Source organism: Carassius gibelio, chromosome B10, assembly GCF_023724105.1.
Source record: "Carassius gibelio isolate Cgi1373 ecotype wild population from Czech Republic chromosome B10, carGib1.2-hapl.c, whole genome shotgun sequence".
NCBI classification, from domain to species: domain Eukaryota; kingdom Metazoa; phylum Chordata; class Actinopteri; order Cypriniformes; family Cyprinidae; genus Carassius; species Carassius gibelio.
In genome coordinates this window covers 4,616,852-5,077,540 of record NC_068405.1, presented here as the reverse complement: position 1 = coordinate 5,077,540, position 460,689 = coordinate 4,616,852, and the positions used below count along the sequence as shown (strand labels likewise).

The 460,689-nt window shown below is 38.5% G+C and overlaps 15 protein-coding genes and 1 long non-coding RNA gene across 53 annotated transcripts in view; 9 read left to right on the top strand and 7 right to left on the bottom strand.

The window, feature by feature from the left end:
• Positions 1-9,645: 9,645 nt before the first annotated feature.
• On the top strand, positions 9,646-82,595 carry LOC127965958 (talin-1). 4 transcript variants are annotated; one of them, XM_052566712.1, is made up of 57 exons: positions 9,649-9,816; positions 32,002-32,164; positions 35,648-35,745; positions 36,270-36,399; positions 36,929-37,081; positions 37,445-37,587; positions 37,921-38,048; positions 38,282-38,342; positions 38,986-39,090; positions 39,179-39,334; positions 40,680-40,781; positions 42,724-42,800; positions 42,941-43,121; positions 43,303-43,416; positions 43,832-43,940; positions 44,054-44,262; positions 44,615-44,713; positions 44,786-44,842; positions 47,488-47,655; positions 47,736-48,030; positions 48,948-49,114; positions 49,202-49,330; positions 51,940-52,053; positions 53,240-53,353; positions 53,440-53,574; positions 54,495-54,623; positions 55,541-55,643; positions 55,849-56,057; positions 56,309-56,428; positions 57,176-57,373; positions 57,550-57,689; positions 58,563-58,656; positions 59,560-59,649; positions 59,731-59,853; positions 60,823-60,966; positions 62,502-62,663; positions 62,743-62,883; positions 63,703-63,884; positions 64,049-64,181; positions 64,251-64,352; positions 64,429-64,599; positions 64,706-64,954; positions 65,324-65,443; positions 68,712-68,858; positions 68,944-69,110; positions 69,314-69,497; positions 71,108-71,233; positions 71,759-71,875; positions 71,967-72,152; positions 72,593-72,700; positions 74,525-74,630; positions 75,309-75,433; positions 75,800-75,925; positions 76,047-76,109; positions 76,362-76,544; positions 81,116-81,241; positions 81,503-82,595. In XM_052566712.1, the coding sequence occupies exons 2-57, from the start codon at positions 32,035-32,037 to the stop codon at positions 81,635-81,637; spliced, it is 7,683 nt and encodes a 2,560-aa protein (XP_052422672.1). In that variant the 5' UTR covers positions 9,649-9,816; positions 32,002-32,034; the 3' UTR covers positions 81,638-82,595. The 4 variants fall into 4 exon arrangements, with proteins under 4 accessions (XP_052422673.1, XP_052422672.1, XP_052422671.1 ...); XM_052566711.1 differs by having other exon boundaries at positions 31,999-32,164; XM_052566713.1 differs by lacking the exon at positions 44,786-44,842 and having other exon boundaries at positions 9,646-9,816; positions 31,999-32,164.
• Positions 82,596-84,068: 1,473 nt separating this feature from the next.
• On the top strand, positions 84,069-101,274 carry LOC127966368 (tropomyosin beta chain). 8 transcript variants are annotated; one of them, XM_052567286.1, is made up of 9 exons: positions 84,069-84,380; positions 86,074-86,199; positions 92,400-92,533; positions 92,773-92,890; positions 93,453-93,523; positions 94,798-94,873; positions 96,063-96,125; positions 97,100-97,169; positions 100,215-101,274. In XM_052567286.1, exons 1-9 carry the CDS (start codon positions 84,267-84,269, stop codon positions 100,295-100,297), a joined length of 855 nt encoding a protein of 284 aa, XP_052423246.1. In that variant the 5' UTR covers positions 84,069-84,266; the 3' UTR covers positions 100,298-101,274. The 8 variants fall into 8 exon arrangements, with proteins under 8 accessions (XP_052423246.1, XP_052423247.1, XP_052423245.1 ...); XM_052567287.1 differs by lacking the exon at positions 94,798-94,873 and adding an exon at positions 95,450-95,525 and having other exon boundaries at positions 84,119-84,380; XM_052567285.1 differs by lacking the exons at positions 94,798-94,873; positions 100,215-101,274 and adding exons at positions 95,450-95,525; positions 97,723-98,037 and having other exon boundaries at positions 84,119-84,380.
• Positions 101,275-104,057: 2,783 nt separating this feature from the next.
• On the top strand, positions 104,058-111,065 carry LOC127965985 (gamma-secretase subunit Aph-1b-like). 3 transcript variants are annotated; one of them, XM_052566764.1, is made up of 7 exons: positions 104,064-104,548; positions 104,845-105,015; positions 105,440-105,513; positions 105,594-105,716; positions 107,190-107,317; positions 107,768-107,891; positions 109,461-111,065. In XM_052566764.1, exons 1-7 carry the CDS (start codon positions 104,436-104,438, stop codon positions 109,487-109,489), a joined length of 762 nt encoding a protein of 253 aa, XP_052422724.1. In that variant the 5' UTR covers positions 104,064-104,435; the 3' UTR covers positions 109,490-111,065. The 3 variants fall into 3 exon arrangements, with proteins under 3 accessions (XP_052422723.1, XP_052422725.1, XP_052422724.1); XM_052566763.1 differs by lacking the exons at positions 107,768-107,891; positions 109,461-111,065 and adding an exon at positions 107,519-107,746 and having other exon boundaries at positions 104,058-104,548; positions 107,190-107,393; XM_052566765.1 differs by lacking the exons at positions 107,768-107,891; positions 109,461-111,065 and adding an exon at positions 107,519-107,731 and having other exon boundaries at positions 104,060-104,548.
• A 2,854-nt stretch (positions 111,066-113,919) lies between these two features.
• On the bottom strand, positions 113,920-121,412 carry LOC127965980 (carbonic anhydrase 14-like). Of its 2 annotated transcripts, XM_052566759.1 has the most exons (11): positions 121,165-121,404; positions 118,715-118,747; positions 117,333-117,503; positions 116,292-116,434; positions 116,041-116,133; positions 115,859-115,925; positions 115,625-115,782; positions 115,421-115,547; positions 114,540-114,593; positions 114,179-114,272; positions 113,920-114,027 (listed from the first exon to the last, which is right to left on the bottom strand). In XM_052566759.1, the coding sequence occupies exons 1-11, from the start codon at positions 121,271-121,273 to the stop codon at positions 113,940-113,942; spliced, it is 1,137 nt and encodes a 378-aa protein (XP_052422719.1). In that variant the 5' UTR covers positions 121,274-121,404; the 3' UTR covers positions 113,920-113,939. The 2 variants fall into 2 exon arrangements, with proteins under 2 accessions (XP_052422719.1, XP_052422720.1); XM_052566760.1 differs by lacking the exon at positions 118,715-118,747 and having other exon boundaries at positions 121,165-121,412.
• A 4,850-nt stretch (positions 121,413-126,262) lies between these two features.
• LOC127965965 (uncharacterized) lies at positions 126,263-133,064 on the bottom strand. Its single transcript, XM_052566719.1, has 2 exons — positions 126,850-133,064; positions 126,263-126,498 (listed from the first exon to the last, which is right to left on the bottom strand). Exon 1 carries the CDS (start codon positions 133,062-133,064, stop codon positions 127,035-127,037), a length of 6,030 nt encoding a protein of 2,009 aa, XP_052422679.1. The 3' UTR covers positions 126,263-126,498; positions 126,850-127,034.
• A 6,244-nt stretch (positions 133,065-139,308) lies between these two features.
• On the bottom strand, positions 139,309-144,646 carry LOC127965979 (m7GpppN-mRNA hydrolase-like). The gene is made up of 11 exons (XM_052566758.1): positions 144,416-144,646; positions 143,510-143,661; positions 143,055-143,182; positions 142,867-142,965; positions 142,626-142,778; positions 142,427-142,539; positions 142,246-142,341; positions 141,111-141,234; positions 140,839-140,919; positions 140,707-140,758; positions 139,309-140,361 (listed from the first exon to the last, which is right to left on the bottom strand). The coding sequence occupies exons 1-11, from the start codon at positions 144,466-144,468 to the stop codon at positions 140,228-140,230; spliced, it is 1,185 nt and encodes a 394-aa protein (XP_052422718.1). The 5' UTR covers positions 144,469-144,646; the 3' UTR covers positions 139,309-140,227.
• A 351-nt stretch (positions 144,647-144,997) lies between these two features.
• Positions 144,998-148,195, top strand: LOC127965987 (receptor expression-enhancing protein 5). The gene is made up of 5 exons (XM_052566768.1): positions 144,998-145,238; positions 145,412-145,505; positions 146,876-147,014; positions 147,392-147,560; positions 147,694-148,195. Exons 1-5 carry the CDS (start codon positions 145,121-145,123, stop codon positions 147,741-147,743), a joined length of 570 nt encoding a protein of 189 aa, XP_052422728.1. The 5' UTR covers positions 144,998-145,120; the 3' UTR covers positions 147,744-148,195.
• A 454-nt stretch (positions 148,196-148,649) lies between these two features.
• Positions 148,650-168,478, bottom strand: LOC127965967 (chromodomain-helicase-DNA-binding protein 1). The gene is made up of 38 exons (XM_052566720.1): positions 168,192-168,478; positions 166,667-166,792; positions 165,893-166,079; positions 165,552-165,656; positions 165,407-165,459; positions 165,188-165,328; positions 164,117-164,382; positions 163,746-163,971; positions 163,422-163,522; positions 163,157-163,335; positions 162,947-163,071; positions 162,611-162,827; positions 162,445-162,534; positions 161,665-161,855; positions 161,242-161,430; positions 160,101-160,260; positions 158,965-159,117; positions 158,810-158,881; positions 158,442-158,591; positions 158,114-158,262; positions 157,887-157,983; positions 157,670-157,765; positions 157,402-157,578; positions 157,097-157,257; positions 156,889-156,930; positions 156,672-156,805; positions 156,408-156,546; positions 156,061-156,211; positions 155,831-155,953; positions 155,521-155,664; positions 154,632-154,889; positions 153,065-153,190; positions 152,129-152,307; positions 151,943-152,042; positions 151,750-151,801; positions 151,132-151,366; positions 149,809-150,055; positions 148,650-149,523 (listed from the first exon to the last, which is right to left on the bottom strand). Exons 2-38 carry the CDS (start codon positions 166,717-166,719, stop codon positions 149,446-149,448), a joined length of 5,346 nt encoding a protein of 1,781 aa, XP_052422680.1. The 5' UTR covers positions 166,720-166,792; positions 168,192-168,478; the 3' UTR covers positions 148,650-149,445.
• A 2,181-nt stretch (positions 168,479-170,659) lies between these two features.
• Positions 170,660-180,093, bottom strand: macir (macrophage immunometabolism regulator). 2 transcript variants are annotated; one of them, XM_052566766.1, is made up of 3 exons: positions 179,989-180,093; positions 176,717-176,750; positions 170,660-175,193 (listed from the first exon to the last, which is right to left on the bottom strand). In XM_052566766.1, the coding sequence occupies exon 3, from the start codon at positions 175,188-175,190 to the stop codon at positions 174,564-174,566; it is 627 nt and encodes a 208-aa protein (XP_052422726.1). In that variant the 5' UTR covers positions 175,191-175,193; positions 176,717-176,750; positions 179,989-180,093; the 3' UTR covers positions 170,660-174,563. The 2 variants fall into 2 exon arrangements, with proteins under 2 accessions (XP_052422726.1, XP_052422727.1); XM_052566767.1 differs by lacking the exon at positions 176,717-176,750 and having other exon boundaries at positions 179,989-180,049.
• Positions 180,094-185,236: 5,143 nt separating this feature from the next.
• ppip5k2 (diphosphoinositol pentakisphosphate kinase 2) lies at positions 185,237-246,747 on the bottom strand. 13 transcript variants are annotated; one of them, XM_052566722.1, is made up of 34 exons: positions 246,421-246,747; positions 245,077-245,118; positions 243,869-244,083; positions 243,120-243,315; positions 242,815-242,905; positions 240,600-240,685; positions 240,162-240,316; positions 237,452-237,553; positions 235,013-235,174; positions 234,801-234,922; positions 234,511-234,612; positions 233,287-233,373; positions 233,084-233,159; positions 232,440-232,549; positions 226,550-226,635; positions 225,806-225,931; positions 225,430-225,551; positions 222,538-222,720; positions 222,155-222,296; positions 221,780-222,003; positions 221,509-221,636; positions 220,869-220,983; positions 220,650-220,757; positions 220,022-220,138; positions 219,657-219,827; positions 209,054-209,095; positions 208,748-208,921; positions 205,259-205,331; positions 203,988-204,107; positions 195,700-195,762; positions 194,478-194,498; positions 191,832-191,975; positions 191,624-191,737; positions 185,237-186,142 (listed from the first exon to the last, which is right to left on the bottom strand). In XM_052566722.1, exons 3-34 carry the CDS (start codon positions 244,016-244,018, stop codon positions 185,880-185,882), a joined length of 3,975 nt encoding a protein of 1,324 aa, XP_052422682.1. In that variant the 5' UTR covers positions 244,019-244,083; positions 245,077-245,118; positions 246,421-246,747; the 3' UTR covers positions 185,237-185,879. The 13 variants fall into 13 exon arrangements, with proteins under 13 accessions (XP_052422682.1, XP_052422683.1, XP_052422688.1 ...); XM_052566723.1 differs by lacking the exon at positions 194,478-194,498; XM_052566728.1 differs by lacking the exon at positions 208,748-208,921.
• Positions 246,748-250,985: 4,238 nt separating this feature from the next.
• Positions 250,986-271,682, top strand: ddx4 (DEAD (Asp-Glu-Ala-Asp) box polypeptide 4). 3 transcript variants are annotated; one of them, XM_052566751.1, is made up of 25 exons: positions 250,986-251,095; positions 251,560-251,635; positions 252,267-252,297; positions 257,056-257,103; positions 257,625-257,657; positions 261,127-261,180; positions 261,470-261,526; positions 262,098-262,124; positions 262,218-262,301; positions 262,526-262,564; positions 262,652-262,678; positions 262,750-262,812; positions 263,010-263,054; positions 263,140-263,196; positions 263,285-263,329; positions 263,437-263,579; positions 264,200-264,352; positions 264,461-264,615; positions 265,532-265,661; positions 265,752-265,918; positions 268,217-268,362; positions 269,166-269,265; positions 269,424-269,694; positions 269,998-270,105; positions 271,092-271,682. In XM_052566751.1, the coding sequence occupies exons 2-25, from the start codon at positions 251,612-251,614 to the stop codon at positions 271,173-271,175; spliced, it is 2,091 nt and encodes a 696-aa protein (XP_052422711.1). In that variant the 5' UTR covers positions 250,986-251,095; positions 251,560-251,611; the 3' UTR covers positions 271,176-271,682. The 3 variants fall into 3 exon arrangements, with proteins under 3 accessions (XP_052422711.1, XP_052422713.1, XP_052422712.1); XM_052566752.1 differs by having other exon boundaries at positions 250,988-251,095; positions 263,161-263,196; XM_052566753.1 differs by lacking the exon at positions 263,140-263,196 and having other exon boundaries at positions 250,987-251,095.
• A 2,142-nt stretch (positions 271,683-273,824) lies between these two features.
• On the top strand, positions 273,825-283,266 carry slc38a9 (solute carrier family 38 member 9). Of its 2 annotated transcripts, none has more exons than XM_052566754.1 (15): positions 273,825-273,993; positions 274,725-274,863; positions 275,442-275,571; positions 276,710-276,828; positions 277,143-277,206; positions 277,293-277,386; positions 277,815-277,985; positions 278,070-278,126; positions 279,070-279,267; positions 279,361-279,468; positions 279,612-279,718; positions 280,269-280,382; positions 280,461-280,609; positions 281,791-281,880; positions 282,015-283,266. In XM_052566754.1, the coding sequence occupies exons 2-15, from the start codon at positions 274,781-274,783 to the stop codon at positions 282,178-282,180; spliced, it is 1,650 nt and encodes a 549-aa protein (XP_052422714.1). In that variant the 5' UTR covers positions 273,825-273,993; positions 274,725-274,780; the 3' UTR covers positions 282,181-283,266. The 2 variants fall into 2 exon arrangements, with proteins under 2 accessions (XP_052422714.1, XP_052422715.1); XM_052566755.1 differs by having other exon boundaries at positions 273,833-273,993; positions 274,750-274,863.
• Positions 283,007-293,941, bottom strand: sh2d4a (SH2 domain containing 4A). 2 transcript variants are annotated; one of them, XM_052566757.1, is made up of 10 exons: positions 293,799-293,941; positions 293,612-293,675; positions 292,245-292,509; positions 291,671-291,830; positions 290,154-290,268; positions 289,927-290,074; positions 287,262-287,454; positions 285,535-285,665; positions 285,244-285,461; positions 283,007-283,527 (listed from the first exon to the last, which is right to left on the bottom strand). In XM_052566757.1, the coding sequence occupies exons 3-10, from the start codon at positions 292,417-292,419 to the stop codon at positions 283,432-283,434; spliced, it is 1,236 nt and encodes a 411-aa protein (XP_052422717.1). In that variant the 5' UTR covers positions 292,420-292,509; positions 293,612-293,675; positions 293,799-293,941; the 3' UTR covers positions 283,007-283,431. The 2 variants fall into 2 exon arrangements, with proteins under 2 accessions (XP_052422717.1, XP_052422716.1); XM_052566756.1 differs by having other exon boundaries at positions 292,245-292,490.
• Positions 293,942-307,239: 13,298 nt separating this feature from the next.
• psd3l (pleckstrin and Sec7 domain containing 3, like) lies at positions 307,240-424,573 on the top strand. 8 transcript variants are annotated; one of them, XM_052566735.1, is made up of 16 exons: positions 307,240-307,592; positions 317,300-317,411; positions 324,329-325,190; positions 327,246-327,620; positions 350,995-351,174; positions 356,821-356,901; positions 357,604-357,716; positions 359,186-359,244; positions 377,337-377,426; positions 402,964-403,007; positions 407,751-407,941; positions 415,414-415,484; positions 418,564-418,721; positions 418,910-419,054; positions 419,604-419,747; positions 421,675-424,573. In XM_052566735.1, exons 1-16 carry the CDS (start codon positions 307,500-307,502, stop codon positions 421,873-421,875), a joined length of 2,919 nt encoding a protein of 972 aa, XP_052422695.1. In that variant the 5' UTR covers positions 307,240-307,499; the 3' UTR covers positions 421,876-424,573. The 8 variants fall into 8 exon arrangements, with proteins under 8 accessions (XP_052422695.1, XP_052422696.1, XP_052422697.1 ...); XM_052566736.1 differs by lacking the exon at positions 307,240-307,592 and adding an exon at positions 309,021-309,163; XM_052566737.1 differs by lacking the exons at positions 307,240-307,592; positions 317,300-317,411; positions 324,329-325,190; positions 327,246-327,620 and adding an exon at positions 331,785-331,867.
• Positions 424,574-438,784: 14,211 nt separating this feature from the next.
• Positions 438,785-440,656, top strand: fut10 (fucosyltransferase 10). The gene is given in 8 exon segments (XM_052566934.1): positions 438,785-438,828; positions 439,151-439,323; positions 439,883-439,969; positions 439,972-440,099; positions 440,101-440,204; positions 440,206-440,285; positions 440,288-440,392; positions 440,395-440,656. Coding segments are annotated over 8 exon segments (828 nt in total). The 3' UTR covers positions 440,502-440,656.
• An 18,262-nt stretch (positions 440,657-458,918) lies between these two features.
• The window catches only part of LOC127965988 (uncharacterized), a 201,079-nt gene continuing 199,308 nt past the window's right edge, over positions 458,919-460,689 (top strand). The window contains exon 1 of the long non-coding RNA XR_008155523.1: positions 458,919-459,830. This is a non-coding gene — a long non-coding RNA (uncharacterized LOC127965988). The remainder of the gene's footprint in view (positions 459,831-460,689) is intronic.

Here is a 460,689-nt window from a genome sequence, read left to right as displayed (position 1 = left end):
ACCAGCTGTGGAAGAAGACACTTCCCCTGCAGCCACCCGGCTACTTGACTTTCAAATAAATGCAAAGTGAACTGTAAATACAAAACTCTATTTGAGACAATAAAGCTTGGAGGGGCAGATTTTCTCACCAATGCATGGTCAGATTTTGTCACCAACGCATGAAGTCGGATTTTCTCACAAATGTGTGAAGTCAGATTTTCTCACCAATGCGTGAAGTCAGATTTTCTGAAATTGCGTGAAGTCAGATTTTCTCACCAATGCGTGAAGCCAGATTTTCTCACCAATGCGTAAAGTCAGATTTTCTGAAATTGCGTGAAGCCAGATTTTCTCACCAATGCGTGAAGCCAGATTTTCTCACCAATGCGTAAAGTCAGATTTTCTGAAATTGCGTGAAGTCAGATTTTCTCACCAATGCGTGAAGCCAGATTTTCTCACCAATGTGTAAAGTAAGATTTTTCTCACCAATGTGTAAAGTAAGATTTTTCTCACCAATGCGTGAAGTCAGATTTTCTCACAAATGCCTAAAGTCAGATTTTCTCACCAATGCGTGAAGCCAGATTTTCTCACCAATGCTTAAAGTAAGATTTTTCTCACCAATGCGTTAAGTCAGATTTTCTCACCAATGCGTGAAGTCTGATTTTCTCACAAATGCCTAAAGTCAGATTTTCTCACCAATGTGTGAAAGCAGATTTGCTTACAATGCGTAAAGTAAGATTTTTCTCGCCAATGTGTGAAGTCAGATTTTCTCACCAATGCGTTAAGTCAGATTTTCTTAAAATGCGTGAAGGCAGATTTTGTCACCAATGCATAAAGTAAGATTTTTCTCACCAATGCGTTAAGTCAGATTTTCTCACAAATGCCTAAAGTCAGATTTTCTCACCAATGTGTGAAAGCAGATTTGCTTACAATGCGTAAAGTAAGATTTTTCTCGCCAATGTGTGAAGTCAGATTTTCTCACCAATGCGTGAAGTCTGATTTTCTCACAAATGCCTAAAGTCAGATTTTCTCACCAATGTGTGAAAGCAGATTTGCTTACAATGCGTAAAGTAAGATTTTTCTCGCCAATGTGTGAAGTCAGATTTTCTCACCAATGCGTGAAGTCTGATTTTCTCACAAATGCCTAAAGTCAGATTTTCTCACCAATGTGTGAAAGCAGATTTGCTTACAATGCGTAAAGTAAGATTTTTCTCGCCAATGTGTGAAGTCAGATTTTCTCACCAATGCGTTAAGTCAGATTTTCTTAAAATGCGTGAAGGCAGATTTTGTCACCAATGCATAAAGTAAGATTTTTCTCACCAATGCGTGAAGTCAGATTTTCTCACCAATGCGTGAAGTCAGATTTTCTCACCAATGCGTGAAGTCAGATTTTCTCACCAATGCATAAAGTAAGATTTTTCTCACCAATGCGTTAAGTCAGATTTTCTCACCAATGCGTGAAGTCTGATTTTCTCACCAATGCGTGAAGTCTGATTTTCTCACAAATGCCTAAAGTCAGATTTTCTCACCAATGTGTGAAAGCAGATTTGCTTACAATGCGTAAAGTAAGATTTTTCTCACCAATGCGTTAAGTCAGATTTTCTCACCAATGCGTGAAGTCTGATTTTCTCACAAATGCCTAAAGTCAGATTTTCTCACCAATGTGTGAAAGCAGATTTGCTTACAATGCGTAAAGTAAGATTTTTCTCGCCAATGTGTGAAGTCAGATTTTCTCACCAATGCGTTAAGTCAGATTTTCTTAAAATGCGTGAAGGCAGATTTTGTCACCAATGCATAAAGTAAGATTTTTCTCACCAATGCGTTAAGTCAGATTTTCTCACCAATGCGTGAAGTCAGATTTTCTCACCAATGCGTGAAGTCAGATTTTCTCACCAATGCGTGAAGTCAGATTTTCTCACCAATGCGTGAAGTCAGATTTTCTCACGCGTGAAGCCAGATTTTCTCACCAATGCGTGAAGTCAGACTTTCTCAACCAATGCGTGAAGTCAGATTTTCTTAAAATGCGTGAAGTCAGATTTTGTCACCAATGCGTGAAGTCAGATTTTCTCACCAATGTGTGAAAGCAGATTTGCTTACAATGCGTAAAGTCAGATTTTCTGAAATTGCATGAAGTCAGATTTTCTCACCAATGCGTGAAGCCAGATTTTCTCACCAATGCGTGAAGCCAGATTTTCTCACCAATGCGTAAAGTAAGATTTTTCTCACCAATGCGTAAAGTAAGATTTTTCTCACCAATGCATAAAGTAAGATTTTTCTCACCAATGCGTGAAGTCAGATTTTCTCACAAATGCCTAAAGTCAGATTTTTTCACCAATGCGTGAAGCCAGATTTTCTCACCAATGCATAAAGTAAGATTTTTCTCACCAATGCGTTAAGTCAGATTTTCTCACCAATGCGTGAAGTCTGATTTTCTCACAAATGCCTAAAGTCAGATTTTCTCACCAATGTGTGAAAGCAGATTTGCTTACAATGCGTAAAGTAAGATTTTTCTCACCAATGCGTGAAGTCAGATTTTGTCACCAATGCGTGAAGCCAGATTTTCTCACCAATGCGTGAAGCCAGATTTTCTCACCAATGTGTGAAGCCAGATTTTCTCACCAATGCGTAAAGTCAGATTTTCTGAAATTGCGTGAAGCCAGATTTTCTCACCAATGCGTGAAGCCAGATTTTCTCACCAATGCGTAAAGTCAGATTTTCTGAAATTGCGTGAAGTCAGATTTTCTCACCAATGCGTGAAGCCAGATTTTCTCACCAATGTGTAAAGTAAGATTTTTCTCACTAATGCGTTAAGTCAGATTTTCTCACCAATGCGTGAAGTCAGATTTTCTCACCAATGCGTGAAGTCTGATTTTCTCACAAATGCCTAAAGTCAGATTTTCTCACCAATGTGTGAAAGCAGATTTGCTTACAATGCGTAAAGTAAGATTTTTCTCGCCAATGTGTGAAGTCAGATTTTCTCACCAATGCGTGAAGTCTGATTTTCTCACAAATGCCTAAAGTCAGATTTTCTCACCAATGTGTGAAAGCAGATTTGCTTACAATGCGTAAAGTAAGATTTTTCTCGCCAATGTGTGAAGTCAGATTTTCTCACCAATGCGTTAAGTAAGATTTTCTTAAAATGCGTGAAGGCAGATTTTGTCACCATTGCATAAAGTAAGATTTTTCTCACCAATGCGTTAAGTCAGATTTTCTCACCAATGCGTGAAGTCAGATTTTCTCACCAATGCGTGAAGTCAGATTTTCTCACCAATGCGTGAAGTCAGATTTTCTCACCAATGCATAAAGTAAGATTTTTCTCACCAATGCGTTAAGTCAGATTTTCTCACCAATGCGTGAAGTCTGATTTTCTCACCAATGCGTGAAGTCTGATTTTCTCACAAATGCCTAAAGTCAGATTTTCTCACCAATGTGTGAAAGCAGATTTGCTTACAATGCGTAAAGTAAGATTTTTCTCACCAATGCGTTAAGTCAGATTTTCTCACCAATGCGTGAAGTCTGATTTTCTCACAAATGCCTAAAGTCAGATTTTCTCACCAATGTGTGAAAGCAGATTTGCTTACAATGCGTAAAGTAAGATTTTTCTCGCCAATGTGTGAAGTCAGATTTTCTCACCAATGCGTTAAGTCAGATTTTCTTAAAATGCGTGAAGGCAGATTTTGTCACCAATGCATAAAGTAAGATTTTTCTCACCAATGCGTTAAGTCAGATTTTCTCACCAATGCGTGAAGTCAGATTTTCTCACCAATGCGTGAAGTCAGATTTTCTCACCAATGCGTGAAGTCAGATTTTCTCACCAATGCGTGAAGTCAGATTTTCTCACGCGTGAAGCCAGATTTTCTCACCAATGCGTGAAGTCAGACTTTCTCAACCAATGCGTGAAGTCAGATTTTCTTAAAATGCGTGAAGTCAGATTTTGTCACCAATGCGTGAAGTCAGATTTTCTCACCAATGTGTGAAAGCAGATTTGCTTACAATGCGTAAAGTCAGATTTTCTGAAATTGCATGAAGTCAGATTTTCTCACCAATGCGTGAAGCCAGATTTTCTCACCAATGCGTGAAGCCAGATTTTCTCACCAATGCGTAAAGTAAGATTTTTCTCACCAATGCGTAAAGTAAGATTTTTCTCACCAATGCATAAAGTAAGATTTTTCTCACCAATGCGTGAAGTCAGATTTTCTCACAAATGCCTAAAGTAAGATTTTTCTCACCAATGCATAAAGTCAGATTTTTCTCACCAATGCGTTAAGTCAGATTTTCTCACCAATGCGTGAAGTCTGATTTTCTCACAAATGCCTAAAGTCAGATTTTCTCACCAATGTGTGAAAGCAGATTTGCTTACAATGCGTAAAGTAAGATTTTTCTCACCAATGCGTGAAGTCAGATTTTGTCACCAATGCGTGAAGCCAGATTTTCTCACCAATGCGTGAAGCCAGATTTTCTCACCAATGTGTGAAGCCAGATTTTCTCACCAATGCGTAAAGTCAGATTTTCTGAAATTGCGTGAAGCCAGATTTTCTCACCAATGCGTGAAGCCAGATTTTCTCACCAATGCGTAAAGTCAGATTTTCTGAAATTGCGTGAAGCCAGATTTTTCTCACCAATGCGTGAAGCCAGATTTTCTCACCAATGCGTGAAGTCAGATTTTCTCACCAATGCGTGAAGTCTGATTTTCTCACCAATGCGTGAAGCCAGATTTTCTCACCAATGCGTGAAGCCAGATTTTCTCACCAATGCGTGAAGTCAGATTTTCTCACCAATGCGTGAAGTCAGATTTTCTCACCAATGCGTGAAGTCAGATTTTTTCACCAATGCGTGAAGTCAGATTTTCTCACCAATGCATGAAGTCAGATTTTCTCACCAATGTGTGAAAGCAGATTTGCTTACAATGCGTAAAGTCAGATTTTCTGAAATTGCATGAAGTCAGATTTTCTCACCAATGCGTGAAGCCAGATTTTCTCACCAATGCGTGAAGCCAGATTTTCTCACCAATGCGTGAAGCCAGATTTTCTCACCAATGCGTGAAGCCAGATTTTCTCACCAATGCGTGAAGTAAGATTTTTCTCACCAATGCGTAAAGTAAGATTTTTCTCACCAATGCGTGAAGTCAGATTTTCTCACCAGTGCATAAAGTAAGATTTTTCTCACCAATGCGTGAAGTCAGATTTTCTCACCAATGCGTGAAGTCTGATTTTCTCACAAATGCCTAAAGTCAGATTTTCTCACCAATGCGTGAAGCCAGATTTTCTCACCAATGCATAAAGTAAGATTTTTCTCACCAATGCGTTAAGTCAGATTTTCTCACCAATGCGTTAAGTCAGATTTTCTTAAAATGCGTGAAGGCAGATTTTGTCACCAATGCATAAAGTAAGATTTTTCTCACCAATGCGTTAAGTCAGATTTTCTCACCAATGCGTTAAGTCAGATTTTCTTAAAATGCGTGAAGGCAGATTTTGTCACCAATGCATAAAGTAAGATTTTTCTCACCAATGCGTTAAGTCAGATTTTCTCACCAATGCGTGAAGTCAGATTTTCTCACCAATGCGTGAAGTCAGATTTTCTCACCAATGCATGAAGTCAGATTTTCTCACCAATGCGTGAAGTCAGATTTTCTCACCAATGCGTGAAGTCAGATATTCTCACCAATGCGTGAAGCCAGATTTTCTCACAAATGCGTGAAGTCAGACTTTCTCAACCAATGCGTGAAGTCAGATTTTCTTAAAATGCGTGAAGTCAGATTTTGTCACCAATGCGTGAAGTCAGATTTTCTCACCAATGTGTGAAAGCAGATTTGCTTACAATGCGTAAAGTCAGATTTTCTGAAATTGCATGAAGTCAGATTTTCTCACCAATGCGTGAAGCCAGATTTTCTCACCAATGCGTGAAGCCAGATTTTCTCACCAATGCGTAAAGTAAGATTTTTCTCACCAATGCGTAAAGTAAGATTTTTCTCACCAATGCGTGAAGTCAGATTTTCTCACCAATGCATAAAGTAAGATTTTTCTCACCAATGCGTGAACTCAGATTTTCTCACCAATGCGTGAAGTCTGATTTTCTCACAAATGCCTAAAGTCAGATTTTCTCACCAATGCGTGAAGCCAGATTTTCTCACCAATGCATAAAGTAAGATTTTTCTCACCAATGCGTTAAGTCAGATTTTCTCACCAATGCGTGAAGTCTGATTTTCTCACAAATGCCTAAAGTCAGATTTTCTCACCAATGTGTGAAAGCAGATTTGCTTACAATGCGTAAAGTAAGATTTTTCTAACCAATGTGTGAAGTCAGATTTTCTCACCAATGCGTTAAGTCAGATTTTCTTAAAATGCGTGAAGGCAGATTTTGTCACCAATGCATAAAGTAAGATTTTTCTCACCAATGCGTTAAGTCAGATTTTCTCACCAATGCGTGAAGCCAGATTTTCTCACCAATGCGTGAAGTCAGATTTTCTCACCAATGCATGAAGTCAGATTTTCTCACCAATGCGTGAAGTCAGATTTTCTCACCAATGCGTGAAGTCAGATTTTCTCACCAATGCGTGAAGCCAGATTTTCTCACAAATGCGTGAAGTCAGACTTTCTCAACCAATGCGTGAAGTCAGATTTTCTTAAAATGCGTGAAGTCAGATTTTGTCACCAATGCGTGAAGTCAGATTTTCTGAACTACGGGATCAGTTTGCACAGCCACTTAACCGGGTGATGGCTGTATGATGTATGCAGTATGGAGTACATCAAGGCTCAGTACTAGGGCCGCTACTCTTCACTCTTTATATGTTACTCCTTGGGAGATATCATCAGGAAACATTGTGCTAGCTTTCACTGTTATGCTGATGATACTGATAGTGATTTTCTGATCTTTGGCAGGGAGACTTTTTCTTTTAAAAAAGAAGTTCCCAGCATCTCTACTGTTGCTGAGAGATTGATAAACACTTTTGTGTTTTCCCGTATTGATTACTGTAATGCCTTGTTAGCTGGCGTGTCAAAAGCTACCTTAAACAGAATGCAGGTCTTACAAAATTCAGCTGCCAGAATCCTTACTAGAACTAATATACATGATCATATTACTCCCGTTTTGCACTGGCTTCCCATTAGGTTTAGGGTGGACTTCAAAATTCTGATGCTTATAAGGCACTGCATGGTTTAGCACCTCAATACTTGACCGAGCTTTTAACTCCATATACTCCAAAACGTGATCTTCGTTCTTCGGAATCTGGTCTTTTAACTGTTCCTTCAACTCGTTTAAAATCAATCGGTGACAGGGCTTTTTCTTCATTAGCTCCAAAACTTTGGAATTCTCTACCGATTGAGATTACGCAAGCTAAATCTTTTGGTATTTTCAAATCACAGCTTAAAACTAATTTTTTTAGGTTTGCTTTTAATTGATCTATTGTTTTTTATGTTTATTTTACAGTGTATTGCGTCTTTTTGTGTGCTGTATTTTCTTTCTTCTTTGTTGTTTTAATTGTTTCTGTACATCGCTTTGAGATGTACATTTAAAGGCGCTATAGAAAATAAAGGTTATTATTATTATTATTATCTTATAGCATCTTAAACAAATGGTTTCTAAAACAAGGTTAGAGGTGTGCGACCAAAAAGTCAGTTCACAGCTCTGCAGGCATTTGAAAAATACTAATGCATTTATTCATCTTAGTTAAATGTTAATTTCAAAATACGTTACATTTTTTAAATAAAAAAGTTGTACCTCAAGGCTCAGTACTAGGGCCGCTACTCTTCACTCTTTATATGTTACCCCCTGGGAGATATCATCAGGAAACATGGTGTTAGCTTTCACTGTTATGCTGATGATACTCAGCTCTATATTTCTTCGCGGCCCAGTGAAATACACCAATTTGAAAAACTAATGGAATGCATAGTCGTTATAAAAAACTGGATGTAATTTCTTACTGCTAAATTCTGAAAAAAACAGATGTGTTAATTATAGGACATAAAACCTCTGCTTGTATTCACATGGAACACTGTCTAAGACTTGATGGCTGCTCTGTCAAATCTTCGTCATCAGTTAGGAACCTAGGTGTGCTAATCGCAATCTTTCCTTAGAAAGCCACGTTTCTAGCCTTTGTAAAACTGCATTTTTCCATCTCAAAAATATATCTAAATTACGGCCTATGCTCTCAATGTCAAATGCAGAAATGCTAATCCATGCATTTATGACCTCAAGGTTAGATTATTGTAATGCTTTATTGGGTGGTTGTTCTGCACGCTTAGTAAATAAGAGAGTTCTTACTAGAACCAGCAAGTATGACAATATTAGCCCGGTCTTGTCATCAATGCACTGGCTCCCTATCAATCATTGTATAAATTGTAAAATATTGCTTATTACTTATAAAGCCCTAAATGGTTTAGCACCTCAGTATTTGAATGAGCTCTTGTTACATTATATTCCTCCATGTCTGCTGCGTTCTCAAAACTCAGGCAATTTGATAATACCTAGAATATAAAAATCAAAAAATCTGTATCCAGATCAGAGAGTCACTGCAGTCGCCCGGATCCAGTACGTATCCAGACCAGATGGTGGATCAGCACCTAGAAAGGACCGCTACATCCCTGAAAGACAGCGGAGACCAGGACAACTAGAGCCCCAGATACAGATCCCCTGTAAAGACCTTGTCTCAGAGGACCACCAGGACAAGACCACAGGAAACAGATGATTCTTCTGCACAATCTGACTTTGCTGCAGCCTGGAACTGAACTACTGGTTTCGTCTGGTCAGAGGAGAACTGGCCCCCAACTGAGCCTGGTTTCTCCCAAGGTTTTTTTCTCCATTCTGTCACCGATGGAGTTTCGGTTCCTTGCCGCTGTCGCCTCTGGTTTGCTTAGTTGGGGTCACTTCATCTACAGCGATATCGTTGACTTGATTGCAAATAAATGCACAGACACTATTTAAATTGAACAGAGATGACATCACTGAATTCAGTGATGAACTGCTTTTAACTATCATTTTGCATTATTGACACACTGTTTTCCTAATGAATGTTGTTCAGTTGCTTTAACGCAATATATTTTGTTTAAAGTGCTATATAAATAAAGTTGACTTGACTTTACTTTATCACCTCTTTTTACTTTGAGATCGCACTGAGGTTAAATACAGGTTTAACATCATAACAACATATAGTTTAATAGCTATGATGCTGTTTTTGAAATCAAATATTTACATAGTTATGAATGAAAACATCTACCAATGGCGTGAGAAAAAAAAAGTTAATCTTAAAAAATAAACCATATACAAAAATCCAAATGAGAAATAAAAGAGTTATCAAATAAGTGTCCTAAACTCCTAAAACACTGGTGTCTCATATTTATCACAAGATGGTGCTATAATCATGATGCTTGTTCCGCCCACACCATTCAAAGCTATATTAATAAAGTAAAACCGTGTTTCGAGTAAAAATAAAGCGGAGTCTCTTTAATTCTGTAAGCCTCTATATAATGAAAATCTGTCTTAAAGTTATTTTATTTTTATTGTCGTAGTATGAACCAAAAATTTTACCGCTTGAGATCTTAATTCCATACATTGTTTCATTGTGTCGTTTTCCGACCGTAGTAAAGTAATTACAAGGAAGGATAAAAAATGTGAGTAAATAATTAGAGTGGACTGAGGGAGTGATGTGTGCGTGCGTGCGTGCGCGCTCCCTGCAGGGTGGAGTTTAACACAGCGCCTCAAAGCAACGGTGCAGAAATCACTTCTGTTCTGACATAATACATACCAGCATATTTACTCCACACAAACTCTCTGCTGGGGGACAGGGATTGTTCACATATTGGTTATTGTCCGAAAGTGGACAACTAGTGACCGAAGAAATCTGAGGTAAGAACTACAAACTAATTCGACACACTTTAGCTAAAGCTGCTAAACTTTTTCAAGGTTGTAAAGTTTCTTTACGATGCGAATATCTTAAAAACTCAGAAAATGATAATCAACACGACATTGAATTTACGCGTTGAAAGGAGGTTTGGGTCATAGTGAGTTTTTAAGAAAACGCATTGGTTTGGCGATAGTTTTGGAGAAGCTGGGAATAAGGGTTTGGAATAGACCTTAGCTCATAAAAGTTCACGTTTTTTCCCTCCTCAGGCGAATATGTAGCATAGTTTATAACGGACGAACTGTTAAAAGCGCTTTGAAAATAACCTACATTATAAAAACACACTTTGTCTGTTCTTTGCTTTAAGTGGTTTATTGTGATGGCCTACAGCTTTGTAAACTCTGAAGTGTAACAGTCGCACGTCACGGAAGGAATGAAGCCTTGAGATACTGTAACTGTAAAAACTTGAGGAGAAGCGCGGCCTACTGGACTGGACTGGACTAACCGACAGCACACAGCAGATGGACTGCTGTTCCTCTCATGGTTCTGCTGTGAATCATTGCGTAAACACACACACACAGACGGTACAAATATGTCGAATTGGTGTCAGATTATTCCATATGTTTATATTCACTGCGAAGTTGAGACCGTTCACCAGTGTGGCTTGTAGAAATCTTATTTTCGCAAAGAATGTGTCCGTGTTGGTTTGTGTTTGAAGTACTAGAGTAAGTTGTGCTGGAGGAAAATGCGCCCTCAGGGCTGGCAAACTGAGCTCAGATCGGGTGTGGTGAGAGACATGGGTCTGTCATGACTTTATTGAAGCTGTTATTCATGTAATAAAGGACTGAACCGAGCTGTCCTCCTCTATTCTGTGGAATGACAGAGATGTTGCTCTAGTTTCTGTGAGCTGTTGTGGCTTCTGCTCTTTGCTGCAGTGTGTTGGTGCTTCAAAGAGCATTCAGTTCAATTACATCTCAGAGGCTCTTATCTGGACATCCCATTCATTTCTGAAGTGGTAAATGGGTTAAAGAAAGCCACACTAAGTGTTCTGCATGCTAAAATGAGCAAAAGCTGTTTTAACACTAATGCATCACATGTAATAATAGTGGGAAAACGTGGCATATAAAAGTTTATTGAACATTTAGACAAAATATATAAAAAAAATGTAAACAGTGTGAATGTGATATGTGATACATCAGGCTTATATGTAGTATGATGTAGTGAAAATCAGAGCTAAAAGTCAGAAATTCTGATAGCTTGGGATGTAATTCAATGAGATCTTTACGACTGCTTAAATATAATACATATATCAGTTGCTACTCTATGTCCCAATAATATGATCTTATTAATTAAAATATATTTTACTGCTGAGTTATATGATCAATGCTTTGCAATTTTATTTGTCAGGGGTTAAATGTATGATGCAGTGCAATGCAGTGATGTTTGAGAGGTTAACATTCCTCATGTCTGAAATATTAATAACAATTGAAAAGTTATTCTTTCATTTGCTTTAAAAATCATAATAGATTTCACAGAAAAGAGGTTAGGAGACCTTGATGTTTTTACAATTCTTTAATTATACTAAATATTTTACTTCCTTTTTGCTCAAAAACAGGTTTGATTGTTTTTTGGCGGAAGAAGTTAAAAAAAATAATTAATTTAGACGCCTTAGAAATTCATATATGAATTACAATACAGTTTTTTTATGGTTAACGATATCATGTCATGTCATGGGGCCTATAATACACTGCGCAACGCAAGTGTTTTTTGCTAGTTTACGCCTAAGCCAGTTGTCATTTTCAGTTCCTGCACTATGTTGTTTAAATAACAAATGCATTTGCGCCCATTTGTGCATCCATGGACGTGCTGGTCTGAAAACAAGGTGTGTTCAGACGCATTGCTTGCGTGTTGCTATTTTGAGGCAACTGAAACAGACGGTCACATTGACCAACAAAAACCTGGTCTAAGTTCAGTGGCACAGTAGTTTTTTTCTCTGTTTCATCTCTTGAGACGAGACCATGGCACGAGTTCAACTGGCTCTTAAAAGGGATGGGAGATGAGACTCTAATTGGTTTATTTTTCATGAGAATAGGGACAACCCTTTTAGACCACATGCGGACCGTTTTCCTGTCGTTAAACTAGCAGAAGTGGAGTTGGACACACCTCCTAAGTGCACCTGCGTCGTGCACCATAGACCATGTGCTTAGATCGTTAAAATAGAGCCCATGGTGTTTCTCATGGTTTTTTGGAGAAGATGTCTGCCCATATGTTTCCTGGTATTGTCCTCAAGAAATCCCGAGACGTGTCTGTAGTGTTCTTCTTTATTAAAAGCAAGGACACACACGAGACCAGAGCAGTGATGCTGCAGACGGGCTCAATGTGGCCAGCAGTGTGTGTGTCTGCTCCCTCCTCAGCACGTAACAAGCCTGCCATTGAAGGCACACTGAGCAGATCTGAGGTGGGCTTCAGAGACATGAAGGGCCCCTTTGTGTTCAGGGTCTGAGAGGGTGTAGAGACCGAGCGGATGATGACCTGTTGATCCTAAATAACTCAATCCTTCACATCCAGCAAGCACATCTGATCTTCCATTCACCATATATGTGGATCAGTCAATGTTTATATCTGAATAAAAGCCTGAAATAAATCTGTTCACTACAGAAAATGATCATGACTCTTCAGGAGAAGCATTTGGATTACTTGATCACTGGAGTCCTTATGAAGTGCTTGTGGGGTCAAAGTTTTGGTGGAATTGATCTTTCATTGGAGGGACAGAAATCACAAGGTTTTATTAAAATATCTTCATTTGTGTTTTAAAAATGAACTTACATCTTTTTAGTTGAACTTATAATCTCTCCTGCCTCCATCCGTGGCACTGGTGCTTATTCAGACATGCAGTGTTGTGACTGGACATATCACGTGTCATAGCATTGATGTCTGGATGTCTGGAAGTGTTTAAATGCACCATATTTGAGAGGATATGAATTCAGTGAGAATAAATCTCATTTGAGTCTGTTCAGCATTCAAAAACATTAAGACTTTAATATTTTAATATAATTTTTTAACAATCCTTTTCAAGCGGTGTTTCACTTCCAGTGTATGCAAATGGGTTGTCAATACATTCTTTAAAATTTCTCCTTTTGTGTCCCATGAAAAAAAATAAAATAAAATGAAAGCTGAAATGATTTTCATATTTGGATGAAGTATCCTTTAACCAGGATAGACGGTTTGGTTTGTGCTGCTTTGTCCTTAAGAAAATCAAAGAAACGGATAAACCCTGTAGTAATTAATGTGGTTTAAGAAGTGACAGGGTTGAATTGTATGAATGTCGTCTTGGTGGTGCTGTATTCTTCTGAAGGAACAGGATGTGCTCTGTCTTTCCCCGGGGAAGAGCTGTGCTAGTAACCCTCAGATCAACACACAAGAGCAGCTCTTACTGATGGGACAGTGCTGCATTCAGTGTGGAGCATGTGTTTATGGGTCTATGTTCAAGTACGTTTAACAGAGTCGATCTGTCTGTCTGATGTTTAATGTCTGTTAATCATCAATGAAATCCATAACTCTAGTTTATGACTCCCGCAGTATGTCAGTTTGAATAGGTGACCGGTGTTGGGTTTATGTCCAACACTCGCTCCCGTTTAGGAGATCTGTGCTGCTGGTTTGTTTCTCCTGCCAGTGTTTGGAAGCAGCCATATTTGGTCAAAGCAACTTGGTCTGTTATTCCAGTGGCAAAGGGAAATATTCGGAGGCCAATTCTATTGCCTCAGCCTCTAAAATAGTGACAGTGTATTCAATCCATTACAGGAAACTATGATGTCTTAAAATATCAATGAACCCCATTAGACAGGACAGTAAATAATCGGCTGGAGCTTTAATAGGTAAGTTAGCTCATAATATCATAATTGGATCTGAATAATTCTTCAACATTATTGACACTGAAGTGTTTTTTGTTGTTGAATAAATGTAAAATGATTATAATATCATTTGTTTTTATCATATAACCCAGCTGTTGGGTTGTTTTGACAGTATGGTTGGGTTCTACCCAGAAGATAGAAAGATAAGAAAAGTCTTAGATTTATTGTCAATTTATCAATGTTATAATGATTAGATCAGTTGACTCTCAAAATAAGTAATTGTTCTTCGCATTCACGCTTGAAGAAACGACTCAAAAGATCCCTGTAGATGTTGATGATTCTGGCTGCTGGAGAGGTTCGCATGTGTTGGTAGACTGCTTTGAACAAAGTGACATTAACAGTGTACAGAACAGCATTGAGTGTCTGGATCAGGAGAGGTGTGAGATATTTGGGATGACCAAGAATGTGATCACTGCAGTGTGAGCACAGGCTTATTAAAGTGAGCGGAGAAACGGTTGAGTTCTTGTTAAGTTTGGAGGGAAACATGTTCAGTTCAAAAAGTGCTCACTCCAATACAACATATAATACTTAATACTTTTTTTGTGTATTTTCACTAATCTTGTTGAATTGTTTTCTGGTATTCATTTGGTGTGAAATGCAATATGCAATGCATCTCAAAAGGCATGTCCACATAAACCGCCGATGTAGACTTACTAAGCTTTTGAAACGTAGCCTTTATGCACCCATGTAAATGTGTTCTTTAGAGACTTTCATTTCTGCTCCAGTAATATTAGTTTGAAGCTGTGACTGTAACGTTTGGCTCTCAGTGTTAGGAGAGGAGCTCTGTGTTGTAGCAGATGGTTTTTGTGTATTAGGGAGAGACCACAGCTGCGTTTCTTAGATGGCTGCATGGAAGACCAGCGCATGACGGAAGAGCGATTGAAGACTTCCTGTGTGTGCTGGAAAGTGACCAGAGGAATGTGGTTTCACATCACTGGGCATATCTTCCCATGATCCACGAGATGTCCCCTCACTACAGACACATCTGAGGATACAGATCAGTACAAGCTCTAGTTTCAGTAGAGATCTGGAGTCCAGTTCTGAATCCATTGCATTCCTGACTTGCATTATTTTTGATTGAAAGGCAAATTGTAGTATGTTATTTTTTTTTTGTATTGTTTATATTTTCAAGTCATTCATTGTCATTTGTTTGTGTATTGTTAAAGTAAATGTAGCACTATTCTGTCCTGAATAATGTGTAAGTCACCATTATTGGGATGATGGCCAAATGTTTCCTCCAAACAAAAGACGGACAGCGTTCAAATGTTTTATCCACAAGAGATCGGATTTCCTTTGCTCTTCTATTTTCAGCACTAAAGTTCACAGCTGTTTTTCTGAATGCATATTAAGCATATTAAGCTCATATCAAGGTGGCAAGCTGAAAACACACACCTGTCTGTAGGGATTCACCCAAATGAAAAATCTTGGCCGAAGCCGAACAAAATGAATGGACTGAAGGCCAAATACGAACACATTTATGTATTTTGCGCTTTTTTTGTGTGTAATTTAAATAGCCAAAATGTGCTATTTACAATTTTATCTTGCTTTTCAAAGAAAAAAATCCATTAAAAAAAAGCCTTTAAAAAAGATTTACTTAACAGTGAACTTTTTTTTATTTTTACTTTTTAGCAGACAGACAGACCAACAAAAGCACAATTTAACTGCAAACCTACAAGTTAGTAAAATAATATTTTTCAGTGCTGAATTTCCTCACGCTTTGGACTTTGAACACTGGCGCTGCAAGCTCTTGCGGCATTGTTTGAACACATGCAATTTGTGCATGTATTAGAAAACAACATACCATTCTGCAGTTTATTTACTAATTGTTAAATGCAATTTTTGCAATTTCAATCATCATGCAGTAACCAGCAACAACCACCCCGTCCTCTTCTCTTCAGGGACATGCAATGCAGTACTAAACCTCTTTTTTGTCGGTGCTTGTAATGATTTTTCATCTTTCTTTGACACTTTTAAAAGCTTCCACAGTGCAGACATGTTTGCTGCATTAGTGTGCAGATATTCTATAAATGTGGAAATATGTTATTTGCGAAGTGTGCAGTTTGCAAATGTACACATTTTGGATTCTGTGTATAAATGTCAGTTGTGATGGACAATGTATAATTATGAAAGTTTAATTGTTTAGGCTGAATATAGCCTACAGGGAAAAACAACGGTTCTGGAGGTCAGTGCTCTGTAGAGGGGTCCAAGGTGATTTTCTTAGCCCTTTTTCTCACTGTGGAGATATAAAGGTCTTGGAGGCTGGGCTGAGGGGCAGTCCTGACTCGATGTGAGGTCCTGGGAGATGGTGGTGCCCATGAACCTGAATGACTCCAGTGCAGTCAGTGCTGTTCCTGATGATGAGTGGGGGGAGTGCTGGGGGGTTCCTCCTGAGGTCCACGATCATCTCCACCGTTTAGAGCGTGTTGAGCTCCAGGGTTCATGTCATGGGTTCAGTTGACCGTGGCTTGCTCAGAGCTGTGTTGGCTCTCAGCTATAATCTATAAATACACAGCATTTTTGGACTGCTTCATTACACAGTAGTTCATGAGAAACAATATGGATTTTACTAATTTTCTGACACTGATCCTAATCTTCAAAGAAGAGTGGCCTATGGCTACATAATAATACGTTGGCCTATACACTAGCTGTCAAAAATATGGAATAAGGTGAAATATTGAGGCTTTTTTTGTTTTGTTTTTGAAAGAAGTGTCTTATGCTCCCTAAATCTGAATTTATTTAATCTAAAACTGTGATAAATCATTCAAATGTTTGAGGTAAGTAGAATAAAAAAACAAAAACAAAATATTGACCTGAATATAAGATGAACCTGATTATAAGACGACCCCTCTTTTTTCAGATGTATCTTTTGGAAAAAACTTAGAACTTGTTTTACTAAAAAAAAAAAAAAAAAAAAATTATATTGCATTTATTTCCTTTTTTTAATTTTTGTTTAAAAAAGTATTGTAAATACTGGTAAAATGTACCAAACAGTCACATTTAAAAATGTACACTTTTAGATATACAATAAAAAACACACGTTACATTACATATTTCATGGCACGCTCGTTTTATGTGTATTTTTATGTGTATGTTGTTATCTATTGTTGTGGTTGTATTACTGACACGTCAAAGTCTAGAGTAGACCCTGAATATAAGATGATTTCTTTTAGATGTACAGTATTTCCAAGAAAAAAAACATTGTCTTATATTCAGGTCAATATGGTAATTATTTCAGTCTTTGTTTTGACCAGTCTTATTCTAATTATATAAATTGATTAAACAACCAGTTTATAATATTTTTTGATATGACATCCATATCTGGTACTTGGCTAAAAAGACGAGTTTCCCCTGGAAATGGTTCACCCTCTGCCCATGAAAATAAGTGAACAATTGAAATAAGTTTTGTAATCTGCTGTCAGTGTTTTCTCAAGTCCAGGTTATTGTAGCACTAAACGTACTCTATAGCTCAGAAGTTCAGCAGCATTTGAACACACATTAGTCACACGTCAGAGCAGTAAATATGATTCAACCAGGATCAGTTCACACACACACGTCTGCTAAGGTTATTTTATTTGTTCACATTTTGGGCCTATTTTACGAGGCCAGTCTTTGAGTGTATGCCCACCTTTAAAGTGTAAGAGGAAGAGAAATCCCCAGTATTTGGTCTCACATGTGTTAAGTCTTCTTGAAGTCTTTTATCATGGTGCTGATATGGCTTTAGAGAACGCTATTCTGTGCTAATGTGTGCAGTAGGATTAAAGCGGCTGGATTTGTCCTGCAGATTAGATGCCAGCAGATGTTCATGGTTCCTGCAGAAGTCATCAGATGCTCAGACCTCACACATCACTGTGGGAATTCACAGTTTGATGGCACTGTGGCAGCTTAAGGCCTGCACACCAAGCTGACCATCGGCCAGTATCAGAGATCGTCGAGAGCCGGCTGACCTAGTTGTCTGCCTGTATATCCGCAGTTCCAGCTCTTCCAGTTTCTGAATGACAAATACAGACTATTGGCATCTGCTGGTATGGAGGTTATTTCCTCTCGCGCAGAAGCAGAAGTATGTGCTTGTTGGTTGTTGGCTGTATTCTCTGTGGTATGTTTAAATGCATCCTTTTGACAAAGATGCATTTGTTTCTTTGCCGCAAGTTTTTGATGTCAGTTACAGTGCCCTCCATTAATAATAAATAAACAAAAGTGGCAAAAATTTATGTTCTTTATCCCTTTGGTCATAGTCATGGTCATAAAAAATATTTTTGTTGCATATCATTGCTCTTTTGTTGTTTTTGATTGCTTCCACTGTCCTCATTTGTTGCTTTGGATAAAAGCGTCTGCTAAATGTAATGTAAATAATGAGCTGCATACATGGTGTGCTTTATAGTTATTTGTTATTAAAAGTATGGAAAAATACCATGGAAGTCAATGACATCTTAATTTTGAATAACAGAGAACTTCAAAGGATGTATTCTGTTTCAAATGAAAAGAAATCAAATCTGCAACACAGGGCTTGTGTGCTGTGTAAATATTCCACATGAATTGACTCTGTGTGTGTGTGTGTGTGCACTTCATGCCTAACAGCTCATCAGACTCTGGCCCACATACGTGACATTAATACATACACAGTTATCATGACAGCTGACTCTATCCTGTAGTGAACAGACATGTCCGTCAGAACTGAGACGCTGCAGTCTGCCAGCAAAGATAGAAATGGTGTCATGGACACACTGAACTCTACATGGTTAAAGTATTGTTTTAAAGGCTTTGGAGCGCTCACAGAAAACACATAGAGCTGTTTCACTGAGTATTGTTGACAGATCACATGTGTTTTATGAAGTGTACATTGAGAGAACGTTCTGGATACATGAAGAAATCAGCTCCGCTATATAAGTGAAGTCAAATCAACTTTATTTGTAAAGCACTTTTTGCATTACAAACTGTTTCAAAGCAGCTTTACAGCAACACCTTAAAGCCTTCAGCATGAGCAGTTCAGAGCAGCACAAAAGGACCCGGGGCTTAAATATTTATTATATATTTGCAATTAGGCCATCCTTAAAAATATTTAGGTTTGCAGTAACAGTAAAAAATAAAAATAAAAAAAGGGTCGGTAGGTCGGTCTATTTTTATTTGTATTTTTTCAAGTTTCAATGTAAAAAATGTTTTGGTGATGACATGACATAGGTATGAATTTAAACAAATTAGCATATCGTGACGTCACTGACTGGGTCTTCAACCCGTGTCTTCAGGTGCGTAATTGCAAACCTCATTTTGATGCAGGCTATATAGACCACAAACAAATTTAAATCTTTGTCAAAAACATGTTTATTGCATGAATTTCAGGTGAGAAAAAAAAAAATGAGGTACTGTTTTACTTGCATCCACCGCTACGTGTCCATCCAACCTACAAATGAGAGACCGTTTACTTTGCTTACTTGGGTTGTCACTTTGAAAAAGATCCTGTTTGATCTGAGAAACAAGTGTTCATTGAATCGATTGTAAAATTGATTTTGCATGTCTAGATGCATTTATACAGCAAATAACAACAAATGTAGGTAAATCCACGGACGAGGCAGGACGAATGTAAAGACCAATATTTCTGATGATTTATTGGCGTGAAGTTATGTGCACAATGACAAACAGGAGTGCAACATTCTGGAAAGACAATAAGCAGAGTGGACTGCCATAATGCAAAACATTTACAGCAGGCTTCAACATGGCTGTGTTTACGATTAGAAATGTCAACAACAAATAAAACATCACATACGTAGGCGATTCTAGCCCGAATCTGTATCTGTATGCATGAGACTGTCTGAATACCGGCAGAATTCACATTTCTGTTGTAAAAAGAGAAGCATTGTGCAGAAGTATTATTTGTTGTTATGCGTGTGCTGTTATTTTTTAGATGTATTTTGGTGCCCGAACCCGTATGACTTTGAACAGTGACCGCGAACATTTAGTTTACTGCAGCCATCATTACCAAGCGCGAACCGTGGACTCTGACAGTGACTGAGAGGAGACATCATTTTCATTTTTGGGTGAACTATGCCTTTAAAGGTGGTAAATTAGAAGGACACATGATAAATCAGATTTAATGTTTCATTTAAACTTTTCAGAGTGAGATATACATAATTAGATTTTATATGAAAAACTCTTGTGAACTATATCAGTGATCCTCAAATCTGGCCGGCGAGATCCACTTTCCTGCAGAGTTTAGCTCCAACCCTCATCAAACAAAGGTGATTTTCTAATGATCCTGAAGACATTGATTAGCAAACTCAGGTGTGTTTGATAGATCATAGATCCAGTGCTCGGAGAGGGACTGTCCACTCTGGGTGTGGAAGAAATGCTTCATGAATCATGGGGAAACTCCAGTTTCTCACTCTTCTGTCATGTTTAAATGTGTCATTCAAGCCTCTAGATGGGGATTTTTCTCTATAATTAGGGATGCAACGACACCATTTTTTCAGAAGCCATCTGATCTGATAAAGAAAACAGAAAAACAAATAGTATCTGTGGATACTGATCAGATTCAATACCAGCGCAGTTTTCTTTAAATCAGTGTTTCTATTGAATTTCTGTGTGTTCACCTGATCTCTCTTTTGTGTGTTTAACACCATATACTAAATGTAGACCCCTTCATTTGAATTAAAAATAACAAATGAAAAAAATATATAATCATAACCTATGACAAAAAATATTATTATAAACTATGTTAGTGGATAATTCAGCAGCAAAAGATACAATAGTCTAGAAGAATTATGGGTGCACAATAATTTCATCAAATCTGAACATTTAGTGTGACAACATTATTTAGTGGGGAACAAATAAAATTGAGTAAGTGTATGACTACATCTGTTAAAATGTTAGACACTGCTCTTTGTATTGCTGTAATATACAATACTGCAGCTTTGTATTCATCTGTACCTCACATTAAACTATGGAACAGCTTCAGAACACTTGAAATATAATGCACAAGAACTTTATGGAGTCTTATCATGTTTTTGGCGCTTAACAATAACAGAGTAGTACACGCACAATATGGGATTTGGATTGGTCTCGTCTGACCGCAGAAAATGTCAGCATCAGAGCCGATAGCGATGCATCCCTACCTATAATGTAAATTGATCCAGTCACAGAGTCTATTTTTATGTGACACTTGAGATCTGTATGATTGACTGGATTCAGGGGTCCAAATATTAAGTTACTATAATATAGGCCACACAATGAAGACAGCAGCGTGTGTGTGTGTGTGTGTGTGTGGACAATGGACTGGACATTAGAATATATTGCCATAGTGTTTTTTTAGGTTATGGAAGCTCTGAAATATAACATTTGTTTAGGGTTAAAAAATGTGGAAACTAAAAACGAACTTTTCACAAATATGTCTTAACATTGTGTTACTTCACACATTTATTCAGCTTTCCGTGGCAGGAACACTGGCTTTTGACAGGACAAGATCCAAAGATCAGCATTTATCTGAAATAAAAAGCTTTTGTAACATAATACATTTATTATTATTATTATTATTTATATTAATTTAAATTAAAGAAAATATTTGTTTAATTTAGCAAGGATGCTTTAAATTGATCAAAAGTTATGATAAAGACATTTATAATGTTACAAAAGGTTTCTATTTCAGATCAATTCTGTTCTTCTGAACGTTCTATTCATCAAAGATACCTGAGAAATTCTACTCGGCTGTTTTCAACATAATAATAAATGCTTTTTGAGCAGCGAATCAGAATATTAGAATGATTTCTGAAGGATCATGTGACTGGAGCAATGATGCTAAAGCTCAGCTTTGAAATCACAGGAATAAATGACATTTGTTTTCAAATAAAAAACGGTTGTTTTAATAGTAAAAGATATTTCAAAATGTTACTGTTCAAAAGCTTTTGACTGGTAGTGTATGTTAGCCTATAGTTTGAAGTTAAAGGGGGGGGGGGTGAAATGCTATTTCATGCATACTGAGTTTTTTACACTGTTAAAGAGTTGGATTCCCATGCTAAACATGGACAAAGTTTCAAAAATTAAGTTGTACGTTTGAAGGAGTATTTCTGTTCCAAAAATACCTCTTCCGGTTTGTCACAAGTTTGGGAAAGTTTTTTTCGAGTATGGCTCTGTGTGACGTTAGATGGAGCGGAATTTCCTTATATGGGTCCTGAGGCACTTCTGCCGGAAGAGCGCGCTCCCGTATAGCAGAGCACTGAGAGCACAACAGACTTCACTGATCAGAGCTGCTGCTGCTCTCCTTCAGTTTCAGCCTCTGGATCTGATTCTGGATCATAAATAAACGGCTGAATCTGACTGTTAGCCATGGTTTGTTTTGGATAATGTTTTTTTCCTCAGGGTAATGTCACAGTTTCCAAACGCTCTCAACGCAAAAGCCTACTCGCGCTCGTGATTCTTTAGCTCCGCCCACACGTCACGCCTCCAGCCGGTCGTGTTTTTCCGGGAAAAATCGGTACAGACTATCTTTCTCTTATGAATATAATAAAACTAAAGACTTTTTGGAGTTATGAAGGATGCAGTGCTACTCTATAGGTACTCAAGATTAACAGGATATTGAGTGAAAACGAGCATTTCACCCACCCTTTAAAGATATTAATATTAATAAGGTGAGTATGAGATGTTTATTTGATAGTGATTTCACGTTTCTTGTTTGTATGAAGGATAAATACAAATAAAAGGTGAACATTTCTTTATTTGTGCCTTTTGCCCCCCTAAAATATTATATAGTTTTATATGAGTGAGTTTCATAGACATGGCAAATAAATTGTTCATAAGTTTTTAGGTACAGACATCTGTTGTTGGCATTCTTGGCCATTTTTATAAGGCTTTTTAAAAAGTGTTCATATCGATATCTGAATTGTGTTGTATCAACCGAAATTAAGAAATATATAGAGATATAAATTTTTGACAAATCGTCCAGCCCTACCTTCATCAAGCTCCTTCCATTCTCTGCACTTGCTTAATTACAGTCCTGTGCCCGGTTGCATGAAACTCCTTAAGCTAAGAAATCCCTTAGATATAAGGTTAAGGGTACCCTTAGTGAAATTTGGGTTGCAAGAAAAAACCCTAAGGGTTTCCTTAAAGAACTTAAGGCTATTATTAAGTTTTACCCCTTAATTATCTAAGTGTTCCCTTCAGCGTTGCTACAAAGTCCTTAGTGACCATTTCACCTTAATAAATTTAAGGGACCAAAACAGCTCCCTTAAGTCAACTTCAACTCAAAATACGATGCTGATTAAGTATTAATTGAAGAGGAGGATATACCTCTCTCTCTATATATATATATATATATATATATATATATATATATATATATATAAGGTGTGTTTTTAATGATCGTAATAATCCCTTGGAGACGATGAATGCTTGATGAAAGGCTGAAAAGTATTATTATTATTATTATTATTATTATTATTAAAACCACTTACGAAAACAATAATTGCCTTTTCGTCCTCTGTCCAGTTTGGTTCACGTTTTTTGTTTTTGTTATGTTTGTACTCTCCATAGCAAAAATACATGAATACAAGTGTGATTTTAGCAAGGGTTTGGCTTTGTGGTTCGCTATGTTCTGTTTACTGTTAGAGGTAGTAACTATAGTAACCGCGGCGATCTTTGCCGTATGTTGTCAGAAACTGCTGTGAAACGCTTCGTATAAACACTTAGGTAAGGGTGACAGTTAAGAGGCTTCTTGCAACGCTCTTAATGAAATCCCTTACCTCAGGGATCTTTTCTCCCTCAGGGAAACCCTCACTTAAGGAGTTTCATGCAACCGTGCACTGGTCCTGAAGTGTGTGTGTGCGCGTGTGCGTGTGTGTGTGTGTGTGTGCGTGTGTCTGAGAGGTCATGTTCTCTAAAGCGGTCAGACTGATTGAATTACAGGACTTCTGACTGTGATCTGGTGCCTGCTTTGTCTGCTGTGACATCAAAGGACTGAGATTTCTGATTTGTTTCGTGAGGTCTAGATGTATTTTTTGAACCACACAGCCATATCTGCAGTAACTTGGAGAAGTTTAGTGAATCCAAATCTATATCTCAGAAGTAACATACCACAAAGCCTGCTTATGCATTCTGGAGTGTGAGAAACATCCCATCACAACAGCTGTATGAATGAGTTTTACACAAGTGTGATCAGAAATGTAACCCCTCCTCTACTGCAGTATGATGATGCACATTATCCTGGTCACCATATATTTGGCATCAGACTAATATTGGAAGCAGACCGTAAACCTTTTCAATACCAGTTCTTTTTACATTTCATTATATGTTGTGATGTAAAATTTCTCTTGATAACAAAAAAAATCATCAGCTATTGTACAGCCCAGAGAAGTGTGATATCCATAATAGACATATTGTATATGTCCTTTATACAGTTGAGTTATGAAGATGGACAGCTGAAAGTTATTGACACGCCCCAAGATTGATAAGTCCATACATTTATTCTCTTTACATACGTATCTGAAATCGGTTCATCTGTGTTTACTTGTGATTCATATTCCCTGCTTTTCCATGAGCTGAACAATCCCTCCCTGTGCTCAGCTGTAATTGCACAGGATGTGTGTGAGCACATGCTCCTCTGCGCCTGCACATAGCCCAAATTCCCTTTTATGGCAGTGAAGAGCCTTTGAAACAGGAAATGACATCACTGCATGCTGGGCTAGAGTGGGAGCTGCCACTACTGCACTGCGCTCCACACGCTGGGATCCAGAACCGATCGTGATCGAGTCGAGTGAGATCTGTGCTTGGAGTGAATGAAAACTTCTCATTCTCTCACGAGTCTGTCCGTCTTCTGGAGGCTTTGTGTGAGGGACACATGGCTCAGCTGATGTCTGTCTGCCGTTACTCACTCGCACATGAGTCAACAGACATCCTGTCAGATTCATGAGTGTTGGGTGCATTTAGGAAATGAGCTGTTGGGAGCATTGACCACAGAAACATCGCAGCATTACTCTAGTCTCCAGTGCCACTAATTGAGCTATCGGTAAGCCCCGCCCCCTTTAGTTACTGCTGCTCCCTCGGACAAACAAACAGAGCTGGTCAATGTTTCACAATGACAGCTGTCAGTCTGAAAACCTTCTCCCACTATGTGTTTGAACTATTTTGGACACAGAAGGGCCACCATTCAAGTGGATATTAAATATGGCATGAAGGTTTAAGATTTTCAAATAAATATAGTGGGTGACTCAAAGCCAGGGATTTCCAGATCACAGTGCAAGCGGGAGAAATATTACGGTCATCAACAACATCCCGGGTCAACACTGTTCATGTATGGCGGGGTACATTACATTTAGAGATTGAGGGGAGGGGTCTTCCGATAGGTCAGTGTGTTAAACAGTCAATGAAAGGGGTGTCCAGCATCTGATAAAGTCCACACGACAAAACCTCCACTACTTCTGTGATGTGACTTACTTTTGAGGGGATCAGGACGTTCGATTAAAAATAAAACAACAATGTAGAGTTGCACCTCTAAGAGCAGTATATAATGTGATTTGTGATTCTGTGTTATGATTTACTATGTAAAAATAAAAAAATAGTGATAGTCACATAATTGGATGTAACGTTTTAGAATGTATTTGATCTTTTAATATTTCTGCACTCACATCATAACTCAACTGTGAAAGTGCTCGAACTCTTTTGCGGGTTGAATGTTTAACACTTTCATTACCATATAACTATTTACTTTGATAAAAGTTAATCGGCGTTCATTGATTAATCCTGTGTTGTAAAAGAGCGTACAGAGTTAGTTGCAAAAGAGCGACCAGTGGGAAGAATGAGTCTAGAGCCCTGTTTCCTGAAGTTATCAGTTGGATTGCAGCAGTATATGCTGAAGATCTGAGCTGGTGACTAATGACAGCGCTAATGTTCCTCAGTCTGTGGCTTTATGATTGGTTTGAGTCAGCAGCGGTTTCTCTAAATAACCTGTGGGCAGTTGGCCCAGTTATTGGTTAATGTGTGGCTCAATCTGTCAGCACTCGATTATCTGCTCAGGCTCTGGAGTGAGCCACAAAGCCTCGGCGTGTCACTACAGACAGGTGAGAACTTGTCCCGTCCTCTTAAGACACACACTAAACACTGTTCATGTTCGGTGTCCTGAGGGCTAGTTAACCCTCTCATGGGTCTGTTTGGGTGAATGATGATGAAACCTTCAGGACAAAACTGAACATCACAATTAACATGCCTTCCCAGCCTTTGTGTGTCTTCCTCAGTCAGCACACATTCCTGTAGAAAAGCACACTTCTAGTGTCTGATCAAGTCTAGCTTAAACAAATTTAGGAGACAAGAGCTGCCCACTCAGAGACCGCCAGAAATGACCATTTTGTGAACATCGTTCCAACCCCATAAGACTTTGGTTAATCTTCAAGTGGATGGAGAGAAAGCTTATGTCTTATAGGTTTGAAATGACATGAGGTTAAGTAATTTGTGACAGAATATTCATTTTGGGGTATTTATTTGAAATTGTGAGAATAAATTGAAATATATTGTTACAAATGTAACAATCTTTGAAGGATTAAATGTCGTGAATTTTCTGTGAGAAATGAGAACACCCAGCACAAACCAAATGCACCCAATATTTGCAGTGGCATTTTGTAACATGGACACAGCAGACTGAAGAACAGACTAAAGAACAGTTTCTAAAGCATGCATCTGTTCAGTAACGTCCTGCTATTGTGCACCCACAAACTAATATTGATAGTGTTTGTGCATGTGAGGAGTTTTCACGCTTAGTTTCTGGGGTCTTTGAGTGGTTTGGTATATATGTATATCTCAGTGTTCAAAATGTTCAGAATTTTGTATTCACCTCTTTTTTTTTCTTCAAAAAAGAAAAGAAAAAAGAAGAGCAAGAAAGAAATCAAAGTGTTAAAGTGAACTTGAATATATCAGAGTTTTTGTTTTTTTTTTTAAATAAGGAAAACTAAAGTGTGAAAGATCTTAAAAGCTGTCAAGAATTAATTCTTTGAGTTTAGATGTTAGTCAGGGTAGCACAATTATTTATTATTATTATTATTTTAAGTTTTTATTTTTTTAACAACATCTCAGTTATTCAGCTGACAAAACACTTTTGGTAGACAGTTTTTAAATTTGTAATGTGTATATATATATATATATATATATATATCTATATCTAGGAGCTGTAAAAGCCCATTCACATCATGCACAGTAGCTGCAATGAGAATTATAACATAACATTTTAACATTTGCTCTAACTCTAATAAGATTAGGGAAGTCCACACCACAGCTGTAACATAAACAAGCTGATGATCGAAGTAAACATTGACAGCCAATCAGAGTCCATGTGACTTTGAAGAGCTTGAGCATATAAAGCAGCAAATGCACTGTGCACTTTGAATAAACAGAACCTGCTCAGCAGTTGTTGTGGATGTTAATGTAATTATTGTTTCATGTACTTACAGTTATAATTTTTTATATCTGCCCCTCACACAGCAGCATTCTAATCTGAGTGAATTTTACTTTCTACACGCACTAAGGTCTATTTGAGTAATTGAGTTATTTCATCCATCCATTAATCTTGTGTATGGTCACGGTGCTGGAGAAACATCCGGGACAGTTGGGTTATTTTAGATCATGTAAACAGAGGCTGGTACATTAGCTGTAATTGTGACATGTGTGGAATGTGTTATTTTTAGTGTTATTCTGAGGGGTTGTTGTGGCTGTTATCAGCGGCGGAAAGAGTGACAGCGGGAATTATGTTCCTCTCACACATCACTCTATCACTTTTCCACAGCCGTTTGACATGAGCAAATACTTCACTACTGACCTCCAGACAAACACATCACTTAAGACCATTTATTCATTTCATAGAACATATTTGCATAACCTAATTAATATTCATAATCCATGCTGTTTATGACATCACTGGCTTTAGATTGGTTTGTTGATTGCCAGAGGGCTCAGCTGTAGGAGTAGTTTTGGGCCATTTAACACAGCACTGTTAGTCGCCCTGCTGGGATGTACTGTATGCTTGCTGTGTCTCACATGTGGCACTGTAATTGTGCCAGCTTCAGACATGTGATGCTATTAAAAGAGGCATAGACAGTTTGTATATGAAGCAATGAAAAAAACATCACAACTACAGTTTTTCCTCTTGCTGCTGATGCACTTTGCATTGCCTTTGACTTTATGCAGCATTCAAGCTGGCTTATGTAAATTAATCTTTTGTCTAATTCAATAAGTACAGTGTACATGTATATATTTTTAGTTTGTTTCCTGTTGCATTGCATATTTTCCATACCTTGTTACTGTTCTGACCCTGGCAGTGTATGTAGTTGTGCGCGTGTGTTTCACACGTCTGTCGGTGCGTGTGGAAACATCAGTATAACGGTCACACTTATGCCCTTATGCCGGGTGTGTGGGACTCTTGCATTCTTCAGTTGGGTCAAGGTCACTGCCTTAAGTACAGCCCCTAAAATAGACTATACCACAACTTCACGTTGATTTTGAGCCAGCGTTTTTGTCCACTTGCTTTTTCCTCCCTCTAGTGATGGCGGATGTAAATATACTCTATATTTTTTAGGAAATGAACCCACATCTGCTCTTTACTAAATGGCATTAAATGGCAAATAGAATCAGTATAACCAAAAGTAAATAAGCAGGTCTGTTGCTCAGTCATCACAAACACACCCAGAGCGCTCTTCATTAATAGATTTGCTTATACAGCGGTTTCGTTTCCTTCAATCCAGAAATTGAGCTCAAAAAACGTTTTTAAACCTTATAATCTGTCAAAACACTTTTGAAGATGCTGGTATTATTAGGAAAACTGTCAGACTTGTTTTAGTATTTGTCATTCGTTACGTTTGGTAACACTTTAACAAAGGGACCAATTCTCATTATTAATTAGATGCTTTATAGCATGCCTATCGACATACTGGCTGTTTATTAGTACTTATAAAGCATATCTCCATGAGCATATTCTACATCTCTAATCCTACACAATACCTAAGCCTAACAACTGCTTTAGTAGTGGAATAAAAACAACAACAACAACAACAAAAAACAACGCGAACATTAAAACTTTAACTTGAGTCGCACATTTTTAGATCGGCATCTCTTGTGTGAGACACTGCTAAAGATGCCTGACCAAAAGAGGATATTCTGTCATCGTATACTCGTTCATGTTGTTCAAATGCTACTTCACAAACCAGTGTAAAAGCTGCATTTCTGCCACCTACTGGACTGGAGTATAAAGCACAGCAACAGTGTTAGCCAAGTTTTTTTCCTCCTTGCTATAGGCAAATCTTCTCGCCGCTCTCTCAGTCTGTAACACTGTGAAAGCAGACAAGTGCAGTGATATAAACAGTCAGACCACTTAAAACATGCCAATAATATTTGAGGACTGGAACAAACTGTTCTATATTTTTTGAATTCCAACCTTCTCAACAAAAAAGCAACTCCGTAGAGTGAGTTTTGGACAGGACTGGCGTGGTTGTCCCGTGAATAGCTTATGGAGCTTATTTTGGCAAAGTGTCCAGTTTTGTGATTCCTTTTGGTGACTCTAGTGGCATGGAATTTACACACATCCGTTTAACACAGACTAGTCAAGTAGCCTTGTTTAAATGCCCCTACTGTCTTTATTCCAGAACTATATTGCTCTTTCAGAATTGCATTGTTTTCTTCCTTCACTTGTTTTGGTTTGGTGGGAGTGTTACATGGGACTGTGAAGGGAATGCTGGAAGTATGCAGAGAAGTGTCCCTCCTCAGCTCCTCCCCCAAAACACAGACACACGGCTCGGATGGGGCAACTGGAATGCTTCCCCAGAGAGAAGACTGTGTACTGATCTCTCAATGAGAACGCGCACACACACGCACACACACACACACACACACACACACATACACACACACATACTCGCCCTCCTCAGGAATGTGTGTCCTTTCTCTGGACAGCTTATAAACACAGCTGATCTCAACACTGCCGTTCACACTAGATTTGTGACAGCGTTCTTAGGTTAATCTTACAGGAAAGTTAGAGAGTACCTGATAAACTACTACTTTGTTTGGCCTTCCAAAAGAGGACACGACTAGAAATCATGTTTATATCACGTTTATAATGGGATTTTATGTTTATGTTTTGTCGCTCTGGTTGAACACTGCACAAAGCAGCACTGGATAGCTGGCCAATAAGAGCACACCTCGATTTTCATAGCGATGAGCCTTGTCAAGTCAAGTCACCTTTATTTATATAGCACTTTAAACAAAATACATTGCGTCAAAGCAACTGAACAACATTCATTAGGAAAAAGGTGTGTCAATAATGCAAAATGATAGTTAAAGGCAGTTCATCATTGAATTCGCCTATTTTTTGCGCGAGCCCCGAGCGAACCGCGTCAATTCTGGCAGGAAGTCACACCAAGAAACACGAGACAATCCGGTCAATTGTCAAAATATAAGCAATTTTCAAATTAAAATACCGCGAGTGACAAATGCGATCATATTTGTGTATCTAAACAGACTAGAAAAAAAAAAAAAAAAAAAAAAACACAACACAACACGCACGCACATGCACACACAGAGCAACGGGAGTGGGCGGACTACAGGGAGGGGGTGGGGCGATGGGTGTCTAAACACATAAACAGACAGGGAAACTGAGCAGAAGTGCTTGTCGACCGCCACTGAGAATACGCGTCTGGTATGAACAGGCAGGCGCCGGACCGCGCGTGATTTTCCGTTCCGCGCCGCTTCCGCGACGCTTCGGCATCCGGTGTGAACCCGGCCTAATTCATATTTTGCTCCCAGAATTCTTAATTTTTGTTTCTGAACAATGATTGGTTCCTGTTTTTCTAGATTCCTTGTGATGTGGATGTGCAGTACTACTATGTTTGTCTTGTTTCTTCTTTGCTATTACAGTAGTTAATGTTTCTTCTTGCATCTACACCTTTATATTTTCTTGTTATTCCAATGACAGCTCGTCTGCTTCTCCTCATAGATCACATTTTTCATAGAATGCTTCTATCCCATATTGCTGTTGTTTAGTCTTTGCCAGCATTCCTCTGCTTCACTGAGGTGTTTTCCCAAAGCTGGGGATTTTTTCTTGGGGATGTACAAGAAAGGATATGGAATGGATAAACACACCAAAAACTTATGAGTGAACTTTGACTTTTTGAATATTTTTGTTTTTTCTTTAATAAATAGTGTTTGTCTTTTACTTGACATTGACTTCCTGTAGGAGACTCTTGCTTTCTCTCTGTGATGTTCTTTCTGATTGGCATTCTCTGTTGTTATATAATTTATGTGATTGCATCTTGTTTTGCTTGTTTTTCGTGGTTGTGGTTAGCACAACTGTGCTCATGGTGACCCGAGTTATATTGAGGTCCTTCGCTCACCCCCCTCACCTCTCATATCTCAATAAAAAGCCCATAAAAATAACTTTAAAAACTGTAACTGTTATTTGAGAGTTGTTTAGTGTTACTTTTACACTGTCCTGCAAACTGTTCATAATTCAGATTTCTGTGATGCTTTAATCAAGAAGTGAACATTAGTCTAAATCAATTGTTCCCAACGCTGGTCCTGGAGGCACACCAACACAGTACATTTTGCATGTCTTCTTTCTCTGACACACCAATTTCAGGTCTTGGAGCAAAGATTATCTTACTATAGGGAGATAAGAGGGTCTGTATTACTTACTATTGGAGAAAAGCATAATGGCTAACTTGGATCACGTGTGCTGTAATAACCAATCACGTTACAGCCTTGACGTCACTGAACTTCAGTCAGAGGTGAGCGACACTCAGTCGCCGTTTACGGATCCCATAGGAACGAATGAGAAGTGCTGTTAGCCGAATCCCACCGGTCACAAAAAGTCAGTGACTTCTCTTATAAAACTTCTCTTATAAAGCTTTTTTGTGGGAATCTATAAAAGTAGTTTAATCCAAGAGTATTGTTTGGTGTAAAACATTTAGAAGATTAGCAGAGAGGCGGTCGATTCATTAAATTACAAGCCATTTCCTCTAAATGACAAGACATTTCCTCCTTTATTCAGCGTAGTAAAGCCTCTCCTCTATTAATATCCATTCAAACAAAACAGCCTCTGATCTTCTTTACCACGTACTGCCAGACCGGAAGCGTTAGCTTTAGCCATTACACTTTTTCGGCTAATGATTGCAGGCTTGCCTTCTAGTGGAGTCTCTACTAATGAGCTGATGACCTGAATCAGGTGTGTTTGATAAAGAAGACATGCAGTGTTGGGAACCACTGGTCTAGATCATCAATAATGTCATCCTGTTACGAGTGTTAAGGGTTTGTGTGCTGTTTGTTTAGCAGGAGTAGCAGTGGCACAGTCCCGTAGTGTCAGTCATGGTGGCGCTGTCGCTGAAGATTGGGGTGGGGAACGTGGTGAAGACCATGCAGTTTGAGCCCTCCACCATGGTGTACGACGCCTGTCGCATCATCAGGGAGAGAGTCCCAGAAGCACAGCTCGGCCAGCGTGAGTCCACCAGCAGACACTCATTACCCTGAAAAGTGCCAAATTCACACAAAAAGCATCGGAAGATCTCATGTGAATGACACTGTTATTAAGCATTTGATGGCTGAAATATTCACAGCTCATGTCAGATTCATCAACCGTAAAATTGAATGCACAAATAGTAACTTATATCATATATCCACATAATCAAATTAATAATTAACACTATAGTTTAGGGACCAATTCTTACTGTTATTTAATTGCTAATTAGCATGCCTATTATTTACATATTGGCTGTTTATTAGTACTTATAAAGTATTCTACATCTCTAATCGTACCCAATAACTAAACTTAACTACCTTACTAACTATTAATAAGCAGCAAATTAGGAGATTATTGAGGCAAAAGTCATAGTTAATGGTTTGTTAATATCAAGAAATAGACCTTAAAATAAAGTGTGATCAAAATTGTAATAAAATGTGACTGAAAGTTTTTGTTATATAATACACTTGTTTTAGCACAGTTTTAACGTTTGTTTACTTTGGATTATCAAGATATGTTAATTTATCCATTGTTTATTTCATTATGGCTATAAAGTCATGTAAAAATTATATTCAATCTCCGATTTAACAATAACATTAATGTCCAGAGCACACAAATACCTAAGAAAATCATTGAGCTGAATCCATTGATGCTTGTTACGTATCACCATTGCAGCTCATTAGGACAGAAACTGATTAACTGGGTAAAGATAACTCTCATCACACGCTGTGCAATCACATTACATCTGATTTTATACTAGATAATGTGAGATTCATATCATTTTTTGTTAGTTTTATTGCACACAAACTATGGCTTCAAATCAGATCCATAAGAAATCTATTTGTCATTCACTATTAATCATCCTCTATCCCACATTTCATAAAAACTTATCTTAGCCTACAGCTGTCATTGGCAACAAGACTAGTTAAATTATCCATATTTGGCTAAAATCCTAGCATTTAAAAATAGATGATCCACAACCATTTGAATTGTCGATTGGGATAAATTTCATTATGGCTATCAGTATCAAGTGAAAATGATATCTCCAGTTAAACAATGGTAATATTGAACAGAATGCACAAGACCCTGAGAAAATCATTGAGCTGAATTCACCTTCACTCATCACATATCTCCATCGCGGCTCATTAGGACAAAAACTGGTTGATGAACTGGGAAAAGATAACTTTCATCATGTATCATCATTAAGTTATTCAATTTTAGTTAAATTGCACATACATTTTTTTTTTTTTTATCAGACTTTAAATCAGATCTGTAAAAAATCAGTTTCCTCTGTCCCACATTTAATAACTTCTCCCACATTTCATAAAAACTTAATACATGGTGTACATCTGTCATGGGCAGCAGCCCTAGTCATATTATCCATATTTGGCTAAAATCCCAGCTTAATATCTCTGATTTTGGTTTCCCTTTTTAGCATTTGTTCCACAAAAATTCTCTTCCTTCCAAAGAGTACAGAGAGAAAAAATACCAGCGAAGCCAAAACATACCACAGAAATCAAGCGTTAATCTAGTTTGTGCTGCGGCGCTATAGTGGGCCTGTATCACGGGTGCGGCTGGGTCCCAGCTCTTATGTAATACTCCTCAGTACTGCTCTACATAGTTGTCTTAACCTGCGAGTCATTCGTCTGTTTGACAGACTGCTTTCGTCCAAACTCCACAGCTTATGTGGAATGTGTAGTGCTCTTAAATGGCTTGCTGCATTACATTTGGAGGACACTATCTAATCCCTCAGAGCAAAAAGCTCCTGGCATCACCAGTGAAAATTATAGTCAAAGTGTCTTCTCTGGGCCCAATTTTAAGTAAAACAATTAATATTTTCTAACTTGCCCTAATCACTTCAGGAAGAAAATCTAAGTTTTTGTAAGCCAAACAGTGAGTATGTTTACACAGACAATTATCAATTATTAGATTTTAACATGATTAAAACAATAGTCTGATTAAGAATCTACCATATAAATTTTTAATTACCTTAATCCGACTAAAGTCATATTTGAAGTAAACCGAAATCGAATTAAGACGTGGAGTATTGTTATGGAAGTGCAGTATAGACATGTACACACCTTAATCACATTATTAGCGGCGTGTAGAAATTTTTGCTGTATTTTGCGACAGGATACACACACAGAAGTGACCAACTGTTTGACGATAAACAAAAGAGCATGTCTTCGACAAAGTTGTTGTCTGAAAAATAATTAAGTGCACTTGATATGTTAAATTCTGGAGGGAACGTTGGATGGTATTGCTTGGTGATGTAATGACGTGCCATTATAATCGATTTATGTACTATAACATGTAAAACAGGAACATTCAAGGAATATTTTGAAAGCAACTCATGTAAACATCTTACTAATAATATTGTCTAATTCAGAATAAGGTAAATAATTAGATTACAGATTTACATTTAAACGTAGTCAGTGCCTCTAGGGCTTGAAACTTGCAAAAGTAGTTGTTCTTTAAATCTCAAGCATGTAATATATGCAGGGCTCAGCAATAAGGATTTTTTTCTATGAGCCCAGTTGTCACAGTATACAGTATACACAAAATAAAAGTAATTGTTTTCATTGTTTTGTAATCTTGTTTTCTAATAAATAAGGTTATGATGTCTAAAACTTTAGAGACCTGGGAAATTTTACTGTTCTTGTTTCCCATTTCATTACACAGCAACAACTACTGGTTCAAACATTATTAAAGACAAGTACAAGATTCACGACAGTAACTCTCTAAAAAAGTAAGTAGCTCAAATAAATACAATAAAACAAAAATGCTTATAAAATAAACATTTGGTGTGTGTGCACAGAAAAACGCGTATCAGACAGCGGACAAATATTGAAGTAATATTGAGTTCTTTTTCAACATCCTCTTGTGTTTTACTTTAAATTTAACAATTTTGTCACCCTCAAGTACTTCCAAGGCTGGATTCATTTCTTTTCTAAATACAAAAGGATCATTTCCAATTTACTCATTCACAATGAAAGTGGATGATAATTGATATTTATTTATAAAGGGCAAAAAGAAAAAAAAAACATAAGGGGAGGTTCATAAAGAATGTGCAGCTTTCCCATTTGCTAAATTATATAAACATGAACTAAACATACATTTTTGACCATTGCACTTGCATCTTGGTTGTTTAGCAGCGATGACACAATGGTCTAAAAATGTGTCGCTCCAAATTAATAGTAAATCTTTTAAAAAACTACATATCTAGACAGCATTTATTCTTTCATTACACTGATTTTCATCACGCTTTTTTTAAATGCAAAAATGTGTGAAAGGGCCCTAAAACAATAAGCTGCACATAAGCTACATTATTTCTGGTGTATATCTTGAATTATTTTCTTCTGTCAGAATGATAAGCATTAGGAATCACCTTCTGATTTTGACGTTCTTATCAGGTTGTAAAAAGCAATCTGACCACCCACTAACTCTTCTATCTTCTTGCAGCCAGTGACTATGGCCTCTTCCTGTCAGATGAGGACCCAAAGAAAGGTATTTGGCTGGAAGCAGGCAAAGCTCTGGACTACTACATGCTGAGAAATGGGGTGAGTCTGGAATATTTCAAATGAAACATCAAGTGAAGTAATTCAATTAAAATATTAAATAGAATAATGCTCATTGTGAGTGCAATTTCTATTAAATGTTTACTTTCTAGTAAACACAAATGAGTGGAAAAAAGGTGTGGAATTCATGTCCATTGTTTCTGTATTTTCACTGGGATTGTCTTGAGGAAAATAAAATTTTAAATGTTTTTGAAGTATTTGAAATCAGTCCTTGCACTTTTAAGCATCTGTAACTGGTAAGGCATGGATCTAGCAAAACCAGGTTCAAGTGTTGACTGCCAGTGTACTGATAAAATGTAACTCTAAATTACTTTGTAGCATCTGTCAAACTGAAAAAAATGTAAATGCCAATATTATTTGTAAAATCAGTGTTATATTAAAAATATATAAACCTGATAGTCAGTCCTTAAAAGCTGACACTTATTTAAGATACAGAAGATAACACAAGTGAACATAATTTGCTGGAATTTATAAAGGATTTTTCATAAGAACATGCATTTTTTTAGGACACTCTGGAGTACAAAAAGAAACAGAGGCCCCTGAAGATCCGCATGTTGGATGGAACTGTTAAAACAGTCATGGTGGATGACTCAAAAATCGTTAGTGACATGCTTATGACCATCTGTGCGAGAATAGGTAAGTTAGTGTCCCAACGAGGAGCGAGAACTCCCAATTTGCCTGTCTTTTTTTTTTTGTTTTTTGTTTCTTTAGAAATGTCTAGGCCAGATCTTTCTTGTTTTATATTATACATTAAAAACAAGTCTTACCTAGTCAGCTGGATTAGCTCACTGTGCTCTTAGCATTGGGGTACCACAGGGCTCAGTTATCGGACCGCTGTTTTTCTCTGTCTACACCATAAAACATGGTATAGTCATCCAGTCACATGGGCCCTGTTTTTACTTGGTATAAAGATATTTTTGGGTGATCCAATAAGAAATGGTTGGTGCTAAATATAGGTAGAAACAGGGTCTAAAACCTTTTGTGATTAGATTACTAAAACTACATTTTGATGTAGTCAGTACCACTTAAGATTTATGAATTGAGGTCTGCAACAATGCTTAATGAAGGTCTGTAAAAATTATATTTAGAGGTTTGATTGAATTATTATGACCTTTGAGGAGCAGTTTGAATGCAATGAGAGAGTAAAAAACTTCTGATTTCTCAGGCATCACAAACTATGATGAGTACTCGCTGGTGCGTGATGTGGGAGAGGAAAAGAAGGAAGAGACCATGGGGACACTGAAAAGAGACAAGACCCTCCTGAGAGATGACAAAAAAATGGAGAAACTCAAACAGAAACTTCACACAGATGATGAGTGTATGTCACTTCATGCTTATCATGAATAAAATAAACATTGATGCATGTTGTTTGCTATTTTAGCAGAACTTCAAAACAACACATACAGTGTATTCTCACCCTGTTCCCTCCAGGGAATTTCATAGTGATGAAATGCATATTCTGATATATTCTGCACTCCTGTTGACTGAATTTCTTTACTCTGCGCTCTGGCTAATCCATTAAAAAAATACATGTAATTACATTTTGGGATTTGAAAAGAAATTCAAAGGTTTTTAAGATACTGAGAAATTAAATTTTAGTCAAGTGTTTCCAAGCTTTTACATGTGGATGATATTTTGTAATCTAGTTGAATTTACTGATGTCAGAGCTGTATTTCAACAGTGAATTGGTTGGATCATGGGCGGACGCTGCGAGAGCAGGGTGTCGAGGAGTTTGAGATGCTGCTTCTCAGGAGGAAGTTCTTCTACTCGGACCAGAATGTGGACTCCAGAGACCCAGTACAGCTCAACCTGCTCTATGTGCAGGTAAACACCTCAGAACATCACTTTCACATCATAATCATGTCCCAATCTCATTTATAAACTGAATGATATCTCCCTAGTTTTTGTCAGTTACTTCTGTGGGAAGCTACTGTACACTCACTTCGAAATCTCATTGGTCTAAAATCACAGTCTACTTAACTGTATGTTCAAATAAAAAATGGTCTGATTGGCTGTAATTATGATCCTTTGAGCATCGTTTCACTTTTAGTGTAGACTAGTAACTCGTTGCTATAAATGTATCATGCAGTGTCTGCTTAGTTATGTGTCATTTTGTTCAAACTCAATTGCATTTATGTGCTGTATGTTGTATCCCAGGCCCGTGATGACATCCTGAACGGTTCCCACCCTGTCTCCTTCGATAAGGCCTGTGAGTTTGCTGGATATCAATGCCAGATCCAGTTCGGAGACCACAATGAGTCGAAACACAAACCAGGATTCCTTGAGTGAGCTCAACACATTTCTATTTATCTTTGCCTTACCTGTAAGTGTGGGTGTACTACTTTAGGTGCATAGGAACTTCTTTATTTGGGTTGTTAATGAACTAAAATGTTTAAACGCAGTTTAATCACCTAAATATTTGGTGATTTGCTATATTTGCACCAGTTCAGATTTCTATCCTTCTTAAAATATTAATTAACTAAATGGTTAATTCTTGCTTCATGTATGTCTCATCCAGTTTGAAGGAATTCTTGCCCAAAGAGTACATCAAGAACAAGGGTGAGAAAAAGATCTTCCAGGTGAGGTTATGCAGGTTATGTGAAATTTAATATTTATTCATTTACATACATTTACATTTATTCATTTAGCAGACGCTTTTATCCAAAGTGACTTACAAATGAGGACAATAGAAGCAATCAAAAACATCAAAAGAGCAATGATATGCAAGTCCTATAACAAGACTCAGGAAGCTTAAAACTGTACACGTTGCAATGTTTTTTTTAAATGATATAATAAATATAAAGAAAACTGGGCATGCTAGTGTTAAAAATAAAACAAATATATATAATTTTTTGGTCACACTTTATTTTAGGGTCCAATTCTCACTATTAACTAACCATTAACTATGACTTTTGCCTGAATTAACTCCTTATTTGCTGCTTATTAATAGTTTATAAGGTAGTTGTTAAGTTTAGGGTATTGGGTAGGATTATGGATGTCATGCATTATAAGTACTTTATAAGCACTAATAAACAGCCAATATGTTAATAATAGACATGCTTATAAGCAACTCGTTATTAGTGTGAATTGGACCCTATACTAAAGTGTTACCAATTTTTTAAAGAATATAATTAGGATAGAGAGTGAACTTTCATTCCCATGCTAGGCGCGGCATTATGCGCTATATGAATTTTAATTTAAGGATAAACTTGTCTCTTTAAGGCACACAAAAACTGCCAAAACATGACCGAGATTGAGGCCAAAGTCAGCTACGTCAAACTGGCCAGATCTCTGAAAACCTACGGAGTGTCCTTCTTCTTAGTCAAGGTAAAGATCTCATGCCTTATCTGAGCTCTAATATTAATAAATGGCTCCTGCTTTCTTGTGTTAATGCTGATGTTTATTCTCTTTACAGGAAAAAATGAAAGGGAAGAATAAGCTTGTGCCGCGTCTGTTGGGCATCACTAAAGAGTGTGTGATGAGAGTGGATGAGAAGACCAAAGAAGTGATACAGGAGTGGAGTCTGACCAACATCAAACGCTGGGCGGCTTCTCCCAAGAGCTTCACCCTGGTGCCCACACACTCCTCTAAACACACACACACACACACACACACTGTTCTGACACTTCACACTGTGGGGGGGAAGAGTTCCTACGCTTCGTTTCACAGCTCTGTGGTCACCGGTTCGGTTTGATTTGGTCCATTTTGGTGAAAAAATAGGATTGTTTAGGTTAATCATATAATATTATAATTCACCCTAAAGTGAAAATTCTGTCATTTTTGTAAAATTGCTTTATTTATGTCCATCTTTTGAAAATCCAAACCAGTACATAAGTGTGTTTTTCAGGCCAGCCTTTGTGCAGAGCGTGCTGTCCTCTAATAGTTTTATCATGATCCTTTGGCAGTGAGTTTATTACCATTACGATGACTTTGTTACTTAACTTTTACCTTATGATTCAGATTAGTGTCCACAGAAGTTTGATTCACATTATATTTAAGGCCTGACATCAAGGGCACAGTTATACACAATCACTATATATTATGTGATTTATGAACTGTTAAACTGGCTGCTTCTAACAGTAATATATTGTTTTTTTGGGAAAAGAACAGATCATCCTCTAACAACAGATTCCCAAACTTTTGTCAGCGGAGCCTCTTTGAACTAAAATATTTTCTTTTAAATATCTTTTGAGAGTTACGGTCAATATTTCAATAATCTAACAACACATTTACATGTTTATGGTTCTCTGGGTTAATGTTCACAAGATATAAAGGTGAACACAATATTTTGTGTTTTTAATAAGTGATTTATTTTCATTTTAATTGTACATTTTTATGATTTAATTGAGTATTAGCGTTTCATCAACTGACAAACCTCTTTGAGTTCCCTCATAAATCCCAGTTTGGGAAACTAATAATGCCCGATGATATTTATGACCTTTAATCGGTTCCTGTTTCTTGTAATAGACTGAAGCAGTAATCAATGCTGAACATTGTTTGTGCATCACGAAGCACAGCAGTAATTCAGTATTTAGACTCTGGCTGCAGACTTATTGATTACATTAAATTAGTTATTTCTGTCCTCCAGCTCTCTGTTACTACACGCTCAGACACACTCAATACATTTAGCTTTTTCATTTTTTTTCTTGTTTCACAGAGTTCCCAAACATTGTGAATTACAGTGGACCTATTCCATGCCTGCATTGTAATTTCACTGTGACAGTATTTGCTAATTTTATACAGCCTAAAGTATGAATGCACAATTCACTGTTCAATGACAATGACAGCACAAAGTTAATTTATCATCCAAACTATTGTTTTACTATTTAGTCTTTTATGGTTTGCTGTATTATTTCCACCGTTGCTGTTTTTGTTGCCCTTTAAGTGTCATGTCATGTTTACACTTTCTTCTTCAGGACTTTGGAGACTATCAGGATGGTTACTACTCTGTACAGACCACTGAAGGAGAGCAGATCGCACAACTCATCGCTGGTTACATCGACATCATTCTCAAAAAGGTAACATACCATGACCAGTCTCATTGGTAAACTTTAATAAATCATGTGAAGCCTGACGAAATGTTTTTAATTTCACATATTTTTGGACTCACAAGACTAGCCTCCCTCTCAGAAAGACATGCACTCAGGTTACGAATCATATCATCATTTTAACTATTAAAAACTTTTTTCTTTTTCTCTAAATTACTTCAAATGGTTTATTCAAGTCAAGTCAAATGTATTTGTCTAGTGCTTTTCACAATACATTATACATGACGTTAATATTTATAGCATCTTTAGCATTTATAGCATTAGAATTGTGTAATTAGATAAATGCGACCATACAAGCCATTAAGGTTTAGAAATTATTAGTTTTTATAGCTATAACATAGTATGTATTGCCTACGTGACTGATATACAATATATGCATATATATATATATATACACACACACATTTCAATCTTTAAATATCTTACATAGAGAGCTATGGGATAATACAGTTTACATTTTGTGATGATATACATTTTCACACAACTGAGATTTTCAACATAGTGTGTGCTACAATAGTTTACTGTATTTATGCAAGTAAAGTGGTATGTACTATACATCAAACTTTCAATATGTTGCTGGGTGATGATATAGTTGACATTTTTCAGTGATATAACACACAAGCAGTTGACATTTGCTAATGCATAGTGCTCAATGTGAGCGTATGTATTTAGATAAGGTTGGATTTACATATAATATTTGTCTAATTTGTTATTAATTATTAATGTGTAAATTATTTAAGTTGTTAATTTGTTTTGTGGTTACATTAGCTGGATTTCCATCTAAAGTTGCGAATTTAACTTTTGCGCAAAACTTGAATATTGCATAAAACATTTGCGAACAAGCAAATTTGTTCTATCCAACAAGTTAAAGAGAACAAAATAGTCACTTCCAAAAACTAAAGTAGGAGAATATAATAATTTTCATATATAATAAATTACTTGTGCCTCAGAGCAGATGAAGCACAATGAATGCGGTCATTGCTTTCTGAGGTGGATGCTTCTGTTTGGGAACGCAGTCATATAAGACGCTTCTGGGACATTTCTTAGGCATCGTTTAAGACATCTATGCTGTGGAATGAGATGGGTCCACTGGTTAGTCAGGTTTTGATGTCTCATAGTGCAAAGTCACGTGACTTTTTTGATGCACTTGGAGGAATTTATTCACATAATGCATTTCCATCTCCCATTTTTCTCATTAAGCCCATTTCACACGAGTCAAAAAACACTTCAAGCTAGCGTAAAAAAGCTTTTTGCGAATTAAGGGATTTTTATTTTAAATTTGGCATTTCCAACACTTGTTTTTCATGCAATACTTCAAAATGTGCATTAAAATAGTTTAATAGAAACAGCTATGGACACAAACAGCAGTCCATTGATTTACATGTCTCTGCCTGTCTAAGTGGGCATTTCCTAAACAGAATGAACTGCTTTGTGGACACGAAGGTTTGGCTCTGCAAGTCTTCTGCTGATCACACATAATCACATATAATCTGCTACTGCAGGTATTCAGTGGCTCATTTGAAAACACAGGGATTTTGCAACGAGCAGCACTCCCTGACAGGAGCACACTTCACAACCATCACACTCCTAGTTTCACAATAGCCCCATGACCTAGAGAGGTCAGAGTTGTGACTGTTGGAGTTCAGTTAAGAAGTTAAGCAGATCTTTTGTTCAGTTATTAAGCAGATCTTTTTCTTACCATATCTGTCTATTTTTTACTGGTTGTGTGACGGGTCTTTGTGAAATTGCTGCTACTGGTTCTCTGCGGTGTGAGGAATTCCTCAACAAACCTTCATGTTTGACCAGTCTAAAGAAAGACACAGCCTGCTCTGGCAACAAAGTTCTTCATTCAGGTCCTGCTCTCAAGTATCTTTCGCCAACTCACTGTGTTTGAAAACCTCTTTATCTGCAGAAAAAGAGCAAAGATCACTTCGGCCTGGAAGGTGATGAGGAATCAACCATGCAGGAGGACTCTGTATCTCCCAAAAAGTGAGCGTCTTTTTATAGCTCATTGCATACTCGTGTGTTTTAACTTAAAAAAATAAGTGCTAAAATAAGTCGCTCATCATTTCCTGTTTTAAGTCTGAGTTACGGCATCTAATGGTAACCTGTGATGTATTGTGCTCCAGGTCAACAGTTCTCCAGCAGCAGTTTAACAAGGTTGGGAAGGTGGAGACGGGCTCCGTCGCTCTGCCGGCCATCTTCCGCTCTGGTGCCGGAGGTCCGGAGAACTTCCAGATGGGCTCCATGCCACAGGCCAAACAGCACATCACCAGCGGACAGATGCACCGAGGACACATGCCCCCTCTGGTCAGATACTGCAAACACACGCTCAAACACCTCTGACACTAGGAGCGAGCTCTGAATTTGCTCTGAAGCATGGGCTCTGCTCTGAATATGAGACATGTCTATGTAATCTTAGTCCCTCTACCTGTCAGTGCTGTTTGTTTGGGCCGTGCTGTGAGCTGTCGGTGTCCTCTGTATCTTGCAGACGTCAGCTCAGCAGGCGTTGACCGGCACCATTAACTCCAGTATGCAGGCCGTACAGGCGGTTCAGGCCTCTCTCGATGAGTTCGACACCCTGCCTCCACTGGGCACTGATGCGGTAAGATGCTGTATTTATATAAATGTGTTTTTTTATTGCCTCTGTAACTTTTCAGATGTGCAGTATTTTATTTACCCCAGTGTTCTGTTTGGGTCATTTTTGACCCGGGTGAAAAATAAAGACGGATGTCACTACTTGCTTCCCCCAGCAATTGTTTTTCAAGTGACGTTTGCATAAATTTGACCATTTCTCAAATGCTCTATGCAAACCATAAGATTTAAAATTGACATATACTAAATTTCATCTACAAAATTAATAGGATAGTGCTGTATTTTTTTCCTTATTGAAGTAGAGACTTTTTTGAACGGAGCATACAGATGCATTTTTGTAATCAGTTAAAATATCATCTTTAAAGTAGTTTTTTCTTTAGTCTTTTTCCTGAAGCTAAAAATACTGTATTTGGTCTGATGTTTAGGCCTCTCAAGCCTGGAGGAAGAACAAAATGGACGAGTCCAAACACGAGATTCACTCTCAGGTGGACGCCATCACTGCAGGAACTGCCTCCATGGTCAATCTGACTGCAGGTGACACTCTTTATCAAAACTGAACACAGACGAATGCATCAGCTAGTGGGAGTGTCATCCTCTCCACATAGTTTGGTCTTGTGGTAAAGTGTCTCACTGAATGTGTCTGTCAGGTGACCCAGCGGAGACGGATTACACGGCTGTGGGCTGTGCGGTCACCACCATCTCCTCCAACCTGACCGAGATGTCTAAGGGAGTCAAACTGCTGGCGGCGCTGATGGAGGACGAGGGAGCAAATGGCCAGCAGCTTCTGGGAGCCGCCAAGAACCTGGCGTGTGCGGTGTCTGATATGCTGAAGACCGCTCAGCCCGCCAGTCCTGAGGTATTATTACCTGAGCGTTTGCAGAGCAGACATAGGACTGAGACTGAGACATTTTCTCCTCCAACTTCAAAATCGCCCTTCATCGCTGTTGTACCTTTTTTGTCGTTGTTGTATAAGGCGTTTGTTAAGCTAATATTCTTGTGATCACGTTAATGAATCCTTGCAGAATAAATGAATCGCTTTCAATAAAATCTTGTTCGAACCCAAACTTTTGAACAGTAGTGTAGCTAAAACTGTAACACTATTTTTTGCTGCCGTGCAAGCACTGCTGTGTCCTCTCTGTAAATCTAGAAGTTATGAGCAAATACTGCTTTAATGTTGACTTTTGCTTTTCTGATCTGTTAATCTCCAGCCGCGACAGATCCTCCTGCAAGCAGCGGGTAATGTGGGTCAGACCAGCGGTGAACTCCTGCAGCAGATCGGAGAGTCCGATGCCAATCAGCACTTCCAGGTGTGACACACACACACACACACACACACACTGACGCGGTGGCTGTAACACATTAACCTGTGTTCTCATCAGTCTGTAGGTACAGCAGCGTTCACACACTCCAGATGGACACGCTATAGTCAAATGCTGGTAACAACACACAGAAAGAACAATTCATATTCACCAGCCAATCATACTAATGAAACCGTGATCATTATAAAATCTGTTATTTAATGATCACAGTCTGATCTGGGTTATAATCTAAATCATATAGTCATACTGAGCCTGTCATAATTACAGTATGTAAGATCACGGTGTGGTGACGGGTTCCACTGGAAATCAATCTTTTCATTATCCACACTGTTTCTCTGCATGATAGATTTCATCATTTCATTATATCATAATAACTTTGTGTATACAGACCTGTAACTATCAGTAATGAATTGGTGTTTTTTCTGTGTTGAAATGTATCAAAAAGCTCATACTTTTTTAATATCTAAAATTTGTGTGAACTATCCTTTTAAAGGGCTGAATGGTTAAAGATAAATGTGGGTGGTCACATAGTTTTAATTACCCTTTGCCGTTTGAAAATAGCACGAAGCCATATCACAATATCAATTTTAGTTTGATATATCACGCTGTGATAGTTATGATGTGTAATTTACGTGTCATTTATGTTGGTCCATGAACTGGTGTTGTCGTCTCGTCTCGTCTCGTCAGTGTTGTTATAATGTCAAGGCTGTCCAACCGTTTGAGATATTTGTTCTGGTCCATAGCAGTGAAATAGGTCAGATGATGTTGTGTTGTTTGATATGATATCAAGGCAAGCCTGATTGTGCAAATGATGTGCTACTGTCTTCACACAAAGACAAAAACTTACTAGAGAAGTGTTTCGTGTGGCATAATATACAATATAAATTTACGCCTCGCACACTTTAATGCCCTTTGAATGTAACGTGTACATTCCCTTGAAACTGGAATCATGGCAGAATTGAATGTGAAGTCCACTACGCAGGGCACTCACGGTCAAATAATACAATGCTTGAATGCCTGAACAAGAGACCTCTTTACTAAAGTGAAGTGTTGGCTGGTGTCACTATCTCACGAAAATAAAGCATTTTATCCTGGTCTACAGTAGCAAACAATGGAGCATGACATACGTGAGCTGGACAAACTAAGTAATTACACCATTTCAAGCATTTTATCTGCATTATATGTTCTGTAAAAAAGGGAAAAGAAAGTTTATATCAACCGCATATTCACCGATACCGATATATCGGTATATATAGATACAATCGGCTAAAATATAGTGGTCAAGCTCTAATTCACACTGATGGGATGACAATTTAGGCAGAAGAAGGTGAATTAGGGGGACCTTCTTGTTCTAGAAAGCATTTCTCCTGAGCATTTTGAGTTTCTGGGTCTGTATTCCCAGAAAGAGATCTTTTTTTTTATTTTTTATTCATCTTCTACAAGCTGATTTTGTCACTGTTTAGAATTACATTAGCCTACAGTTAAGTCATGGTTTTGTTTTCATGATGTTTGTAACAGCTGAAATGGTTCTGAATGTCCTGAAGTCTTTTGTCAGCTCTAATGTGATGGTTGAAAATGTCTTATCACTCTTCACACAGCCAAACTGAAGGGGAAGTGTTGTGCTACAGTCGTGTGCCTGTTTGAATGTCCTTATTTGTGCAGAATGCTTATCAGAACAAATGTAATGCATTTGATAAGTGAAGTTTAACTGAAATCATGCTGAACAGGACATTTCTAGTGCTGCCTTGCCCTCTGTTTGTGTTCAGCACTGATTATTTTTTATCATTTCTTTTTCTTTTTTTTTATCATTTTCATAACAAACTCAATGGACAAACTGTCTGTAACAATATTTTGAGAATGACCCATATCCTGCATGTAAATGATCTAGGGCAGGTGAATATAGTGTGGGTTCGTGTTACACTAGTAACTTTTCTGGTTATACTTCTGTGATATTGTAAAACAGTACAAATACATCTGAGTTTCTAAATCAGCAATCACTGATTCGATAATGTGTTGGTAAAGTCACTCTAGTGTAACGTCATTTATAGAATATAATTCTTCTGTAGATCAAATTACCATGCATGACAAGAATGCATTTTAAAATATTCACCAAAGTAAAATGGTAAAAGTCAGTGTGAAATGGAAATTGCAAGCAGATTTTCTTTCCTGTTGAGACATAAGTGAAAGTGAGGTGAAATGGCTTCTCGGATAAGAAGGAATATGATTTTGTCATCTGGGAAATGATTAGATCATTGAAAGTGGGCTTTGCAAACCAAATGTTTAATGCAGACACGCATTGTGTGAGATATATTATAAATGGAGCAGCTCTGGAAACACTGTGGGCTTGAAATTGTGAGGTTTATGTGATTTTCTTCCATGCTTTAATGTTGAAAAATTAGAGCGGTAATTCAAGTCTTTAGAATGTTTTGGAAATTATACAATTCATATGATTTTTTCTTTTGCACAAGAAGTAGCTTAATAAAACGCTAAGTTTTGAACAACTGTCTAGCAGAAATCAAAGTGCTCTTAATACTTATAACATGAATCATCTGGTTTGACCAATGCTGGCACTTACTAAATACTAAGAAATTCTGAAATTCATTGTCCAATTCAACTTTTTAATAAAATGTTTACTGATCAAATGGATCATTAAAAAAAATGTGCAATACAAATTTGTTTAATTAGAAAAATGCCCTTTATTTATGCTACTGTCTAATTAAGTCAGATAACTTATTTATCTCTCTCTGTGTGTGTGTGTGCAGGACATGTTGATGCAGTTGGCGAAGGCTGTGGCTACTGCAGCGGCGGCTCTGGTGTTAAAGGCCAAGAATGTGGCTCAGAAATCAGAGGATTCAGCTCAACAGAACCGAGTGATCGCTGCTGCCACCCAGTGCGCCCTGTCCACGTCACAGCTGGTGGCCTGCACACGAGTGAGCGTTCACACCCTCTCGTCCACAGACGGACTCGCTGACCTCCGCTGATGCTCATGCGTGTGTTTTCTCTGCTTCAGGTGGTGGCTCCCACCATCAGCTCACCTGTGTGTCAGGAGCAGCTGGTGGAGGCCGGGAAGCTGGTGGCTAAGTCTGTGGAGGGCTGTGTGGAGGCGTCACAGGGGGCGACCAATGACGAGCAGCTGCTCCGACAGGTGGGCGTGGCTGCCACCGGTGTCACTCAGGCTCTTAATGAGCTGCTGCAGCACATCAGACAGTACGCCAGCGCAGGACAGCCAATCGGACGGCACGGAGAGGCCACTGACCGCATCCTGGACGTGACGGATAACATCTTCAGCTCCATGGGAGACGCAGGTGATTAAGAGGATGTAGGATATTATCAGAAAGATGTCAGAATCGGCCAATAATGGCTTAAAATGTAAACATCGGCATCGGCCAGATATGAAGAATTATGTCGATATGCCTTGCGTAACTAGCATGTGCTCAGGATGTGCTGCAAGCGATGAGGTCACGTCACTAGTGTGGTCACTATTAAAGGGTTAGTTCACCCAAAAATGAAAATTAAGCTGTGTTTTACTCACCCCCGAGGCATCCTAGGTGTAATATCAGAGCTATATAAAAAATTGTCTTTGATCTTTCAGCGCTATCATTGCAGTTAGTGGGTGTTGCATGCATCACTCCAAAAGATGTGTAATAAAATCGTCTTCCATTTAAAAAAAAAAAAAAAGTGTCTCACCGCCTCCGGTGGGTGAGCAAAGGCCTCCTGTAGTGAATCAATGTGTTTTTGTAAGAAAAACATCCATTTTCAAAACGTAATAATCACTTTAATCCAGCTTGGGCTCACGGCTGTACACAGAAGCTGATGACGTTTGAGCTCAGAGTTGCACATGCACTGGTGAGTCTCGTGAAAACCAGTGTTTGTTTCTAGAACTACAGTAAGATCATGTTCACACACAACGCTCTGCACTTACTCCTGATTTCTCTCGACATGAGGACAGTAGAGCTGTCAGTCAATACATGGAGAAGCTACGTAACTGGAGTTACTTATTTGACAAAGCTCAGATCTTTTTCATGTAGAGTAATGTGATCACGTAACTTGTGATACTTGTAATGCGTCACCTCCCCCAACACTGATTGTAAGTCGCTTCATATAAAAGTGTCTGCTAGATGTCAAAACAGTCTGTGTTTAATATAGCTTGGACTGATGTGCAGGGACTTGTTGATATGCATATGAATGGAGCTCATGCACATGGGCGTTCCTCTGTGTTCAGGGGAGATGGTGCGACAGGCTCGGATCCTGGCTCAGGCCACCTCAGATTTGGTCAATGCTATCAAGGCCGACGCGGAGGGCGAGACTGACCTGGAGAACTCCCGTAAACTCCTGTCTGCGGCCAAACTCCTGGCTGACGCCACGGCCAGGATGGTGGAAGCTGCCAAGGTGGGACAGAAGATGCCTCAGAGTGTGTTTTAGACTGGATGCGGTGCGCTCAGAGCTGAGTGTGTGTGTGTGTGTGTGTGTCGGCAGGGTGCGGCTGCTAACCCGGACAGTGAGGAGCAGCAGCAGAAGCTGCGTGAAGCTGCCGAGGGCCTGCGCATGGCCACCAACGCTGCGGCTCAGAACGCCATCAAGAAGAGGCTGGTCAACAAACTGGAGGTGAGGACTGGAGCACAAAAACCCAAACCTTCAGGAACATTTTTAATGAGGTCACATTCTCCATTAAAAATAATAGCCTGCACTGAGATTAATTCTAGAAGTGTTGCCAACTATTGCATCTCTTTGCTGCCCTATTTGGGTGAAGTTATATGATGTTTTATTGCTCATGGAGTTAAATCCTGGCAAAGCCTACAGTGAAAAAGATTGACCACATTTCTAAAGACTGTGGTGTGTATAGCTCAGTGCTGCAGTTTCCAGAGATGTATAGTAACGAAGTAGAACTACTTCACTACTGTACTTAAGTACTAAAAGGCGGTATCTGTACTTTCCTAGAGTATTATTTTTTTCTCCTACTTCCACTTTTACTTCGGTACATATTTTCGCTGAGTTTAATACTTTTACTCCGATATTTTTTTTATGTGCTGCATCGTTACTCGTTACAATTATAATAATGTTACGAATCATTCCATTACACCACTGCCAGAACTGTAGATGGCAGGTTTGATGAAGCTGGCACATCATTGAGCGAATCAAGCGAGACTGCGCGTGCTGACTGAACTGCTGTGAAGAGAGAGATGAACACCGAGCCGAGCCAGATAATGACTCGTCCACGAGTCAAGAACCGGTTGTATAGGTTTTCGGATGACCAGTAACGTTAAGTTCTTTCTGACAGTTCGATTCAATAAACCAGTTGAAGAAAACAGTTCACCGATTCTTTTGCACTCGATGCAATGGCGTCATTGGCGTTGACTGCACGTGGGCTCATAACATTAACACAGAATCAGTTCAGAATCAATCACCAAAAGAATCAGTTCGGTTCCAGAGGCTCTGTGTGTCGGTTTGCTTCACGCTAAATCACACATGCGCAGTATCATCAGCTCCTCGGTTCACGAATCGGACAGAAACGGTTCTTGACTCGTGAACGAGTCATTATCTGGTTCGGCTCGGTGTTCATCTTCAGTTCTCTCTTCACATCAGTTCAGTCAGTGTACTGTTTGAGTCAATGAATTACTCCGGGATATTGGTTTGTTTTAACTCAGAGAGAGTGTCAGACACATTAAACAAGTTAACAGCTTAATTCATCTGTGGATTAATGCGTATTGGAGACGCGAACTGTTTAAAACGATTCAGTTCGATTTGGTGGACTGTTTAAAAAAGATCCGGTTACATCGAATGATTCGTTCGCGAACCAGATATCAACTGCTTTGTTTTAAACTGTCTTACAACAGACACGGAAGAGAAGACAATGCTGAATAAAGTCTAGTTTTTGCTATTTTTGGACCAAAATGTATTTTCGATGCTTCAAAAAATTCTAAATGACCCTCTGATGTCTTACGGGTTTGAAACAACATGAGGGTGAGTTATTAATGACATAATTTTGCAAATTGGGCTGACTAACCCTAGTAACCGTTTTTTGTTTACAAGAAGTTACAGTCAAAGGAATTGTGATTGTCCTTTAGGTTAATCATTTGAAATAGTAAAAACAATATGTTCAAACTTTTGACTACTTTCTTTAGCTACATAACACAATACTTCTACTTTTACTTTCAGTACTTGAGTAGTAAATTTTAAAATAGACTACTTGCAATACTTAAGTACAAAAAATGTTGAATACTTTAGTACTTCTACTTAAGTGTGGTGCTTAAAGAGCACTTCTACTTCTACTCAAGTCACTTTTTTGATAGAGCACTTGTACTTTTACTCAAGTATGGTTCTCTAGTACTTTATACATCTCTGGCAGTTTCACAAGTAACTACAACTTGTTGCAACTTGTGAGAAAGAAGAGCTATAATGGTTTTTCAAACTCCACAGACCTGTTTCTCTGTTTTATACTGTTTCAGCTTGCTTATTATCTGCAGTGAAACAAACAGAGTGTACGGCTTAATTCTTTGTGATGTCTGTCCATCTGTCTCTGTCTAACGGTCAGCCTCCTGCCAAAATACTCCAGTAACTCGCCAGAAGACCCTAGAGGCCCTAGCGGCCAGCTAGAACAGTGCCTAGCAAAGTCAAACCAACTCAAATTAGCTACACACCTTTACATAGTGATTATTTTGACTTAGGCTTATGTCTGTTCTAGAGACATTACAACTTTTTTGATAAAGCTCTAATTGGTTTTCTTTAGGAAATATGTTATAAATTCACACTGAATGCATTTATGACTGTAAAGCATGTCTGTGTGTGTCAGAATAATGATTAAAATTGAAATTGCAAAATTGATTTTAATTCATATAGCACAGCCCTAGACCTAAGTTTCAACTTGGAGAGCAAAAGAGACTTGTTTTCAAACCTTTAGACCAGTAGTGTATGTATACACACAGAGACTCATTTTACTGTGAAGGGGAGAAAATGCAATGCACAATATTGGAAAAAATGTTACTCCTTTCAAAAAAAAAAAAAAACTCAATCACCTATTTAAGGGTAAGAAACCACATGAATGGGTCAGTTAATGTCAGATTTTATTGCTATTTGAAAATGTGTTTAAATGTGAATTTAACAAGCAGTTTTTGAGATTTCAGATGGTGGTTCAGGTGGTTAGAAGTTGGTCTATATCTATGGCAGCTCTATATGTGGTGGATTAATCAGTATATTGTGTCATATCTGTTGGTCAGAATGCAGCGAAGCAGGCCGCAGCGGCTGCCACTCAGACTATCGCTGCAGCGCAGCATGCCTCCGCATCCAACAAGAACCCTGCCGCCCAACAACAACTCGTTCTGAGCTGCAAGGTGTGTGCGTCTCCACAGCCACTTCCTGTTTCTCTCGGGGTTATAACTAGTTCACACGAGCACTGTGTTTGTGAATGACTGATGTGAACAGACATGAAATATAAAGCACTCTCATCACTACAGTTTTCAGTTTGTTATGATTGATATACACACAAACCAAACATTTATTCAGACACCTTCATCATTTCTCACTTTATCACAGTTATTCGCTATAGTAGAAAATGGTAATAAATTATGACAAGAACTCAGTTAAACTGTATCAGAGCAAATTCATCTTGATGATATCAGATAACATTGATAGAAACTCATGTAATGAATTTGGTTGAATATCTGTTAAATTTAAGTACACAATTAGATTATACCAATTTAGTTCGACCGGTTAAAATGAGGGTTGAGTTTCCTTTAAGTCAATTCACTGACTTTTTTCTGACTTGTGTTGGATCTCTCAAAGTGCGTTTGATAGAATAATGTAACTTTAAAATGTATAAATATTTTTTTTCCAATTGTTAATTTGTCTTTTCGGGTTTTTTACTTGTTAGCCAGCACCCCCCATTATGGGACTCACAGCTGAAAGTGCTCTACCAAACTTATAATTGTAACAGTTTCCTACTTCAGTGTGTTACAAACATAAAACCCTTTGGGCTTTACTTTTTATCAACCAGATTTCATAATGCTCAAACATATAAAAAGCTATAGACACTGAAGTGCCTTGAAACATTTTTTACCACACTGATTTTGAAATGCATGAAATGAGTCCTGGAGCAATCTAGAAAAGCCACATGTCTCATGAGTTTCTATTTCAAATCTGAATAAGATATCATCAAAAATGAGACTGGGGTTTGATCACATCGGGGTGCTGGCTTACAGGTTAAATACCGCAATAAATATCATGTCGTGGACTTCATATGACGTCATATTATCTTATTCTGAGATTTTGATATCATTAAATAGTGTCCTGCACCCACTAGTAATAACTATCAAAAATGATGTCTGGTGTCTGTATAATCTTTGGTTTGACTGTATAGCAAGGCCTAGATAATCACATAAGTTCAAGTTCAAGTCTGCTTTATTGTCAATTTCCACATGTACAGTACATACATACAGAGAATCGAAATTGCGTTACTTGCCCTTGGCTAACGTCTTAAAGGAGTGACTGGACATAAACGCAGTGCTGGTTTGTTTTCAGGCGGTGGCGGATCAGATCCCTCAGCTGGTTCAGGGTGTGAGAGGGAGTCAGGCTCAGCCCGACAGCCCCAGCGCACAGCTCGCCCTGATCGGAGCCAGTCAGAACTTCCTGCAGGTCCTTGCACTCTTCTGACCTTCACTTCCTGTTATACCGTGCACGTCTGCATCATTTGAGCTCATGATGTCTGCTCTCTTCATCAGCCCGGAGCGAAGATGGTGACGGCAGCCAAAGCGACGGTTCCCACCATCGGTGACCAGGCGTCTGCCATGCAGCTCAGTCAGTGCTCCAAAACCCTGGCCAGCGCCCTCGCTGAGCTGCGCACGGCCGCACAGAAGGTACACCGCAGCGCTCTGCATTCAGACTGACCACTCATCTCATTCGGGGAGAAGACTGAGCTTTGATTTTCCACCAAAATAAAAGCTTTATGGTTGAATGTTTAAAAATAAAGAAATTAAGACAGTGGTTTATTGTAATTTTACTGTAGTTTATTATTATTATTATTATTATTATTATTATTATTATAAAACACTTGTTTTTATAATTTACAGTACAATAATATTGCAAAAATAATATATTAATTTCTTTATTTGTTTGATTGTTATATTTAATCCCTACAATCTAAAAAAGAACATCCTATTATTGGTTTTGTTGCTATTATTATTATTATTATTAATATAAACACTTGTTTTATAATTTACATTACAATAGTATTATTGCAATGGTAATTTATTTATTTATTAGTTTTAATTGTTATAGTTTTAATAATTAAAGTAATACAATCCGAAAAATAATACGTTATTATTATTTTTCTTTTTTTTTGTCTTTCTGGGTACAGATTCTCCAGCCGTGCCCTGATAATGACACACTTACCTGTTGACATTTAGAACCAAAATGCATTTGCAACTCATTATACTTCAGTGACGCATCAGGATATTCAAGTATAAAATACAGGAAACCTTTTTTGAATGATCTGTATTTGACAGGTGGGTGGAGGGGGGAGCATGCTGTCATCCACCGACTAGGAAAATCATTTTAGAGGTGGAGCAGGTTATTACATTTCGATGAAAGATAATGAAGCTGGTTATATCCGCAGATGAATGATCCACAGGATGATGGAGACATTTGTATTTAGAAAGTCAGTAGTGTGTGTTGCTGTACTGCTAGTACTGTGATATACGCATACATACAAACAGGCCTGGTGAACATATGTAGCTCTTTTGCAGTGTATTTCATACAGTCTGTCTGTCTGACTCAGGCTCAGGAGGCATGTGGTCCTCTGGAGATCGATAACGCTCTCACAATGGTACGGGGGCTGGAGAGGGACATGCAGGAGACCAAAGCTTCAGCTGCTGAAGGCAAACTCAAGCCGCTGCCTGGAGAAACGGTGAGTGTGTCAGTGCACTGTGTGTGTGTGTGTGCTCTACATGTGTTTGTCTGTGCACTACCAGTCCAACACTACACATCCCTGCAGCCAGTAAGTGTCCAGCATGCATGCAGACTCATTCAGGACTGTTCAAAAAGCACCCCAGGACACCTGCGAACGTTAGTTTAGAAAATACCCAGAGTGAGCAGACCTGATTTCACACCTATACCCACAAGTCAGACGCTTCATGTCACACAAACTACTGCTAGACAGAAGCCACTACACTGGGATTTAAAATAAGACAAAGCATTAATGAAAATAATCTAGAATAATCATAATAATAATCACATCACTACCTATTTCTAGATCTGAAATAGTCATGTTAAATAATAAATAATTATCTTAAAACTCCATTTTCGTAATGAATTTTGGATGAGTCAATTTTTGCGGTTATGTAAAACTCTAAAATGTTCTATCAGATGCAAATTATGAGTCAAACATTCTTAAAACCATTATCCTTTATCCAGTAAATCATGAACAACTGGGAAACTCATGCAAATGAGTGATTATCAAGAGTGGGAATCCAGAAAAACATTCAGCTCTTTTGCTATGGGTTCAATTATTATAGAATACTGTAGAAATTATATTGTGGTAGACGAAGTGTCTTGAGAACCACGGATGAAGAACTGAAATCTGCCGTCCTCCTTTTGTTTACTGTAGTTTTACACCCAATGAGATGTGACTGAATACTGTTTTAGTTTAAAAAAAGTCTAAAAATGTGCTTTGTGAATGAAAATCACCTTCAGTTTGTATCATTCATATCTAAAGTATGAGCATGCTTTCTGAAATATAAGAATATGATTTCTTTAACACAGTGAGTGACACGTTGTGTGTGTGTGTGTGTGTGTGTGTGTGTGTGTGTGTGTGTGTGTGTGTAGCTGGAGAAGTGTTCTCAGGATCTGGGCTCCAGCACTAAAGCCGTGAGCTCTGCTATCGCTCAGCTCCTCAGTGAAGCCACCCAAGGCAACGAGAACTACACAGGTAACCTCACGCACCGCTAGCGGTTTGTCCAGCGCCCCCTGTCTGTGGAATATATTATTCATCTGTCACAGACACAGGTGTGACACAGTGGTTAAAGCTCCTTCTCGTAACTCAACCCGTATGCTGCAGGTTTGGTCCTGTGTTCACTGTGGGCCCTGAATGCCTCCTAATGTCAGTTTGTGGATGGTTTCTGTGTGTTCTGCAGGTATGGCTGCCCGTGACGTGGCTCAGGCTCTGCGTTCGCTGGCTTCAGCTGCTCGTGGAGTGGCCGCCAACACCGAGGACCCTCAAGCGCGTAACGCCATGCTGGACTGCACCGCCGATGTCATGGACAAATCTGCCAGCCTGATCGAGGAGACCAAGAGGGCCATAGCCAAACCAGGAGACCCTGACACCCAGCAGAGACTGGCCCAGGTTAAACCCAACCTCAGCTTGAACACATATGAGAATAGCTCAATAGAGTGGGGTTAAATTCAGTAACGAAACCTCCCTTTTAATTGCTGATGGGAGATTTGGTCTGCTGTTGGGTGAAGCACCCATTATTTTGAGAAGAAAATTGCCTGTTGTTTGCCTATGATTAGCATAACTGAAGAAGCATCTTAAATGCTCAGCTGATGACTAGAGTGTGTGTGTGTGTGTGTGTGTGTGTGTGTGTGTGTTTGCAGGTAGCTAAGGCTGTGTCTCAGGCTCTGAACCGCTCTGTTAACTGTCTGCCGGGACAGAGAGACGTGGATAATGCCATCAGAACCGTAGGAGAAGCCAGCAAGAAACTCCTGTCTGATAAAGTGAGTCCCCTCCAGCCAGAAAGACATTTCACAAAGTATTTTCCAGAATGCAGTTTGTAATATTGTTGTCATCTGGACGGTCTAGTGACTTTTGCCTAAAGTGCTTTATGTAGCACAATCCTTTACACAAAAACTGTCCAGCTCTGAAGGCCTGTTCACAAAATGTGGTGCGGCAAACTTCTTAATTTGAATGAACAGTTAGTGTCTGTAACCAAAAAAACATTTGCATGCTGTCAGTGCGACATAATAATTTAAGAAGAGACGTTCTAATCTCGTTTAGCATTTCTCTGTGAAGGAAACTAGCCACACAGTGATGCTTGTAGGGACACGTCAGTAGTTGCTTGGTGGTGCTCACGAAGAGACGAAGACGAAGAATCTGGAACCATGTTTGTTTGATAAACACAATAGCAAATGCAAAAATCAAAACCACTGTTTAAAAACAAGACTAATACTATTGGACTTTCTTTGTTGGTGTCAGAAATGTAAAGTTGCACAGGGTTGCCTACCACTGCATTTCTGTTCCTCCATAAGCACCACCTACTGTCATACAATGGATTGCACTTCTGTTCCTCCATAAGCTGTTGGTGTGAACAGGCCTTAACATTTCTAACTAGACCGTTCCAGTATGATAGTCTCACCCTAGCTGAATTTAAATGAGAGATTAGTCTAGAAATGTTTTACTTGTAATGTTTACGTTGTGTTAAATCCTACACTGTGTCACCGTTCCTGTTCCTCTCTGATCTTCAGTTCCCAGTGAGCGGGAAGAGTTTCCAGGAGGCTCAGGTGAATCTGAACGAGGCGGCGGCCGGACTGAACCAGTCAGCCAATGAGCTGGTGCAGGCGTCACGCGGGACCACCCAGGACCTGGCCAAAGCCTCCGGGAAGTTCGGACAAGACTTCAATCACTTCCTGCAGGCTGGAGTGGACATGGCTGGACAATCCCAGGTGTGGACGGTCACAGTTATTTGATCAAGACTGTACTGCTGGATTACTCTAGTTATAGATGTGTCATATCTTATGTTACCGATACAAGTGACAGATGTAAATAAAATGAGCTCGTTTTTTCAGAGAGAGTCATTTGACACTTGATTGATAGATGAACATCTCTTCTCTTCCTGTAGTCTAAAGAGGACCAGACTCAAGTGGTCACCAACCTGAAGACCATCTCCATGTCCTCCAGCAAACTCCTGCTGTCCGCTAAAGCTCTGTCCACGGACCCCAACTCACCCAACCTCAAAAACCAGCTGGCCGCTGCCGCTCGGTGAGACTCGGCCGTCTGCTGCTGTTCAGTATAGAAGGTCACAAATATAACATTAAAAAAACAGTGACTATAAGGTTTGGAGAATGTTCTGTTTAAAACATAAAATCGAAGAAGGGGTTTTGCACACTAGAAATGAAGAAGTGAGCAAGCTGTTCATGAAGTGCCCTTCCACAAGGCTGTCATGATATCAGATTTCAACTACATGATTGTTGTGGCCATAATATTCACAATATAGCTATTATTGCAAGGCGTATTGAAGGCACTTTCAAACCAAGCGGTTTCAGGCAACACACAGGAATCCGTTAGACACAAAATCTGACAAAGCAAGAGTAAATGTGAGCACATCTTCTGAAGCAGGCTGATGTAGTTATCCAACTACTATTTGAAAGCATCTCAAATGCAGCTGACTGTGATTTGGACTCTTTCTTTGGAGGATCGAGTCCGATGTTGTGCTGTGTGAGGGCATGCTAGCCAAACAGTGCCTGTGATCGTAAGAAAGAGACACACACACACACACACACACAGCTCCTCTTTTGACTTACATTACATAAGTGGCATGCTCGCTTTTCTACACATTTGGGTTAGGATGAGCACAATTATGTAATAGGCATCTATAAAGCAAACCTGTTTGTATCTCTGCTGCTCTCTGATGTGTTAGTGAGGCGGGATGAAACAACAGCAGCTAATGGTTTAACAGCACTCGCAATCCAAAATCTCCCATCAGACCCTCACAGAGCATCAGAGAGAGAGAGAGAGAGAGAGTCGGTGTGTGTAGGCACTCGTGGGTGGATAGCTCCTCACAGATCTCTCACACTGTTCCTTCTCTTCCCTGCAAACTCTAATGTGTGTGTCTCTCTCTCTGTGTGTGGATAGCGCGGTGACAGACAGCATTAATCAGCTGATCAGCATGTGTACCCAGCAGGCTCCGGGACAGAAGGAGTGTGACAACGCTCTCCGTGAGCTCGAGGTGCTTCTTCTCTCTCTTTCTCTCCTCATCTTGTCTGTGTTTATCAGTGTGTGTGAGTGACTCACAGCGATTCGAATCTGGTCTCAATCTGTTTTATGAGGAGAGATGACACACCTTTCGTGCCACGCGTTGTCCCTTTTGTTTTATTACATTATTTATTAGATTAATGTAATAAAATAAGTTTTTGTATATGCATGTTCTTTCATACGCATATGTGCTGCATGAATGAAATCCTGTTTGATATTGCGCTGCAGTTATTTGTTGTGCTGTTTTTGGACGATACTGAAAATGTCAGCAAAGCAACAGAACACATTTTCAAGACAGCGTTGTTTTGGTTTTTCTTCTCCGCTAAAACACACAGAATCTGTTCGTGCATACAAGTTAGACTACCGTTCAGATGTTTGGAGTCTCTTCTGCTCACAACAGCTAAAACAGTAATAGTGGAAAATATTATTGCAATTTAAAATCGTTGTGAATATTTGGTAAGATGTGATTTATTCCTGTATTTTCAGCATCATTCCTCCAGTCTTTAGTGACACGGATCTTCAGAAATCATTTTAATATGCTGATTTGCTGCTCTAGAAACATTAAAAAACCATCACAAAATCTTTTGTAGCATAAATGTTTTTTGTTGTCACTTTTGATCAGTTTAAGGCATCCTTGCCTAAATAAGGGATTGTTTTTTTTTATCTTACTGGCTTCAAACTTTTGATCGGTTTTGCTTGTTTTGTAATTCACTTGAAACTCTTTCAGAAATGTAATCTGAACGTTAAAGATCACACAGTCTTCCTCTCAGAATAAACCTGAACCACACTGAATGTGTAATAGCAAAGCATCTGCACCAGAAAGCACAGCATGATTTAACCTGGGAGCAGTATGAATATGCCTCCTGTGTGTGTGCAGACGGTCAGAGGACTGCTGGAAAACCCCACTGAAGCGGTCAGTGAGATGGGCTACTTCGACTGCATTGACAGTGTGATGGAGAACTCAAAGGTGCACACAGATCCGCTTCACTATGAATATTTAGCCATATCACCCATTCGCCTGTGATGCTAGTGTTGAGGTTGTGTGCAGGTTCTGGGCGAGGCCATGGCTGGCATTTCCCATAATGCCAAGAACAGCAATTTACCAGAATTTGGAGACTCAGTCAGTTCAGCATCGAAAGCGCTGTGTGGTCTCACTGAGGCAGCTGCTCAGGTAAAAGCACTGTGTGTGTGTGTGTGTGTGTGTGAGAAACTCCTCTCTGCTAAATTAGTCGACCTAAAGAGGCGGTACGTGATAAAATGTACCAGGGCTATGATGCATCAAACATCTGGAGTTACAGGAGCGCATTAAATGAACAAACACATTTGCCTTCCTAGGCTCTCCTCTATGGCCTTCTGTGCTTTCACACACACCATCATGCTTTTATTATTTACAGGCAGAAGAACACACTCTTACACACTTTCATAATGGGTTTGATGTGCAGTGAGTCATATTTGACTGCTTCCTGTCTGTCGTCCTAAAAGCAGCTTCACAAATGCACTCATAGCTGCCATTTGATTCAGAAGTACTTGGTTTCTTTTGTGTGTGCTTCAGTCAGTTTTTCCTCTGCTGAGAAATCATGACTGTCAGTTGTTCCCTTAAAGCTGTTATCAGAATTTTTCAATTGTATAAATCGAATTTACATCAAAATATTTCTATTGTGTGGTGTATACCTCATTGTTAATGCAGATCTTGTTGATGTGTACATCAACTGTTCCTTATATTATAAATTCAAGACACTTTTATTTCTATAGCACTTATACCATACATATCGTTTCAAAGCCGCTTTACAGTCATGAAAACAACAAAAAATCAATTAAATATGACACACGTGTCTGTGTGTGCGTGTGTGTCTGCGTGCGTGTGTGTCTGCGTGTGTGTCTGCGTGCGTGCGTGTGTGTCTGCATGTGTGTCTGCGTGCGTGTGTGTCTGCGTGCGTGTGTGTCTGCGTGTGTGTTTGCGTGCGTGTGTGTCTGCGTGAGTGTGTGTCTGCGTGAGTGTGTGTCTGCGTGCGTGTGTGTGTCTGCGTGCGTGTGTCTGCATGTGTGTGTCTGCATGTGTGTGTGTGTGGAGGGCTGTTGTTGCTGCTGAGCTGAATTGTTTAGTGCAGAACAGAAGTGACGCCTGTTCTGTGTCTCTCAGGGGGCGTATCTGGTGGGTGTGTCTGACCCGAACAGTCATGCTGGGCAGAAGGGGCTTGTGGACCCCTCACAGTTCGCCAGAGCCAAGCAGTCGATCCAGATGGCCTGTCAGAACCTAGTGGACCCGTCCTGCACCCAGTCCCAGGTAACAGCGGGACAGAAATGGTCTGATAGGAGCAAACACATACAGAAGGTCTGGTTTAATCTGAGCAAGATATTCGATTTGAGCATTGAGAGTGCATTATTAGAAGTAGATTACTCAGAAGGTACTTTAATGGCTGATAAAACTTTTACACAATATTTATAAAATCAGATTTGTGACTGTTTGGAGATGTACCTCTACAGGACTAAAGGAGGGAGGACTAAAGGTGTGATTGCATTGACAGTTGTTTAATGATTTTGCCAGACTCTTCTACTTTTAATGAGAGAACACAACTTTTTTTTTAGACGGTTTCATCGGGCGCACGCGCCTGGACCTAAGTTAACTTCCGGTCTGTGTTGTGTATATCGGTCTGGCTGCAGTGCCATCTACAAACGCAGTTAAAGCCAAGGTGATGAGTAGACTGAAGTTGGGCTCAGGTGGTTGTGCTGCGGGGTGTGTTTCACATACATTTATTTATTTTTGGAGACTCGCCACAATTTTAAAACGGATCGATTTTCAAAAAGGCTTCGTTAAATAAACACGTTTAATAATAATAATTCCTTACATTTACATGTAAATATCAAAACGAGGCACGGGTGTTTTTATATCGCTGTATTTCTGAAGGAAGACTTGCATGTTATATACCTGATAAAGCAGCGTGTGAGCGTACCAGCTCTGCTTCGTTTACAGCTGTTACTGGGGAAACCTCTATTTCTGGCGCTTTATGTCTATGCTTTAAAACATCTCCTGCTGGCAAATAATGAATTAGCATTTTCATTAAGTCCGCCTGATCCACGCAGCAAACATATTTTGTTTGTTATCAAAAAATATCTACTCTAGAGGGACTTGACTGTTGTTATTGATTCTATTTGGAGTCTACCGGAAGTTAAGTTAGGTCCACAAAAGCGCTCGCGCGCATTAACGTTTGTTTATGTTGATGCCGTTGAAACCGTCTATAAAGTAAGCTCATTTGAGGTCTTATAGAAATGTGTACTTTTTATCATATGTAAATGTAAATCATACTGTATTACTTTAAACGTACTCTTTCTTTTTGTCTGGTTTTCTGTTGTTCTTGTATTTCTGTAACTCTTGTTCTTTGTGACTTGGTTTTTGTCTCGGAGATAGCCTCAGATGCTGACAAGGCATTCAGATCTGTTTTATGAACTACTACAGTTGTGTGATGGGTTTTTGCTGGCAAAAGCCATTTATTTGAGTCTGCACTTGTGTGAGTTTTGTGTCAGGACACACAGATTTAGCTTGTGTTGGAGTTGTTTACTCTGTAAACATGTTGCTTCACTGTGTTGACCAATAGAAAGCCGCCCTGTTTGAGAGTCACTGGTGGTCCAATAGACTATAAGCCTTTTTTGCTTACAAAATTTAACAGAAGTAATAATAATGTGATGTTAAATGGCCAAGCAGGACTCCTGTGTCTGATCGACTTTCACAACTCATTATCTTTCACATCTGGATCAAAATAGGAACGCTTTGACCTAGTTTTTAAGTCATCACAAATAACTCCCGTGTTTAATGCACCCAAGGTCCTCTCTGCTGCCACAATTGTTGCCAAACATACTTCTGCCTTGTGCAACGCCTGCCGCCTCGCCTCCTCCAAAACATCCAACCCAGTTGCTAAGAGACAGTTCGTCCAGAGCGCCAAAGAGGTGGCCAACAGCACCGCCAACCTCGTCAAGTCCATCAAAGTGAGTTTAGACTGTGTCTGGTCAGCAGTGTTGGTGTCATTATGGTGCATGTGACTCTGTGTTTGTGCTGTGACCTCAGGCTCTTGACGGGGCCTTTAACCAGGAGAACAGACAGAAGTGTAAGGAAGCCACCGGGCCGCTCATCGAGGCTGTGGATAACCTGACTGCCTTCGCTTCGAACCCAGAGTTCGCTAGCGTACCTGCACAGATCAGCCCAGAGGTATCACATCACATCACAGAATACACTAATAGAAATGTATGCTTTAATTCAGAAAGGATGTGTTAAACTGATCAAGAGTGAGAGGAAAGGCATTTATAATCCGCATATTAGAATGATTTCTGAAGGATCATGTGACACAGAAGACTAATGATGTAGAGTAATGATGAGGAAAATTCAGCTTTGATCACAGAAATAAATTACATTGCACAATTTTATTCACTTAGGAAACAGCTATTTTATATTGTAATACTATTTCACAAAGTTAGTGCTTTTACTGTATTTTTTGATCAAATAAATGCAGCTAGAAGAGCAGAAGACGCTTCTTCTTTAAAAATAAAAATAAAAATCTCATACTTTTTAACTGTAGTGTATATCACTATATAGACATTTTTGCTAGAAATTCAACTTCCAAATATTTTATATTTTACACATCCAGGTAGGTATGTTTACTTTCTTGAATCTTGTAACTTAAACTTTAACAAGTTTAAAAATGTATAAGATAACTGATAACAAATCAACACAAAAAGTCAATATGTGCCATAATGTTGCAAAAACAAAAGAAAATCTATGACAAACTCAATTTTCTGCCTTGTTTTAAAATTGTGGATGCATATTAGAGCATATTAATTTCTTTCAGACTTTAGAAAAGCCAAAAGGTCACTCTTCCATTTTTTTCTGACCATATACAAATACAAATAGATCAGTGCAGAGCTGACCGGGTTGTGCAAGGTTCAGGATGGGAAGCAGACTCCAGGCTGTCATAGAAATCCCTGTTTAGAGACTGCTGGAAGTCACAAGTTCTGTCGTGTGTGATTGCAGGGTCTGGCAGCGATGGAGCCCATCGTAGCGGCCGCTAAGACCATGCTGGAGAGCTCCACAGGCCTGATCCAGACGGCCCGCTCACTGGCCGTCAACCCCAAAGACCCTCCCAAATGGTCTGTGCTGGCTGGACACTCCAGGACCGTGTCCGACTCCATCAAGAAACTCATCACCAACATGAGGTGTGCACAGAGTTTATAGCCTTTATTCAACAATCAGCTCAAGACAAAACGTCAGCACTAGTCAGTTCAGGGCTGGTTTAGTTTAGATCAGTAACAGTGAAGCCAGTTCAGTCAGTGATGTCATAACGTCCATGTGTCATCTCTTGTCATGTACATGTTTTCAGAGAGAAGGCTCCAGGTCAGAGGGAGTGTGATGACGCCATCGAGGCTCTTAATAACTGCATCCGTGAGGTGGACAAGGCGTCTCTGGCAGCCATCAGCCAGCAGCTCACGCCTAGAGATGACATCTCCCATGAGGTGATGCTGAACTACAGCAGTATCCTCAGAGCTGAGGGTATTGGGTATTAATGTAGTATTGTGTTGCAGGCTCTTCACGAGCAGATGGCGGCGTCTGTACAAGAGATCAGTAACCTGATTGAACCGGTGGCCATCGCAGCTCACTCCGACGCCTCTCAGCTGGGTCACAAGGTCGGAGTCGTTTCTAAACCTGTTTCAGCGGGTCTCAGGGTTTGTTGGGAGCTGAATGTGTGCCGTCTTCTCACAGGTGTCTCAGATGGTCAGTTACTTTGAGCCGCTCATCATAGCTGCCATCGGTACAGCGTCTAAGATCCTGAACAGCCAGCAGCAGATGAGCGTGCTGGATCAAACCAAGACTCTGGCTGAGTCTGCTCTACAGATGCTCTACACGGCCAAAGAGGCTGGAGGAAGCCGCAAGGTGAGACGACAGCAGCTGGATCCTGGGAGGTTTGATTACACCAGTCCGAGATCTGCTGTGGTGCTCAGTCTCACAGTACTGTGTGTGTGTGTGTGTGTGTGTCCAGGCGGCTCACACGCAGGAGGCTCTGGAGGAGTCAGTTCAGATGATGAAGGAGGCGGTGGATGATCTGGGTGCGACTCTGTCAGAGGCGGCCAGCGCTGCAGGAGCGGTGGGAGGCATGGTCAACTCCATCTCTCAAGCCATCAATAAGATGGAAGACGGGCCTGGAGTCGAACCTGAAGGATCCTTTGTGGATTATCAGACCACCATGGTGAAGACGGCCAAAGCTATCGCTGTCACCGTTCAGGAGATGGTAAACACTAGTGCTGAGTGACCGCAGAATTAAGAATTAGGGGCAATGGGAAAATCTACTGTGGCTGGTTGGTAAAATGCAATATATACACAAACATGCACTGAAAACAGAATTAGAGTTTAGTACAGAATTCAGTCAGTAGAAGAGAAGGACAAGCAGCCGATTGCATAATAAAACATCTGCATCGGTATCATATAACTAGATTGTTTTCCACAGACTCGCCTTCAATTTCAAATGCTCGCCTTGAATATTTTTCATTTGTTTTAGTTTTTGTTGTTATGGTTCAGAATAGTTTCAGAAGGGAGAATTGTGCAGTATTTATAGAGAAGTAGAGGCTGACGCTGTGCTTTTAAAATGCTGTGTTACCAGGTTACCAAATCCAACACCAACCCTGATGAGCTGGGCGGCTTGGCCAATCAGCTGACCACAGAGTTCGGTGAGCTGGCGTCCGAGGCCAGATGTGCAGCCATGACCGCCGAGAACGAGGAGGTATCGTCACACATGCTCTCCTTTACTGTAGATGCTATGGCCTTTCCACATAATGTTACAATCACTTATATGAAAGTGCATGTTGTATGTCAAATGTATGTGGGTCAGTGTTTTTTTTTATGTTTTAAAGCAATAATATTGTGGAAAATGGATCCTTCAGAAATCATTGTAATATGCTAATAATCAAATGTGCTACTTTGCTATTTTTAAATGTGCTTCAAATGTGATACTGGTACTTTTTTTTCAGATTTATTTGATTAATTGGAAGTTAAAAAGAACAGCATTTATTTGAATCTCAAATATTTTGTAATGTGATATACATTTACATCAAATGAATCCTAGCTGAATAAAACAAAATCTGTTACACTTAAGTAAAGGCACCGATTCTCACTATTAACTAGTTGCTAATTAGCATCCCTATTATTAACATACTGGCTGTTTATCAGTACTTATAAAGCACATATTCTGCATGAGCATGTTCTACAGGTACATCTCAAATCGTACCCAATACATAAGCCTAAAAACAACCTTACTAACTATTAACAAACAGATAATTAGAGGATCATTGAGGCAAAAGTCATAATTAATGGTTTTTTAACCCCGTAATTGTCACTCACTTTTTTGAAGATAGACTTGAATGTGCACGATTCAAACTACATTTTTGGAAACATTTTGTAACATGATATTGATTTACCATTTTCATGGTAATGCAATGTCTGATTTTAAAATGGGTTTTAAAGGATGAATTTTGAGATTTTAAGTTTTCAGTTGATATATAATTTCTGATGATTTCTAAAATGTGATAGAGAAAAAGGCAACAAAGAAGACTTTTTTTTAAAACAAAGGTCAACACTCCTGTTATGATGTAGATTTTTGAGTGTGCACTCTTGTCATAAGTTTACACTCATTTACATCCTTCTCTTCACTCTCTGAGGCAGAAGTGTCAAAACTCATCCTTTCTAATCACCCTACTACTTGCCCGCTTGATCCAATTCCATCTCATCTCCTTCAAATCATTTCTCCTGCAGTTGTACCTGCACTCACTCACATCATTAACACTTCCCTGCACACTGGTGTTTTTCCCTCATCATTTAGACAGGCTCGTATAACTCCACTACTTAAGAAACCAACCCTCAACTCATCTCTTTTAGAGAACTACAGACCAGTTTCACTTCTTTCTTTCATTGCAAAAACACTTGAACGAGCTGTGTTCAAACAAGTCTCTACATTTCTCACACACAACAATCTCCATGAAAGCAACCAATCTGGCTTCAGAAGTGGACATTCAACTGAGGCGGCCTTGCTCTCAGTTGTTGAAGCTCTAAGACTAGCAAGAGCAGAATCCAAATCTTCAATACTTATCCTGCTTGATCTGTCCGCTGCTTTTGACACGGTTAACCACCAGATCCTCCTATCAACGCTACTGGCGAAAGGCATCTCAGGAACAACACTTCAATGGTTTGAGTCTTACCTATCAGATAGGTCCTTCAAAGTATCATGGAGAGGTGAGGTGTCCAAGTCTCAACATCTACTGGGGTGCCTCAGGGCTCAGTTCTTGGACCTCTTCTCTTTTCTGTCTACATGGCATCATTAGGTTCTGTCATTCAGAAACATGGCTTTTCATACCACTGCTATGCTGATGACAGTCAACTCTACCTCTCATTCCATCCTGATGATCCGACAGTAGCTATTCGCATCTCAGCTTGTCTAACAGACATTTCTTCCTCGATGATGGACCATCACCTTCATCTCAACCTTGCCAAGACAGAACTGCTTGTGATTCCAGCAAACCCATCGTTTCATCACAATTTCACCATCAAGTTAGGCACATCAACCATAACTCCTTCAAAAACAGCTAGAAGCCTTGGAGTTATGATTGATGATAAGCTGACTTTCTCAGACCACATTGCTAAAACTGTCCGATCCTGCAGATTTGCTTTATTCAACATCAAGAAGATCAAGCCCTTTCTTTGGGAACATGCTGCACAACTCCTTGTTCAAGCTCTTGTTCTGTCCAGTCTGGACTATTGCAATGCCCTCTCGGCAGGTCTTCCAGCCAATTCTATCAAACCTTTACAATTAACCCAGAACGCGGCAGCAAGATTAATTTTTAAAGAGCCAAAAAGAACATACGTCACACCTCTGTTTATCAATTTGCACTGGCTTCCAATAGCTGCTCGCATAAAATTCAAGGCATTGATGTTTGCCTACAAAACTACCACTGGCTCTGCACCCATTTACCTAAATTTGTTACTTCGGACTTATGTGCCTCTAGAAGCTTGCGTTCTGCAAGTGAACGTCGCTTGATTGTGCCATCCCAAAGAAGCACAAAGTCACTTTTACGTACTTTCAAATTAAATGTTCCCTTCTGGTGGAATGACCTCCCCAACTCAATCCGAGCAGCTGAGTCCTTAGCCATCTTCAAGAATCGGCTTAAAACACATCTCTTCCATCTTTATTTGACCCTCTAACTTTAACACTCACTATTCTAATTCTATTCTTAAAAAAAATCTAACTTTCTAATCTTTTTGTATTCTATTTTCTTTTCATTTATTATGCAATTGTATATGTATATGTGTGTGTGTAAAGACCTCTAACTAGCTTGCTCTATTCTTTTATTTTTTTATTCTATCTGTTTTCTTTTTATTTATTATATTAGTTAAAATCCCATGCTACGTGTACTGTGTTAAGCTAACTGAGACTTGTTATAGCACTTATATATCATTGCTCTTTTAGTTGTTTTTCATTGCTTCCACTGTCTTCATCTGTAAGTCGCTTTGGATAAAAGCGTCTGCTAAATGAATAAATGTAAATGTAATAAATAAATCTATTACTTTTCCTACATAATTTTTAACAAAAAATACTGGTAAAATATATATTTGGGAGTCTTAGACCTTTCCAAGGATATATAGTTTATCACCATTAGATTAGATTTAATTTAATTGTAATATAGTGAAGTAAATGTAGGCGGTAAAAGGGTTAATAGCAAGAACTGAACCTTAAAATAAAGTGTGACCAAAATGTCAAATAATTTTGAACAGTATTTAATTTTCTTTTACTTTTCTGCTGACCAAGCCCTCTTTATTTGTAACTCCTCCCCCAATCATCTGTCCAATTAGAGATCATCCGGTCAATTCCCAATAAATATAGTCAAATCCCACCCTATATTTCTTGTTGATTATTCTTTTGCACTTTGAAATATGTCCCATAGCTGAAGTTTCTTGTATTTCTTTGGTGTTAGTTGACGGTCAGGTGTTTTGTTCCTCAGATCGGCTCTCACATCAGGAAGCAGGTGTCAGAGCTGGGCTACAGCTGCACTGGTCTGGTCAGTAAAGCAGGAGCGCTGCAGTGCAGTCCAAACGACTCCTACACCAAGAAAGAGCTCATCGACAGCGCTCGCAAAGTCTCCGAGAAGGTCCACTCTAGCTCTTCTCCTACTGGACATATGGGGGTCATGTCAGGCCTGGGCTGACTCCTGATGTCTTTACTCTCTCTCTCAGGTGTCTCACGTGTTGGCGGCTCTTCAGGCGGGAAATCGTGGCACTCAGGCCTGCATTACTGCTGCCAGTGCTGTGTCTGGCATCATCGCTGATCTGGATACCACCATCATGTTTGCCAGCGCAGGCTCTCTCAACCGAGAGAACGCCGAGACCTTTGCAGACCACAGGTACTCCCTCCACCAAACTGACCATGAAGGCTCACGAAACACAAGTGCTCACACCAAACACCTTGCTCTACTGTTTAAGCTACAGGAACAGCCCAGATGCCAGGGATGACCAGAAAAGTGTCTTCCCCTGTATAACCCTAATCTCCCCTGTCCGTATGTTTGCGTGTGGTATTAATGGTTGAGTGTCTCCTGTGGTTTGTCAGAGAGCACATCCTGAAGACGGCTAAGGTTCTGGTGGAGGACACGAAGCTGCTGGTGTCTGGAGCAGGAGCGAGTCAAGAGAAACTGGCTCAGGCTGCCCAGTCGTCTGTTAACACCATCACCAAACTGGCTGATGTGGTCAAACTGGGAGCGGCCAGTCTGGGCGCAGAAGACCCTGAGACGCAGGTACTGACACACACTTCCTGTCCTGTCCGCTTTAACAGGAAACAGAAACCTCTTCACATCAAACACAGCTGACCTTACACTTATACTGCAACACTGCATTACACTGCAGCCGTGTGTGTGTGTGTGTGTGTGTGTGTGTGTGTGTGTGTTTCTGTGTGCGTGTGTCTGCGTGTGTGTGTGTCTGCGTGTGTGTGTCTGCGTGTGTGTGTGTGTGTCTGCGTGTGTGTGTGTGTGTGTCTGCGTGTGTGTGTGTCTGCGTGTGTGTGTGTGTCTGCTTGTGTGTGTGTGTGTGTGTGTGTGTGTCTGCGTGTGTGTGTGTCTGCGTGTGTGTGTGTCTCCGTGTGTGTGTGTCTGCGCGTGTGTGTCTGCGCGTGTGTGTCTGCGCGTGTGTGTCTGCGCGTGTGTGTCTGCGCGTGTGTGTCTGTGCGTGTGTGTCTGTGCGTGTGTGTCTGCGCGTGTGTGTCTGCGCGTGTGTGTCTGCGCGTGTGTGTCTGCGCGTGTGTCTGCACGTGTGTCTGTGCGTGTGTGTCTGTGCGTGTGTGTCTGTGCGTGTGTGTCGGTGCGTGTGTGTCTGTGCGTGTGTGTCTGCGCGTGTGTGTCTGCGCGTGTGTGTCTGCGCGTGTGTGTCTCCGTGCGTGTGTGTCTGCGTGCGTGTGTGTCTGTGTCTGTGTGTGTGTTTGCGTGTGTCTGTGTGTGTCTGCGTGTGTGTGTGCATATGTGTGTGTCTGTGTGTGTGTGTGTGTGTGTGTCTGCGCGTGTATGTCTGTGTGTTCTTGTTTTTGTGTCATATCAGGACAAAACTCTGTATAATGACATGGGTATGACACAGGTATTACAAGGAGAGGGTGACTTATGAGGACATAACCCATGTCCCCATATTTCAAAACACTTATAAATCATACAGAATGAGTTTTTTTTAGAAAGAAAAAATGCATAAAAAGGTTCCTGTGAGGGTTAGGGTTAGGGGTAGGGTTGGTGAAGGGCCATAGAATATACAGTTTGTACAGTATAAAAACCATTATGGGATGTCCCCACTTTTCAAAAAAACAAACATATGTGTGTGTGTGTGTGTGTGTCTGTGTGTGTGTCCAGTGCTTGGCAACAATTCTTGGGTTTCAGCTGTTTCTATAGCAACACTTAATAATTCATGACATATTCTCAAAGCTTGTTATTATTGCTGAAGGAAGTTCAGCCATCGAGGCAAGGTTTAATTACACTTCATTCTCCTCAAGTTCATGAACATAATAAAGCGTTATCTTCAAACCTACTGTATTTGTAAGATGTGTATTTTCCCTTTCCACATGCAGCAGCTGTTTTTGATTCCAGTGAGGTCTTTGTGTGCAAGTTATTGCTAGTCAGGATAATATGCTGTTATATGACTTTATTAACCAGAATTACTGTTTACAGAACAGCATTCATTTATCTGCTGTGTACAGTTCTTGTACTGATGTTCAGGGCTACATATGTTTGGTCTCCTGCAGATTATGCCCATGTTTGTGGTTCGGTGTCTATGTAGGCAGTATGTTCAGTCATGATGCTGATGCATATGTAGTTCCTGAATGTCAGTAATGCTGCTGCCGTCTGAGATCATGTTTGTGCTGGTGTGTCAGGTGGTTCTGATCAATGCGGTGAAGGACGTGGCTAAAGCTCTGGGTGACCTGATCAGTGCCACGAAGGCTGCGGCCGGCAAACCTCACGACGATCCTGCCATGTTACAGCTCAAGAACTCTGCCAAGGTAAAGACGTCCAGTCCGTCTCCACCTGAGGCCGTTAATAACTGATCTCCATCAGAAGGACAGTCCTGATTATTATGGGCTGCCAGAAAATATTAGGTGACCTGAAATCAGGAGTCAGTGTAATTCACACTCAGATTGGTGTTGTTGTTGTTAAATAAAACTAAAGCTAAAACTGCACGAACAAAATTAAAAAAGAAACTAGTTTGTTATTACGTTATATTTTATTGTTTATACATCCTTTATATACAGTATTTCTACTAATGATGCACAGTTTGCTCATTATTTGGATAATTATTTTTATTAGTTTCTTTTTAATTCATTAGTCAGATTTCACTCCTTTTCTGTGCCAAGCTATATAAATGTATAATACTGTCTAAAATTAAATATTATCAGCATTTCTGTATTGTTGCGTTCATATATTATTCTCCTTTGAGTACTTTAAGGACTGTCTGGAGTGACATAACATCATAAAGTCATAATGCATGAATGTGTCAGGTTCTGATGTGTGCTGTTTCTGTGAATCAGGTGATGGTGACAAATGTGACGTCTCTACTGAAGACGGTGAAGGCCGTGGAGGACGAGGCCACTAAAGGCACACGAGCACTAGAGGCCACCATAGAGCACATCAGACAAGAGCTGGCTGTAAGAGACACTCACTCCACTCAACTGTGCTGCAGACATTTCAATCATAAAGAAGAGCAGGTGAAACATCACATGTTTTGCTGGTGTTCAGGTGTTCAGTGGTCCAGATCCTCCTCCAAAGACCGCCACTCCAGAGGAGTTCATCCGCATGACCAAAGGCATCACGCTGGCCACAGCCAAAGCAGTGGCTGCTGGGAACTCCTGCCGTCAAGAGGATGTGATCGCCACCGCTAACCTGAGCAGACGAGCCATCGCTGACATGCTGCACTCCTGCAAGGTGACACCACGCTCATGCACGCTCAAATTAATGACTGCATGCACTTTAGAAGGGGTCATATCACATGAAATCCAATTTCCCTTAATCCTTTAAAATGCATGCAATTTAGAATTACTTCCAGAAATTACTTCCAATTTAGAAATACTATTCAAAATGAAGTTCAATTAAGTAAAATGATTTAATATGCTTGTTTTCTAAACCCGAGTTGTGCTACATGCAACTTAAATTCAACAAATAGTTTCTTGTCAGCTAAAAATAGAAATTAGTTAGTAATTAGTAGACACTGTCCAGTGTGGAGGGATATCATTTAGAGGAGTCATTTATTTAGTGACTTTAGTGAGTTGGATATTATTTAGAAAATGTAAAGTATGGAATGAGTGTTTGGACTTTGGCTTGCGTGTATGTGTGTCTGTGGACCTCATGTTTGTGCTGGTGTTCAGCAAGCGGCGTTCCACCCGGAGGTGAAGCGAGACGTTCAGGCTCGAGCGCTGCGCTTCGGCTCTGAGTGTGCCACAGGATACCTGGGTCTGCTGGAGCACGTGCTAGTGGTGAGTGTCCACCCTCTCACACACACACACACACACACACACACACACAGTTCCTTTAGTGCGGTCACTAGGGCTGAAATAACTCCTGCAGCCTTTGGGCCTGTGATTTTAGGGGCACATATGTTCACAAACTCACAGTATGTTTGTCACTCAGTGAGTCAGTGACTGGAATATTTGTCTAAAATGTATTGAAGGCTAGATGAAATAAGATCAAACAGAGGTAGTTGTATATTTTTTACTTGTCAAGTACATTTGAGATGTCAGATGTGGGATGTTGAGATTGTAGTGAGGTCAGGATTAGATCATGGCAATGCAGGTCTGAGAAACTGATGTGTTTTCTGTTTTCTCTGATGTGTGTGTGTGTGTGTGTGTGTTCGCTGTGTTAGCCGGTGAGTTACAGGTGATTGTGCATGTGAGTGTGTGTGCTGAGCTACACAACCTCTTAACATGACTCAAAAACTAAATAAGACAGTATGATGTGTGCTGCAGTGCTTCTCAACCGCAGATCCTTATTTGTTTCCATTTTCTGACTTTTATCAATTAATTAATTAATTTTATTTTATTTGGCTTATGATTTTTTAACTTCTGTTTTAATTGTTTCATATAAATTTTGGCATGTATAATCTGTAGACATTTGTATCACAAAAAAAAAAAAAGTTTCAAAGAGTTAATATTTTACAGATATTAACCAGTTTGTCTAATTTATTAAATCTTCTAAAAATCCACCAGCTAACAAAGCTTGGTACAAAACTGAATGAAATCTCATTGAATGGTTTGCAGAAGCATTTAACATCTTGCCATTTGCCATATTTTAGACTTCACTTTAATCACGTATAAGTATTTTCCTTTGTATGTGTGTGTGTGCGTGTGTGCGCGCGTGTGTGTGCGCGTGTGTGTGCATGCGTGTGTGTGTGTGTGTTGTGGGAGGCGGCCGAAGCAGGATGAACTGTCAGTTTTCTGTAATATTTAGAAAGAGACAGGGCTCCCGTGGTCACGTCTTTAGACTGCACCAACATCCTTCAAGTGCAGCAACAGTGTTCGATTCAAACATTCTCCTTTCTCTAACCTGTGAAACAAATATACCTTCAAACCACAGAATCATAAGTGTAAACAACAATAAAAAGCACTACAAACGCAAAGGAAAAAGTTATATAAAGGAAGTATGTGAAATATATTAAGTGAATAACTGATTAAATGAATATGATTAAATTATCATCAATTAATAGCATAAGATAACAAACAACACAGTTGTGTTGATTCTTCATCATTAAGCCTGAAAAAATCATTTTCCATGCTTGGGCCAGAACTTCCTTATAATTTAAATATTTGTTTCTAGTTTTTCTTGCAACTTAAATATTTTCGAATATGGGCAAGTCACCTGAGATCTAAAGAGGAGTGCACCCCAGTCTCAGACAGAGACACAGACGACTGGAGCTCTGAAGAGAGAGACAGACTGTCTTGTGTGCTTCTGTAGGGTTTGTACAGACAGACAGCATATGTTCGCCTGTGGGTGTGTGTGTTTCTGCTATTGTCTGTGTCATTCCCAGCATTCCTGCTCAGGGCCAAGTCTTTTCTTAGATGTCTGTCTCAAACGAACAGCTCTGCTAATGCCACGCACCTGTTCCTCTGTCACCAGCACCCCCCTGGCGGACACACACACACACACAGCTCAGAAACCACTAGATTAGTGTCTTCTAGTGGACTGCATGAGTGTCTAACAGCAGTGAACTGTCTGTGAGGAGTCATCAGATTGATTTAACATTCTCTTATTTAGGATGTTTTAATGCTCTGGTGTGACTGAAGTCATGTGATCTCTCTCCACAGATCATTCAGAAACCGAGTCATGACCTTAAACAGCAGCTGTCACACTTCTCCAAGCGCGTGGCCGGTTCAGTGACGGAGCTCATACAGGCCGCAGAGGCCATGAAAGGTACGAAGTGTTTCTCAGTACACACAGGGTGCTTCTTGCCCTCTTGTGCTCTTCATCAGCTCAGGTCAAGTGTCCGCTTCCAGTTCTGCATCATGAGCAGGGAGGCCAAGCAGGATTTATCAGCATAATCCACTGAAAGTGATCTGAGAGCTCGAGTGATAACACACAGACCCCCGTTTAACTGATGATGAGAGACCAGGAGAATCTCAAGAGTGTGTGTGTGTGAGAGAGATAGAGAGCGAGAGAGAGAGAGAGAGAGAGAGAGAGAGTTAAAGAAAATAGAAAAATGTATCATAGTTTCCACATAATATCATCATACTAGAATGATTTCTGAAGGTCATGTGACACTGAAGACTGGAGGAATGATGCTGAAAACACAGCTGAGCATCACAGAAAACTGTTGTTTATATTCTTTCTAATACTGATAATTCTGAATAAGTTATTTTTTTTGTTGAATATGTTTCTATTTTGCATTTCAAAAAGTGTAGAAAAACATTTACAAATATTGTAGAATCTGTTGTATAATTATTCACACACCAGTCAGAACCTCAGGATTTATGAAAAACATCCAGTGTTTAAATCAGAGGAGAAGAATGGAGGAAGGTTAAGAATTTTTTTATTCCAGGTACACGGCACAATCTTACACATCAGTTTGCTTGGGTATGATGCTTTCTTTAGGAACAGAGTGGGTGGATCCTGAGGACCCGACCGTCATCGCCGAAAATGAGCTGCTGGGAGCCGCAGCTGCCATTGAAGCTGCCGCCAAGAAACTAGAGCAGCTGAAACCCCGAGCCAAACCCAAGGTGAGGAGACTTCACCACGTCCCTCAGGAGCAGCCTAACTCCTTCACATTTACATTAGCTTGGAAAATCCCACTCAGTGCTCAAATACTCTGAAGCTGATCTTCCTGATCATTACGTGACATTTCTCTAACTATTCCCGTTTGCATTGCCCAGTTTGGATTTGGATTTAAGGTAACACAAATGATATGAATTATGAATGCAGCATGAATTGACCTCCATCATCATCATCATCATCATCATCATCATCTATACTGGAATGAAAAACCATCGTGATGATGTGTTCATATGCATGTGAAAAACCTTCAGGACCAGGCCCGATGTTCAGACAGTGATGGAAATGAACGTTTGCTCTGTTCTGATCAACAGGAAGCCGATGAGAGTCTGAACTTCGAGGAGCAGATTCTGGAAGCAGCCAAATCCATCGCTGCGGCCACCAGCGCTCTGGTCAAAGCTGCATCTGCCGCTCAGAGAGAGCTGGTGGCTCAAGGGAAGGTACGAACATGCCTCAGTGAACAAGCTGTTGAAGCAAACTTCATCCAGAGTGTCCAGAAATGATGCACTTTGTTCTGCTTTGCTCAGTCAGTAATGCATTACTCTCTCTCTTCTCTGTCAGGTCGGGGCGATCCCAGCCAACGCGGTGGATGATGGACAGTGGTCACAGGGTCTCATTTCTGCTGTAGGTCACTGTCACAAGTAGAGCTAGGAGAGCTTAAAGGAGAGTTCACTCAAAAATAAAACAAATCTGTCATTATTTAGTCATATCATACTCTCATATCATTATAAACACAAAAGAAGGTATTTTGAGTGGATGATGACAGAATGTGAACTAGCACTTTAACCTTCTCAGGTTCTTCTAAAATATATTTAGATGCAGAGGTTTCAGAGGTGGATGTTTAACAGATTTTGTCCATGAATTGATTGACTCTAGGCCCGTATGGTGGCTGCAGCTACCAACAACCTGTGTGAAGCGGCTAACTCTGCCGTCCAGGGTCACGCCAGCGAGGAGAAGCTCATCTCTTCAGCCAAACAGGTGGCAGCATCCACCGCTCAGCTGCTGGTGGCCTGTAAGGTCAAGGCTGACCAGGACTCCCAGACCATGAAGAGACTGCAGGTGTGTGTGTAGGCTACATTGTGTTGTGATACAACACCAAATGTAGTAAAACCTGAAATTTTTGACATTGTGGAGGGAAAAAAAAATATTAAAAGTAGTAAATGATGTTTATCTGAAAGTGTAACAATGTAGACCGTTTTTCTGAAAAGGGTAGGTTTAGGTTTAGGGATAAAAAAAATATTGTTTGGTCAGTATAAAAACAATAGAAGTCTATGGAAAGTCCCCACAATTCACAAAATAAATGTGTGTGTGTGTGTGCTCTTGTTTTGTGACATATCAGGACACAACTCTGTATAATGACATGAGTATGACACAGGTATTACAAGGAGAGGGTGTCCCCATTTTTCAAAACGCTTATAAATCATACAGAATGAGGTTTTTTTGAGAAAGTAAAAATGCACAAAGTTTCCTGTGAGGGTTAGGGTTAGGGGTAGGGTTGGTGTAGGGCAATAGAATATACAGTTTGTACAGTATAAAAACCATTACACCTATGGGATGAACACACTTTACACAAAAACAAACGTGTGTGTGTGTGTGTGTGTGTGTGTTTGAGTTACATGTTTTGAAAGCCCCTTGTATTAGGTTATTCATAAAAGTGATTAATCCTAATTGTATTCAATACAATTCACAAAACAAATACAAAGTAGTCCATGAAAAAAAGAATCCAATAATAATAATCCTTTAATATTAAAACACTTTAAACTTTAAACATGAAAACATGTTAAAACTTGGTTATAACAGTAACTGAATAATATGAACAGTATTGTATTTTGTTTGGTTTTTTCACATTTTTAAACTTTTTTTCTGTGTTTTTTTGTTTTCAACAATATAGCACAGCACTATTAAAAATCACACACACACATAAGCACACACACACACACACACACACACACACACACACATATATATATATACCTTTATTATAGCAATGTTGTTGTTGTTTTTTCAGATAGAAATGTAAATATGAAATATATATATATGACTCAAATAAAGAAGGAGGAGTTAGTTGTTGTGTGTCCGCCTCACAAAGCCTTTAAATATTGAGTGTCTTGGTGAAACCCACTGCACCCCTCCTGCCTCCGGTCAGACAGCTGTCGCCCCACACAGGGTGAAGGCTGAGCTTGAAATATAAAACCTAATAAGCCTCAGATCACCATTATATCCTTCAGTCACCATAGACACCATATTGAATGTGAACACACATGAAACATAAAAAGCAGGTTCTGAGCGAATCAGTAATATTAGTTAGCTGATACTGCATGCTATTTTGTCATGCAGTGACATACAGTATATGTATGATATTTAAAGCCATTTTGTATTTTGCAGTGTCCTGTGCTCTGTCCTAGACTGAGGAATCTCAGTGTTTAGTTTAGCTGTGTTTTAGTCTTGCAGCAGGGTAATGCTGGAGCAGGAATAGATGCAGTTCCCTCATCTTGTCTTACACTCCAGCTGTCTGATGTGATGAGTGCTTGTGATAACAGCAGTGCTGCTGGGAGGCTTCTGCATTTTATAGAAATGGGCCTCAGTCTCAGGAATGCACTACATGAATTAGATTTATTAAATCGATGTACTGTTCAATGTACGTTTCTGTTTATTAAGCTTTGGGACATTAATGACAAGAGTTTTGACAAGCAAGATATTGAACATACTGTATTTGGATAATTTGTCCCGTTCTGTTTGAAATACTAATTTACTATTGAATACACTCTTTAAATATGAATGCAAATTAATAATTATAGTTTATAACTAGTGATGAATGGATCGAAAAAATGCATTAACCAATAAAGATGGTGTCATAGTTATAGCCACCGCAAGGACTCTGCTGATCTCAAACCAATCACATTTAGTTTTACAGTCAGAGTAACAAATGACAGTATTTTGATATATATGAGTTAGTGGCACTCTCAGAAGATCAAACTGGTGTCGCTCATCCACTACAGTTTTATTCAGAGAACTGCATCCGCTCTGTAAAATACCTCTATAGTTGGTCAGTTTTTCCAGATACAGCACTACAGTTTCTTTACCTGTGAAATACTTCCCCTTATGCATCATCCCACTTATCAGCCTGTCCATGAGAGAAGTCTTCTTATAAAATTAAATAACATGTAGCATCAGCAGTACAAGATGTGAACCACATTTTTTTCAATTGAGCTGTGCACATTAATGTAAATTGTCGTCTGTGGCAGCAGTGCAAAATCTCCTGGCTATGCTAGTTTGTGTATAAATTGCAGGCCAGTCCTTCAGAAATAAATCAGACTCTTGACAGCTGAACACACTCAACCCTAAATCACACCTTCAGCCGTGTACAATGCCTCAAAAGGCATAAAAAAGAAAACAAATATTCCTGGAACGTTTGCCAAAGGATCGCCGGAGATGTGTTTGGTTCAGGGTGCTCTCTCCACAGCTGCATTTCCTTATAAAGCCATCCCTAGAATACAGACACATGCAAGATCCTTCCTACAAACATCCTGACTTCAAACCTCTGCTTGTTCAAAATGACTTCACTGGGTTCACACATAGCTGTCATGATTCATCTTTTGATAATGTGGATGGTCTAATGTTTTCACAGGTTTGCATTGACTTGTAATTGTACAAAATGAAGTAGTTGTGGTTTTAGCTGCTAATTAACATTTGTTTTTGTAGAATACTTGTAGCCACAAATTATAGTTGTACCTGTATGTGTAATTCTAGCCACAAATTAAAGTGGCTGTGCTTGTAGTTGTACTTCTAACTACATATTAAAGTTAAATAAGTTGTATTTGTAATGTACTTGTAGCCACAAATGAATGTCGTTGTTTTTGTAGTGTTACTTGCAGCCACAAATTAAAGTCATTGTATTTGTAGTGTACTTGTAGCCAGAAATTAAAGTCGTTGTATTTTGTAGTGTACTTCTAGCCACAAATTAGTCATTGTATTTGTAGTGTACTTGTAGCCACAAATTAAAGTCATTGTGTTTTGTAGTGTACTTGTAGCCACAAATTAAAGTCATTGTGTTTTGTAGTGTACTTCTAGCCACAAATTAAAGTCATTGTGTTTTGTAGTGTACTTGTAGCCAGAAATTAAAGTCGTTGTATTTTGTAGTGTACTTCTAGCCACAAATTAGTCATTGTATTTGTAGTGTACTTGTAGCCACAAATTAAAGTCATTGTGTTTTGTAGTGTACTTGTAGCCACAAATTAAAGTCATTGTGTTTTGTAGTGTACTTGTAGCCAGAAATTAAAGTCGTTGTATTTTGTAGTGTACTTCTAGCCACAAATTAGTCATTGTATTTGTAGTGTACTTGTAGCCACAAATTAAAGTCATTGTGTTTTGTAGTGTACTTGTAGCCACAAATTAAAGTCATTGTGTTTTGTAGTGTACTTGTAGCCAGAAATTAAAGTCGTTGTATTTTGTAGTGTACTTGTAGCCAGAAATTAAAGTCATTGTGTTTTGTAGTGTACTTCTAGCCACAAATTAAAGTCATTGTGTTTTGTAGTGTACTTGTAGCCAGAAATTAAAGTCGTTGTATTTTGTAGTGTACTTCTAGCCACAAATTAAAGTTGTTGTATTTGTAGTGTACTTGTAGCCAGAAATTAAAGTCGTTGTATTTTGTAGTGTACTTCTAGCCACAAATTAGTCATTGTATTTGTAGTGTACTTGAAGCCACAAATTAAAGTAATTATGTTTTGTAGTGTACTTCTAGCCACAAATTAAAGTCATTGTGTTTTGTAGTGTACTTCTAGCCACAAATTAAAGTCGTTGTATTTTGTAGTGTACTTCTAGCCACAAATTAGTCATTGTATTTGTAGTGTACTTGTAGCCACAAATTAAAGTCATTGTGTTTTGTAGTGTACTTCTAGCCACAAATTAAAGTCGTTGTATTTTGTAGTGTACTTCTAGCCACAAATTAAAGTAATTGTATTTTGTAGTGTACTTGTAGCCACAAATTAAAGTCATTGTGTTTTGTTGTGTACTTTTAGCCACAAATTAAAGTTGTTTATTTGTGGTGTACTTGTAGCCACAAATTAAAGTCATTGTGTTTTGTAGTGTACTTCTAGTCACAAATTAAAGTCATTGTGTTTTGTAGTGTACTTCTAGCCACAAATTAAAGTCGTTTTATTTGTGGTGTACTTGTAGCCACAAATTAAAGTCATTGTGTTTTGTAGTGTACTTGTAGCCACAAATTAAAGTCATTGTGTTTTGTAGTGTACTTCTAGCCACAAATTTAGTTGTTTTCATAAAGTACTTGTAGTCACATATTAAAGTAGTTGTATTTGTAGTACTTCAAGCCACAAATCCAAATTTCCACAGGGCTGCCATGTGAGAATACAGTGCACATGTAAATGTGTCATGATGAACATCAAGACAAGAGCAACAAAATAATAATTTAATACTAGGAACCAGCCGTGACCTTGGCATTTACTGCATTATCCCATATTTGATCAGTGACAGTCATCTTTAGGTATTTCAAAGTTTGATGAGATTCAGTGTCTCTTAAATTAGAGCATTTGTACTTGTGAGTAGAATATGTATATCATTGGGTTTTGTTGAATGCTGTGTAAAGTACTCTGACATGTTTTTTTCTTCTTTAGGCCGCAGGTAATGCTGTCAAGAGGGCATCAGATAACCTGGTGAAGGCAGCACAGAAGGCTGCATTTGAGGCTCAAGATGATCAGGCTGTGATGGTGAAGAGTAAGATGGTGGGCGGCATCGCTCAGGTAAAGAGTCAAACACTAGCACATTTAGATGCATATTAACTCTGTGTTTTGTTACAGCATTTCTAGCATAACAACTTACATTTTTATATAGTGGATTAAAGCATGCAGTTTGTTCACCTTTTGCATTCTTTGTATGGAATAAATTGTTTATGTAAAAAATGTAGTTCTTTGCACCTTTGTCTTTTGTCTTTATAAAATGTAGAGTTTTTACATCTAGATCTTGCAAGCATTGTGGATTTTGATCTGTGTGTGTGTCCTCAGATCATCGCTGCTCAGGAGGAGATGCTCAGGAAGGAGAGAGAGCTGGAGGAGGCCAGGAGGAAGCTGGCCATGATCCGACAGCAACAGTACAAGTTCCTGCCATCAGAGCTCAGAGAGGATGGACAGGATCAGTGAGCTTCACCAGAGACTAATCAATGAATCCAATGACATTCAGAGTTTGAGAAAAGTCATTAATGATATGCAATGAGTAAAACGTGAACTATGTATCAGGATGTCTATTTTAAAAGTGTTTTGTTTATTTCTGTCACTAGTTTTTGCCATGCCAGCTTTGTTTTGTTGTATTAGGATAATATGCCGCATATACAAATCCTTTTTAATTTCTTCTAATAGATCTATAATATTTTTTTTCATTACTAGATGGATTAGATGAGCAGTGTGTTTTGAAAGCTTGTGATCATGGCAGGGGCCAAACAGTGTTTGTAAGCTTTTTTTAAGACAACATTTGGACTTTTTTTTGGCAACTTGAACCAGTGGTGCAATGATTAACTTTGCGTTGAAACAATTCATAGAGAAAACATATCATTTTCTAAATAAAAGAATAATAAAGATTTGAAATGTTACAAATAGTATCTCCTGTTAATATTTTTGCAGTATCACTGTCTGCTTTTGTGACAACTTAGTCTACTGGTATTTCTATCAAAATTATATCTTTTATAAAGCATAAAAGCCATATTTCCAGTTTTTGCTTTTATAATGTGTTTTGTTTTTTGATCTTTTCTTGCTGTTGTACAACAATTTACTGTTGTAATTTACTGATGTAACGCCCGTACAGATGTAGACGATAAGATTAGATTAAAAAAAGGTTTGTAACATGACAATTATAATCAAAGTTATTATGAAGAACTGTTTTTGAAGAAATTATAAAGACTGTTATTAATAGATCAAGTGCATAAACAGTTTAAGTTTTCACCATTATTGCCTTTCCTGTTGCATTCAGTATATTCTGAATCTTGCCTGCTTTTATATTTTATGACTGTGTATTTATCCATTATCAGTTTCTCACCTAAAATAAGCAAACACACTTAGTTTATGTGTTTAACTAAAAACTCATAAATGTACATCTTCTTTTGCATTTGTGTGTGTTTGTGTTTTATTTTTACCAAGCTATTCCAAAGTTTAGGAGCCATGTATGAATGTCTTTATGTCCTCTTGTGGTGCTATTCTAAAATGTAACTGATATGATCAGAATTTCTGTATGAACCGCTGCACTTGAACCACATGCAGCTTGTTTATGGAGACGGAGGGACATCCAGCCTGCTCTGCACATTACAGAAATCCAGTCTTGAACTAGCTTTCTCTATAAAGGACATATAAACAGTAACATAGAAGCATTCCAATAGAAGAATGCTTTATACAAAATTAGAAAAGTGGTTTCAATTTGCTGCCAAGTGTGACACTGTAGGGAAGGTGTTTGTCAAAAATATTAGAGAAGGCTGTTTATCAGCAGCTGTGCTGATATGATTCAATTTCACGCCATGACTCTGCCAATAAGGTCTTCTTAGACTTTTTCTTTTGTGGCACACCATTTTAGAATAACCTGCCCCTGGAGATCAGATACTGTGCCACGCTCGGTTATTTAAATTTCTTTTAAAAGGGCATCTACTTTGATGGATGCCCAAGCATTTGGTTGAGCTTGTTGAATATTTTGGTTGTTAAATGTTGTTTTGTTTTTGTCTTCTTCGTTTTTCTAAATGTTGTTTTTATTGAAAACCCATTTGGCCAACCTTATTTGTTTTTAAATGTGCTACACAAATAAACAAACAAACAAATGTAAAGCTAACTGTCATTAACATAACAATGAAAGCATAGCTTCATGATAACATTAGGTAAAGGGTTCATGAACAGTGAATACAAGAGGACCTAAGACTGAGCCTTGTTGTACCCCATATACTTGTTTAATGTTTGACAATTCCTCATTTACACACAAAATGGTACTGATCTGAGAATATGAACAAGTCTTCCCACAAATGCTAATGTGATGATCTAGTGTTTTTGACATAAAACAAAGTTTTTAGATGGTTCTACAATTAACCAAAACAAAGTAGTGCCTTCTTTACAAGCAGTTCAATAACTGCAAGCTTGAAAATCCTTGGAACATGACCAAGCAGTATTTCTCATTTGCCTTGACACATAAAACCATTTTTTGTTCTTTCCAAAACAGCAAACACAAATTGAGCATTTTATACCATGTGTTTGTAAAGAAAGTACTAGCATTCAAAAACCATCACAATGTCAATATAACTCACCGTTGAACACAGCAGGCAAATTATATGACTGAAATCAGTGGGAAAAGGAAATCTTGGTCCAGGCAGTGAAAGTGTTTTCTAAGAACATTACCTTTAAGTCATAAGTCATACAGCATATTGCAGAGATGCTGCTCATAAAAATCATGATAGAATTTAAGTTAAAGCAACTATCATCGGTAGTTTTCCCAGGGCACTTGAATAATCCTGACCTCAGATATTTTCAAGTATAACTAGAGAATGAGGATTCAGAGCCTCCCATACATGGACAAAATCACAGGGTCAAATGCAGAGCCCATTCAGCAGGACGTATCAGAGCAAGGGGGACGTCACTCTCCCAGAGACTTTAGAGAAGTTTCCAAAAAAGACCAGCGTTCCTCTGGAGAGGATTCCAGCCGCCTCTCTGCTGCGCACTCAAGCTTTGTCCGTCTCTGCCTCCACTCTCTGAACAAGCTCTCCTCTTTCTCCTCGGCTGCTAGCAGAAACCCAGGAAATCAACCATGGAGGCCATCAAGAAGAAAATGCAGATGCTGAAGCTAGACAAGGAGAATGCCATAGATCGCGCAGAACAAGCAGAGATAGACAAGAAAGGTGCAGAGGACAAATGCAAACAGGTAAATGAATGAGTTTGGTGAACTGAAAACAGGTTATCAGACTAGACTTTTTTTCTGTAGGTCCATCCATGTTTTTGTTAATTTTCATATGTCTTACTGAACTCTTTGTTAAACTGAGAAAAGCGGACTTAAAGAAAAGTGTGAGGAAAATTGCCGAAGCAGAGATATAAATAAATAAATAAACCCTTTTTAGTTTTTTCCCTCAGTACTAAGTACAGAAATTGTGTCATTTGACCTTTCCAGTATGTGTATCAGTAATCATCTGGTCAGTGTCATCAAGTCCAAAAGCTGATGATTAATCCCAGGTTATGGTCCAGCATCTCTGATGAGTTGAACTATTTTTAGTCTTGTTCCTTAAGACCTGTCAATCAGGACTAACTGAAGTGGCCCATGCCAAATATAGCAGTGTGAATATGTTAGTATATTTAAGTAGGTATACTTGATTACAGCCATTTCATTAAGAGACCCAGGCTGAGTTTGATTAAATGTGACACAAGTAACAGCACAAATGGACCTGTCCCTTTAGATTTATTATTCCTGTTGATCTTTCATTGCCGCTCTTGTGGGCCTCATTAATTAATAGGCAATGTTAGTTATAACAGTTCTCTGTTTAACTGAAAGCCATCTTAATGAAGGCTTCTTCATTGAGGACACTGCTGCTGTCTGTAATGGAAGTGCAGCTGGCTTTCCCATGGGAGGAAAAGCATGTGAAACTATTTTGTCGGAGCACATGTAATATGATCGTTTGTAGACGTTAATTCCATTTGATTTTGAATCTCTGTATATCTCATCTATTAGAATTTGATTGGTTCCTTCCTCCAAATTGATATGCTTCCGTAACTGATTAAATGCACTTTTGGTTTTCAACAAAGATTAAATCACGATTTTATTTCTTGAAAGCCTGGTCTGATGGTCCAGCTTCATCTATTCTTGTCCCAAGGCTTTTGTTATTTGGTCACCACACATGCTGCCCTCGATCTTTTTTTGTCCTGCTCCACCTTCATGGAATTGTTCATCATAATAGGATCAAGGCTGTGTACCATCTGGAGCCACCGGGCTGCGTTCGACGTCAAAGCTGCAGTGCTTCTCATAACTGTCCCGGTCCGTCAAACAGAATAAAGGGAAGGCATCCGTCATGAGTGCATTGCTTTGACACCGTTCACTTGTTCTGTCAATCACTGTTGTTATTTTACACTTCTCAGTTTATGAGCTGACCAAAGTGGGCTCTATTTTTGAAGCCTGCATCATATCGTTTCCATATGCAGCATCCGACTGTCCCGCTGGCTTTCAATAAATAGAGGCTGGTTTATGACACTAAGCTATGTGTGGTTAATGGGTGGGTGGGGATCTCTGCTTTAACATAACCTTGCCTTTTATAATTGTGTCCTCATGCCCTCCCTAACAGCTCACCTGAATGAGACAGTTATGAGCTGGGATTTACACATCATCATTTATCATCAGTGTATGAATGGTGGACACATTACTTGAGAAGTAATGGTCTTCCAAAATATGGAGAAACAAATGTTTCTGAAATAATTTCTACCCTGACTTTGTCCCTCAGTCGGTCTTTCTGTAGTAGCACTCAAATCAAGCATCAAGAGCCTGGGCAAATAAATCCGTTTGAATAAAACTATGCTTTATGGCACCATTTGACAGTATTTTCAGTGCTTGATGTGTGTGTTTGTGTGTGTAGCTGGAAGAGGAGCTCTTGGGCCTGCAGAAGAAGCTGAAGGGTGTGGAGGACGAGCTGGACAAATACTCCGAATCACTGAAGGACGCTCAGGAGAAACTGGAGCAGGCCGAGAAGAAGGCTACGGACGTGAGTGACACACAAATCATTACAGATTCAACGCCTTGTTTGAGATGTTGTGCATGTACTATTATACACTACAGGTCTGGGGTCAGAAAGATTTGTTTTTGTTTTTGTTTTTTTTACTTTAATTAACAGAGATGCATTAACTGATCAAAAGTGATAGTAAAGACATCTATAAGAGATTTCTATTTCAAATAAATGCTGTTCTTTTGAACTTTTTCTTTTACTAATCAAAGTGTCCTGCAGCAAAACTGTTTTCAACACTGATAATAATCAGAAATGTTTCTAGAGCAGTAAATCAGCGTATTAAAATGATTTCTGAAGATCATGTGACACTGAAGACTGGAGGAATGATGCTGAAAATACAGCGGAGCATCACAGAAATAAATTACATCTTTATTACAATATTAAAATATTTCACAATATTAAATATAAATAAATTAATATTTCACCCCCCAAAAAATGTATACAACATTTGTAAAACAATATAAGACCACTTATGCCTTACTTGAAGGCTAAATATTTTGTATGAATCTCAAAAAGGCATATTAGGATCATATTTCACACTGTACTTAAAATAAAAAAATATATTTAGATTTTTTCATTTGATAAAGGAGGCCTATTTTAGGACCATCACTACCAGATCAGATCTATATGTTAATAATAATTACATACACACATATGTACCGTATGACAGTGTTTCGACTTAGAATTGATAATTGGGAGTGAGGAATGTGTTCAAGCATAAGATCTGGGTACGAGAGGTTTAAGAGGTGTGAAATGTTGGATCTGCGGTCAGTATGATATGTGAAGGATCCTCAGCTGCCCCCTCCAACAGTATCAGATTCTGTAAACACTTCATAAACCCTGTCAGCACCTCACAGCGTCACACCACTTCATCACAGACCCTGCAGCGCTTGATGCTTGATGCTGTCTGTTTCATCCAGTACCTGGCATGTTCCCAGGGTTTAACGTGGCTTTTGACCTTTCCACACTCACACGGTCAGTTCATTTAAATCTCAGTATCCAATACTCTTCATGGATGACCAAAATACAAGCATGATATACTTTATCTTCAATATAATATACGTGCAAAAGATACAAATGGTACAAATGGGCATGGTACCACAGAAATATTATCTTTTGGACATGTACAATGGTAGTGCCATGGTATACTACTTTATCACAGTATTATCAATACCTTTTCATAAATGTATTGTAAGGTCTGCAGTGTTTAATATTAGTATTTGTGAAATTTAGATCTGATAAATAGTCTATGGATGGTTCAAACAGCTCACAAATGTTAGACGACTCTTGAGAATACACCGGTTACATATTTATCAAACTTATCAAATATTTAAAAGTGTGCATTAGTGTATTTGACTTCGAAAGGTCTGCTTTTTAATTTGCATTTGTTCAATCCGTGACTCAAAGCAGCTTTGTAGGAGATCAGTCCAACTCAGTGATGATGAGACTGGCAATCCCAAATCTCCATTAGATCATGTGTTTGGGATTAGCATTGGAATAAATGTGCATGTGCTAATTATCAACTAGTTACATGTGAAGAACAATCCAGTGATCGTGGAAATGTTTTCATGTGGAAACTTCTTCACTCGCTGTGTGTCTGCTGTGTTTACATCATTAATACGAGGCCAAAAAAGGAGAAACATGAGAGGAATGCAGTCCTTTGTTTACAGTGAAGTGATGTCATGATCTCCAGAGTGGACTGGTCTAAGGACAGTAATATAACTGAGGACAAACGTCTGAAACATCCTGTTTTATGATTGTAATTTGTTTGAAATTCATGTGACTGGACAGACACAATGATGTAGAAGGATTGCAAGCACTAAGACTCGAATCTGAGATCAAATGCTCAATTTGGGCAAATACGATCTTGACAGATATGTGACCAAGAATTCAATAGGCTGTAAATACATTTAAATCTGTGTATTTATTAGCCATGAATGATGTCCTCATTTTTCTTTTTTTTAACAAAACCTCATAAAAACCTTTGCCGTGATTTTGCAAACAATCAGTAAATAAAAAAAATCATTTTTGACAATCAGACTATTGTAAAATTCAGTGGTTAAAGTCACAGAGGGTGTTTTCACACTGCACTCGACCCTGTGTTATCATCTTTCTAAACCGTGCTTTTAACCCTAAAGTTTCACACTTCTACACACATGTTCTGGAAATAAATCTCCAGACTTTTCCCAAGATCTCACGAGAGGTCACGGAAACTTTTCCAGTGTAAGTTCAGTATTATTATAATAGTTAGATATTACAGATAATTTGTTAGAAAAACGTTTTATTAGTGCAATGCTTTAAAATGAGTTGTGGTGGTATTTATTTTGTACAATATTTGCAAATGCTTTTTATCAGTGAAAGAGCTTCAAAATAAAAATCAAGCTATGTAAACACTTACAACACTATGGCCGTAGTCCAGTTAGGACATTAAAGTCATTTTTATAAACATGCCTTAGAAAACACATTACTGCTGTGCGTCTTAAGACGGAACAAAGTCACTGACGTGATTTAAGATCAGATCAGGTAATGAAAAAAAAGACACACACTTGGACACTGGGGCCAAATACAGGAAATATGTCATATTTGTAGTCAAGTGGTCAAGTGCAAAGACAAAGACAAGAAGATATTAAAATAGCATTTATAATTAATGATTTTTATTTTATTTTTTTTATAATTTATTTATTTTTTCCTTGTTGTTTTTCTTACATTTGTATTTTCTAAGCAAGTGTTTATTACAAACGCAAGAGTGTGTATTGCTTCTGTGCTGCTCTGAGTGCTCCGGGTCACCTGACAGGTGCACACCACTGCGCCATCTGTTGCACCGGCGCACATCAGCTCGAGCTCGGCCCACGGATGTGTGCTTCTCCCGCGGTGCGAACACAGCGCTCGCTACACTTTACCGGGGGAATCCTACTTCTTTACAGGACGAAACTAATATGTTTAACCTGAACGGTGTCTGATAAAGGCAAGATCACTGAGATACAGCGATATCGCTGCTGCCCTGTCGTGTTATTAATACCGGACTCGGGATCCAGAGGCGATGGCCTCGGTAACATCCATAGAAGCGGTGAAGAGGAAGATCCAGAGCCTGCAGCAGCAGGCGGACGAGGCGGAGGAGCGCGCAGAGCTGCTGCAGAGGGAGGTGGACCTGGAGCGGCAGGCCAGAGAGAGAGTGAGTGACCCCAGAAACAGACACATCGTGCTGGATGTGAGGCTCGTCTGCAGCCTGGACAACTCTGTTACAGTCCTGTTTTATCTCTTTATGTACACTGTTCTCTTCTTGTTAACTTCAAAGACCTCCTAATCACTGCATTACCGTTGTCCTTTTATTCCGACCTAACCAGACAGACTGTTTGTTGAGAAGAGGCCTACTGCAGGCCAGGTGTGATGTCCTAAACGACCACAGTATCTTTATTATAATGGGTCATGTATATGTGACCATGCAGCACAAAAGCAGTCATCAGGAGCACAAGTGTATTTGTAGCAGGAGACAACAATACATTGTATGGGTCAAAATATCAAAATTATCCATTTTTCTTTCATGCCAAAAAATCATTAGGATATTAAATAAAGGTCAATTTTCATGAAGATAATTTGTACATTTCCTACCGTAAATATATATAAACTTAATTTTTGATTAGTAATATACAATGCCAATTAATTTTTTTTCAGCCGTTGTTTTTTTTTTTTTTTAGGCTGTTTTCTCTAAATATAATTTTTTTTTGCACCCTCAGATTTTTATAATAGTTGAATCTCGGCCAAATATTGTCCTGTTCTAACAAACCATGCTTCAATGGAAAGCTTATTTATTCAGCTTTCAGATGCATGAATCAAAAAAATGATCTCATCTGAGTGCTCTGACTTTGAGATGTTCTGTTTTCCTTTAAAGGTTAGTTCACCCAAAAATGAAAACTAGCCCATGTTTTATTCCTCCTCGAAGAATCATAGGTGTATATGATATTTTTCTTTCAGGCGAATCCAATCGGAGTTATATTTAATATGCCCTCTATTCCCCCCTGGATCCGTGTGAGGCACGTTTTATTACGGATATGCGCGCTGTATTTGACTCCTTTAGGACTGTTGAACAAAAACACCCACCTAGTCCCATTATAAAGCTTGGAAGAGCAAGGACAGTTTTTAATATAACTCCGATTGGATTCGTCTGAAATTAGATAGTCATATACACCTAGGATGACTTGAAGGTGAGTAAATCATCTGCTAATTTAGATTTTTGGGTGAACTAAACCTTTAAATCAAATCCAAACATGAAGTCCACTTCAAAAACTGTGTCATCCAAAGATCAGTATCATCTTAAGGTGAAACAATCCTAGGTTTGATCTGCTTCACGCGAGCTGTCAGACGATCTTGAGCTAATGCGCTGGACCTGAGAAGAGGATTAGGGGTTATATTGAGAGCATCTCTCACTTCAAAATCAAGCTCTTTCTGTGACACGGACCTGTGGATATGTGATGCTAGTGGTCAATTACACAATGATCTTAGTCCATCTGAATGCAGACACTTGAGTCCATCAGCCCAGACTGAGTTAATCATTCTGTGTCCTTGTCCTCCTGTAGATGTGTTGAGGTTTGGACAAAAGTTCAATGTGTTGTCCATCCTCTCAAGTCCATTTAAACTCATGCCTTAAACTAACAGTGAACTACGGGAGTTTTTTTGTTGTTGTCTTTTTTCATTATAAATGAACAAATATCAATAGTTGAACAAGAACAACAAAACTCTTTCCTCGCTGTTCACCAATTCACACGCACTCTTGGAAGATGGATTTGTTTTCTGCGCTCTCTCTTTAATGACATTTTACATGTGTAATATGTAATCTTAAAGTAATCAGACTGATTTGCTTAGAAAGTGAGGATAACATTACTCTACAGAAAGTATGGCTATAGTTACACTAAGTAATGTTGAGGTTGGAAACAGTTTCTGAACCCAAGTTTAACAAGCATGTGTCGTCATCTAATCTGAGAAATAGCAAAAAGGTCATTCATGTGATTTACTTTAAAAATGTATGTTTTCAGTAGATCAGAACGAACGTGCATGTTCAGATGTTTTTTCCCCAAAATATTTGTATGTATAAAGTCATTTATGTGCAGCACTTTATTTGAATGTGATATTTCTAATGAAGACTTTAATTCTGCTTACACACTTTAATAAATCCAGATTTGGTTTTAGATTTATTAAAAAGGTTCTTAAACATCTTATATGAGGTTTCAGCTGTTTTAGCTATTTTTATATTTTATCCTTGATTTTAACCTTGCAATAAAAACAGCTCTCGAAGCTAGCATGCCTTTAACCCACAAACAACTGATGAAACCTTTGTACCGAGGAGTGATGTTTCACTAGATTATAAAGAAGAACTTCTTTTATAAAGTTGTTTTCAACATAACCCCAGTAGAATTGCCATTTTTTGAATATTGTCTGATAGCTTCAGGCACGTTGTTCATGTTCATTCATGTTCATTGTGTGCTGTGTTTGGTGACATGATTAAATGTTCCCACGTTCAAAGGGTTAACAGTGGTAATAGCATTGCTAGCGTGTAGTTAGCTATTAAAGCATTGGACAAACGGTTGATAGTGAGCTCAACCCTCTTTACGCGGTGAACTTTGCATTTTAAAGTTGAACTTTATAGCCTGTAATGCATTGGTGGAGAATGTGTCTGATGGGAACTTCTGCCAGTGACTGCATGAACTAATAAAACCTATAGCTCAAATGGAAATGAATTGGCTTTGGAGAAATGCACAAATGTAACCGTTTTGTTTGGTTAACAGCTCCATAGATGGTTCTCGTAGTGCTTTTGAGGAAGAAAATGTTGTTTTAGAAAATTATTGCTTCTGCTGCCCTCCTGTTTGATGTACTGTGTTTTACAGCTGTTTTAATAGTAAATAAATATTTTCATAAATGCCAAAAAATCTACTTTTTGTTGTTGTTGTTGTTGTTCTTTAAAAGAGGTACTTTTGAGGAAGCATACCAGTATGAAGAAATAAATTTGTGGTTAGAGTCAAAAGTCTTTTATCTTGATGTTATAGATGTGATTTTGCACTTAATAGGACATTAATCTCTAGATTTTCACATTGCATGTTGCCATCCCATTATCCAACATGTTGAAGTTCCAGATGAGATTTGTCCTCATGGCACGCTGTGATTGACTGGTTCTCCTGTGACGGCAGGCCGAGGCCGAGGTGGCGTCCCTGAACAGACGTATCCAGCTGGTGGAGGAGGAGTTGGACCGCGCTCAGGAGAGACTGGCCACCGCGCTACAGAAGCTGGAGGAGGCTGAGAAAGCTGCGGATGAGAGCGAGAGGTGGGACACTTACACTACACACACATTTATTGGACACGCATCCCTTTAGTTTTTTGTTATCAGAAAAAAAATGAAATGTTTTTCATACCTGGTCAAAGCCAGAGTTTCATTTCGAAAGACAAACTTTCCACAGTGTAAAGGATCAGCCATCTGTCCAGAGTTTGATGAGTAAATCCCTTAAACCTGTTGTGTTCAGACATTTGTGAATGTAATACTGAGCGCGTGGTTTCTCCGTACAGAGGAATGAAGGTGATAGAGAACAGAGCAACAAAAGACGAGGAGAAGATGGAGATCCAGGAGATGCAGCTGAAGGAGGCCAAACACATCGCTGAGGAGGCTGACCGCAAATATGAGGAGGTGTGCATGTCAGCTGACCTCACAGTATTAAACCACTGCAAGCTTCTTATAATTAGATGCTTTTCACAGTATATTTAATTATGAACATGCATAAAAGTTCCAACATTTCACATCGATGGAATGGAAGACACGGAAAACATTATTATTTCTAGATTCATAAACTCTCAGGATTCAGACAAAAGAAAAAGCCAAGTCAGTCCATAAACTATTTATCTGTGTTTTCTTATATTTCATGTTTATTCATTTCAAATATATATTTTTTACATAACATTTACACACAGCATTGGCTTATGGCCATTTCTTGCAAGTTTGATAGATCATGTATATTCCACGTTTCATATCCAGCTGCAATTTCTGTCAGTGTGTCTGATTGATATTTAAGGATCTGTAAGCACTTAAGTTTTTTTTTAGTGTGAAGGTTATGTCACTATACCGAAACCTGAGTTTTTCTGCATTGGGGATTAACTTCCTCCTTCGTAACTTGGCTTAGAGATCTGTGATATCTGTTATTTGATTGTAATTGTAAATGTGTGTGTGTGTGTGTGTGTGTGTGTGACTGCAGGTGGCCCGTAAACTGGTGATTCTTGAGGGTGAGCTGGAGCGCTCTGAGGAGCGAGCTGAAGTGGCTGAGGCGTAAGTACATATAATGCATATTAAAACAGTTTAGTTGAGACTGAACTTTATTGCTTTAATCATAAATAATAATATCAGTAACTTTGTGTGTTAACGGGATTCTGTAGTCACTGATATTTGATACTGATACTTTAATTTCAGTATTAGGGAGCATATTCGTGGATGTTTAAAATGTAGGCTAGCACTAATATCATGAAAACATGAACAAGCTTAATCAGATTCCTTGCCAAAAATGTGTTGATTGTATTAATTTACTCAGAAGCAATGTGTGGAATATGTATTCACAATGGTTAGATTTTTATGAATAACATGAATTTAATATGCATGTCTAACAAATTACAAAGCTACATTCAGAAAACATATTTCCAGTATTCTGTCTGCTGCAAATGCTTTTTAATTTAAAGCTGCAGTCCGTAACTTTATTTTTTGTTAAAAATGATCTGAAATTAATATTTGAGCAAATGCATAACCAGCCAGTGTTCAAAACTATTGCCTAATTTAGCCCTATTCACAAAGGTTATCTTATAATAATGTTTTCCAATTTGAGTGGTACGGGTAGGTTTTCTAATTTTCTTTTTGGGTTAAAATAATTTCTTAATATTAAATTTGAATTATATGACAATTCGAGATTAGACTGTACAGAAATTGAAATCTTCACACTAATGCACACTATACTAATAGTCACGCAATGCTAATGTTGTTAACATTGTTAATTTGAGAACAAAGTATAACCATGATAAAAATTTGCATGGTTTGATATGAACCGATCATTAGTTTAAATCATAATTGCGCAATTTATTGTAATGCTTTTTTACTCATTTGGTCAGAACAAACGTGGCAGACTTGTTACTTGTTCAGATGACAATATCCAGTGAAAATTTTTAATGGGGTCATACTTCCAAGACGTAGGCTAGAATCTGTGATTGCGAAGTACAGTAAATATCCATAGTGGTGCAGTGACTGACTGCCACACACACACACACTCCTCAAAACATTAGATTAATCCTCGCTGGAGCTGCACAGCCCACACAGGGAAGATAATTCTGCAATCAGCTGTAATTGCAGGTTTTCAAACAGAGATGGCGATAAAAAGGCAAATCCTATGGACTGCAGCTTTAACAAAATAACAGAAGAGTTCTCATGATTATTTAACGACATCAAGGTTTCTGATTGTCCATTCTCCTTGTGTTCAAAATGCATGATCCATTGCTCCTTATCCTGTGACTCCCCATTACCTCCCCCTTCCCCCACTGGCCCATTTTGGACTAACCCAGTCGAGTCAGGCAGCTGGAGGAGGAACTTAAACTCATGGACCAGAATTTCAAATCCATGATGGCCGGAGAGGAAGAGGTACTGCCGAGAGACTGATGTAGTGCATTAACTCCGGCTTCTTTTGACCTGTCCTCATTTTCGGAGATCTGTGTCCTCCTGTGCTGCTCTTCTCGGCTCTCTCCCTCTGCAAATAAATGCATCTTTTGCAAAAGAAAAAGGGACCTCAACTAGAACCTTGGGGAATACCACACTTTAATTACTGCTGTTATGTAACAATCACCTCGGAAAATATTTTATTTTTATTATTATTTTTAATACTATTATTATTGTTTAGTTTATTTGTATTATTATAATTATTTTTTTATTAATTATTAGTTTATTAGTAAAGTAGCCAGTTCTCCGGTGCTGTTATATTCTGCATTGCTTTTCTTAAGAAACTGTTTTGTGAATAACATGTAAAGGCATTTAAAGTGCCTGATGTGCTTGGACCTTTGAATGGCTCTAATATTCAGCCAAAATTAAGGGAATGACCTCATTGTTTCATTCATGTTGGGGTCTCTTTAGCTTAAACCCCTGCCTTTCCTGTCTTCTCAAAGTGCTGTCTCTCTCCTTTCCTTTGCCCTTTCTTTTCCCACTTCTCTTGCTGTGGTACAGCAAATCTGGTGACCTAGAGGAAGAATTGAAAAATGTCACCAACAATTTGAAGTCCCTGGAGGCACAGTCTGATAAGGTATGCAGAGCCCTAGCGTTTGTTGCAGAGAAAAGTCCAAATGCCATGCTATTCATTTTCAAGTTAGACTGCCCATGTTCACTCTCATGGGGGTGTTAGTACAAAAAATGATTGTATCTCAAATGTCATTTATCCAAATTTTAAGCCAAACTTCAAAATGAGATTCCCCTTAAAGCAGCACTGTATACAGGGTCAGATTAGCCAATGAAGTCAATTGTTCCCTTGGTTGAGTAAAATAGCTTTCTCACACTTCCAGTCTCCATAGACTTCCCTGCCATCTCTCTTTTGCCAATGCTATCCAATGCTCTTCTTCATACTTTTTATTTATTTATTACTATTTAAAATCCATTATCAGATGTATTTTAGTATTCTGCAGTGAGCATTTAGCCTGTGAAGAGTTCTTAGTTATTGAATGGTATGTAAATAAAACCTTTGTTTTATCTTCAAAGGCATAATTATTACACAGAATGCGAAAAATCCTCTTGATTTTCACACAATAATAGCTGCAGAATCCATTATTCATGTTTTATTCTCCAGTACTCCACAAAGGAAGACAAATATGAAGAGGAAATCAGAGTACTGACTGACAAACTTAAAGAGGTGAGTTTATGGAAATTCAGCACAACTGCTCCTCTCTGTCAGCGATAAACTCATTTCAATTTGACCGTATTATTATACACTGTTATGGGAGCATCTATAGCTTTGTTAAAGCTGGCTGAAACCAAATTAAACTACCTTGGAACATAGAAACTGCAGTTAACTGTGGTAAATAACATGGTAAACTGAAAAACATGACATGTCCACACAACATGAATCCTTACAAAAAAATACACAATGTAGTTGCTAACACTTTTTGTTTGTTTTGTTAGTGAACAGAGACAAACACTGTTTTCTTATCAATTGTTTCAGTGGCACATGTTCAGTTGGAGACTGAAGTCTTATCATTTGTGTAACCAGAACTGATTTGGGAGGTTATTGATTGCTAGAGGTTTTATTTATGGATCGAGGTTTATGACTGAGGTTGTTAGCCTGAGTGAACATGACCGTTCAGTTTTGAGAGTATCGTCACTGATTATGTTTCATTAAATACTAAAAAGACCATATATTTGTGTGTGTGTGTGTGTATATATATATATATATATATATATATATATATATATATATATATATATATATATATATATATATATATATATATATATATATATATCACTTATATGGTTTGTACATCCATGCAGTGTTGAACTACTTTATCTCAGAGATATAAAAATAAAATAAAGAAAGATCTTTATCTCTGGCAGAAGATAGGATGCATTAGCAGGTTTGGTTTCACTTGATTGTTGGTTCAGTCACACATCCAGCGCTCTTTATGTTCTGTGTGTTCTCACGTTTCTCTTTATTGTTTCGTTGAGTGAGAAACTCCTTCAGACAATTCAGTGTGTAAAACTAAATAATTCAGACTGATGAACAAAACAATTCATGCCATTTGATCAGCTCATTGATCGCCATTACTCATGAGACTCATTACAGTAGCTCATTTTGAGAAAATGAATGAAGATGTTGTTTTTCTCCAGGCTGAAACGCGTGCTGAGTTTGCTGAGAGGTCTGTGGCGAAGCTTGAGAAGACCATTGATGATTTAGAAGGTACATCTTCAAGATCTGTTCTGCTGCCTGTAAAGACTGACTTACAAAATAACAACAATCTACTTGTGTGTATTAACAGTTCTGTGGCCTCACTCGCTCTAATTCTCACTTATATAAACCAGAATGGTTCATAGAAGAATTTAAAAACGTTTTGCATGACCAGATGAGCCGGATCTCATATACTAACGTTGCTTGAAGTGTCGTAGGCGTTGTGTGCGTTTCCAACAGATGGATCTAGTGTCTCTTGAAGGACTGGAGCTGCATGGCATCTGTTTTTGGTGAGGTGACACCTTAGATGTTGAGAGAGTAAGAGCGACACGTGAGAGCATGTATCATGGGATTAATTTCGGAGCGACTCTTCGAGTGAGCTTGAAAATGATGCTCGAGTCAAGGTTTTCTAACCAAGATTGCTTGTTGTTCAGACATTGCAGTGAAACAACTGTGATCGTTGAAACTGGTCGTCCATCTCACGGTCTTATTTTTGTCTTTTTCTGCTGCTTGTTTCGTTCTGTCCGTCTCATGTGTGTGTGTTCTCCTCTGGGACGATGTACAGATGAGGTGTACGCTCAGAAACTGAAGGGTAAAGCCCTGAGCGAGGAGCTGGATCTGGCTCTGAACGACATGACTACCCTCTAAGCGCTCTCTCCGTCTCCTCCTCCTCCTTCTCTTCCGTGTTCTGTCTGTTTTTCTCTGTGAATCAGACATCAGGTGTTGTCCAGCTCCTGTCTCTGTGATCTGTAATGGAAGTGTTGTTCTCATGACTGGTGTTTGATAAGAGTGACTTTATTTTGTAATGTTGGCGCTTCCACTCAAACGTGCTCGCTGCTGCTTTACTTCATCCTGCTGCTGGAATAAATGTGCAAATGTCTTCCTTCTGTTTCTTGATTTCTATATTTATTTTGCATCATCACAGATTTGTCATCCATTATATGTGTGGAAGGTGTATAATTCAGATTATGACAACCAATGCAGTGAATTCAGTCGTTGTTGTGCGCATAAGCACACAAGAGCTAGCAGACTACCATTGATTCAGGAAGATAGCGTGTGTGTGTATATATACACACTATATATGCCAAAAGTATTGGGACACCCTCTTCTTATGAACAGGTTTGACTGCTTTAGTAATTTCCTTGAGTACAAATCTTAATGTTTAAGCATATAATGATACTCCTGCTAATTTTATAGCAACAGCTTGGACAGGACACTTTTCTATTCTAACATATATTATATTATGCAGAGCTCAAATTAGCTGGACGTAGATGAAACCGAAAGCCAGACACAATACATTCACACATTTCTCTTACAGGAATAATAAGGTGGATCGCAGGCTGGATCTCAGGTTTTTCTATTAATTACAATGAATTCTGAGTCAGAAGATACTTTGTCAAAGCTTGATCAACGGATCTCCATCAACATACTTAACGTTGATTTTCTAGCATTGCTCTGATGGTGAAAAACCTCAAGACTTCAGGTTTAGAGTTACAGTCAGACTGTGATGCCATTAAACTGCCACAAACTGACTTGCTCAGCGAGATTTTATGGTCCAAATTAGCTTTCTGTGACCTAGAAACCTAGAAAATTTATAAAGTCATCAGGCATAAAGTAATGCAAGATGTCACTGTTTTCTTAAAAATATATGTAACTGACTGCCTGTAATGTATCATTTTTAAGTTCTGTGATTCCAGAAAGCAGGTTAAACTGACCCAAGTAAGTTAACTCTGAGTAAGCGGTTAACTTTCAGAAACCAAGGTGACTTTGTGGGTCCTGAATGTTAGAAACTATTTAAACTGGTTTCAACTTCTGTATTTTTATCCAAATGTTGGTATTGCTAAAAATGTGGATGAAAGCATCAAGATTGTGAACATTTTCACAATGCATATAAAAAAGCTTGCTTGAGGTTTTTTAGTTGTTTTTGAATGTTCATAAATTATATACACATATATAAATCCCTAGATGAGCTCAAAGTCGTGTAATAACTGCTGTTTCTATTTTGCATTATTGCACCAGCATTTTTTTGTTGTTGCTTTTTTAACATTCCTGTTTTTTGACACAAATGTCCAACTTTGTTTGACACAGCCTGGTCAGAGTTGCTTGTGTTATTAACAGCGCCTTTAAAATGCTCTGTCTTTATTAAATATCGAATGCTTTCATATTACACAAACTGCAGATGGTTCAGAAACATTGCTTCTTGCTGATAGCTGGTTTGACAGAAGAACAATAACTTGACAAACTCATATAAAAGTTGCTGATGATTATGGAAATACTGAGCTGCAAAGATACTGTTATCCATGGTTTTTACCTGTAGAGGTGTGTATTAACTCCAGGGACAGTTAGATTAATATGACAGGATTTATGTATATATATATATGTATGTATATATATACAGTACAGACCAAAAGTTTGGACACACCTTCTCATTCAAAGAGTTGTCTTTATTTTCATGACTATGAAAATTGTAGAGTCACACTGAAGGCATCAAAACTATGAATTAACAAGTGGAATTATATATGGAATCATATACATAACAAAAAAGTGTGAAACAACTGAAAATATGTCATATTCTGGGTTCTTCAAAGTAGCCACCTTGTGCTTTGATTACTGCTTTGCACACTCTTGGCGTTCTCTTGATGAGCTTCATGAGGTAGTCACCTGAAATGGTCTTCAACAGTCTTGAAGGAGTTCCCCGAGAGATGCTTAGCACTTGTTGGCCCTTTTGCCTTCTGTCTGCGGTCCAGCTCACCCCTAAACCATCTCGATTGGGTTCAGGTCCGGTGACTGTGGAGGCCAGGTCATCTGGAGCACCCCATCACTCTCCTTCTTGATCAAATAGCCCTTGATGCCTTCAGTGTGACTCTACAATCTTCATAGTCATGATTCTGGAAATCTGGATTCTTAGAGAATGATAACAGTCATTCCCATCATTTTTATAGTTTTTATTTTATGATTGTCAATAGTTGTTTGTCTGCTCGTTTCATGTGCTACTTGATTTTGAAGTTGTATTTTAAGGCTGTCTCACCAAATCTCTCCTTGTTCTCACATCACCAGAGAAACTGGCCCAGGCCAAAGAGGAGAATCTGAACATGCACCAAGTGCTGGACCAGACCCTTCAGGAGCTCAACAATTTATAAAGCACACAGCTCTCCAGCGAGGCCTGACGCAGCTCTTTGCTTGATAAGTCAATGTCTTAGTCACACACTTGCCGTACTCTTTCCAAACAGCTCGATGCAAACAATGTCTTACAATAGAGCGAAGCCAGCAGTACACCAAACACATCATAAACATGTATTTGTAGTATGTGTAAGAAATCCATCGTGACCTTCTAATTTGATTTATTCTAAATGGCATGTTTACTACAAACATAGCTTTCTGACCTAATCTGAAAAAAATCCTGTAATTCTCAACTTTGGACTTAAACCTTATACTAACACTTTAAAAACAAGAGTTTGTACAATGAAATCACTTTTGAAGTAATTTTTTTTTAAAGCTTTTTCATTGATTTGTACTAAAATGCACAACTGTGATTGTAACTAATATCAGCTGCAGACTTGAGAATATGAATGTTTCCTCATTTCCATGGCCTTTCAGTGAAATTCGCTGCTCCAGAAATCCGCTCCCAGGGAAGAGGGTCCAGAATACATTTGTGCTGATAAACCCTTGCTTTAAAACAGTAGACAACACTAAATCATCTGGCATAATTATATACAGTTGGGCCTGTGAGACATGACTTCTGTTTTTGACTAGAATAACATTTCTTCTGTCTGTTTGACAGATCTGACCAAATCTGTGAAGAATAAGTCGTGTACTCGAGGTGATGATAATAATAATGATACTAATTATTAATGATACAGTTATTATTTCTGTGTTACATATGTGAAAGAATGCAATGGATTTACTTTAAAACTTTGTCTAACTCTCTCTAATGCAAATCACTGTTATAAATCCTAGAAAAAACACTGCGTTTAGTTGGTATATTAAAGTTATGACTTGGATCATTCTTGCACACATTTTTAAATCATTCCTGCAATTTTTATGCATCACCCATTTATGTATCCTATGCAATTTTTTGAGCTATTTGATTAAAATTAATAAAATATTTAAAGCAGAATTTTGCCTTTTTATTGAAAAATCATCATCTGGATAAGTCTGACAATAACAGTTAAGAGAGGTGTCAGATTCAAAGACTATTTAAAGACTAAGACTATGTATTTGTCCTTTGTCATAGTAAATGTTTATGCTGTTGTGAGAAACAATAAGCAGACTGTTTGCTTATTTATTACTTATTAAGGTATAAGAAACCCCTTAAAATGATATTGCAGTTTTTCCTTTCTAATGAATTAAAGTTCATACAATTTTTTTGTGTGATAATCGGGTGTGGCGTATTAGAAAACCTGCAACATAAAATATGTGGGGAAAAAATCAAAAATCATTAATTACATGAAAAACAAATCGCCAATCATTTGGTCTTAATACTTCCTGAAAGCACTTTCTAATTCTCCAAGGTGACTTGAATTGCATTCAGTGTCTAGATTTGATCAGTCCATGCATTCATTCTCTGTCAGTCAAAGCCGTGTTAGCACTATACTCTGCTGTTGGATTATTGATAACAGACTCCAGAAAATCTCTCTGAACTAGTTTGCTCTTTGGACTAGTTTTCCACAGTAGGTTTCATTACATGATGTATGGTTGAGGTTTTTGCTTCCCTTTATTGTAGCACCTCCTGTTGGCCATTAAAGGTGAGTCTTTGTGTCTTATTAGCAAGCAATGGCACCAACATCCCTCCAAGGTTCAATTCTGTAGGCCTTCGTTTTGGCCAGCACTGCCTGTGACAACTATTGGGACCAAGGCACGGAACGAACATGACCTAAACCGATTTCGTCTCGTAGAAAAACATTTTACATTCAGATTCGATTTTTAGAAATTACCAACACAGTGCACAAAGCCCATACTAAATATAAAACCACTTCATGTAGTGTATCCCATAATCATGTGAGAAAATTCAAGACGTCCATAAGAAAGAGTGGAAGTGCAGTATTATAAAAAAGTTATTAAAATGAATGCTATGTCTAATCTCTGGGCCCAGGCTCATTTAAAATGGACTGTGGCAAAGTGGGAAACTCTTCTGTGGTCAGATTAATCAAAATGTGAAGTTCTTTTTGGAAAACTGGGACGCCATGTCATCCGGACTAAAGAGGACAAGGACAACCCAAGTTGTTATCAGCGCTCAGTTCAGAAGCATCTCTGATGGTGTGGGGTTGCATGAGTGTGTGATCTGGAAAGGCACCATCAATGCTGAAAGGTATATCCAAGTTCTAGAACAACATATGCTCCCATCCAGACGTTGTTTCTTTCAGGGAAGATCTTGCATTTTCCAACATGACGATGCCAGACCATTCTGAACTCTATTGGTGTTAGACAACACGTTTCGGGACTTACTCGTTGTCGAAATCATACTCTAGATTTAATACTGTCACATGGAATTGATGTTGATAGTGTTGAAATTATTCAGCCAAGTGATGATATCTCAGATCATTATTTAGTTCTGTGTAAACTTCATATAGCCAAAATTGTACATTCTACTTCCTGTTACAAGTATGGAAGAACCATCACTTCTACCACAAAAGACTGCTTTTTAAGTTATCTTCCTGATGTATCCGAATTCCTTAGCATATCCAAAACCTCAGAACAACTTGATGATGTAACAGAAACTATGGACTCTCTCTTGTCTAGCTCTTTAAATACAGTTGCTCCTTTACGCTTAAGGAAGGTTAAGGAAAACAGTTTGACACCATGGTATAATGAGCATACTCACACCCTAAAGAGAGCAGCCCGAAAAATGGAGCGCAGCTGGAGGAAAACAAAACTAGAGGTATTTCGTATTGCTTGGCGGGAAAGTAACCTGTCCTACAGAAAAGCATTAAAAACTGCTAGATCCGATTACTTTTCTTCTCTTTTAGAAGAAAACAAACATAACCCCAGGTAATTGAACTACTGGTTTCGTCTTGTCAGAGGAGAACTGGCCCCCCAACTGAGCCTGGTTTCTCCCAAGGTTTTTTTCTCCATTCTGTCACCGATGGAGTTTCGGTTCCTTGCCGCTGTCGCCTCTGGCTTGCTTAGTTGGGGTCACTTCATCTACAGTGATATCGTTGACTTGATTGCAAATAAATGCACAGACACTATTTAAACTGAACAGAGATGACATCACTGAATTCAATGATGAACTGCCTTTAACTGTCATTTTGCATTATTGACACACTGTTTTCCTAATGAATGTTCTTCTGTTGCTTTGACGCAATGTATTTAGTTTAAAGCGCTTTATAAATAAAGGTGACTTGACTTGACTTGATTTCTGAATAAGCAGAGCAATAACCAAGACAACAAATAAAAATGAATAAACTGAACTTTATGACATGTAATGTGCCTTCATTCTGTCAACAGTACTGTCAATATAATCACACTGAAACACACTAGTGCTGGTGGCTTGATAGAGGAAGAAATAAACCATAAATGTTATGTAAACAAGAATTTACACTTGTTTGACACTTCCATTTTTATTGTAACCTACTAAACAAGATATTAGGTCTACATTTACAAGAACATTTATTTTCTCATGTTTGCATTTGCACCAGTTCATTAGTTTTGACTGCTCTCATCGGTGTCTGCGGACTGTCCCATCAACAGGGCATCAGTTTGGGACCGTTACTGACTAAACTCAATGATTACAAAGTGTTTACATGACCAGACTGGAACAACAGCACTGAAACGTGCTACATTATGTACAGATCTTTTATTGTCTATGGTACAGATGCAACTGGATTTTCTTTATCTTCCTATTATCACTGTCACAGCGTCACGCAGCGGCGGAAGTGCGCAGACACGCACGTCACGTGAACCCGGAAGCGCAACCCGATCTTTACACCAAACAAAAGCTCTCGGAAGTGTCGCGTGTGTTTTTTAATTCGGGAAAGAGAAACTGATGATCAAGTTTGAAAATGTTACCGAACAAAGCGCTGGCTGAAGAACGATATAAACCGCGCGAATATAACGTTACTCGGATTGATTAGCTCTGACGGCGCGATTCTTTATCTGTCTGTATATGAGATTAATACTGTGATTTCTGTGTGTTATTGTGCGGCTGCTGATGAGAAGATCAGGTTTAAACTTTCTCTGTTTTAGTCTCAGTTTAGTGTCCCAGCAGTGCTGTAGGTTTGGACTGGTTCTGTCAGAGATCTGTTGTTGATCATTATCTGACGGGACAGTCTCATCAGGATGACTGTGGCAGTGTTTTTTGGATGTGCTTTCATCGCTTTCGGTCCAGCTTTCTCTCTGTTTGTGTTCACCATCGCCAGAGACCCGTTAAGAGTCATCATTCTGATCGCAGGGTGAGTCACGTGATCAAACCTCAGTATGTTTATATTTATTCACCAATAACTCCGTTGAGCACACCAGAGGACCGTGGTACTAGCCTCTTCTTCTGTACTTCTTTGGAAGAGACAATCAGATACTGGACAGACATCTGTCTTTATGTGTTTAACATAACATTCAAGTATAATCCTCGTTTCCGTGCCATTTCTGTTTGAGTGTTCATTAATGGAGTTGTAAAGTGTCTGTGTTGTAGAGTTGTTGCTGATGGCATGTGTCAGGTCTTCAGAAGTGTGTGTGTGTGTGTGTGTTTCAGGGCCTTCTTCTGGCTGCTGTCTCTGCTCCTGTCCTCTCTGGTGTGGTTCATCTCCATCAAGGCCAGTAACTCGCAGGATCTCAGGCTTCAGAGGGACCTGCTGATTTTTGGGGTCTTCTTCTCGGTCCTGCTCCAGGAAGTGTTTCGCTTCGCCTACTACAGACTGCTCAGGTGACACTCTGATGTGCACCATACATAAGAAATCCAGCAGCACAAACCTTCAGTCTAGTTTCCATTAGAAAAACTCTTTATATATGCAAACGAGGCAGTATCTAATTAAATGTGCACCTATGTGCATACTCTTCCAGAACAGAAATCTGAAGATTGGATACAATCAAGTTGAAAATGCTAAATGTGTATTTTGTATGTTTTCTTTTCAAAAGTAATGTTATGGAAGCAAAGTTGTGCATTGCATTAAAAAGTAATGTTTCCTGTGCGGTCTTACCTTAAGTTACGAAAGTGACAGAACAGATGCCATGATTCTGTTGTGAGGAATAAAGATTGCTTCATGTGTTTTAGTTGTGAATGTCAAACTGGAGCAGTTTCCCTGCTGTCAGGTGACCGTGTTCATTCTTACTCTTGTGTTGATCATCAGGAAGGCCACCGAGGGTCTGGCAGCCATCAGTGATGAGGACACGTCAGCTATTTCTGTGCGACAGATGGCTTACGGTAAAGTGTGTGGCTGTTGTTGTGTGTCGTGTGGCTCTCAGGATCTCAGCGGTGTCAGCTCGTGTGTGTTTTGTGTGCAGTGGCCGGGCTGGGTTTTGGGATCATGAGTGGTGCGTTCTCGATGATCAACGTCCTGTCTGACTCTCTGGGGCCCGGGACGGTCGGCATCTTCGGAGACTCACAGTATTACTTCATTACAGCAGGTGAGCTCCTGCAAAGCCTCATGGGCCATGAGTAATCAACGGTTTCCAACGCTTTCAGATGTGCTGTTTGTGTGTCAACATATGACAGAGCACTTGGCAAACGACACAAACCAGTCCTGCTGTTGGGGAAAGATGTAATCTTTATTTAATAATCACTTGGTTGACCCCTGATGGTGACAGAGGTCACTCACAAAAATGGATTTGTGTGAAAAACACAACACTACTTTCATATTTTATCCTGGATCTGGCCATTAAATATAGAAGCTAGCGTTGAAAAACAAGATGAAAGGTTCTTGATTGGTTCAGTTTTTAAATATTATAATTTACATGTTATGTTTATAATCATAATGCTAATGTAAGAACTTTTTGGCAGACATCCCTAACTCTCTGATTGTTTTTGTTCACTTAATTTTGGTTCGTTTTATTCCTTAATTGTTTTTCTTCAGGTTTAATATTGTTATATATTACTACACTGCTACACAGTTTTAAATGTTTATAATAACAGGCTTCCCACAGTCCTGAAAACCCCAGGAATATCAGGACATTATAAAGCTGTGGTTTCCAGGCCTGGAAAAATCATGAGAGTTATTCATTTCTGAAGTGCTGACTAGAAACTGCTATTTGAGAGTGCAATCATTTTGGGGGGAAATTAAAAAATAATAATGTAAAATCCTTTAGTTTGAAAGTTCATTAGTCCAGAAGGTTTAAAATCTCTTGTGGTTTATTAAAAGGAAACAAATGATCATCAGTAATTGTCATCATTTACTCTCTTTCATGTCATTTCAAACCTGGATGAAACTCTTTCTCAAAAAAAGACACAAGAAAGAGATGTATTCAGTAGTGGAGACACATCTTTCTTCAGGGCAGTGTTTTTAACTGGGCCAGGTTTTTATTTAAAAAAAGAAAGAAACTAATTTAAAGTGATTTCTGGACCTGGTGAAATCTTATAACTCCATTTACAAATTCATTATGAATGTACAATTTTCTATAACCACAAATAAGGGTCAATTTTTCTAAACTGAGATCTATACATCGCCTGAAAGCAGAATAAATCATCTCTCCATTGATGTGTGGTTTGTTCGGAGGACAATATTTTGCTGAGAAACGATTTGAAAATCTGGAATCTGAGGGAGCAGAAAAATCTAAATATTGAGAAAAACTTTAAAGTTGTCCAAACAAAGTTCTTAGCAATGCATATTACTAATCAAAAATTAAGTTTTGAGATATTTACAGTAGGATATTTACTAAATATCTTCATGTGACATGTTCTTAACTTAACATCCTACTGATTTTTGACATAAAAGAAAGCTTGATCATTTTGACACATGCCATGTTTTTTTTGTTATTGCTACAAATATGCTCGTGCTGCTTATGGCTGCTTTCGTGGGGCAGGGTCACACATGCCGAGTTCTAGTATATTTAGTTGTTTTAGTATATTTGGCTGTAGGTGATGCAGTGTGTTGATGTCTGCAGCGCTGATGACGCTGGCGCTGACGCTGCTGCACACGTTTTGGGGTGTGCTGTTCTTCGAGGGCTGTGAGAAGAGCCGCTGGTGGGTCATCGCTGCCGTCGTCTCCCTACACTTGTTAGTCGCTGGCCTGGTGAGCTTCACATGGACACACACTTTCACTGTCCACATCCATCCTTCACATCAACCTCAAGTCAGCTCAGGTTCAGGTTAGAAATCCTGTCGTTAGAGACTCTCATAGCTTGATGAATGTACATCTGAGCGCTGGAGCTTGTGATGGTGTAAAGTTACCCCAGAAGTGTGAGATCACATGGAGGTGCTGTTTTCTTTTAAGGTGATGTTTCCTCTGGATGCAGCAGGAGAGCTTCACATTACCAGAGCATCACACTACTGTTTCACTTTCATACACACCGCTCGGGTTATTTGAGTCTGTGAACTCTCCCCAGGAAGCATTATTGCTCAGAGACTTCGGTCCTGTTTTTATCATCCATTACCATGCATCTCAAATATGAAATGTGTCCAGTTCAGATCCACTTACTGTGCTCCTGGTCTGAAAGACGTGTTGTGTCTTCCCTTGTGTCAGTCGCTGCTGAATCCGCTGTATGAGGGCAGTCTGCCTCCTGTGTACGTCATTACGCTGCTGATGGGCGTCTGGGCGTTCTTCTCCTCTGGAGGATCACTACACAGCCTCAGTGCTGTCTGCACACGTAAGACAGGACATTCACACACTTTACAGATATCAGCCTAAGAGCAGGGCTGTCAAACTCCACTCCAATCATTCTAGTCATTTAGACTTTAGTAAAAAACACTGTAACTCATTCATTATATATACATTATATTGTTTCCTCTGACGTTTCCTGACTGTTTCCTTTTTGTGGTTTTCCAAGAACTGTGCATAGGAATATTCTTATACATTTCTTTAAAAATTTGAGAACTTAAGATTGAATTCTAAGAGCACTGAAGTAAATTGAAAGATGATGGTGTTTTCTGATTATATGGCAGTTCTTGCCACAGGCTCAGATCAGCTGAAGAAATAATAATACTGTAATAATCATAATAAGCATACGCACTATTTTTATTGAGAATGAGTTTAGGACACGCTATTGCAGTTTTAGTATGCCATGTATTTGAAATAGTTGTTTATAAAGAACCTGTCTGAAGATGTTTGATTTATTTGCACGTCTTTACTGCGCTTTCTCAATTCTCAGTTTTATTTTTACTGCTAAAAATTGTTTTAATTATAAAATTACAAATATGCTCCCGGGTTGAGTTTATCCAGAATTTGGAACTCGTAAGAAGTCTTTATAAACAGCCAATATATTAATAATAGGCATGATAATAAGCAACTAGTTTATAGTGAGAATTTGTCCCTTTTCTAAAGTGTTTTTTTTTTTTTTTTTTTTTTTTTATAGTGAATGCAACATATTTTCTACTTTATTCTTAAAGGAACACTGCACTATTTTTGAAAATAGACTTGTTTTCCAACTCCCCTAGAGTTAAACAGTTGAGTTTTACTGTTTCGAATCCATTCAGCTCATCTCCGGATCTGACGGTAGCAATTTTAGCTTAGCATAGATAAAAATGACCAAAGAGTTTCGATATTTTTTTCAATTTAAAACTTAAATAATCAATGAACTTTGCTGCTCCCATGTGCTGGAATAAGAGTATAGTTCCTAGCCATATCTGCCTAGAAAATCACAACTTTTCTTTTTTCTGTCAGTCCTAGTACACGATGAACTACAGAAATAAAGAACTACAGATGAACTACAGAAGAGTCAAGTTTTAAATAGGAAAAATATTGAAACCCTTTGGTCATTTTTGAGCGAGATGCTAATGTTCTAATCAGATTCAATTATCTATGCTAAGCTAAGCTAAAAGTGCTACCGCCAGACCCAGAGATCAGCTGAATGGATTCAAAAACGGTAAAACTCAACTGTTTAAATCTAGGGGAGTTAGAAAATGAGCCTATTTTCAGAAATAGTGGAGTGTCCCTGTAAAGCTGCTCTGTGTAATTTAGTGTATTTAAGTGTGTTTGGAGCCCCCTACAATTAAGTGAGTGAACTCTGTCGTAATTACAGCGGATCATTGTACACGTGCATGAGAGAGAAACACAAGTCATTCTCCTTGTCAGACCTCAATGTACCATATTTGAAGATAAAAAGACATTTAAAAAGTCTTTCAAAGGTGTCTGTGTCTGATCAGTGCAGTACTGGACACACAGTGCCAGGCCCTTGAAAGGTCTGTCTAATTGTGTCTGCTCTCGGTTGTTTCTGCAGGCAGGAAAGCGGAGGGGGAATCGTCCTAAGATGGTTTTGGTCATGCCTAGTGAGATCTAGGACGACAGATGGACTGAGTCTGCAGCTGGAGTGAATGAAGAGCCCGATCACCAGCTCAAACCCTGAGGGGATCCAGACACGTCCCGTCCAGCATCAGCCATCTCCACGGGGCCGACGGCCATCAGACTCACAGAAACACTGTAAATAGCTTGATCTGAATGCAAATCAATAAGACAGATCTCTAATATTATTGTGTTTTAAAAGCATCATTGTCCAGCTCTTCTTGTGAATGTTTGTAGTTTTGACTTGTATTTGCTGAGGTCCTGTATGTTCTGAATCAAACAGAGCATCAGTTTCACCCTCTTTTACTCATCTTCTCATTATTACTGCACTCATACATGTGTGAAGTCCAGAGCATTTCCATTCACTGCCTTTAAAACCCTGAAGAGTTTTCATAATAGCTTTGTACATTTTAAAACACATTATATGTTTTGTGGAAGGATAACTTTTTACTTTTTCAAACAACAAATGTCTTAACCATTTCTGTGTAATTATGCAGGACAGATTGATGCCTGGTGATCGTTTTCATCAGTATAGTCATTAGACATCTGTAGAGAACAGGAATCACAAAGCAATTGAAAAACTAAAATTTCAATGTTTTTCTGACAATTGAATGCAATCTTTCCATATCTAACAGAATCTTCTGTCCGTGTTCATATGTGACCCTGGAGCACAAATGCAGTCATAATTTACATATATTTTTATGGTATATTTGTAGCAATAGCCAACAATACATTGTATGGGTCAAAATTATCAATTTTTCTTTAATGCTAAAAATTATTAGCATATTTAGATTGTTCAGTGAAAATATTTTGTAAATTTCCTACCGTAAATATATCAGAACTTAATTTTTTATTAGTAATATGATAGCTAAGATCTTCATTTAAACAACTTTAAAGATGATTTTCTCAATATTTAGATTTTTTGCGCTCTCAGATTCCAGATTTTCTAATAGTTGCATCTCAGACAAATATTGTCCTCCGAACAAACCAGACATCAATGGAAAGCTTATTTATTCATGATGTATAAATCTCAATTGTAATAAGCGGACCCTCATGACTGGTTTTGTGGTTCTGGGTCACACATGTGCTTCAGACGTGTTATCGGACACTTACTCTGCGCTGCTGAATGTAGATCCACACTTGTCTTCTCATCAGTGAGTCACACTAACATAGCTTTAATTGCTAACCCAGCACACTAACATCACTGCATTTACTCACACATGAGCGTTTTCCAGTCTGATATCCTGAAAGCTCATCCAGCACACGCTCATTACGGTACATCACAGACCGCAGTGAAGTTGGGAGAGGTTTCTGGTCTACATTACATACAGATGGAGCTCTCGGCCTGTTCTGTATATTGGACACAATAACTCGGTGCTTTCCTGTATTTCAAGTACAAAATGACTTCTTGTAATAATGAAACATTTTAATGCCGCTTTATAAAGTTTCTAAGAATATGATGTGCCAAACAGAGAATCAGATTACTGTTCATATGCAAAATTGATTTGACAAAAATATAAAACAAACCCTGGTAATCATTTCATGGATGTTTCGTGGAGTTATTTTGGGGGAAAGCTAAATATTTAGAATATATGCTACACATTTATGTGAATCATAAATATTAGTTTTCATAAGGTTAGAAGGATGTTTGTGGAGCATTGCAAAATAATGTCCAGTTTATTTACATTAGTAAATGGGTATCATATGCACAGCAGATTAAAGGGATAGTTCAGACGAAAATATCAATTCTGTCATCATTAAGTTGTTCTAAACCTGTTTGAGTTTCTTCTGTTGAATGTAAAAAACCATAGTTTGAAGAAAGTGTGCAGGTTTCTGGATCCCATTGACTTTCATTGTATGGGGAAAAAAACTCTTTGGTTACTAACATTCTCCGAAAGATCTACTTCTGTGTAAAGAAATAAATTCAGTCACACTTTAAGGCGCAATTAATTAACTCCTAATTAGCTGCCTATTAATAGTTGTTAAGTTCAGGTATTGTGTAGGATTAGAGATGTAGAATATGCTCACACAGAATATATTCTTTATAAACATCCAATATGTTAATAATATGCATGCTAATAAACAACTCGATAATAATAGAGAGAACTGGTCCTTACACTAAAGTGTTACCAGAAACTCTTACAGGTTTAGAGCAACATGAGGATGAGAAATGATGGCAGAATTGTAAATTGTAGGAGAACTATATCTTTAATGTAATTTTTTTTTTTTTTTTGGTAAGTGACATTAACCAAATCAATGCTGTAAAATCTGTTTCAGCAGTTAGCTATTGCATTCACTCATGTGCATTCAATCACTTGACTTGTTAGTTGTGGATTTTAGGCTCTGAGTCATGTGACCTCTGCCCTTTAATAAATATCTTACTGAAATGTGAGAACTGACCCCGTGACCCGCCCAATGCATACGATTGCATGCTTCACAGTCAGTCTTCAACAGAATTGTGTTGAAATACTCACCTCTACATGACCTGTCATGACTTATATATAACACAAGTTAACTCATGGCTTTTCCAAATTCAAAGTTTAATGATCTCGAACATTGCTGGTGCTGACAGGAGTCCGCGTGTGAATGTTTAGTGTTCTGGACCGTGTTTCGTGCAGTAAATAACAGTCTGTTCTGACATAGACTGAAAACAACATGGCTTCACCGAGTCATTATACACTTACAATTTTGAAATTGTGTCAAGACTCAAGTATAGTATCTGAAGTCTGACTGGAGAGAGAGAGACAGTGGTTACTATCTGGGTCTGTCTATATCTAAACTAGGTTCTGCTCAGATACTGTTAGAAAACCATTATAGACATCTTGTAGGTGGATGTATAATATGACAAAATTTAAAAAATGTTTTTTTTTTTTTTTTGACATTTATGTACAAAAAAAAATGCAGACACATACACACAGGGCAAAAAAGAAAATAAAAAAATGAAAAAGTGGGCAATATCAAACCTGACATAACATTAGTAATTTTAATGGTCTTAATCATTTTAATCACAAATCACTGGTCAGAAACTTAGCAATAACTGCACACATATAGTATCTTAGGATGTTACTTAGCCTTCCCCTTTTGGTTTTTTAACCCTCAGGTGTTGTTTGTTTGGTCATACTGGTCATCAACCAAAATGACCATATATGGATATATATATATTTCCAGCTAGGTTATTCTGCAATTACCCCCATTAACTTTGGTTAGAAATCTCTGTGTAATCTTAGATGACCAGCTGACCTTTAAAGACCACATTGCTAAGACTGCTCAATCTTGCACAACATCAGAAAGATCAGGCCTTTCCTAACGGAGCATGCAGCACATATTCTTGTCCAGGGCCTGGTCATTTCTAGGCTGGACTACTGCAATGCTCTTCTGGCTGGACTTCCATCAAGCACAATCAAACCTCTACAAATGAACGAACGCAGTGGCACCACAGGTCTTCAATGAGCCCAAAAGAGCCCGTGTTACACCTCTCTTTATCTCCTTACACTGGCCACCGGTTCAAGACATTGACGCTTGCCTGTAGAACAGCCACAGACTCAGCACCCTCCTGCTTTCACTCACTATCACGTGTCTACATCCCCTCCAGAAGTCTGAGATCTGCTGGTGAGCGACGCCTCGTGGTACCATCACAGGCTCAAAATCACTTTCCAGAACATTCTCCTTCTCCGTTCCTGGCTGGTGGCATGATCTTCCCACCCCTATCAGGAATCTCTTATAATTCTCAAGCGACAGCTAAAAACTCATCTCTTTCGAAGCTACTTGGCTTCATGGACAAAAGAAAAAAAAACACTTTCTCTTTATTTATTACTTCTTTTTCTAGCTTGTACTATGTCTAACAATGTCTAAGACTTGGTAATATGAGCACTTCCTGTGTCGGTTTGCCTCTTTAAGCAGAATGGCTTTATGTATCCCCCAAATGTAAGTCAAACCCCCGCCTAATGTAAATGCATTAATTGAGTTTTCACAGAGATCAGCTCCTCACACCGCCATGTCTTCCTCCATGCTTTGCTGTGCTAGAGATATATCATCATCATATCTCTCCCCAGATCTCTGCTGCATCACCACGGCTCATGATTTATCATGATTCATCAGTCCACAAATCTCTGCTCTCCTCTGAATCAAACGTCTCATGTTCTGACAAAAACCTCATTCTGTCTTTGATGTCTTTCTGAGACGGCAGTAGGTTTTTAAGTAGTGCATTTGCTTACATTTTACTCATTTCCTGACCAATAATTTGTGGTAAAGACAATTAAAAGCTTAGTGTTTACTCATTTTGGGCTTGGGCTTTTTTTCCCAGGTATGTAATAACATATTACATTACTGTATGCAGCCATTTCTACTAATTTGCAAACAATTTCTTTCAAAGTCTTACTCAAACAAGACAAAACAAGTTTCTGGATAAATATGTGGTTTATGATACAGTAACAGAGGTTTGATCTTTGTCTTTTTCAACGGCAGCTGGTTTATAAATAACATTTTGCTTAGAGTCTTTTTTAAACCTGTAGAGAAAAAGAGACAAAAGAGAAAAGCGTGTTTAGTCTTTTGTACTGTGTCTGCTTTCTGAAAAGCAGAGAGTATTAAAAGTTTACGAACAAATACTGAATTAAGTCAAATGAGTTGGTGATGAACCAGAGATGGATATGAACGTACTTTGAGTATTTTTTCCTCTGTCGATATGTGTACACAGAGGAGACCAGCAATGTGACAGCAAACAGAACCCCAAAGATAATCGCCAGAATTTGTCCTGTGAGAAAAAAACAACCTTTAAACGTGTTTATATTGTGTTCATTTTACTGTCACTCACCCCAGACAGCAACATAGTGTTGGCACAGATCCGGCCCACATCTGACCCGCATGAAATCCCTGTGGGCCAGATGTGGGCCAGACCTGGGCCGAAACTGCTTGCTGTCAGGGAGAGAGCTTCAGTAAGGACGGAAAATGGAAAATTAAACCATATTAGCACTATGAAATAAACAGTTTTTATGTCCTGCAGTATAAGATTCATTCTTACCGTTAGATTCCATTATATTATTATCTTGTGTCTCAGATGGAGCTTCACTGACTACTGTAAAACACAACACAAATATACATTCACTAATACATACTGACTGTACAGTACAGATTGTTTCAACAGGAAATAAACAAGTAACAACCAATGAACTTCCTGCTGTAACACAGTCATTATTCTGCTAGTAATGTTAATTCAGTGTCGGCGTTTCAAAGCTTGTGTCATGATCTGAATCTGAGTGTGTGCAGTTTAACTGAATATTAACTTGAAGTAACTGGCATTGTTTTAAATAATAAATATTAAACCAAGTCACATTTAGATTGAACGGTAGCTCTGAAGCCACTTTATATCAAATGTCTTTAACTACTTACATTCTTATTGTGTGTACGTGTTACATTGTACAACGTCATTTCAAAACAATTACACAACGCCGAACTTCAAAACACCTGGCTTAATCTGTTGATGTGTTGTAATAAGTTTGTGTGTTTCTCAGTGGATATTAATTCTCCTGCCAGACTGTTATTGAAAATAAAAACCTGTTCTTCATGGACTTGCCTGGTTAAATAAAGGTTAACTTATTAAACCTTTTTAATAGGATAAAGATACAGGGAACAACATTTTTTCCAATTGCATAATACATTATTATAGACTGTATGTCAGTTATGTACAAAATGAAAGAGTTTGGAAAAAAAAGTGAAAACAATCTCAGTGTACACATCCGCCGAGATGTTTGTCAGTGTACACACATACGCCTCATTCGATAATGTAACCTTTTTGTGTTTCTATTAAAAATAAATCCAGACAAAAACAAATCATGGGGCAGCTGTAAACTGCAGCACAATAAGGTATAAAGAGCTAAAAGGCCTAGCACAGACTGCACGTACTTCTTGGAGTGGATCCTGTGTGGAAAGATGCCAGCACTTTTCTCCCATGCAGAAGTTGTGGAGCTCTAAAGTTTTTGGACAAAAGCTTGTTGTGTTCAGTTTTCAGTGTGTCCTCCAAAGCTGCCAGCTAATACAGAGAAACAAGACTGGTTTAGATGAGCGAGGGCTGTAAATGACATGATGCTCTCGTGGGAATAGTCTGACCTGTCTTCTTGAGACTCTGATGGAGTCATTGAACAAAGTCCAGCTGACCGTCTGAAAGCACGGAGGGGTCGTGAGCGACCCGCTGTACCTATAAAACCTGTCCAGGCTGTCCGGCAGAAGATGACGCACATTAAACCCAGGAATCTCAGTGTCTGACTCTGAAAACAAGAGCATCAGATCAGGCTGGTGCTTTATGCTGGACGTGTTCATTGTTGACGGTTATTAGTTTCTTACCCTCTATGCTGATGTCTGATAACGCAGACAGGATCTTCTCATAGTTGTCATTGTCATGAAGGCCAATCTGTTGAGGGAAAAGTCAAACGGAGATACTAATAAATGCATTGCAAAGACTTTATTGGGATTGATCAAACCATACTCTTTTACTTGGAAAACTTTGGTGCAGCCAGAAGACTTACACCTATGAATCCTCCTAACACTGCCAGTCCATCCGCTTTACTGGCAGCCTCCGCCAGACTTGAGTATTTGGAGTTATAATGAACCACGTGGATCTGAGGAAAGAGGAAATTGGGGTGGGCATGTGTTCATGCAATATGTCACACATTATGCAACTCATGTTCTGGAAAGACTGGGCCAACTACATGATCTCTAAATGGATGTCTGGATTTAGAGAGAGCATTAAAGCGTGTGTTTCTTCAGCTCGGCTCACCTCGGCAGGGAAATGAACATGATCTATGGTGTGCTCTGAGCCAGGGACTTCTTTAGTTCCCCAGTGGAAGTGAAGCTGGGCTGCGACGTAAACCTGATCGAATCCCCTCGTGATACGCATGCTGCTCGGCAGACTCAGCTGCACTGATGGAAGAACACACACAACATGCGTTTTCATTTCTGACAACCCATTCCTTCAAATAGAGTACGCTCTTTTAATCATGGCATTTAAGTCAGCAGCAAAAACAAATGGTAAATAAAGTCCATAAACTGTGTTTGCATTTTAAGCATTGTCTTTAAAATGGTACATTTTTGGTATAAAGTGTAAAACTGACTTTCTGAACACCATTTCCTCAATTAATCTGATGAAATACACTCTTTCCTACAAGAATGAAACATGATTAAGTCACTGACTCAACTGACTCTGTCAAAAACCACATGCATTAAGATATAAAACAAAAGATGCAATGATTGATTCTGTTTTGACTTAATTTGTAACAATTATCTTGGTGAAGCAAAAATCTGTCTAAAACCTTTATTACTCAATTTATCGTCTTGCTTGTTGAAAAACAACAGCACGAAAGAAGGCCATACTTGAATTTGCTCTCTTGCCTAATTAAAAAAAAAACTCATTTAATGCTTATTAATTGTTGGTAATAATGTATAGTTTTCAAGTTTAGGTATGGGTCACATTCAGGGATCTTAAATATGGCATTGATGTGATTCATAAGCACTATAAACTGCCAATCTGCTAGTAACACGCATGCTAGTTAATAGTGAGAGCTGGTCCTTAAATAAAAGTGTTACTTACAGTATATTGTATTTACACTATATATTTACTGTTAATGTTTGTTCCACAGGAGATATCTAACAAAAAAGGAGACTTGTGCAAACTAACAATAGTTTCCTCTTTCATCATCAAAACACACAGAACTGAAATCATGCTTGTTTCTTTATTTTATAAATATGTAATAACACATGTGCCGCTCTGGTGTGAACAGTTCAGTCTGATTGTGTTTGGTGTGAGAGGGCCTGGACTCACGTGTGTGTCCGTTGTTGATGAGGGTAAGAGTGTGAGAGTCGGTCAGATCGTACCCCTCCAGTTTAACCCGAGGCAGTCTGGACTCAAAGGAAACCTTATGAGTGTCTACGTTGATCGGAGACTGAGATTTTCCATTGCAGTGTTCAAACGCAGATAACCAGGCGTCCTGATCTGAACCAGACAAAGAAATCATTAACACACAACAGCCTTAACAATATCATTTTATTTAAAAGTTAACTGATGACATTTTTACACAAGTTTTATTTGTATACTGCCTTTCTAAAACCCAAGGCCATTTTCCAGAGCCTGATAACAATGCATTATAATAAACATAAAAAGACAGATAAAGTAGAAACACACAATAACAGTCCATCATTTACTAATGCATGCTAGTTCATGTCAACAACCCTAACCCTAATACATTAACTAACAAACAGTTGTTGTTTTTCACACGTTGATTTATATGACTCGTCTTATATTATAGGTTATTATAAAGTCTCACTGATAAAACATTGTTGCATTACATGAATTGCTGAGACTATTGCCAACTTTTGCTTTGTTTTCTTCTGAATGGTCATTTAGTGACTTGTGTTTTTGAGCAAATTACAATCTGTAATGTTTAAAGTGAGCAGCAAACTAGTATAGCCAAGAACTTGCACAGCTCGGTTAAAATACAATACAAATAAGTGATTGAAAAGCTCATGATGGAAACACAGACTGTCAAAGGACACAAGGCTTACATCACAAGATCTGATACTGACACCCGACACGCAGTAAAGCAGTAAACTCACACACTTTACCATCAATATGTGCTAAAGTAAACTAATCTTTCTGAAAAACAATTTTATATATATATATGTTGTTTTAAGTTTTATTTGTTTTAGAATATTTGTGAGATGACATTTAATGTCTGATTACATTCCTTTGTTTTAGCTTTTGGTCCTTTAGCAGTTAGTATAAAACGTGACTTTTATTCATGACTCGATAAATTTGATCCGATACAGTTTCACACGGGAACAAAGATGTGAGTGTTTATGAGTAAGTCTCTGAATCACTGAAACACTGGTGCATTGTCCCATGTTTCACCTTCTAGATCAATATATATCAGACATGTTATAACACACAGTTTCTAGCAGTATCTACTGATTATGTATTTGTATTATGCACATGTTAATGTCTCTTACTACTATTGCATAGTTCCATGACTGTAAACTGGATTTTAATTTGTGAATCTGATTGCATTATTATTTTTATTTATGTTATTAAATGAACATAGAATTTAGTCTACTTCCCCTTCTACTTCCCTTCACTCACAGTGTTAACTAAGACTGACTGTGAGTTAGATTCACAACTGAATGTGTGTGGTTACAGTGTGTAGTTACCATGGTAACCCCAGTGCTGCTGATGAGAAGAACCTGTAAGAGATGGACAGACACTGTGTCAGGGAAGAACACCGAGAAAATTGTCCAAAAGTCCCTTAGTTTTGATATATTTACAGTTGGAAACTTACTAAATATCTTCAAAGAACATGCTCTTTACTTAATATCCCTATGATTTTAGAAAAATCAATAATTAAGACCCATGCAATGTATTTTACAAATACACCCCAGAGACGTAAGACTGTTTTTGTGCTCCAGGGTCTGAAATTCTGGTAACTCTCTGTAAAACAAGACTCCAAGCAGGATCCTAAGTCTAATCAACTACAAATATCATGAAGACTATGAAGCAGAAGCTTGGATTTCTAGTTAGGTGAACTTCAACAAACTTTTTAGTGTACTACATAAATTACCATATTAATAATAATAATATCTGAGATTACTGTACTAACATGCTGCTATAATGTTCTGTTACTGTTATGGGACAAACTGATTTGGAGCAGGCACAGGTAGATGAAGGAACCGTGAGAACAGGTTTGTAAGAACAGAACAGTATCTTTTCCTTCTTCACACACATCAGCACACACACACAATCCCTCGTTCATCAGCTCAGTGAATGAGAGCTTTATGTGCTTCGCTGCTCACTTACACCAGCGCTAATGCTAGTACAGCCTGCTACGCTAAAACAGAACAATTCACAGCTCAAGCCACGGCCAGAGAAGCCCATACCGCCCAGATTTCAAAATCAGACCAAATACAGAGATTTCAGCACTGAGTAAAAAAATAAAAACTGCAAGAAAAGCAATTGATTATTACTGAATATCTTCCAAGAAAATACATTTTCAGTGTTTCTACTTCGGAATTTGCTGTTTCTTTGTCATTTATTGTGAAGTCTATTACTAATTTCTGAGTAAAAATGATTTCATCACCACTTTCTTCTCAGTTCTGAACGTCACTTCTGGCCATATTTAACTGAGGTCATAATATGAATCAGAATGAAAGATTATGAAACATTTAGCATATCATTCAAGTATTATTGCAACAGGTAGAAGTCGTTAAAACAAGTATATAAGAGAAATAAGAGCTAATCCATGATTTACTGTAAATGTCAAGGACAATAACTGCTGGATATTCATAACTACATCACTCTCCCGTTGCATGACGCTTCTAGTTTCACTTCTCTGCAGCTTGCACTCATTAACACATTAACATTAACACTGACTCTGACTAGTTTGTCTCTATATAACTCTTTTAAAACGGTAGAATATAGCTTTTTTGAAATGTGAGTTTGTATGTGATTTTTTATTAATTATATCATAGTTAGAGTTAGTTATTTTCATGTGGCAAAGCTGTTTTATACATTATTCCGACTGATGACTTCATTCCTGAGACTGGACAATCTTTCCCATGCTCATATTTACCCATGCTTACACATACAGAGAATATCCAGCAGTTCTGAACAGTGAGCCAGGCAAATCACAGCGGATTAGACTTACTTGACACTTTGTGCAGTATTACGTAGAGTAAAACACAAAAATATCCATCTTATTTTTGATTTCTGTGTTGGTGAGGTTTTCGTCAGAATCAGGATGTGTGTTTATGGGAAGCAGTGACATCATCAGCTGAGCTGGAGATGCTGGGACACTGCGAGCGGCACGTAGACCAAACGCTCTCCAACCACAGACAGCTCATGGGTACCGCCATCCAGGAATATTTGATCAACGTGTCACATTGACTCACAGCATGCAAAAAATGTTACTCTCCTGGAGGTCTTCTCTTTATTTCTGTCTTTTCTGTCTCTGTATTTATTTTCTGCACTATTCAAGTGACCCTGAATGAAGGACTTTCCTCTTTGCTGTTTCTTTGTATCCTCATTCACTCATTATCAATAATATCTTGCTTTATGGGCTTTTTTTACAATAAGCCAATCAAACATTAACTACAGCAACATACCGCAGTAAATACACGCCTTGATCATCGATCAGCAAATCTTGTGAAGAAGTGTTTGCATCATATAACAGATTATATGCTCAAGGTGCTGTTGAGCTGATAATTGCTCATGGAGATTATGTGGATATCATCATATCACCTGTTGTGTTAAAATCAGAGAGCCGTACATATAGATGAAAGCCAGTAACCACCCAAAGTCAACAGTCTTAACTCTGCTGAAACAGATCTTAATCACACTTTCATCATTTACAGGTTTTTTTTACTGAACAAGTTTTCATTTGTATGGTCTTGTCTGTTGAATCTGTCTATGAATATTTGACTAACCTCTTCATTATTTAAATATAAAACTTGATGCCACGCATGTTTCAGCACTTCCAATTTTCCGTTTACTTCCTTAACATTTGAATAAAGTCTGGAGAAGCAGCAGGCTTGCTCTTTTACACACAGTTACACACAGTTACACTGATGGATGCTCTGATTGTACAGACACAGGCAGATCTGCTCACCTTTACTGTGTTGGGCATCCCTCTCACTGCTCTCTTCTTCCTCAGCGGAGGATGAAGATGCTACGACTAGCATCTGGAGATGAAGGACGAGGAGTATATCCAGCAGCATGCTGACCGCAGCAGCACTAGAGTTTTGCACAGGTAACTTGGTGTTGTTTCTGATTCACACACAGCATCTCAGCCTCTGCTTTAGTGACTCAGGGGTCCACTGACCGGGGGCGGGGCTTCACAGAACAAACCAATCACAGTGCTCGAGCTGCTCAAGGTTCCAGGACATCTCTCTCTCTCTCTCTCTCTCTCTCGCTTTCCATGTCTTAGAGCTAGAGTGTAAGCAAATCTCTCTCTCTCTCTCTCTCTCTACATGCCTCCCTCCTTCCTTGGTCAAAGTTCAGTGGGAATAAGCTACAAACTGAGTAGCTAATTGTGTGAAAGCACACACTGGGAAAAAAAAAGTTGAGAAAACTTTAAGGCAACCAGCTTCAGGAGATTTTTGAGTTTTCTCAACTTTTTGTTGTATAAACTGAAAAAAAGAAGTTGAGAAAACTCCCAAATCTCCTGAAGCCGGTTAAAAAAGTGACTCTTTTTCCATATTTACTAGTCAAACATTTGAGTGTCTGAGTGTACAAATTTAGAAAAAAGTAAAATCTGAATCCATTATTTTTTTCCTACAATTTCAACAATTAGCAATGTGCTTTTCTCAAAACTATTTTTTTTTCAAACTCTTTACACATATGTCTTACAAAATGCAGATAGCACTGAGTTTGGTTTAAAGATAATTATTTGTGTTTTGCATAATTAAAGTCCAACATGCAATAATAACAATAAGAAATAAAAAAAAATCTGAAAATGTCTATAAATAAGCAATTTTGCAATAACCAAATTTAATAAACAGAATCTGAATATTTATCAAATGATTCCACTGGTTTTCATCCGGTGTAAAGCCAGTGTTAAATCTGTTGACCAGTTAAACCAGTGTTATGGATGATCTGTTGTGACCACCTCTAAGGGAAGCAGACGAAAGAAGAAAAAGGAAGAGAAAGAGAACATTTCGACTGAATTTCATTCACCCAGAGGACCACTTAAATAAAAATTAGCAATGTTTCTTGCCACTTCAATTGACCTCTAATTGTAATCCATGTTAACATTATTTACTGAGTTTGTAAAGTAGGAAAATTAAAGAAATGATTAAAAGCATTCAGAATTATCCACCAGTATTATATATTAGACAGATCTCTTTGAAAATGAACTAATGAGCTTGTGTTGTAACTGTAAGAGTTGAGTAGGTTTGGCTGTAAGTACATTATATGGATGCCTAAAATTAAATGTTTTTGGTAAAGAATGGCATTTCTTTAGCAGTGTCTGTAAGGATATAAATCCAGTTTACTGGTGACCAAGCTGTCATTCACAGAGAGGTTCTTATCAGTCATCAGGTCAAAGATTTGAATCCTGTTAAAAGATCTAGTGCCCTCCAAAAGAGCGAGAAACCCCTCGTTCAACGGTTTGGTGAACTGAAAGGAGTGACCTGAAAATGCCCCGTCATCACTCACACCCAGATCAGCTCAGAGTCTCTGCTCACGAGCCAATGAGCTGAATCAGATGTGTTTGATTAGGACTAAGATTGAGAAACACTGGAGTTCAAAAGCAAACAAGGGAGTCCAAATTTGTCATGACTGCAAACAGTAATGCATCAGAGTCTCTTACTCAAGCTCTAATGGTGGTGCCACATACACTTTCAGTGAACCAAACCCAACTATAAAGCTCAAACAACAATCAGAGGTTATGCTAGTACCATTTATCCAGCTCCCGAGAATAAATACAACAGTGTACAACTCGAATAAAACAGAGACACCCCCCCCCCCCCCGCCCTCAGTTAATGCAACTGTATAACAACTTCTGATTAGTCAGAAATCTAAACTCTCATCTGATGTGCCCATGCTTTATCTAACCTGAGCTTTAGTATGTACTGAACCCTGGATGCAGATTTGCAGTAACAGCCTTCACTTCACTTAGTCAACTTGAGAAAATGATTTCCGAATAAAATCAAATGCAACAATTTATGTATGTATTATGCCAATTAAATAGCCAATTCAAAGCTATCAAATCAATACAAGACACCAACTTCTCAAAGATGAATCTAAGAGAAAGATGCATACCTGACGTTAAAGTGTGTGGACACTCTTCATACTGACCACAGAAAAAGCCCTGATCTTGTATGATTTCTTTAGGTACTCAGACCAAGATAAGCATCCCCCCAAAATGGAGACAGGAACTAGCAATTGGAATTTGCACTGATCAAGTAAGCTTTTTGGGACCGAAGGTAATTAGCATGATAGACACTGGGAAAGGACACCTCCGCTAAAGCAATCAGCTTATCTCCAACTCTTAGGATCTGTTTTTTCTCTTTCTAATTGTGATGGCTGTCTGTCCTTTTGTTAAGATAATGAAACCTTTTTTACCAGACACACAGAGACCTTTCAAACGAGAACAGTGGCATTGTTATAAACTCTGATTATAAGAAAAAGTGGTTTCCGAGATCTCTGTAGAGTTGAGTATTTAGATGGAAATGAGGGGAGAGCGAGTCAAGGAAGTGGATGTGGAGAATCATACATAGGGTGTGAAACTTTTGTCTCTCTCAGTTGGGTGTGGGATATTTATGGGGATATTAGGCTTGTGTCGGAGTTGAGAAGTTGATCCTCATAACAGTTCTGTGTGTTTCCAGACTGTGGCCCTCCTCTGGTCCAGACCAATAGCATCCGCCTTACTGAGAACTCACTCCCAGCTTTTACTGGGAATAACAGTCCATCATGTCAATTCACCTTTATTTATATAGTGCTTTTAATAACAACACAGATTGTCAGTGCACTTTACAGTATTAAATAGGAATATAGTCTGTCAATAATACAAAAGGACAATAGTAAACACTCAATTTTCAGTTAAAGGCAGTTCATCATTGAATTCAGTGATGTCATCTCTGTTCAGTTTAAATAGTGTCTGTGAATTTATTTGCAATCAAGTCAATGAAATCGACGATATATATATATATATATATATATATATATATATATATATATATATATATATATATATATATATATATATATATATATATATATTAGTGCTGTCAAAATTAGCGCGTTAACGCATTCGATTAATTTGAAATATTTAACGCGTTAAAAAAAAATAACGCAATTAACGCGGTTGCAGTTTTTTTTATTTCCAGTTGTGGCCTATGTGTGTTCAACGTGCAAAGAAATATGGATAAGACCAAGGAAGGACTTTTAGACGGAAAGTTTCAGTATAAAACTCTGCCGGATTACTCTTCAGTCTGCCACAAGAAACATTACTCTTCATTTAGTCTGCCACAAGAAACAGCAACATTAAAATCATGAACTCAAATGTCATTGTTTAAAAAAAATAAAAAAACAATGACTGTAACAGTGCGTAAATCAGACCTTTCTGTAACGCTAACGTTAATAAGCTTAAATTAAAATAACGAAATAATTGTGTAGCGGAGTATTTTTTGTACACAGTGCCGCGAACTGTCAATCACTCCTGTGCGCGTGCATCACTGTCCTCCTCAGCTGCAGCAACTTGCGCTCTCTCTCTTCATCAAGCTTTTAAACAAAAAGGGAACAAAAAGATCATATTGTCTTTGTGCATAGGCTATAGATTAATTAGATAAATGAATATCTAAATTTGTGCCTTGCCGAAATTAGAAAAAAGATGCTGCAGCCAATGAACATCCAGCGGGGGCTGCAGGACGACTCAACCTCCGCAGACAGTTTTTAATGTTTATCAGACAATAAATACTCAAGATTTTGCTTTAGTATAACTCACAACGAGTTTCACACACCTTCTCCGGCCACGTTGAGTTGTTGACACTTAACAGTGGGAAAAGCGACACATGCGCTATTCACTTGTATGACTTAAGGGTGAATGGGTAATGTAGTTTCTGCTCTGGGTGGGATGAATTAGGAAGCTTGCATTGTGAAGGGCGCTCTGAAAATCGGCAGTGCAGGTAAAAGATTAAAACCTCTATTAAAACAGATGTCCAAATGAGCGTACCGGTACGCTACAAGCACGTTCTGGGCGCACGGAGAGGTGGCGGTACGCTCAAGAGCTATATTTGGAAGTGGCGGTACCCAGTATCAGTGCATACCGGCCCACTTAAAGCACTGGCAATGACTATACTTTGGAATTTTTTTGCAGTCCACTTAGAATTCAACATGGAAATCATTTTTGTTTTTTATTGGCATTGATTGTTTTGAAATTCAAATGGTACTTACATGCCTGTGTTTTTATTTCTGTAATAAATATGGCTTTCAAGCCAACAGTTAATTTGGAGGATATTGATGGTTTATTGCAGGTATGTTGTTTACATGAGAAAATCTGTGTTACAAGTTAAACAAAAATTCCAATAAACAATCATATTTTGAATTTAAATAGTTTCTTTGTCTTGAGTTTACATTAATTATTTACATTTTACATTTACATATCCAAAAAGTTTCAGTCTTTTAATTGCGATTAATCGCGATTAATCGCGATTAATTTAAAAAAAATTGTGCGATTAATTAGTTAATTATTTTTTATCGATTGACAGCACTAATATATATATATATATATATATATATATATATATATATATATCAATGATATATACAACTAATCAAGCCAGAGGCGACAGCTGCAAGGATCCGCTCAGTTGGGGCCAGTTCTCCTCTGACCAGACGAAACCAATAGTTCAATTCCAGGCTGCAGCAAAGTCAGATTGTGCAGAAGAATCATCTGTTTCCTGTGGTCTTGTCCTGGTGATCCTCTGAGACAAGGTCCTTACAGGGGATCATAAGAGGATGTCTCTATAGTGAATAAACAGTCTGTAACCTCAGGTGTCAGGCTGAAGAGTGAACAGACCAGAGTCCAAAAGGTTGAACACATATTCAGAGCTGAGAGTGACAAACTCTGGGCAAAGCACAACACAGACAGGCCAAAAGAAAGACATAGCTGAGATATGTCACTTCACACATAGGAAGCACAAGACAGCAAACACAGAAGCTTAAAAAACAGACAAGAATCAAATTCAAACCAACAGAGTTCCACAGATGTGTAATTGTTGCAGATTACCACCTCTGTCAACCTTGTTAAATTTTCAGTTCTACTGGCGGACAAATATGGACATTGATTCCGGTTAGAGAATCAGGCATGGTGGATGTGGATCCTTTCAAGCTTTTCTTTAATAGTACTTTCAGGTAAGCAGTAATATCCCTTACAACATCATCTGAAGATGTGATGGCTCAAATGGCAGTATTTGACATAGGTTATTGCGTTGTGTGTGGTCTGTTAAACAGATAAAGAGAATACAATATGAATACAACATCTGTATATATTCACTGCAAATTAACTCACAAAATATCAATAACTGATTAAATCACTCATCACAAACGAATATTTAACTATCAGATAATATATGAATATTATATATGTAAACTTCAATACAAGGCATGACGCAGCATGAAATACAACAACAGGTGTGTTCAATGTGATCAGACTAACGCGTCTTATGGAAATTAGCGCCTATTTGCGGTCAAATCGCGATCGTCATTACACATATCTAAACATTCCACAGATCGCCAGACATTCACAATTATAACTACAAAGTGTTAATTAAATATTTACATGATTACTCACATTTGTTTGCATGAACGCACAACATTGAACAATAATGGAGAGCGCACGTCTGGAGCTGGCTATTGCATCAGTGTACTGGAAGTAGCAACTACAATATCAGTCCGTCAGAAACGGTTTCTTAATTTCCGTTCCTATGGTCTTTCTGACATTGCCGCCCCCAATTACCCGCAGGCTAATTGTAGCCCTTAAGAAAGGCCATCCAAAGTGTCTTTATCCCCATCCCTCTTTGGAGGAAGTGGAATCAGTTTCACAACAGGACGCAGATATGTTTTGTCCTTGACTTTGACTTTAGCTGTCCGAATCCTCTTGTCTGCTCCTGCATAGGTCTCTGTCACGGTACCCACAGGCCATAGTGCTCGTGGGAGTTGATGGTCAATTAGGAGCACCACTTGTCCTACTGCCAACCCTTTGCCATCCGATGTCCATTTCTGTCTGCCCTGTAGTTCTGGTAGATAGCTGCGTATGAAAGCAGTCCAGAACTGATCAGCCAATACCTGGCTATGTCGCCACCTGCGTTTGCCCAAGAGCTCGTTGGAGTCATAAAGGACTTGTGGTAAGGAGGCATCACGGCGTCCCATGAGTAACATGTTCGGGGTCACAGGGTCCGGGTCTGCAATGTCCGATGAAACATAGCCAAGTGGCTTGGAATTAAGTATGCCCTCTACTTCCACTAATAATGTTTGCAGCACAGATTCAGGCACGGATTGTTCCCGTAAAATGACTCGTAAAGCAGTCTTAACTGACTTCACCTCTCGCTCCCATGTACCGCCAAAGTGAGGGGCGCTCGGTGGGATATGGCGAAACTGGATCTGCTGTTTAGCCAGTTGTGTCTGAAGTTCAGGTGTCATTTGACTAAAGGATTCTCTTAACTCATGATCACCTCCAGTGAAGTTGGTGCCGTTGTCACATAATATCTCAAAGGGCTTCCCTCTGCGGGCTATAAAGCGTCGTAATGACAGGAGAAAAGCATCTGTGTCTAGGTGTTCAAGGAGATCAAGATGTAAACATCTGGTTGTCAAGCACTTATATAAGATCCCCCATCTCTTTTCTTGACGTCGACCTATCTTCACCTGAAAGGGCCCGAAGCAGTCTACGCCAGTGGAGAAGAATGGTGGCTTGAACAGACGTAGCCTGCATGGTGGAAGGTCAGCCATCTTTGGGTTCTGTGGCTTGGAGCGCCAAAATTGGCAATCCTGACAGAAATGTTGGTGTCTGCGCACAGCTTCACGGCCTCTAAGCACCCAATATCGACGGCGTAGCTCCGCTAGTACTCGTTCTGCACCAGGATGATTGAGCTGTTGATCTATGTCTTGGATGAGCAACTTTGTGACCTGATGTTGAGGGTCTAGAACAATAGGGTGAATGACATCAGGAGGCAGGGTTTCAATACGACGAAGTCGTCCTCCCACTCTGATAAGACCAGTATCTTTGTCATATTCTGGAGCGAGAGACCTCAATCGGCTGTCTGTCGAGATGAATTGTCCAGCTTTCAAAGCCCGCAATTCTTCTGGAAATGAATCAAGCTGTGCCTGTGCTAAGAGGTGCTTCTCTGCCTGTATATACCTTGAGGCTTCAGAAGAGTTGTCAGAGTTGGCCGCCCCATCACAGGACTCCACAGTTGCTTGAAGTAGCTCCTTCCAGGTTCTGAATTGACTGATATCTAAAGGCACTGGACTGGGAACAACTGTGATTGCTCCAACAAAGGATGATCTTTTCATCTCACTCAGGTCTGGTTCAGATCCTGTACTGGGTAATGCTGGCCACTTATTCTGTGGTTGAGTCAGGAAGGAAGGACCGGATCTCCATTGGTGGGGGCAAGCTAGTTCCGCTAAAGTAAGACCCCTGGTGATGTGGTCAGCGGGATTTCTAGCAGAGTCAACATACCGCCATCTGGAAACATCTGTCAGTGTCTGGATCTCGGCTACTCTGGACCCCACAAAGACTTTGTATCGGCAAGATTCTGATTTTAACCAATGCAGCACCGTGGTTGAATCGGTCCAGTATGTGACTTGGTGTATGGGAATGGTAAGTTCAGTCTGTATGACTTTGGCCATCTGAGCTCCAGAGAGCGCCGCGCACAACTCCAGGCGGGGCATAGATAGACATTTCCTAGGGGCCACTCTCGATCGAGCAAGGACAAAGGTGACATGGACTTCATCACTCTCGTCGGTGACCTGAAGGTAGGCGACAGATCCATATACCCTCTCCGAGGCATCGCAAAAGACATGTAACTCTCTGACGGTGGACGGAGTGTCGGACTTGCCAGGAGCATAAGGTCGAGGGAATTGTAGTTTGGTGATACTGGAAAGCTCTGCAATCCATGTGGACCATTTCTCACGCAGATGTAAGGGTTCAATAGGGTCATCCCAGCTTAGGTTGTGTCTCCAGAGATCCTGGATCAGAGTCTTTGCCCTCGTGGTGAAGGGAAGGATGAACCCCAAGGGGTCATATTGGCTTGCCAAAGTCTTATACAGGTTCCTCATAGTGGGCTGAGTAGGTTCTGCTACACGGTTTCTATACCCAAGGGTGTCGTCGAGGCAATTCCATTGTAAGCCGAGTGTAAGTTCTTGCAGGTCAGTGCTACTCTGAGACAACCAGCACTCACTACTAGCTGATCTGGCTTCCGATGGGAGGTGCCGGAGAATGGATGGCACATTGGATGCCCATTGTCGGATTTCAAAGCCTCCCTGTAGCAAGGACTGACGCAATCCATCTATTATGGCCTTGGCCTCACCTTGATCGGGGGTACTGTGAAGGCAGTTATCCACATAGAATGAGGTCTCTACAATGTCAACTAATCCAGCCATGGTATGTCGGTATTCTTGGGCATGATACTGAAGAGCGTAAGTGGCGCAGCATGGGCTGCAGGTCGTACCGAAGGGAAGTACTTGCCACTCGTAAATGTCTGGGTGAGCTTCCTGGTTCATGTTCCTCCAGATGAATCGCAGTACCGATTTGTCACCAGGTAATAAACGTACTTGGTGGAACATGCCTTTTATGTCCCCGCTCACTGCAACTGCATGTTGCCGGAACCTCAAGATCACGCCCAACAGAGATGGCCCAAGTGTTGGCCCTGGAAGGAGTTGTTCATTCAAGCTCTGACCATGGTACTGGAAGGAACAGTTGTAGACTATTCGATCCTTTCCATTGTGGTGCACTATGTGGTGGGGAATGAACCACGACTCTGTGGACTTGTCTACCTCATCTGGTGCTATCTTAGCAATGTAACCTGCTGATTCAAGCTTTTGAATCTCAGAACAGTAAACTTGTGCTTGCTCAGGATTCTTGGCCAGTTTTCTCTCAATGTTTCTTAAGCTGGGGAGCACAGACTCCATCCCTGCGTTAAGCAAAGTGATAGGAGTGCGCCTCAGCAGTGGAGTAGCATACCGCTGGACACCATCCACGTTCACTCTGACAGTGGCAGTCTGCAAAAGGTTATAGCACTGTTGGTCTTGTTTCGATCTTGTTATCACCTTTTCATTGTATGGAACAGTGTCAACTTGCCACAAGCGCTCAACATGCTGATACAGCTCGTCATGTGTTGGGGCTGTCATAATATGCAAACATTGTTGCAGACCTTTAGGGGGCTGAATTGGACACATTGGGCCTTGCAGTACCCAACCAAGCTTGGTACATATGGCAATGGGGCTGCTCTCTGCTCCTCTTCGCACTGGCTGAACTGGCATCAGGAGGTGTGGCATATCAGACCCTATGAGGAGTAAGGGTTTGACGTTGTCAACTGGCTGTAAGGGTAGACCTCTCAAGTGGCGATATGCTTTCTGGAGTGCTGCCACAGGATAAGTATGTTCAGCAAGGCTTAAACCAGAGGCAGTAAATGCGTTTCGAATCACATACCTCTCAGTAGGTTTGGTGAGAGAAGACACCTCAAAGGTTACTGTGGACCCATCAAGTTTGGTATGGCTCTGGTGGATTGTCTGCAAGGGAAGAACTTCTGGAGCTCCATTTAGCCTGAGCTGTTGAACCACTTGGGGAAGGACGATAGTTCTTTCAGAGCCGTCATCTAAGACAGCGTAAGCTTCCATTGTTCGGCCACCATTGTGCAAGAGGACTCTGACTACTTTAAGCATGACTTTCTGTGAGCGGTTGGGTCTATCTAGATAGATCTGTGTCGATGGTAGGCTTACCATAAGCACTGCTCTGGAGGTGTCATTAATTGAGTCATGCAGCACGGTAAGGTGAAGCTCTTTGCAGATTTTACATGGTCGCTTGAGGTTACAGGAGTCAGCTGAATGATTCCGACCACACTTCCAACAGCGTTTGCCCTCTGCGATCCAGGTGATGATCTGTGCAGTGGTCAGCCTTTTGAATTTATCACAGGAGTTGAGATAGTGATCTTGGTTGTCGCAATGAGGACAATAGGGCTTTGGCTTGGAAATGACTTTTACCTGTGCCGGTGCAAAAGGCTTGACAGATTTCTCTGATGTCAGAAGTATTGGTGTTGAACGCTCTCGATGATATGGAGTGTATTTACTCTTCCCAGATAACTTTGTAGTGTCGGACTGAAATACAGCGGCTGCTCGGCTTGAGATACGTTTAGCTTGTGACTTCGTTTGTAACCAGGATGCTAAGTCGGGGAGAGTATAGGTTCTGTCTGTACCAGTTTGTAGAATTCCATGACTCAGGCAGTATTCTACGAAGCTGTCTCGGTAAGCTGGTGGCAGTTTACTCAGAAGGCGGTCTACGTGAGAACCACACATGAGCTCATACCCGTTTTGACCTTCCAGTGTTCTCAGCATGCCTACTAGGGACTGGACAGATAAGGCGAATGAGTCGAATGCATTGGAATCACCCATTTTAAGGGGTGGTGTACTCATGATTGCACCCAACTCAGATTGCACAAGCTGCCGGGGCTGGCCATACTTCTCCTGCAAAGCTTGCAAGGCTGTGGTGTATGGCTGTGGGTGGTGCATATATGCTTTAGCCAGTTGTTGGGCACTAGCAAATTTCAGGTGACTCAGCAACACTTGGTATTTGTACTGCTCGCTGATGTGAGTATGGTGACTTAAGAGATTATCTAAGGCCAACTTCAACAAGGCAAAGTCACTTTCAGTGCCACTCTCAAACACTGGTAGTGTGGGGCGAGGAATGCCATAGGCTGCTGCCATCAGAAGTTCTGTCCCGGGTTGAGGTATGTAACCAGCTTGAGGAACAGGTAGAGGTGAATATGGTTGAGGGCAGATAGGTGTGTTAGATAAGAGAGGTGCTCTATGATGAGTGGTTGGAATAGGCTGATTCTGACTCATAAGAGGGGCTGATTGCCTTTGTAATGGAGTATTCACATGTAAGGTTGATGCAATGGGTGCTACAGGAGGTCTAGTCGGTGATATCAGAACACTACCTGTGTATGGTGTCGCAAGCTGAGTCGCTGCTTGTTGCACAGGGTTGAATGGAGGTAGTGGTATTGAGACTGGGCTTGGCTGCTGCAAGACATGTGACATATTCTCCTGTAATGGCATAGTTGCTTGAAATGTCAATGGAGGAGTTTTGAGTGACTGAACTATGCATGGTCCCCTTGATGTGCTCTGTGCCTCTGAGACAGTCTGCTTTGCTTGCATCATGGACAATACAGGGCTGTGAGATTGCGGATATACATGAGACTGGACTGGGCTGGCATGAAGTGACTGTGGTGGTGGCACAGTTGTGTCTGGGGATCCTTCAGAACCTGCATCATCCACACTCAAGTCTTGGCTGAGCAAAGAATTCACCAGTTTGGCCACTTCTAGGTCAGTCTCTGCCTTTTTTAGCTTACGTTGTCGTTCTAATTGGTTAGTTAGTGCTTCCTTTGCCATGAGAGCCTCTTCCTGAACACGTTGAGCCTCTTTAGCTTGTGTTTGCAGCCTCTGATATTCTATTTCTGCCAACGTGTCCTCCTCTATCTGCTGACGTAGGTTGTCATACTGCCTCTGCTTGATTCTCTCATCCACCATGGCTGCCTGACTGCTTGTGAGTGCAGAAGTAGCTTGCACACCAGAGATAATGGAATGACCACTGGATCTGGAATGAGAGCTGGCTTTACTGTGGGACGTTTTCCTCGATTGGCTCTTATGTTGGCTGTGACAGCGAGAAGAAGAGATTGGAGGAGGGTCCACTGGAGGTATGTAGCCAACCTCATAGTCACTCAGATGTGAAGGTGGTTTACTTTGTCTCTTGGGTCTGACCACAGGCTCCGCTGTATCACTAGCTGCAGTGTCCATATTGTTTGCTGTTGCCAGTATCCGGCTCGAAGGACCAATTTGTTGCAGATTACCACCTCTGTCAACCTTGTTAAATTTTCAGTTCTACTGGCGGACAAATATGGACATTGATTCCGGTTAGAGAATCAGGCATGGTGGATGTGGATCCTTTCAAGCTTTTCTTTAATAGTACTTTCAGGTAAGCAGTAATATCCCTTACAACATCATCTGAAGATGTGATGGCTCAAATGGCAGTATTTGACATAGGTTATTGCGTTGTGTGTGGTCTGTTAAACAGATAAAGAGAATACAATATGAATACAACATCTGTATATATTCACTGCAAATTAACTCACAAAATATCAATAACTGATTAAATCACTCATCACAAACGAATATTTAACTATCAGATAATATATGAATATTATATATGTAAACTTCAATACAAGGCATGACGCAGCATGAAATACAACAACAGGTGTGTTCAATGTGATCAGACTAACGCGTCTTATGGAAATTAGCGCCTATTTGCGGTCAAATCGCGATCGTCATTACACATATCTAAACATTCCACAGATCGCCAGACATTCACAATTATAACTACAAAGTGTTAATTAAATATTTACATGATTACTCACATTTGTTTGCATGAACGCACAACATTGAACAATAATGGAGAGCGCACGTCTGGAGCTGGCTATTGCATCAGTGTACTGGAAGTAGCAACTACAATATCAGTCCGTCAGAAACGGTTTCTTAATTTCCGTTCCTATGGTCTTTCTGACAGTAATACTCCTGAGAGATGCACCCCATCAGCCAGGACTCAGGGCTGTGTTTCCCAAAAGCATCATTAGCTTAAGTACACTGAAGACCCACTAAAACCAGTGGAGCTATGATCAACTTTTAGGCTTACGATGCTTCTGGGAAACACAGCCCAGCTAGAGACACTTATCCAAATCCAAAACGAAACAGCACATGAGTGAATAAGAGGCAGAAGAAACAGCACTGGGGTCATGACAGGATTTTAATCAGCGTCCATTACCAGAGGAGGTCAATCCAGATCAGCGATGGGTTTCTCCAGTCCAGAATCACACTGTTGCAGGGGTCTATACTCCTGCAGAGTTTAGCTCCAACCCCAGTTAAACACAGCTGAACCAGCTAATCAAGGCATTTAGGATCATTTCCAGACTGAGCTCTGCAGGAACTGGCCCTCCAGGAGCAGGAGTAGACAAATGCTCCTGTAAACTGAAAATCCTTCTTTCACCACAACAAACTTTTTTTTTTTTACAAAAAATGTAAAACAGAAAAGTTATTCAGAAGTTAGTTTAAGGTTCTTTATGGAACTTTTCAGACAAAAAGGTTATTCTGTGTCATCGTGAAGCACCTTTATTTTTAAAAGTTAAAGGAAGAGAAGCACATTGTGCAGTGTTGGGGTGCTAGAGGAACATAGTTGAGAACCACAGAGCTACAGAAGAAATTAGAGGTAATTCACTGCATGGACACTTCTGAGAACTCAATAATGCTCATGTTCAGCAGAAATACATTACATAAGTACTGAAAATAACTGTTTGTTAAAGTCTTTGGGCTGAAAACCTTTCTGTTTCTAGACGGTGACCCCTTGTCATTTACTTGCCATTTGCTATCAAGTGCAATATATGAATCAAAATAATATTCTTTCAAGTAAATTTGAAACTATTTTTGATGCACAGCCTGCCTGCTACATATAACATTATCCAGAGAAAGAAATGTTAATGATAAATCCCATGTTATGTTTGTACCTGCTACTCTATACAGGCCACCAGGGCACCATACAGACTTTATTAAAGAGTTTGGTGATTTTACATCCGAGTTAGTTCTGGCTGCAGATAAAGTTTTAATAGTTGGTGATTTTAATATCCATGTTGATAATGAAAAAGATGCATTGGGATCAGCATTTATAGACATTCTGAACTCTATTGGGATTAGACAACAACATGTTTCAGGACATACTCATTGTCGAAATCATACTCTAGATTTAATACTGTCACATGGAATTGATGTTGATAGTGTTGAAATTATTCAGCCAAGTGATGATATCTCAGATCATTTTATAGTTTTGTGCAAACTTCATATAGCCAAAATTGTAAATTCTACTTCTTGTTACAAGTATGGAAGAACCATCACTTCTACCACAAAAGACTGCTTTTTAAGTTATCTTCCTGATGTATCCGAATTCCTTAGCATATCCAAAACCTCAGAACAACTTGATGATGTAACAGAAACTATGGACTCTCTCTTTTCTAGCTCTTTAAATAAAGTTGCTCCTTTACGCTTAAGGAAGGTTAAGGAAAACAGTTTGACACCATGGTATAATGAGCATACTCACACCCTAAAGAGAGCAGCCTGAAAAATGGAGCGCAGCTGGAGGAAAACAAAACTTTAGGTATTTCGTATTGCTTGGCGGCAAAGTAACCTGTCCTACAGAAAAGCATTAAAAACAGCTAGATCTGATTACTTTTCTTCTCTTTTAGAAGAAAACAAACAAACAGGTATTTACAGTGGCTAAATTAACGAAAAATAAAGCCTCAACAAGTGTTGAAACTTCCCAACACCACAGCAGAAATGACTTTATGAACTACTTTACTTCTAAAATCGATACTATTAGAGATAAAATTGCAACCATTCAGCCATCAGCTACAGTATCACATCAGACAGTGCACTATAGACCCCCTGAGGAACAGTTCCACTCATTCTCTACTATAGGAGAGGAAGAATTGTATAAACGTGTTAAATCATCTAAACTTACAACATGTATGTTAGACCCTATACCATCTAAGCTCTTAAAAGAGGTGCTTCCAGAAGTCATAGGTCCTCTTCTGACTATTATAAATTCCTCATTGTCATTAGGATATGTCCCCAAAACCTTCAAACTGGCTGTTATTAAGCCTCTCATAAAAAAGCCACAACTTGACCCCAGAGAACTAGTTAATTATAGACCAATCTCGAATCTCCCTTTTCTGTCCAAGATACTAGAAAAGGTGGTATCCTCACAATTATATTCCTTCTTAGAGAAAAATGGTATATGTGAGGATTTCCAGTCAGGATTTAGACTGTATCATAGCACTGAGACTGCTCTCCTTAGAGTTACAAGTAACCTGCTCTTATCATCTGATCGTGGTTGTATCTCTCTTTTAGTTTTATTGGATCTTAGTGCTGCGTTTGACACAATTGACCACAACATTCTTTTGCATAGACTTGAACACTTTGTTGGCATCAGTGGAAGTGCATTAGCATGGTTTAAATCGTACTTATATGACCACCATCAGTTCGTAGCAGTGAATGAAGATGTATCATATCGATCACAAGTGCAGTATGGAGTACCTCAAGGCTCAGTATTAGGGCCGCTACTCTTCACACTTTATATGTTACCCTTGGGAGATATCATCAGGAAACATGGTGTTAGCTTTCACTGTTATGCTGATGATACTCAGCTCTATATTTCTTCGCGGCCCGGTTGTAAAAACTAATGGAATGCATAGTCGATATAAAAAACTGGATGACGAGTAATTTCTTACTGCTAAATTCTGAATAAAAAAACAGAGGTGTTAATTATAGGACCTAAAAACTCTGCATGTAATAACCTAGAACACTGTCTAAGACTCTGCTCTGTCAATTCTTCGTCATCAGTTAGGAACCTAGGTGTGCTATTTGATCGCAATCTTTCCTTAGAAAGCCACGTTTCTAGCATTTGTAAAACTGCATTTTTCCATCTCAAAAATATATCTAAATTACGGCCTATGCTCTCAATGTCAAATGCAGAAATGTTAATCCATGAATTTATGACCTCAAGGTTAGATTATTGTAATGCTTTATTGGGTGGTTGTTCTGCACGCTTAGTAAACAAACTACAGCTAGTCCAAAATGCAGCAGCAAGAGTTCTTACTAGAACCAGGAAGTATGACCATATTAGCTCGGTCCTGTCCACACTGCACTGGCTCCCTATCAAACATCGTATAGATTTTAAAATATTGCTTATTACTTATAAAGCCCTAAATGGTTTAGCACCTCAGTATTTGAATGAGCTCCTTTTACATTATAATCCTCTACGTCCGCTACGTTCTCAAAACTCAGGCAATTTGATAATACCTAGAATATCAAAATCAACTGCGGGTGGCAGATCCTTTTCCTATTTGGCGCCTAAACTCTGGAATAACCTACCTAACATTGTTCGGGAGGCAGACACACTCTTGCAGTTTAAATCTAGATTAAAGACCCATCTCTTTAACCTGGCATACACATAACATACTAATATGCTTTTAATATCCAAATCCGTTAAAGGATTTTTAGGTTGCATTAATTAGTTAAACCGGAACCGGGAACACTTCCCATAACACCCGATGTACTTGCTACATCATTAGAAGAAGGGCATCTACGCTAATATAAGTCTGTTTCTCTCTTGTTCCGAGGTCACCATAGCCACCAGATCCAGTCTGTGTCCAGATCAGAGGGTCACTGCAGTCGCCCGGATCCAGTACGTATCCAGACCAGATGGAGGATCAGCACCTTGAAAGGACCTCTACTGCCCTGAAAGACAGCGGAGACCAGGACAACTAGAGCCCCAGATACTGATCCCCTGTAAAGACATTGTCTCAGAGGAGCACCAGGACAAGACCACAGGAAACAGATGATTCTTCTGCACAATCTGACTTTGCTGCAGTCTGGAATTGAACTACTGGTTTCGTCTGGTCAGAGGAGAACTGGCCCCAACTGAGCCTGGTTTCTCCCAAGGGTTTTTTCTCCATTCTGTCACCGATGGAGTTTCGGTTCCTTGCTGCTGTCGCCTCTGGCTTGCTTAGTTGGGGTCACTTCATCTACAGTGATATCATTGACTTGATTGCAAATAAATGCACAGACACTATTTAAACTGAACAGAGATGACATCACTGAATTCAATGATGAACTGCCTTTAAACTGTCATTCTGCATTATTGACACAATGTTTTCCTAATTAACGCTGTTCAGTTGCTTTGACGCAATAGATTTTGTTTAAAGCGCTATATAAATAAAGGTGACTTGACTTGACTTGTAATACTCATTATTGAAAAGCTTTTCTGAGAGAAATTTTAATAAGTAACTTCTGTCAATTACAAATGAGAGGCAGAAGGAATCCAGCTGATAATTGACAATCCTGTCCCATGAGCTGGAATGTGTTACAATCCACACAATCATTTGAAACTGTTATTTCATTTATTTGATATTTAAGGTGTTTAAGTATCTAGTCAATAACATGATGTCGGAACATTCCAAGATAAAGTTCAGCTGTGAATAAACAAAACAGGAACTGACTGCAGCATTATTCCCCAATCCCTGGAAATTCCCATCTTTTCATCAACTCCTAATATTTATTAGTGGCGCTGCAGTACTCCAGTAGTGTTCAACACCACGTGATCCAGTGTTCACACACTTATGAAGGTGTATTTTCTAATGTGGCGCAATAAAATGACAGTACAGTAACATTTTCATTCAGCAGCTCCTAGAGCAATTTGAAATGTTTATGATTCATCATTTAATCTGTCACAGATGCCCATCCAGCCATTCTCCAAAAGAGACTCAGAGCTGGGGGAAGAAAAAAAAATGAACAAAGTTGGCAAATGTAGGCTACGCCACGTGTTTTAATGACACTGTGTGCAGTCAGAGTCTGGTGCAGTCAGTGATGCGATAGGAAAGGCAGCAGAAGCCTTGGCTTCTATTAAGGTAAAATTGACTTTACTTCACTGGACAGAGAAAGACTTTAATCATGCTTACATTAATGCTGCTAAATCTGCTAAAAAATGTAGAGTTGGAGAAGTTCTCATCCAATGTTTCCATTGGAAAAAGTTCAGTTTATCCTGCACACTTTTCATTTAGAGCTTTTCCCTTTTCTCCAGATGACATCTGCTGGTCATACGTTTGCTGGCTGTTCTGCTTACTTTACAACATTAAAACAACTGACAGGTGAGTCAAATAAACATTATACTGATACTGAGAGGCAGCAAGAGGAAAAATAGCAGGGAAATGGGCAAGCAGAAGATCTGAATGACTCTGACAAGAGCTAAATGGTGATGACTAGATCAAAACAACAAGTCCTGTGGGGTGCACCCATCAGGGTTATGGGTGTCAATTACTGATTATATCAGGAAAGACTTATAAAAATGACAAGTGACATAGTCAAAGTGATGCTTGGTTCACTTCTCGGTGAAAGAGAATGTATATTTGTTTTAACGTGGAAAGGCAAAATAGACTATCACTCTTTAAGAAAGTGTCTTTATTTACCAAAAAAATGAGAGAGAGAAAAAAAAATGCAATACAAACCATAGATAATGTGGTTAAGCAAATCGTGTTGCATAATTGTAAACCAGCTTACCAAAGATATCAGTGCCATTTCACAGAGGAAATATGAATATAGTATAGTAACCATGTGGAGGGTGAGGAAAACCTGGACAGCTAAAATAAATCAACAACGAATATGAACAATGAACAGAAAACAAAACTAAAGACATCATTTGAGGGAAACGGATGAAATGTCATTAATCAAACTGCAAATCCAACACATTGATGTCACACTGAGCAGACATTTGGTGACGGAGGACTTGATAAAGTATATAGTGCTTCAATGGGTTTTCCTGCTTTTGGACGAGTAACATCCACCCTATCTGTCCACTAGCGGTCATGTGATGCTCTGAAACATGCTTTTTGAGCAGCTTCTTATAAAACGGCAAACAACAAACACAGAGCCATAGAAATTCAACATACAGCTGGACTGATTATTATTCTAACATCTGAATTCACAATGAAATAAAGAGTAGAAATACACTTTAGGGGCTCCGAACCAAACTACTGTCGAGTGTGTTTCAGACAAACCAACAAGCAAGTTGACCAAGAAACACCTCTCTTTAGAGACAAAATGATGCACTCATTATCGGGCACAAGATTTAGCATGAATATAAAGTCTAAAAAGAACTCAAGCTAACAGCATTCCAGATCCAGATTAATAGGAACTGACGTATGTGTGTGAAAAAAAATGATTTTTTTGGATTTGTTTGTAATCTTGGTCCAACACACAAAGCATCTCGACAGGTTTACAGCGCAGAAGATCCAATGGTAGAACATTTGCTGCGTCAAATCTTTTAAAAACCAAAGGCATTACAGCATATCTTCAGCAGATCTTTAGGACTCGAAGCAGGATTTCATGATGGCCTCTCTGTCGAATCTGAAGCTGAGGAAAGACCGTGAGGAGAGCATGTATTCCTCATAACTCGAGTCTGTCTGTCCGTTACAGCCATAGACCTCACCGGCTGCATCTGCAAAAACAACATGTAAAAACACATGCATGAAATGATCTGAAGAATAAACATAAGGTGTGATCAAAGGCAAAAAGATTGATTTATGACACAGCTTTTTATTGGTCAACACAGAAAATCCATGTGACCAACTTGAACCTGTTGTGAAATCTGCGCAGAGAAATCCTGATCACACAAGTAAGCACACCCTTTCTCTCATGCTTCAAGTGTTCAAACATGAGTTAATTCTAGTTAAGTTGTGAGGATTTTGCTTTTGCTCAAATACAATTCTTTTGATTTAGTTATAAATCACAAATCCCCACTTCTAATCCCCAATGCATCATTTCTTGAAAAGCTTTTGTTTACCCGTGTCAAAGTTATCCTGCAGTCTTCTGGGCTGAAGTTTCTTCTCATCTTTCTACAAAATAAACAGTGTGTTACACAACTCTACCATCTATTGATTGTGATGTACAGTAAATCAGGTGTGGAGCTACTAACCTGCTGCTGGCTGACACCATTAGCTCCTTTCTTCAGGTTCGGAGACTCCAGCTGTTTCTTGCTGTTGCCTTTCACGTGATTCTGCAATCAAATAAAGCAAGCAATCACTGAATCAGCACTCATCAGATCGATCACTCTGTCCGTGCTGCTGGCATGAATAAGATCTGAATTCAGTCCTCACATACTGACGTGGTATAGTACAAGCTTTCTTTTTTCTACACCTACCCATAACAGCATTTTTACACAGAATATGTTGTGATGTGAACACCTACCTTGGGTTTAAGCACATCTACTAACTCCGTCTGGGTGGTCTGTCCAAAGGGTTTCAGTGGTTTCTGCTTTAACCAGCTTTCAGGAGATGATTCCACCAACATCTGAGACCTTCTGAGCTTAGAGCTGAGCAGAGGAACAACACAAATGAGTGCATGTCATAGTTTCTACAGTCACCCGACTGCTCATTTAATGGGATACAGTAATAAACATGCATAAGTCCACAGATGAGTAACTTGAGGTGTTGGAGAAACACACCGGGGTCCTCCAGACTATGGTTTGGTGCTAACGGCTGTGAAACACAATGATAACGGCTGCTTATGGTGATGATCTTATGGTAAAATAAACTCTAATATTTTAAAATGCACTTCATTTAAGCACTTCCTGCTCTGCGTCCATTGCTTCTCTCCACACAAAGCCGCAAAAACAAGTACAAGACATTTGTTGACTAAACTTAGCAATATTAATGAGCATGTTAAAAGCATTTCATACAAAAAAAGAAAAAGAAATACTCGCAGAAGGCAGATATAAAAACAGCCCGGACTTCAAACTGTGTCTTTTCTCAGTCACATGATTTCTGCCACACATAGGAACTGCATCTTAATGTAAAAAAATGATAGCCTGATAAAACATCTGATCGTACCTTTTAATACGAAAAAATTATGAAATATAAAATAAACTGGCTTGGTTCAATGTAAACATTTTTGATGATTGTTCGGGATCTTTTCTTTTACAAAGTGGAAATTCAGAATTATTCCAAAAAAGTATAAAAAAAACAAATAAAAAAAGTCCACTGTAACTTTATTTTAATACCCTGGTTAACTGTAAACTATATCAGTGGGCTTTCTGTACAACTAGTCAGTCAAACCTAATGAGAATTGAGTTCAACCTTCAGATAGTTAACTAATAATGTGAACTATCCAGAAGTAGCCTACTGGCTCTTATTCGCCCCTCTTTATGGGATGCACAACCGCTCCGATATTAAATTCAGTTGTTATTGGACAGACTAGCCATCCTGGTCCATCCCTACTATTGTGTTCAAGCATCATAATTCTACTCATAAATCACTCTTAGTGCTGCAAAACATCTTGTTGAAAATGCGATGGTGAATGCTTTCTATAATGAGAAGGATCTCACCTGAATGGTTTGGAAGATGTGCTGCCATTAGACGCAAAATCCTCGTCGCTGCTCGTTGACTCGGCTTTGTGTTTGGCGATCCACTCTCTGAGCTCCCTGCAGATGAGCACATCTGTTACACTCCAAACCAACAAAACATGAACACGGAGCACTTCAAATCATCATTCACCAGAAGATGTACCTAATAAATGGAATAGCCATGAAAAACTTGTTAGGAGCCAGTCCAAGCTTGGATTTGGGGGTCATATCGTTCCTGTGGCAAGGCAGTTTATTGACTGGGAACCATTCAATGTTCTATCAGGAATCAAGAGAGCAACACAATCAGAGCTTTATACAATCAAATACATGTGCTTCTACAGAGCATTGAAATCTATATATACCCTTATCTCTTTTCTGGTCTTGGGGTTGAACTTGGTGTCTTTAGGAACTCCTGGAATAATGTACAATCGAACCAACTGATCTAAAATCTTCTGATCAATGTATGTTTTTTGGCAGATGCGATCTCGGATGTCAAAGCTGGTCTCCTCCAAAACCTGCAGAGAAATCAAATAATATTAACCGCAGTTTTCATTAATAAACCAAACCAACGTCTATATTTGGAAAGCGGAGAACGCGGCGTACTTCTCTCACAGCGCAGTCATGGAAAGCTTCATCTTTATTGACTTTCCCTTTAGGAAACCCCCAGCCAGACTTGGCCAGATAACCCTGGACCATCAGCACCTTCAGGAAAAAAGAAAGAATGAAGGTTTCAGCACCGCTTTTTTAAAAACAACACAGTTCATGATACTTCCAAGCAGCTGTATACTTACATTGTCCAGCGTTTCATCCAGAATAATGGCGCCAAACGTGGGTACACCCATCTTATACTCTTTCCACTGCTCTAAAACCTTCTGAACATCCTCACCATGGGGCAGCAGGAATGGACAGTGATTAAAAAGTGATTATTTTGTTAAGGAAGAATGAGAAAGAAACCACAAAAACATTGCTTTTTAACCAGTTTGTTCTTGCTTAACATTTTTGCATTGATTTCAGTCGTTAAATCTTCAGTTTGTGCATCACTTTCAATGACAGTTGCATTACATAAACAACGAAGGTGGTGACACACTTTAAGAATTAGTTTTTCTGAATTGTGCAGAACTTTAGCTCAACTCATGTTGCTTTTTAAATTAGATAAAAGTGTGTTTTCTCTTTCCTACGTCTACTGAACAAACTAAGAAAGTATGCTTTGATATAAGAGAAATATAAACAGATCTCTTCAGGATATCAGCCTTGGCGAAGTCTCTTATCCCACACTGAGGTAGTCCTGGTGAATTCTGCATGCAGAAGTCCAGGTAAAACCAGTGCGCGAGCTCGATCTGGAAGCACACTCGGATGGCATTGTCCCTCTCCTCGCTGGGGATGTGAAGAATGAAGCGACTACAAGACAAGAAGACATGAAGCCTGCATCATTACTATGTTCAACACAATGAACTGAGCTTTGTGAAATAATTCATAGCATTTTTAATAATGTGGCACACTAGTGTTCTGAAGAACTTCATTATCTAACAGATCTAAGAATGAGGTAAGTTTAAATAGTAATATTAATCTGACTCTCATTTTCTATCTTCCACTAGTTAGGGATCAACTAGAGACAAAAAAAAAATTAAACACTGATAAAAACAACAACAAGTAAATACAAATAGGGGATTCACATCCGGATGTGTAGGCGCGTGAATGTTATTACCGGAAATGCGTGAGCGTTAACAAATAAAACACGGAAGTAGTTCTATTACAAGTAGTCAATTGACCATTTAGGACAAAACATTAGAACATGTGAACAACAATTACTACGATCATCGCAATCATCAATATCAGCATCAGACAGTTGACTTTGGGGCTAGGTTATTAATCACTTTGGAGTCTAAATAACGTAATCTGGCGCGCGTGATACACACATATCCTCAGGAGTGATGTACACATCTGCAGCTCGGAAGGCGCTCACTATAACATTACTCAAAGGCTGCTGTTAGCAGCTTCATAGGGTTTTAATGCAGCCCCATGGAATCCGTTAAATTGCCGTTTAACAAAGACAGCTACGAGTTATTCGACCTCGCAAACTGGTATAAAGTGCACATTATACTCATAGGTGCTGTTAAATACAGTCAGGTATAAATGTATTCTCTCGGTTTACCTGCACAGGTCATCCAGCAGCTCGTTAGGAATCTCCCCTCGTTTTGTGTCCATGTTAAGAGTAAAAACATCCCGAAGAAGCAAGACTAGTGTGTTTAAAACAGCGCAAAGCTACTACGCTTCGCATTTATAATATGTGGCAAAACACATGGCTCTGTACGATTCAAAATTTTAACGATAAAAGGAGCAAGCAGTGCTGTGGATTTGTGTCGACGACGCTGAGGCTAGCATGCTAACATGCTAAAAATATTGCGTGTAAAGCATCATAGTAGGTGGGACCAGAAGCGTCAGCCAATGAGAAAGCGCATAACTCCGCTCCAAGAAGTCTTGACCAATCACATCGCTCTCTACATAACAAACGTCACGAAAAGACCAATCATAGTGAACTTCACAGACCGATTTAGGAGAAAAGCATGTTTGTCTGTAATACGCGATCAAATATATTGTATAAATTAAATTATATAAAAAACATATAAAAATATCACGTGGGAATACTCTTATTTCAGAGCCACCTTAAATGTAACTTTACATTTAAAAAGAATATAAATCTGTTTTACTCCGCTGCTACGAAGGGTGTGGTAGAGGAAGTGGTCACGTCTCGTGACATCACAGCCTCAGCGTGTCAACGTGCACTGAGCTGGGGAGAGCTGCTGGTCATCAGTTTGATTTCATATCGAAATAAATCCATCCCCAATCCAGACAAATCATGGCGCACGGGCTAAAAGAGCGCTTCGACAGGTTCCTTCACGAGAAGAACCTGCTGACGGACATGCTGGCGAAGATTGAGGCACGGACCGGAGTGAACCGATCCTACATCGCGTGCGGTGAGTGTTGGAGAAGCTCTCTCATCACCAGGAACACGTGTACTGTCATGTCGCACTTTTAAAGCCTTTTTAGCAAGAACACGTTTCTGATATCACAGTGCTATGGAAGGCCGCTAGGGTCAAAACGCATCTGTCTTCGCGGACAAATCTGACATGTGTCTTCTGTCTCGCAGCTGTCATCCTGCTCATCGCAGTCTATCTGGTGATCGGATACGGCGCTTCTCTGCTTTGTAACCTCATCGGATTCGTCTATCCTGCATACATATCGTGAGTTGGAGCTGTGCTCGATCTTTATTTTCCATGTTGGCATCACGCCGCAGTTAATTACGTCATCGCAGCAGTAGCGCGCAGCAGGAAGTGCACGCTCTACAATACATTCAGTTCTTTCGAAACGTGTTTTGTTGTTCATATGGTTATTGTTAGTGTTTTATGTGGAATATCTTATTACAGTTGTAGTATGTCATAATGCACTGTCTCATAACAGTTATCATGAGTAAGTAGTATTGCCTTGAGGTTGCGCATACAAGCGCTCGGGATTCAGGGCCTGGTCTTAAGCATCACTTGGAAAATGGAAGTGAATATGTGACATTTATATGAAAATTCATATTTGTAACAAAGCTTTAACAGTAGTTAGCGACAAATCTTAGTGAGCACAAGTAGGCAGAAGCCATTGCCTATTACAAAATAAAAGCACAAAAATAATGTTAAAGAATACATAAAGGATCTGCAGTTTATGCAAGCTCATTTCCGTTTGCAATGTTAATGAGGTTATTATTAATGTGATGTGCAAATGCCTCTTTATGTTATTATGAGATTAAATAAAACATTTTTAAGTAAGCATCCAATACAAGGTAGTTCAGGGTTAAAGATGGAAAGGCATCACACACCAAATTAACCCCATAAAGCCTGCTCTGTCTTATGTGACGCATGCATTTCTGTCTGAGGCCTCTATATTATCAACATGATCAGAACCTAAAAAACCTGTTTAACCGTCCAAACGTCCACATTCAGCTAGTCTTCACCTGCTTTTATGCTTTCAAATCTTGACTGATTGTTATAAAATTTAAGAATAACTCTCATATTATTACTAAAATTTCAAAGATTTTAATTTACTACTATTTTAGGCAACTATTGTTAAATTTTTTTTTTTTTTAAGAAAAGTCATTCAATCAAATAATGATTGAGGTATGATTATTTGTCTAATTTCTCAATCCCGATAGCATTGCACTGAATATGTTTGGCCCCCACAATAAAATAGAGATTTATAAATACTGACGTTTATATCATTTACTGTAAACAGACTATTATAGTGTTTACACATTTCCATGGATTTGCATTAAAAACTGTCAGCATTTCATCTTCCTTTTTGGGCCATTTAAAGGACAACATCTGCTCCAAACTGCATATTTGCTCAGTTTGGACCTTGTTGTCTCTTTCTAAGCTCCATATGTGCCATGAAAGCCATATATGATGCATCAAATATGCTACAAAACACATGCAAGGTTATATGTCCCGTATATAAAATAATACATTTAGTTTAATATGAGTGTCCCTGTTCTTCTCACAAGACAAGCAGTTATGTAATGGTCAGATGAACAGTCAGACAGCATCATATCAGTCTCTTCACGTGTTTGCAGAATCAAAGCCATTGAGAGCGCGACCAAAGAGGACGACACTAAATGGCTGACCTACTGGGTGGTGTACGGCGTGTTCAGCGTCGCCGAGTTCTTCGCTGACATCTTCCTCTCCTGGTTCCCCTTCTACTTCCTGGGAAAGGTATTATACAGTAGAAAGATGAACATGTTTCTGATCGTTATTGACTTTAATAACCTATTGAAATTGGTTGTGTGTGTTTAGATTGAGATAGATGTACTACCTTTTTTGAAAATAAGCTTTCAGAAGTTATAGCTATTTAAAGGAGGCATCTTCTGATACAGATATTTGGGCTAGTGGTGACCACACTGATTTTGACTGGTATTATGTGACTTGTATTTGCAGTCCTAACATGTTGAGTTTAGTGCACCGTGTGCTTGAAGCGCTCAAGAAACAGCTGTGTGAATGGAGAGTGTTGTAATGTAAAGTACTGTCATTAATGCTTCGTGTTTGAGGTTTGTAATATGGATCAGACCGTATGTTTTTTTTCCCTTTGCTAGTGTGTTTTCTTGGTTTGGTGCATGGCTCCCACTCCATCAAACGGCTCTGTTCTGATCTACACAAGGATCATCCGGCCCTTCTTCTTAAAGAACGAAGCCAAGATCGACGATGTGGTCAAAGACCTCACAGATAAAGCATCTGAGGCGGCAGACAAGTTTAAAGATGAAGGTGAAAACCAGATGCAGTTTGTTTCTGATCAGAGAAATAAAACCGATGAGGTTTCATCAAGCATGTTATAAGACCGAACTAACTAAAGCAGTTATGAACTGTTGATAATCCAGTCTTTTGTTTTGTCTTGCAGCCAAGAAAGCCACTGCCAACCTTATATTTGAGGAGAAAAAGTCCTCCTAGAAGCCACCGCTATATCACCTGCCTCCTGTCCTCCAGGATGACTCTTGCCTGAATAAATGTTGCCTTTCTATGCCTTTTATTTTTTTTTCAAACAACCAGAAGTTGGCTGTTATGTTACTCCTTTGCCTGTCTTTGACCCTGTGGCAGCCATGTTATTCTTCATCAGACAGCCAGTAGTTGTGTTTAAGTGGTAAGACATAATCACGTTACAAGATATCCAGCGCAATGCTTCAGTCTCAGTAAACTACCTTCTCTTTGCTATACACATCATTACCCTTGCCTTGTATTATGAGGTCATGAACTATTTTATCTTGCATCTTGAGGTACTTTAACATATGCATTCTGAGATCTATTTATTTGTGTTTGTAGAAATGTCTCTTCTGATAACATCAGTGAAACTGTAAGCATAGGAACCATGCATTTGACATCAACTATTAAACGATTGGAAGACACAGGCTTGACGTCTCATCACTTCCCTCCTCGCTCTGTTACAGTCATCTAGTGAGCGCATGCTGTGGTGCAGTAATGTGTCATCAGCGTCATGTTTTTACTTCTGCCCGTTTCCGAAACCCCACAAGAAATGCAATGGGAGTCTAAAAAGAGTTCTTTGTTTGTGCAGCATGAGAACATGCAGATGGAAATGTTAAGTTGTAGTTTACATGCATACTTTAAATGGTAAATGATGCTATGCATCTGTTTGTTCCACTTAATGTTTATATCATATTCAAATAAGCAACAACAACTAACAGTTTGCAAAGTTTACCCAAAAAAGGAACCAGTTTTGGAAAGTTTGCATTCATTTGCAGAGACAAACAGCAACTCACCTCAGCATCAAATGCTTCCCAATCGTAAATCCATTTAGAAAATGACTGCATGAAAAGCACACTAAATTACTTTAAAGCTGGATTACATGTGGAAACAGTGATTCGAGTTTAATGACTTCACAAATCTATAAAACAATTACTTTAAAAATCCATGCATCTTCAGTGTAAATTTGGATCTGAAATATAGAAGATCATCTATATACATCAGTATGTCCTGTAACAGCATTCTGACTTACTCGGGCCAGTCATCAGAAAAACACTCGGGCTGCATAGAAAATATTACATTATTGCCAACATTTATAGAAAACAAGAGGAAAGATTATCATGGAAATGTTCTAAGGAGAGCTCATAAGTGCCTCTAGCTACGATCAACCCTTTTTTTGTTACACAAGTTATTTTTTGACATGATGCTGTTATAAAGCGAGCCCAATTCACTTACAAAGAAGAGATCAACAAACCAAACGATCCTACAGAACGAATACACCTGGAACAATTACCCCATATCATGATTCAAAACTACTGAGATCAAGAAACGTCAAAACAACCAAGGAAAAGAGAAAATAGCCTGAGTTGATGGGGAAATAGTTAAAAAAATACCAGCCTGAGAAAAGCCCATTTGATTTACTTTATACAATAATTTACAGTAGTACAATGTGAAAAAGTGACATTATCTGATGCGCGCTAAAAAATAGCCCAGATTATTTTACAGCCGAGACAGATTTAAATAATTCAAGCATGGTGGAAAGAAAAATTACAGATAGAAATTGGCAACATGGTCACAAAACACTGTAAACGAGGTACTTAGGAAGGTGAACCCCAGTCCTTCAGAACAGAGACCCCTCAAGCGGATCGAGACCACACACGTTTGTACCATCCTTTCACTCATCACTTCTTAAATAAGCTGCGTCGGCTGTGTCCGGATCCAGTGTCGCACGGACAGTGAAACATGGATTCATCTGTTTCCAAGTAAAAAAGGAAACCAAAATAAACCGAGGAAAAGTAGTCAATTTATAAAAATAATAATAAAAAAAATTACTCTGCAGCAGCTACGAAAGAATGCAGCGAACTCTTAAATACAAAAATATGTGATCTGTGTTTCCTGTAAGGTGAGTAGGAAAGGGTGGCACTCGCGGAGCCCCAGAGCAGCGGCCAGCAGTCCCCTAAGGCATCTCCTGTGTGTGGTGTGTCTATGGCTAATCAGAGCCCAGCCCAGAGTGTTATGTCTTGCGGCCGCTCCAGACCTGTTCGGGTGTGCTTCTGTGGTCAGACGAGTACTCGAAGGGCGAGCGGTGGCCCAGCGGAGAGCGCGGCCGGTGCTCCATCTGCCAGTCCGAGTGGTAGCGGTAGTCCCGGGATGATTTGTGATGTGTGTATTCGGAGGCAGATCGGTGCTCCGAGTGCGTCCTGTCCTTGGAGTTGCTCTCGGATCGGTGCTCTCTGCCGGAGCGGTGCTCGTCCAGCTTCCTGTGCTTGCTGTCGCTGTAGTATCTGCAGAATCAGACAAACATCATGATGACCTCGAACTCCTCAAACAACCTGATATTCAAAAATAATACTTGTGGCTGGCAAAATGAAAATGCACTTCATTTAAGCACTTCCTGCTCTGCGTCCATTGCATCTCTCCACACAAAGCCGCAAAAACAAGTACAAGACATTTGTTGACTAAACTTAGCAATATTAATGAGCATGAGCATGTTTGCATTTCATACAAAAAATAAAATAGAAAGAAATAAGATTATATAAAAACAGCCCGGACATCAAACTGTGTCTTTTCTCAGTCACATGATTTCTGCCACACATAGGAACTGCATCTTAATGTAAAAAAATGACAGCCTGATAAAACATCTGATCGTACCTTTTAAGACGAAAAAATTATGAAATATAAAAAAAAAAAAAAACTGGCTTGGTTTAATATAAACATTTTTGATGATTGTTTGGGATCTTTTCTTTTATAAAGTGGAAATTCAGAATTATTCCAAAAAAGTATAAAAAAAATAAATAAATAAAAAGTCGACTGGAACTTTATTTTAAAACCCTTGTTTACTGTATTCTATATCAGTGGGCTTTCTGTACGACTAGTCAGTCTTAAGGCCCCAAACCTAATGAGAATTAAGTTTATGCTCCAGACCTATATCATAAATTTCGGAGAGGCCCATGTGGTCAGGTTTAATTTGCTATGGCAAAAATTTTACTAAACTTCATCAACAGCGATATCATTGACTTGATGAACTGCCTTTAACTATGATTCTGCATTATTGACACACTGTTTTCCTAATGAATGTTGTTCAGTGCTTTGACGCAATGTTTTTTGTTTAAAGCGCTATATAAATAAAGGTGACTTGACTTGACTAAAACAATGGAACGAATTGGCACAACATGGTCACAATTTACCTAAAATGAGGGAATGAAATTAGTTTGAGGCCATGATATCCTGTTTCTCTGCATGTCATGCGCTTCATGCAAATCACCCCATTCAAAAACACTATGAAAGCTGCATTTGTACCAGTGACGGTGTATGTGAACGCTGCTATTGTGAACCATTTTCAGAGTAAACAGAAAAGCACCTGCTGTCCTGTCGCTCTCCTCTCTCTCTGAACGGCTCTCGCTCTCTCTCTCGGTGGTCTTTGCCGTTGCTGAAGGAGGAGTAGGGTCTCTTCCTGGGGTCGGAGCTCTTTCGGTACGGGTCTCCAGCGTGCCGATCTTTGCTGTGCTCATGATAGCGAGATGAGTGATGTCTGTCAGAGCTGTAGCTGTCTCTGCTGCTGTCGTCCTGCTGCGACTCCTTGATCCGCTCAACATCTGCACAAACAACAGCATTCAGTGTTACACAGACGAGCAGAAGTGTGGCATGATGCATACACCATTAAAGCTGCGGCAGTGACCCTGGAGCACAAAAGCAGTCATAGACATATAAAAACTTTATTTTTAATTAGTAATATGCATTGCAAAGAAGTTCATTTGGACAACTTTAAAGGCAATTTTCTAAATTGGTAGATTTTTTTGCACCCTCAGATTTTCAAATAGTTGTATCTCGGCCAAATATTGTCTGATCCTAATAAACCATACATCAATGGAAAGCCATACCAAAAATGGGACCTCATGACTGGTTTTGTGGGCCAGGGTTACACCAGCTATATGCATGAATGTTAATCATCAATCAACACAAAACAGAGCAGACATACCTGCATGTTTAAAGCTTGGTGTATTTACAGAGCTAGTGTTCTGCTCCATTGCCTGAAATGAAACATCACAAACCTCAATTATAATGATCCAAAGATAAAGATATAAATAACTTAATAAAGCAACAGATACTCAGCAAAAACATTTCAAAGTATCACTACCAAAACACAGAATCTCTGAGAACAGTGTCCATACCTGAGCGTTTTCTTGTCTTTTCTTGATGGCGTGTTTATACAGTTTATGCAGTTTCCTTGCATCAAATTCGGTGAATTTGGAAACAAATATCCACAGATTTCTGGAATTTGGAAATAAACAGATTAAACTCAATATTAACCTTCATTTATATCTTGCGGTTCTAGGTTTGTGATAAGACGGCCGTACTTCCTCCACTGTTTGATCAGCTCGGGGTTGGTGTATTCCCTCAGACACTCGGTGATGTGATCTCCTATCTTGATCAGGCATTGGCGTGTGTGCTCCAGCTGCTCGCGCTCGGACAGACCCTTCTCCGGACGATCCAGCTGCTTGAGTGCTGCCTTCACCGGACGCATGCGCTCCTTACACTGACAAACACATGACACAGACGCGTCACTCCAGTGCAAACACCTCACTTAAATGTCATTTAGAGAATGAGACATCAGCTCTGTACCAAACCTAGTGATCTGAATACTCAGGCCAACAAAATAGCTAATTTCCCTCCAAAAATGGAGAAGTCTTTGTCCACTTAACCATTTAAGTTTAAATCAAATTTGCCTTGACATTTAAGGCCACAAACATTTGATACTCAGTTTTGCTGAGTAAGTTTTTGTTATTTTATGCTAGGTATATAACATGGTGTATTTTTTTCATTTTGTTCATAAAAGTTCTACATCCTAACGCATTTTGTTGTAATTGATGCTGAACTGCAGCTAATTTGAAAGTGAAATAAAATGCGTAGGAAAGTGTTGAAGAGGGAAAACTCAATGCTTGACGCCGAACTGATGTATCGCCCCCAATTCACATGCAATATCTAGGGGCGTTGATGTGGTTTCTTATGCAGTAACGTTAGCCAATCACAACAGTGGCCGATTCCTGACAAGCCTTAAAGGACACGCCCCTTAAAACAGGTCATTTTAGAGAGGGTCAGAATGAGGGTTGAAAATAATTCTCAACTTTTTTTTTTTTTTGCGCCAAAGCCTTCATTAACATTATAAATTTACCACAAGTAACATATTGAAATAATAAATAAATCCATGTCATCTCCTCACCAGAGCCACTCACTTGATCTATTCGAGGTCTCAACAACCTGTAAATAAGGCTTCAGGCTGAGATCAGACTCACCACGCTGAAGGTCTTCTGGTCCAGTTCTTCAGACTCGTCAGACAGGGGAAGTGCATCTCCTCCGGTGGGCGTGTGCACAGGGCTATCAGCCGCCTTCTCCCGAACTTCTGCTTTCACCTCTACAGCCTGAGAACACAGTCAACGGCTTTAGGATAGCAACTCATGCAAGTGTTATATCCACAGTATGTTACAATACAAACGCAAAAATTACACTAGAACATCTTCAAACCTAGCGAGTTGCCTAGAACAGCATGCAGTCTTTTGCTTGTGGCTACTGAAGGCCTAGTTAAACTCTTTTAGTCAGTGTTTCACATCAATATCCAGTTTCTGCTAAAATCTGTCAAAGATCTGTCGTACTAATCGATTCAGAATGGAAGAAGAGGGACAGACTGAATTCCCTTGATACATCTCACCATTTCTGTCACATAAAGCTTGCTGAAATAACACTGTTTACACATATCTCAACTGCTATTAAAAGCATTACAGAGATCTGTAGACACGTGCCAGTATTTGATAATGTGATATCATGGTAATGAATATGCACAATATTGTTTTCTTGGGCACTTCTAAATACAGTGAATAATAATATATTACAAATTATTCCGAATTTGGGATGCATTTTAAGAATAGGATTCCCATCAACTGGTCAACAAGCACAACACGGCTGTATGCTGCTTGAAAGAGATGTGTGCTCTGATGTAAACAAGCAGCATGAGGAACACATGAACACGTGAGAGATGCGCTGAATGAAAGCACATTCACTCTCTGACAGCAGATGGCGCTAAACTACAGAAAATGATGACTTTACCCTGGAAACCCCATAAATAAAGCAGCTGTGCTACTTTCTGAAACATATTTAAATAATTTTAAATAGCCAATCAGATTTGTGGATTTGCTATAGTGTTCATCACAGCTCCAAATACTTAAATATTTAGACTTAATAGGCTATTAACTTTCCATTTTAATCTGGACTACAACATGCCCTAGATATTGTTTGAAAGTGTTTTGATTCTTTATTGTTCATTCACACTTTACTTTAGGGCATCATTAGTTAATTCATTAGTTAACATAAACTGGCAATGAAACACTCTTCTGAACATTCATTAATCTCAGGTTCTTTTGCACCTTAATCTATGTAAAACTTTATATATTTTTCTGTATTGCTTTATTGTAAAGTTCAGTTATTTTCGTTATAAGAAAAAAGTTATTTAACCTGTTATACTGTATTATGACCAAATTTCAATACCGTGATAATACAGCTTACAGTGATAAAAGCATTAGCAATAATCACAAGATGAAAATTTGATACCAGCATATCCCCAGAGATACGATAAATAAGCAAAACAGTGAGTGAGAGATTGAGAGTGTGCTTGTTTGAATGAGTGAGATGGAGAGCATGCTAAAGTGGACCATCAATAAATAAACTACTAGATGAAAATCGGCTAATCAGTTGCAGGCTTGACTCATAATGTGCCTTTGATTTCTAAAAACCCTTTCTAGGTAGGCAGCTCATTAGGTTTAAAAACAAGGCCATAGTCAAGAGCTGTGTGATTATGATCATTGTGACCTTCTCTGCTGGAGTCTCCTCTTCTTCAGGCTCCGACTTCATCTCCTCTTTCGGTTCCCTCTCTTTGCTGTCTCGACCCTCCTCTTTCTTCTCCTTCTTAATCTCTTTTTTGACCACTTTCTCCATGAAGTCCTCCTCTTCGGGCTCTTTATCCTCAGGCTCGTCCTCATCAGACTCTTCATCCTCCTCCTCCTCGTCCTCCTCCTCCTCCTCCTTCACCGGTGCTCTTCTGTTGGCCGGCTTCCCTGGAGGACTTTCCTGGAAGAACACAAGAAACACTTCAGCCAGAGACAATGTTTATTTTTAAATATTACCAATGTGGAACGGAGCATGGAAAATATCATTACAAATGATCAGAGCTGGATCAGAGTATCGGAGTAAGGCATTAAAACATACATTGTGGACAACTGTCCAAGTAAATTCGGTTAATTTTTATTAGTCTTTAAATCTTTAGAAACAGAGAAGGGAGCATCACTCACAATGTCATACCACTTTTAGCCAAAGCCAATTTTGTTCCTATAACTGTAGACCTGGCATTACGATCAGTCTCAGCGATGTGCTCAGAAACGCATCCACTTTAGTGCACATCATACGGTCCTGGGAAACCGCTCTATAAAGGCTTTAACTACTTTTTTTTTTTTAATGGCAATGTACCTTGTGAAATTGCATTCTCAGCACTTCCTAACATAATAAAAAGTGACCACAGAAAGACTGCAGAGAGTCTACATGGGAGAGAAGCGTACACAGAAGAATGTTAAATGCTTTGGACAAAGGACAGTGCTTCCCAACCTTTTCTCCAGTATCTGTGGAAATGATAAGTTATTAGCTTAAATTTAGCAGCGGCCTCAGCCCTCACACGGTACGCCTGCACTATTACAGCAGCACAAACCTGTTCCTCTTCCTCCTTCTCATCCTCTTCTTCAGAGCTCTTATCTGACGGCGGCGCAGAGGACAGACTGTTCGTCACCTCATCCATCTTGGGCTTCACAGCTTTATTCTTCTTGCCCCGTGGTCGTCTCTTGCGTGAATTTGCCTGATTGTGAGCCGAAGGAACATCAGTGATTGTGTTGTATGATCAATAAAGCACCTGTTATTGTTATAAGTTATCATTTAGCCACTTTACACCACACCGTTTACTGCTTACGTCTGCTTTAAGTGAACCGAGTGTTGCTGTGCAGTGTGTAATCTGCGTGACTCACTGTGCCGGCCTGCTTCTGTGCTTCCTTCTTGGCCAGGTCTTTGCTCAGTAATTTAATGAGGTAGTCGGCTCGTGTCTGCAACTGTTTGGCCTGTGGCTTCTTGTCAGGATCATCAGGAAGGAGCTGCAACACGTTTTGTAACAATTTAGCACTTAAACATCACGCATACAAGGACATCCCAGTGTAATGGCACACTGATCAAACAGCAGTTTCTCCAAGTGTTTCTGCACCTTGTGTGTGAGGTTGAGGTCTGGGTCCATCTTGATCATCTCCCAGCTGCCATAACCGTACTCATAAATGCCAATAAGCAGGCTGGAGTCGTCCTCTTTACCCCACTCGATGTCAAAATGAGCTGCCTTTGAGTGGCATGGGATTATATACCTGAAAATATTCAGGTAGACACAATAAAAACATTGTCATGTCATTTTTCTGCTCTTGCAAAAAGTATAAAATGACAAACAGAATGCATGCTCTTTTAAAACAACTACTTGAGACGGACACTAACAAAAGCAAAACTGTGCCGACATCAGAGTAGTGGTGCATGGATAGCACTGAGCTCTTGTGCATGTGAGTATACCTCTTCCTCTCCTCGGGGTCAGCGGGGATGGCCTTGTGTAATGGGGCCAGCTCCTCCTCATGAGAGATCACCAGCTTAGCATTGACCTGGACCCCTGAGATCCTGAAGGTGGGTCCTTTCACCTTCCCTCGCCTGCCTCCTGATATGATCCAGCACAGAACAAAATCAAGACAGGCCTTCGTAAAGGTGTCCAATCACACATGCTTCCTATAAGAGTGCATTCATCCAATTGCCAGGGAGTACAAATCTTTATTTGACTCTTGCCTGAGGTTCGTTCGGGTCCACAGGGGTTCTCCTTTAGCGTCTTCAAACAGCCGTTATGTACGGTCTCCGCCAGCCGCCGCAGATCATGCTCTGATTTATCCACCAGCTCAGCGTCTCGAGCGATAGCGTCAAGCCTGTGAAACACACACGGTCACATCAGTGACAGAGGACAACGTGCAACTGCTTTCATACCAAGCGATGACAAACAGCCACCTACCGCTCTAAAGGGCCACCGAACTTTTTGTAACTTTTAATAAACCTGTGTGGAAAAAGTTTCAGAGTAAACATTAGTCATAATTCAAGATTACACGAATCGTAATTAGAATATACACATTTTGTGTGAAGAAAAGCTAAGTGATACATCTCACAGTGAACTGTTATTAGATTATCCCAACACTACACCCCGAGTGTTGAATGTGCTTTACCTGCGTATCTCCGCATCAGTGAAACCCTTGATGTTCTCTCTTGGAATAGTTCGAGGTCTTCCTCGTTTCTTGGGCCTCTTCCTGTCAGAGCCCGAATCGCTGTCTGAAGCAGGGTATCGTCTGTTCCTGCTGCGTCTGCCCTCGTTTCCATTAAAGCTGATCTGAACTCACAAAATAAAGAAAGACATGACGCTCAATATGCTTTGGTCTGGTTTAGTTTCATATATTCAAAACATTATGCACAGACCACAAATCTTTTTTTATGCTAATATTTAACTTTGACAAGCGCTGTATGAGCAGCCGACCTGTTTAGCACACTTCCTCATGCGGGGCAGTAAATAGATCTCGGCTAGCTCTTTCTGTCGCTCCTCTTCCTCGAGTCTCCTCCGCTGTTCCTCGGGGATAATGTCATCCCAGTTCTTACTGTCCCTCTCAGTGTCCATGTCAATCTCCTCCTCCTCCATCATGGAGAAATTTGCCACCTGCAGGACGGAGCAGGCATTGTTTAATTGTGACTGACAGCCTCTCGAGACGGTCCAGCACATCTGGAAGCTGAAGTTTTAAAGTGTAAACCTTAAACTGTGAGAGGAGCTCCTCTCCTACAGTCGACGGTCCGGGGTCGTTCTCTCGGGTCTCTGCTCTCTTCAGGATTTCATCGATGTCCATCTCCTGCCAAACCAACCAACAAGTCAATCAACAAGCAACACGAAGGCCATATTTGGGGAAACAGGAAAAATCGATATGAAAATGTTTTTGCAAAATCGCCCAGCCCTAGTGTCCCCCCACACACCTGAGGCTCCTGCTCCTCTCCCTCCGACTCTTTGAAAAGCTCTTCAGCACCGAACTTCAGGATGGCGGACAGCTCCTCCTTGTTGAATGGAGTGGAACTGCAGGAAGTCACACGTCGTCATTTACAAGTACACACCATAGACACATACCAGACCTTCCACAGTTTTTTGCATGTTCTTCAATAAACAAAACAAAAAAAAAAGTGTTTGTCGAGTAAGCTAGCTCTACCTTGAAGGAGCAGCCCCCGTGTCCAGGACCGTCTTCCCCGTGGTGTCCATCCTCTGAATCACCAGGTGGTCCAACACCATTTTCTTCTTGGCTCTCTCGATAATATCCTCCTCAACCGAGCCCTTCGTCACCAGACGGTATATATTCACCTGAAAGAGAAGATTACAGAAACATGTACAGTACTGATACAACGAAAGACAGTACGTGCAGCTCTGATCAATATCAATGAAGCCAGCACACACTAGATGTGTTTGAGATGTGTTGACTGATATATCAGTCAGGTAACACACGCTGATGACTGCATGTAAAGTGTGGAGTGGATGCGCACCTGTTTCTTCTGCCCAATCCTGTGCGCTCTGGCCTGGGCCTGCAGGTCGTTCTGAGGGTTCCAGTCCGAGTCAAAAATGACCACAGTATCTGCAGAGGCCAGGTTAATGCCCAGACCACCTGCTCGCGTCGACAACAGGAAGCAGAAATCCTGCAAGACACAACGGCAAACCTCCACTTTTCTATTTTCTCTCTAAATCTACAAACTTTCCTCAAATTACACTTTACATTTGGAGAACATGCATTTAATTAGTTTCCTTTCATTGAGAGATTGTGAACCAAAAGCCTACTTTATTATTTTACAATGATAATGCAATCGACACCAGAACGAGTCTTTTAACCCTTCGTAACCAGTCACTTCACACATACCTCAGAGCCCTCTGCGTTGAAATGATCTAAAGCCTGCTTCCTCATCTCTCCCTTGATGGACCCGTCCAGTCTCTGTGAACACAAACACCTCTGTAAGTCACGCCTGAGACACAAACAGTGCGTTTAACTCCAGTGAGAGAGAGTCCGGTCCTCACCTGGAATAAGAACTGCCTGTACTTCAGGTACTCAGCCAGGATGTCCAGCATCCGAACCATCTGGGAGAAGATGAGCACACGGTGCCCTCGCTCCTTCAGCCGAACCAGCAGTTTATCCAGAAGAATCAGCTTCCCGCTGCTGCGAATAAGGTGCTGCAGACAATATATATACAGTTTTGGTTAACTTAAACCATCCTACATTCCCTTGCCCTAAAGTGGCATTTTTGCAAGTGCACAAAAAACATTTGTATGTGTGCAGGAAACACGGAGCACAACTGGCAACTGATGAGCATGATAATGTTTTCTATTACATAAAATAAAAATGTTAGTCTGAATGCCACTGTAAGTCGCTTTGGATAAAAGTGTCTGCTAAATGCATACATTTATTGAATCTAAAATTTGTAAAAGTTTCTCATGGGAGCACAAACGGTCTCTTTAGGGGATTGGGAAGCAATGTTGTTAAACCATTCGCAAATAAAATTCACATTTCGTGCTCTACTGGGTGCCAGACAAAATATTTAGCAATAAATCACGTTCTCCATGTAAATCATATTCCATCCAAACCATTTGTGACTTTTAAAGAAATTATTTTTCAATGTGACATTGTGAAAATATTTGTGTAAATACTAGGGCTGCACAACTGATCGAATTTCTAATCGTGATTAAAATGATGGATGCCACAATTACATAATCGTTCAAAGCGGAAGATTTATTAATCCAATTAATCCTTCAAAGTCCACTTATGTTACTCTGCAAACTTAAGATATGTTTTTTTCTTAAGTGTTTTTCTATTATTTTAGTATAACATTATAATACCTTTCATATTTTTAAAAGAAGAAACCAGTCTGATGCATAGTTGCCATTTGAGGTTTAACACTAACTGAAAAACATTTAGTGCTTTTCTATAGAGTGTTTTTAGATTATTTTCATATAAACATGGCATACAGTTGCATCAAACAATTGTATAAACATCAAGGTAAATTGTGATAATCGTAATTAATAACAGCAATTACAATTTCAAGGGAATTACGCAAATGATGATTTTTGTCATAATAGTGCACCTAATCACGTAGTTACACATGTTGCTATTATAATTTGGGCTGACTGGTTGTTTGCACCTGTGGGTGAGCACACACCTGCAGTCCTTCTTGTCTGTTGTAGAACTCCTCCTCCGGTGATTTAATGAGGTAGCAGTGGTTACAGCATTTCTTCAGCTCCATCATGATGTTGAGGAAGCCTGACCTGCTTCCTTTAGTGCCTTTACTCAGCGCTTTATAGTTCCTCGTCAATATCCACCTTAACAAAAAATGATGATTTATGTATGGGCATTTAATTTAAAGATTGGATATAAGAGGGAATTATATGTGACCCTGGGGCACAAACCCAGTCTGAAGTCACAGGGGTGTATTTTAAGCAGTCCCCAAAACAAAACATTGTATGGGTCTAAATTATACATTTTTCTTTTATGCCAAAAATCATTAGGATATTAAGTAAAGATCATGTTTCATGAATACATTTTGTACATTTCCTACCGTAAATATATAAAAACATAATTTTTGATTGGTTATATGCATTGCTAAGACATCTTCAAAGGAGATTTTCTCAGTATCTAGGTTTTTTTTTGCACCCTCAGATTCCAGATTTTCAGAATAAATATTAACCACACTGGTTTTGTGCTCCAGGGTCACATATAGCCAAGGTGGATTTTCTTCAGACACAACAATTTGTTAGGATCTAGAGTGACAAGACCAATTAATCTAATAGAGTAATATGGTGCTTCCATGACTATGTTTACATGCAGCCAATAACCCATTCAAAAGCGGGATATTAGCAATAACCCGGTCGCGCACGGCCATGTAAACACCGGCAAAAACCCGGATATGCTCATGTAAACGCGTTTCGGCATATCCCCATCAAAATGTGTGTTCTGCGCATGTTCTATTCGCAAGGAATCTTGGTCTTTTGAGTCTTTGGATACAGGAAGAAGAATCGGAAATGACACATATTGCGTCTTATGTCCAGATGCTAACCGTGCGTCGCTGTTTACATCGGGATATTGGCAACTGATTACACATTCCATGTATACAGGAGTAACTCTCTCTGCTCACGCATGTAAACGGGTTATCCCGAATGTTTCAGAAACCCGAATAGTGACCTTAACCCGACCATAACCCGAATTTTAACAGCATGTAAACGTAGTCCATGCTGTCTTGGAAAAGCTTGTTTGTGCAGTCTCTCTCTCCTGTACTCAACTCTTTACTCTAAAAGCTGTCTTACTTGTAGTATTGTTTCTGAATGGCGCTCATCTCCACCCTGAGGATCTGCTCCACCTTGGCAGGCAGAGATTTCTCCACGTCCTTCTTCACTCGTCGCAGCAGGAAGGGCTCCAGCTCCTTGTGGAGACTGGTGTAGCCAGAGTCTCTGCCTTTGCCATGTTCCTCTTCAAACAGCTCCCATGAGTGAAATCTACCAACATATCAGTTTATATCAGTGACATCTATTACACTGTAACACACCCATACGAGAATGTGGTTAACTCTTCTCTCTATGGTACTCAGCCTTGACCGCTTAAAACAAACCACAAAACGTTACAAGAGCTACCAAAAACCCACATGAAAAAAAGTTTGCTTGCATATAGTAGCACTGCTGCAGTGAAGTCTATGGCTACGTATTGAACTGATGTGACAGGAGGACACCTACTTGTCAGGCATAATAAAGTGTAGCAGAGACCAGAGCTCTTTGAGGGAGTTCTGGAGGGGTGTTCCTGTGATCAGGAGCCTGTGGTTGGACTTGAACTCAATCATAGTCTTGTAGAGGAGCGAGTCGTCGTTCTTCAGCCGATGGGCCTCGTCTACACCAATGAACGCCCAGCTCACATTTCCTAAAAAGGACTGCAAGAGAAAACATAATGAGCTCTGCTCTGATAAAATTCACATTTCTCTCTTTTAGATAGATATTAATATCATATGCAATAAAGGGCACCTTTTATGCAGAATTCTCACATGTTGTTTGATCATAAATGTGTGTTGGCAGTGTGCACCCCATAATGATTCAAATCCACCTGCTCCTTTTTTGTTTTTTTTCATAAATCATAAGCAGTGTCTCAGAACAAGCTGTCTGCAGACTCAGTCAAATGTGAGAAAACCTTATCAAAAGTTTAAATTAATATTGCTTTAAATGCATGATTTCAGCATGACAATCAAAACCAAACAGATGTTTTTAGCAGTTTCTGAGGTAGGAGCTCTAAAGGCACAGCCCTAATCTGGAAAAGGGGGCGGGGAGCAGCAACTCATTTGCATTTAAAGAGACACACACAAAAACAGCATGTTTCTGCTTCCACTCAAAATAGGCAATTTCAAAATGAAACAGTAAATGAAACTCCACAGACACATTCTGGGGACACCTGATACTTATATTACATCTTATAAAAAAAGACACAATAGGTGCCCTTTTGAATTTGGCTTTCGGCTCAAGCTGTACCTTATCCTTCAGCAGAATTTCATATGTAGTGAGCAGAACGTTGAACTTCAGTCGTTTGGTCTGTGGATGCATCCATTCATGTGTCCGGATCTGAACAACAAACAGACCGGCGTTAAACCTATGACCTGCTCAATCAACCCTTTTATTTTATTTTTTTAAATCGTACCATGTTTCTGCTTCTGATGTCTCCCAGGTACACCACAAAATTGATCTGAGGAGCCCAGAGCTGGATCTCCCTCTGCCAGGATGTGAGGGTGGATAGAGGCACCACCAGAAGGAACGGCCCGTAAAGCTGGTGCTCATTGAACAAGTAATTGAGGAAGCTGATAGTCTGGATGGTTTTGCCCAGACCCATCTCATCAGCCAGGATGCAACTGTTCCCTCTGGGAAAGCAGAAGAGTATAAGTGATGAAGAAACTGATGAAATCACTCACGACTGTGGCAATCTATCCATCAATGAGACCAGCGTGATGTTTTTTAGGAAGAAACCAAGCGCACATACTTGCACCAAGAATGGGCCATCCAGTTGAGACCCTCCAGCTGATAGTCCCGCAGCTCCAATCCATCTGCACCAATGTAGTGAGGCTGCTTCTTCATGGGTACAAACCGTGGCCTCTGTTTTAAAACCTACAGGAAACCAAACATGTAACTGGTTGTACAGTGATTGGGGTTTGAGTCACTTGCTCAGATGACCGGAGTTGACTCCCGTTACCTTGCAGTCTCTGGAGGGAATGGTTTTGCACTGATTCCGACTCATGTAGTCATCAATGCACTTTTGAAACTTCCTGGCAATGAGAGCACCATCTTCCCAGCTGCACTCGGAGTATGACAGCCCCTGCCATTTACACAGGTAATCTGGGTAACCTGCGGCAGACTTCTGATTCGAATGTCCTGCAAGATTAAGACAACAGTAAAGGTCAATAAACGCTCCCAACAACTGACCAAAACAAAGACAATAGGAAGCAGCGTCCTCTCACCGATGATCCTCTCCACGAGCTGATATTGTGAATGCAAGTCATCCATGAGCTCCTGCTGACAGTTGAAGTATTCAACATCCTCAGGCGAGGCAGATTTGAGCCTACGGCGACAGCGTTAAATCAAATCAGCATCTAAGACACATTACCTAAAGGTTTCAATGGAGGGACTGAGAGCTCTCGGACTAAATCTAAAATATCTTAAACTGTGTTCTGAAGATGAACGGAGGTCTCACGGGTTTGGAACGACATGAGGGTGAGTTATTAATGACATCATTTTGATTATTGGGTGAACTAACCCTTTAAGTAACATTAAAGGTATCATACCATTTCTTTTTCTCCTGCTCTTTTTTCTTGAAGTTGTCCAGTTTCTTCATGCCCCTCGCGTTCTGTTGTTTGAGCGTCTCCTCCGTCTCCCAGGTGTTGTGAATGTGGGACCAGTTCTTCCATTTCATCAAGTACTGTACATCTCCTGGCTGTCTGTTGGGGTCAAAGTTGGCGTTGGGGTCTCCATCTGCTTCCACTGCATACACTGTGGTTTCGCTTCCGGTTGCTGTTAAAGAACAAGACAAGACTTTAATACAGATCTCTACACTTTTCTCCCAAGCTGAATGTGTTCTCACAGACTGAGCCTATTGAAAGCTGTGTGGATTTATTCATGTCACACAGATTGAACAGCTTCATTTTTTTGTTCTCACCTCCTTTCCGGCCTATCCTCATTTCCATAACTCTCTCCAGTGTCTCAAACTCGTCCTCCTCTGGTGGTGGGACGTCCTCTCCGCACACCTCCACCAGGTCATCTGAATCAGTCTTCAGTTCCTCATCTTCTTTATAGCTCACATTGACCGTGGCCTGCCGCCGAGGACCCGCTAAAGCTTTTTTATAATCGTCCTCGTCATCGGAGGAGGAGCAGGAGGGCTTCTTCTTGGGAGCTTTGTTATTTTTCCCATTCCTGGCATTGGCCCTGAGAGATGAGATGTGTGCTGTTATGCTTAATTGTTAAGTCTCGCAGAGAGACAGGCAGCGAGCCTCAACAGCGCCATCTTGGTACCAGAAACTATTACACTGAATGTAATAATCGGAGGAATCATTCCCACATTATGATGCTTCTCTGGGTATCGTTTGTACGTTTAAAAAAACCTTTTAAACCAGCTTGAAGGAGGTCAGCTTGCTGTAGCTCAACCTTTATTATAATTATTATTGAAAATATTTAAGAAACAAAGAGGGTAGTTTGGCCTTGTATTCTGCTGTAACTACAACAGGGGAAGAAAAAAACAGGTCTGTTGTCAGGCTGGAAATATTTTATGGGTAATGTGACCAAAAATGTAACACCCATTAAATCTGAATTTAAGACATTTTAAGATTTCTTAAGGCCCCTTTAGGCTCCAAGCACATGTGGAAGAAAAAAACAAGACCAAAACATGCAAATTTGGTTTGAGACTAACCAATTCCACTATATTTACTTATCCAAAAAAGCCACCAGCGGGCAGCCAATCAAAACTCAGCAGTAGTATTAAGAAATTTGAATGTCCAGCCACTCTGAATTTTATTCTACATGTGAAGGGTGTTTAAATGAGTCTGTGTGCCAAATTGAGTGAAAATCAGCAAAAATGCAATAGAATGCATTTATTAATAGAAAAGGCGAATTTTGATTTAATGTTTAATTAAAAAAGAAAAGAAAAAGAAAACGCAAAACAATGAGGACTTTTGTGAAAAAATATCCTCTATAAAATGGCATAGGTAAATCAAGATTGCTGTGAAAACCGTACTTGTTTGAAGGTTTTCTGCTCTTGACTTTGTGACTGGGCTCATAGTCTGACACGGACTCGTCGCTGTTCTCCTGCTCCCCTGCTGACGAGTCAGACGAACCACTTCCTGAACCAGAGCCCGAGTCAGAGTCAGAACCAGACCTACACACAGAACACCAGGGTCAATGTTAACCAGATCAGAGCGAGGGTGTTTCCCACACCTAACAGATGCACACTCACCCTTTACTCCTGCTCTTTGACTCATCATCCGACTCATCACTACTGGAAGAGTCCTGCAGGAGCACAACAAACACTTCAATCTATGATCATTTTCTGGAGTTAATATTCCCTAAGTGGAAGGTGCAGCAGTAATATCACGCAGTACCTCGTCTGAGCCGGTGTTTGAGGAGCTCTGCTGCTGCTGAAGCTGTTGTTTCCTGAGCATGGCTGTCCTTTGCACTGTCAGGATACTGGGATTGGACTTCCAAAACTACAAGGAATTACAACAACAGGGACGTTTTCAAACACTTCGAAACAAAGGCTCTGTTCCGAAACCCTGTGAAGTGCCTACTTAGTGTTTCCCATTAATTAGCATAAATCATTCACTTTCTTTAAACTTCCACTGTTTTATATGTGAAATAATGAGGTCAATCCTGATTTCATGCAGACTTTATAGCACTACACCTTGCATCCGACAACTTTACACAAAAGATTTCTGAAGCTTACCGCTGCTCCATCGATTTTGTTGCCTTGATCATTCTTTTCCTTGGATTTCTCCGAGTCCGAGTCCGACCGGCTTCCCGAATCCGAGCCGCTTCCTGAGTCGCTGCTCCCTGATTGGCTACTGCTAGAACTGCTGCTGCTTGAACTCGATCCCGAGCCCGATCCTGACCCAGACTCATCATCTGAATTACTGAGACACCAAAACAGGTACCACGAGTCAATTCCTCATCATTTGAACATATAAATGAAATAAAACTTAAAGAAAGCAGTTATCTAAACCATTTCACACGTTTTGCATGTTTCTTCCCACTTTCACACACTTGTGCATGAGAGAAGACAAGCAAAGTATGAGGTTATTCACGCTTCATTATTCACCGACGATTTAAATCTATAGCACTTTCCAGTAGTATACATGTTTAGCACTACAATGACCTGGACTGGGCAAAACATTGAAATCATGGATGACAGGAGAAACAGACTCAGAAAGAATGGATAAAGGTGTAAATTACACTAAAGTAGCCATTAGTCTGCCATACAATCCAATTCCACATGACAAAAAGCACATGTAAGGTTTATTCTGCTAGCATGTAACAGCTTGAGCAATGCTCTGATGTAAAAAGCCTGCTGTCAAACACCCTGTCAACACCAGATGCTGGCGGGAAAGTAAATGGAATCTGATTATAATCTATGCAAATGTGTAAACTGCCACAATTTTTTATTTCAGACAAATTATTACTTTACAATTTGTTAACATGGAAACCAATGTATTCTGGTTACCTGGACTCTCCGCTGCTGTTGCTGACACTTTCATCCTCACTGCGTCCATCCATGGCAATCAAATACTACAGATTAGACCCTGATGAGATCCTTGCAGTCTGTGTGTGCCACTTCACAGCAGCTCACCTAAAATAAAAAAACAGAAAACAGAAACTCAGACACATGGAATGTGTTTATCAAGGAGACTTATCTTATGTTTCCAGTAAACATCACTGATTTCTTTCTAATTTCTAGACTACAGCATAAAGAAGTCTGGGGAACTGAAATTAACCAAACATAGCAGGTGAAACAATTTAACAGCTGGTTTTCAGAAAATTTACACAAAGTATTTAAGGTCTGCATTTTGTTTGCCGTTGTAAACACAGTAGCAGGAATGCATTGCATACATGTTCAGTGTGTTTTTTTTTACTGGTTATGTACATATTGTATATTATTAGTTTATTCTTCAATATTGTGGTCCTAATGTGGCTGGAGTACACTTTATCAGTAAATGCATCTTCGAGAGGATTACTTCTCTACTTCCCCTCTTCAAAACTACACACAGAAAAAGTCTAAATTGACTTCAGCGGCAAACCACGTGTTTTGTCTCTACGTAAAATCTACAGTTGAATCGTAAAGAACTCTTATGAAAATCAACATATTTAGCATCGTTTAATGAATGAAAAATCTGTGTGATGTTGACCGCAGGGGCCTCTAGGGATCAGGCCTAAAAGCAGCGGACTGTCCTGAGCTGTGCGGCGGCCTGAAGCAGCGCCATGCTCGGGCACAGGCGCGGAATACCCTCGGGGTGTTTTTTTAAATACCCGTTATCAAGGAGTTTATATTTCACATCATTAAACCACGATTTGAGACTATGTTTTGTTCGTTCACAGCACTAGAAGTGCAGGATTGGCGCTACACTTCAAAGCTTTCATCAGTCTCTCCCAGTTGTGGAAGGACAAGCTAGCTTAGCCTAGCATGCTACTGCTAGGAGAGAATCGCGTACTAGCTGTTCGGCTAACACAGTCACGTTACTGGAGTCCACTAAGACATAATCTAGATCAGATTAATAATACAGTACCATCTAAACAATATTTCGATAGAATCCTCCCAGTATAACTTCATGTTTATTGGTTTAGCCAGGTACCTCGCATGCTAAGCTAAATGAGCATCCTCACTCAGTTTGAGTTTAATTTTGATGGGACATTCTGCTTTACATTTAGCTGGCTCGTCTTAAGCACATATAACTAACAGTTGTGCCAATGAACCTGTGGGTTTGGTCTTATTATGGGAGGTTTCGGTTGTATTCGGGCTGTTTTCAGTGATAACTGTCTGGTCTTCACGCTGTTGTTGAGCCGCACTGCGCTTCTGTAGATCCGCCGCTCGGTTTGTTTTCATTAGCCCTTCAAACTGGTGAATACAGACAGCATCGCGAGCCGTGTACAGACATCTACTGATGAAGCCCCAGCCAGGCTCGGGTTCTCCGCCAGCTCTGTCTCGTACACACACTCGTGGTCCACACTGAAGGTGTTTTCTCTGTTATTACCTGCCTGTCCCGCGCTGCTCTGCTCGGGGCTCTTTCTGCTGTCGCTCGGGAGCTCCACAAAAACACTCCTAAGACTTTATTCCGAGAGATGGGTGTCTGAGTTCCCCCCCGCGGTGAAGAGTGCCTTGGGGTTATACGCTAGGCAGTGTTTTGAATTCCATGTGCCGGGAAACAGGTGTGATAGCAGGCATACTTTCAGCTGTAAATCCTTCAGCAGCCGGTCTCCGCCATGACACGCTCGCGCACACAGAGAGCGAAACCCCGGGCCGTGACGTCACCGCTCTCCCGCGCAACGCGCAATCCTCACTACTTTGAGGAAAAAAAACTCAAACAATAAAAAGGCTCATACTTTCATTACATAATTACACAAAAAGAGGAAAACAAAGATGCCTAGCAGTACACACCGCATAAATTACGTTAATGCTATTTGCAATCGTTCAATTTGATAATAATAATTGAATAATTCTACATTTATGATGCACCTTGTTAGCTTGTACCTGTGATTGATGATCAGTTAGTACAATATCCATTATATGTTGAAACAACTGATCTATTATATATATATATATATATATATATATATATATATATATATATATATATATATATATATATAGTTTTTTTTTACCCTACAGGTGGATACTTTTTTACCGTACTTTTTAGCAAACTTATACAAAAATGCATCCTGATTCAAGAATTTTTAGATATTTATAGAAAACAAGACAAAAATTACAATACAAATATTTTCCTGTTTAGCATTAAAGCAATTTGGACTTAAGTTTTCTGTATGTGCACCTCTAAGATTTTCTAAGTCTGTTGGTTATGAGATGGATAGATTATAATACAACACAATATTTTGTATTGTTTTGCCTATAGTAAAAGCCTGATAATCTTTAATATAGTGTAAAATGTTTAAAAAGCAGTTTAACCTCACTATATATCATTTGAAAAACAATCTGTAGGGTTTGGAAGTAAAAAAAAGTATGAATTATTACAGTTTAAATCTACATAATGCTCAACAGAAACATGCATGCAACCCATACTTGTATTTGTTGTGTGCTACCCTGATAGGGTTTTGTCTTTGTGTTTATGAACTATCTGAATAATTATTTGCCCTTATTATTATGATGAACTGTGATTTATCATGTGGCTTTCTGTCATGGTTTATCAATACATCTTAAGGTGGTTTGCATAGCACGTTAACATTTCACTTGATGAAATATGCATTTATAAGTTGTAAAATATATTGTAAAATATTCACTTGACGATGAAATAGGGCATGGTTTTAATCATTTAATTACTTTGCTAATATTTCATGTCGGTGTATGATGAGCAAACATTGCGTTGTCCATCCTTAAAGAAAGTACAGTTAATGAACTTTAAATAAAGAGAAACTTTATTCATAATATTTATTATTTTTGAGCATAATTTTGAGCATTGAGATCCAAACTGTCCAGGTTATATATTATTCTGCTGTTTAATGTTCAAATAATTGTAAATACACAGCCACGTTTTAAAATGTAAAGATCAATCTTGATCTTATACTAATAAAACAATCAAATTGAATGATTAAAACTCAAGGTTTGTTTAATCAAAAAAGTGCTCAACAATTGTTAGTTTTATTTGTGTTTGTGCTTTTACTTTCAGATTATCAAGTTTAAAATTTGCAGTAAAATTTCTTATTATAGTATTGCTGATATTGCAAGGCTTATTTCTCACATTCTACACATAACAAATGTAGTAATTATTTTTTGATGGTGCATAACTTTACAACAGGATTAACAGTGAAAGATGCATCATAAATAAGTTATTTCTCTTGTGTAATTGTGTAATGTAATTTCTGAAATGTACTTAAAATAAATGTGTGTCTTTGTAATAGTTGAAACAATGCAACTTTACAGGAGTAAATAATAATCTGTATTTAAGTGCTACTTTTGGAGTAACGTCCCCCACACTGCTGATCTCAGATCAGTGAAGGCTAATTGACCATTAAGCATCAGATCACTGGACATCTGTGTCTATGTAAGCATGTGTACTTATATATATAGAATATTTAGTGAGTTACAATTATAAAATGCAAAACATGCATTAATGCATGGAATATGTAGTACTGTATACAAAGCATGCAGTGGTATTTACAGGTATTTAGAAGACATTTAGATCCAAAACAGTTTAGATTAGAGTTAAATATTTATATCTATATATTACAACACATTATGAATTTTGCACTTCTGTTATTCTGCAAACCCATAGAAAGTTTGCTGAGTCAGTCTTTGATAAATGAGTCTTGGAGGGCATTTAAACATGGTTTTAATATGATCAGATAATGTAATTAAGCCCATATTTCAGATCCTCGTTGCATTAACATAACACTCTTATATTTCTGCATTTGACAGAAGCTTTTGTCCAGAGTGACACAGATTGCATTGAAGGTTCAATCATTTGCTGTCAACACAATGCGAGAAATACACAATGCAAAGAACAGTGTTTTATTAATATCAAATGAAGCTCAAACTTTGACAAAAACTGAAGTCTGACACCGCAGAGGGTAAAAGAATATTTCAAGCATTAAAAACCTTGAGAACAGAAGATAACACAACAATATTACATGTGCAAACTAAGACATGCCTCCTGAATAACTTGTGTATGTCTTACTGAAGGCACTGCAGCCAGTAGTGGTGTATAACGCAGTTTTATTCATTAAGAGATTAACATGTGGTTGTATCCTAGTCAGGAGCGGTTTTTAAATTATGACTATTATTATGATAAATAGAGAATACAACAGTTTAACTTGTTCAACACACGACAGGCCTTCAAGCTTGTAAGTTCACCCTTATTGGCTCTGAAATGTCACGACTTGAGTATATTTCTTGGTGAGAATTTAGCTATTTCACGAAAAAAAAAAAAAAAAAAATTTGATAAATACAATTCTTCCTTAAAAATCAGTAAATAACATAGATAGCCCAAAACACGAGATGTAGCAACTCCTTACAGCTTTTTTCCCCCCAAAAGCTTTCAAACCAGCTCACGTTTTGAGTTTGGACTCGACTGGGTCAGAAACAAAGTGACTTCAGATGAAATGACTGCAGCCTGAAACAAGCATAAATATAAGACTGGGAATCAGCATCAGTGGTGTTTAAGATGATTCCTTGATGCTTCAGAACCAATCGTTTAACTCATATGCAGCAGGCTTGATCTCCTTCACTTTAGTTTAAGATAAATAATAAATTACACTGTTCCAGTAATGTCACTAATTCAGTTTTTAACAGTGGTCCAATGGCCTTCTAGCACATGAATGTGAACACTATGTAGTTAGGAAATCAAACGACAACAGAACTATTAAATAGAATTAAATTAAAAATCCAATATGTAAATAAAAAACTTTGGAAATACTGTAATAAAACATCACCAACACATCACAATTAATAAATATATTAAACTGAACGAACCTAAGCTGCTTTTTAGTCCATATTCTTAAATATTATTTTAATGTTTGAACTGAAACATTAAAATAATATGGCAGTTCATCAAGATTAGATTAGATTAGAAACAAAAGAATAAATCAGTGCATTATTCAAAAATACAGGAGGAAGATATAGAAGAAAAAAAGATGATGCACGAGGGGTTCAACTAAATACTTAGAAGAAGGAGTTTTGAAGAGCATGTAAAAATTTATAAAGGTTAGAACAAATATCTTCCACGATGATAAAGATTATTAAACATTCAGAAAGCAAATGGACACATATAAAAACACTGTCGTCAAAACAAGGAGAAATAAAATCCCATAAACTGTTGTTAGTGCTTATCGTGTAACACCGTGAAAGATTGTCTGCTGTTCATAAATGGATTCATCAAGATCCCCTGGACTTTGGTTTTTATAGCAGTGTTATCAGCTATGTGCACTGTGAAGGGGGATGGAAAAACAACAAGCTTCATCACCACACACATTTCTTCCAAAAACAACACGGCATTCAGTGTCATTCAAACCGATCCGGTGAGTCTCCAGGAAAGCATCGATTAGAGAAATGAAAAGGCCATTAATGGTTTCTCTATGCTAATGCTAGTTTGGGTTCTCAGAGATAAGCCTGTCAGAGTCTGGATTGTGTAACAGTCGAGATCCTCACCTGACACCAGTTACTGAAGTAAGCAGAATAACACAAGCGTATGATCGGATGAACAGAAGACTACATGTAGTTTCACAAAGACTGAAGTGTTTTGAACACACTCACACATAACAATAAGAAAGCCACAGCATTTATTGCTAATCCTGAAAAACGACACCATGCATGAATCCCCTGCACCGATACACTTTACAATGATTTGTAGTGATGACAAAGGAATAGTGATCATGCCATTATTTACTCACCCTCAGATTTATACAAACTGAAAAGAAGAATTTTGAATGTTTCTTAACGCAGTTCATTTTCATACAAAGTCAGTTTTGGTTAGGGCTGCATGATTTCAGGAGAAAAACCTGAAATAATTCAAATGCAGTTTTAAAAAAAGCTCCAGCTGCACTGTGCTTATTTGCAGGGCTACACAAGTTAGCCGTAAAGTTATGTTATATTGATTATATATCAAAACTACTATATAATAATACATTATATAATTATTCAAAGGATATATAATTGAAATATTACAAACAAATCATAATAATATTAATTTTAATAACTTTTAATATTAATGGATGTCTTAATCCCCTCCACCCACACTTTTCAAATGATGCATCAAGCTTTTATTTTGGCAGACACCTGGAGTTGATGGATGAAAACACTGGAGCATGAGCGGCTCGCGGGTAAATGAGCACAGTGCCGCGCTTCACTCAGAAACCTGCATTTATTTAATCAAATTGCAGCCTTTACGATTTCCCAATCAGACTAAGCCATATTACATTTTTGTTTTATTTCATATAATCATGCATTCCAACCATTAAAGCAGTCTATACTACAGCTCTATACTATAACTTTTGCTTGCTATAATCCAAGTCTTCCAAAGTCTCTTGCTAGTTTTGTGCAACAGACTCAAATCAGAGTCTTTAATCACGGGACACAAATTAAATTTCAGATCAACAGCAGATATCAATAACAAATTTACTCAAGACACCCAGAAAAGTAATTTCTGTGGCTGACTTTACTGCAGATGCATTTGTTTCCCTTTCAGACGCAACATTTATGGGAGGAGAGTGTTTAAATGAACAGATTGCAGTAGTCTATTCACTGGTATCTGTGTCATTATTTAACAAACAAGAAAGCATGTCTTGAGCCATTTTGCTCTTAACATGGCTGTGATAGATGCTGAACTGAGCTGCTCTTGGCAGATTGCATTGCTCATTATGGAAGTGATCTGTGTCTGTACACTGTCAGTAGATCAAGCGCAGAACTTCTTCTCCCATCAGCACTTTTATGGGGTGACTGCGCTCTCACACTAATTAGTTAATCTAGAATATGGCACACAAAGCCATAGGGGGTCACCGTTTCCTGTCGTTGTATGGAAAGAGCTGCATACAGTTTCTCCAAAAATCTGGAACAATATGAGGGTGGGTAGAGAATGACAGAATTTGTCTTTTTCAACGAACTACTCCTTTAGTTTCTCTTAACTGGGCCTCATGATGCTTTCTCACTCAAACAAGAGAGATAAGTGGTCTATGGATGCCGTGAGCCCAAACTACACTTTGCTTTTAAATGTATACAGGTATAGTCTAAGGCAGAGCTTTTTCAAACTATACTCCATTTGATGGTGTCATTGAATGTTACGAGCTCTAAAAATATCTTTGTACTTTTTTAATCTAAAGATCAGTCTGTTGTTGTTGCAGTCTTCACTATTTTGTTGATGTTCTGTGTCTAGTTTAGTTTTCAACTGTGAGACAACAGCCCGGGCCAGTGCTGCCCCCTTGTGGAACAACTGATTAGTGCAAAACTTAGTCAATGCACGTGTTACTTGAGCGTGCAGAGAAAAACTCTGGTGGCGTGCACATACAGTACATTGGTATTATTCTGGTGACAAAATCTGCATGACGCACACTGAACATAGACTGTCGCGTACGCTAAAAACCTAAGTATACTTTGGGCTTTAGTTAGGGTGACCATACATGCCATATTTTCCGGGCTATGATTTCAATATTGCCTAAAATATTTACTTTGACCATTCTACGTAGATCCCACCTTCTCACACGCTATGATTAGTCCATTATGTACAATGCCTGCATGTTATTGGTCAAACTACTTTTCAATCATTACGTTCAGCAAGTATGAAAACAGAAAAACAGGGCCAAAACAAATGGGACGTATGGTCACCCTAGTTTAGTAGTGACCTGCCTATAATCAGAGTGGTAAAAATCAAGGCCCTACATCACGGCTGGACGTCTCTGAGAACTCATGTCTTGTTTCGGGTGAACACGCGCTCGCCCCTCAAATTGAGATGCTGTAGCTGGTACTGCAGCACTTCAGTGTCGGCTGGCTCCCTGAGGCTCATCTTGTCCAGGTTGAGGTAGTCCAGGGACTTGGAGTACACCCGCTTGCCCTTCAGCAGGCAGAGGGGCAGGGGCCCGTGTAAGGCCTTGCTGGGCTCCCCGCTCACCTTCAAGCAGCCGTCGCCCGAGCTGGGCATGCGCCGCCTCCGGCGTCCGTTGATGGCTGGGATGTCATACGGTTGGTAGTAACGGCTCTTGGCTTTGTAAATCCGCGAGGCTCGGTGCAGGCTTAAATCCACAGGCTTTTTGATGGGGCTGGGCAAGGCCTCTGTGTTGCTGTTGTCAGGGCTAGACCACTTCTGGGCTAATTTGAGAAGCTCCTCACCGGTGGTGAAGCCCACTAGATAGTTGGAGTTCATGTGGAGGATCTGGTATCCTGAGACAGTACTTTTAATGGGGGAGCAGGGGGTGCTGGAGCACCGGGGTTTATCGGCTTCTGGCTTCAGGCTGGCTTTGACCTCAGCGGCAGGCAGAACAGAGATGGGTGCCCTGGACACCCCACTGGCATCCATTTCCATCTTTAATGACATGACCTGGATGAAACACACAGGGAGTTATGTGGGGAATAAAGAACATACATTATGCTACAAAGAACACAAAATTTGATATCTTACATTTCATCATTTACTTGTTTAATGCACATTCCTTGTCCAAACTGCTTTCACTATACAGGTTGTTTTAAAGCAGCTTTACCGAAGGTTATGTTGTCATGTCCATAATGTCTTATAATGTCTGGATAATATGACGATTTAAATCGTCCCATTGTATGGGTCCAAATTCTATAAATTCTATATAACATCAATAGGATATTAAGTAAAGATCATGTTCCATCAAGATATTTTGTAAAACTTTAAAGATTATTTTCTCAATATTTAGATTTTTTTGCTCCCTCAGATTCCAGATTTTCAAATAGTTGTATCTCAGACAAATATTGTCCTCCTAACAAACCACACATCAATGAAAAGCTTATATATTCAGAGATTATTTATTTATTCAATCATTTATTCAAAAATGTACATATATGACTTGTTTTCTGTTCCAGGGTCACATATATCAGTGCGGTGATGAAATATTGTGTGTTTGTTCAAAGAAGAGTAAGCAATTCTGAAAAGTTATTAGTGGAAATATGATCAGGCCTCACAGCTGAGTCTGATGCCTGGGCACATCCTGAATTGTCACAGTAAAACTCTTAAATTTGAAGATGGAAAAACAGGAATCATTTATTATGTTAGCTAGGGATTACCGATCATTTTTAGATAATTTAATTGCAGTTCCTTATAAAATACTTGCGTTACATACAGTAAATAATTTCATCAGTTCTAAAATCATTCCTGAATCTGAAATCTAAATATATCGTCTATAGATAAATTGAATTCAGCGTCTTTAACCCTCTGCGCACCAGCACGTTCACTTGCAGTATTTCTGATAGAGAACATAACCTAATATACTCATATACAGATAAAACTAAAATCAATCGAATCTAAAAAGGGTTTACTATGATGTGTCTACACTTGACAATAACATCATTGTGCTTTTGTAAAATAAAGGGAAAAAAACAGGGTGCGCTTTCTGCCTTCTTCATTAACTTCTATCAGCAATGTGTCATAAAAATTAACCAAAACTGAAATATGCATTCAGATTTATATAGGCTTTTTTATTCTACTATAGTCTATAGCTTTTTTACTAGGCTATGTATAATGTCGAACGAAACAAGGATTATTTTATTTTTTTACTATTATATATTAAAATATGATTTATAATATGATAAAGATAAATAAAGTAATGGGAGTGTTTACACTGCACCATGATGATTGTTACATAAATATTTAGTTCTGTGTTTTACTGAACGACTATCAGATCAGATTGTATTAATGTATTAAATTTGTTTTAAAACTAAAATGCTAAACTGTTCCACGTTCGACTAAAATTGAAAGAATAAAGAGCTTAATTTCTATTGTCTCTGCTTTAAGGTTTAGTAATTAGTAATTAGAAAAGTAATTTAAATACAATATTGATGACGTAATTAGTAATGAATTACTCTTTGAAAGTAACTTACCCAACACTGCTCTTGTGTCTTCTGTCTGGGCGGCCTGTCACAGGAAGGACAGAATAGTAATATTATACAACACATATAGTTCAACATGTAGATTTCACTAGTATCAGCACAATACACTGGCCTGGAAATAATTCCAAAATTATTAAATAGCAAAAATATTGAAAAACTACTGTACATTTTGTATTATAATAAATAAAATTACATCATTTGGCTTGTGAAAGTCTTCTAGTCTTGCATCCCTTTATTAAAGAAAAACACATTATTTGATAAATGTTCATTGTGTTCCTATACATTTTAATGCAATCCTAAATCAAATTAAGCAGCATATGTGCTTCTCCTTGGTATAAAAGTAAGTTGTCAAGCCCTGTAAAGCAAATAGAGTTAAAACTAGGGCTGCACGATATTGGGAAAAAATGACATTGCGATATTTTATTTTTCTGCGATATATATTGCGATATGAAATCTAATCAAATTTTTTCTTACAAACAAAAATGACGTGAGCACACTTACATTCTCATTTTAAATGATTTAAACATCAGAGTATTATTTAAATTAGAGTAAATTATTTGTTTGTAACTTTAGGATATGGTTTGAATTGTTAACATATTAACTAACATGAACTTACCACGAGCAATACTTTTGTTACTATATTTATTAATCTTATTTTTTCTTAGTTTATAAAAACACAGCTGTTCATTGTTTGGTAAAGTTACTTCACAGTGCATTAACTATTTTAACAAATACTGTACAACTTTTGATTTCAACAATGATGGCTATAGCTTAAATGTTGAAATTAACAATGTTGAAGAGCAGTTTAGTAATAGTAAATGTTAAATAATGTAGTTAGATATTAATAAATAGAACATTATTTTAAAGAGTTACAGATTTTTGTTATGCACCAATTCAGACGTCTCGTGAGTTCAGTGTCGGACAGGTCAGTTGTTTAAACCATTCATTAAATTGAATCGGTTCAAAAGGAATCATTAGTTCACGAATCAGACGGGTACAGCATGCGTTGTGTAATTATCTCTACAGTTTAGGATATCGCACAAGATTTGACAACACAGAAAACATTTCATCACTGGATAGGTTTCTCTCTCTCTCTCTCTGCTCATTTTTATATGCACCCTGCTAAACTGACAGGACTTAAAAACACATGTAAATGATAGACTTTCACTCTATGATGGTTAAGCTGTGCAATTAATCTGCGAATCACATTCGTCAAGGGCCGGGGAGCAGCTGGCCTGTACAGTTAATGAATAACGGATCAACTACGACAGCCTACATCGCACATCCAGTGATGTGACTATCGTGGATTCGTACATCGCGATATCGATGCTTAAACGACACATCGTGCAGCCCTAGTTGAAACATTTGCATATGTCTGTGAGTGCACTTTGAAGCCAGTCACTGGCAGGTGCGGAGCAACACATGACACAAACTATAAATCGAGTGGAACTGGGAAGTTCAATGTTTATCAATGTTTTAGATATAAGTGCCTCAAAGGTGTTATTTAATCATTTCTAAATTAGAAGCAGTTGCATCCGTCCTCCTACAGAACATGCACAGATATTAAATCTATGGACGGCAGAGAAAGGTTTATAGGAGGCTCAGCTCAACTTCAAAGAGAAGGGATCTCAAAATCAAAACACTGATAGGTAAATCCTCATAAAGAAAACTCATAAAGAAACCATTCAGGAGGTATGACATGACACTGAAATCTGGCATTTGGATTACACTCTGACTCCAAAAGCTGTGAAAGCTTTGAAAGGTGTCGAGCATCAGCTGCTGGTGAGAGATGATGGAGCATTTCGACTGGCGATGATGATGATGATGATGATGTGCCAGTGATGTGGGAAAATATATCTAACAAGATTCTGGCAACCATTAAGATCCCACAAATCTAATGGGACTTTCAGTCTCCGCAGACCTCGATGCAGGAGGCCGCAGGAAGGACAAATCGGTTTATTTCCATTTAATTCTTTCCAATTGTTTAATTTTCATTATCTATTTACGTTACTAAATATTTAATATAAATGTAACTGTATCAATTGTTATGCTTGTGTTCTTTGTTATCTTTCAATCTAATAGTGTGATATCATAAGGAACAACACTGGCACATTTAATGAGCAAATATAAAGTAGAATCAAAGTCTGAATTTATTCTTTATACTCTTAATACACATCACTTTATTCTAAATGCAGAATTATGTTTTAAGGTATGAAGATACAACACTTTTATGTGCCTTGTAGTGCGGATTACATAATAATAATAACAATAAACTACTATTGTTATTTGATTTTATTATTATTATTACCTGAATAATATTGCTTTTATTAATTTTTTTTTTTTTTAGTCAAGTAGGCTTATAAGGAACAACTCCATTGATCAATATATTATTCCTGAAAGTGCTGTCAGACGCTTAATCGCATACAAAATAAAAGTTTTTGTTTGCATAATATGTGTGTTTGTTATGTGTATCCTTATTATGCATATATAAATACACACACATACAGTATATATTTCGAAAATATTTAATGTCTATATTTATATTTATATTCAAACGAATAAGCGAACGAACATATTAAAAAAAAACACATTTAAGATTTTACACCTTATAATCATCAGTATATTAACACATGAATCACAAGATCAGTTTATTAGAAAAAAACAAAAACCATCTGATAGATAGATAGATAGATAGATAGATAGATAGATAGATAGATAGATAAAACTGTTCATATGGAAATGTGTTTGAAGCCAGACCAGGATATGAAGGAGAAACCTGGAGAAACCAGGCCAGTGCTTTACTGTAAAACAACCAAAGATCACTGAAGCATTTCAGCAGAAATCAAATGCGCAGTTTAACGTTTGGACATTGCGAATGATGTAAAATCATTATTAATAATGATGATCAACGATAATTTTGGGTGTTTAGTGAGAGCTATGTGAGGAATCTGTCAGTTTCATCCTGATGATGATGCTCGAGATATATAATATTAGGGACTGCAATACTGTGCTGAGAACCAGTGCACCATACGAACGCGTTCATCAACAGCTTTTTCGTCAAATACGATTGATAGAAAAATACAGTAACGCAGATAATCGTCCTCCAAACACTTTCTTTATTCTGGGCTGTGTCACTGCCACCATTTGGAGATTTACAGCAGCAGCGCGCGGATTTAACATCACACCCGCGCGAGATCACCGACAGAGCTCTGATCGATGCGGAGTGACCGTATAGTAACGAAGAAAAGAGTGTAAAATCAAACCTGTTCAGAGAGACTGCACACCAGTTCCTGTCAGAGGAGTCTGCCGTCGACGCCAGGCACGTGACGCGAGCCGAGGACGCGTCAGGTCCAGTCACGTGACATGACGGCCACCGGGGACAAGTAGAAGGGGGCTACAAAAAGACTTCAAACCAATGCTAAAATTGAGGTGGGCTGGGGCATATACTAGATATTTATATTTTAGTAAAGATAAAGACAAATCTGATTAAATTCACCCAGTTAGGAATCGATAAATGTCATGAATTAATTACAATCAGGGGCATAGCCATCAATATCGCTTTTTGTTTTGTTTTCTCTTTTTTCCTACTACTTGTTTCGCATCTGTTTCAGTTCTCATAACCATTTCTTACTATGCATAATTAAGTTTTTTAATTATTATTATTTTTTAGCATGTGTGTTTTGAAGTGTTAATTTAGGATTACTGATAAACTACTATCGTTTGATTTGTATTATTTGTTATTTATTAGATTTTTAGTTAAATTATGTCTAAATTTATTATGTCTGTATAGGTCTTTTATTAAGTTTTAGTTTTATTTTAAAAAAAATACTTTAATATATATATATATATATATATATATATATATATATATATATATATATATATATATATATATATGTATAATGTATATATAAATATATATATATATATATATATATATATATATATATATATATATATATATATATATGTATAAATGTGTATGCATGTATGTATATATATATATATATATATATATATATATATATATATATATATATATATATATATATATATATATATATATATATATGTGTGTGTGTGTGTGTGTGTGTGTGGTTGTATATACACATGTATGTAGTTTGGTTTAGTGTTATGTTAGAAACATTATTTTACTCTTATAACCTTTTGTTCTTTAATATTATTTAATTGTTTTTTGCTTTATTTTGTTTTCCATTTAAATGTTAAATGTTGAAATTTAGTTGTATGCATTTGTCATTTTTATATAATTTCTTTATATTTAAAATGTGTATAAGTAGTATTTATAAAATTTAGCTTTTAGTTTTGGATCTGTTTTTAGTTATTTTAATCCTACAGCTGATTGCTTTTGTTCTCATTTGTAAGTCCCCTTGGATAAAAGCGCCTGATGAAACATGGCTTTTCCTATCACTGCTATGCTAATGACACTCAACTCTACTTCTCATTCCAACCAGATGATCTGACGGTAGCTGCTCGCATTGCAGCCTGTCTGAGTGACATTTCTAGCTGGATGAATGAACATCACCTTCAGCTCAACCATACAAAGACAGAACTGCTTGTGGTTCCAGCTAACCCATCGTTTCATCACAACTACTCTATACAGCTATATAGCAGCAAGGGTTGTCTTCAATGAGCCAAAAAAGCTCACGTTACTCCTCTCCTCATCAGGTGACACTGGCTACTAGTAGCTGCCCGCATCTAATTCAAGGTACTGATGCTTGCCTACAAGACGCACCCATATATACCTAAACTCACTAGTTCAAACTTATGCGCCCTCCAGAAGCTTGAGTTCTGCAAGTGAACTGCACCTTGTGGTGCCATCCCAAAGAGGTTCAAAATCATTCTCACTGACCTTTTCCTGGACTGTGCCCAGCTGGTGGAATGACCTCCAAAACTCATTTCGAACAGCTGAGTCTTTACTCATTGAGCGACACTCATCGCAGTGCACTTCCTGGGCCATCTGAATGCTGTCGAGGGGCAGCACGTAGGTCAGGGAGTGGTGCTTTCACCCGCGAATAGTGGCACTGAAGTGGATCTTTTTGCATCTGCAAAGAACACTCACTGCCCACTCTTCATGCTGTTTTTGCATCTGCAAAGAACAATCACATACAGAAGCAGCCGGCTAGCTGAAGGTTTATCTGGTAGCCATCTCAGCCTATCACGAGGGCATAAATGGTGCTGCACCATTCGGTTCCTTGAAAGGGCACGATGTCTGAGGCCCGTTACATAGTCAATGGTCCCGTTGTGGGACCTGAAACTGGTTCTGGAGGCCAGTTGTGAACCTACTTTGGAACCATTGGAGTCCTTAGATCTGTTATCTTATAAAACATCTCTGCTGCTGGCATCAGTGAAATGTGTGGGTCATCTGCATGCACTGTCGGTGCATCCCACATGCATGCAGTTTGCACTGGATGGGTCAAAAGTGTTGTTGTGCCCAAATGTGGTGTATGCACACAAAGTTTTGTCAAAAGCATACAGTATGCTCTCATTTGAGCTGACCGCTCTGTCAAACATCTCTAATGACTTTCAGGAAGACAGGAAGCTTCATGCTTTGTGTCCAGTGCGGGTTTTACACAAGTTATGAGTTATGCAATTAACTACTGTTCCCAGAAAGAGGGAAAGGAGGTACAACACCTCAGCCTGGTGAAGAGCTGGATTGAAAAAAGAGAATGAGTCATGCGACTGCATTTATATGCTGTGGGTAGGTAACCCAGCCCACATCATCATGTGTCATTAGCCTTTCAGGCAAGAATATAGGTGTATTCAGCAGATGGCGCAAGAGCGAGATTTCCCATAATCATGTGTTGTACCTAATTTTCCTCCTGGGAACAGTAGTTATATGCATAACTCAATGTTTCTAGTATGCTTAGTAAGACCTTGATTAGGTGCTTCAGGTGTGTTTGAATGGGGTTGGTGCTAAACTCCGCAGGACACTAGTCCTCCAGGAGCAGGATCTATCTGGTGGGCAGATTCAGGCCCTGACCAATATCAAATTCCATTCAACCATGATGTGCTAGTGGATGCTGTCATATTAAAAAAATAAACCTGAAAAGGAGAGTGGAAATAAGCTTACACAGACCTATCTGAAGCTATGGCCCTCTTACAGAAACTGGCAAGCAATTAAAGGGAGCAGGGCCCGTATTTATCAAGTCTCTTTATCAAGTCTCTTTATCAAGTGTTGAAACTTCCCAACATCACAGCAGTAATGACTTTATGAACAACTTTACTTCTAAAATCGATACTATTAGAGATAAAATTGCAACCATTCAGCCGTCAGCTACAGTATCACATCAGACTGCAGAGTGCACTATAGACCCCTGAGGAACAGTTCCACTCGTTCTCTACTATAGGAGAGGAAGAATTGTATAAACTTGTTAAATCATCTAAACCAACAACATGTATGTTAGACCCTATTCCATCTAAGCTCCTAAAAGAGGTGCTTCCAGAAGTCATAGGTCCTCTTCTGACTATTATTAATTCCTCATTGTCATTAGGATGTGTCCCCAAAACCTTCAAACTGGCTGTTATTAAGCCTCTCATCAAAAAACCACAACTTGACCCCAAAGAACTAGTTAATTATAGACCAATCTCGAATCTCCCTTTTCTGTCCAAGATACTAGAAAAGGTGGTATCCTCACAATTATATTCCTTCTTAGAGAAAAATGGTATTATGTGAGGATTTCCAGTCAGGATTTAGACTGTATCATAGTACTGAAACTGCTCTCCTTAGAGTTACAAATGATCTTGAACCAGTTGAAAAGACTTGAACAATTTGTTGGCATTAATGGAAGTGCATTAGCATGGTTTAAATCTTACTTATATGACCGCCATCAGTTCGTAGCAGTGAATGAAGAGGTATCATATCGATCACAAGTGCAGTATGGAGTACCCCAAGGCTCAGTACTAGGGCCGCTACTCTTCACGCTTTATATGTTACCCTTGGGAGATATCATCAGGAAACATGGTGTTAGCTTTCACTGTTATGCTGATGATACTCAGGTCTATATTTCTTTGCGGCCCGGTGAAACACACCAATTTGAAAAACTAATGGAATGCATAGTTGATATAAAAAACTGGATGACGAGTAATTTCTTACTGCTTACTGTCTTGTCAACACTGCACTGGCTCCCTATCAAACATCATATAGATTTTTAAATATTGCTTATTACTTATAAAGCCCTGAATGGTTTAGCACCTCAGTATTTGAATGAGCTCCTTTTACATTATAATCCTCTACGTCCGCTACGTTCTCAAAACTGATGCAAAACTGATGCAATTTGATAATACCTAGAATATCAAAATCAACTGCGGGTGGCAGATCATTTTCCTATTTGGCGCCTAAACTCTGGAATAACCTACCTAACATTGTTCGGGAGGCAGACACACTCTTGCAGTTTAAATCTAGATTAAAGACCCATCTCTTTAACCTGGCTTACACATAACATACTAATATGCTTCTAATATCCAAATCCGTTAAAGGATTTTTAGGCTGCATTAATTAGGTAAACCGGAACCGGGAACACTTCACACTAATATTAGTCCGTTTCTCTCTTATTCCGAGGTCACCGTAGCCACCAGATCCAGTCTGTATCCAGATCAGAGGGTCACTGCAGTCGCCCGGATCCAGTACGTATCCAGACCAGATGGTGGATCAGCACCTAGAAAGGACCTCTACATCCCTGAAAGACAGTGGAGACCAGGATAACTAGAGCCCCAGATACAGATCCCCTGTAAAGACCTTGTCTCAGAGGAGCACCAGGACAAGACCACAGGAAACAGATGATTCTTCTGCACAATCTGACTTTGCTGCAGTCTGGAATTGAACTACTGGTTTCGTCTGGTCAGAGGAGAACTGACCCCCAACTGAGCCTGGTTTCTCCCAAGGTTTTTTTCTCCATTCTGTCACCGATGGAGTTTCGGTTCCTTGTCGCTGTCGCCTCTGGCTTGCTTAGTTGTGGTCACTTCATCTACAGCGATATCGTTGACATGATTGCAAATAAATGCACAGACACTATTTAAACTGAACAGAGATGACTTCACTGAATTCAACGATGAACTGCCTTTAACTATAATTTTGCATTATTGACACAATGTTTTCCAAATGAATGTTGTTCAGTTGCTTTGACGCAATGTATTTTGTTTAAAGCGCTATATAAATAAAAGGTGACTTGACTTGACTTTAAGCCTGATCAAACTCATCTCAACCAGCTAATCAAAATCTCCATGATTACTACAATGTTACAGGCTGGTGTGTGTTGGAGAAGCTTGGAGCTAAACTCTGCACAAAAGTGGACATCCAGAACCAAAATTTGACATGACCAGGTACTAGAAATGTATGTGATTATATTAGAACACAAATTATGTTGGGATCAGAGATTTGAAGAGGTGCCTACTGCAGAACTATTCCACCACTTCCAGTTTCCTAATGCACAATATAGGTTTAAACAAAAAAATAATATTTTTTAATGAACTTAAAAATACCAACAGCCAAAGTTTATACCCAATTTTCACAACATTCATGTTTAATTTCAGTTTGATTGAAAAGTAATTGTTAACATAAAAGGCAGATGTTAGCTGCAGTGGAGGGAAAGAAGTGCACAGTCTGATTGTATTATAATCTACACATTAAAAATATAATTCTAAATAAGAAATATTACTTTGGACCTTGTTTGATGAGTCCCTAGAAAGTGCTGCATTCAATAAATATTCCAAAATAATTATATACCAGCTGCAGCAACATGTCATACTATGACAAGTAATTATTCTATGTGAGCTTTTCCATTTTAACATTTAAATATACAAGATAAATGTAACACATTCTTCTGAACCATTCAAGGTGAATGGAAAAGCTAAATAAGCCTACGATATGATTGTAATTACAACAATGTAATATCTTTTGGTGGACTGTGTTTTGGTATCAAACATTCAGTGAGATGTTCCTTTAAATGCAAATAAAGGTACAGCTAATTACGACAAATTCTTGTCACTAAAAGTAATGAAGTGAGGCCCGTAACATGCTCTATTTTAGTTCACTGGGTCCAGTTAAGGTATGCATCAGTTGTCCATGAGCTTGGCATTGTGTGCTTTGATAGCAGTGTTTTTAGTTGTGCTCTGGTTCGGGGTTTGCAGATGGATGTCATGTGTAAAAGCCGGACATTGTTTTTGAAGCACTCTTGTTTTCTAGAGCAGGGGTTTCAGGTGCTGCTGTGCCACTGGATTGTTGTTGGGTTTTAACGGCAGGGTCATGAGATTGAGGTGGCAGAAGGATAGAAGTGTTGGGAGCAGGCTTGGGCTGCTTGGTCTCTGAACTTGGCTGTGAGGTTTTGCCGCTACTCACACCATGATCTGAAATATCAGCTGAAACGCCTCTGGGTTTTCTGGCTGGAAAATCAACTTGATCTGAAAGGAAAAAAAAAACACTGCGTAAATAAAGGAAACACTGGATTGTGACAAGTATGTCTTGAGCTACTTCAGCAATTTCATTGAATAGATGAATACCAGCTTTTCAACATCTCTGAAAGAAGAATTTGCGTGACTTCTTTGTATTCTTATTAGTTCTTTGTGATAACTAGATAAGGATTTTTTTCTTTCAGATTCATTTACTGTAATGCAGACAATTTTTGTACCACCAATTCATTGAAAAGGAAGTTTTAGTTTACACAAGAATAATATCTAGCCAATTAAATATTTTAGATCAGGGGTCAGCAACCTACAACACGGCACGCAGAGGAATATTCACTAGCTTTTTCATCACCCAGTTTTAAATAATAAATAAATAAAATCTTTAATTTAGCAAATGCTTTTATCCAAAGCAACTTACAAATGAGGATAATGAAAGAAATCAAAATCAACAAAAGAGCAATGATATACTAGTTCCTACTAGTGCTAGTTTATTAGTGTCTCAGTTAGCTTAACGTAGTACATATAGCAAGGTTTTTTTATTATTATTATGTTATAAAAATTATAGATTGAAAAAATAGATTGAATAGAATAAAAATAGAGCAAGCTAGTGTCATTATTATTTTAAATGCGTGTTTTAAAAAGTGTTTTAATGCACATTTTAAAGTATTGCATCAGATATCAGTAATAGAAATGGCAAATAAAAAAATAAATAATAAAAAAAAGTTTTTACATTCACTCGACTTGGTTTTTAGTCTTGTAAGGCAAGGCAAGGCAAGGCAAGTTTATTTATATAGCACATTTCTTACACAATGGTAATTCAAAGTGCTTTACATAAAAGAAAGTAAAATAATCATGAAGAAAAATAATAACAAAACTAAAACAAGTAATTTTAAAACTTTCAAAATGATTAAAACAAATGTAAGAAAAAGGATTAATGTGAATAAATGGGAGATGGAAATGCATTTGCCGAATTAATTCCTCCATGCACATCAAATAAATAAATGTGTGCATGTGGAATGTGGGATGGCAAAACCTGACTAACTAGCAGACCAATCTTGTTGCACAGCATCTGAAATGTTATGATCATTCTGAAATGCCAGAGTAAAGTCTGATGTCAAAGTATTTCTGTACAATTGCCTCCAGAACAATGAGTTACTTGATGTTAACCCGGGTTCTTTGATAATTGAGTGAGGTGTTTCACTATGAGAATCGCTTTGGGAGATATTGACCACTCCCGGATCGCACCCATATCACTGCTATCCAACAAAACAATTAAATGGGCACTGAGCTGCCGGCACCCAGCAGTGCAAGTGCTAAGGATTGCTCAGACACGTCCAGTCTATAAAACCGCACAAATGTATGTGGCATAGCCCAACTTGCTGCAGAACCAATATTTTGAACAGAAATTCCCCAGAGTAAAGACTGATTTATACGTCTGCCTCAGACCTACGCCGTAGCCTTTACGCCATAAGCTATATGTCAGTTTTCATGTATACTTCTGCGTCGTTATCCGTGTTGACGTGCAGTACACATGCAAATCGCTAGTCTGCAGTGTCCATGTGGATGTTGTGTGACCCGCTGTACCACGGCAAAAGCCTAAGAAGAAGCGTCTCATCAGAGAAGCATTATAGCCAATAAATATAAATAACGGCAAATAAATATCAAATCATTATTTAAAACTCCAGAAAGGAGACAATATCGGAAGAAGAGAAGATGGCATTCTTTTAATTTCCACAAGGACTTGTAGCACGGCAGATCAACATTGTTGGACAGCGCTTGGGCACCTATATGACGAGTCAGCTACCTTAGGCTCAAAAGCCAGGTTAGGATGAAAGGAAAACTTAATGAGACCTGGAGCGAACTGCAAACATGACGGACTAACCGACAAAGCCTGTAAGTCACTCACATGCTAAGCAGTTACTATGCTATGAGCACCAGTCTAAAAAGAGAGACATTTAAGCCCAACTCCCAGTGGTTCAAAAGGGTGTTGAGAAAGGGCTTCTAGGATGATTGATAAATCCATCGGTGAAGGAACCATGTCTTTTTCATGTTGATCCTGAACCCCAAGCTGCTGAGGTGATTCAACACCATTCCAGCATCTTTCACTGCTTGCTCTCTCAACGATGAGCATATCAGATAATCGTCAATGTACGGCAATATTCTTATTCCCCTTTTCCTTAACGGGAACAGGGCTGCTTCCACACATTTGGAAAAAACCCTTGGAGCTAAACATAGCCTGAACGGAATAGTTTGAAACTTAAGTGGTGAGACAAGTGAAGCATTTCTTATATCTTTCGAGTTTTGTGTCTCTGGAACATGTCGCCCTCGCCTGCTTGCCTGGCTGCGATAGTGCAACATTTATTGAGGTGTTTTCTGAACTCGGGAAGCATATCGCACTCAGCCAGTGGCTTGGATATGAAAATGCATTCTTTTTTTTTCAAATTTCCCAAACTGAAAGGTGTTTGAACACACGGAGTGAATGCTTGGGGACACTGTTGAACATGACTTTGAGCTTCTTCATCCCTCACACTTTGAGGAGAGCTCACGGAACGGGCTCTTTCTGAACTCAGAACAGATCGCACACTTCTTCCTCTCTTCGGCGTCGCCCAAGCCTGACAGGTTTAGCCATAATGCTCTCTCACCTGACACAGCCAAGTGTCATGACATGGTCACAGCCTTGAACCATTGCTCACCACAAAAATTTCGGCCCAGAGTGCTAGGTTCGGTGCCCCTGAGTCCAGGTGCCGCTCAATCTCCCCCCCATCTCCTCCTCAAGCACATGCTCTGATATATCTATGCAGTCAGTCGCTCCAGCACACTCTGAGAGGAGGCAGAAATACAGTGTGACTGAAGACTCTATCGCTGGGGGTTCGGCCAACCCCAGCTCACCCATCCCTTGAATCTCCAACATGAAACACCCCTTGGGAGGGAACTTGCTCTTAAAGGGGGAAGACCAGTAGCTGGACATTTCCTTCATGCAAGGTGGAACGGCGGGCAGGAGTTGTCTCATTACAGGCTGAGCCGAAGGGAAACTTTCCCCATCATAAAAGGTCCCTCTCAGCTCCTTCATCACTGGCCGCGGGCCAAGCTAGGCCCATTTTCGCCGCAGCTCGTTTGCACACATAGGTCCTGCTTGTTAGCCACCACCACTCTTGACCCCCTTTCCAGTGCTTCAGGCCCATACACATGATGCACATGGGGTGAGGGTCCTTGCCCAAGATGGTAGCTCCACATGAGGAAGGACACGGGCAGGATGTCACCTTTCTGATCTTCGATTCATTCCCTTTGGTGGGGGTGATGGCCATCGACATAATGACTGAGAAGTGATGCAACCCTTCACAACGACTCATCACAACATGTTAGCCTGCTGGTCTAACCTTCTGAAGGCTCGCCTTGATGCGTTAAACCTCTAATTTATTTAACGTCACCTACCACGGTAATTTAAAAAGCAGTAGGCTGAGTAGAATAGTTTGCTTTGCTGTGGACACTATTCTAATGTTAATGATGTCACTCAATAAAATCCCTTTCAACTCACTTCGCATTTGGTGACTGAGTCCCATGACTGGCCATTTTTTTAACAGTTTAGCAAACTTTTGGCAAGGGTTGACCTGAATGATATAGGTGGGGAAGAGTCTTATCACAGGTCGACCTGTCTGTCAAAGACAGACATCATGTCATAGGAGCTTCTGCAGTTGTTCACACCTGAAGAAATTCCCATAGTGAAACACAAGGTGAAGTTAGAAAAATAACCCTCTTACCCGCTTGCGTTCCCGAACAGCAGGCATCCACGACAGCAATGAGCGCATTAATTGTTTTGTCTGCTCGCTCTGAGGCATGAGTGATTATATATGAAAATTATATTCAGTAGCTTTTTTGCATTGGGCAGCTGTGACCTAATGGTTAGACATTTGGACTTGTAACCCGAAGATTGCGGTTTCAAATCAGTTTCAAATCCAAGCGCTGGCAGGAGTTGTAGGTGGAGGGAGTGAATGAACAGCACTCTCTTCCACCCTCAGTACTCATGGCTGAAGTGCCCTTGAGCAAGACACTGAACCCCCAATTGTTCCCCGGGTGTGTTTTCATGGTGTGTGTGTGTGTGTGTGTGTGTGTGTGTGTTCCCTACTCACTGCTGTGTGTGTGAACTTGGATGGGTTAAATGCAGAGCACCAATTCAGAGTATGGGTTACAATACTTGGCAAATGTCACGACTTTCAATTTCCCACTTTTCTTTGTGATATATAGTGCCGGTTTATCAGGAAGTGTTGATTATGTTCTCTTTGACGCATCAGATTGAAACGGTGCTTATTCGCAAATGTTTTATGCGACATTCTAATTTTGCGCACAAGTTAAATTCACAACTTTGAATGGAAATCTGGCTAATGGCACACGAGCAATAGGGAAAACTGCATAATGGCATACATTTTGAGTTAATCATTCTGTTAGGAGCTATAAATACTATTAAAGTGCGAGAATTAACTTGAGCTAGTCTACAGATGCTCACTCGATCGCTGCACAAACAAGGCACTTTAGATCGATGCCTCAGCGGTCTAAAAGAGCTTGTCAATATCTAAATGAGATGGCCAATCAAATCAAAGTAGGCAGGATGTACTGTTCACAGAAGCAGAGCACAAATTCCAGTGGGAAGCCAAGGTTTAAATGTTGAAAGAAAGCGATGAAAGATGGAGGTTGTAAATATTAGTCTACAAACAATGAAGCTGAGTTTAGTTGCTTCAAAAACAGCTATTTTATCCCCTTATTGCTGAGAAATAATGTAGTGATTTAGTATCGATGAATAAAGGTCACGGGCAGCAAAGACAACAGGTTTCTGTGCTCCTGAATGTTTCTGTGTTTGTGCAGCACAATCTGTGATCTAGGTGTGTGAGTGACGTGTGTGTGTACATCAATTAAAGCAGCGCCGTTAATATTGAACGGTCATTAAAGTGAACGTTGTAATGCACAATTGGCCTCGTCACACATACATGCAGTGGTGTTCAGAAGGGTCACATTGTAATGTAATTGTTATTCAAAGTCTAATTTAAACATAAAAATAAAGAAACTTTTGAAAAACTTTATGAAAAATGCTTTAGAAATTTCGTTGTATAATAAAATGTAGATTTTCATGTGAACATTGTACTGTATAAATACATCATGCATTTAAAGGGTGGGGGTGTTGGCACAGTGGTAACCAGAAAAATTAAAAATGGCACTTTATGCCTGTGATGTCACAATGCCCAAAACATTACTGACCTGTTTTAGATCATAACTAGAAAAATATACAACTATTTTTCCAAGAACAATAACAAGTATAAAATTTACTGATATTCTCAAGTTTTGTTGTGTGGGACCATAATAAAATCAGAAATGACCATCTAATTTATTTTTTTGTTTGTTTGTTTCACATACTTTAAACAATTAACTGTATATGTAATAATCTGTTCCAATATTTTGCCATCAATATTTGCATTTAATTCAACATGCCTGATCCATGCTTCTCTTTTGAGCACGTCTTCTTGCCAAGAGACTGGGTGAAAGGACAGGGCAAAACTTTTGCTGGAGTGTAAGTGTTCAAAGGAGCCTTCTTTGTGGGCACAGCTGAGGGTTGACAAACAGAAAGTGGTTAAGACAAATGTACAGTACATCACACACATTATACAGTGGCTGTCAGTGTATAATATCTTGACATTACCTGGGGAGGATGCAGATATATCCAGTACAGGATCATGGGATATGGCTATGGAGGCGAGGAAGTCATCCACTTGTTTGAGAGACAGGGAATTATGGAGGGTCTCCAGGGGACAGATTGAAGGAACCATGGAGTACAACTCAAAACCTTCAATGAAATATACCAGAATATCAGAATCAAGACTATAAAACATCTTCAGCTTGAATAATCATTTAGCATGAACTATAATTTAAGATCTTGGACACGTGATAGAAACATGGCGTTCCATTTCCTCTGAAAGTGACAAGCAACAACACCGTCAAACGTGAGTTTGAGGTGGGCAGGATGGAGGCAGATGGGTCACACAAAGAACAGCTCACAATACCTGCAATCTACCAAAACATCACATGGCCAAGATGAATTTATGAAGCGTAAATGATAATCGACATACCTTGTATACTTATTTTATTTCTCAGATGAAACGAGTGAAACAACATGATTATGATTTGATATATTCACATCATGCAATTTGGCACAAGATGTCTGAATATCAATTTTCAGGAATCAATGAGAGGCCATGCATAACAGTGATTATTCCACTGTAACACACAGTCTCTCAGGTTATTTGTACTAATACACACCAGCAACAGTTATATAATATAAAAGACACCAAAAGTCATAAATGGCCTCTTCTGACAAGGTCATTAGCCTAACCCTGTTAACGGTTGCCAAGTAGCAATTCATTTATATAATGTGCAATACTATTTAATTATAAGGAAAGTGCATAATAAATAAAAATAATAATTATTATTTTTATGGTAATTGTGGATTTACTAGCATTTTACTGTTGACTGATATAAAAGACAGAACTGATTACATTAAGATTATTTCTACTTACAGGTGCTGGTCATATAATTAGAATATCATCAAAAAGTTGATTTATTTCACTAATTCCATTCAAAATGTGAAACTTGTATATTATATTCATTCATTACACACAGACTGATATATTTCATATGTTTATTCCTTTTAATTTTGATGAATATAACTGACAACTAAGGAAAATCCCAAATTCAGAATCTCAGAAAATTAAAATATTACTTAAGACCAATACAAAGAAAGGATTTTTAGAAATCTTGGACAACTGAAAGGTATGAACATGAAAAATATTAGCATGTACAGCACTCAATATTTAGTTGCGGCTCCTTTTGTCTGAATTGCTGCAGCAATGAAACTTCCTGGTATACAGCTGTGTTGACCTTTGACCTCAGAAAACACAGTGGACCAACACCAGCTGATCACATGGCACCTCAAACCATCACTGACTGTGGAAACTTTACACTGGACCTCAAGCAACGAGGATTGTGTGCCTCTCCTCTCTTCCTCCAGACTCTGGGACCCTGATTTCCAGAGGAAATGCAAAATGTACCTTTATCAAAGAACATAACCACTCAGTAGCAGTCCATTCCTATTTGTCTAAAGCCCAGGCGAGACGCTTCTGACGCTGTCTGTTGTTCAAGAGTGTCTTGACACAAGGAATGCGAAGCTGAAACCCATGTCTTGCACACGTCTGTGTGTAGTGGTTCTTGAAGCACTGACTCCAGCTGCAGTCCACTCTTTTTGAATCTCCCCCACATTTTTGAATGGGTTTTGTTTCACAATCCTCTCCAGGGTGTGGTTATCCCTATCGGTTGTACACTTTTTTCTATCACATATTTTCCCTTTCTTCACCTCTCTATTAATGTGTTTGAACACAGAGCTCTGTGACAAGCCAGCCTCTTTTGCCATGACCTTTTGTGTCAAGGAGTCAATGGTCGTCTTTTAGACAACTGTCAAGTCAGCAGTCTTCCCCATGATTGTGTATCCTACAGAACAAGTCTGAGAGAACATTTAAAGGCTTTGCATGTGTTTTAAGTTAATTAGCTGATTAGAGTGTGGCACCACGTGTCTTCTATATTGAACCTTTTCACAATATTCTAATTTTCTGAGATACTGAATTTGGGATTTTCCTTATTCATCAGTTATAAACATCAAAATTAAAAGAAATAAACATTAGAAATATATCAGGCTGTATGTAATGAGTGAAAATAATATACAAGTTTTACTTTTTGAATGGAATTAGTGAAATCAACTTTTTGATGATATTCTAATTTTATTACCAGCACCTGTATATTTAAATGCTTCCCTACTTAACACCCAGATTGATTTGCTAAGGTTGTTAAAAAACAACACCTATTAGCAATTAAATAAGTGACATCTTAAGAAGTAAAAATCTTAAAAACAATATAAGTCAACAGATATTAGGCAATGCTCAAAGTAATAGGTCTTAAAGGTGAAGATTGTCTTGGCAATTATAAAAAAATGTGAAATATAAATGAGAATTTATTTTCATTTAATTTCTGGGAATGCAAGGAATAAACCAAAAACATACAATACTCAGAGGATAGTTTTTCTTAGTGGCTACGTAAAGTTAAAAATGAAATAGGACTCTTTTCTTTTTACTTTAATAGGAGCGATCATAATGGCCTTGGAGTTTGGTAAGGGTTGAAAAACAGGGTATAAAGACTAGATCTAAACACTTTCTACACAAGTTTGGGAAACAGAGCTAAAATAAAATATACACTAATTAGACAGGATAGAACGAGTATATTAAGTATGATTAACACTTACCACTGAACATACTGGAAAACACTGACCCATTTAGAAAAGCAGATTAAAAGAAAAACAACAAAACAAACAAACAATAAAAATGATATGCTAAAAATGGACAATTTTCTAAACTTCCAAAAACCATCTTAGACCCACTTATAAAACACTACAACCTATGTCATACATTTTCAGGGATACAACGGTTTTAAATAATGCGTTATATTACAACTATTCACACATTTTCTCTTTAATGCATGTGACTCTGTTAGATCAAAGTTCCCTGCATTAGAGTCCTGCAACGGGTCGGGTACCTGCGGATACCCGCATAAAAGTGGCTGAAACGGGTGGATTTTGACAATCCTAAAATACATGGGCGGGGATGCAAGCGGATAATTAACTCCTTGCGGTCAGGTAGTAGAGAGGATGAAAATTATGTGCAATATTTGTATGTCTAAATTACCATTACACATACGCAACAACGATATGACATTTGACCCATCACGTCACCACCACTGCATCTGATGGTGGCTACTTGAACGGCACAAAACAAAGCACACTTTCGTTTCATTAGCACATTAATGACACTGACGTGATGTTGAGAGAGGTGCAAGATAAAAAAATAAAGAACTTTAATCTGAATTATTTTAACGTGTGTTATTTGTCACAGGTGCGGATCGGGTAACGGGCCAAATATTAACGGGTCTGGGCGGGTGCGCATTTAATTTTTATATTATCACGGGTGACGGGTCGGATCTGGTGCTGAACTTTGCAGGTATGGGAGGGCGCAGGTCTCCAAAAATGGACCCGTGCAGGACTCTACCCTGCATACTAAAGTATTTGGAACTGGAAACACAGAAAACACATAAAGTGTTAGGAAAAGCTAAAATATGCAGATAAATAACCAGGTTCAGTATCTCAGAACTAGCTCATTCAGCTACAAATCAACCAGATAATATTAGGTAATAACAAAAAAAATGACAGCTTCAACAGATGATGGAACAAAACTGGCAGCAATCTTTGAAATCCATGTCAAGAGACCACCGAACAGAGGAGACATAAACTGTTGGCTCCTGCTGTGTCGAATAGGTATTTTCAGTCCTCTAAAATTAATAACTTTAATATTCCCTGTTCTGCAATTGATGGAGGAACTCTATATACAGAAGATAAGATAATAAAAAAAAAAACTCAAAAATTGAATGTGAGGGGAAGACGTGAAACTATAAATGAACAAAAGCGAACATACCATTGGTTGGGTGTCGCGCAAATGAGATAGAAAACCTTTTTACAGCAGAACCACGTGTAGCCTCTGAGAAAGAGAAAAACAGGTACCTGAAATGTATAACAGCTAACAGAAAGAGGGTTAAAGAAGGCAAGAGTCATGCAGGAAAGACGCAGTGGAGAGCTTGTGTTAAGTGTTTGGACAGCCATAGGGATAGTGATTAAAACAAATTAAAATAAATCGAACAAATAAAAACATTCCACTTTTCAATATTAAACCTCTCCTTTCCGTTTATGATAACATATCGTATTAACCCTAGAATGCATAATGGGGGTTAAACTGACATAAAAGAGCTAGTCAGCAGAAGACTGCAGCTCACATAACGGGCCACAGGTGTCACAGAAGAAAGACTACAAGTCTTTGGAAATGGCTTCAGTTCATACTGAAATTTAACTCACTATAGTGTTTTTGTCATATTTTTTTTGTCTGTATTAGTATACTTTTACAACTAAAGGGCTGCAACAAACGTAAAAAAAAAAAAAAAAATATATATATATATATATATATATATATATATATATATATATATATATATATATATATATATACATAATAGATTAATCAAACGATTAATCGACTAATCATCGATTATTTCGCTGATTAATCGGTATACATTATTTGATTATTCAGCAATTAGTTAAAATATTCTAAAAAATAAAGGTAATCACTTCAGCTTTTGAAAGTCATTATGTAATTACAATTATACAAAAATTTATACAAATAAATATATTTGGCCTGAAAATGAGATGGCAGAGAAACTGTATTCACCATTTAATTAGCTATATGAGAAAGTAGCTGAATGACACATCATTCTGCCTTATATCTCCTTTTGTAAGTCATATGGATAAGAAACAAAGTAAAGGTTAGGTGACATATAATACATTTTATTTTTGAATAAACTATAACTTTAATTAAATGTTTTTTCCCCCACTAATACAAATATTTTATCATTTGCTAGCTCCACACTGAAGAGCTGCTTTATAACTGAAAGCTACACTGACTCTGGGTTTTCATGTTTAATACTGTAAAGCTGCTTGATTTAAGGCTATCTATTGCATAAAGTACTATATAAATAAATGCAACATGACTTTAATGAAGTACCGAACTTCAGAGCGTGTGCAAACATCAACATCTCTGTAATCAGATGCATTTTAGACTGCTGCTTTCACAACGCTGTCATTTTTTTATATGTTTATTTTGTTATTGAGAGGAAAGCGCGCAGTATATATTTACATATTAATCCAAACTCAGCAGCCTCAGGTTTAGCTGCCTTTACTCTGAACTGAACTTGTGTCAGCTTGTTATTGCATGCTCTTACATTAGGTCATACAAGATCAAAAGACTACAAGGTTTCATCTCTATACGACTACTACTTCTACTTATAATAAACAGAATTAATCTACACTCCGCTGATTACTTAATGTTTGGTTTTTGGTAAATGTTGAAGTAAAAGACCCGTTCAAACCTGTGACTGGTAATGGTCTCGGGCCATTAAATGGTGTAAAATGTCAAAAAATAAATGTCCGAATGGTGGAAATCTTTGTGCAAGATGTAAACAACATTACATTAAAACCACAATTTTATGGCAGAGCTGGTTACGCTGAATGGATCTTGCATTAACACACACAAATACCCAAAATTTCATCATAACACTCTAGGTTCAGCACGGTAATGCACTGGCCATGCAACAGTGCTTGCTGAAACAAAACCTGCATACATTATTACACCAAACAGACATAAATGAATGGAAACATGATTCAGGGGTCAGCTGACATTGGCACACAGAGGAGTAATCACTGTACACACCTGATCATGTGTATAATCAGCTTCTCAAATTATTTAATTACACTGAAAGATTGAAAGAGAAAAAAACACTTAATCCTAAACAGGTCATTATAGTGCCCCCATTACGCATTCATGTCAGTTTCTTAGGGGGCTTTCACACTGGCAGTTTAATGCAGAACGGGGCACGGTTCGCATGAAAAATCGCTAATGTGAACGCTGTCATCGGACCCTGGTGTGCACTGGGTACCGAACCTGAGACTACCTGGAGAAGGGGTCTGAGTTCGGTTGCTCCTGAGCTGTGGAGCGGTTCGCGTGAATGTGCAAGCAACACAGACTCGGGTGCACACTTGTTCAGGAAGTAAAGTATCCCGCGCATGCGTAACACTGTCGATATCATTGTTTCCTCAACACACGAGTCCAAATTAAATAAGTTAAAATTAAATAATTTAAATAATTACAATTATTATACTGTGCATAAAAGTACCAAAATAACAAAAAAAAATTACAACTATGCTCAGTCGCATTGTGTTCTCCATGCATTTCTCAATCCGTGTGCATTTGCGATGATGTAAGGAGACTGCAAACGCACCTGGGTTCGATACAACTACTGAGTGTGAAAGCAGAGCAATGGAACAATCACACTCGGGTTCGGACCACAGCAAACCAGCCCAGTGTAAAAGCCCTCTCAGATCATGCATTCTAAGGTTAAAGTGATATAATTGTCGCTATGCTTTCATTTCTGATCCTCAACAGCACTACTGCTCCATGAACACATCTACAACAGTCTTTATTCACAACAATAATTAGCTATGGAATCTCTGATTTCCACAAAATCATTTACAGGTACCAAAAATATATAAGAAGCCCTTATTTATAATACATTATAAGGGTATTCTTAAGACATTATAATGAATGCATAATGCATTATAAAAAACCTTATAATGTTATATCAACTCATGAATAATCATAAAAACAATTATGATACATCGTAATACTTACATATTTGTGGTTATAAGTTTAAGAGAATGATTATTTATAACACACAATGATCACCATATTAATCTACTTCATGTACAGTATAATGGACTGTATCATATCCTGACATTGTTATTTAAGATCTGCACAGTATCTTACTACAAGCTGTGAGTGGTTAGATGTTGAGTGTTATTTGGGTGTTTAATGTGGAGCTAATGTTAATTAATTGATGTGAGCTTAATACTACAACTGAAAAAAAAATGCAAATGTCTTACATGGTTACATTTTATTTTGATGGTCCCCTTAATCAATCAACTATAAGCAACTTTGCAGCTACATGCTAACTAACTCTCATTAGAGTAATAGTTTGCTCAAGAATGGCAGAATCTAGTTTTCTATAATAAGCTGATGTACTTGCAAAGACACTTAGAGTCAGTTTATCTGTCGGTTGACCATCAAAATAAAGTGTTAGCATATATTTACAGTAGCAGACATACTAATACTCTAATGACCACTAGTTGATATAGATGTAGAGTTACTTAACATCAAAGTAATCAAACTGATATTAAAATAAAAATAGTTCAAAGCAAATGTGTTATATTACATTCATCTGATCTGTTACATGATCTTATGGCTGTTTGAAAGAAGATTTTTGTTTTGTTATTATTATTACATATAAGTGGTCTTGACCGCTTTAAGTAAAGTAGCATCAGAAAAATGGCAAGATATGAGACTTATAATACATGCTATAATACTATGAGAAATACAATCCATTGAAAAAGTGGATGCAACATGTTCATTGTGTTATAAATAATCATACTCTTAAAAGCTATAACCACAAATAAGTAAAAATTATAATATATTAAAACTGTTATTATTCAATATTCATGAGATGATATAACATATTATACGTTTTTTTTATAATGCATTATGCATTCATTATAATGCCATACAAATACCCTTACAATGTATCATAAATACGGCCTTCATAGAAAGTGTTACCAAAAAAAAAAAAACAAGACATACAAGTTATGTTGATTTCTGTTTCTCCTCAAATATTATCTACAAAGAATTATTTTAAGTCATTGGTTGCATTATTATACAGCTGCAATCAAAATTATTCAACCCCCTTGGTCTGCAAGACATTTCACTGCTGGGAAAACATTATGAAATCAGTTCAACAAAGGCATCAGTAAAATATTAGAGAAAGCTTATTTATACACTTTTGAGTGATTCTGAGAATGGAACATTGATGAATCATGATAAAATTCAAATTGGCCAATAAACGCTGTCTGTACGTGTTTAGAAGCTTCTGTCACCTCTCTACTACAGTTTTGGCCCATTCCACACTGTGGCGAGTGGGGCGGGGCCGAGAGGCGTGGGAACGAGGAGTGAGGCCAGGTGTAGTGATTGGAGATGAGCTGCACCTGCGCCCCACCGCCAGTATCGAGTCCCACATAGGGGATGGAAGGATATAAAACTGGAGTGACGAAGAGGAGGAGAGAGGAGAGAGGACCAGGCCTGGGACATTATTTTATGTTTGCTTTTTATTTGTGCGCGTCAGTCGCCGTGAGGGGCTGACGCGCTGTTTTGTGTTTATTTTTGAATATTAAAATTATATTTTGATTGTGCGCCGGTTCCCGCCTCCTTCTTCCCGATGTATAGGAAGTTTGTATCGTTACAGTGGTGCCGAAGCCCGGGAGAAGGAGGGACGCGCTGCTGAAGATCCCTCGCCGCTGTGGTGAATCCGCGGTGCCCCTTGAGCAGGCGAAGTATGTGCCGCCAGGGACGCTCGAGGCGGTGGGCTGGAGCGAGTTGCCGGGGACGGGCGAGCTCGCTGCCGACCGCCCACGACAAGGAGGGGCGGCTGCCGTCCGTGAGGGAGCGGAGGAGTCGGCGCCGTTCGCCAGGGGGCCGGAGCCTGCTGCCTCCGCGAAGGAATCCGGAGGGGCAGGGAACGGGGGACTCCTGCCGCTGCCCAAAACTGGAGGAGCCGTCGCCGTCCATCGGGCGGCGGAGGAGTGTCGTGCCATCCGCCGAGGGCCGTCCAGTGCCACCGCCGGGCACCGCGGAGGAGATCACCCAGCCGGTGGAGGGCCGAGCAGCAGTGCGTCTGGGAACCCGAATTTTTTTTTTTTTTCCTCTCTCCCCTCTCTCGTCCTTGTCGCTCCTCCTTCCATCTCCTTTTCTCTCGCCTCGTCTGTCCTACCCCCAGGTTCCCGCAGGTCCCCGTGAGCGGTCTCCCCCGGAGGGAAGGGGGGGGGGGGGAGTAGAGCGCAGTCTCGAGGGTACCCCCCGGCCTGCGAGGGGTGATGGGGGTATGTGGCGAGTGGGGCGGGGCCGAGAGGCGTGGGAACGAGGAGTGAGGCCAGGTGTAGTGATTGGAGATGAGCTGCACCTGCGCCCCACCGCCAGTATCGAGTCCCACATAGGGGATGGAAGGATATAAAACTGGAGTGACGAAGAGGAGGAGAGAGGAGAGAGGACCAGGCCTGGGACATTATTTTATGTTTGCTTTTTATTTGTGCGCGTCAGTCGCCGTGAGGGGCTGACGCGCTGTTTTGTGTTTATTTTTGAATATTAAAATTATATTTTGATTGTGCGCCGGTTCCCGCCTCCTTCTTCCCGATGTATAGGAAGTTTGTATCGTTACACACACCTGAACCAAGCAGAAGTAGATTTGGATGTGTACTTTGGGATGACTGTCCTGCAGGAAAGTCCATTGATCATCAGCTTCAGTTTTTGCACCAAAGGGATCACAATTCTATATGTATGATATTGTGCTTTTCCTTCCACACCCTCAAAGGTTTTCTGGTAAAACACACTTTAAGCTAAGAAACAAGACTGAGAGCTGTGTCTCTAGGAACTTTTAATGTCTTGGAAATCTTCATATAGCCTTAGCCTTTCTAAAGTAATACAATATTTATTCTCTTTAGCTTTTGTGAGATCTCTGTTGACATTTTTGCTACTCAACTTCAACACATGCATGGGTTAACTGTATGTGTGACTGCTCAAGCTAATTCTGTTTTCAATAGAGTTTCTAAAGGCTTAATTGTGTTTTGAGACTGTTTTATTCCCCACCATGTAAATAAGTGATTTAAAAACAGCAACGTTGAATAGGGGTTGAATAATAATGACATAGCAATTAAAACAATAAAAAAATCTTATAACTCAAAAATATTAAATTATATATTGACAATATCACTTTTACTATGCCAGTGAACTGTTATAAATGCAATTTTTATTTTATCCTGGTTCTTCAGAATAGCTTGTATTTGTAAAGTACTGCAGTCTCTGAGGGGTTGAGTTATTTTGATTGAAACCATAGCCGCACTCAAAATCTTCCACTGAATAGTTTTACCAGTCACTGCAACTAGTGACTGAAATTATGTTTTTGGCTTTTCACAGATAAAAAAAATTCAGAACTGTAAAATCTTTGTCACCTGTACAAACCTAAAAGTTTGTCACCAAAATATGATGGAAATTAAAAGCTTAAAGGGTTAGTTCATGCACCAGAGAATGAAAATCGGTCCATCTTCTACTCACCCTTGACGCATCCGAGGTGTTTGTGACTTTCCCATTTCTGAATAATCCAATCTAAGTTATAGATGAATCATTATTCTCAGCAGAAATAAGAAATGTGTTTATTACATTTGAAAACGGTGATATTTATCTTATAAAAATGCATTGATTCGTTACAGGAGGCCTTTATTCACCCCCTGGAGCCTTGTGAGGGACGTTTTATTACAGATATGCACACTTTATTTCAGGTCTTCTGAACAGTTGACAACAAATACCCACTCACCCCCACTGAAAGGACAATATTGAATGTAACTTTGATTGGACTATTCTGAAAGAGGAAAGTCACAAACACCAAGGATGCGTCGAGGGTGAGTAGAAGATGGACCGATTTTAGTTCTTGGTTGAACTAAACCTTTAAATTAAATGTGTTCATTGTATAAAGTGTCTATTTTCAAGACATGGATTGAACAGCTTGATTAATTTATATTCATTTCTATAGATTCAAATCCATTTTAAATAAAGTTTTGGTCACATGGACTTTCAGTCTAGGTACAGAAATCTCTCAAAATATTAGTTTGTTTCAAAGATGTTCAATGGGTTGGAAAGACATTATGAGTAAAATAATGACAATTTTTATTCATTCATTTCTATTAATTTGAATCCTTTTAGTTACATTTAGTTAGATTTTAACTACACAGTGTATATGGACAGAGATTATAGTTTTATATAGCTTTCTAGTGAACTCAAATGTCTGTAATTAAGTTACATGAAATACTATTGTAGGGAAAGCTATATAAACTGAAGAAAACTTTTGAAGAAAATAGGGTATAGTCGATGCGTTTATGATGTAACAGTGGAAATTAGTTACATTAAGGTAAATTAAATAATAAAAAAAGAAAGCATGGAGTAACAATTTTTGTGTTACACCGGACGGGGCATAGACTACACATAGAATTAATTAAATTAACAAAAGGAACTGTATCTTTTTTTGGTTGTTGTTGAGGGATTATACACAACAGCTTTTTCTCTTTTTATTAAACCAGATTTTTCATGAAACACAGTATGTACAGATTAGCAAAAAATTCAAGTTATTGTGTTGGTGCTGCATGCGCACAAGTTAAGCTTTGGCACTTTGACAATGCAGCCTGTTCATTATCATAATAAAATAAAGTCAGTCAAACATATGGGGAAAAAACAACACATTTTGTTTTACGTGGATATTGGAACGAAAGTGAAGTATGAAACATTTGATTTTGTGTCGAATGAGAGACCCAGTGTTGGTTTCGGTTTGGCCTAAATTAATTTGTTTTGGCTTGTCGTTTATGTTGCTATAACTTCGTATGGTATTTTTTTTATTCTTGTTCTTTTTTAAATAGGCTACTGTTAATTGAAAGGATTTGTTGTGGAGTGAGGGGATTTTTACAGTGTTTATTGTAATGTTTTTAAACATTTCGCGTCAGCATTAGGCCTATTTCTGAATGAAATAATAAAATGTGACTTATTAATTGGCTATGCGACGGAAGATTTTTAAAAATATATATATTTTCTTATCTTTTTTTAGATGTGTAGTGTAGCCTATTTTAACAATGCAGCAAAACTTTCTCAATATTTTGAAAAATTACTGAAAATAAATAAATTAATGACTTTTTGAACCATTTAACTGATTGTAAAAATCAGTCAAAATTCTTAACGGTTGGTTAACGGTTAACCGGTTAAAATGAACATCCCCAGTACTAAGCATAGCATACATAAAATATATTTTTTTAAAAAGCATATTAGGTGCAGAATCCAATGTTGTATTGTAGATTTTGCAGCATAAATACAACAAAAAGATGACTTATTTCAATGCAACCAGTTGAGAACGACCCGAGCTCTGGTGCTTCACACTGAAAACACAGATGAGTCTCCAGGACTCCTTAAAAACAGGGACGGGGATTCACCATTATGTGTGTGCGCGTGTTTGCACATACCATCTAAGAAGCCAGAGGAGGTCAGCTTTTTACGATGTGCGTGAGCGTAATCTTGTAGGTTAGGTGCACTGGAGGAGCCACCCAGCACCATGGTGCTAAACAAGCCAGCGCAATGAGACCCTGATGAGAGTTAGAGAAGATACATACAGCAATCGGGTGTTCACAGAGACACACCTCGCAATGCATGCAGCATGCTTTCTACAAGATTCTTGCCACAGAATGAGTAGTGCAGCCTCACTGAAACCATCCCATAATGACAGTAATGTCTTTTGTCATGGCGACCGGATCTTCAGAGGTCCTCACTTTAAGAGTATAAATAAAAAACACTCAGCGACCACAAGAACGATAGTGTCACATAACAAGCAATTACTGCACTATACCCACTGCTGTAATTAACTCCAGAAGTGTCATATCAGTTATATTTTAACGAATGGCAGAATCAGTCTGAATTGAATCAAATCAATTGTTATGGACAGAATACATTTAGCTTTAAATGACCAGAATGTATGCTAATTTGAACAGCTGACAACAACAACAAAACTCCTAACCTTTATAGCATTCAAGCAAATTTTGTAGAGTCACTCTTGAGTTAAATAGTAAAATATGAAAATTATTTGATATCCACACAAAGTAGAAATTAAGCAACACATGCTCTTAATTGTTTGAAAGATTCACTAACAAAACACATTGTTTCTTGGTGTCCATGCGCTACTTTTCCCCACCAAACAACATCCAAATTTGAGTTTTAAGTGTATATAAATATATATAAAGCAAAGAGCACTTCCTAGATCCAGTAACTGGTCAACATAAGCACTTTTAAAGAAATATAAATATTGCTTATTGACTGATATGAAAAAACGATTGTGATGTCACACCGCAGGACATGCCATAGTATTTCATATCACCTGTCCTTCTACTAAGCGTTTGTGTATATAGGCCTACAGACACACAAAGGACATTACAAGCATATATGAGAGTCAGCACTGTATTAGTCAGCTGTGTGGCAAAAATCTTACAACAGTGTGTTTCAGAGTAAAGTATTACACATTCAGTTCCCACTCAGACCCAAATTAGTTGGTCATTAAGTTTGAAAGAATCAAGAGAGAGCAGCTACACCAACATCACACACAACACAGATTAGAAATGGAACGGCAAAACATTATTTGGACACAGGTACGACTAGGACGTAACGTGAGAGCGCCTCCATAATAAACATCCTTCAGGATATGATATCACACGTGTGTGTTCGGCTGATAAATGTGACATCTTACCTAATCCAGGTGTGAGCTTGTGATCCAGGTGAAGTCTGCTGGGCCTGCTGTGGCTGTTGTTCTCTGACAGAACCTGAAAGAGCACAGGCACACCACAATAACTACTCAAAACCTCAACCCATCTATTAGGCATATTCCAGATGTTAATAAGCAGCACTGTAAAAGTGAGTTCACAGGTCTATACACCAAAAACAGAACAAAAACCCAGCATGAGGAAACAGAAATGGACCATGCGACTCCATATCAGAAACAGGAAATGAGATCAGGAATGCAGAAGGGAATGAGGACAAACATGGCAACGGTTTATAGAGTATAATCAAATAAATCATATTAAATATGTGTTTGCATTCATGTGAAACCCAACATAGCAGGGAACAGCCCAGTTATCTCAGTTTCATGCAAAACCAAACAAAACGTCAAAATAATTAAAACTACTTTGGGGGAATAAAGAGGTGATCCTTGACAAGACAATAAACAGAAAAAAAAGAGCTCTCTTGTTTTACCTTAGGCCTAGATCAATCTGATTTTCTGTAAACCCTGACAGTTCAAGTCACAGATTCAGCCTAGCTCTCAGCTAACAGGACTGTGAGTGGCAATAAAAACACACTTTGGGCTGATGATACATGGGGTAACTCTGGGTCATGTTGCAATCAACAGGCAACCAGGTGAGACACAGGGCCAACGACCGAACTAAAGTGTCCAGATAGAAATCTGTTACCCATTTTTAATGGGAAAGTGCACAAGAAACAGTGCTAAAAAAAACGTTTTCCGGCAGAATTGCTCAAAAAGGTTCCCCCTGTGTATCAAAAGCCATAGGCACATATAAAATCTGTCTTTGTGTCATACACTGCCATTCAAAACTTGGGGATCAGTAAGATTTTTTAACGTTTTTTAATGGAGTGCTCATCAAGCCTGCATTTATTTATTCAAAAATACAGTATTATTGGGAAAGATCATTGCAATTTACTATTTTAATGTTTTTCATGACACTGTATTTTCAGCATCATTCCTCCAGTCTTCAGTGTCACATGATCTTCAGAAATCATGAAAATAATATACTGATTTATTATCGTGTATCAGTGTTAAAACCGTTGTGCTACTTAATTTTTTATTTAATTTTTTTTGGAACCTGTGAAACTTTTTTCTTTGATTCTTTGATTAATAAAAAGGTCAAAAGAACAGCATCTAGTCAAAAGAGAATTATTTACTATTACTTTTTATGCATTTAACATATCCTTGCTGATTAAAAGTATTAATTTCTTAAATTAAAAAATAATAATAATAACTTACTGACCCCAAACTTTTGAATAATATTGCATATTTTAACATAATATAATTGGGTGTAATAATGTAATAAATGTCAACTTTGAATAAAGACTGTTCTTTTTAACTTTTATTCATCAAAGAATCCTGAAAAAGGTATCACAAGTCCCAAAACATATGAAATGTTTCCAACATTGATAATAAATCAGTATATTATTCTGATTTCTGAAGATCATGTGACACTGAAGACTGAAGAGTAATGATGCTGAAAATACAGCTGCGCATCACAGAAATAACTTACACTTTAAAGTACAATAACATTTCAAAACATTACAGTTTTTTCCTGTATTTTTTATCAAATAGAAACACCTTTAATGAGCAAAATAAACTTAAAGTTGTACTGATCCCAAACTTTTGAATGTTAGAGTATATTTTAAAGCAACTTCAATATATCTGAAAGAATTGGTTTACAAGATAACACTACACAGAAAGCATTTAAAATAACGATCAAGCATGTCTATGTCTGACGAACTATACTGTATCTACTGTTACTCTCCTCCAGTCGTCATCCATGATTTGTTTTCTCCTATAACAATGACATTTTTAAGTGTGCCTAAAGTGTCTCAATTCTTCTTTGAGACACTTTATTTAGTTGAAAACTGTGTCACCATCCTCCACATCCTTGACCGAGGTTCCCACATTGTTATAATGTTGTGACAGGAAAACTGACATGGAACAACCTGACCAAGCAATAATATACTGCAAAACAAAGACACGGGCATAATTATAACACGTGGGTTATAATTATTGTAAAACATAAAAAGGTAGTGATGCTCACTAAATGGCTAAACACCATATGTGTTTATACTCTTACTAAGAGCTTCGTAATGAACTGTAAAAACAAGAAATGAAGATCTGTCTGAGGACAGGGACCAATGAGAGCCAAAGCAGAGACAAACTTCTGTCCTGGAAGAGATGAGTGAGACGCAAACATCCACCCGATACACACATGATATCAGTAACACATATCCCACAGCAGCCCAGAGCTCAAATCAAGTTTGTGTCTTTACTGAAGTGGAGCAGAACGCCAAGGACAGCTAATGAGTCAGCAGATGCATGAAAAGAGCTGAGAGTTAGCAGCTAAACATGGATAAAGACAGTAGATCGGTGAAGAGAGAACAAGAAAATACTGAAAACTTGTGAGATTTTTTTAGTTTATGGTCTGAAAAGGCAGAAAATGCCAAAAGTATGTTTACTCCTAACAAAAGTGCATACAAACCTGTTTATTTTAAATATTGAATGACATTCAGGTTATATTTAATCAGACTTATAAATAACGATAGTGATAATAATGATGATGATAACATTAGTATGCATAAATAAAGCAGAATTTGAAGTATTTGCACTCCATTTTAATTTCTTCAAATTACGCATTTCTGAGCACATTCAGTATTAAAAAAAAAATGTGGGGCAAGACTTGAGTTTATCCATGAGGAATTAACTGCACTAATTAACAGGACTACCCCCTTCCTAAAAACCAAATGCAGAAAATGTACTTCAGATGAATGAAAATTCACCTTGGAGAGCATGTTACAATTGTAGAAGTTCATTCTCATGTTCTATCACTGCTGTAATGTTTACGTTCATAGTACTAGAAGTAACTATTTATTAACAATTAACTTTGTGTACCACATGCAACAATATCCAAATACAAAGACTGAACTATTAAGCTGGGAGGCCAATGTTATTTATTTTTTATTTTTTTTGAAGAACATGCATCAAGAAATACACTTTTGTTTTTTCGCAAATCTTCATTTCGCGTTGACTCTATAACACAAAACTGAGAAACCATTGGTCTGTAAAACACAGACTGGGTATTCAGTGTTGTGAGGTTAATGGATAACTTTTTCCAAATGTAGTTCTCCTCCCAGTCAATGGAAATAAGTTACTTTTCATATGTTTAGAACAAAAACCTGGTTTATATGGACACACAAATAAAATACATCTTCTTCAAAGACAGTTACTAGACCAAAACTGAAATGCTGATATTCAAGAACACAAACTAGTGCATTAAATATCAACAAATCACATGAGGAATGAGGTAATAGTGCGCTCTTTTAACTCATCTGCTGATTAGGTGTCCTTGCTGACCGCCGCCAAGATCTTGAGTGTGAACGAACAATACATTAGTGGTTGGTGTGAAGAATTAATTAAATTGGTAAAAACCTGTTGCCATGAGCCAAAAATACTGGATGTGAAAGCCAGTGATTTGGGGGAGACTGGGGAGGAAGTGATTTGGTCCCCTGATCTGCGTCTTCGACGCCCAGTACCAACACCACAGGTGTAATGAATCCAGGTACCTAAAGAGTCAGGGCTAGACACACTCAGGGGGCTCTCTTCCTGGAAGTGAGACAGGGGGCAGAAACAGCACAGTCATGCAGCGTTAACAACAGTCCGGCTACGACTCCACCAACATTCACTACAGAGCTCTTCGGCTCAACAGAACACAAACACAGTTAAGTGTGCTCATACTTTGCCAGCAGGCGTCTTGAGAAAGTCTTTCTGCAATGGGGACTAAAAAAAGGAAACAAATAAGACACAGTGGCAGTTTTCAAAATAATACACATTTGTGGTGAGAGAAGTTTTGAATTGAAATATGAAAGACATGCTTTTGATTCGAAAGTGATATAGAGAGGCTGGCCCGAGCTGAATGAAGACAAAATCAAATGATATTAACATCTTATAATTTACATATCACACTGTACAATAATACAGTCAAGTCATAATATGATAACAACATGACAGTGGCAAAATGCAATTTTGTTGAATAATTCCTTTTACTGAAATTCTTTTTTCAAATATCTTTTGTGTTCCACAGAAGAAAAAACTACATAAAAACAGAATGATGACAGAATTAAAATTTTTGGTTTAACTAGCTTTTACTTAACTCTGATCAACCAATAAATTGCATTGGAAAACTAAATTTCTCTAAAAAATCTATCACTTTTCAAGTTTTTCTTTGCATTTCATTAGATAAAGGCACGATCCATGGCTGGGATCAGAGTAGAGTATTCAGACAGACCACGGTAAAATGATAGTTATAAATCATTTTCTCATTATTACAGAAGCATGGGCTCTGATTATTCGGTTATTTAGTGTAATAAACTTTGGGATAAACTAATAAACGCGCTTAACTAAAGAAATGCTCCAATTATGAGTGATATGGAGCTTGAAAAAATAAAAGAAAGTTAAGGTAAGTCTATGTTTGATGACATAACAATAGGTTACTGTCTTAACCCCGGTTCTCTGAAACATAGAGTGGAGAGATCCACCTATGGGAAGGGCATCCGTACCTGACCTCTGCAGAAGCATCCAATTGCACCAAGTCTGGCTAGACAGACAGAAGCGTGCAGCCAGTGCCAGGTAAGGCCCCGCCCCCTTACCTAGGGGTATAATAATGGCTGCAGCGCTGCTATTCTCCAGTAAGTATATTCGCTTCTTGTGTGGCAAGCGGGGCAAAGCTGGTGGATCTCTCCACTTGATGTTTCAGAGAACCGGGGTTACGACAGTAACCTATTTTTCTCATTCATCATCTCGTGTCCGAGATCCACCTATGGGAGAGACATGGACAGCTCCCCAGTAGCCCAATACACTCACAGTGAGGTTCTGAAAGCCAGAGAAGGACGGTCGCCCCAGAGAGGCGGTGCCTGACACGTCCCATACTCATGAACCTGCAATACTGATGCACAATCGTGACTGCTGTGCATATGTAGCACATGAAAAAATGTTAGCATCACACACATGATAACCAATGTGCACATAAATACACCCAGAAAAGGAATGTAAAAACATGCTTAGTGACAGGGATGTGCATGGCCAGTGGCCCATTCATCTCCTTCTTCATCACTTCCAACAGGGTTGCAGGGAAGAGCTAAGAAGACCCCACCCCTAAAACCGAATGTGCTACTGAGATACTGGTGACATCCAGCCGGTAATAACGCACAAAGGTATGAGGAGAAGCCCAACTGGCAGCGGAGCAGATGTCCTTTAGCGACACTCCCCTAAACAAAGCCCAAGAGGTGGCAATGCCCCTCGTGGTGGCTGCATTCCCTTTGATTCATAAGCCAAAGCTATAGCAATCACAAGCCAATGTGAGAGGCGTTGCTTAGAAATAGGATTCCCTCCATGAGGGGGTGCCCATGAAATAAAGAGCTGGTCACTCTTCCGGAAAGCACTGGTCCTGTTCATTTATGTCCGTAAAGCATGGACGGGACGCAGAGCATTTAGCCTCTCATCCTCCGGGGTGGAGGGTGAAAAGCGGACAGCTCCAAGACCTCTGAAGTGAACGTAGGGAAGCACTTCGGCAATGAAGGCCGGATTAGGTTTAAGGGAAACCAAATCTCCACTAAGAGAGAATTTAGTGCACGAGGGATTAACTGAAAGTGCTCGTAGCTCACTGACATGTTTGGCTGATGCCAAGGCCAATAGCAAAGCTGTCTTTAAGGACAGCAGCTTTAGGATCATAAGGATTGAGACAGAGCCTCCAACACCATGGAGAGATCCCACTCAGGAACAGTTCTCCTGATGACTGGCAAGCGGCAATGGGCACCCTTTATAAATCTGCGGATTAGAGCTGTTGAGCCCTCAAAGCCCACATGACAGACCGAAATCGCAGCCTAGTAGACCTTAATTGTGGAAAAAGACCTGCCTTTTTCCAAGAGGTCTTGGAGGAAACACAAAATACCTGCTCTACCACCCTGGCCAGTGTAGGAATTATCAGGCACAGGGGAGGAAAGGCATACAGCAGCACTCTGGGCCACGGGAGGAGGGGCGCGTCCACGTCCTTTAGCGAGAAGAACATAGGAATAGATCTACGGTTGCCTGTCCGAATCTCATCCATAACATATCCACTATCTGCGGGTGAAGGCGCCAATCTCCGTGGATTGGGTTTCCCCTTGATAGAAGATCCGCACCTCTGTTTAGAAGGCCGGAAAACGAGTCGCTTGTAACGACAGGAAAACCCGTCTGCTCCATACTAAAAGCTTGTAATCTAGAGCATGAAGTTTCAACAAGCGCACGCCGCCCTGACGGTTGATATAAGCCACTGTCCTGGTATTGTCGCAGCGTACGAGCACATGATGTCCCTGCAGGAGAGGCAGAAAATGATTCAGAGCTTTCCAAATGGCCATAAGCTCTAAATAATTTATGTGATATTAGAGAGCGAACGTGCTCTTGAGAGAGACGCACTCGCATGGAGACTGAGTTCAACTCCAAACCCAGGAAAATGACATTCTGGGTGTAAAATTGCTCTTGCTCACATTCACTCTGAACCCGAGAGATGTGATGTGCATGAACACACGGCAGGTGTCATTCAACACTTTATCTTTTGTTTCAGATATGATGAGCCATTCGTCTATGTATGTCAGAATCCTAAGACCTGACATTCTCATGGGTGCTCCGCACAAAGACAGAAAAACCGGAAGCTTAGACTGAGCCCAAACGGCTGAACTGTGAATTCGTAACATGTGCCTTGGTAGGCGAAACGAAGAAACTTCCTGTGTGGCAGATAAATTCTTATATGGAAGAAAGCATCTTTCAGGTAGACCGATGTGAACCAGTAGTTCAGTTTTATGGCACGGGCGAGCGAGCCATGAGTCAGCATTCTGAAATTGTATTTCCTCAAATGTTTGTTCAACACACGAAGGTCCAAAATAGGGCGGAGAGCGCAGTCCTTTTTTGGGACCAGGAAATAACGAGAATAAAATCCCTGATTCATCAGACTGGGGGGCACCACCTAAATCGCTCCCTTGTTTAGGAGGGAGGATATTTCCTCTATCAGAATGTGTGAGGCGTTCTCTTCCGTGTGTGAAGAGAGAACGCCATTGAAATGCGAGGGGTTTCATTGCAAACTGCAGTCTGTATCCCTGCATTATAGTATGCATCACCCACTCGGGAGCCGAAACAGTTTGCCAAGCCCATTCGTGAGTTCCCACCCGAGCCGCAGCGGAGCTGTGTAAGCCCAGCTGGTTTATTTGTGATGCAATGGCGCCATCTAGTAGACACACCAGGGGCAACATGCAGGGGTTCCGACAGATTTCCTCTCTCCGCAGGGAGATGGACTCTCTCTGCGGAGAGAGATCCTCTCTCCATAACGAATTCATTTGATTCATTTGTTTTAATGTGTTTTTTGTTTTTTTGTGTGTTTTGTGCTGGGGAAACACTGGGGCCAAAGCCTTTATTGGTCGGGTGAGGGGAACAGAGTGTATGCGGTGTGGTGACACTTTTCCTCACAACAGACCCCCTGAACATGAGGGGGGAACACACACCGTTCATTAAACACATGGGCTGGGCAGCCTCGAACGGAGAGGAACCGATCCATCCACGGGTGACCCTGCGTCTTTTGAACGGGGGTCCTGGGACAGGAAGAGAGTCCGAAGGGCTCGTGTCCCATGAACGCGGACTCGATGTCCCCATCAACAGAACATCAGGCAGGCCGCTTACGTTTCGAGTTGATGGGGGTGGGGTTAGATGGTCTTCCAGCTGCGGCCGGGGCGGGAGTCGATTTTCCCCAGTGCTTAGCAGGAGGTGGGTTATTCTGCCGTGGTGGGGTTTTGTTGCGGGGCCTTTCCTTGCCCTGGTGGAAGTGTCGTCCCATGGCAGGAGTGTTAGGCAAACGCGCAGGGGGTGCCTGGCGTGGGGCCGCCTTCCTAGGAAGACATAACTTGAAGGACTCGTCCTCCTTTTTGTCGTCACACCGTTGTTGCATCAATGCGATGGCGGGGCCGAAGAGAGCCCAGCCGGGCTCAACCAACACGCCCGCGATGCGCCGCTTCTCACTGTCAGGAAGGCCTGACAGGTTAAGCCAGAGCGTGCTCTCCCAACACAGAAAGCGCCATAGAGCGCCTGGAGGCTTGGACGGCCTGCCGAGCGTTACAAAGGACGAGGTCGTTCACCGTGAGGATCTCGTTCCACAAGGGTTGAGAAGGAGTTTCCTTTTCTAGCTGTTGCCCTAATTCGTCCAAAATCTCCGCCTGGTAAGCGGAGAGGAGAGACTACACGTTCAGGGCCCTGACAGCCAAGGCTGAGGACTTGTATGCGGCCAGGAAGAGTTGTTTCCTGGGACCGGGAGTAGATCCCAACACTTTTCCGTCGTAAATATCCCTCTCCTGGTCTGTGGCGCTCTGTGGAGCCGGCCACTCAATGTTGAGGCGAGCGGCCGCTTGCTCACAAACTTCCAGGAGGATGGACTGAGGCAGGGCTGTGTGGCCGCTAGCCTGGAGAACGCCAGAGGGCAGGATGGCCTCCTCGTCCTCTGAGGCCCCGAGAAGGGCCGCATCATCCTCATCGCCGGAACCGGCCGGTCCGTCGGCGAGCATGAGGTTGCCCGTGAAGATGTCCTCTTCGGGGAATGCGGGATTGGGCTGGTCAGCCCAAACAAGTGAGGAGGAACTCCGTGTCCCCCATCTGAGTCAGAAAAACAGAGCTCAGCGCACTGCGTCCCTGCAACTTTAAGACGGCGTCGTAAAAGCTTTCTGGGCAGCATAAGGAAATGACTGCAATTTTCCGGGTTCTCCAAGGCTTCTTGAGCGTGTTTAAGGCCCAAGCAAACCACGCAGAACGGGTGAAGGTCCTTAGCAGCGATTAGCACTCCACACGCGGCCGGGCAGGCCCGTGATAGGCTATTCCCCGGAGAAGCGGTAGGTTTAGAAAGCGACATACCGGAGAAGAAATCTGAAAAATCTGTGGTGGGCAGCTGTGGGAGCAGGTGACAACGACGAGAGCGAAAGGCGGCTCTGAATGCAGAACACAGCAGAAGGATGAGAAGACGACAGTCACGTCTGGCAGAGGCTGATCCATCGATATGTCCTCCTGAAGACACGAAGGTGAGCAGCGTAATCCAACCGAACTGTGTCAATGCAGAGATCGCGAGAAGCGAATGTCAACTGGAGAATAGCAGCGCTGCAGCCATTATTATACACCTAGGTAAGGGGGCGGGCCTTACCTGGCATTGGCTGCGCGCTTCTGTCTGTCTAGCCAGACTTGGTGCAATTGGATGCTTCGGCAGAGGTCAGGTAAGGATGCCCTTCCCATAGGTGACAGAAACCTGATGATTACATTATTTTAAATGAGTCCACCCCCCAAGATTATTGTTATAAACACGAGCCGCGTCTAAAAGGCAAAGGGGGAGGTGTTGCTTCAATTTATAATAACGTTTTCAGGATTTCTCAGAGGGCAGGCTTCAAGTATAACTCGTTTGAAGTAATGGTGCTTCATATAACATTATCCAGAGAAACCAATGTTAATGATAAATCCCCTGTTATGTTTGTACTGGCTACTGTATACAGGCCACCAGGGCACCATACAGACTTTATTAAAGAGTTTGGTGATTTTACATCCGAGTTAGTTCTGGCTGCAGATAAAGTCTTAATAGTTGGTGATTTTAATATCCATGTCGATAATGAAAAAGATGTATTGGGATCAGCATTTATAGATATTCTGAACTCTATTGGTGTTAGACAACATGTTTCAGGACCTACTCATTGTCGAAATCATACTCTAGATTTAATACTGTCACATGGAATTGATGTTGATAGTGTTGAAATTATTCAGCCAAGTGATGATATCTCAGATCATTATTTAGTTCTGTGTAAACTTCATATAGCCAAAATTGTAAATTCTACTTCTTGTTACAAGTATCGAAGAACCATCACTTCTACCACAAAAGACAGCTTTTTAAGTTATCTTCCTGATGTATCCGAATTCCTTAGCATATCCAAAACCTCAGAACAACTTGATGATGTAACAGAAACTATGGACTCTCTCTTTTCTAGCACTTTAAATACAGTTGCTCCTTTACGCTTAAGAAAGGTTAAGGAAAACAGTTTGACACCATGGTATAATGAGCATACTCGCACCCTAAAGAGAGCAGCCCGAAAAATGGAGCGCAGCTGGAGGAAAACAAAACTAGAGGTATTTCGTATTGCTTGGCGGGAAAGTAGCATATCCTACCGAAAAGCATTAAAAACTGCTAGATCTGATTATTTTTCTTCTCTTTTAGAAGAAAACAAACATAACCCCAGGTATTTATTCAATACAGTGGCTAAATTAACGAAAAATAAAGCCTCAACAAGTGTTGACATTTCCCAACACCACAGCAGTAATGACTTTATGAACTACTTTACTTCTAAAATCGATACTATTAGAGATAAAATTGCAACCATTCAGCCGTCAGCTACAGTTTCGCATCAGACAGTGCACTATAGACCCCCTGAGGAACAGTTCCACTCATTCTCTACTATAGGAGAGGAAGAATTGTATAAACTTGTTAAATCATCTAAACTTACAACATGTATGTTAGACCCTATACCATCTAAGCTCTTAAAAGAGGTGCTTCCAGAAGTCATAGGTCCTCTTCTGACTATTATTAATTCCTCATTGTTATTAGGACATGTCCCCAAAACCTTCAAACTGGCTGTTATTAAGCCTCTCATAAAAAAGCCACAACTTGACCCCAGAGAACTAGTTAATTATAGACCAATCTCGAATCTCCCTTTTCTGTCCAAGATACTAGAAAAGGTGGTATCCTCACAATTATATTCCTTCTTAGAGAAAAATGGTATATGTGAGGATTTCCAGTCAGGATTTAGACCGTATCATAGTACTGAAACTGCTCTCCTTAGAGTTACAAATGATCTGCTCTTATCATCTGATTGTGGGTGTATCTCTCTATTAGTTTTATTGGATCTTAGTGCTGCGTTTGACACAATTGACCACAACATTCTTTTGCATAGACTTGAACACTTTGTTGGCATCAGTGGAAGTGCATTAGCATGGTTTAAATCGTACTTATATGACCGCCATCAGTTCGTAGCAGTGAATGAAGATGTATCATATCGATCACAAGTGCAGTATGGAGTACCTCAAGGCTCAGTTCTAGGGCCGCTACTCTTCACGCTTTATATGTTACCCTTGGGAGATATCATCAGGAAACATGGTGTTAGCTTTCACTGTTATGCTGATGATACGCAGCTCTATATTTCCTCGCAGCCCGGTGAAACACACCAATTTGAAAAACTAATGGAATGCATAGTCGATATAAAAAATTGGATGACGAGTAATTTCTTACTGCTAAATTCAGAAAAAACAGAGGTGTTAATCATAGGGCCTAAAAACTCTACTTGTAATAACCTAGAACACTGTCTAAGACTTGATGGTTGCTCTGTCAATTTTTCGTCATCAGTTAGGAACCTAGGTGTGCTACTTGATCGCAATCTTTCCTTAGAAAGCCACGTTTCTAGCATTTGTAAAACTGCATTTTTCCATCTCAAAAATATATCTAAATTACGGCCTATGCTCTCAATGTCAAATGCAGAAATGTTAATCCATGCATTTATGACTTCAAGGTTAGACTACTGTAATGCTTTATTGGGTGGTTGTTCTGCACGCTTGGTAAACAAACTACAGCTAGTCCAAAATGCAGCAGCAAGAGTTCTTACTAGAACCAGGAAGTATGACCATATTAGCCCGGTCCTGTCCACACTGCACTGGCTCCCTATCAAACATCGTATAGATTTTAAAATATTGCTTATTACTTATAAAGCCCTGAATGGTTTAGCACCTCAGTATTTGAATGAGCTCCTTTTACATTATACTCCTCTACGTCCGCTACGTTCTCAAAACTCAGGCAATTTGATAATACCTAGAATATCAAAATCAACTGCGGGCGGCAGATCCTTTTCCTATTTGGCGCCTAAACTCTGGAATAACCTACCTAACATTGTTCGGGAGGCAGACACACTCTTGCAGTTTAAATCTAGATTAAAGACCCATCTCTTTAACCTGGCATACACATAACATACTAATATGCTTTTAATATCCAAATCCGTTAAAGGATTTTTAGGCTGCATTAATTAGGTAAACTGGAACCGGAACACTTCACATAACACCGTACTTTCTACATCATTAGAAGAATGGCATCTACGCTAATATTTGTCTGTTTCTCTCTTGTTCCGAGGTCACCGTGGCCACCAGATCCAGTCTGTGTCCAGATCAGAGGGTCACTGCAGTCACCCGGATCCAGTACGTATCCAGACCAGATGGTGGATCAGCACCTAGAAAGGACCTCTACTGCCCTGAAAGACAGCGGAGACCAGGACAACTAGAGCCCCAGATACAGATCCCCTGTAAAGACCTTGTCTCAGAGGAGCACCAGGACAAGACCACAGGAAACAGATGATTCTTCTGCACAATCTGACTTTGCTGCAGCCTGGAATTGAACTACTGGTTTCGTCTGGTCAGAGGAGAACTGGCCCCTCAACTGAGCCTGGTTTCTCCCAAGGTTTTTTTCTCCATTCTGTCACCGATGGAGTTTCGGTTCCTTGCCGCTGTCGCCTCTGGCTTGCTTAGTTGGGGTCACTTCATCTACAGCGATATCGTTGACTTGATTGCAAATTAAAACAGACACTATTTCAACTGAACAGAGATGACATCAATGAATTCAATGATGAACTGCCTTTAACTATCATTTTGCATTATTGAGACACTGTTTTCCAAATGAATGTTGTTCAGTGCTTTGGCGCAATGTATTTTGTTTAAAGCACTATATAAATAAAGGTGATTGATTGATTGATAGGTGGATCTCGAACACGAGATGATGAAAGAGATTCACTGTAACTATAATTCAACTATAATTCAATACGTAATACTACAGTTGTTGTATAGTTGTAGACCCTGGTATTTGTCCCCGTTTGGAGAAAATGTAGGTACTTCAAAATTACATACATAAATAAACAAAAAAAAAAAGAAAAGATATATATATATATATATATATATATATATATATATATACATATAGATAGAGAGAGAGAGAGAGAGAGAGAGAGAGAGAGAGAGAGAGAGAAACATCAAACTGATTACTAAAAACAAAATTAAAATGGACAGAAACTGAAAGGATGGCTTTGGCATGTTAAAGGTTAAGGACATATAAAAGCATATACACTTGTTCATATTAACGTAAATTTTATCTAATACATTTTCAAAATCAACACACACTTATGCGGAGCACAAAAAATGGTGAGCATTGTTTCGTTTAAAGATGACATCAGATGCCCATTTTCCACAAGTTGATTTGAGTCTTTAGGGTCTTCATGAAAAGTCTATAACATACTTGTAATGTAAAACAACACCCTGTTTACCGTATCAAAAACAGCTCTGTTCACAGCACACTGTTTCAGTGCATGTCTCTTTAAATGCTAATGAGCTCTGCTGACCCCACCCCTCCCTTTAATGGGGTGAGGAGCTGTTCTCATGAGACTGTTTACTTTAGCCGCAGAACTTGCTAATTAACACATTATTGGGAAAGGCGATATGCAAAGCTTAAAAAAAAAAAACAACCTTGTCACTTCTCACTTCTGTAGTTAAATCTGGATCACAAATGATTCGCGTGAAAATAAATGCATTTAAATAATGTCACATCAGGCACCGCATTCCCTTCAAAAACAAACGTTATCCTCTGCTTCTTTCAACGGCTCAGATGTTGGGAGTAAATGATGACTGCTATGTTCATTATTACATCAAATAACAAAATACCTCAATCACTTAGGAGCCATTCTTATCTACATCTACACTGGCATAGAAACAGTGGTGGGCTGAGCTAAGGTATAACACTCGTGTCAATCAAAAGTCTTGGGAGGGGCCTGTCAAAACTACATCACACTGTCAAGAATCTGTGAACAGCTTGATCTGAGAAAGAGCTTATTATTTGTGGTGACTGAAAAAAAAAAACAACTGGGTGGATTTTTATCATTATAGGGTGGTTGTGTACACACACTGCCAACACACATTTATGTTCAAACAACTTGTAAAAGTAAATTTTGCATCTGATGTCCACTTTAAATTTGCTGTAAAATGTGAAGTCTGTGTAAATGCCACCTTATCTCCTAAATGTATGACTGTCCGTCAAAGCTCAAAATGTGTAGTAGAATATGCAGTACATATGCAGCATCTATATATGTGCATACATGCATAAGAAATGTCAGTTATTATCAGAGAATAATAGTGATTAACTGTGAGAGATTTAATTCATTTGAAGGTGTTTTGAGACTATTATATGATCACATACTGTATAACAACTTACTTCCACAGAGCCGATCTTTTTGGAGCGGGGAAGAGGGGACTTCCTGTGGATGTAGATGGGATCTGACACCATGGGGCGGAACATCATAAGAGCTCGATCCGGCTCGTCACGTCGAGCACCACCGGCCTCCTCATCACTGTCATTATGGGATTTCTTCTTAGAGCCTTCATTCTGAGACACATTCAACATTTAAGTGTATTTGAGATGCTGCAAATGAAAACATTCAAAAGTATATATTGTATATAGCAACTCTTTATTGAGATAGAATCTGTCTTTAACTACCAATTCCTCCCAAACCCAGGAAGAGGAAATTAAATACATAGAATAAACACACACACACACAACAGCCATTAATCAGCACAAACCTCCCTGGATGCCGGTCTATATCCAAATCCAGACGGCAGGTTTTTATCTTCTTCACAGCCTTTAGCTCCTGGACTGAAATGAAGCTCCACATGGAAACGATCCTCTGATGAAGGATCCTACAAATCAAAAGCCCTCATTAACACACATCACGTCTGTTCCCAAATGTCATACATGCATATATGAATAAAATAAAAAGCTAATTGTCTTTTCCATAATTAATTGTTAGAGCCTCTAGTTTAGGCAAACCAACTGTTGAGTGGCTTGCAATAAATTCAATTTCTTCCAATACAAAAAAATAAAAATCAAGCACGTCTATGTATGCATGACAGGCCTGTATGAGTTAAGACAAATTTGCTTTATTTCCATTCTCTTAATGTTTTTTAAATCATGTAAATAATTAAGTTAAGTGTCTTAGTATATTTATGAAAGCTGACCTTATAAAATCCTTGGAATAATGTTCTAATATTACAATACAGCACATTCATTTTAAAAGGGAAGTTATAACGTTAGTTTTTCCATGTTCAAAATATGACATTGCATGTGCAGAAAAATCTTTTATACATTTCTTGCACAAATCAGAGGTGAAATGCTCTTAAAAGCATTGCATGTGTGCCGACAGACTGGTACCTTGTTTGGGTCTTCATAGAGCATGATGACTATCTGTGTCATGTAGTTCAGCTCACTGACTATTTTGAGGTAGTCCATGGCTCTCTTCCACTGATCATCTCTGGCCTCCTGAAGATACAGCCACACAAAACCCTTCAAGTAGAACTCAGAACAGCAAAACAACAGCCAGGATATTTCCATGTACTTTATAAAGCTTTAAAAGATGATATTAAGGCATACATCACAGAGGGCTCCATAACGCAAGACAGACAGCAGCGAGTGAACGTGGCTCTCACTGGTGAAGTAAAGTCTGGTCCGCACATGACGTTCTGGAGACATGACACCTCTGGAATATCTGCAGACAGACGATATCAACCCAAACAGCCTTTTGATTTCACCCAAAACCTGAAAGATTTACAATCAAATGCTAATGCATTTCAGGGGTCAAGACATACAGGTTTTGTTATGGGGGTGGTGTTGGCATAGTGCCTTTGGTGTGAGAAACCCAGGTTCGAATCCACTTTGAGACACCAATGTGTCCCTGAGCAAGACACTTAACCCCTAGTTGCTCCAGAGGTGTGCGACATCTGACATATATAGCAATTGTAAGTTGCTTTGGATAAAAGCGTCAGCTAAATGAATAAATGTAAATGTTATGTAAGTATTATGCACCAAAAATAATGGTAATGTCTAACGATTTTCTACCCTGTCTTTGACCATATGAACGAAAGGCTCGGTGCTCTTTCTTTTTTTTTAAGATTTCAAAGTTCATCCTTCAGTTCTTGAACTGTGTATTGGCTTGATTTGTATTGTCCATAAACGATATCTTTCATGAGTGTTGTTTAGTCCAGCTCAAGCATTGAAGCAGACAATGTCTTACACAGGGTGCAGTTTGTTAACAGTGTCATCGTCTTGTGTCCTCTGTAGGTCAGAGCGGATCTTGCGAATAAGAGGTGTACAGTAACCTTTGGCTATGTCCAGTTTCTCAGCTTGAGAAATACCATATTCCTGACAAGAGCAAATAAGGACAATTACAGAAAAACAGTTTAAGATTATAAACAAACTGTACCATGGAAATTTACACAAGTTCATTCAATTGATTTTGACCAAAAGCACATGGAAGGATTAAAAAGGAAAATACAAATGGTCACCTGTGGGATGACGATGTCTGCCAGGGCTTTGGACAGCCGGTAAATTTCCATGGTGTTGTCCAGCTTTAACAAGCTGTTGTGCTGCACGTCATATTTGATGCAGTCGTAGATATCAGGGATCTTGCTGATGTTGTATCGGCCGTTCTTCATCTTGAAATCCTTCTCCAGTTTAGACCACCGACGCAGCATCAGCTCAAGAGTCTCACTGTGGTACAACTGAATATCTATTATAAAAAAAAAAAAGAAGCACCACTCACACAACCACACCATCTGTCAAAAACCCGGGGCCTCCAAATATGTCAGCCAACCTGATGTTAGCATAAGACTCTGTAACTAAATAGCTGCACTTTCAAAGGTTTCTCTGTTAATGTCTACCTGCAGATTTGGGGTCTTCCATTCTCTGGCGGATCTGCAGCGTCAGGCTCTGGATGAGGGAGTACACCTTATCACACGTCTTCACAGGGTTTTTAACCATCTGCATGGACTTCACCAGAGATGTGCCGGAGGTGGGCACCAGCTAGTCCAAAAATAAAACAAAAGCATTCACAGTAAGAGAAAAATTCAGATAATAGGTGGACGAATTTGAGGCAAATTCACAGTTGCATTAATTTTTATGAATTCAGTGGTCTAATGAAAACAATTTTTGAAATTATAGTTCCCAAATGCAGTGATAAACAACAAAGTGACCAATTCTATAAAGAATGTCCTGCAAAAAGTATCTGCCGTCTTTAATCTATTTAGTCCAGATTGTCCCAGACCTTCTCGTAGTCTTCAGGCATGAATTCTCTGTCCTTCTGCAGAATGTCATGAAGTCGTGCTTTGACTTTCTGTTGGCAGCTGCTTAAGGAGTCGCTGTCACTGTCCAGCAGCCCATTCATATTGGCACTCTTTACCATCTGCACCAGGATGGGTGTCAGCTCGCCCTCTAATGCCAGCAGGCCCTGAAGGAACACCAGACATACTCTTACTCCAACTCAAACGTCCAGTCATGCATATGCGAAATAAGAATATTATAAATAGTATTTAAAAGAAATATGTGACTGTGGACCACCAAACCAGTCAGAAGGGTACATTTTTGAATAAATAAGCTTTCCTTGTTGTGTTGATGTATGGTTTGTTAGGAAGACAATATTTGGCCGAGATACAACTATTTGAAAATCTGGAATCTGAGGGTGCAAAAAAAACCGAAAGACTGAGAAAATCAACTTTAAAGCGGTCCAAATGAAGTTCTTAGAAATGCATATTACTAATCAAAAAATAAAAATGTATATATTAACAATAGGAAATCCACAAAACATCTTCACGGAACCTGATCTTTACTTAATAATCTAATGATAAGTAACAACAACTTGCTACTGGGGTTCCTCAAGGCTCAGTGCTTGGACCACTTCTCTTCTCCGTCTACATGACGTCATTAGGATCTGTCATTCAGAAGCATGGCTTTTCTTATCACTGCTACGCTGATGACACTCAACTCTACTTCTCATTCCAGCCTGATGACCCGACGGTAGCTGCTTACTTACTAACTTACTTAACCTTACTAAGACAGAACTGCTGGTGGTTCCAGCTAACCCATCATTTCATCACAACTTCTCTATACAGCTGGGTTCGTCAACCATAACTCCTTCCAGGACAGCGAGAAACCTAGGAGTTGTGATGGATCATCAATTAAGCTTCACAGACCACATTGCTACAACGACCCGGTCCTGCAGATTTTCCTTATACAACATTAGGACCCTTCCTGTCAGAGCAAGCCACCCAACTTCTTGTCCAAGCTCTTGTTCTCTCCAGACTGGACTACTGTAATGCTCTCCTGGCTCTTCCTGCATGTACTGTCAAGCCTCTGCAAATGATCCAGAATGCAGCAGCGAGGGTTGTCTTCAATGAACCAAAAAAAGATCACGTTAACTCCTCTCCTCATCAAATTCAAGGTACTGATGCTTGCCTACAAGACGACCACTGGCACGGCACCAACATACCTAAACTCACTAGTTCAAACTTATGTGCCCCCCAGAAGTTTGCGCTCTGCACGTGAACGACGCCTTGTACCGCCATCCCAAAGAAGTTCAAAAATCACTCTGACGGACCTTTTCCTGGACTGCGCCCAGCTGGTGGAATGACCTCCAAAACTCAATTCGGACAGCGGAGAATTTTTTCATTCTCAAAAAACATCTGAAGACTAATCTTTTTCGCCAGCACTGACCTTTCCTTTTCTTGTCCATCATAAAAAATATAAAATAAAATAAAAACTGGCTACGTGTTCGGTGCTAGACTAACTGAGACTTGTCATGGCACTTGTATACTGTTGTTATTCTCTTGTTGTCTGATTGCTTTGATTGTTCTCATTTGTAAGTCGCTTTGGATAAAAGCGTCTGCTAAATGATTAAATGTAAATGTAATGATTTTTGGCATAAAAGAAGATTTATACAGTGTTTTGTTGGCCATTGTTACAAATATACCTGTGCTACTTATGACTGGTTTTGTGCTCCAGGGTCACATATAATAATAGTATTTAAATATATAATATTATATAATATTTATTATCATTATATTTAAAGGGGGTAATATGATGTTGCTAAAAAGAACATTATTATTTGTATTTGGTGTCATGAAATATGTTTATGTGGTTTAAGATTCAAAAAACATTATTTTCCACAAGGTACATCATTGTTTCTCCTTTATGCCTTGCCTTCTGAAAAACGTTGATTTTTTTACAAAGCTCATCGGTCTGAAAAGCAAGGTGTGCTCTGATTGGCCAGCTATCCAGTGCTTTGTGATTGGCCTAATTCTTCAATCATGTGACAGAAATGTTACGCCCCTCAACAACATAATGTGATGCGTGTTAAATATTTGAACTAGGGCTGTCAAAATAAACTTTAAAGCATTACATTTTTAATAAAATGATGGAATTTAAATATTTAAAACTGTTTATGCTTTTAAGATTAACAGAATAAAAAAAATTTCTGCACCCGCTCTCCAAAACCCTCCTAAACTGCCAAAAAATATATATATTAATTAATTAATTAATTAATTAATTAATCAATCAATCAATCAATCAATCAATCAATTAATTAATTAATTAATTAATTAATTAATTAATTAATTAATTAATTAATCAATCAATCAATCAATTAATTAATTAATTAATTAATTAATTAATTAATTAATTAAAGGAACACATTAGCTATATATATAAAAAATTTACATTTTGAAAAAGAATTTTGGGGGAACACACTATTGTATTCAGTAGAGCTTCTATAGCTGAATCAAATTAGTTTCATCATTGTCAAATTTTGCTGCATGGACACCGTTATTGAACTGAACTAAATCAACACTGAATAAACTAGACTTCAGTGGAAAAATGACACGATCCTCTTCAGTAGAGCGGTTTATAGCTGAACTGAACTTGTATCATAATTGATAAACTTCACTGTTATTGAACTCCTTGATGGCAATCTTGTCTTTTTAGAATATCTTAACATTTGAATGTGTGTTATATTTGAGGAAGCTGGCATCACTGAATCAATTTCCCTGAATCTGCATTGTATTTTTGTATATTTTTTTTGTATATTGTAGTTTTAATAAATGACTTTGATAACACTTAATCTTTTATTACAACCCAATGGAGAAAATAAAGGTGGCCATGCTACTTTAGCAAACGCTGCAGCAGTCATCTGAACGCGTCCTTCATCAGAAGCGTATATCTTCAGGTCATGCCTGTACGTGCTGTGCAGACGGAGAAGGCCACAGCCGGGAAAGCCAGCGTAATCGCCTGAGACCAAGGAGAAAATAAAGAATAGTAAGGAGCACCCTAGTGAAAAATAAATATACTCAAATTTATATGAAATGCATTCATTTCTTTGTGATTTTTTGTATCTGCTAGTCAGTTAAGCGATATATCAGTAAATATATTAATAGATTTTAACTAAACTTAGTATGAAATAAATGTATTTTAAATATATTACTTTTTTACTAGGGCAGACATACTTCAGACAATAATGAGAACAGTGAGTGAGAGTAAAGTACCTTGTCCTCCAGGGTACATACACCTGAAGGCCCGGCCAAGTTCTTCAGCCTGTACCCTGCCTGCTGGAGTCAGCTCTCCTCCCCACTTCAAAACCAGCAGGAGTGATGGATCATCCCTCCGCATGTCTGAACACACACACACACACACGCACACATCCATATCAAATACATCAGCCTTGCATGCACCAACCATGAACAATTCATTAACCATCTGATTTCACATACCACAAAAAAAAAAAAAAAAAAAAAAAAAAAAGCTCTCCCCTCCCTGCTTCCCACTTTTAAATGCCCATTTATTTTACCTTTTCCAAATCTGAGGAGTGTATGACCAAAGACTGAAAAGGATGAGGGTTGGCTTTTGTGACCCTTTAAGTGAGTGGGTTTTGCAAGAAAAATCTGCAATGTGGATTAGACTTTATAATTCTGTTTGAACAAGACTCCACTAAAACAAGCCTCTTTAATTTAATTTCACTGTACTTTATTATCCACATTGTGGAAAATTGTTTCTGGGGTTCACAGTACATCACCAACATATAAAAACATGAGAAAAGCATGCAAGATATAAAAAAAGAAAAGAAAAAAAAAGTAACTTGCATTTGAAGTCATTCTTTCATCATCTAATGTTTTTAATAAAATATAACTGAACTTACACTTACATAAAACCATTTAAGCAAACAGAAAGCCAAAAGAATCCATAAAAAACAATCATAAGCAACCAAAATATACATGCATGACCATCTTTACCTTCCTCTTCACTGGATGTTTTAGGAGAGCCATGTGGGAGATATGTTAACTGAACCTTTCGATTAATGCCAGAGAAATGGCCATACCTGAACAAACAAAATGAGATGTTAGAAATGAGACCGAAATATAGTTGTATATTTGAAAATAAGTGGGCCAAACATGATATGATCAAAAGTGGCATTAATTTGGACTGGATAGCATTACATTATTTTAAACAAGTCTACCCCTCAAGATTACAAGAGTCAAGAGTCAAGAGGCATTTATTTGTCATTTGCATAGTTAACACTGGGGAAAACTGGGCATTGAAATGCTTGTGACGAGGCTCAGACACACAGTGACAATAACAAGACATAAGACATAGACGTACATGGAGAGCCCTGAGATTGAGTGACTACAGTGCCCTTAGACAGAAAGACATAGACAGAGCAGTATATGCAAATAAGTGGAAGTAACAGGTACAATAAAGGTAATCAGTGTTTAGAATATATAGAGTACATAAGAAGTCCTGAGGTAGTATTGTGATTACTGAGGTAGAACGGTGTCTAAAATGTCTTTGTAGTGTGACGTAGAGCTACATGTAGGAAAATTAAAGTGGCAGTGCAGATGCAATAAATAAACTTAAGAGCAGCACAAATTCAGATGTATTCCTGAGTAGAGCAATGTCCAAAAGTCATTGTAGAGTGTCACAGAGAAACATTAAGAAAAAAAAAAAAGTGCAAGGCAAGTACAATGAAGTAAACATAAGAGCAGCATGTATTCCGGTTTTTAGATGGAGGAAAGCTGATTGTAAAGTAGTCTTATGGCTTGAAGATAGAAGCTGTTCTTCAGTCTGGTTGTCCGTGAATGGATGGATCGGAAACGTCTGCCAGATGGCAGTGTGGCAAACAGGTGATGAGCAGGGTGAGTGCGGTCCCTGATGATGCTGCAAGTCTTTCTCAAGCAGCGAGTCTGATAGATGTCCTGTAAGGCTGGGAGTTTATGTCCAATGATGAGCTCTGCTGTTCTCACAACTTGCTGAAGAGCTTTGCGGTCCAAGGAAGAGCAGTTGCCGTACCATACAGTGATGCAGCTGGTCAGAATGCTCTATAGTGCAGCGGTAAAAGTTTGACATGATGTTAGAGGAGATGCCAAACCTCTTCAGTCTCCGCAGGAAGTAGACACGCTGACGGGCTGTTCTCACTATGGTCTCTGAGTGAAGGCTCCAGGAAAGATCCTCAGAGATGTTAATGCCAAGGAACTTGTAGCTCTTAACTGTCTCTACTATCTCTCCGTTGATGTGAATGGGAACGTGACCCTCTCTCTGTGACTTCCTGTAGTCCACAATCATCTCCTTGGTCTTGCTGACGTTTACAGTTATAGACATGAGCTGCGTCCAAAAGGTAAAGGGGAAGGTGTTGCTACAATTTATAAGTAATTTTCAGTTGAAGTAATTGTGCTTCATATAAAATTATCCAGAGAAACCAATGTTAATGATAAATCCCCTGTTATGTTTGTTCTGGCTACTGTATACAGGCCACCAGGGCACCATACAGACTTTATTAAAGAGTTTGGTGATTTTACATCCGAGTTAGTTCTGGCTGCAGATAAAGTTTTTAATTTTTGGGGAATTTAATATTCATGTTGATAATAAAAAAAAAGATGCATTGGGATCAGCATTTATAGACATTCTGAACTCTATTGGGATTAGACAACACGTGTCAGGATCTACTCATTGAAATCATACTCTAGATTTAATACGGTGACTTGGAATTGATGCCAATCATTGATATCCCAGATCATTATTTAGTTTTGTGTAAACTTCACATAGCTAAAACTGTAAATTCTACTCTTTGTTACAAGTATGGTAGAACCATCACTTCTACCACAAAAGCCTGCTTTTTAAGTTATATTCCTGATTTATCTCAATTCCTTAGCATATCCAGAACCTCAGAACGACTTGACGTAACACAAACTATGGACTCTAACTTTTCTAGCATTAAAGATACAGTTACTCCTTTATGGTATAATGAGCATAATCGCACCCTTAAGAGAGCAGCCCAGAAAATAGAGTGCAGCTGGAGGAAACAAGACTAGCGGTCTTTCGTATTGCATGGTGGGAAAGTACACTATCCTATACAAAAGCATTAAAAACTGCTGGATCAGATAATTTTTTGTCTCTTAACCCGAGGTGTTTATTCAATACAGTGGCTAAATTAACAAAAAGTAAAGCCTCAACAGCTGTTGACATTTCCCAACAGCACAGCATTAATGACTTTACAAACTACTTTACTTCTAAAATCGATAGTATTAAATATTAAATTGCAACCATTCAGCCGTCAGCTACAGTATCACATCAGACAGTGCACTATAGACCCCTGAGGAACAGTTCCTCCCATTCTCTACCACAGGAGAGGAAGAATTGTATAAACCTGATAAATCATCTAAACCAACAACATGTATGTTAGACCCTATTCCATCTAAGCTCCTAAAAGAGGTGCTTCCAGAAGTCATAGATCCTCTTCTGACTATTAATTTGTCATTGTCATTAGGATGTCACCAAAACCTTGTCTGTTATCAAGTCTCTCATAAAAAAAAATAAAAAAATTAAAAAAAACACAACTTGACCCCAAAAAACTACTTTATTACAGACCGATCTCGAATCTCCTTTTCTGTCCAAGATACTAGAAAAGGTGGTATCCTCACAATTATATTCCTTCTTTGAGAAAAAATGGTATATGTGAGGATTTCCAGTCAGGATTTAGACCGTATCATAGTACTGAGGCTGCTCTCCTTAGAGTTACAAATGACCTGCTCTTATCTATAACAAGTGCAGTATGGTGTACCTCAAGGCTCAGTACTAGGGCCATTACTCTTCATACTTTAAATGTTACCCTTAGGAGATATCATCAAGAAACACAGTATTAGCTTTCACTATTATGCTGATGATCCTCAGCTCTATATTTCTTTGCGGCCCGGCGAAACACCAATTTGAAAAACTAACAATGCATAGTCGATATAAAAAAACTGGATGACATGTAATTTCTTACAGCTTAATTCTGAAAAAAAAAAAACAGGTGTTAATTATAGACCTAAAAACTCTGCATGTAATAACCTAGAACACTGTCTAAGACTTGATGGTTGCTCTGTCAATTCTTCGTCATCAGTTAGGAACCTAGATGTGCTATTTGATCGCTATCTTTCCTTTGAAATCCATGTTTCCAGCATTTGTAAAACTGAATTTTTCCATCTCAAAATTATATCTAAATTATGGCCTATGCTCTCAATGTCAAATGCAGAAATGTTAAGTTATGCAGTCATGACCTCAAGGTTAGATTATGCTTTATTGGTTGTTTGTTCTGCAGGCTTAATAAACAAACTACAGCTAGTCCAAAATGCAACAGCCAGAGTCCTTACTAGAACCAGGAAGTATTACCATATTAGCCCGGTCCTGTCAACACTGCACTGGCTCCCTATCAAACATTGTATAAATGTTAAAGTGGTCACCTGATGTGATTTCATGTTTTCCTTTCTTTTTGGAATGTTACAAGCTGTTTGTGAATAGATAAGATCTGTAAAGTTGCAAAGACTAAAGTCTCCAACCCAAACAGATATTCTTTATAAAATTTCAGACTCGTCCACGTCCTCCTAAAACACCTTGTTTAAATGCCCCCACATCACGATGTCACAATGTGGGAAGATTTGCATAACACCACCCAAATATTCATGCAAAGAAATAAGGTGTAACTTTGATTCTTTGAAATTATTGTGACCGGTTTCATTGTGAAAGTGAAAATCCTTTGTTAGGACACAGCTGAAAATCAGTGGTTAAGTTGTATTTACAACGCTGTTTCAGAACAGTTCAAACCAAATATTCAGATTTTATGGAGGACTGTTTACTGATCCTGGGAGAGTAGACTACAATGCAGGCTGTTCTTTGCCACTGATGATTCAAACACGAGTTTTGAGCAGAGTAGAGTAGCCCTTGTTGTTTGTCATTTCTCCGATCACAAATGCAGACATGGTTCTATGTTTACATGGCATGATGCAACGCAACGTGTAAAAACACAGTATAAATTATTATAATCCATAATTATTTCCCCACTAGATGCAACAACTGCCTTGTTTGTAATGGGTTTTATTGTTTTTTTCTTGTGGTGCCGGTGTTCTGACCAAGTCACATATCACATTTTGTTGAGTGGCGTAACATTTCCGTCACACGATTGAGGAACTCGAACAATCACAAAGCACTGGATAGCTGGCCAATCAGAGCACACATCGCTTTTCAGACCAATGAGCTTTGTAAAAATCTATGCATTTCAGAAAGTCAGGGGCATAGAGGAGAAACAATAATGTACATTATGTGGAAAATTTGTTTTTTTAACCTTTAACTACATAAACACATTTCATTATACCCAATACACAAAATAATGTTATTTTTGGCAGCATCATATGACCCACTTAAAATCTTGCTCATTACTTATAAAGCCCTGAATGGTTTAGCACCTCAGTGTTTGAACTATAGTCCTCCACGTCTCCACACCCAGAATAAGGTCAGATTATTTTTCTATTTAGTGCCCAAACTCTGTAATAACCTATCTAACATTGAATCAGACACACTGTCAGTTTAAGATTAAAGATTTTCTAGATTAATGACCCATCTCTTTAACCTGGTTTACACATAACTTACTAACACATTTCTAATATTTAAATCCGTTAAAGGATTTTTAGGCTGCATTAATTAGGTAAACCGGAACCGGGAACACTTCCCATAACACCCTATGTACTTGCTACATCATTAGAAGAATGGCATCTACGCTAATATTAGCCTGTTTCTCTCTTGTTCCGAGGTCACCGTGGCCACCAGATCCAGTCTGTATCCAGATCAGAGGGTCACTGCAGTCACCCGGATCCAGTACGTATCCAGACCAGATGGTGGAACAGCACCTAGAAAGGACCTCTACATCCCTGAAAGACAGCGGAGACCAGGACAACTAGAGCCCCAGATACAGATCCCCTGTAAAGACCTTGTCTCAGAGGAGCACCAGGACAAGACCACAGGAAACAGATGATTCTTCTGCACAATCTGACTTTGCTGCAGCCTGGAATTGAACTACTGGTTTCGTCTGGTCAGAGGAGAACTGCCCCCAACTGAGCCTGGTTTCTCCCAAGGATTTTTTCTCCATTCTGTCACCGATGGAGTTTCGGTTCCTTGCCGCTGTCACCTCTGGCTTGCTCACTTCATCTACAGCGATATCATTGACTTGTTGCACAGATACTATTTAAACTAATCTGGGCTGGATGACGATGTCACTGAATTCAGTGATGAATGATCTTTTAACTGAAAATTTTATGTCTAAATTCTTTTTCAGATATTGTTCATTATTGTAGGTCCTCTATGTCCCGCCTGTCTCAAACGCATCGGTTTTCTACAAAGTCCTTCCTTCTGACAAGCACAGTCTGTTTTGATTGGTCAAACACCACAAGCACTCGGCAGAAATGTAACGCCTCTTTCCATAATCTCGAGCTTCATCTTTCAAAATAAATGTAAAGATGTAAAATGTAAAGTTAATAATGTCCATAGTTTTACCATCATTTCAAGCCCGAAAGAGTACCAGTGCCATTATCAGACTGATATTACTTTTCACTAGCATGATCTGAAGATGATTTAAAATTGATCCTACATTTGGTGAGGATCTGATGAAAGCTATAACAATATAAAATTCATAATGGCAGACTAAACCAAAAATAAATGTTGTCATCATTTACCCACCCTTTTCTGCATGCATTTCATTCTCTCAAGGAATAGACTACGAAATCAGATTCAATGGCAGAAGACTATTAATACAATAACTAGGTGCCTAAACAAGTTTGCTGCTTGACTCCTATTAATATACTTACTGGACCCACTTACATTTCAAGGACAGTTTTCAGCTGTTCAAGCTTGGCTTTGCTCTCTTCAATTTCTGAATCATTATTTTGGCCCAGTTCTACCAACAGCTGCCTGGCAATGTCCAACACTTCCTGTCCAATTCAAACAAACAACGCAAATCAGCTAATATTCAAACACATGCTTTAGATATGCATGATGAGTAATATTTGTTACATTAACATTACATCATTTAGTAGACGGTTTTATTCGAAGCGACTTACAAATGAGGACAATAGAAACAATCAAAATCAACAAGAGATCAAAGAAAAGCAAGTGGAAGTCTCTGTTAACTTAACACAGCACATAAGGGTTTTTTAATAATATAACAAATAAAAATAAAACCGTATAAATAAAAATAGAGCAAGCTAGTGTTAGGTCTTTTTTTTTTGCTTTTTGTTAACTGTATAATAAATGAAATAAATCCGATAGAATTCAAAAAGAATAGAGAAGTTTTTTTTTTTTTTTAAGAAAACAAGCAGTTAGTAAATGAATAGAGTGCAACTCTAAAAGAAGCCAGTTTGAATTTTTAAAGAACAAAATTAGAATAGAAAGTGCTAGAGTTAAGCTAAGGGTCAAGTAAAGATGGAAGAGATGGATTTTGTTATTTATTTAAAAAAAATATTTACTTGGAGTTGTTTTGGTTTTTTCAATTTCAGTTTTCCACTTTTGTAACCTTCACATTTTTCAAAGAGGTCAAAAAACCTGAAACACACAACATGACAGATAGTGAGTTTTTAGTTGAGTCGTGTCAATTTTCATATTTTATTTTTGAATTAGCGAGTGTGTATGATGAATCTAGCTCAGCGACAGTAGAGGTGAAAGACCGTACCGCTGATGTCGAACCTCCATTTTCATCTTCTGTTTGGGAGTTCTGTCACCGTGTCGAATCACAGCAATCACACACCTCAACTCCATCCTGAAATCATACCACAGCACTCGAACAGATATTTACTTTGAGCTTATACAGAAATAAAAAGATATAAATTCGCACATCAGCAATATCACACAGTATTAATGTGTTAAAAGAAACCGCTCCACAAAAATGAAACTTCTGTCATTCTTTATTCAGTCTTTCCAAATCCCTATGACTGGCTTTCTTCTGCTCAAGCAATAATTAAATGAATATCCAGTTGGCTGAAATCACCGCAGTGGCAGCACATTGTGACTCTCTTTAACACTTTAACACTTAATGGGTTATTTTACTCAAAACTCATTCACAGGTCCTCTTCGAAGCACAAGACATCTTCAGTGAAACCTGAAGGATTTCAGTCCCCCCATTGAAAATTCATGACACCAAAATTTAAGGATGCATATACTTTATAAAAGTATGGTAAACAGTCCATATGAATCAAAAGGTTTAATCCAAGTTCCTTGAAAAGACACAATCGCTTTATATGATGAAGATCCAATTTAGGCTTTCATTTACATGTAAACATTGATCGAAACACATAGAGCACATCAAATATGGCAAATGGAAGCTCAGATGTGTTTTTGTGTGAAGCACTAGAGCCAATGAGGTTTGTTCTCATGCCTCGAGCAAGTACGATCTGATGTGCTCTGTGCATTATATGTGAACAAAAGCCTGAATGAAATCTGTTCACTACATAAAGTGAACATGTTGACTGATTACAGTTACAATATTTTTATGACCTTTCTGAATCATCAACATTTTGGTGGAATTAACTTTTAATGGAGGGCCAGAAATCTCTCAGGTTTCATTAAAGATGTCTTCATTTGTGTTTCAAAGATGAATAAATGTCTTATGGGTTTGGAACAAGTAATAGAGTAACTGATAACAGAATTTAGATTTTTAGGTGAACTATACCTTTAATAAAAGTACATAAGAGTGTAAGCAAAAACATCCTGCTAACAATTTGTGGTTTTGGTGAAAACGGAAGACATTTGAGACTAATGACGATTTCATTTTTGGAAGAACTAGATTTTAATTTCCGGAAACTAAAAAGATTTCACTAGCTTAGCTACTAATAGCATTGGTAATGTAATGATCACTCTAAGTGTAAAACAGTGCTTGTCTTTGCTTGTCAGGACATACATGGTCCCAGAGGTTGTGGGAACTATGGGAATGTCCTCTGCTTCTAAAGGAATAGACCACGGGATCTGAAACTGTGGAGCCAGCTCTCTCATGATGATATTCCTGGGCAGAAGAAAAACTATAAATCAACTGTTCTACATTAAATATATTCATAATCCTTATCATATAATCATCTGGTTATAATTAAAATTGCAATAAAAAAAAAACGAAACCTTTTTTGCATCTGACAATAAAACATAATATTGAAATATAAAATCACTGGATATTTGGGACTTGTATAGCGTACTAACCCCAGGATCTTTGCACAGTCATCGTAGTATTTCATGGAGTTCTTGACGAAGCTGAAGCCGTTGACGTCACAGACGTATGACTGGCCATTAGCACGGAGCAGATCGAACCCACACACCGTTTGCTATAAATGAGAAATCGCTAACGCTTCATGTCAATACTTCAGATATAAAGCTTTAATTGACTCTAAATTGCTTTCAACATCTTTGTTCACCTTGAAAGCCGAACAGACTTTCCATGCGATGAGTTTCTCTCTGGCATTGAGGATGACTGGGTAACGGACCTCTTTTCCCTCACTGTCTCGTTCCACCTTCCCATCCAGAGCTGGAGATTTACGGGCCTCTGCGTGGGCGTAGTCAGGACCTACAGTATACACCTGATGTGCACAGACACAAGGAAGCATATGAAACTGGTGCTTCGTTCATGAATAAATCAGGGTCTATAAAAAGACTAGGAGAATATTGGAGAACATCTACAGTCGTGGCCAAAAGTTTTGAGAATTACATAAATATTGGAAATTGGAAAAGTTGCTGCTTAAAGGAACACTCCGACTTTTTGGGACTTTAGCTTATTCACAGTATCCCCCAGAGTTAGATAAGTCCATACATACCTTTTTCATTTCTGTGCGTTCTGTAAATGTTATTTGACGCACCCACCGCTAGCATAGCTTAGCACAAAGACTGGATGTAAATGGATAACGGTAGCATAGTAATCCCAATAAGTGACAAAATAATGCAAACATTTTCCTATTTACATGTTGTGATCTGTATAGTAACAGCGTGTACAAATAACAAGGCTATATAAGACAGAGACCATTTTTAATCGTATAAATACTGGGAACTATATTCTCACTAGGCGTTGGAACACAGCTAACGTTACTTGGGAGGAGTGGCTACTTGGGCGGAGAAACGCGTGCAGCCATCATTGAGTTGCATAAAAATGGCTTCACAGGCAAGGATATTGTGACTACTAAGATTGCACCTAAATCAACAATTTATAGGATCATCAAGAAATTCAAGGAAAGAGGTTCAATTCTTGTAAAGAAGGCTTCAGGGCGTCCAAGAAAGTCCAGCAAGCGACAGGATCGTCTCCTAAAGTCGTCTCGACTTTTGGAAGATGGCCTGGTGTCAAGAAGGGCAGCAAAGAAGCCACTTCTCTCCAAAAAAAACATCAGAGACAGATTGATCTTCTGCAGAAAGTATAATGAATGGACTGCTGAGGACTGGGGCAAAGTCATATTCTCCTATGAAGCCCCTTTACGATTGTTTGGGGCATCCGGAAAAAGGCTTGTTCGGAGAAGAAAAGGTGATCGCTACCATCAGTCCTGTCATGCCAACAGTAAAGCATCCTGACACCATTCATGTGTGGGGTTGCTTCTCATCCAAGGGAGTGGGCTCACTCACAATTCTGCCCAAAAACACAGCCATGAATAAAGAATGGTACCAAAACACCCTCCAACAGCAACTTCTTCCAACAATCCAACAACAGTTTGGTGAAGAACAATGCATTTTCCAGCACGATGGAGCATCGTGCCATAAGGGGAAGTCGTGGCCTAACGGTTAGCGACTCAGACTTGCAATCGAAAGGTTGTGAGTTCGAGTCTCGGGCCGGCAGGAATTGTGGGTGGGGGGAGTGCATGTCCAGTGCTCTCTCCACCTTCAATACCAGGACTTAGGTGCCCTTGAGCAAGGCATCGAACCCCCAACTGCTCCCCGGGCGCCTCAGCATTAATGGATGCCCACTGCTCCGGGTGAGTGCTCACAGTGTGTGTGTGTTCACTGCTCTGTGTGTGTGCACTTTGGATGTGTTAAATGCAGAGCACGAATTCTGAGTATGGGTCACCATACTTGGCTGAATGTCACGTCACTTTCAGAAGGCAGAAGTGATAACTAAGTGGCTCGGGGACCAGAATGTTGAATTTTTGGGTCCATGGCCTAAAAAAATAGATCTTAATCCCATTGAGAACTTGTGGTCAATCCTCAAGAGGCAGGTGGACAAACAAAAACCCACTAATTCTGACAAACTCCAAGAATGGGTTGCTATCAGTCAGGATTTGGCCCAGAAGTTGATTGAGAGCATGCAATTGCAGAGAATGTCAAATAATGTCATGTAATTGTCGATAAAAGCCTTTGAAATGTATGAAGTGTTGGTAATTATATTTCAGTACATCATAGAAACAACTGAAACAAAGATCTAAAAAAGCAGTTTAGCAGCAAACCTTTTGGAAACTAATATTCATGTAATTCTCAAAACTTTTGGCCAGGACTGTACAGTGGGTTGCAGACAGTAGCACAACCGCACAATCTGAATGACTGATCTTTATGAAAACTCATGAGTCTGTGTGATAATGTAAAGTATGTCACAAGGTGGCACTAATGAGCTTATTCACATTTTTTCAGAAAACTTTGGACACATATTGTAAACACGACCCATCTCAGTGTTGCCAAGTCAGATTTTAAGTGACCACAAGAATGTGATATTTAGCCCCTAAAATGCTACTTTACCAAGAGAACCCTGTCCAAAAACATGTAGTTACCCCCAAGAAAGCGCATTTTGCCAGGAGACCCCTCTAGAAACGTAATTGGGCTAGGTTTGGACTAATATGAAAATGCATAAAGATAGTGTGTGAGCTGAAGATAAACGACTGCGCTACCTTCACATCCGTTCCATCCGTGGGCATGAACTCCTCATAGATGTAGGATCCAGTCTTCCTGACGTTACTCTCCGGAGAATACACGCTACTCCTGCTGCCAATCTGAAACAGACGAGACGTGATCAGAAACCGTGAGACACACGTCTGCTCAACACCGCAGTCAGGATGATTTGATGCAATGAAGAGAAAGTTCATTTATCAATGAAGATAACTACAAAAACCTTTCAAGTATACCATGTCATGTTATGATACTATCTTCTTCTTTCTGAATAATAAATACTTCTTTGCAGTTTGCACCACACTAAATCATTAAAAACACAAACAATCAGAGACGTCAGAGTTACACAAGCAGCTCAGCTACTCACAGCATGTTATGTAACTGAGTCCCAGTATAATGACAACCTAGAAATTTGAATATATTTGATTTGAATAAAGTATAAAGGCTGCAAATACTCATTATTTAAAAACATTGGCTAGGCTTTAAACCCTGTTCACAACGTCAGCAACTACACAACACAATTTATTCTCAATAGTAAGCTGACAACATGAGTGTTTCAGTCTCACACAATACACAGGACACACGGACCAGAGAACCAGACAGGGCAAGCCGTCCTAAACTAGACACCTATGAGTCACTTTAATATACTGGAACACAAATCATTCTCATGTTTTGGGTAGTTTAGACCTTGCTCTTGGTGTCCTCTGTTCTTCAGGTGCATTTTGTTTATAGAAATAGACGTGATTAATCAATAACTTCATTGTAGATTATCTTTATAATTAGTGCTTATATATTAGTGGTTTAAGTCTTGAAATATTTTTATTTTAGTATTTTGGTCCTACTTTATATATTGTCCCACACTTAATTTAAATTAATCATTATGTAAAATGCACTTATTGTGTACATACATTTATTACATTTACATTTAGTCATTTAGCAGACGCTTTTATCCAAAGACAGTGGAAGCAATCAAAACAACAAAAAGAGCAATGATATAGAAGTGCTATAACAAGTCTCAGTTATACACGTAGCATGGGATTTTAAATAATATAATAAATAAAAAGAAAACAGATAGAATAAAAAAAAATAGAGCAAGCTAGTTAGAGGTCTTTACACAAACACACACACATATATATAATTGCATATTAAATGAAAAGAAAAATAGAATACAAAAAGATTAGAAAGTTAGATTTTTTTAAGAATAGAATTAGAATAGTGAGTGTTAAAGTTAGAGAGTCAAATAAAGATGGAAGAGATGTGTTTTAAGCCGATTCTTGAAGATGGCTAAGGACTCAGCTGCTCGGATTGAGTTGGGGAGGTCATTCCACCAGAAGGGAACATTTAATCTAAAAGTACGTAAAAGTGACTTTGTGCTTCTTTTGGATGGCACAATCAAGCGACGTTAACTTGCAGAACGCAAGCTTCTAGAGGGCACATAAGTCTGAAGTAATGAATTTAGGTAAATGGGTGCAGAGCCAGTGGTAGTTTTGTAGGCAAACATCAATGCCTAGAATTTTATGCGAGCAGCTTTTGGAAGCCAGTGCAAATTGATAAACAGATATGTGACATGTATTCTTTTTGGCTCTTTAAAAATTAATCTTGCTGCTGCGTTCTGAATTAATTGTAAAGGTTTGATAGAATTGGCTGGAAGACCTGCCAAGAGAGCATTGCAATAGTCCAGCCTGGACAGAACAAGAGCTTGAACAAGGAGTTGTGCAGCATGATCCCAAAGAAAGGGCTTGATCTTCTTGATGTTGAATAAAGCAAATCTGCAGGATCGGACAGTTTTAGCACTGTGGTCTGAGAAAGTCAGCTGATCATCAATCATAACTCCAAGGCTTCTAGCTGTTTTTGAAGGAGTTATGGTTGATGTGCCTAACTTGATGGGGAAATTGTGATGAAACGATGGGTTTGCTTGAATCACAAGCAGTTCTGTCTTGGCAAGGTTGAGTTGAAGGTGATGGTCCTTCATCCAGCAAGAAATGTCAGTTAGACAAGCTGAGATGCGAGTAGCTACCGTCGGATCATCAGGATGGAATGAGAGGTAGAGTTGAGTGTCATCAGTATAGCTGTGGTATGAAAAGCCATGTTTCTGAATGACAGAACCTAATGATGCCATGTAGACAGAGAAGAGAAGAGGTCCAAGAACTGAGCCCTGAGGTACCCCAGTAGTTAGATGTTGAGACTTGGACACCTCACCTCTCCAAGATACTTTGAAGGACCTATCTGAGAGGTAAGACTCAAACCATTGAAGTGTTGTTCCTGAGATGCCGTTTGCCAGTAGCGTTGATAGGAGGATCTGGTGGTTAACCGTGTCAAAAGCAGCAGACAGATCAAGCAGGGTAAGTGTTGAAGATTTGGATTCTGCTCTTGCCAGTCTTAGGGCTTCAACAACTGAGAGCAAGGAGAGCAGTCTCAGTTGAATGTCCACTTCTGAAGACAGATTGGTTGCTTTCATGGAGGTTGTTGTGTGTGAGAAATGTAGAGATTTGGTTGAACACAGCTCGTCCAAGTGTTTTTGCAATGAAAGGAAGAAGGGAAACTGGTCTGTAGTTATCTAAAAGAGATGGGCTGAGGTTGGGTTTCTTAAGTAATGGAGTTATACGTAAATAGTAGTTAAGGCCACTTAATTTTAAGCAAGACCAGTTTTTTGCTTAAAATAATAATCAGTTGAAGTACTTCTGGTGTTGAAGGGTTTGATTGTGGCCTCACCTTGCGGAAGAGCCGCTGACTGCCTCCTCCTGCAGATGTGGGGTAGTAGATGTAGACATTGTGGTCTTCAGCACTCACTGGCTTCTCCACGAAAGGCTTCTGGAAGATCTCTCCATTCACCTCCACATGATCCTCTCCCTCCACCAGATTACATTCTACAGAAACACCACACAACCATCAAACCCTTCACTTTAGAAACGGGATATTTGTGTAGAACATGAGTCCGAATGCACACGGTTCTCACTGAAGGGAAAGCAGGCAGAAAGAAAATGAATTCACAGTGTGAGTGTTAGATTAGATTATGATTTAATGTGAATTCAAGTTGAAAAGTGCAAAAGTATCTCATTTGCAAGAATCAGCTAAATGACACCACGGTGACACAGGCTTATTTAGTGTAGTCCAAACTGGGTCAGTGTTAGATTTGGGGAGTTAACAAACCTTCTGGTCTGGCAGGATCTCTGTTCAGAACTGCAAAGCGGGGCAGCTGTATTCCCTCGGCCTTCAGTATATGATACACCTCTCTCCTAAACCCCAAAATATTGCACATGAATTAGGATTTTGTGGGAGAAAGGTAAATTGTAAAAAAACAACAACATGAGTTTTCATACAGCAAGTTATTTACATTTAGCAGATGCTTTCATCCAAAGCGACTTACAAATGAGGACAACAGAAGCAATCAAAATCAACAAAAGAGCAATGATATGCAAGTGCTAGAACAAGTCTCTGATAACTTCACACAGTAACGTAGCAATGGGGTTTGATATAAATGTGCTTCAAGAAAACCCATTTTTAAAAAGCCTCTTTCATCTTCCATCAGCATTACTATTATTTGACAGCATTACTTAACATGTGATCAAACAAAAACAAAAAAATCCCATCCGTCGTTCACTCACCCTAACCCTCAAGGTTTGTTTCTGTGCATCAAGCGAGCGCATCAGAGCATTTGTTTAGCATATTTCTCTGTGTATGTCCAGTAAAGAGACAGAAATATCTCAGATTTTATCAAAAAAAACATCTTAATTTGTGTCAATTTCATTCTTCTGGAATGAAATTAGGATGAGTAAAGGTTGACTTAAATGGCAATGATCATTGTCTCAGAACTGCTGCTGTTCTGCTGTAGACATGAGGATATAGTGTTGTGTATTAAAGCATGTGTGTAGATTAAAGAATTTTAACAATAAGTTGATATGGAGTACATTTTAGACATGGCATTGCCAGACGGTTACTTTGTAACTATTTTTGCTGGAAGAACAAAACCAGAGCCAGTCCCAGAGCAACTGGACTACATTTCAAGACTCTTGAAACAACACTAGGGTAACCACAAAGAGTGATTGATTGACACTGCGTCAGCATCTCGATTCTGACTTCCCCTTATTGGTCAGAACCAAAAAGGAGTGTCACTATTAGTCATGTAGATGCATGAAGTTTCTAAACCAAATCAAATAACTACATTAAACCCTTTCAAAAATCACTTATTTCACAGGGGTGACCGCTTCTTGATCAAATGCTTGCTGTAGGATGCTATGTTGACATGAAAACAGTCAAGCATCAACACAAGAGTGTCACAGCAATACCTCTCTCACATGGCAAAACTTTCCACTAATAACATAAACTGTTTCAGGGCAGTGGTAAACTCTTCGTTCTAGTTCCCATGTGCTTTCCAGGACTGGAAAATTTGCACAGCGGTGATTTGGCATAATCACCAAGCCATAGTCCGCTTGCCATTGATATTCAGACAAACAACACAATTTCAAATGGGATATTGCTTTTATACAACAAGCCAGTTAAAAAGAGGTTAATATTGCATTGTAAGTTAAAGAGAGTAGAAACCATGACAATCACCTGTGCTAGAGTAGACATACTCCATCCAAAACTGCTAATTCTGTCATCACTGCATGCCAGAGTTGGAAATTAAAGGGGGCTAAAGCAAAAATGGCCACCAATTTCAAGAAAAATCAGAGGCGTTTCCATTAGTCACCAGTGATGCAGAAATCCAGAGCACTGACTTTAGCACTCTTGTGAATTCTCTCATCATAAACAAAATAGGTTACAATATATGTAATAATTTCATTGTGCAGTGTAGACGGCTCCTTTGGTTAAGGAGATAGTGTGCAGAACTGAAATCAGAAAGCACTGAGCGCTTCAGAAACAGGGAACATTGCTCACTGCTCACTGTCGATTTGAATCATTTCAACGGTTTTGTTTTTCCATGTCACAAAGATAACCAACATAGACTTACAGTTTGCATTCTATTAGTTTAAAAACAATGTGTCATTAAAAACAACACAAGTACAATTAATAATCAGAAAAAAAGGCTATGGTAATCAATTCCAGGGGCAAATATTGCCCATTAATGGATGATTACCATGATAAAAACAGCACAATTTTGGCTTCTCGTGACTGGCTGTGAACGACAAACATGGAGGAAACAGTTTAACCCATTTGGCAATTCATAAGAATAAGTAACATACAGTTTCCCCAACAATGAAAGTTTTAATAAATAATAACAATACCTGGGAGAACCCATCTACTTATCTATCATATATAATGAGCAAAGGTTTTCCAGTTTTAAAAGCATGACAGCTGGTAATATCTTCTGTATCAGAGCAGATCAGGTGTGGTCAATAAACAATACAAACATGATGAAGCTCACCTGTCCTGAATAAAATACTGAAGATCTAGATCATTGATGACAAACGGGTTCCTCAGCTTCTTGTAAGCCACGGCTTTATCAAGGGGGAATCCTTTAAAAACAGACAATAAACATAAATTCACAAAAACAGATTGAATGTACATTTCTGCTCTTGTTGTCAATACAGGAACTGACAGGAGGACTTTTCGTTCTCTCTCAACAATGTAAATTTGACCCGGTGCAGCAGGTGTGACTTCATTATCAAAATATACACAGGGAAATTGTAATTGTAATCGGTTACAATAAACAGACAGGATGCTCCAAACCTCTGGAATGGAAAGAGATGAGGCAGTCACAGAGCGGCCAGTTTTCCACCGGCTCGTTCAGCACCACTTCCTCTTCAAACGTGACCACAGTGATGTATTTGAACAGACACAGTCTCTCCAGGATCTCCTTCATAGGTTTGGACTTTGACTTCTTAGACATGGCACAGATGCCCACCACGATCTGTCTCTCAGGAGGCTGCAGATGACAACACACATCTCCAATTAAAACCAGCTACGCTTTAAGAACCCAAAATGTTTAGCAACTGAAAAATAAATAGTTGTGTCCTAGCTGAAATTTGTATATTTTTTGCAATGTAAAAAAAAGCATCATTTTGCCTCAACTCCAGGAAAGAGCAGCTCTCAGTGCATTTCTTCAGGTTGGGTATATTTTATTTCATCTATATAGTCTTTACTGTGCAGTAAATCATTATGCAATGTAACATACAGGCATGATGTGTCAATGATTAAAATGCCTGACGTCTTGCATGATATAACTATTTTATTCAGTTACTTTGGATATTAAAATATATTCTCAGAACTCTGTAATGTTTGTTTACAGGCAGGTTATAAGGAATACTTTTTTTAGTCTCACAGAACACTATGTCAAGCACAAAATGGCTTGAGACATACAAACTACAAACTACAAGGTGATTCCAGAATGATTTTTTTCTGCTTGATCTGGAAACCAAAGCTTGATCTTCTCCAGTGGGTCAAGAACCTAAACACCCCAGACCAGTCTTTACACCTACCGAATCATATTCTGCATCATCCTCCTCTTCCACGTTTTCGTAAAAGCAGTCATATCCGAGCACTCTGCCCGGATCCAGCAGCTCGTCTCCCTCGCCGTCCTCCGCTCCCACAAAGAAGCGCGGGTGATCTGAGTCCTCGTGCACGGACATGTTCACCACAGACAGCTGTTCATGTGAAGCTCACAGACCTCCTCCTGCTCCTCACAGACGCTCATCTTCAACACAGCACAGATCACACAGGCTGCACTTATCTGATCGGATACACAGTAATGTGAAGCATTCTTAGAAATTAAAATGACTTATTTATATAATAATATATTTTGCAATTAAAATGCATTCCTGTAATGGAAAAGCTTCCTATTTTCACATACTTTTAGCGATGTAGTACATTTAGCTATTACAATATGAGTCAGTGACAAATTTAGTATCCACTATAAATGTCAAAAATATTGTATCTAGATTAAAGTTATCATGTTTCAAGAAATGCACTATGAACTACTCACACGGTTTTGAAAAACTTTTTTTGTGCTGTTTTTAGGAAACAAATAATTACATTAAAATAAACATTAAATGAAATGTTTCTAAAACATCATGCAGCATCATTTAAAATGTATTATACGTGAGTGTACACATCTATTCATTTACAAAAAATTTTTTAATAGAGATCTTATGGTAAAAAGCTTTTTCACAAATGCTATAAATAAATTCATAAATATTACAGTTTAGGGAGTCAAACCACCTGAACTACCCTTGTCTTCTTATAAAAGGATAACTGTATTCTTTTTTGTCTGAACTGTCCCTTTTGTGACTTATTGACCTTGGCACTTGTGCGTTTCAAGTTTTATTTTCGGTTTAAAGTAGTCTTTTTCTTCTTCACATTGGTTGGACCGCACCTTTGTTAGTTGCACCATGTGACTGATTTGGCACACAACTTATTTTTTTTCAAACATTCAGAAGTACAGTATTTTTGTTAATATTCTTTTCTAGGGAATACTATGCAAAAATTATGCAAAAATAATTATTAGGCTATGTATTTGTTTTATTGCCATCAGAACATTTGTATCGAACTAACATTTTTGAATGATCTCACCTAAAAATTAAACATGTTCAGAATTATTAATCACAAATGCATTCAAGTTATTGTAGGAACTGCACAATATTTTCATCATCCCATGAACTATTTTCAGTTGACTGTTTAATGTACTCACCTCTCAGATGTGTCCGAATAATCCCTCAGAGATACGACTGTCCTGCAAAACAACAAAAGATTAAAAAATGATCCAGTTTTTGAAATCAGATAAAAAATAAAATAAAAACGTTTGGAACTAGGTTACTGAAAAAAAAAAAAACAGAAAAAAAAGGAAGACAGACCAGTGTTATTTCATGCTCATCATGTGCTCATTTTCAACAGAGATGGCGCTTCTCATGAGATAAACACTGATGATTGTGAACGGTACAACATGCACTCAATAAGATAAGACAGATATTTGACCTCCTTTCCAGCACCCAAACAAAATACAACGGTCAAGATCGCTTTATTATGGGATGGGTTCAATTTTCCTAAATCTTCTTAAGGTGGTTTATAGGTAGGCTAAGAATTACATGGGCAAGTGCAGGACTTACAAGGTTGATTATATCTGGTGGGGAGCACAAACATGAGTCCTCTATGCTAACATTGTGCAGTTTAGATTGTGCTGGTTACAGAGCGAAGGCTAGCAGAAACCAGCAGAAAGCTTCATCTATTTAAGCACAAAAGAAGACATTCTGGGAAACGTGTCGGTGTTTTTTCTCCATTAAGTGGAAGACAATGGTTTGGTTTTAACACTCTTCAAAATATATTCTGTGTTCCACGGAAGAAAGAAACTCATACAGGTTTGGAACAACATGGTGAGGGTGGATTGAGGAACAGTTTTCCATAAACATCATCAGTTTATACCAAGTAGGGAAGGTTAATCTGGAAATGTGAGTGATTACAGATTACAAGTTATTTTAAAGCACAGTCACCACAAAATCAGACTTATTAGAGATCATTCTGAGGTTAAATACAGAGTTAAAATCATAACAAGATATACTTTAATAGCTATGATGCTGTTTTTTAAATCAAATCTCTGAATAGTTTGGATGTATTTATAACCCAAATAGGAAATAAAACTGTTATCAAATAAGCATGATGTGATGCATTATTACCTCACACACCACTAAACAAATAACACAAGCATCAAATAACAGCTTGAAGTTAGTTTATTGTAAATGAACGAATATCACAGAAGTGTCATTAGACTGCTTCGAGATTTCTTTGATTAACTTTGTTCAATTAGATTTCGGAGTGAAATCAACAGTAATTTAAAACCCACTGTTATTTGAATGAAAATCAAATACAGTATGATGATGGGCTCAAATGCATTAGTAATGCAGGAAAAGTGCAGGCAGGAGGTCAGTCATGTGTAGTTTGAGGTCTCACTTTTAGCAGCTAATGACTCTTCCTGCACGAATATAAACACAGCACGTGCTGATGCTAGAGCTGACAAACAGAAAAGACTTTATATTCTTACCTGCTCTAAAAGAGACGGACGTGAAGAGGACAGCTGTGGGCTGCTACGTCATCTGTTCACACACACAAAAACTGAAGGAGGTGAGCTAATATTAGCATAACGTTACATGCTAAAAGCACCAGCAGCAAACATCATCATCATCATCCTCATCCTCATTCTTCAGCTAACGGGCACAAACGCAGATTACATCATTTTGATCCTCTGCAGGCCTCTGCGATTCTGCATCAATGATGTATTACACCCATCTGTATGACTGCAGCACGAGTGTACTTCAAGTTCAGGCTTTAAAAAACAAAAATCGGCAGTCAGAGGGGCGTGGCGTCAGACGTGACGTCACTGCGAGGGCGGGGCCACGGTGACGAGCGTTTCTCTGTCAGTCGGTGGACGCTTTCAAGGTAGACTGGCTGCTTTTAAAGGGGTCATATGATGCGATTTTTTTCTGTCCCTCTGGAGTGTTACGTTTGAGAGAGGCGGGGCATAGAGGTCTTACAGTAATGTACAGTATTTTAAAAATAATGTTTTTTGACCATTGAAGCATGTCAAAACCAAATACACAAAATAATTATCTTTTAAAAAGCATCATATAAACCCCTTTAAAGTAAAACTCAGCTTGAAGAAGCTTGTGCAGCTTGAAGAAGTTTAAAATACACTGTTTTTGAGGAAGTTGTGGCCTAGAGGTTAGAGGGTTTGACTCCTAACCATAAGGTTGTGGGTTTGAGTCTTGGGCCAGCAATGTCTTGACTGAGGTGCCCTTGAACAGGGCACTGCCCACTGGTGTCCGTGCGTGCGTGCGTTTTTGTGACATTTCAGGACACAACTCTGTATAATGACATGGGTATGACACAGGTATTACAAGGAGAGGGTGACTTATGAAGACATAATCCATGTCCCCATATTTCAAAACGCTTATAAATCATACAGAATGAGTTTTTTTAAGAAAGAAAAATGCACAAAGTTTCCTGTGAGGGTTAGGGTAAGGTGTAGGGTTGGTGTAGGATACACTTTATACAGTATACAGTGTATACAGTGTGTGTGTGTGTGTGTGTGTGTGTGTGTGTGTAGTTTGGATGGGTTAAAGGCAGAGCACGAATTCTGAGTATGGGTCACCCTACTTGGCTCTGTCAGATCAGCAGTCTTCCCCATGATTGTGTAGCCTAGTGAACCAAACTGACAGACCATTTTGAAGGCTCAGGAAACCTTTGAATGTTTTGAGTTGTTAAGCTGATTTGCATGTCTCCATATTCTAATTTGTTGAGATCGTGAATTGGTGTGTTTTTGTTAAATATGAGCCAAAATCACCACAATTAAAAGAACCAAAGACTTAAATTAATTCAGTCTGGTTGCATTGAATTTGTTTAATACACAAGTTTCAAAATTTGAGTTGAATTACTGAAATAAATTAACTTTTCCACGACACTCTAATTTACTGAGATGCACCTGTAAATAACCCAATCAAAATGCACAGTATTTTTCCTTATTAATAGACAATTTTTTTAAATAAATATTTCCCCGGACTGTGTTTTGTAGAATGGAACTGTTTTGTCTTGTGTAGTTTTCTTAAAGTACACAAAACATAACTTATAAGTGCCAAATACATAAAGTGATCCACTTTACATGTTAAATGTTTTTCAACCCCAATTCCAGAGAATTTCGGACTCGTGGGACATTTTGGAAAATGCAATAAAATCAAGAATCTGTGATTTGTTCATCAGCTCAGACCTCTGAGCTTCTGAAGTCAAGAGAGATTGGACCAAAAATGTAGCTTTCAAAACCTAAACAATTAAAGTTAATATTACAATACTATAATACAATTGTGAAAGATAATGATGATTTCAACAGATAAATACTTCAAACTATACAATAAGCAAATAAATAATGCGGTTTTTAAAGTTCAATAATAATTTGGTGAGATATTGTGTGTTACGGGGAGAATGAAACGTGCGACGTTTGGATCCATTTGCAAAGCTTTATTTAAAGATGTGGTCAAAACAGGCGAGGGTTGATCAATGTCAAACAGGTCTATTGAGGGCAAGACACAAGAGTAGTCCAGTGAATAGGCATGATAGATATCCAACAAACAATGTCCAAACAAGGTAATCCAAAGGGTTAATCCGAAACACAGGCGAGGGTCCAGGCAAGGGGTAAACAGTATTCGTACAGGGCGAGATGAGAGGGGAAATCCAAGACAATATATTTCAGGGTAGGCAGAGATAATACAAAAACAAGATACACAGGCTGAATGACACAAAATGAATTTAAAATAGTTTAAAATAGAAAATTATAATACATAAAATACAGTGCAATCAGTTTGGACGTAGCATAGTGCTCATTTACTAAATGCACAGATAAAAAGATAAGTTTTGACTCTTGACTGAAAACAAAACATTTAATTCTTGCTATGTTTTTTAAATGATAGTATGCTGATTTATTTACTGCTTTGACATGACTACTGAAACTAAGGTCTGTTTCCAGAATCACACCAAGATTCACCTTGAAAACTTCATCTTTGTTTCCAAAAGTAATGACTTCAGTTTTTTCCTTGTTTAACTGAAGAAAGTTCTGCCACATCCAGCTGTTAATTTCATCAATGCATTGGCAGAGGGAGTCAATGGGGCTGTAGTGATTTGGTGATAAGGCTAGGTAAATCTGGGTGTCATCAGCATATCTGTGATAGGCAATTTGGTTCTTTCTCATTATTTGACTTAGTGGGAGCATATACAGGCTAAACAAGAGCGGTCCACGAATTGAGCCCTGTGGGACTACACATCATCAACGTCCACTTAGACTTATGCTCTCCTAGACTCACATAATAATCTTTCCCTTCTAAATATGACCTGAACCAATGGAGTATTATCCCAGAAAGCCTGATCCAGTTTTCCAGAATATTTTACAAATATCATGAAGTATGCAAACGTCTCTTCAGCGAAACAAAAACATCATGTCATGTCATGGTTCATCACCAAAGTCATTAAAACCTCTCCAGATATAACAGAATTAATGGCAGTCTTTGGAATAAAACAGACAGGCTCCTCTGGTGTAAAATATTCTTCAGGATCCACAACATAAAGTTTTACAGTCCAACATATCTTTTCAAAAACATTTTCCCCTACCTCATTAGCAGACACTGGAAATTAATGTTTTACTAAATCTTGCATCATGCAAAAACTTTCCAAACGTATGCAAACGATTACTATGTTTAGTAAACAGGACTTCTCGTTGGTGAAACACACAGCACTCTTCTAGGAGTATAAGGAGTATTTGGAGAGACAGTCAGCCACAGGAGTCACAACGTCTTCAGTGTTTAACCACCATATCCTAAACCTTATTTAGCAAACACTGGGATGTCAGCACATAAAGGACGAAAGAACAACTGTCACAGGTGTGGGTGCAAGCCAGGGGCAGTCGAGGACTTGAGTGCAGGGTTAGACAGGCTTTACTGAAAGTCCAAAAATAAAAATAACAGCAACAAACAACAATGACAACAACTGCTCCCACAGCACAACAATAACACTGCAGAAAAGAGCACATGGTAGGGTGAATTCCTGGTCTTGTCAGACCCAAAAACATAGGGTGTCATGATTCTGTCACCCAACACTAGAAAGAAATTCAGTTTCAGTCAGAGTGATATGGGTCAAAAAAATAAAGTCATAAATCATCCTTTTAACAAATAGTATAGGATACAATTTGCTGCTTTATCTGGACAAATGTTTGACAACTTAGAGTCATCTTAGCTTAATCAAACTGATTATTTTCTGGAAATGTATTCACTCTTAGGCCATAGAAGATGTAGTAGAGTAATTCAGATATCTGATAAAAGCCCCACAAGTGATCCACATAACAATTAACATCTTGTGAAGTGATCCATCATCAAAATCCATCAAGATGTTTTTAATTGGAAACATTTGTTGTTGGCTAAATACAAGTCCTCTGCTCTCCATTATATTGATTTATTCTGTGAAAAAGCCATTTAATCTGAATAGGGAGAGTACATATCAAGTGCAAACAGTCCAAAACAGTTTTAAACAAATATTTTGGTGGATTGGCATGAGATCTTGACAGGGGATGGATATTTTCACTGGAGGAAGAGTTATAATGGATCATGGATTGTTCTTTTTGGCCAGACGTGACAGTTTAAAGTTAAAAAGCCTTAATAAAAAAAAGAAAAAAAACTTTCTTTTTTTCACAAATACTCAGCTTTTCACTTCATAGGATCTACTGGTGACCAAATATCTGGACAGTTGACCACAGCAATCAATTGCTTTTTAAATGCATTTACTTAATTAATTTGTAATTAATTTGTAAAAATAAATATCGGAAAATGGATTAATGATGCACTCACTTATTATATACATTTTGTAAATTATGAACTCAAAAAAGTTAAGGACTGCAGCTTTAAATCCTCATTAAACACCACGTGTGCTTATGGGATCGGTTCAGTCATTCACTCACTCGTTTTAACCGAAAGAGTCATTACTTCTATTCAGTAATTGGCCCTCGATTCAGACCAATAGATTTGTGAATCGTTTGTCTGATTCATTAAAAGAATCAGTTCAAAAGCGCGAATCGGATTTCACGTCGATTTTCCCGCCCTCACGCAGAATAATTGCGTCATTTCTGCCCGGGTTTTCTCGCTAGCGGTTTCTTCACGCGCTCCCGCCATCAACTTCTGCAAAACGTATGCTTTTTTTTTTGTCTTTATAAGCTATACAAATATGATTTAATTCCTCGGTCTTTAGTAATGCGATTGAAGGACACGATTAAACATTTACAGTTCACTCGTTAGTGTCGAATATTTAACATGTGATCAATGGTAAAATGCCATTTACGTTAACGTTACTGCTCGGTCCAATTAACGTTAGCCGCTTTTGGTGTAACGTTATATACTTACCTCGGTTTAATTTTTTTCACTTAAATGTATCTATATTATTATAATTACATAAACGACGCTATCTGCTGCCTGTGTTAACTCCGATACCTAACGTCAGGCGTTTTAAATGAGGTTGTCGTTGAAAGAGGTTTAACCTCGTGCAGAAACTATAATGACCGATTAAAATGTAATTTAAATCCACAAAGTTAACAGATAAGTGAATTATTCTGGTGTAGGACCTGATTTTCACTGCATTTTGTGTTCTGTAACAGATCTTGCAGATATTTAATTGACGTTAATCCTCTCTCAGCTGCGCCGCTCATCATGGATGACTGGGAGGAAGATCAGGTAAGGCCCACCACACTCATCCTCTCATGGGTGCAAATTCACTGTCCAAACGGTTATTCGTTTCTTAAATAGTTTTGGGAACACATTAGACTGTAACTTATTGTTTCGACATGTAACATTACATTGTTTGTGAGTAGTATGAGTTAATTAGTGAATTTGGCAGAAGTTTGTATGGTTTGCATTTGGTAACGTGAGGTGCTTTTATGCTAAGCTACTTGCACTGCATTCGCGGTGTAGATGCGGTATATCAGTTCATAAACTCCTATGACTTTAAGTTTTTGCCAGAAGTTTTGTGTAATAGGAACAACAGGTGCGTTCTGGGATAGAAATCAAACCTGATTGTTTCAAAGTACAGACTTCAGAACCTAAAATGGATGTCAGATAAGGGAGACTAGATCTATTCCAGAACTTTACAAATTTGAATCGCAGCAATTAAACCAAATAGAATATCATTAGATACGAGGAATGTTTAATTTTATCACAATTGATACTTTGTATTTATCATTGTATCTTCAGTATGCTTTCTTCTAGAACATTAATTTAAAATTTATATATATATATATATATATATATATATATATATATATATATGAGTTAAAGTTACTAACTTAATTTGTTCATCCTTTTACAGGGCCCTGTTGTATCCTGCAGTTCAGGTTTTGGTAAGTTAGGACAGTGGTTCTCAACCCACGGCTTGTCACCAATTCAGCGGCCCACCAGGCTGAACACAATTGAAAAAAAACCCCTAAGTTTTACAATTAATTTTTTAATTAAAACATGTGATTAACAAATATAAAGTGTAATTTTATGTAAATTTTTCATATTAATTTCAGACATGAGCAGCCCTGTACTCACATACCTTAATTAACGTTATCCATTTAACGTATCCTTACAAGTGCACACATTGGCAGAACAATTTTAGACTTTTTTTTATTTTTTTTTACACTTTTTAGTAATATATATAGGTCTGTTTAAATGCTGACGGGAGCTGCGTTTGAATTACAATAGTTTTTTTCCTAGTTGTAGTGATGTTCACACTCGCGAGATGCCTTTTGAAAACCTTAGGCCGGTGACATATATATATATATATATATATATATATATATATATATATATATATATATATATATATATATATATATAAAATAAATAAAGGAAATAAAATACTGCTGCAAAGTTCTCCACTAAATAAAATACTCTGCCTCAAACCAATATCATATAATAAAATATAATGAAAAATATAAGTACAGTGCAGCATTACCAATCCCAGCTTGTAGACCTGCTCATATAAAAAATATATATATATATAACTTTTCCAAAGTGTAAAGTGCAGCATCAACAGTCTCAGTTTTTAGACCTGCTCAGATTTCGTTGTTGCGTTGGCCCGATCGGAATTAAGAGCAAAGGTCTGTTTAAATGCTGACGGGAGCTGCGTTTGAATTACAATAGTTTTTTTCCTAGTTGTAGTGATGTTCACACTCGCGAGATGCCTTTTGAAAACCTTAGGCCGGTGACACACTGGCATATTACACCTGTCAAACATAGTCTATTTTGCGGTCAATACTGTTGACTGTGTCCTTTATCAGTAGGCTTTATATTTATACTCAACGTGAAGTATAGATATTGTTGTCATGAAGACAAGATCCTGGTCTGTCGGCAGTCTCCCTCTGTCACCCACAGTAGTAGCAGCGTGCCAGCGCCGTGTCAGGCAAGATTCTGGTGTGTATAGACACAGAAAACGCGAAGCAGCCATCACGCAACTGACACACAGCAGAAATGCCACGCTCCCGCCACGCAGCCAGTGTGTCACCAGACTTAGAATCAGCAGCAGGGCGGGATTTACGGAGACTTCCGCCACTTAATATGTTCGTTTGGAAACACAAAAATGTAAATATTCCGCACACAAAATATTGCATTCGGTCATTTGGTACACACGTGCACCGAACCGGTCCGATACAAATACACGTACCGTTACACCCCTAATATATATATATGTATGTGTGTGTGTGTGTGTATGTTAATTAGGAAAACAGTTTGGAGCGTTTTTTTTTTTTTTTTGGTTATTAAATAAGATTTTGTTTTTAAGTAATGACCTAACTGAGATTTGATCAAACTATTAGGGCTGCATGATAATTGTCAAAATGATAATCACGATTATTTTTATTAAAATCATGATTATTAATAAAGATTATTCTGCAAAAAAAAAAAAGCTAAAACCAGCCTAAACTTAGCTGGTTAAGGCTGGTTTCCCAGCTTGGTCAAACTGGTTTTAGCTTGGTGTTTCAGCTGGTCAACCAGCATGACCAGCTAAGGAAGTGGTCAAAACCCCTCTAAGACTAGCCTTTGACCAGCAAAGACTGGGCTGAATGACCAACTAAAATCTGTCAACCTGCTTAGGCTGGTTTTGGGTTTAGTTCACCCAAAAATGAAAATTGTCATTAATAACTCTCCCTCATGTCGTTCCAAACCAGTGAGACCTCCGTTTATCTTCAGAACACAGTTTAAGATATTTTAGATTTAGTCCGAGAGCTCTCAGTCCCTCCATTGAAGCTGTGTGTACGGTCTACTGTCCATGTCCAGAAAGGTAAGAAAAACATCAAAGTAGTCCATGTGACATCAGAGGGTCCGTTAGAATATTTTGAAGCATCGAAAATACATTTTTGCCCAAAAATAACAAACTGTCTTTATTCAGCATTGTCTTTTCTAATATATTTTTGATGGCCTTTTTAAAAATAAAATTTTTATTATTGTTTTTTTTAGTGAATCTGCGGACAACTTTGGATACCTCGTTTACATGAATTTTTTTTTTTTTTGTTCTTTGCACTTGAGCACTTATTGGATCTTACTACATGTAGGCCTGTCGTAATAGTCAATAAATCAGTTAATTGTGTGATTAAAAAAAAAAAGCACTCAAATATTTTTGGCCGCGATCATTTTTATTTAAATGTAGCATGTCATAATGTGAAGTTTGGTAAGTCTGGAGCGCAGCCTGTGGACATGCTTTTTTGTAACTTCGTTGCCCTTTCTGTCGAACTGGGCCTACTTTTCGCTTGCTTCACTTGGCTTGCTCAGCTAAATATGTCTGTAGGCGTGTGGTTGCGTGTGTCAACGTGCACAGTGACTTCGCGTACACACACCGCGCACGTTGTTTTCTCCTTTCCAAAGCGCTCGGGCAGCTGCGATCCTGAGGTGTCTGTCCTATGCATCCATCAGCTGTGATATCAGTTACAACAAGGACATTTCAGTAATTGATTACCACTACTGAAAAACCCTTGCTGTAACGAAGTGTAAAAAAAAATGGGTGCACCTCATTTTTCACAAACAATGGGGAATTTCACACCGAAGGAAGCTGATTGAGTTGGTTCTTGTCAGATGACCTGATGCTCTTGCCTCACTCTGAGATGTTTTTAACTAGATGTGGTGCGGATGCGCCTGGAAAAAACAAGTGCATCTTTTCCATTATGAGCATGAATACCCCATTTGAAATAATGAACTTGAGCAAAAAAAAAGATGCGAAATGTGAACGGCCCTTTCATCGGTCATAATGTTAACTCTCGGTTAACGGTTAAACTGTCAATATGAGCATCCCTAACTGTCATATACAGTCGTGGCCAAAAGTTTTGAGAATTACATAAATATTCGTTTTCAAAAAGTTTGCTGCTGAACTGCTTTTAGATCTTTGTTTCTGTAATGTACTGAAATATAATTACAAGCCCTTCATACGTTTCAAAGGCTTTTATCGACAATTACATGACATTTATGCAAAGAGTCAGTATTTGCAGTCTTGGCCGTTCGTTTTCAGGACTTTTGCAATTCGACTGTGCATGCTCTCAATCAACTTCTGGGCCAAATCCTGACTGATAGCAACCCATTCTTTCATAATCACTTCTTGGAGTTGGTCAGAATTAGTGGGTTTTTGTTTGTCCACCTGCCTCTTGAGGATTGACCACAAGTTCTCAATGGGATTAAGATCTGGGGAGTTTCCAGGCCATGGAACCAAAATTTCAGCATTCTGGTCCCTGAGCCACTTAGTTATCCCTTTTGCCTTATGGCACGGTGCTCCGTCGTGCTGGAAAATGCATTGTTCTTCACCAAACTGTTGTTGGATTGTCGGAAGAAGTTACTGTTGGAGGGTGTTTTGGTACCATTCTTTATTCATGGCTGTGTTTTTGGGCAGAATTGTGAGTGAGCCCACTCCCTTGGATGAGAAGCAACACCACACATGAATGGTGACAGGATGCTTTACTGTTGGCATGACACAGGACTGATGGTAGCACAAGCCTTTTTCCGGATGCCCCAAACAATCATAAAGGGGCTTCATCGGAGAATATGGCTTTGCCCCAGTCCTCAGCAGTCTATTCAATATACTTCCTGCAGAAGACCAATCTGTCCCTGATGTTTTTTTTTTGGAGAGAAGTGGCTTCTTCGCTGCCCTTCTTGACACCAGGCCATCTTCCAAAGTCGAGACTACTTTAAGAGACGATCCTGTCGCTTGCTGGACTTTCTTGGACGCCCTGAAGCCTTCTTTACAAGAATTGAACCTCTTTCCTTGAAGTTCTTGATGATCCTATAAATTGTTGATTTAGGTACAATCTTAGTAGCCACAAAATCCTTGCCTGTGAAGCCATTTTTATGCAACACAATGATGGCTGCACGCGTTTCTTTGCAGGTCACCATGGTTAACAATGGAAGAACAATGATTTCAAGCATCACCCTCCTTTTAACATGTCAAGTCTGCCATTCTAACCCAATCAGCCTGACATAATGATCTCCAGCCTTGTGCTTGTCAACATTCTCACCTGAGTTAACAAGACGATTACTGAAATGATCTCAGCAGGTCCTTTAATGACAGCAATGAAATGCAGTGGAAAGGTTTTTTTTGGGATTAAGTTAATTTTCATGGCAAAGAAGGACTATGCAATTCATCTGATCACTCTTCATAACATTCTGGAGTATATACAAATTGCTATTATAAAATCTTAAGCAACTTTTCCAATTTCCAATATTTATGTAATTCTCAAAACTTTTGGCCAAGACTGTACACATAATATAACATACAAAATGTATTAATTTTAAGCCACACAAAGACAGCATGTTTGTATTTCTTGCTCTGAAACAGCCATAAAATAAAAGTTTATTGATCTTTGAAAAGGTGTGCATGTGTTATGCCGTTATCATTATTAGTTACTGGTCTTAGAATGACAATATTATCGTGTATCACAGTTCTTCAGTTCTGTAGACGGTAATCTTTTCTCTTGGTTCTAAATAAATGCGACTTATGTATTTTTCCTCATCATGATGTAGTTTTGGACTGATGCAACTTACAGTCCTAGAAATACGGTTTACATTTTTCAAAATATCTGCATATTTAATGTACCTGAATGTACACTTAAATTTCAAATGTAATGTTTTACTTGCAGGTCTGAGCTCTAGAGGTGCAGATGGAGGATTCAAGAGCTTCTATACAGGTTCACTCTCATGTTTTGTACATGCAGTCATTTGTAACTTTTCAGACAAAAGCAAATACACAGTAATTGACCAACATTGACAGTAATGCCTATAGCACAGGAACCCCTACTGTCTTGCAGATTTCATTACCAACCCTGATTCAAAACTAGTTATCAAGTTATCCCGAAAGCCTGGACTAGCTGGTCCACATGTGTTTGAGGTTGGAGATGAAATCTGCTGGACGCTAGCTTTCCATCAGCAGAATTGGAAACCACTTTTATAGCATTCGTGTTTTTGCAGCTATGAAAAAGAAATATTAGATGCTAACTGTTAAAGGACTATAAGCTGCGTCTTTTAGACAGCCTGCTGTTGTTCTGCTCTTAATTCAATCCTAACACATGCAAATTCTGTCTCCAAATTCCACTACCTGAAGTAAATCCAGTAAACATGCATTTTTCACTTCTGTAAATTACTGAAGGATCTGTACAGAATGTTTAAAATGTGTGTGAGTAGCAAATCACAAAATGCTTTTTATTTGTAGGAAGTACAGGAAACGGGAAGGCAAACAATGAAGGTTTGTTTCCATTTTTCTCTTTGGCTGTTCCTAGTGATGCACCAATCATGATTTTTCATGACCGATACAGATTTTTATATATATATTGGAGGTGTGCAGCGAAGCTAGTATTTGTATCTGTAACAATCACAATTATTTGTATCTGTATTCGGCTAAAACTTGGAGGTAGGCAGCGCTCGAACCGGAACTAGTTGCTAAGACCGTTAAGGTTTTAGAACCTTTTTTTTTTTTTTTTCATAGTTATCACTGAACAAATATACGGTGTTTAACTAAAAAAAAAAGTAATGATTATGAAATTTATTTAAATTTGTTCTAACAGTCGAAGCTGATACCCTTGTATAGACTAAGTTTCAAGTGCGAGATCGAGTCCCATTTTGGGGACCTTTCGTAATGTGTGTGTGTGTGTGTATATATTTCAATATTTTCTAATTAAAACAGTAAAGCTTCCTATGCAGTTTAGAAATTTGAAAATTGATTTAAGTAATTTCCAGGAAATGCATGGAAAAAGGCAAGTGCAACACTATTTCATTTGCGCTCATTTCATTTATAAAATTGACATTCATTTACTTTACACACTTGCTACTGCATTGTAAAATTAGTTTATAAATCAACATGATTTCCTTTGGCTCACTGGTTCCTGCGCAGTTTAAAAAAGTAGCTATTTCCCTTAAGTAATTTTCAGGTCTGGAAAAGTATGGAAAAATATTTGTGCTTCAACTATTTGTCCTATTCAGTGTAATAGAGTATACACTTAATTTCTAGTAGAGAGCTTTCATGACAGGTTTAGTAATCGTCTGAACACGACTGAATTAATTCAAGGCACACTTTTTCATTAAGCATAAATCTTTAAGCAGTCTTAAGTCTTTTTTTTTTATTATTTTTTTTTACTTCACTAAACAAATTTGCGTGTGCCACGCAAACCAGCAAAACATAACGAAGCAAACATGTATGCCTAGTAGGAAATATATCTGTATCTGAGCTGATTATTAGCCTTCTCTTGACAGAGAGCTAGTTTGGTTTTTGAGAGATGCGCAGAGACTGCAACGCAGCTGTTTGATTGATGATCGCGCAGTGCTTATTCAATTCATTCATGTATCATTTCCTAGCCTACAAGGTTTAAATCATTCCCTTTTAAATATACACACACAGAACATGTATGATGTATTAGTTTAGTTGATATTACTCTTGCCAAGCTGATTTCTGAGAGTTGCACAGAGAGGCAACATCAATGATTATTTAACATGAGGCCATATGACCACAACTTTGAGTGATTTTATTTAATGATAGTGATCCATATCAAATATGTATTTCCTGTAAATAAGGTTGCTACAATCATTATATCTGCACTAGGGGTCGAAATAGATCGAAATTAAGTCACAGTCTCGAACTTGAAAAATGGAATCGTCGATGCTGCCTCGCCCCCATGTTGTATGACGGCAAATCAATGACAAAAATAACCGAGCATTCAACTGATGCTGGCGTGCGCGCTATATGGCTTCCGCGAGAGGAAAACTGAATCGGATGCGAAGAAACGGGAGCCATCGAGCTCATTTCAAACTCTCGCGCGCGTGACATGTACTCTGCGTGCAATAAAAGCCCTCGCGCGCGCATGCTCATTCCCCACATCCTCGCGCTCGATCATCTCACCTCTGCTCGCGTGAACAATTTTATTTTTGTCAGTCGTGGGGCGGGACTTGCTGTTTTAGTTATCTCAAATGTAATTTGGTTATTCCCCTTTTCCTAAAGTCAGTATTCGACGCCTGTTAGAAAATGAGTAATAATTCACTTTAATTGACCCATGACTTCATCAGTGGACCAGATACATGCGAGTAATCATTTCTTTTGCTTGTTTAATTTAATTTTGTCTTTAATGCATTGTTTATAGAGTAGATCTTTTGTAGATACTTGATTAACTGGAATTCTTCTGATTGCTAGTGATTTCAGTCTTGTAATAAAGATACACATATTTTACAGACTGTAATGATGCGCACACACACACACACACATACTGTACATAAAATATATATATATATATATATATATATATATATATATAATATATATATATATATATATATATATATATATATATATATATATATATATATATATATATATATATATATATATATATATATATATATATAAAATCTAAATGAATGACAGTGAAGTGTTTAACGTGTTTTATCTTTAATCTTTTAAATAGATCGTAATATTTGAAGGTTAGTTTAGTCATTATTGTTTTTGTTTGTTTTGTTATGAACTTGAATGTCATCTTTTGTGAAGAAGACTGCACTTACAAAAGAGAAACTGGATGGCAGTTTATTTTAAGTTTTCAATTGACTAAAGATATAAGTTATTGTTACATTATGTTGTTAATAAAAGTTTTAAATTTGACAGTGTAATGTGATACATCGCAAACAAAGGTCAAATATTATATTAAATAAAAGTCTAGTTTGAAAAATGACAATCTGTGCTTTAAAGAAAATAAATGTAAAAATCGAGAATCGATTCAAACCGTGAGCTTAGAATCGAAAATGCAATCGAATCGAGGATTTGGAGAATCGTGACACCCCTAATCTGCACTGTTTACTTCACTGGTTTGCACTCCATCTACCATGTGCTGCTTTACTCATCTATCTTTTTTCATTACTTATTTGTATAGTTGTACTTTATATTTTATCTGTATTGAAAGGGGAAATTAACCCTTGGTTAGAGCCTGACTCCACCCACTGGCAATATTTGAAAAGTGGGAAGAGCACAGCTGAGATGGAGGGGAGGAACTGGGGGCAGGGCTGAGTGCGTGGGGCGTGAACCTGAGACCCGCAGTGACAGATTGATTGACAGCTGCTGTCAGAGTCGCTAAAATGGAAAGTGACTGTAGTGACGCAAGTAGCTTTGCAACAGAGCGTTCATATGAAGTAGAGGACTTTTCTCTGTAGTGTGGTACAGCCTACTGCAGAAATGAATATCAAATGTAAAATAAAATGTAGCCTGCTGTTACTTTAAGAGCTGTCCGGATTTTTTTATTTATATGCATTTAAGCAGATGCTTTTATCCAAAGCGACTTGCGTTGCATTCAGGCTAACAATTTTTTCCTAACATGTGTACCCTGGGAAAAATATTTACATAATTTAAGTACGTCCCATTTTGCAAATGTTACGTTACATGATTTTACTGATTTGCACAGGGAAATTGGGCTTTTATGGAGGAACGAAAGCACAGTGCTGCAAAAGTCGGAGTAATGGTGCACAATAATGGTTTTATCAGTCAAAACAACACAACACGCATTCAATAAGATGTTCCTTAATCGGCATTCAGTATTTATCTTATTTAAAAAATTAAAAATCTTTACTGGTATCACAAACTTTAAGATATTGCCCATCCCTAATTTGGAATTGTGATTCCTGAAAGTTAATGTCATGATCCAGCTCTAAATCAGACCTAAAGTGTGTCCTTGTGTTTGTAGATGGTGATGGCAGCTCATGGAAGACGACTGCTGGTGATGGATTCAGGGGCAGAGGTGAGTAGGTCAACTTTTTCATATTCGATGAAAGGCTAAAGGCCTTATTTATTTTTAATCTGGATGTGTATAAATATGAATAAATTAACTAATTAATTAATGAGAACCATTTACTGTAAAGCAGTCCTGATTAGGGAGGTGCAAAACTACATATTTTAAAAATGGTCTTTTCAGAGGTTTGCATGAATTCCACATTTAAACTTTGTAAATCTGAATCCAAAGTTGTTTGTGTGTATCTCCTGTAAGCTTATGTACATGGTGTTAAACCAGCATTGCTTATGTGTTTTAGGAGGAAGGGGAGGATCACGAGGAGGAAGAGGAGGCTTCAGAAATACCTTTAAATCAGGTGTTATTACATTCTTCATTCCCCTCAACAGAAGTCTGGTTTTAAGGATTTCAGTCAATTTTTGTTATACTCAAAAAAAAAAAAAAAAAAAAAAAACACACACAAACTGCCTTTTAAAATTGTGATCTGAAAGCTTTTTTCACTCATTTCAATATTTTGATACGTCTTCCAAATCTTTATGGGTGAAAGCAACTTACTGTAAAAGACATGAGTGAGGCTAAATCTCTCCGAATGGCATTGTTGTGCCCTTGAAGGGCACTGTGGAATGGTCCCCACATCAAGAGTTGTTTCGGATGAATTCCCTTTCTACAAGTTTGTTAGAGAAGGATACATGGTAAACTACTTCATTGAAGTGACCATCACATTTATGATAATGTGACCACGGGTGGCGACTCTATTATAGCACAAAATGAAGATCAGAAGGTCTGTTTAAAATGCAGTGTAGTTTACTGAAATTCCTGACAATTATTGACAAATTGAGCATAATTATGGTTATCAACTGTTATTGTGCAGTCTTGCATGTATGCATTTTAATATTGATTTTTACATGACATTCTTGCTCATTTTTCAGAAACTGATGAAAATGAAAACAATGAGGGTAAGGTGTATTTATTATTATTATTTTTTTAAACAAGACATGTTTTTATGACTTGCGCTGCATTGCTTCATGGACCTGGTCTCTTTGTTGAAGGTTGGAAAGATGAAGGCCAAGGAAGAGGTCGTGGTGGATCCCGTGGGGGTTTCCGCGGTGGATTTCGTGGTGGTTTCCGTGATGGTTGGTTCTTGGAATAAACTTTGATTTGCTATTTATGCTAGAAAATAGCCATGCATGTTTCTTGTCATCTCCTGCTGTATGTGAAGTAGGGTGCCTGATGCAATGTGTATTGTGTATTTTAGTGGTCATTATACACACATTTAACCACACAACATTGACTTTGACCAATCATGGTAAAGTTGTGTAATGACTAGTTTTTAAAATTTTCATTGCCTGTTTTTAAGGCGGAAATGAAGAGACTGGGAGAAGAGGCTTTGGAAGAGGTGATGAATTTGTTGTTGTCGGTGTAAAAATTGTCACAATTTAAAACACTTTTTTTTTTTAAATTACTGTTCTTGTTTATCTTCCAGAAAATGACGAAAATGGCACAGATGAGGGTAATGTCTTTTTCTGAATAATAGACATTTGTTTATGACTCTGTGTCATGGAGCCCATCTGTTTGTTGCAGGTTGGAAAGGAGGTGAAGGCCGAGGAAGAGGTCGTGGAGGCTTTCGTGGGGGCTTCCGTGATGGTTAGTTGTAGTTATAATGTGATGAGATAGTGGCTGGAAGACACGAGGCGTTAAACTAGTACAGCTATGTAGAAAGTTAGTTGCCTGGGCCAATGGTGAATTATGCAGTTTAGGTTATAGTACATGTTTGACCACAGCTGCCGTTGACCAGTCACAACGGAGTAATTGAATATTTGTATTTATGTCCTGCTTTTAAGGTAGCGGGGATGAAGAGACCGGAAAAAGAGGCTTTGGAAGAGGAGGTAACATTTTAATATTAATGTGGTGGTGTGTTTTTGTTTTTTTGTTTTTTTTGTAGTTGGTGAGTATGTTATGGGTTCAATTGAGCTCTCTTTAATGACACTGTAGGTTTCAGAGGCCGGAATGAGGAAGTGTTTTCCAAGGGTAATTTACTACATTTGTAGTAACTAGTAAGTAATGAACCTTTTGCGTTTTAATTGGCTTAGTTTTTTTTTTCTTCCTAATTGTCCAGCTTCAACCGCAGACAAGCCAGATCAAGAAGCAGGTGAAAATGCAGGTGGGTAATTTTTTCAATGCAAGTCATTTGCTTCATACAGCGTAAGATTTATAGTTGACTTGTTTTATATCCAGAATGAACTATTCATTTGTTTCTGTTTCTTGTAGGACCCAAGGTTGTCTATGTGCCGCCTCCCCCTCCAGAAGAGGAGAGTTCAATATTTTCCCATTATGCCACGGGCATTAATTTTGACAAATATGATGACATCCTTGTGGATGTGAGTGGCAGCAATCCTCCAAAGGCTATTATGGTAAGTTATTAGAGCATATATATTGTAATCCATTTTAACTTTGACTATTAGAAGTTGTATTATCAGTGTGATTTGTCAATGCAGTAATAGACCATAATAATAGAGTAATAGAGATTTGCATCCTGGTAGGCCTGTTTGTTTTAAAATAAAATCATTTTTGGTTTACAGTGCATTAGTTTGTGATCTTTTTGGAGAAAGATATAATCTGCAAAAGTGGTTACTTTTATTTGTGCGCGCGCACCATAAAAAAACAAGATTTGTGCTCTTGTAAAATAAAGCAAACAAACATTAACCAGGTACACTTTTTTCCATTAGAAATAAGGAACTGGTTGTAATACTCTTACTAGTTGTACATTTTTAATTAACTGCTAACGCCTCCCAGTTTAAGGTGTCAATCTGGAACACATCTAAATGATGGCTGTCTTTTTTTTAATTATCTCGGTTTCTTAAATTTTACAAGACATTGATGGGAAAAATATTCTTCATTGTCTACACACAGGCTTATTTTCACAAGCAGTTTTGTTTACGTAGCATGCTCAGAGGCTATGAAAATAGGGCAAAATGGCTACAAATTCAACAGTACTTCAAAATGTCACTCACATGCTCACTCTCTCTTACAGACTTTTGATGAAGCAGGACTTTGTGAATCACTGAGAAAGAATGTAACGAAGTCTGGATATGTGAAGCCTACTCCTGTCCAGAAACATGGGATTCCCATTATTTCTGCTGGACGAGATCTAATGGCTTGTGCCCAGACCGGATCAGGAAAAACGGCAAGAACAACCCTCTGACACGCCGTTCTTATTAAACGCCAATCTTCATTCTGAAGTGGTTTGTCAGTGATTGTAATCACCATTTGCTTGCTCTGTGCCATCCGTCAGGCGGCCTTCCTGCTGCCCATCCTTCAGCGGCTGATGGCTGATGGTGTGGCTGCCAGCAAGTTCAGCGAGGTGCAAGAGCCCGAGGCCATAATCGTGGCCCCCACCAGAGAGCTCATCAATCAGATCTATCTGGAGGCCAGGAAGTTTGCATATGGGTACACATTTTACAATTTTCAGCTTCTTTTTTTGTATACATTGATGTAGAGTTTTACATTTAGAATTTTCTTGGCTTAAAGTAATTTTGAAATTAGACTTTGTTTGGAATAATTCTAATTTTAAACTGTATATATGAAAACAGAAATATCTTTGCAGTTTTATTTAACAAAAGGCATGCAAATAGTAACAAACCTTTGACATACAAGACAGTTAATTTTCTCATGTGTTGCCCTGAACTTCTGTCTGCTTCTGGCTATAGAGACACCCCCCTTAAAATCAATAGAAAAATAAATACCAAGTAAATCTGCAATTGCCTTTTGAAATTTTACTGCAGAACATTATGCACAGTAGAGCTTAACGATTATGAAAAAAAATCATACTTGTCGATTATTCCCTTAATTGCGTTTTTTGCATATTTTTATGAATATAAACAAGCTGAAAACACTAACTGAAAAAACCTTTAGTACTTTTTTATAATATTAAGCTTAAAATGTCAACTACATCAGATAGTTTTTTTTTTTTATTATTATTATAAAAAGAAAAAAGAATGGTATTGTTATACTGAAATTTAAAATGAGGAAAAATCCTTAAGATAAAATTTAGAAAGAAAAAAGAAAATTCCCCTTAAGCACACAGAGTACCATAAGTGGACTTTGAACGATTACGTAATTGTGGCATCCATAATTGTAATTGTGATTTAGAAATTTGATTACCGGTAATTGTGCAGCTCTACACGGTAGGGCTGAGTATTGATACAGATTTCACCTTTATTTATGTAGCTTTTTCTACAATGCTTGATTCGGATTCATAACTCCTCATTAGCTTCGTATGAGCTCCCTCATTTATTATATATTGCTTGTAGCTTCCAGGTTAAAAATGATGGCAGTATAAAGTGCGGTTTTGAATCTTGTGTAGGACCTGTGTGCGTCCTGTGGTGGTTTATGGTGGAATAAATACTGGATACACAATTCGAGAGGTGTTAAAGGGCTGCAATATTTTGTGTGGGACCCCAGGACGATTGCTTGACATCATCGGTCGTGGAAAGGTAATGCCTCCCCAATGTGCTAAAGTATGCATAAACGATTGGATATATAACGTGGCTATGAGTTGTTGTTGTTTTACTTTTCTGTGTCAGGTTGGCCTGAGTAAGCTGCGGTATTTGGTTCTGGATGAAGCAGACAGAATGCTGGACATGGGCTTCGAGCCTGATATGCGTAAGCTGGTGGGATCTCCAGGCATGCCTTCAAAAGAGGATCGACAAACCCTCATGTTCAGCGCCACATACCCTGAAGATATTCAAAGGTCTGTCTCTGAAACACTTTAAAGGTCAATTCATGCTGTACTGCAGACATATGCGTCGGGTTTTGTCTGATTGAAAGATGCTAAATGTTCAATCTGCTTTTTGAAACTAGTGTAAAAGATTACAAAGTTTCAAAAATAACAAAAACCATTAGAATAGATATGTCCAAACTAGGGGTGTCCATGGTTAACCGGTTAACCGATTAACCGTTAAAAATTGTGTAACCGAGTGAAACATTTTGCTCGGTTAAGTGACGTCAATGGCGTGCATTGAATTTAGTTGTAATACATTTTTGCACCACCAGAGACCGCCAGAGCGCTCCCAGACATTTGTAATGTCCACAAGAAGAAGTCATTTTTCTAATATGAAGCGGGCTAATACGAGTGACGGGGCAAAATGCAAGTATTGCAATACAGTGCTTAGATATACTTCAAGTACAACCTCGTTGTTGTAATCTCAACAGCGAACACCCGGGCATCATTAGGCCGGTCAGGACACACTGGATGCGTGAAAGCATCTCAGCTGCGTGGCGTGTCCGTTTTTAATTCGGCTCCCATGTTAACAGGTTATAGCTTGTCGACTGCCTGCGTGAGACGCGCGGCTCGACGCGTGCATGCTAGAAATAGAACCGACGCCTTGTTGGAAGCGTTTCCAGGCAAAGTATAATAGGAAAATATGTTTATATGTCATTTTGTACAAAAATACATATTAATTCATGACATTTTGATATTTGAAAGTCTATAGGTTGACATAAATTCAGATATAAATGTAATTTAAATAAATAAATAAATAATTATCGCTTTTCAAATATTGTACGTGTCAAACATAGTCATAGCCTTAGCGAGGCGGCCGCGGAGTCTGCTTGTTATACATTTTAGGCTTATTCTCAAATTCAGATTGTGTTAATCGGCGGCATTATTAGGCAGTTTTAATAGGACAATTTGACCGGAGAGATTAAATTTTGTCGGACATTCCTTTTTTTTTCGGCCAATGTCCGGAAATTACTATGGTTATGGTTACTATGGCACACTATGGTTAACCGAGTATTAACCGCTAAGGGCCTCGGTTAACGGTTAATGAAAAACTTGAGAACGTGCAGCCCTAGTCCAAACTAGTTCTGAGAGCTCAAAAATTGCTCTGACATGATTGTGCTTCCATTGCTTTGTTGCACTCAATCTAGCTACTAGAGTGAGTCTAATGTAAACACCCCCTTAAAGGGGGGTGAAATGCTCGTTTTCACTCAATATCCTGTTAATCTTGAGTACATATAGAGTAGTACTGAATCCTTCATAACTCCAAAAAGTCTTTAGTTTTATTATATTCATAAGCGAAAGATAGTCTGTACCGATTTTTCCCGGAAAAACACGAGCGCCTGGAGGCGTGACGTGTGGACGGAGCTAAAGAATCACAAGCGCAGTAGGCTTTTGTGTTGAGAGCGTTTGGAAACTGTGAAAGAATCCGATCCAGAGGCTGAAACTGAACGAAAGCAGCATCAGCAACGTCTCGCTCCGAGCGGGGCTTGAACCCGGGTCTCCGATGGGAGGCGGACGCACCAACAAGGAGACAGAGATATTTGAAGCAGTTTTACTCACCGCCTGCGGTTCCAACACACGATCGTGACCCTTTTTCGTTGGGATTGCATCATCCTTAAGAAATAAACGATACGCAAATCCGTCGTCAAACTGGACCTTGTTTGTAAAACAAGCATCTTCGAAATGCAGGGAACAAACAAAAACACTTGCACAACTCCGTTGATGCTCTGTAAAAATAAACTCCATCCACTGGTCCCTTAATGCTGTTTTTTTTTTGTAATCTGTGCAGGGTTGTCTTGCCCTGGCAACCAAAAACACACTTCTTTTGTGACATTTCGAGACGCTCTCGCTCTGATCAGTGAAGTCTGTTGTGCTCTCAGTGCGCTGCTATACGGGAGCGCACTCTTCCGGCAGAAGTGCCTCAGGACCCATATAAGGAAATTCCGCTCCATCTAACGTCACACAGAGCCATACTCGAAAAAAACTTTCCGAAACTTGTGACAAACCGGAAGGAGTATTTTTGGAACAGAAATACTCCTTCAAACGTACAACTTAATTTTTGAAACTTTGTCCATGTTTAGCATGAGAATCCAACTCTTTAACAGTGTAAAAAACTCAGTATGCATCAATAGCATTTCACCCCCCCTTTTAAAAACTTCTGATTGGAGTCAAATTTAAAATGAGATTAATTACACGTGGCTTTAAACGATCCTAGTCAGCCACACAACTAGATTTTGAAAATGTTTTGCCCCCTCTGTTGTATGATAGGATGGCTGCAGATTTTTTGAAAGTGGACTACATTTTCCTTGCTGTTGGTGTGGTTGGTGGAGCATGCAGTGATGTGGAGCAAACTATCATTCAGGTGGACCAGTACTCCAAGAGAGACCAGCTGCTTGATCTGCTCCGATCTACAGGTACATTCACATGAATACACCACTGATTATTTCACATTGAGGCCTTACTGAAAATCCATATGCAATATACTTATTGAAGTATAAACCTGTTGATAACCTTGTGAGAAACTGATGGATATTCAAGTTATTAAATTAGTTCACACACCTTTAAAAGGGGTCATGAATGGCGCTGGGCTGTATACCGGTTCCTACCGAATACCTTTTCTTTTGATCTGAATTTTTTTTAAAACGCAATACTGGTGCATGTTTAAACCACGTTTGGAATGCCACGCTGTTTGAGAGGGGTCCCTCTTCTCTGTGGTGACGCCACGGCTCTCTGTGTGTTACGAAGCGTGAAAGTACTGAAGCTGAAGATTTTCAATTTTGAGATTCAAATATTCGTTTTATTATTAAATTAAAAATTAGATTTGTCTGTTATAAGCCCTTTTAAGAATGTTCAGTTGTAACCGATTTAATCAAATGTAGCAGTAAGAGGTTTATACTTTGACATTTTTCCACCGTGATGTGCATCTTTGTTGGGTTCAGAAACAGTAGAAAAAAATATAATTGTAACTGCTTTGTGCTAATGCAGTACATATAGTTTGGTACTGATTTTCCAATAGTTTGGTATTGATTGTATCCTGTAACCAGTTGTGTAAAACTGATTCCTGTTTATTCACTTATTTTTGTGAAATCCAGTTTTGCATCAATTTTATACATGTAAGATTTATATGGTTTGTAAAGAATTAAATGTTGACATCAACTTCGATGTTCATATCCTGAGCAAACGGATGTGTTTTATGGCACTTTGTTTGCCATTACAGGGACTGAGCGCACGATGGTCTTTGTTGAAACCAAAAGAAGTGCTGATTTCATTGCAACATTTCTCTGCCAGGAGAAGCTGTCCACTACAAGCATCCATGGGTATTGTTTATTTCTTGTCCCTTTCTGTAATTTTTTCTCCAACACATTATATCAGAGCGAACATGTTATTGAAGAAAACAAGGCAGTTATAGATGCATGGTGTTAGAGATCCTTTCTGACCAAAGCTTTTAACTGAATTTTATTCCTTTTCTGAACAGTGATCGGGAGCAGAGAGAGCGAGAGAAGGCTCTCAGTGATTTTCGCACAGGTCAGTGTCCGGTGCTGGTGGCCACGTCTGTTGCCGCCAGAGGCCTGGACATTGAGCAGGTCCAGCACGTTGTGAATTTCGACCTGCCCAGCAGCATCGACGAATACGTCCATCGCATCGGGAGAACCGGACGCTGTGGGAACATCGGGCGGGCCGTGTCCTTCTTCAACCCAGAGTCTGATACTCCATTAGCTCGCTCTCTGGTCAAAGTTCTGTCTGGGGTCTGTACTTTTCATATCGCATCCAAGATACTTAGTGTTTTCATACTCTTTAGTTGTAAAATGTTCATATTGTGCCTATAAAATCACTTTATATGAACAACAGATTTAAATTGGGCTCTAATCCATAATAATTGATCATTGCTAAAGCAGCAGCGCACATATGGTCAATGCTCAAATATGTGCTTAAAAACTAATGGAATATTTGAATGAAATGTTGCATATTCTGTGTTTAAATGTAAACATAGGCAATGAACTGTATGCAGTACACACAAATATCAATAACTTCATAAACCTTTATCCCAGGCCCAACAGGAAGTTCCCAAATGGCTGGAGGAAATAGCTTTCAGTGCTCATGGAACAACAGGCTTCAACCCTCGTGGAAAAGTGTTTGCATCTACAGACACACGAAAGGTATGGCTCAACACTTCTCATGTGGCTGCCTGAATATGGAGTCAGTATAATGACGTATACATACACACAAAAAATGTTTTGCAAACAAAAATGTAAGTATTGAGGAAAATAATTTTGCTTGTTGCAAACAAAAATAAAGAATTGCAAAACATAAATGAAATGATCCACTCGCAAGCCTCTGCTCATCATGACAGGACCCGGATCAGTGAGTTGCGTCTCGGGCCGATGATGTCACTTCCAGGGAGGCATGTTGTACACGCCCCCATCCCTTGGCTCCACCCCCATGTCAAAACTGCCAGAAAGCTAGACGTGCAGAAAAGTTAAGCGCAAAGGGAAAACGGTATCGCAAGCTCAAATAGATTTACACGCAGAATAAAAGCAGCGTTGCAAATAAAAGATATGCCCATGGAAAATATGTATTGCAAAATCATTGCTTTCGCGCCGTTTCATTTGTTTTGCAATTCTTTATTTTTGTTTGCAAAAGCAAAATTATTTCCCTCAATACTTTTGTTTGCAAAATTTTATTTTCTTTTGTTATATATATATATATATATATATATATATATATATATATATATATATATATATATATATATATATATATATATATATATATGAGCAAGCATCATATTGACTCCATACCTGAACTTGATTTGTTGTAATTTGATGCATGTCTTTTACATTTAGTCATTCAGCAGACTCTTTCATCCAAAGCGACTTAAAAATGAGGACAATAGAAGCAGTCAAAAGTGCAAGTGCTATTATGATTTTTAGTTAGCCTAACGGTACACGTAGCAAGTTTTTATTTTTTTGTTTTATTTAAAGAATAGAATTATAATAGTGAGTGCTAGAGTTCGAGGGTCAAATAAAGAGGCAAGAGATCGTTGAAGATGGCTAAGGACTCAGCTGCTCTGAGTTGGGTGGGTCATTACATCAGGAGGGAACATCAAATGTAAAACGAAACTTTTACTGGTTTCTGTTTGTAGGGAGGGTCCTTCAAGACAGATGAGCCGCCTCGAGCATCCGCCCCAACCCCAGCAGCTGCTGCAGATGATGAGGAATGGGAATAACTACTGAACACCTTACATTCTATTATGCAGATTTATTTTTATTTTTGTGAGTTTATTAGTATGTTTCTCCAGCATGTTTGTTGAAATGTTAATTGATTAATGTAGCACTATGGTAAAGCTGTTGCATTTAAAAAGTCACATTCTGAAAACTGTAGGTTTGATCTGAAGGACCGAGTATTAATCAAGACATGATACCTTTTAGCTGTTTGGTTTGAATTAACGATTGGATTTGTGTCACTTGTTTGGATTGAAGAGCACAACTGGATTAGTGGATTTGTTTTGCATCATCACATTAACACTTTGCTAAGAGCGTATTGAGTTTTGTGAGCTTCTACCTGAAAGTCTTTCCTACAGTGGTAGTGTATCGATCAGTTCTGTTGTTAAATGTGACAATTTGTAGGTTGTTTTTCTTGACATTTGTCTTAAAGCCTAAGTATACAAGTAAGGAAACTTGTTTTGCTAATGTACCTTCCCAGATGAAGGTAAATAAAGCGATTGTTTACCAGATGACTTGGTTTAAAATAATTAATCTTGCTGAAATTTCACGTTCAAGACTATGCTGTACCACAGAGCAGTGCTTCTCCACTTGTTAAAATGGCTAAAAATAAAGCTGGAAGTTGACATTTGATTTCTCCAAAAAGAATAAGTGTTGATTCCTAAACCTCAGTCTTGCTTCCTAAATATGTTTTCATGAAGACTGCTATATATTCATAGAGTTCAGCGTCTCAGATTTGGGATGCTGATGGCAGTGAAGAGGCCAGAGTAGTAGACGTGTTGGATGGACACAGACACAGATGAGCCTTTCATTACATCGATCTGATTGCTAACTGAAGTCCAGTCCTTTGTCATTGATGCAGCTTGCATCTCAAGGAAAAACCACAAAAGCCTGGCACAAAACAAAATCCTTAACTAAAAAATAAGCTTGAGTTTACAGCAAATACATTTGTGCTCAGAATTATTCATTGGTAAATGTGATCTAGACTAAATTTGGAAATGTGTTTGGTCTTTTATTTAAAAGACACATCTAACTTAATTGAAATAAGAATTTAAATGTAAAAAAAAAATTGCCAAGAGAACATGCACACCAGGGGTGCGTTTCCTAAAAGACGCAAAGAAAAGCGGGAATTAAAATGTAAAACCTGATTTCAAATAGCCTTTCAAAACGATAGGGATCATTTTATCTGCATGTTTATTCTTAAGCCCTTAATGTCGATCACGGATCAAATCGATGCACCATGACCAACCACTGTTTAATGCATTTGAGACATTGTGATTTCCTCAATGCGTAACTGACATGTCACACGTAAACTTTTTAAATATGTAAATGCTAAAAAAGTCATGCAAATCCATTTTGCTGTCAGGGTTGGGCGAGGCTCGTGACGTGAACGAGCGCTGCTGCGCGCATGCGCACTAAACCGATGGAAGGTCATGCAAAATAGCGCAGTTATTCTGAATAAAATATAAATTCAGCTAAAATATTTGTTGTTGGACATTAAATGTGATATGTAGAATTTGGATCCTACCTACAAGTGTATTTTTATGATGGCAGTAACTTTTAAATCAGATGTAAGCTAAGGTATTTTATTTTACGGTAAGGTGTGAATTAAATAAATGGATAAACAATGCAGACTTATTTTCGTAGAATTTGATCATATTTCCCAAGGATAAGAACATTTTTATTCATACTTAAAGGGATTTTATATATATATATATATATATATATATATATATATATATATAATACAAATGTATGTTTATTAAATCTTTATGTATACCTGATAAAATATTTTAGAGCTTGGCATCACCAGAAAATGTATAGAAATACCCAACGAATTATATTGTTGTTTTTCTGTCTTTCCAAACCTAGAAATCACTTTTTGGTTCGTCTTATTCATTCATTCAATCAATCAACCAATCCTGAGTTTCTGAGCTCTCCTGGTTAAGAACCTCTGTTTTCTGTTAAAGTTAACTCTTTAATCACAAATCAACAACACTAAATTACACTAAAATGCGTACAATAAACATTTTTATTCGATATAAAACGTTAGTTTTCTGTTTAATCAATTTTTTTAACGTCCTCATTCGTTTATAAGGGTTTGTCTGCCCGCTCTGGAATTATGGGTAATGTAGTTGTTTGAAGGCTTCCTCGCGTTCCTCGAGCGTTGTGTAGCGACGGAAGCTGAACTACTAATCTCATGCGACACTTGAAAAGCATGTGCCGTTTATATACCGAGATTTATTTTCAAAACATTTATTTGTCTCAGCAGATTGTCAGCTTTTGTCTGCTTTGGTAAATTTATAATTCAAGGTTCCTGTTTATTTTCATTTAAATAGCCTACTAAAGCTACACGGAATCTCAGGGAAGCGTATGAATAGCTACCTGTGCAAAAAAACTATTCTGTTCCTTTTATGATCCAAATTGAGCTTATGGAGGGTCTCTTGAGTTGATGTACGCTAGTGTATTTACTATTTAGTAATGATCGCTTGAAGTTCGTGTTCTGGTTCTTGTGTTTATTAGGTTATAGTCTAAATGAAGATGCCCTCGCGCATCTAGAGTCTGTGTTTGTCATCATGTGAACTGCAGATGCTCGTCTCCTTTAAGAGAACAGAAACTGAATGATTGACTCACTGATATGAAGCGCAGATGCAGGGCTCATATAATGACACCTGATGTCATATGACTCTCAGAAGTGCCTTCAAACAGCACAGCTTCAGCTCACCTGCTCTTTTCACAGGCAATTGCTTATATATTTTATACATATATATTAATGCTCTGTTCACAAACGCGTTTTGTTTAAGGATCCAAACAACAGGAAAGGTAATCTACTAAACTCTTTTGTTCTCTCTTAATCAGATTAAATCACCGTTGATTAGATTTTTTTTTTTTGTTTGTTTCTGAATGGCTTTGCTTCAGTGTGCTGGAAATGTAGATAATGTTCAATGTAATGGTAATAATGAATTTGATATACTGATTTCAACATTTAAAATCTATTTAGTTTAGGGTTTACATACTACAGTATGTGTGCATACTGTGTATATTTATTATGTATATATATAAATGCACATGCACATATATACAGTGTGTGTGTGTGTGTGTGTGTGTGTTATTTGTATGCAATTTATATTATATATTTTTTTATTGATAAATCTTACATTTCTTAATATATGCATATGTGTGTGTTTATATATCCATAATAAATATATACAGTACACACACACAAAGTATATAAACATATACTTTAGTTTTGAATGTGATTGATCACAATTAAAAAAATTCAACCCTAATTCAGTTGATATGAAGCACACACACACATTCTTGTACATCTGTCTTTGTGAGGACATTCATTGTCCTCAATGCAATTGCTCTGTGTGTGTGTGTGTGTGTGTTATAATAATTTGTGTTCCACAATCCTAACACAAATCTCTAAATGAATAACACATGCCTCAGCTGATGGCAGGAGTTGTGTTACTCACAGGACAGCCATCTCTGTTCTGTGACGCTTTCGAGTCTGTGTGAGACATGTCTCATCATGGCTTTTCCATGTAAAGAGTTACTGGACAAATGCCTTTCCAGGTGATGAGGGTTTAAACAAAGCACAAGCGTCATGGATGAGGACAGTAAACCGTTACTAGGATCAGTGCAAGCTGGGGAGTGTTACACCGATTCATTGGACCCCAAGCAGAGAAGGTACTGTTCTTCTGCTGGCTTTAATTTAAGAACAGAATATTTCTATTTTTTAAAGCTGTTTTTGCCATGAAAATAGCCTTTGACGCTGACATGGCATTAAATGAATATATACTAAAAGACGTAGAATGTTTTCAGCTATGCATTAATTTTTGGGGTAAAACATAAATTGATTAAATATACTTGACAAATATTTATGGTCAAATTTTCACAGGAGCTGGGACAGTGTTTCCAGACATCAGTGCTTTCCTCCCCTAACATTTACTCAGAAAGCTGCTTTTGTTAACTGGTTTCCTTGCAGGATTAATTAGCACCTCTAGCCCGATTGAATTAACACACTCTGGTATTTCACAAATACTGTCGAAGATGTAGTGCTATGTGAAACTGAAACCTCCTGGTGCTGTTCAGAAGCATATTACCTCCATGTGCATAATATTACAATATGCATTAATGCCGAGGTGTCCAGTCCTGTTTCTGGAGATGCTCACTGCATGATGTCATGTCCAGACCTGTAGTGTTCCTGAAGATCTTAATGAGCTGTTTCATATACAATGATAGTTGTTGTTTGCTTGGTCTTTCAGGCCGTTTCACGTGGAGCCCAGAAACATAGTGGGAGATGATGTTCAGGAGCGTGTGTCGTCTGAAGCTGCGGCGCTGAGGAGCAGAGTGCATTACTACGGGCGTCTGACCGCCTCTTCAGACCCACTGCTGGTGCGTCCCTGCCTCCTGCTTTACCTGGCACTAATACCTCCTAAAGGTTTAAACCTGTGTCTGGACGAGCAAGCATCAAAATATCTATAGGTGGTTTATTAGGCTTCTTGTGATCACCGTGCATGTCAAATCGAAATTTTAAGAGAATGCACAAATGCCATAAAATGCACATTTGTTTTAAAATGCTTAGGGTTTTCATTTTTTATAATTTGTACAATGGCAACTATTTTTGTCTATAACACATTACACGTTATCATGTTTATGCAACAGAGATAAGCTGTTAATATTTAATACCTTTTTACAGATGTTAAGGTGCGATCGCATTATACAAATTGAATCGCGGAAACGGTGTAGGAAAAAAGATGCATTGTTTTATTTTTTCTGAGTAACAAGTAAAACCCTGATGAAATTCATGCAACCAACTTGAACCCATTGAGAAGTCTGCAGGGGGAAATCTTTCACACATGCTCAAATTCCTCTTGAAAAAATGAGCAGATCAACAGTAAATGTGGTGCACATTTACAATAATGGAAAATATATTACTTGTACACTATACAGTTAAGGCTTTTTGGTTTAGTCGGACCTTAAAATGACACATGAAAATGAAAAATTGTGAATCATATTCAAAATGATTCATTCATTCTAAGCATTCGTTCAACACCTGTCCAATGAAGGTTTACCAAAATTTACTCGGACTTATGTCTTTCAAAACTTGTGGAAATATCCTTTTTATGTGAAACGAAATGTAGCTTTGGAGTGAACAAACAAACACTGTGACTTAAACAGTGAAGATATTTATATTCCAGTTAGTCTCGGGCCAAAATCTCATGATTGTGAGAGAATCCTGCTCTTTGAGGGTGTGTTTTCTTTCTGCTTCCTTTTTTCGCCGATATTTGTGAGCAGTCTGTTGTTTGTGTCTGTGTAGAATTGAATTAGACTGTGGCTCTGGTTTCCTTTTTTTCTGTTGTGCCTGGTTTGGTTTGTGGAGGATGTATCTCTAAGTACAGATGAACACAATCACTCGATCTCCAGCAGTATTTCAGGACAATGCATCATTTGTCTGGGGACTCCTGAAGGTGCAGTCTTGTCCTGTATGTCACGAAGCCACCGTGATGTTCATGTGTCTTATCTTCCCCAGGTACCTCCAGATCATGTTATTCCTTGTCCTGAGGACATCTATGTCTACAGTCCACTGGGAACAGCGTTCAAAGTGCAGGGGGGCGACAGTACTGCCAAAAACCCCAGCATTATCACAATGTAAGATCACCTTTGAAAAGGCTTTGAATGCATTGCTTTATGAAGAGCTCTGCCAGAGCAGGTTTAAGTGTGTGTATTACAGCGTTATAGAGCGTGGAAAGATACAGAGCTAGAATGTTAATGCTATTAACAGTTAGTCAGAAAACCTAACAATAATTGCCTTATACAGCACAGTTATGTGCTAGCATGTTAAATGGAGAGAGCATTATTTTTTCGCAGAGCAGATTTACATGAAATGTACTGTACAAGTAGTTATTGAAACACCTTTTGATTTAAGCGTGTGTGTGTGTGTGTGTGTGTGTGTGTGTGTGCAGCTTCGCCATATGGAACACCATGATGGGAACATCTATATTGAGTATACCATGGGGCATAAAACAAGTTAGTTTAAGTTCTTCTTGTGTCAGTATTTCCTTTCCTCACTGCAGGCTGGTAAGAGGAGAAATGATTTTTTGTTCTGTTTCTAGGCTGGCTTCACTCTGGGCATCATCATTATTGTTCTCATGGGTCTGCTGACGCTCTACTGCTGCTACAGAGTATTAAAGTCCAGAGAGTCCATACGTAAGCCGACCACATGACCGCTCTCTAATAAACAGCCTGTCTCTCACTGTTTTTACTGCCCCAATGCAGAAGGCTGAAGTTATGAGAGATACAGTGACTCAGACAAAAACATTCATTATTTGGTTATGTTTATAGCATTCTCAGTTTAAAGTGCAATGAGGGGCGCTATACACCTAATGACAGCTCTGGTTGTTCTTATGTGACAGACAGGATCATCCAGACAGTGTGTTAGTTTGTGTCCGAATTAATACCGTTCCTATGTTCATCTAATTCACATAAGCTGGTCTAGCGAACGCCATCATGTAACGACCTCAGGAGTTGCTGCTAGATCAGTTTTCACGTGTTCCTACAATGAATGGGATGTTGATCTGTGTAACTATTTCCACTCTTGCACCGACGCAGCGGGTGTTTAACATGACTGTTTGCAGCTTATGTAGACACCTCAGACTGGGAGTTTCCTGACGTGTGTAAATATTACTTTGGTGGATTTGGGAAGTGGTCGAGTCTTGTCTTCTCACTGGTGTCACTGATCGGTGCGATGGTGGTCTACTGGGTCCTCATGTCCAACTTCCTGTTCAACACAGGAAAGTTCATCTACAGTGAGTGTTTGTTCTCCTCATGTGTTCTGCTGTCCGTTAAGCGATGGGCTGCTGTATAACCGCTTGTGTATTTGCCATCCACAGACTATGTTCACAATGTGAGCGCATCAGATGCTTTTGGCACGAATGGAACAGATAGAGGTGAGTGCACACACGGATCCATTATTATTACAGGCCTTCATCACACTTCCACTTTAGAAAAGCTGAAGCTTCAAATAGTAGTGTAAAATAACGTCTGCTGTAGCCTGTATGAATGTCAATGTCCTTATGTGATTTACTGAGTATTTACTGATGTTTCATCAAAACATATCAACCACAGTTTATTCGGGTGTGATGATGTCATGATTTAAATGGAAGTGCACAAGACTTGCTGCATGTGCATGCATAATACTTCAGAGTCGAGACAGCTTCTTATTAAAGAAATGCATGAACCGCATACAAACAACATATTGTGTTAAAGAGCAATAAAATCAGATATATATCAGAATAATATCAGAACTGCTTTCATGCATGTACTTCCTAATACAGTATTAATTCGAGTTTTAATAAATTAATATTTCAGCCCAGATTCGATTGTTCAAAAATAACTTTTACCATCCAAAACACATTTTTTGAGATGGTAACATATACAGGTAGCATATTAGTGAAAACAACAACATGTCTACTATTAAGGGAAGCGATTACTGCTGATAGTAAAGGAAAGTCTTTGTCTGTGATACAGCTATTTGAAAGAGACAGAACAGCGCTTTTTGGTAATTAGTAGACTATATAATTAATATAAAGCGTGTTGTCCTTGGACAGTGTCCACTATAGTTTGCTGTGCTCCATTCAGTCAAAGGAGTGTGAATGTTTTCCTAATGATCTGGAGAGGAGACAAAAATGATGCATCAAGTTGTTTAATTCACATTTATAGCACTTAAAAAATGTACTTGTAACTTTATAAATAATTTGCCTAAAATGTCAGTTTATAATAATGGTCCAGAACTGGAATCAGTTGCTGCATTTCATGTGCTTGGCCATTTAAAGTGTTTTTTATATAAGATTATTTCTGTTGAGTTCAGTCTGACAGCATGTGTTTCTCTAGTGATATGTCCGTACCCAAACCTGGATCCTGACGGGGGTCACAGCACTCTCCAGTACTCTGCGGGGGAGAACAGCACAGGAGCGCTGTTTGATCGCTGGTGGAGTAAAACACACACCATCCCGTTTTACCTGGTGGTCCTTCTGCTGCCGCTGCTCAACTTCCGCTCGGCCTCCTTCTTCGCCAGGTTCACCTTCCTCGGTATGAGTATAATATATCTGCTCTCAGCTTGTGTTTGGATCAGTGTCCTCTTCCATGCTGCTGCTGTATAAGAGGCTTTCGTTGGTTTCACAGGCACCCTGTCGGTGGGTTATCTCATCTTTTTGGTCACATATAAAGCCATTGGACTGGGCTTTCACCTGGACTTCCACTGGTTTGATTCATCAACGTTTTTTCTTCCAGGTAAAGGACTCGCTCTCTCTTTTTTTTTTTTAAATCATGCAATGACTTGAAATCACATGTAAGCTCATTTTAAAGGGCTAGTTATGCTAGTATATTGCTCTCTGTTCTCTGTGTAATGTTCTGGTGGATTATCTCTGGTTTAGAGTTCAGATCGCTGTTTCCTCAGCTGAGTGGGGTCCTCACACTAGCGTTTTTCATTCACAACTGCATCATCACGCTTATGAAGACCAACAAACATCAGGAAAACAACGTGAGTGTTCTCATCAGTGTGTTATTACCGACTCAAAACAGCACATCTGTCCTCGTGGGATTAGTTTCAGCCATTACACGTCTGCAGCGGGTGCAGAAGGTTTCTTTTTCTGCTACAGAGAAACTAAAACAGCTTTTGCGCTGTACTTTGTACAAAGGGAGAATGGAGACGGGTCAGTGTGGCCAAGAGTGAGTTGTTAGGAAGATCAGGAAGAAGCCAAACTATAGTTAATGTGTGTGTGTGTGTGTGTGTGTGTGTGTGTGTGTGTGTGTGGTTTGACCATAGCACTTATCCAGTCAGTGAGCGAACAGGAGTTGTTTGCTGTAGCAACATGAAGATATGAAGACATAAATATTGATTTTGTGAGAATTATGTTAGGTGAATTCTTCTGAAACCTTTCAAGAACACACTGTGCACATTTCAGTGCTCAAGACTGACCAATAATATAATGCAATATTAATACTGTTTTTCTTCAGCATATATTGCAAGTGTAGATGTTCCCGCTGAGATGTGCTGGTAGTGCAGTGAATGTGTGGTGTTGTGTTGGCAGGTGCGGGATCTGTCTCTGGCGTATCTGCTGGTGGGGTTAACGTACCTCTATGTGGGCGTGCTGATCTTCGCTGCCTTCCCATCACCGCCGCTGTCGAAGGACTGCATTGAGCCAGTGAGACCTCAGTAAGATGTGTGTGAGCTGTGTGAGGGCCATTGGTTCACACTGACAGTGTCTGGTCCTCCTCTGCAGAACTTCCTGGATAACTTCCCCAGCAGCGATGTCCTGGTGTTCGTAGCGAGGACTGGTCTTCTGTTCCAGATGACCACCGTGTATCCTCTGCTGGGGTACCTGGTGCGCGTGCAGCTCCTGGGACAGCTGTTTGGGGACCATTATCCAGGGTCAGTCGTAGTTTAATCGTAGTAGTGGATTTGTTTTTTATTTCTGCTTGTAAAAGTGATACTAACATGCTTTATTTTATGGTATTTACTGATTATAGAATACACTTTGTGGATTATGCTTTAAAGACAGGACTTGCAATTGTTTTGCGCAACATTTAGTCATTTAGCAGATTCTTTTATCTGAAGGGACTTGTGAGGACGATGGAAGAAATCAAAATCAACAAAAGATCAATGTTAAGCAAGTGCCATAACCTTTTTAAATTATATAATAAAAAACAAACAGGATGCAAAAATAGAGAAGCTAGTGTTGATTTATTTTTTTAAAGAAAAAAGCAGTTAGTAAATGAACAGAGTGCAAGTCTGGAGTGATTAAGAACAGAATTAGAATAGAGAGGGCTAGAGTTAGAGGGTCAGATGAAGATGAGAGAGATGTGTTTCAGCAGCAGATGTCCTCAGCGAGTGAGGATCAGTCACTTCCAGAGCACTGATCAGTTCAATTCAGTCTCTATAGCTTTGACACATTCACTGAAACAAATGTGAAGTGTATCTTTGAGTCTTGGCTGTAATGACTGACTGTTCGGTGGAAATTAAATACAAGAGATTTAATATCACTTTTGAATAGTAAAGCACATTTTCACAAATAGCTAAGATAAAATGATCACTGCACCCTGAACATAACAGAATAAAAGAGGACAATTCTATTATTAATTAAGGTGGCCTTGTCCTTTTAGAAGGAGCTTTGTCATAGTTCTTCATAACATCATTTAAAATGCTTAAGTGTGTTGATGAAAGGTTTGTTTGAGATTCAGTCTGCCATTGTACACTATTCCTCTTTATATTGACCAGTGTTAACCCGTCAAATTACTTATATTTGCTTTTGATGCATTTTTTTAATTCCTGTATTTGATGGCTGAATATCAGCTCAGATTGGGGCAATAACTGTACGTGGCACTTATTTTCCAGAGTGAGACTTCCTGAACAGTTCTGCATTTAAACCACAGCCTCATTCATACAAAAAGTTTTTATTACAAAACCCCATGAAAATGCTTGTACTCAACCACTTCTCAGATTGATACGCATTGGAGAACACTGACTTGCCCTGTCTATTTAAAGAAAGATCTCAAAGGTTCGTCTGTGTAAAATGCATTGACATTATTGGTGCCGTCTCTTTCCATTCATAGTTTCCTTCATGTGTTTATTCTGAACATCCTTGTGGTGGGAACTGGAGTCCTAATGGCCAGGTTTTACCCCAACATCGGCTCCATCAGCAGGTAAGAGTCTGTGCTGTGAAGGATTTCTTCAGTAATCACACAGTTGAGTTTCCAGAGTCTGTATATCTCTGTGCAGCTGCTCTGACACAGTCTGAACTGCATCAAATGAAGGTGACTTGTTTTGTTCCTCTCAGGTATTCGGGGGCCATATGTGGCTTGGCTCTGGTGTTTGTGCTTCCCTCTCTGATCCACATGATCTCTCTGAGACGCAGAGGTGAGTTACGCTGGCCCTCCGCTGTCTTCCACAGCTTCCTCATCCTCCTCGGCGTGGCCAATCTGTTCGGACAGTTCTTCATGTAGCACGCTGTGCCTCGAGTGAACCGCACACGTCTGTGTTTACCTGATGGAAGAGCAACTCGACGAGGCACAAAATGTATTATTATTTTATATTTTAAAAGGGTTTAATTAAAGCTGTGCATTTATCATATTGCTTTTATTAGCTAGACAAACTATTTCAGCAGAAATTCAATTGTTTTTAAATGCATTTCAATTTTCTTCAGAATCACTGATCATCATCTTACCTCAATATTTGCTTCCTCGTTCTTTTTCGTTTTTTAATTATTACTTGAACTGTATTTAACACCAGTGAATTCTGCACAACATCACTTTTCAATTATTCACGTTCAAAATCAAGTTCTCAAAAAACTAGGATCTTACTGAAGATGCCACAGATGCAGATGAAGTGAGTGTGCAACACAAATGCAGTCTTTTTGTGAAATGTAACCTGCATACAGTAATTAATGGAAACATTAAGGGAAACGTAAGTCTAGATTTGTTTTGGATGATCTTTGTGTCATTCTCCAACTGAATCGGAGAGTACTGATGCATGTCATGTCACTTTATGAAATATGTGCACATCAATAAGGGAAGCTTACATTTGCACACTTCTGTGAGAGTCCAAACTTAAGTCACTTTGAAGTGTTTGTGAATGCACATTCATGTTCGGATCTTTCTTGTGTATTTTTAAGCAATTAAATGTAAATGAAATTGTGACCTCTCTGTGTTAGATAATGAATTTTAAAGTACCAACTGAACCCTGCACTAGTGTTTTCCTTCACAATTAATTTAAAAAGTGCTCAATGTTTTTTTTTGTTTTTTTTTTTTAAGGAAAATGTCAGCCAACATGTTTTCATATCACAGCCAAACACTTTTATTATAAAGTGTCAGAGGAGCAAAACTACATGGTTTCAAACATATGTTGTAATAAAAATAATGTTTGCTTCATTGATGATCAATCATGATGATTTCACACTTTCCATAATCTCCAGTAACATCTGTGACAGTGGGTTTGTTTTTAACTGACCGGCTGGTTAGTACAGAATAAAAAGCAGAGTCCGCTTGTCATATCAAAATCTGAAATGCATAAGGTACTCTGTCTTATAAAAATAGACTTCTCAGTTTCACTTCATGTTTCATCCGCTCTGTTACACAAAGCAACAGTCTCATGCTTTAGGGTGGCTAATGTTTGATTTAAACTCCAGATAAAAGGTGCTCATGAAGCGTGACGGTGCCTATAAACAGCATCATGATGCAGCCGAGCCAGTGCTGTGTTCAGCTGAAGAGATCGGTGTAATCAGCTGGAGCTGCTTTCTGTCCACACGCTCTCCGCAGATACTCCTCCGCTCCAGACGAGCTCAGCGGCTCCACCTGGGGCCACAAAACATAGTTAACACTCAGTGTGACAACTTTATTTTACAAAAGCACACAGCAACAAATCTAGCTATTTTAAAAATGTATTTGAAAAGTGAGTCGACTGATAAAAAAGCATGCATTTTTCTTCTTAACCACACAAAAAGCAGAAAGCATTGAGCAGCTAGCCAGCCGAGCAGCACATCGGCGGGAAGAGAACTGGAGAGAGGTGTCAGCAGTACATGCATCACATGTGAATCAAGTTGCTAGTGGTTTTCAATAATAACTGTTCTTCATTCATGGCACTCCCTAGTTGTTAGTTCGTTCCTGTAATTGTTAATCATTTACATACACTGTTGATCTTATCTCAAAAATGTGTATCAAAATGCAAAGTGTGATTAAAATACTGGTGAAAAATGAATAGGATACAGAAAACTCCTTCATATTAACATGGTACACTGTGCCCTGTTTTTGGCCAAAGTGTTTTTTTTTTTATTATTATTATTGTTTCGTATCTCAATGTCTTTGGTTTTTTTCTTAATATTGTAATTGCCTTGTTAATGATGTGTGTAGAAAGGCACCTATAAATAATATGTATTATTATTATTACACAATATTTTCCTATATAATACTCTAAAGCTGGTTTGACTCAATCTGTATTGTTAAAAGCGCTTATAAATAAAGGGGGGAAAAAAACAGTTATTTAGAAATAACATAAAATGTAATTGTTTAAAAATGTAACTTTTTCCCTAAATCTGTGTTGTATTTAAAAATTACAAATATTTAATAAACATTTTTATATTTACTAATAAATATAATAATTATAATATTTTACATGTTTATTTTGATGAACGAATCTAAATGAACAAATTTCAAATGTGATTCTTTCCTGAGATTCGAGTAATTTCGATGCATATTCTACGCCACAAATGTCACAAAGTCATTAAGCAACTTTTAGCAACAGATCAACATGCCTTCAGCAACTTTACTTGCTTTAGAAACGGTCCAGTAAACACTGCAAGCAGCAATTGGTGGTCACTTTATTTTAAAGGTCTAATTCTTGCTATTAACACCATTAGCTATGAATCTGATCTCAATAAATTTGCTAATAGTAAGTAAGGTAGTTGCTAGGTTTAGGTATTGTGTAGGATTAGAGATGCAGAATATGTGCTTTATAAGCATGTTAATGCTTACGCATGCTAACAAACAGCTAGTTAATAGTGAGAACTGGTCCCTATACTAAAGTGTTACAGATTAGAAGTGAAAAGGGAGACGATTACATTTAAAAGCATCCATTTGAAAACAAACTTGAGACATGAGGGTTTATGGAGAACCACAAAAGATTATAAATGCATTCCAGAGAATAATTTGTGGGATATTGTGAAAATTAAATCAGGAGAGCACAAATGTGCAGGATATGATGTCTTCATGTGGAGTACAAAGAAATAAAATAGTCATGAGGAAAGGAATGCAGCGGATTGAAAACAGACACAATAATGAATTGAGCTGGGTGTGAATGTTGTACACTGGAATGTGCTCTTGACTTTACTCTGCAGGACATTTATCAAACACGAGGAGCTTTCATTTTTGGGTGAACAAACCTTTTAACGTTTTTTTTATGTGCACCTGAAGAAATGTTTGTCTTTGTGATGTGTGGACCTAAAAACTAGCATGCAGAAATGGTTTGGGATTCTTGTGGCCCGGATGCAGTGGTTTCAGCACCAGTGCATTTACCTGATGATATTCCAGCAGTTCAGTGAGCGAGCTGAATCTGATCTGGTCTCCCAGCAGCATGTAGCAGCTCTCTGAAGCATCGATCAGCAGGTGCTTGACTCCCTCACTGGATCGGTAGGAAAGCACATAACCAAAGACCCTTTCGCTGACACGCACCAGGAAGAACCCGGGCTCGCCGTCCTCCAGCAGCGCCTCTGCCTCTTCACGGGAGATGATTCCTGCAGGGCACATGAGGATCCAGCTGCATTCTCACACTGAAGCAAAGGAATATAGTCTCATGTTTGTTCTCACCGTGAAACCAGGGTGCGATCCGGCTCTGGTCGCGCTGGAATCCGGCTCGGAGCGGCAGCTGTTCCTCTTTGAACCAGCGAATAATATGATCTCGACTAGACGCTGACAGCGAGCGCCGCATGCCACCCTTCCTGTCCATCACAGCACAAGAGATTACTCTCACATACAGTGGGCCTATTTATTCAAATCCTGGATGAACAAGCGTACATCTGAAGCTCTGTGGAAGCACATTTAACATTATCCTACACATCATTTAACATCTTTTCACAGAACAGTCTGCAGTACAACATTCCTCAGATGAATATGCAGCTATGATTAATATGCCACTAAGTCAAAGTCTCGCATAACTTTCTGATGACTAATTAATTGACTGTATTATACAGATTATTATATTGATATCGAATGCAGCGGGAGATGAAAAAAATATCAAAATACAATAACTTACATCACAATTCTGTAATTCTGTTAGTATTCTAATAAATGAGTTGCATGCACATTTTTGTAAACACAAAGCAGACTGACCAGCATTCAGAGAAAACCTGAATAATAAACATATCACTGCATTCAGTCCACAATAAATTTATATTCCACTAAAATCCAAATTTAGGACAAACTATCAAACAAAAAAACATTTACCACTACATTACCGGTTAGATTAATTGATTAATTAATAAATTATTTTATTCACAAAGGACACATTAATCAAAAGTGACAGTAAAACCATATATAACATTTATTTCAAATTAATGCTGTTCTTTTGAACATTTCGTTAATTAAAGAATTAAAAAAAAAAAATTGTATTTCAAAATACGCAGTTTTGGTGACTTAAAAACAAGATGCGTCCCAAATCACGTACTTATGCACTATTCTATGGCGTTTTGTGGAATAAATAGAGTTAGTACTGCGATCACACAACTCTAAAAAGAAAAAGCACTTGAAACACCTGGACGATGCTCTTAAATGAGCGGAAGAGTGAAGTACGAAATGTTGGACACTTCATGAACTCAACTGTCACAGCTGCACTTCCCTAGCAGAGGGGGAGGGGCTATTATGAATCACAAAATAACTAATATATAATTCATACACTACATGGTTGAGTTCATAAGTAGAGAGTGTATGGGTGCATATTGTATAGTGTGTCATTTGGGACGCAGCTTTACAGACCCCAAACTTCTGAATGATGGTGTCTCTACTAAACAAAGAATTGTTATTCTTGACCCAGATATTGATGTCTTATCGACATGTCTCCGTTCATATTTCTCACCCTATTCAAATATCCTCAATCCTGCCCTGTTTAATTGTGTTTACATGCATATGGATTTAAGCCAAAATATCTTTTTTTTATCTAAATAAGATTACATTATATGTAATTTAGACACTTTATTCACAATATCCACTTTTTAATTATATTTCCATGTCTGAATGAAATTGAAAGGATTTCTGCAGTGAGGAGAACGCTTTCATCCTAGCATTAAAGGAAATTAATGTAAATCACTAAACAGATGGGTGACCTACATTTGGCTTTGGCTCGCACCTTCAGTGTGCTGTTAACATGAACAGAGCATGAATAATTACACAAATACAACAAAAGAGCAAGCGTTTTTCAGCATTTCCACAAAAGTGAAGCTGTTAACAGTTCATGATTACAACTTTTTCAGAATAAATGTGACCCTTTTTTTGACCGGATGATGTGCTTGTAAACGTGGCTGTGATGACTGATGACTCACCGGCTGATAGCTTTGCTGTTGTTGCTGGTGTTTCTGGGTTTGGGTGCAGGGGCTGGATCTGTGCTGCCAAAGGCCTTTGTCATGGCTGCTACACGTCCTCTTTCCAGAGCTCTGACCGAGCGCCTGCGGTGGTCCTCAATAGTCTGCTTGGCCAGAGATCGTCTGCGCACGTCTGCAGCTTTTGACTTCTGCACTGGAACCATGTATGCAAAACAGCACCGGTTATGCCTGTTATTTATGCATGACTACAAAAATAACAGCACAAACAGAACCACAGAGAACAAAACATCCCTTCTCATGTGTCAGCTCCTCTCCAAATAACAAGTTATTGCATTTTTTTTTGTTTGTGTAATTCTCAATTTTCTCAGTGATGATTTACAAACCCGATTCCAAAAAAGTTGGGACACTGTACAAGTAATTTACAAATCTCATAAACTTAGATTTTATTCACAATACAATATAGATAACATATAAAATATTGAAAGTGAGACATTTTGAAATGTCATGTCAAATATTGGCTCATTTTGAATTTCATTCCAAGAAAGTTGGGACAGGTAGCAATAAGAGGCCGGAAAAGTTAAATGTACATATAAGGAACAGCTGGAGGACCAATTTGCAACTTATAAGGTCAATTGGCAACATGATTGGGTATAAAAATAGCCTCTCAGAGTCTCTCAGAAGTCAAGATGGGCAGAGGATCACCAATTCCCCCAATGCTGCGGTGAAAAATAGTGGAAAAATATCAGAGAGGAGTTTCTCAGAGAAAGATTGCAAAGAGTTTGAAGTAATCATCATCTACAGTGCATAATATCATCCAAAGATTCAGAGAATCTGGAACAATCTCTGTGTGTAAGGGCCAAGGCCGGAAAACCATCCTGAAACCATACTGGATGCTGTGATCTTCAGCTCTTAGACAGCACTGCATCACATACAGGAATGATACTGTAATGGAAATCACAACATGGGCTCAGGGATACTTCCAGAAAACACTGTCGGTGAACACAATCCACTGTGCCCTCCGCCGTTGCCGGCTAAAACTCTATAGGTTAAAAAATAAGCCATTTAAACATGATCCAGAAGTGCAGGCGTTATCTTTGGGCCAAGGCTCATGTTTGGAAATCCAAGTTCTTTTTGGAAAACTGGGACGCCATGTCATCCAGACTAAAGAGGACAAGGACAACCCAAGTTGTTATCGTTGCTCAGTTCAGAAGCATCTCTGATGGGATGGGGTTGCATGAGAGTGTGGGGCATGGGCAGCTTACACATCTGGAAAGATGAGCACCATCAATGCTGAAAGGTTTATCCAAGTTCTAGAACATCATATGCTCCCATCCAGACGTCGTTTCTTTCAGGGAAGACCTTGCATTTTCCAACATGACGATGTCAGACCACATTCTGCATCAATTACAACATCATGGCTGTGTAGAAGAAGGATCCGTATACTGAAATGACCAGCCTGCAGTCCAGATCTTTCACCCATAGAAAACATTTGGAGCATCATAGAGAGGAAGATGAGACAAAGAAGACCTAAGACAGTTGAGCAACTAGAAGCCTGTATTAGACAAGAATGGGACAACATTCCTCTTCCTAAACTTGATCAGCTTGTCTCTTCAGTCTCCAGACGTTTGCAGCCTGTTATAAAAAGAAGAAGGGATGCCACACAGTGGGAAACATGGCCTTGTCCCAACTTTCTTTAGATGTATTGATGCAATGAAATTTAAAATCAACATATTTTTCCCTTAAAATTATACATTTTCCCAGTTTAAACATTTGATATGTCATCTATGTTGTATTCTGAATCAAATATTGAAATTTGAAACTTCCACATCATTGCATTCTGTTTTAATTCACAATTTGTACAGTGTCCCGACTTTTCTGGAATCGGGTTTGTTCATTAGATTCTTATTATTGTAATGCAGAAAAACAATAATAGGTCACAGTTTATTTGAAGGTCCAATTCTCATTATGAACTAACTATTAACTGAATTTTGCTCAAATAAACATCTTATTTTTTAATATATTTTTTATTAATAGCTACTAATAAACAGCTAATATGCTAGTAATACATGTGCTAGTTAAGAGTGAGAGTTGGTCCTTAAAATAAAGTGTTCCCCAATAATAGATTCATATTTAAGGTTTAATGTATGCATAATTTCAAGTATTAAACGGATGTAAATACTTTTTTACCTGTATTACAGTAAAAAAAATACTGTTCTACTGTAATGATAATAAACATAGGCGATAATGAGAATTATTCTCAAAAGTATAACAGATTATAAAAAATAAAAATGATTTTTTTTCTAGGGCTGTCAAATCGATTAACCGTGATTTACGCATCTAAAATATGTTTGCGTTTACTTAATATGTGTATGTACTGTGTATGTTTATATGGATATATGAATACACACACATAAAACACAAACTTTTATTTTCGATGTGATTAATCACAATTAACCGATCTGACAGTATTTATTTTTTCATGTTACTGATTCCCAAAAATCCTAACGCGCTCATAACACTTAATTTTATAAAGTCTATAATTGTTTTCCTTTTGGTTTTCAGGTTATATGTAACTTTCTGCCTCTATTTCTCAAAACACTGTAGAGTACACATCTTGAATAGCTGTAATGAGTGTCTGATGAGAGGTGTAGGCTGTATGGTTTACACGTGTTCTGCCACTCCTTGTCCTCCTCCTCTGGAGTGTGTTTCCCGCTCTGCACCTCCTTCAGACTGATGTAAATCTGCTGTTTCCTCTCCTGCTCCAGCCTCCTCAGCTCCTCCTCAGCCTTACGCCTCTCCTCCAGCTCCAGCGTCTGACAAACAACAAGCCTCCAGGTCAGGACAGACCGAACCCAAGCGTGTGTTTAAAAGCAAAGAGGAGACGGGGAGCACCTTGAGTTCCTCCTCCGCTCTCCTCTGCTGGATCTCCTGCTCTGACAACACAGTCTGCTCCGGATCCACATACAGCCCAGAGAAGCGCTTCTCCAGCTCAGCCTCTTTCTTAGCCCTGCGCGTGAAGACACAAAAACATGCAGGCCACTTGCATATTCTTACAGTTACTGGAAGTCTTTAATTATTCACAGAACTCAACAGGAAATACAATAGTTGCTGCGAGGCAAGACTGTGAATGTCAACGAGAAAACACAAAAGAATTTCCTCGTGCTACATACTCTTTAAAAAAGGTATGATCCCTGATATGAAAATGGATTTAAGCCCATCTTTCATACTGCTGCAGTTTAATGTTGTACAGTTTAACTAATAGTTTGACTGGATAGAGGCAGGTTACCGCACACCTTTGATTCAGCAGATGCCTCTTCAGATACTTTGAACATAGACGTTTGCCCTTTAGTTCAGTGCAGTTATCTACAACACATATTGCATCATGGAAATACTGGCCACTTTGGTTTGTTTGCACTGATATACAGCCAAACAGGCACTGATTATTATAATCCCACACCAGAAATGGCTGTAAAAACAGAAACTAGTATTCACTTTAACTTCTGTGCACTATTGAAGAGCATGAGGAAGTGCATTAGGAGCACAGTATTAGCACACAAGCGCTGTGATGACAGCATTCCAGTGAACTGGTCAAATATTTAACTAGAGCCGAGCGAATGGATCACTTTGGAGATTATGAGTCAAAGAACTATTACAGCGCTACCGCCGAGTTTAACTGCGTTAACTCTCAAAAACTAAAACAAGTTGGTTAAAATTATTAAATGAAAAACTTAACAAAAAATAGAACTTGAATCAATACAAACTGAATCAAGTTTCAAGTTGAAATAAAACTGGTAATATAAAATGAACTAAACTTAACTAAAACTTACATTAAAAAGAAAAAAAATAATTAAACCTACGTAATAATATGAAAAAAATACAGCACTTGCATACTCAAAACAATTATAGGTGCGGTGGATTTTAATGTGAAATATTGTTCATTAAAATTTCTGTGATGATGCAAACATGAGTGGTGTGCGGGACAAATTAAAATGAAAAAAGTTAGAAAAATTAAAATAAAAAGTAAAAAACTGGAAATATGAAAATAAATGCTGTATTCAAAATATGAATTAAAGTCTAATAATATTTAAATAAATCAAAATAATAATGATTTTCAATGGTGATTCTCATGATATAAGGTTGTTTTCAGCATTAGACAGGATAACATTATTAAAAGCTACTTTATAATTCAGAATCAGAATGAGATTTATTGCCAGGTATGTTTTACACATACAAGAAATGAGTTTTGATGACAGAAGCTTCCAGAGTGCAACAGAATGACAGTAACAGGACAAAAACACAGATAAGAAAATAACAAGTAAATGGAATAACAATATACAGATTGACAATTGTATATACAGGTGTATTACAATACATAAATCATATATAAGAGTGAGTGCGAGGTGTTTTACCGGAGCTTCTCGGCCTCTCTCTGAGCCTGCAGCGCTGCTCTCTCGCCCATGATCTCGTCACAGATTTGATCGTAGGGTTTGTCTTCAGGATGTTCTCCCATCACCCAAACCCACACATCCTCATCCAGACCCTTCATCCACGACACAGACTTTCCTGAAACTTCATTCAGCACACACACATTTCACAATATTCACAATGATGAATGCCTAATAAATATCTAAGATTAGATTTTTTTTAGAGGAAATAAAATGGGTAGGATTTAAAAAATAAATAAGAATAAAAAGACTGTATAGGATGCCTACTATTTAACATCATGCACTAATTCTATAGAAAGAACAAGTGATTAAGTTTCTTTGAAATAAAACATGCATCAACATATCACTAAGAAAGACCTTAAATGTGCATCTAAATAAAAAGTAAAAAATGTCAATGCTGATTATATGTTGGCTGTAATAATGCTATTATGTCTTTTGGACAAATGTACTACCTTCTGCTTTAACAATGTACAATGTGCTTGGTGAAATCCTGAGAGGCATACATGTGTGACAGACCCTCTGCTCTGTAAATACACACCTTTTTTGACTTTGACACGTGCAGCTTCCTCCTTCTCCAGCTGCGCCTCTCTTTCTCTCCATCTGCGGATCTGTTCTTCTCTCATCTTAAAGAACAGAATCTGTTTCTGTTCCTCGTTCAGCTCGGCCAGCAGCTCGGGCTCGATGAACATGTCAGACAATATCTGCTGCAGCATCTTCACGCCTCGGGAGCAGAGCTCAACACCTGCAGCTCAAGGGGATGTCCCTGGCTTCCTCTCTGGGCGGTCTGGACCAAAACAGAACCACTTAACCACAAGAGAAGGAACACAAAAATATATTTTGATTTGGTTCCCATTGACTTTCATAGGATGGACATTTCTAAAAATATCTTCTATAACATTCCACAGAAGAAAGTAGGTCTAAGTCATACAGGGTCAAGGGCGTAGGTTTATAACAGACAATAATTACACAATTTTTTTTATTTTATTTTTTGAAACAGAAACATTACAGCAGCATCAGATCACTATGTGATCACTTCATGTTTACAGTCTTTTAATTGGATCCAGGTTGATTGTGAAAGAATACTCTGCTGTTGCTCCGGCAACAAACACAACTTTAACACGCATCTGATTGACAGATAAACCGCACGCTCTTATTTCAGTTTTTGTTTTTTGTTTTTTTAATTTTTTTTTTGATATCTCGGCTAACAGTCTGCTTTGTACATTCAGTTGAACAACATTCCACTCACATGGTTTTCCATAAAATAACATTAAATTTGTCAAAAAAATATTCAAGGTCGGAAGGTTGAGTATCTTTCAGCACAACCTTTGTCTTTCTGTCAGTAAGCGTTATACAGAGAGCTAACAATAGCCATAGATTGCGCTTTCTCTTTTCGTTTGCTCTGTTTAGCCAAACACTGTACTTCAAACTCATCGATGCAACTTTGTTAATTCCTGAAGTGAGCTGTTGTGGACTGTTGGCTTGCAGAGGACATGATGACGAGTTTGGACATTTTGGGTGAACTAGGTCGCTTTTACTTGTATTACCCTACTCGACAAAACAACAACAACAACAAAACATACTTAATAGGCTACCATAATACTTATGAAACTATAAAATGCAGTTCTTGTTAAAATAATAACAATTCAATAACCAATTTTAGATATACAGTATGAGGAAAACAATTCTGCGATTAAAACGTAAACCACAGGGATCTGACACACATTTACTGATGGTCGCATATTTGAAGAAACTCACAGAATCTGATGTCAGTACACTACAGTTCATATACGAATGTAAATAAGAAACAGGAAGCAGGACAAAGAGCCGTCAATCAATCAATCAATCCCACATCAAAACCAGCAACCTATGACACACACACACACACACACACACACACACACTTACCGCTGTAGTAACGCTTTACACACTCATTACTCGCTCGAAGACCAGTGCAGCACATCTGTGGTGTCTATAAAGAAGCCAGATTCATTTTACAGATTAGTAATCCTGAGTATGAAGCTTAATTTCTGCCAGGACAGCTGCAGTCTGCTCAGAGAGGTGTATCGAGTGAGATCTGTGGTCATGTACACACCCTCTGTCTCTGTCTCTCAGCCCAAACCGAGAGCCCTCCTACACTCACTGCTTCCTCCGATCAGACATGCTTTATATGCAGCTCTGATCATATTCAGATATTAGACCTGCGCGAGATCTCTCCAACACACACAACGCCGTTAGTCACACACTTCTACATCTGGCTAAAAATAATTTAAATAATCTGACCATGAAATTAAACTAATTAACGCAGGAAACATTATAACACACACATATATAGGGCGTGGCCATGTCTCACACGTTTGGCTATAATTTACATATGACAATAATTTATCATTTAGTTATGACAAATAACGTGCACTAGGTGGCGCACTTGTCACAAACCGCCACTGAAGCCAACATGGGTTCGTATTTCTTGCTGTGTGCAATAAGAGGTGCAATTTGAAAAATTAGGCCATTTTTTTACATTTACCTTTCAGATAGGCCTATGCAAAGTGCTTACACACACACACACACACACACACACACACGTTAGGTTTCTGTGAATTGTGAGAACTTTCCATAGACTTAGATTATTATTATACTAACCAAACCAAACTATATTTTCTGTCCACTAACCCTAAACCTGTTTGCATTGTTACTCTTTCAGATAAACATCATTTTATTATTTAATAACTATTGTTAATAATAATAATAATAATAAATTCTGTTGTGGGGCCAATATTTTCAGGCTTTTCCATCCTTATGGGGACATTTGTACACAGTACACACACAAAACAAAATCATAAAATATATAAATAAATTACACAAACATACTATTACATCAGTAGATCAAGACTTCCATTGTGTCAGCTCAAAGAAATAGATTTAAAAAAAAAATAACACCAATATACTCAACATATAGAATAAAACTACTCAACTGAAGTTTTTATGATCAACAAATGCAAAACTTAATCTGGTCTAAAATTGGTCCAAAAATCACAGTGATGCTGTAATGTACAAACCTGATTCCTAAAAAGTTGGGACACTGTACAAAATGTGAATTAAAACAATGATGCAATGGTGCAATGATGTGGAAGTTTCAAATTTCAATATTTGATTCAGAATATGCAACCAGCCCCAAATGCCTCTCCAAACAACCGTTCACACCATTAACAGCTCCTGCAACCCATCCTGAACACCTCTCCAATCAAGCACTCTCACCATTCACACCTCCTGCACCCCCCCTCTCAGGTGGGGCACCTGCAATTCAGATCAGCGAGGATGCTGTGCGCCAGGTCTTTCGGAAGCAGAAAAGGAAAAAAGCACCAGGCCCAGATTGTGTTACACCAGCCTGTCTGAAATCCTGTGCTGACCAGCTGGCCCCCATCTTCACACAGATCTTCAACAGATCGCTGGAGCTGTGCGAAGTCCCTTCATGCCTCAAACGTTCCACCATCATCCCCATCCCTAAGAAACCCAAAATTACAGGACTAAATGACTACAGGCCTGTGGCTCTAACGTCTGTAGTCATGAAGTCATTTGAGAAACTGGTGCTGGCCCACCTGAAGGACATCACTGGACCCTTGCTGGATCCTCTTCAGTTTGCCTACAGAGCAAACAGGTCTGTGGACGATGCAGTAAACATTGGACTGCATTATGTTCTGCAACACCTAGACAGACCGGGGACTTATGTGAGGATCCTGTTTGTGGACTTCAGCTCGGCCTTCAACACGATCATCCCAAACCTCCTCCTGCCCAAACTATATCAGCTCTCCGTGCCCACCTCCGTCTGTCAGTGGATCAACAGCATCCTGACAGACAGGCAGCAGCTAGTGAGGCTGGGAAAATACACATCCAGCACCCGTACAATCAGCACCGGAGTTCCCCAGGGCTGCGTTCTCTCCCCACTGCTCTTCTCCCTGTACACCAACGATTGCACGTCTAAGGACCCCTCTGTCAAGCTCCTGAAGTTTGCAGACGACACCACACTCATCGGCCTCATCCAGGACGGTGACGAGTCTGCTTACAGACAGGAGGTAAAAGAGCTGGCTGTCTGGTGCACTCTCAACAACCTGGAGCTTAACACCCTCAAAACAGTGGAGATGATGGTGGACTTCAGGAGAAACCCCCCTGCACTCCCCCCACTCACCATCATGAACAGCACTGTGACTGCAGTGGAGTCATTCAGGTTCCTGGGAACCACCATCTCTCAGGACCTGAAGTGGGACATTCACATTGACTCCATTGTGAAAAAGGCCCAGCAAAGGTTCTACTTCCTCCGCCAGCTGAGGAAGTTTAACCTGCCACAGGAGCTGCTGAAACAGTTCTACTCCACCATCATCGAATCCATCCTCTGCACTTCAGTAACTGTCTGGTTCAGCTCAGCTTCTAAATCTGACCTCAGAAGACTACAGAGGGTAGTCCGGACTGCTGAGCGAATCATCGGTTCAACTCTCCCATCTATTCAAGAACTGTACTTATCCAGAGTGAGAAAAAGGGCTGTCAAAATCACTCTGGACCCCTCACATCCAGCACACTCCCTCTCTGAACTGTGTCCATCTGGTCGACGCTACAGAGCACTGAGCACTAGAACGGCCAGACACAGGACCAGTTTCTTCCCTCAGGCAATCCATCTTATGAACAGCTGATAATAACGGCGAACACACTACACTTTATATTTATATACACACACACTTTTTTTATCTAACACACATACTTAGCGAACACTTAAATTTTGCACATAATATATATGTACATACAAACTGCATTTTGTAATATACCTGCCTACAATTGTCATTTGTATATTGTCATTCACTATCTTCATATTTGTATTTTTTATTCTTTTATTGTGTTTTATGTTCTGTCGCTTTCATTCTGTTGTACTGCGGAGCTTCTGTCACGAAAACACATTCCTCGTATGTGTAAACATACCTGGCAATAAAGCTCATTCTGATTCTGATTCTGATTCTGATTCTGATTCTGATTCAGAATACAATATAGATGACATAAAGTGTGGGAATCTGTGCACAAGATATGTTCCGTGGAATACTCTTCCCACGGAACATATCTTGTGCACAGATTCTCACACTTTCTCATGCCTGACAAAGAGTTGTTTGCTAAGTAAGCAAGTTTGCACACATCTTTGAGGTAGTGTACCTGTGTGTGTGTGTCTGTGTGTGGGTGTGTGCTTAAGACGCTATTGAACTGTTAAGTGTGTTTGCTGGAGAGAGAAGAGACAGAGAGTAAATGGGTTGATGGCCTCTCTGGTTCTGTTTTTTGCAAACATGTTTGTCTGTAATCTCAATGGACATCATTTTATTCATAATTCTGTGAAAATTCTATTTTAAAATTGTTATTTTTTTACATTTGTCATACCTGCCCAGGGACTACAGGTGGAAATTAGCAATTGTTGCTACCTGGCCCAAGACATATTCTCTTGTTTAACAAGTTTAATGTTTATTTGTGCATTGTCCCTGTTTCAATAAAATAATTTCCATTCCACTCCATCAAATGTTTAAACTGAGAAAATGTATCATTTTAAGGGAAAAATAAGTTGATTTTATCAACACATCTCAAAAAAGTTGGGGCAAGGCCATGTTTCCCACTGTGTGGCATCCCCTCTTCTTTTTATAATAGTCTGCAAACGTCTGGGGACTGAGGAGACAAGCTGATCAAGTTTAGGAATAGGAATATTGTCCCATTCTTGTCTAATACAGGCTTCTAGTTGCTCAAGTGTCTTAGGTCTTCTTTGTCACATCTTCCTCTTTATGATGTGACAAATGTTTTCTATGGTGAAAGATCTGGACTGCAGGCTGGTCATTTCAGTACCCGGATCCTTCTTCTACACAGCCATGATGTTGTAATTGATGCAGTATGTGGTCTGACATCGTCATGTTGGAAAATGCAAGATCTTCCCTGAAAGAGACGACGTCTGGATGGGAGCATATGTTGTTCTAGAACTTGGATAAACCTTTCAGCATTGATGGTGCTCCTCTTTCCAGAAGTGTAAGCTGCCCATGCCACACACACTCATGCAACCCCAAACCATCAGAGATGCTTCTGAACTGAGCGCTGATAACAACTTGGGTTGTCCTTGTCCTCTTTAGTCCGTATGACATGGCGTCCTAGTTTTCCAAAAAGAACTTCACATTTTGATTAATCTGACCACAGAAGAGTTTTACACTTTTATATAAAATCTAAGTTTCTGAGATTTGTAAATTATTCCATTCCTTTTTTACTCACAATTTGTAAAGTGTCCCTTTTTTTGGAATCGGGTTTGTCTGTATATATATATATATATATATATATATATATATATATATATATTCTCATATACATGAGAAAGTGTGAGAATCTGTGCACAAGATATGTTCCGTGGGAAGAGTATTCCATGGAACATATCTTGTGCACAGATTCTCACACTTTATGTCATCTATATTGTATTCTGAATCAAAAATTGAAATTTGAAACTTCCACATCATTGCATTCTGTTTTAATTCACAATTTGTACAATTTGTAGTGATGCATATATATATATATATATAAAATAATTTCCACAAATTTTACACAGAAACCAGGCAACCTTTAAATAATTTATTTATTTTACTTTTAAGTTCATAGCTATGTACTGCAACATAAACAAATGATGCAAATTACTGTGTTACTGTTAATATCGTATTACTATTTACTGCATTAATTTATGCTTTTGTTGCTGGGTTTTATTTTATTATTTTTTAGGCTGATGATTAATCAGATTTTCTTTTTTAATAAAATTTTGATCGCTCATTTATTAAGAATCATCTCATATAGTTTTCTTATAGAATCATTAATTTATTTTAAAATTCAGATGTTGCTCAAAAACCTAAACTTGGTGTTACTCTATGAGCCACATTCGTACATTACCCACTATTTACCACAATGATAGCATTTGTTCAGATAGTTTTGAAAACTCTCTAAAATAAGTTTGCAATAATGTAAGTTTTAGGGAGAAGGCATTTCCTGCTTGATGCTGGAATGGAGCTGTAATTTATTCATGTTTATGTGACGCTGTGATGCTATCTCGCTGGGGCTTCATGTGGCCTTGGATGTTAGCTGTATCAAGGGTGTGATTAGTAGTGATGCATGAAGGTTTACATACTGGGCCGTTTGATGTCAGCAGTGTTGGGAGGTGCAGTGTTACAGCGAGGGCCTGATATCACAGAGAAACACCTGTCTAGAGATCAGGGCTAATTCACAGTACTGGATAGTACAGAGTCACTCTGAGAACTCAATGGAGTGGCTGGAGTTACTGCTGTTAGTGCTTATTAAGTCTTATAAATGCAACTTGTTTAAACCAGAGAATTGAAAATTACTGAGAATATATTTAGCTGCTGCCCTACTGTATATGGCTGCATGTAAACCTTCTTCCGTCTAAATACTAGCTGTTTTTTAAGCAGAACAAAAGAGCACTCATTCACAAAATACTGCAGGCAATCACTGAAAACAGAGATGCACCGACCATGACTTGAAAATCGGCCGATTCTGATAACGACTGCTGTTTTTTTTTAAGCAAGAGACAAGAAAGAATGACATAGTACATGAAGAAGATGTTTATTTGCTCTATTACAGGCTGAACTGGCCTTAAACTAATACTAGCCATTTGAAATTAGATGCAAACACTGTGTTTTAGACCGTTCATCACAGTGCTTATAAACACTGCTTTAATAAGCATTATACGGAGGTAGGATACAAAACAAAATACCATTAAAACTCTTCAGAAGACAGTTACTTTCAGAGATGCCTTAATAAAAATAAAACAAAAAATCAGCCAATTACTGTTGGTTTCTAATCGATGACCGGACAACCGGTGGCCCTCTAATTAAACAGGTTCTCATTTTCATCATTTTAGGCTGTTATGTGTAATTTTCTGATGTTGGTAGTTTGACTTCTCAAAGAGCTAAACATCAAATGTGTTTGCATGAGTGTCTCAGCATGTCCGCTAAACTAGTTTACTAGAGAAATAATTCACCTGATCTGAAAAAAACAAGCCGAAAATAAGCAACCCCTAGTTGTGAATGGTCATGAATTGATCGTGTTTGTTCCTTGAACTGTCCTCCTGTTACCCCGACCAAATGACCCTCTCATGCACTGAATTAAAATAGTGTTCTTTATTGTCCCCAAAACTCATAAAAAATTGCAAATGTACTTTGATAGAAAGACACTTTTCTTAATGTATTATTTATAACATATACATATGCATTACTGGCTATGAATTTATTTTCAAAATTTCTACTTGCTGAATCAAAAGCAGCTTGTAATATCAAAGATTTTGACAGGTATCAGAATAGACTGTTTAAAAAGTTACAGTCAGTTTGTGGGTTCAGTAATGTTGTTAGTCATACATTTTAAATACACTGCCCAAATCTATCATAAACTTCAAAGTCATTTCTAAAAAGAGGATCTGGCAGCCCTGGCCTTTATCAATGGCTCCGAGTGGGCGGGGCCTGCAGTTTGTCCGACCAATAGAAACCTGGGGGTGGAGCATACTTACCAGTATGTTGGTAAGATATAAATCTATCATAAACTTCTTGAAAAACAAAGTCATTTCTAAAAAGAGGATCTGGCAGCCCTGGCCTTTTTTAATGGCTCCGAGTGGGCAGGGCCTGCAGTTTGTCTGACCAATAGAAACCTGGGGGTGGAGCAAATGTTGGTAAGATACTGTAAGAGTGTTTGGGAAACATGAAACAATGAAAACAATGCATTTAATACAGTATTTATAACGTTCACTCAGTTAATTCTTAAGCCATTGGCATCAATGTCCAAGTACACAAATGCTTGTCCAACACACGGTGTGTAACACAACTCAGAAATGGACTGTGAAGTCATTTTTGGTTTGCTCACTTGGTGTCACAGTGTCTGGGTTGTGTTCCCTGGGGTTCCACTAGATATGCCCCTTTCTCACGGTGTCTGTCACCTTATCACTTCCTGTTACCTTATTTGGTCACCTTCCTCCTTGTTGTGTAATTGATTGTTCCCCACCTGTCTCCTGTTCCCTCATTATCCTTCTGTGTATTTATACCCGGTCTGTCTGAGTCTGTGTTACGGAGTCCTTGTTTAATGTTGAAAGTAATTCATGTCCATCTATTCTTGCCTTGCCTTGTGTTCGTGTCTTGTTTATGTTGTTTGGATCTTCTGGTTTTGACCCTGCCTGGATTGTTTACCCGTTTGGATTACCCTTAATAAATGACTTACCTGCTATTGGTTCCCTCTCCCATGTTTCCAGTACACCGGTTGTGACAGATGGACTCCGTCACCATAGGAACCAGCGGTATGTCGTTTTTCCGTTCCCCAGCCAAGATGACGGAGAGGCGAACCAAGTATCTTAGGTTGACCGCCCTCCGCCAAGAGGGCAATGAAGTGGGTGCCCTGGCTCAGGTGTTCTGGTCCCTGGCCGAGGGCATGGGCTATAACGATGCGGCCCTCAAGGACTATTTTAATGATGGGCTGGATGATCCAGTGTCTCAGGAGGAGATGGCGCAGTTAGAGACACTGGAATTCTGGGAATTTGTGCGTTACCTGCTGCATCGGTGTTGGTGGGATGCCCCAGCCACTCCTGTCTCTTCCAGCGGGGTGGTGGTCAGCCCAGCACCACTGCCCAGGATGGCTACTAGCCAAGCGCCACAGCCCAAGATGGTTGTCAGTCCAGCGCCACAGCACAAGATGGTCATCAGTCCAGCGCCACAGCACAAGATGGCCACCAGCCCAGAGCCACAGCCCAAGATGGCCACCAGCCCAGCGCCACAGCCCAAGATGGCCGCCAGCCTAGGGCCACAGCACAAGATGGCTGCCAGCCCAGCACCATAGTTTAAGATGGCCGCCAGCCTAGCACCACAGCATAAGATGACTGTCAGCCCAGTGCCACAGCACAAGATGGCCGCTAACCCATCGCCAATGCCCAAATTGGCCGCCAGTCCAGCACCACAACCCAAGATGGCCACCAGCCTAGCGCCAATGCCCAAATTGGCCACCGGTCCAGCGCCACAGTACAAGATGGTTGCCAGCCCAGCACCACAGCACAAGATGGCCGCCTGTCCAGAGTCATGGCCCAAGATGGCTGCTTGCCCAGCGCCGCTGCACAGGATGACAGTCACAGCTGACCCTCTGGAGTCGAGTCAGATTCCAGTGAACTTTCCAGAGTCAAGTCAGGTTCCAGTTGACCCTCCAGAGTCGAGTCAGGTTCCAGTTGACCCTCCGGAGTCGAGTCAGGTTCCAGTTGACCCTCTGGAGTCGAGTCAGGTTCCAGTTGACCCTCCGGAGTCGAGTCAGGTTCCAGTGGACTCTCCGGAGTCGAGTCAGGTTCCGGTTGACCCTCTGGAGTCGAGTCAGATTCCAGTGAACTCTCCAGAGTCGAGTCAGGTTCCAGTTGACCCTCCAGAGTCGAGTCAGGTTCCAGTGAACTCTCCGGAGTTGAGTCAGGTTCCGGTGGACTCTCCGGAGTCAAGGCTAGTCACCACTGACCTTCCTGAGTCAGGGCTAGTCACCGCTGACCCTCTAGAGTCAGGGCTAGACACCGCTGACCCTCCAGAGTCAGGTCAAGTCACCGTTGACCTTTCAGATTCAAGTCAAGTCACTGGTGATCTTCAAGGACTGAGTCAAATCACTGGTGATCTTCAAGGACTGAGTCAAGTCACGGGTGATCTTTTAGGACTGAGTCAAGTCACTGGTGATCTTCAGGAACAAAGGCAAGTCACCATTGATCTTCATGAGCAAATACAAGTCACCAAAGGTCCTCATGTACAAGTGCAAGTCACCGATTGTCTTCATGAACAAATGCCAGTCACCAATAATCTTCTCGAGCAGAGTCAGGCCAGCACCGATCTTCTGGAGTCCAGTAAAGACACCAGGGCATTACCAGAGTTTCGTAGTCCCGTTGGTCCGGCCGCACGGAGGTCTGTTCCGCCTTGGGGGGCTCTCGTCCTGACCACACGGTTGTGGTGGTCTTCTGCTCTGCCCTGGTGGACTCCGGCCTTGACCACAAGGATGTGGTGGTCTTCTGCTTCACCCTGGGGGGCTTCCGCCCTGACCACACAGTTGTGGTGGTCTTCCGCTCCACCCTGGAGGGCTCCGGCCTTGACCACAAGGATGTGGTGGTCTTCTGCTCCGCCCTGGGGGGCTTCCAACCCTGACCACACAGTTGTGGTGGTTTTACGCTCCGCCCTGGAGGGCTCTGGCTTCGACCACATGGCTGTGGTGGTCTTCTGCTCCGCCCTGGGGGCCTTCCGTCCTGACCACACGGTAGTGGTGGTCTTCTGCTCCGCCCTGGGGGGCTTCCGCCCTGACCACATGGCTATGGTGGTCTTCTGCTCCGCCCTGGTGGGCGCCACATGATGTCCTTCATGGACTTCTGTTTTGTGTTCTTGGTTTCTGTTATGTTTCTGTCTGTTCCCCTCAGTTAGTCTTGCCCTCTGTCCCTCCCCCTGAACCTCCTCTGGTCCTCCTCCCTCCTGGTCTCCCTGTTTTGTGTTTACACTTCTGGTGTCCGTCCCCATGTTTTTCTTTTCCGGCCCTCCGTCCCTCCCCCTGAGCCTCCACCTGTCCACCTCCCTCCTGGTCTCTGTGTTGTGTCTTGTCGTGGAGCGTCTGGGAGCCGCTCCGTGGGGGGGGGGGGGGGGGGGGGTATTGTCACAGTGTCTGGGTTGTGTTCCCTGGGGTTCCACTAGATGTCCCCTTTCTCACGGTGTCTGTCACCTTATCACTTCCTGTTCCCTTATTTGGTCACCTTCCTCCTTGTTGTGTAATTGATTGTTCCCCACCTGTCTCCTGTTCCCTCATTATCCTTCTGTGTATTTATACCCGGTCTGTCTGAGTCTGTGTTACGGAGTCCTTGTTTAATGTTGAAAGTAATTCATGTCCGTCTATTCTTGCCTTGCCTTGCCTTGTGTTCGTGTCTTGTTTATGTTGTTTGGATCTTCTGGTTTTGACCCTGCCTGGATTGTTTACCCGTTTGGATTACCCTTAATAAATGACTTACCTGCTATTGGTTCCCTCTCCCATGTTTCCAGTACACCGGTCGTGACACTTGGGGCTTAAACCCTGTTACCAGCATCCCAATAATCTTGTTTCTTCCCATCTAAGTCTATATCTGAGCAACTGCTCCATGTCATGACCCCTCAACAGAGCACTGGGTCTCATTATTGAGTTCAAGCAGAAGGGAAGTAAAGTCAAGACTGTTGACATAACTAACCGCTTTAGATCTCAGCGAGCGTCTGGAAGAGAAGGCAGTTTCTCAGTGACTCAAAGGATACTCTGTGCTTGACCTTCGAGACCTCAATGCTAGACTCAGCTGTCCCTGACTCCCTTAAAGAAGGAGTGCTTGTGTCTGTGTCCAAACAGAAAGTGTTTTGTTATTATCAGGACATGTTCATTGCACAAAGGCTGCTTATTCTTCCCAGGTCAAAATAATGTTGTGCAGCAAAAGACAGAAGTCTATAGATGTAGTGTCTATGGGCATTTGTTTGCCTTGTTTCTGCATCATTGGCAGCTTTTTGAAAATTATAAGCGACATTGATTATGCTTCATATACATCTATACCATATATATATAATTTTATCAACCAATGTCAATTCAACCATACTAATAAGCAAAAGTGACTTTAGATAAACATAACATTTTTCGGTCACACTTTATTTTAGGGTCCAATTCTCACTATTAACTAACCATTAACTATGACTTTTGCCTCAATTAACTACTTATTTGCTGCTTATTAATAGTTTATAAGGTAGTTGTTAGGTTTAGGGTATTGGGTAGGATTATGGATGTCATGCATTATAAGTACTTTATAAGCACTAATAAACAGCCAATATGTTAATAATAGACATGCTAATAAACAAATACTTATTAGTGTAAATTGGACCCTATACTAAAGTGTTACCGCTTTTTCTTGTGTCCTATTCTTCATGCATTCTAGAATGACAGCACACATGAAAGGTTTCTTTGAGCTTTTTGAATTCAGCAAGAGGCTTATTCTGTCTACTGGTGTTTGCGAAAGTTACTTTTATAAGTAATGCATCACAATATTGCATTACTCCCTAAAATTTTATGTTTTTAGCAAAACTGCATATTGAAAGACAAAACTCTCAACAATTTCAGGCGACGTACTAAATGTTCATTTCAGTGTGCAAATACTGGTCCTAAGTGTTTATCTTGACTCTCCCATATGAGCAAGGTCCTGAGATACATAGCTCATAGTTATGAAAACTTTTAAATGATTTTATATGAACAGACAGACAGGAAGCTTCATCATTAGTACTGTGAGAAAAAACAAAGAGTCACATGTTATAGTCTTACAATACTTCCTTTTATATGGTAAACCTGACGACTTAGTGAACAGAAGACATATGCTGATGATCTGAACTGACTAATGATTTAGGTCTACAAGGATGCAGGTATGAATGCTTTAATTATTTTCATCACTGTTGATAAATGAGCTTTGTCTTCTGTCATATATCACTAAATACTGATGTAGATTTAGAGGTGTGTTGGATTTTAAGATTTAAGACGTCCAGCATTAAGTGCATTGTGTTTCATTTATATTATTATAGTTGGCTGCTTTGGATGGCTGAAGTCATTTCCTGGACGTTGAGTTTAATAGAAGGGGCGTCATGTGAATTTGACAGGTGCTGGCAACCAGGTAAACACCCAGCATTTGTGTCTAGTCCATCAGGTTTGGGCTTTACAATGAGCAGTAATGAGTTATGATGATATAGTCTGTTTAGTGCCAGCCAGATATATTGCCAGCCAAGCAAATGTCCCACTTGAAGAAGATTTTTCCCGAACTCCCTGCTGTTTTGACAATGTTCCTACAGCACTTCACAAAGCCCGAATCCCAACCGTGCTCCTGGAGGACTTCAGTTCCAGCTCTGCTCCGACACACCTGCTTGTGTTTTTCACGTAACCCTGAAGACCTTGATGAGCTGGTTCTGGAGGGTTTGATTAGGGTTGGAGCTGAGCTGTAGGAAGCTAACGCTCCAGGAGCAGGGTTGGTCCTCCACGCTTTAAAAAGACTTTAACTGTGACTCATTTCAGTTGAGCGCTGCAGGGATGACATATTTTTGTTGACCAAAAACTGGAAACCAGCTGGCTTTTTAGCACTTGCAGTCAGTGCTAGATTAATTACAAATTGTAATCCAATACTGATTCCAAATTAGATTACAAAATTGTCGTTAGTAATGTAATCCATTACATTACATAATTTACAGTAGTTAATTTAATCTGACTACTTTTAGATTACCTTTGAGCTATCTCATTTTCACATTGATTTAAATAGGATAATATTATTACTACCAAAATACAAAGAGTAAGGAAATATATTCCATTTGTTGTTTTAAACATAATGAGGTGCATAAATTGCAAAAAAGGTCTGTGGTTAACACAAGTTAAGTTCATTATAAAATACATCAGTTATAGCACCTTGTGATTTATTTAAAGCTTTTAAATTGTCTTGAAAAATGTGGTTGCTAAGAAGTAGCTATATGTAACTACAGAGGTGGTTAAACACTTTCACAGCCTCATTTTGTTTATTAATCACACTCTTGCAAACTAATCTAATGCAAACTAAAAGGGAACCCACTAAAATAAAAACTGAAAGAGTTGATGCAACCATGGTGTAGTTCATTTATAGCCGTATGGCTCCTACTTAGGATTCCAGATTTAGTAAAGTTTTGTTCATTTGTGAAGATTATCATGATGAACAAATCATCTATTTCAATCTTTTGTTGGTCAACAGAGCTTATTTTCTGCAATAGTCCAAATAGAAATAGAAATATATTTTTTTTATGAGGGGAGTTTGTTAGTGGAACAAGTGTGATGCAAACGTTAGGGTGGTCCGCAAAAATACATCATCACTGCAGCACACAATTCATCATAGTCTAATAAATCATGTTAAAATGTTCTTCCTTGATATAAACCATTTCTCCAACTAAATTTATCTGATACTTTAAGAAATGCGGTTTGGGTGGACCAACTATTAATGTGGGTGGACCAGTGCCACCCTGACCCTCATGCTCATGGGACTTGATCCTTGTGAAACTTGAGCTTTTCACCCAACACAGAAAGATTAGCCATTCTTACAGGAAATAGGAGATCATCATCATGGTAAGACTTCCTTCCTCTGCCTCCAGCTGCAGTCACACTCCAGGACCCATCAGCACCAGTCTGCTACCAGCCCACGGAGAGAGGTCCCAACCAGCGAGCCAGGGGTCACCTAGACCCCTTCTTAAATATTAAGAATCATTGTATTGACCTGTACTGGATTACTGCACTGCACAAGCTACAGCGCTTCACTGAGAATCCAAATCAGCTGTCGCAGTCCACACTAGATGGGACAGAATTCCCTAATTGGATTTTACATCAAGGGAATTCTGAAATCATGAGCCAGATGAGTCCTTCTTGCCCCGTACTCCCTCCCGCTGCCAGAGCGAGCTTCCTCCATTCAGGAACGGGATTGGACCCTAACGCCAGGAGTCCAGGGATCAAACCTAAAGTGAGCCCCAAGCCTCTTGTTCTTCCCCCAGTTCCTGTGATTCCAGTGGTAAGCGCCAGCAAGCCGCGGCAGCCGCACACGAGCTGGGTGCACAGCGCCAAACAGAAAGAGGAAGCTGGGTCTCAGAACAGAGCGAAAGAGAGCACGTCCTTTCTGTCTGCTGTCATCGAGCGCTCCTCAAAGCTGCATGGATACACACCTGCGCCGCATCCCAGCTCCTCCAGGGAGACTCCTGCTGACATGACATCACATCCTGATGAGGACGGCGGTGAGACTTCATCACAGACGGACATGGTGCCACCGGCCAGACTTAGACCTGCAGTTCCTGTGAAGGTATATGTGCTTTTAAAGCTGCTTCTCTGTTATTCATTCACCACATTGGGAATTTAGATATGCTTATGTGTATATCTGATGGGTTTATGCTGTTTTATGAAGTTTGTTTACTACATATGATTCTGAGTGGTGTGGATATCTTGGTCTAGTCTGGTCAGTACTGTTTTAGACTGGTTTGAAGAGAGCATCTTTGGGATTTGAGCACGCTGGGTAATGTTTGTCTCTCCACCCAGATGGGCTGATATCTGAATACCTCACATCAAATGGACCAGAACCAATTTTCATCTTCCTACTTTACTTTTGAAACGTTGGAGAATTGTAAAATGGCCAGTTTGGACATTGAATTCATGCTTAAAATGAGTGAATGAAAATGTGTGGAGAAAATATCAAGCAACGCAAACATCACCGCACAATCAAATAGCACAGAATTTATATTAAATTAAGAGCAGATGGACTAAATCATGGATATAAATTACCAGAGGAAAAAAAGACACAAAGAGGTGGTGATCAATTAAATACTGATCATTGATAAACACAATTACGCAGACATTTTATCCAAAGTAACACATTGCATATGCATGTATATCAGAAAAGTTCAATAAACAAGAATTTAATATGGAGTGATTTCTGGCAAAACTGGACAAGAGTAAAAAAACAGGAAGTTGAACTTTGGGTCTTTTTTTATAAATACAAGTTTGTATTTAAATCTCTTTTATGTATACATTTTATTATTTAGCAGACACTTTGATCCAAAGTGATTTACAAACATGGCCAGTTTATTAACAGGAACCAACAGTGTATTTTTTGCAAGTTTCATATGCATCAGCCCAGTCTTAACTTTTTTGTGTATATATGTATTTATGTTTAAAATAGTTTTAAATTAAATCAATATATATTTTTTGTATATAGAACTTCATATTTAATTTGAAAGTTTTTTGTCCATAATTTAGTTTTTTTTTTAATCATAAAATTACAATATTTCTGCCATGCATCTGTTAGAAAAGTATTTTCTACATAATTTTGTGTTGAGTGTGTACGTTCAAATCAGAATTATTCTAATTACCAAAAAAAAATAAATAATAATCTTTGTTTTTGTTATATAATAGACAAATATTACCACATTGCTCACGCCCCTAAACAGTAGGAAAGCCCCGGATATCCTCATGAAGATTTCACATATGGATTTAAAACAGGGTCATGCATGATGACGTCTGAGATATGAACAGGGAAAACGTGCGCGCGCTCTTGGGTGTTTTTTGTGTTGTTTCTTTTTTCTTCTTTCTTTTGTTGTACATTTTAATTTAACGTTTTTTTATTTATATGCATTTGTGTTTGTCATTGATGTTGAATTTATAACGATTGGTCATTATTTTATGTTTGTTCAAGAATAAAAAAACACGCACACAGGACTGTACCAACTGACACTAGACTGAGGGGAGACACACACACACACACACACACACACCCACACACACACACACACTTCTGCTCTTATAATGAGCTGAAGTGATCACAGTGATGCTCAACATCCAGCTTTAAGTGACCGTTGGTGAATGTAAATCACTCTGTCGGTGAGTTTGTTTGTTGTTGCTTCATTCAGTGTTTTGCAAGATTTAGCGATAACTCGATTCAGACTCTTTCACTTCTGCTATATTCTCTATTTATGTGCCACACTGTAGTTTCAGTTTGAGTCATTTCATACACGATTGTGTGTGTTTGGTTGAAAACACACTTGAAACATATTTACTGGTTATTTCTCTAGCTGCACTGCACGTTTACATCTTAGTAACGTTAGTGAAGCTAACAGACTAGCAGCACACAAGGAGAGAAATTAGTGAAAACGCATAAATGAGATTCAAAACAATGATGATGATGATTATGATGATAGTGATGGAGAGAACATGGCGCGATTTATTTTATATATTTCTACTTTATTTCTTGGCTACGTCTTCATCCAGGACGGAGCTTTATTGCTGTTTTCTGGCTAGCGAGATGAATGATGAATTGGGATCCATGTGATGATGCTTTGGGTTTGACCTTAATGCATGTTATAACAGTGTAACTACTAGTGTAATAACAACACTAATAGTGTAAATCTAACCAGCAGAGCTGAAGTAAGAGTGCTGAGTTACCAGACAGAGACCATCAATACAAACATCTCTGTTCAGGCTTTGTGTTCATTGTCTGCTGGTGTTTGATCAAACCAGCCAATCATCTGTGAGATTCACTCATATTTGGTCGTGTAGGTTTAGTTTGTAAAGCACAGTACTGTCATGTGTTATTACAGTGTTTATGGTTTAGGCTCAGTGGTTAAATACTAAATACTCGTGGTACAGTTGTAATGCTTTTATTGATTGATCAATTGATTGGAAATGTGCAATGGTTGATAGAGCAGTCACTTGACTAGTTATCTTCTGTTTGTTGATCATGTACAACATTATTGCTTGCAGAGTATAAACAATTTACCACACTTCACAAAACAAGTTGAATATGATTGAATATCTAAATCCAATATAAAATGCAAAAATGTACTCTAATTCTGCTTAAAGCAATGCATAACAATTGTACAATTTTTACGCCTTTAACAGTGGATTTTTGATAGTAATAGTAATTTTTTTGTTCATGTGTATTCGTGTGTGGAGAGCAATGCATGTGTGAGCAGGGCTGGAATCAAAAAGTAATCGAAACCGAAATTCAGAATCTCTAACAACACAATTTTCCAATGTCGATTATTTTGGTTTTGTGATCTTGTTAATAGTTTTTCCTTGAAGGGGTCATATGATCTGATTTAAAATTTTTGCTTTCTCTTTGGAGTGTTATAAGCTCTTGCTGCAAAGACTAAAGTCTCAAATCCAAAGAGATATTCTTTTAGTTAAATTAAGTTAAGACTCGTCTACGCCCCCATGAAACGGCTCATTCAAACACGCCCCACATGTCTACATCACTGTGTGGGAAGATTTGCATAATGATGCCCAGATGTTCACACAAAGAAAGAAGGCATATCTTTTATTCTCATTGTAGTATTGTTGTTTCTGCTGCCGTCATGTCTTATAGACACTGTGTGTTTCACTGTGAAAGCCAAACTACTTTGTTTGCCCTTCCAAAGGAAAACATGACTAGAAATCATGTTTATAATGGGTTTTAGGTTTTTGTCTCGTCGCTCCTGCCGGACAAGGCTTCACAATATGTTAAGAGCATAACATTTCCATCTCACGCTTTGAGGCATTCGGCCAATCACAAAGCACCGGATAGCTGGCCAATCAGAGCACACCTCTCTTTTCAGAGAAATGAGCCTTTTGAAATTCAATGTGTTTCAGAAGGCGGGGCATAGTGGAGCAACAATAATGTACAGTTTGGAAAATAATGTGTTTTTTAACCTTAAACCACATGCATTGCATTATACCAAACCCACAAAATAATGTTATTTTTAGCAGCATCATATGACCCTTTTAAAATCATACCACTGTTTGTGTATTCAGTACTAGACGACTTTTGCTAGTTATTTATTTTTTACTCTTTACTTTGTATTTATTTATTTTTTATTTTATTTAGGAAACAAGCTTTTTACATTAAAACTGAAATGACTTTTTTCATTAGGTATTTTAATTTCAAACAATGTTTGCTTTTTGATTTCAGTTAAAAATATTCAATAAATAACCATTATTAGTAGGGCTGGGTAAAAAATATAGATTCTCTTTTTTACGAAGCGATATGGATTCCTAAATCCTAAGAATCGATTAGTCTGTTTTCAGTTAATGGATTGAACATTGAAGTGCACCTCCCATCCAATGTATCGCAGTAAGCATTGTGGTTTAGTGCTTTTATTATGAAACAAGGGCATTTTGCTTAATATATGCACCATATAACATTCATTATAATTTGTTACTTCTTTAATATTTTATTTATGTTTGAATAAATCTGTCCATGTTTTTATGACAGACACTATTTAAATGTGTATATTTAAAAAAACTAACTTTTTTATAATTATTATAAAAAAAAATATAAAAACTTAATTATAAAAAGTGCAATTTAAGCAGTTGTACAGCATAAATCAGTCAATTTTCACCTTCAGTATTATAATGTAGTACTAACTGATCATGTTTATTTTACAGCATTAGTGGAGATATTTTTTTTCCTCAAGAAAATTTGGCATGTACTGTACCCAGGGTCATAGCTGGGGTCAGCGGGGCCCTGGTGAAGGTGGTACCAGTGGCCCCTGTTTGAAATTGTTTAATTTGTATGTTCGTTCATTTTTATTTATTTGTGCTATTTAAACAATGTTCAAGTTTTTTTCAAGTTTGTACTCTGTTCAGCTTCTCCGTGCTTGTGTTTGGATGCTTTAAAGTCGACAAGCGGTACGGCTTAAAAACACGTGAGAAAGATAAGCTTTCATGATGACGCACAGCAGTGACCCATCAACTGTCCTGAGCATCTTTTTAGGCTGACCTCAGCCAGTCAGTTGAGATCATTGGGCCCCCCCCGTCTCAGCCGTGGGCCCCTATAATCGTCACCACCTTTCACCCCACCAGCGACGGCCCTGACTGTACCTGAGAGGTATCCAAAATAATCAATATTTCATCTAATCGAATCACAAGCTTGAAATTTGTGTAAAAACCCAGGCCTTATAAATAGTTTGTGTTTCCTTCAATTCTTTTAAAATCACAAAGATGTGACATGCTCTCTTTCATTAGAATAAAATATCTCACCTTTGTCAATGAACAACAACAACAACAAAAACAATAATAAAATAAGAATTGTTCAGTATTCGCGATCAAGGTAAAATTTTTAAGATTTAGATTTTGCAGAGTGTTGAACGATTAGCCTTTGTGAAGCCAGGCATAAATATCCCATTAAATGGAGTTGACTTTGCTGTAATATACTGGAGCATCATAGTCGCCTAAACAGTTTAATACAGCAATAATAAAGCTCTGGTCACTTATAATAATCTCACATGGTGCCAAAACTGGCACGCCAGGAATAATATCTGACCCGCTCCCACAGTCAAATTATTTTGATAGCGGCTGGTTCTGAAATAGATCAGTCATGACAGCAACAGTTACTCACAATCACTTCATATTTAGTGATGTTGCATTCAAAATAAAAGTATGACGACTTCTGCAATAATGTTTTATTTTGAGATGAACGGAGAGATTTTAAAAGTCTTTGCAAACAGCGACAACTTTCTTTTTGCCGATGAGACACCTGCTTTGCCTTCACAAAACTAGGAATGATGAACACAAGCAGTAGTTGTCTTTGCATTCTTCTTTGTATGCACTATTTTCTCTGTCAACTTTCCTCTTTAGACTCTTTGATAGTGCCATTTTCTCTCAACAGCTTGCTTAAATGTTAACATCACTCTGCACACAACATAATAACATACCTCCAGCACGCAAACAATTAAAAAATGCAGTTAAGTAAGTGAGGATGCCAAGGAATAATTCTGTGTAAAAGTAGGCTGTCAAGTGATATTTACAATAAATTAGGCTTTAAAATGATAAACATTTATTATTCAAAATATGCAAAGAGGAAATAAGACATAATTTGTTAAGAGCATGACTCAAACAGGCCATAAATGGGCTTATTCAAGTCCTCTTTTTATTTTTTGACTTATTTTTATGCATTCTGCATCTCCCACATATGTGTGTTTTAGCAAGTTGGTGAATGTAGATATTTGACAGGTTACGTGTCACTACTCTGCTTTATTCATTTATCCAGTGTAAAACCCGGACACTTTCTGTTAATGACTGTCCCACCACTACAGGATTTAACACAGAGCAACAGATCACTACCAGTTACAAAAGACACTGTAAGAGTCTGTCACAGGCAATTATAGTTTCATTTTTCATCAATCAAAAACATACAATATTTTGGTGCATTGAGTGCAGGATTGAGTCTTGCCACACCGCCATAAAGTCCAGATCGGTGGAGTGCAACAGTGATGTTTGTCCTTCTGTAGAGTTCTCCTATCTCCACATATGATCATGAAGCTGGACTCGAGTGACCATCAGCTTCTTGGACACTACTCAAGCTAAAGCCCTTCTCTACCAGTGGCTCAGTTTGGCCAGGAGGCAAGCTCTAGGAAGAGTCCTGGTTGTTTCAAACTTCTTCCAGTAAGGGTTACAGAGACTACATGCTTCTGTGTACTTTCTATACAGCAGATCTGTTTTCTGAACTCCTCTACAGATGTGTGGCTTGACACAAACCTGTTTCTGAGCTCTACAGGCAGCTTTTTGACCTCAGGGCTTGGTTTTTGCTCAGAAACTTTTATTAAGATGAGTGTGCTATCCCAAATCATACCCACTCAATTGAATTTCCCACAGGTTAACTTCACTTGAAGTATAGTAACATCTACAAGCAGAATTTTAACTGTCCCAGATATTAATACTTATGCAATGGAATCGTTTTATTTTTTATTTATTTTTAATACATTTAATAAATTTTTTTTTTTTTGCTTTACAATTATGGTGTATGAAGTGTAGATTGTTGTGGAAAATATTCATGTAAAATTAACTTGCTTGGGTAAATACAAACAAATGATAAACTTATACGCTATTATGGTTAAATTTTGCAATTAATCTGTGGATCACATGCGTGCCAAACTGTGCGGGGATCAACTACGATCCGTTTAACCACAAATACTATATATGTTCTGGCCTGCCCGATGCCAAACTTACTTGCCGACCCCAGGTATAGAGGGTTTACAGATAAAGTGTGAATACAGTCATGTGACCTCTGCATGGTGACCGTTACAAACAAACACAAGTACCACTCATTTCTGTAGGGGAATTTCTGCTAATAATAAGACTGTGGGTAGTTCTGTAATGCTTTTGCTATTTAAATCTGTTAGGAGTGTGACATGCTATTATATCTGAACGTTTCCAGTTGCGTAATCTTAGCCACCATGTTAAGACTGCCTAAAGAAGTAGTTTGAGAAAAGTCATGACCAGTTTTAAGAAAAATAATTAGAAGACTAACTTTTAAGACTAGTCTAAACCGTTTATGCAACCGCATGGAACTACAGGGATTACTTGTATTTAAAAATTAAGGTAACACTTTAGTAAAATGACCAATTCAAACTATTAACTAGTTGCTTATTAGCATTCCTGTTATTAATATATTATCTGTTTATAAGTGCTTATAAAACCCATATTCTGCATGAGCATATTCTACATCCCTAATCCAATACCTAAATTTACCAACTATTAATAAGCAGCTAATTATAAGTTTACTGAGACAAACGTTGTAGTTAATGGTTTGGAAATAGAAAGCATTGGACCTTAAGATAAAGTGTGACCAAGATTAATGTGTCACACCAACTATTGATATTAAGAGCTAAAGATGATTAAAGAAAACTTTCAAGAAATTGTGAGCAGTTTCAGGACCTGAAATGTGCACTTGACCGTAATAAATGAATAGTCAACACTTTATGATGTTTGGTGTCAGGTAAAACTCTGATGGCAGAAGTCAAGTCTTTTTACAGATTGTGTCAAAGCAGCTTTACAGTATTAAACCGTATTAGAAAGGCTGAAGTTTTGCCTAAGTTGGTGATCACAATTAATTGTATTTTGATGGTTAATTCCTGCAGGATGCTGTACTATTCTCAATGAAGTGGAAACGTAAACCGTGTTCTGCTGTGGCTCTTAAACATGATCAGAAATGGTGCGTTATTCCTCTGTTTTCTGAGAGTAATTATCATGAAAACTAAAGCTCACTGGCCGACATGCTGTCTGTGTGCCTTAAATACCATGTTTTACCCTGAGGGCAAACCTCAGACTGCTCACTGTAGTGCAAAATCTGGATTGTCAGAATTGGTTCATCTTCATTGTTCCCAGTTCAGCTCACTTTTTAAAGTAACCAGATCATTTTTTGGTGCCTAGACAGGCTCTGTAACTTCAGCGTTCCTCAAATTGTTTATTTATTGAATGCATTTGTTTTGTGTGTATGTAAGTAGGTCTTTTCAAGGAATGATAATGAGCGCTGTGGTTTAAGGAGGAGCACTCTGGATTTGGAAGGTGGATGACACAAGCATCCTAAAATTCAACACATTGTTTTCTGTGAAAGTATGCATAGTGCCATCACCATTTGGCATCCAAAAGTAGTGCCAGCTATGACTTCTGGGCCTGCCAGTCACATTGTGTTCATTGTTTCCTAAAGCAAAGTCTTCAGATATGGTTAACAAGGGACACACATAACAGAAGCATTGAAGATGCATTGAGTACACACAGTTTTTCACTAACAAGTGTGTTTTGACAGCGTGAGAAAGCCTAGGCTACAAACAGAGATGTTTCGTAATAAATGTCATCATTGGTAATTGTCAGCTTTACACCAACTGTGGAGCTCATAAAACTTACATTGTTCGTTTTTTGAAGAAGTGCAAAAACCTTTGTGAACTTTTTGTGAGCATGAAGTGCTCTGTGTGTGTTACCTGTGCCGTTTCCCTCACATTGTCATGTGAACAATCAGTCAGTGTTACTGATACCATGAACCTTGTTACGCAAAGCAGCTCTTGCGTCATCTGAAGTGACTGGAAATAAAGACTTGGTTCACAACGTCAGTCAGATATTAATTTACAATAACTATTCTGACAGATTAATCCATCAAAGGATTTGTTAGACTGATCACTCATTTTTTCATGAATTTGAGTCTACAGTGTTTGCGTTGTGGATCAAATAAGAATGTACTGTTATACATGTAGGTTTCATATAGATAAAAACTGACATTGATTGTACAGATCAGCTCCAGTCCTCCGTGGACAGTAGACAATAACTGGATTTCCTGATGTCTTGATGTCTCAGGGATCAGAATGATTTCCCTCCATTAGATCTGACTTCAGCATGTTCAGCTCTGAAGCTGACGTTAGACTTTGAGCTTTGAGTTTTATAGATGGTGTCTGATAAAGATGTCTGATTCAGAGGGCTCTGATGTTGAACTCTGATCGTAACAAACAAGGCAAAAGAGGCAAACCTAAACACTGAGGTCAGATTTTCAATAAGGCCGACTTCTCTTGTGAAATTGAAAGCGGAGACCATTTCAGTTCAGTTCCAGTAAGTCCACACGCTCGTCATGTGGCTAGAGTGCAGTCAATTATTTGTAAAAAGACACTAGTATTAAAAAATGAGTCAGTTTGTGGAAACAGAGATTCCTGAGCTGCCTGGAGCGAGTCATAGTGAGCGGCCTCCTGTGGGAACTTCAGCGTGATGACTCGAATGCTAGATTCACACATTCATGCACTCGCTGGATTTAAAGAAACAGTTTGTCCTGAAGTGAAAATGATCATTTACTCACAGTCAAAATGTCTGCAAACCTGTATAGCTAACTTTCTTCCGTGGAACTCAAAAGCTAGATGTTTAGCACAATCTCTGTGTGAGAAGCAGAGAATAAAAATGTTCATCTGCGTGTTGTGATATGACATTAGTTGTGAAACCTGCTGCAACTTGAATATGCCACAGCAAAACAGATGTGAGAGCTGTGGAGGAGAGGAAAAGATTTTCTATAATTAATAACTTGTGAGGTTTTTTGGTCTGTTCTTCTCTCAAAGCTATTTTGTCATTTGTTTTGGAACTTGACAGAATCCATCCGTCTTTTAAAACTCATTTGCTAAATTTGGAAGACTTCCTGTCTTCAGTCATAATACTGCCACATGCACACTTTGCAAAGTTAAAATGATGTCATATGAATGCATGTTTAACTTTGGTTTGTGCTTGCAGGGAGAAGTGTTTGATCGGCTCAGCAGATCTTCTGCACATGCACAGAGTGTTGCCAAAGCCAAGGAGCAGTTTCTCTCGGGAAAGACAGAAGACACAAGCTCAGCTGATACTGGTACTTTATATTCTTCCATACTTCTTGCATACACGTAATTGTTGTGTGTATTTATATAAATTAGTGCTGTCAGATGATTAATCGCATGCAAAATAAAAGTTTTTGTTTACATAATATATGTGTGTGTACTGTGCGTATGTATTATGCATACAGTATATAAATAAAAAGACATGCATGTATATATTTAAGAAAATATGTTACATTTATATATTAAATACATTTATATATAATTTAAAATAGAAGAATATAAATATATGAATGTATAGACATGTAAATATTTACTAAATATATACTGTATGTGTGTATTTATATATGCATAATAAATATACACAGTATATACATTTCATAATATATATATATATATATATATATATATATATATATATATATATATATATATATATATATATATATATATAAAATAGTAAATTGAAGCTGCATGTAACACATTTTCTCTTTCACTTCCGTATATGATGCTGTATTTTTTCGGCTGAATACAGGCCCAAATTAACACCCTACTCTTCTAAATGTGTAACATCCCGTTCTCCTGTGTGTGCTTCTTTAAAACATAAATCATTAAATAAACTGAGAAAAAAAATTGGATTGTGGATTACAGGAATATTTCATAGTTCAGATTTGCTGAAAAAGCGCTCACCCTCAGCTCATCCGAGATGTATTTGAGATCAGTTTCTTCATCAGATAAGATTAGATAAGTGTATTTGCATAATAGAGAGAGTGAGATAGTAATTGCATCACCGTCTCACAAATGGATGCTGTCAGAATGAGACATCAAAACATCAAAATAATCCACATCACTCCAGTCCATCAGTTAATGTCTTATAAAAAGAAAAGAAAAGTAGGGGTTCAGACCAGATGGCTTTTGCAACTAGCGTCCAGTTCTGTGCAACATTATATAGTTCACAGAATCTGACCGTTTTTACACAAACCCTGATTTGTTCCCCTGTAAAAAAACAGAAACTAGCTTTTCTGAGAGGGTCTTACAGTGCTGACTGGTAAAATCTAAATTAATTTGATAAATGAACTAAACCAGGTAGAAATAGCTCAGTGTAGAAAACATAATGCTTTGCTGGTGACACCTGGTGAAGTGCATTTAAGAAAATAAATGATGTAAATAGAGATGTTTTTATAATAAATCATACAGACATAAGAGAGGCAACAGCCTTGAACTTTGGTAGTAAATATCTCAGTTATCATGAGCCACTAACAAAGTTGCGATTATTGAGGTAGTGATAATTATAGGAACATTTTGAGCATCAGTTTAACCTATTTGATGTCTATTTCTGACCAAAGACATGTTATTCAGCTGACGCATTATATCCATCAATTTTAAGTAAGCCACCCGTCGACTCCTAAAGCTGCTGCTGGTAAACAGCTAATTGTCTTTAGTGTTGCCATGTCCATATTTTTATAAACGCCTTTAGGGCTTTTTTTTCATAAATGTAGTTGTTAAATATTATCAATGTATTTGGGTTTATTTTAAATAAGCAAGTGGCTTGTTTTTTTTTAAATCCAGTTGTTCCAGTGAGATCTGGCAACATTGTTCTCTATGGAGAGTAATCTATGGGATTTCCCCAAGACCACGGGGCTGTTGGAAGAAACTTTAGTGGAGAGAGATCGTATCAATATTTTGGAGTCAGTAAAGACACGTACCGTTACTGTTTTGTTTCTGTGATTGACTAACATCCAGTGGCACTCTTTCTCAAGCTACCATTTCTCGTGAAAAGAGACGTCACTGCATTATCAACTAGTTGTTCAGTTTGGTTCTGTTCACAGATAGGACTGTCACTTTAAATGTTTGAGGAGTTAATTCGCTTGTGGAATGTGAATATCACTGACTTACAGGAATTGATTGGACTGTGTGTATAGAGTGTGATTAAACTCTCAAGAGAGGAGTGACAACCCTATTGAGCTGTTTTGTGTGTTTTAATCACCAACATGAACACAAAACACTCCTTCAAGATCTTAGTGTTTCCGTATCACTGGTGTGTCACGCTTCAGTGTCAACGACCGTCATGATGAAACCTGTTTCAGAAGTGTGCATAAGTCACAAAGTGTACTGGCTCATGGTTTCCTTGTACTTCCACAAATGACACACATCCAAACCAGCAGAGCACAGCAGTGACCTTACATCCCAGTCCATGCTATACTATGCACTGAAGCAGAGGTTTTAAAACTTGGCTCTAGCGACCCTAGGGGGTCAAAAGGGTGCTGGTGGTATGTGGTCAAATTGAGATTTTATTAATTATTAGGGCTGTATAAGTTAACATGATAACATTTCTTAAATATATCGAATGCAGTAATTTTTATCACATTGCCCTGGAACAGTAGCATGACTAAATCAGACTTCATACTTCTGCTCAATTTCAATTTGCTTCTGTACTCAATCTGAACAAACCATCTCCCAGTTTTCCTCCGGCACCGCACCAGCCGGCCAGCCGCGACGTAGACACTAAGAGCCGAATTTATGATTGTAGTTTAGGTTAGGGAAATCGAAAACGACAGCGGACATGGAGACACAGGATGCTATTCACTCTATTGTGGAGAATATTCCCGTCATTTGCCAACTGAAGCGCGAACAAAAAGAGTTTATTTCACATTTTGAATGGAGGTGATGTGGCCCTACTCCTGACAGGTTATGGGAAAGGTTTAATTTATCAGCTGTCACAGATCGTCAGATAGAAACTGGAGAAGCCAAAGTCCGGCAAAGCGATAATTGTGATTGTGTCCTCCTCAGACGAGCGCCCCCCCCCCCCCCCCCACGAGAAAGTAAACGCCTGTCAATTATGCCCTTCCAGACTCTACGAAGTCTACGAAGCAAATAAGCAGAGTTTGGTATTAGCAGGCTACTAGAACAGTATTTAGTGTCAAATTTGCTTTATAATTAAATTTAAATCTAATTTTATAATGATTGTCTTCAGTTTCTAAGTCTAACATTCTGTCTATCTGTCACCCTGTCTGTCTGTCTTTATGTCTCTGTCTGTCTGCCTATCTGTCTTTCTGTCTGTCTGTCTGTCTGTCTCTCTGTCAAGTCAAGTCACCTTTATTGATATAGCGCTTTAAACAAAATATATTGCGTTAAAGCAACTGAACAACATTCATTAGGAAAACAGTGTGTCAATAATGCAGAATGACAGTTTAAAGGCAGTTCATCATTGAATTCAGTGATGTCATCTCTGTTCAGTTAAATAGTGTCTGTGCATTTATTTGCAATCAAGTCAACGATATCGCTGTAGGTGTTTTTGTAGGAGTTTTGCAATATTTTGTTTGGCGATAATGTATCAATTCTCAAAAACGAAATATAGATATAAAAAATATGTAAAAAAATCATAAATGATTCATATTACTTTTTTTTTCATTTTGAATTCATTTCCTGAACCCCTAGAAAGCAGTCTTCATCTCTGAACTTAAAACAGTGACAGGAAATACTAGCATTAAGACACATCAGGCAATCTTGTAATCATATAGACACAGGTGAGACATCATGTCAGGTAATCACCGTAATTATGTAGACACAGGTGAGATTTCGGTTTCCTTGTGGCACTGCACTGATATGACCTGTGTGTGGGTTGTGTATCTTCCTCGTTCCTCTAGGAATAAGTCGTCAGCTGATGCTTTGTTGTGGCTTATATACCGGTTCCAGTTTTGGGACACCGGATTGTTGCTTGCGCACTGTTGCTTTGAACGTCTTAAGTTCACTATTGCCTGCACATCGCTGCCACCTGGTGGTCGTTTGAGCCAGTACATTCTTGATTTGTTGTTTGCCTGTTGTGTGTGCTAGTTGAATTCAAGGTTGTTGTTTGTTTGTTTGTTTGGGGGGATGGGTTATTGTATTATTTGTAGTATTTGATTTTGTTATAAGTTGATTTGGTTTAGGCCTTTGTTTGAATTTTGCTATTGGGGTTGGTTGGGTACTATTTCTTTGTTTTGTCTTACATTGATATTGCTCAGTCAAGGAACTGAAAATGTATGGTTTATTTTGGGGTGATTTTGTTGTTTTTCTTTTTTCTTTTTGATTTAGTGTTTGAAGTAGTGAATGTATATATTTTTTGTTTGATCTGTTGATTGGTTGTTTAAATGTATTTCTTTTTCTTCACTCTTGGTTCGTGATTTGAGCTGTATCTAATGTTTGGTATAAAGGTGTAGCAAAGATAGTAACTTTTGTATCTATTTTATTGATTTACAATTGTTTTGTTTTCTTTAGGAATCCTGCAAGAACTTTATTTTTCATTGATAATAAGCAGATGTAATTTTTTGTTCAGATCAAAATGTTATGACATCGTCACAATTGTAAACTTAAGCTGTGAACCTTTAAAGCAAGCTCTTAAAATATATTCACATTTTATACATATACATTTAACTAAAGAATCCTGCAAGCACTTAAATTTTTCCCCCTTTACTCATACTGCACAAAGTTGGTTCAATAACGTTGGATGTTACAGGGACTGATTATTGCAAATACAGATCCCAGTGTGTTCTGGTTGAACAATATTTATTTATTGCTAAGATTTGCATATGGTGGTGTGTTCTTAATGACAGCTTTCCAAAAAAAATATATCCTATTCCTAAAATAAGAAATATACCAATATATCGCCTTGCTTATCGTATCGGAGTGTATCGCAATATATCATATTGCAACCCCTGTATCGTGATACGTACCGTATCGCCAGATTCTTGGCGATACACAGCCCTACAGAATGACCAGTCCTGTGTACGAATAAGACAGTCAAATTGCTAAGTCATGTTGTCAATATAACAGTGTACTCTGGAGGGATGCTCTGATGTAAACTATGGCTACAGGTTTGATGACCATTATTATAAATTGTAGGTTACACCTTAGTGTATGTGGGAGTTTGATTGCAAGAGACTGGACCAGATTCACATTTATGCTTTTCTTGTTTGTACTGTAATTTGTTGACAGACCATGCCATTGTGATACAGAAAGGAAAAGACAGCACCACATAGCACAAGGAAAAAAACAAGAAAAATATAAAAGTAGAAATGTGAACATAGGACAATCTCCTTAGGGAAAACTGTACATGCAGTGCTGTAGAATATCGATGAATATCTTGTCTTGGTATGCAGCGTGGAAATAATCTTTTAAGAGTGTCTTATCCAGTCTCTGCAGGCATCTGCTGTGATGTCATCCCACACTGCATCATCCATGGCAGCTAGAGAAGGTCATCTGTGTATGTGGCTGGGGATCATATACTTTCCATCTCCATACTGAGAAAAATTCCTTGATGGGGTTAAGGAATGAAGAGTAGGGTGAGAGGAACTCCATCAGCATCCTGTTGTGGGCTGCAAACCATTGCCTGATGATGTTGGAGCGATGGAAACTGACATTGTCCCAAACTCTCAAGTGCTTTGGCAGGTCATATCCAGCTCTTGTTCAGGGATGAGATCCCTGTAGAGAGTGTCTAAAAAGGTGACAAGACACTCTGTATTGTATGGCCCAATAAAGGGAATATGCGTTAGCACACCATTCTCAGAGATAGCAGCACCCATGCTTATGTTCATGCCTCGTTGGCCTGGCACTTCAACTGTAGCTCTGTGGCCGATGATATTTAGACCACGCCTTCTGCGTTTCGTTAGGTTGAAGCCAGCCTCATCCATGTAGATGAAGATGTGTCACTTGCTTCCAGTTCAATAATACACTATATCCAGAAGACACAAAATGAGTTTTATGAATTACATGCATTTTCATTTTGGCCAAGATACAGTACAGTTACATCAAATCTATACAGTACATATTGCATCTTCTTTTCTACAGCCAGAGCAAATAGCCTCCTCCTGTTCAGGTGTGAAAAGGCGCTCTGCCACACCTGTGAAGTTGTCTTGCAGTCCTATATGGAAAAAAATATTGTAATGCAAAACACAAAATTGAGGAAGATAAAATGTCACTGTTTAAAGTATACTTACTGTATATTTTAAAATGCAAGGGGCATACTGTAATATTGTATAAAGCATAACAGAAAGTATACAGTATTACAGTACAGTGCCTGTTGTTAAATTACTGTACATACCTGTTCTGTCGACAGAAAGTCTGTATGATTGAGGACACAGTTGTTCTCTCAACATTTGGCTGCTCCCTTCGACCAGCCTCGGCCATTGTAAGCCCATAATTGAGAACGGGTTCTACAAGTGTAGAAAGTATACAAGCTCTTATCTCATCAGGAACACCCATATGTCCTTGGCCTCTTCTGTCTCTTCCTCTGATTTGGGTCCCAACTCCTCCAACATCCAGCCTCATTCCTCTTCTTCTTCTCTCTGGCTGTTGACCCCGTCAAATTCCTTGTCCAGTTAGACAAGTTAGAGAAAATCAAGATTCACCTGGGAATTTACCAGTGCAGGAGAGATTTAGAAAAAAAAGTCTAATGGAAATGTATAGAAATATGCTCGACATATTATGACATCTTGTTCAGCCATTTTGCACGGTTAAGACTTATGCTATAAACTTATGCCTGAATGTTGTGGGGGATGACACAATTCAACAGAGACCCATTATAATACATTTTGATCAAAATGACATAAACAATTGATCATTTGCATGGATGTACCAAAGCATTTGCAACTTGTTCAAAGAAATGAGGAACTGATTTTTTGATGTGCACAAGTGACACGATGTGAAGAACAGGTAGTTTTGAGAATTTCAATTCTGATCGGAGAAATGTACCAAAGCAACTGAGAAAAACGGTAAATGAACACACGTATATGTAACTGAAGTAGTGCAAAACAAGTATAGAAAGTGCATTCTGTCAGATTATTTCTCTTTTTCAACAAGAAAAATATATTTCTCTCTTTCTTGTTGTTCATCCTGCTTTCTGTTGGTTTTATTTGAGGCAGACAGTCTTAACAATTAATTATCTCTAATCTTAATTTTTGGCTTTGTCCAACAGTCGCCCCTTCGACCCAAGAGAAACAGGAAAGCGCCTCAGGTCTTGAGTCGGGTCTTGATGACGATGACATTGATGAGGCGTCCGTCTTCCAGGAGATCGACAGGGAGCTGTCAAACCTGTTGAGTGGCCTGACCGCTCGGAGTCAGCATGCTGCGTCCAGACAGGACTTGACGTCAAGAGACGCCACTGCCGCCTCACTCATGATCCCCTGCATCGGGCAAGACGAAACCAAGCCTTCTCAGCTGGATATGGCCAAGCAGGGCCTGGACATTCAGAATGGCCAGTCCGAGTTAGCAAGAGACTCCCTGCTGTTTGACTCGTGGTGCGAGGCGCTCATAAAGGACCCCAGCTCAGTTATGGCGGCTGCAAACGAGATGAGCTGCTTCAGCTCAGGGCCCAGTCAAAGCCCCAGGAATGCACTGGCCTGCCAAAATAAACCTGACGCCAGCCCAACTCCAGATGGGGAGCAGCCCTCAGAGGTGCCCTCCCAAGAAAACTCTGGAAAGGAGATGGAGGGCAAGAGGGCCGGGTCACCCTCGCCCAGTAGGACAGAGGACGACCCCTTGGCAGAACTGGTGGATGAGTCTCTAGGGGATTCCAGTAAAATTCTGTCCGAGATACCTGGCACCTTTAGCAGTTTTCTGGAGGGGGGCAAACTGCGGGACAAGCCACCAAAGAAGCTGCGGTTTGTGGAGAGCAGGGCGGAGAGCCTCGTGAACGGAGAGATGCAGAACGGAACGTACCAGAGCTGCAGTGTGAAAGAGGAAGTGACTCCAGACACACAGCATACAGAAGCCACCGGAGTGCCCCAGGGGCGTGTGCTGAGACCCGATCACAAACCAGCAGAGAACGGCTCAGACAGGTACAGTACCTCTGCATCTCAGTCCTCACTTGCCAAAAGCCGGTGAGATAGTAGATAGACACTGCTATTTAGCTTGAGCAAGCTATTTTATATGATACTTCTGTAATTTAAAAGAAATTCTAAAAAATAGCACCCCCCCAGTGGGATTAAATTGGTGTTTGTTCAACAGGAAACAACGTTCAAAGGTAAATTAATTCCTCATATTTTTAGAATCAGTATTACTGATAATTATTAATATTATTACAATGAGTAAATGTTTTGTTTTCATAAATATTATTTTATGTAACTATTTATATAATTATTTTATTATTAAAATGTTTTAATAAAAAATGTTTATATATATATATATATATATATATATATATATATAATTATTATTTTTTTTTTTCAAGGCAAGGCAAGTTTATTTATATAGCACATTTCATACACAATGGTAATTCAAAGTGCTTTACATAAAAGAAAGTAAAATAATAATGAAAGAAAATAATAACAAGAATAAAACAAGCAATTGTAAAACTTATTTAAAATGCTTATTTAAAATGAATTTAAAACAGTTATAAAATGATTTTACATAAAATAAAATAAAAAACCAGTGAAAATATAGTGCAATCAGTTCGGACATTGCACAGTGCTCATTCAATAAATGCAGAGCTAAACAGATGAGTTTTGAGTCTAGATTTACAAGGCAAGGCAAGTTTATTTTTTATGTATATCTATGGTTATAATGTATAAAAATAAGACAATTAAAAAGTGATTTGCTTATTAGTTTTCAAACACATTAACATTAAAATAATCAGTATTGTGTTTCTTATCTCTGTTCAATAGCAGTTATAGTTGTTGTTGTTCAAATGTTGTAGAAACAATAGCTCTGCATTGTTACATTGACAACATTTTAAATCCGACTGATTTAAACCCTTTTTAGTTTTTTAGTATTACATTAAAATATTAATATATTTATAATATACATTTCTTTCTTGATATGTTGGAATAATTATTCCCGACTGACTGTTGCATTTCATTTGAGTACTGCCAGAATATTGAAGGCAGAGTAGACACTTTAGTCTAGAGAACACTGTTCACTATTAACTATTTGCTTATTAGCATGTATATTACTAGCTATTTATTTATAAAGCACATATTAATATCTTATTCTGCATGACCATATATTAGATACCTTAGATCTACCCAATATATAACTACCATAACAGCTACTTACTATTTCTAAGCAGTAATATGGAGTTTACTGAGAGAAAACTCTTGCGTATGTCTTCCCTAATCTGTTTCTAGCTTAATTTTATGAATAGCTGTTATGTCAAGGGCACTCCTATGATGCCTATCTAGGCAACTCAGAATGGTGAGTAAAAGCTGTCAAGAATGAGAGATATACACAGCTGCATCTTATGCAATGCAAAGTTCAAGTGTGCTGTTCATCTGCTAATATAACTACTTTTCATATTCAGTTCTGCATCTGATTATCAGTTTCACTTCCTTTATTGAGTTATTGAGGAACGAAGCTTGTGTTTTTATAATAACGTGCTGTGGATGACTCATAAATTTGTCCAGAACATATCCAGGTCATAAATAATGTTTTGCAGAAAGAAAACGATGCTTATTTTGTTGATAACTTATTTCATAAAAATGTATAATAATAATAATAATAATAACAATTCAGAATAATATTATTCATTATAATTAATAGTTCATTACAGAAGAAAATTTGGTCACACTTTATTTTAATGTATGAATGTAAGAATGACTTTGAAAGTTTGAATGCATTATAGAAACAAAAGTTTGAGAGAAAATGTGCTGAATTCATAAATGCATGATCCTAAGAAGGTGTTATTGTTTTATTCTTTTAATTTTCAGGTGAAATATGACCCAGGTTGATTTTGTGAGATTCATTCTAATGGCCTAAGTTGTCAAATGAACATATGCACATTGTAGTAAATGCTTGAGTTGTTTCTTTCGAAGAGGACTTTAAAACAGGCATAAGACAGAATGTCCTAAAGTCTGCTTGTGTTGAGTGAGATGTGTTTGTGTGTCCGTCTGCTGCAGGTGTTCTGCTGGGGAGAGTGACACCACAGATGTCTTCAGCTGCCAGTTTGAGAGCATCCTGGAGTCGGAGCGTCTGCGGGAGACTCTCTACAGTAGCACGGACGAGCTGTCTAACCCTGCACCTGAACCCAGCTCTGACAGCGCTCCAGGAGCCTTGTTTGCCTTCGACATCCCCCTCACGCCCATGATTCAGCAGCGCCTCAAGGACAGAAGTCTGTTCCTGAGCTCGGACGCTGAGGTGCTGAGCATCGCCGCTACGAAGGAGAGCGGCAGGGCAGCTCTGGAGGTGACCTCTTCGTTCCTCTCACCGGGAGCAGCTCTAGCAAACGGTTTAAACGAAAAAGACCCCAGAGACAGGCTGCAGGGCTGTTTGAGGTAAGACCACGCAGTTCAACATATGCTGAACGAATGGCTGGCAGCTCTTTGACTTTGTTGCAATATTGCATGCAGTGTTGCATGAATTGTAATGTTTCGTCTTGATGTAATGCTGAAGAGCTTGTGTACAGGAGAAAACATGGAGGCTTGAGCTGATTATGTGGCGCCCTCTGCTGAAATGTCTTCTCCATTGCTTGCACTTTTTCAGACCAGGGTTATAAAATAAACAGGTCCTATTCTTGCTATTAACAAGCCATTAGCTGACTTTTGCCTCAAAAAAGTAAGATAGTTTTTAGATTTAGGTATTAGGTAGGTTTGGAGATGTAGGATATGCTCATGCAGAATATGTGCTTTATAATCACTTATAAACAGCCAATATGTTAGTAATAGACATGATAATAAGCAACTAGTTAATAGTGAGAATTGGTCCCTATAATAAACCTAAAAACATTTTTGTTTCTTACATGAAATAAACATAATCTGGTCTTGTGGATATATTTGGAGAAAAAAGTCACACAATAAATCACAATTAAATTTTTATTATTTTTTTTTTCTGTGGTGGAAATAAGCTTATATGAAGGGACCTAAAGGGAGGAATTCCCTTCATAAAATATAGTGTAGCTATTAGGGTTGCAATGATACATGTATTGGTACTGAACTGTCATGGTACGGGCATCTCGGTTCGGTGCATGAGGCCTTACAACGAATACAGGCAGTTTCCCCCCAGTCCAGAAGGGGCGCCGCGCCGCAGCAATGCTGTTTGATTTGGGAACAAATTAAGTGCATCACAAAGATGAACTGAACCTCAAAGTTACGTGTCACCAGGGGCATACATTTCATCTGACAGTTAGGGGGGACAATAAACAAAATTTCTCAAGAGCAGTTTTTGAAGGGGACACAAATAATCCAGCTAAAATTGTACTTGTAAGGACATGTATACACAGAGGAAAGCTGTATTACTATAAGTGCAGCAGGGAGACGGTGCCAAAATAGACAACGTCAAGCTGTTGAGGTCACGCCGTGACACGCTTCGGATTGAAGCGACCCCAATAATTTTTATAAAGGGGGTGAGGAAGGGGGTAGCACATTACTAAGAAATAATATATATATATATATATATAATTAATTAAACTCTGCATCATCAGAGTTGGTATGTGGCTTTATAAGACACTTGCACTTAACATTTTATGAAAATCAAGTGTAGTTAACAAGGTTTTTGAACAGGTGGATCGCATTATACGCTTTCATACACTTACAGGTTATAACATTTATTGTAGCTATATGGGCTCTTAGTTTTTCTTGTTGTTTAACACACTTGGCCAATATCTCATGATATATAGATGATGGAGGGCTGTATGCACGGCATATTTAAAACATAGCCTACAAAAGTAGCCTGGTTAAAACTAGACAGCAAAAGCTATTCTCTGCTCGTCAAACACACAAAAAACACGTGTTTTGGTAAAGAAAACGGTGTACTTATTCAAACATCCGTTATTTATTATTTACCCTTGAATTGTAAACAAGCTGAGATCTGTCAACAGCAGGGTTGCCAGGTTTTTACAACAAAACCCTCCCAATTGCTACTCAAAACTAGCCCCGATGTGTTTCGAGGGGGGTACCCCCATAAAAATTGCATTCCGGGGGGTTAAATACACTTCAACCCGCGGACATGAAAAACAAACCACAGCAACAGTGTTAAAGTAGCCCTGTCTAGCGGCGCTTTGTTCTGAATGGACTGACAGTTTGAGGACCCATAGCATTACAGAGTTTAGTGACGAGCTCTTTTGATTGCTTTTCATTGGGTAAATATTAGTAAAACCCTCAAACAGACATAAGGAAGTCCAATAGCAGTGATTTAAAACAATAATAACTAAATATAAAAGAGAGTTTGTATTTTCCACGGCACACCTGACTGGGCTAGGTTTTGATAACTGCTATACTCTGCCATATGAAAACACTGCCCCTTTGGGATAGTTTTGAGTAGCAATCGGGCAGGTTTTGTTGTGAACACTTGTCAGTCCTTTCCTTTAAGCAGATAACATTATTATTACTAACTCATCGAAAAAAATATATTGGCATCATGTATTAAATATAAAATAATCACTTCATCCAATGTTAAAGTGAATAAAATAGCTGACAGCCTTACTTACTGGAGTTCCACAACTGTTGACGTCTCTCTCACAGGACTCATAATTTTAGGGGGGACAACCCTCAGATGGGGGGGGGGGGGGGGTCCCTAGTTGCAGGAACCTAGTTTTAAAACTTTATGCTGTTAAGATGTTACTTTTAAGCATCTAACTACCCTGAGACTGCAGGGCTGATGGGAGAAATGACGTATATGGAGAAAAACCAGTGTCACAGTGAGTCAAGTGAATGAGTCAAGATACAAACCCCTGTTATGTCATTTTCTAGAAGATAGTTTCCAAAAGAGAGTCATGGTGCACTAGTTCTTAGTGGGTTTGAAGTGGATTCAGTGTTTATGGGTTTAGAGTGATTTGTTTTGTACAGCATGGTTGTGTTTCCTGTAAATAACGGATCTGTGTGTACAGCAGAAGATGGAACATGCTAATGAAACAGAGTTTAAACTGCACAGAATTGAAGGAGCTCTCGTGTTATGGATGAGTGAATGCTTATGAAGCACTTTAGTAAACCTGCTGCTGACTCAATTCATTCGACCTCTCATGTGCGTAATTTGAGGAACCAGTGGATTAATTTGTGACACTGACCCACAAAACCAAATTTTTCAAAATTAAGATGTATACATCATTTGGAAGCTGAATAAATAAGCTTTCCATTGATGTGTGGTTTGTTAGGAGGACAATATCTGTCCGAGATACAACTATTTGAAAAGGTAGGGTGATTCTCTTTTTCCCGGACTCTTTTTCTCTTTTTGCACCAAAAAAATTGCTTCAGTCCGGGATTTCTAAATCGCCAAAAATGTCCGGGATTTGGCTTTTGCTTTCTAAAGTCATCATTCATAGTGTGTGCTTTTGTAATGAAGCCCTGTGTGGTTTTCTTAAGCCCACTCCTGCTGACCATTACTGTGTGCTCCTGCAAACATCATAATATTGGATATCATTTCCATGCATCAGGGAGCCGATATCAATATGCACAGTATTTAAATCAGAGTTTGGATGCAGGGTTGCAAAATCAGCATTTGTTTGCACAGAATTGAGCTGATTTTAAACTGTTGCAGCAGGTTGATTTTCTGCCCTGGGCCAAAGATTATAAATATTGTATAATTTACATTGGACTGAAATTTTATTTTTGTGAAAGACAGCAACTTGGTAGGAAGCCTTTTAGCTGGGTTTATCAGCAATATGCATAACAGTTACTGTAAAATAGTTATTTTAGGTACTGAAATTACATATTTTGAGTTTTCATATTTGGTATATGGTCATTGCACCACTAAGTGGGCTAATTGAACCCTCTCAAACTCAACAATGAACCCCCCTGCCCCAATCCCCCCAATCTTCATTCAGTCCCCTACTGTTTTTTTTACTAAAATATGTAAAAAAAATCTAAATATAGAGAAAATCACCTTTAAAGTTGTCCAGATGAAGTTCTTAGCAATGCATATTACTAATCAAAAATTAAGTGTTAATATATTTACTGTAGGACATTTACAAAAATATGCTCATGGAACATGATCTTCACTTAATATCCTACTGATTTTTGGCATGAAAGAACAATTGATCATTTTGACCCATGCAATGGAATTTTTGTTTATTGCTACAAATATATCTGTGCTATTTATGACTGCTATTGTGGTGCATAGCCAGATATAATTTGTATAGCGCACTGAGTCTAACATGCACCTAGAAACACACAGTCTACCAAAGCATAACAATGGCGATCAGTAAGCATGCATCCTCACCCGCATGCTCATCAGAAATCATCACGCTACATTTCCTCATCATCTGTTGTTATTTATAGCTCCAGCGCAGCCTCATGCCCCAGAGCATGATGGATGTAAATAAAACCCATTGCTCCATTCACACACACGCTTGAGTTGGGCCCAGCCCCCCACAGATGGAGTGAGACGCCGGAGCTGTGGTGATGAGACTCGCTGCTGTCATGAATAAGCACAGACAGAGCGCTGTGTCCTAGCATGCAGGTCAGAGCCGAGCATCTGGCTGGAGGTAGGACACATCACGCGGCATCGACCGACCGACTCTCATGGGTTCTGTAGTGTCCGGCTGCTTTTCCCAGCCGGGCCTGTCCGACGCCGAGCAAGTGTCCGTCCAGTAAGTCTTGACCTTCGGCTTGCATGACACGCTTCTCTGATGCAGCTGATGCCGGCGTGTGTGTGTGTGAGTGACGCAGCAGCTCTCGTGTCTGTCCGCGGTGTGAATGTCCTCTACAGCTGAAAGGTTGAAGCTTTCCTGTCTTTGTGTGATTCTCCCCTCCCTCTTCAGTGGGCTGATCCTGAAGCACATGCTGAATGATGATAACTATAAACAGTAGAAGGAATATAAAGTTGCCTGCATTGTGATATCATTACTCATCTACTACCGAGACAAGACTACAGGGGCATGCTGTTCATTTATTTTTGTGTAAGAACTATAGAATGATTCTGTTCTGAGTGCAAATAAATAAATTCTTCACCGGGTTCAAATTGTTCACACAAATTTGGGAAAATTTCACTGGCAAAAAAATATTTCCTGTATCTATGAAACACAGCGCAAACAGAAGTCACTGTTGGTCAATGTGAAACTTGTAAAAACTGCGTCATGAAATTTCCCATTGCGCAAAATTGTATTGAAACGATATTTCCCCAAATTGTTGAACAATGGTAAATTTAATGGTAAACTAAAGTGTCTGTTGTAAACTACATCTTAATTTCCTTCAATGTTTTGGAGAGGTTTTAAACTGTCAGGTAAGGCTTTGTCAAATTATTCAAAGCATGTCTTGGTTCACTTTCCCTTTCTAGTTTTCTAATGATGTCATTAATGCAGGCAGCTCTGTCATTAATGTGATGTTGTCTGCGACAGACTCTGTGTCTAGCCTCCCGTCAGGATTTTATAGATTGCAGTATTTCACTGAGAGCTCTAAATGCACATACATGCCATTAATGCCAGTAAGCATTTAGTCTGCATAAGTCATGGTGTGTTTGTGAAATGGGGCTGTTTGGGAGGAAGTGAATTGCTTTTCTAAATCATCGTGCTATTTATATTCATCAGCGTTTGTGCTCTGAGCGTAAGTGTGGTTCTCAGTAGTGCTGATCAAAGCAGTGCTCTGTGAGGTGTCATCCTTTATTTCCACACGTTCACACACGCAGAGGTAAACAGTGTGTGTGGTAGGTGCTGGTGTCATGTGACCAGCGTCATGGACTGCTCCGGAGGAAGCTCTAGGTTTGTGCCAGTGCTTGAGGTGTGAGTCAGCACCAGCGGCTCACTGTCAAGTCAAGTCAAGTCACCTTTATTGATATAGTGCTTTAAACAGAATACATTGCGTCAAAGCAACTGAACAACATTCATTAGGAAAACAGTGTGTCAATAATGCAAAATGATAGTTAAAGGCAGTTCATCATTGAATTCAGTGATGTCATCTCTGTTCAGTTAAATAGTGTCTGTGCATTTATTTGCAATCAAGTCAATGATATCGCTGTAGATGAAGTGACCCCAACTAAGCAAGCCAGACCCGTTGCATTTCACCACCCTTAATTTCTTCACTCGCACATTATCCCCGTTGCTTGCCTGGCTCTCTTTCATGCATTTTCACTGTAAAGAATGCAACTGCACATTTTTTTATTTTTTTTCAAAATGTTTTGAGTTTAAAATACATAAAATGCTGTTTTCTCAAAACCCTTGTCAGACCAACAAAAATACCCCAAATGTTGTCCCAACTTGTCAAACACAGTCGTCTTAACAAAGAAATGTTAAGGCTTTGTGAGTTCCCAGCATGCATTGTAGCATGAATAAATTCTGCACTTACTGTTATAGGATTATTGTTTTGTTGTTTGCTGACTTCTTTTAAACTTTTTGTTGTTGTTGTTGTTTTGTAATATTGTTAGTTATTTGTTGTGTTGTGATGGAAAAAGAGCTCATCTTTTTAACATTTGTTGATTGCCACCGTTCCTGAGGTTTATTTGTCTAGTTTTGAAGTTATATGTTCAACCACTTATATCCATTTTCTGGATATCTTAGTCTTGTAAGTTGTTTTACGCACAAAGACAGTGTTGTCTACATGAGGGGTGCCTCTGAATCTGGATTTTCATAGTTGAATTGGAATTTTCGCATCTAGCCAATATTCAGCTGATAGTTGATTCATATGTTTGGGGCTAGGGAAAATACATTGAGTCAACTCAGACATTCAACAGCCATAATAACTGATGTTAACACACTGGGAAAATGTCCGCTGTGAAGCCGCTATTCCACCGGGCCTTGGCCCCTACCACGACAGGATGTCTGCTCCCATATTGAGATGCCCAAGAATATGAACTGTTTTCAGCGAGAGGAGTCTGTCCTGGGCCCACACAAGGATACTTTTCGTACTTAAGTACAATAAATATCAAATACTTTAAGACTTTTACTCAAGTAATATTCTAATCGGTGACTTCAACTTCTACCAAAGTAATTTTCTGGTAAGATATCTGTACTTTTACATGAGTACGACTTTCATGTACTTTATACACCACTGGTCAAATCCCACACCACACCCAGATAAGTGGTCCTCTGCAATGGAGAAAGCACACTTCTCTTGGTGTTTAGTCTTAACCCCAGCCCTCTTATGTGGTCGAGAACAACATCTCGATGTCGAACCACCATCTTCTCTGATTCTGCTAAAATCAACCAATCGTCAATATAGTTCAGTTTGCAGTCGCAGCGGAGCCAGAGCTGCATCCACACACTTTGTGAAAGTGCCGGGTGAGAGTGCAAGGCCAAAGGGAAGAACCTGATATTGGTATGCTTTGCCCCCAAAAGCAAACTAAGAGAGCGACTAGGAGGAACCGCTGGAATGCCGCCGCCTGTTTGCGAGCCTCCTGGTACCTCTCGATGATGGTGTTAATGGCGTCGCCGAACAGGCCCGAGGACACAAGCGGGGCATACCCTATCTTTTTCCCTCATATCAGAAGTGTCAGCCATAAATGTCTCTCTGCTGCCACCATCGCTGCCATGCACCACCCAATGGTGCGGGCGGTCTCCTTGGTGGCGTGGAGAGACAAATCAGAGGTCCTCCTAAGCTCCGTTATATCCTCGGATTTCACATGCTCACACTCATCTAATTCCTTGAGCATGTCGGCTTGGTGCACCTGTAACACTGCCATGCTGTGCAGACACACACCAGCCGGACTCGCTGCAGAGTACCCCTTCCAGCTGTGTCTGACCCTTTAAAGACGATGCCGCGCCGGGAGAAAGATAGTTTACGAGCATCTGTTCTACCCGGGTCATCGTCTTATAATTGCACTCACTCATCCTCACCACATTGCCATAGTGGGAATGAAGAGGCGGCAGAGAATGGCTTTCCCGACAATCAACACTCCTCAAAATCGGTGTGCAAATTGAGGGAAAAAAGGCAGGCTCCGGCGTGGAGGTGGACGTTCACAGAAAGCGCTCATCCAACTTGCTTTTCTGCGGTTCAGCCCTTTTCTTGGCGGGCCAATCGATATTTAACTTTGCCACAACACGAGTTACCACCTCCAAAAGCTCCTCAGACTGGGGGGACAGAGGGGTCAAATCCTCATTGATGCCCAACATGTCAACCTCCTCGGAGGAAGACAGGTGGAGCACCGAACCCGCTCCCCGTGGGTTAAGTAGCACCGGAGCGTGCTTCCGATCCTAGACAACAGTTGCTGGATCTGGGGGGTGAGGAAGAAGATAGGGACTCGCCCGTCTCCATTCCCTTTGCCAGATCCATCTGTGAACCCCACGAGGGGTGATCTGCCTCTGCGAAAGCTGGACCAGCACTGTGGGGACCGATAGCAAAGGCCCCCCCTGCAAACAGAGCAAAGTGAGCAAAGAGAGCTTTCCTGGAGCGAAGAACATGTCGGGAAAGCCACTCGCACACAACTCGTAGCTACCGAGAGCCAACTCTGCATGATCTGCTCTGAGGCAGATAACGCACAAACTGTGTGTATCCCCAACTGTAATGTAACGCGGGCTGGGTGGAACACAGATGCCTGCCCTCGCCCAGTTTATGTTTGGTCTTATATCACGCTTTTGACATGTTTTGGGAAAAACAACACTAAATAAAACTTACAAACAAACATCAGACTGACACACACACAGAGCGCTTGCTGAATGACAGAAGGCTATGACTTCAATCCTAACACCCCGTGAATATTTGACTGCGAGATTGGTATTCGAATCAGGCTCCTCGAATAGAAGCATTGAATCGTTGACTATGGTCACCCCTAGTCTACATATTAGACTAATTTACATTTACATTTACATTTAATCATTTAGCAGACGCTTTTATCCAAAGCGACTTACAAATGAGAACAATAGAAGCAGTCAGGTCAACAGGAGAACAACAACAGTATACAAGTGCCATGACAAGTCTCAGTTAGTCTAGTATAGAACGCATAGCCAGGTGTATATATATATATATATATATATATATTTTTTTTTTTTTTTAATTAAATGAAAAAGACAAGAAAAGGAAAAGTACTGGTGTTAGTAGGTTAAGTGCAGGCGAAAAAGATGAGTCTTTAGATGTTTCTTGAAAGTGAGTAAAGACTCCGCTGTACGAATTGAGATTGGGAGGTCATTCCACCAGTCCAGGAAAAGGTCCGTGAGAGTGATTTTGAATTTCTTTGGGATGGCACCACAAGGCGTTGTTCACTTGCAGAGCGCAAGCTTCTGGAGGGCACATAGGATTTAACCAGTGAGTTTAGGTAAGTTGGTGCCGTGCCAGTGGTTGTCTTGTAGGCAAGCATCAGTACCTTGAATTTGATGCGAGCAGCTACTGGTAGCCAGTGTAACCTGATGAGGAGGGGAGTAACATGAGCTTTTTTTGGCTCATTGAAGACAACCCTTGCTGCTGCATTCTGGATCATTTGCAGAGGCTTGACAGTGCATGCAGGAAGGCCCGCCAGGAGAGCATTACAATAGTCCAGTCTGGAGAGAACAAGAGCTTGGACAAGAAGTTGGGTTGCTTGCTCTGACAGGAAGGGTCTAATCTTCCTAATGTTGTATAAGGCAAACCTGCAGGACCGGGTCGTTGTAGCAATGTGGTCAGTGAAGCTTAATTGATGATCCATCACAACTCCTAGGTTTCTGGCTGTCCTCGTAGGAGTTATGGTTGACGAGCCCAGCTGTATAGAGAAGTTGTGATGAATCAATGGGTTAGCTGGAATCACCAGTAGTTCAGTCTTTGTAAGGTTAAGCTGAAGGTGATGGTCATTCATCCAGCTAGAAATGTCACTTAGACAGGCTGAAATGCGAGCAGCTACCGTCGGGTCATCAGGCTGGAATGAGAAGTAGAGTTGGGTGTCATCGGCATAGCAGTGATAAGAAAAGCCATGCTTCTGAATGACAGATCCTAAAGATGTCATGTAGATGGGGAAGAGAAGTGGTCCAAGTACTGAGCCCTGAGGAACCCCAGTAGCAAGGTGTTGTGACTTAGAACCCTCACCCCTCCAAGACACACTGAAGGATCTGTCAGAGAGGTAGGACTTAACCCACAGGAGAGCAGTTCCAGAGATCCCCATCTTTCTGAGGGTGGACAGGAGAATCTGGTGATTAACAGTGTCAAAAGCAGCAGACAGGTCCAGTAAGATGAGTATCCATTGAGTTTGTCATTTGTAAACAAATAAAAATTTGTTAATGTGGAGACTTAAAAAAATTCTTCCAGGAAACAGAAAAAAATTACCTCAATAAAAAATTGTTGTTTCAGTTGCTGTGACAAGAATGTAGCTATTAGCAAAATAATCTAATCAGGAATTGACAAACACACATTAGCATTGGCTAAACAAAGAGTCTCTACTGAGAAGAGCTAAAGAACTGAAAAAAACCCCTAAACCTTTAACTAAAACCTTTCTAGTGGGTTTCAGACATACAATTAGAAATCAGCTGGAACACTATAGCAGCCAGAATGGGATGTGCTAAAAACTGCACAGAACACTATAGGATCCACATTGCTAATAACCACATAGAACCCAACCGAAAAACTCCTAGAAACCACTCAGAACACCTCGGTAATCACGAACAGTGGTAACAATCCAGAGTCATAGCAACTGAATATTAGTGCACTAAAAAACACTCAGAGCAACAGTTATCATATAGCAACACTCTAACTATCACAAAGAACACATTTTCAATTATATTAAAGCAACACCCTAACAAACTCATTCATATTTCAGAATAAATATCTAGTTTAAGGATGCACAATATTAGATTTTTGCTGATATCTGACATGCCAATATTTTTCAAGTGATTTTGCTGATAGCTGATGCTGATCTATATGTATATCTATATGTTTTTGAAACAACACCAACAACCAAATTTTTCCTGTGCAAAAATGCAGAAATGATAAACATTAATTTTAATTTTGCGTAGTTTTGAGCAATAACGTACTTGTTGTTTGAAGTAATAAACATTATTAAAGTTTTTTTTTTTTTTTTTTTTTTAGTACATTGACGTGCTTTGGATCATAACAAGATCAGGAGATCTGTAATAAAATCAATCAATGCTTTTTTTTTTTGTCAGACAAATGCAGTTAAAACCGTAACATTTTATTTGTGGATTTTAATATGAATAAATGTCTAAAGCAAAAGAGCTGTAAAAAATATATTACATATTAATGAAAACAACTGTAATCTAAAAGTGTCATGTTTGTGATTTTATTCATGTAATCAAAACAGACACATGATTTATGACATCAGTCACTTCTTTATTTATTCAGAAACACGTTGACTCTCTACACACCAGACGCTTTGTTCGCTACATGCATTCTCAAATTAAATGCGGCGATTCGAAACAGTGAAACTAATAATGATTCAAGCAAAAGTTTGCTTACAGAATGATCAGACCCAGGGCACAAGTGAGTTATTCGTCATATCGGCAAGGCATACTGGCATAATTTATCGGCAAATTCAAATAATTATCTGCAAATTAAATTAATTATGGGGAAAGTGAAATTGGCTGATGCCTATGTTTACAATTTAAGCATTTATTGTCTGATTCCGATACCGCTCTGATATTGTCGTTCATTCCTAATCTAGCTGGGTGTAATCTTATGAAAACATACAAAGAATGAGATCTGGAGACATTATGGTGAATGCATGAAGGGAACCCTGAGAGCGTCAAGTGACACTTGTTTGTATTGGGAGTGTTTTGGTATTCATCAGGCTGACGGCTGATCTGCGCTGCTGGGATTTAATTGATCAGATAATCCACTGATCGAAATGGAGGAAAGAGATGCCGAGGAGATAGGTGTGTGTGTGTGTGTGTGTGTGTGTGTGTGTTACTCATTAGCCTAGTAGTTCACTGGGCAGCCCTTCTGCTCAAGGCTAAGCGCTTTACAGCCTCCACCTCGTCTCGTCTGATGATAAAGCAGCACACATTACCATACAGCCTCAGATATCTGTACAGATCCTTGTGTAGGTCAACACACACACACACACACACTCACACTCAAATCTGTACATTTAACAGGGACTTCTGCAGCAGAAACACTGGGACGCGTTCTTGTGGTAATCTGCTGGAAGAACAGGCTGTATCAATTAGTGTGACATCATCTGCTGTTGTTCTGCCGCTCTGTAGACGCCCAGAGAGAATCTGAGGTCAATCTGAGTGCTGTTGAAATGTGGGAGCAGGAATAGAGAAGCTGGAGAATGTTTGGAAAGGGTGGGAGGGTGACACGTGCAGTCTTTCACTTCATACTTTCAGTGCGAAGGAATGAAAAACTAACTTTGGCCCCTCCACCATTCTGTGGTACAGACGGAGGGAGGCGCTTTCGTTATCTGGAGTCTTCTGGTCTGTTGTTATTGCAGAGCACTTTCTGTAACTCTGATCATAAAGTATACATCCATTTATGCTTGATATTTTTGGATTTAGTCTGTTCTCAGGTCAGTGCCTCTCCTCTACTGTTGTTGAATGTTTTCACGGTTTGTGCTGGTGATCCTCAGTGTTTGGTGTGTATTGGTGTGGCCTGGATCTTTCTCTGTTTTGTGCAGTAGTTGTGTTGGAGCCTTCTGTTTAACTGAATTAGATCTGTGGCATTTCGTTTCAGTTGTTTGTTGTGGAAAAATGATTTCCTGCTTTAGTATCATGGGAGAGGAAGTCATTTCATATTCCCATGATACAGATCCTGCGGTGATATTTGTGGAGCTCTGTGTAGGAAATGGTTTTCTTAAGATATTTTGAAATGTGAAGTTTGATTCCTGATGTTCTTGATTCTGATGTCTATTTTTTGTGAAAGACTGATCCTTGTATATATTTATTTTTGGACCTTGTAATTAATAAAAAATCACTTAAACCCAGCCCCTCCATGATCAATTTCAGTGCAATGTCCACATTTCAAAATCAATCAACAAATGATGGAGTAGAACTAATGATGCATTCCATTCACTTCGTAATTTGGGTGTCAGACCTGAGAATCACATGACACCCAAGTGAACCATTTTCCAGTAGAAAAAAGTCAGAAAACCACATTAAAGCGGTATTTTGCACAGATAACACCATAGTAACATGTCCACGAATAGAGTTTGGATAGTACTGTGCACCAATTGAGACGCAGACAAACGTAAGTGCTAATAAACAATATATTACTATTGCTTTTCTTCTGTTGATGCACTGAGCAGGAATTTGGGATTCTAAAGTTGGAATTGTGCTGATTCCTCCAAGATTCCGACTTGGGAGGGCGTTCCAGTTAAAAGTTCCCACAGGGAACTCAGAATATCCATCTTCCGAGTACAAATCGAACGCAGCACAAGTTTCTGTCCTGCATGTATTTTTCTGAATATCTGTTACTACTTCCGTTCCATGACTCTAAATGGAATAATACCACTTTGCTTTTTTATTTTTTATTATTAAAATTATTTTTATTATTTTATTTTTTTATTTTTTTTTTTTATACATAACATTGAGCTGATTGAATTTGATTGGCTGAGCAGTGACCCCAGAGTCAGGCTTGTGCCACACAGCAGAGCCAGTGCTCCCAGAAAACGCTGTCCCCAGAACTGAGGGGGACATAGCATGTGATTTGTATCAACCTGTTTATTCAAAAACACTGATTTATTTAGTAATGCTTAGGGATGGTAAGATTCACCGATTACCATTGACACATCGGCGTAAAAGTTAACGAAGCAACCCAGCAATTTTAAAAAGTGTGCATAAGATACGAGTTGGCATTTGTATAGTGATGCATCTTTTCTAACATATTTGCATCTGTAAAAACTCATTTATTTATATATAATTATTAGTAGATGCGCTATAATTTTATTATTTATATAGTGACTAGGGATGTCAAATTTCGATTATTTCCATGATCGATCGTCGTTTAAATTAACGATCAATTAATCGATTAATCGTTAACCATAATACTGCAAAATGCGTCTATTGCAGGCACACAGTCAGCGGTATGACAGGATGTGCAAAAGCCACACACACACACAAAACGCTTTCTCACTTGAATTAAAGAGGTTTTAGTCTGAATAAAATGCTAGTAGCAGGATTATAAAATGAATAGATGCGATTATGATCATTTGATAAAATGGAGAGAGCGCGCCATACTTTTGAGATCATTTTACTTTGTTGACAGTTTCCAATCCCGCACGGAGAACGCTGAACGCGCATCTTTAAATGGTTTTGTGGTGCTCGTTGTTGTATTTTAAAAGCACAATTGCAATGTTTTCAACTGACATTATTGTATAAAATTATCCGAAATGTGGAGCGCGTGTGACTGCGCTGCACATTAAGTGAACTACATCGGCGCTGCTGCACCAAAACACAGTTGCTCACATTAATTTGATCCTGCTGGATTCTGTCCTAGAAAATGTCAGATTTTTAAAAATCCGGCATACAGCGCATTAGATCGTGACAGTGCATGCGTGCAGACGAGGATGAGTGAGCGCGGCTTTGGCTAGATTTATTTGGAGGTTATTGCTCATGTCTCATTCGGCACAAATCGAAATGTTTCCATATTCGCAATGTATTTGAATGTTAAACTATTATTTATAATGTAAACTAGGCTTGTAGTTAACACGCATTCGCATATAGACGGAAAAGATGATCCTCTTCATATGAGCAAAAACGTCCTTGGCATAACAGCAGAGTGGACCGGTATACTACGGTCTATTTAAACTGAATGCTCCAGGAATGTGTCGGTCACAGCGCCTATTAATCGCTGTTTTGAATCCAGCAATTATTTATTTAGAAATGATAAGATCTGATTATGACAAGTGTGGTATAAAAGCTTTGTTTATTAGAGGAATAATAGGTTAACTGGAAAATGTTAGATCGCGACCATGCTTTTGGACCCCATAGTCTTCATTTACGCGGCTTTGTTCTGGTTTGCCGGTTGGTCACGAATTTCCACAAATTCAGTATTAGGCATTGTTTCTTTTCCTAAATCTTCATAGTCTAACCCTCTAATTTCCCAGGTTTATTTTATTATCTTTCGCTTTTAATAACTGTTTTTGCATCTCTTACTGTAGTAAACATGGGAAGGGAAATTAAAGATTTCATGAATTAAGAATTCGTTCGATTTATTAATTTGTTCCCTTATTTCACTTAAATCATGGGTTATTTAGGGAACAAAATTAATGAAACATGGACAATTGCCACATTAATAATTCGTAGGAATGAATTAACAAGTTGTAGGAATGAATAGACTACCTGTCCTGTCACTGTGTCCCGCAGCCCTGCAAAGCGCACGATATAAAACAGTTATCTGATGAAATGATTAGTAACTACATTTCTATTGCATTTAATGTTGAAGAACTTTCATGTTGTTTCTATTTTAATGTACTTTAAAGTTTAAATCACATTAAAAGCTTAATTTGTACATTGTGAATGAATGATGATGCTTTTATATATCGTCACCGTCACTCACAGCCGCTCGCACGTGTTGAGTGCGCATGAGCCGCACGCAGCCCAACATTGAATCGGTTAACCGACCATCGATAGCCTTAATCGATTGCATCTCTTATCGACAATTAATCGATCATCGATTAATCGTTGACATCCCTAATAGTGACCAATGATTTATGACCATTATTTTAGATGTAGATTGATTTCTCCTCTCTAAACTGTTTCTCGGGGGCGTCACCGCTGCTACGTGTTAAAGAGATGGATTCTCAAGCTAAACATGGCCAAAGTTTTACAAAATAATTTAGAAGAATGACTGAGAATTTATTTTCTGAAAATCTTACTTCCGGGTTGGTACAAGTTTCGGCTGGGTTTTTTTCGATCGTGGATTTAATGACGTAGACGAGAGTGGAACTCCTTATATGAGCATTTCTCTTGGAAAAGCGCACCTGCGGATACGTTGATCAGAGGAGAACGAGACCGCGCACATCAACACGCTTCCACGGGAGATCGTCGGCAGCGCTGCATAGGATTTGTTCGAGAATGCCTCCAAATAAGTGCATTTTTGGATGTGAGAGAAAGTTTACCGTGTTCAGCTTCCCCAAGAACCCAGTGTTACATGAATTGTGGGTGCAGTTTGTTTTTCCGGGGCAGCAACGGAGTGTATCGAGTGTGTTTGTGTGTTCTGATCATTTGAGTGATGAATGTTTTATAAATAAGGCCCAAGTCGACACTGGATTTGCACATCGTTTGCTATTAAAACACGGAGCCGTCCCTGTGATAAAAGACCGCATTCATATAAGTACAAGTGCATATGCATCAGATTTCTGTATTTTGTTGCAACTCAGCACATAAGAGAATATATGTTAATGGAAACAACACTAAACACCAGTATTATAGCTCCACCCACAGCACGCCTCCAGGAGCTCGGCTTTTTCTGGAGAGAATCGGAAAGCTGTATTTTTCTTTAATAAATCTGATAAAACTAAAGATTTTTGGGATATATGCAGGATGCAGTACTACTCTATAGGTACTCAAGATTAACATGAGATTAGGTGAAACTGTGTCTCTTATACCCTTTAGGTTAATTTATTAATTGTTGTCTGTATAATCGCAGCAACTCTGTAATCACTTTATCATTCCTGCAATTAGCTTTTTGTTCTCAGACTTTTTTTATTAAAATGTCATTTTTGCATGTTTTGAATTCTAAGCATATTGTTTCCTGTATTGTTAAGCTTATATTTCACATGCATGGTCTCAGTGTTTTTGATTCTAACCAGTTAAAAGTTTTACACGAGCTGCCTGAGGCCAGCATGAAGGTCTGTGCATTAGCAGCACAGCTGGCCAGACTCTCCCTTCAGGGCCCCACTAAACCCAACATGGTGTGGTCAGTGTCTGTAGAAGTGCTGCACTGGCCATGAGAGAAAAAACACCAGCTTCCCTTCATTAAGTGTGTCCCACTCCATGCATAGATCCTCTGTCTCTTCCTTTCTCAGAATTCATAATAATCCATTATTTGACAGTAGTATGTATTTCACATTGTGCTTGAGCTAAACTGAAAATAGCATCAGCTTCCCTTGTGTTTTCATTTCATGGAATGAGAGGTGTGGTCACGTTCAGTTTTATAGTGGTGCTCTCAAATGAATAAAATGTGTTCTGCAGTGGTTCACACATGCCAGAATGAAGTCACTTCTTTCATGCCAAACACTGACGAAATTAGCTTTAAAGGAAGCTCTATAAGTTGTACCCCTAACCAAAACAAAGAAGAAAGAGTGATCTAGAAAATATCTGAAACAAAAAATAAATCCTGTTAACACTGTGATGTTTAAAGCACCGTCCACTGCTCTGTGTTCCATGCACAGGCTACCACACACTTAGTATACTACACTTCTAGTAGCCTAGTATTGCTGCACGCCATTGGGAACACATCCATAGAGTTCAATCTGCTCTCTCGGTTGTTTTGTGAAGAATAGTTTGAAAGAAGAGGATGTTCCCTCTGCTTCTCCCTCCTCTGTGCGCTGAGGTCTGGCTGAGAGCAGCAAGGGTTTGTGGGAAATGAGTGAGAAATGAGCAGACCGTGGTATGTGCCTAACTTTAAACAGCGCTTTATTTGACTGCGTGAACCGGCGAGGTTTGAGCTTTCACGGTGAGTCTCTGTCGGGATGTTAACGGAAGCGCTGCGTGTCAGTTTGAGGATTGCGTGCCGGACGTGTGCGTGAAATCTGCAGGTAAACAAAGACGCTGTTGAAAGTTTGATAACTGCACGTTCGCCACGCGACGCATCAGAACGCAACGCGCCCTTTAGGCTATTATCAGTGAAGTTTGAAGGGTTGACGCGCGCGAAACGCTATTTGACGCTACCGCACCACATCTACCGTGATTTATAATGGAGCGTTGCGTTCTGTTGTGACGCGTCGCGTGCAAAATCGGAGTGAATGGTTGTAATGTTTCTCGCTTTAGTCATCCACAGCTGTACTAAAGATAAATAGACTAAAGTGCTCTTCGCAGAGAAGAACTCATCTACACACAGTTATACTGAATACCTCGTGTATTCATTCATTGATTTATATCGATTTCTGTTGTTATAACTGTTCGTTTCGTATTTACAGGGTGAGTTTACACTTTTTATTTTTTATTCTGTAATTTTCCCCCTTTTATCGATCCCTTAGTCGTCATTTAAAGAAATTTGTTTTACAGTATTAGTGGTTTTGCAATGAATGTGCATACCTTTTTTTATTCAAACAACAAAATATATACATTTGCAAGTAATAAACATAATGCATACAATACAAGAATAATAAAAAAATACATTTAACATTTTTTTAAAGTCTTAATAGCTTTCTTATTCAGAGAGTCTCCAATAGAAATAGAAATTACATACTGTTGCATGCATCAGTGTTTATTCTAAACTGATTTTAGACAACATACACTCTCTTATGACTCTAAAATCCTGTTTTTGTTGATCTACCTTAATACATCATGCTCTTAAGCTGTTTGCATTGCATTGAGATATTACATAGATATCATGGGTGTAAACTACCCTGGTAAAATGTGAGGTTATGAGTCATCTTGGATGTTTTTACACCTGTATTCATGTGTTGTGTCTTTGGTTGTACTGGTGTAGTGTGATTCTGCTATGACTGCCTCCCTGTGGTGCATCACTAGAACAGCAGGCTGTGGATTTATAGCACACCCAATATCTGAGACCCCTCTCTTTTTACTGTTTATTTAGTATTTGAGGCGTTTTCAAATGTTGGTATTTATTTACAATATTATTGTACTAGATTGCATTTTTTTTGTACATGTACACCACGCTGATTTAGCCTGAAACTGTCTTTCAAAGAATTAGGTTTGTGACCGTGAGGAAATCTTCCCACAGGTTAATCGATGTGTGACCACACCATCACCGTGGGGTTTTCCCTCTTTTCCTCACTTCCCTTCGCTTTTAAATAGCTTGTAAAAGCAGCGTGCGCATTTTACATTCACTTTCAAATAGCGGCAATTCTGTGTAAAGCAGTTGTTTGTTTGAATGTTCCCTCTTTTCCTAACTTTTAAATAGCTTAAAAGCACTGTACACATTTTACTTTTTAATTAACAGCAGTTCGTTGTCAACAACAAAATACAACATCAAACTCACTTTAGCCTATATAGAAAACATAGAACTTTTATTTACAAAACAAATATAAATAAACAATGCTAAAGGGCAGGCTATGCCTAATATAAAATCAGTATTATTTTTACTATATTACTACAAAAATCAAAACCATGGTGGGGGTCAGTGCTGAGCTTTTCAAACCATAAGGGGAAAGCACTTCCTATATCAAATCAGAGGCCAAACTAAACAGCATTTTGGCACAAATTTATCTGTCTCTTGGTAAAAGCAACCTAACCAAATTTGTCAGTGAATGAAATGAATTGCATAACGTGTTGCTTCAAATATAATTAAGAACTACAACAACATTTAAGCTCCACCCATGACATCAGGGCCACTGGGGGCTGAATTGTGGTCCATTGTAGGTATTTATTCTTACACATTCAGATACAAATACATATTTGGGTGATGTAATGTGTGGCAGCGGTGAGAGATGATTTGTGCACCCTCATCAGTCTCATCTCAGCACCGTGTCTGTGGCAAAGCTAATTTAAAAGCTTAACATTGATATATTCTCACAACAATAACAGTTTATCCTGCAGTGATGCCGAATCAGTAATTAGTGAGGAGTAATTTGCATTCCTTAACTAAATGCTAAAGAGGGCAGACAAATCCTAGATTCTAATAATTGGAGATTAGAGAAGTTTGATGCTATTATAGTATTGATTATATGGTATTGTGTTTTCCCAGTTGGATGTGATGCTGAACCCTCAGTAGTTGCCAGTGTTTCACAATGAACTCTAAATGAGACAACAGTACTGATTTAAATTAGTTTTCTATACAACCAAATGTATAAAAAGTATCAGTTTAACGCATTAATCAGTTAGTTATGAAAAATAAACATAATTAGAATATTTTACTGGATCCCGATTTTATACAACAGTTCAGTAAATAAGAAGTTAATACTGTGTTATATTTCAAATACAATATTGTCTGTTTTTGCTTAGTTTTGCTGAGACATAATTACCTATGAAGTCTCTGATTAACACAGTGGTGTTTAGTTTCTGAATTAATCCGCATTTTGAACAAATTAAATGAATGAATGACTCATTTGTGAGACATTTGCCGCCACCTGCTGGCAGTTTTAGTTTCTTATATCTTTCTTATATCATTTCATTTACAAAAAATAATTCAGTATTTCGAAGATTTTCATTGCATGAACAAAAATACTTTTTTGTTTCCCAAATGTTCTTAAAATAAAGAAAAAATTTCTTTCTAAAACTATTTGTTATGTCTAGCTACTTGATAGCTTTAAATAATCTTTTGTGTGCATTTTTACAGCCAAATTTAATTCACGATTAATTAATTGACACATCACGTAATTAATTAGATTAAAAAATGTAATCGTCTGACAGCCCTAATCAAAAGCATTTTATCACTTCCAAAAATGTAAATAATACATTTTAAATCGCTCTGTTACTACGTGGTCAACAACTTTTTGTAATATATATATTGCTAATTAGATTATTACTTTCTAATAATATTAGCTTTAAAAAAAGATCTTGATTTGTGTCAGAAAATTAAATAGACCTGCCGCTAATTATTGGTACATGAATATTTATTAAACAACAGCACTGACTGAATAAAGAGTAAAGCACTCACTGTTTTAACTCTATTTCTTGTTTATGTTTTGCTGAAGACAGTATTAGCATATTTATTGTATATTGAAGAAATAATTGCTTTTGGAAACTTGAAATTGAAAAACAAGTTCGTCCACTAACAGATACAGTGTGCTGCAACATCTCTGTTTCATAAGCCGCTTTCTCACTTAAAACCTGGTAATGACTGTAAAACAGACAGATTATTAGGAAATGCATCACATTTGCTGTTTACACAAGCAATGGCTTACTGTTAATACAGCATTCACACTTTAGCCAAGTGACAGATCTTCAGGGTTTGCCCAAACCTTCCTTAGTTTCTGAGACCTGTGAGGTCTCTCTTTCCCGCGGTGCACACACCTCTCTCTGCAGCGCTTTCAGTTAAAACAGATTGTTACTTCTCTAATTTTACATGCAAGTATAGCCCAAATCACAGCTATTGTCATATCTTATGTGTATCCTATTTGATTTCATCAGACGACGGCTCGATTATGAAGCAGGATTTTTATGCTGATTAAGATCTTGGAAGGGAGAGCCGTAGTCTTAACGGGTCGCGTTTAAATCAATATTCAGTATTAATTTAATATTAATTCCGTTATTATATCAATGAAAAGAGTTTTATTGAGAATTTAGCTGTATCAAAATACAGTATGTGAGCATAGAGAGGCAAACAAATGTAATAAGAAATGTAAATTTAGCATTTTCAGAAGAAGTGAGCTGTCCTGTCTTGCAAATACTGTTAACAGGCTTAAGTAAAGTGAACCTGGTATTTCTATGTTCTTTTTTTCATGTCTCTAATAGACATTAACAAGTCTATTTTTATGTAGTTTCACAAAACTGAAGTCAAATCATTCTGTTTTTGCTTCAATTTTGAAATGTTACAATCTAATTTAGATTAAAAACTGCTCATGTTGCATGTGTGCAGCATCTTTGTTTGAATCATGATTAAAATGCAGTGCTTGCCTCTAACTTTAAATGTAAAGAGCACAGACAAAGCCTTATTTTGTATATATTGTATAATTATTTTATTTTTACTTATTCATTTGATTTGTGGCTTGTTTTAAATTTAGTTTTGATATTTACATTTACATTATATTTACATTAAATCATTTAGCAGACACTTTTATCCAATGCCACTTACAAATGAGGACAACAGAAGCAATCAAAACCAACAAAAGAGCAATGATATACAAGTGCTATATAAGGCCCTATATAAGGCCTTTTTTTTCTTTCTCTACTTTCTTTTTCACTTCTCAGGTGGAGTCCTTAACTGTGGGAATGTTTCTAAACCATCAAAACTGAAAAACAGGAAATTCATATTTGATATAAAGAAAAAAAAAATGCCAATGCCCAGTCCAAGGAACTGAAAGAACTATTGCATGAGCCACCCCGGCCAATGAACTGACCCAGCTTTAATTTCTACGAAATATAATGTACTCCTCTTTCCTAAAATGAGGCTCTGGTGCTTGTTGTCATTTGTTCAGGCGCTCAACAGATGGCACTGTTAAACTGTGTGTGCTGACTGTACTAATGCAGCACAAATGAGAGTGAATAAAACCAACTCCTCAACTTCAGAAACCAGCATCAGTGAGCAGTGTTTTTCTTGCTCATTCATGCTCTCATTGTACAGAGAAGGAATCTTGGAGATCTTGGATGAGGTCACTGATGTGGGAGGAGCGCGGGTGATGAACGTTACAGTTGTTTCTGATGTGGTTTGGTTGTTATCGGTGTTGGCAGAAGCCTGTGGTGACACTTGTCTGTTGATTTGGGCTTTGCATTTAGTTTCTCTCCTGTGAAGTGCACCTGATGCTCTCTGGACCCTTTCAATCAGAGATATCGGACCCTTCCTCAGAGGTCACTTTCAGAGCTGGGTAGAGACTGATTATACAGTATGTAATGTGGATCACGTGATCAGGTTCCAGAACTGCAGTGCTTGTGATTAGATTACATTGCATTTTAAAATGCTCGTAATCAGACTACAATACATGATATTATTCACCCAATAGCAATAAATTGATAATGTATTGCTTCTCCCTAATTACTCCGTTTCATCTTTTAAATATTGTGTTTTAAAATATCCTACTACTTATATACATGCAAAGTCTTCCGGTTTTGTGGACTTTCACACAAAGTCCTGTGACCACACACAGCATTTGACCACAGATTTATTTCAGGTTTTAACATTGTATTAACTACTGATGAACACATACATTTTCATTTGAATTAGCACTTGATTAAGTAGGTTAATCATCTATTACAATATCTTTGGAAGGCTTTTTTCTTTCAAACACATTAAAATGCACATTTATATTGTGTATATTTACACAATGTTTAAGGTTTTTTCAAGTTTGTAGGTGTCAAGGTACAGAAACTAAATAATTAAATGTAAAAAAAGCACTGGATAGTCTTCAATGTAAAAATGAAATGTACAATGAAACCTACATTTATTCAGACACCTTCAACATTTCTCACATTATTACACTTTTGCTATATACATCAAAAAATATATCTGGTGTCTGAATAATTTTTGGTTTGACTGTTGAAGAGCAGTGAGTGATTTTCATTTTCATTTTCTTGGATTAACATTACAGCAGCCAGTAGCTAAATTAGGCGCGGTCCCTTTAAGAGCCCATGAATCTATCCAATATAATACACATCCCATTGTTTCCCTCAACTGTGTACTTTCACTTAAGACATAACTGACAGTTTTTGATATTTTGACAGATTTCGTATGTATTTGTTGGCACTAGAGCAAAAATAACCAAATTCGATGTTCAAGTGTTTTGATCAAAAACACATATACAGGGTTAAATGCATGAATGTTTTTCAGTGTCCAGATACTTCTTGTTAGTCAGCGTATCATTTAGGTAAACGAATGAGTGTACTATTCACATTCTCTGCTGACATATGAAGAGCAATTTCACTTGGAAATACATCACAGTATAGTAATAAAGTCGGTTGCAATTTACATTTTACGCTGACACAAAAAGCACAGAGCTTTTCAGAGAAGGAAAGCAATAGAAAGCATAGATTGTGAAGTCTAAAATATAAAAAAATCAACTTAATTAAAGAAAAAGTCTGCTTAATCTAAGAGACTAGTCTGTTGTTGGATTGTGATTGACTGTTCTGTGTGTTTGTGTGTGGTGCAGCAGCGATGCAGGGCTGAAGGACTGGGACTCAGACATGGATGGAGTGGAGGGTCTTAAGGACACAGATGTTCTCCACAATGGCAGCCGAAGTGACCAGGAAGCTGCCCGGCGTCTGGCCAGACGGCTCTACCACCTGGAGGGCTTCCAGCGCTCGGATGTCGCCAAACATCTGGGCAAGAAGTGAGTTATAGCCTTCAGCTATCAATTCAGTTCTGTGCTTTTCTTCTCTCTATCCTGTCTTCATACACACCAACCAGAGGAATATGTTAATATTTGACTCTAACTAGAACTTGAAGAAAAACATTGTGCAAACATACATGTACATTGCTGTTAAAAATTTTGGGATCATTACGTTTTTTAATGTTTTTTTTTTTTTTAAGAAGTTTCTTATGTGCATCAATGCTGTGTCTATTTGAAAAATATTTTGTGAAATATTATTGCAATTTAAAATAAGTTTTCTATTTTAATATACTTTAAAATGTAATTTATTCCTGTGATCAAAGCTGTATTTTCAGTATGATTACTCCAGTCTTCAGTGTCACACGATCTTCAGAAATCATTCTAATAATGTAATTTATGTAATATGAGAGCTCAAAGGGATAGCTCACCCAAAAATGAAAATTCTGTCATCATTTGCTCACCCTCATGTCGTTCCAAACCTGTATGAGTTGTTTCTTATGTTGAACATAAAAGAAGATATTTTGAAGATTGCTGGTAATCAAACAGTTGCCATTGACTTCCATAGTAGGAAAAAAATGCTATGGAAGTCAATGGCAACCACCAAATGTTTGATTACCTGCAATCTTCAAAATATCTTCTTTTATGTTCAACATAAGAAAGCAACTCATACAGGTTTGAAATGACATGAGGGTGAGTAAATGATGACAGAATTTTCATTTTTGGGTGAGCTATCCCTTTAACTTTATTTTTAAGAGTGGTACATATAATCTGAAAGAGTTTAATCATTTTGTGTACTTCTGTTCTTGGCCAGTCGTCTTTTCGCTAATGCCAATAAGAGAGTGTGTTTGAATAGTCCACACATTTATGCCAGATTTATTTTGAATAAATTCCAGTGTTTACACAAAAAATGGTGTTATGCATGTTTCAGTGGCAATTATTTTTATTTAATTATATTTTTTAGTATTCATTTTATACTTCAGTCCCCTGGAGTTTTTCCATTCCTTGCCATTAATTTACCTACCCTCAAGTTGATCCAAACTTGTATGAATTTCTTTCTTCTGCTGAACACAAAAGAATGTGTTTTGAAGAACGTGGATAACCACACAGTTGCTGGTCCCTAATGACTTGTATTTCCACTTGACCTTAAAATGACACAGCTCCGTTCACACCCCCAAAATAAATCTTACACATTCCTAACTTTCAAAACGCTCCATCAGCACTCCCTAAAGTATTATTAGATCAGCATAGCCTATGATTTCATACCAAAGATCTTGTTACTACAAGCTGTTGCTAATGCCATTCACACATTGCATTGTCTGTGTACAAGCATCTAAAACAACAGCCCAATCTTTTCTTTGCCTCTGTCAGAACCAGTCAGATCTGTGCATGACCTTAGGTTAGTGACTGCGCTGGAGCAGTTCAACATCCTCAGCCCCTTAAAGAGCCATCCCTAGCCTTCCAGTTCATTCCTCACAATCACACACACACTGGAAATAAAGGTTTGAACATACAGGCACTCATCCATATTCACAAGCACTCAGTGCCAGACGCAGTACTCCAGAGGAGAGCATCATTACTCCAGTGCTCTCTGTAGCACCACCTCCACAGCTCTGCACTCATCCTGTCTCACTCTCCTGCTGTCTGAAGACCATCACTAGCCATGTTTCCATTATCCTTCAAGTTACGCAAATTGAAATGGAAACACTTAAATTATGCAAAAACTCCAATATATCTCAAAGTTTTTACCCTCTTAGGAGGTGGCAATTCAAAAAAGGAATAGATCGCAAAATTGCTCCCAAAATTTGCTAAATTGTTCGTAAATGACACATGATTATTCTTTAAAGGGTAACTACACCCCTGGTCAGAGCCTGACTCCACCCACTGGCAATATTTGAAAAATGCTGAAAAGTGGGAAGAGCACAGCGGAGGTAGAGGGGATGAACCGAGGGGCGGGGCTGAGTGCGTGGGGCGTGAACCTGAGACCCGCAGTGACTGATTGATTGACAGCTGCTGACAGAGACGCTAAAATGGAAAGTTGTGGGTATGACTGTAGTGACGCAAGTAGCTTTGCAAAGGAGCGTTGATTTGAAGTAGAGGACTTTTCTCCACCACCTTCACCTGAAAGTGGAGGATGTCGAGGTGTCTGTGGCCTGAGCCATATCAATTCGAGCCGCTGGCTCAAACTGCTGTCTTAACTCCCGCACCACGTCGCTTTTCAGCACGATCCATGTGGAGAAGCCCATTTCCACCTCCATTGCGTTGGAGAAGCAATCCCATGTAAAATGCAGTTTGCACACTCCAGCTCTAGGCTGGAAGTCGAGATCTTCCAGGCCAAGTGCATGCAAGCACTGGTGCCTGATTTTAAAGTCTGCTGGAAAACTATGCAGGTCAGCAGTGCTTTTGCAACCAGCAACACTACGCATCCTGACCACTGGACTAAATACAGATAAATCTATGCCAACTATTGAAGCTATCCTAACTGATGCAATACTATGCTACTAACTATGCTTCTAACAATACTAACGTTACACTAACAACTATGCTAATTAACTACATAGGCTACACTAAATAATCTAAATAACTATATAAATGCTATGCTAAATAGATGCTGTAATAGTCTATCCTGGTCTTTATCAATACTCGCCATTCCAACTCCTGACTCACTACAGTGATTTTGATGGAACAAGATGGGTTTTATACAGCTAAGGGCGTGGTAGCTCGTACCAAGGGGCGTTGTGAGCTGGAAACTGCTTACGTCACCTGCCACCGCAAACATCCAGTAGGAAAAATCAACTGCAGTAGCCACCGTTCAACCTGAAGAGGGCAGCACTCAGACGTTTTTACACCACGTAGAATTAAAACACATTATACTCAAATGTCAAAAAAGTTACTCGAATCAATGAACAGCACTAATAAAGCCCCATTCTTACAGATCATTAACTAAAAAAAGTTGGTTTAGGTTTTAGTTACACTTTAATGCACTATAACCTCCAAGAAACTCCTCATACATGTCCGTATAATGGGCTTTCCTTGCCGTTAATGTTTGGGTAACCCCTTATTTACATTGTACATGTCTGTGGTGCATTACGTCTCCGATATGGCCACTCTAGACAATGCTTGAATTTATATCAGCTCACACTTATTAGAACTGTCCCAGAAGTGACTGTCTGCTCTGCTTCACCACAGATGCACGCATACATCTCCTTCGATTAAAAATAATGGTTAGTGTAGTGGCTGCAATTGACATAAACCATAAATCACAGTGTACTCACATAACATTGGTTAATGGAAACTGCATTAATTGGCAATACGTTTATTTTTATCAGCATAAAATATCACAAAAGTTAAGTGCAGATCTAAAATGGAAACCTGGCTACTGTCCACAGCCATGTGCTCATCGCGTCTCCTAACTGTCTGGAGACCATCACTGTCCATAGACACGCTCTCAACCTGTCTCACTGTCCTTTTGTCCACAGCAATAAGTTAATCCTCTCTTAATGTCCTGTCTGGAGACAATCATTGTCAGTAAACCCATGTTCATCTTTCTCACTCTTTTGATGTCTGCAGACGTCAGTTTCCGCAGAACCTAATACTGTAGAGGACCTAATACTGAGCTCTGTGGGACTCCATACTTCTGTTGGGTTGGACATCTTCCCATTAACACAAACAGACTGGCCGGATAGGTAGGATGGGTGATTAGATGGGTAGGACCTAAACCATACTAATGCCTGCCCACAAATGCCAGCATAATTCTCAAGCATATCTAGGAGAATTTTATGATCTATAGTGTCGAAGGGAGCACTGAGATCTAATGGGAGATAGAATGGGAGATGCTTGTATTATCTGACCATGGCTGGAAATAATTTTTTATGACTTGCCTGATGAAAAACATCCATAAAGTACAAATTAACATTAAGCACCTGCGGCGTTTCTGTGAACGGAGATAATGGAATAAAACTATATAGGCTACATAAAAAGGAATATATAGGGCTTTACATTAAATATATTTTACTTAAATCATAAACGGATTAACAAAGCGAAAGAAAAAGATGTGCTGAGTTAGGATTATTGTAACGTGCTCCGAAGTTCATGAAAAGATCAAAGTTTGTAGATTTTTATTTGTCACATACATGGTGATACGGAGAGCATATGACCAGCATTGAAATGTAAGTCAGGTCAGCTTCATGGACAGTGCAATTATTAAAGAACACAAGATAATTATATATAAATATGGTATGGAGAAAGTAAGATAAAAAATAAGAATAAAATAAAATGCTTGTAAAATAAAATAAAATGCGCAGGACAGTATATTGTAGACTTAATAAATATGTACAAGAGCAGAATAACAGCATAGCAGCAATAGAGGTAAAAAAGTAAATATATAAAAATAAAAATGACGATGTCAGTATATTAATTATCATACTGATAATTAAGTGAAGTCATGTTGATGTTAAGAGACTGAGTTTGAGTCTAGGAGCCTGAAGGCCTGAGGGAAGAAGCTCCTCCTAAGTCTCTCGCTTACCAGATGGCAACAAAATGAAAAGACAGTCCTAAATGATTTGAACAGCTCTGCTTTTGCAGCGTTTGAGGTAGATGTCCTGCAGAGAGGGGAGAGCAGACCCTGAGATGCGCTCAGCTAAGCACACAACTCTCTGCAGGACTTTGCAGTCTTTACTGGAGCTGTTCCCATACCACACTGAGATACACGGAGTCAATACACTTTTGGCCCCCATTAAAGTTTTGAGTGAATCTATTAATTACAGTGATAAATGTCTATTTTTAAAAGGGTTATATGATGCGATTTTCTTTTCTTTAGCGTGTTAAGTACAGTAGCTATTTGTGCATGATCTGCGGAGTTTCAAAGCTTAAAGCTTCCCACAAAAGGATTTATTCTTTTTGGCTGATCCAGGCGGATGCAGACCAAGCTAAAACATCTCTACGTCACAATGTGGAAATATGTGTGTAATGCTGCCCGAATGTTCATGCAAAGAACGAGAGAAAGACAGGGCGCATCACAGTGGAGACTGTGTTTCTTAACTTTCTTCACTGGGGCTTGTGTACTGCAAACACATACAAGCTTCATCACTGTGCCTGTCTAAGGATGTTATTAACTGTCTTCTTTATGTTGAAAGCTAAAACTTGCAATTATGCAAAGAGGTGTTACATTTCCGACACATGCTTATGCACTGGGTCAGCTTGCTTAAAATAGCATCATATGACCCCTTTAAATGCATTTGGTCAGAAGATGTGGGAACCCTGAATGTCAAGTTTCAGTCATATAGCAGCATTGCCACAAATGTATTTACATGTCTGTCTGGGAATGCATGTTTCTTATGTAATTTGCTTTATACTGCTGTGATTCCTCTCCATTTTAGAGTCATGTCAGGGTAGATTAATGTCTGTTCACGGTTGTTCATCATAAACTAGTAAAATGCTCTGAACTTCAGTATGTCCAATTTCTGATTTCTGGGTATAAAATGATGTGTTATAGTAAACACAGGCTCTTATCAAATGTGTTTCAGATACCAGAAACTGTATGAGGTCATGTTTAGTTGAACTGTTTCAAATGTGGAGGTCCTATTTTTTTAAAGGTCATATTATAATCTCTGTTATAATGTAATATGTATCTTCTGTTTGTGTTCACAGTAATGACTTCAGTAAGATGGTTGCAGAAGAGTACCTCAAATTCTTTGAGTTTACAGACATGACATTGGACCAATCACTCAGGTACATCTCATGCCAAGTTATTGTCATTCAATTATTGTGCAGTCATGCAGTCACAGTGTCACGTTTATGTTCTCCTTATTTGGTTTTTCCTGTCCTCATCATGTGAACTCGTCTCCGGTTGTATATATATATACAGTGGGGCTCGAAAGTTTGGGCACCCCTTGCAGAATCTGTGCAAATGCGAGTAATTTTCAAAAAATAAGAGAGATCATACTAAATGCATGTTATATTTTATTTAGTACTGTCCTGAGTAAGATATTGTACATAAAAGATATTAACATTTATAAAGTTACCTCATAATAAGTAAATGTTGTGATATATTTTGCAATATTGCAATTAAGAATGCAACCAAAGAATGCTGAACATTATTATGTTGTTAGAATTTTTTAAGTTTTTATTATTATTAATTATTTCAGGATCACATCTGATCACAGTTCTGGAGTCATTCTTACCACAGTTCAGATAATTGGCCAGTTTTCACACACTTTCATTCATGGGTTTGTGTGGTTCTGCGTCTTTATTTCATCTTGTGGTTTGCCCACACACATCTTTAATGTTTTTGCTGTGATTGGAGAACTTTGTTGGCTCTTTTTGTCTTCTATCTTGTATCTGGACCTGTTACTGGACCCCTGACGAGTCTTCACACACAAGCTACGAGCAAGAAGTTCATGGTCATGTTATATTGCTGTTTTTGTGTTTCAGATGTTTTCTGAAAGCATTCTCACTAATGGGCGAGACTCAGGAGAGAGAGCGGGTGCTAATTCATTTCTCTAATCGGTATTATCAGTGTAATCCCACCGTCATCACTGCACAAGGTACTGAACGTCTCAGCCTTATGTAACCTTTCTTATTTACTCATTACTTACAAGATAAGTATTTCAGATCAATTGAAGATGTAAGTGATCATTATTATCCAGTGGTGGATGAAGCACTAGATCCTAATAAATCATTACTCCAGTACATTTATTTACATTAACGCATTTAGCAGACGCTTTTATCCAAAGCGACTTACAGCGCATTCAGGCTACACATTTTTTAACCAATATGTGTGTTCCCTGGTAATTGAACCCACGACCTTTTGCGCTGCTAACACAATGCTCTATGCCACAGGAACACCGCAGTCCAGTAAATGTACAAGTACTTGTTTCAAAAATTACTTGATTTATTTTCCTAGTAAAAGTACAAGTACTTGATTTATTTTCCTAGTAAAAGTACAACTACTTGATTTTTTTAAATGTAGTAAAGCATTTAAAGTAAAATGTACAGATTGAATCATAGTTTTTTTTCAGACTAGTCATTAATCAGCACTAAGGAGACAAATTTGTGCATTCGTTTAATAAGCATTGATCTGCGAATAAAACCACTTTTTATTTTACCTAGTATTTTAACATAAGAAAATAAAAAAAATTGTGTAATTTATATATTTACAAATAACACATAAAAATACGATGTAGAGAGGTCACGTGGGTTAAACAGATCACTCTTTTATGACAAATTTACTTCAATATAATATTCTTTACAATAACCAATATTAAAATTGGACGTTTATTAGCTTTTCATGTGATTGTTTGTGATTGGTAATATCTCGGTTCTTTGTCATTCTGACCAGCTAACTTAATCAGTCAAAAATGACTTCAAGTGGATCAGTCGAAGTTAAACCTCAAAATCAAAATACTGTAATACAGTAAATATTCTCAAAAAGTGTGCTTAAGTAAGGAAGTAAAAATAATTGTCACTTCTGTCCACCACCGTTATTGTCTCTAACTCTAACATGGTTTCTAAAACCAAAATTAAAAAAAATATTTTGTGCTATATATATTGGTTTTATATTGATCTCTCCTATAAGTGAAGAAAGAGAGGTATAATGCAAAAAAACATGAAACTAGCTGGGCTAATATTGTCTCAAACAAAAAACTGCCCGAGGACTATTTCTGTGTTTAATGCCTCGGCATAAAGAAGTCGCTCCATATGGTATCTATTAATAAAACATTTGTGGTTTGCACAACATTAAAGTCTCTCTTCAGTAACTCTCCATGAAACATTGGGTTTAATCGCTCATTCAGTATCACAGTGTCGTGTTTTTCCCATAGCAACCGTCTTAGTAACAGCTATGACCAGTATATGAATAAAAAGCTAAACCATCTCCTTGTTGCTAAGACTGTTGCCATGGAAGTGATGTTAGACTTTCTCCTGATGCATAGATGAATGTGTGTGTGATAAAAATAATGTTCACTCTCTTTGACCTGTATGTGAGTGTGACCAAATGTTTCATTGACGTTTGCAGATGGAGTTCATTGCCTTACCTGTGCTCTAATGCTGCTCAACACTGACCTTCATGGACCAGTAAGTGACCTCTGACCCTCTGCTAGAGTTGCCTGTATAACCAGAAAAATGAAAAGAGACAGTTTGTTCCGTCTTTTCCAAAAGCACATGAATGCAGTCACCATTTGTCCTTATCAGAGCATGTTATCTGTGAATCTAATGATCCCTCTGTAGAAAGATATGTCTGGGTCATATTTAACCTCTAAATACAAAGAAATAAGAAACTAAATATGCTTAATTGTCTGTTTGATAATAACTGATAATGGTTAAATGGTTGAAATGTTGTCCAGAGATTCTAGTCTGAGAACTAGTGAGCAGGATTGGGTATCGTTTGAATTTTATTGATTCTTATTGAAACGATATTACTGTCAACTGTGATGTGCGGCAGAGACTGTTTGAAACACTTTTTCCACGAAAACTTTGATGCACAACATCTCAGTTTATTATATCAACGTAAACTATGTGATCACAAAATAATCAGGAAAAAAGACAGCATGCACATTTTAAAATCATTACATAAAAAATGTAATCACCACTGGCGGCCTCGGCAAAAACTTATCTCGCAATTTAATAATTTTGGTCACAAATGCAACTGTTTTAGTCCTAGTCTTGAGCCCTGCATGAGATGTTCATTCATGTTTATTTTGTGTTAAAACTAACAAAGTTAGTAGTGAAGAGTAAGGGATTATCAGTGATGAGGTGTTTATATACGATCTGTCGCACCACTGAAAATCTTTTTGCACGAAAACGTGTAACGTTAATAGTCCATAAATGTGAAAGAGAAATCTGTTCCAGCTTGTAGCAACCTTTTCTGCAGTGGAATTACACACAAAATTTGAGAACGGACACTGGTTTGGTTAGCAGCCTGTTCTTTTCTGTGCTCACATTTCAGGTGTGTGCGCAAGTTATTTCCCTTTCTGCACTTAAATTGTTTAAAATCATATTAAAATGTGAACGCAGGAATCATTGAGTGGGATCGAAATGCACGTGTCTAATCGAATATCTTGGAAACATCGAACTGGTTCTCGATACCCAAACCTAATAGTGAGTCGAGGATATTGAACTGTTTTGTTCTTAGATATTTTGTGTTTGGTTTTATTTTGGATGATATCTGTGATCATATTTTCAAGGTTAAACCTGTGAAATCTGCATGAATGTGCCTAAATATAAACAGCTCAATTCAAGCAAAAGGAGGAAAACGGAAAGAAATTATTCAGATATGTGCCAATAGTAACTACAGTGCAATGAAGAAGAAGAAAGTTCTGCACCCCCCACCATTTCCTGAGTGAAATGTGAGGTGCATTCTGGGTTCTCTAAGAATAGCTCCTCTCATTGGTCTCCATGGAGTTTGATCATATAGGACGCTGTGTTTTGAGTTTGACACATTCAGTAGAACGCATGTGCCATGGAGATGTGGAGATCTCATGCCCACGCCGCAGCACTTCTCTAGACGCTTTCATTTCAAACATTGTTTAGCTTCATGTCATGTGGGTGAATACAGCTGAAAGTTGTGTAGCCATGGATCTTTTCAGAAATGTATGCCAGACGCCCACACACAATACATGGCTGCATTTGTGGAGGGAAGCGTTATGCATATCACACCGGTTATATAGAGACAGAGCAGGTGCAGATGGGTAAATCTCATCAAAACCTGCCCTGGCTTGACAAAATTTGAAGATAAAGGAAGAAATGTATATTTTACATAAAGAAATCAAAAGTTACTTTGTGGAATCAATAAAGACTCTTCATGCTCTTTAGAATGTGAATTTCCAGTGACAAACATGCTTAACAGTTGTGCCATAACTGAAGCCTGTTGTCTTTCGTATGTCTAACCCAAACGTTCTGTTTCAACAGGACATACACTACCGTTCAAATGTTTGATTAATAAAGATAACAAAAAACAAACATTACTTTTATTCAGTAATGCATTGAATTGATCAAATGTGACAGTAAAGACTATATTGACTATATTGTTACAGAAAGTTTCTATTTCAACAAATAGTTTTTTTAATTTTCCATTCATGAAAAAATCCTGAAAAAATTAGGTTTCCATGAAAACATCGTCAATGATATCGCTTTAAATGAAGTGACCCCAACTAAGCAAGCCAGAGGCGACAGCGGCAAGGAACCGAAACTCCATCGGTGACAGAATGGAGAAAAAAAACCTTGGGAGAAACCAGGCTCAGTTGGGGCCAGTTCTCCTCTGACCAGACGAAACCAGTAGTTCAATTCCAGGCTGCAGCAAAGTCAGATTGTGCAGAAGAATCATCTGTTTCCTGTGGTCTTGTCCTGGTGCTCCTCTGAGACAAGGTCTTTACAGGGGATCTGTATCTGGGGCTCTAGTTGTCCTGGTCTCCGCTGTCTTTCAGGGATGTAGAGGTCCTTTCTAGGTGCTGATCCACCATCTGGTCTGGATACGTACTGGATCCGGGCGACTGCAGTGACCCTCTGATCTAGATACAGACTGGATCTGGTGGCCACGGTGACCTCAGAATAAGAGAGAAACAGACTAATATTAGCATAGATGCCATTCTTCTAATGATGTAGCAAGTACATCGGGTGTTATGTGAAGTGTCCCCGGTTCCAGTTTACCCAAGTAATGCAGCCTAAAAATTATTTAACGGATTTTAATATTAGAAGCACATTAGTGTGTTATGTGTATGTCAGGTTAAAGAGATGGGTATTTAATCTAGATTTAAACTGCAATAATGTGTCTGCCTCTCGAAAAATGTTAGGTAGGTTATTCCAGAGTTTAGGCGCCAAATAGGAAAAGGACCTGCCACCTGCAGTTGATTTTGATATTCTAGGTATTATCAAATTACCTGAGTTTTGAGAATGCATTGGACGTGTAGGATAATAATGTAACAAGAGCTCATTCAAATACTGAGGTGCTAAACCATTCAGGGCTTTATAAGTAATAAGCAAGATTTTTAAATCTATACAATGTTTGATAGGGAGCCAATGCAGTGTTGACAGGACCGGGCTAATATGGTAATACTTCCTGGTTCTAGTAAGAACTCTTGCTGCTGCATTTTGGACTAGCTGTAGTTTGTTTACTAAGCGTGCAGAACAACCACCCAATAAAGCATTAAAATAATCTAACCTTGATTTCATAAAATGCATGTATTAACATTTCTGCATTTGACATTGAGAGCATAGGCCGTAATTTAGATATATTTTTGAGATGGAAAAATGCAGTTTTACAAATGCTAGAAACGTGGCTTTGTAAGGAAAGATAGCGATCAAATAGCACACCTAGGTTCCTAACTGATGACGAAGAATTGACGAAGCAGCCATCAAGTCTTAGACAGTGTTCTAAGTTATTACAAGCAGAGTTTTCAGGTCCTATAATTAACACCTCTGTTTTTTTCAGAATTTAGCAGTGAGAAATTACTCGTCATCCAGTTTTTTATATCGACTATGCATTCCATTAGTATTTCAAATTGGTGTTTCGCCGGGCCGCGAAGAAATATAGAGCTGAGTATCGTCAGCATAACAGTGAATGCTAACACCATGTTTCCTGATGATATCTCCCAAGGGTAACATGTAAAGCATGAAAAGTAATGGCCCTAGCACTGAGCCTTGAGGTACTCCATACTGCACTTGTGATTGATATGATACCTCTTCATTCCCTGCTGTGAATTGATGGCGGTCATATAAGTACGATTTAAACCATGCTAATGCATGAGAGATACAACCACGATCAGATGATAAGAGCAGGTCATTTGTAACTCTAAGGTGAGCAGTATCAGTACTATGATACGATCTAAATCCTGACTGGAAATCCTCACAGATACCATTTTTCTCTAAGAAGGAATATAATTGTGAGGATACCACCTTTTCTAGTATCTTGGACAGAAAAGGGAGATTCAAGATCTATAATTAACAGTTTCTTTGGGGTCAAGTTGTAGTTTTTTAATAAGGCTTAATAACATTCAGTTTGAAGGTTTTGGGGACATATCCGAATGACAATGAGGAATTAATAATAGTCAGTAGAGGACCTATGACTTCTGGAAGCACCTCTTTTAGGAGCTTAGATGGAATAGGGTATTACATACATGTTGTTGTTTTAGATGATTTAACAAGTTTATACAATTGTTCCTCTATACTGTAGCTGACGACTGAATGGTTACAATTTTATCTCTAATAGTATTGATTTTAGAAGTAAAGTAGTTCATAAAGTCGGGAATGTTGGGAAATGTCAACACTTGTTGAGGCTTTATTTTTCGTTAATTTAGCCACTGTATTGAATAAATACCTGGGATTATGTTTGTTTTCTTCTAAAAGGGAAGAAAGTAATCGGATCTTGCAGTTTTTAATGCTTTTCTATAGGATAGGTTACTTTCCCGCCAAGCAATACGAAATACTTCTAGCTTGTTTTCCTCCAGCTGCGCTCCATTTTTCGGGCTGCTCTCTTTAGGGTGTGAGTATACTCATTATACCATGGTGTCAGACTGTTTTCCTTAAGCGTAAAGGAGCAACTATATTTAAAATGCTAGAAAAGAGAGAGTCCATAGTTTTTGTTACATCAAGTTGTTCTGAGGTTTTGGATATGCTAAAGAATTCGGATACACCAGGAAGATAACTTACAAAGCAGTCTTTTGTGGTAGAAGTGATGGTTCTACCATACTAGTAAAAAGAAGTAGAATTTACAATTTTGACTATATGAAGTTTGCACAAAACTAAATAATGATCTGATATATCATCACTTGGCTGCATAATTTCAACACTATCAACATCAATTCCATGTGGCAGTATTAAATCTAGAGTACGATTTCGACAATGAGTAGGTCCTGAGATGTGTTGTCTAATCCCAATAGAGTTCAGAATGTCTATAAATGCTGATCCCAATGCATCTTTTTCATTATCAACATTGATATTAAAAACACCAACTATTAAAACTTTATCTAAAGCCAGAACTAACTCGGATGTAAAATCACCAAACTCTTTAATAAAGTCTGTATGGTGCCCTGGTGGCCTGTATACAGTAGCCAGTACAAACATAACAGGGGATTTATCATTAACATTGGTTTCTCTGGATAATGTTATATGAAGCACCATTACCTCAAACGAGTTATACTTGAAGCCTGCCTGTAAAAGCCATATTTCATATTCCAGAATTTATATTTTCACATTTTTATTATGTAACTCTGGTACAGTAATTGTTTTTTGTTAATAAGTTATTTACTGTTGAATATGTTTACTTGGTTTATATTTGCTCGTACTGCGCATGTTCAGTGACGTCATTTTGGTAATTGTGTGAAAAGATATTGACGTATATGCAGTAAGTTTAGACGAACGGAAGAACACAAAGCTTTCATAATTTCATAGTTTCATAATTGTTTTTCATATAGCATAAATTGGCTAACAAGTATCTCTTCAAATAAGTTGTTGAGAAGATATAGCTGAACAAGAGGATTATGCTGTATTTGAGAAATGTGATTCTTTATTGACTTGGAAGAATAAACCACGATGAAGGAAACTTCGAGACTTCGAGTGATGAATACAAATTAAGAAGAAACGCGTCAAAACTTGTGAAATAATTACAAGGTTACTCACATGTCCCCCACATGTAAGTCAAAAGCTTTCTCCGTTGTTTAAGGAATTATTGCAAGTGCGGACGTTACAGCACGTTAAAGGAAGACCGTGCATGCGAAGTCAGAAGGGCTCGTTTGCTGCTGGACAAACAATATCGTGCAGTATTGTGTGTATTGGAGGTATGAATGAAGGGATATCGATCATCTTCTTTGCAAGAAGTGTTACTGAGCAACTTCTATCGTAAGTGAACTTGCACGTTATTAAGTTTCATAAATGGCGTACAACAAAGACGACGACGATGATGCTATTACGCGGTCCGACCGCAAGAGGGCGCCAACTGACAAAGGTTTAGAAGAGAAGCTCCACAGCAAGATAAACGCCAGAAGAGGCAAGTTGAGGCAATTAACCGCAAAATCAAGCGAAATTGAACTGCTTATGGAGAATGTTTGCAACGTGAATGATGTTGAAAACCACCAATTTAAAGTCTACAAACGGCTGTTTGAAGAATTTGTTGAAAGTAATGCATCAGTGTTGCTGTATTTAAAAGATGAAGAGCATGATGCCGATCAGGATTTCTGGTTTCAGCCTAAACTAATCTGCTGCAAACAATTCATTGAAAAAGTGGAGTCGTGGGTTGAGGAAACCAAGAAGTGCATTAAGATGTCTCAAATTTGTGACGATGTCACACCAATGGACAGTGTGTCAATGGTGTCTTCCAAGACTATCACTTCTAATAAGTCAGGAAGTGGAGCAACGTCTGTTTCCAAAAAATCCTCAATATCCACAGCATCCTCAGCTCGTCTTAAGGAAGAAGCTAACAGAGCAGCTTTGTTGGCTAAAGCAGCCAGTTTGAAGGAAAGGCAGGAATTGGAAATGAAAGAAGCACAGTTAAAGGCTGAAATGGAAAAGTTGGAAATAGAAACGGCTCTTGCTATGTCTAATGCCAAAATTAAAGTGTATCAAGATTGCGAAGAACAACAACAGTGTGCAAGTCAAATCGGGGCTATCCGAGCAGCTGATGTGTGCATTTCAAACCACGAACATTATGAATATGATCAATATAGTGTAACATCAAATCACAGCAAAAAGTCATCGCATCCTGAAGTAATTTACCCAAGTATACCTGTTAGTGTCAGACCTAAGAAAACAAATACTGCTAAGGAATGGTCGGCACCAGTCAATGAAGTAGCTGGCCATAATAATGATACTTCAGAACTTCAAAAAGTGATGAAACGTCAGACAGATATCACAGCAATGCTAGTGAAGAATCAACAGATGTCTTGTTTACCTCAACGTGATATTCCTTTGTTTCATGGAGATCCACTTGAGTTCAGGTCTTTTATGAAAGCGTTCAAACATGCTGTCGACTTCAGAGCTGACAGTAGTGCTGACAAGTTGTACTTCCTGGAGCAGTATACAAGAGGTGAGCCCAGAGACCTTGTAAGAAGTTGTCAGCATATGCCAGATGATCGTGGTTATGCACAGGCAATGAGACTTTTGCACGAGAAGTTTGGAAACGAATTGCAAATTGCTACAGCCTTAATGCAGAAGACATTCAAATGGCCTGAAATTAAGTCAGAGGATGGAAAGTCTTTAAGTGCATTTTCACTATTCCTAGTCACTTGCCGCAATGTAATGGAGGATATTGAATATATGGATGAGTTAGATAATCCTACCAACATGAGGATTGTTATCTCAAAGCTGCCCTACAGGTTGCGTGAAAAATGGAGAGCACATGCTTACGAGTATGAGGAGCGCAACAGAAGAAGAGCCAAGTTCATTCAGTTGGTGGAGTTTGTTGATCGCCAAGCAAAAGTAATATCAAACCCACTTTTTGGGGATCTGGATGCCTTGGCAGGTGATAAAAAACAGACCAACAAGTCTCTTCAAGGATCTAAGTTTAAAAAGGAAGCAAAAAGAAGCAGCAGTTTTGTAACTGACGTCAAACAGGTTGGTGAAACTCAAAAAGACTTGACTATGTTAAAAACCAACAGTACATCAGTCATCAGTGCCTACACAAAACCTTGTGCATTCTGTGAGAAAGGCCATACCTTGGAGCAATGTTACCAATTCAGCGCTAAGCCATATAAAGACAAATTGGACTTTTTAAGAAAAAGTGGATTTTGCTTTGGATGCTTAGTGAAAGGACATTTAAGCAAAGACTGTAACAGAAGAAGCACATGTCAACTGTGCTCAAAGAAACATCCTAGCATGTTACACTTAACCATACAAGACAAGATTCCTGAGAAGGAAATGGTAAAAGTTGAAAGGACTGAAGTTACCAATTTACCTGCCACAGTGAGTCATGAGACAAGTGCGTGCACTGGGTCCGGAGACAACTGTGTTCTTGCCATAGTTCCTGTCAAGATAAAGTCAAAAAAGAGTGATAAGTGTTTGGAAGTGTATGCTTTTATGGACCCAGGCAGCTCTGCCACGTTCTGTACTGATGCACTAGCAAGACGGTTGAATGTCCAGGGTAGAAAGATCGATATGATGCTAAGCACCATGAACTCAAAGAAACGAGTGGAAAGTTATGTCCTCACAGACTTGGAAGTGAGTGGATTGGAGGAAAACTACTTCATTGAACTTCCCAAAGTGTTCACACAAATGAGCATACCAGTGTCAATGGAAAACATACCACAACAACATGATGTTGACAAATGGCCGTACCTAAGTGAAGTGAAGTTGCCTCACATTGATGCTGGAGTGGAAATCCTAATAGGAAACAAGGAATTCAAGCTTCTGGAACCTTGGAAAGTAATTAATAGTAAGCACAATGGGCCGTATGCAGTGAAAACTGCCCTTGGATGGGTTTTAAATGGACCTCTTAGGGAACCTGTTGAAGAAAGCATTCATGGAGATAAACAAACAAATCTTACAGTCAACAGAATCTCCATTGAGAGTGTAGAACAGATGCTGATACAACAGTACAACCACGATTTTCCTGAAAGAAATTGTGATGACAAAGCGGAATTGTCGCAGATGGATCACCAGTTTTTGGAATCTGTGTCTAAATCAGTGCAGTTTTCCGATGGTCACTATTACATTGACCTTCCTATCAAGAAAACAGTCATCCAAATGCCTAACAATCGCACTGCTGCTGTCCAGCGAGCACTAAATATCAAGAAAAAACTTCAGAAAAATCCCTCCTTTCACGCAGAGTACACAAGCTTCATGACTGACATGCTAAACAAAGGTTACGCAGTCAAGGTGAATAAATCACACTTAAATCGTCAAGATGGTCAAGTTTGGTATATACCTCATCACGGTGTATACCATCCTCAGAAGAAAAAACTGAGAGTGGTGTTTGACTGTGCTGCCAGTTTCCAAGGAATGTCTTTACATAGTGAACTCCTACAGGGTCCAGACATGACAAATACACTCATTGGAGTGCTCACTCGCTTCAGACAAGAGTCAGTTGCCATGATTGCAGATATTGAAGCTATGTACTACCAGGTGAGAGTTCCTGAAAAAGACAGTGACATGCTTCGGTTCCTATGGTGGCCAGATGGGGATCTAAATCAGAACTTGGATGAGTACAAGATGGTTGTCCATCTCTTTGGTGCTAAGTCGTCTCCAAGTGTAGCTAATTTTGCCCTTAGGAAAACAGCAGAAGACAATCGTAGCAAGTCAACAGTTGAAGCAGTCAAAACAGTTCTCAAGAACTTTTATGTAGATGACTGTTTAAAGTCTGTTTCAAGTCCTGCCCAAGCAGTTGCCTTGCACAATGATCTCACAAAACTGTGTGCGAGTGGAGGATTTCGTCTTACAAAATGGGCAAGCAACAGTCGTGAATTGTTGGCCTCTGTGCCAGAAAGTGAAAGAATTGCAGGTGTAAGAGACTTGGATTTAAGCAAAGATGCACTACCTGTAGAAAGAGCATTAGGGGTGCTATGGTGTGTCAATTCAGATGTGTTCAAATTCAGAATCAACTTGAAAGAAAAACCTGTAAGCAGAAGAGGAATTCTGTCAGTCACAAGCTCCATCTATGACCCCTTGGGCTTTCTCGCACCTGTAATATTGCCATCAAAGATTCTAATGCAACAGTTATGCAGAGAAAAACTTGCCTGGGATGATGACATTCCAGAACAGAGTGCAGAAAGGTGGATTTCCTGGTTAAGTGGTCTAAATCAGTTGACTGACTTCAGTGTACCAAGGTGTATTAAACCAGTAGACTTTGGAGTGTCCACTTCAGCACAACTACACCACTTCTCAGATGCTAGTGAGGTGGGATATGGAGTTGTCTCATACCTCAGATTGTTAAATGCTGATGGAATTGCACATTGCGCCTTCATGATGGGGAAGTCTCGTGTGGCGCCACTGAAGCAGACCACCATTCCACGTATGGAGTTGGCTGCCGCAGTTGTTGCTGTTAAAACAGACAAGATGCTGAAAGATGAACTGGAACTAGAATTGCAAGAATCTGTATTCTGGACTGACAGCACCACTGTTTTGAGATATATTGGCAATGAAGGACTTCGTTTCAAAACGTTTGTTGCCAACAGAGTTGCCACCATACGAGAGTCAACTAGACCACAACAGTGGAGGTACATCAATACCTCTATGAATCCTGCTGATTGTGCATCCAGAGGACTTACTTGTGAAAGGTTCATGAAAAATGTGAACTGGATCAATGGTCCTTCTTTTCTCAAAGAATCAGAAAGCAACTGGCCTGAGACTAATCATGACCTATCAACAAATTTGTTTGACAGTGAGGTTAAACAATCAGTAAATCTTCTGTATGCAGTGGATGACACAGATGCTGTGAACAAATTGCTCAATTATTACTCAGATTGGTACAAATTAAAGAGAGCTGTGGCATGGATCCTTCGTTTCAAAGACTTGGTTATACAGCGCAGCAATCAAGTAACAGTCAAAAACAGAAAAGTTCTGAATTGTAAAACAAATTCCACAACAGAAAACTGCAAAGCTCTAACGATGCAGGATTTAACAAGGGCAGAAAATGAGATCATCAAGTTCACTCAAAGTCAAAGATTCAAGGAAGAAATGTCCATGTTGCAAAAAGGTAATCCATCTGTGAAAAAGAGCAGTTGCCTTTCTAAAATGGATCCAATACTTCAGGATGGGTTGCTAAGAGTTGGAGGTCGTCTTGGTAGATCTGCAATGTCTGAGCATGCAAAGCATCCCATAATTATACCCAAAGACTCACATGTCACAACTTTAATCTTACGAGATATTCATGAGAAAATTGGACATTGTGGAAGAAACTATATGCTGTCAAAGTTGCGACAAACATTTTGGCTTCCTTCTGCGAATTCCATCATTAGGAAGTTTCTCTCCAGATGGGTGACATGTAGAAAGATCAGAGCAAAGGCTGCAGAGCAGAAAATGTCAGATCTGCCACTAGACAGAATAATACCAGATCAACCACCTTTCACCAATGTCGGGGTTGATTACTTTGGACCATTTGAGGTCAAACAAGGCAGAAGTAATGTTAAAAGATATGGAGTATTGTTTACTTGCCTTACAACAAGAGCTGTGCACATTGAAGTTGCACATTCACTGGACACCGACTCGTGTTTAAATGCCATCCGTCGCTTTGTGTGCAGGAGGGGACAAGTGTCAATTATGAGAAGTGACAACGGTACTAATTTCATAGGTGCTGAGGTTGAACTTCGCAAAGCCATTCAACAATGGAACCAGTCAAAAATTGAAAGTACTCTCTTGCAAAAAGGAATTCAGTGGATTTTCAACCCACCTTCTGGATCTCATTTCGGTGGAGTGTGGGAAAGACAAATAAAGTCTGTTAGAAAAATCCTGAGATCTGTGCTGAAAGAACAAACACTTACTGACGAAAGCTTGCATACATTCCTGTGTGAAGTGGAAGCAATAATAAATGACAGACCACTTACCATTACAACAGATGATCCCACAGATCTGGAACCCTTGACACCTAATCACCTTCTATTAATGAAAAAGCAACCAGCCTTACCTCCTGGTCTTTTCAGAAAGGAAGACTTGTATGCACGTCGCAAGTGGAAACAAATTCAGTATCTTGCTGACTTATTCTGGAAGAGGTGGGTGCGTGAATATTTACCTTTGCTCCAGGAGCGTCAAAAATGGACTCAGGTAAAGAAAAACCTTTCAGTTGGAGATGTTGTCCTGATAATAGACGACTCGTCTCCAAGAAATTCATGGGTCTTTGGAAGAATCATGAAAACGTTTCCAGATGAAAAAGGACTTGTAAGACGTGTGTTGGTTAAAACTAAAACCAATACCTTGGAAAGGCCTGTTGACAAGTTGTGCCTTATCTGTGAAATGGACTGTTAACTACTCCTCAAAAACTGAGTGTTTCTATACCTTATAAAGAATTTGGAAATTCCAGGAAATAGATAATAGACACTTATTGTCTTTAAGGTAATGCATGATATAAGTATTCTATGGCTCTTTTGTTTTTGTTAAAAGGATAATTGTCAGTCTGCTTGCCTGTCAATTAGGGTCCGGTATGTAAAAGCCATATTTCATATTCCAGAATTTATATTTTCACATTTTTATTATGTAACTCTGGTACAGTAATTGTTTTTTGTTAATAAGTTATTTACTGTTGAATATGTTTACTTGGTTTATATTTGCTCGTACTGCGCATGTTCAGTGACGTCATTTTGGTAATTGTGTGAAAAGATATTGACGTATATGCAGTAAGTTTAGACGAACGGAAGAACACAAAGCTTTTGACCGTTTCATAATTGTTTTTCATATAGCATAAATTGGCTAACAAGTATCTCTTCAAATAAGTTGTTGAGAAGATATAGCTGAACAAGAGGATTATGCTGTATTTGAGAAATGTGATTCTTTATTGACTTGGAAGAATAAACCACGATGAAGGAAACTTCGAGACTTCGAGTGATGAATACAAATTAAGAAGAAACGCGTCAAAACTTGTGAAATAATTACAAGGTTACTCACATGTCCCCCACACTGCCCTCTGAGAAATCCTGAAATCATAGTTATAAATTGAAGCAACACCTCCCCCTTAACCTTTTGGACGTGGCTCATGTTTATAACCGTAATCTTGGGGGGTGGACTCATTTAAAATAATGTAATCATCAGGTTTTAGCCAAGTTTCTGTCAAACAGAGCACATCTATATTATGATCAGTGATCATATTATTTATAAAAAGTGTTTTCGTAGAAAGGGATCTGATATTCAATAAGCCAAGCTTTATCATTTGTTTATCCTTATTGCATCTGTTTTTTATTTGTTTAAACCTCATTTAAATTTTTACTCTTAAATTGGTTTGGACGTTTTTTGTATTTTCTAGTTCGGGGAACAGACACAGTCTCTATAGTGTGATATCTAGGTGAAAGAGTCTCTATGTGCTGAGAATTAACTGACCTCTGTGACGGGAGGCAGCTAGCAGACGGTCGGTTTAGCCAGTCTGTCTGCTTCCTGACCTGGGCCCCAGTTAGTCAAGTATAAACACTAAGACTATGTGCCATATTTCTAGAGAGAAGAGTAGCGCCACCCCAGGAGGGATGAAGACCATCTCTTTTCAACAGGTCAGGTCTGCCCCAAAAGCTCATCTAATTGTCTACGAAACCTATGTTATTCTGTGAGCACCACTTAGACATCCAGCCATTGAGTGGAAGGGAGGGGACCAGAGCATATTACAGTGTCTGACATCGTGCTTGCAAGTTCACACACCTCTTTAACGTTATTTTTAGTGATCACTGACTGGCGAAGTCAAACATCATTAGCGCCGGCATGAATAACAATATTACTGTATTTATGTTTAGCATTAGCCAGCACTTTTAAATTTGACAAGATGTCAGGCACTCTGGCTCCCGGCAAGCATTTGACTATGGTGGGTGGTGTCTCTATATTCACATGGTTGATGAGGGGTGAATACTTAGGGGTGAAAAACAAAGAAAGGTGATCAGACTGTCCAAGGTGGGGGGCAAACAGATCCCAAACGGCAAGACAATAGAGAATAATCTAAAAACAAGCAAAAGATCAAGGCAACGAGGCAGGGAACAAAACTGGGAAACCGTTAACTAGGAAGTGCTCGGTAAGGTAGCTAGGCTAAAAAATACTCGATGCCGAATGGTGGTGTGAGACTGATTTATATAGTGTGTATTGTTGATAGCAGCTGTGTGCGATCGGTTTCAGGTGAGCTTGTGATTAGATGAAGCATGGGAAATGTAGTCCAGGGTGATGTGTAACAGTCAGTGTAGTGTGAAAGTCCATGTGAAGAGCGGGGGACCTCTGGTGGAGGTCTTTATAGGCTGGATCATGACAAGAGGCTTCTATCAGAAACATAAAAACAGCACTTATCAAGCCATATCCTGTGGTCTTTCAGATTTGTTTTCATTGGAATTTTTTCCAATTAACTGCATTTTTCAGCAATGCAAAAATGTAATTATATTTAGCTTTTTGTAATAGCTAATGGAAGCCAATTCTGTTTGAGAATGATTTTTTAATTAAAGTAGCATTAATTGCATTCATTATAACATTCTTGATTTATTCACAATTTAATTGAAGTAATATTTTTCTGCATAACAATAATGAGAATGAGATTTTGGGGCAGTGCAATAAACAAACACATTTGCATAGTATATATGTGTATAAAATCTGTTCACTGAGCAAGGCCCAAATGTTTTTTTTTTTTGTTTTTTTTTTTTTTAAATAGAATGATTCATTGTTCTTGCAAAATAGCATTTTATTCTCAGTCAGTCTTTGCTGACTTTGTGTTATGGGCTGCGGACCCATGTCAAATCATACAGAAAGAGAAAAAATGGCTTGATGTGCTGTTAAAGTGATGGATGACAGGAGGCAATAGCATCACTTCACCCATGAAACTGCACTGTGAGAGCTCGTGGAATCCTGTATTTTGAAGCAGCCTGTGTCTCTCTTTGATATCTGGTGCCAGTCTGAACATTTGTCAGTGCCATCCACCTACAAACTCGGCTGGTGCTGGCAGGAACAGTAAAGTCATTGGAACAAACACCGTCTGCGCTTTATTTTAGAATGCAAGTGGCCGCTCCTTCAGGCTTTGTCTATGACATTATAAAAGGAGAAATCAATGTTCAGACAGTAATTGTAGAGGATGTATAATAGCAGCAGTCAGTGTACAGTATGTGGCAACTGTAAGGGTTTGTGGAAAGCATAATTTCTTAGCACAAATGAGGATATTTGGGATGCATTTTGTGATCAAGGGCCAAGAAGGGTCAGAGCAATATGCTTTAAATGATGGAGGACATACTTGGTGCTAGAATATGGTACATTTGTTGTAAATCAAGGGTGTACTTATTTCTGCAATCCTATGTTTAAACATCCTATCATACAGATATTAAGGACAAATGTTTGTGTTTTTATTAAGGAAATACTTAAAATTGTATTTTTGCCATCTTTCCATGTTTTGTATTAGTAATCGTTAATCAGAGGGGTTTATTCATTTATGCTTTGCAATGTGATAGCTCAGAGCTCAACTATGAAATAGCTCAGAGCAAATGTTATGGTTCAGACTGCTAAATGTTTCAGATTGTAATAGATATTCTTAATCCTGTACATTTAGTTAAAGGTGTCCCCTCCTCCAGCAGTACTTAATCAAGAGCATCAGTCTGTGAATTATTACACAAGCTTGACATTATACGATGTCATACATAATTTATCAGACTTTTACTTTGCATCATTCAGTGTATAAAATAAAAAGAGAACACAATCAAATAATATGGAGTATTTTTCATTTGCAACGTTAGTGTATTTGTTTGTTTGTTTATTCAAAAATAGACATTATATGCAAACTACAGTTCCAAAGTGTTTTTTTTTAAGTTTTAAAAGTAGTCTCATATGTTCTTCAAGCCTGCTTTTATTTGACCAAAAATAGTCCCAACTGGGTAACACTTTATAATAACTGCATGCTATTAATCATTAGTTAAGCATTAGGAAACAGTTAATTCATCATTTATAAAGCATTAATATACATTTATAAGCAGTTTATAAATACAGATATAAATGCTTTATACCTGATTTAAAAGCATATCTATAATGTATTTAATAATTGTTTTTTCATACTTTATTAATGATCAATTTAGCATTTCTTAAGTATAGCATTATTTACACACCAGTTATTAAGGAGTTGTCAGTGGTTCATAAGGTCACTAAGAAATTGTAACTAAATGGTTAATAAACTATTTAAATGTGCATTCATACATCTTTTTATTCAGACATATAGTAATAGTTACTTATAGTGTTAATAAATGGTTTATTAACATGTATTTCTACTGTAATTCAGGGTTAATTCATGTAGTTGTTAGCTAACTATTTTTGTGAGCTCATCTAAAGTGAGGACTATTTATGCCTTGAAAAGCTTTTACTTTTATGAGATTTAAAGGCTGTTAATATTTCTATGTTCTGTATCACTGTGTTGTATTTGTTTCTGTTTTTTGTTTAGAAGATAACTGAGCCTTTAAATATCCTTTATAAATGCTTTACAAGGCATAACTAGTCCTCACTTTAGATGAGCTCACATAAATAGTTAACTGACCACTACTAAATGCTTTATAACTACCTGAATTTACTAAATAACTGGTTTGTAAATAATGCTATACTTCATTGAGAAATGATAAATTGATCATGAATAAAGTATTAAATTACACATTATAGATATGCTTTTAAATCAAGAATAAAGCATTTATATCTGTATTTATATAGTGTGCAGTTATTATAAAGTGTTACCAAAAAGGTTATATTGTGAAATATTAATATTCAAAATAATTGTATTAATATTAATAATGTTATTTTAACCAACCAGTAATTAAATCTCTTAATTTCTTTTGAACGTGTCATGTGTCACTGCTTCACTGATATATGTGCTAGACCAGGGGTTCCCAAACTTTTCAGACCGCGACCCCCAATATTAGATTGCTGACGACCCAAGACCCCCCCCCCCCCCCCCCTGTGTTTCCCTCATGTGGGGATTTGCAATTTGGTTACATACTGAAAGAACTAAGACAAAAAGGAACACAATCTCTAAGCCAGACTATTTTATTAACAAATTATGGACAAAAACAAATACATCCATAACTGTGAAATGCTTACAGACAGAATACGAACAAGCTGCCTATAACACGCATACAACAATAACTTACTTTGTATTCAGAAAATACAACTTATCATACATGAATGGATTTCCCAATCAGGACCCAGATTTGGTCAATGGGTGGAGCAGATAATTTTATAATTTTAATTTTATTTTTAAGATTACAAGTAAACAGCAATCAAGACTGCAAGAGTTCCAATATATATGGGCCTTAGTACTCTTTTTGATGTTTTTTTTTTAGGATTGCATTGTTTGTGTAATATGTGCTAAATTGTGAATAAAAAAAAAAAAAACGCCTAATTTGATGGATGGGCGCTGTGCGCGGAGCAAAGCAGGTCCACTCTAGGTTTAACTTTGGAGATCACCACCCGCAGATCATCTTCCACGTTAAGCCGTAACCTGTGTTTATTCATAATGTAAGTCAGTGCGCAGAATGTCTTTTCACATAAATACTTTGAGCCAAATTGCATGAGGACATCCAACACGGCTTTCGACAACTGTGGATATTCCAGCGTTTTTTGTAATAAAATATAAATCAGGCTAGGAATAATATATTTACAAATCCCTCTGTAAATGTCTTCATTATAACTAGGTACAAGACTGGACAGTTTGGTGTATAAAGGTGCTACTAATGTGGAGATTTCGTACTTGGAGTATAAGAGAAAGGTCATTTTGAGAAAACGGGCTTTAAAGATTTATCATCAACTAATGAGATTGCGCATTCAGCCCTTTTACTTTCGCGATTGGTTGCTGATAAAAAGGAAATTACCATATTTGGATCTGACAGCATTGTACAGTGAAGAGAGAGCTTTCCAGCCGTGCTGACAGAGATCATGGATCGGCAGGATGATTTACAACGCTAACTTTTGTTGAATTTACGCGAAATCTATAGACGCAAACAGACAAAGTGTAATAGAATAAAGACCTAAATGTGTATTTCGGACTTTTTTTTCACCATCTCGCATTAACATAAAAATAAAAAAAATTCTGTAAATCATCTCGCAACCCCCCCCCGGAGCGACCCCCACTTTGGGAACTACTGTGCTAGACAACCTTAAATACAATATAAATATCATCTTTTTATAGCATCACATATATCATCACCATATAGAAATAATTTCTAATATGTTTTTTTAATTCATTTAATGGATCATTACTGAAAAAAAAAGGATTAATTTCTTTACAAAATGTAACATTAGTGTTGTTTACTGTGTTTTGCTTTAATTTCTAGAAACAATTACATAAAAAATCATAGTGATAAATTCTGAGATGTACAGTAAGGTTTTGGTCTCCCGCCTAATGTTTAAAGGCAGTTTGTCAATTTGATGAAAAAACAGGACTGACTGATTTACAGCCATTGTAGCAGTGCATGCTGGGATGTTAGCATGAATTCATTAGAGAACCCCCTCCTCTGCTGCTGTCAGGTCATGTCGGACTCGCAGGGTTAAATCAGGGTGATACAGTGCCATCCTGTCCCATTAACAGCCCCATAACTGTTTCTCATGCCCCACAGAATATCGGGAAGAAGATGACGTGCCAGGAATTCATCAATAACCTGGACGGACTCAATGGAGGACAAGATTTCCCCCGGGAGCTGCTGAAGGTATGTCTCACACAAATCTCTCAGCATTCCTCTTTGAGATGACGTATGAAGGGCTACATGACATTAAAAACCGGCTTGATGGATACAAAAATACTCAGAATAGAAATGAGCTGCTCCAGGTCCTTTCAGCCGGGTTATATTCTATACTTTCCCTCATTTTCATAAGATCATCTGATCTTTAATAATTAGATCCTGTCAACCTGATGTTTGTGCACTTGATACAAGCCCAGGACAGAAGCGCTCTTTTCATGGATTCATTAGTAATAGATGCTGCTATTGGAGACAGACAAGTGTCTACATTCACAGAAGCAAGAGAGAAATAATTTGTTTCACAGCACAGTTTTGTTACTGTTATTCACTTTTTGTGTGGAGTTAATTGTCTATGCATATATTCGGTTCTTGAGTTGTTTGTGTCACAAGTGATGCTCGCAAAGATTTAAATGTATGCTTTTGCTAAAGTGTACAATGCATTCCAGATATACTGTGTTCTTCAGTTCTTTCATTCTGTGGGAATCAGGCTCATGACCCTGCTGTTGCGCTTTGCTGTATTGTTTGATCTACAGGAAAAAGAAAAGACGCAGTAGAACAACAAAAATGAATACAAAACTGTTGATAACCATATTAAATACAGTATTTAGGAGCCAAAAAAGATGTAATGCTCTTACTTAAATTGTAATCCATACTGTATATCAGTGGTTTTCAACCTGTGGGCAGCGGCCCCCTAGTGGGTCGCAATGCTATTACAGTTGGGCCGCCAATTACTATTCAAGATTCATCACATACACCATTATATAGAGCAAATATAACCAGCAGTGAAATGTGAGTCAGGTCTGCTCCATGGAAAGTGCAATTATTAAAGAATAAAATACAGATGAAAATATACATATTTATAGCTATGAAAGAATGAAATAAAAATAAACAATAAAAATATAAGAATAAAAAATAAAAAAAGATGTATACTGTAGAATTAAATATAAAATGGAAAGTAATGTGCATTAAAGTACACTGTATTCTTAAATATTAAGTTACACAGGAATGTACAAGAGGCAAATGTGAAAACAGGTTGACACTTTCAGTATGTCAATGTGTCAGTGTGAGGTAGTGAATGATGAATATCTTACTGATAAAGTGAATATTAACTGGAGACATGAAACATTAAGAGGCTGGTTTTGAGTTTAGGAGCCTGAGTGCCTGGGGGAAGAAACTCCTCCTGAGTCTCTCGGTTTTTGCCATCAGGCTACAGAAGCGCTTACCAGATGGCAGCAAAGTGGAAAGATGGTTACTGGGGTGGATGGAGTCCTTGATGATTTTAACAGCTCTGATTATGCAGCGTTTGAGGTAGATGTCCTGCATAGAGGGGAGAGCAGACCCGGAGATGAACGCACAACTCTCTGCAGGGCTTTGCAGTCTTTACTGGAGCTGTTCCCATACCACACTGACATACACCGAGTCAATACACTATTGTCAATACAATATTAAAAGAAATAATAATATTGTTCATATATTAAAATGTCTAAGTCATAACTTAATAACATCATTTCATATATATATAATTAAATAAGAAAAGAAATTGTTTAAATATTAAACTGTAACGATGCTTCCATAATTCAAGCTTGCTGATTGGTTTAAGAATAAGCCGCCAATTTGTCTTATATATATTTTTGCTGCATATGCTACAGAACAACAGCAGTTGTGCCAAGCGGTGCCAGCCCGAGTTGTTTTCTGTTCATTGCCAGTTCATTCAGTAAAGACAGTCAACAATCTAGCTTATGAGTACTAAGTTATCAACCCAACAATAGGTTGGCCGTGAGTTGAAAAAGGTTGGGAACCACTGATGTATATATTTAACTTTTTTCAACTGAGATTATAATTTGGTTTACAGCTTATAAAACAAATACTTGGACATAGCTGGATTTATTTAGAAAAGATTATCAGTTAATCATTTGTCATTTCATGACTTGATCTTTACAAGGAGACTTGGATTGACTGTGATTTAAAGTGTGATATGGTTTGATTCACCATCAGCAGAGCTGCATAGATTATTCACAATATCTAGTGCATTACTTACTACATGATGAAAACTGTAATCGGAAAAAAATAAATATTTTCGTATCAACACAATAAAATGCATTAAACATCATATTATACCAGGGTTTCCTTTAGTGGAATTAATGTAAGAACTTCAGTGGGTTTGTGAGTTGATAAAAAGCTATTAATAAAAAAGAATACCAGAAATGTCAGTGTGACCATTAACAACATCAGAGGATTATAAATATTCAAATGTGTTGTTAAGTTAATAAAATATACATTTACGATATACATTTTCAATATACAACTTCAAATAAATATTTTACTTTAAGGAGATTGTCTGACAAAAACATTTGGGAATCCCTGCATTATATGGACAAACATTAATAAACATGAAAACCACAATGACATTACATGCCCCAAAGTCTTCCAGGTTTTAAATATTTTTGTACAGACTGCCAGAACCAAGAGGTACTGAAGGTCACTGGATATGATGAAGACATTGTGTTTCACAGCTGTACGTCACCAGTAACTTGCATAATTATTTGTTTCATACATGGTCTAATTGTTTTAAGGTGTTCCCCCCAAAATTCAGAAGTGCGGTTTCCAAATTTAACACATGATATTTGTGAATATACTCAAAGCTTATTGGTATGACACAGTATAGAACTTCTAGAAAGGAAAAAAATATTTAAGCAGAATAAGCAAATTCTGAGTTCTTAATATTCTAAATCTGATTATGTAATCCAGATGACATGCAACTGCCTGGCCTGACCGTCAGATCTGTGGCCCACCTGCTAGACATGTTTCCTCTGATATGTCCGGTTCTGGCACCTTCACTAGAGGCCGAGCTCAATCAGCGACAGGCCAAAACAGCCCCATGTGGACTCAGGCTCAAAGGAGTTTGATCTGCCAAAATCAGCAGACTTAAATAATTAAATACCCCCCTGCCACCACTAACACCTCTTCCGGATAGTGCACCTTTTATGGCACGCTTTAGTAAAATGAATACACTTCACACACTGACAGGATGTGTATTGCATGCTTAATAAGTTGGCAGTAACTTCAGTAAGCACTTTATAAGGCGTTATATAAAGCTGCACCGAAAGCGAGTGCCCTTGCCGAGCGTCTGTCATGACTGTCCTCTGCCAGATACATGAGCTATCCACTTTATGAGCTTTTTATGGCCCGCTCACAGGTATCACCATACTGAATGTCTCACAAGCTATCTGCCTTAATGAGAGAAGAGTGCTTCATTTTGGGGTCAAATATAAGAATTCTTGCAGTGGATGCTGTTAATCTAGTCTAGGTTTAGTTAATTCAGTGCTGTGGAATTGCCTGGGTCATTTTGGCATCTAGCAAACCAATCAGACAGCTTTATTAAAGCCTGAGACGGCAAGGTCAGAATCATTTAAAGTTGTTTTCCAGCTCATTCCAATGGCACATTTTGAGTAAATTGTAGCACAAGGTCAAGTTTTCTTGTTTTCTGCAGTAAAATCAGCCTGCCACTACTCAAAAGGTATTGATGGATCATTTTGTCCTTTCATATTTCTTGGTTGGCATCTGAAGGAACTCTAGTAAATGCGTGACTGATCCACAGAGCGCCAGCAGCACCTTTGCAGCAGAGCGTAATGTTTTATGTAGAGCTGTACGAATAATTGCATTTGCGATAATATCGCGCTATGAAAAACCACGATTTTTCAATCGCAGAGGCTTCAGTTAAATTTGGTCACATGATAACGCGAAAGTAAAGAGGTGTGTTCGACTGGACTTGAAGATCGATCGGTGTATGACATCAAAAGAGACCTCTGCTCATTTATAGCTCTCGCAGTATTTTGATGTCACACACCGATCTATCTAATCAGCGCTGCTTTAAGTCCAACACATCTAAGCGCAGTCTTCAGAGGAAGCATTAAGTTGGCATGCCACAGTGCTGCCAAGTTCGTGGTTTGGGGAACCCCTCCATAAAACATGTATTTTACCCCCTGGAATATTGGTGGAACCCCCTTGAAACCCGATTGGGCTAGTTTTGAGTAGCAATTGGCAACCCTGGCACCCTACATAAATAAATGTTTGAAAGCATATATAAGTTGAATGTACTTCAAAACGGCATATTGAAATTACTCAAGCAGTGTTACGGTGCATTTCATTACTGAAGACTTCGTCCTTAAAATAATATATTTAATAGTTCATATATTTATTTAAAGTCTTTCTAAAGCAGTGGTTCTCAAAGTGTGGGGTGCACGGGCCATCAGCGGAAAAGAAAATATATTAAACAGTACACAGCCAAAGGACGTAACTTAGAATGGGAGATGGATCAGTGTGTGAAAAGGAAGAGAAAAGCAATAGATTGAGTTGCACAGAAACAACTTCAAAAGCTAAATGCTGAAAATATGACGAGGCATATCTTTCCCTCAGCTTCACTCACTATGTCTATACATTGCAAATCATTTTACTTTGTGTCAGAACAAGGCATCAGGTTATCACTGATTATAATGTGTTCTGCTATGTTTTGCCACTCATGACCAGTGTAGACACAGTTTTTAATGTCGTTGGTGAGGAGGAAAGCCTGTGTGTGTCCAGTGCCTTAGCGTACAGCATGAAACACACAATAAATAAATAACAGCGAGAATAGTAATAACAAGGTATTCTCTCTATGCTATTTTTCAATGTTTCAAGTGATGCAGGTGTTTTTTCCCTGTAGTTTTTCTGTATTAAAAAAGCATTAATTGCTTAATATTTAGTGAAATTATTTGGCACGACCAAAAAGTTTGAGAATCACTAGTCTAAAGTTAACAGACAGTGTTTAAAAAGTTTCAAAAGTGCAGTCCACATGTTTACATATGTTTATTATCGTGACTTTGAATTTCCTAAAGTGTGGTAATGCAACAGATTTCTTTTTATATTTCTGCAATCTTCTTCAGTTTGTGTGATTTGTATATTAATGTTTACACCAGGCTTATTTGTCAATGCTTGGAAGTTCAAGGTTGGAAGTTCAACAAATCAGTCAATATACTACTGTGATGGTAGTTGTTTAATAAAAAAGGTCATTATTTCAATCAATTAATCGCATATTAAATCGCAATCGCAATATTGGTAAAAAAATCATGGTGTTATTAGAGCATGAGTTTGGGGGAAAATAACTTCTAATTTCTGTTTACTACATGTTATCTGGAACGCAGAGCCAACTAAAATGCACACATATAGTTTGGGGCTGTCAAGTTATGTGATTAATTACACATCAGTAAATGATGCAGACCCACTTTATTTATTTATAAACCAAAATACATCAGTGACCTTCTGATTCCTTACTCTCCTCAGAGCACTTAGGTCTAGTACTCGGCTTCTCTTAACTTCCCCATGTTTGTTGCTGTAAAACCAAGGGTGGTCAGGCTTTTTCAGCTGCAGCTCATAAACTTTGGAATAGTTTGCCTGTAAATGTGAGACTTGCTCCTCCACTAGCCAGTTTTAAATCTGTTTACAAATCTTTTTTTTTCTGGCTTTTGATTAATGTCAGTTTAGGGGTTTGCAAGTTTTTTTTGTAAGAAACATTGTGGCTTGTTAACAGGGTCTTTTCAGAACAACTGTGGAGACGGACTCAAATAAACTTGAAAGCATCAGTGTCAGTAAATGTGAAAGACTGCTTGTCTCTGTTTGATTGGCAAACACCACGCACATAGCTGTTTCTTTTGATGCGTCAAATATCGAATGTCTTAGTCTGCTCTAGTTACACACAGTCTTTAGGTGGCTGACCATTATGTATTATTGAAATGTTCACAAGATTAATGTTGCTGTGTTTATGATTACAGCCATGTTTGCAGTTGTGACGAATGTGGCTGATCATCTTGACACAACTGATATCCAGAAGTAACTGTATATTTGTGTAACAGTATTGGCTAGTGAAGACTATTGTGAACAATGCAATTCATTGATAGTCTTTAGCCATAGACAACTTGTTTGTTGGTGCAATGCATATTAGTGGTATGCACTGTTGACCAGTGGACAGGGATTTACAGGAGTAGCGTTTGAATGTTCAGGTCCTGCTATACTGAAATCCTTTGAGATCCTTGGATTTCTTAGAGGTCTGGCCTTTAAACAGAGACATGAGTGACTAAATGTTATCAGACACCCATCACTGCCACCACACTTATGACGCTTCTATTCTTATCAGACCTATTTTTGCTGGACTCAACACACATAATGCTGAAGGTGTTTGCCAGGCTCTTGGGCAAGACACGATGACCTGTGATGAATTCAGCAGAAACATAAACCTTTATTTTCAACACCAGATCTATTGTATCGTCATTTTAAACCTGGCAAACAAATGCTTTGCTTGTGAAGTGTGCTTGTGCATCTTTTTTACAATAAATTACACCTGTGTTGCTCAGCTGTCTTTTTCACTCTATTTAATTGTCAGTTTAATTAATCTCTCTGTATATATCTTGTTAGAGACTTTGATACATATTCATGTGGATAGAACTGATCTAAATTGTTCAGATTTTTCTCCTGCTGGGCCAGAACAACAACAAAAAATTAAACAAAACGAATAAGAAAAGAACGAACAGTTCAAGTGTTTTATTTAATAGAGATGGTTTGTCTTTATGCCAGGATGCTTAAGGAATGATTGTGTAATATCAGGTTTATAAATGCAGGTGATATGACGCAGCTAATCTGTCTGAAAATAAAGTGTTAAACAAAGGTCAAAAGATAAATAACTGTATATTAGATGGAAAATCGCAGTGGCTATCTTTAAACAACTGCTGCTTTACACAAGGACAGCTTATTCTTCAGTGTTACAGATCCCAGTGTAGTGATGATTTTATTCTTTTACAGGGTTTCCATGGATCCTTAAAGGGATACTCGACTGTTTTTTCATATTAAACTGTTTTTCCCTTACCTAAGACGAGTTGATACATACCTTTCTCGTCTCAGTGCGTGCACTCAATTGCTTTGGCGCGCGGTGACACTTTGAAAGCACTTAGCTTAGCCCATTCATTCAATATGGGCCAAGATAACTACAATATAGTTATCCATTTTACACGCTTAGAAAAGCGCAACGTTTTGTTTTGCGTTACCATCCTAGGTCGAGATACACTATGCGAGTAACTGTATTTAAATAGGGAAAACGTGGAGGTGTTTGGTAGCTTCTCTGCTTGGCCCATATTGAATGAATGGGCTAAGCTAAGTGCTTTCAAAGTGTCACCGCGCGCCAAAGCGATCGAGTGCACGCACTGAGACAAGAGAGGTATGTATCAACTCGTCTTAGGTAAGGGAAAAACATAGTTTTTGAAAATGAAATATATTGAAAAACACAGTGGAGTATCCCTTTAAGGCTTAAATGTAGTTGTATCAAAATTAACCCTTTGGAGTCGGTTAACGCGTATACGCGCTATGAGGCATTTTTTTTCTGATAACCCTGAAAATAACTTAAATTATACTTTAAGTTTTGATGGTACCAGTTAATACAGGATTTGGGCTTCATTGAGAACAAAAAAATACTAAAAAATATGTCACATATCACCTGGTTATGACATGGTAAATGTGCACAACTGTCATCTGTGGACACTTTCATCACACAGCTAAAAGCGTCTGACATATTGAATTAAAGCACATTACAGTTCTTTATAGTGTCTGTTTATTTGCCTGCTGACCGTTAAACTCATCTTAATTTACACCCTCATTAAAGCAGCACAGCTCACTGCAACCTACAGGTTAATGGGCAGAATGCTTGCACTTCAGGATCTTTGAATCTTTCATTGAGAAAGATTCACACTAAATAATATTTTGGCCACCATCAGAATTTGATTTATTAGACATGAAGCCATAGCATCCCACTGTTGAGAAACATATACATGCTAAATGCAACTCAAAGACATGACATTCATATGTATAACACAATGCTTAATGTGGGAAGTCGTGGCGTAGTGGTTAGAGAGTTTGACCCCTAATTCTAGGGTTGTGGGTTCGAATCTCGGCTGGCAATACAACGAGTGAGGTGCCCTTGAGGAAGGCACTGACCCCTCAACTGCTCTCTGGGAGCCGCAGCATAAATGGCTGCCCACTGCTCTGGGTGTGTGTTCACGGTGTGTGTGTGCACTTTGGATGGGTTAAATGCAGAACACGAATTCTGAGTATTGTTCACCATACTTGGCTGAATGTCACGTCACTTTAATAAAACTGTACAGAAGAGGGATAAAAATGAACCATGCAGTTTCTATGTGCAGCCTTGAAATGTTGTGTAGGATGAAACGCTGGCAGCAGTGGAGCCCGTCTCAGTGAGGCGCGGCATGCACACAGTCAGGTCAATTCACTTCTGCTTAAAATAAACCTCCATTCACTTCCGTCAGTATAGTGCGTACATGCCATACAGCACTGCATGTGCCTTTACTGCACTAAAAACACAATACACCTATGGAGTTTAGTTGGTCTCACAGCTATTGTCCTTTTTCACAAGGAATATCATAATCAACACACTGGCGACTACACCATCATGTTAATCAAGGCCTACCTGCAGCTCAAACAGTAAACCGTGGCTCTAGCAAAACCAAAGTCATGGGATTGATTCCCAGGGAATGCATAAACTGAAAAAATAAATAAAAAAAGGCATAGCTTGTAAATACTACCTTTTAGTCACTGCTCACCAAGGCTGTATCTATTTGATCAAAACAATAATATTCAGAAAAATTATTACTGTTTAAAGTATTTTTCTAGTTTTCAATTTTAATATATTTTGAAATTGTAAATTATTCCCATTTCATGTCACACAATCCTGCAGAAATCATTCTGATATGCAATATACTATATCTGATAGTAATCAGATATACTGATATACTATATCTGATAGTAATATTTTGGATTGCTTCATACTTTTGTGGAAACCAAGGAATTCTTCAGGATTCTTTAATGGACACATTTAAAAGGACAGCATTAATTTGAAATGGAAAGATTTTGTTACATTAGAACATGCCTTTATTGTCACTGACCAATTTAAAGCATCCTTGCTCAATAAAAGTAAAATAAAATGGTAACACTTTACTTAAAGCCTTTATGTATAATGCATTATAAATGTTATTAAGGGCTATAATGCATTATAATTTGAGAATATCTTGTCATAAATAATGATTACCAAATTTAAAATGCATAATGTAACAATGACCTGACAAGTGTTATAAAGTATTAACTGTGGTTACAATTATTCATGAGACTATACAATGCATTATAAGGTGAATTACAATTTGGCTAAATGCATCTGCCAAATGCAAAAATATCAAATGGTAATGTCAAAAGCTGCTTTGACTTAGTTGTGTGAATTAAGCCCTATTCGGACAGTAATTGTTTCTCATGGGGACGAAAGTGTTTTTCACCATTTACAAGGGGTAGTCTGTGATTTAATTGCTGTCCAAATCCAGGATGTCTGTGTTCTTCTCTCAACACTCCCGTAAAAAACCCCGGCCAAATTACCTACTGTTTTTCTCAAACACTGGGGTTGTATGGTAATTTAATTACCTTCTGAACCCACATCTTTCAGTTTACAAGAAGTAGTCAATTGAGAATTCAGTGCTTAACCCCTTTTTGAGCATTCCAGAAGGCAAGGTACGTAAGGTACGTTAAATTTGTACTTCGGTGTAATTTGCATACATATTTCTGAAATTCTGGAAAGTATTTAAAAGAACAATACTTCATAACTGCTCACAACGACTGGGAACAGAAAGAGAAGAAAAGCACGTAAACATTCGGAATGGGTCTTTATTATGGCAACAGCAGGTATGCAATACAGTTTGTGTATTAAAATGTGTATTAAAAACGGATATAAAAGCTTATATATAATTGTAACTGAAGTGCATCTTTTTAAACAGGAGATTTAAATAATCAAATAATAAATAGGATTATATATTATAAAATATGCTTAGTACAATAAGAATAAATTTAACTAAGTATTTAAAATGTATTTTACATAATAAGAATACATTTTGTAAATAAAATAAATATTTACAGCAGACAATTATGTGAGCAACATGGTAACATGAGCAGTGCTTACTTAGGTTCGTAGGATCACAGAACTCACTCCTCCACTGTGAATTGATCGCCATCCGAAACAATTACCATCCGAATTGGGCTTTAGTGTTAATTTTGTTAATGAACTATGATGAAAAACATCCATTGATGAGCTTTTTTCCCATGACTAAGACAAGACGAAGATGAGACGACAATAAGGACAATAACGATAACTAAGACTATACCAACCTGCAATTTTGTTAATGAAATAAGACGAGACTAAAATTAATTCAAAATCTAAAAACTTTACCAAAAACATTTAAAAATGTTTACCAAAAAAAGTTAAATAAAGACTAAGATAATTAAAAATGGCTGACATTCTCAGGAGTGATGATATTACTGCACAGAGGTCAAAGTGGTGCGAAGTGCTCTTTGGCTATTACCTTTTAGTTAAAATGTTTTATCTGCTTAGAAAAATCACTACTGCTTATTTTGTGTCACCATACTTCCTTGTGTAACTACTCATGTAACTGTCTTTAAATAGGGAAAACGTGGAAGTGTTTGGTGACTTCTAATTTCATCCATGTTTGGATCCTAAGGAATGAATGGTATTAGGGCTGAAACGATTCCTCGAGTAACTTGAGTAACTCCATTGCAAAAAATAATCGAGGCAAATTCCTCTGCTTTGAAGCATCTTTTAATTTATTTTATATCTCCCACCAGGTTGTTTCGCAATTATTTTTTTTATGTGACAACGCATTTAGGTTACCCCCAAAGCGGAAGGAGACACAAGGAGTCAGCAGTGTTTTGATTTGAGGGCACGGGCAAACGTAAAGAGAACGTCGTGGCGTGTGTCCATTGCAAGATAGAGCCAGCATACCACAACCAGGGCCCTATGATTTCCGCAATGCAGAAAACGCGGAGGGAATCGCGGAATCCAGTCATAAAAACTGAATTTACAGTTTAACGCGGAATGGCACGGAAATTTATTTGAATGAATAAATCAAAAATAGGTCATTGCACTTCATTGCTTCATTGCACATCAAAGCACGATATGGACTAATATCTGTAAATATTAAGCCGGAACAGTCTATTTAAATATGAATCCTGCAAGTTCTGCGTGTCTCTGTTAATGAATGGAGCAGAAGCGCTTCTTCATTCATTAAACACACTGAAGCGCACGTGACGCTCCGGTGATTTCAGCGTCTGCTGTCTCACTAAATAAGACGTGAACACATGTACAAAATCTCCAGAACTGCTCTGACAGCCACTTCATGAGCATTTGACCATTTGATTTGAGTAAAACTAGCGTCGCATCTATAGACTGTAAAAAAAAATATGGACGTAGTGTCCGTGACGTCACCATAGACTCCTTAATAGCGGTTTTGAAGCTCAAAGTGTGCAGAGCGGGCCGTCCACATCTTGGCAGCGCGTCACCGGGCGACTCTCCCGGATAATCGAAAATGGGCAAAAAGGCAGGAGCTGATTGCTGAAGCCACGCCCACCTAGCGCGACGGCATTGTAAGCAGCGGCAATCCACATGTCACTCAAAGATGTCACTCAATAAAGATGTCTGCAGCCTTAGTCTGCGCTGATCTTCATTTAGACACGTGTCATTAAAATGAACTTTAACTCAGTGAATACTCAACGAAGAGACACTGTACTGTTCTATAGATACTGTATATCTATAGAAAGCCTGACGTCTACTTTTAAACTAAACAAGTGCCGCCGAAAACAGATATTCTGTGATAAAGTAATCCATATGAAAACAACACGTTTTTCACGTCTCCCATGTCTCCCTGTTTTACTGAAGCGTGCAGCTTGAATATGCCCACACAACAGAAGACAACGCAGCGAGACTGTTCTTCAAGTTTTTATTTCACTATTTGCTTCGCGATGAGAGGGATAAGACATAATTCAACCCAAAAAGATGTGATGTGGATTACCTCAGGATTTGAGATTTGGATTTCCTCAGAAAAAAAGAATGAAGCACTTTATTCAGCAGAGATCATAATCATGTGTAATCCCTATATATATATATATATATACTTGTACTAGTTTTCACGTAACGTGTATACATTTTACTAGTTAGACTTTTCCAAACTATTATTCCTGACTAAGTTTATAATCAAGTGAAACATAATGTATATTGTCATTCCTTATTTGTCATTACTTATTTGTATTTTTTTATTCTTTTATGTGTTTTTTGTTCTGTTGCTGTCATCTTGTTGCACTGCGGAGCATCTGTCACGAAAACAAATTCCTTGTATGTGTAAACATACTTGGCAATAAAGCTCATTCTCATTCTGATACTATACCATTCTAAAGCTGGATGTAAATAATATAAATGTAACAAATAAATGTAACTGTAACAAATGTAACAAACAATGCTGTTATTTCAATTTATCCCCAAAAAACCTGAAAATATGACTTTTACCAACAAAAAGTGTCTTAGTGTCATGATTCTGCCTTCATGTCCTGACTTTCCTCTAGTCTTGAGGCAGGATCATGACAGACCCGTGTTTTGTGTTGTCTCGTTTCCCTTGTCCCACCCCCTTGTTATCCTAGATTGTTCATTATTGTCTTACCTGTGCCACCTGTTGTGTCTTGATTAGTCTTCCTACTTATATCCCCTAGTGTTCTCTGTCTGTTGCGGTTCATTGTGATTGTTTCCGAGAGAGATTTTGTATCATTGTTACCCCTTGAAGAAGTCATTGTATTACCCGTGAGTCTTTGTCTGTAGTTAGTGTTCTAGTGTTTAGAGTCTTTGTTTATCGTGTCAACCCAGTCTTGTTAGGTTATCTAGTTTCTGCCGTAGTCGTTGTTTTCCCCCTCGTGGGTTTTGTTTTCCCCTTTTTGTCTTTAATAAACCGTTGTGTTGTACATCCTGTCTGCAATTGAGTTCATCCCCTACCCCCCCCCTCATGACACTTAGGAAATTTAAATCAATATATTGTTTTCTGTATGTGAGTAAACAAGATGATTTTCACATAATTTAGAAAGAAAAATTCTAGGCTACAAAGTCATAGTCAATAAGAATATTTTTGATATGAGATTTCACTGAAGGCTGACTTTTTTAAAAATAAAATGGAATGTTGTCATGGTCGAAAGACCATTCTAGACAAATATAATCTATTTTATGACCCCCCCCCCAAAATAACAATTGACATTAATTTAAACTTAATCTTAAAGGGGTGGGGGGGAGGGGGGGGGGGGGTGAAATGCTCGTTTTCACTCAATATCCTGTTAATCTTGAGTACCTATAGAGTGGTACTGAATCCTTCATAACTCCAAAAAGTCTTTAGTTTTATTATATTCATAAGAGAAAGATAGTCTGTACCGATTTTTCCCGGAAAAACACGACCGCCCGGAGGCGTGACGTGTGGGTGGAGCTAAAGAATCACGAGCGCCAGTAGGCTTTTGCGTTGAGAGCGTTTGGAAACTGTGACTTTACCGTGAGGAAACACACAATCGTGACCCTTTTTTGTTGGGATTGCATCATCCTTAAGAAATAAACGATATGCAAATCCGGCGTCAAACTGGGCCTTGTTTGTAAAACAAGCATCTTCGAAATGCAGGGAACAAACACAAACACTTGCACAACTCCGTTGATGCTCTGTAAAAATAAACTCCATCCACTGGTCCCTTAATGCTGTTTTTTTTTTTGTAATCTGTGCAGGGTTGTCTTGCCCTGGCAACCAAAAACACACTTCTTTTGTGACATTTGGCGACGCTCTCGCTCTGATCAGTGAAGTCTGTTGTGCTCTCAGTGCTCTGCTATACAGGAGCGTGCACTCTTCCGGCAGAAGTGCCTCAGGACACATATAAGGAAATTCCGCTCCATCCAACGTCACACAGAGCCATACTCGAAAAAAACTTTCCGAAACTTGTGACAAACCGGAAGGAGTATTTTTGGAACAGAAATACTCCTTCAAACGTACAACTTAATTTTTGAAACTTTGTCCATGTTTAGCATGGGAATCCAACTCTTTAACAGTGTAAAAAACTCAGTATGCATGAAATAGCATTTCACCCCCCCTTTAATTAAAATTTTAATATGGCAGAAATCATTTAAGAAAACCAGTATTTAATACTGTAGTAAAACAGTAAAATCTAACTACTATTTAAGTTTTAATTTCTTTGTTTACAGATTTTAAAATATGAAACATGTCCAGAAAAACTCCAAACATGTTCTCTCCGGTGAACTGTAATAATCCACACTGCGAGTGTTGGTTTCAGCACAGAAAATGCATTCATGTTTCTCCCGTGTGTAGGGAAGAGTGGAGCACAACACAACACGTTTTTTTTAGCTAAGCATAAGAAGTGAACCAGAACAATCACATACAGTTTAGAGATTAAAATAATTGTGAAATAGTTAAAAATAATGAACAGATGTGTCTGATTTTGTGTCTAAACACTAAATCCAAGATGGCAAATTTACTTCAGTCAAAAATTTACATTTGCAATGATTAAATAGATATTCAGCAACATCTTCAAAAGATTTTTGAACTTTGGCACAGTTTTTCTCTATATATAGATGATAAGGTAAGGAAATAATACAAATTTCTGTCAATTTAGTTGTGTGAAATGTTTAAATCTTGTAGTGTTACAGTTAACCTCACATTTGTTGTTAAATGAATGAACATAGCCTATCTGAAGTTTCCATAACATTTAAAGCTTCTGGTGTATGCGGTCTCATGCAGAATACAGCACATTGAAGTAAGCGAGTTTCTTCTCATTAATAATGCTGACCGAACAAGCTTTTTAAAAATGACGTCGCTCTGAAACCCACACTGTTACTGAAGCTTGTTCACACTACGCATGTTTTAAATTACGGATGTAATTTCGTTTAAAAAAATAATCGCACTAAGAATATTGCAATTTCGTAATTAATGTTGGTATGCTATATCGTGCAGCCCTGGACTGAACTGTGTGAGTGTGTGTGTCACTGAAACACAAATTTAGCTGCAGCCATGTGACCCACAGTGTGAAAACCCCTGCTTAAAGGGACAGTTGATGGTCATCATAGCCACATCACTGCTCATTAGAAAGCTCATAATACTCAACTTTGTTGCATTGCCAGAGGTCGTTGTTGCTCATGTCACCTCCGACTCTTGTTAAGCTCAATGACGTCCAGTTGCTTTGTCACAATAGATCAGTATCAGTATGAAAAAAGGCTGTAATGAGAAGACATGATTGTTATTATTTAGCCACAAAGACACACCAAAGCAAATCAGTAAGATAAGCTTCTTCCAGTTTGTAAAGTGACATCAGTGCTAGGGGTGTCACGATTCTCCAAATCCTCGATTCGATTGCATTTTCGATTCTAAGCTCACGGTTCGATTCGATTCTCGATTTTTACATTTATTCTTTTTAAAGCACAGATTGTCATTTTTCAAACTAGACTTTTATGTAATATAATATCTGACCTTTGTTTGCAATGTACCACACTACATTGTCAAATTTAAAACTTTTATTAACAACATAATGTAACAATAACTTATATCTTTAGTCAATTGAAAACTTAAAATAAACTGCCATCCAGTTTCTCTGTTGTAAGTGCAGTCTTCTTCACAAAAGATGACATTCAAGTTCATAACAAAACAAAAAAAAAACAATAAAAAATTACTAAACTAACCTTCAAATATTACGATGTATCTATTTAAAAGATTAAAGATAAAACACTTGTTAAACACTTCACTGTCATTCATTTAGATTTATATATATATATATATATGTATGTGTGTGTATGTGCATCATTACAGTCTGTAAAATATGTGTATCTTTATTACAAGACTGCAATCACTAGCAATCAGAAGAATTCCAGTTAATCAAGTATCTACAAAAGATCTACTCTATAAACAATGCATTAAATTACATTAAAGACAAAAAATTAAACAAGCAAAAGAAATGATTACTCGCATGTATCTGGTCCACTGATGAAGTCATGGGTCAAGTCAAGTCAATTATTAATCATTTTCTAACAGGCGTCGAATACTGACTTTAGGAAAAGGGGAATAACCAATGACATTTGAGATAACAACTAAAACAGCAAGCCCCGCCCCACGACTAACAAAAATACAATTGTTCGCGCAAGCAGAGGTGAGATGATCGAGCGCGAGGGTGGGGGGAATGAGCATGCGCGCGCGGGCTTGTATTGCGCGCAGAGTACATGTCACGCGTGCGCCAGCATCAGTTGAATGCTCGGTTATTTTTGTCATTGATTTGCCGTCATACAACATGGGGGCGTGGCAGCATCGACGATTCCATTTTTTAATTCGAAGTTTGAGACTGTGACTTAATTTCGATCGATTTCGATTTAAAATCGAAATTGTGACACCCCTAATCAGTGCTGTTGTCTGTAAAGCAGTGGCTGCTGGTTGCTTGAGGAGCCATGTGCTCTCCAGCTCACTGTAGGGAACAGATGGGTCTGAAGATGATGCATCAGCTCACGGCTCGCTCCTCACATTAAGGCATATTGTCTGGCAAGTGACCATGCCGTCTTAAGCAACCTGCTGAGAATAATATTAATAAAACCTTCATCAGATGTGTTTGAAAATGCTCTGTCTTGTGCACTAGATCAGGGGTTCCCAATCTTTTCAGCCCACGACCCCAAAATTTTTCATTTTCTCATTACTTACATTTCAACATTAATCTTACTTAGTTAGTTGGGTGGGCAACATCCTGGAGTACAAAACTCCAACTTATTTTTAATTTATGAGTCAAATATGCTATTTCTAATCCTTAAAAAAAAATGTATTTGATTTCGGGAGTTCCTCTTGCGGCCCCTCGTCGTGGTTTTGTGACCCCCTGGTGGGCCCGACCCCTGCACTAGAATCTGAAGATAACTGATAACTGATAACTTTGATGTGCAGTTATATCAGCTGTTGTACATATCGCTCATATAAAGGGATCATGTCACAGGAATCAGAAAGGTTCTTTTGCTTTTGACTACAGCTGCGCGATGTGGCCCAAATTTTTTTTAAATATTAGTCAATATCAATAATTATGACCATAAATGTCAAATCTTTATTTATTTCAAGTTAAAGCTCAGGGTTTTGCTCTTAAATTGAAAGTTGTAGAAACCAGACCATTAATTTTCCTTAACAAAACAAATATCGTAATATAATGGTTTCTTTAGTTTCTGCATGTGATTCAATCAGCGTGATTCAAATAAGAACCCAGTTTGTGTTGCCTGATAATATTAATAATAATAATATTATTTTTTTGTCTCTCAGAAATAAACATTTGATAGTAGCAGTAACTTTAATTAGGATGCAAATGTAAATTTATGTTCATTATCAAAATCAGTAACATCTTTAAAAGAAAATTGTAGCAAACTGATTTTATATGGTGATTTTTTTTTTTTTTTTTAAATCATTAGTCTTCAAAAGAAGCAAATATTTAAATCATGATACACACAGTTAAAACCACACATAAAGCACACCTAAATACTATGGTAAAAACATAATTATATGGGTTTTGCGTATACAAGTACCCACAATTCTGACACAATTTGTAGATTAAAATGACTATTTGAACCTTCTGCCATTTGAACTTTGGTCCGAGAGGATAAATGCTCGGCTCTGCTTCAAATGAGTCGTTCATTTCTTCGCCTGGCACTGAGGTTGGTAAATATATTCATATTTTTGCCATGTATAAAATACTTGGGGAATGTTAGAATTTCAAACAGAATCTTACAATGTCATTTTAAATGCCAAATTAGTAAAAACTGCTGCTTGCTTCCAGCAACACAAACAGCTTGTATTGTGTTTATTTAAATGTAGTTTATACGCTACATCTTTAATTTGTTCTGGGGTTGTGCATTGCTTCCAACACATGAAGACATGAAGAGCTGTTGTGCTCATGAGGCCTTGAACTCTGGATCACATCCCAGTCGCATTAAAAATCGAATTAAAATGGCACAGGACAGAAAAGGCCCACAATTTACCAGCATGCATGCATATATTATAACATTTCTTTTACCGTCAAGATACACCCTCCCAACCATGCTGCATTCGAGCACAGGCAAAAACAGAAAGCATTCTGCAGAATACTCTGGGGCTTGAGTAAAGTTACTGAGTGAGGACATTAAAGGGTTAATATTCACAAAACAATCACAAACACATTGTCCCTCTGTAACATAGCTGTGCTGCATGTGTTTCTATAGTAAGAAGTGTCATGATGTCAGGATGCGCTCACCTACGGTGCTTTTGTTGTGAGCATCGCTCCAGAACTGACATCATTACCTGCTGTTCATGATCTGCACAAGCTGTTCATTTGTTGCAGTCTTGAGTGATGCAGCACTTCTTTTTGTGACATAGCAGTGCCCTTCACACTGTTGGTTGCCTCTGCTGTTTTCTACGTAAAAAGAGTAATATGCTGAGATTGATTCGTATTTTCTCACAGTCGTGCCTTGTCCTTGAGTAGCACAGCTCTGGTCATGTTGAACATTTCAGTAGTATCTTTCTGTCAGTGTCATAAAGACCTTTTACACATCCATCCATCCTTTATATTAGAAAAATGTTTGTCATGTTTGTCAGTGTTTCCCAACCTTTTTCCAGGGGACCCCTATTTATTTCCTGCTGTCAAACGATTGATCCCGATTAATCGCATACAAACAGTTTGTGTGTGTTCTGTGTATATTTATTATGTATATTTAAATACACACACGTACAGTATATATTTAGAAAATATTTACATGTATATACATGTCTGTTTTATATGTATATAATATATATTATAAATAAATATATTTAATATATAAACAACATATAATTCTGAAATATATACAAGCATATGTGTGTATTTATATATACATTATAAATAAACACAGCATATACACACACACGTTATGTAAACAAAATTGTAATTTTGGATGCGATTAATCGTTTGACAACACTAGTTTTAACATTCAAATTTTAAATTTCATAATACATTAAAATAAAATAAAAAATATATAATCATAATTAAATTGTTAATTTTTTAATAACTGCAACAACAGCAGAAACATTGAAATAAAGACATTAACCAAGTTGGCCAGATTTTACCTGAAAAATGTTATAAAAGGTAGCTTGGTTGGAAAACCTCACATTTCAGACTTGAGACCATTTTTAAGAAAAGGCATATGAATCAAAATTATGATTGTAGGTGTTTTATCTGCTCTATTAATAATTCTAGATAGCTTATTATCCAAACTGTTTAGGTTTTTAGACAGACATTTACTCACTTTACACCAACCTGTTAAACTTTGCATTGGTTTGAACAAAAACAGCAGACGGGCCAAATGGAAATGCAAATCCCCTTGCAATCTTCAGCGACCCCCGGGTTTGGGAACCACTGTTAGATTATTAAAATGTTCTTCCCACTCACTGAAAGTTATTCTTTGGCTCTCCCTTATTAGTCAAGGGTGTTCTTTGATCTCTGTGGGAGAATGTGAATGTGAATGGGATGAAATAAATGTACATGTTACAAATCAAATAAAGTAATTCTGCAGGTTTAGGATGGGATGTTTATCTCTACAGATCCACAGGGTACCTGCTCCTCAGAGGAACTGGTGTAATGCTCTCAGAAGATGAGCCTGTCACCATGTGGTGGGCATTTGAGTGGCTTTTGGCTGCTGCGTATAATTTGAATGCAGACTGAATGAGGACTAATCTCTTCTTCCACTTCTTGCCGTTTTTGTCAACATTCTTGTATAAAGGATCCAGTCTGTGGACACGCAGAATAAACCCATGATCCTCAGCCTGGGTACAGCACTACTCTCTGTGCTGCACCGTCAGTGGCTCTTCTATTCTTTGGCCCTCGCTTGACTGCAGACACCATCCATCATTATACAGATACTGTAGCTTTTGTTCTTGGCATTGGTTTATGCTACTCTCTCTCAAGCCCTACAAGTGCATGCATAAAGCATTTCTTGTTCCTCCACCACACTGTCATGAGAGCAGGCCAACATCAACTAGAAGAATTTTGTCTTTATATTCATCAACCTTATCAAACAAAAAACAGGTAAACATTACAAAATCCAGCTGGCTAGTGCAATCTGTAACCTTAAAATAAGCTAACCTTATATTAGCTGCCTACTGTCGTAAACAGGGATATGATAAATTGGTTTTTGGCAATCTGCATGGGCTCTACACCTGCATGCCGGTCTGATAATATCTTCCATCTGTGGTGAAAGCATTGGTTCGCATTAATAACTAATAAAACGTTTTTTTTTTTCTCTTCTTTATACTATGCATCCAGGTGAAGTAAAAAAAAAAAAAAAGTAAAATGTTTTCCTTTTGTGCAAAGGTGGCCCCAATGACAATCCTTCCTCTCAGACAGAGACAGACTTGATTATGCATCTTTCTCATTTCACACGCAGGCAGGTTAGCCAGTCATAACTGATGTCATTTACATGTAGAAATCTTGGAAGTACACCAGCAAAATCAGTCTGTGTAGACTATGATCATGGACACTAAACTGCTACAGTTACAGTAACATTATGAATGGGGAAAAAATGTTATGTGACACAAAATGTTTCAGTAGTTTTGAAGCCTGTCTTTCAAATAAATTTATGTTGACATAAATTTGCATCAGAAATTGTAACAGGTCTCAGGATGAAGTACTTTTGATTGTATTTGCACCCCACGTTCACATAATGTGTCTCACAGCCTTGAGAGACTTGGTTCCTCCTAGAAAGTATGTGTGAACACCATAGACTGCTTCTAAAAAGCTGCTTTTTGCTTTCTGCTTCATTGCTTTCTTGCTGTAACTAAAGTGTATGCAGATATAATTTTCTGTTGGAGCTCAAACAGACATTTGGAGAGATAAAAAAAAAAAATACTGAAAAATGCAAAGGATATTCCTGCACGTAAGATGCTTCACATTAGCAGCTTTACCCGAAAACCCTGCTTGAATTATTATTCATGAAGTCAAATATAAAACAGTCTGGCAGACTTTTGACCGTTTGCATGATGTCTGGTTCACATTGTAGCTTTTTCTAGCCATTCTGGACAAGGACAGGACAGGACAGGATGTGTGGCCAAGTATGGTGCCCCATGCTTGGAATATTTGCTCTGCATTTAACCCATCCAAGAGCACACACACAGCAGTGAGCAGTGTACAAACTTTGTTTTCACTTCATGGTCAGAAATGCTTTTTGGCCAAGAATAATACTGTATGCATAGTATTGATGCATTTCACAGCTATAAATCTGAAATGAGAGTTCTGGGCATATATTTTTTTCTAATGCGCAACAACCATGGCACACACATGATTTTTATACTATTTTGACATGCCAATTCATTAAAAATACAATATTTAATTCTGAGATCTACAAAAATGATGCTTAAGTGTTAGATGAAGGCAAGGTGACCTGAATGTTAAAACTGGTGGATAAGCATGCACAATTAAATATCTAATATCTGCTGATTTAGGGCTATATGTACAATACTTTCTGAAATGATAAATAACAAATCACTGATATTAGCTGATGAATTATATGGCAACAATATATATTGCATCCCTAAACCTCAGCATCCTCTGAATGTGTTTATGAAGCATTAGCATGCGCTTTCAACACTTTGAATTATTGATTCCAGTTGAAATCATACTGAGGTGATGGATTTCTCACAGGAGATCTTTGAATTTCTGCCTAGAGCCAGGCATGTTTGAAGGAATCTCCATCATTATTCCAGGCCCGTTATTATCATAAACCACCTCAAGACAGCCAGAGTTGTGCACCAAAGTCTTATTGCGTTAAAAAGTGGAATCTTATTTGGCCGTTTCTCCAGTAAACTCGTACTGTATGCATGCCTCAGAGACAGTGCTGCATTGTTGTTTGCTAAAGTGTGGTTTGGAGAGCTCATCTACAGCTCGTGCTGCTAATGTTCAGGTTTTCATCCTTGGAGTCACCCAGGATGACTGGGTGTAACATGTCATGATGTTGGCTAGTGTGGAGCGCAACCTGTAGACAGCCTGTGGTAGAAAACACCATCTCTGGTGGCACAGACGTCCCGGGAATAGAGAGATAACAAGGACATTTCAGCAATGGGTTTCCACCAACGAAAAACCCTTGCTGTAACTCTGTTACAAGATACATTTACGAAAAAAAGTAAAAAAAACGCTGCAGTGTTTAGGAGCAGCCCATTTTTCAAAAACATCGGGGAATTTCACCCTGAAGGAAGCTGATTGGTTGGTTCTTTTCACATGACCTGGTGCGCTGTTTTTTAACTAGATGTGATGTGGATGCGCCTGGGAAAAATGAGCGCGTCTCTTCCATTATGAGCGCACATACAGCATTTGAAATAACGAACTTGAGCACAAAAAAAAGACATGTGAACGGCCCCTTCAGCAATCAAAATGTTTACTTTCGATTAACAGTTAAACGGTCAATATGAGCACCCCTATATCCCTGGCATATACACATAACATACAAAAAATACAAAATTAATTAATTTCAAGCCACACAAAGTCAACATGTTGGTATTTCTTGCTCGGAATCTGCCATAAAATTAAATAAAAGTTTATTGATCTTTAGAAAGGTTTACCTGCCCTATTATGCCATTATCATTATATGTTGAAACATTATATAGTTGAAACCGGTCTTAGAACGACAATATTATCGTTTATCGCAATAATTTCTTGGACAATTTATCGTCAAGCAAAATTTGTTATCGTGACAGGCCTGTGGGCAGCTCACATTGGCTGTCTGAAATAGAAATGAATCGATCTCAACATTAGCTCACTTCAGAATGGGAGGAGCATCTCCTCTCCCGTTCTCTCTCTCTCTCTCTGTGTCTCTCCCTGACTCGACCAGTCACTGACGTGTTGCTTCCAGGGAAACTCGCTCTGAATCCAAACACTCTGGCGAGTGATGTGGGAGAGAGCAGCGCCGCTCATGTGTTGAAGGCAGGGACGATTGTGCGCCGTCTGTGTTGCTCGTCTGTCCGCTTTCCCGCTTCTCCTTTCCTCCTCACACATCCCTCCGGATCAAGCTCGCTCTCCTCTCTGGCACCGTGTGCATGTGAAAGGGCTTTAATCAGAGGAGATGATTGGGGTAAACAGCGTTCAGGGGACGGGGAAGGTCCGCATGCGGGCCAGCGGCTCCGTCAAGTACGGCAGGGAGGAGCCGGTCAGGCGTCAGCCCCAGCACCGCTCCAAGTCTCTCAAAGTGTCCAGTTCTACTGAATTCAACAGTGGACTGCCCAAAAAGGAGAAGGTAACGAGCCTGTGGTGTTTGTGTGCCTGGAATGGAGATGATTTTTCTTTGGCATTGTGATGTTGTTGGGATTTTTGGATCTCACTGCTGATATGATCTTGCATGCAGACTAAATATCTTCATGTAACGCTGTTATTAAGTGCTGCTCTGGTGTTATAATACTCACACTCAACAAAATGCTGTATTTCCCTGTGAATGAGACGTGTCCATGTCCTTACGTTGGATTTATGTCTTTAACTTTGTCTTTTTAGCTGGCAGCCTTCTTTAAGTGATGGATGGTTTGATGATGGCTTTTTTGTTGTTTGCTCCAGTTATTAAATGAAATGCATGCTGTTATTGTGAAGGCATTTACGTGTCACCTTGACCCGGGGTTAACGGCGTCTGTCCGTTTTATTGACCACTGTGTTTGATTTATGATTCACAGAGATTGTTGATGCCAGTGTTGTAGCCTCTACAGTGTAACTCGCTCCCGTGTGTTTTCTGTTGTGTAAACACATCAGTGTAGTGTGTGTGTGTGTGTGTGTGTGTGTGTGTGTGTGTCCAGCGGGCGGTATCCACTGACAGAGGAACATGGCTTTGTGTTTCTACACCTATGGACATTGACACTTTTCACTTTGAGTCAACTATAATTGGAAAATGACTGCAAACATGTGTAGTAAACGAATGGTTGCATTGGTTGCAATTTATTTAAAGGAAACTGACGATTTGGGTGGATTTAGAGGCTTAAATGATATGACTTGGAATATGTGCAGATTGGAATTTATTGGTGTATGTGACCATTTTTAACTTTATAGGTTGTGTTAAATACTTATACAATTAATTTATAGAGAAATAAATGTGAGAAACCGTGTGGTTTACTTCACAACCAATTTCTTTTGTTTTTGTCAGTAATTTTAAGTTGAATTGAATTTCTATGTAATTAACATCATTGAGCAGAAAGACAAAATAATGTTTTCAAGCAGGTTTCGATGTTCATTGGCTGGGTCAGTAGTTGTGCCTCTCGGACGGATCGGTGTTTTTAAAGCACCACATTGTTTACACTCTTCAGGAAATCAGTCTACTTATTTTTATCATTTTAAATATCAAGTAAAGCTCTTATATTCATGATTACTAATAACTGTTTCGCCCATCGATATTCCCTTACAGTACAGTATACACTAGTCTTTGGCACAGACTAGAATATTATCCACTAGGCCACATGCACATCTGTATTATTAGACATACAGCAGCAGCAGAGCAACACACAGCAAATTCTGGACGAGGCTAGATTTCAAAGCGTTTTCCTGTTAACTCTACAATGGAATAGAATTTCAAGTTTTTTTAGTGAAGTAAACACTGCTTTAGATATGTCATGTAATTATTCAAATAAACCATCATAATGAATTAAGAGCAGAATGTTTTCTGTTTTTTTGTCAGTTTTATTGTTTGATTAATTTTAGCAGATACATCTAATTGCAAAGATTTAATATCATGATGTATTTCAGATTTTGCCTGCCTGTTTATGCTTATCTAAGACTAAAGTGAGTGGTTTGGCCCTGACATCGCACCACGATTACGTTTTGATCATTCTCTTGTTCACACAGATCACATGTGCACTTAAAAGCGTTCAAAATCAGCCATCTGTCAGAAAGAAAGCACAGACTGGTGTCATAAAATTCTCTCGTATGTATTAACACAAACGAGCTGTGATCTCTCGTGTGTCATGCAACAGCTTCCTGTAACATCAACTGATGTGTGTTTAGTGTTAGGAGACGGGGACTGCTGTTGCTTCATGTGAGAAGTATGTATCAGATGACAGCGGAGAGTATGTCTGTCTGTTTTATCGAGCATGCACATGAATGTACTGAAGCCCTTTTTGTCTGTCATATGACACTTGCGCAGATGTATAGTGTGCTTCTTAACATCTGCATGTGGTCTGTGTGTAATAGCCGTACTGAGATTTCTGCATTTTGATTTGTGGTTTGACCTTTCACTCAGGAATCAGGGTGTGTATTTGCATAAATAGTGCAAATAGATTGTGTGACATTTTCACAATGAATTTTACTGATGGCACTGCATGAGAAAGCTTCATTAGTCCAGAAGAGACAGTGTTTCTTCATAAGTCATGATTCTATGGTGATTGACTTCAGTGAGATATTAAATAAAAAGCACAAGCGCTGATCTGGTACGTTTTCCACAGCAATGAAGTTACAGCTATGACTCACATTTGAAGAACCGTTATTTAAGGAGGTTGAATAATTAATTGTGTTTTAGGTGAACATGAATTCTACATACTAATCTTTGTCTTTTTTCTGTTTTTCCCCCATGCAGTCGTTGTATAACTCCATCAAAAACGAGAAGCTGGAATGGGCAGTGTAAGTACTAATGCATTCACCACCATTGCTCTTTTTTAAAACAGAAATGAAAGGTAAACAGGAAATTCTAGAGGAAAAAGCAGGATATTAGGATCAGGCTGGATTCTGGATTCAAGCCAGCATTCCCATGAGCACATGCAATATTCACTGTCCCACAGATCATACACCATCTTCTTTTCATCAAATTATGGTTTTATTTTTACCTTGGCATTGGTTCCCACCACACACAAATGCACAATAAACACACGGTCCAATTAAGGTCCAAAAAGTGTGTGTGATGGTGCGCCTTTGAGTCAAATGATTAGATTGGTGGCATTTGAGACATGAGCTGTAATTATGATCTTGAAAACACGACATTAATACTAAAAATTGTATTTACCCAGAGAACAGTGGGTGTTCTGGGTAAATACAATTTAAACTTTGTCAACAAGATTCTGTCAATCACCACCAGTGTTTGGAATAACGGCGTTTAAAAGAACGGCGTTAGGTAACAACGTTATTTTTTCAGTAATGGGGTAATCTAACTAATTACTTTTCCCGTCGTTACAACTCCGTTAACATTACTGAACGATAAATGCGGTGCGTTACTATGCATTGATTTAATAAACTATGCAATCCGAACGGACCCCTGGCTCACACAGCGAGTGAGCAGCAGGTGGGTTAATAACGAGATAAGCGATTATGATTGGCTAAGGCGGAGTCATGTGTTTCATGGTAGCCAATCAGAGCCAGTGTTTTTACTCACATGCCGGCACACGTGGCAGTGCCAGCTGCGCCAAACAAACACACACACACACACACACACGCAACAGCTACACAGAGATTCACAGCAGCAGCAGAAATGGCGAGTCAGCAATCCGATGAAACGTTGGCATTTTCAAGGTGAAGATATAAGCACTACTTCAAATTCTTTGTGGTCAAAGGCAAGAACGTGCATGTAATGTGTACATGTAATGTGTGACACGCATCTACAAAGCTAGTGGCCAAAAACACTTTTCTTACAAAGATAATACTTGAAGTGCAGGATAAAACTCTTCCTGTCTGTTGACGTGCAAAAAAAAGTTATGTACGAACACCTGTCTGTTCTACTTATTTCAACTGATTTGTGAAAACTGCAAAAAAATTACTATATAATAAAAGTAACTCGTTATCAGGGAAAGTAACTATTTGCTTTATTGTACAAAAAAAAAAAAAAAAAATTCTGACATATAGCAACTTTTTTTTTTGTACAATATCAATCAATCACCTTTATTTATATAGTGCTTTAAACAAAATACATTGCATCAAAGCACTGAACAACATTCATTTGGAAAACTGTGTCTCAATAATGCAAAATGATAGTTAAAGGCAGTTCATCATTGAATTCAGTGATGTCATCTCTGTTCAGTTGAAATAGTGTCTGTTTTTTTTTGCAATCAATAAATAGTTAATAAAATAAATAGCAATAAAGCAAATAGTTACTTTCCCTGGTAATGAGTTACTTTTATTATATAGTAATTCAGTTACTAACTCAGTTACTTTTTGGAACAAGTAGTGGGTAACTATAACTAATTACTTTTTTAAAGTAACGTTCCCAACAGTGATCACCACTGAAAATATATGTTTGAAAATAGGTTTTAACAATTTGTGGTTGTAAAAGTAAACATTAAAATTCATAATATTTTGAAATACACCACTTTCATATACATATAAACCTGTTAATCTCTCTCTCCCAAACACAAAGAATAAAAATTAATTAATAAAAAAGGACGAAAAAAAGTGAAAAATGTATTTTTTTCTGTTGTCAATATTGTCCAAATTTTATATTGAACCTAGAATATTTCTTTAAATCAAAGCTAAGTTCTTTTTCAGCAATTCCCAAGCAACACACACAGCAGTAATACTGATTTAATGAGGTTACAGGTGTGCGTTTATCAGTTTTTTTTTTACAATGGCTTTGAGCACAATTTGATAAATTCACTGTCCAGCCAGAAAACTAACATTTTCAACCACCTACTGGCCAATAAATCTCATTAAAGATTGAAATAACGTGAGTAATTATAGTAGATGTCAAGTCGTGAGAGTGGTCCCTTTAGATTTCTATAGCCCAATGTCCCAAGCTAATTCACTAATCAAGTCTTCTGTGAAGACAAATGGCGCTGTTTCTTGGCAGTGTTTTTGCATATTAAAGTGACCTCCGAACAATGCCATGAGAGCCGCTTTCCCCTTTTTAACCAAAATAGTGCCTTTTAGAAACAGCATAACATATTTCCACAGACTTGAGAGCTGGACAGTAACATAACTGGCTACATACCCTCCCAACCAGGAGCATCAGGGTGGAGCGTTAGGGTGATTTTAAGGGCTGGAGCCGATGGGGCACAAACAGGGGTGTCCAAGTGCATACACCCATCCACCCTCATCCGTTCCAGTGGATCTATAGAGGGGCCAAGTGCAATATACGGTCACAAGGCCCGTAATTTAACAACAAACATAGCATGTGGTCTTTGTTTATAAGTCTTATGTGTTTTGAGAACAAGTCATTTTATTACATGTATAGATATTGTTTTGAGATAAAATGGACAGAAGTGTTAGGTGCGACTTTCATTTCTGTGGTATTGAAGGTTCCAGGTATTCAGTCTTTAAATGTGAAATAAAGGGCCCTATATTTTCTGCGATGCTGCAAACGCGGAAGGAATCCAGTCATAAAAATTGAATTTACTGTATAACGCGGAATGTCACGGAATTTGTCAAACTTTGGATGAATTAATCAAAAGTAGGTAATTACACTTAAATCAAATTGTGATATAGACTAGTATGTGTAAATATTAAGCCACAAAAGGACTATTTGAATGAATGTGAATGAATGGAGCAGACACGCGGTTTTGTTTACTTCATACATACTGAAGTGTGCGTGACGCTCACGGTGATTTCAGCCTCTGCCGTCTCACTAAATGAAGAAATAAGTACATGAACAACATCCCTAAAACTGCTCTGAGAGTCTCTTCATGAACATTTGACCATTTCATTTGAGTAAAACTGAATACACACACAGAAATGTAAAGATATTCACAGCAACCTGTCAAAATAAACATTTGGAAAATAAAAAATAAGGAATAATCACACATTTGTACCATGTTTTAATTTGAATGTTTGCCAAGAAAGGTTTGTTGAATTTTCAATAATTAAAAGATACATTAAAATAAAAATTTAAATACACAACACTGAATTTCTGAGGTAAATAAAAACGTTTCATAAGTTTACTGTAAGAATAAATTGGAATAAAAATGTATTGTTAATGCATTTAAATAATTAGACATGCTAAAACACAGAATTTGATTACAATAAACATGGTCAGAAAAAAATAAAACAAGACCCAAAACTTGTCATTTGTGTTGTCATTTTCTCCTGATAACCCCGAAAAGAACTTAAATTACGTACAGATAAGAGCAACACATCAGTCGAATCTGTAAAGGGTCTACTTTTATTCGTATGCACATAACAACAAAACGTTGTGCACTTATAAAATAAAGAAAACAAAATGCTCTGTCTGCAGCCTTAGTCTTCGCTGATCTTCATTTAGACATGTGTCATTAAAATGAACTGTAACTCAGTAAATACTCAACGAAGAGACATGAGACGGTCGCATCGCGCATCCTGTGACAAATTTGCTGCATCTTTGCACACAAGTTATCAATCAATAGTACATTTCTATTTAAGTCCAACAGTTTAACACTAATATTGGACATAAAAGAACATGTTAAATATAAAGTATTTAAAACAGGTAAGTTCATATATTTGGAGTAAAGTTTAATTGAACTGATGCATCGGTCATACAGCGCTCCTTGACGAGATGCACCGGCACAGAAATGAGAATGAGATGCATTCTAACATAACTGTGGCATTAAACTGTTCGGGAGGGCTTGTTTATAATATCACACACATATAGGTCGTTCAGATTACTTGTTAAAGTGCAATGAAATTCCTTATATCTGCAGACGATGTACATCTGTTGTGGAATGAGACTTTGTAACGGCCAAAACTCTGTATTTTGCATGCATCACATTATAGTGCGGTGTGCAAAAAATTAGCAAATTAAAACGAAATATAATCTAACTACATACATTTTGGAATCTGATTATGTAATTCAGATTACATGTAATGGACAGGTGTCTGGTTCTATAAAAAAACTAGTGTAAATGCCTGCCAAGATACCCTACCTAGTTTTTAGGAGCCCTGCCAGCCATCTACACATGAGCAGTAATAGATGGCATGACTGTGAAACACTGCCATATGGAATGGAGATAGCGGCATACAGAGCAGGAATAGTACATTGGATTTGTACCTGTTGGGTGGATAAATATTTATGTGACCTTCTGTAAACTGAAGTGTGCATACTGGACCAAATCAGATGTCAATGTGATCGATCAAGATGCATGAATTGTATTTTGATGTCATTTAGCTGTCGTGCAAAATAGATAATGTTAAAAAATGACATTTAGATTAAATCTACAGATTCTTTTCGTCCTTTTAATTTTCACAAATGTCAGGCAGCCACGTGTTAACAGATGTGCATTATGAGTCAGTGGTCAGTGTGTTTGTGTGGGGACTCCTGCAGTCTCTCCCACACATCAGTCTCTCATAGAAATTAGTTTCCACAGTTTCCACCTGTTCAGACTTTCACTACACATAATTCATAGATTGTCAGGGCTGTGGAAGAGTTGTCATGCATGAAGGTTGATGGGATTATGTGTGTGTGTGTTGTAGTGATGGAGATGAGCTGAAGAAGTCTCTGTCTGAGCTGGCGGATAAGAACCATCACTCTCACACTAAGAGCATCAGTCGCATCAGCAGCGGCAGTAACCCGTTCCTGGACATTGCCCATGACCCCAACGCTGCGGTCTACAAAACTGGCTTCCTGGCCCGCAAAATCCACGCTGACATGGACGGGAAGAAAAGTAGGATTTAATCTGAAGTTATCATGTCATACAACATCTGCTCATTTTGAGGATAAAATGTACATGATTTTGAAACAGGAGTGAAAAATACTGTTAAAATGTTTAATTTAATACTTTACATTTACATTTTCATTTTCATTTATTCATTTAGCAGACGCTTTTATCCAAAGCGACTTACGGATGAAGACAGTGGAAGCAATCAAAACAACAAAAAGAGCAATGATATACAAGTGCTATAACAAGTCTCAGTTAGGTTAACACAGTACAGGAACATTTAATTTAAAAGTCAGTAAAAGTGACTTTGTGCTTCTTTGGGATGGCACAATCAAGCGACGTTCACTTGCAGAACGCAAGCTTCTAGAGGCACATAAGTCTGAAATAACAAATTTAGGTAAATGGGTGCAGAGCCAGTGGTAGTTTTGTAGACAAACATCAATGCCTTGAATTTTCTGCGAGCAGCTATTGGAAGCCAGTGCAAATTGATAAACAGAAGTGTGACGTGTATTCTTTTTGGCTCTTTAAAAATTAATCTTGCTGCTGCGTTCTGAATTAATTGTAAAGGTTTGATAGAATTGGCTGGAAGACCTGCCAAGAGAGCATTGCAATAGTCCAGCCTGGACAGAACAAGAGCTTGAACAAGGAGTTGTGCAGCATGTTCCCAAAGAAAGGGCTTGATCTTCTTGATGTTGAATAAAGCAAATCTGCAGGATCGGACAGTTTTATCAATGTGGTCTGAGAAATTCAGCTGATCATCAATCATAACTCCAAGGCTTCTAGCTGTTTTTGAAGGAGTTATGGTTGATGTGATGGTGAAATTGTGATGGAACGATGGGTTTGCTGGAATCACAAGCAGTTCTGTTTTGGCAAGGTTGAGTTGAAGGTGATGGTCCATCATCGAGGAAGAAATGTCTGTTACACAAGCTGAGATGCGAGTAGCTACCGTCGGATCATCAGGATGGAATGAGAGGTAGAGTTGAGTGTCATCAGCATAGCAGTGGTATGAAAAGCCATGTTTATGAATGACAGAACCTAATGATGCCATGTAGACAGAGAAGAGAAGAGGTCCAAGAACTGAGCCCTGAGGCACCCCAGTAGATAGATGTTGTGACTTGGACACCTCACCTCTCCAAGATACTTTGAAGGACCTATCTGAGAGGTAAGACTCAAACCATTGAAGTGTGGTTCCTGAGATGCCTTTTGCCACTAGGGTTGATAGGAGGATCTGGTGGTTAACCGTGTCAAAAGCAGCAGACAGATCAAGCAGGATAAGTACTGAACATTTGGATTCTGCTCTTGCCAGTCTTAGAGCTTCAACAACTGAGAGCCAGGCCGTCTTAGTTGAATGTCAACTTCTGAAGACAGATTGGTTGCTTTCATGGAGGTTATTGTGTGTGAGAAATGTAGAGACTTGGTTGAACACAGCTCGTTCAAGTGTTTTTGCAATAAAAGGAAGAAGGGAAACTGGTCTGTAGTTCTCTAAAAGAGATGAGTTGAGGGTGGGTTTCTTAAGTAGTGGAGTTATACGAACCTGTCTAAATGATGAGGGAAAAACACCAGTGTGCAGGGAAGTGTTAATGATGTGAGTGAGTGCAGGTACAACTGCAGGAGAAATGATTTGAAGGAGATGAGATGGAATAGGATCAAGTGGGCAAGTAGTAGGGTGATTAAAAAGGATGAGTTTGGAGACTTCTGAGAGTGAAGAGAAGGATGTGAATGAGTGTATGTTTGCTGGTGATATGAGCTTGACTGATTGTGGTGTGGAAAATTGTGCACTTATGTGTTTAATTTTATTAATGAAAAACGTGGCAAAGTCGTCAGCTATTAGAGATGAAGCAGGAGGGGGAGGGGGAGGAAAAAGAAGTGAGGAAAATGTTTTAAAAAGCATTCGAGTTAGACGAATTGTTAATTTTGTTATGGTAGTATGTAATTTTAGCAGTGGAGACATTAGCAGAGAAGGAAGATAGGAGTGACTGATAGACATTAAGGACAGTAGTATTTTTGGACTTGCGCCACACCCTTTCAAAGCTCTAAGCTTAGAACGGTGTTCACATAGAGCATCAGATAACCAAGGGGCAGAAGGGGTGTTACGGGACCAGTACCTCCACCTCTTCCAGTCAAACGGGGGGAGTGGGAAAATGAGAAATTATTGGTTTAAAATTATTACTTTATTCTAAAATTATTTTTTTTATTTCAAATTGAAAAGACAAATAGTAAAAAGCACTTTTCAACTGAAGATTTTAATTTTTTTTGCAGATCAGGTCATTCAAAGACTTTTACTTCTAGTTTTTAGGAAGCATATTGATTTATTAATTCTTTGTGTAATTAAAATTATTTTTTAAGCATGTTGTAATTATGAATATTTCTAACTGAAGCATTTGGGAGTGCAGGGAATGATGGGAATGAACATGAAATAAATGCTGTGTAGTGTGAACGAGAATAAAGCAGGTGTGATTCACTGCTTTGGCAGGCACACATGGTGAAATGGGATTTTGGCCGTAGTCTCTCATACATTATGTCCACTTATTTTATCTTCCTAATGAGATTCTAGAGTCACTAGAAAACCCGCTAAGCAGCTGTGTCTGTTTGAAGAGATGCACCGATTACAGCTCGTCCTGCAGAAGAATCTCAAACACTGACAGTTGAAATATAGTAAAAAATTATATGATAGAAAAGTTTAAAAGGATGCTTTTATATATTTAAATAGTTATGTTTTTGTGTTATATGCTCTCAGCTCTCTTGACTGCATTACAAAAAGTATGTGTGTGTTTATATATAAGTAATACATTTACACAGAACACACATATCTATTATGCAAACAAAGACTTTTATTTCGGATGTGATTACTCATTTGACAGCACTAGTTACTATATTTATATTTTAAATTATCTTTTTAACTTTCTTTTTTAGAATATGTTTTGAAAATCATAGTTTCCACAAAAATATGAAGCAGCACAGCTGTTTTCAACATTGATAATAATCAGAAACACTTCTTGAGCTGCAAATCAGCATATTAGAATGATTTCTGAAGATCATGTGACACTGAAGACTGAAGAAATGATGCTGACAGTTCACAAAAATAAATGACATTATAAAATATATTTACATAGAAAACATCTATTTGAGATAAAATTTCATGATGTTACTGTTTTACAATTTTTTTTAAATAAAATAAATGCTGCCTTGGTGAGCAATAGAGACTTCTTTCAAAAGCATACTAAAAGCACTGACCGCAAGCTTCTGAACAGATGTTTGAATATATCTGATGGGGTAAAACTGAAGTGGATACCTTCCTGCTTTTTGATTTACAGTCCAGCTCTGGCAGAAGACGTGCCAACATGAGTTTAGTAGTCTCCAATACCAGCCATGCCAGCATGGTCTAATGAGCGTATCTATGAGCGAATTACAGTTGGGATAAAAACAGCAGGGCTATAGTGATCTGCTGCATCGCATGCTGAGAGCATTCAGGCCAGGGTCCCAGAGGTACCATCAGCGCACTACCAAGAACTCCGTCTGTATGGGGTGTGAAACATTTGGATGCTTCCCAAAGCACCTATAGCACAGCCGTAAATAAAGCTGTTCTACAGAGACACTATCAAGGGAAACATTTGACAGGGGAAATGTAAGTAATGCCCTTCAGAGGATGAACAGACTGGTGAAATGTTTGATTGACCCTTTTTAACACAACAGTATGGTACATACAGTACAGGGAAAAAGTAAGAGTTAAGAGTACTTTTATCAGTCGGCACAACCCTCTCATTTCCTAGAGCTTTCAATTAATCGAAATACAGTTCTGATTTTGATTTCAGCCTTCAGTGATTATGAAAATACAATAATCGAGATAAAAACAAGATAAAAACATTTGCCTCCTTCTATTGGCATGCTTTTGCTCCTTTATAAATGCCAGATTTCAGGCACAAAACAGTAAAATAATGTAATATGACTTCTGTAAAATGGGACTTGCTTGATTTAAGTTTACTAGATTTACGTTACATTACATTTAATCATTTAGAAAGACACTTTTTTTTTTCCTAAGCGACTTACAGATGAGGACAATGTAAGCAATCAAAATCTACAAAAGAGCAAAGGTATGCAAGTGCTATAACAAGTCTCAGTTAGCTTATTTTTGAATATATATTATATAAAAATAAATAAATGCATATAATAGAATAAAAATGGAGTAAGCTAGTGTTTAGATGCCTTTTTTGCTTTTGTTAACTTTACAATAAATAAAAAGAGAACCGATAGAATACAAAAAGAGTAGAAAAGCTTTTTTGTAAGAAAACAAGCAGTTAGTAAATGAATAATTTTCCTTTTTTTTTAGAATAGAGAATGCTAGAGTTATAGGGTCAAATAAAGATGGAAGAAATGTGTTTTTAGCCCATTCTTGAAGAGCAAGCAAGAAATATCTGTTAGACAAGCTGAGATGTGAGCAGCTATCGTCAGATCATCAGGATGGAATGAGAGATAGAGTTGAGTGTCATCAGCATACCAGTGATATAAAAAGCCATGTTTCTGAATGACAGAACCTAATGATGCCATGTAGACAGAGAAGATAAGTGGTCCAAGAACTGAGCCCTGAGGTACCCCAGTAGTTAGATGTTGCGACTTGAATACCTCACCTCTACAAGATACCTTGAAGGACCTATCTGAGAGGTAAGACTCAAACCACTGGAGTGCGATTCCTGAGATGCCCTTTGCCAATAGGGTTGACAGGAGGATCTGGTGGTTAACCGTGTCAAAAGCAGTGGATAGATCCAGTAATATTTGGGATCCGCTCTTGCCCGTTTTAGGGCTTCAGCAGCTGAGAGCAAGCCAGTCTCGGTTGAATGTCCACTTATGAAATCAGACTGGTTGCTGTCAAGGAGTTTGTTCTAGGAGGTTGTTTGTTGGGGCAGCTGTGGCCTAATGGTTAGAGAGTCGGACTTGTAACCCAAAGGTCGCAGGTTCAACCTCAAGTGAATGAACAGCACTCTTTTCCACCTTCTGAAGTGCCCTCGAGCAAGGCACTGAACCCCCAATTGCTCCCCGTGCGATGGAGCAAATAGCTGACCACTTCTCCTGGTGTGTGTGTTTGTTCCTTACTCACTGCTATATGTGTACACGGATGGGTTAAATGCACAGCACCAATTCCGAGACTTTCACTTTCTTTTTTTTCTGTGTAAGAAAGGCAGAGATTTGGTTGAACATAGCTCGTTCAAGTGTTTTTGCAATGAAAGGAAAAAGGGAAATCATTCTGTATTTCTCTAAAAGAGAGTTAAAGGTGGGTTTCTTAAGTGGTGGGATTCTACAAGCCTGTCTAACTGTACAGAAAAACACAAGTGACCTTACAACTTAGGGCTGTATAATTTGGCATCAAAAAAAAAAAAAAAAAAAAAAAATCTGAACATTTGACTTCTTCTCTGTTTTTCATGATTTTTAACAAGTCAACTTAGACATGTTACTACAACATGATTCAAATACCTTATTCTTTATTAACCTGTTAACCTGCACCTGGATGCCAGTGCACTGAACGCTCTTTGTTTGCACGTGTCAATGTTTATGAATAGATTAAATGAAACGGGACAAAATAAATCTTTACAAACTATATACCATTCTAAAGATCTAAGCCTCAAGCATCGACAACAGATTGCTGTTTTTCAATGGAAAGCTTATAAGTAATGTATTTGCTAAATTTGTGTAAGCAGTACACATCAAAACATGCATAATCAAAACGCAGTACATAATAAATTCATTGATTGTTCTTTTCTCTTTACTGTTATGATTGGCATATTGTCAAAGTGTCTAAATGTAATATTCTGTAACATACGCAATTCCTCGGTTAAAAATAAAAAAAATACAAAATTAAAGCGGAAAAGTAGTAGGATGATTAGAAAGGATGAGTTTGGAGACTTCTGCCTCGGAGAGTGAAGAGAAGGATGTGAATGAGTGTATGTTTGCTGGTGAGATGTGCTCGACTGATTGTGGTGTGGAAAATTGTGCACTGATGGTTTTAATTTTGTTAATGAAGAACGTGGCAAAGTTGTCAGCTGTTAGAGTTGATGAAGGAGGGGGAGGAGAATGGCAAAGAAGCAAGGAAAATGTTCTAAAGAGCATGCAAGAGTTAGACAAATTGTTAATTTTGTTATGGTAGAATGTCCTTTTAGCAGTGGAGACAAGGAGTGATTGATACATATTAAGGTCAGTAGTATTTTTGGACTGATGCGACTTATACTCAGGTGCGACTTATAGTCCGAAAAAATACGGTAACTTGCGCTGTTTCTCTGGAGGACATCTGTGGATGTGCTCAGATACCCCACAAGAAAAAATACTATAGTAATGTATAGTAAATACTATAGTGCTTTTTGAAACATACTATAGTAAAGTGTATTATACTGTATATTATTTACATCACTTTAATGAATGCTACAGCATACTGTAATATTTACTGTAGTGAACTGATAAACTGTTATAAATATTGCAGTAGAACTGTATTGTAGTATAGTATACTCTATAGCTGCAGAAAACTTAGCAATGTATAGGTTAAAGTTAAATTGTTAATATTACTATAGTAGTTATTTTACCACCGCAACTATAGAATTACCACAACAAATTAATTCAAGTATAGAGTACGGTTCAAAAAGCGTATTTACCATAAATTACTATAGTATTTTTTTTTATTGTAGAGAACGGAGATGTAAAGCTCAAGTTTCACTGAAATACACAAAAATGTGTCAAGATGTGGCACTTGGTGGTTATTAACGTAAAAACCTTCATCAGTTATTTAATAAATGAACGTAAATTTCTGTGCTGCTCTTAAAGTGACAGTGGACTTTATTCTTGCTGTTGATTGTGTGCTTATTATAAACCAAACAACAAAAGACAGACAAAATCACATGCTCTTGACTGAAAGATTTTTTTTTTGCTTTAACAAGAAACACAATTTTATTTCTTACAGTGAAGACTGTATGATGTATAATTTGATGATATCGCTATCTTTAAATAAATCACTCGTATAAAGTTTTGCTAATGTGGCTAACTCATAATCATGTTAAATCATCATGATTACAATATTGGCCAAAATAATCATGATTATTATTTTTGCCATGATTGAGCAGCCCTATCATTTGCTCAACTTCACGTCATCCCAAACTGAATGAATTTTGTACTTATGGAAATCAAGAGATGTTTAGTAGGATGCTCATGTTGGGTATTTGGACAGATGCTGTTGAGCTCCATAAAGCACTACAAACGTAATCCATGCTGCTTTTATGTGTGTTGTTACTGACTTTTAGCTGACTGAATAGCCTCTTAAATGTGGGTGTGTTCCTCACACAAAGAAAATGCCTTCAGAAGACTTGGAAGAAGTTATGATACCTAAAATTATATGCTTTTTTTTGTCCTTTTTAGTTCTTGGTCACTATGAACTTACTGAATGGAAAAGACCAACTTGATAAATGATTTCATGATATTTATTTTTCACTTGTATTCTCTAGCACCGAGAGGGAAACGAGGCTGGAAAACCTTCTATGCTGTTCTCAAAGGCATGATCCTCTATTTGCAGAAGGTTTGTTTATTCGCTCTTTCATTTTCCCCCTCGCACTGCTGATTAATCACATTTCCATCATTTCCCACAGACATCAATAATAAATCGATTTCTCCTCCTGGAGATTCTGATGTGAGAGGTAATCACATTCACACATTTATTTCAGATCTGACAAACCTTTTCAGAGCCCATCAAAGAAAGAAGCGTTTCTGCTCCCCCATTCTCCATTACACTAGTTTATTTATGTGCTCCATCTGAACATGCATTAGTTGCTTAGCTGTGCAGTCATGCAAGAGTCACAGGAATGAAATATTGGCGTGAAAGCAGGCCGTACCTGTGCATATATTTTTGTGCTGGTGACTGATTGTTTCCATGGCATTAGAGCTAATGATGTGCCATTTGTGCAGCAATCACACCAAATGACTCTCATCAGAGAAACAGGAAATGTTCTGGATAGCTTTCTTATTCTCATTTCAAACAGACCTTTGATTTGGGAGAAAAATAATATACTCAAATGCAAACTCAGTGTCATGTTTTCTGACTCTTAAAGGGATACTACACCCTTACCCCCATGTTGTTCCAAACCCGTAAAAGCTCAGAAGACGAACAGAGTTTTTAAGGGTTTGGAACGACATGGGCGTAAGTGATTAATAACAAAATTGTCATTTTGGGTTGGAGTAACCCTTTAAATGCATGTTAATTGTAATTAAAGTAACAGTATAGCACCAAATGTATATACATACACAGTCCAGTCCAGAATGTTTTTGAACAGGAAGATTTTTGATGTTTTTAAAGAATTCTCTTCTGCTCACCAAGACTTCATTTATTTGATGCAAAGTACAGCAAAAATAGTAAAACTGAAATATTTAATTTAAAATAAGTGTTTTCTATTAGAATATATGGTCACACTTTATTTTAGGGTCCAATTCTCACTTATTAACTAATCATTAACTATGGCTTTTGCCTCAATTAACCCATTATTTGCTGCTTATTAATAGTTTATAAGGTAGTTGTTAGGTTTAGGGTATTGGGTAGGATTATGGATGTCATGCATTATAAGTACTTTATAAGCACTAATAAACAGCCAATATGTTAATAATAGACATGCTAATAAGCAACTAGTTATTAGTGTGAATTGGACCCTGTACTAAAGTGTTACCGAATATATTTTAAAATGTAATTTATTTCTGTGATTTCAAAGCTGAATTTTTAGCTGATGATCCTTAAGAAATCATTCTAAAATATGCTGATTTGCTGCTCAAAAAAAAAAAAAAAATACATTTAATGTTGTTATGTTGAAAACAGCTGGGTATAATTTCACTTTCGTCACACATTCAAAAGCAGTTATTTTATAAAACAAATATATTTCACAATATTACTGCTTTTGCTGTATTTTGGATCAAATAAATGCAGGCTTGGTGATCAGAAGATATTTGTTTAAAAACAAATCAGACTGTTCAAAAACTTTTAACTGGTATTGTATATATCACATATACAAATGTCCATGATAACTCACTTAAACTATAACTCACATAATCTATATAAAACAATCACAAAAATTTATCAAAATAATTTGCAGAAAGCATTAAATGACTTACTAGTTATAACTAGCTCTTCATTCATGCCTAAAAGATACAATGGCTCGAGATCGAGCATCCATTAGGCGTTCTCTTTGTAGAAGTTTACATTTTAGATGTCCCCCTCTTCGATTTTGTGCTGTTTGTTGTTTAACTACAAAAGTCAAATCACATTGGCACATGAACATGTAATAAATTGTCTGACGTAAATCTATGCAATTTGTCACACACTCTTAAAGACAAACATTTTCTGTTTACAAGCAGCACATTTGAGATGCACATAAAAGTCTACTTCATTGCCTGTGCATCCATGCATCTTAATTTTCACAAAGTTTCGGATTTAACCAAAAAAGAAAAACAAACAAATCTGACATTTTTTTAATGTAAAAAATGAAAAACAATTGCACAGAATCACTAGTCAAAATATGCCATTGCTTTCTAAAGAAATCATCAGTCTCCTGACTGTGTGCTGGATATGTTGTAGTACAGACTACAGAATAAGACTATCTGATCTATATCTATATATGATGCATCCTATAGAATGAAGAATGCTTTTCCTATCAGCAGGCTTAGTGTATAAAGTAGTTACCAAAGACCCTGATATTAATTGGATCCTAGTATCAAGGAAGGATACAGAACAAGTATGAATCTCTGCATTAAACCTGATCGAGTTCACCTTATTGTTTAAATATACAATAACAGCGATAACATACATTTTCAATGGAGGGACAGAAAGCTCTCTGACTAAACCTAAAATATCTTAAACTGTGTCCCGAAGATAAACGGAGGTCTTACGGGTTTGGAACCACATGAGGGTGAGTCATTAATGACATCATTTTCATTTTTGGGTGAACTAACCCTTTAAATATCAATAATAATAGTGAATTTCACAACTTTCTATTGTGTTGGCTCTGCAAAAGGCATTACGTTTTGAGATTACATTTACATTTAATCATTAGTCAGTTGACTTACAAATGAGGACAACTGCATCTCGTTGCCCTGTTCCTGGTCTCCTTTGTCTGGATTAATGTTATTTTGTATATACTATGGTCTACTTGTCTTCCCCTGTGTTTGGATTATTAAAGAAAGTTATTTGTGACTCACCTTCATCTCCACGCTCCTAGACACAACCCTATAGCACTGTGACACAAGTCTTGGTCTAACGCAGTACACAAGTTTTTTTTATAATAAATAAAAAGAAAACAAGTAGATAGAATGGAAAAAGAATAGAAAACGCTAGTGTTAGAGTGTCTTTTTTTTCCCCAATAAAAATACAATAAATCAAAAGAATAGAGAATGCTTGTGTAAAAAAGAAAACAAATAGATTAAATATACAGTGCTCGAGTTTCAGAGGGTCAAATGAAGATGAAAGAGATGTGTTTTTAGCCATTTCTTGAATTGAGTTGGTAATTGATGTAAAAGAATCTTTAGGAAACAAGAATCCGAACCAGATTTATTGAACTCCTTGGATTCCCATACCTGTCCGTGTTCACCCTTTGTCTTGTTTGTGCTTGCTCCTGCAGGATGAGTATAAGCCGGAGAAGACCCTGTCTGAGGACGACCTGAAGAACGCCATCAGCGTGCACCATGCTCTCGCCATCAAGGCCATGGACTACGAGAAGAAGCCCAATGTTCTCAAACTCAAGACTGCTGACTGGAGAGTGTTCCTCTTCCAGGCCCAGTAAGAAACCGCCGAGACCTTCCCTCAACTCCAAATCTAATTTCATGCTTCAGTTCAAGCTCAATTAAAGCTTGTTCATCTCTTCCATTGGTCTTTTCTTCGTAAAGGCTGATTGGTCTCGTCCTGTGAGTTTGCACGACTGTAGTGTGGTCTTCTTCATATGAACACATGCCGTCTCTTCTCTGTAGGAGCCCCGAGGAAATGGAGACCTGGATCAGAATAATCAACTCAGTGGCGGCCATGTTTTCTGCCCCATCCTTCCCCGCTGCCATTGGTTCACAGAAGAAATTCAGCCGTCCGCTGCTGCCGGCGACCACTACCCGCATGTCTCAGGTGGGTCTGAAGAGTCAAGACAATTGCTGTTGTCCATCTGAAGCTGAAAATGCTTAAAAAAAAATCTCAAAAGTCAATTTTTGAAAGACTATTATTAACTATAAATGCTCTGTAAAAAAAAAGATCACACATACAGTAGTAGTTAACTGTTTTTTATTTGGTTGCACTGCTTTTCCTTTGTTTTTCTATGTGTCTGTAATACTCGTGTCTCTTGCAGCGTCTCATGCATTATACGTCATTTAAAAAATAAAAGCGGTCAAGTTAAAGAAGTTCACGCCAATCTTCTTGCATGTTTTTCATATTCCACTGCCCCGTCGCATCTTTGTTAACATAAAAGTGCATTCTGTGTGAACGGCACATAGCGAGTTAATAACGTGCACCCAACATCTGGTTGGATCGGGCTTTTTCTCTTTACTGTTATCATTGGCATATTGTCAAAGTGTCTAATTCTAACATTTGGTAATATTTCTATTCAGAATCGTGATTCCTCAAGGCCTATCTGAAGCCTCTGGTGACTGCTGGTCATTTGATGTGTCTGTTGTGTTTCAGGAAGAGCAGCTCAAGTCCCACGAGGCCAAGCTGAAGCACGTATCAACAGAATTAGCCGAGCACAGATCCTACCCACCAGATAAAAAGGTCAAAGCCAAAGAAATCGATGAGTACCGCTTGAAGGAGCACTACCTGGAATTTGAGGTAGACCCTTTGTCTTTTATGATGAAAGAGACATAAGCAGATTGATTTCACAGGTTTCCCTTGGCCGTATTTGTTCCCTTTGACACACAGGCAGCCGTGGTCATTGACGTTTCTCATCTAGGCTGTCAGGGATGAACTTGTCTAGAATAGATGGAAATGCATTTGCTGAAATGGATTTATTTTCTGGCTTTGATTGATGGTTCAGGTCAGAGGAAGGGAATAAAACAGCACTCTTATCACATACTTTTGTTTCAACATTAAATGATGCTTTGCATATGCTTGTTCTAATCTTTAATGAATTCAGACATAAGCAGGCTTAATAATATGTAACATAGGAACTTTTGGTGCTCTCCACAAATACGTGTCCCAGTAATTTTCCAATAGGGCATCTTCTAATTAATATAGTGGTCTGATTATTGCACTGACAACATGCGTATAAAAAAAAAATGACCAATGCATTTTATTTTGTGCTTAAACTTTAAATAGAATAAATAAATAAAAATCTTTCAAATCCATTTACTCAGTTTTTACACAAAGAAATTCTCAGTTTTTACACAATTTTGTATAACAATTATAAAAAAAAAAAATCTATGGGAAATTGGTTTATCCAATGGGTTAAACTAATGATTTACCTTTCACATTAAAATGTATGTTATTTACTCTATTATGGTTAATCCAGTGAAATAATTGGTTAAAGCAGTTGTTCCCAACCCTGGTCCTGGAGGCTCCCCAACACTGCACATTATGCATTTTTCCTTTCTCTGACACCAATTTGAGGTCTTGGAGTCTCTACTAATGAGCTGATGACCTGAATCAGGTGTGTTTGATTAAGGAGTGCAGTGTTGGGGATCTTAGTTTAGTTCTATAGGACAGCACCATTATAATATGTAATTCTGATTAACTCACTAATACTGCAGTGTATTAACCCTTCCTAATAAACTGTAGCGATCACACATCTACATAACACACATCCACTCTGATACACTTTCACCTACAGTTAATAAAACAAACACCTTTGTGGATAAAAAAAAGCTTGTAAAGCCCTTTGACCTGATAAACATGATCAATATTCCAGTTAGTGTGTTTTAGTGCCTTCTGTATGTGGATCTGTAAAGAAATTTGCTAAAAAATTGACTGTTTAAAATTGAAACCCCCAGCTCATCCAAGATTGTTTCTTCATCAGGTTTAGATAAATGTATAACTGCATCAGTGTCTCATCAGTGGATGCTCTGCAGTGAATGGGTGCCGTCAGAATGAGAGTCTAAACAGCTGATAAAATCTTCACAATAATCCACAAGTAATCCACAGCGCATCAGTTAATGTCTTGAGAAGAGAAAAGATGTGTTTTTGTAAGAAACAAACAAACTAAAAATATGAGTCTCATGTATAATATTGCTTTCTCCAGGTATAAGATTTAGTTCATCTTATATTTAGCACTCTTGTGAGTTAATTGTTATAGTATTAAGATATTAGCTCTGTGGCTCACTTAGGCAACATCATAAGGCGTCACGGGTGTACACCTGAAACAGTCTGTTCAAAACTTTTTTTTTTGGACATACTAAAGTTAAAGGTGTTTACAAAGCGGAGAGACGATATACTGTATGTGAAGAAACCCCTCTGTAAAAACCTGCATAATATAGATGGGAATAAAACTGTAGGGTTGGGTATGTGAGTAAGTGCTTCTGAAGTTCAGCCTTTAAAGATACATGTATAATTAAAATCAACAGATTCAAATAAATGAAACACTTAAATGTGCAAAATAGCCCAAAATCTCACAACTGGCCAGTGTTTTTGGCTGTGGCGTTTTGCCTTAGATGCTGCTTTGAAGGTACAGTGTGAGGGCTGTGAGCAGAGCTATTGTTAGCGCTGAGCGGTGGCTGATGACTTTATTATGGAGTCTAATGGATTTTCTGAATTCTCTCTGAAGGAAAGCCGTTACGAGATGTACGTCAAGCTCCTGAAAGAGGGTGTGAAAGAGCTCTTGACGACCCGGGACGGTGACGCAGCGCTGAAGAAGTCTCAGTCCAGTCCATCTCTCAACCAGGAGTCCCAGCCGGCCGCCGCTAAAGTCAAGCGCAACACGTCCGAGCGGAAGGACTACCGGCCCGAAACACCTAAAGTCACATAGACATCTACTGCTGTCAGAGAGCAACTGTATATCACGCGTGACTGTACTTTGATGTAATTTATTTATCTGCCAACAGTATCAGAAAACATTTGTGTAAAATGTAAATTGATCAATTGGTTGGAAGTTGTAAATCTCTAGGTGTCCCTTGACCAGGTGCTTGTTGAGCAAATAGTGTGGTTTTCTTTTTTATTTGTTAGCGTATAAAGATCTTGTGATTGCACTTTATTTTACAGGATGTACGTTTGTGGAAATAACGGAGCAATTTTAGGTTTAGGGTTAGATTCAGTGTTAATGACATGTTATTACCCAGTTACACTCTTAAAAATAAAGTTTTTTTATTGGCATCAATGGTTCTGTAAAGAGCCTCGAACATCCGTGGAACTTTTCAAATGCAGAAATGGTTCTTTAGATTTAAAAAATGGTTCTTTTAGGAACTGTTCACTGAAAGGTTCCAAATAAGGTTCTTCTATGGCATGACTGCAAAAACGGCCTTTTGGGACCTTTATTTTTAAGTGTGTTATTATAGTAAGAGGACTGTAAAATAAAGTGCCGCTGATTTGGTTCTATGAACATGACCGTCTCTTGATTGTGCTGTTCCCCTAATTTGCTTTTCCTTCAAGATAAGTATTTTCTTCATATGGAAACATATGCTAGGCAGTCGATATAGTCTCACTCAGAGAGTTAACTTTTAATTTAATAGACAAATAAACAGTGGATCTGAGCTGACAGCAGAGAGAGGGGTCATTTTTAGGATCCTTCAAGATTTCAATGCATGGATATGATGCAAGATTTGTCACAATACCTTTCGTTTTTAATGTACTAACCACTTACTAACAAACCACCAAATTCTCAGTGTAATATCTACTCTCACGCACGCGGTAATGGATCATACCAGCATGTCCGAAACTCTAAACCGATTATTTTCTAATGATGATTTCGAGGTACTTGCTGAGTTACGGCATTTCAGACTGTGAGATTAGATGACGTTCACGTTAAGGTCATCGGCTGAGCAGTTTGTGCCATTTATTTTTTTATCTGTTTGTTGAAGTAAAGAGTATTCTTCTGCTTTTTCAGTAATGCTCCTTTTGTGTATTTTATAAACTTCTATATTTGAATTTTTCATTCTAGGTTCAGAACATTATTGTTGTAAAGATGACAGTAGTATTTATAGTGCACTTTATTGGTTCTTTTAGAGAGCTTTATAAAGGGTAGTGATATGTTACTTCATTATACAGGTTTTTCAAGCGTAACCAAATCTGTGGTTGGTTTTATTGAAGGTACACAGCCGAAGGTACATTTTCACTCGTGTAAAGTTGTGTTAGTTTGTCTGTGCTCCTGTGTTTTTGCCGTCATGTTTAAGTTTTTCGAATACCGAGGATTCTAAAGGAATTGAGAGCGTTTCAGTTGCTTCTCGTGATGCTGACCTTGAATCTAAGATGTCATTTTCATTACAGAAAAAAACAATGACGTGAACACTATATGAACGTTCTACACTTGTTTTTGCACACCAACAATGCCCGATCTATTTACTTATTTGAACATTTAAAGGTTTTAAAGGAATATATATGAAAAGCTTTTCACATTTACAGATATAAATTTGAGTCCCTTCTGTCTATTATGACATTTTGTTTACTTGAAATATTTTTAAGGACACTTTATTTTGTTAGAATTTGACAAATAGACACAATTTGTTCATATCTACATTGTATTTTTTTTCTCTCTGTGAAATAGCAGGACGTATTATTTCTCTTGTCCAGTTCTGAACACAGAAGCACTTAGATGATGTTTATTTTTATTTATTCGTCGCTACTTTTAGAACAAAAGCTGCATTACTTTTCAGCAGTATATACAGTACACACTTAGTAATGAATACTACGAAACTGTCATCATTATGAATGGTGATATGAAGAGATTGACTCTTCCTTTTATGTGCAACTATGTTTCATGTTTGTTGTTCGCCAGACCAAATAGCTTCTTGTGACTCTGGTAACTCTGGCATTAACCCTTTAACAGTGCACCTCCTACACAGACTTAGTACTTTAGAATTGTAATTGCATTTGTTATTATTTTACATAGGATGCAGAAAATCAGAAGAAGTGTATACATAAAAGAAAGGGGCATGCAAGCACACTTTAGGGTTTCAAAATAAAAACAACAACAGCAGCTCTAATGAAAAATCATGCAAAAGTGAGGCTTGCATAATTACAAGCAGGAGGATTGAAATGCATTTCTGTCATACTAATATTTTGACTGGAACACTCACTCTGTTTTTGACGTTTGTTTGTTGTGTGATGTATGCCACACAACTCAACTGAACTTGATTGTAAACATTACGACTTGTCAGTTTTTCTTCCAGCCTCGTCATCTTTGTGCGTTTACTTTGGCGAACCCTGTAATGTATGATCTTTTCTCAAAATGCAATTGTGTGAGTACTGAAGGAGAGCAGCTGGTTTTAATGCGCCTTAGCCATCAGTTGGACCGGTTGCGGTCCAAACTCAGATATCGTGAATACCTTTTTTAGCTGTGATCCTGTAATACTCCTTTAAATCTGTAAATGTTGTTCAATATGCCTGTTGCCCTGTGTTCAGAAGACTGGATGTGTTGGTTCTGATCTCTTGGCATGAGCGTGTCTTACGTCTGCCCACAAAGATCAGGGACACAATGTTGGCTTCAGTGAATAAAATTGTATTTAATCATTCATTGCATCTGCCCTCATTTTTAAACCACACATCTTCTGAAAGCAGCTCAAAGTTGACCATTCTGAACCTCCATCAGTCATTGCTGAAATGGTTAATGTATGAATCAAACAGCCAAATACCTAAAAAATGGGAGGAATGTTTAAAATTAGCTTAATCAGTGCAGAACCAATAAGTTCAAGCTTTTATATAAAACACATTGACATCTTATTATAAACATAATTCCTTAAACAAGAGCCAACGCATGTTGAATTAGCCAATGTTTAAATGTTTGCATGAAAAGCTTGACATATACTATGTTGATAATGTTGATAATGAAAAAGATGCATTGGGATCAGCATTTATAGACATTCTGAACTCTATTGGGGTTAGACAACATGTTTCAGGACCTACTCATTGTCGAAATCATACTCTAGATTTAATACTGTCACGTAATTGATGTTGATAGTGTTGAAATTATGCAGCCAAGTGATGATATCTCAGATCATTATTTAGTTTTGTGCAAACTTAATATAGCCAAAATTGTAAGTATGGAAGAACCATCATTTCTACCACAAAAGACTACTTTGTAAGTTATCTTCCTGATGTATCCGAATTCCTTAGCATATCCAAAACCTCAGAACAACTTGATGATGTAACAAAAACTATGGACTCTCTCTTTTATAGCATATTTAAATAAAGTTGCTCCTTTACGGTTAAGCAAACCAGTATGACACCATGGTATAATGAGCATACTCGCACCCTAAAGAGAGCAGCCCGAAAAATGGAGTGCAGCTGGAAGAAAGCAAAACTAGAGGTATTTCGTATTGCTTGGCGGGAAAGTAACCTATCCTACAGAAAAGCATTAAAAACTGCTAGATCCGATTACTTTCTTCTCTTTTAGAAGAAAACAAACATAACCCCAGGTATTTATTCAATACAGTGGCTGAATTAACGAAAAATAAAGTTGACATTTCCCAACATCAAAGCAGTAATGACTTTATGAACTACTTTACTTCTAAAATCGAAACTATTAGAGATAAAATTGCAACCATTCAGCCGTCAGCTACAGTATCACATCAGACAGTGCACTATAGACCCCTGAGGAACAGTTCCACTCATTCTCTACTATAGGAGAGGAAGAATTGTATAAACTTGTTAAATCATCTAAACCTACAACATGTATGTTAGACCCTATACCATATAAGCTCCTAAAAGAGGTGCTTCCAGTCATAGATCCTCTTCTGACTATTATTAATTCCTCTTTGTCATTAGGATATGTCCCCAAAACCTTCAAACTGGCTGTTATTAAGCCTCTCATCAAAAAACCACAACTTGACCCCAAAGAACTTGTTAATTATAGACCAATCTCGAATCTCCCTTTTCTGTCCAAGATACTAAAAAAGGTGGTATACTCACAATTATATTCCTTCTTAGAGAAAAAATGTATATGTAAGGATTTCCAGTCAGGATTTAGGCTGTATCATAGTACTGAGACTGCTCTCCTTAGATTTACAAATGACCTGCTCTTATCATCTGATTGTGGTTGTATCTCTCTATTAGTTTTATTGGATCTTAGTGCTGCGTTTGACACAATTGACCACAACATTCTTTTGCATAGACTTGAACAATTTGTTAGCATTAATGGAAGTGCATTAGCATGGTTTAAATCGTACTTATATGATCGCCATCAATTCGTAGCAGTGAATGAAGAGGTATCATATCGATCACAAGTGCAGTATGGAGTACCTCAAGGCTTAGTACTATGGCTGCTACTCTTCACGCTCTATATGTTACCCTTGGGAGATCTCATCAGGAAACATGGTGTTAGCTTTCACTGTTATGCTGATGATACTCTGCTCTATATTTCTTCGCGGCCCGGTGAAACACACCAATTTGCAAAACTGAATGACGAGTAATTTCTCACTGCTAAATTCTGAAAAAACAGAGGTGTTTATTATAGGACCTAAACACTCTGCATGTAATAACCTAGAGCACTGTCTAAGACTTGATGGCTGCTCTGTCAATTCTTCATCATCAGTTAGGAACCTAGGTGTGCTACTTCATTGTAATCTTTCCTTTGAAAGCCACGTTTCTAGCTCTTGTAAAAATGCATTTTTCCATCTCAAAAATATATCTAAATTACGGCCTATGCTCTGAATGTCAAATGATGAAATGTTAATCCATGCATTTATGAACTCAAAGTTAGATTATTGTAATGCTTAATTGGGTGGTTGTTCTGCATGCTTAGTAAACAAACTACAGCTAGTCCAAAATGCAGCAGCAAGAGTTCTTAGAGTAAACGGGAACCTGGAACACTTCCCACTACACCCGATGTACTTGCTACATCATTAGAAGAATGGCATCTACGCTAATATTAGTCTGTTTCTCTCTTATTCCGAGGTCACCGTAGCCACCAGATCCAGTCTGTATCCAGATCAGAGGGTCACTGCAGTCACCCGGATCCAGTACGCATCCAGACCAGATGGTGGATCAGCACCTAGAAAGGACCTCTACATCCCTGAAAGACAGCAGAGACCAGGACAACTAGAGCCCCAGATACAGATCCCCTGTAAAGACCTTGTCTCAGAGGACCACCAGGACAAGACCACAGGAAACAGATGATTCTTCTGCACAATCTGACTTTGCTGCAGCCTGGAATTGAACTATTAGTTTCGTCTGATCAGAGGAGAACTGGCCCCCCAACTGAGCCTGGTTTCTCCCAAGGTTTTTTTCTCCATTCTGTCACCGATTGAGTTTCTGTTCCTTGCCGCTGTCGCCTCTGGCTTGCTTAGTTGGGGACACTTCATCTACAGCGATATCGTTGACTTGATTGCAAATAAATGCACAGACCCTGTTTAAACTGAACAGAGATGACATCACTGAATTCATGATGAACTGCCTTTAACTATCATTTTGCATTATTGACACACTGTTTTCCTAATGAATGTTGTTCAGTTGCTTTGATGCAGTGTATTTTGTTTAACGCGCTACATAAATAAAGGTGACTTGACTATACTAGCTACTATATAATGCAATTTAAGGCTATTACGATCATTACGACACCGGCACAGCTACTGTTGTTGAATACTTGTCATTCACAATGTTCATCTTCTGAGTAGATGCAGAGACACAGAGAAAACACTTGGACGTTCTGAGGTGAAATCGATGGTTTTCTTTTCAAAGTGATTTATTACTTTTAAATTGGAACATGACAGCAGTTCAGATATGTCAGATATTGGTATTTTTAATGTCGATAAGCCGCAAGCAACAGTACAATTTAGTCAAAATAGTTTTGCACATCTCTGCTTCAAAAACCTGTAAGAACACATCTGATATAAATTTAACTCAAAAGGCATGATCTCTAAAACTATTTTCTGCTAAAAATTCTAGAGTAAGTCCATGATTTCTGCAGACAACATAAAAAATGTATTTTGCTTTCAGATAACACAGACCTTTTGGAGAGCCAACTTTTACACCACATGAACAGCCATGATTAGCAACCACTTTGTAACCAGAAAAAAAATTGTTTCTGCGTTACCTTCACGTCCACTGGAAATTAATGTAATAGAGCTTGATTGCTCCTAATGAAAGCCGTGAGGCTGATTACACCATAGGTTGGAAGGAGAAGGTCACATTTGTATACATGAAAGTCAGCCAACGTCACCTCCTGTTCACACTTTACTCCTGTGGTCGACAGTGACAACTAGCGTTTTGGCAAAATAGAGCTGCAAACAATCATGTAGATAGAGGCTACTGTATGGGTCTGAACAGGATTTTAATGAAAGACAGGAATTTGAAATGCATGGCCATGTAGCTAAGAAATAAAGAACAAAAAAGCAGCCCATCCTCTACATATACAGTATTGTTCAAAATAATAGCAGTACAATGTGACTAACCAGAATAATCAAGGTTTTTCGTATATTTTTTTATTGCTACGTGGCAAACAAGTTACCAGTAGGTTCAGTAGATTCTCAGAAAACAAATGAGACCCAGCATTCATGATATGCACGCTCTTAAGGCTGTGCAATTGGGCAATTAGTTGAATTAGTTGAAAGGGGTGTGTTCAAAAAAATAGCAGTGTGGCATTCAATCACTGAGGTCATCAATTTTGTGAAGAAACAGGTGTGAATCAGGTGGCCCCTATTTAAGGATGAAGCCAACACTTGTTGAACATGCATTTGAAAGCTGAGGAAAATGGGTCGTTCAAGACATTGTTCAGAAGAACAGCGTACTTTGATTAAAAAGTTGATTAGAGAGGGGAAAACCTATAAAGAGGTGCAAAAAATGATAGGCTGTTGAGCTAAAATGATCTCCAATGCCTTAAAATGGAGAGCAAAACCAGAGAGACGTGGAAGAAAACGGAAGACAACCATCAAAATGGATTGAAGAATAACCAGAATGGCAAAGACTCAGCCAATGATCACCTCCAGGATGATCAAAGACAGTCTGGAGTTACCTGTAAGTACTGTGACAGTTAGAAGACGTCTGTGTGAAGCTAATCTATTTTCAAGAATCCCCCGCAAAGTCCCTCTGTTAAAAAAAAGGCATGTGCAGAAGAGGTTACAATTTGCCAAAGAACACATCAACTGGCCTAAAGAGAAATGGAGGAACATTTTGTGGACTGATGAGAGTAAAATTGTTCTTTTTGGGTCCAAGGGCCACAGGCAGTTTGTGAGACGACCCCCAAACTCTGAATTCAAGCCACAGTACACAGTGAAGACAGTGAAGCATGGAGGTGCAAGCATCATGATATGGGCATGTTTCTCCTACTATGGTGTTGGGCCTATTTATCGCATACCAGGGATCATGGATCAGTTTGCATATGTTAAAATACTTGAAGAGGTCATGTTGCCCTATGCTGAAGAGGACATGCCCTTGAAATGGTTGTTTCAACAAGACAATGACCCAAAACACACTAGTAAACGGGCAAAGTCTTGGTTCCAAACCAACAAAATTAATGTTATGGAGTGGCCAGCCCAATCTCCAGACCTTAATCCAATTGAGAACTTGTGGGATGATATCAAAAATGCTGTTTCTGAAGCAAAACCAAGAAATGTGAATGAATTGTGGAATGTTGTTAAAGAATCATGGAGTGGAATAACAGCTGAGAGGTGCCACAAGTTGGTTGACTCCATGCCACACAGATGTCAAGCAGTTTTAAAAAACTGTGGTCATACAACTAAATATTAGTTTAGTGATTCACAGGATTGCTAAATCCCAGAAAAAAAAAATGTTTGTACAAAATAGTTTTGAGTTTGTACAGTCAAAGGTAGACACTGCTATTTTTTTGAACACACCCCTTTCAACTAATTGCCCAATTGCACAGCCTTAAGAGCGTGCATATCATGAATGCTGGGTCTTGTTTGTTTTCTGACAATCTACTGAACCTACTGGTAACTTGTTTGCCACGTAGCAATAAAAAATATACTAAAAGCCTTGATTATTCTGGTTAGTCACATTGTACTGCTATTATTTTGAACAATACTGTACATTAAGAGAATTATATAAGCTGCTTTACACAACATTGCATGCATATTTGCCGAAATGCATGGCTCACAGTTCAGCAGTTTAGCATCATGTTTGGAGTGAAGCTTGCAGGGTTACTTTAGAAGTGTTTGAGAATGTAGAGAGTGTAAACATTGAGGCACACGAGGTGTAATGTTGATATGTCATGCATCTATTGTATGTGGACTGATGTTTCCTTTTTTTTTTTTTTTACACATCTTACACAAGCTGTTTAAATGTTTTGATTAGTTTGCCCAACACTGGGGAATGAGAAGAAGAAGAAGAGAGTCAAGTTACCTCTATATATGTATATATATATATATATATATATAGCGGTTTTATACAATATAGATTGTAACAAAGCAACTGAACATCATTAAATAGCAAAATAGTGTGTCAATAATGCAAAAATGCAGTTCATCATTGAATTCAATTATGTCATCATCCAGCTCAGTTCAGTTTAAATAGTATCTGTGCAATCAAGTCAACGAAATCACTGGAAACTAAGTGTCTCCAACTAAGCAAGCCAGAACAGCAGCAAGGAACCAAAACTCCATCTGTGACGGAATTGAGATAACACCTTAGAAGAAACCAGACTCAGTCGAGGGGGCAGTTCTCTGACCAGACAAAACCAGTAGTTCAATTCCAAGCTGCAGCAAAGTCAGATTGTGCAGAAGAATCATCTGTTTCCTGTGGTCTTGTCCCACTGTCCATCTAGGAGACAAGGTCTTGACTGTGGATCTGTCTCTGGGGATCATCTAGTTGTCCTGGTCTCTGCTGTCTTTCAGGGCTGTAGAGGTCCTCTCTAGGTGCTGATCCACCATCTGGGCTGGATACGAACTGGATCCGGGTGACTGCAGTGACCCTCTGATCTGGATACAGACTGGATTTGGTGGCTATGGTGACCTCAGAATAAGAGAAAAACAGACTAATATTAGAGTAGAAGCTATTAAGCCATCAAGTCTTAAACAGTGCTCTAGGTTATTACATGCAGAGTTTTTAGGTCCTATAATTAACACCTCAATGTTTTTCAGAATTTAGCAGTAAGACATTACTCGTCATCCAGTTTTTTATATCGACTATGTATTCTGTTACTTTTTCAAATGATATTGTTTCTCCATGCCTCCAAGAAATATAGAGTATCATCAACATAACAGTGAAAGCTAACACCATGTTTCCTGATAATATCTCCCAAGGGTAACATTTATTAAAATGCGTGAAAAGTATTGGCCCTAGTACTGAGCCTTGAGGTACACCATACTGCACTTGTGATCGATATGATACATCTTCATTCACTGCTTCATTGATGGCGGTCATTTAAGTACGATTAGAACCATGCTAATGCACTTCCATTAATGCCAACAAAGTTTTCTAGTCTATGCAAAAGAATGTTTGGTCAATAGTGTCGAACTATTAACTTCGAAGTAACTAGTTTTTTGGGGTCTAGTTGTCTTTTTTTGAAGAGAGGCTTAATAACAGCCAGTTTGAAGGTTTTGGGGACATATCCTAATGACAATGAGGAATTAACAATAGTCAGAAGAGTCAAGTGAAGTCAAGTAACCTTTATTTATAAAATGCTTTAAACAAAATACATTGCGTCAAAGCAACTGAACAACATTCATTAGGAAAACAGTGTGTCAACAATGCAAAATGACAGTTAAAGACAGTTCATGATTGAATTCAGTGATGTCATCTCTGTTCAGTTTAAACAGGGTTTATTTGCATTTATTTGCAATCAAGTCAACGATATCGCTGTAGATGAAGTGACCCCAACTAAGCAAGCCAGAGGCGACAGTGGCAAGGAACCGAAACTCCATCGGTGACAGAATGGAGAAAAAACCTTGGAAGAAACCAGGCTCAGTTGGGGGCCAGTTCTCCTCTGACCAGATGAAACCAGTAGTTCAATTCCAGACTGCAGCAAAGTCAGATTGAATCATCTGTTTCCTGTGGTCTTGTCCTGGTGGTCCTCTGAGACAAGGTCTTTACAGGGGATCTGTACACTGTAAAACCCCATAAGTCAACTTTACTCAAACCGTTTGAGTAAACAGATTGCCTTGATTTAAACCCTGTAAGTTTTAAAACTTTGCATTCAAGTAATTAAGTGATTAACTAAGTGCTGATTGAGAATTAGTGATGAACAGCTGCTGTTAACAAACAGAATCACTGAAGAAAAGAGAAACACAAGAACTTCTACAACTGACTTCAGACACAGACTACAGACTGGAAGGGTCAAGAGCCCAACTAAAGCAGACACTGATCTCTAACATGGTTACTTCAAATGAAACAATAAATCAACAACTAAACCTTAGTTCATTCTCAATAAGATCTTCTGTAGACGTCTGACAGAAATAAAGTCAGTCTGGTTATTAATAAGTGGAGCTGGTGATGCTGATTGTGGGGTTGTTTAATCAGATCTTGAGAGATTTCATGTATTTTATTTCAGTTGATTTCATCTAAGTCTGTGTCTGAAGTCTGTTGTAGTAGTTCTTGTGTTTCTCTTTTCTTCAGTGATTCTGTTTGTTAGCAGCAGCTGTTCATCACTAATTAACAATCAGCACTTAGATAATCACTTAATTACTTAATTGCAATGTATAGCGTCTTTTCTGAACTCAACTGAATTAAGTAAAGAGTACTTATAACTGTTAGTTTTAAAACTTAAATGGTTTAAGGCAATCGGTTTCCTCAAACGGTTTGAGTTAACATAACTTGTCAGGTTTGAGTAAAGCTGTGTCTGAAATCAGCTGTAGATCCTTTCTCTCTTTTCTTCATTAATTCTGTTTGTTAACAGCAGGTGTTCATCACTAATGCTCAATTATCACTCAATTAATCACTTAATTATTTAATTGCAATGTAAATCTTCTTTCAGTTAACTCAACTGAATTAAGTTCAGAGTACTTAAATGGTTTTAGGCAATCGGTTTCCTCAAACGGTTTGAGTAAACCTAATTTGTCAGGTTTTTAAGGATATCTGTATGCTCAAACGGTTTGAGATAAGTTACTTGTCGGGTTTTACATTGTATCTGGGGCTCTAGTTGTCCTGGTCTCCGCTGTCTTTCAGGGATGTAGAGGTCCTTTCTAGGTGCTGATCCACCATCTGGTCTGGATACGTACTGGATCCGGGTGACTGCAGTGACCCTCTGATCTGGATACAGACTGGATCTGGTGGCTACAGTGACCTCGGAATAAGAGAGAAACAGACAAATATTAGCGTAGATGCCATTCTTCTAATGATGTAGCAAGTACATAGAGTGTTATGGGAAGTGTTCCCGGTTCCGGTTTACCTAATTACTGCAGCCTAAAAATCCTTTAACGGATTTGGATATTAGAAGCATATTAGTATGTTATGTGTAAGCCAGGTTTAAGAGATGGGTCTTTAATCTAGATTTAAACTGCAAGAGTGTGTCTGCCTCCCGAACAATGTTAGGTAGGTTATTCCAGAGTTTAGGCGCCAAATTTGAAACGGATCTGCCGCCCGCAGTTGATTTTAATATTCTAGGTATTATCAAATTGCCTGAGTTTTGAGAACGCAGCGGACGTAGAGGAGTATAATGTCATAGAAGAGGATCTATGACTTCTGGAAGCACCTCTTTTAGGAGCTTAGGTTGAATAGGGTCTAACATACAGTTATGACCTACAATGTACATGTTCTAACATACAATGTACATGTTGTTGGTTTAGATAATTTAAATTCTTTATACAATTATTCCTCACCTACAGTATAGTAGAGAATGAGTGGACACTTCCCCTTCAGAGTATCTATAGTGCACTGTCTGAAGCATCTGACTGAGGAGAGGGAATAGGAGAACAGATAACTCTTGCTATGAACTTATGATAAATGCTTTTTAACACCCAGTTGCACACCGTTTAAAAAAATACATATTTTCCAGTCTGAGACCTTTTATGTAAAAAATACTAGGATTTGTGAACATAGCTGAAAGTACATAAAAACCCATTTAAAGCAATCTGTCAAACACCATTGTATGAAGGAACAATTACATATTGAGCAGTATTGCTGAAAGATGGGTTTGTGAGTTCCCAGCATTCACCTCAATCATCTCATTAATCTGGAACATTTTCAGTTCTGTAGAATTATCTCTGCAGCATACAACAAATCTTAGAATAAATGCATGTTTATCATGGGTACCACTGATTTATCATCAAGAAGGCATAATAATGTATAATAATATGTATGTAATGAATTGTCCTCTAGCTTTCCTTATGTTTTTACTCACAGCCAATCATATGCTAATATTAGTTCCCAAATTCGTCTGACATACAGTACAGGATGGTTTTCAGATTGTCACAAAGTTACACTGTGCATTGATCTGTAACACACAGAAGCAGTCTGAGCTTCACGTGGCAGCTGTAGATAAGCATACACAGGATTCGCTCTGAATTTGTTCTTGACACAATGCATAAGTTCCCTCCTCGTTGTATTTTTATTATTTTTTTACAATTCAGAGTATGACATAAAAATTCCATTCTCATACAAAACATTAACTACAGTCACTCCTTTGAGTTATTTCCAAAATCCCACTGCTTTGCCTTTACACATTCCCAGGTTGTTCCACAGTGATGCATATATCTATGATGACATATGACATTTATCTATAAAGTGATGTTCTGCACATCTTATAAATTTATAAATATCTTATAACATATCTTGAATGCATCATCACTGGATTTGAGTCCCATTCCTCTCTAGAGAGCATTGTGAGAAAATAACAATATCAACACTGAATTAAGTTTTCTCAACAACTCTTTAATGTAATGATTTGAGAACAGATCTGTAGTTGGATGTCAGTGTTTGCTTTCAGTAAATATGGCACTGAAAACAATTTAGTATATCATTATGAAGCCATATCAAACAGATTGAGTTCTGTTTTTTAAGAGCTTTTGAGTCAGCATTGAGTTTTATCAGTAAGCATAACAGATGTGTGAACTGTTACTACAGTGTATCATTCACTGTAAACCCATTCAGTGTATCATTAGGAGTCCCAGTATTTGTTTGCTAATCTAATTGTATGTTAGTTATAGTGAAAGATCATTAGGATTAGGAAACATAATTAATCTGAACAAACTGAGGGAAATAAGACAAAAGGGGAGGGCTGAACAAAAGGAGAAGAACAGCAACTAAAGGAAGATCTTGAGGAGAATGACACTTAAAGTGAATGATCATCATGTTCCTCATTACCACGAAGAATCAAAAGATTTGAACGCGACGAAGCATTAATCTTGGCTTTTGTGTCAACTGGTGCGGTCAGAACAGAACTTTAAACAGGTCTTTAAAGTGTTTTATGAAACCTGATTGGAAACGGTTGCTTGGAAACCAGATTGCTGAGATGCTCTTCAGATGATGGAGACGGAGTCGAGGAGGGATAAGGAGCTAATGGACAGGAAGCATGTGATGTCAGGAAGTACATCTGTGTGGGTTTACTTCACTCCACAAGCACTTTGACATTTATGAGCGTCACTGAATGTCTGTACTTAGAGTTCTGTTTACCTCAAAGTGAAGAGCTGTTAACTGTTTTTATCCACAGGACACTATTTCAGTTTCACAACTGTATGAATGACAGCAAATTTACACAAAATATCCCTTAATGTTCTGATTGTCTGATGTCATGTTTAGTATCTTATTTAGAATTGTAATATGTTGTTATAAATAAACTCTCTTAGCTTCGTTCTAATCATACAGTATGTGCCGTGTAAGATGCTAAGTAACATTAAATCAAGGCAGTTTTAATGTGTGATTAATGTATGTCAGCAGCAGACACATGAGCAGAGTCAAGCAGAGCGCTGGTCTTCGTTTAAGTGCCGAATGTGTTTCCAGTAATTAGACTCTTGTGTCTTCCTTCAGTGTATAAATGTGTGGCCACCTACACATGTTGCCACTAGCAACCAAATCCAAACCATGCATTTGTTCTAGATATAATTAGCAGCAGCCATAAACTTGCAGACATAGTTTCCAGATCATAAGATTTTACTCTGCTCTTTCTCGTACAGTTTCTCAGAAATCTGTTAGTTTAGTTTACATATTTACTCTTTTACGTCATAATGCATTTGTGCTCAAGCTTTTGAACAGCATTTACAATGTTATACGATCCTCTGATACATTTGTTAATAATGTTAGGTAAAAACTGTTAGCCTGAATGCACTGTAAGTCGCTTTGGATAAAAGCATCTGCTAAATGCATTAATTTAATTTAATTTAATTTAAATAACATGGATACACACAGATGGAAGAAGTCATTATAACGGTGCTTGTTTATACACAGAACCGTTCAAAAGTTCTAGGTTGGTAAGATTTATTTATTTATATATTTTTGGAAACAATTCACTCTACTCACCATTTTTGTGGAAACCATGATACCTTTTACAGAATTCTCTGATGAAAAAAAAGATCAAAAGAACAGCATTTACATTGAAAAACATTCACATTCAATTCACAAAAATCCCCCTTTCACTGAAATAAAACAAGGCTTTTCTCCAATACAAGGTCCGCACTGAATCTCTCCAGATCCTTCAGTTCTCCTCCGTCTCCTGCAGGGTTCAGGTCAAGGGAACTGAGATGGTTATGGCAGAACCTTCATTTTGTGTTCAGTTACCCATTTTGATGATCATTGTCCTGTTGGAAGATCCAACCATGCAGAGGCAGTCCATGATGTCATGTATTTAAACAGTAAGTCCAATACCTCTGGAAAGTTCAAACTTCGCAAAAATGTGTACATATGAAGAACAATTCATTCAGGGCAAACATTCTTAGTTTTATTAATTTCTTATGCTCTGGATGCAAAACTGTCAACCATTTCAAATGAGAGATGAATGAGGATGATAAGAACTTATTATGAAATAATCATACAAATCCTTAGTAAATATGTTATTAATCACTTATAAATCATTGAAATGTTGTACTATTAACTCTGTCTATATCTGTATCATATCTGTATAGCCCTTACTTTGCAGAACACATGACAAAGTATTCAAACCTGTTCATCATTTTTAAATCTTTCTGCATCCACTAATCTAAAGTGTTGTAAATATTTTACTCATCATTTGTAGATCTTTCACCCCAGTGTGTATACAACTCTTGAGCACTTTACATTTTAGTTTAGGGGATGCAGAATGTGTTGTAAATTTAGTTCAATTGCATCCTGTTCAATTATATAATTATGGTGTATGAACAGTACAGTTTAATTTCATTGGCGCAAAAAAAAAAACCCCTTCAAATCAGTGAAGTGCTTAGATAATTAAGTGTCTTTAAGACCCCGACTAAACATATTTGTTAGGCTGCCAGACATGATTAAATATATTGCTGTCCATTTCAAATGGAGACTCCCAATAAAATGGAGTCTCTTTATAGTGTAATATACAGTATAAACAATATTTAGTGCTGTGGATAGTAAATCAAACACTTGTGAGGAAGCACAACCTGTGTAAGTGATCAAACAGATGGTGTATTCTCATATAACCAGCTCAGATGCACCTGAGGCCCAAAAAAAGTATTCATTTAAATTGATTATTACAATGTGTGTAATATGTGTATTATTTTTGCATTGTATTATTATATAGTACCACTGTATATTATAATTTGTGCAAAAAATATTAAATGATTAAGCTTTTCTTGGTTTTAGTTTTAGTCCTACAAAACCTTTGCACATAAAAATTTAAACACATCACAGGTTAATAGGCTACACAGAAATAACTGATATATATATATATATATATATATATATATATATATATATATATATATATATATATATATTCTTTTTTTTTTAATAGGTCCTTTAGATGAATGCTTTACATAAAGTTTTGCACTTAAAATGATCTTCACATTTAATTGAAATTGTCCTATGACATCACATGATATGCAATTCATTAAGATCCCCAAAGCAAACAAGCTTTGGAAACACACTTAAATGTTTGTTAAATGGGGACACTTAATATCCAGAGATATCGTCGACTTGATTGTACAGATACTATTTAAACTGATCTGAGCTGGATGATGACGTCACTGAATTCAGTAATGAACTGCCTTTAACTGTAAATAGTTTACTATTGTCCTTTTGTATTTTTACACACTGTTTTCCTATTTAATGCTGTACAGTTGCTTTGACACAATCTGTATTTTTTTTAAAGCGCCATCTAAATAAAGGTGACTTGACTAATGTATCTAGACTCATTTCATCTCATCTTTGTTATCTTAACTGTATGAACGCCTCATCTCTGGATTGTTCAAAGTGAAACAGTACATAAACAGCATCTTTCATGAATCAGTAGTGGGCTGAGCGAGAGCCAATCAGATGCAGACATTAGAGGAGAGATGCTGTTATTAGTCTTTGTTTGGTGAGTAGCTATTTATTGTGTTTGTGAAGTGCTCTTCACTTTGATTATAGAAAACGGAAATCTGTAAATCATGTAATAGTGAGCAATCAGTGCTGTAGTGTTTTACTCTACCTTTACACAAACAGTTTCAGTCCACAAACCAAAGATCACTCAGTCAAAATCTATCCGTACCAAATGTTCTTTACTGACCTTTCTTCAGCATTCATGAACTGCTCTATTCCCAGTCTGATATTAAACAACAGTTAGTTGTAGCATTAAATTGTATACTGTACCTCTACATGAAAATGTATTTTGTATTTGACAGCTGTGTGGTTTAGTGTGAAGCAATGTCATGGGAGGATGCTGTAAGAGAAGGATTTCTCCTCTGAAACATAAAAGGAGGATGGCCACTCGAAGTATTTTTGTTGTTGCCATGGCAGCAAACAGGTATGACTCACTGTGAACTTCATCTGTTAAAGCAGACATACTCTATACATCACAAAACACACAAGCAGTGTTCATCTTATTGAGTTTCCCTCTTTCTGACATTCATTTCATATTCAAATTAACTTTATGTTATTGTAGATTACACAATGTAATGATGTTGAATTTTCAGATTTGAGATTATAGCCAGCCAACACGCTTTTACACACAACTGTGATGCATACAGTATGTGTCAATGTGACACAGGCAGGTGTTCTACTGTTTCAGATTTGTGGAGTAAACATAGACTTTATTTAGATGTGAAAAGGTCAAATTAAATACTCAGGGCACGCCTGGGCCTCCCAGAATTGGTGCAGAAGTCTCTCAGTGGCACTGTCATTGTGTGGAGGTCTCCTCTGACCGGAGAACTGGGGCGTCTCGGAGAGTGTGACCCTAACAGATGTTTCTTCACTGTCTTATCATTCCCATGCACATACAAAAGCTTCTTTTTTATGGTGGGTCCAATTGTATATTCACATTTAATATTAATAAAATTCAATATTAAAATTATATACAGTTTTGTAATAAAATACACCACACTAATATTAGTTGTTTTATATATATTATATAATATATTATTTTGTCATGAAACTCTAGAAGGCGCAGGCTGATGGTTGTGAATGAAACTTACTGATGATATTCAGAGAGTAAATGACTTGGCACAAGCTGATTGGTTCATGCTGCATATGCAGCCAATGGATGCCTTGCCTGCTTTGCATTTTTATGGCTGGCTAGTATTCACTCGAGATTTCTGCAGTGTGCTTTTCGGAGTTTCCTTGATACCCTCCACCTTCCCCAGCTCCACCTGTATAGATCTGCAGTAGCATGTTCCTGTACTTGCTTGAAGCAGCAGCAGCAATAATCTACAACTACTGCGATAACCAACAGCAGCAGGAGTGTAGCAGATCTATTCCGCCAAGACCAAATACGTTAACATTGCCATATCCATCACCGTGCTAAAATCTTCAGAGAGTTCTGATTAAACTAACTTTAAGATTTGTCTTTTTTCCAGGTAGAGATTGCAGCATTGAAAGTCTTCCTCTTCCACATCACGAGCAGCACCAGTGGCCGTTCTTTCACAAGGACTCACCAAAGAATAACTACAAGCTTTTCACGAACCGCTCATTACCCTGTTCAACCACACAATGACCTTCAGCCACCTCTCTCACCTGCCCCTTACCACGCAGCACCTGGAGGGCCTCAGCGCACAAACACACCTGCTGCCTCTGTCCTACAAAGAAACAGCTGAGGAGGACTCCTGTGGTGTATGTCCATTTGTTCTGCGCCCCGCCGTCTGAAAGAGATTTTTATGTTCAAGAGCTGATGCAGCACATTCAGGCTGCTCAAATTAGGTGCTGTGGTATACGTACTATACAGAGCTCCTAACATACACATGTGGTTGCCAGATAACAGGAGCGCAGTCATGTCAATCCCAATGACCTGCCGAAGAAGCTCGCTCAGTATTTAAAATGATTGGACAAGAATGACAGTCAATATCTGAAATACCTGGAGTGGAAGCAGAAGTGTGAATCCGGATGACAGAGCTGAAGGACAGACCGTGGGGTGTTCAGGATACTGGTCAAGATAACTTCATTAGCCACATTTCCACTGTCGGGCCAGTGCGCGCGAGGGCTTAAAGCAGGCCGGGCGGGGCTAATAGCCTCGGGCCACTTTTCTGTGAGTGCAGTACAAGTTCATCAAACAACCGCAGTAAGAATATTTCATCAAGCACGGTGAGTAAAGGCTTCTCCTGCTATTGTTATTTGCACATCTTGCCACATGTACAGTTTATCTATCTCTGTCGCTATGGGGTTAGAATTGTTGCATTATTCCAAATAAATAGATTATTATCCATAAATAAATGTAACGAGATTCACAAAAATATATCAAATTCACAAATAAATGTAAAGAGTTTCACAAAAAAATATAAAACTCACAAATAAATAAAATGAGATTTGCAAATAAAAAAATATATATTTACAAGTGTGTTTAATGTCACAAACACAACTCTACCTGGCATTTATTTGTGAACCGCTGTCTCTGCATTTGTAAATTACTGCACGCATTTGTGGATCGCTTCCTGTGCATTTGTGGATTTGAAACACTTCTAGCGTCGACGTGCAGATAAATCCACAAATAAGTGGACTCCACTCACCGTCTACTTAACCCAATCAGACAACGCCCATGTTGCACTGACCAATCGCAGCACGCTCTCTCTCCAACCAATCACGTTTTGCCTAACAACCAGGGCGGGATCAGACACATGAACGCGAGTCACTCGCTACAGTCTCTTCAACATGGCCGATCAAGAGGAGTAAAGACAGGTGAGTGATGCTAACACAGTAATTAACTGAAGTTTTACCAGGTTCTTGATATGTCATCATTTGTCATAACTAGTGAGGTAGTTTGACAATTTACACCATGATTTAATAAGTTATTATTTGCTCTCAAGCACCATTTCGAAGACTGTCGCATTTGTCTGCCACATACATCAAGGGTGTCTTAATTCTAAAATGGACCATTATTCATTGTGAGGTGTAAATTGTTGTAATTTCTTTACTTTTGAATTTCTTTACTTGTGGCCTACAAAATGCGACCTCCTTGAGAAAGCAGCCATCGAAACAGTCAGCGGATTTATTTTACATTTAGAATTACTGAATTGGTTTATTAGATTAAATAAACTATTACTTAATATTGAGTGCAAGATGAAGAATATGTGAAGCTGCGGGTAGATTCGATGTGCGCCTGTAGTAAGGTTGCCAACTGCCCTAATTATACAGATATACGTTTGGGGTAAGATCTTCCACTGCATATTACATGAGACTCGGTTTTATTCCCCCTTGTCACCCCCCGCAGTGGCATCGTCTCAGATACTACGAGTATGTGTGAACTGAGGGTCATAAGCTGTTGTTACGTTACCTGTAATGCATGACATGTTAATTGAAATTAACTGTCGAAAAGAACCAGTTTTCGAAAAAAGAACCTGACTTCCCATCACTAGTGAAAAGTTGGCTTTCCTCATTATTATGTTCCCTTGTATATAACTGGGATGGTTACTCCATGCACCTTTAAACTACAGTCTGTTCAGTTAAATATTTGGCTGCAGTTTGTGTTTACTTACTGTTTGTTCAGGGCCTTTCTGCACAAGGTGTTGCTCGGGCATTAGTGCAGATCATCGCCAGGGATCTGACACCAGGGCCAAGCCGCTCCACTAATTACTATTATATATAATGCTCATTACTGTAGTAACATCCAAAATAAAACTATAACGTTATTTGTAATTTAACTAGTGTTTCCCAGTTTTCTACCTCTCTGGTGTTTTCTGAACCCATCCGTCCGTCCGTTTTTTTAAGGTAATTAAATGACCACTTGGTCATGTAGCATGTTACATTTTAAAATATTGTTGGAATATTGGCTATCTGCTAAAAATAAAAAAATCTAAAGTACTGTGCTGTATTTACCAATTAGACTAATATTTCATTATGAACAAGGTTTATTGCATTGATCAAAATGTTCTGTGTTTGTTATTATGCATTTTAGGACAGTGAGACAGCAAATGACAGACTAATCCACTTTCTGAAGCTTGGATTACCCCAGGAAAACATCAGTAACATTTTAGGTGTCACTCATACAACTATCGTTCGTTGGATGAGAGAATGTGTTTGGCCAGAGAGAGAATCCAATAATTAACCCTGAGGTAATTATTTCTTCTTACAATGCTTTATTGGTTTTGCTCTGTTAGATTAACCCCCCATATTTAAAATGATTTATTTGTTTACCTTTAGATGGAATATTCAGACTCAATGGCAGTTGAACAAGATGGTGGAGATGCTGACCATGTTCACTCTGCAGTCAACGTGCCTGTAATTCACAGGCCACAACTCACAAATGAGCAAATTGACCCACTGCTGGAGTAGATGTATACCTCAAGACTCTCACATATGTACAGACTTTGATTGAATAAACGGATATTTGAAGGTTTATTTCTGCTGCTCTAATTTTGACAGCAAGGTTGTAAATGTGTATATATAGTTGTATCTTAAGTAAAACTTGTGGAAACAACCTTTTAAGACATGTAAAATAATTAAATTTATAAAAAATATAATCTTAAGAACATCTAAGTGTACTCAACTGTGCTCTTTTGAGACACCATAAACTAAAATGTGCTTTTAATATACTACCTCTATTTAAAACAATATGTATTTAGTTACCACTTGTAGTACAAGAAGTTCAGTTGGACTATAAGTGGTAACTAAATACATGTTATTAATACTTCCAATCATAGTAACCTGAACAACATACCAATTTTTCCTCAAATGTGCTTTATAATAAATTACAATAAATCTATGAACAGGCTGTGGTCATGTCATGCATTACAGGTAACGTAACAACAACTTATGACCCTCAGTTCACACATACTCGTAGTATCTGAGACGATGCCACTGCGGGGGGTGACAAGGGGGAATAAAACCGAGTCTCATGTAATATGCAGTGGAAGATCTTACCCCAAACGTATATCTGTATAATTAGGGCTGTTGGCAACCTTACTACAGGCGCACATCGAATCTACCCGCAGCTTCACATATTCTTCATCTTGCACTCAATATTAAGTAATAGTTTATTTAATCTAATAAACCAATTCAGTAATTCTAAATGTAAAATAAATCCGCTGACTGTTTCGATGGCTGCTTTCTCAAGGAGGTCGCATTTTGTAGGCCACAAGTAAAGAAATTCAAAAGTAAAGAAATTACAACAATTTACACCTCACAATGAATAATGGTCCATTTTAGAATTAAGACACCCTTGATGTATGTGGCAGACAAATGCGACAGTCTTCGAAATGGTGCTTGAGAGCAAATAATAACTTATTAAATCATGGTGTAAATTGTCAAACTACCTCACTAGTTATGACAAATGATGACATATCAAGAACCTGGTAAAACTTCAGTTAATTACTGTGTTAGCATCACTCACCTGTCTTTACTCCTCTTGATCGGCCATGTTGAAGAGACTGTAGCGAGTGACTCGCGTTCATGTGTCTGATCCCGCCCTGGTTGTTAGGCAAAACGTGATTGGTTGGAGAGAGAGCGTGCTGCGATTGGTCAGTGCAACATGGGCGTTGTCTGATTGGGTTAAGTAGACGGTGAGTGGAGTCCACTTATTTGTGGATTTATCTGCACGTCGACGCTAGAAGTGTTTCAAATCCACAAATGCACAGGAAGCGATCCACAAATGCGTGCAGTAATTTACAAATGCACAGACAGCGGTTCACAAATAAATGCCAGGTATAGTTGTGTTTGTGACATTAAACACATTTGTAAATATATATTTTTTTATTTGCAAATCTCATTTTATTTATTTGTGAGTTTTATATTTTTTTGTGAAACTCTTTACATTTATTTGTGAATTTGATATATTTTTGTGAATCTCGTTACATTTATTTATGGATAATAATCTATTTATTTGGAATAATGCAACAATTCTAACCCCATATGTCGCTGATGAGGGATTCACATGTGATAAATGCAGGGAAATAGTTAGGCTGACAGAGAAGATTTCAGAATTAGAGACACGCATTCCAAACTTTAATTGAGGACAGTAAGAATGTTAGGGCTCTAGATACGGCTTTGGAGGTGTCTAGCTCAGGGATTCCTGTACATTGTCCGGTTCCAGCAGAGCCCCTGCAGCAGGGCAACTGGGTGACGGTGAGGCAGCGTAGTCGTGGGTCAAAACACCGCTCTTCTGTTCCGATCAAAACATTAAACAGGTTCTCCCCACTCAGTGATGCACCCACTGAGAAACCTGATGAAAGTGCTCTAGTTATTGGTGATTCTATTGTACGGAACGTGAATATAGAGACCAGCCACCATAGTCAAATGTTTACCGGGAGCCAGAGCGCCTGACATCTTGGCAAATTTAAAAGTGCTGGCTAATGCTAAACGTAAATACAGTAAGATTGTTATTCATGCCGGTGCTAATGATATTCGACTTCGCCAGTCAGTGATCACTAAAAATAACATTAAAGAGGTGTGTGAACTTGCAAGCACGATGTCAGACACTGTAATATGCTCTGGTCCCCTCCCTGCTTACCGTGGTGATGAGATGCATAGCAGATTGTCATCACTCAATGGCTGGATGTCTAAGTGGTGCCCACAGAATAACATAGGTTTCATAGACAATTGGACGAGCTTTTGGGGCAGACCTGACCTGTTTAAAAGAGATGGTCTTCATCCCTCCTGGGGTGGTGCCACTCTTCTCTCTAGAAATATGGCAAATAGTCTTCGAGTTCATACTTCACTAACTGGGGCCCAAGTCAGGTAGCAGACAGACTGGCTAAACCGACCGTCTGCTAGCTGCCTCCCGTCACAGAGGTCAGTTAATTCTCAGCACATAGAGACTCTTTCACCTAGATATCACACTATAGAGACTGTGTCTGTTCCCCGAACTAGAAAATACAAAAAACGTCCAAACCAAGTTAAGGTTAACAATTTAATTGAGGTTCAACAAATAAAAAACAAATGCAATATGGATAAACAAATGCTAAAGCTTGGCTTATTGAATATCAGATCCATTTCTACGAAAACACTTTTTGTAAATAATATGATAACTGATCATAATATGCTCTGTTTGACAGAAACTTGGCTAAAACCTGATGATTACATTATTTTAAATGAGTCCACCCCCCAAGATTACGGTTATAAACACGAGCTACGTCTAAAAGGCAAAGGTGGAGGTGTAGCTTCAATTTATAACAACGTTTTCAGGATTTCTCAGAGGGCAGGCTTCAAGTATAACTCGTTTGAGGTAATGGTGCTTCATATAACATTATCCAGAGAAACAAATGTTAATGATAAATCCCCTGTTATGTTTGTACTGGCTACTGTATACAGGCCACCAGGGCACCATACAGACTTTATTAAAGAGTTTCGTGATTTTACATCCGAGTTAGTGCTGGCTGCAGATAAAGTTTTAATAGTTGGTGATTTTAATATCAATGTCGATAATGAAAAAGATGCATTGGGATCAGCATTTAGAATCAAAATCAGAATCAAAATGAGCTTTATTGCCAGGTATGTTTACACATACGAGGAATTTGTTTTCGTGACAGAAGCTCCGCAGTACAACAGAATGACAGCGACAGAACATAAAACACATAATAAAAGAATAAAAAATACAAATAAGTAGATAGTAATGGACAATATACAAATTGACAATTGTAGGCAGGTATATTACAAAATGCAGTTATGTATGTACATGTGTATTATGTGCAAAATTTAAGTGTATACTAAGTATGTGTGTTAGATAAATAAGTGTATGTGTATATAAATATAAAGTGTAGTGTGTTCGCAGTTATTATCAGCTGTTCATAAGATGGATTGCCTGAGGGAAGAAACTGGTCCTGTGTCTGGTCGTTCTAGTGCTCAGTGCTCTGTAGCGTCGACCAGATGGCAACAGTTCAAAGAGGGAGTGTGCTGGATGTGAGGGGTCCAGAGTGATTTTGACAGCCCTTTTTCTCACTCTGGATAAGTACAGTTCTTGAATAGAAGAGAGGATTGTACTGATGATTCGCTCAGCAGTCCGGACTACCCTCTGTAGTCTTCTGAGGTCAGATTTAGAAGCTGAGCTGAACCAGACAGTTACTGAAGTGCAGAGGATGGATTCAATGATGGTGGAGTAGAACTGTTTCAGCAGCTCCTGTGGCAGGTTAAACTTCCTCAGATGGCGAAGGAGGTACAACCTCTGCTGGGCCTTTTTAACAATGGAGTCAATGTGAATGTCCCACTTCAGGTCCTGAGAGATGGTGATTCCCAGGAACATGAATGACTCCACTGCAGTCACAGTGCTGTTCATGATGGTGAGTGGGGGGAGTGCAGGGGGGTTTCTCCTGAAGTCCACGATCATCTCCACTGTTTTGAGGGTGTTAAGCTCCAGGTTGTTGAGAGTGCACCAGACAGCCAGCTCTTTTACCTCCTGTCTGTAAGCAGACTCGTCACCGTCCTGGATGAGGCAGATGAGTGTGGTGTCGTCTGCAAACTTCAGGAGCTTGACAGAGGGGTCCTTAGACGTGCAATCATTAGTGTACAGGGAGAAGAGCAGTGGGGAGAGAACACAGCCCTGGGGAGCTCCGGTGCTGATTGTACGGGTGCTGGATGTGTATTTTCCCAACCTCACTAGCTGCTGCCTGTCTGTCAGGAAGCTGTTGATCCACTGACAGATGGAGGTGGGCACGGAGAGCTGATTTAGTTTGGGCAGGAGGAGGTTTGGGATGATCGTGTTGAAGGCCGAGCTGAAGTCCACAAACAGGATCCTCACATAAGTCCCCGGTCTGTCTAGGTGTTGCAGAACATAATGCAGTCCAATGTTTACTGCATCGTCCACAGACCTGTTTGCTCTGTAGGCAAACTGAAGAGGATCAAGCAAGGGCCCAGTGATGTCCTTCAGGTGGCCCAGCACCAGTTTCTCAAATGACTTCATGACTACAGATGTTAGAGCCACAGGCCTGTAGTCATTTAGTCCTGTAATTTTGGTTTTCTTAGGGATGGGGATGATGGTGGAGCGTTTGAAGCATGAAGGGACTTTGCACAGCTCCAGCGATCTGTTGAAAATCCGTGTGAAGATGGGGGCCAGCTGGTCAGCACAGGATTTCAGACAGGCTGGTGTAACACAATCTGGGCCTGGTGCTTTTTTCCTTTTCTGCTTCCAGAAGACCTGGCGAACCGCATCCTCACTGATCTGAATTGCAGGTGTGGGGGAGAGGGGGGATGCAGGAGGTGAGAATGGTGAGAGTGCGTGATTGGAGAGGTGTTCAGGATGGGTTGCAGGAGCTGTTAGTGGTGTGAACGTTTGTTTGGAGAGGCATTCAGGGCTGGATGCAGGAGTTGTGAATGGTGTGAATGGTTGTGTGGGGAGGCGTTCAGGGCAGGTGATGGGTGTTCTTTCAAACCTGCAGTAAAACTCGTTCACATCGTCTGCCAGTCGTTGATTCTCCACAGTGCTGGGGGGTGGTGTCTTGTAATTGGTGATCTTCTTTAGACTTTTCCACACTGATGCTGAGTCGTTGGAAGTGAACTGAGTCCTTATTTTTTCAGAATAGTTCCTCTTTGCCACTTTGATCTCTTTTTCCAGTGTGTATTTAGCCTGTTTATACAAGACATTGTCCCCCTTCACGTAAGCATCTGCTTTGGCCTGGCGGAGCTGTCTGAGTTTTGCAGTGAACCACGGTTTGTCATTATTGTAAATTAGTTGAGTCTTTGTAGGAATACATATATCCTCACAGAAACTGATATAGGATGTTACGGTCTCTGTGAGTTCATCCAGATCGGTGGCAGCAGCTTCAAAAACACTCCAATCAGTGAGGTCAAAACAAGATTGTAAATCCTGCTCTGCTTCATTAGTCCATCTTTTTACAGTCCTTGATACAGGTTTAGCTGATTTTAGTTTCTGCTTGTAGGACGGTATAAGATGAACCAGAAGGTGATCAGAACGTCCCAAAGCTGCTCGTGGAACAGAATGAAATGCATCCTTTATTGTGGTGTAACAGTGATCCAATATATTACTGTCTCTTGTGGGACATGTAACATGCTGTCTGTATTTTGGCAGTTCACGGGAGAGATTGGCTTTGTTAAAGTCCCCGAGAATGATTAAAACAGAGTCCGGGTGTTGTTGTTCTGTGTCTGTGATCTGATCAGCGAGTTTCTGTAAAGCTGAGCTCACATGTGCTTGCGGAGGGATGTAAACACTGACCAGAATGAACGAGGGAAACTCCCGCGGCGAATAGAACGGCTTGCAGTTAATGAAGAGTGTTTTGAGATTTGAGCAGCACGTCTTCTTTAACACAGTTACATCTGTACACCACCGTTCATTGATGTAAAAGCATGTCCCGCCGCCGCGCGATTTCCCCGTTGATTCTGCATCGCGATCCGCTCTAAACAGCTGAAAGTCCGGCAGATGGAGCACGCTGTCCGGTATGGTGTCATTCAGCCAGGTTTCCATGAAACACAGAGCAGCAGAGTGTGTGAAATCCTTATTTGTCCGAGAAAGCAGAAGGAGTTCGTCCGTTTTGTTGGGTAGAGAGCGGAGATTTGCCAGATGGATGCTAGGCAACGGCGTTCGAAATCCACGCTTCCTGAGTCTGACGAGCGCTCCCGCTCGCTTCCCCCGTCTGCGCGTCCTGAAGCGTTTGATCAGCGCCGCCGCTCCTCCGATAACAATGTTCACTAAAACGTCTGAATAATTGAAATCCGGAAAAACATCTTGTGGTGCGTTCTGCCGGATGTTCAGCAGTTCATCCCTGGTGAAACTGATGGCAGGAATATAACTAAAGACAGGACAAACTAACAAAAACACAAAAACATATGCGGAGCACGTCACGGAGGCAGCCATCCTGTATCGGCGCCACACACAACTCTGAACTCTATTGGTGTTAGACAACACATCTCAGGACCTACTCATTGTCGAAATCATACTCTAGATTTAATACTGTCACATGGAATTGATGTTGATAGTGTTGAAATTATTCAGCCAAGTGATGATATCTCAGATCATTATTTAGTTCTGTGTAAACTTCATATAGCCAAAATTGTAAATTCTACTTCTTGTTACAAGTATCGAAGAACAATCACTTCTACCACAAAAGACTGCTTTTTAAGTTATCTTCCTGATGTATCCAAATTCCTTAGCCTATCCAAAACCTCAGAACAACATGATTAAACTATGGACTCTCTCTTTTCTAGCTCTTTAAATACAGTTGCTCCTTTACGCTTAAGGAAGGTTAAGGAAAACAGTTTGACACCATGGTATAATGAGCATACTCGCACCCTAAAGAGAGCAGCCCGAAAAATGAAGCGCAGCTGGAGGAAAACAAAACTAGAGGTATTTCGTATTGCTTGGCGGGAAAGTAACATATCCTGCAGAAAAGCATTAAAAACTGCTAGATCCGATTACTTTTCTTCTCTTTTAGAAGAAAACAAACATAACCCCAGGTATTTATTCAATACAGTGGCTAAATTAACGAAAAATAAAGCCTCAACAAGTGTTGACATTTCCCAACACCACAACAGTAATGACTATGAACTACTTTACTTCTAAAATCGATACTATTAGAGATAAAATTGTAACCATTCAGCCGCCAGCTACAGTATTGCATCAGACAGTGCACTATAGACCCCTGAGGAACAGTTCCACTCATTCTCTACTACAGGAGAGGAAGAATTGTATAAACTTGTTAAATCATCTAAACCAACAACATGTATGTTAGACCCTATACCATCTAAGCTCCTAAAAGAGGTGCTTCCAGAAGTCATAGGTCCTCTTTTGACTATTATTAATTGTAAATTATACTTCTTGTTACAAGTATCGAAGAACCATCACTTCTACCACAAAAGACTGCTTTTTAAGTTATCTTCCTGATGTATCCAAATTCCTTAGCATATCCAAAACCTCAGAACAACTTGACAACTTGATGATGTAACAGAAACTATGGACTCTCTCTTTTCTAGCACGTTAAATACAGTTGCTCCTTTACGCTTAAGGAAGGTTAAGGAAAACAGTTTGACACCATGGTATAATGAGCATACTCGCACCCTAAAGAGAGCAGCCCGAAAAATGGAGTGCAGCTGGAGGAAAACAAAACTAGAGGTATTTCGTATTGCTTGGCGGGAAAGTAGCATATCCTATAGAAAAGCATTAAAAACTGCTAGATCTGATTACTTTTCTTCTCTTTTAGAAGAAAACAAACATAACCCCAGGTATTTATTCAATACAGTGGCTAAATTAACGAAAAATAAAGCCTCAACAAGTGTTGACATTTCCCAACACCACAACAGTAATGACTATGAACTACTTTACTTCTAAAATCGATACTATTAGAGATAAAATTGCAACCATTCAGCCGTCAGCTACAGTATCACATCAGACAGTGCACTATAGACCACCTGAGGAACAGTTCCACTCATTCTCTACTATAGGAGAGGAAGAATTGTATAAACTTGTTAAATCATCTAAACCAACAACATGTATGTTAGACCCTATACCATCTAAGCTCCTAAAAGAGGTGCTTCCAGAAGTCATAGGTCCTCTTCTGACTATTATTAATTCCTCATTGTCATTAGGATATGTCCCCCAAACCTTCAAACTGGCTGTTATTAAGCCTCTCATAAAAAAAACACAACTTGACCCCAGAGAACTAGTTAATTATAGACCAATCTCGAATCTCCCTTTTCTGTCCAAGATACTAGAAAAGGTGGTATCCTCACAATTATATTCCTTCTTAGAGAAAAATGGTATATGTGAGGATTTCCAGTCAGGATTTAGACCGTGTCATAGTACTGAGACTGCTCTCCTTAGAGTTACAAATGATCTGCTCTTATCATCTGATCGTGGGTGTATCTCTCTATTAGTTTTATTGGATCTTAGTGCTGCGTTTGACACAATTGACCACAACATTCTTTTGCATAGACTTGAACACTTTGTTGGCATCAGTGGAAGTGCATTAGCATGGTTTAAATCGTACTTATATGACAGCCATCAGTTCGTAGCAGTGAATGAAGATGAATCATATCGATCACAAGTGCAGTATGGAGTACCTCAAGGCTCAGTACTAGGGCCGCTACTCTTCACGCTTTATATGTTACCCTTGGGAGATATCATCAGGAAACATGGTGTTAGCTTTCACTGTTATGCTGATGATACTCAGCTCTATATTTCCTCGCAGCCCGGTGAAACACACCAATTTGAAAAACTAATGGAATGCATAGTCGATATAAAAAATTGGATGACGAGTAATTTCTTACTGCTAAATTCTGAAAAAACTGAGGTGTTAATCATAGGGCCTAAAAACTCTGCTTGTAATAACCTAGAACACTGTCTAAGACTTGATGGTTGCTCTGTCAATTCTTCGTCATCAGTTAGGAACCTTGGTGTGCTACTTGATCGCAATCTTTCCTTAGAAAGCCACGTTTCTAGCATTTGTAAAACTGAATTTTTCCATCTCAAAAATATATCTAAATTACGGCCTATGCTCTCAATGTCAAATGCAGAAATGTTAATCCATGCATTTATGACTTCAAGGTTAGACTATTGTAATGCTTTATTGGGTGGTTGTTCTGCACGCTTAGTAAACAAACTACAGCTAGTCCAAAATGCAGCAGCAAGAGTTCTTACTAGAACCAGGAAGTATGACCATATTAGCCCGGTCCTGTCCACACTGCACTGGCTCCCTATCAAACATCGTATAGATTTTAAAATATTGCTTATTACTTATAAAGCCCTGAATGGTTTAGCACCTCAGTATTTGAATGAGCTCCTTTTACATATCCAGACCAGATGGTGGATCAGCACCTAGAAAGGACCTCTACATCCCTGAAAGACAGCGGAGACAAGGACAACTAGAGCCCCAGATACAGATCCCCTGTAAAGACCTTGTCTCAGAGGAGCACCAGGACAAGACCACAGGAAATAGATGATTCTTCTGCACAATCTGACTTTGCTGCAGCCTGGAATTGAACTACTGGTTTCGTCTGGTCAGAGGAGAACTGGCCCCCAACTGAGCCTGGTTTCTCCCAAGGTTTTTTTCTCCATTCTGTCACCGATGGAGTTTCGGTTCCTTGCCGCTGTCGCCTCTGGCTTGCTTAATTGGGGTCACTTCATCTACAGCGATATCATTGACTTGATTGCAAATAAATGCACAGACACTACTTCATTTTGCATTATTGACACACTATTTTCCAAATGAATGTTGTTCAGTGCTTTGACGCAATGTATTTTGTTTAAAGCACTATATGAATAAAGGTGATTGATTGATTGACTATCACCGAAGCCAGAATAGTGCAGGGTTTCCACAGTCAGGGCCTGAAGCACCGCTGCACATCAATAAAACATGCCCTTTACACACCTCTCAGAACAACGTCATGCAACCTCATCATTTCACCAACAAAGAGAAGTTATCTGAAAACTAAAAAGTCACTGGAACATGCGCGATCACAAAACGAACAAAGATAAAAGTGGCCGTTTGTTTTCCTGCTTTGTTACATATTCAAATTCAAAAGCATCGATGTTTTAAGTGATACATTGATCACACTGATTTAATTTATCAGGACTCAAAATTTATCAAACATAAATACACTTATTTCTATTTTATTTATTTATTTTTAACGCTTATGAAAATAGCCTGCTTATTCAGTCGAGTCTGTTTCTGTATATTTGTAGCCACAGTAGCCGTCATATTTAGAATGAATGATAATATCTCTATTTTTATAAAAGCTCCCGAACTGTGGATTTCATGCGGGCCAGATGTGGGCCGGATCTGGGCCAACACTATGTTGCTGTCTGGGGAGGCTTGTGACAGATAATATAAGTTACTAAATAAATACACAATTGTGATAGAGAATAAGAAGCTGACGTCTGATTTCTCCAAGCGGTCATATTTACCATGTTTACTATGGTAACGTTAATTTTTAGCATGCATAGTCTTTTACATCGTTTATAAATATTTCTGCCTTGTTTAGTGATTATGATCCACATCGGATAGAGTTATTTCAAAAACTTGCGAGGCAAGATCAAGCCCCGGAAGTGGCAGTGGAAACGTGACTGGCCCTGGCACGCACTAGCACGCCCGGCTTAAGCTCGCAAGTGGAAACACGGCTATTGATGCCTTTGAGTGCTTGGCGTGCAACAGAATCTTGGAGAATATCCACAGACAGGAAAATCTTCGCTTGAATTAAGATTATAATATTTACATTTTAAAGCACAGCCACCACAAAATCAGACTTACTAGAGATCATTCTAAGGTTAAATATAGATTTAACTTTTTTTTTTTTATAAATGTCCTAATCTGTGTCCTAAACTCCTGAAACATTGGTGTCTCATATTTTAAAGCAGTCAATGCAATTTTGGAAAGAAATCAAATCTGTATGTATATATTCAGATGTAAACCCCTTTGTAGTCATTAACGTTTTCATAAGTAACTGTAATTTAATTGGAAATTTTTCTCAGCTAACTGATTAGAATTAAATTTTTATATGTAAATTATTCCCCAACACAGTTTATAAGTACTAATAAACAGCTAAAATGCTAGTAATATGCATACTAATAAGCAACTACTGTAGTTAACAGTGTTCCCTAATTCTCCAGAAGAGACGCCCTATTCACAGGAACAGAAACATTACAGTCACACAGTTCTGGAGAGAAGTGTTTACTGACTGAAGGAGACTGATAACAGAAATGCAGTTATTATGTGGATGGTAAATCTGTGGGCTGCATTTCAAAACATCAAGGTGATGTGTAATTCATAGGGCTATTTTCATGTTATCTCATACATTGCATTACATTTAATGTACATAGTTTTTATGTGGACGAGACAATTTCTCTTAAACAATCAGGATATGCATTAACCTGTTTTTATAGTAGAAGTGAAGTGACATTCAGCCAAGTATTGTGACCCATATATTTGCATATGCTCTGTATTTAACCCATATACACACACACACACACAAAGAAAAAAACACATAATGTAAATAAGTTGTCACAGAATAAGAATATGTGAATAACTCAATTTTGACAAAAAAAAAAAAAAGACAGATAGTGACGATTTGTTAATACAAACAAAAAACAATTGTTCAAGTGTTTTAAAGACCAAAAAGCTCAACAGTAGGGGGGTTTATAGCAGGATTGGATATCCTTGTAATTTCTTACTTTAAACACATTGCAATGCACTTTTGACATTTTATGGTTGTTTTTATGCAATTTATGTTAAGTAAATTATAATCATTAATCATTGTCTTTTTTTTATTACAAGTTCATATAAAAGGCAATCACTTTTTCCACACAGATTGTTGTATACCTATGTAAGAAAAACATGAAATATGTTTCTTCAGCCCATCAAAATTCAGAAAACCCAACAGAAGTAAACATTAAACATAATTTAAATATATTGCCTAAGCTGTTTCTTTGCGTTCGAATGTGAAAATGGAAATAAATGTCAATTTCACACCTTGTAGTATGGATATAATTTATAGGATCCTGGCATGAAATGTCTTTCAAAATTGAATTCTTCCCTCTTTTATTGTGGTTTTCTTTTTCATGGTGCTTCCTCTTCACACATCTCAACACTAGATGGAGACACACACATACAATCTACAGATATTTACCATGTTTTCTGTATTCTAATAATTGGTTTTATTAAATTAAATTATTAATTTGGTACAGTGCACTAATTGTTTACATGTTACATAGTACTTATAGTATATTTAAAAATACCTGCATGTAATTGTGTAAATAAAAAAAATACTTGAAGCTTATTGAATGTGAACTTATGTTAAAATGTAATTAATTATGCAAAGTTTACAAAGAATTATACAGGTATAGAGGTTAAATTTCAGACAGTATCTACCAAAAAATGAAACATTTTTGAAGAAAGTTGTATAGTTATAAGTTATAGTAGGTTACAAAGGTAATGAATGAATTAATCTTATGAATTACATAGATGAGCCTTTAATACACAGCCTTTGATATTTTAGTATAACATTTAACTGGAATTGCAAACATTTTGGCTACAGAGCAGACAGTATGAATCATCACATACTTTTCTTTGTTCAGTCAAGAAATCATCATCATTGAACTAGAAGTTTTAACTGTTGTTGAGTTTTCAGATGTAATTCAGTTATGAAGTTCTGATGGGTAGATATCCAGCTTGAAGAAATGTTTAACTGATGCAAAGATTACCAAAGATTAGACGGTGGAAATAGGAAGCACAATCAGCAGAGCAGCAATGGCAAAGTAAAAATGAGATGTTGAGGTGGGATTGGATCAACAATCTAGATGTTGAAATGGTCAAGTCGAATGAATGGAGTGCTGTTTTCTGTTTTATGTGATGAGTGCCATATAAATCCAGGCACATGATGACTCAAGGGCTATGACCTGAAGCAATTCCAATTAAACACTGATTTAAAGATGATATTTTGAAGTAGAAAAAAAATGCACCCCAGCATAGATGGTTACCAGTTTTTTTTTTAAACTTTTTTTTTGACTGCTGGTGGTGCCAATAAGAACATAAAACATAAAATAAGATATATGGAAGAATAAAGGTAACCAAATGATCCATATAAAGTTTGGTTACAACCCCTTGCGAAAAAGAACCACGGTTTTATTATATTAAAAGTGTAGTAATATTGTTTTGGTGTATTGACTTCCATGTGCATAAGCACAGTTTTACTACAATTATCATTGTTAAACTATGCTTATTGTAACAAAACCATGTTTAATTCGTACCACCCAATGGTAGCATGTACAATGTGAAAAGCAATGGTCCTCGACCTGAGCCTTGCAGTACTCCATAGCAAACTTGTAAACGATATGAAACCCTTCAGCTTACTGCTACAAGTTGATAATGGGAAATACTATTTGAACCATGCCAATGCAATTCCACAATGCCATTGTAATATTCAAGCCTATCCAAGAGAATGCTACGGTTAATAGTTTTAAAGGCAACACTAAGGTCTAATAACGCTAATAAAAAAATGCAACCAAGATCAGATGATAAGTGTAAGTCATAAAAAAATCAGATACGTCCATAAAAGTGGGTAAAGAGTAATAAAAAAGAGGTTTTCCTGGCTTTGGAAAGAGTCTTGAGAAGGGATAAAAAAAACAAGAGGACAAAAGATGTCTCTCACCAAAAGAGAAAATACAACAGTAATGTCTATAATTTAGGGAATTGTAGGTCAGAAGGAGTCTTCATTAAACCTTCAAAGCTGTTCTTCCTCAGTGGACACTCTGACCTTCAATACTTTGTCCAGTATGCTGGTCCTCCAGCAAAGATGCTCTAAGTACATGCTACTGATGATAAGTGGTTGTGAGGGGAACAGGCCTGTTTAACCACTGTTATTACAAGGACGGTTCATTTATGGCAAGCAAAGCAGGCAAATGAAAAACAACATTTGCACTTGCAGATTAAAACAAAATTCTAAACAGAACACTGTTTTTTTTCAGTAAAAAAAGAAAGAAGGTACATTTATTTAATTTGTGTTATGATTAATGTCCCTCACAAACTCTATAGTCCCATTTAGACAATTGTAATCATGACTAGATTAGTAGTATTACTGATGTATTATATGTCATAGAACCAAGCATGAAAATATCTTGATCTTGTGTTAACCATAGACCATCTTTCTGGCGTTTAACCAAAAAACTCAATCAAAAAACCCACTGACCGGAAGTGCTAAAATGCTAACTCATTTCCAGGTTTTAGGACTCAACTCATTGCTGCTCCCTGGTGTCTAATCCTGCTCCTGGATAGCCAACATCCACTTTTTTTATTTATTTTATTTTATTTTTTTACATTTTTGGTCAAAAACTGTCAGCTGTGGTTACCAGAACTGTACAAAATATGTTAGCAACATTTTGTACATGAAGTACTGAAATTTGTTTAGTACCTTTGTAAATAGACTGATAACCACCAAAATCAGGTGGTAATGAGAAAGTCCCACAATGATCCAAAGCTCATCACAAGCAACCACTGTAACTCTAAAATAAATGGTCTAAAGTAAAAAGAGACTGGTTCCTCCAAGCTCATCAAGACCATGACTGTAAATTTTCCACTCTCTCTGTGTGCTCTCTGGTGAAAGTCGACCGGCATATATGTCAACAAGTCATCTTTATGAAATGAACATCAGTGGACTTGGAGACCTGTTTTAAGGCCCCCAAACAGTAAACAACAAGTTTATTAGAAATGGTAGTGAAGTTGGCATAAGATAAAAGGACTACAAAAACTATTCAATTTTGAAGCAGTGACAAAATTATCCAGTGCTCCAGGCCAACTGCCACTTCCTCTGTAAACTAATATTCTGATGGTTTTCCAATATAATATAATAATATAAATATATATTTTTTAATTTTATTATCATTATTATTTAATCATATTGGTGCAGTTTTGCTGACCAAAACACTGGTTGCACTGTCAGGGATGGACAACTCTGCTCCCGCTCTCTGTTACTGTCCCACAGGTTTTAGTTTTAGTTCCAATCCCAAAACCTAGATTATTTCTCTGTATTGGCACATTTAGATTCAATTTGATCAATTCCTCTTTCATTCCTTTTTCATTCGTTTTATTTCAATGTCCATTTGAAATTAAGAATCATATTAGAATAATCTATATGACATATTTATATGCAGCAAAACCATCCCAGTCCCAATCCAGGACCTTTGTAGAGTTGTCCACTCATTGTCGCCCTATAGAGTACATAATTTGTCATTGAAAGTTTTATAAGAATATGGTTCACTTTAAAGAATGTTTTCAGCACCTATATTGGGAACACAGTCAGAATCAGCGCTGCAATGTTCAGCCCATTCAACTTCCAAGGGAGTTTTCCCATCAACTCTGCAACAGCTGTGGCAATACAGCAGTGTGAAAGAGTTTCACTGGGCTCTGGAGGGTTACTCACTCTCCCCAATTAAGAGCTCAGGACACAGGCAGAGCCATGGAGCCCCTCCACCCAACTGGCTCAATGGAATTTTTGAAGGGGGGCATTTCCCTGGGAATTTCTCTCTGTCATAAAACAAAGCTGTGAGTTTCCACGGAGCTTAGAGATTGGAAAAGTTAAATCAGAGCATTTCCTAAGGATCAAGACATTTGTAAAGTGCCATGTGCATGAAGCTCTGCTCTTATGACATAAGGCTCTTTCCACAAAACAGATGATTTCCTGAAAATGCATGTTTGTATTTTACAGTGTCCTGGCACTGAACTAGTTAATTATAGACTGATCTCGAATCTCCCTTTTCTGTCCAAGATACTAGAAAAGGTTGTATCCTCACAATTATATTCCTTCTTAGAGAAAAATGGTATCTATAAGGATTTCCAGTCAGGATTTAGACCGTATGATAGTACTGAGACTGCTCTTCTTAGAGTTACAGATTACTTGCTCTTATCATATGATCGTGGTTGTATCCCTCTATTAGTTTTATTGGATCTTGGTGCTGCGTTCGACACTATTGACCACAACATTCTTTTGCATAGACTTGAACACTTTGTTGGCATTAATGGAAGTGCATTAGCAATAGTTTAAATCATACTTATATGACCGCCATCAGTTCGTAGCAGTGAATGAAGATGTATCATATCGATCACAAGTGCAGTATGGAGTACCTCAAGGCTCAGTACTAGGGCCGCTACTCTTCACGCTTTATATGTTACCCTTGGGAGATATCATCAGGAAACATGGTGTTAGCTTTCACTGTTATGCTGATGATACTCAGCTCTATATTTCCTCGCAGCCCGGTGAAACACACCGATTTGAAAAACTAATGGAATGCATAGGTCGATATAAAAAACTGGATGACGAGTAATTTCTTACTGCTAAATTGTGAAGAAACAGAGGTGTTAATTATAGGACCTAAAAACTCTGTTTGTAATAACCTAGAACACTGTCTAAGACTTGATGGCTGCTCTGCCAATTCTTTGTCATCAGTTAGGAACCTAGGTGTGCTACTTGTTCGCAATCATTCCTTAGAAAGCCACGTTTCTAGCATTTGAAAAACTGCATTTTTCCATCTCAAAAATCTAATTTACAATCTAATTTTAAATCTAAATTACGGCCTATGCTCTCAATTTCAAATGCAGAAATGTTAATCCCTGCATTTATGACCTCAAGGTTGGATTATTGTAATGCTTTATTGGGTGGTTGTTCTGCACGCTTAGTAAACAAACTACAGCTAGTCCAAAATGCAGCAGCAAGAGTTCTTACTAGAACCAGGAAGTATGACCATATTAGCCCGGTCCTGTCAACACTGCACTGGCTCCCTATCAAACATTGTATAGATTTTAAAATATTGCTTATTACTTATAAAGCCCTGAATAGTTTAGCACCTCAGTATTTGAATGAGCTCCTGTTACATTATAATCCTCTATGTCCGCTACGTTCTCAAAACTCAGGCAATTTGATAATACCTAGAATATCAAAATCAACTGCGGGCGGCAGGTAATAACCTACCTAACATTGTTTGGGAGGCAGACACACTCTTGCAGTTTAAATCTAGATTAAAGACCCATCTCTTTAACCTGGCTTACACATAACATACTAATATGCTTTTAATATCCAAATCCGTTAAAGGATTTTTAGGCTGCATTAATTAGGTAAACCGGAACCGGAAACACTTCACATAACACCCTATTGCTACATCATTAGAAGAATGGCATCTGCGCTAATATTAGTCTGTTTCTCTCTTGTTCCGAGGTCACCGTAGCCACCAGATCCAGTCTGTATCCAGATCAGAGGGTCACTACAGTCGCCCGGATCCAGTACGTATCCAGACCAGATTGTGGATCAGCACCTAGAAAGGACCTCTACTGCCCTGAAAGACAGCGGAGACCAGGACAACCAGAGCCCCAGATACAGATCCCCTGTAAAGACCTTGTCTCAGAGGAGCACCAGGACAAGACCACAGGAAACAGATGACTTTGCTGCAGCCTGGAATTGAACTACTGGTTTCGTCTGGTCAGAGGAGAACTGCCCCCAACTGAGCCTGGTTTCTCCCAAGGTTCTTTTCTCCATTCTGTCACCGATGGAGTTTCGGTTCCTTGCCGCTGTCGCCTCTGGCTTGCTTAGTTGGGGTCACTTCATCTACAGCGATATCATTGACGTGATTGCAAATGAGTACACAGACACTATTTAAACTGAACTGAGATGATGACATCACTGAATTCAATCAAATTCAAAATCATTGTATTTCATAAGGCATAAGCATATTTCAGTTAGGCAAGATTTGCACTGAATATTGAATGAAACAGCTTTCTCTAATAGAGAGAAAAGCTTTTGAGCAGATTTGAGCTAGATTTCA

Bases quoted from the DNA above. Each gene is read 5' to 3' on its own strand.
- LOC127965980 (XM_052566759.1), bottom strand. From the start codon at position 121,273: ATGCTGCTGGATATACTCCTCGTCCTTCATCTCCAGATGCTAGTCGTA. The intron at 116,435-117,332 runs GTGAGTCCAGGC...TTCTTCCATCAG, and splicing joins CATCAACAACGGACACACAC to TGCAGCTGAGTCTGCCGAGC. The intron at 116,134-116,291 runs GTGAGCCGAGCT...CTCTTTCCTCAG, and splicing joins ATGTTCATTTCCCTGCCGAG to ATCCACGTGGTTCATTATAA.
- LOC127965987 (XM_052566768.1), top strand. From the start codon at position 145,121: ATGGCGCACGGGCTAAAAGAGCGCTTCGACAGGTTCCTTCACGAGAAG. The intron at 147,015-147,391 runs GTATTATACAGT...TCCCTTTGCTAG, and splicing joins CCTTCTACTTCCTGGGAAAG to TGTGTTTTCTTGGTTTGGTG. The intron at 147,561-147,693 runs GTGAAAACCAGA...TTTGTCTTGCAG, and splicing joins AGACAAGTTTAAAGATGAAG to CCAAGAAAGCCACTGCCAAC.
- LOC127966368 (XM_052567286.1), top strand. From the start codon at position 84,267: ATGGAGGCCATCAAGAAGAAAATGCAGATGCTGAAGCTAGACAAGGAG. The intron at 96,126-97,099 runs GTGAGTTTATGG...GTTTTTCTCCAG, and splicing joins TGACTGACAAACTTAAAGAG to GCTGAAACGCGTGCTGAGTT. The intron at 97,170-100,214 runs GTACATCTTCAA...TCACATCACCAG, and splicing joins GACCATTGATGATTTAGAAG to AGAAACTGGCCCAGGCCAAA.
- psd3l (XM_052566735.1), top strand. From the start codon at position 307,500: ATGACATCACATCCTGATGAGGACGGCGGTGAGACTTCATCACAGACG. The intron at 307,593-317,299 runs GTATATGTGCTT...TTGTGCTTGCAG, and splicing joins GACCTGCAGTTCCTGTGAAG to GGAGAAGTGTTTGATCGGCT. The intron at 377,427-402,963 runs GTATGTCTCACA...TCCCCCATGCAG, and splicing joins TCCCCCGGGAGCTGCTGAAG to TCGTTGTATAACTCCATCAA.
- LOC127965967 (XM_052566720.1), bottom strand. From the start codon at position 166,719: ATGGATGGACGCAGTGAGGATGAAAGTGTCAGCAACAGCAGCGGAGAG. The intron at 163,972-164,116 runs GTGAGAACAAAA...GTTCTTTAACAG, and splicing joins GAGGATAGGCCGGAAAGGAG to CAACCGGAAGCGAAACCACA. The intron at 156,212-156,407 runs GTATACTCACAT...GAATATTTTCAG, and splicing joins GACCCCGAGGAGAGGAAGAG to GTATATAATCCCATGCCACT.
- LOC127965979 (XM_052566758.1), bottom strand. From the start codon at position 144,468: ATGGACACAAAACGAGGGGAGATTCCTAACGAGCTGCTGGATGACCTG. The intron at 143,183-143,509 runs ATATCCTGAAGA...CAAAATAATCAC, and splicing joins AAGAGACTTCGCCAAGGCTG to TTTTTAATCACTGTCCATTC. The intron at 140,759-140,838 runs GTTAGTAGCTCC...TTTATTTTGTAG, and splicing joins ATGGTGTCAGCCAGCAGCAG to AAAGATGAGAAGAAACTTCA.
- LOC127965958 (XM_052566712.1), top strand. From the start codon at position 32,035: ATGGTGGCGCTGTCGCTGAAGATTGGGGTGGGGAACGTGGTGAAGACC. The intron at 57,690-58,562 runs GTGAGACTCGGC...GTGTGTGGATAG, and splicing joins CAGCTGGCCGCTGCCGCTCG to CGCGGTGACAGACAGCATTA. The intron at 64,600-64,705 runs GTGAGACGACAG...GTGTGTGTCCAG, and splicing joins AGGCTGGAGGAAGCCGCAAG to GCGGCTCACACGCAGGAGGC.
- ppip5k2 (XM_052566722.1), bottom strand. From the start codon at position 244,018: ATGTCCGTGCACGAGGACTCAGATCACCCGCGCTTCTTTGTGGGAGCG. The intron at 232,550-233,083 runs GTAAATATTTTT...TGAATTGGACAG, and splicing joins AAAAACCAAAACAACTCCAA to GAAGTGTTGGACATTGCCAG. The intron at 222,004-222,154 runs GTAGACATTAAC...TTTTTATAATAG, and splicing joins GGAAGACCCCAAATCTGCAG to ATATTCAGTTGTACCACAGT.
- LOC127965985 (XM_052566763.1), top strand. From the start codon at position 104,436: ATGACTGTGGCAGTGTTTTTTGGATGTGCTTTCATCGCTTTCGGTCCA. The intron at 104,549-104,844 runs GTGAGTCACGTG...TGTGTGTTTCAG, and splicing joins GTCATCATTCTGATCGCAGG to GGCCTTCTTCTGGCTGCTGT. The intron at 105,717-107,189 runs GTGAGCTCCTGC...TGATGTCTGCAG, and splicing joins GTATTACTTCATTACAGCAG to CGCTGATGACGCTGGCGCTG.
- LOC127965965 (XM_052566719.1), bottom strand. From the start codon at position 133,064: ATGGACACTGCAGCTAGTGATACAGCGGAGCCTGTGGTCAGACCCAAG.
- ddx4 (XM_052566751.1), top strand. From the start codon at position 251,612: ATGGATGACTGGGAGGAAGATCAG. The intron at 251,636-252,266 runs GTAAGGCCCACC...ATCCTTTTACAG, and splicing joins ATGACTGGGAGGAAGATCAG to GGCCCTGTTGTATCCTGCAG. The intron at 263,197-263,284 runs GTAATTTACTAC...CTAATTGTCCAG, and splicing joins TGAGGAAGTGTTTTCCAAGG to CTTCAACCGCAGACAAGCCA.
- slc38a9 (XM_052566754.1), top strand. From the start codon at position 274,781: ATGGATGAGGACAGTAAACCGTTACTAGGATCAGTGCAAGCTGGGGAG. The intron at 276,829-277,142 runs GTAAGATCACCT...GTGTGTGTGCAG, and splicing joins AACCCCAGCATTATCACAAT to CTTCGCCATATGGAACACCA. The intron at 279,268-279,360 runs GTATGAGTATAA...TTGGTTTCACAG, and splicing joins CGCCAGGTTCACCTTCCTCG to GCACCCTGTCGGTGGGTTAT.
- macir (XM_052566766.1), bottom strand. From the start codon at position 175,190: ATGTCATTAAAGATGGAAATGGATGCCAGTGGGGTGTCCAGGGCACCC.
- sh2d4a (XM_052566757.1), bottom strand. From the start codon at position 292,419: ATGCTGCAGCAGATATTGTCTGACATGTTCATCGAGCCCGAGCTGCTG. The intron at 287,455-289,926 runs GTAAACCATACA...ACATGGTTCCAG, and splicing joins CAAGGAGTGGCAGAACACGT to TGCAGAAGTCAAAAGCTGCA. The intron at 285,666-287,261 runs GTGAGTCATCAG...TGTGATGGACAG, and splicing joins AACAGCAAAGCTATCAGCCG to GAAGGGTGGCATGCGGCGCT.